Source organism: Cydia pomonella, chromosome 12 (genome assembly GCF_033807575.1).
Source record: "Cydia pomonella isolate Wapato2018A chromosome 12, ilCydPomo1, whole genome shotgun sequence".
Lineage (NCBI taxonomy): Eukaryota > Metazoa > Arthropoda > Insecta > Lepidoptera > Tortricidae > Cydia > Cydia pomonella.
The window spans coordinates 17,812,015-18,297,216 of NC_084714.1; the positions used below are offsets into that span (position 1 = coordinate 17,812,015).

General features: G+C 36.6%; 5 protein-coding genes and 1 long non-coding RNA gene across 19 annotated transcripts; 2 read left to right on the forward strand and 4 right to left on the reverse strand.

Moving 5' to 3' along the window:
* Positions 1 to 2,051: 2,051 nt before the first annotated feature.
* LOC133523773 (uncharacterized) lies at positions 2,052 to 4,065 on the reverse strand. Its single transcript, XR_009800277.1, has 2 exons — positions 3,346 to 4,065; positions 2,052 to 2,639 (listed from the first exon to the last, which is right to left on the reverse strand). It is a non-coding gene; the product is annotated as an uncharacterized LOC133523773 (long non-coding RNA).
* Positions 4,066 to 4,074: 9 nt separating this feature from the next.
* Positions 4,075 to 306,591, reverse strand: LOC133523759 (adenylate cyclase type 2-like). Of its 3 annotated transcripts, none has more exons than XM_061859471.1 (25): positions 302,420 to 306,591; positions 223,491 to 223,636; positions 199,375 to 199,581; positions 177,672 to 177,800; positions 160,363 to 160,557; positions 58,260 to 58,472; positions 43,158 to 43,285; positions 42,416 to 42,574; positions 34,090 to 34,222; positions 19,329 to 19,536; positions 18,794 to 18,964; positions 18,388 to 18,504; positions 18,002 to 18,129; positions 17,282 to 17,340; positions 16,522 to 16,683; positions 14,355 to 14,511; positions 13,935 to 14,018; positions 12,980 to 13,105; positions 12,018 to 12,193; positions 11,502 to 11,739; positions 9,762 to 9,911; positions 8,507 to 8,608; positions 7,993 to 8,110; positions 6,906 to 7,050; positions 4,075 to 5,688 (listed from the first exon to the last, which is right to left on the reverse strand). In XM_061859471.1, exons 1-25 carry the CDS (start codon positions 302,454 to 302,456, stop codon positions 5,574 to 5,576), a joined length of 3,603 nt encoding a protein of 1,200 aa, XP_061715455.1. In that variant the 5' UTR covers positions 302,457 to 306,591; the 3' UTR covers positions 4,075 to 5,573. The 3 variants fall into 3 exon arrangements, with proteins under 3 accessions (XP_061715455.1, XP_061715454.1, XP_061715457.1); XM_061859470.1 differs by lacking the exon at positions 302,420 to 306,591 and adding an exon at positions 249,135 to 249,635; XM_061859473.1 differs by lacking the exons at positions 18,388 to 18,504; positions 302,420 to 306,591 and adding an exon at positions 249,135 to 249,633.
* LOC133523760 (pre-mRNA-splicing factor ATP-dependent RNA helicase PRP16) lies at positions 30,185 to 484,277 on the forward strand. Of its 9 annotated transcripts, XM_061859474.1 has the most exons (22): positions 309,343 to 310,116; positions 310,703 to 311,026; positions 316,422 to 316,622; positions 317,227 to 317,321; positions 318,313 to 318,515; positions 318,948 to 319,046; positions 320,767 to 320,896; positions 321,691 to 321,780; positions 322,093 to 322,239; positions 322,893 to 323,045; positions 324,483 to 324,676; positions 442,811 to 442,990; positions 469,775 to 469,858; positions 470,737 to 470,887; positions 471,559 to 471,656; positions 472,086 to 472,313; positions 472,885 to 473,056; positions 475,953 to 476,094; positions 481,478 to 481,638; positions 481,892 to 482,046; positions 482,799 to 482,884; positions 483,498 to 484,277. In XM_061859474.1, the coding sequence occupies exons 1-22, from the start codon at positions 309,794 to 309,796 to the stop codon at positions 483,682 to 483,684; spliced, it is 3,603 nt and encodes a 1,200-aa protein (XP_061715458.1). In that variant the 5' UTR covers positions 309,343 to 309,793; the 3' UTR covers positions 483,685 to 484,277. The 9 variants fall into 9 exon arrangements, with proteins under 9 accessions (XP_061715466.1, XP_061715458.1, XP_061715460.1 ...); XM_061859476.1 differs by lacking the exons at positions 309,343 to 310,116; positions 310,703 to 311,026; positions 316,422 to 316,622; ... (5 more) ...; positions 322,093 to 322,239; positions 322,893 to 323,045 and adding an exon at positions 323,353 to 323,435; XM_061859475.1 differs by lacking the exons at positions 309,343 to 310,116; positions 310,703 to 311,026; positions 316,422 to 316,622; ... (5 more) ...; positions 322,093 to 322,239; positions 322,893 to 323,045 and adding an exon at positions 323,719 to 323,819.
* On the forward strand, positions 82,145 to 153,749 carry LOC133523766 (probable E3 ubiquitin-protein ligase sinah). 3 transcript variants are annotated; one of them, XM_061859495.1, is made up of 5 exons: positions 82,145 to 82,314; positions 118,736 to 118,862; positions 138,482 to 138,618; positions 144,082 to 144,251; positions 152,363 to 153,749. In XM_061859495.1, exons 1-5 carry the CDS (start codon positions 82,291 to 82,293, stop codon positions 152,925 to 152,927), a joined length of 1,023 nt encoding a protein of 340 aa, XP_061715479.1. In that variant the 5' UTR covers positions 82,145 to 82,290; the 3' UTR covers positions 152,928 to 153,749. The 3 variants fall into 3 exon arrangements, with proteins under 3 accessions (XP_061715479.1, XP_061715478.1, XP_061715480.1); XM_061859494.1 differs by lacking the exon at positions 82,145 to 82,314 and adding an exon at positions 109,375 to 109,522; XM_061859496.1 differs by lacking the exons at positions 82,145 to 82,314; positions 118,736 to 118,862 and adding an exon at positions 136,136 to 136,384.
* LOC133523771 (uncharacterized) lies at positions 289,387 to 290,636 on the reverse strand. Its single transcript, XM_061859501.1, has one exon. It carries the CDS (start codon positions 290,088 to 290,090, stop codon positions 289,407 to 289,409), a length of 684 nt encoding a protein of 227 aa, XP_061715485.1. The 5' UTR covers positions 290,091 to 290,636; the 3' UTR covers positions 289,387 to 289,406.
* On the reverse strand, positions 325,883 to 332,707 carry LOC133523770 (uncharacterized). 2 transcript variants are annotated; one of them, XR_009800275.1, is made up of 5 exons: positions 332,169 to 332,705; positions 331,737 to 331,912; positions 331,001 to 331,108; positions 330,491 to 330,586; positions 325,883 to 327,109 (listed from the first exon to the last, which is right to left on the reverse strand). XR_009800275.1 is itself a non-coding variant. In XM_061859500.1 (4 exons), the coding sequence occupies exons 1-4, from the start codon at positions 332,503 to 332,505 to the stop codon at positions 327,014 to 327,016; spliced, it is 717 nt and encodes a 238-aa protein (XP_061715484.1). In that variant the 5' UTR covers positions 332,506 to 332,707; the 3' UTR covers positions 325,883 to 327,013. The 2 variants fall into 2 exon arrangements, 1 of the variants encoding a protein (XP_061715484.1); XM_061859500.1 differs by lacking the exon at positions 330,491 to 330,586 and having other exon boundaries at positions 332,169 to 332,707.
* Positions 484,278 to 485,202: the final 925 nt, after the last annotated feature.

Genomic DNA, 485,202 nt, shown 5'->3' on the forward strand with positions numbered 1-485,202 from the left:
TTTTACCATTTGGCAGGGTTCGTGTTCTTATTTTGATTTTTCTTTGGAAAGTCTTCTTTATGTTAAAAAGTAAGAAACGTGTGTGTTGCGTGTATGTTATACTTATATCTTAATGCGTAACTTTTAGTGTGTAAATAAATTTAAATTTAAGTAATGGTTTTGCCACTTATATGTTTTTACTGCTAAAGTTGTGTGCTACACGAGACACAGGACTCATAATAAGAACTCGAAAAAAACCGGACAATTGTGAGTCGGACTTGCCCACCGAGGGTTCCGTACTTTTTAGTATTTGTTGTTATAGCGGCATCAGAAATACATCATCTGTGAAAATTTCAACTAGACAGTTGAAATTTACATAGACATCTAATCAGGGTTCATAAGATACAAACTGGTGACAGACGGACAGACGGACGGACGGAGTCTTAGTATTAGGGTTCTTAAGGATCTATGCCTTAAGTAACTTTATAATGATGATGATGATAATTATTGGAAATTTCAAAAAGTTATGCACATTTCCGCCAAATTCTGTTTTAAAAGTATAATATAACGCAATTGTAATAATTATTACCATTTTATTCATTTATTACGTAGCCATACTTACTCGTTGAAAGAATCCAATAAATCATATTTAAGCAAACATGCCCCAACATTAATATTAACCAAGCCAATAATTACGAGCACTAATTAATAATCTTGGTCTGCAATCAGAATCAATGTGAATGTTCTCACGTTAAATACCTAATGGCAATAATTAATCTATATTTTGACAGACGCCAGACTGATCTAGTTGGGTTTAAAGTACATTCTTAGAATTAACGTGCAACTTATGTTCAGAACCCCTAGTGTAAATTTATTCGATAGCGTGACGTGACGTACGCGTGTGCGTTAAGTCTCATTTTGTATAGGATTTAGAAATAGTGCGCCAAGCGGGACGTTTTAGAAACTCAAAATCCCACGTTTCGCTATCGAATAAATTTACACTAGGGGTACTGTTGTTGTTTTAGTAGATGGACAAAGTACGTGGAATTGATAGCAGCTGGAACAGAATAGGTCTCCCTTAAGGGAACCGACTTTACTGGTCACTGTGGAAGTCTTTGGGCTTCATCCAGAGATATATAGATCGTATCATTCACGAAGACGCATGCCTTGACTTGTATTTTCATGTTATTAAAGGTTACATTTGTCAAATCTGCGCGTCATTGTGGATGACACGTGCTATCACAGACGTTTTTCGCCTGATATTATGATGTCGGTGGTTTATTTTTGACAGTAAAGTTTTAAGCTTTATTCGCTTTGTCTCGTCGTAATTTTTATTAAAGCTTAAACTAATCAAGCATGACTAAAAACAAACCATCTTGAAAAAGTGTTCATACTATGAAGCGCCTGATAATATGTACGAGCAGAGATCATTAACAGTATTATACAAACAATTTTGGTATAGGCGCTCTAGTAGAACGGTCTTTCTACTTCGATAACTAATTATATTCCTCACTTTATCAATGTTATTTTCCCATAAAAATATTATCCAATTATCATAATCGGCTCCAGTGAGGTAACCATCGTAGAAAGCTCAGTGTTTTTGGATAAGAATAGAATGACATTCGAAATAAACAAAGTACAATTATTATTCTCACTCCAATTTAGTAATCAAACTATAAAGATAAAATAATAAACCGCACACAAACAATAGTCCATAAGGCGGTTCTACTGAAATAAATCACGCATGCGTAGGTGGTCGCAACCACCAATTACCAATTAGCTTCGCCGAGAACGTTCCGAATTCAAAATTCAAATTCATTCGGACGCCGCCCGCTGCCACGGATGCACGTCTAAAATGGTAACGTGAAATTGGGATGTGGGCGTAAAAATGGCGGATATATTTAAAACTCTTAACCCTTTATTGTAACATTATTTTGACATTTATTTCAGACCATATTGAACCCTATGTCATTCGATATAGATTGGTTTTTCTTTCACACGTTTTTTTAGGTAGGTTTTATATTTTTCAAGTGCTAAACCTATTAAATATAAACTAGAAATAAAACGATATGTTTACCGAACATCATTTTTATTAAATTGATAAAATTTTCAAAATGATAATCTCTCAGAACTAGAATTTCAAATGTCTTATTTATTTAGAGTGATATATTATTAAACATAATATATGATGACATTGATTGATACTGTAAGCGAAAACACATTTTTAAACAGCTTGTATTGCGTATTATTTTAATTTTTTGTTTATTAAATCTGTAGCAAGCTATAATTCTTAAATACCTAAGTATATGTTTTTAACTCAAATTGCAATAATGACGTTTTATTGAAATATTTTTTGATCGCAGCGCCATCTGCATTGACCTTAGCGTTTTTATCGATAATCGCTTTAAGCGATATTTGGCCGAGGTATGTGTATTTAAATATACTTAACTTCAAATAATGATCATGTTCACATTTGATGTATTGTCTTGGCAAAATAATACCATAATATACACTGGCAAAACCCCTTGTCAATAGAAAAAGGCGCGAAATTCCCATTTTATATGCGTGAAAATCTGTTTTTTTTTGCCGCCTTTTTCTACTGACGGGAAATGGTTTTCCAAACTATAGAAAAATATGTGACGTTATCTATGAAAAGGGACCTTATTGTCGATGGCCCTTCCGCCATAATAAAGGATGCTCCGATACAAATACAACGCTACGCGACGCAGTGCGGCGTAAGCGCCATCGACAATAAGGTCCCTTTTTTAGATAATGCCACATATTACATTCATCATACTAAACTTTTTAATGCTTAGAGCATTTAACCAAACCGGAGTCGCCTTTAAGAGTTTAAGAGCTTACCCTTCTGTCGAAAACCTCGACTAATGGTCACACTCATGTCATACTTATTGTTTGCACTGACGTTTATCTGACATGGCTATTTGACAGGGTGATTAAAAAATCCATGTTTTTAGTTTTTTTTAACTCTCGCCCCATAATTTGATCCTATCTTCTAAAATTATAATTAGTAAGTAATAATTTTAGAATTTTTGATTTACAGTTAGGGGTCACTACTACCTGCCAACTTTTACAAATTTTCTTCAATTACCTACGTTCTTGCTGTGATATGTGACATGGTTTACTTTTACTATATTCCTAGTACTTAATATTTATCTTCTATAGTAGTTTGTGTTACATATTAAAGAGCGTCATTTACGATAGAATAACCTTTGTTTAATTTCACAATTTTTTAAATTTCGGTAGCCACCCCTAAATATTAATGTAAAAAAATGTAGATCATTTTTTAAAGTTGAGAGTTTAAAAGCTATATAAAAATAATATGTGACGTTATCTATGAAAAGGAACCTTATTGTCGATGGCGCTTCCGCCATAATAAAGGATGCTCCGATACAAATACAACGCTGCGCCACGCAGTGCGGCGTAAGCGCCATCGACAATAAGGTCCCTTTTCTTAGATAATGCCACATATTGCCTTTCTTTGATTGCATAAATTCTCAAACCTTGGTAGCAACCCTTAAAATCAATTTAATTTTTTTTTAAATCTAGAGTGTTCTCTAATGCAATCAATCATTTAAAGACCTGATCAACCTACTATTTGTACCTTACGTACAAATAGCCATACCTACAACTTGACGTGCCCCAACCCCGCAGAACAGAAATATGTTTTGTATAGAAAATCACAGACAAGGCGTCTCCAGTTGGTTAAATGCTCTAAGTCTTAATGCAATTAAAATTAGGCTACTTAACATTTTAGCACCATTCTAATGAGTATTTTAAAAATAAACTTAAAACAACGAATTTAAAAAGAACACCTATATATTTATAAACCCTCCACTATTAAATGCAAAGTAATTGTAATCTCTACTTTAGCCATTTAATTTATTAACGTATGTATTTATAAATAATATTGTCATATTCAAAATAATTATTTATCACACCTTTATTTACAAAATTATACAAAAATATATGGAATAATTAAAACTTCCTAGGCTTAATGTATCAAGAGCAACAAAAATGGCCCGAAAATGGAATTGTCCATACAAAGTGACCAGATACATTGCTATTGTTTATGGCCAAGGAGGGGACAGTGGCTCGGTAGAAAATAGTCTGGCACAGTGACTCAAGCCATTTACGCGTAACGGGTTTCAGCCACTTCTCTCTCCTTGACCCTACGTTTCTTATACATGTATTGGTATAGTAATAATCATTCTCTATTCTAACTAAATAACTAATGCGACAGAAGCACGCAAATATAGAATTAGTACCGATACGTCATGTTCTCGTTTACGTGCAGTATCTGTTTTATATAGCCAATTGGCCAACCATACATAGAACTACAAAAAATCTACGTGTATAAAGTTACCACAGTGATGTGTCGAATTTTTCGAAAAATCGGCTGACTAGGCTATAGAAATCGTAATCATACCCATTAAATTAGTATGATAAATTCTTGGACGATTTAACTACCGGAGTCACCTTTAAGAGCTTACCCCTCTGTCGAAAAACTCGGTCAACGGTCATATCATACGTATTGTATCGGCTGACGTTTATCTGACATGGCTATTTGTACGTTACGCACAAATAGCCATACATTTGACGTGCCCTTCCTTCGCAAAAATCGGCAGACTGTTTTGTACAGAAGAAAACAGACAAGGCGTCTCCAGTTGTTAAATCCTCCAAGGATAAATTATAAAAAGTTATACTTATTGATTGTAACAGTTATTTTTAGTTTTAAATAATAATTTGGCAATTGTGAAAAAGAGGTCTTGGACCTTTTACTTAAAAATAGTGGGACAGTTTAAAAATGTTATCAAAATAAATTACTAAATAGGCTTACTTTTGTAACTCTTAAAGTACCTATAGTTAATATACTAATTTACTAACAATTATCCTAGTAGATAATTATTCAATATGTGTTAATAATTTTGTAAATTTTAGGATATGTATTAGAATTCTGAAAATATACTTTTGAAAAATAGATTGTAAACTGCTTTTACGTGTTGGAAAAAATGTGTATAATTATTTTCCTTGACATAATATTTTAAACTAATCATATATGTATATAAACCACAGAAACTAGACTCTAGAGTCATAATATATGATTTAGTTAATGTAAGTATACAATTCGCTAATCAACCGTAAGTCAAAAAACATTTTACATATATCCCAGTCAAAACAAAACTTCACTTTAAAGACTGAATTGTAAAACTGTTTTACAAATTATATGCTCTTTTTCCATCTCTCAATGTTCCTTACCAAAAGTTTTATTTCGAGTATTACTCTAAATCTTTATGTCGAAGAATAGACAAACATTTATATATACACTATATTTTATGCCTTTTCTAACAGTTGGTGTAAAATATCACTCGTAGTCATCTACAACTTTCAAAGTATAATATTTTAGATTATTATTGAATTTCTGATTTCAATTTCAGCGGATAAAACTTTCTTGTGAGTATGTTTTTTTATATAAATTAATTAATTCAACATTTCTTCTAACAAACCATGTAACTGTTAAAAGAAATATTGGCATGGCTGACAAGACAAAACCAAGCAATAGTTGATCCTCCCATTTACATCCCTCCAATGGTCGTGGGCGGTTTGACAAAGTATGTAGTGAGCGTTCCTTTCCCCTTCACAAACGTGGGCCCGCGGCACTCACACGTATAGCCCGCGTTCATGAGAACCCTGCAACAACATTTCAGATTAACTTTTAATAAACATTAAGCGCAATAAAGCCTACTCCAATTCTAGGGTTTAGTTACCAAGCGGACTCCACGCTCGGCAGGCTTCCATGAGCCGTGGCAAAAATGCCGGGACAACGCGATGATAAAACATTAAGCGCCTGAAAGTATTACCGGAGCAAAGTTTTTTTAAAGGAAGACATTTCACGTTGCTGCAGGCGTTTATAAGCCGGTCCAAATATCGGTAAAACGACACTCTCTACAGACAAAGATAATATACATATATACATGTAGTCTGTGCGCAAAGAGAAGAGTTGTCGTATGTGTGGGGTCCTATTCCATGACTCTTCTCTTTCCGAAAAGACTCTAAGTATAAATAAATTCCTTTGTTTGGCAAATTTTAGAATAAGACTTAGATTCGTTTGACGACGTCTAGTCAACGCTTAATTTTAAGTCTTTAAAAGAATTTAATTTTAGATGGGGTTTTATTTTATTTTCATATCTAAGTAGGTACGTCTCTTCGTAATTAATGTCAGTCATAGCTGTGACCTCATCCCTCTATATTTCTCCGTTGGTCCCTATGAATGGAGTTGCGAGAGGTCTCGTTGACGGAACACTATCATCGACTTGATGAGGCCTGCATTCATCATGATTGTTTTTTTTAAATATAATAGTCAGCAAACGAGCAGACGAGCCGCCTGATGGGAAGCGGTCACCATCACTCATGGACACATGGTATTAACGGTGCACCAAAAAACGTTGCAAATTGTGTTAAAATCATGAAAACCGGTACGAGTGATCTTAAGGCCGTTTGAATCAATTTTACCCGTGATATATTTTATAAAAAAAATTGAACGTTGTCGTGTTTGGACAAACCCCAACATGGTATGTTTCGAAAAATATTTTTAATCTAATAAAAATGACTTAAATGTATTAATGTGATATATTTTTAGAATCTGCTCAAAATTCATTCATTTGATACCACACACGATTTTTTATTATATATAATTATATTTTTTGGTTCTACAGCTTTAATTGATTCAAATGACCTAAAGATCAATCGTGCCGATTTTCATACTTTTAACACCCATTTGCAGTATTTTATTGAATTTCGGGCTGTACCGCTAGGACTAATAAACAACATCAGAGGAGCCACTTTTTCGTTGCCGACCCTCGAGAACCCGAACACCCGGTATGGTTTGTCAATAGACCGGTACTGACTTGGCGGTGTCCTCGGTGACCTGCATGCGGCCCATGACGCCCGTGGAGTCCATGCGCGACGCCACGTTGACGGTGTTGCCCCAGATGTCGTACTGCGGCTTCTGCGCGCCCACCACGCCCGCGATCACCGGCCCGTGGCTTAAACCTGCCAAACAGAAACGATGAAAATATGTCGATTTCTGATGCGATTTTGCAGTACTTAGGCCTCGATAATCCGAATTTCTAAAAAAACAACCCCCGTTTGGACTCACGGAACGATCGGATTATACATAGTATGTTAGTAATAAAACATTCTGAAAATATATATTAAAGAAGAAATTGCCGAGAAGCACCAGCTTTGGGACATCTTCGTTTATAGCAACAAAAACCGATTTATTTGTAATTTTTCTCCAAATCAGTAGGTAATTTTGACTTTTCCAACACATATTTTAAAACAGGCGAAGTTGCAAATACTCCATCTTTCAAGATACTTCTTAAGTTAGTTTATGATTTAAAAAAAAATCCCGAGTACTACATGTGTGCTGTGAAAAAAAAAGCTCAATCTATGTGTATTTTTCAAACAATCTATATAAATGTCACTAACCAATTCGTACAACATTCGAAAATTTGATGGTTAGGTCAAAATATAAATCTTAATTTATAAGGAAAATGTCACCACCGGGATTCAGTGCGATCTATTCATAATGTTTTTTTTTTTTTTGCCTAAAATCACTCGAAATTCAGATATTTCTGCAATTATCTATTTATTTAACACGTGTTATCAAAAAAATATCGAAATCATTAAGATACCAATCTAGTTTGTGTACATCCATCCATAACGGTGTCAAAACATTCGAAGATAACCGCCTCACTAGCCTAGACATAAAACGCCAGTTACGGAAAGAGAGACCTAAGCCCTCCTACGTGTACACGTTCAACGCAGCTGGCCAACTTTATTGTCACGCGTGCAATAGAGTATTTAAGAGCAAATTCGGCCTGGCCAGCCACATTAGGGCTCATGCTACACAACGTCCATAATGTGTTTATTTAGGGTCGCCGTCATCGAAAACGATGAGGAGGACTATATGTTTATTGAAATATGACTCACCTATCCTAAGTTTGAACCTCTGAAATGATTCTCGGTTGATCTGGTCTAAAATTGTCATTAGAGCGAACGCAAACTCTACTAAAATCGCCACTGTGTGCTCTTCCTTTCCTTTTGCGTCCTGAAAAAATATATTTTCTTGTTAATAGACACACTCCGCTCCGGCTGTGGAATGAGCTATACCTGCCGAGGGTTTCCCGAGGGTCTTCAAAAGCGGAGTGTACAGATTTTTAAAGGGTGCCGACCCTTGTTACATCTCTGGAGTTGCAGGCCTTCAGAGACTGCGGTGAAAGGCGGGCCGAAAACTTGGTCATGGTATAAAAAACACTATGCTAAAAGGTTATAGGCACTTGTAGCAGATGGACGCACTTATACTAATTGTATGTCATCGTGATCGTAAGAGCGATAGTTTAGAGTGTTTTAGGAATCTGCCTAGTCGAATTAAATTAGACAAGAGATACTACGTATTAATCAATCAATTTCATACATGTCTTTGTTTCTTAATAGTTTTTCTTACCGTTTGATCCTCTTTCCCTGGCCTCAATCCTGAAGCAATCATGTACGTACTTCCGATGGTCTTGATCTTTTCTATTCCACTGAACTTCGGCTTCAATAATAGCTGCAAAAAGACATGTTTAGTAGGTACCTACTTAAAAAAATATTTATTTATTTATTGTATTTTTTTTTTATTCTGAGCTTGAGGAGGGCGAGCGGAAAGAGGGTGGCCTATTCATCAGGTACAAAGATGTGCTTAAGCGGCACATGAAAAAGTGTCGTATAGAGCCCTCGCGATGGGAGCAGCAGGCAGCCATACGAATGGAGTGGGGGGCTACTATAAATGCCAAAGTAGCTGATTTCGAAGCTCGTCGGCGCTTAGAGCTGGACGCCAAGCGCGACGATATAAAAGCCAGACCACCCGCGGCTATGCACTATAATTACGCAAATGGTGTGCTCACATGCCCGCAATGTTCGCGAACTTTTGGTAGCAAGATCGGCTACATCAGTCACTTGCGAGCACACCAGAGACAGCAACGGAGTTGATAGCAGTCGCCGTGGCCGAATCGGCCGTGGAGTTATTATTACTTACTTATTACTTACTTACTTACTTAAAAAATAATAGAAACACAAATGATAGATTTAAATTAGAAATAAAATAGTTATTTGTTTAACTAGGGGTTGCAAGTTGTATGTTGTTGTTTAACCGCTCGTGGTAATATTGATACCTGAGCAAGCGATAGATTCTAAAATTTAACCAAGAGCGCAGCGAGTAGTCCTAAAGTGGAATCTTGAGCGTTGCGAGGGTTTCAAGGCACGAGTTTCAAACTTTGCCTCCGAGTGAAACACAAAATTTGTCACCACACCAACGCGAGGAAAATACTAACCATGAAATACCAAAAAAAAAAAAAAAAAATCGAACCCAAATGAGCGTAATAAAAAATGTATCATTCAAAATCATCATTAAAAAGTAAATTCTATCAGCTAGCATAAGGAAACAACTCAAAATTTGCATCTGATTACTTTGCCCCACATGTGGATAAAATGCAGCTTTCTCATTTGAACAATCAGGAGGGCCTTTACCAGTTGGCGTGGTGAAAACGTATGTACATATCAGATGCATTACTGCAAGACATTAACTAAAATTGAACACGAAAAAATGAAATAGAAGAAGTAAAACTGCGTCGAGCATTGTTCCAAATTTGTACTTTGTAGTCGAGTAGTTGTTACCAATTCTACCACTGTGTTTATGTAATCTATTCAAAAACTCGCCTAACCTTATCAAAGTCGCAAATAATCTCATTGAGTAACCGCAGGCATTCAAGTCCCTGCTTGTTGACGTCTGTTTCATCATAGAACTCCTTGTAGTTCGGGATGGACGCGAACATGACCGCGATGCTTGAGTAGCGCTCGTGGTATAGGTCCTCCTGGAATTATTATGAATTTAAAATTAAATATGGCATATGCCACAAACAAAAAGAAAATTTGGCAGACCAACCACAAGATGGGTCGATGACGTCATCAACACCATCCCGCACAAATGGCAAGATGCCGCGCAGGACCGCTCAGAATGGCGGAGCCTGAGGAGGCCTTTACTCAGGAAGAGGTCCACCAATCATCGTGATAGCAATTAAGTTATAAAATTAATAGTTAATTTTTCTTTCTTTATTTATTTAGGATTACCAACAGATAATACATCTTACATGCTCTTAAATCTATATGACAATCGGGACTGATGCTTATCTAATTATAGGTAACCACATCTTATATAAGTGTCTTCTATCAGTGAACATGCAGTAATCTTACGGTTAAATTAGGTTTGTAAGTTATACTTTATTTTTTAAACATTATTAATATTAGGTGGAATTAAAGGCTTTTTTATTTTATATGCTCGATACTCTGTAACTCCAAAGTCATCATCGTGTTCACTGATTATAAAATGCGCAAAAAGATCCAAATCTTGTCTAGTCGACGTCAAAAACATCTCTACATTTTTCGCCTTATTACAAAGCAGTAAAGTGCTAAAGTGTGAACATATCTTTTCATCTCTCCTATTCAGAAAGTTCACTTTTCATAGGCTGATAGCCGGGTGGAAAATTGCATTTCCCACCCTAGGGTGGAAAGTTTTTTTTTTTAATTTGTACTTCGAGCAACGGCTAACAATCATTATATTATGCCATATTCTGTTAAAAGCTCTCATATTAGCTTCCGCATTTTCAGACCAGTGAATTATTAAAAAAATATACTTCTTGTACCTATTTAATATTTAAATTTATGAAATAAACATAAATATTCGTTAATAAATCAATATAAATGACGATAAATGTTTAAAATATTATCATTCATTACATTAGATTCATTCATTCAGTTTCATTTGTTTTAGGCACGTATACTTTAAAGCCGTTTCAGATACATTCCAATTTAAGATCGGATTGTCTATGGTTTTAGATTTTTTTTCGATCAAAATATTAATGGCGCCAATTCCAGTCTTAACTTACATTTCTTGTATTTGACTTTTCTCATAGTCGAAATGAAAAGTAGAGTGTTTAACTCGGGTAAAAGTTCCCATCTCACCCTCGAACTTATAATATCTCGGGTGATATGGTTCACTGTTCACCCTTGGTTAACAATCTACTATTAATTTAAGTAGGCATAGCAACGGGCACTTTTGACTCTCTTTCTTCCTCCTGCCCTTATCCCACGTTATGTGGGGTCGGCACAACATGTTATTCTCTTCCATTCTCCTTTATCTTTCGTCACCTCAGCACTCACTCCTTTCTTTCTCATATCCTCTTTCACACAATACATCCATCGTTTTTTCGGTCTACCATCCGCTCTCCGTCCATCAACATTCATTCCTAACATTCTTTTTCCTATATGGCATTCATCCCTCCTCATTAAATGCCAATACCACGCTAACCTACCACTCCTTATCTTCTCCGCTACCGGTGCTACTTTCAAACTTCCCCTTATATACTTTCGACTATAATTTGCAATTTAAGACATCAATGTCTTACCTCCGAAGCCACGGACGTCAAGAAGTGCTGCGCCACGTGGGCCGGTAATATATTCTCCAGCAGAATCTTATTGATTCCCCGCATCGTCTCCACCTCCTCCTGTTCAAACTTGAGCTTGTCCTTCCACAGGAAGTCGGTTCTGGAGGTAAACTCGATCTGGCGGTCTAGGATGTGGAGTAGTGCGGCTACGAATACTAGCACCAGGCCCGCTTTGGTTGCGTATGGGAGCATGGAGAATCTGGAAATATAAGTAGATTGAGATTATATCAACAATATATTTTAACCACACATTCCTTTGGTCATAAGGAGCAAAAAATTTAATATGAGTTTTGCCCAAATTCCCCCCAATAAAAATTTTTTTTGCCGAAAAAAGATTTTTTTTGCATTTTCTTCACATGATACATTATTTATTTATACACCTTGGTAAAAAAAAAATGTATATTTTTTCTTAATGCCTGGGCTTTTGTTCTTATTATTCCGATTTCAAAATGGGTAACTTAATTATTTTTAACTTACTCATCTGTCTCCTCGCTAAGCTGCAGCAGCGGGTTGTGGTAGAAGAGCTCCGAGGACCCGAACAGCGCGATGTGCGCGGTGAGCACGCTGCACATCACCGCTAGCTTCAGGACGAAGCCCACGCGGAGGAACACGGAGATTGAGGCAAGGGTTAGCACTGAGCTGTAGAGGTAGCTCTGGAACATAGATAGATGAAAGGTTTAGTTGGATGCTGCAAAAACACTCAATTTACAATAACATTACGAACAGAACAAAACTAAAATACACAATTTAATTCACAAAAAAAAAAATTAAAACACGAAAAAAGTAGATTTAATTAATCTTAGTAGGATGATAGATGGACCTAATTATTAACGAATTTCGAAACAATTTTTTTCCATCGAAATAAGTGGCATAAGGACTCATACACAGCAGTGAGCGAAATGACAATGAAAATGACGATGGCGATAGAAATGGTGTCAATGATGGAAAAGGCCCTATCGCTATGGTTCAACATGCCAACGAACTTCAATACTATTTAATACTTCAGTGTGGAGTTCAATAGCTTTAGTCATGGTTACTTATTAATATCAATTGCAATTGGTGTAGTTTACTTTGTTGAATGCAGCTGTTGAAGGTGTGATTAATAAGGAAGTTATATACGAACACTCACAAGTTAGCTTTAGACTTGGAGTTGGATGACCCAATTTCATACTATCCGATCTGATATCGGATGTCGGATAATAATTGGAGAAAAGCAGGTGTTAGAGAGAACCTTAAGTATGGTGTCAAACTCTTCTTTTTTTATGGTATCTTTTGAACAATAAAAATTTAAACAATGAATACATACTTAGACATAAAAAGCCGATTTTTAAATGGTTTCTTTATGATTCCGATATCCAATATTCGGATTGGCCAACTTGAAAGAGCTCTAACAGTAATAACAATTATTTATAGGCTCATAATTTCCATGTTAAACTTACCGGCGCTTCTTCTAGCTCGAAATGCCGCACTCTGTCGGCCTTCACATCGCTAGTGTAGTTGGTGTCGTTCTGTAGCCTCTGCCACCTCAGTAACTCGGGCTGGTCGTCGAGGTCTGACGGCTGGAACTATAAGTAAATAAATAAACTAGTGGTTCTGTGAGGTGTAGACCTCCCAAATATTTATCAGTTTTAGTCGTAAAGTATGCTCGGGAAGTCTACAATTACGACTCAACTATTTTTAAAAATTTGCAACAACTGAAACGACAAAAAAATCTGTAAATATTGAACCTGCTCAGAAAATTACACGAATATCGGCTGATAATTGCGACCTGTAGAGGGAAACATCCGGACATGCAAAAGAATATTTGCCTAAGCTGAAATGGAGACCTTTTCTAACGCTCGGTCAAAAATTTCTGTAAAAATTGAACTCTGAACTTTAGACGCAAACAAAATTCAGAGATTAATCTTCTTACTCGTAAGACTCTAGCTTCGATTCAAACATCGGTTGTGCTGTATAGAAAAAATGCAGAGATGACAAAAAAATCGGCCAAAATCCTTATCATTATACCCCAGACAGACGGGGTCAATTTTACTTAGGGTTTGACAATAGTGCAAAGGCAAATGAAAGTTGAAAATCAAGCATATATGTCTGCAAATCAAATAAATAATAATAAGTTTAATAAGCCCGCAGGGCAGCTTGTGACGAGCTGTTGGGGAGTAACGATCCCATGGACCCGAGTGCTCCAGAGAGTCGGTCAGGGTCTCCGTCTCCGGCGTGTCTTCGTCGGTCGGAGTGGAACCACAAGGGCACCCCAAGCGGTTAATTCGTAGTTTGCACAACATATATATTTCAATTGTCTATTTGATGATCTTCGGTTAACTTCTGGGTCTATGCTGAAAGCTCCTTTACATAAGTATAAGTATTATTGCGAGAATTTTTTAGATAAATACTCACTAAGTTTATGACGGCACAAGCGCTTATCAGTAAAACTGACACCAGGAACATCGTAATTCTGATGTATCTATTGTTCATCACAACCTGAAACATATAAAAATATTGCTGTATTTCAAAACTAAAACTGAGGTGAACCAGGGTATTATTATGGCATAAAATAACAATAGAAACTGATATATCTATAACCAGGAAATTTGCAATTTTTCTGAAACTAGAATGTGCACAAAAAGGCTAACTAATCGGTTAAAGTAATATATTTTGAAGATATAACGGTCAATCAGCGCTTGAGTATTATCTTAGGGAGATAATTGAACATATGAACATACTTATAGGTACAAGTCTAGCACGTCGAACAAACACGGTGAAGATCAATAATTATATCAAAAAATGCAAACATTATGGAAGAGAATAGAACCGCACCTGTCCAGGTTTTGTACAGTTGTCAGCATACATGTCATCAGCCGCGGGAATATCGGACAGCGGCCGTCGAGGGAACGTGCCGTCGTACCACGACAAGTACACGAAAACCATGAGCGTGAAGAACGTCGGTCCGAACGATGCGTATAGGACGATGCCCCTGGAATGTCGACATTTTTCTTGCTGTAGTAATGAGTATCAAATCTCAAGTTTTGACAACCATTGGCATATTGTACTGAGTCTTTGACTCAGGCGCTGTTTGCAGCGCCGGCTATATCAGCTATCAATTTATACACACGAATTTGTCTTAGACTTTACACATCGAATACAACCAACGGATCTTTGCTATAAAAAAATAGCAAACTTATTATTTTACACTTAGATAATACGAATAGCTTACATTAACTTATCTTCGTGACAAATACTAGCTTAGTGCAAGATCATGTTCCAGTCGTACGCGATTAAGACCCGTTTTACTAATTAACAATACACCAATGGTTGTTTTAATACGACAGTTGATGATAAAATTTAAGACAACAGGTACACAAATAACGCCCTGTCACCATTGAACATAGACGATTATTTTTAATTAATATTCTGGCAAATCATTTATTTGCCAGAATATTAATTAAAAATAATCGTCTATGAATTTTCTCCATTACCTCAGACTTCTTAATCACTATAAATGAAGCATTAGCTTTAAATAAATACTAAATAAATCCCATTAAAGTTGAGTGTTCGCGGCTGCAGTTAATTTCTAACGCTGTTAATTTGCTGCTAATTAAGATTTACTGGCGGCCCGTGATTTGCTGTTCGAGTTAATAAGATTTAACTTAAGCGACGTGAAAATTGCAGGCTTAATTAGTGCAACTTAGTTTGTAGAAATCATGATTATCATTAACATAAAAGAATAAGAGATTAGAGGAAATTATGGCAGGTAAATTAAGTTTATGTGGGAGAAAATAAACATACATAGGTTGATACAGCCCGTTTGATAACAAGTGGTTGGTTACCTTAATTGTTTAAGTCGCAAAAAGGTCCAAAAACATCTATATTTATAAATAGTTTTACTATCTAACTAGTCTTATTGCCGTTTTGGCATATTGTGTCTTTTCTGAAAATACCTAGTCAAACTTGAATTACAATAGTGGTCAGGCAAAGACACGATGAGGTGTGTTTCGATGTGATGGCAAATCACGTAAAATCTTATAGTCTAATTAAAAAAACGACCTTCAAGTTTAGAATAGCAGACTAGGGTTCAAGTCAATCGAGTACACGATAAAATGAGATGAACTGAAAAGTCTGTGACTAATCAGTCAGAAAAGAACATTTGGCGTACAAGGATTTTACGATCGCTTATCCCCGGTGAATCGTTCATTTACGGGATGACGTTGACGCCTTATCACCGACTTCTACTTCCAGACTAAAACATTCAGCCTCTTATAATCCTTAGGTTTTAAGAGAAAGCAAAGATAATCTTCAAAGATAAGAATTCTTACTTAAAATTAAAATGAAGAACTTGACTTGAAGCTTTTACTATCAGCTCCATAAATTTTCTAATAAAATGAAAGATGGCTTCCAATTTGTCTTACTATAAATCTAGAAATGGAAGATCGAGTCGAATATACGGTGCGCTGGACAATAAAAGTTAATCAAGCGTAAAGATGAAGCGTAAAGCTGAATCTGCTGTTGGTATTTAATTCATGCATTTGCTCATTTGCACTCAAATTTAGATATAATTATATTGTGCACGACATAAATATTCAACAAACTTTAGCAATTAAAACTTAACTCGCTTTAACACAACATTAATTTAACATACTTTAGTGTTAAGGGTTTAGCTTTAATGACGCTTTACCTGTTTTAATCTAAAAAAATGCATAAATGTATGTTTCTGATAATGTGGTTATACGTTCTTTGACGTTCGTTCGTTGATTATGCAGCTGTACGATTATATGTATATGTATAATAAATTTAGATCGTGTGACTAAAAGAGACTTATTTATATATTAATCGGTAATCACTGGCCTGGCCGGTCATACTGCTTCGACAGCAGGTACCTTTTCTAAAAAAGCATGCAATGGAGTTAAACAAGCTCGCTCTGTTACTGGCTGTTCGCTGCCGTCGTCGAAACCCTGCATTAAGAAGAATATTATAAAATGGCACTCACCTTGGCACAGTGAGTATTTGGATCACAGCTAGCAACAGAAAGAGTAGCGCTGCGCAAGCCACGTTATATTTGAATTGCTCGTCCGGTTGGTTACGGTACTGTCGCTCCTGGCTGCCACGGGTGAACCACAGTGTGACGCGGTTCATGTCTTCCGATGTACTGCTGAAATGTGGACATAGTAGCGTTGGCTCTAAGTTTTTCTGCATGTGATGTCCGAGTGTAACAATCTAAATTATGTTTGGCTTAGTGGCTATTATTTTCTAGGAAACATAAATGGCAAATAATGGTTAAACATAATCACTGCCAGCGCGAGCTACACGCCACGAGCGTAGAGACGCGTAGACAACACTTTTTTCCGTTCGTAGCGAAAAGCACCTACGGAATGAGAGCCCGCATAGCGGGTCGCTGGCAGTGAATGTGTTAAGATAGGAGTGCTTGTACTATTGTATAGATATAGTGAATACAATCCTTTGCCATCGTATTTTCTCGGAAACGTTCGTTTATGTCATCCTACTTCAGTGAACTTTTTATATTGAGACTGTCTGAAATAGCAAAACACATCCGTGCGTTTCCGCATGAGGGTAAAGGATTATTCACTACACCTGTAGTATTATGATAGACCAAAAATATTATCTAAAATAATAAATTTGGTTATTGCATTGTCTTGTAACGGTGATAAATACCAATTCATGAGTAGTTAAATAAATGCAAAATATCACAAATTCAAATTTCTTATGGTAGCATGGTGTGTAATACTAACCTGCAATCGCAGCATGTTGTCCTTTGAGGCAATAAATTGTGTTCTATCATGGCAAGGCTCTGAAAAATATAAAGATTATATCATTAACAAAACTATAATATAACGTAATATCATAAGCAGGGGTCGGACAAAAAGTGCGGATGACGTAAAAATGACGTAATCTTGCACACAGGATGATGTTTGAGTTTGTATTTAAACTTCCGTGTGACATGTAGTAACAAAGTAGTATTAATGAAGTAACAAAATAATCGTAAATAAATCCATGGAATTAATAATACAGATATAAGGTGATGTAGTGAATAAAATAAATTTCACGAAACTTGTTACCATGAGGTATAATTATTTGAAATTAGTTCGAACAAGTCTGTGGGATTGCCACAATATTCGAGTAAAGATGACATTTTAGAGCGTTTTCTTATACATTAGTAAATATAAATTTTAGCTAAATATAATCGTGAAGATACAATAGCTAAACAATAACGAAGTCAATTTATTGTTCATCTGATTGACAATGTGTCAGTCAAAAACGTACTTACTCATTTCAAGTGGCGATATCGTTTAATAAAGAGGTTGATAAATGATAAGTGATAATTGTTTATGAAAATCAAAAATACTATTTGAAATCATCCTATAAGTGGTTTGACGTCATCCGCACTTTTTGTCCGACCCCTGATCATAAGTGAATATTCTTGCAATGAAATATTATTTTGGTTCACTTACAGAAATCCCAATGTTTTTGGCTAGAGTAGAATCGGTGATATTGGCAAAGGGTTTGTCGGCGCCCCAACATTCCACATATTTTGTCATTTTACTAGAAGGCCTAGATCTACTAGGAACACCAGGAATAGCTGGAAAATAACGAATTTAAAAAGAAACTTATAAAACATCTAAAAGGAATGAGTTAAAATCAGTATGTTATGCTTTGATACATATCAAACGATTGGTTGTCACTGAATACCAATCTTGAAATGAAAGTCTCATCGTGCTTTTAAATCCAAATGTTTCATCTAAACTATAGACAGTAATCTGAAGTTAAATTATGATAAAGACAAATGCAACAAAAACAACAGATGCAAATCATGGGATGGAAGTGTCCCAAGACTAACATTGAGATGATGATTCCGTTGAAATAGTTGTTGAAGTACTTAACATTCTAGAGAATACACATGGCGGTAGAGAGTCCAGCTCAATATCAAAAGTCAGTTCTAATCCAGTGGTATTTTCTAAAGCAAAATAAAATAGAGTTCAAATTAGTGGGATTTGTTTATCATTGTCATCAGAATCATTTTTTTTACGCCACAGTGATGCTATTAATTTTTACTTAACATTGTCCTAAATGTATAATGTGCCTTAAGTTGTAATAAAATTGGTTTCAGGTAATTGTCCTTCTTTATACAAAATCACCATCAATATATCTCTAACTTTACCCTATTGTCAATACTATAGAAATAAGCAGAGGTACATACTTAATAATATTTTTACTAAGAATATAATTGATTATTATTTATTTACCTGTTCCCATAATAGGACTTATTGCTCCGATGATAGATCCGCTCCGACTCTTAGGTTTAGTACTAGGTGGTACCACTCCATTGCCTAGTCCTTCCCCTGGACTCGTTGCTAGGCTTTCAAACGCTACTGTTTTAGCACCTTCAACTTTCACTGATGCTCGCCTGCTGAGATCTGTAATTTAATTTCAAGAGTACCAATAGTAAAAACTTTACGATTATTTCGAGTATGATGATAATCAAAATGAGCAATGCGCGCACCATCATAAAATCTATACAGAACAACTAAAATATTGTATATGGATGACACGATGCTGTCTACTGTATCTGATATTACTGATATCTTACCACCATGTACTCCCACAGTCGTCCTCATAGATCGTGTTCTGAGCACTTGAGTAACGACATCTTCAAAGCTGTTCATCGACGGCACCGGACTGATGTTGTCGCGCGGCTTGGTCGGTGAAACGACGTTGTTGACGGATGACTCGATGCTGGCTTTGCGGTCTACTGTACCTGGCACATTACTGATATCTTACCACCAGGCGCTCCCACGGTCGTCCTCATCGACTCTGTCCTGAGCACTTTAGGAACGACATCTTCAAAGCTATTCGTCGACGGCACTGGGCTGATGTTGTCGCGCGGCTTGGTCGGTGAAATGTCGTTGTAGATGGATGACACGATGCTGGCCTTGCGGTCCACGGTACAGACGGAAAGACGACCGTTCTCGGATATGCCAGATGGTTTCTGAAATATAAAATGAAGAAATTTAAATGTGCTTTCACACAGTCGGACGTTAGCAGGTTTCGTATACTACATATGTCAAATTCTTCTAGCGCATTCAACTGTTGGGTGCATTGAAACACAGTACGCATGCAACTAACTACAAATATCATTCAGTCGTTGTTAAAAACTTTGTTAAGCTGCGATTCTCCAAACGCTATCGCTTTTAAATAAAGGCCTTCACGGGCGCTGTTCATCACGATATGATGGAATGCTTCAAATTCTTCAACGAAAGTAACAGGCATACCGTGGACATAGATTTTAGTCATCACATATGAACTTTCTAAGCCCATTTTACCGCGCAATAATGTAGATATTATGTTCAACGAAATTATTTCACTGAAGCTTGAAGTAAATCCTCCAATTCCAACTTGAAGATATCATTAACACAAAGAGATAGCCCACTTAAATCGCATATTTAACGTCATGTAATTTGAAAACCATTGGCATTATGTTTCTCTTCAATTTCCAATCTTCATTACATAAACTACAGCAGAAAATAGTTTCATATTAGCAGTTTTTCCAAATGGCTACCGGCGGCGGTCTGAGCACTCCCAGAAGCACAAGATCAAAGCAATTTCCAGTAAAACTATTAAATATAACCGCAAAGTTGCGTATTTAATTACCTATGCACCTAAAACTAGACATTGTATCTATCTTTCAGCAAAGTACAATAAACTATACACGTGTAACAGGACGAGTAAATCTATCTAAATTTTCCGATCAAGTCACGCAGCCAAATGAGATACTTTGAAACTCTCTCGTAAATCCTTCCAACTAGACACAATTAAGACGGACCGCGATCGGCGCTTTGATCTCGAATTAGGGCTGGGTTATCTAAAGCAATTCAGCGCTGGGACGATAAGTAGATCACCCTGTGAGATACGGTACGGTGTCAAATAAGGTTAGTTTATTGGGGGTTTAGGGTTATACTGTTTAATAGTTTCGTGGAATTGACTTAGGTTGTGTCACAGTAATCATAATAAGAATCCTAAGGCATATTTATCATTATAGGAAAGGTACCTATTTGCTAAAAAAAAATACAAAAATAAAAACTATTGCTGTTGTAAAAAGCCGACTAACTTGGCTAACCTGGAACACCCAAGTGGTCCTAAATGGAGTAACCTTTTATTTAGATCTCTTTCAAAGAGGCTCTTTGTATAATATTTGCAACAAGGCCCATATTACAAATACCTTACAGACTAACATACATACCTATACATTTTATAAAATTACACTTAAACACTATTTAGGCGACAAAACGGATGGATGACACGAATATATTTAGCATAATATGATAGAGTAAATTAAATCCCTTCAAACGTATGATTAGGTGCTCGTAGTTTACCATTTTTCTTACAAAAAAAAAAACATATTTTAAGTACTTCTATTTGATTCACAACTATTATGTGAATTTATCCTAAAAACCCCAAACCTACTCATATCGACAGGAGACGAGCCAATATTCTTATTTCATCATTGCGTTGTATACAACGTGTACTTTTGATACGACCACATAATCATAGAATATATAGTTTATGCTTTAAGAGGCTGTCAATACCTAAAGCGCGCACACTGTCTATTTGTATCGGAGTAAATGAGATAGCACTGTCGCATGTTACTGGGCAAGGGAATAATAAGAAAAATATTTAAATAAAAAAAAGTGGATTATTAGTGTAATATTTTACTCAACAGCGGTTTAGATATAAATGTTTTGAAATTGTGACCCATAAGTCAAAACAATAAAGACATACTTAAAACCGTTTAATTGTGATTTTAAGACCAATCTTTGCAATTATTTTCTATCGAGCCGATTTCGTTCAATCATGTATCGAGTATAACCACGGTCTTTGAAATATAAATAATATGAACATATATTTTTCTTACTAGACTAAATCAAATAGTCTTTCTTAAAAAACTGTTTAAGTAACATCAATTTCAAGGACATTGGGTGTTGACAGCCTCTTAATGAACACACTTTCATAAATTGTATAAAAAAGGACGACATACTTTTCCATATAAAATAATACAGCATTGTTGTATCACTACTTTGTTTTAACACAAAACGTCGCATTTAATATTATATATACGTTACTCTATGCATTTAATGACGCAACGCCACCAACTGTCATAAGACTCACAAGTCACCATGACGTACGAAATACATTGCCGCTCGAAAAAAAAAAATTATGTTTTGGTAGTTAAGACTATATTTAAAGCGCTAGTGGCCTAATAGCGGTAAGAGCTTGCGACTTGCTATCCGAAGGTCGCGGGTTCAAACCCCGGCTCGTACCAATGAGTTTTTCGGAACTTTATGTACGAAATATCATTTGATATTTATCAGTCGCTATTCGGTGAAGGAAAACATCATGAGGAAACCGGACTAATCCCAACAAGGCCCAACAAGTTTACCCTCTGGGTTGGAAGGTCAGATGGCAGTAGCTTTCGTAAAAACTAGTACCTACGCTAAATCTTGGGATTAGTTGTCATGCGGACCCCAGGCTCCCATGAGCCGTGGCAAAATGCCAGGACAGCGCGAGGACGAAGAAGTTAAGACTGCATTTAAAAAACTTTCATAATTTTTTTATAGCACTAACACCTACGTCTTTTTTTTTTATATACTACATCGGTGGCAAACAAGCATACGGCCTGCCTGATGGTAAGCAGTTTCCGTAGCCTATTCGTTGAGCTCTGGCAACCTTACTCACCGGCAGGAACCCAACACTATGAGTAGGGTCAAGTGTTATTTGGCTGCGATTTTCTGTAAGGTGGAGGTACCTCCCCGGTTGGGCTCTGCTCTAGATCTGGAATGACATCTGCTCTGCTGTGCCCTACCACACAAGGCGAGATGACATTCACATTGCCCATACCTCTCTTTTGGACGTAGTTTAAGGACATACCCGGGTCGTCTACTTTAACTTTGCAGTTGTATCAAAAATACACACTGTATAAGACCACAAAGTACCTACCCACTTTACGTCCACCTACTCCTATAGCGTCCACATAATATCCTAAAGCAATCTCCATCTAAATCGAGCGACAGTGGACACTGGACAGGTAAATATATTCGGAGAACAATAGTGTCGGAAATTGGCAATATTCGTGACCACTGGCGTGTTGCATGGCTGGGCAGCAGACGGCAAACTTTGTTTCTATAGAATAATATATTAAGGTCGACTGGTAGATAATGGCTCGTGGCACAGAATAACTAATAGTACTTGGTTAAGTCCGCCTTTAATGCTGTAAGATTTTTTTGTGCAAAAAAAATTAAAAAATAAATACTCGTAGTTACCGATCAAAGCTCACTAAACACCTTCATAAGAGTACAGCCAAATTCGAGTAAAGAATTTTGTTCGAAAATCTACAAAAATAAGTTTTTGTGCTTGTGTGAGTTTTTTATATTTTTAAATCTGGGGGCACGGTAGTGCCCCCGCCAAGACGAGCAAAGCGAAGCGCAAGGGCACTACTTACCTTTCCTCGAAGCGCTTCGTCGTTTTTTGAACCCTCATAACTTTTGTTTGGATTATACCAGATTATAAACTTGAAAATTTTTGCCCCTAAGGGGGTGAAAATGGAGGTGGAATTTTGTATGGGAAATTAATAACCGCCGAACCTATTTGGTTAAAATTTGGTATGTAGATAGTTTTTGTTATGAGGAAGGATATAGAATAGTTTTCAACCCCAAAATCACCCGGTAAGGGTGAAAAGGGGGAGGAAAAGGGCGTTAGGGGGGAAAAAGGGGTTGAAGTTTGTATGGGAAATTAGTAAAAAAAGCATATTGTATAAAAGATGCCACCAGATACGTATTTCAGGTTTTTAATAGTAAATCACCCCAACCCTTTAAATAAATGTATGGGATGGAAGATTGTCATAAGGAACTTACAAAAAGAAGTAAAATAGCCATATATTTTGGCTAAGGTGTAGAGTGTGTGAAGTTAGGGCTTGAAGAATTAGAAGCTCTACAAAAGATCTGATAACTTTTTGACATTGCGAGCGAGAAAATAAAAAGAAAACAACAGCAATACAAAAGCCACAGATTAAATTATATGCCTACACACAAATAGAAAATTACACATTTAGGTTCAACAATCTCCAATAGAATATTTACTTGGTTATTTTGAGCAGACAATAAATACTGAAATATATATGAATTTTGATATTCAATAATACGGTGCCTTCATCCCCTAATGCAATTAATCTAATTTTAGACGTGTAAGATTAACGTGCGCATTCAATCTATTTATAAACTGAACGTCTCGAGTTCGCTCAGAGGCAGCCGCCGTAAATACAAATTACTTATACTCTGATGACACAGCGTCAAAGAATATAAGTAGTGCAACTTGTGCACTTATTAAAAGTAAGCGTTGTTGATTAAACCTAGTACTGGGGTTCAAATCCAACCTAGGCTTAAACCTTGGTCACAGGGTGGACACGACTTAGTATTACGTATAGGTATAGTCAAAAGATTTAATTTGTGACCCATTTCGTACCTTGTCACAGTGACAAACAATATCAAATATCAATAAATATATCAATATCAGTATCAATGTGTATTCAAAACGTGCATTGCATTAATTTCAGTGATTGTACACTTTTGTTTGTGTTTGTCATTCATTCACCGTTACTTCTGTTTTACTCATTTCCTCAAAGGTTAACTGGAAGAGATGCCATACAGGGATAAGTTCGCCTTTGTTGTATTAATTTACTCTGTAACTATGTTTTTCGTGTTTTTATTTCTATGTACAATAAAGTATATACATACATACATACATACATACATACAAACAACATGAAATTCGCTAGAGACCTCATAATATTGTAACTAAGACAAAGGTACGAAATGGGTTAAAAATTATATCTTTTGACTGTACGTATATTAGAGAATAGGAATATCTCAACAAAATTATAAAAACAGGATAGTACAGTAATATTTTTATTACTAAACTAACAATATTACCGAGCAAATGAGCCGTAGTTATTTATACCTTTAAATTCTAATATGATCGTTCGAATCTAACCAGTTTTATATTGTAGGAGTGCATTTAAAATACTTGGATGAATGTTGGAGAATATGCCGCATTCACATGTTTGTATCTTGTAGATAGACTACTCTTTTTTACTCTGAAACAAATTAAGTATCCACGGTTGCTGCGACATACACCGCTCCGCACAGTAAGTAGGCAGGTGTGACAGTGCCTTAATATGGTTATGCCAGCTTTATACACCGTACAATAACGCCTGATTACTTTCAACATTGCATGCCTACTAGTATAAGGTATTGACATTATCTGGACATACTGGTAATACTATTGACTCTACCATCTTATCTGTACATAATGTTAAGCAAATAAACGTATTTCATTCATTCATCCCACCTACCTGTCTGGCCTAGTTGGGTAGTGACCCTGCCTATGAAGCCGATGGACCCGGGTTCTAATCCTGGTAAGGGCATTTATTTGTGTGATAAGCATAGATTATTTGTTCCTGAGTCATGGGTGTTTTCTATGTATTTAAGTATTTATAAATATTTATATATTATATACTCGTATTTCGTTGTCTAAGTATCCACAACACAAGCCTTATTGAGCTTACTTTGGGACATAGTCCCAAGAATGTCCGATAATATTTATTTATTTATTCATTGACGATTTCATTGACGAAACTGGCTGTACCATCGTCCGGAAAGTTTCCAAAATTGCGAAATTTCCACATGGAAAAAATTTGGGAACTTCTCATGTGTGTATTTTTCAAATTTTCCATTTCCAAAACGAACGTTTCCTTTGTTTCCTGTAAAATAATCCCGAAATTTTCCAACTTTATACTACGTCGGTGGCAAACAAGCATACGGCCTGCCTGATGGTAAGCAGTCTCCGTAGCCTATGTACACCTGCAACTCCAGAGGAGTTACATGCGCGTTGCCGACCCTAACCCCACCCCCCTCGTTGACCCCAACAAACCCCAACTGTACGGAAACTTTCATTCATCACATTGTGCAACATCTGTAGTTAAAGATAACATTTTGAATAAATAAAATGAAAGCAGACAAAACCTGCAAAAACCTACTAAATCGGCTAAGCTAAGCCCTACCGTGAATAACGAAAATCGAAATTTCTTTGTTTTTCGCGGTATTCCCTCTGTTTTTAAGATAATAATCTATTCTATGTAGAAACATCCTCTCACCCCCAAATACATATACCGTATCTGCCGCGTATGTAAAAAAAAATTGCCCCACTGGTACCCCTATTGAATTAATTACTGCCCGTTTTTCATGTTTGTTTTTATCAGTACGGAAACTGCCGCTCAGATTACCCTTTTATTACTGAAGCCTCATATACCCCCTGCATATTAACCAAAATTTTCGACAGCGTGCAACGTTCATTTTTGAAGTGTATCCAATTTTTTGTTAATTTGTCTCCCATTCTATGTATAAGAGCCTGCCATATCCAAAGAGAAAAGACATTAATTTCCTTTTTGAACGAGATGGTCTTATTCATTGGCGAGAAACCCTTGAAAGCCTTATTGTGCATAAGTATCTCTTTCAATTTTCCAATTTCCAGCTCCTACCAATTTAAGTACGAAATATCATTTCAGATTTACCACTAGCTTTTCGGTGAAAGAAAACATCTTGAGGAAACCTGCATACATCTGCGAAGAAATTCAAGTATCTCTTATTTTTCAGGATATATACGGCAGATTTGGAAATTATACCTACAATCAGATTTACTTGATCTATCCTTGAGTTAGCCTTTTTAATCCATTCAGAGGTCATCAGGGGGCCAGCCAAGTGACAATTGTTGATAGAAAACGCCAATAAAAAGCAGTTGAAACAGATTGCAGCGTCCGGGCGTTCTCGGCTCCGGCTCCGTTCGGCTCAGAATTGCCACGAGCAGACGTTCCTTTGCATGCACAACGACCGATAAAATAATGATTCAAATTTTGACAACCCTAAATAGCAGAATAAGATAGTTCCATACATTAGAAAGGGACTACATGATTCATCCCTGAATCGCTGTCAAACTTCGGCTTTGTAGGAAGTTTCCTTTCTGTACGGTACTACTCGTACTAATATTTATTCTGTGTCGAAAGTGAAATAATGTAAGAAAAAGATTACGTGACTTTTCTTCGCATCTGTCATTCTGATACATTTTTTTTATGAGGATGTAGGTACAATTATCATTTTGGCTAGGCCCCTAGGACATTCAGGTAGCAGTTGCTTTGCCTCTACTAATTATTTCGCTACATGCCGGGAAACCCATATTACTGGCTACGACCGTGGCTTATCGGTAAATAAGTTTAAAGGTACCTACATCATACATACCTACTGATACCTTCTTTTATAAGTTTAAATATAAATGCTAAATATGTAACGGAATAAAACCTTAAGTATTCTAAACTTTTTTTTATATCCGAACAGGAGAATTTACCAGTATAGTATAGAATAGAAGCTAATAAAACTCATTTAAGTTTGAAGAATTAAATTCATCTCCAACTGCCAAAACAGACAGCAGATTACCGAAATCTCTCAAGCGCTACAAATTTTGATTAAAAATGCACTGTTTTGTGGCGAAATAAATGATCTAGATTTGGGATTTCTACGTCAGATAGTCTTTTGCTCATGTATAAAAGATGAACGACGGTCGACATGAAATATATCAGAGAGAATAAGAATTTTTATAAGGTTTATACTACTATTCTCATAATAATGTTAGTGTAGGTTATAACTAGCATTATTAAGAGAGAAGTACGTCTAATAGGCAATGTAATAATGAAAAACGACTGAACAAAGAAATTTGTCAGTGTGTGTGTGTGTGTGTGTGTGTGTGTGTGTGTGTGTGTGTGTGTGTGTGTGTGTGTGTGTGTGTTTGTGTGTTTGTGTGTGTGTGTGTGCGTGCGTGCGTGCGTGCGCGTGTGTGTGTGTGGTGTGTGTGTGTGTGTGTGTGTGTGTGTGTGTGTGTGTGTGTGTGTGTGTGTGTGTGCGTGTAGAGTCGCGTATGGAAGGCTACAGAGATTGTTAGCGTGTCAGCGCAACGCATATCGGTTTGACTAAGCCAGCTAAGACCTTTCAACAATTTCAACCAGTTCTGAATTGCGAATTTTGCTTCATTTTCAGCCTTATTACAAAGGAGTTAGGTGCAAAAGTGTAAACACATCTTTAAAGTCGACTGTACGTCGAGTACCGTCCGGCGCTTATTCCCTAATCCATAGGTACCTATAACATTCGTATTATTTTCCGAGTCTAGAAACGGATAGTTCGGTAAGAGCCAGCGATCTTCACTTTAAAGAACAATGATTTTACCTGAATCCGAAGGAGTGTCTCCACCTACTTCATATGAATTTTGTGAACTAAGAAAGGGCTCAACCAAAACATAGCAATATACTTAGTAATAACTTCATTTACTCAGTATAATAAAAAGGATTTAGGATAAGTCAGGAATGGAGGGGTCACAGGAAATATTTTTATGCTCTGAAAGTTGGTCATTGTGTTTCATGAAGTGTACAGAAAGTGATACGTTTCTACTCTAGGGCATTTTACTTCCCAAGTACATTTTTTTCTTTTTCGACAAGCGTTTAAAATTTGGTTTCAATGGAGTTGTTGTATAATTTACATTCTGATATTTAACTCCCCATTCATTAAAGAAGTAAGTTTTTTGTATTTGTGTACCTACACTGAACTTTGACATCGTGTTATCAATCAACTTTTTTCCTTTTTTTGTTTCCCTTTGTCCAAAGTAATCTCCGAAGTTTCTAAAGTTGCCGAATCACGAGTTAAAAACTTTGCCACGATGCCACGTGTAACCGATCATATAAAATTGACAGTTTTTTTATACCACTTCGGTGGCAAACAACTGCCCGCCTGATGGTATATAGTCCTTGATTTCGATGACGGCGACCTCAGCAATCAAGGGTTTTTCCTCTTATGAGCTCTTATGTGGCTACGCAGTCACCGTAGCCTATGGACGCCTGCAACTTCAGCAGTTTCTCTGACATTACTCAATTAAAAAACAAAAGCCACGGCCTTAAATAAACTCCTTCATATTTAATTATTTTTTTCTTTTCTTTCTTGTTGCTATCCCGGATAGGGAAATAAAAAAAATCCTTGTAAACAAATAATCAAATTCAAACCCTCAGCCCAAAAATTATGCTTCATTCCTACCTGGGTCAAAATTATTTAGTAATAGGTGGGCGTAAGATGAAATTTAGTTTATGATTTTTCTCATGTTAAATATAATAGAGCTAGAAAGAAAAAGAATAGCAATTTTTTTGATAGAAAACAAAAACGTAAGCGTGACAGAGTGGTCAGAACAAGACAACAAAAAGAATTTCAACCCACCTACAGAGTACAGTCGAGTTCATAAATAAATATGTATATTTTTTTTCATCTTATTGCAATGAATTAAGGTGAAGAAATGTATACATATTTATGAACTCGACTGTACAGACCACTGACAGAAAGAAAACGCCAATATCACGTCTTTGTATCCTTTAATATTTTTTTATTTGTTATAGCGGCAATTAGAAACACCCGGTCTCAGAAATTAGGGCGAATGTCTCCCAAGATTATTTTTCTGTACAATCGCCATCGGTGCGGCCAAGGTCCTCAAAAATATCTAAAAATGCACTGTCTTTACTGTCTTTGATTTTTATGTTTTGTTTGTAAAGGCTTAGTCCAGATATTTTTTAACACTATGGCCGCTCCGATTCTCCGGCCGCGCTTTCGCTCGAAACGATGCCGCCATACCTTTGGCCTATGCTCTATTAGATGGCGCCAGTTTTTGATATTTAAAAAAATTTACAGATACTCGTATCAGTAAAAGGATAAGGGTCAAAGTCAAATAGCGTTCTAAAAGTTTCAATCATGTGTCGAAAGACGGCAGTAAATTTACTGTGGCTAATACAAAGTTTACTTTGACAATCCACCTCTATTTCAAATTGTCTTTTGAATGACTGAACTATGCAGAACCGAACTTGCTTAAAATTGCACAGCACTCAGGACCAGATGCGAACAATGTCGCGACTGGGGTTGACGACTGTGTGAACTGAACGACTGCAATCTGGGAATGGATGCGAATTGTTCGGGCGAACGTAACTCCCTGCAAGGTAATTTCACAGTAGATCGGTTTAGTACTTTGACACATTATAGTGCATTAAGGATTGCTGTTTAAAAACGTCTAATTGTGAAGTGTTGGTTCATTGAATTAAAACATATTTATAGATGACGGTTATTGCCGAAGTTCAAGATTAAATAGGTACGTAGGGTTGTTGGTGGTCATTATGACCAAGACTTTATTTATGGCTGTGAACTTTTAACTAAAAATTATCTACTCTTGAGTTGTCTTAAAACCAGTTCCATATCTTTGGGTGGGTTACTAAAATATTCCTGAAATTTTATCTAGGGTCTTTAGGAAAACTTACCTGGAATCGGTATAAGAAGAGTGTCACGCTAGAATAGCCTTACGACTTGAATCCGGGCCGAGGCATCCGACGACACTTCGTTTTCTACAGAAAGCATCACGTGATCGCCGATCACCTGTCATAGAAAATGAAGTGTCGGTTGCCTCGGCCCGGACACGGGCCCTTCTAGTGTGTCATCTTTACACCACACTATTCGCATTAAGAGGAATTCCTAGTTGCGATTTTTCCATACAAACGCTCTCGACTGATTCCTCCCTGGATTTTTAACCTAGAGCAGTGATTTTTTCAAATAAGATCAATATCATCAATATCTGTGCCGCTATGTTTTGCTTTTTTGGATTATTTTATTTTGAAGAAAGATACAGCGCTTCGAAAATCGCAAAAACGGCTAAATTGAATTGGCTGTAAAAAAAGGCACAGTATACAAATATGACAAAAAATATCCAAAAAATCAAAACATAGCGGCATAGATTATTTCTTCCTCTTGTAATTTCCAAAATTTCATAATGATTAGTTGCGTTTTGGAGGAGGAAACAGTCGAGAGCGAAACCTCGATTTTTGAGTTTTTTGCGAGTGAATTTCGGTCCGAGCTGCAGTTGTCCTTATCGCACGAATTGGAGGCGGAGACAGTTTCTAAATATACGTACACAGAAGGAATAGTGATGGGCATAACATCCTTATTAGGGATTGCAGAACCGGTACTGTTTTAAAGAACCGGGATTTCTCGGTACTTTCGGAACTGGTCTAATTATTTCATTATTTTAAATAAAACGACAGCATTTTGCGATTTGACCACCTTTCGTATTATAATTTAATAATCACATTTTCTTTTATTACGTAGTAGGCAATTTTTTTTAGAAATATAGTATTTTACATTGCTCACACTTGTGCGTCACAAGTAAAAGATAACTACTTTGATGTTTGCCACTAGATAGCAAATTTAATGAAATTACATTGACGAGGGGATCTATATATAAGTATCGCAGTCGTATTGTATAATCCGCCGTATTACATTACGGCTAGTCGATATCAAAATAAGGGCCATTTTGAAATGCGGCGGTTCAACGATTAAGGTATGTTGGGTAAATACCGGATGCGGGTGAAGAACGTAGGACATTCATTTCCCCCTAATTTGGCTTTATTTTTTAATGTTGGCAAAATTGTGTAAGACGCCATTTCATTGCGCCTCGACTGTCAGTGTCCCCGCGTCGCTCAGGGAGTCGGGCTTGTGCTATGTGCAATCACAGAGAGCAAGGTAAATTTCGCGAATTCTTCCTTCTATCCGATCTTCGCTCTGTAATTTATTTTTCGTATTGTGATGAAACTGTGTTTGTTTTTGTAATTGTGTTAACAGACCTAGCACTGCTGTAGACCGATATCCGATCTTGACCCTTCCAGGTAAAGATCGGACCAGAAACAATCAGATCTTTACCTATTTAAAAAACAGCAGTGATTATCAAACTTTAAATTTTCTTCAATTTACCTACTGACCTTAATTATCACATTTATTGTTTTCTTGATCACACTTTCGTACCATTATTTTTATCCAGTACCACTACCAGCGCGACGGTTACTGACAATGTAATTTTTTTTTAATTTCCGCAACCCAAAGGTTGCCTTTTAGCGATAAGACCGCATGTTGTTTACCTGAGCTTATGTGTATGTTTTCTTTTGTATTGTTTTCTTTTATTGAGGTGTGCAATAAAGAGTATTTATATTGTATAGGGATGATGATACATGTTGAAATTTATAACAAAATCGAGTAAAATAGATAGCAAATGAGCAATTTTTCGCAATAAAGTATCTACACATACATAAGGATGCATAAGTAGATGTGCACGCATACATACATTGCTAGTTTCGGATACAAAATAGAGATAGGGCTTCGAAATTAGTTTCCTTAAAATGCTTCAAGAGGGCTCTCTTTTCCTATATATTTACTTTACTCTTTACATACGATCCTTAAATTTTATCAAAAAAAAAAGATGGTTTATCAACTATATATAATTGCAAAATTAAACCAACGAAATCGCAATTTTAATTATTTTCCATACTTCAAGATGGGCTCTCAGTGACCTTGACCTTTTTAAAGAACTACTTAGTCTTTTTGATTTCTAAGTTTGATTCTTATTTTTTTGGCGACCTTCATTAAAAATGACTGGGCACGATTATTTTTTATTTTGATTTTTGTCCCTCCTACTTAAGTACTTAATATCTTCCAGTACATTCCATTCAATAAACAATACATTTACACTTTCCCTAAACCTATACAGTTCACGAAATCTTAAATTGTCAAAACTACGCAACGTATCTATTATTTTAGTGGTTTTTTTTAATACTTCGGGTAAACCTTACAATAAGAGGTTTCTTAGCACATTGTTTACTTATCAAATTGCCTTATGACATAGGTATCAAAGTTTGAGAGCCACAATTTTACCAATTTTTGTATCCGGGTTAAGATCGGATACAAAAGGGTAGACACCGGACCTATTTCTTTGTGATACCTTATTCTCTTTCCATTAGAAGCAACTTTTTTTCACCATCCAATGTTCTCCCTTGATGGCAAAACACTCGTTACCCTAAAAAAAAGTATGTCTCATCTTTACACAGGTACAAAACTAAAACCGTTCTATATTGAAGATTACCAAAATTCAGGCCGAATCTACGGTTATTATTTAACGATTCGCTACGTACTTCAAGAATCTGTCACGTGTTGAGATCTCGAAAAATCATTTTTTCACGAGTTCTCTCAATTTCAATATTTCAAGGTTTCAATATACATACGTATGCAAAAGCGGCTATAGTTATTAATATTTACAATACTAGTTGATGGAGGGTAGATTTAGTTTTTTTTCCTGCCAACAAACTGTACTGCAGTTTGGCAGATTAGTAGTTTAAGGCTTTTTGTAATCTTCTTTTGATTCAAATAAATTAAATAAAAAAAATATATTAGTCCCCAAATTGTCCGGCATTATCCCAACATACTTTACCCAGATTGTCATTGCGATATATACGTTCTTCAATAAGGCGGCCCAAGTTTAGCCCCATCGTACTACAAGTTAAATAGATTGTAGTTTAACCATAGGTATATTTATACCTACTTACAAAATTTCACAACACACCGTGATCACTCCCAACTTACTGATACGGATAGGTACAGTCAAGTGTAAAAATATGGGTGTACACATCTTACTCAAAAATATGTCCCATAGCATCTTATTCCAGTGTAATAAGAGCGTAGTACCATATTTATGAGACGATTCTTTCGATACATATTTTTGCACTTGACTGTACGACGACAACCGAAGCTGAGACATCATTCTTTTTTGCAGTTTTTACCTAAGTATATGGTAATTAATATCAATCAATCAATCATTTATTATTTCGTCATCATAGGTGTAAAATACATTTAGTACAGGTGATAGGGTGTTTGGTATTAGGGTGTAATAGATACAGTATAATATAAAAATTTAAACAATATTACGTGGTAACAACAAAAACAACTTGCGTCGGGCAGCGCAGAATAAATTCCGTCTGGCTCGCGGGCGATGTCGACGGAACGGCGCGCAATGAGCGAGCGCACGAGTCTCGCGTCTGTGTGCGCGCACTCACACTTAGATAGCTCCGGCTCCCGCCCACCGCAGCGCGACAGAAACATAGCTTCAAAAATTCGAGATTTGAAAAGTTGCTCAGCTAGGAATTGCTCTTAAGGCGATCAGCCGTCACCCCAGGGCGCGTAGCTAACGTGCAAATCGCTTACGGTCCGTAGCGATCAAAACGCAAACGTCACTGTCGCACTAATATGGAAGAGTGATAGAGATACACAAAGCGTTTCGTTGTCGTAGCAAAGCGATCGTCACCTTGGCTAGGCCGGCAGTTATCTTTTGCAGTCGCATCCTCCGCGCGATCATTAAGACACTCTTTAGTAGATATTCAGCTATCATTGTTCGGTTCCACGTAACAACATAGATGCTTCAAAGTAGTCTTTATGGGGCATGGCACACTGCGTCCGATTCGAACATCTCGCTCAAATTTCGGAGCGACGTGCGAATCTGACGCAGTGTGCCATGCCCCGATGTTCTGGACTCAGCTGAAACGTCTTACCTTCGGGGGTATAATCAGGAAGGTCTCCACTTTGTGGTCGGCCAGGTAGCCTTCTCTTGATGCTCCATCACCCGGCTCTACTTCAAATCGCCCGCCCAGCTGCAGCTGCGTGGCCTTTGTTATGTGGACTCGACTGAAAAGATATTCATTTGAAATTAGTAATCGGCCCTGGGGGTCCAGCAGCACATGCCGAAGTCACCGGGAACAAAAGAGCTGACAGCCTCGCTCGCCTTCATCAGCATTTTCATGACAATGCTACAGGTCACAGGGGTCTAATTTAAGACTAGAATGAATATTTTACTTCTTCTTGATTAGATTAATTTAACTGAATGTTACTTTTACATGAATAAATATTTTTATTAAACATTACTTAAAAGTTTATAACTAATTCAAATCTTGACTCTCTTCTCTACTGTCCAAAAACTTTAAATTGATTGTAACTTGTTGTTTATTAAAGAAAGTTTTTCAATATTCTTACACGTTAATAAGGCCGTACGAGTAAGGTCGTAGGTTAACTTCGCAACTAAACTCACATATCGCTAAAATGTATCTTAACCTTTTACGATTACCTATAGTCGCGTACATTATTGTTGCGACCACATATTATAAGGGTAGTTAGTATAGGCTCTAATGAACAAATTTTCATATATTTATTTTTAAAAAATACGACTCTTATTTTTTGGTTATAAAATGGTGCAGCGCGCAATGTATCACTGCTTTGTATTTATTCAAAGCATCGAACTTACTGACACATCGTTACAACTGTCACACACAATTGATAGTTATGGACGCAATACATTTTAGACCGAAAACATTTCAAAAACCTTCGTCTAAATTTACGGTTTTATTAAAAATACACATTGTATACGATCTGTCATAAAAAAAAACATTAGAATGATGTCTATTGTAACTGTTGGAAGTCTATTTCTTCATTTAACTAAAACTAACTAAAAAAGGGTCAAACTATTTGTCATAATTTTGCCCAAAAATATAGGTAACTAGGGTGAGAGGGCCGAAGTGCCGTCTAAGTGTACCTACCTTTAATATAGTATCGAAAACTGCTTAGAGAATACTATTAATATACTAGTAGGTAGCGTGAAGTTTTATTAGTAGTAGTACTCTAGTAATATTACTAGTATCCTATAAGCAGTTTTCAATATATTAAAGGTAGGTGCACTTAGACGTCATGGCGCACTTTGCTCCCCACACCTTAACTACTCGTATTTTAAGAAAACGAAAAAACAACCAAAATCTTTATATCGTTAAAAGCCACGTTATAACAAGAATTTGTCTTGTCCCTCCGAGTTTCCTTTTCCTTGGAACAGCTTCATTATTCCCTTAGCTAAAGGGAAGAAAAGTTATTCTTATTAAATTCTTCGAGTCACTGGAATAGGATCGATTCTCATCAATTTAAATTAGTGAAGAAGTCATCGTCGTGGAACGGTTTTTTAAAGGAGTTTTAGATAACGCGATTTAAAATATTATACTTCAGAGGGAAGAATAGCTTTGCGATTCTAGCGAAATAACGGTACTTTTTCTATGAAATTCCATTACGGAAGAAAACGTTTTCCACTTACTAAATCTTAACAAATCGCTTTGATTTTGATGTCCATCGCTTCAGCATAATAGATTCTAGCTAGGTTTATTAGTTGCTTTAAAAGAATAAAATAAAAATAAAAACTTGTATTGCAAATTTTAAAAAAAGGAAAACCTATAAATCTAGTTTTTCATTGTGTCAACATACTAAAAAAATATGGAGAATGGAAAATATTTAGAAGTGGGAAAACGTTTTCTCTTTTTGTAAACGGTCACGTGGTATAATTCCTTCTTAACTAGGTATTAGAAGCTACAATTATAAACGTCAGCAAGTTTACATAATTAAATATGTATATTATACATACTTTATATTGAATTATACAGTCGGCACTTTTTCAATTACAATGATTACTAGGGCCCGTACATGTCATGCCGTTGACGGAAAAATTACGTCACGTATATGCATGATTCCAATTAGTATTTTCGTTATAATTAATCATTCCTCTTTAGTTAACTGATATAGATACTTGACAATCAGTACAGAAACGTCTAACTGACTTTAATTTAATTTATTTATTGAGAAGTACAATATACTTACAAAAAAACATGAGTACTTATAAGCATAGCCAATAACAGAATTCTCTGGAATTTACACAAAATAAGACTTTCATCTTATGCTCACTCGACTAAATAATAGATTGTTAGTTTATTAAATAATAGATATATTATTTAACCCTGTATTTAACGAAAAAAATTTTTTACGCGTCAATAGGTTAGTCCGTAGTAGTATCTAAATTTATAATGTTTAAAAAAAACTGTCTAAATGTGAAATTACGTCAGTTTTACGTCAACGGCATGAAATGTAGCAGGGCCCGTCTGCTGATTACAATGATCTTATTAAAGATGTACGTTTATGTAGCGATTGAACTAAATAAAAGCGTTATTGGTCGATGCTGAAAGTTGAAATACATTCAGATACGTGATATATTTATAATAAAATGTCAGATTCGCGAAAAATGTTGGAATGATCAGACCTTGAGCAATATATTTTTGTCTGAAATATTTATAATTGAATTTTAATTTTTGTTTTAGGAGAACGATGAGTAGAACACACCCTTAACTACAAACACTTAATGCATTTTTCAAATTGTTGCGAATAATAAATATAATTATGCATAATACTGCCAACGTCTTCAGTACTATGCCGCAGGGACCATTTTTTAGAATAATTTTAGTTTTATTCTGGATTTAATTTAGTCATATTTTAGTTTGAGCTTACTTATAATTTTTATTATTAATTCTAATAATTATTTCATGTCATAATTGTATACCATTATCACAATTTAATTATGTATAATATACATAATTATATTAATTTACACTAAAGTTCCCGTCTTTTACTATAACGTGTTTAAAAACAAAAATTAAAAAGATCTCGAATAACACATATTTTATCATAACTGCATTTTCCCATCCCAAAGCGAAAAGCAAACTTTTCTCCCTAGTGCATTAACCGTAAAAGCTTTTCCCTGGACGCATCCTGCCGGAAAAAAACTAATTACTGGACAGAGCAAGTACAAGGTGTTTCTGTTTTGTATCATATTTCAGTTAAAACATGTCCAGGAATAATATGTTCCGATATTTTAATACCAACTGAGCTTGTTTTTCGTCTTTTGTGATGGTATTTGTTTGTCTAAATAAATAACTGGCTAAAAAGGTTGTTTTTGGAAAATTATGAATAGATGTTTATGTCTGTTTAAACGTCCTTGTTTTCGCACCCTTTTTAGTATATTAAGCTTTTCACACGTGTGACCTTTGATTTTCACGTGTTCTAATTCTTAAGACGAAAGTCGCCTTTTCATACAAACGTAGTCCTCATTTTCCTCTCTGGATATTAACATTATTGTACATATTTTGACACAATTAGTTGTATATGAACCACACCTATGCCCTTACGTTAGATTTTTTTTTGAATTTTCAATTATAATATGAGTTAGGAGAATTTAAAAATTTGAATGAAATATGTTTATCGCTCCTAATTAGGGTTCCGTAGCCAAATGGCAAAAAACGGAACCCTTATAGATTCGTCATGTCCGTCTGTCTGTCCGATTATGTCACCGCCACTTTTTTTAATATCAAAAAATCAAAAAAAATCTAATGTAGGGGCATAGTTATGGTTAATAAACATCAAATTACGTTGAAATATTTTCCATAACATCAATATCCAGAGTGGGAAATGGGGACTACGTTTGTATGGCGAAACGGCTATCCTCTTTCGTCTTAACGGAAATGATTTTAGGCTCTACATACTATAATCTACCTATATATACGAGTATATTTTTTAATATTTCAAGTATTTATTATATTATACTTGTTATTTATTTTTGTTTATTTTAATTACTTATCGTAGTAGAGTAGAAGGAATAAATCTAAAATTAAACACGCAAAAAAACTATTGAAATACCCGCGCAACCCCCGGCGAAAAGGTATCACACTCGCAGCATTACCGCGTGCGTTGAATTGCGATGGACAGTCTTTGCACCAAGAATGACCCGCAGCGGGTCAAGTTTCTTGAATCTGCGAGTATAGTAATGCAATTTACTTTTTTTTACTTTTAAAGAATATAGGGACATACTTACACAAATTAACTAAGTCCCACAGTAAGCTAAATAAGGCTTGTTTGTGGGTACTCAGACAACGCTATATGTAATATATTATACAAATACTTCAATACATAGAAAACATCCATGACTTAGGAACAAATATCTGTGCTCATCACACAAATAAATGCCCTTACCGGGATTCGAACCCAGGACCATCGGCTTCATAGGCAGGTTCACTACCCACTAGGCCAGACCGGTCGTGTGATAACTATATGTTCTCTCATATTGAGGAAAATTTTAAAAATATATTATACAGATTGATTCATGAGACGTGACCAGGACTATTCCGGCATTTAAGTGAAACAACCACACTTTCCAATTAATACTTATTAAAAAAAATTGAGGACAATCATGGTCACCCTACAACCTCTAATTAGGTAAGTAAGTAAATATTCTTTATTGCACCAACAATTATACATTTTACATACATGTAAAACTACAAATTAATTTTAAAGGAAAATAGAACCAGGAAACAACAGGCAGTCTTATCGCTAAAAAGCGATCTCTTCCAGACAACCTTTAGGTAGCAGGAAACATAGAACTCATACAAAAGTCAACAGGCAGTGCAAGGAGCCAAATATGGAGACCACTAAACACAAACACACATACTACTTATATAAGTATTAAAACAATACTTAATAAACATAAAACCTCTTTAACCGTAATATTAGCATTTCGATCATGACGAAAATAAACTGTCAAACTTGAGTGAGATACGAGTTTTCAAAAGTAACCAGACTTTCAATTTTACACTTAGCACAGAGTATCGAATCGATATAGAAGTATTCTAATTGTAAGGTGACCATGCAAGTCGTAAATAAATTAAGTGACAACAGGAGTAGTTAGTAGTTCTCCATTCAAACGTACTCGACTGTTTCCTCCGTGGTTTTTAAAGCTAGATCTCAAAATTTCGTTACATTTGGTTAAGTTTTGGAGGAGGAAACAGTCGAGGATGAAACATCGTTTTTGAGTCGATTTTTACGCAGGATTTTCTGCCTAACCTGGCGTTGTCCTTGTCGCACTAGTTATTCGGAGCCGCTTCCGTTAGCGAGACGGATATATTCACCAAAAATATTTAAATTTCAGCTCCCTTATCCTCTTAATAAGTTATTTTTTCAACACGACAAAAATTTTACGTTAATCTCACAAATACTAATAAGAAACAGTTGCTTATAATTTACTAAGTGCGCAGTGGTTATCCTGCTCACGTCTCCTGAATCATCCTGTATATAAGTAGGTACAAAGCTACCGAAACCCACTTTTGCCGCACGAGGCAAACAAATGAACGTTGAATAAAAAACGTCCATAATCAATTTTTAGTACGTACGTACACGCCATTTAAGATCTTATTTCTATATACCTGAAATCGAGAATGCAGTAAAGCTTCTCGGAGATTTATACCATTCCAGCTTTGAGGAATATACACGGAATATCCAAATGGATTGTTGATTGCATTTGTTTTGTTTAATTGAATTATTATAATCCTCACCAAACCTGTGATAACTCGGGGCACATTCTAGGGATTTTATATCGATAAAAAGATGTCGACATATTATAAGTAATACTAATTGCTCATTGAACATTCTCAAAATGGTTTTAATAAAGAACTTCTTTCAGGCATATTTTACAAAATAAATAATGTTTGTCTGGAACTGGTTTATGTACCTAATGGTATTTTTATGACTTCAGGTAAATTTCACTTTTATTATAATATAAAATGATCAGAATAAAACATTTAGTGCCAATGCGGAAATACTGATCTGGTTTAAAAATAAAAGAAATTCTTCCAAAAAACACCTTTTTAGAATTTAAGTAGCAGTATATAAAGCGATTTTGTATTAATATATTTATTTTATAGAACATTTAAATGTTGATAGTAACATCGATATATCTAAATGTCGATAAAATAGTTTGCTACGTCACTTTTGTATAAGTGCCCCGAGTTATCCCAGGTTTGATCCTCACATTGATGTGTTTTTTTATTTTTATTTAACCAAAATATACTAACGTGTTTGTGTGCTAGTGAAAATAAAATAATACGCGTAAATATGATTTCCAGCATTTGAAACGTCTAATCATCGCAAAGACTTAAGCGTAACATTACATATATCCGGGTTTTTTTTTAAATCAGATCATGCAGTTACACGTATCTTCAAAAGTCGGAAAAAGGCAGTTGCTCGATCAGCGGAAATCAAAGAAGAATAAGTAGCGATGAAAATGAACATGTATCTTCTCTCTACTCCCTACACGCCATCATTTGAATATATGCGAACAAACGAACGTAAATAGATCATAGAGAAAAACGATTAATATACGTAACTATCATTCACACGGAATCTATCCTAATCACTTTCTCGCTGCCAATCGGACACAGATAAAAAAAGATATCTTAATTCAAAACGCAAAACTCTCTTGCGCACGGTTGCTTAAATAAAATAATAAATTGCTTAGTCCAATAAATATGTCTTGAGTTAAAAACAGCATAATTTTTAAAAGGAGAATAAAAATTATTTAGTTTTATCTTTACACATTTTTAAAGCGAATGGTAGTGATTTGAGTTAAGATATTAATTATTCGCCGCGAGAAAAAAAAGTCTTAGAAAGAGATATAGCACGCTCTTAAAAAACGGTTTTATCTTGAGTAACTCTACCTCAAACCAAAAATATTACCAAATTCCAAAGAAGAACCACCAAATTTTTCCTTTGAGACTTTTAAGTTTTTAGGCAAGAGCGATTAATTCTTGGTTTGATGTTTTCAATTTACAGTCAAGAGCTAAAGCTTTTTTAAAAAAGAAGCACCAAAACTTTGGTTTGAGACTTTTAAGTTTTTATACAAGAGCCATTAATTCTTGGTTTGATGTTTTCAACCTACAGGCAAGAGCCAAAGCTATTTCAAAGAAGAAGCACCAAAATTTTCCTTTGAGACTTTAAGTTTTTAGACAAGAGCGATAAATTCTTGGTTTGATGTTTTCAACCTACAGTCAAGAGCCAAAGCTATTTCAAAGAAGAAGCACCAAAATGTTGCTTTGAGACTTAAGTTTTTACGCAAGAGCGATTAATTCTTGGTTTGATGTTGTCAATATACAGTCAAGAGCCAAAGCTATTTAAAAGAAAAAGCACCAAAACTTTGGTTTGAGACTTTTACATAAAATAGTATCAATAAATTTGATGAAGGGGACAAGAGCGCTGGTGGCCTAGCGGTAAGAGCGTATGACTTGCAATCCGGAGGTCGCGGGTTCAAACCCCGGCTCGTACATTATGAGTTTTTCGGAACTTCTGTACGAACATTTGATATTCACCAGTCGCTTTTCGGTGAAGAAGAAAAACATCGTGAGGTAACCGGGCATTAGCCCGGTTACTCAGAGGCCTTATTGGGATTACCCAATAAGGCCTCTAGTTTAACTAGTGCCTACGCCAATTCTCGGGATTAGTTTCCAAGCGGACCCCAGGCTCCCATGAGCCGTGGCAAAATGCCGGGACAACGCGAGGAAGAAGAAGAAGATAAAGAGGATTATTGAAAACTACAAAGATTTCAACGAATGACGAAAACCATGCTGGTTTAAGAAAATTCATTCTTTATTCAAGACATACTAAACTTGGCGCTAAGAGATTTCAGCTCTAGATATAAATAATATCATATTTCACATTGAGTAACGCACTCTTGAACCAATACTTTTTCTTGTTTTTATGGAGAAATATAATTCTCAATTCAATTATGAGTATCTAACCCCAAGAAACAAAGTTTCTTGGCACAAGTTCTTTAAGTATTGCACTAAGACAGTTAGGTTCAATTTAAAAAATACAATACTTAAAACAAAACGTAAACGCTCTTGGTGAGAATAATGAGCTTTTTAAAAAAAACACTTTTTATAGCTCGGATAGAGAATTTAATTTTTTAGCTTAAATAAACTTTGAAATATTTTATATCTTGACGCAAGAATTTTATTGTTTCCTTATATAGGAAACACAAAATGTCTTGACACAAGAGTATTTACTTGGCTGGAGAACTATTTTTTTTCTGTGGACAGACTACTCGAGTGGTTACTGAGGGCTTAAAGATTTTGGGAAAATAATTGAATGAAATAGTACTTTCGTAATTACACTATTGCTATACGGACGTAAACTCACCCCGCGATCCCGCCGGACTCCATGTGGTTGGCAAGCGTGACGTCATCGCTCCACACGTCGAACTGCCACTTGCGCAGGCCCAGCACGCCGCACAGCACGTTGCCGGTGTGTATGCCGATGCGCATGTCCACGTTAAAGCCGGTAGCTTCACGGACGAATCTGTCGAAAAAGAAGTCTTTACTGTCATGAAAATCAAATCAAATATCATTTATACATACAATAATTATAACATAACAACCTAAAGATAATATTGACTACACAAAAGTTTTTACTGCGTCACCGGCTCTAGTAGGATTTGGCAGATTCCCACGGAACTGACGAAATACCACACACAAACTCTCTCTTCGATTCCTTTCCGCTAACTCATGCAGGTACGAGCTAATGAAGTACAGATTTTCTCGCTTGCAAATCCTGGTTTTACCACTTTCTATGTAGCATACTGCATAACTAAATTTTATTGAGATGAGTTCGGCTTAAACTCTTACTCTGGTTCTGTAATAAGAAGGAGGAGGAAAGAGTATGCCTTTCCTCCATGCGCCGTTTTCCTCATTGATGAGAGTTGTGACTCCCCTGCCGTAGTGTGTTTCCGTGCGATTATGCTCTGCCTTTTAAATCCTCCTTCACTTCTGGAAAAGTTGATTACCTGCATCTTAAGATGGCTTGACCAAATCTGTACTGACTTGAACGCCAAATTTTCCGCCGCATTTCATGCCAAAGACCCAAATAAATGACGGCATCATACCTTATAGCGTCGATCATCTGTAGACCCATGTTGACACAGTTGTATGCGTGGTTGGGACGGGACACGGGTAGACCTGACACGCAGTAGTAACAGTCCCCGAGGATCTTGATGCGCATGCACTGGTTTTCCTGTGAACAAGTAAATTCTAGAAATTAAATGTCACAAAGGCGCAAAAATTGTATCCCGAAAGGATGTTGAACATGTAACTTTCACTCAGTTCGAAGCTATGCCACTATGCTAATGGGACATATCGCTTTTTGTTTAGCTTACAGTAACCGCAAAATTTGTGGCGACTAAGTATTTATTTTATTTACATAACATAACAAAATAACTAAGTAGTTCATCAATTAAACCTTTACCCGAATGCTGCGGCTTGCGGCAGCGGCCTCTTTATTTTTGTGGTTATGACCGAAAATGCTGGGATAGAATACGGAACGATAACAACATAAATTAGATAGCAGTGTTGACCGAACGTTAAAATTAGAATTGACCATATTGAAAATTAACCATTACAATTGAACCGTAAACCTTAATGGACGGTTAGAGTTCACGGTTCAATCTGAAATGGTTAATTTTCAATATGGTAATTCTAATTAACGTTCGGCCAACACTGTTAGATAGCATGCGAGATATTTCTAGTTACAAATATTATCTCTACATCGTTATTAATATGATTACCTATATAAATAACGTACATTTGGGCACATTTAATATGTAAAGGCTAATCTGGAATATCGTGACCTCATTAAAACTAATATCTATAACCTACGTGATAAATATCCCGTTCGTAATCATAGAGAGGTAATTATTATGTAAAACTACGTTACTACGAAATAAAATTCATTAGATTTTAGTCTGAATGTACCTGAGGTATTCACCTAGGCACGGAGTTCTGCTTCGCTATAATAGATAGGTATTGAAAAAAGTCTTCTCTTCTTAGTAAAACGCTTACAAAGCTTGTAAGTGTACATGATACAAACTTTCTATTATAGCCCCCGTTTAGCCTATGCCTGCCACCCTGACAGAAAGGTAACTACGGAACCCTACACTGAGCATGGCCCGACATGCTCTTGACCGATTTTTGATATTCTGGTTTTTATAAGAACTAGGTCACTTCAAACAGCGCGAAAAACGGCCAACAAATGCGCCGTAAACAGACGCCTACCATGCAAAATCAGCAACAATAGCCGCAAAAATCAAAACGGCCAGGCACAGATATAACAAGTATGAAAGCGCGAAAGTGACAGGCATAGTGACAAGTGATAAAAATGAAACCATGCTGCCACCGCTGGTCACAGCTATATATCAAACAGCACCGTATTAAACAGATAGTGCATCGCCTGTATCCTTATGCACCATTTCACACTAGAGTCAAGTAATTGAGAGCTAAGAGGCTGCTAATTAAAACTGATGGCAGTGGACGCTGTGCTTAATGGAGTTCAAAGGGAGATGAAAGGCTTCGAACTTCGCTAATAGATGAAGTGATAAAGACAGATTCAGTTTTATTAATGGAACAGTCTCTTTTAGATAAATCTGCGGATGGTTAAACTTTTATTTAAAATATCTAGGAAGATAATTAAATTTATACATGTAATTATTACATATTTTTAAACATATATTAAGAGGCTATTTACTCGATAAACAGTTGTGATTAATTTCATAATATATAGTATTTCTCGACGGTTACACACACAGTCATAATGTGAAGGACTTCATACTTAGTTTTATAAATTTTTAACATAAAATTTAATATTTCGTTATTGACGTAACCTAGCTTATATGTACGTACGGTACGTCCCACTGCTGGACTTTACGTCACAAAAGGCTTTAGGTTTTAGTCACTAGGTTAGTCCAATGCGGCTTATGGGCTTATTATTATCCCCCGTTAACGATGGGTGTTTTTTCTTTATTAAATACCTGAAAACGTAACTTATAGTTCCTCGGCTTAATCACCAGACCTAGACACATTTTAACATCATTATGTTAACAGAAGAAACCAACTCGACTAAGCTCAAATGCAGTGTTCCAATCAGCATATAAATCGCAAACTTTCCGCCCGGTTCAAGATTGCATGTCATACATCATATTTCATATTTTATACCCCAAGAGAAATGGGATCTTGGAATACCGAGCGGGAGCGGGTACGTACGTACAGTCGAGGTATTAAATATCCACACGGACAAAGTGCCAAAAACATGTACACACTACTTTAATGCATTGGCAATAAGGTCGTGTATACATATTTTTGGAACTTTGTCCGTGTCGATGTTTAATACCTTGACTGTACCTACGGTCAAAGTTCTCATGATGTCTAAGAAGACACTGCTTATGGGAAACTCATAGATATAATAGATTCTTTTTTTATTTTTTTTAATGGCTATCGCCACGAAGGCATTTGCCAAGATAGATTCTTACGACCAACGATAATAAAATTGGTGACTGAACTTTTTCTTGGTACTCGTTGCTATGGTAACGTTTAGCTGCGCAACTCTTAAAACCCTGGTATTATGGATTAAATTTAATTAACAGCCAAAGTAGTCAGTTATATCGCTACATACCTTTGTTACTATAAAAATAAAGACTTTAATAAAATATAAATATCAGGGGCCATCTTACACAGATCAACTTAGTCCCAAAGTAAGCAAAGCTTGTAGTATGGGTACTAGGCGAAGATATACATACTTGTATAGATAAACACATACTTATATATATAGAAAACACCCATGACTCAAGAACAAATATCTGTGTTCATCACACAAATAAATGCCTTTTACCGGGATTCGAACCGAGGACCATCGGCTTCATAGGCACCCACTAGGCCAGACCGGTCGTCATTTATACCGATATATTAGGCACTTTGGCTGTTACTGTCTATTTGACTGCAGTCATAAGCCAACTAATAAACATGTTAGTAGATCGTGTTACACCATTTTTTACTTATTACCAATATTCTCCCCTGGACAACAACACAAAAAAATTGTTCCACCCCAATATACCTATTGTCTAAAAAAAGTTCATTTTCTGTTCATCGAAAACCGATTGAAATGGGCTCGTTTTTTCTCAGCTTAATTTGCAATTGCAATGAAAATGTACTGGCTAAATAAACTAAAGGGTTAACGCCAGTTCTTTTTCGAAGCACTCTGATTTACGCTTTATTATATGCGCAATAGGGTTTTAATTAAATTGAACATTAAAAGGACAACCTATAAAACAATATCGTTCTTTTGTTTTCAGTGCAAAATGGCATCCGATGCAAACGTATTTAACAATAGCTCACGTATATTGGCGCGATTCAATTCAAATTAAGTAGTCTCTAGTAACTATAGTTATTTGTTTTACAAGAGGGAAAAGTTGTTATTTAAATCCTGATATTATACAAAATATTTATACCCGAGCAAGCAAAAGATTCCAAAATTGAGTTGGAAGTGGAATCTTGAGCATTTCGAAGGTTTCAAGGTACGAGGGTTAAACAAACTTTGCTACCGAGTGAAACATAACATTTTTAACTAAACTAAGTGGTGGAAAACACAACTGCACATTAAAAATTAAATGCAAATGAATCGAATGAACTTATATAATGTATTATCATTTAAAATGAACACTATTCAATATTGATCATTCAAAATCATTACTCATAACATAAGTAGTAGTAACTCAAAATTTACATCAATTTATTTTTCCATAGTTGTGGATAAAATGCAACTTTCTCATCAGTTTTAGAAGACTAAAGGAAGCATTGACGAGCTAGTGTGGTAAAATAACTATTGTTAGAGTGCCTATACTGATCTGACAAGCCAGTAAGTTGTAAGCTTTAAAACTAAACCAGACGCAGTTTTTTTACACTTTTAACTTTAAATTCATTTGTAGTTTTACATGTATGTAAAATGTATAATTGTTGGTGCAATAAAGAATATTTACTTACTTACCTACTTATTTGTCATTGAGTTTGAAGCTTGAATTTAAAATCAAATCTCTCAGGTAGAAAATTCCTTTATTAAAAGTCCCATTAAAATATTTTCTTTTGATAGTATTTCCTTTAAAAATTATCTTCCAGAAATATTTTTTTTAATTTACTGACCTACAGTGAGCTACGAAATTGTATGGACACATGTCATTATGAATGGAATGCACTTTTGCAGCTGGATGTAGGTATATATTTTTGCGTAGTAGTCACCTATTATTAAGAAATCGTAATTCGTAGACATGTTAACCTGTTCAATAGGATCAAAGTTAACGGTTCAACAAGTATCTAATCATAAATCATATCATATCATAAATCATTTATTTCGTGGTAAAACTTAAATTACATACAGAAGTATATATATTACAAAAACAAATAAGATTAAAACATATTGAAATTGTGTAATAAGTAAGTTAAACGCCTCATTGACATCTAAATTCCTAGAATTATAGTTTCGTTTCTTATTTCTATTTTATAAGCGCAGAGCTAGCTCTAGAAAATGGTTAACGATCAAGATCAAGAGCAACGAACCCAGTTATTTATGCTGTTTGCTTCGATATCCTTATTACTAAATCCTGGCGCCTGGCAGCTGTGCATCGGTAAAAGTCTACTAGTTAATTAAAAAAAATATTACTTTGCTAATCCGCGAAATAATAACGTGCTAACCCGTTATATTTACTTGCGTATTTCTACATTGACATTAACCGTCTGACGTCCGGCAATATCCGACGTCGTGACGGCCGTTGCCGGACGTCAGACCGTCAACATCTCCAGCATCTCCTGATGTCTCGTAGAGAGGCGAACACGTGTTGAGTTTTGTACTTTTGGTGGTGGTTTGTTCTATTTATTTTCGTGATGGGACAGTGTGAATAGTAGATTGTTAACCAAGGGATGAAATACACTAATTCCTGCCGAGGTAGGTTGGCGCTCGAACGTAATGAGAGGGCTAATAAACCGCGGGTGAAAGGAAAGATCATCGCTCGAAAAGATGCCGCTTTACCTTTGGCCTATGATTCAGAAGATAGCGCCATTTTTTGATTTTTAACAAATTTAACACACATCAGTGAAATAAAAAGGATCAAAGTCAAATAGCATTCTAAAAGTTTTAAACATGTGTCGAAAGATGGCAGTAAGTTTACTGTGGCTACAAAGTTTACTTTGACTATCCACTTCTATTTAAAATCTCTTTGCTAATAGTACAGTGTGGGTCATTCGCTTAAGTGTCAATGTCTTCGTATCACAATCTGTATTTTAACATTATATCCTGCAATAACCTCGAAATACCTATAAATAATCCTCCAATCAATTTGAGTAAATTAAACCTGCCGCTGTACGAGTATAGAAGAGTATTGGGTCCATATTGCCAAATCAAGTGGAAATTGGCAATAAATAAAGTTATTTATTGGATCACACCGCGCTTTGGAGCGATAACGGTGATTTGTGGTCGTATTGTGGTAGAAAATACCCACAAAATCACCTCATGATGAAGAGTTGAATATTTGTAAATTTGGTTTATAACCTACTAAATATTATCAATCATAGACAAATATTATACCTTTATAACCTTGAATTAATCTATGCTATTTTCTTATAAACACATCAATCCTATAGTATTCCAGTACAATATTAAAAAGTTAACAAAAGATGGTTTTTAAAATAATTAAGTTATCATTACTATAGAGAAGCTATATACACGGTGTACCATGAGGAAACCGAAAGATTTTGACAGTGTATTACTGATCACATTTAGAGACTAAAATGTCATATAAACTTTTCTGGATTTCGCCTAGTTTCAGAGTTAATACCAATGTAAAAAAAAAAAACATCTTATCGTAACTTAGTGCAAAACGCCTTTTTGATCGCGATGATGCCATTATGGGGCGTAATCTAAATATCCTTATTGATAGATGTTAAAAAGTGACAAGTAACCTTTGCAAGAACTAGTTTTTACAAAAAAATCGTAAAAAAATATTTTCAGTGCCACTTTTACCATAACTTTTTATGTACACAAAAAAAAAATCTTGGCGAAATTTACTGAAACTCATATTACATTTTTTCCTTATTTTGGTCTCAGAAGTACGTGATTAAAATATTTCGGGTTCCTCGTGAGCACTGTGTATAAATCTTTGGCTATACCAAACAATGAAATTGTCGCAATCGCAATTTCATTGTTCCGCGACAGTGTAACAGACGGTTACAGTTTACGGTTCAATTTATAATGGTTAAGTTTTAATATGGTCAATCGTCAAACATTTGCTAAAGATACGATATGGATTAGATATGTCAGTGTCCAAAGTGACGTTTCTTCAATAAAAAACGCCACTTTTGACACTAACATATCCAATTCATATCAGTTTGAATCGGGTCGAATGTGTCGTTATTAAAGAGTAACATTACTTCAACATGATCGGTCCAGCCGTTTTTGAGATATTTCTTTATTGATTTACGGAACCCTACACTGAGCATGGCCCGACATGCTCTTGGCCGGTATTTTGTAAATAGGTATCTTCAATTTATACAAGTACCTACTGGTCGTAATTGTAGGTTCAACTGAAATAAGCGGTCGAGCTCCCATACTGTAACGGAGCGCCTGCTTAAGGGGCCCACTGGTTACCAGTTCGCCGGACGATATCATCAGGCTGACAGTTTTCGCAAAAGCTGACAATCGCAAATAACTGACAGGTCGATATCGTTCGACGAACTGGTAATGTGCTCCGTTTAGTTAAGTAGTTTATACCAAACGTTAACTAAAGTTATACTAAAACCAACAGATTATTGACAAAAAATCCCTGACGAGATTATCCCTTGAAGCATTAACTAGTAATTTGTTTAAAATGTCCTCGATCGACCGCACAAACTATCAACGTCAACCGTGTCAGGGTGATGGATGGATGGCCGTGGGAAGAAATAACGCGAATAACTTGAAAAGCTTCGTTTCATGTTTTTAAATCATGTAGATAGTATATGTAAATCAGTACCTACCTAGTAGTATCAAGTAATTTTAAGTAAGTACCTATCGAACATTATACATCGTGTTTTTTTGATTTCCGTTAATTTCAAGGGTGCATTCTTGAGCTTGAATTAAGCAACTTTCTCAAAGACACCGGAATTCTAATTAACTCCATTTCGAAGATAATTAATCATTTACTTTTATCTTATAACGCCCTCACGAGCATATACACTTGCCTTAGGACCTATTTACATATTGATTAGTGTTTAGTACGAGTGTGTACATTTGCTACTAAACGTAAACACTATTTCGGACGATTGTTGTTCGAAATGACATTGATATGTCAAAGTTTTCAATTGTTTGGTTGTATGCAACATTTAATTACTTTTTTTTTAATTAAAAAATATATATATTTTTTAATTAACTATGCCATTTAGTTTCCTTAAACGTACTTACCCATACCCCGGAGTTAACGGAATTCAATAAAAACACGGTGTATTATACGTAAATATTGCGCAAGGTATAAGTTTAATGTTTTACGCCAAATAATTATTTTTTATTCTATTTCTGAATTGTTAACCTCTAACCTCCCACGATCCTAATAATAGTACAAATTGCCTCCAATGAAATATATAAATCATTATTATTCATTATTAAATGTTAGTTAATTCATAAGTAAATTGTAATCCAAAATGAAATAATCCGCTTACCCACTGATTGCTTAACAAAATTTGATTAATGGTGGATCGCTTACTGCCGATCAAATAATTAATTTGCCGACCAAATCAATTTACAGTAGCTCAGTATGACATTATTTGTGAACTGGTTTAGAAATACTTGCTAACCTTAATTTGCAGACCAAGTATACATTTTGGCTGACCAAATATATATTTTTGGTTCATCAAAATAGGAATATTTTGCAGGTCGATTAAATGACACCCTTATTTATAATAACCAAAACGTAATCTTAAATACAAAAAAAAAAAAAAAAATTTGTTTGATTTAGGAGCGTCATGTCAAGAGTAACAAATTACTTTAAGAACAAAGTTTGTTAAAGGGCAAAAACAAAAGGCTTTTGTTTAAAAGTGAAAAGTCACTTAATGTCAAAGACAAGAAAGTTATTGATTAATGGACCACACTCCGTAGACATTTGATCTGAACTAAGTCTAAAACTTTAAAGTTACAAACAGTTCGTCAAGACTCGGAACCGGCTTATAAAATACTAGTAAATACCGGTTAATTTCGGTTTTCCTCCGAACTTTTATGGAACGCTAACGTTTTAAGAACTATATTGTAACCTAATAAAACTGGTTTATTCGACGAGCGATGAAGCGGCCGGCCGGCCTGGTGGTGTGCCACGTAAACATAGACACCGACATAGGAAGAAACCGGTATTTATTGCTCTAAACCAGTTAGTTTGACAAGAACTGTACTTATAAAAACCGGTTTAAAATAAAAGTTTTCCAAGCGAAACCGAAACAAAAGGTTTTGCGCCAAGTACATGAAAACGGTTTCGAAATTTAACCGGTTTTCGAGCCTTGCAGTTTGTACCATCAGCCGTAACAGTGATTGCGTCTTTATCAATGAATTGATTCATAGTTTCTCCATGCAATTTCGCTCACTGAACCTAAGACAGCATTGTTAACTATACCACAAACGGTACAGTCAGCGTCAAATACTTTATAGCAGTCAAAGTGGCCAAATAGTTCGGTACACCATACTAAATATATGGTGTACCGAACTATTTGGCTACTTTGGTTGCTACAAAGTATTTGACGCTGACTGTACATTGTTATGATTTGTACGCCATCCTACCTGTTTCGTACACAAGTAACAGGCCAATTCGAATACGCACTGACATTAAATCGATATTAGATTAAAACGAAAGTGGAGTACTCGCGCGAAATCGTCTTTTCATACAAACGTAGTCCTCATTTTCCTCTCTGGATATTAACATTATTGAAAACATTTTGACACAATTTGGTATATATCGACCACAGCTATGCCCCTACGTTTGACTTATTTAAATTTTTTAATATTTCTAAGAGTTAAGAGCATTCTCAAATTTGTATGAAAACTGTTTTTCGATCCTAATTTTGACAATAATTCAAAAAAACGAAAAAAGTCAAACGTAGGGGCATAGCTATTGTTAATATACATCCAATTATGTAAAAATATTTTTCATAATGTCAATATCCAGAGAGGAAAATGGGGACTACGATTGTATGGAGAAGCGGCCGTCCCCTTTTTCGGCTTAATGCACTTTCTCGCTTAGAACGCGTTTTAGGCGTTTGGATTCTTAAGCGAGTTTTACTGGAACAATCCGCAATCCTCGCAAATTCGAAGTCTTGAATAAGCGCACTAAGTAGTCTAACTACTTTAAGTGAAACTTTCATAATGAAAGCTTTCAACCCGCTAACGGTTTTCTTTCATCCGTTGTTTGTTACGTTCGTTAGAATCTTAACGCTTGACTCGCCAGTTGTTTCAAGTTTGCAATTTGATATTTTATCAACTGCTTTTAACTAGAGACTATTATATGATAGAGATTGCAAATCTTCACGCCAAATTCCGTATCCCATAATAATTGTAATGATTGTAACTGATTTAACCTCCAAAGGCTCAGCCATACACATGAAAATCCAAAATTTGCCACTGAAATTTGAACCTGAATGAAATTGATGAATTTGATTTTGCGTTGTTTGAAAATTTCAAGAAATAATGCAAAAGCGACTCTGTTCCAATTAAATATGATTCAAATTTCATCGAACTGAAGAACCGTTAGCCCATACAGAACTCTTAAAACTTACACAGAAAATTTAGCACATGTAGATTCACTAGAGTCAAACCAAGATTTAACTTATTGTTAGAACAACTCAGTTATTGACGGCCGGTAAGTGTTTTAAGAGATTTTATGGTGTAGTGTAAGCGAAAATTAAGCGCCAAAGTGCCTCACAAAATCCACAAAGATTTTATGAAGAGAAATGGTTGCATTTCTCTTCATAAAGTTTGACCTAAGTACAGTCTTTATTATTGTGTATTCTTTGGTTGGACGTAATACCTATTATGTTTCGAGTCTTAGACGGGGGGTTATTCAATTTGGCAGTGTTCAACGGAGCTTGGATAACAGAATTACGGGTTTATTATGCAGTGCATGGAAAGAGAAACGAAACAAAGTATTTTATTAAAAATAACAGTATCATTTTGTATATCAGAGCTATTTTGCTGAGACAAAGAGGGTTGTTTAGCATATAGTATTTACTAATATTCACATATGCATATATACTCGTATGTATGCATAATAACCGAGTTTAATATTGCTACAACCAGGTAATCTCATTACATGAAATAACTACACGCCCGCAAACATTAGTTTAATGTGTAATTTTGAAAACCACTGTAAGTTTAAGTATATATAATTAAAAAAGTATATATAAAGAGATTGTGTAAAACAACAAAACGTTTGAAATGAAGGTTTTCAATCCCCAACCACGGGGTTTTTCATTATAAAATAAATAAATAAATATTATAGGACATTACTACACAATTTGATTAAGTCCCACAATAAACTGAATAAGGCTTGTGTTGAAGGTACTCAGGCGCTAAAAATTATATATAATTTACGGATGACAAGGCTGCTATGTCACAAAATAAAAAAATTATAACCAGAATATCGCAGCAGGACATTAAAGCTCCAGCGTGAAATGTCGTTCATATTATATTATATAAATAAAGCTTAAATAAATAACCCTTACGGCGCGTTTAGTTGTCCTGTGCTGTCCTGTCCTGTGCGTTCAGCCAGCAGAGTTTTTGAAAAACGTTTTTTTACATCATAATACGGTTGCCAAAAAATATGAATAGCAATCTTAAGGCATTTCTCAAGTAACATCATCGATTCGAAGCCTTATTAAACAACTTTTACTCTATAGAAAAAAAACACGAACATAGGTAAATCTAAAATTAGCGTAATGTTATTTTTGATCGAACTAAAAAATATTAATATCAAATATCAAATATCAAACATTTATTCAGCAAATAGGCCATAGGGGCACTTTTACATGTCCATTTTTACAAACAATAAATTAAAAAAAAAAAACAATTACAAATATCGAATCTATGAAATAATAAATACATTATTAGAGATGTATACTGTCTCTAAATGTCAAATTACACAAAAAAAAACTATGATAAAAAAATAAAACCATAAAATACTAAAATTCTTTAGAGATGTATAAGTCTCTAAGTGTCAGAGATAAAATATAAAAATATATATTAAATTATCCTTAGAGATGTAGAGGGTCGCCAAGGCTTGAATTCTTATATAAATAATTAAAAGACAAAAAAATTAAAACAGACAAGAACCGAATGAAGTGTCTCACGTTAATGTCACTCAAAAGTAAAGTTACATACTTTAACATAACCTGTACCCCGTGTAAGCTTATACAGACCGGTCTCCACAAACAGTTTAATAACATGATATCCGCGATCCCAAACACGTCCGAAACAACAAACCGAAATTCGCAAATTGCAGGGATGTTTCTCTTTTACTCTCACTAAGACGTAATTATGTAGAGTGACAGAGAAAAATGTCCGCAATTGACGATTTTCGGTTTTTGCGGTTATATGTAGCCCTGAACTAATTGAATCCTAAAGTTCCGGCGTGAAATGTCACCGTCCGCGTGAGAAATCACTGGAAAGTTAGCACTAGTTCTGAAACCGTGCCTTGTTATGCATAGCTGTGGCTTCGGTCCCTCCGCTAACTTGCAAACAGGATGTTTAGTTAGAAAAGTCTGGTTTAACTTTAATAGTTGTTCTGATGGTAGTTAGTTCTGATTGAACGTTAGCGAAGGTCTCCGCTTTAACTCGGGCATTTTGCTTTCGTATGTCCAGATATTCTCCTCTACGGGTCACAATTCTTAACCGATTTTCGTGACATTTTGTGACCATTTTCTATGATGAAATATTTTTTTTCTGTCAATCCAGTTTTCGGTTTTTTTTTTCAATGCAGACATTGGCATAATGGGCTTAAGCCGCAATAGGGTCTATGGCACTTACGACTATTGTTCACAGTGATACTCGTAACAACTCAAACGAACTAATTATTTTTCACTTTTACATTTTCTAATGTTAACGTGAGGTCTACAGCAGAGCCACTATAACGATAACGACGACGACGACGACGACGGTATAACGATTGTGAGCGTAGTATTGAAATATGTTGTAAGTAATTTTAAGTTTACCACGAAATACCTATTTTATAATAATTACGACCGACCCATCTCACCAAACTGGCTACATGTCCAATTCCTTTTCTTTTCAGACAGCTCGCCTTTGGGTCTCCCTATCAAAATTAGACTGTGTCCGATCAGCGGTTGTGGCACCGTCGCATTTTTGTCACTTGTCACTATGCCGGTCACGTTTTAACAAGTAAGTATGTAAGTGCGAAAGTGACAGGCATACTTTGCTGAGTACTGAAAATTCTTAGTGTTAGGTTTGTAAGTTTCATCTGAATTCATATATTATGTACCTAAGTAGGACCTACTTAGTATGTATTGTTGGTTAATAGTACCTAATCGCATCATGTTATGCCCCGCCTACAACTTTATTCTGTCTGCTTTGCCCAAAGTTGAAGAAATTGTACAACAAAACCATTTAATTTCTTATTTTAATAAAAACGAAAAAAACGTATTTGGAAAGTAAAATACTCTAGTGTCGAAACGTATTATTTTCTGCACACTTTTTGACAAAAATTACCGACTTTCAGAGCACGAGAAACGAAAAATAAATTAGCGATAGACCTGGTACAAATGTTTTAATACCTATGTGTTCAAAAGGCGAAAGTTTAAATGCTATAAGTAATATATAATGCCTTAAGGGACTAACAATCTCCTCGTCGCTCATAAGTACAAATTTCATGTCATTTTAGAATCAATTTTAAACAATTAAAAAACAATTTTGGTTAACAAATCTAAATATGTGATGGTGATAAGACACATAAAATTTTACAAGCCTCAATGAGTTAATTTGTGTTATATAATTTTCTTACAAATACAATAGTGTACAGATGTAGTGAATAATCCTTTCCCATCGTTTTTTTACGGAAACGTACGAACGTGTTATGCTATTTCAGTCAGTCCCAGTACAAAAAGTACCGAGGTTGACTGAAGTATCATGACAAATACGAACGATCCCGTGAAAATACGATGGGAAATGATTATTCACTACATTTGTACCTACTTACCTACTTAACGTAGTGATAAAGCGTTATTTTAAATTTCGTTTTCTGCCTCTATCACTCGAATATAAAATTTCGATTTTCCGTTCTTCCTGTAAGCCTTGTAGCAGTCTTTGAATAACAGCAAAAATCTTTATACTTTAGCAATCGGTTATTTTACATGCCAAGCTCTTAATAATAAGTAATTTCTATATTATACTTGTTACAGTTATTACATATTCGTGATTATACAAATGTGTAACAAAGGCAAAATGCTCCTGGCTCTTTTGCCAGGAGCATTTTGCCTTTGTTACACAAAGCGAGAGAATTTTAATTGTATTTCCATCACAAACGCAGTAATTATTAATTATTATAATTATATTACGTATTCTCAAAACGCGGTACAGTCGGTACAAACAAACGCACATAATTTTCGCCTAACGTATACATTCGTAATATTTAGCGTTCCCTCAGCAGACGTTCTTGTTATAAGATTATGTTCAGGCGTTTGTACTTTTCTTAATCGTCAAATACTAAAAACAACTTTACTGTAAAGACCCAAAGTTCATTTTCGCGATTACTGGAAAGCTTTACACCGCTTAAATACTTCATTGGTGTTTCCCGACACATTCAAGCTTGAATTGCTTGCATTTCAAGTGTTAAACTAACATTGAATTTGCGATTGAATTTACAATTCACATTGACTTGCGGAAATTTTGAAATTCAAACTGGGAAACTACAACTATTATGCATTTGGAACGAATGTGAGATAGAATTGATAATATTATATCAAGTACTAACCTATTTACAATCCAAATTAATGTTGTGTTATAACTGCAATTGTTTATTTAAAAAGAGGACATTTTAGTTAACGCATTCCCAGCTGCATCCATAAGGAGATCAGAGTCCACTTTTTGGCAAGCTTATTCAAAGAATATGTGTATTCTTCCGATCCTCACCTACGGCGCTCAGACCTGATCTAATTCTCAAAAGCTTTCCCTTAAGGTTTGCCAGAGGGCCATGGAGCGCAGTATTTCGATTCGAAATTCGAATCAGAAATTCCATCTTACGCGCCAAAACCAAAGTAACCGACATAGCCTTGACAGCCGCTAAGCTTAAATGGGACATACATATCTGCCGTATGCCAAACGACTTGTGGGCCAAGCAAGCTACCTAGTGGACACCAAATTTAGTGCGACGTCACGGCAGACCTCGAAGGAGGTGGCGGCACGATCTTGACGTCTTTCGGAAAGATTGGCCTAATATTGCTATAGACCGAGACGCGTGGAAGAAAGAGGGAGGCCCCAGCAGTGGGACACAACAGGCTAAATAAAAACATTCCAGAATTGGCCAAGATAAAGGTTATTATGAAAACAACTGCAACTGACCTTTCAACCCAGAGATTATCACTTAAAACTTTCAGCACCTTTTTAATTTCAAACTCATTTCTTTGTGATTGTTTTTAACCTGAGTAAGAGGTTTTATCAATTAATAATTTCTTTCTTTCGCCTGTTCTTAAATAACGAAACTTGTAACATAACCTGTCTTTCACCCTCTGAACGCCACACACGGTATTGGGCTGTCGCTGCGCGCGACAGTTGACATCTTTGATGGCCAAAGGGTTAACATATACCCCATTTCAATTATCATGGCGGGATTCCACTTTGAGAAGACGGTCATTAAGCGTAAACAATACAAGTAGTGACCAAAAGATACCCGGCAAACTTTTTTTGCGGCGTCGTGTCTTACATGCAACTGTCTTGATCCTTTTGTGTTATTATTTGACCACATGCTGGCTTTGAAGAGCAGAGCTCGTAAAACTTTTAATTGTTAAATAAAAATAATAGATCAACATTATGGTTCTCTTTGTGTAGTTCCAAGTGGAATCCCGCCATGGCAAATGAAATGGGGTACTTATACCTATTTAGGAACAGACCCAAATTATTAGTTTTGTCTAATTTCATTTTCTTTTCTACTAACCTGAGCAATCTGATCGAACCGTCCAAACAGCTCATTGAGCGTCTTCACTAAGTCCGACGCGCTCAACCTCTCACTCAGCGGCGTGAAGTTGACGATGTCCGCGTACAGGATGCTCACGTTGTTGTGTCTCTGGACGTGCATCTCGTGGAAGCGCGTTTGTTTGGACGCGTCGGCGCAGGCGTCTGCCATCTTGAGCATTATTGAGCGTTTCACCTGGAACAAGAAACATTACTACTCAAATTGCGCCACCAAAAAAAATCAGGAACGCTTCGACAAATTGTGCCAAGGCGTCAGGTTGTTATGCTTATGCCTATAGCGCTATCAGCTATCTATTTAAGTACTCCTTTTAACCTCCTTGGCGTGTGTGAGACATATCTGGCTCAAAAGGTTCATATTTTCATAACAAAACTTCCGTGAGATACAGACACAGTGCTGGCGTAAGAAAAAATTGTGATTCAGCTAAAATTACGGGAGGCTATCGAAATTAGTCTTCATCGGAATTTTAACCATGATTGTGGTTGGTCAGTGCCTCCGAGCTGGAAAACTATGTTGGGTACTACGTCGTCGGACAGCGTGGACGAACCATTAGCGAATGACGTAGTGAGTTTTGTGTGCAACCCATTATTTGACAATAATGCCGTAAACGAGGGTAGTTTCTCGCCTCCCCTGCTACCACCCACGCCCGCGCCAAGTTATCGGACGCAGAGGGCTGCGGCCCGCTGTCTGCGCTGGTCCGCCAACGCAAGCTCGTGACGACACTCCTCGGTACGGAGTGAAACATGTCGAGGGTTTTTCGACTACGAAAATACGTAAGTGATCCGTTTTAAATATATTTGAATGGGTTAATATTTTTCAAATAAAGATGGTTATGTATAAATACGCAAATATTCGCTAACGAATATTCAACCCTAAATTGTATACCTAATAAAACTTCACAAAAAACTCAAATTAGAAACCAAACTTTTGATTGGAGTTTCCCACTCAACATTAATGGAAAGCCACTGTCCAGTTCAATCTCGTCCTAATTTATAAGAAAAACTTTTCAACGTTGAATACCATAATCAAATCGTTTGATCGTCTTGACTTTTCCACTGAAATAAAACCTTAATCCGCTTGGAAAGCTCGACTCAAAGATTACTCTCCATAGATCCCGCACTATGAAGCATTTACAAAGGTTTGCCGGTTATCTCATATATAAGCGGCCTTATTTTTGTGGGTTACCACACCAAGATTATAGGTTATAGGCAAATCGAGATAGGTTATGCGTTCCAAAATTGAAGCGCTTACCTTGTGACAAATTTTACAAGTTGCCCTTAGTCGCACCTAGGCAAGCGAGAAATGCGCATGTGCTAACGATAAGAATGTAAAAAGGTGAAGATGAGATATGCCACGATGCAGGTCTAAGTGTAAGCTTGGTCAGGTCGATGGTTGATTAGTTCAGCATGAAAAATCGTCAAGGTTGCATCAAAACATGATAGATACCTTTACAAATTGTTAAAACTGAATCGTCGTCCGATCCCGGCTTACACGGTGTTTTTTTTAAACTCCGTTAACTTCGGGGTATGGCTAAATTAAATATGTTAAAATGGATCACTCACGTATTTTAACATATTTAATATGTCTGTGTCTCACGGAAGTTTTGTTATTAATATGGCTAAATTATATTTCAGGAAACTGAATGGCATAGTATTTTTTTTTATTCGTAGAGAGTAATTAATAGCGTTGTTGTAACACGGACCTTTCTTTGGTATATTAAAATCCAGCAAACAATTGAAAACTATGACACGTAATTAAATGCGACGTTTAGAGTTAAACCAAAGTACTGATACATTGATTGCTGTATTATTTTGTATGGAAAAATAAAAATCGTCCATATTTTCTAAAACCTATGAAAGTGTGTTCATTAAAGGCTTAACTAACTATTTGATTATGCGGACTCCTTGAATAAAAGGCTCCTTTACACGATGGGCCATCATACTGGCCCACTAAGATAGGCCAGCGTGTAGAGAGCGTAGTGGTGTCGGATGGCTTATGGCGCGGTGGGATGGCGATGCGATGGCCACGGTACCTATCGGTTTTTGTTCCGCACATCAAAGGGCTCCTCTACACGATGGCCCAGCGTAGGCCAGTCTAAGCGACGCAGCTATGCGGTGAAATGAGATAGCAATATCACTTGCTCCCTCTAACGCATGAGTGCGTCCCTTGGACTGACCTACGCTGGACCATCGTGTAGAGAAGCCAAAAGGTGGTGGGCCGGCAATGGCGCGTACGCATCTACACGTGGGCCATTCCATAGTGCGTGCTCTCAACCATCGCATGGCCATCTGGCTGGTCCAGCGCTGGGCCATCGTGTAGAGGAGCCAAAACATACATGCTGTATGTAACGTCTAATAGGTAAGTTGTCTGTAGCCGGCTATAAAAGTTAGGCTTCGCGTGATTAGACTTTTTCAAACTTCTGTTTGCTGTTGACAGTTTGATGTCGGTAGATAATTAAAAATAAAACTCTAGATTGTTCGCGCTTAGTTTTATCTCTATAGTCGGATTTGTTTTAACTAGGAAGTAGGAAAGGAACTAGCCTTAGGTATGATAGTATGGAACGCTCATTTGTTTTTTGTATAGATGTATGGTTTTATAGTTAAAAAAGACTATAGTCTCGTCAGGGTGCGTAGCCAACATGCCAATCGTTTACGCTCCGTAGCTCCGAAACACAACTGTCACCGTTGGACTACTCGTAATATGGAAGAATGATAGAGAGAGATGACTACTTCAGGCGCAATTCTAAAACATCCTAAGTGACTAAAAACTAGATACATAATGTGATGTCAACAGGTTACACAATATGATCAATAATTATATTTATATTTCACCCGTGTAACCATTATGTGCAATAAATTATTGAGTATTGAGTTACATGTAATATGTAATTATTATTGGTATAATTACGCCTTATTCTTGCATTTTTGTTGTTACCTTCGACATACAGCTTGAAACAAAGTTTTTTTTAGTTGAATAATGTTTTAATTTTTACATGTTAATATTATCTTGTGTTAATATTATCATACTCATTTTGTTTTTAATTTTTTTTGTAACTAACAAATTATAAATATTAACATTATTAAGTAATAATTAATCGATGTAATGTAAATATAGAGTAAATGCATGTTAGTCATTAAGTATTTATAGTAAAATTTGCACGCCGTAAGTCGGCAGAATTGTGCTGGATAAAATTTTGATGTAACATCTGTGTTAACCATAATTCTAGCAAATAAAGATATACTATACTATACTACTACTATACTATACTATACTATACTATACTATACTATACTATACTACATGAATATTCGGGCTAAGAATTTAATTTAATTTTAGTTCCTGCGAGGTTTATGTAACGTAGGAGTCACTATTTTTGTCTGCGAACAGGTTGGGTAGGTTCCAGTTAAGGACTAGATTAGTAATGTGATGATTAATTAATTAAGCGTGACATTTCTCACTATGGCTCCTAAGATAACTCATATTCTTAGAAATTGTCCTGTTAGCGAGTTATGAGTGTAAATTTGTTCCCTAGGTTGAAAGATATAGATGGCAGAAATTCTTGTGGTTTCTTCATTTTGTCTCTTTCGTCTTGTATGCAACCGTATATAATTTGAGATGAGAAGAGAGAATTCATCCAGTTCGTTCGTACGTAATAGGAGATACCTATCTACGAAGTTTCTTATCCTATAAAATAAGTATTAACCTGTGTAACCTACCCAAAGCCTGTCCGAAGCGTTAGAGTAAATAAGCACTTAAAAAGCGATAAGACCGCCTTTTGTACATTTATCTATTTGTCTTTGTTTATGTTTCTGTACATGAATTGTAATTTGTGTGAGGTATCCATAAAGAGTATAGTATTGTATTGTACCTATTGTAAATATTCAATTTGTTTAAGCACGTGATTGCGATATTGACAGCTACAGTATTTGAACAAACTCTTTACAAATACCAGCATTGACAGCCTTAAATCCAATTTTCCTGACGTGAACATTCCGGTTGTGTAAACAACTAGCTAGTTCATTAAGATTAGCAGAGCTAATCTTGAGATTCTTGAGGGTGTACAATATGAGGTTTTTCAGTGTAAGACTATTATTACTCTAAAAATTCTAAAAGATCTGGAACTCATTGGTTATTGTTACCATTTACGATGATTACGATACGATTCAAATTAGTTATACTATACTAATACAAAAAAACCGGCCAAGAGCATGTCGGGCCACGCTCAGTGTAGGGTTCCGTAGTTACTCTTCCGTCACAATAAGCTAAACTGGAGCTTAAAGTATAGTAAATTGTTAACCAAGGGATGAAACGGTACCTTTCACCTGAGTTAAACAAATAGGCAAATTTGCATAATCAGTACCTAATTAAAATAAGTCTTTTTACTATGAAGGGAAAACTTTTTGCGATAACTCAAAAACAGCTAAACTGATCATATCCACTATAGTTTTCGTTTAATGTCTGTCTTAAGCTCTACTTCCACGATTTTTTTCATATTTTTTGGACCTATGGTTCAAAAGTTAGAGGGGTTATCTCCGAATATATTCACTTTATCAAAAAATGTTTCTTGTAAACCCCTATTAGTTTTGAAAGACCTTTCCAATGATACCCCACACTCTAGGGTTGAAGCGAAAAAAAAATTTCACCCCCACTTTACGTCCCCTACACGTACCCTAAAAAAAATTAATTTTTTAGATTTTATTGTACGACTTTCTCGGCTTTATTGATTTATATATCCATGCCAAATTTCAGCTTTCTAGCACTAACGACCACGGAGCAAAGCCTCGGACAGACAGACAGACAGACAGACAGACAGACAGACAGACAGACAGACAGACGGACATGGCGAAACTATAAGGGTTCCGTTTTATGCCATTTGGCTACGGAACCCTAAAAACAACAATGCAAAACAGATTTGCGTGCAAGTAATCACATTACTAGCTAAACATCTGAACGCGAGGCATTGACCGAAACTGATTATTAGTTTATCAACCTTGATTTCCTCTACTTATGAACATAATATGTATATAAAAGTACACAGGAATTTTATAAAAGTAAGATTTGTGGTCAATATGACGAATATTACTGTGGTACATACCTAAGTACCTAATATACAGGAATCAAGCACCTCAGCGAAAAATATATATAGTGGTCTCAAATTCAATCCTGTTAGGAGCCAATATTTGTTATCCAGATTGAATTTTTGTGATGCGTAGAAAGAGCCCGTCGCTCTTGAAATAAGTCTGTTCTATATATTTAAAACGATACGGTCTACTATTGTGCGTACTGCTGTTCTAAAACCTTCCGTTAGTCATACAAACTTTCAATGACGAATTTTTCATAAGTGTGTGTCGTCAGAGCGCTACCACAAGCGCCTAAAACCAGTGTTGACCTGCAGACGAACATACCTTTGCATCACTTCAGGCCATGACCTCAGTTTCTGACGCATAAATTCTAGCCGCAAAACTGCATTAGTCCGGACAAATTAATAAATATTTCCGATCATTACACACTACATGCTTAAATTGCTTAACCTAGAGCTGGCAAACTAGTTTAAGGTCATTGTGGTTTCGGGATTTGTAGCAATTAAGTTTAATCAGGTAGTCTATTCGTCAGATTTTACTACCTTAAGAAATTGAAATACTTAAAAGCCCAGTAGGGCTAAGATGGTCGGCTCTTTATCATTTATCACCATGCCTGTCACGCTCTAACAATATGTAAGCGCGAAAGTGACGGGCATAGTAACAGGTGATAAAAATGGAACGATGCTGGCGCCGCTGGAACGCTGCTTTGGAACGTCAAATGTCATGTCACTGGAATGTCCACGACGTGTCACCGATTAATCGGTTTTCGGGGTTTCAGAAATCTAAGCGATAACGCAAACGCTACAAACAAGCAAGAAATATCTCGCCAAGCTTTGACATGCCTGAACTTGTCGTCCCGTTGTTGCTACATAAAGCTATAGTCTGGTCTGGACTGATGCAAATAGAAAACGGATTGTTACAGAATAAAATATTGAACAAAGATTTTCTTGCTTTGACATAAATAGGTAAGATTAATTTAATTTTATACGACCTGATTCTTTGAAATACGAATAAAATCCTGTACTTTTCGTTGTTGTAGTGGACCTAACGTTTCGTCAGTGCAAAACGGCAGGTGAACCCAAATAAACATCTATGTTGCATCAAAATGATTCAATTTTCTTATCATTCTGGCGTCCATGGCGCCTGTTCTTTTCCGTACATCACGTACGGTACTTACCTACATGTTTTTACTAGCGCGAGCGAAACGCACGAATGATAACAAAACGCCATCTTTTTGACGTCAAAATATTCGTTTGAATTGATCTCCTGTTAGATAAACAGCCCACATTTCCCAAAAATAAACAAGTTTTTTGTTGGCAAAACTGGGTATTATAGTTCGGTGAAAGAATGCTTCCAATGATCCCGCCGACAATTTAGCATAGATTGTCAAGTGTCATACGTCACAAGGATGTCTACAATGTGTCATTCGCCCCACTTATGGTTCGTGACTCGTCACTTCACCGACTAACGGTGTCGTTTTCCACTTTCAAAAATGTGACGCTTTTGTTTTGACGAGTTTTCCATGAAACTGAGATTCCGAAACAAGGTCGGTCTCAAGTTACAAATTATTTTGTATCAACATCGGAGAACATTATTATTTTACTAACCTGAAAAATAGAACTTATGGCGTTATTTATAAACGCGTTACTGGCATTGTCTTTATCTACCATTTTGACTTATGTATTTGTAAGAAAGGGACAAAGCATATTTTTATTAAATCAGGTCCGTAAAATTTTATGAATAAGGGGGTTAATGTTTTAGAATATATGTAAACAGTTGAAAGTTTGTACTTATGTTTGTTCATATATTACAAAAGCTGTACCTATAAGTACATTTCAAATAATTTGACTGATTTTAACATGCCATTCGTCAGTGGGTAACCTACCTTTGTGGAAATGATATTAGACGCAAATATTTTAATCGTCATGTCGGCATGTTATAGCAGATATCAGTTTGCATTTAAAATGAAATCAAAGTTATTTTTTCCAGCGAGTGCTAATCTGGTGCTGCTAAACTAGAGCGTAGAGAGAAACTCAAAAAGTACGAGGTGCAAAAAAATTGGTACCATGTGGTACAGAATTGTATGTAATCCTAAATGTTAATCCTAGCACGCAGTTTTTTTGTTATAATTTTAACACAAGGAAACCTGCCATCAAGTCAATCTTTTTTCCTTATGCGGCAAACAATAACTGTTTTTAAATTTCTTTAGAAAATTAGTAATTTGTTATCATGAAACAATATATATTTATTATAATTACCAATATCTTTGATTATAGCGCCGTCATCATATTTCTGAACTTGTTTATCCTTACATAAACGAACCGATAATTATGCAAGAGAAATTATAAAATAACCGTTTGAAGATAATTATTGATTGGGAACTAGATAATAATAAGTAGATATTTTCCGCAATATTATAAATTATTAAATTATATAAACAAAAATTCATTTGAATTTTGTTACTTACAAGGAAAGGTACCCAACTGTCCCGTTCCGATTTGATTCATATTTATATATGTTATAGAGTAGTCTAAAATAACGGACACGTATTTTTTTTTAGCTGCCCAAACTCAACCTATTGGGAGAAATTGTCCTCCGAATTTCTAAAAAGTTACTAAATCTTCTAACTCCTATAGAAAGTGATGCTCGAGCAACTTGCTAGTTAATGGCTTGTTTGAGTATATGTTTGAGAACAGGAAAAAATAATGTACACGTGTTTTGTTATATCTGCTTAAACTCAAGTTTTCCTTGAAGGCTACATAATATGGCGAGTACAGTATGTATACTGCGATATCGATATTTTATCACCATCACCTGAGAGTGCTAAACTTATATCTAAATCTTTTGATAAAACTAGAACAATTGCTGGCCTAAATTAAACAAATCAGGCTGATAACACACATAAGATAAGATAATGTGACCCGGTTACTATTGTTTTTCCTGTTTTGTGTGTTACGGTGATTGATAAGTATTGTTGTATTGACTTGTAAAAGAGCCTTTGAGGCCTACTTGCAGAATAAATTTTTGAATTTTGATGTATCAAGTTTTTACACGCGAATTCTTAGAAAATAATTGTTTGAATTCCTCATCGTCCTTTGAATAATGTATTATCATCATCGTCGTATCTAAGAGTCAAAGGGTCGATTCTAATTTAACAATTAGTTACAGTGTATGAACTACATTTTTAATCGACTTCGAAATTCAAATTAGGACTAATAAATATTGAGATTAAAGTAAATTGAAAGTACTTATATTATAGAAAAATATTCTGTGATTATGTTCACAAATTTCCAAATAAAAAAAGGAAGAGATTCTCAAATCATCATAAATTTTGTTTGTCGTAAAAATATAAATGAGAGAAGCATATAACCAAACTGAACTATAATTAAGAAATAATAGAATATTTATTTACACCATGTCACGCCGGACATCTCATTAAATACATGCCCTCAAACGTCTGTTTTCGTTGAGTCTTGATACTTCTGCAAGATGGGCACCAGGTATTCTATAGAAGCATATACAAGGACATTAACCTACCTAGTTGGATAGCCCAGCTAGCTTCCGACAATACAAGAACTTATTGTATATGTATAGCTAGTATGTCCTCTGGTATGTCCTTAAACTACGTCCAAAAGAGAGGTATGGACACAGTGAATGTCATATCGCTTAGTGTGGTAGGGCACAGCACAGCGGGTGTCATTTCAGATCTAGAGCAGCCCAACTGGGGAAGTACCTCCACCTTACAGAAAACCGCAGCCAAATAACACTAGACCCTACTCATAGTGTTGTGTTCCTGCCGGTGAGTAAGGTTGCCAGAGAGCTCGACCAGGGTGCGGGTTGTTAGGATCGGCAACGTGCATGTAACTTCTCTAGAGTTGCAAGCGTCTATAGGCTACGGTAACCGCTTACCACCAGACGGGCCGTATGCTTGGCAAACAAGCCGACGTTGTTAAAGTACTTGGGAAGCGACAATCAAACACCAGTTTCAGATCAAGACTAATCCTCATTTATTATATGCTTACCCACAACATGCATGAATATACATTTACCAAAGTACCTACAATCTCCTCTTTAAAAAAAAATACAAAAAAAAGTGTATGAGGTAAAACTGACATAAACAAGAGGTACATAATACCTAGTAATGTTTACTTTACTTTTGGTTATTTGTATTCTCAAACGAGAGAAAAAAAAAACTAGGTGAAAGGTTTAAGAAATAAATGCTGACTGTTATAGGTAAATTTAAAAAGACTACAACAAAACTTGTTTGGTGTACAATTTTAAAACATGAAATTGCTATAACACATGACACAACACATCAACATGCTAAATGATTTTCTTATATCTATGCATAGTTACGTAGCAGTGTTCAAATGACAAACCATATTTTATTCCAGATAAAACATTGATTCGTGAGACAATGTACTTAATTCAGATACTAAAAGTAATAATTATGTAACGTTTATAACAATATTAATTTAATTACATTATAATGATATAATTGATTGAAATTAGTGTAAGAACTTACAACGAAACTCATTTTAATTTAGTAATAATAAACAACAACTTAGGCCTTGAAGTGCATGTACAGGCAATAGGTACATTATTATAGATATTAGATAACATTGATCATTGTAGAACTTATTATAGGTACACAACATACATCTTAAAATACATTACCATTCCAAACAGTTTACCAGCCCCAGGAACCCCACCGATCAGGAGCGATCACCTCCCTGCCGGAGCGAGTAACATAGTTATTACTATTATTATTGGTGGGAGCAGATAGTAAACTGGATGGACCGGGGCGAGCGACCGTGTCACGAGAATCGAACCCGGTGTCGATGTCGGTGGCGCGCGGCGCGCTGGCCGCGCCGCTCGGTGACGTCACCGCGTTATCACTGCAGGTACCGATATCATCGTAAGGCAGGGAGCACACAGAAGTGTTTTGCGCTGCCGGGCGCTGATCAGAATCTTTAATGAGATGTCGTCTATTCCGAATCAAAGTGCCACCACCACATATTTTTATCAAATACGAGCGTATACCGCGCAATGATATTACGGTACCACTCACCCAACGTTTGTCTATTCTTACTTTTACATTTTGGCCTGGGTGTAATTCAGACATGTCGCGAGCATTCTTATCATATTGATGTTTTTGTGTTTCTTGACGTATTTCCAACTCTTTTTTTACATTTCTCTGAATTTTAGGCAAAAGCAGTTTTGGAGGACATGGTACAATACCTCTTAGTTTACGGCTGTTGAGAAGCTCAGAAGGAGAAGCTAGCTTGTTACTAATAGGGGTATTCAAATACTCTAGTAAAGCTAGTCTAAATTCAGTTTTTTCATAGTGAGTTTTCTTTAGCAAGTTTTTGATCGTTTGAACCGTCCTTTCAACTTGACCATTAGACTGTGCAAAGTGTGGCGATGAGGTTATATGTTGGAAACTCCACTCTGCCGAGAATATCTCAAAACTATTGGATCTAAATTCAGGTCCGTTATCAGAGATCACCGTGTTAGGAATACCATGTCGACTGAAAATTATTTTTAATTCCTTAATAACGTGATCAGAGGTTAGAGAATTTAATTTTGCAACTTCAACGTATTTACTAAAATAATCTACTACTATCAAGTATTGGTTTTGCTGAAAATGGAATATATCAACACCTAGTTTGGACCACGCTCTTTCAGGCACTGGATGTGGGATTAAGGTTTCCTTTCTATTTTGATTTTTAAATGTCAAACATGCCTGACAGTTACTAATATGGTCCTCTACATGTGCATTTATATTTGGCCAGAACATACTCTCCCTAATACGCAATTTACATTTATCTATGCCTAAGTGCCCTGTGTGCACGCGCTTTAACATTTCGTTACGCATTGCAACTGGAATAACAATTCTATCGCCTCTCCATAACATGCCATATGCTAACGAAAGTTCGTCGCGATAACCCCAATAAGACCTAGCTTGAGTGTCAACCTCATGTTTGTGTGTTGGCCACCCATCCTTGACATACTTCAGTACTGTTTGTATTTCCACGTCATTTTGCGTAGCAACTTGTATTTTTACAAAATGCGTGTCCAGTAACGGGTTACTCACCGCGATGGTACAAACTTGTGCTTGCAAATCCAGCTGATCTCGCGGCACATCAACTGGACCGCACGTCGGTTCTACAGCGCGTGACAATGTATCTGCCATATACAAATATTTCCCCGGTTTATAAACTAACTTGAACGTGTACGGCTGTAAACGAAGCAACATTCGCTGTAATCTAGCTGGAGCGGTTGCTATGGGCTTGCAAATTATGCTAACCAAGGGCTTGTGATCGGTTTCTATTACTATGTCACCCCTACCGTATATATAGGTATAAAATTTCTCACACGCGTAAACCACGGCCAAAAGCTCCTTCTCAATCTGAGCGTAAGCTTGCTCAGCTTTGGTAAGCGATCGCGAAGCGTAACAAACCGGTAAGTCATTTTGCATAAGACAAGATCCTAATCCATTCTTAGACGAATCTACTGAAATCACTACGGGTTTATTGAGATCATAAAACTGTAAAACGGGAGCTTTTGTCAAACAATCTTTTAAGTCTTCGAACGCTTTTTGGTGGTGTTCTGTCCAATGCCATTCGGTATCCTTACGTAACAACTCCCTCAATACAAAATTCCTATCCGATAAGTTTGGTATGAAATTGCCTACGTAATTAATCATACCCAAAAATCTCTCTAAATCTTTTATGTTTTCTGGTCGTGGCATATTTTTTATGGCAGAGGTATGTGAGCTATCTGGATATATACCTTTCGCACTAATTCTATGACCTAAATATTTGATTTCTGTTAAACCGAATTTGCATTTATTTTTATTTAACTTTAAATTGATTTCCCGGCACCTGTTGAACACCTTTTTCAGCCGGTCGTCGTGCTCTTCTTTAGTACGGCCGTGGATAAGTAAATCATCTATAAATAGGCATACTCCGGGAATGTCATCAAAGTTTTCAAACATTCGCTTATGAAAAACCTCTGAAGCGGACGTAATTCCGAACGGTAACCTTAAAAACTTATACCTACCGAAACATGTGTTGAACGTGCAAAGATCCGTACTTTCTTTGTGCAAACGTAACTGCCAAAATCCCTGTTTTGCGTCCAACGTACTATAATATTTTGATCCCAATAAATTTACAGTAATTTCATCCAAGGTCGGCAGCTTGAAATGTTCCCTTTTAATGGCCTGATTTAAGTCACGTGGGTCTAGACAAAGACGTAAGTCACCGTTAGATTTTCGCGCTACGGTCATACTGTTGACCCAGTCGGTAGGGCCTTCCACTTTTGCAATTATGCCTTCATCTACCATGTTATCTAATTTTTCCTTGATATTATCCTTTAAGGCTACCGGCATCTTTCTCGGAGCGTGAACTACGGGTCTAACACTTCTATCAATTTCTATCTTGTACTCACCCGGCATACATCCTAATCCCTCAAAAACGTCGTTGTACTCGCGAAATATATAATCATAATCCTGTGATTCCCGTGTGACGCTAATGTTCTTTATTAACTTAACTACCTTAAGTTCACAACACGAGTCGCGGCCTAACACCGGTGCTGACGGTACATCCGCTATCACGAACTCCAGTATGTAATAATTATTTTTGTACTGTACTTTCAAATGACACGCGCCTAGTACGATGATGTCGTTATCTGAGTAACTCTTATACTTTGTACTCGTCTTAGTTAAATCTTGTTCTGCTAAACCAACCTGGCTTAAATATCTTACCGGCAAAACATTGGCATCGGCCCCGGTATCCAGTTTAAATTTAATAGTAACCTCTGCTCCAAAAGTTAAATCTATAGACCAATGACTACGCGAATTACTAAGACAATAGATTACCTGATCGATAGGCTTGCGATAGGCAGACACTCATATCGGCACGTCAGTGCATATTGAGTGATCAGCACATTTAATATAGATCTTGCGCCTCCACTCGATAAGGGATTTCCTCTTCTGTCACGTAGTATAATTATATATAATGATAGAATTGTAAGTATTAGGGGATTCGAGTGGACAAGCTGAGAGACAATACAGCTGTTAACCTGTATACTGTGTTAAGTGATTCAACCCCTCCACCCCGGCGCTCTGCCTATTACATGGCGACCGTAGACACGAATTCTGTGTGAGGATACTGCGGATATAAAATCATCATGGACGACGACAATGAAGAGGACTTTGAGGACGAGTCGGCGGCGTCAAGCTTACCCAGTGATTTATTGTTTTGTTAATTTGGGTAATCAACGTACCAACATGGGTGGTCTGAAACGGAGAATGAGATCATAATGTTAAATGAAGGACAATGTTATGGTAACCGCTGCCAGTATCAGTATTGCTTCATTGGCTTCGGCGGGTTTGGATTTGTCGGAGGTTCGGGATGTCGTCGGCTACGCGTCTGGTTACGCATTGCTGCCGGGTGCTGGAGTGTCAAGCGGTACGGCGAGCGATTCTTCGTGAAAATGTTTAGGTGATATGTTTATGATTAGTTTTTTTTTTTTTTTATATTCATGTGTTATATATGTGTTTATTTTGTTTAATGAGTAGTCTAGATAAGTTATTAGGGGAGCCAAGTGTTAAAAGTTGGAGTCCTTAGTAGAGCAATATTGTAAGGAAAAGAAGTTGCAGCTGTGGATTTTGATGTTGAGGTGAGCGGATATTCTCGGCGATTAGCAAATCGGGGATTTTTAATTTATTAAGGTCGGATACGGTACGAGTATCGAAAATTACCGGTGTTTATTTAGAGATGCCTCTTTCTTTGCATTCTAAAAATGATTGTATCGAATTTATTTCCGCACACTCAAACTATAATCGCGGTGCGATTAGTGCGAGTCAGCAAGGTCGAGGACGGGTGGTTTCGCGAGTAGGCAGAAATCATGTAGTTTCTGTACGTTAGACGGATAGTGTGATGTCAATGTTAGTCAGCACGTGATTTAGGTGGATGACATGTGTATGTAATGAATTGTGTTTTTCGTGTCTAACGAAGATTATGTAAATATTTCGTATTATAATACTAGTTATCACATAGATGTAACTTGTTTAGAAAGGGAATTATCAAGTTTTGTTTTTTTACGGATTATAAATAAATAAAGATTACTGGTTGAGGATTCTAACGGATTATACTTAAACAAATAAACTGGACACGACACTATGATACTACATACGTCTTTGGAGCTGACCCAGCCTAGAGTAGTAGATATCATGAAAGGGACGCAGGAAGATACAGAATTAATAATTTGGTCGAGTAAATAATGATAAGATGGATAGAATATTCGGAACGACCCGGTAAAAATGACACTGAAGATTTTGTTACGTAAATTCTGCAATTTGCATAAATCAAGATTCTCTATTGACGAAGGCACGCTTAGACGTATCGTTACGAGACTTGGTTATACAGTGCAGAAGTTTAAAATATGATACTGATAATGCTGTTGTGTGAACTCTACAATTTATATGAATCAAGATTCTCCATGAACGAAGGCACGCATAGACGTATCGTTACGAGACTTGATCATGGTATGGAAAGGTCCCAAAGTAGACATTAGGATTATTTATGGCTCTTTGTGGAAAAGTTTGAATATAGTAGAGTTGTTCTATATTAAAATGAGCACAAGTAAAAAGGATGTTACAATGTTGATTAATTAATGTCTTTCGCGCGGGACATGATGAATTACCTAGGTTATGTAGGAACTATTTAGTTTTTACTTATAAACGAACTTACCGATCGGGAAATGATTTAAAGGATTATTACTGTTACTAAATAGTGGATATGCTGGTAGAACTAGAATGGTTAACGGTATCCAGAAGAGGTACGAGTGTTATTGGGAAAACTGAATTATGTAAAACGATGTAAAGATTGTCAGGAGCAGAAGTTTAGCAAACGGAAGGTAATAATTATAGTTATAATTTATAACTACCTATCACAGCTACAGCATCTGTTGAGGAGTAACTTTTAGATAGGTTGGACTCGGATAAAACATGATATAAGTATGTTGTAACTTTTAAATGTGAAATATTACTTGTGAAATGCAATGGTTGTGTTAAAAATAATTTAATTTTAAAAGGAAATTGTAATTCAGGCATTGTTAATTTTAAGAAAGGTGATTTAGTATTAATTAAGAATGAATGTTACAATAAATTAAATGACCTATATTTAGGACCCTATAAAATAAAAGACATAATAGGTTCCAATTTAAAGGTAATTAAAAATAATACAGATTATTTAGTACATAAGAATAGAGTAAAGTTGTATTACCAATAGTGTTCTTTTCAGGGGAGGGAACCCCTACCTTTTCAGGGGAGGTGCGATAGGCAGACACTCATATCGGCACGTCAGTGCATATTGAGTGATCAGCACATTTAATATAGATCTTGCGCCTCCACTCGATAAGGGATTTCCTCTTCTGTCACGTAGTATAATTATATATAATGATAGAATTGTAAGTATTAGGGGATTCGAGTGGACAAGCTGAGAGACAATACAGCTGTTAACCTGTATACTGTGTTAAGTGATTCAACCCCTCCACCCCGGCGCTCTGCCTATTACAGGCTCCACTGAGGGCTCCACAGCTTCTACGTTATACACCGTGCACATGCGTGAGAAATGATCATAGTTATTGCAACTCAAACACATTTTCCCTAAAGCCGGACACTTCATGTACACACCGTGAGCTAGCCCGCACTTTAGACACTGCACTTCAGATCTAATTCCACCATAGGGTCCCATTTGTTGATGTTGGTGTCTTATTTCTCGCGATGAAGCAGTTGTTTGCGCAGGAGTGGCGCTGCGGCGCGACGGCGCGGGGCGCGGGGCCGGTTGCGACCAGCCGCGGCCTCTGCCCCTCGGCGCGCCTCGCGCTCGATACCCTCCACGTCTTGATATCCAATTCACCTGACCGTACGGGCTACCCTCATTCTCTAGCATAACCCGGGCTTGACTATTACTCGCAGTAATATTATAAGTATAAGCTTCATGTTCACAGGACTCTTTCTTGATTGCCCCCGCCTGCAACTTCGATATTTGTGCAATATTACATATTTCCAAGGACTTTTTTAGAGTTAAGTCCGGTTCTCGCAATAAACGCTCCCTCAGCGCGTTCTCCTGTATTCCACATATGAGGCGATCCCTTATCAAATCATCTATTAGCTCTTTAAACTCGCAAGCGCTTGCTAGTTTTTTCAGCTCGAATGCGTACTGCTCAATTGATTCGCTTTGTTTTTGGCACCGAGTAAAGAATTTGTGCCGTATCCTACCGACTGCGCCATGTTAAAGTACTTGGGAAGCGACAATCAAACACCAGTTTCAGATCAAGACTAATCCTCATTTATTATATGCTTACCCACAACATGCATGAATATACATTTACCAAAGTACCTACAGACGTAGTATAAGAAAAAAAAAACTGATTATTAATTACAAATCACGTAACTTTATGATTAGTAAACTATGCTAATCTACTGCAATATTCAAGGTAAATTATCAAGGAAAATACCTGCTACACGTAAGGTACGTAAACCCTTTTGTTTGAAACATTCGAGTCCGCTGCCTGCGAGCTCGGTTCTCCATACAAACATACGAGTAGTTACGCTCTCATTTTAAAACTACGTGTTGGATTGTAATTAAACTTTGCACATACAATGAGATGAGGTATATCTAACTATTGCTAGGAAACTTTGCACATACAATAGGATAAGGTATATCTAGTCCTGTAATTAGTGGCCTTTAAATAAAATAGGCTCTGGGGGAAAAACAAAATAGGTACTTGATTAGTCAAAATCTATACTAAAAACGAAACACCAAAAATTTTTTTTACTTTAAAACTACGGTGAACTATGTTATTGCGCTTTGAATGCGTGTCGCAAATAGCAATCTCGTAAAATAGGCGGTCATCGTTTTTTCTCTAAACATTTGTATGTATGTATGCTGTGCCATACAATTTAATCTGAATTTCAGAATAAATCGATATTGATAATGCATCTAGGACAAGTGTAGTCGTTTCGCTGCGCACTCTTGTCTTGTTGCGCAATCTAATCCAATGTAGATTACAAACGATAAGTGGATGAACACAGTGCCATTGTTTCTGACGACTGTACTTGAGTTAAGTAATAAAGATTAAATAATAAAAGGTACCTAATACCTCACGACTGTCAAGGCACCAGGCGGTTCCACGGTTATGCTGGTTATGCACAATATCCTTCCTATTAACTTGTTTATTTGATACGAAATCCCTAGTAATAGGTACCTATTATAAGATAACCTTTTACTAAAATAACAAATGAATGCATGTTATTGAAAGCAATAACACAGTAATGAAGTCGGCTCTTACTTATTGTCGATGGCGCCTACGCCATTATTAACGATACTCCGATACAAATACAATGCCGCGCGACGCAGCGCGGCGTAAGCGCAATCGACAATAAGGTCCCTTTTCATAGATAATGCCACATTTTATTCCATTATGCTTAATATTTAACTGCATTTGTCACAGTGCAACATAGTAATTTGATAATTTCCTTCCCGTTCAGTCGGCTTATTCAGTACTTATGTTATAATCAATTTTATTAATCTAATAATAATTTAGCCTATATACGTCCCACTGTTGGGCACAGGCCTCCTCTCATGCTTGAGAGGGCTTGGGCTACATCGGGTTGGGGTCTTCACATTTCTTCTTCAGGTCTTTGAATTTCTTCGCAGATGTATAGGTATGTAAAACTAGTGGTAAATATCAAATTTAATGATATTTCGTAAGTAGATAAATACCGAAACACTCGTTGGTACGAGCCAGGATTTGAACCCGCGACCTCCGGATTGAAAGGCGAACGACCCACTCGGCCACCACCGCTTTTCAATTTTCAATTTTATTAAATATGATATTAGTAAATTCATTTGTAGTTTTACATGTATGTAAAATGTATAATTGTTGGTGCAATAAAGAATATTTACTTACTTACTTACTTAATACTTGTAAAATAATACATTAATTACCTGTGCCTTTTAACAGTCACGTGGTAATACAGCCCTCCTCTTATTAATATTTTCTGTTAATTTTATTTAAAAACCATAACGCCTAATTTCCATTTAAATACGAGTATAATCCATTGTCCATAACATTTTCAACTTCCATTATTAAACGTTATTTACGAAACTCCTTTCAAAATCATAATTAAAAATAATTAACAGGTAATTTACTTGTAAATAATTGTAATAAGGAGTTAGTTTACTTTGGAAGTAATTTCCCAAAAGCGTTCTGTTTCAACTTTAATCACTGGATCAAGTTGTTATCTGAGTCAAAATGAGCCATTTAACTCGCAGAAAATAAAATCCACCTTGTTTCACAGACACGATCACCACTTTATTACTTAAGTAAACATAACATAAACATTAAACATACTTAGTTTATTTCAAAACACGTATTCCATGGTTATATTTATATAAAACACAGACTTAAAAATAGTGATTGTTTACATGTGCCTGAACTAGGATTCCCTGTTTCAGGCGAGAAATAATACATATCTGGGCGAATTTTTATTTTATTATCGATTACTTTTCGCCTGATTTTAATAAAATTTGGTAGATGGGTAGACTTCCCTATTTTGCACATACTTACTACTTACTAGTGCCAGAGCCCGTACTTTTCATGCCGTTGACAGAAAAATGACGTCACGCTACATTCCGCGCGCTGATTCCAATTAATATTTTCGTAATAATTAATCATTTATCAACCTCTTTACGTAAGTTATACATATACTTGACAATGAGTACAGAAACGTCTAACTGACTTTCATCTTATTGTCACTCAAATAAATAATAGATTATTAATTTATTAAATAATACATATTTTTGATTTTTAACAGCGTAACAAGCTTTTATTCTCGTAACAAGTATTTATTTTGATAACCGTCAATAAGTAAGTTATCTAAATTTGTAGTATTGTAAAACAACTCCCTGTATGTTAAATTACGTCATTTTTGCGTTAACGGCATGCAAAGTACGGGCACTGCTAGTGACCAAAAATGAGTCTTGGCCTCCAACACAAGATCACGCCATTTTACCGGGTCCTGTGCAGATTCACGCCAGCTCACGGCGATCTACCTCCATTCTGTCCGCCTATCGATACTTAGGATGACCTACAGGACGGTGTCCGGTACAGTAGTTTTTCACATAATAAGCTCAATTTCACAGTATGTCTTAAATCTTCCACTAAGGTACGAAAATGTATAGTATTATTGTAACTCAACGGAAATTACATACATTAATTTTGTTCAAAATTAGTATTTCGTATATATTCCAGTCACAGTGAGGAGCTCCTCAAACCAGCCAAATTTTAACTATTCCCTATAATTTACGAATCTCTCCTGCAGCAATATATGTTTTAAATTATAACATTATAATTGTTTAAAAGTATTTATTCCACTTTTTAATACGACATTTTAAATACTTGAAAATCACATTAGTTAGTCAATGTATGTAATCAATCAGTAACATAGACAAAGACATTCATATTTTACCATAGATAAAAACATTGCGTTTAGTTTACTCATAAATCAATATATATGTCTCTTGTTGACCCAATGGTTGACACGTAGAGGATGCCTTTTGGCTTTAAGCCCGCCATATGTATATTTTCATTTGTTTATGCAATAAAGTTTAAACAAATAAATTTAATCCAAATCTCACGATTTTTTACAGCAAATTATAAATCGGCCCATCTTTGACAAACGGTTCTGACACTTTCATCCGATTATGAATAGGAAAAAGGGAATTATCTACTAGTATTTGTTTTTTTTTTTCGTAATTAGGTACAAAATGGTAACGAAATATCATTTGATATTTACCAGTCGCTTTTCGGTGAAGGAAAACATCGTGAGGAAACCGGACTAATCCCAACAAGGCCTAGTTTATCCTCTGGGTTGGAAGGTCAGATGGCAGTCGCTTTCGTAAAAAACTAGTGCCTACGCCACATCTTGGGATTAGTTGTCAAGCGGACCCCAGGCTCCCATGAGCCGTGGCAAAATGCCGGGACAACGCGAGGAAGAAGAAGAAGAAGGTACAAAATGGTACACTAATTAAAAAAATATTCGTATCATTAAAATAAGGACTGGGAGAAACTTAGGAGGCGTGGTGAAGAACCAGGCAATGACAAGTTTTGAACAAACTGAAGAGATTTAGGGGCCTGTTTTACAATGTCCGAGTAAAGTCCAGAATAAACTACTTGCCACTTATCTAACGAATAAAGTCAACGTTTGCATTTCACAATCTTCTAATACGCTTAACTGGTAGATGAATACCTTTATTTTTATCTGGCACTTAATTATTATTCTTTATTTTGACGACCGGTTTGGCCTAGTGGGTAGTGACCCTGCCTACGAAGCTGATGGTCCCGGGTTCAAATCCTGGTAAGGGCATTTATTCGTGTGATGAGCATGGATATTTGTTCCCGAGTCATGGGTGTTTTCTATGTATTTAAGTATTTATAAATATTTATATATTATATATATCGTTGTCTAAGTACCCTCAACACAAGCCTTATTGAGCTTACTGTGGGACTTAGTCAATTTGTGTAATAATGTCCTATAATATTTATTTATTTATTTATTTATTTATTTAATTTATTTGTTAATTAGCTATCCACAATACTTTACTTGAACATTGTGAAACGGGCCCTTAAAAACATTACTTGGATAAAGACCACGACTTCTTAACCGCTCATTTCATGTGAATTAAATACAATTAATATTTATAAAGAGATGCTCTATAATATGAAGGGATTGTAGTGTAGAATTGACATAGACAAGAGTGAAAACTTGTAAATTTAAAAGTGAAAATGTCTATTACCATATTATGTTTGCGCCTTTGTATGTTGTTTTGCATCCTTTTTAGGGTATTAGGTCGCATCAATAACGGTTAAATCGTCACATGACAGACAACCCGGTCGCAAACTTGCGAACTGTCACAAATAACAGGTGCAAAGATAACTTTTACTTATGCATTATTATTGTCTGTATTTAGTCATACTTGTTGAGCGCTGTAGCGTTGAAAATTTAAACTATAAGGGTAATAATGAATTATATTTCGGTTTTAGAAAACATACTGAGAAAAAAATATACATCTTGTATGTATCTTATCATTATACAGGGCCATACAAAATTTGAGCAACCTTTGTGCTATACTATAGTGTGTATTTTTAATATAACTGTAAACTTAAACCAGGCGTAGGTTTTAGTGCTATAAAACAATTCTGAAAGATCTTTTTAAGTTAGTCTTAACTACCAGAGCATACTTATTTTTTTTTTAATTTGAGCGGCGGTAACTCGTACGTCGTGGTCAATTACCACACATTAAGCATGCAGTTGAGCGGAGTGATGCATTTGCACCACGCATAAACTTCTTTTAACAAGTTTCAGTGGTGTATCTTAGTTTTAAATTCTTTGTGTAATTTGTTGTGATATAAATATTTAAAAAAAAAAATTGGTCACTTGTGACGTCGCGTCATTAAATGCGACGTTTTGAGTTAATATAATATAATATTTCTTTGCAGATCGGATACTCCACCGAACACTGTCTATACCGTACCGTAATAAGATTCATATACTAGCCGTGTCTTATCCAACCTCGACATTGGCAGAATCATCAACACCTTGATGGAGCCATAACACGAAAAATTGATTGAGTTAATTTAATAATTATAAAGTACATTGGTTGCTGAATTATTTTATATGAAAAATAAAAGTCGTAATTTTCTTATGAAACCTATGAAAGTGTGTTTATTAAATCCTAAACTAACTATCTTTTGATTATGCGGTCGTTTCAAAAATACAGCTGTTATAAAGTTAAATAAAAGTCATTTCTATAATATGTTAAGTAGGGACGGATTTATTTGTTCAGTTAAATAAACCGACACGTTGGAAACATCGTCGCAAAAACAAACATCGTTGAAAAATAACACACCTTAAGTTAGGTTTGAAAAATTACCATAATATTCAAAACAACATTACCCTAAATTAATTACAACCCAAATAACTTTAAAAAAACTGTTTTGAGGGTTTTGCTTTACGTTCAATAAAATAATTATAATAAGTCTTCTTTTCGTTCCTATACCTATGTCTGAAGAATCATATTAAATAATAATTAAAACCACGATTGAGGTTATATGATAACGAATGATTGAAATGAGTATATAATCAAGTTACGTAATGTTATAAACAATACATTATCGTTTCGTGAATTCCAGATGTTTATATTTGCCAAATAAATGTAAATAATAGAGATGCCACGAATGGTGGTTTTGGCCGAATACTGAACGCAAAATAATCGGTAACGTTCGCTGCCTTAGTGCCGGATATGATACAAAATTTATGTACATTTTGATTTACCTTTATATGACAACTTCTTTGACCTACAAAATACTACATTAATTTTTTTTTAGCTCAACAGTGGTTTTTGTTTTTGTTTGTTTTATTTTGTGTTTTTTTTTATATATAGGTACGTTAGTAGTGAGTGGAAACTTCATTGGTTTATGTATTAATTAATATTACTATTTGTAAGAATTACTGTAGCGTTTGTGCCAACAGACTACTGCTACATAGGTAGAGGAAAGTAAATATGGCCTACTATAAAAATAAATCTGTATTTAAATAAAAAAATGTTCAAAAAACCTACCTTTCTAATAACTTCCCAATAATACATTTTCAGTATTGTAGTGGCACTGGATATTTTTTCTTTATTATTAGATGTACTTAATAAGTATTTCATAGGTAATTGTAATATGTAGGAAATTTGCAATAAGTGGCCAAAGATGCCGAATAGTTGCCGAAAATGTGTGGCATCTCTAATAAATATTCCACGTGACACAATTCGCTGGTAGAATTCCAAACGACTTTACTGTTGAAGCAAACTAGTTAATATAACATAGGTTAGCATATTAGATATATAATATGTATATAACATGGCTTCATTCTATTATATTTCCATGAAAACTTTTCTATTTTATGCTTAGTATTGCGCGTGAAATTCTATATTGGGAGAGTTTTTGTTTTGGTAATTTCTTTTAAACTTGTTTATAAAGAAAAGTTCTATATTTATTACTATTTTTGTTATTAGTGTCATGAACAAACGTACAAATATTTTAGAACATGTTTTTTTTCAATTTCAGGCTTCTGTCAATTTCGCCTCTACATACAGCCAACCAACATACCTGTAAATAAGTAGGTCACGAAGATGTTTAAATACCTACTATAAAGTTATATTAGCACATTATCGATTTCATTAAACTACAACACAATATATCTATTGAACAAAATTATCTGAAGATAAAAGAATAGTAAATACAGGAGAGATCTTGTATATTTGTGTTATTAAAATAGTACATTACGATACAAGTGCGAAAAATAGGAAATTCGAAACGAGTGGCGATAAATTAAAACACGACCGACGGGAGTGTTTTAAATCGACACGAGTTGCGAATTACCTATTCGCACATGTATCGTACAACGTTTTACAGTACATATGGCCCTTTAAATGTTCGACACAGTAACGTAATATGCTACTTCTCGCACTAGTGCTATAAAGTAGCCCCATATGTACTGTAAAATATATTATGAAAGAAAATAACAACGTGGCTTTTATCAACTAATCGACTAATTTATTTTCCATCGCATTAAATCAACCGGTATTAACCCTGCTGTTGTACTCGCCTGGAAAAACAAAACAAAAGATAGAGGGCTCCCCGCCATGATTCACTCGCATGCCCGCGCGCACTCGCGTCTCACGCGCCGACTCGCGCGCACGTTATGTAGTGATAAGTGAGTGCTAAGTGACAGTTGTGCTCGTGCAGTGTAAACACGTCTTTGTATTTGGAGTTATTGATTTTGGTGCACGATGTTTCCTAGGATACAAGGGCTGGTGAGTAGAGTTGTTTTACTAAGTTTTTGTAAAATATGTGCTGTTTAATTATTTACAGTACATATGGTGCTACTTTATAGCACTAGTGCGAGAATTAGCATATTACGTTACTGTGTCGAACATTTAAAGGGCCATATGTACTGTAAAACGTTGTACGATACATGTGCGAATAGGTAATTCGCAACTCGTGTCGATTTAAAACACTCCCTTCGGTCGTGTTTTAATTTATCGCCACTCGTTTCGAATTTCCTATTTTTCGCACTTGTATCGTAATGTACTATTAATTATAAGCAGATAAAGTGCATTATTTAACTTCATTATATGCGTGTGTTGTTTTTATACGTCAAATAGATCGCAGTTATGTCGATACTAAAACAAAAGATGCGCAGATGTACATTATTAATATAAATCATTTTAAAAGGAAATTACAACCACTCATATAGAATCGTACTCTACATGTACTTATTTGCATGCGCGTGCATTTATTTTATTCCTGTTATCTAAACGTGTGATTTTCTGCATAAGAAAAAAATGCTTGTGAAAGAAGATAATGACGTTTTTGAAATAGCTACATTATGTAATTTATAATTATCGAGTCGTTAATATAGAAACATGTATGTACCTACATTTAATTATGTCTTCTATGAAACGTGTGAGTGCGGAAGGATTAATGTTATAATAACATTTATTGCTCATAATTTACTCATCATATACCTACCTAGAAGACCTCATTTAATACGAGTAACTAAGATCATACATATCAGTAAGTTTTTATTTGTAGTCAAAAAGATTTTCAAAAATCTATAATTTAGCTTTAAATTAGCCTTGATTAACCACAATCCAGTTATTTTATTTGTAATCAAACCAATTCGAGGAACCACGTTTAAGCTGGACATACACTAGGGTATGACTGGCGCAGTTTTTTCAACTAAACAGGTAAAACGGAGCGTCTGGCATTCGACTGTGCAGTTTTCTAAACAGCTTTGCCTGTGCAGTTGCACTGTACAGGCAAAACTGCGCAGGCATACCCTAGTGTGTACGACCAGCTTTATATATCGACGACATAGTTAAATAAAAGCAATATATTCTGGGGCTTATGTCCAAGGATTAAGGTTTAAAACAGTGCCATAACTACTTATTCAAATATCACTAGATTTCACTAAACAGTCACGTATGAGATAGAGATTTGTACCTCCGGGAATGGTAGCCGACAATATTGGAATTGCGATCAGTATAACTAGGTTAAGACGTGATTGGATCATTAGGCGTGTGAAGAAAGCTTACTTGTTCAGGATAATACGTGATCTACATGTTAGATATAAGTCACGCTCGTATTCCTATAGTCAAACCAAGATAAGTTGACAGCGATTTTGATAGCCCAGATGTTTGCCTTGTTATTTTAAACGTCAGAATTCTATGAAACTATGACGTTTACTTGACACTTGCACCGTCTGGGGCTGTCAAAATCGCTGTCAAATTATCTTGGTCTGGCTCTAAAAGAGTAGGTAAAACGTATGATAAATTAGTTATAGGGCACATGGTCTCATCGGAAGATCAGCGCTGAAAGTCGCCAGCAACTTGCTGAGATAAGGTCATATCGCCGCACTTTATTTTTTCAATATTTTTCTTATACGTAAATTGTCTCTTGTGTTTACGAATACGAATATTTCTAAATATATTATGTAGCAGTCAATAGTTCATATACACGACACTGATATTTATTTAACACGCAATTAGTGGTATAACAGCATGGATGACGTGAAATGCCTTATCAATGAAAGGCGAGCAAAAATGGGGTTTTCTTAATTAATGATGAAAACCATCCTAAATTAACCATAACAATGCTTCACCTAACAAAGAAAAAATACCACGTTTAACAATATCGTCTTTCAAAATCCACAGAAAGCAAGTTTTATATCGAAACAGTGCAGGAACAATGCACGGACAGGTATTTAAATAAAACCGGAGACGAAAACCGGTCCTGCAGTGATTATTAGATAACCGGTAAATTGAATACGAGTAAAACACGTACGACTATCAGCTTAAGTGTATAATACGACTATTAGCTGTGACTTAGAAATGATGCGTAGAAAAATGTTGGCAGGACTTCTTGTAACATGCTTAACTCCTAAAGGTATATATATGCGACAACATGTTTCGGAATATATCCAAGTATTTTCGTTATCTTTAATAGGCACTATTAGTAGTAAAGATAATCTCCGTATAACATGAATAAAGTCTAAGAAAAAAACGTGCCTCGAAAAATCAAGAAAAAATTATGCTCGAATAGATGCGTACCTTTGGTCTTTACTTGAGTAGATGGCGACCCCGTTTGATATTTAAATAGCCATATGTCATTCTAAGAGTTTTAGTCCTGCGTCGAAAGATGGCAGTAAATTTAGTTAACTACATACTAAATTCACTTTGACAATACGCTTCTATACTAAATTCTATTTTATTAATAGGTACGTAAATGTGAATACATTTTTTTTTTAAATCTCAGCTGTCTCAATCACAATGTCTCAAAGAAATTTCAAGCCTCAATTAATTGCGACCAATATTTAATTGAAACGCGGAAATATATTGTAAAACAGACTTCGGCGTTAAATTAAATTTTGTTAAATTTAGGGCCTGTTTCACAATGTCCAAGTTAAGTCCTGAATAGTCTAATTGCCACTTATCTGACGAATAAAGTCATCGATGGCGTTTCACAATCTCCAAATAACCTTAACTGGTAGATAAAGTGCTAAGTTTTGCAGGAAGTTTATCTGACAATTAATTTATTTGTTAATTGGCTAACCCATACTTTACTTGCACATTGTGAAAGACCTTTATTAAAAAAGAAAAGCAATATCTCGGTTAAGTTCTGCGTTATTACTAGCAGGTTAGTGATTCAGTAAACAAGAGGACGGTGACGTGACTCCAATAATTAAGAACATGATTCACGTTAAAATCTAGAATGATGGTGTTACAGTTAACAAAGATGAGACAACAAAGAATTAATGATTCATATCTAAACTTCCCTTCAACATTTAATGAAATGCCGTTGCGAATGAGTAAGTGTTTTGCAAGAACACTAATTAAATTAAACGTTTGTATTACAAAATTGCATTATAATGAGTATAATCACAAAGAAAAACCTACTACTTGATTTATACGAGTAGGATCAACTTACTGACGCACACACACCTGTTGCGTGTGCACTTTTGCTGCATTACAAGCTCTTGGCTTAATTTGATTTTTAAATGATAATCATTAATGCATTAACTGGTTAACAACACCAGTCTCTAATTACTCGTTAATATGTTATTCATTAATCCATTGTTTGAAAAATCGTTACATTTAAGATTCCTTTTGAATGTTAAAACTACTGCATTTTTACTAATACAGTTCATATACGTAGATAAGTGAGTTTGAGTCAGAAATAAATAATGAATGATTATTGCTCTTGAAACGGTTAAGACGTACATAAAGTCATATCAAACCCATAATCTTAAACAATGTTGCATAAATGTTCATTCAAATCGGAGTGACATAACTCTACATGAATATTTATACTATTTCAGATCGTAATCTTCTAGAAATAAGCGATATAATTGTGTGTAGAATTTAGACTTTAGTCTGATGTTAGTCACGGATTTTTGCCAAGGCAAACTACGCTGATAACTATAAGAGTATCGATTTTAAATACAGGCATTAAGTGCAGCGCTCATTCACTACGCTTGCCGAAGCGTCTGCTGTAATGAAGTCTTACTTAATTACAGTAAAACCAGTACCTACTGTTCTCATGGCAACGCTCTTAAGAGAAGGCTTACGCAAATTTGTAGATTTTATAAGTATTGGATTTTTACATATTTTAATCACGAACAAATGCCATAAAAAAGTCACACAGAAACTGGACCATAGATAGAAAATACATACATATTTCATATTTCCATGTTGTTATCAATAAAAAAAATATTAATCTTAAAAGCTTAAAGTTTGCTCTAAAGAAAAATAAAACGAAAACACTTAGAGCATTTATTCAACCGGAGACGCCTTGTCTGTAATTGTCTGTACAAAAGACTGCCAATTTTTGTGGGGAGGAGCACGTCAAATGCCGCCATGTCAGATAAACGTCAGTCCATACAATAAGTATGACGTGAGTATGACCATTAGCCGAGGTTTTTGACAGAGGGATAAGCTCTTAAATGCGACGGTTCGTTAAATGCCCTAACCTAAAACACGTCTAATTATCTATTATTTTCTGTTTTATAGCGCTATTAGTACGGTCATATCTGAAAATATCGATAAGGACAAAGTGCCAAAAATATGTATACACTAATATATGGGCCATAAGGTCGTGTATACATGTTTTTGGCACTTCGATCGTGTCGATGTTTTCAGACGTGACTGTACGTATACAATAGTTAGCCATATAGCCGAGGGTTTTGATGAACAATTCAAAGTATATTTTCTGAGTAATTGTGATAAAAGGTAAAAACCCGCGAGAAGGATAAACCTTCCGTCGCAAATACCACGCGGATTTCTTATCTGACCACTGGTGCACCTTGTACCTTTGTAATAAGGCCTATCACTAGACAGTAGTTACACACCTGACATAGTATCTGAAGCTTCAATTACACTGGTCAATAGTTAAAGTCGTGAAAATGTTTTGTGAATATTAGAAAGGTTAGCAGTACGTGACTGTCAACACGTTTGCAATCTCAAAACAAGGTTTCCTACATAGGTCCTGTGAATGGCCTGACGTCAGTTTGGTTTGGAAGCGACCCAATATTTATTGTTTAGTATCATTCGTTCAATACTCTGCTGTTTGTGTTATGTCTCTAAACATAGTTGCCGCTGAGACATGTGATTTTAAACATTCGCGCTCCAAAATCTTTTGATGATTAAATTATGTACACACATACAACGTATGTAGGATTTCCTTCCGGGCTGTGGAGGTTTTCTCAAGAGATTACAGTATAAGATTCTTCAAAGAGAGAACAAGTTTTCAGGCACGAGACATCCTTATCAAGCGTCTATTAGGGAGGGAGAATTTAGCGACTCACACGTGAGAAAACTGTAAACTTTCTTGAGCAAACGTTTCTATACTATTTGACAGATGCTATTTAACTATAAGATATCTTATGTATAATATTATGTATACTAATAGCCAGTCGTTATGACCACTATTAGGGCCACCCCACATTAGCTTCTTGAGCGTCGGAGTCTAGTCAGCGCTATGGAAGGGCTCCTCTACACGATAGCTCAGCGTAGACCAGTCTAAGGGACGCAGCTATGCGTTGGAATGAGATAGCAATATCACTTACTCCCTCTAAGGCATAAATGCGTCCCTTGGACTGGCCTCCGCTGGGCCATCGTGTAGAGCCAGGAAATGACGTCGCTGCGCAGTTGCCCCAACGTTGCGTCGAGCGTGATCTTTATTCACACGGTAGAACGCTAGATTCCACCGATGAATTCAGATATTGTAAGTCATTAATAACTGCCCTGACACTGATTTGAATTACACAGAAATGGATAAAATATCACATTAACTGTTTAATCTAAATGGCATCTTTATTGCCGTATTCAAGTTATTTCAAAGCAAATTGGGATCGCCGGCATTGATCTTTAATGGTGATTACTATCTTATTTCAATATTTACCAAGCTGAGAGTCAAAAGGTGTTGAGTTTTCCTTATTTTTCTTGAATACGTATATATTTTTCTTTCTGTGCGCATTATTTAAAAAAATACTGCCTATTTTCGAGAACGTTTTATACCCGATAAGGAGAAAAATAGTAAGCAGTGTTGGCCGTAATTAGAATTGACCAATAACCATTACAAACTGTACCCCTAGTGTAAGTTTTATCGACATCATAACGTGACGAACGCGTTTGCGTTAAGTGTCATTTTGTATAGGATTTTGAGTTTCCAAAACGTCCCGCTTGGCGCGCTCTTTCTAAATCACATACAAAATGAGACTAAACGCAAACGCGTACGTCACGTTTCGCTGTCGAAAATATTTACACTAGGGGTACTGTACCCCTGCGTTTGCGTTAAGTGTCATTTTGTATTAGATTTTTGACTTTCTAAAACGTCCCGCTTAGCGCGCTGTTTAAAAACCCATACAAAATGAGACTTAACGCTAACGCGTACGTCACGTTTCGCTATCGACTAAATTTACACTAGGGGTACTGAACCGTACACTCTAACGCACGGTTACTGATAGTAAGTACTTAACGTACAAAATATTTTGATTTATAATCAATTATTCACTATCAGGAATAGAAGATGCAACCTTTATTGATAATGGCTGGAGCTTATGTTAGTCGTAATTATACACTAGTTTATAAACTGCACTTGATTATGATAGGGGCTCGGGCATTAATGAACAAGGAAGTGGTAGCACGCATCCGCGCCCGTTATCGATTACCAGTAACGCGATAACGGAGGGAAAGGAAGGGAATTTCAATACAAAGGACGTGACAATTTATACTAAATGAATGACGGTATCGTCATTAGAAACCTGGTGTAGAGGTTTTTTTTGGGTAAAAAAGGAGCCTACTGGATGGCACGTTCGATGCAATGCGATAACTTACTTTTTATAACTTTGATTATTTATCCATATTATTGACTGATTTGTGATGTATATTTAACTCAACAAACTTTACTTATTTTACATTAAAATTAAACAAAGAACATTATGCTAAGTAATCTGTTTGGAAAAAAAATGTATATTGTAATAAAAAGTTCAAATGTAAAAAAAATATACTTATTGTTGTAGTGTAACAAGAACCTTATATAAAATGATGTCCAATAATGTGTAAAATCACGTTTTGGAGATTTAATTATAGTTTATTAGGCTAATAATTAGTAAGTAGTAGTATTATTGGGTTGATTGAGCGTTAATTAGAGTATAATTATATAAAGTATCTAGCTTTATAATTAAATTTACTTAGGATTACGATCATTCCTTATCACATGTTTATTTGCGCATGTAAGTAAGAACGTAAAAATTCCATCATTTTATGGTAAAAGAAAATATACCAAGATACCGATTCTTCTATACTTTTAAACTCCTGTCTAATCAAGTAAATTTTATCGCAGTAAAGTCAACCAAGAGTTTTATCCTATAAAATGTATAATTTTTTGTTAACTTAATAGGCAAGCGATAAAGAAGCCTGCTAAACCACCAGGGCCGCATACTCGGGAACCACCTGTCAATACTCCCACAGGATGTCAGCTTCAGCAATTAACCACTCCATTGCCCCGCCACTCCGCTACTTTTTCATACGCCACACCGCTATTTCAACCTCTTTAAAAAATATTACAATCTTGTTATAGCGTGGGCGAAATAATTTATACACAGGTGCGTTTGTAATTATACAAAGTTTAAACTTCATTGTCGCCCGGATCTGCTATCTCGTTAAAATGGAAGGGAAGTACTAAATAAACGAGAAATTGTGTATTATGCTTGTCATGTGGGCTAGACTAGGTTTTGTTTATGTGAAGAATGCAATTAGTACGTTAGTAAAAAAACTACATTTATATACGTTTTGGAATTTGTACTTGGAATCTTGAGGCCTTGCCAAGGTTTACACTTAGTATTTTTTTACAACAAAAAGTAGGTACTTAGGACTCATGAGGTGAAAGATCTACATAGTTTCGAAAAAAGAAAATAAAGGACAAACACACTAATAACAAGTACTACAGCTGGTCCAAAAATACGTTGTCAAGGAATACGGATTCTAAAAATCTTCTTCCTCGCATTGTCCCAGCATTTTGATACGGCTCATGGGAGCCTGGGGTCCGCTTGGCAACTAATCCCGAGAATTGGGGTAGGCACTAGTTTTTACGAAGCGATTGCCATCTGACCTTCCAACCCAGAGAGTAAACTAGGCCTTATTGGGATTAGTCCGGTTTAATCACGATGTTTTCCTTCACCGAAAAGCGACTGGTAAATATCATAATACTAAATATATAATTCCGAAAAACTCATTGGATTTGAACCCGCGACCTCCGGATTACAAGTCACACGCTCTTAGCGCTTGCTCCGTTATATGTTTTTCAGACCATTTTTGTAAAGCATTGACATTTGACCGTGGTTTTTCTCGATATTAATAACCACATTGTGCGGATTCTCACAAAGGATACATCCGAGTTATTCACATAACATTTTATTCAAGTACATGTGACATATTTGTCCAACAAGGCCACAACACAGTTAAGCCGCACCGAAATTGAATACTAAGTAAGCTGAGATATTAATTTTAAGACAAAGAACTTAAGATTCACATTGAACGTATACAGAATACAAAATATACGAGATTTTCAACATAATCTTCTGTAGGAACTTTGTATACAAGTTGCAAATTGGCTACGTGGCATATTTCAACTTATTTTATAATATTATCTCCCTTAAGATAACTAATATGTAACTTAAACACATTTTACGATTGTTAGTTTGTTAGTAAACAAAAGTAAACAATAGTGATGTAATTAATAATAATCATAACTGAGTTATGTTTTGACCTAACTGGACTGAACCAATAACCTAATAATTGTTTGTGTTTATAGCAATATTTGTCTATGGCTTTTTTTTACAACGAATAATATAATTAATAAATAATTGATTACTGATTTAGTACTGTTCATTATGGATTATTCTGCTTCTTTTTAAGCGATGGCGCCATACCTTTGGCCTATGCTCTAGTAGATGGCGCCACTTTTGGATATTTAACAAATTTAACACATATCAGTGAAAGAATAAGGAACAAAGTCAAATGGCGTTCTAAAAGTTTTAATCATGTGTCGAAAGATGGCAGTAAATTTATTGTGGCTACAAAGTTTTTTTGACAATCCACCTCTATGTCAAATTTTCTTTTTTATTAGACAAGAATGACTACAATGTTGTCACGGGTATTGATCTATCCAGCATTACCTGAGATGCATAAGTATTTCGTTTATATACTGTGTTTGTTCACGAGAGACGACATATATATAGAGTAGCTCTAATTCCTAACATTCCTGTTCACGCATGGCATAATTAATAGGTTATAGTTGAATCATTCACATTATATTATTACTACGATTCCATTGACGATGAGTTAACTGTGTTGAAGATGAAATACATGCAGTAACACTTTAATTTGTTAACATTGTAAATTAACTTTACCGTACATATGGTCCTACTTTCCCGCATGCGTGCGGGAATGAGCACTTTCCGTGCATATTGCGAAACTTTAACGAACCATATGTACTGTAAAACGTTGTACGCTACACGTGCGAATAGGTAATTCGCAACTCGTGTCGATTTAAAACACTCCCTTCGGTCGTGATTTAATTTATCACCACTCGTTGCGAATTTCCTATTTTCTGTACTTGTATCGTAAATAACTATTACAGTAGGTACATATGGTGCTACTTTCCTGCACGCGTGCCGGAATGAGCACTTTACGTGCATATATCGAAACTTTAAAGAGCCGTATGTACTGATACACGTGCGAATAGTAATATTGAGAATTTCCTTTTTTCTGCACTTGTATTGTAATAGTACATTACGATACAAGTGCGAAAAATAGGAAATTCGAAACGAGTGGCGATTAATTAAAACACGACCGAAGGGAGTGTTTTAAATCGACACGAGTTGCGAATTACCTATTCGCACATGTATCGTACAACGTTTTACAGTACATCCCTTTAAATATTCGACACAGTAACGTAATATGCTAATTTGTAGTAACGCAATAGTGCGGTAAAGTAGCACCATATGTACTGTTAATAACTATTTCCAGAGAGTATACACGGTGACATCCAAATATAGGATTTTTTCCGCCAAATAATTTATTTCGTTAATATAATATTCTAGGTTTTAGTTAGCTTATTTTAGTATTTTATATATATTTGTGATTTCGTTGAATGATCACTTGTAATTTGTAATGTTGTATGGCTAATTTACCAACATCGCTGTAAGGTAGAAGTACTAGTGCTCGACGCTGCACTAGTACTCGACATGTCAAAGTGACAAGGATTAAGTTCGAATACAGAAAAATCATTGTTGTTCAAATTTAACCTATATTTCCATGGAATAAAGTGCCCATGTCGATGACTAGTGCAGCGTCGAGCACTAGTACTTCTACCTTATAAAATGATAAAATTGAGAAAAATCTTCGTCACTCAAAACATTTCCGTTACAAAGACAACTCGGATCCTTTCAATTCTTTATTTAAACCGTGCTCGTTCCAAATCCAATTTTCTAAGAGCCAAGACTGGCCAGTTTATTGCAGCTGTTTGCATTTTAAATTCTAAATTCGAACTCTTACTGGCAGTTGGCTGAATTACCGAGTCGATTGTTTTGTTTAGAATATGGAAATCTCCATATACCAAAAAGTGTCCGACAAGAAACCATAAATAGGTGACGCTACAATACCTAGAATACTCGAGAAAAAATCTAATCATAGACAGCGCACTTCACTCCGTCAATAACGCCTAGGTTCTTAGCTACTCTAGCGCTACTCTGGATTACTACATATTATTTATAGCTGACAGCTGGACACTTTTGCAACAATTCTGCCTAAGGAGTTTCTGTTCCTTGCCTTAACTTCCATAGTTCAGAATCTGTAGTGTATTTAGATTGACTTTACTCTTTGTACAGTCACGTCTGAAACTATCAATACGGACAAAGTGGCTAAAATATGTATAGTTGACCTTATTGCCCATATATTATGGTGTATACATATTTTTGATACTTTGTCGTCCTATATTTTCAGACGTGACCATACTATTTTTTTTGCTCAATTCTACGTATAAAGTGGCAAGACAAGGTACCGAACACGGAAGTTTTACGTCGCGTCGGGATGCCTGGTATTGAAGCACTGATCATGAAGCATCAGCTAAGGTGGTGTGGCCATGTCGTGCGTATGGAGAATGAGAGACTGCCCAAAGCAATTTTCTACTCGGAGCTCTCTTGTGGAAAACGGAAGCAGGGGGGCCAATACCTGCGACATAAAGACGTTCTCAAACGCCACCTCGTCGCTTGCGGGATACCGACTGACTGCTGGGAGGGCATTGCATTGCAAAGATCGGAATGGCGTTCTAGTGTTCAAAAGAAAGTAGCTCAATTTGAGCAGCAGCGTCTGGAAGACCTAGATGCTAAGCGTCATATCCGCAAGACGCGACCTAAGCCCTCCTACACATACACCCGCAACTCGACTGGACAACTCCATTGCGCATCGCGTGACCGGATCTTCAAAACAAAGTTTGGTTTTGCGAGCCACATAAGGGCATTTCATAATCCGGACAAGAATTGTTGATGGAGTCGCCATTGCCGGATACGGCAAGGAGTTTTTTTTTTTTTTTTTTTTATTTGAATAAAATTTCTATGAAATGAGAATTTTATAGGAAATAGTGTACTTACCTAATGCCCGAATACAGTTAAGAAAAGTTTATCGCTTGTCCGTTTTGCGACGACAATAAAGCATGACATCTTTGAGCCTTCTATATACATTGTAATATCGCTTATAGTTTATGAAATGAGCACCAAAACCAAGTTTCTATTAAAATTTTATGGTTAATTATCGTCACAAAGCTGCCAGTAATTATTTTTTCTTAACAACTCACACTATTTTCTGAAAACTCCCACATGTATGGAGAATCTGCAGAGTCGAAATAAAATCGAGTATTGAGAATAATTTTAATTATATTTTAGTAAATTTGCATAGAATAGGCAAATCTTTGGGGAAATAAATGCAACAATGTGTGATTTTATTGCATTAAGGAAAATTTCAAAGAAAGTTCATTCAAAATCCTTGACCAAGTTATAAATAATAATAATAAAAATATAAGTTATAACCTCTATCTTCACCTATATTAATGGAACCCTCTGTAAATGAAACAGAAATTTATTAATACCTGGCTGAGACCCTGGGTAAATGGAATGCCTCTTTAAGTAAGAAAAATTGGCAGGTCCCTTGAAGTCTCAGTTAACCAGGTTTCACTGTACTTACGTTAAAAACTAAAAATAAAATTTAACATACCGAATTTGCAGTACCTAACGCTAGACGTACAGTGAACCAATTTGAATCTTAGGCCACTATAGAACCTTGTCGCTTTAACTACTCACTATATGACATGCATCACTCAATAAGCACTGCCGTAGAAGTCATTATGACATGGTTCTATAGTGGCCTAGGAATCAAATTGGTTGATCGTACATACTACAACTCCTTTGTACTATATGCAACAACAAAGAAAACTTATTAGTAAGTAAGACATAGTTGTGTTTGGATTGCTTGGATAAGACACGATATGGCTAGTCCTTCGCAATATTTGTTTAAGTTAAAGTCATTGCACTATAAGATAAACTGCGGAAATACGAATGGCGACCGGCCTTGTTGGTGAGGTGAAGGTTTCGCCTTGAAACTGTAACCCAGAACGTGAAATGCGGAGAAAAAAGCTTATTTGATTACAGCCACTTAATTATATCTTAAAATGGAGCTTACTTTTGTTGACCATTTATAGGCAAATACAATACAATACAATACAAAGCCTCTTTATTGCCCAACCTCAGAATAAATGTACATGAAAACACATATAATACATTTTTTTATACTACGTCGGTGGTAAACAAGTATGCGACCCGCCTGATGGTAAGCGGTCTCCGTAGCCTATGTACGCCTGCAACTCCAGAGGAGTTACATGCGCGTTGCCGATCCTAACACTCCGCACCCCGTTGAGCTCTGGCAACCTTACTCACCGGCAGGAACACAACACTATGAGTAGGGTTATTTGGCTGCGGTTTTCTGTAAGGTGGAGGTACTTCCCGAGTTGGGCTCTGCTCTAGATCTGGAATGATATCCGCTGTGCTGTGCCCTGCCACACAAAGCGAGATGACATTCACAATGCCCATACCTCTCTTTTGGACGTAGTTTAAGGACGTACCCGGGTCCAAAATACATACTTAATACTGCAAAATACTGTTACGGTTTATGACGTGAATACAGTATTTATTTTTAATATAACCGCAAACTTAAACTAGACGTAGGTTTTAGTGCTATAAAACTATACTAAAAGAATTTTTTTTTCTTAACTATCAGAACATAATTAATTTTGATTTTTTTTCGAGTGCGAATGTATGTCGTGCATTCATGATCACTTCACTTTTGACAGTTGTGACGTGACGTCATTAAATGCGAAGTTTTGAGTTAAAATTAAGTACGGTTAAGTTATACACGGCTCGGTGAATTATTTTATATGGAAAAATAAAAGTCGTCAATTTTTTTACAAAACCTATGAAAGTGTGTTCATTAAAGCCGAAATGAACTACCCTTGGTTGGATTATGCGGTCGTATCGAAAATATCCGCTTTATTTTACCTAGTACCAGTATGGACTGCAATGAGCTAGTTTAATGGTTTATTTTTCTGTTCCTATTATATATTATAGTCGGTATAAAACCGACGATCTGAGAAACCTTGCGACGGATGTTTCTCAGGAAAGAGTAAAAATACAAGTATGACAGCAAGACGCGCCTCTTCATTTGTATACAATATAAGAAATGTAAAAAATATTCTATTCATATATTTCTTATGTGGCCTCGGTTTTTTTTTATGAAAAATATGATATGTATTTCAATTTATTTCTTACTATACCTATATTATATCTCATTTAAAGTCTAAAAATATGTTATTTAAGTAGCAATCACATATTGCAACAAAAACTCATTCAGCTATCATCATATCATATGACAAAGCGATTAATTGTCAATTATGTAATAGAATTTTAATACCTAACAACTGCACCGTACCTAACGAAAAATACATTGAGATTTTTAAACATTTTAATCCTTTATAAATATGCTGCATGCTCTAATCTACACATTTCTCTCAACGGTTTTAACTGCATTGCTGTCCAGTTTTTAAACTACGTGGGAGATAACGCATGACAATTCCATCTTCCTTTATATGTAGATGCCATTGTAACACCAACATTGAAACCCGCACCAAGTATACTTTAAAATTAAAGTGTGCTTCTTCAAATGCTGTCCAACCGCTGGTATATATTTATTGCTTATTTAGCAAAAAATTTCGAATGTAATGTGTGTTATTCGAGAGTGATTACAACAATGTGTACCTATCCTTTAATTGAAAAATCTTAGCATCTTGCAATGACATTATTAAATATGTTAAGCAACAAAATACATATGAAAAATTCATACGTAATGCAACAAGAAGCAAAAGAGTAATGTCACTGTCATGATGACATGATGACATGTCATGATGACAGTGACATCGGACAAAGTTGGGTTTTCTCGATCAGTCTGAAGAAAAGTACAGCCGAGGATAATAAATTCTAACAAAAGTACCTACAGTTTATGAGAAAATCTTGTTAAAGAATAAAAATGTATTTTGGGTTTTACACTTAGGTATACAAGTGTAGTAAAATTTAAAACGTGCAAAAATACAAAAATAGGCAGCTAACATTCTGTAATTATTCTTGGCTTACATGGTAGCGTGAGGAGCATCAGACTTTTATTGCAAGGGATCGAGGCGCCATTTATGGGAAGTATTTAATCCATAACGATGAACGTGAGATAAGAAAAAAAAAACGCACTCACTTTTTTTTGCGACTGTATGTTAAACAAATGTTCATATTAGACCACGTAAAAATATATTTGAATTGATTCCACTAGATAGGTATTCTTACAGATAAGCCTTACAACTTACATAAAGATCACATACTCCAACTACTTTTTACTTCAGTCCTTAGGCCTCTTTGTAAAAGGACATGGCCCTAGCCCAACGCGTCACCAATGAATTTTGATCCTTATCACGACGCAATAAAGTGCTAATTAACCATATTTCAACAATACAACATGGATGTTGACGACCTTAGTCGTTGAGTCAGAGTTTCGCAACATTTCTTTAAAAGGGCTTTGTTTAAACGAATATGAAAATTTTAAAACATCGTAAACTTGCAGCGACAGACTAACAAAATTGTTTTAGGACACCGCAAATTATACAACTATAGCCATTAGAAAACTGACATAATTAAAAAGTCTTAATTGTAATCTTCTTCCTCGCGTTGTCCCGGCATTTTGCCACGGCTCAAGGGAGCCTGGGGTCCGCTTGACAACTAATCCCAAGATTTGGCGTAGGCACTAGTTTTTACGAAAGCGACTGCCATCTGACCTCCCAACCCAGAGGGTAAACTAGGCCTTGTTGGGATTAGTCCGGTTTCCTCACGATGTTTTCCTTCACCGAAAAGCGACTGGTAAATATCAAATAATATTTCGTACATAAGTTCCGAAAAACTCATTGGTACGAGCCGGGTTTGAACCCGCGACCTCTAAAAAGTCTTAATTGTAATATCGATTTTATTTTAACCTCCATTTTATTTTGACTCGGTCAATTTGACAGGATTAAAATTAAGCTGCGAAATTTTGAAACATAGTCGTCAGAAGGTATAGTAATTGGAAAGAAAAGTGATACATTTCGAACTATCAAACACCGTTATACACCGCAAATTTAACATATACTGAAAGCCATTTAAAATCAGACTCTGATTTGATTTCAACACTACTTTAAGAATAAGTACCTAATATTTATTCAGAGCACACCACTTAGGAGTCGTTTGCTCGTGACAGGACATTCACATGTCAAATACCAAATTATTAGGTGCGGAAAACCTTTTCAGTTTACAAATATGAAAATATAAATTGAGCTACAATCTTACATTAATATTAAACACCAATAAAAAATGGTTTCATGAATTTTGAGAATATTTCACAAAATTATTTAAAATATACTCCTAACGAGTAAACATAATTTTTGACAAATAATAATAATTCAGCTGGGCAAATGCCTCCTGTCATGCGCGAAAGAATTGAACACCTATTGAATTTCTTCGCAGATGCAATGTATGCAGGTTTCCTCGGGATGTTTCCTTTCACCGAAAAGCTAGCGGTAAATATCAAAGGATATTCCGTACTTAAGTTCCGAAAAACTCATTGATACGAGCCAGGATGTGAACCCGCGACCTCTGAATTGAAAGTCGGAGGACATATCCACTCGGCTACCGTTTTTGATACGGATAAATATTTTTTCAAAGTCTCCTTCTTTCATTACAGTATAAAGTTTCAATTCACGACCTTGATTGTATTTTTATTTTATTTGTGTTAGAAATGAAAGTTTCCTTTGTTTCCTGAAATTATCGCGATAAGTCTGCCTGTTGTTACCTACTCATTTAAGTCCTGTCTTTGTTTGTAATATGAACTACGGAAGGTGGAGGTAAGAAAATAAATCTCCATGTACCAAAAAGTGTCATCAAAAAAACATTAAATAGGTGGCGCTACAATACCTAGAATACTTGAACAAAAAAATCAAATCATAGACAGCGCACTTCACTCCGTCAATAGCGCCTAGGTTCTTAGCTACTCTAGCGCTACTCTGGAGAGATTTGAAACTATTATTTATAGCTGACAGCTGGACACTTTTGCAACAGTTCTACCATAAGAGATGTTCCACACTCCATAATATGAACTTTTCTCTAGTAGTGCATAATAAATAATTTTATTATTTTCTTCATAAATAGAATCGTAATTTCATCCAAAAGTCAAGAACAGAAATTTGGACGATTAATTTTTTTTTAACTTGTTACGGTTTTAAACTGCGATGGCAGCATGGTTGTATTTTTATCGCTTGCCACTATGCCTGTCTCTTTCGCACTTATAAACTTGTTGTACTTATGACAGGCGATAAAATGCGACCGGTTTTGAAACGAACTGGACGATCGTCTTCAGTAAGAAACCTGAGGTCCGAAGTGTGTGAGTGACAATTTTTAGCTACAATGAGGTAACGAGGGATGAAGACCCTTACCCACAGCTTCTTGGAAATAGGGAATAGGTAACTAAGCGGATATCATTCATTTAAGTAGGTACTGCCATTGGAATACATTTGCTCCTAATTTACCTTAACAAAGGGAATTAAAAAAGTCCCAGTTACTTTATCTAGTATTTACTAATTGGCATATATTCATCTTCTTAAAAATATACATGTTTAATTCATTGTTTTAAGGTTATGGTTTCAGTCCAGTGGGAATATTTCGCACGTATCAAGGTATTAGGAGCTTTAAATACGACTAAAATTGTACGGTTAGTACAAGACAGTGTACGGTGATTTTATTAGCTCTTGTAAAGCGATAGCTGGACTATACAAGTAGCACGTGGACTACCGGCCGTTGACTCCAAAATGTTGTTTAAATGCGTTTCAATATTAATTCTCCATCCACTGCACACTACCATATTAGTTTAATGTATAATAAGTTATCGATATTACACTTTAAACAATATTAATGAGCAAAAAAAACAAAGGAATTAATCGCGAGGTGTGACTATCAAGATGGCGCTCAAATCAGAAGTCCAAATACATATGTATTACTAGACAAAAAATAAAGTGTCGTCAATGTTCTATGACTCTATGTCATTCCGTTTACGTCCTTTAGAAAACACCCATGATTCAGGAACAAATATCCGTGCTCCACACACAAATAAATACCCTTACCAAGGGTCACTATTACCCACTAGGCCAGACAGGTCGTCAGTGTCAGTAGATATACATTAATGAGAATTTGAACCAATTATTTTAAGTGTCATTGAACAAATTTAATACAGTTGTAATAGAGCCCATTCCTTCATTCTCGATAGATCCAAAATGGATCTAGTGAGAAATGTTTTTCTTGTTAGATCCAAATATCTTTTTAGTGTTGGTAGGATCTCAAGTCTTTTGAGTCTGAATATGAAGAACTTGACTCGTTCTTACGAGACTCGGCGCTTAAAAAACTTCCGAGTCTTTTAAGTCCCGAGACGAGTAATTTATTGAGTCTTTTTTAAGAGAGCTCAAAAGGACTCTAACCTCCGAATAAAGACTCCGTCAACAATTTCATAGGTTTAACCTAAATAAAAGTAAAGAAATTTTGCGTTATTGTATTATTTGTGTGCTATAAGTAACTTATTACTTAAAGACAAAGAATTTCGAAATTTTGCAAACAAAAAATTGAGAGTTCTCTGAAAAGGACTCAAGTCCCTACAAAAGACTCGAGTCTCTAACAAGTTGGAAAAAACTCGAGTTTAGATTTAATATACGAGTCTGACAAACAGAGTCGAGTTTCAAAGCAGAGGACTCAAAGGACTCTAGTCTTAACCAACACTACATCTTATTAGTCACTTATAACCTTACAAATTCTGCAGGATTCTCCGCACACAGACATACAATAACTTCCAGTCTGGTTGGATGACACATCCGGAATGAGTCAACGATGTTCCCAAAATATCCGCCTGTCTGTCTGTACGAGTATCTCCCAAACTATTTGTGGGTATGGGGAAATGCATACGCTATTTTTATTATACTAGTACAATACGTTACGCGGTAGTTTGGTTATTTGTGTATTGAGTTGACTAATTTATCTATTTGCAATAAAAGAGTTGATCCTTATTGACTGACATATCAACGCAGACACAAAAGTTATCATTATCATCCGTCACTAATAATGACATTTTTAAAATTAATGCGCTTTAGTGTATTGTTAACCAAAGAATGAAAGGCACTCATTTCCGCCGAGGTAGTTTAGCGCTCGAATGTAGTGAGAGCGCTAATAGTCCGAGGCTGAACGATGCCTTTTACCCGAGTTAAACACTCTACTTTTCATTTCTAATACGAAGAAAGTAAAATACATGTGGTTTTCTTAAAACATGACTAAGTATATCTTGTATAGCATTGCTTGAGGGTACTTTCAGAATGGGGAGTTAAATATCAGAAAATATAGAATATCAATTTAAAACAAAATTTCAATTGATAATCGTAAAAAAACTAAAAAGTCGTACTTGGAAAGTAAAATGTTTTAGGACAGTAACATATCACTTTTTGCACACTTTTTAGAACAAAAATGACCCTCCTTCAGAGCATGAGAAATGAAAACTCATGATTGTGTCTGACCTGTATACGACTACTGAAGCTTCAACGTTTAAAATTTCACAGTAAGTTACTCATATAACGTTGATTGACAAGCAATAGTACACTGTGCAACATATCGTCTACCTATATATTCACAACAGCCGCAGGCTACTCGTAGAGTGAATTAAAGACTAGAGTGACAATATTCTTACCCCCGGAGTTACACACAATGTTTTTCATCACACTAGCGAAGAAACAACGAAATAATTATTAAATACGGTGAAATTTCAAACATTCGTCCGCCATATTGGCATTCTTTGACAGGTCCAGGTTAGACATCGAAGGCAGATACCTATCCATAACTCCCCTGGGAACAATATAGGCCTTTGTTCCTCTGTACACCTGCATGAAATAAGATCTTTTTCGAGCAAGTGTGATGATAAAAAAAAATTATTGAAAAATTTTACATGTTGAAAATAATCATGACCTGTGTTTATTTGTTTGCTTAATCTATTACATTTGAAACAATATGCAATTTGGGTTATTCGGCAGTGAATAAATCCCGTGTTTTATCTCTTCTCACATTGTGTGACTGCAACTGCCGGAAAGTATATCAAATGGGAAATTCCAAAATCGGTAGGTACCTACCTATAGTTTACTAGGTAGTACAATTAGGCCCCTTGTACTTATAGGTCAACAATAGGTAATCAGTATCAGAAAAAACTAGTAGGTAGGTTTTTGATGGCCGTAGACGTTACCTACAATTACAATATATAACACATTGGTTATTTGGAATGGAGGCTTAATTTTTAGTGGTTTCCTGTTGTTTTTATATATATTGGTCAAATCTAAAAAAAAACTCATACCGTGTTAAAGTTTAACATATTTATCTGATAATATTGGAAATGAAATATGAATTTTGTTACTATTGCAAAAATAAAACAATAACAAAGACAACAACAATATTTCATAATGTAATATTTAAACAATATAAAAATCTAACACAAGTAAATTATTCAATATTATCAAAAGGAAAAAATACCCATGGCATATCACGCGATGTAATGAAATCTAGACTAACTTTCTCAGTTACCTGTCAGATAAAGAAAAGCTATCATTTACCTGCCCATCTGATTGTAGATAACACTCAATTTTATCGATAAACCGTGGGAGTTTCTAGACTTATTGTTAGCATGTCAGCATGCTCTAGTTTAAGGATGATTATATAGGTATTAACACTACTTTCAAAATAGGCATTTATATGATAACTATTGAATTAAAAATTTGTAGAAACCCCGACGCATTATGCAATAAAAATCCGTTTTATTCCAACAATACCTTACATCACTTTTTTATGATAGAGGAGGCAAACGAGCTGACGGATCACCTGATGGTAAGCGATTACCGCCGCCCATGGACACCTGCAACACCATAGAGGTTGTTAGTGCGTTGCCGGCATTTAAGATGGGAGTACGCTCTTTTCTTAAAGGTTTGAAGGTCGTATCGGTCCGGAAATACCGGAGGCGACAGTTCATTCCACAATTTAGCTGTTGAAGGCAGAAAGTTCCTGGAGAAACGCACAATTAAGGACTGCCAACCATCCGTGAGGATGGAAATGTTGTTGCAAAAGAGCTTTGAGAGCTACAATGACACACATTGGCATCAAACATTATAATATTCTTTTTTACGTCAGGGTTTAAAAATCAGTTCGATTCGTGACGGTTTTGGGTGGCAAACAAGCATATGACCCGCCTAACGGTAAGCATTTACCGTAGCCTATGGACGCCTGCAACATCAGAGATATTACATGAGCGTTGCCGACCCTTTAAAAACTTTTTATTATTATTATTTAAACGGCGAAGCCTGTTGCGGACATCATCATTGACGACCGGTTTGGCCTAGTGGGTAGTGACCCTGCCTACGAAGCTGATGGTCCCGGGTTCAAATCCTGGTAAGGGCATGTATTTGTGTGATGAGCATGGATATTTGTTCCTGAGTCATGGGTGTTTTCTATGTATTTAAGTATTTATGAATATTTATATATTATATATATCGTTGTCTAAGTACCCTCAACACAAGCCTTATTGAGCTTACTGTGGGACTTAGTCAATTTGTGTAATAATGTCCTATATTATATATACATATATATATTTTTTTATCATTGGTTTGTTTGGGACGAAGCATGTTGCTGATTTGCATTTGTAGCCACCTGCCGTTGCCTGCGTTGCGGATATCTTACAAAGGTATATTACGGTAAGATAATTGAGGTGAATGATTATACCAGGGATCGGAACCGGTTTTTGGGAAAAACTTTGAAATAAACATATATTTCGGTTTATTTTATACTCTAAATATAGGACTCGGTTGTGTTTTTAGATAACGACTTCGTATTATTAGATTGCCCAATTAGAAAGGGAATAATTAACAAAGAACGAAAAAATACCGTTTTCGTTCCCATACAAAAAATACCGGTTTCCGATCCCTGGATTATACAGTATACTCATACACACATCTCTGCTTACACTGCTGGTACACTCAGCTCTGCTTATAAAAGTGCATGGCCATTTGAACGAATAAAATTTCATAATGTATTTATGCAATATTGCAGCTCGCTGTACACAGTAGTACTCACTGTAAAAAAGGTCATGAATGAACGGATAAGTCAATGCGATATAAATGCACTGTATTTAAGCTGCAGTTGGCAACTTGCTATCTGTAGGAAAAAGAACGCTTATTCCAAATCCTGCTGCCATTACATGACATGATATTATGTGTGTGACCTCAACAACTGTTACGTCTAATTATTAGGTTATTACTGATAATTCATTGTAATGTGTGAATGACTCAACAGAACCGCAATGCATTTTGCGGATGGTATATTCACATTTAAAATACAACCGATAAGTCGTTGGTCAGTGTTGGTAAACCCAATATGAAAAGTGATTTAATAACAATAAAACATATATAGTTACGTCCTACAGACGTAAGTACAGTTATACCAGCAATAATCACAGCCCAACTGGGTAAGTACTAGGTACCTCCACCTTACAGAAAACCGCAGCTAAATAACACTAGACTCATACATAGTGTTGTGTTCCTGCCGGTAAGATTGCCACAGCTCAAAGAGGGTATGGAGTGTTAGGGTCGTCAATGCGCATATAACACCTCTGGAGTTACAGACGTAAATAGGCTATGAAGACTACTTACCATCAGGCAGGCCATGTGCTTGTTTGCCATCGACGTAGTATAAAAAATAACGGACAGACGAAAACGAAAATCAGAAAACTAAAATTTTCTATTCAATTTTACGAATGATTACAGACGGTTTGGTGCAACTAGACATTCATTTTGTCTGATATATTTCAATGTCGTATTAAAAAGATATAGATAAATGTGTCTAAGATTTAATACAAAGAATCTATCCACCAAATGGGCACAAATCATAAATATTAAAATAATACTTATGTTCGTTATCATAAAGTTGAATTTTCCTCTATTGACTTGTGCACTTAGGAATTGTTGCAGATTACTTTACAAGTGATGACTTTACGAATTCCTTACACATATTGTGTTTGTAAGTTGTAGGTAAACATTAGTGGCTGGATAAATACGATAACACTAGGATTTGCTGTTTGAATACATACTGATAAGCGATAAGGAAAATGCTCTATTTTTATTTTGCGACGTAGTTAAAAATAGCTTTATTAGATAAGGTAAATTTATAAGGTTATTGTTATTTAAACAATATAGATTATTCAAACAATATTGCTTTCAAAGTCAATATTTTACCCGAAGCCCGGGTCCGTCTTCCGGTTGCGTGATTGAAAAGAAAAAAAGGGTTTTGACGACTTGTGGTATTGCTTATTTCCTTGAATCTACACAACTTCTCATTCTTTTTTAATATTTGAGGTAAAATATCCAATCTACCAGGATTATATACATCCTTTTCCTATATTTTGATTGCCATTGAAGCGTCTAGAAGAACCTCTGTTTCACCGCACCGCACTATATTAACACGTGTAAAGTCAACAAATTAAATAAATAAAGATGCAGTCAAACATTTATAATATAAGCTTAAAATACGTTAACAAACACAATATGTAGTAGACAGTTGCACTACTCAGTAATAAAATAAAATAAACATTAACTTTCTCATTAGGTATGTTTCATACACATAAACACTTCATTGTTGTAACCTTAATTCCTATGTCGTGTAAGGAGAGCCACCTCTTAATAGTATACACCTTTTAAGGCAATACATTTCAATAAATTAATCAAAAAATCAAATGAATATACTTAAATTACCGGACAAGTGCGAGTCGGACTCGCCAGCTCGCTTTTTAGTACTTCAACTGTCTAGCTATCACGGTTCATGGGATACAGCCTGGTGACGGACAGACAGACAGAAAGACGGACGGACGGACGGACGGACGGACGGACGGACGGACGGACGGACGGACGGACGGACGGACGGACGGACAGCGGAGTCGTAGTAATAGGGTCCCGTTTTACCCTTTTGGGTACGGAGCCTTAAAAATTAACAAAATGGCAAAATGTGACCGCGGCCGGCAAAACGTCCCACTTTGTCGCTTGCCATAAGGACGCCTTGAGGGGTTATTTGTATAAAGATACAAGCAAATCTCATCGCCAACAAACTGTCTCGCAGTTTGGCGAATATTTTGTTTTGTGGTACACATATTTTAATGTTATAATAAATAAAAAATAAAATAAAAAATCTCGTGCTTATGGCAAGCAAAAAAGTGGGATATTTGCTGGCCGCGGTCACAAATATCTTCTCTAATTCTCGAGATGAAGTGGAAAGATGAAATTGTAACCGTAACTAAATATTTTGCGAGACCATTACTGATATGGACTCTAGTTTGTCATCCGATAGTGTCACGATGTGGGTCAGAATATTCCGATAAGCGAGTACGCGATAAAGTAATACGTAATACTGGCTTATCGACCTTATATTCTAATGTATAAGTGGTCTAATAGGTCGCCAGCAAGTGTTCATCATTTTTCTTGGAAGAGATGTAGTGAGTTTTGGTGATAGGGCCATTTTTACGAAAATACCATACGTACGTAACACAGTGGAAGTGCGCTTATTATGTACCTACAGAATAGGAAACTATCGATTCAGCAAACGTTTTCCAAATCTGTACCGCTAGTGTAAATTTATTCGATAGCGAAACGTGACGTACGCGTTTCCGTTAAGTCTCATTTTGTATGGGATTTTGAGTTTCCAAAACGTCCCGCTTGGCGCGCTGTTTCTAAATCCGATACAAAATGAGTTAACGCGAACGCGTACGTCACGTCACGCTATTGAATAAATGTACACTACCCCTAGTGTAAATTTATTCAGATGAAAAAAAGCGTAAAAAAAAAGGGAAATCGTTCCGATGAAGCTCTTTTTATGGTACAGTCGGAAACCGCTTCCTTTTTACGTCAATAACTGTTTGCGTGATAATTTTATACGTTTCTTCGTAATGCAGTTTTCGGAGATTAATTATTGGCTTACTCATTTATTAGTAAAAAAAATTAAAGAAATTAGTAAGCATGGTCCGCTTCAAAAGTAAAAGTTCAAATTTTTTGAAACTTTTGTAGCCACAACAAAATTATTAGTTATTGCTAAAAATGGAGCAATAATTTGTAATGTTCTGATGTAGACTGATAACAATATGTTTGTTATTTTGGAAGGTGCTTGACCCGCGAGCTACTTTGCAAAGTAGGTAGATACACAATAGATAATATGTAGAATAATTATTGTACGCATTAACAGTTTATTTAGGTGGTACAAATTATGTTAATTTGATCAGTCATTTACACATGTGACACAGTCAGTTAGTACAGTCGCCGTCAGATATAATGGAGCAACCAAAGTGCTCAAAAATGTCTGATCAAGCTCTTTAACGCCTTGACAATAGAGGCGTGTTCAGATATTTGTGAGCGTCTTGGCCGCTCCGACTATACAATAACATCGGTTTACGTAAAAATGCCACTTCATATTTAATTACTGTAAATGAAGTTTATATTTATATCGAGCAAGTGCAAAAAGAATTATATACTTACGTTAGTCATAATTTCAAAACAAATAGGATTTGAACAAAATGATAATAGATGATAGAGTCAGACCAAGAGAAGTTACAGCGCGGCTTACGTGGGCGATGACTCGCGAAAGCGGCGCGACGCGACGCGGCGCGGCGCGGTGGCCCAACGGCATTCGGAGATCGCCCACGTAGGACACTTCCATAGGTATCAAAGGATTGAATTCACCCGCGCCGCGCCGCGCCGCTTCGCGTTCGCGAGTTATTCGCTCAGGCAAGACACTGCCTTAGGCACGATTTTGATGGCTCAAACGGTGCAAGTATCAATAACGTCATAACTTCATAGAAGTTTGACGTTTAAAATAACCCGTGCACCGTCTGGGCTATCAAAACCGCTGCCAACTTATCTTGGTTTGACTCTAATAGGTAATAAACATTCATATTTCGAATTTCATGATAGCCGGCAGTCCTACCCAAAACAAAAGATAACCGTCCGACGCCTGTTTACGCATGCGCGGAAGGTATAACACTTCATTCATACGAGGAAGTCACACCGATCACGTTTCCTTCAACGTACGCACATCCTTTTGTAACGGTTCAAAGTAGGCGTATTCAGACCTTTGATAGTAACATACATACAATGTCTGCGACGTGCATGTGTATGGATGGAAGAAGAGGAAACAACAAAACATATTCCTCTAGACTATTATTATTATTATTTTAAACTTTATTGCACATAAAAAAGAGTACAACAGGCGGACTTAATGCCAATAGGCAATCTCTACCAGTCAACCATAAGGCAAAACAGAGAAACTTCAAGGTGGGTGCAGTGAGAATTAAACAAAAAAAAGCCGTAAATTTTAAGCGAAATAAAATTAACTACTACAAAGTACAAACTACAAAGACGACGAGACTATAAAGGAGAAATATACAGGACAAAATACCTAGGGACTTCGTGGACACTAAAGAAGCCAGTTAACAAACTGAAGACATTGCTGGAATCGTGGAGGAGCTGGGCAGGTTGGAGTAGCGCTATACCTCGTTTCACGCAAAACCGGCACAATGGTGGTCGATTTGCGGAAAATGCCCAGCAAAAATAACTAACTAACAATGCCTGGGGGTGTGCACTAATATTTTAGCATCAGAGTGAGGGACTACGTGATATCGTATTTTATATTCTCAACTTCTATTGCAATGTGTTTTTCTGTTACAGATTAGATAAAACCTCAATTTAAACGAAAAATAGGTACATAGACGTTACTAACGTGGAGCTGTTCTAGCGCGCAAACGCCACATACAAGTTATATTCCAGCAATTTGATCCTTTTTTCTTTAACCTCCTGGTTTTCAACTTTTCACAAGCAAATCTATAATTTTCATTTTTTTTTTCCTATTATTATTACCTTAGTTTAAGCGATTGTACTTTTGTAACAGTTTCAAGAAATTGATAGCCTCGCAACCACAAAAAACTTATAATTTAGTAGTACCGATTGTCAGAAATAGATAAGTTAGGTATTGGCACACAATTTTGTCACCAGTAGACAAAATAAGCAGTATCAGTAAAAACTCTCCATTGTTGTTCACACAAAGGCTTACGTACTCTTTCTGGCTTATTGTCGGTTGCGGAACTTTTTCTGATCAACCGTTACCGCCAGTATTCAGCATTCTTAGAGCCCAATCGGTCGTGATTCAAACAATTCAAAATTGGAACATAAACTTATATTTGAAAGTTGGAAACAGTTGACGGAAAAAATGTTTTAAAATTTAACCAGTGATTCATAAAACTATCCACCATGTGAATACCATATTTATAATAAAAAATAAAGTGAATACTGCAAACATACACAAAAATGAAGCATTAAAATGCAAAGAAAACTTTTTTAAATACTTTCTCAATTTGATAACTCATTCAAATGAAAGAAAAAAATACAAGATAGGCGTACGCAAATCAAAAATATAGCCGTTAATACACAAAACAACCAGGCAGTATTTTTTAACGCTACTCTATTAAAAATCATAACGACGGAACAGTTGCGAAAACAAAAGACGTTCGTTCCACATTCGAATTCGTGAATGTGTCTTTGTGCAAAAAGAAGTGTGTTTTTCTTTTGGAAATGAGACGTCGCGCCGTGTATTACCAGGTGCCGTCGGACGAAGACGATTGTTATTGTAGTGGCATCTACTCGTACCAGAGCGTGCGGCGGGAGACCAAAATGGTTCTGTTTCGGAGATCCGTAAGTTTAATGAGAAAAGTTATGAGCAATATTTTGAGACACAATGCAACGTTGTTAGACTAACAAAACGCACAAGATGCGAATATCGTAAAGCTAATACAAGAACTCTCTCATTGATAACTTATTATGAATTCTTCAATTCATGGAAATCCAGTGTTCCCATCCAAATTAGTTCAAATTCTGTACCCAAAATGTGAAAGTATGGTGATTTTTTTTTTCATCTTTTACTACTTACTATTTTATAGCAGTTGCTTTGAAAAAAGTTATTAACGGGGCAATGTTATAATATTTTCTCCTTTAAATCCCTTTTACTAGGCTATTTTCACTTCACAGCCTTGTATTACTGAACATACTTTACTATCAAATTTCCACATTCAAACTACTTACCTATAACACGCGTCATATTATTATAAACCTTTCAGCACATATATTCACCGATCACTATTTCACCATGCGTTGAACGCATGTCAGTTAAACCAGAAAATTCAAGTTTAAAATTATATATAGCTCGTTAAGTTTACTTATATATTGTATATGTTAACACCATATTGTGGACCTGTTAAATTTGATTATCGAATTTGAATTATTATGTTTGATTTACATTTTATGTATGGAATTATCGGTGCTATGGTAATTGACTACATCACGAATTGTAGAGTTGAGCGAATAGCTCAACTAACAGGCATCTAATAGTAAAGAGGATTTGAAATAAAGATGTATTGTCAAAGAAAAAATTGTAGCGATGTAAATTTACTGCCATCTTTCGACACATAATTAAAACTTTTAGAACGACATTTGACTTCGATCCTTATTCTTTCACCGATATGTGTTTAATTTGTTAAATATCACAAAGTGGCGCCATCAAATGCCAAAGGTATAGCAGCATCGTTTCGAGCGATGGCGCCATACCTTATAGGTAGTGCCCGGTAAGATGGGCAAGAATGAAAAAATCTTTACTTCAAGCCTCATCGGCAATCTATATTCTTGATTATGTTCAAGAAAAAAATACAAAAATAGGGTGTTGTGATGGTCTTTTTTGAGATCGTTGCGCTATAAACACACTCTCAGAAATCTCTTGGTTAAATAAAATCATGGTAATCCATATACAGATATAGGATAATAGACATATAGGTATAATAAATACCAATATAATTCCTACATGACATACCTATATCTTGAAAAATACGACTAAGGAAATTTCTTTCAACCTTCAATGCTATGCATAGATAAATAAGTTAACACTTTATTAGGTATATTGTATTATTATATTAACAATTTGTCACATGTTAGACATAGTTGTAACTATAAGCCTATGTAATATGTATCATGGCATTCAGCATGGTCAGTGTAGTTGTGTGTTACTCAGTCAACGAACTTTGTACTTCTTATCTGTAGCTTTAACACTAAAATGGTTTTTATACAATTCGTGGTTATTTTAACCATTTTAGCTGAATATTTGAATCTGTATGGTAACATTGCGTACGTTAACGTCTTATCGGGAACTACAGCTTCATATTGCGCATACCGGTAAATCTAATAGACAATAGTTCTACAGGGTGGACAAATAAGAATGATACACTTTGTTTTTAAATTTTAATTATATTAAGTGGAAATTTTATTAAATATTTTTTCATAAATATATTATTGAGGGTTGGCAATTGTATACGGGAGACAATTTCTGCCAAATGTCTACTACTAGCAGCAAGCAATTTTATCTCAAATGTTTCTGTTGTTTAAAACACGTTGTTTGCTCGATTAATTTTGAAAAAAAGTGACAGTGATTGGCACCCAAATTCCCCAAATTTTGCAGCTCTTGACTTATTTCTGTGGGGCTATCTAAAATTAAATTAAAGTATTAAGTACTTATTAAGGCTTTATAAATGTATTAAGGCTTCGTACAAACGTATACATAAAACAAATGGTCTTAGTCAGTGCGTGTTGCTTTTCAATCTTTTCATTTTCAAGATATTTGTGATTTGAGTCATTGGATCAATCTTCGCTCCATTTTTGAGGCATATGGTGTCTTCATATACGAATTCACAATAGGTATAAATACTTATTTTTACCTGGTCGCCGAAGCAGAATTACTATATATTATTTTCCCAAAAAATAATTTCACGAGTGAACGCAATTCTATTTCAATTTATATCGCAATGGTTTACCTGTATTGCATTACAAGTACACGTAGAATCGATCTCACTTCTTCCTACGTTTCTAAACTGTATATTACAATTATATCGGCGCTGGCGCAATGATTGAGTTACGTCATTGTACTTATTGAAATTTATTTTAATCGCGGTATGGAAAGAAAACTAAACTATTGGTAATCGTATAATATTTTCTCTGTGTTAAGGTTAATATAATTATTAGACAGAATCAAGCTATGAAAAAGTTAACAAACCAACTCTTTTTTTATTTTTTTTATAGAAATCGTTTACACTGGCTAGGGTTACCATCCATAATATCTTGATTTCAAAATAATATACATAGCATAAGCGCTGAGGCATATAAGTATAGGAATTAAAATACTTCATTGAACGCGAATATAATTCCATAAAATGTAGAATTTACTGTAATATCAACGGCGCTGACACACGTCAGCGTCACTGGTCAAAAGTCAAATTGAGAATGCTTTTAACCTTTTGAACGCCAAGGACCCCTAAAGGTGTCGTGTGCTGTCGACACCACCAAGGACACCTATAGTTGTTATGGCGGATGCTGTCAAAGTAGCCTTCACACTTTCGAGTAAGGTTTACATTAGCTCCCTTACGCCACAAAGCGTTCAGTTAAAACAGTTGTTTGAAGAATATGCATTATTTACAAAGAATGCATCTCATCGTAACCTGTGCCTTCATATTACTAACCTGTGAAATAATACAGCGTAATCTCTAATCAAAACTTAATCTTAGCACGTCCAACCTTCCCACATACAAAACAAAAACTCGTACGAGCGTGATCCTCTGTACAATGACCTGTTCAACTAGCATGATGATTTTTATCCACTTTTGTTATAACAAAATGGACTTGTCACTTACAGGGAAATTGTATTAGGCATCGTGCTAGGCCTACGTTAATAACTTGTCTTACTTGACTGCATGTAGACAATGGCTTTATAGCTAGGATTGATTGTGCTAGGTTAACCGAAACAAAACGTACTTAGTATAATGTTCGCTCGAAAGATAACCGAATCTAAAATATTACTAACTATCTATTGCGAGATTTAGAGAGTGAATAATTCTTGTTAAAGCGTTCGCTGACACTAAGTCGACCGGCGGGCTATTTGTAGGCTAAAGTGCGTGCTAATAGCACCGAAAGAGTTATTAGGGTATTCGACAACTGTGTAAAAGATATACAATATTCCTTGGGTTCACATACACTAACTCCACTCTGACACCGAAAATATACGCGTAAGTTGTATATGTATGTCGTAACTTTATTTTCGAAACAAAAACGCCGTCCTATATTACCGTGGCATATCCTTTCCCAGCGTTACCTGTAATGAAACACACTTAACTCAAGTCTAAAAAACAACTAGGTACCTACCTGCCTCACTAATCACAAAACATTATATCGACTGTGATTAAAGTCCAGTATAACTAAAGCCAACGATACTTAGCAGCTATTTGTATTGGGAGGCCAGTGTATGCTGGTATTTGTAGCAAAATGGTGGGTTAGGGATTTTGAATTCTGGCATCCGGGGATAACCTGTTGCTCTGTCCAGGAATTCCCATTTCTTACAGAGCGTAGGCGAATCGACTGATCAAACAACTAGTGTAGTATGATCTAGAGATCCGTAACAACTATGCATAATCAACGAGTGCACTTATAATGGTACAACGTCTATGCAACTGAATCACTGGTTAGTGGGGTTTCGTGTTTTTTTTTTTATCAGCAAACGGCTGACACAAAGATATGTATATTTAAAGGGCCAGGCACACCTAAGGGGCATTTTAAGATAGAATTTGACTAGAATAAACCGTCTCACGCCGCGTTCACTGTCTCAAAATAAATACCTCAATTTTAGAGCGACATAGTAGATTAGGTACAACAGAAGAACCGTAAAACTACACAACTATAGTCCAATACTGCAACTATGGTCCACAAGTTCGAAAGGAAATTAAGTATCTATACCAATGTTCCTTTTGGTTTACTGAGGTGTCTACAAGTACTTTAGTGAAACAACCGGATCTGATAGATGCTCGTTTATTACTGGTTTTTGTACATTACAAGTAGCCGCGCCTGTGTGCGCGCGGACGCACACATGCAAATACACCACATTTCTCCACCGTTAATTGTAAGACCTGCCAATAGAATAAACAATACATCAGTACTTAACACTACATAAGGTGTATAATAACTAACACACACATAACTAAACCACATAATAACATTAACACTTGTAACTAATATTTTTATCTCTAGGCCTTAAATTCGGTCTAGTAATTGTCGGAAGCGGCGGCGGCAACCGTGCGTCGGCGGGCGCGGGCGCCACCTCCGCGGCAGGTGCGACCGCGGCCTCCGCGGCCTCCGGAACCACCGCGGCCGGCGCGCGCGACCCCTCACGCTCCTCTACTTCCTCCTCCTCCCCGGAAAGCCCGGTATCGTACTCATCGCTCACTATGTCACGCGGCTGAACATCCGCCTGTAGGGGACTGTCAGCCCGGAGGGAGGATGGCGGAGGGTTCACGCACGCCGCCGGGGGCGCGGAACCAGCCGGAGCTGGCGGCGGCTCGAGCGGTGGCGACCACGAGTCCTCGTCAGCCCCGGCATCCTCGGTTTCATTAATAACGTCAAATTCACCACCTGTATACATAAGCATTTGATCTACGTGGCGTCTACATACAGTATTTTTAGTATGCACATAAATCAAAAACATTCGGTTACCAATTTTATTTTGAATAGTGCCTAAAACCCAGATCTCTTTTTTTTCAGTAAACCATTTAACCCATACTTGATCCCATCCTCGTCGCCAGTGAGGTGTCTACAAGTACTTTAGTGAAACAACCGGATCTGATAGATGCTCGTTTATTACTGGTTTTTGTACATTACAAGTAGCCGCGCCTGTGTGCGCGCGGACGCACACATGCAAATACACCACATTTACTCTTAGTTTTACCTTCCATTTATAAACATACTTTGCCTTAGAACTACAAAAATATAGTAGAATACACACCGTAACGAGAAAAATTGAGTTTATTTGTGGACCATAGTTGGGAGCTTTGGACTATAGTTGGGTGGTTTTACGGAATTCAATTCAGCAAAAGAATTGAAAATGCGTTCCGACGCGCCCCGACTCCGCCGCCCGTTCTATGAGAAACGTACTTTAACCATTTCAAATCTTACATTACGTACATAATTTATGATTTCCTGCTCCTTTAATGAGTATATCAACGGCATTTCTATTTGGCCTTTAATTGTTACAATTTCCTTGTTTTATTGACATTATAATGAATGACATTGACGTTAAACAGGATAAATGCTAAATAATGTACGCAGGTAGGTGTCTGTAAGTACAGATGAACGTCATGTCTGATGTGTCAATACAAGGTAAGCCAAATTATGTATAATACATGATTTTCCCATCACTGGAATTCTTCTTAAACACATACAAGAAAATAATAAACTTTAACGGCTCTACATTTTCTAGTAAAATCACCTTATCTTATGTCTATTGTCCATTTCTTATCTCTCCTTATGTTGGTATGCCTTCTAATTGTCAAAACTGTTACCTTTCCCGCTCTTTTTCTAATAAACTGTACATGTCCTGTGTTGTCTGTGATGTCCTTAACAATAGTATTTATAAAATGTTGTTATGTATTTTTCATGTCACTATATGATGTTACTATAAATGTTGTATTGACTTGTAAAAGAGCCCTTGAGGCCTACTTGCAGAATAAATTTTTGAATTTTGAATTTGAATTTGAATTTTGAATAAATGTTTTTTGTTTTAGGTACCTACCATGAGTCCTTTTACCAAATCAAAATTTATCATACACCGAACATGCTTATCGTGCGTGGTACGTCTTAAAACGTCGTCATTGGCAAAATCCCTCCTGCCAAAACACAAGAGGGGAAAGCCGGAAAAAAAAAATACATGATTTATTATGCTTGCATTGTAGCTTGGTGCCTTGACAGCTGTTATCTCATACAATTTTACTATTCATAGCGATAAATTAAACTGAGGAGTCTGTCATTGTTATACGCCATTAAACAAAGGAAATATTATGTTTATTTTTATTACAATTGCAGAAATAGTTACAATATTTTTCTAAATATTTATTGACTTGCGAGATAGTACAATAAGAAATATTTTAATTACCATAGCAATATACAGAGGATTACTATAACTAGCCTACAACTAATAGGCCAAGGATGCTGGCGGCATTTCCTCGTTGTATCGCAATACTGATACGTTGTGCGAGGAAGCCGCCAGCTCTTCGGTCACCAGTTACGTCAACCACACGCTTCGCGACTTCTGCGAAACAACTTGTGCGCTCTGGAACCTCATGGACGTAGAGTTACTGCCCTTGATCAGTATTCAATTACCTGCTGGTCTTCTATTACTTAGGGCTATGCTTAGGGACTATGTTGTGCCTGTCAAAGCACAAAATAAATACGAACCCCTTTTTCGACGTGCCTTTCTGTCTTTATCTCTGTCAGTCGTTTGTTGTCAGAGTGAATAGGGTAGATATGGACTACGAAACACGAACTTCCTAGTTTAAGCACGGGCGACCTCTAACCAATTGACACTATTTCATACAAAGAACATTTTCATCATTTTCCACTTAGATGGTTGGCAGTCCTCAACTGTGCGTTTCTCCAAAAAAATCCTGCCACGGATAGCTAAACTGTGGAATGAACTGCAGTCGCCCGTGATATTTCTGGACAGATATGACCTTCAAACCTTTAAGAAAACAGCGTATTCCCACTTAAATTCCGGCAACGCACTTGCAACCACTCTGGTGTTGCAGGTGTCCATGGGCGACTATAATTACTTACCATCAGGCAATTCATTGTAATTGCCATCATCTGCTCGTTTGCCTATATCATAAAACAAAATAAAAGTTTTGATTTGTGTGTTTTGGTCACTTTTTATTTAATGTATGATATCTATTTCAGTTTAAAATGAACGTCCATTAAAAATTAAAGAATTTATCGATGATATTATTATACGTATTTGTATATGAAATTAACACGTGACTGTTCGTTGGCATCCCGGTATTTACATTCCGACAGCGTTTGTCGTCATCTCGGCTACAACCCTTAGGATAACCACTATCTCGACCAATATCTTCTCATGTATAAGATCAATCTATGGCAAAGATACAGTAGTAGGTACATGCAGTATTACGTCAACTAATCGCAGTTGCAAAAGCCTAGATCTGCAGTGTGTTGCGCAAACGCACCTTTCATAACTGATGCAGCTGAGAGGCAAAACACCCGTTAACGTAGATGACAATGTTGCACTTCTTGCGCTACTTAGAATACATAGATGTAAATTATAATCTTAAGGCCTTCATGTTTATGAAGAGAATACTCTTTATTGAACAGTTCAAAGAATAAATAGTTTCAGAAAAAGGGGCATTCAAGAAAAGTGTCCGGTACGTGACGCTATTTTGAATACTTCTAATAAATTAATTTTTAACAAGCAGAAAGTCTGCGAACGATGGAACGATTAGTATGGGCAGCACATCGAAACGGGTGATTTTCCAATATAAAGTCGAACTCCGGCAGCCGTTTAAGATAGATGTCGCTAGGGCCCATATGGTGGAAAGATTTGCTGCCTATGGATGAAGTCTTGGTGGCTCAGTTGGTAGAGCGCTGGAGTATCGATCCAGAAGCCGTGAGTTCAGGACAAGGCAGTATTTTTTCCACTTTTAAATTTATTCTTAACTCCCAACAAAGCTAATAAGCCGATATAAGGTATGATGATGTTTGATCACTGAGCTTTAAATTCAACGGTATGTAAGCAAGCAAGGCAAGGTTGTCTAGATGAGATCGCTCTTTAGTAATAAGAGCGCCTGTTGTCTGCCTCTACATTTAATCATTTGTTTATTTTCTTGTATCTTTTTACTGAGGTGTGCATATAAAGAGTATTTTATCTATCTATGTAATACAGATTTCTACAGGTTAGTAAAGTAGCTGCCATACGCGTTACGTCCCCGACAAAGTATACTTTTTGTGGAAAGCTCCAAAGCACAAATGACTAAAAAAAAATTGATCTATTAAAATTCATTTTATGAAATCCTTCACATCACAGCGCCTCTCGCTTGAACTAATATGTTAGTTTACTAGAAAAAGCAGTCTTTAAGGGATGTCCAAATAGAATCACAAGTTGGTTACGTTTACTCGAAGTTTGTGACTGACAGATGTTCTTATACATTTAAAATTATACCTAATTGCAATAATCCTAAATTATATATTCCATAAACTATACTAATGAGCAGGGTATTAAAGTAGTAAACCAAGTATACCTTTAAAACATCTATCAATCATAATCTAGATTTAATTTAGTAGGTAATTTGTAAATAAGTTTGATACATTATTCTGTGTAGTAACTATCATAAATCATATAAAGCAGTAACGTCACAAACATAAAACAATGGAACTAAAGTTTGATTAGCTTTGTCTTATAAATATTTATATAAAATTAAACCAATTATTAGTTATTAGTTTCTCTTATTTTCACATAATATTGTTATGTATCTGAAATGTTTTGCACAATATTAGACACATATTAGAAACATAAATAGGTAACTAGGGTCATATAAATTATTGAAATATTATTCAAAGCAAAATGTTCTTATTCGTTTTTAAATGATGGTAGTAGATTCTCTTGCAGAAAATACTAGAAAACAATTCTTATTTTATAAGTAAGTACCTAAAGCGGGGATAATTGTGTTTGTGGGTCGACTTTAGTATTTAATAACTGCCATCTGCTACTGTGTGTGTTAAAGAGTAAAAAAACCCTTAGTACCTATGTAGTTTATTTATCACGTTTCAGCTCTGGTACGTCTTCATTTGAATTGGTGCGTGTGTAACAAACGTGTGTGTTTTAGTAACAAACTATAAGTGTGCACTTTTATTATCAATGTGAGCGTGGTTCGCCGGACCGGTTAAAACCAAATTCTGTTTCTCGCATTTTATTAAATTGACGAAATGAATAGCTGTAGATATGTAGCATTTGTAAATTTTATAATTTCTTGTCCACAGTTCCATTCGGTGACAGAAAAAAGACAGCACAATGACTGTGGGGAAAACAGTGTGACGATAGTCACAGAGAAGAAGATGGAAGATGATTCGTCAGACTCTTCCAGTGGAGAAAATGTCGAAATCGAAGGTAATTAAACAATTAATCAATAGTAGGTAGTTAAATAAAATGTAGGTACTGAATCGAGATTGACCCATGATTTAAATGACATGAAAAACTGACAAAAATATTCCATCTAGGTATTCCTTGGAGGACTATTAATTTCCTAACGCCGAAATATTTTTCATCGCCGTTGAATATTACAACCATAATTTTAAACTTTTTTGTCTCTTAGCGAAAATGTCAAAATAGCCGTAGAATAAAAAAAATTAAAAATAAGTAATAAATTTATTGACACTGTATTTGGATAGTCTTATGGATAAAATTAAGAAGTGGCAACTAATATTCGATCGACTTCAACACAAATCGTAAACGGACTTATCTAACAAATATTTAGTAAAGCCACTGGCTTAGACCGCTTCGTCCGCGTTCCTATTTTGTCCCCTTTTTAAATCCTTTACAATGCCATGTCGTCAGCATACAATTCCTAACTATAATAATTAATTTATTACAGGAGTTAACAAATTGTAATTGGAATAACACATCTCTTTCTTCACATATCAAACCTAAGAACTACAATACTCGTAACAATTATTATACACTAATGAAATAGCATGTTTAATAATTTGACTACATTGTTAAATAAAAACGTTAAAATTAATTATATATAAAATAATATTTAATTCCTAACTTATCTACATTACCAGTCCCAGATCGTCTAAGTACATTTCTATATTGAGTTCCAGCTCATCAACATTATTGTACAATCCATTATCATGACTTCCTTCTATACTTAAAACTAAAATACTTTTGCATTACTTTTTTCCAACTGAAAAGTTTTGTTGACCAATCATTTCGACCTCCACCAATATCAGAACTGTGGACCAAAGAGGAAAGTGGACGAGTTAGCACTGTGGATCATATAGGAATGTGGAATGACGATATAAGAATGTTGACGAATCAGAACAGTGGATCATATGACAATAATGACAAATTAAGAAGGTGAATAGAATATAATAGATAGAAGGTGTCGAAATAGTATTGTTGACGAAGCGGTCCTGACCCTGAGCCGAGCCACTAATTGACTAAGGCGTAATAAATTAATTAAGTAATTAACTGTACATTTCAATAACACAGTATATTTACAATAGCCAATAAATCCATTTAATTACAATCAGTTTCCGAATCTAGTACAACGAGAATTGGTTTGTGGTTTTAATTTGGCTTACACCGCATAGAATCGGTGAAATTTAATCTATTGCGCTATTGATTCCAATGCCATGTCCAGCTTAGTGATTCGTAAAAACTTGAATTGGCTACAATATAAAATTTACACCAAAAGCGATGATAAACGTTTTTTAGTCGGTGTTTTCGGCGATCATTGGCGAATATAAGTACCTAAATGTGTAGACAAGACAAAACCTATTATGACATGATGTGAATGTGCTAGTTCGCTAAATTTTTCCAAGTGGATATTTTGCAATTTCGAAAACTTTCCAACGGCACTCTAGAGTAAGAATATTCAAAATACAATTTTTCACACAGCATTTTTTTTTATACTACGTCGGTGGCAAAGAAGCATACGGCCCGCCTGATGGTAAGCACTAAGCAGTCTCCGTAGGCTATGTACGCCTGCAACTCCAGAGGAGTTACATGCGCGTTGCCGACCCTAAACCCGCCCCCCCCTCGTTGAGCTCTGGCAACCTTACTTATCGGCAGGAACACAACACTATGAGTAGGGTCTAGAAAGATTTTACGAAAGATTTTCCTCTGGAGTTGCAGGCGCACATAGGCTACGGATACTGTTACATGGGCCGTATACTTGTTTGCCACTAATGTAGTATAAAAAAAAAGTAAGATTCTTTATTTATTTACCATTTTTTTTAATTTTTTAAACCAACCATGACACCGAGGTAACGCAGCAGTGCCGTTGGCAGCAAAAATAACGGCTCTATTTGTTACATTTTTATTAATAAGTTAACGAATTAAGTCACATGATTGTGAACATACATATGTTTGCAGAGTGCTACAGTCAAAGGTGTAATATGCATATAAAATCTGAGATTCCTCACATGTCTGTGTTAATATGCAATGATACAAAGTTATTTACAATCGTTGCTTACGACAGCCACATACAAGTAATTTTGTCAACAGTGCAACTTTTTATGTCTCACATTGATACGTTTGACGTTGAACAATGGCTATTGTGTGGACGTAGAGGAATTCTCTCAGTCACGCGACTCACGCGTATACAAACATTGTATGCATATTTAATGAGTTTCATTCAAATTGATATATTGTTGACAAAATTGCCATAAAAATCTTTTGGCGAATAATGTTTTTTTTCTTTAAGGAAGAGCCTGTTACACAATGTCCAAGTAAAGTCCTGAATAAGCTATTTGCCCCTCATTTGACGAATAGTCATCGTTGGCGTTTCACAATATTCAAATAAGTTTAACTGGTATATAATAGTACATTTCGATGCTAGTGCGGAAAGTATGTCATTACTTCACGAGTACCTAGATATCTTGCCACGAGCCGTAGGCGAGTGACAAGACTCGGGACGAGTGAAGAATGACATTTCCGCACGTGTATCGAACGACGTTTTTAAGCTATTGCATAGCTTCTATCGCGGGCCTTGAGCGCGGGGACCGAATCCAGAAATTCCGTAACGAAAAAACCTCACGCTCCCCACTTCGTCTAACGTCGTTTCAGTTCGGCAGTCTTCGACACGGCGTTGTGTGCGTGCGATTAGACGTATTGTACTACTCAGAGACTTGTCATACGCTTCGCTTGACAGACAGATGAAGTGTGCGAAAGGGAAGCCATCACGTATATGAACAAGCCACGAGTGTGAAAGAGGCAGACTACATATGAGAAAACGTAACCATTTTTTGAATTCGAAGGCGGCCGAGGCGGCCAAAATCATATTGCCGTATTTTTTAACGTTAAAAATATACGAGAATCAAAATCAAAAATAAATATTAAGTAAGTAATTTAGTGAAGATGGTGTCATGTTGTGTGCCGGATTGTTGTGTTTCAGGGCCAAAAAACCCAGGGAAATACTCATTTCACAGGTAATTATGATAATCGTAGCGAAATTTTCGTAACGATATTATATCAAATTAACAGCATAAAAAGTGTAAAAAGCCAATTTATACAGTTCATTATAAGTTTTTCTTCAATTGTGTGTTAATATTTCATGATATTAGTCAATAATTTAGAATATTTTGTGTAAAAACCTAAACTGTTACTTTACGCTAGGGCTTGACAAAATGTTCATATGACTGTATCGATAACTTGTCGGTATATTAGTAGGTATGGAATTAGTTGTTCACAAGACATCATTAAGATATTAACCTTTATAACCGACGTAAAATAATAACGATTGTTATAATACCTTTTTTGAAGATGCACATGTTCAGCGATAAATTTAAACTTCACTTTCCAACACATTACTTACATTTTAACCACTTTTCCACGGCTTTGCCGCTAACACAAGGAAACACAAGACAGCGTATACACACCCAACCCAACTTGTCAGGCGGAAAAGGCGCGAATTTCAAATTTTCTTTGGTAAGTCAACTATTTGCGCCTACTGTTAACACTTAGCATGTGTTTGTGTTAACGACATTGCACATGTTACACCACTCACGCCCGCATACGACAGAAACCTGCTTTATCAACGCGAGTCACCTGCTTTACCGACAGCGCCGGGTTCCATAATGCTTGATCGGACTACGTTAGTAATTTAGTCAAGTAAAAACGAAAAAACGTAAAAAGAGCGTACCTGGGTCGCCTAGCAGGACGTCCTATCGGACGCCCTAGGTATCGCTGGAGCGACATGGTGGAGGCGGATCTGCGCGAGCTTCGAGTCGACAATTGGCGAGAGGTCGCACAGGACCGAGAAAAGTGGCGCTGTCTTGTGTCGGAGGCCAAGTCTCATTTTGGGTCGCTGAGCCAACGGAGTAAGTAGTAAGTAAGTAAACGTCCCAGAACACCAAACCAGGTGAGAAAAATAAAAAATCGCAATGAGTGGCGATACGATTTTAAGTCGACACGAGTTTCGAATTAACTATTCGCAAATGTATTACAATACATATGGCCCTTAAAATGTTCGATATAGTTACGTAATGTGCTAATTATCGCACTAGTGCGGTAAAGTAGCTCCATATGTACTGTAAAATAAGTAACAATATATATTTGACCATTGTGACACATGTGTACCTATATATTTGACCATTTTGATGCTGACTGAAACGACTGTAACTGTAGCCTCGGTTATCACTATCAGTATTGTTATTTACTATGCGTCCGCTGTAAAAGAAAATTAAAGGTATTAAAGGCGCTAATAAGGTCTAATAGTAGTAATAATACTCATACCTATTACATTTTTTATAAAAACAAACACATTTGAAAAAGTAGTCGATAAAGCAGTTAAACATCGATAGATTATTAATATGTTGTAACATGACATCACTATTTTTGTTCGCACATAGACAATTTACGCACACACTTGCATTTCATTTTTGGTCACACTTTTGAAGTTTGACAGTCGTTCTATACTATCCTATTTCTATGGTACTACTCTACGAAACTCGCACGAATCGAGATGAGCTGCTCCGAAATCGGACAAATACATAAGCAGCTGTTTATATCATTGTAATCATGTGTAATCTGTATGTATCATTGATGTACGTAATAGGGGTAGATGAGGTACCAGGCGGTCGATCGTGAGCCACAAAATATAGGTTCCGGGACCTATATTGAATTAGTCGTATGGGTGACGCTGAAGTGTCAACATTGTCATCAAATTCGATAAAATATTGCCAAAGAATGCCGTGTTGCGCCTTTTTCCAGTGCTTCAATAGCTCCAAGCACAAAAACAAAGCTCACGGTATCACTTTTCATTCGTAAGTACTATTATAACATTTGAAAACATATTTTTTCTAAATAAAATTAAAAATTTCCTTGTTATTGAGTGAGCGCGACAGCTAAATAATGCATTACCCATGTGAGAAACACGTTTATCCGAGTGTCAAGTAGGCATGCCCGCTTCATGCAGTGCATGCATGCCCGAGTCAGCAATTTTTTTTATAAATAATGCAACTTTTTAAATCATGTGCTCCTATTCCTTGAAACTATAGAATGTAACCGGTTTTTATTTTAATATAAGGTCACTGTGGGCAAGACCGTCTACAAGGCAAGTCCGTCAACACATTATAACTTTTGAATTAGAAAGCGTTTGCCGCTTTGGCGTCGAGTTTATAAGTCAGTTTTTCGTGCTAGTTCCCTCACTCTAAAACAGGCGAAGGCGCTTATTCCCATGACTTACAACTTGTCCAATATAAGTGAATCCGTATACGTATCGTAACTATGAATAAACAAGGTTCACACTTTTATATTGGTTATCTTGAGTCGTGCGCTCGGTGAACGATTGGAATATATAAATACCAGGAGTAACTACGAATTACCAGTGTTTACATTATCTCTTGTCAAGCGTACTTGTCTTTTCCGAAAAACCATCAGAAGTGAAACCTCGAGATCCCTATCAACTGAGATCATATCGTTATACTGGTTTACTGGTGGTTGGTTATGGTGGTATTAATATCAAAGAAAAAGAAATACTGCATAAATAAAATAAATAAATAATTATAATTGCATAAGTTGATACAAAATGCTATGCAATAGCTTTACCGCGGCAGTCCCCGAGTGCCACACGTCTTTTTTAATACAGTTGCGAAAAAATAAGAAAAACAACAAGTACTTTTTTATGCATGTTCTATAAGACAAAAACAATTGTAAATATAAAATATTATACTATTATTACTTAAGTATCGTTATTTACGATTATTTGTGTATCGTATATTTAAATTGTATAAAAACAATATCGAATGTTGCCTTTGGAAAATTAAAACATTCTTGCAGTAAGAAAAACGCCTCTGCTTTGACAGGCGTTTCGGCAGCTATTCCGTTCCGTTCCGTTCCGTTCCATTCAGACAACTTCTTAAGAACGGTGTTTCAATATTCAATATTAAAAAATAAACGTGTTGTATAATGATGAAGAGGTAAGTAATAAAATACCTTTACAACTTAAGGAAGTTTTATCTGGCAGTTCATTTATTTGTTAATTAGCTATTCAATACATTACTTGGATATAGTACAACAGGCCCTTGGAAACATATCGTTGTTTAGCAAGCAAATGCAAAAAGCAATTTAACATAGAATTGTACTAGTTGTTTCATAGTTCTGTTTTATAGTCTCAGGTAAGGATTATGTAAATCCTACTTAGGCAACTTAAAATCACAAAAGCAAACCAGAGGTACACACAACTGCAAAAATACATACCCACTTTATGAATGTAATTGCAGCTCACTGCTAACCCATACTCGTAATTTTAATTATTTAGTTGTACACAAAAACAGAGTTTGCTGGTATCATTGACGCCTCTATAAATCTTATCGGAGGATAATAAACTTTCATCCTTCGTATTTTATCTCTTGCGCAATGTGTGCTGTCCACATTAGAAGTGCATTAACATCTTGTGAAATTCAATGAAGAATACGAGGTACAATGACATGCATCTATGAGTAGATACTTTGCATCTACGCGTTACATGAAAACATAGTTTCATTCAAAAGTGTGTCATTGCTGCAAACCACGCAACTCAATCATGACTTGTCAAACTGGTAATAGAGGTATAAAAGTATCATAGCAATTTGTTCTTCTTTCCTTGCATTCATGTGCCTACACCATCATTATTGACTGAGCGTTAGCGATTCAGCTTGGGCAAAAATGCTTTCTTATATCCGGATGTCCTCTACAGGTCGCATTTCTCAACCGATTCTCGTTGTGAGCAGGTTCGATAGTTAGATAGAATGTTTAAAAAGACATTCGCATAAAGGACTTAAGTGCCAGTAGGGTCAATGACACTTAAGACCATTGTAAGTTCGCTGGGATAATGTCTCAACAAAGAAGGTTTGTATGTTTTATTTTATCATTTTTCAGCTTATGAATCTTATCGCGAGATCTACAGCTCGCATTGTCACTAGTTATATATTGGTATACATGATCTTCTAGGTACAAACAAAAGTTAGAGTAACAAAACAAACCTACCATGCATATCACTAGCTATATTTACATAGCTATATCCAGTATGTACAGTCAGCGTCAAATACTTCGTAGCAGTCAAAGTGGCCAAATAGTTCGGTACACCATACTAAATATATGGTGTACCGAACTATTTGGCTACTTTGACTGCTACGAAGTATTTGACGCTGACTGTACCTTCTGATGTCAAAATTTCTTTTAATATTTTTTATTCTTTCGTTAAGGAATTAAAAACATTTATAATACAAAACCAAAATACAAATGTACCCGTTGCATAAATATTTGATTGCTTACTTGTCAAATATTTTATAAACAGCGCAAACAACACGAGACAAAAGTATTCAAGGAAATTCTGATCTTAGTCATAAATGACCTACATCAAACAAATTACTCATTAATTTCACAAATTTGCCTATCGAGTCATCCCCGTGTCAACAATTCGTCATATCAATCTCAGGAAATTCCTCATCTGATATTATTTTATCTGTATTTACTTGTGTGACTTAATTTGGCGCTGTGATATCTCGTCGTCGTGTGACGTCACGCGTGACATCATTAGTGGGTGTTTCTCGATAAATGTGACCGTTACCGGTGTTGTGAGTAAGACGTGGATTCCGATGCAATATCCTTCGTGACTTGGTTATTCATTGAGTTTAATTGAACTCGATAGCCTTTGGAAAATAACCTTTTAATTTATAGACAAAGTATGTGAATTATTGCTGAATGCAATTTGATATACCACTATATTTTATGGTTTTATAAAAAACGGACGGACAGTCACAAATATGGTATTAGTATCCGTTTTATATTAAATAGTGTAATAAACATAGAAAGTTACGAAAGAACTTAAATTACAAAACAGTGTCCATACAAAAACATTCTCAACAATAAGTTTTATTTTCTTTTAGGTATATTTTACTCTAGCTAGAGTACTAAACCAGAACACCTGGTGCTGTATCCGCAAGATTATTAAATTATACCAAGCTTATTACTCCGCAATGTTGGTTATAACGGTTGTCCACTCGACATTAAAGATAACTTTTACACGCGAGTTATTGTTATGCGGCAAAAAATACCTGAACTAGAATCAGACCACCAACTGTGTCTTACCTTGTCATTGAAAATCTTTTTTATGAAAATATGACGTTTTTAATGACTCCCACACTTTTGTCTGTTCAAGTCGTTCAGAGTCAGCTTAGACGGACTCTCGGTCGTATTCGAACAATGGTTTAAAGATGTCCCAGCGACCCGATATCGATCTTTTTAATGTCAAAAGTGACATTTCTCCAACCAAAGACTGTGACATCTTATAAGCATTGTTCCAATACCGTGTAGCATATTTTGCGACTTTTACCCTAATTTCTCCTTAGAAATACTCCTACCCCAAGTAGAAGATGTTTTCCAGTCTAAAAAATATACTCCATACTCATCCAAGTTCCAACCTATCGGTGTACAAAATATCACCCAAATCCGCTGGATTGCGTTTGCATGATTGAGTAACAAACAGATTTTACATTATGTTATTAGGATGTGTTTGACCAACGTCTATTACATTAATTCCTTGCGACATCAAAACGACACTACCGGAGTTTACGCCCATGCAAAGTAAATATCAAATTGCTGGCTAGTCTATGTCCCAACCTAATGCAATCTCCGGACCTGAATGCAGCATAGAATGGATAGGAAGTATAAGACCTACATGTTACGTAACCACCCCATCATATAAATAGGCTGTAAAAAATGTGAGACAGCCGAAATGTATCTAGAAATTAGTCAAAAGTTGTAATTTTTATTTATTCAAAATATATGAGGGAACAAAGTGAAATGAAGTACCATGAAAATAAAAGTAACATTAATTCAATAAAATATCATATATATTGTAAGCCATATATTATATGTCGTGGCAACGCGGTTATCATATTAAATACACATCCGCAATCATTAATATTTTGTGAATTGGGTGGTGCAACATCTATATCTACTATAGGTATTTTACGGTCTCCTTCAAGGACATCGAAACGACATAAAATTTCCAATGTGTTGAATTTTTTTTATATACTACGTCGGTGGCAAACAAGCATAAGGCCCGCCTGATGGTAAGCAGTCTCCGTACGCCTGCAACTCCAGAGGAGTTAACACAACACTATGAGTAGGGTCTTGTGTTATTTGGCTGCGGTTTTCTATAAGGTGGAGGTACTTCCCCAGTTGGGATCTGCTCTAGATCTGGAATGACATCCGCTGTGCTGTACCCTACCACACAAAGCGAGATGATATTCACAATGCCCATACCTCTCTTATTTTTCTTCTTAGTTTTTATATCGTTTTCCTCTATTATTTTTTTTGCTAGTAGCATACGTAGTTGTAGCATTAGTTCATATATATTGTATGTCCCATATAACTGACCGCGCCTATTACGTTTCATCCTAATAAACCTGTAACTCTAAACCGGTTCCGTTTCTAGGTCAACGCTTTAGCTGAAACTGACAGCGCCGAAAAACGATATCACGATTTTTAACGAAACAATAAGGCTACCATCACGTTAAAATATTTTAGCGTTTTGAGTAATGGTTTAATTGTAAAAATTAAATACGCTGAGTACAAAATAGCGTTAACGTCTTTTATTGATTAGTTATATAAGAGGATACATTAGTAATTTATCCATATAAACGTTCTCGACATTTTATACTCTGGATTTTGGCCCTACATGATAAAGATAAAGATAGTTTATTATTCAAGTAGGCATATTACAATGCGTTTATGAACGTCAAATAAAGCTACACCGGCTCTAACCCTACACCTCTGACTCGATAAGATTTAAATCCCCCCTCAATTGGAGGTGGGTATCCCAATATGGACCGGCAAGAAACTCGGCGGGACACATCTCATGTTTTTTTTTAATATGAGTTCAATATTACCAGTATCTTTTGTCTGTACACGTTTTGTATTTTTTTTATATTTTTGTTTTTATAAGAACTAAACTAGGCTACTTCAAATAGCGCTAAAACGGCCAAATAAATGCGCTGGAAACAAACGCCTAGCATACAAAATCGGTAAAAAAACGCAAAAATCAAAACAGTCAGTCACAGATAATTTCTTTCTCATTCCATCTCCATAAATGGGGCTATAAGTCCTCACCAAACTGCGACTGTGGCGCGCCAGACCAGACAACCACGCACATCGTGAAGGAATAGAATAGAATAGAAACGGCACGCGATAACTGCGGATGCCAGGGAATGGCTATCAAACTTAGACCTTAAACTATGAGTTTAATGTTACTTTTGTAAACTTGATCTGTATTTTATTTTTCCAACAAAGCCATACGATAATAATAATTCAATTCCCAAAATTTTGGTACAATTGGTTAAGTTCTGGACCTTCTAAACCTCGATTGCTGAGATTTCAGACGCAGGATTTTTCACCTTACCTATAGTTGTCCTTATCGCACTAATTTTAGGAGCCGTCCCCGTCAGCGAGACAGATATATTTATTTACTTAAAATACTCAAATCTGAGAACGGGCTTAGCTGATAAATCCTCTTACGTCCTTATGTTACGTGAAATTTTCATTGATCAAGTCTGCACTATTAAAAAAAAACAAATGTTGTAACCGTCAAACGAAAACAAAACAACAATATTTTCGCCGATTCAAAACCTTGACCTTCAATTTAATCTTCCACACTGCATTATTTTACAACACCGTTCGCGATTCGTTACGTTTTCTAGCAACATCGATAATGCCAATTTTAAAACGTCAAATCAACATTTTTAAATAAATTTGTACAAATTTACATTTGCATGTCTGTGAGTCGCCACTGATGAACTAGTTGATGAATTAGTAAGCAGATATTTAGTTCCACGAGTTTACCACCGGAACTAATATGTTGGTAAATGATGGCGTAAACAGATTGGTTCAAACATGATGTAACGAAGAACCTTGACAGTTGAACGTGGACTAGAACCACTTTGTTTTAAATGCAGGGATCTTTTTTACTCGCTACACTGATACTTTTATTATGGGACCAACCCCGAAATCACGAAAGACTTTTTGGCTTTTTCATACAATTTGGCTGATCAGAAATAGAATAGCCAAAAAGTACCCATAGTAAAAGTAGCTCAATTTAGCGAGTTGAATCGAGTCCTGCATTTAATGCCCTTGGTTGTATTATGTACTAAGTCCTGAGTTTGACAGCTGAAGAATGCATTTGTGTTAACTGAATTGCCAAACGACTACTTTTGAAAACATATACGCTGCCGAAGGCGCCATCTAAGTACATCAGCATTGTTTAATACTACACAACAAACATACAGCCCGCCTGATGGTAAGCAGTCACCGTAGCCTATGGACACCTACGGTACGTATGGAGCGTATTTTTAAATGAATCTTTTGTTCAGTTAGAACGATGATATAGATCATTACTTCAATAAATCTGCCCAATCTAAAATAGCTTTACTGTATTGTAGCACAGAACACAGCATTAAAATTAATATTAATGTCATAAAAATATTATGTCATAATAATACTAATCTCAAAAAAAATACACGTGTACAGTTGACGTCCATATTAACTTAATCTTTTTGCACTTAACACTAGTTAACAAGGCAATCAAAAACGAACTCACGTGTTTTCATTACGCATAAGATCCGGTCGAACTGGATCTATTGATGGAAATATTAATCGAGTAGGTACGCGAGCCAATTCGAACGTACACAGACATCATATCAGGGTGCCTAGCCAAGGTAATAATCGTTCGCAGAGAAACGAAACGCTATCTGTTTCTATCGCACTAATATGGAAGAGTGGTAGAGAGACAGAAAGCGTTTCATTATAGTTGCGCAAGTGATTGGCATCTTGGTTAGGCCTAGGCCCTCAGCTGGATACTTACACTTGTGCGGAAATTCTGAGCGAAATGAACGCGCGAAAGTACTCGGTTTGAAGTCAGTGCGCCTTCGAATTTACCTAACAGTCAGAGAGTCAGACCAAGATAACTTGGCAGCAATTTTAGCAGCCCAGAGAGTGCAAGTGTTATTTTAAGCGCCTAAATTCTATGAAATTATGACGTTTACACTTTCACAGTTCCACAGGCTGGCCTATCAAAATAGTTGCCAACTTAGCATGACGCTAATGGCTGCCCTTATTTGCTGTCCATATTTAACCTAAAGGTTGATATTTTTGTATTAGATATATTGATAAGACTTCAATCTATGAGGTAGGCGCACACATCTGCAAAAGTATCTTATGGCCAATATGACTGAATTCCGTTTATAATGTGTTAATGCAATTTTACAGCTCGCTGTACATTAGAAGATACATTGTGGACCTATATTATACTTCGACATCATAAAGAAGCTTGTATATTATACCTAGTTTGAGAAAAAGGGAACTTTCAGTCAAAGTTGTCATGATAACACTGAAAGAAATGTTTGCATAACTGTAACAAACATTTTGGTTACTGTTTACACAAAAATTGGGACTTGCGAACTATGTGTTATATGTTACAAAACCGTGTTTGGCTATCAGTGTTCAGGTATTTATTATACACTACAAAATAAGTTTTGTTTTATGCAAAGTTTATTTTCTTATAACCGTAGTTTAGTTATTTAGTAAAGTTACAAAACCAGTTGGGCTATTTATTTTTTTCAGTGAATAATCCCCATGTCTAACCTATTTTCCATCGAAATAACTAATAATTTTGCAATTTAGAAAATTATCCTTTGCACTGCAAAACAGGTTCCGTCGAAACCGTTTACTATCCACCACAATCCCTAGCTCACGCTATAACACTAACTTCTCGAAGGCCAGAGAAATAGGTTCTAACGCCCTTAAGAAAAACGACGTTAAGCGTACGGAGCTTATGCAAAGTTATGTCCTTCTGATTTTGGGTCGCTATCTGCGTATTCGCCAACGCAAATGCGCTTTGATCTTTTGCTATGTTGAACCAATCGTACGTGATCTCCGGTGACGCGTAAGGTACTAGTTTTTTTTTAAATACGGATACAATGACGGTAGAAAACAAGTAGGGCCCGTAGTAACCTATGGACATCATAAGTGTGTTGGTTGTTGACGCTGTTGACAACTTTATCAGGGCGGAAAATGTACACTTACTAACAGGCCAATTCCAACAATATAATATGATAATGATCTAACATGGATTTGACATCATTCCAATATGAAATGGTTCCAATCTCCCTTAGAGGACCTGCTGAATTACGCATTATGTTAGTTGATTTTGCCAGTTGAGCTACTCCAGATTCGGGCGCGATTATATGCCGCTATGGAAAACCCCTTGAACCTTGGGAATTCAATTGCCTCTCTAAAAACCTCTAGGATGTTAAATTGCAAGTGTAGGCAGCTCTAGGTTCCAAAAACATGGCATTCGCATATTTCTAAACTTTTTGGAACAAGATGACATTCCACTGTGCCTATTCTTACCAAAAACATTTTCAGATATAGATTCTAAAGGTCTCACTTTATTCTTGATTGAAAGAAGAGAATATCTGTAAGCAACGTTAACATCAACCCTGAACTGCAGACCGTTAGCTTAGCCTTAAAACCTTTCTCTAAGAATTGCGTCAGGTGTGTTATAACACTTATAACGCCACGGTATCGTTGTTAATTGTGATAGTTGCGTTAGATGACGTAATATAATGTGATGCTTGTGTATCATGTGACTTTGCGCAAACTAGAAAAAAATAAGTGGTATTTAAATTGTATGTTCCTAATTCAATGTGGTCTAGTTATGCATTATATTATATTATTCTTCACCTTTATTTTCTTTCGTATTAGGTCAAGTCTTCTTCTTCCTCTTGCCCTTATCCCACGTTATGTGGGGTCGGCACAACATGTTCTTCTCTTCTGTTCTCCTCTATCTTTCGTCACCTCAGCACTCACTCCTTTCTTTCTCATATCCTCTTTCACACAATCCATCCATCGTTTTTTAGGTCTACCATCCGCTCTACGTCCATCAACATTCATTCCTAACATTCTTTTGCCTGTAGTGCATTCATCCCTCTTCATTAAATACCCATACCACGCTAACCTACCACTCCTTATCTTCTCCGCTACCGGTGCTACTTTCAAACTTCCCCTTATGTACTCATTCTTAATCCGATCCTTTCTCGTCACTTCACACATCCATCTCAAGGCCAAGTTTTTTCGTATATGTATAACTAAAAAACAGAGCCCGTACATTTCATGCCGTTGACAGAAAAATGACGTCACGCTACATAGAGTATGATTCTAATTAGTATTTTCGTAATAATTAATAATTTGTTAACCTCTTTGGTTAGCTGATACATATACTTGATAATCAGTACAGAAACCTATAACTGACTTTCATCTTATTATCACTCGACGAATTAATAAATTATTGATGTATTAAATAATACATATTTTTGTATTTTAACAGCGTATTTCACGTAAAAAGTATTTATTTTTCTACGCGTCAAAGTAATTTATGTAAATTTGTAGTGTTGTAAAAAAAACTGCCTGTATGTTAAATTACGTCATTTTTGCGTCAACGGCATGAAAAGTACGGGCCCTTTAAAAAACAATTCAATAGCTGCTTTGTTATATATGTCACAGTAAAAACCCGTTTTTAGTGAAAACGCGTTTTCCTAGTTAAAAATAATTTTCCGTATGAACTCAGTGAAAACGCGTTTTCACTAATTATAACTAGTTTTCCGTAAGGCCTCGGAGAAAACTAGTTTTAACTAGGATTTTTCAGTCTAAATTAGTTTGCACTTGGTGAAAACTAGTTTCACTGATTATTCAAAATTAATTTTAGTGAAAACATTAAATTTGTAGTAGGTATGAATTTGATTTCTTTAATAAGCGCGGTTATTCATATATGCATAGCGATAATACGCGGCGGCAATAATTGTAAGAAAATTCTGTACAAATAGCAAAAATGGATAAAAACCGATTAAGCAAACAAGCCTTAATGTACGTACCCATTTTTATGACCACACTTCAATTTTAACTATAGGTAACATATAAATACAGCGATAGCAATGAACTTGATCATTTAAAAGCAAGATAGCAATAAGACCATGAATAACGTAATGATTCCGACAGAAAAACAAGGTTGTTTACAAGAAGATTTTGTACCACATATCATATGCATACGGGAAATTAACAATAGGCATTATATCAATCGTTCTCATATAGGTAGCTCATAATTGATTCTAGGTACAAGTAGGAAAAATCTTCTTTATCTAACTGCTTCCGTCCGGCGACCTAGAAAAGGTCGTCTGACCATCTTCGTATAGGAGTCGGAAATATAAAAACATTATATTACCGGAAAAACAAAGCTTGTGCTGCACAATATAATAATCACTACCTCGTCTATAAATAACACAAATATGTATACTGCAAAGATAATAAAAGTACTTACAGATAAACAACAGGTGGGCTTATCGCTAAACAACGATCTCAATCAGACAACCTCTGGCTTGTAGAGATTTTGTAATAAGTACTCAAATATATACTACCTATATACTGTAAACGCGAATGTAATAATCTCTCTGTCTGTCTGTTACCTCTTCACGCTTAAACCGCTGAACCGATTAAGATGAAATTTGGTAGGAAGATAGTTAGACCCAACAAAGGACGTAGGATATTTTTTGTCAATCATCATCATCATGCCACACAGACGAAGTCGCGGGCAGAAGCTAGATGAAATGTGTCCGCAGCCGGCAAAACGTACCACCTTGTCGCTTGCCATAAGGGCGCGTTGACAGGTTATTCGTATAACGATATCTACAAGCAAATCTCGTCATATCTTGTAATAAAATTGTACTATTAGCTTCCACGTGATCTTCGAAACCAGTTACGACATAGGTATAGGAAAACGTGACATAACATTATTACTTTTATCTACGTCAGGGCACTTGTAAAAGCATTTCAAAGTACTGATAATGAACTAGATAGCGATATATACTCGTAACAATAATTGTGTAGATAAAATTGCAAACATTAGATCATAAAGTACGTGATACAACGAAATTACATTTAGAGTATGTATAATACAAATTTCTATTTTGATACAAGCTTTTATCGCCGACTGTACTTTTCTTTCCACAGGCAAGTAATACTCATCGAGCAAATTCTAAAAACCCCAAACACAGACACAGGAGGTGGACAGAGTTAATATGTCCACCTCTTGTCTCCATCATCAGATCAGCTCGATGGTACCATAATAATGCATTGACACCCGACTTACATACCTATGTATGCAAATTTTCAGCTCGATCGGAAACCGGCAAGTGGATCCAATTTAACTTGCAAGATTTGATTACAAACAGACAACGTTCAGGTGAAAGTAAATAAAAGCTTGTAATATAAATACGTTTTTGTCCAAAATTTCATTTTTGGTACAAGCTTTTATCGCTTACTATTCTTTCCACAAGTAACTAATACTCATCGAGACAATTCTAAAAACCCCAAACACAATTAAGTAGGTTACGTTGTTTTATCACAGAGTTCCTATGGCCACCTCCTGTCTCCATCATCAGATCATCTCGATGGTACCATAATATTGCATTGTCACCCGACTTACATATGTATGCAAATTTTCAGCTACATCGGAAACCGGGAAGTGGGTCAAATTTAACTTGCAAGATTTGATTACAAACGGACAACGGTCAGGTGAAAGTAAATAAAAGCTTGTAAAATAATTACGGCATGTGGCATTGGTAATTGTATAGTATACTTGCTTGAGATGCATAATTCAATTAAATTCAAACTGTTTATTTCAGGCAATACCTATAATGTACGGTGTATTCTCATAGATTCATCATGAATCTACGCTAAAGTGCGTTTCATAATTAACCCGTTAGTTAATTAACTGCGCAGGTAATAGATACAACGCGTAATGGGCGAACTACGTAATGACAAATCGCGAAATGGATGAACTTGGTATTGACGAATCGCGATTTAGACGAACTGCGTATTGACGAATCGCGAAATGGATGCATCATGCATATTATGGACGGAGTGCGTTGTAGGCGAATGAAGAAATGCGATTTGGACGAACTGCGTATTGGATGAACGGCTAACAACAACACACACACACACACACACACACACACACACACATTTCTGGCTTCGAAATATAACAGCATAACAAATAGAATCTATTATTACTATCACTGCTGCTATAAAAAGAACTGATATCAGTAAGTTTCAGTCATTCCTTCCTCAAGCGTTGAGATATGCGTGACATATTTGTATTCTTATCCAAATAAATAATTATTTAGATAATTTTAGTGAGTCAGTGCTAATTTTGAGTCATTGGATCTTTTTGAAGTGTTAGTTTGGCTCGAGAACTCAAAGCGGGTACACTAGTCGGCATTAGTCATACATTATTGTAAAATAAGTTATTGAAATAATCAAAATGAAGTTTGTTGAATTTGATCCGGCAGATTTTCTACCGGAGAACAAAGGTACGTAAACACGTAGAACTCATCATGTCGCATTCTAAAGTAATAAAACATTAATTATGCAAGTATGCATGCCTGATAATTTGTATCGACTGACTTTACATTTCTGCGTTAACGTCGCATATAACAAAATGTAATAAGGTAATGACGTTACTATTTAAATATTTATGAATTAAATGATTATACTTGAACGTAAATGATGGTATTTGTTAAAAAGTTTTACACACACAAACAATTTATTAATATATAGATATTGATCAAATCAGGACGTGCTTGAAAATGCACACGATATTTAGTTTTATTTACAATTCGTACACTTTACGTTTACATGAACAATATTGACATATATGTACATATTATCACAAAAAATACAATGAGTATATTGGCAAAATATTCCACTAACAATGACAAACTCCGGGAGCTCCGTTAAAAACTGAAATCCAGATCCCAAAATGAGTAAATTCTTTTATTTCCACGTTGAACTGAAACCAAAATTAAAAAAAAACTGCCAATTCGAGAGGCCTTTGTTAAACTGACCTTTGTTGATGTGAGCCGAGGAATGAAATTAAGGAAAATTAGAGTATATTAAACCTAATATACCCTATATGCTGATGAACCCATCAGCATAATTTATAAATTCCACAGGCACCAACGAAATTAGGAAGGTTTACTCGGAAACATTAATACAGGTTATAAGTATACAATTTTCACAGAATTTGGGAATTATCGACTCATTTTTTCATAAGGAAGTATTATATTATCCATTAAAATAGAAACAAATGACTGGTTATGTTTTTTTATCATTTAATACTATTGTATGCAATTTAAGTTTATCACGAATAAAATAAATGAATGAATTATTTAATCAATGTTAGAAATCGCGAAGCGTCTGTTTGATGTAACTGGTGACCGAAGAGTTGGCGGCTTCCTCGCACAACGTATCAGTATTGCGATACGAGTACAACGTGGAAATGCTAGCAGCACCCTTGGTACAATGCCTCAAGGGCCTATTTTAGATTTGAGCTACTTAGTTATAGTAATGCCTCTGTTTTTTTTATTTATAACTTGTATGTATAAAAAAGATATATTCGTATATTAATATTCGTATTTAAAACGGGCAGCTATTATATTTAATTTTGACATTTTTTATACATATCACGGCTATTTTATATGTACGAATACTCTTTATTACTCGTACATAAAATCGAATTTAGCTCTGCATTAGCACACTAGTATACCTATGTACATACCTAACCGAGTTACTTATATGTATTTAGTTTATTAAACATCTTGATAGTAAATACTTGCCAAGATTACAAAGCATTAGTTCAGTAGTTGTTTATGAACTCTTTTCGACGTGTTTTAAAATTATTTTAGACATCTGTTAGTCGAGTAATATGCTAATTCGAATGTGCATTGACATTAGAATATTTAAAATACACTCTTTGTCTCAATTAAAGAGGTAAATGTGACTATAAAATCCAAAATACTAATCTCAGTACCTCTATAGGTTGGCTCACTAACAGAGGTAATATCTCAGTTATAGAGGTTGGCTCACTAACAGAGGTAATTCAGTGGTAAAGTGTCGGGACCGCACCATGAGTCCCAGCTACGGAGGTTTCTCACTTATGCAGGTCCTACTTAACCAAGTTTCACTGTTTATCATTTAGTAATCGTGCGTCTCGCCCGTTCCAATAAAAGTACGAGCGAAAAGCACGATTTAACTAACTGTACGGTTTAAACTCACGTGCTTTTAGTCACTCACGCCACATGTTTAAACCGTATACACTACCGTAACACGTAAGTGTATACCTTAAAATTAGTTAAATGTTAGTATGTCTCACGATAGTATAAATGGGAAATGCGCGATATTTGAATGACATGATGATGATGATGAATTGGCCTGTAAAAGCCTATAGAGAGAGTAATCGGTAAAACCTGGAGTTACCATGGTTACCAGTTCAATTTTGACACTGGGTTAACGGTTTAACGGGTTAACCCCGATTTAGTGGGATCCTGCAAGTGGCCCTAAGTGAATTGGTCTTTCAATGAAAATATTAAGGATATTGAGATTTTTCTATTTTATTTTCTTACTTTCAGACAAGCCCCTCCCAATCGTGGAGCCGGCTGCCTTGGAGTCAACAGATGAGGGCCACGCGGCGCAGTGCGCATGCCCGAACTGCGACGAGGTGCTCGCGCGCTTCGCCGAGTGCAGCATATGCTTGGAACCTTTACAGGTGAGGATGATGTTTTATTCATTTATTACGCGGCCGCGCTAATTTTTGACGTAAGTATATTAAAATTAGAATCAGACATTGACCTATTATGAACCTATGGATTCAAGCCGTTAGACTCCCACCGTGAAGTCAACGAACCGTTCGCCTTCAAACACTTGCCTTACTAAAAAATACTATATGTTTAAGATGAAACATCATCAATTCATCATTCCCCTTGTAAATATTTGCGATTCTGTGTAATTTTTAAGTGTTTAAATAAAAAAAAGTATACATGCGTAAACTTCGTTGCCACCTGAAGTAGAATATACATAGAACCGTCCCTGACATATTATATAAAAGTTTCAGAGTTAAAGATTACTTTTACATTTCACACAAACAATTTTACATAAGTTTAAACACCAATATTGAGAAAAGTGAAAAACTTCGATGTTCCTGTATACAGTGTCAGGAAAAATATCATCTCCAAAAAGCCTTACTTAAAAACAAAGTTCGCAGGGTTTCTACTTGATACAAAATTATTTTTTATAAACAAAGTCTCTTCCCATCAATCTTTGTCCTTGTTTTCTTATAAGACTTTTTTTAGATCGCCTGAAAAATTATATCTACCCACGTAACGTAATTTAGTATTCCAAGATACATCCGCCTACATTCAATTAATGGTTTTTATTAGTCTTCAAACTGAAAGGATAATTACAAAAACGTCTCACACTTAGAGTCAGACCAAGATAATTTGGCAGCAATTTTGACAGCCCAGACAGAGAAAGTGTTATTTTAAACGTCAAATTTATATGAAATGATGACACTTGCACAGGCTATCAAAATTGCTGCCAACTTATCTTGATCTGACTCTATCAATGGTAGAGAAGTTTTTAAAATGAGCTGCGTGACTATCTAATATGTAAATATATATCAAATACTCAGCAACATGTAGAGGCAGTCAAAATATCAGATAACTTTTAATAAAAAAATTAAAATCCCATCATTTTGGACAAAAGCTAATACTCTTCAAACTAATATCACCAAACGAATTGGCCTCCAAACCGATTTGAACAATACAACATGTTGCTCTAAGAAGTGTGCCAAAAAATACTATCTCTTTTCATTATTCTGGTGCTAAAACCTGTGATATAACTTTTGGCGCAGGCAATGACCACAATATTGATTGCTATAATGCGGAAAGTCTACCAGACGGCGATATCGTGATCGCGTGCAAGAACAGAAAGTTTTTGCAATGTATTAACTCAGAATTTATGAAAAAAATAATGAAGACATCATCTTTTAACATGCATTGGCTAATAAACGTTATAAAAATGTATAAGGCACACATGTACACGTATACATTTACATATTGTGACACCTAATTTCCGGAGGAGCAGGCAGCAATCATGGATTTTCACTTGCAGCGATTTTGACATAGGTAGGCTGGGTACCTTCATTCCACTTGGTTTACTTTTAACCCCTGTATACTATGCTCGTCAGTTTCTGGATCGGATTAAAATTACTTAAATGGAAATCACTACAAATTTACTGAGTAAAACTCCTAAAATATCTTACACAATGTTTGTTACCACGGGTACATATCATGTTACCTCTAATAAATAGTAAACCATTTTCTATACAATAAAACGAAATAACATCTCACAATAGACATACGTAGAACATCGAAATTACTAGACATATTTCGCTTAACGATGTAGTTACGTAAAGTGGCACTTTGCGCCTGCATTGCTCTTTGTGTTGTGTCTCTAGTATTGTATTATTGTCACCACTTAAGTATCCTTAGACTTGTATATAATAAAATGTTGGATAATCTCATAATAGTGGATGGTTGTTATTTATTACGATATGAAGATTGTAATAATAAATGATGATTCAGGAGACCTGAGCATGCAGTAAGATAAGAAACTGTTTGTGATATTAACGTTAATATTTTTTTTCTGTTAATACAATTTACGTTTTGATTTATTTACGACATGCTCACTTTCTTTGTTTTATTTATCCATGACAAGTGACAAATGTAATATCACCGGAGTCTGGTAACTTTAGAAAAATCGTATCCCACTCAAATGTGACATTTTATTTTCTTCATAATCAAAGTGCTGTCATAATTCATAACGGTTAGAGAGGTTTTATCTTTGTTAATTAAGTATTATAGGGTGTCCATGATTGTAGACAGTTAAATTTGTCCTTAACAAAAAGTTGAATAACAGAAAAAAAGCATCATTGTTTTACTTAAATATGATGGTGAACGTTTCATTATACATTTAGGTTTAGGGTCTCCCCAAACCAGTCGACGCGGAGTCGGCTTTCGCCGAGTGTTTTACACCACACTATTCGCATTTAGCCGATCGACCGTCTCCGCGGTTGGACACCTGCGTTTAGCAGTCTCATCCTCCTTGCGGCCGTAGAGACGCCCGATCGCTTGCGACTTGCTATCGCAACAGTTGTAAAGCGACGGTCGGCTCTCCCGTGCTCCGTCCTGCCGTCGAGACGTCAGACAGCACACGTACAGCCGTTGAGTCCGACGAACAGATGTAGGACAGCGGGTGATCGGCAATCGTAAATCTCATTTCTGGAGACTGGTTGTTAGTAACAACCTGAGTTTGAAATTGAACAGACCTGTAAGATTATTTTCCTTGGTAATTGTTACATATTATATAATAACCTGTGATGCTGGATATTTTACGTAGACGGGCATGGAAAAAAAGGCTTACCAGCATTTTTACCGTCATCGGCTCTGTTCGGCCGTCGTCAGCTATGTTCGGCCGTCGAAGACGCTGAAAGGCTTCCGCCAGCTCTGACCGGTCCTTATCGTAGGTACTCGGCCGTGATCGGAGCCGTTCAACTCTTTCCGGCACCGTACGGCGGTATAAGGAGATTTATGAATGCGAACGTGTGCGGTAGGCTGCAAACAGCGTCGTACGAATGCGAACAGCTTTACGGCAAAACGCCGTTTTCCCGTCGAAAGACGTCGTTTCGCGTGGGCCGAGCCGATTTACGACTTATTCGCTCTTATTGCGTTGACATAAAGCTTTTTCCGTACGCGATTTGCCGAAACGGCGTCGACTAGTTTGGGGAGACCCTTAGTCCTGCTCACGTCTCATGAATTATCCTGTACAGTAGTTTTAGTGTAGGTACAGGAATAAGTAAAACAAGGTTACAAGTGTTTTATCTCTTGGGTGAAAAACGTCAAGGTTATTTTAATTAATTTTATTATTTGTAGTTGCTAAGATTATACTTCCTCTTCTTGTTGTTCCCAATTTCTAATCACTTAGCCAATGTGACATTGTTCAATGTTCAAAGTCTATTGTTTGTTATTAGGACGCAATAAAGTGCTTTGGGCTAATTTCGAAAACGGGGTAATTTTGAAAATCGCTAATACCTACATAATATATAATCAATGTCAGTCAAAATAAAATAAATACCTAGTGTAAAGTAACTAATACTTTAAGGGCCATCAAGTGGCCTTTAGGGCCACTTGCGCTCTCCAGTTCCAGGGTTAGCGACTAAGTCGGGGTTAACCGGTTAAACCCGGAGTTACCAGTACAATATAATAGTGGCTGACCCTGCAAAGGGCCCTTAGGGCCACTTGCACCATCCCTCTAACCCGAACTTAACCGGTTAAATTGTTACCCCAGGGTCAAATGGTACTGGTTTTTTTTTTTTTTTTTTAATTTATTTACCAAAAAAAATACAATATTTTAAGTACCTTAATCTAATTTTTCGCCAAACTGTGAAACAGTTTGTTGGCGGTGCGCTCTAAAATAATCTTAAACCTGTAACCATGGCAACTCCTGGTTTAACCGGTTAACCCCGGGTTAGTGATTAATGTAAGTGGCCCTTAGTGTATATAAAAGACTAAGCTTAAGTATTCGCTGCGATGCGGTTTGCTTTATAAGTACTTTTATTCATACTACCAATTTTCTTTAAAAAAAATCATACATAAACCTAATGAACTTTACTCTCTCTGATATATTGATATTGATCCTTTACAAATACCAATCATATACCAAAAAGGTACAAAAAGAACCCTTATGGTGCGACTCAGTCCGTCCGTCCGTTCGTCTGTCACATCGCTAAATATCTCGAGAACCACTTAAGCTAACGATTTGAAATTATGAACAACGCTAACTCAGACAATTCGAAAGTATTTTTTTTTTTTATTAACTATGGAAAATGCCCAATATGAAGAGGGGGCAAAATTTAAAAGTCCAGTGTAGTCACTAGTCAGTGTAGTGTTGACCTAGTGGTCAAGTGGGGTATCTTTTGAAAGAGCTCAAATTGTACATTCCAAAACAATTTTTTCTTTTTTTTCGTGGTGAAAAAAAAAATTGATTTATGGAGGAAAATGTGAAAAAAAACCACCACCCTTAAGTTTACCGAAGAAAAATTATGATTTTTTCTTTTTCACATTTACTATTTTACTATAAATTTTACAGGAAAAATATTATCAGACCTGGGTAACTATTTTTTTAATTAACAAAAAACTTTTCCAAATTCAGTTTGCAATTTAACCACCTTTACGTGTGTTTATTATACGTGAAATTTCTATAAGATTGCATTAAAGACACCTACCTATATTCAAATAAAAACAAAATTTTTCAAATCGGTTCACATGATAGAGAATTATCCTCGAAAAACGAATATATGTGCAAATTAAATTATTTCACGCAAATCAGTTAGACAATTTGCCGATAGATGGCGCTGTACACAATTATACTTAGTATAGGTACATCAGATCAAAAGTCTTTCGCCTTTATAGTTACACGAGATAATTCAAAGTTTGCACTGAACCCTCGGTGCGCGAGTAAAACGAACTCACACCGGTTTTTTTAATCAATTTCGTTCTTCTGAACTTGAAAACGTACGTACTCCTACATATTCGCAAATGTATTACGCGATACCTCATAACTTGGTGCCTTGGCCTGAATTCATCTTCGAGTGTTACCCAATTGTGAATCTTGTTTATATGACTTAAGAGTTGATTTCGCAATATAACCTTCCTCTTGAACTCGTATGGACGAATATTTATGAAGCAGTTTTACTTGAAAATGATAACCTTTGGCTAAATAGTTATATATGAGGATTTATATCGCAACGTTATTCCATCTCAGTACGAATTGATTAATAAATTATTCAATCTCACCTTATCACCTCAGAGCTTACAAATACTAAAACGAGTACAACAAAACATCATCTTCCGATTCCACTGGCTTTGGTGTCTCAACTTCACCAGCATCCTAATTAGGAAGCCGTCTTATGTCTAATTCTAAACGCCACAAAAACTGCAATATACACCTATTACAATAGGAGCAATAAATAACCCACCACCTTGTATGAAGATATTATACAAAGTTGGGTCACCTGTTTGTCACATCAGTAGCCAATCTTGACCTGCAATGCATGCCCATACTGAGTCAATGTAAAACTAAGGTTGTAACGAATCCATTGCTTCTTTTCCAGTGCTGCGGTCCCTGCGTATGTCCCTGGTGCGGTGGTGTATGGTGCGCACGCTGTTCTCGTCGGATCTCGCGCTGCGCGTGGTGTAGAGGCGCCTTGCGAGCGCCGGCGGCGCCCTGCTTGGCGCTGCAGAGGCTTGTCAATGATCTCATGCTACCGTGTAGGAATTACAGGTAAATATAATTTTTTAATAACTTTTTTATTGACAATTGAGGCATAATACCTATTCATATAGATTCAATGAATCATCACCATCCACATTTTTGTCATTTCTCCTTGTGGTTTGTGCTCATAATACATGAATGCATAAACGCATATGCATTATACAGGTTAGATGTTTTAATCGGGATAGGTAACAAATCTCGTGCTTCTGCGCAAAGAAAGGTATTAGGACATCTTCCTTCATTCCCGATTTTTGACATTTATTCAGAGAAAAATCATCAATTGTGACCAAAAAAATTGATGCTAATGGATTCCATTTCTATCCAGGATCAAAAGCTTCTTATAGTATCTGGGTTAGGGCACTAGAAAAGTCTACACTATTTTGCCAAAATATTTAGACAGTAAAAACAATGCGAATAGCTTTAATACTAAAAAGGAATTTTACATCTCGTCCCATTTAATTTCTAGTACATATTTGTGATATTTGATAGGAATTTTAAATCAAAGGTCTCCATAAAAAAGGCCCTTTGATCCTTTGTAATACTTTGGAGGCTAGATTGGTGACGTATACCTACTTAAGTATCTTTTTTTAAATACTACGTCGGTGGCAAACAAGCATATGGCCCTCCTGGTGGTAAGCAATCTCTGTAGCCTATAGACGCCTGCAACTCCAGAGGTGTTAGAACTAATTTAAACTATGAGTGTAGTGGGTCTAGTGTTATTTGGCTGCTGTTTTATGTAAGTTGGGTTCAACTACATATCTGGAATGACATTGAATTCTCTCAGCGTTCTGTGCCCTTCCACACAAAGCGAGATGACATTCACAGTACCGTTTGAACGTTGTTTAAGGACTTACCCGGATGCTTACGTACAACTTTGGTGTTTACATATTTTAATTAAGATTTTCAACAATTCACAGCTAAGATATCTAGATATAATTAACATAAATAGACAATTATAAATGTCATAAAACTCTTGTCACTCTATCAGCTAAGACGAATCTAATGTCAACTCACACATAAAAATTAATCAAACCGTTTGGGCTGCAGGGCATGGATAGACAAACATGCACTCGAAAAAATACTTTATGTTTACAGCAGGATAGAGATAAATTAGGGCACAACACAAGGACCCTTAATTCTGTAGCGAGCCAAAAAATATACCATAAATTGTGCACTTTAATCTGTTTTACGATTTATTTGATACCTATCTGGATCATTGCAACGTCAAAGTTACCTTTGAAACTTTTTTATGAAGGTACTTTAGGCGGTTGTAAAGGTTCGATCTTATTTATTTTGTTTGAGGTGTTTTATGACGATTTTATGGATGGTTAGAAGATTACTATCGATTGGCTGGACATGGACATACTTCATTCACTACTAAGTAGGTAAATTTAATTCTTCTAATACTAGTAGCACACTACGAGTTGAAACTTGACGTTTACGTTAGCAACTACGTGAACTCGATCGCAGTCCATCTCGCTCGCACTGATGTGTTGGTGCGATAGAGAGGGTATGCGATCGAGTTCACGCAGACGCTAACATAAATGTCAAATGCCAACTCGTGGTATCCGTGCTGTTTGTATTTGGGTCACGTGTCGTTTAATACTTTATTTAAATAAAAGGCACAAAACATGTCAGAAACAATAAATAAAAACAACTTAAAATGACAATTAATTTAATACAGACGATACAAAAATAAAACTACACTAAACTAAATCTAAAAAAGGCAAGTCCCGAAGATGCTGGCTGCGTTACCCCGCTGACCTGCCAGACTGATGCGTTGAGCGAGGTAACTGCCGGCTCTCCTGCCCCCAGTTGCATCCCTGAGTCTCTTTGAGAGGTCTCCACAGATACTTAGAGCGCCAGGACCCCACGTTTAATATTAAATCGACAAAAGTTGACTTTCGTTCTTGGAAACAGAAACACAAATAGGTCGACTGGTAGAGTTTTCACTGTAAAATTGCTTAAAAAATATGAGTAACGTTTGGGGCATTATTTTCACATTCTCTAAGCGGATGAAATGAGAGGTAAAAATTAGTACATATGGTGTAAGTGTAACTGAAGGAAGAAGCAGTTTAACGTCTTCTAAACACAGTAAATCTAATAGGTAAAATTCACGGCATTGTGTTCAACCATTCAATATACCTATAGAAAATGTACGGACCCGTGATAGGATTTTTAAATTTATTTGACGACCGATCCGGCCCACTAGTGACCCTGCCTATAAAGCCGATGGTCCCGGGTTCAAATCCTTGTTAGGGGATTTTTTTGTGTGATGAGCACAGATATTTGTTCCTGAGTCATGGTTGCTTTCTATGTTTTTAAGTAATTATACAGGTTGATTTCTGGGTCGTGATCCAGAACCACTTTTTCTGAATCTATAAATGATTTACATTATCATACAGTAGTATTTGATTGAAAGATAATTAGTTTAATTTTTATTATTTTTCAAGTAAAATTAATCTTATATGAAGTAATCATGGTCACCCTATGACTTTTGACATACGCTGTATGGAAAGCGACAAGACGTCACATTGAGTAGGGTGACCAAACTGTACGCAGACATGTTTTTTTCTACTTGTCATCTGAAAACTAATCATAATTATTGGTGATAATAAATAATGAGCAACATCATTAGACTCTTTGAATTCTGTGTGATGTCTTGTTCTCTTGCTCCACGACCCCGAAATCACCCTGTATATTATATATATCGTTATCTAAGTACCTACAACGCAAAACTCAATTGAGCTTACTGTAGGACTTAGTCAATTTGTGTAATAATATTTATTTTATTTACTTGTATCTTTATTCGAGAAAGAAACTAATCCTATGCCCCAATGTCAAATTTACTGCACTTGAACACAAAATGATTTGTTGACCACCGTAATAGAATACGAAGCAATCATAATAATAGCAGCATACTTGTACCCCCATTTACATAATAACCGTTAGATATGTTATTTTAGCTTCAAATGGACAAACCCATTACAGTGATTAGATTTTAGTTCGGTATTCGAGTTTTCGATTCGATTGGATTCTAGGGGTGACAAGATGTCAATCGTTCACAAAGAAACAAAACGAAACGCTATCTGTCCCTATCACACTAATATGAAAGAGTGATAGAGAGCAATAGCGTTTCGTTTCGTTTTCTGCAAACGATTGCCATCTTGGCCAGGTCCCCGGTTCAGATATTTATTATTTACGTGTATGCTTTGACGTAAGGACATATGCGATAAAAAGTAGCGAGATCCCTTTTAGGAATTCGCCTTCGTACTATAAATTATTTTTTTGTAGTTCGTGTCATCCACGATGACGCGCAGATTTCTCAAATCTAACCTTTAATAACATCAAAATACGAGGCACGCGTCTTCGTGAATGACACGATCTATATTAATGTAATTTCAACTTGCCTTATGTAAAATAAAGTGTTTACTCACACAAATAAATATTACACAATTAAATACCCAAAAAAATATTATAAAATAAATAAATAAATAAATATTATAGGACATTATTACACAAATTGACTAAGTCCCACAGTACGCTCAATAAGGCTTGTGTTGAGGGTACTTAGACAACGATATATATAATATATAAATATTTATAAATACTTAAATACATATAAAACACCCATGACTCAGGAACAAATATCCATGCTCATCACACAAATACATGCCCTTACCAGGATTTGAACCCGGGACCATCAGCTTCGTAGGCAGGGTCACTACCCACTAGGCCAAACCGGTCGTCAAACATCATACAAATACACATATATCATCACATATGTCACATATGTCATATTATATACACATAAATTAGTTGTGTTGTAAAGTATAATTTAATCTTCACATTTTCAAACGAAGGTAACGTACAGTAGGTATATACAACTGTACTGTGTTTCCCTAGCGACATGAAATGGTAAATTTATATAAAGCCGTTAATAAGCAACTCCAATCTCATTCCGTGTTAATTAAATCCTGTTAACTTAACAGCTGAAACGTGTTTATTTTGTTTCTGCTAAATTGAAACCGATACCAACGTTACTTTTCCTATATTGGCAAATAAATTAGGTTAGACATATAATACGTTGGATGTATTAAATTGTTAGACTAATTTAAAAATGTATTTAGACAGTGATTGGCCAACAATGCCGTTATAAATAATTTATTATTTTGTATAACTTGAAAAGATATATTTGTATTTACAGTTATAAATTATTGAATTCCTTTAAAGCTAGAGATGGATAATTCAGTTACTTTAGATGGTTAGGGCTTTTGGAGGAATGTTTAATTAACCGTAAAAATCGTCTGAATTCCTTTTATTAAATATCTAATTTCCCTAGTGATCAAAACTGTGTAAATTCTCCTATTAATAGTAAACAGTTTTTAATTAAGTAAAACCTTTAATTTTCGCCCCTAAACACGCGTAATGTAATGACTTAATGAGAGACCGGCCGAGCAGTGCCGTTGTGCGAAACTAATGAATGAGTGCAAAATTAAAACTGTAAAACATAAAATTAATTACTAAGTTGGTTGGCAAAGTGAAATTGAAAGAGGTGTGTTTCGGTGACAACGTTGACTTCAGTAGTTTTAACAATGTTTTTAACGAGGTTATCTATTGACAATTCTCACCAGAAATAAGTCTATGGAAACGTTTGTATAGTTTTATTTCCAGTACCCCTAGTGTAAATTTAGTCGATAGCGAAACGTAACGTACGCGTTTGCGTTAAGTCTCATTTTGTATGGGTTTTTGAACAGCGCGCCAAGCGGGACGTTTTGAAAAGTCAAAAATCTCATACAAAATGACACTTAACGCAAACGCGTACGTCACGTTTCGCTGTCGAAAATATTTACACTAAGGGTACTGAATAAGTTGAGTAACTATCGAGGTAACTGAAAAGTTCAATGTGGAAAATGATGATCAGTGAGGTGTTTTATGTTATGTCCTCATTCTAATAATAAATTCAAATAATTCGTTAGTAATAATAATATAATATAATAGGCCTTTTCATCTGTATGAGATGTTTTAAGCAGCATCCTGGTAACGACACTTGCGTTCGTGGCTGTATAGCCCTATGCGAGAGAGGATCCCACGTCCACGCACGTCCAGTCCAGTATACAGAGTATTAGTCATAAGTATAGCAATTAAGTAATTGTTTTTATTTGGACTAGACCCATTTCTCCCAACGGCGTCGTAAAATATTATTAGCAGAGATCGGCGGGGGTGAGCTGTTTCCAGTTTTTGCATAACATGGACATACCTTGTCATTTAATGGTAACTACCCCATGTGTAATTAATAATTATAAACGAATTAAATTATTTTATTTCGGCTGCCTTTCTGCTACGATCTTTACGTCGCGTCGTCATCAAAGCCTACGGAATGTGATTACTTAATCTATTTTGCACAGCTTTCTGCTTAAGTGAGAAAAAAGTTTCATCTTGTATTAAAGCAAGCTTCCTTAGATAATATAAAAATATTGTATATCCATATGATACTAAAAGGTAAGTCAAATGATATAACAAACCTATTTAGATAGGCAGCCAATCTGTTTCAGACTTCGATTTTTTTAGGGATTGTGCCGAAAAAGATTCGGAAGCAACAGACGTGGACAGCATTTTAAATGTAGAGAGATCTTTTTCTATATACAAATGGATATTAAACTCAAGGCGAAACAAATTAAAAATATAGAAAAAACATATAGTTATTTATTACAATAGCACAGAAAATCAAATTAACAATAAATAAAAAAGCTTAGCACTCGTTATGTAATTAATTTTAGTTTAATCATTTCATTCTTGTCTTCTTTTAATATTTATATATGGATACTACATATCCATATTAACATCTACAAGACACAGCTACATGACATTAATGACGTAAAAACAGCTCACCCCCGCCGATATCTGATTATTAGGTATGCGAAATTTTGCTAGCAACAACTATCTATAAAGCGCAAGGCAAATATTTAATCGTTCATTTGCCTTTTAAAACACAGGTTTATGTAAGAGTATAACCAATTGTTCATGGGAAATAAACAGTGTAATCAGCACAGGACCGAGGAGTGTAACGTACACCCAGAAGCAAAAGTGTATACCCAGTTTATGAATAAATTCCATTCATAATGTGTGCGTGCAATTTTGCAGCTCGTAGGTAGGTACACCTAATAAAGAAGAGCAGTAGGTGAACATTGTCAGTTACATTAACTTTGACATGTAAGCGTAGTTGGGTCGCTCGGCATACAACAGAGCATATTTTTTTCCGCTTTAACCCAATGGTATGGGGTATCGTTGGATAGGTCACTCAAAACAAATAAAGGTCTCCAGCAAACATTTTTGATAAAGTGAATATTTTTGGAAAAAATCACTCGAAAAGAAAAAAAATGTGTGTCCCTGCTGTCTAACTTTTGAACCATATTTGGGTCCAAAAATATAAAAAAAATCTTAAAACAAAAGCTTAAAAAGTACTTTCAATGAAAACTAAAGTGAGCATGATCGGTCTAGCCGTTTTTGAATTATTGCAAAAAGTCTTCTTTTCTTAGTAAAAAGATCTACAAAGCGCTGCGAAGGTACCCTCTTATGCTTATAAAGTACGTGGTACTTACTAATAGGCCTAAAAGCCCCTATTTAGCTTATTCTGACACAATGGTAGGGAACCCGCTCTTGGCCAATTTTTTTTCTCTAAGGTACTTAATAAAATCCTCTTTATTGCACAACGTGAAAACATTTTCTTTCATTTCTGGATTTTGTAGTGACTTAACCTAAGTTGGTATCTAAGAAGCTTAGCTTGATGGATAGAAATGATATCGATTGACATAAAAAAATTACAAAATTGACGACTTTATCTATGACCGTAAATTTTTTCCAACTTCTGTAAAAGTCAGTAATCTTTAATTAAAAAGTTAGGGTAGGTCTCTTTAAACCATTTTGCGTAAGAGCACGAAACTTGGTACCTACCCTCAGTGCCGCATTTGATAAATCCACCCTTAATATGTATGTATATTCGACCAAGATTTTCCTTAGCAGGTGAATACAGACTGAATAGATAGTCGGTTACATTAACTTTGACACGTAACATGAAGTTAATATAATATTAACCAACTTTCAAAGTGAAGCGTGCGAGAAATTTTTCTAATGTCATATTAACATTCTAGACTAACTTAATTCCAAACGATGGAAACAAAATTCCATTAAGATATTAAAGTATAACGTCTTCAGAATAACCAATGACGTGCGTTTTTGCTTCAATCGTTTTTATTAGCATAATTGAAAAATTATTGCTGATATATATTTTTATAAATAAACGGGTCATAAGGACAAGGCTCATTTAATTTGTTTTTGTAATAATTTCGTGCTTGTATTTTGTACAGTTCTTACATTCATTTTTAAAGTGAGGTTGATGTTTTTTCGGCTACTCTATTAGTTTTACGCATGAGTTCGGATGAACCTGACCTGTCTGACTTTAATTTATATTATGAATAAAATAATATGCGGATGAGTATGAGAAAAAGCGCGTATTATTGCTACTATATACCATGAAATGTAAAAGAATTAGCAGTTGGTATAATACCCATCTAAAAATAAACTTAATAACTGAGTCTGAGACACGTACTTTAAGTTATTAGCATAACTAGAGCTAAGACGTAGACGTATTAAATACGACTAGAAATTGTGGAATAATCTCAAGTTTCTCAACATGCCTAGAGCCTACGTGACTGTAGCCATCTATACACAGCGCATAATTGATGTGCTTCTTGTATTGAATTCTAATGAAGCAATAAGGTGCGTAGGCAATAATTTAGTAGGATTTCGATTTCGTTTTAAGAAAATATAAAACCAGTAAAAAAACCAACCCTGGAATCTAATTAGTAGGCACACCTTTTATTTTCTCCACAGATAAGTAATGAGAACAAAAATAATGGGCCAGGTGAAGAAAAGACATGTACTGCCTATATAAAGTCCGTATAATCATCCGGTTATTTCGTCATCCTTGTTATTACTAGGAAATAAAATCCATTCATTAATTTTATTGATATAGGCCACTACCAAGAAACATTTTCGTAATCATACTTCCCTATTTGTTTCATTATTTAAAACTAAGCGTATATTTTCTTTTTCAACAGGCGCGGCTGCACAGAGCTCCTCACAGCGGCCACCAGACCGAAGCACGAGGAAGACTGCAAATTCGATACCATGACCTGCCCCATTACGGCCAATTGCTGCTCCATACCCTTCGAAGAACTCTCTACTCATCTCCAGGGCACACACAACATCATCGCCGTCTACTCACAAAAAATAAAAATCCTCATAGAAAACTTCCAAACCAAGTTGAAGAAAACCGCTTGCTGCAGAACTAAATACAAGATCATTCTGCTTCATCAAAAGAGCGCCTTCATCATCAAAGTATGCATCTACAATTACCATGTCAGAGTAGAAGTGATGAGAAGAAAACTAGGATACATCGCAGACGCCAAGTCTGAATCTAGAAAAAGCGACTACTGTGCTTTAGTCGAATTCCAATCTAAAGCACTAAGTACAAAGTCAGCCATCCTTATCGAGAATGAGAATTATAGCAAGAAAGCCGAAATACAGTGGAATGATGTCATAATGAAATCGGAAAACGACGAGGCAATTACAATTCATGTTAATATTGGTAAATCTGATGCTGAAAGGAAAGATTATGAATAACTTAAACTGGTAATTGAATAATTTTGAGAAGTCTAACTAGAGACTTGATTGTGATATAAGGGATGAATACTATTCAAGCATAGGTGCTAGCGTTGGTCAATCAAAGGTGGACGTTTTTGACCAATGGGAGCGTCGTTTGAAGTTCTGAACACACTGGTGCCATCTGTTAGCTTGATGTGTGATTCCTTAAATAGACACTTTGCTCAACTATCTCAGTGAGTTAGCTGTCTTATTTTTAATCAAAGCCGGAAGTTTTAATGAAGGCCAATTCAGCTTTGGCGATATCGTAAATGTGGTTAATTATTTCGGCCTTAAGAGATCTGTGAGCTTAAATTGTATCATTTCCTATTAAAAAGGTCAGAGGTTTAGTAAATTCGATAAAACGAGTGACATCTTTCAGTTATCAGTCTTGTTACGTAACTATATGAACACATGTTTTAGTGTAAAAGTCAAGACGTTGATAATTATTATATCTCAGTCAAATTTCAAGGAACAGTTACATTCCAAACATATACTTTCATTTATTTATTTTATTGGTATTCAGGACAACAACAGCCGTAGATATACAATATATAAATACATTTAAAAGCATTTCTTTTGGACGTCAGATTATTATTTCACCATAGAAAGCCATTTCTTCATTATTCAACATAACTCCGTACCTACATGAATTTGTATTAAATGTATGAACGTGAAGTTCCAGGTTTCTTTTATGTAAACGACCAATTATGACTGATCTAGTTTTAAATTTAATTGTATTGTAATACTAAGATTAGTATAGTAAAATAATTAATAAATATGTACTTAGTTTTTTTTACACAATATTGTTTTTTTTATTTATATCTACTTAATCCCAGGTGGTATAAAAAGATTAGTTGCTAAGCGATACCCACATTACCCACTAGTTAGTAATACGGAGAAGCACCAGTCTCAAAGGTATCCTCAGTAAGTATCGTCAAGTATCAGTAGATAGTATGGAAAACGCAGCGAAGTGCAGAAAAAACATGATTCCATGGCAATATGACAGTGGGTAAATTAAATACAATACGAGCGATAAATTAAACCAGACATTATACAATTTATCCGTGTAATTATTATTATTATTATTATTGTTACACTTAATCAAGACTCCGTAATTAATTTTGGAAAATTTACCGAGCTGCAGTATACTGCTAACATTACGAGACACAACGTGATATGAAATTACTAGATACGAGCTTTTTAAAGTAACTGCCAACAAGCGTTGACGGTTACTTTAAAAAGCTCGTATCTCGAAACTTGTGTTTTGCGACCCGATTTATTTTGTATGGTTTGTATTTTCATTGTATTTCTAAGCAAAATCTATCTCATTATACTTCGTAGCTCCTATGCTAACCACCGTTAAAATATTCGCCCGTATTGAATTTACACACTGCACATGTAACTACGTAATTAATAGCCCACAACTGTAAAAAAAAATCCTAATAGGTAATATTTTAATCAATAAATAACAAGTCTCAAAGTTATATCTTAACCTTTAACCTAATAACCTTTGATGATCCCACTCTTTTTGGGCCCCTAATATTTTATTCAGTCTGGTACAATTCAAAAGGAAGCTTCAAGTCTCTGGACATATTTTTTTTAATACCACGTCGGTGGCAAACAAGCATACGGCCCGCCTTTGGTAAGCAGTCACCGTAGCCTATAGACGCCTGCAACTCCAGAGGTGTTACATGCGCGTTGCCGACCCTTTATATTTGGTTTTGCAAGTATCTTCCACGCGCTGGTATTTGAAATTAAATTTGGTTTTGTCATACTATAGAAGAAGCCCTGAAAATCTAATTCAGGTAAGTAGGAGGTAATTTAATTTCCTTTTCTGTGTCAAAGTTATTACGTATGTTTATGGGGCTTTTCACCCTTCATACTTTGTCACAATAACCATGATTTGAATCTTCACAATAATCTCCAGTAAATAAAAAAGTTTTGGTGGATAAAGAGTTGTCACCATCTGTAGGATGTCCCAAATACCCCTCGTATCGTAGGAAGTGTGTGCAAATGCAAGACGAAATAGATATGGCCACTGACTGACCAATATGTTATTTAGGGGAATATTAAAGAAGATTTCCTTAGTGTACTACAAACAGCCTTACTAATCCCATTGAGATCTCGCCAAGTTTATCTGGAGAGACTTGAGGACGTGACTGACAAAAATTGTCGAAGGAAAAGTTATACAGGTGAATTCAAACCACATGATATGATACCTGTACTAAAGGATATACAAGAAATACAAAAAATAACATTAGATACTGTTCTAGGATGTCTTAATTCAAAACAACGACGGTTAACATTTTTGGTTTAAATGTATATAATTAGGTATATTATTGTTTTCTTAGGGAAAACTTTTTTCTATTCTTAAACTTAAATTACGCATTGTTAAATATAAATATAGCAATAATGTTGATATACATCTTTGTTAATTACATATTTATTATATATCTAAATTGAAAAAATCAAATCAGATTTTCACTCTTATTTTCTATACGAATATTTCCTTTCTAGTTTGACCTTTGAAGCCTTTGGAGGTGACATTGCATACGGCAATTATAGTTTATTGCCACTGGATTCACGTCACGCATTGTTGCGTCTAGTGCCTAATTCGTGTAGTATGTCGAATCCAGGATATCTAGACTGCTGAATAAAACTATAGCGGACTGTAAACACTAATTTAATTACTGGTAATTACAGAGGTAGTTATAATTATTTTTGGCGCGACGCGATATGTGTGCGTTCCGCGAGCCGTAAGTTCGATTCTGACCGTCCCCCCGCGGACCGGCCCCGGTCCCCGTCGCTGGCTAACCGGTCCGGTGACGTGACGGTGGACGTCATCGCTGTTGCTGTGGAGTTAACTCGATGCGGCGGCGGGCTTGTCGCCAACACGCATGTTATTTTATTTGAAAATATTACTCATAATTACGCCGTAACGACGTAACCTCAATAATCCCTACACCATCACAAAATGTCAATGGGCTCCACAGCTATTCGTTTGTGACATTTTTTTACAGTGAAATAACTTAGAACATTTAACAACCGGAGTCGCCTTTAAGTGATTACCCTGCAGTCGAAAACCTGGGCCAATGGTCATACTTATTGTATGGCCTGAAGTTTATCTGACATGCCTATTTGTACGTTACGTACAAATAGCCGTACATTTGACGTGCCCCTCTCACCCAAAAATCGGCAGACTGTTTTGTACAGAAACTTACAGATAAGGCGCCTCCAGTTGTTAAATACATAGATAACATGCCATTAAATTAAATTAAAAATATATTTAGTTATATCAAGAAATTAGCATTCCAAGAGAGTACAATGATCCCCACACTAGGCTCAGCCTGTAACGTGGGAATCTCAGAGAAATATTAATTAAGTATATAGTGGTTTAATCCAAAGTGACTCCAAGGATCTGAAACTAAACTGCTCCTTAAATCTACACATTTATTCTCAGTCTGTTTCATAAATTGAGATGGGTAAGTATCATATTTATAAATAATTCGTCCAACCAATACATAAGATAGTACAGATAACACTACAACAACATAAGGTCATATGGTCACTAAACACGTGATCTTGGCTAAATGGGCCGATTATTTGTATCGTTTTTTATCGTCAGATTTCAATTACATTTTGCGAATAGATAGTTTCCTGTTTTGTACAATATAAGCGCAATTTCACCGAATGTCCTAAATAATCTTTCCCCAGCTTTACGAAGACGTATGGAATTTTGTAACTCAACGGAAAATTAAATAGGTACATTTTTTGTCTCAAATTAGGTTTTCGTTTTTGTTCCACCCAAAATAGCTCTTCAAACTTACCCATTTTCATCAAAATCTGACGAAAAAAAATAGACAACAAAATAATAAATTATTTACAAAAATTTCATATCAAAACCAAGCTTTTATCGCTGACTGTACTTTTCTTTCAACAGGCAACGAGTACTCGTCAATACAATTCTAACAAACACAAAAGGCGTTGTTTTATCACAGAGTTTCTATGGCCGCCTTCTGTGTCCATCATGACATCAGCTCGACGGTACCATAATATAACATAGTCACCGAATTGAAATGAATTTGAAGGTTCCGCTCAATCGAATAATGAAAAGTGGGTCTAATTTGCTTTGCAAAATTTGACCCAAACATACATACTACAAACATTGCAAGTTATACAAAAGTTTGTAAAATCGGCCCAAATGGTAGCAGATGCCCTTAAGTATTGAAACTAAGGGTTTACAACAACAAAGTGACGATAAACAGTTTGACGACTCAATATAGACAAGATATAGAGGTAACACCACAATCACGCACGCCCGTAGGGTCTTTACCCACACGAACCTATAACATGACCTTGGTCAAATGGTAGCCGACGGCCTTATTGCAACTGGGGCGGTAACGGTCATCCACTTGTCATGCCGCGCACGGAGCGGGAATGTTTCCATTGCGTACTTGAAATTGGCTAACATGAACTTTTGGCCTTTGACTGACGTAGTGTAAATGTCTACTCGTAACAGTTGAAGGATTTAATAACCGGGGACGCCTTGTCTGTAATTTTATGTACAAAACAGTATGCCGATTTTTGCGGGGTAGAACACGTCAAATATATGGCTATCTGTACGTAACGTACAAATAGTCATGTGATAAACGTCAGTCCATACAATTCATATGACCATTGGCCGAGGTTTTCGACAGAGGGATAAGCTCTTAAAGGCGACTTCGGTTGTTAAATCCTCCAAGGTCTAACGCGACGTCATTGCTTCTGTTTTATAATTCATAAAGTATCTATTTATGAATTAGAAATAAAATAAAATAAAATGAAAATCTTAATTTCAGGCAACTAGTGGCCCATAAAGAAAAACCTTAAAACTAACATACATATTATACTAGAAGCGCTGGTGGCCTAGCGGTAAAAGCGTGCGAATCGTAAGGAAACCGGAGTAATCCCAATAAGGCCTAGTTTACCCTCTGAATTTGAAGGTCAGATGGCAGTCGCTTTCGTAAAAACTAGTGCCTACGCCAATTCTTGGGATTAGTTGCCAAGCGGACCCAGGCTCCCATGAGCCGTGGCAAAATGCCGGGACTACGCGAGAAAGATGATGACCTATTTATGAATTACAAATAAGTACAGTAGGCACTCGCTAATTCGGCTCCCGATATTTTCCCCCTTTGCCAGATTTTTGGAACTGCCGGATTCAATTCAAAATTCAAATATGTATTCTGCAAGTAAGCCTCAAGGGCTCATTTACAAGTCAATGCAACATTTATAGTAATATCATATAGTGGCATGAAAAATACATAACAACATTTATAAATACAACAGACAAGGTTAGTGGACTTGTATGGGAAATAAAAGCATGAAAACAAACACGTGGCACTACCGAACAATGCAACCGCTCTGTAATCCGTCGTTCGGATGTGTGAACTGCCGGTTATAGAGTGGCCTATCTAAGACGCTAACTGCGGGATTATACAGTGGCCCATCTAAGACGCTAATAACCGTATTATAGAGAGGCACATCTATGACGCTATCTGTCGGATTATAAAGTGGCCTAGGACGGTAACTGCCAGATTATAGAGTGGCCCATCTAAGACGCTAACTGCCGGATTACCAAGCGCGTGCTGTTCCTTGCTTTGAAATCTTATAGCTATAATTAAAACATTTATTAACCTCAAATCATCATGAAGAGAGCAAAATTATTTTCAAATAATTATAAATACGTGACTGCCGCCGGGCAAACATCTCACTTGTCGCTTGCCATAAGGACGCTTTGTCAGATTATTCATATAAAGATACAAGCAAATCTCGTTCTTGTGGCAAGCGATAAAGTGGGATGATTTGTCGGCCGCGGTCACATATATATTCGTTTTTACCGTGAGACAATGGACACAGTCAAGACGTTTGTCAGTCATAAAGCAAAATGTCACCCATTATAATTCATTATTTCGGGATAATGTTGTTCTGAAAACACGGGAAGGTAATGCTCTCATTTCTTTCAGACCTTTTAAGCCGCTTTTGTTAGGTTTTAAATGTTCTTTTCACTTTTCATCCCGTGATTCTCGTGGAACGACCCAACTTCAAAAAGTGGTTCTTTACCATATTTTTAATGCTGTTTGATCTTCGTATTGTATTGCAATAAAATTAGAGATTATGAAATTAAGAAAAACTTCTATGGTAATTTTTTTATCGTGGGAAGTTATTTAAGGTTTGATTCGCAAATGAACTGCCTGCGTAGCGAATATGCCAATCGTAGCGTAAATAGTCATCTCTCTCTATCATTCTTCCAAATTAGTGCGACAGTGACAGTTGCGTTTCTTTCGCTACAAAGTGTAGACGATTTGCACGTTGGCTACGCACTCTGGTATGAGATTTATATTATTTTGTCGATGTTTTCCCTACCTTGGCTACATAATATTTATACGTGTGTGATTATGACAAAGAGCAGCAGCTTTCTCTCACTTGCACTCTAGAAACGGCGCTCGAGGCAGGTCCAGAGGGCCCACCGTGAACCACGTTCTACGTGTTGCATCTCTGTCGCACTTGTAAATTCTTACGTAAGTGTGGCAGGGAGGCAATATAGGCATGTCGAACGTGGTTCGTGGTAGGCCCTCTGGTGCCAAAGGCGACCCAGCACTCAAATATTTTTCACTTTTTTTTAGTAAAGAATTAGTCAAATTATGTTTCGTCCCTTTCTTACAAATACATAAGTCTAAATGACAGAAGAAGACAAACGATTCAGGCCTGTAATGCGTTTATGAATAACGCCAAGAGACCAATAATATCTTTGTTTAGCAGTTAGAGAATGGTAGATAATTTTGACGTGTAGTTTGATCCACTATTTTTGAACCTGATTGTACATACCTCAACATCGATGAACGAGGGACTAACAAAGAGCTCGAATTTTCAGCTGCAGGCGTATTTCAAATCCACTTGATTCCTTGTCGCTGCGTAGAGATACAGCCTCGCTCTGTATTTTCTATAGCATGTATTACGGGGAGTGTTCCGAGGAAATGCTTGGATTAATCCCTGCCGCTTCTTTCCGCCAGCGCCCTACGCGACAACATTTCCATCTTCACCACTTAGATGGTTGGACGCTCAACTGTGCGTGTCTCCCGAAACTTCCGGCCTCGCTCTCTCGTCTCTCCAGAAACTATGGAATAATCGTTCCTGGCCGACACGACGTTCAAACTTTCAAGAAAAGAGCGTATTCCCATCTCAAAGGCTGGCAATGCACTCACAACCTCTCCGGTGTTGTGGGTGTCCATGGGCGACGGTAATCGCTTACCAACAGGGGATTTGTCTGCTCGATTACCTCCTATATAAAAAAAGAGATATGCTCTGCTTCTCACACTCCTGCTCGAAGCAGGAAATGGTGCCGAAGAACTTACTGCACGATCGGAACTACACTTACCTCAGCAGCGATGTACGCAGGTATGACAGAGAGCAACAGTCTCTCTTGTTGCTCTCGCTCGCACTCCAGCTTAACACGCTGTTCCAGACAAGTTCTGGTGCCGGCGAAGGTGTTCCGATGCGCTCGCTCGGTCAACGCTCGGTAGTACAGCCCAATGCCGCTTGCTGAGATCAGGAGGGCCAGTTCACAGCATAGCTGGGACAGAAAAAAATATGAATAGAATCGGAACTTTCTTAATATTAGCTAACCTAGTAAAGGCCGTCTAGCCTAGTTGGGAGTGACCCTGTCTACGAAGCAGGAGGCCCCAGGTTCGAATCCTAGTAAGGGCATTTATTTATGTGTATCCCGAATATTTAGATGTATCTAAGTATGTATTTGTTGTTTGTAAGTATGTACTTATATCTTTGCCTACTTCTTATAAATAAATATAAATAAATAAATATTATAGGACATTATTACACAAATTGACTAAGTCCCACAGTAAGCTCAATAAGGCTTGTATTGAGTGTACTTAGACAACGATATATATAATATATAAATATTTATAAATACTTAAATACATAGAAAACACCCATGACTCAGAAACAAATATCCATGCTCATCACACGAATAAATGCCCTTACCATATTAATGATATTAGATAGACATTTTACGTAGGATACGTACCTCTAGTGTTGTCTTTATTTTGTTACGTAAAAATAGATACATTGTTTTTTCTGAGCTTTCCACATCAATAAATCAAAATGAATTACTTTTTTGGGTACCTACTGTAACGAAATTTATACACATACAAGGTAAATAGACAATGACCTTTTATTCGGACTCATAGGATGAGCAAACGAGGAAAATTTTGATTCAAGTCAACTCTGATTCAAAGTGATGTAGACACGCAAGTAGGTAGGTATGTATCTTGAGTCATGGTTGGTTAATTTTTATGGGGCGTCTGACTCGTTTGGTACTTTATTCCTTTGCTCGTGGAAAATTTGCTTAAAATCATCATAAGTATCCACTTTGGTACCAAGATCAAGTAAGTGTACTCAAATGTGGTTATGGTTGATTAAGATCTTTATGACACGTTTTGATGTAAGTATTCTAATTTTAACATTTCTCAGGGGCAAAGAGTTTCCTTAGTCTCTTCGGTATGCTGCATAAATCGCAAAGCATAACATGGTATGGCAAGACAGCATTTTCAGACTTAGAGACTTTGAATTTTTATAACTAGTACAGTCAATAGCAACAGTAACTGAAGAAACAACGCCCCAAATGTATCTGCTAAACTGGACTAATTTTTCAAATAGAAATATATCTCTACAATTTGTGTTCAAAAGTATTTGTAACAGTTTAATTTTATTGTTCGACATATCTATTTTTATTAAGGTTTACTATAAGGAAATAGTGGATGCTTTTAACAGATGGAGTAAGTGACCGACACCAATATCATCGGCGAATCGAAAGCCCGCAGACTTCTGGTTCGGTTACCTACTGTGAATGGGAGAGGATCGGACTGTCAAGCAAGCGTTCTTGGGACGACCGACTGGTGAGTCGACCCAGGTATCGCTGGGAAGACAGTGAGGCGGAGGATCTGCTTCAGCTTTACTTCAGTAACTGGCAGGAAGTTGCGCAGGATCGGGACAGGTGGCATACATGCATGGACCCGGGTATGTCCTTAAACTACGTCCAAAAGAGAGGTATGGGCAATGTGAATGTCATCTCGCCTTGTGTGGTAGGGCACAGCACAGCAGATGTCATTCCAGATCTAGAGCAGAGCCCAACTGGGGAAGTACCTCCACCTTACAGAAAATCGCAGCCAAATAACACTTGACCCTACTCATAGTGTTGTGTTCCTGCCGGTGAGTAAGGTTGCCAGAGCTCAACGAGGGGGGTGGGGTTAGGGTCGGCAACGCGCATGTAACTCCTCTGGAGTTGCAGGTGTACCTAGGCTACGGAGACTGCTTACCATCAGGCAGGCCGTATGCTTGTTTGCCACCGACGTAGTATAAAAAAAAAAAAAAATGCTCCCGTTTTAGAGACCAAGATTATTTTTGGGTCACTGAGCCAATAAAGTAAGTAAGTAAGATGCTTTTGACGCGTAATCTGATTCGCTACTTTGGATGCTGACTGTACTTCGGAAAGTGCCAACATTTTCAAAGTATATGTTTTACCTGGCAAAGTGAATTGAAGAACACGGGGAAGGCAAAAACCGACCGTTTTTACATTTTCACGTGTTATGCGTTAATTTGAACGTATACTCATGTAGCCCTACTTCATTATCGGTTATCACTGTCACTTGTCACTCACGCCCATAACGACCTTTTAATGTTTTATTTCCGTCACACGCGTTCGAAGGTCACAATGTCAAGGCTTTTCAGCGCACGAGCAAACTCTAATAAATTTTTTGACTTAAGGAAAATATGCTGTCTTTTCCCTTTTCATTTCGAGATTTACAAAGCATGTGTTGGGACTTGAAAATCTAAGTAGTTATTTACCTAATAATGGGGTCTGAAACAAACCGTTTCAAAAATTCTTCCCCGCTTTTTTGAATTGCAGTTTTCTAGTAATAATGGTCACTGAGCTAAGTCGAGTACTCACAGACGGATGGACAGTTGACTACGGAACCCTAAAAAACACTTGGCAATGAAATGTATTCAATCACCTCAATCGATAACCTACCTAACCTAACCCTCCCTTTGTTACATGACAATGTTCATACCTTGAGCAAATTTAGACAACATAATTTAACCCTCCCATAGCTGCGTAGCGATACGTCCTGAATATTGAGTTAAGCTTATGAGCCTCTAAGAAGGTATGATGAAGGTTATTAATGTGAGGATGGGCCCTTATTTGATCCCACAGGTAAATTTCGAATCCCGTTTTTTGGACAGAAAAGAACCTTCTCCTCTTTCGAAGTCGATTATGTAGCCTAAATCCCAGTCCATAAGTTTGAAAACCGGCTTATATCTATGACAATAAAAACTGAGATTTTCATGCGGTGGATACTACTTATGTACGTACTCATTGACATCAGTACCCCTAGTGTAATTTTAGTCGATAGCGAAACGTGACGTACGCGGTTGCGTTAAGTCTCATTTTGTATGGGTTTTTGAACAGCGCGCCAAGCGGGACGTTTTGGAAAGTCAAAAATCTCATACAAAATGACACTTAACGCAAACGCGTACGTCACGTTTCGCTGTCGAAAATATTTACACTAGGGGTACTGAAAATAAAATAGTAAAAACGTCTTACTTAAATTCCGGTTACGATAATTGCCAATTCAATATTTTGTAAGGCAGTTAAAAAGGACGATACCTGTGTAGTACAGCTCTTGTTTTCCACAATGTTGTGCAGATTAGTCAAATCTAATCTTTAATAACATGACAATATGAATTAAAGCAAGCATCTTCGTGAATGACACGATCTATAACTTTGTCCAAGTTTCTATTTATTAATCTTTTTCATAATATATTAGGATGGCTTAATATTTAGAGTGTATTAATCTTATAAAAAAAAATGTTAAAGCTGGCAAACTTCAACCCATAGACTGTTATACTGTTCACTTCTTCTACAATAGTCCCAGTGTTGGCTGCGACCGGTTCATGGGTGTCTATATTTGCGCATGTGAATGAGTTCCAGCAGGCGTTTTAATACATAAGTAGGGAGGATATGCCGATTCCAGCTCACTTTAGGTATTTATCTTCCCCCCCCTCCCCCCTCTCACCCCCCCCCCTCCCCCCCCCAAGTGTGATGTAAATGTTACATCTGGTAACATTTACATCACACTTTTTAGAAAAGGGAGTTTCTAAACCTAAGTATGTCGTTAACTAGCAAAGTCGAGTATATCTGTATGTGAATAATAAATAAATATCGAATATCCAGGTATTCAAGAAAAATACATTTTTATATCCGGTTGTAACCACTCTATATTATGTAATAGGTATTTTTTAGCTGACCTAATTCCGATTCCTGGTACTGGTGAACTTATTTATACCACGTCGGTGGCAAACACGAATACTGTCCGCCTGATGATAAACTGTCATCGTAGCATATGGACGCCTGCAACTTTTTTTTTATACCACGTCAGTGGCAAACACGAATACTGCCCGCCTGGTGATAAGCTGTCACCGTAGCCTATGGATGCCTGCAACTTTTTTTTTTATACCATGTCGGTGGCAAACACGAATACTGTCCGCCTGATGATAAACTGTCACCGTAGCCTATGGATGCCTGCAACTTTTTTTTTATACCACGTCGGTGGCAAACACTGCCCGCCTGGTGATAAGCTGTCAACGTAGCCTATGGATGCCTGCAACTTTTTTTTTATACCATGTCGGTGGCAAACACGAATACTGCCCGCCTGATGATAAGCTGTCACCGTAGCCTATGGATGCCTGCAACTTCTAAGTTGTTACATGCGCGTTGTCGATCACTGGTATTGGTGAACATTTTTATACCACGTTGGTGGCAAACAAGAATACGACCCATCTGATGCTAAGCAATCACTGTAGCCTATGGATCATGCGCGTTGTTGATCATTAAAGTATGCGAAATGTTGTGAAATTGCATACGGCGCGACCTGCCTGATTGTAAGTGTAGTCAGTGTAGCCTTTGGACGCCTGCAACTTCAAAGTTGTCACATGCGCGTTGCCTCGCCCCAGTTTGCGTGTTTGAGGACTACTAACGTATTCTAATCTAGAAGAACTTGTGTTATACAACTATTTCTACAAGTCATGGAATTGAATAAATATAACATCACTCAATTTCTCGATCCTGCATTTTATAATTATGTACTGAGACGTCGGTGGCAAACAACCATACAGTCCGCTCAAGTAAGCACCCTAGCCTATGGACGCTTGCAAGTACTATTGTATGTACTGGTGAATGTTTATTTTCGGTTGGTTTTGGTCAGATAAACGCCAGTCCATACAATAAGTATGACCATTGGGCGAGGTTTTCGACAGAGGGGTAAGCTCTTAAAGGCGACTCCGGTTTAAATGCTCTAAGGATTGTAGGCATTTAACGGAAAATTTGAGGAAATATTCAACCTTAAACGCTTTGAAATAAGCTTCATTAATAATTCACGAGAGCTGATATTTGCTTGTAATTTCATACAAAATATTAAGCACAGTAGACCTTAAATACGGCTTACCATATTACCATACCGTATTAAACCTTAAGCACTTTGAAATAATACAATACTTAATTCACGAAGACTGATATTTGCTTGTAACTTCATACAAAATATTAAGGACGGTAGATCTTATTAACCGTAAAACTCTATCTGTCAAAATCAAATATATTCTAGATTAACATAAAGAATAATGACAAACAACGATCAACTCTAAGTACTAGAAATAAAGTAGAATTTTACTCGAATCGGCCGGCTGTAATGCGACATGCATAATTGAGGCGATGGAATAAAAGTTTCACTTTAAGGGGCTCCCTAGTGCCAATGACCTTCGATCTGAATCCCCTTAGTTACCTTACCTTACCATAGCTAGTAGCCAGCTTACCATATTTACTTCAAGTTTATTGTCTTCGAGATATTTGGCATCAAAGTTGAACAATTTTAGGCCAAAAAACTGGTTTTCTGGACATAACTTTTGTGTTAGTTAACTAGTTAGTTTAAAATTAAAATCTCTGACGAGTTTTTAGAGACGACAGACGAACCCAAATGTGTAGATTTCGTATATGTAAAACCCTTCACAGCAATCGAGTAACGAAAAAAGTGTTTTTATAGACAATATTTAAAAAAATCATAAATAAATAAGTGTTCATGTTTCTTTTAAAATCGGCAGACCAGAATGGAGATAAAATATTGAAGACCCGATAGCCGTTCGTCATAAAATTCTATCTATAGTGCAAATGTAGGAGTAACGACTCAAAACTTGTCAAAAATCTGGACTGGGGACTGTGACAAGAACAAACAATAGCAACGCCTTCTCTGCTACTCCTACTGAAAGATAAATAGGACTATCCCGTTCGGTCATTTCCCCCACCGCTCATGCCATGGTTCAGAGAAATGTTATCATAAATGAGACCACATTACCGGCAACCTGCCACTAGCGCATACGCATTCTAAAATTAATTAAAAATCAGAAAATAACAATGGAGTACGTAATTGAGCTCGTTGTGAGGCTGTGGTTCAGTAACAAGGGGTTGGGGTATAATTATAAATGCGGAGATAGCGACGAAACAAATATTGCTTTCATCTCATCAATCGAGGCGCTAGCACCTGACGTGGACATCTACAAGTGGGAGGCAGCCCGGAGCGATCTGAAGAAGCTGATCAAAGAGATTTTGGAGGAGAGGTCCGTCCTCCAGTTACACTCGGGATACCATGCGGAGGGGCTACTGCTGGAGGTGCTAAGGAAACACAACATTAGATCATTGCTCTCCGTGCCTGTTAAACAGAAAACTTTAATCTGGAAAGACGCGGGGTTGTGGTTCGTGGAGGTGATTAACCCGAAAATCATAAAAAATATATATGTGTTTGCGGACTAAGAATAATTGTATTTGTATGCATTCCGAAAATAAAAAAGTTTAAAAGTGAATGACTAATTATTTATTTATTTACCAATCATTTAGGTATTTTTTTTTTTGAGCCCTTCTAATGTACATTCTAAAATTTCTAAAAAAGATCACGTTATAAAAGTTTTGAAATAATTAATAGTTCGGTTATACTATTGTTTTATATTTTATAATTTTACCTTGATTTTTTCATTTTTTGTTAGTTTTCACCCTTATTCTAAAACTTATTTTAAACAAAGTATCAATTTTATTAAAACTTAATGACGTGATCTTGTGAAGTGTGTATACATATTAGAAGGGCTCTACGAGGCAAAATATTTTTATGCTAAATATTTTTTTTTTTTACGATTTACAAAAGACGTTCGAGAAAAATGTTTTAACTAATAATTGCCTAACTTGTTGAAAAAGTAACCTTAAGGCGAAGGGTAGAGCAAACTCTTTCCATACAAACTTTGTGCGCGTTTTTCTTCGTTTGTGTTTGCGCTATAGTTATTATTTTTGGTAAATATGCTTATTTTTCTGTTACCTAGGGCATGTATTATTTTTTTTGTATTTTTTTTTCAAATAAAGAAAAATTTGTACATCAAGTTCTACGTATATCCAATATATACAAGCAAAAAATGAGATTAAATGCTATTAGTGCCAAAACTAACGAATAAAACTTGCACAAGGTTTGTATGGAGAATGCCTTGCCCTACCCTGCGCCTTAAGATAAATTTCTAACAGTAGTACATTCCTTGATATGTTTAATAAAATACCATATTTTTTCCAAATTACGATAATTGAATACCTTTAAAATAATATTTAATGTTACGTACTCGCTTTTTCACGCCGCGTACGCATCCCGAATATAAAATATAATATAACAATAATGAGGCGCGGAGAGCTGGCTGTGTTCAGCGGTTGAATAAAAAGTATAGGTACATAATGGAGCACAATAAAATTCTGCAAGTGAGGACTTTTGTGTTGGAAATTTCCTTCTCTTTAATAATATTAGTAAAAAAAAATTGTCTAGTACTTTTGAAATATTTTGTGTAAAAAAACACGACCAAAAAGAAGTATAAATTAAAAAAAAAAACGCCTTTTTACGTTTTATTTGCATGCCCCGGGGTCTTGGGTGCGAGAGTGTTTAACGCTAGCCAAAAATAGGAAAAAATAAATAAATATATAAACTATTTTCATATTTCTAGATGCATTTGGAGTTTATCACCTATTTTTAATCAATAGTTTGGTAACGATTTTGCAATAAACAAAGTTAGAAATACACGAAATCATTCTCACACCCAAAACCCCGGGGTATGTTATGTTTATTAGGCCTGAGATACATTTTTAAAAGTTTTAATTGCGTAAGTAGGGACACAGCTATACTACAGAATGAGAGATGAATATAATTATCTCATTCTAACTAATAGCTTTGTCCCCGTTCACGTAATTAAATGAAAGAGAATTTGAAATAGAGGTGCATTATCAAGAAGTAAATTTACTGCCATCTTTCGACACATGATTAAAACTTTTAGAACGCCAGTAAATTTACTGTGGCTACATAGTTACTATTTCAAATTCTCTTTAGTAAAACGTACAAGTGTATCTCAGGCCTTAGTGTATGTAAATTAACCTGGTCAGTCAGACCCAGGACAATAAATCAAGTTTACAGGTAAAGTTGAAACGGCCAAAGCGTGTGCGAGAGAGTTGTTCCTGGACTTGAATACAAAGTGTAACATTTCATGCAAATTGAGGAAACTGTCGGGAATGCAGCACAGAAAACGAATGTCATTTATCATTTTAAAAGTGTCATCCAGTTTTAGGTACTCACTTGTATTTGTGTATAAATGTACAAATAAATACAGTGGAACCTCGATAGCACACATCTGAAGGAAAACGCCATAAAGTTCGTGTTAACGAGTAATTGAGATAAAAGGTAGTAAATTTTTGACAAAAACTTCATTTTTAGTACAAGATAGACATAGAGCAAGATCCCAGAGCCGCCAGAAATTACTTATTTTCTCATGAATAAAATGTATGGGATAAGATAGTGTTAATAATTTGTACTTTTAATGTCTGCATACTTGCTATATTGGCCCGACGGCCATTTGTCCGGTACAAGGTGCTAAAGTTAGGTAAAAATACTTTAAAAAATTTATTAAATTCTCATGGCTTCTTTTTATGTATGTTTTAGAAAATATTGTGAAAAATTGATAATCAACATTGCCAGACCATTTCCGCCGGCGGTAACTATTACCAGACGCTTTAAAGCTGTCAACATACATACATTTTCACTCATGATTTTTTATATATGATACTCAGGTGAAGATGTATTTGTGTGAAACTTTATGTGGGTCTGGGGATGGTTGGGCCCCTGCAATTCTGGCTACTTACAAAATGGTTTGTACTCGTAATAGTTAACTGAGTATCATATACATAATTATAAACATCAAGAGTAAGAATGTAAGTAAAGTAACAATATTATTTTGACAGTTTTAAAGCGTCTGGTAATACTTACCGCCGACAGAAATGGTCTGGCAATGTTGATTATCAATTTTTAAACAATGTTTTCTAAAACATACATAAAAATCAGCCATGAAAATATTGAGAAAAGTTAGTAATATTTTTACCAATCTTTAGAACCTTGTACCGAACAAATGGCCGTCGGGCCAATATAGCAAGATGCAGACATTAAAAGTACATACTAACACTATATTATCCCATAGATTTTATTCATGAGAAAATAAGTAAGTTCCGGCGGCTCTGGGATCTTGTACTAATAGATAGAATACTCTTTATTGGCACAACTTAGTAAAAAGGGTAAAAAGCAACAACAACAAACAAGCTTTTATCGCTGACTGTAATTTTCTTTCCACAGGTAAATAATACTCAATGAATAAATTCTAACCACCCCAAACACAATTAGTTTGTGTTGCTTTATCACAGAGTTCCCACCTCCTGTTTCCATCATCAGATCAGCTCCATATCATCACAATAATACATTGTCATCCAATTTAAATACGCAAAATTTCAGCCGGAAATCGGGAAGTGGATCAAATTTAGCTTCCAAAAATTTACGCACATAAACTAACATAGGTACTAACAGGGCAAGTTAATTATAAGCTAATAAAAACCCGCGCGATTGCCATATTTTCCGTCGCAAATTACGCGCGGCGCGCCATATCTTTTGTTTCCTTCTAATTTCCTGACTTTACGCCCCCTCTTTAAACAAAGTTAAATAAAAGATTATAAAAACCCGCGCGATTGCCATATCTTCCGTCGCAAATTTCGTGCGGCGCGCCATTTCTTTCGTTTCCTTTTGATTTCCTGGCTTTACTCCCTCTTTTTAAACAAACAAAGAAAAAGAAATACCTAGATTTTTTTATTCGTAAAAACACAAGTAGTCAATAGACATAGATAACATAAACGGACCGACAGACGGACATGACGAACTATAAGGGTTCCGTTTTTTGCCATTTGGCTACGGAACTCTAAAAAGAGAACATAGTAAGAATAAACTATAAGGTGTCACGACTACTGGCGACTTCCACCGCTGATCTTCCGATAAGCATTCTAAATCTCCTATATTTACTAGATAAGCAGAAATATGAGTACATTACAGACACGGCACCGCCAGACATATCGTCTATTGCACTATAGTTCCTTGCCCGGGTAATCCCATCACGTGAATACGTGGAATAGAAATTACTTTCCGTCCGTTACAAACTTTAACAGAAGAAACTAAATCTTATATATATTTAGTCTTATATATTTAATATGAAACTGAATCTGTTTGCCCCTAAGTTTTATACTTTTGCTTACAATAAAAAGATTTCTGATTTTGGTTAGTTTAGTACATGATATCATTTAAATAGTTGTCTAGCAAAGAATATTCAAGGATTTCAGTTTTGTTGAAACTGATAACACTATAATTTTTTTAAAGATTTTTTTTGTGAGTATGGGTCTTTGTTTATGTGAGTTCCTGCGGTGGCAGCATGGTTCCATTTTTATCACTTGTCACCCGTTACTTTCGGGCTTACCTACATACTTGTTAGAACGTGACAGGCATGCTGATAAATGATAAAGAGCCGACCATCAAAACCCTACTGGTGTTCGATTTCTTAACCGAAATAAATGATGAAAGTGTTCAAAAACCATTTTTATATATAACATTTGAAACTTTCGCGTTTTGAATACAGTTTAAAACAAAATTTAAACCGGATCTATCGCGAATTTATTTGTAATTTGTATATAGCTTAAAAAACGATTAATGATTCCCTGTGGTTCAAAGTATCTCAGTTTACCTACCGGTAGTTGACAAGTAGTCAAGTATGTATATTAATGTTCACCAATTTTTTTTCGTGTTTTTGCAATCCTAGCCACGATTAATTCTAACAAAATATGGTAAAAACCTGTTCCCAAAGATTTATCTCCAAACAAACTTAAATAACTTAACTTCACAAATTCTCTTATTTTGAAGTTATTTGTAAAGAAGTCGTAAAAGCGTTAGTACTCTTAGTAACCTGAACGCAAAATTCTTAACTTTATGTCCACGATTTCAATCTTCAATTGAATTACTAAGATCGTGGAGAAAATTAGATATATTCGTTAACGATCTTAATTTTTCGGTTAGGCTATGTCTTAGTGGGTACTGTCGATTCTAGTTTCTTTATCATTCATTACACACAATTATGAAATTAATGACTACGAAATCTAATTTCAGCAGATAGAATATAATATAAGTGCATTTAAAATTTTAGAATCTGACCTATTAACACTGACGTATAATAAAGGAAGAGAAGAAAGTTATTTATTATTATTGTTTATTAAAAATGAGTGTAAAAGTTAAAAGAAGTGTTTCCACTAAAAACGGTTCATTTTAGCGTTTTCTACATCAACACTTCATATTAATAATACCTAAACTCGTCCTTCAACATCCTCGTACGATGCATATGCAGGCGCCTGCACAAAACAAATGAGCAAAGATATCCAATTACGACACGTAGCTTATCGCGCGCTGGCAGGCGCTCGCAATGAACTAGAAAGGTTCGCAGCTTCGCACGTCTAGGAGTATTTTATTTGAGATACAGTAGCTGGTTGGGTTGAATTTTAACTACAGTTTGACTATTGTTTATGCAGATATATATTGAGAGTTTATTGTTTGTGCATTTTATAATGACAGTAAAATAGTAAAAAATGTAAACATATTTAACATAACCATAGGCTCATTAAAAAATGATTTTAAAACGTAGTAAAGATTTAATTAAGCATAAAGATACATTGTTTTCATCATGCTTCATCGTGTTTAGCTATAAATTTCGATAAATATTGGAAACTGTAGGTCTAGAACTGTTTATTTCGTAATAAATAAATAAATAAATAAATAATTTGACGACCGGTTTGGCCTAGTGGGTAGTGACCCTGCCTACGAAGCTGATGGTCCCGGGTTCAAATCCTGGTAAGGGCATTTATTCGTGTGATGAGCATGGATATTTGTTCCTGAGTCATGGGTGTTTTCTATGTATTTAAGTATTTATAAATATTTATATATTATATATATCGTTGTCTAAGTACCCTCAACACAAGCCTTATTGAGCTTACTGTGGGACTTAGTCAATTTGTGTAATAATGTCCTATAATATTTATTTATTTATTTATTTATAAATAAAAATCCTTTATAGATGCTTCGGTCATACAAATAAAATTTTATAATTATGTTTTTGCGATATTTTTTATACATTACTAATGCCCGGAATGATTAACTTTTCCTGATTGTTTCATCATACCTCTCTGATAAGTAATTGACAATACTTAAATATATAAGAATATAAAAGTACATAAAGATCTTCATGCAACGTAAGGGATTTGCGTAATCTGATCACCTAACCCATTTTCCTGAGAAGCCAACAGAACAAAGCACAATTTAAAGGTCTTGCTCTTGACAATTTGAAGTGCTTTAAACCAGTTTCTCTAGAGACAATGTAGAGATTCCCAAGAGCTTTAGTCTAACTTAACCGTCTCCTGTACAACCGAGCTTCAAAACCATTGTTCTCCACGCTAGCGAACAGGGGCGTTATTCCGATGGCCTAACAAGTAGGAGCGAGTTGGTGATGTGAACCAAAATAAGGATCTCTAACTTAATTGTATGTATTAATTTTGTTGAGGCGCGCAATCATCATTATTACATGTAACACCTGTAAGATTTCCACTACTAGATATACTTCCGCGCCTTTCCCAAGGGTCTTCATATCTAACGACCAATCATGCACTGCCCTGTTCTCCACGATATAGACGAGATCGTAGGTCCTCCTTTTTGGGGAAAAGCCTAACTTAAACTGCATCTTCCATTTCTCGGACACAACTAAAAAACCTTCGTGTTCCATCGGCCATCGGTTTTACGGATCACAGTTATTTGACAACTAATGTTACTTGGCTGTCTTGCAATTGGTACACAAGCAATCGAATTAACATTAGCGTGTATAAGAAAAACGTACGTGGCTCGTGGTATGAATTAAAAAAATTGTTTCTTAGTTAACCGCTACAGGCACTGTACAATTTATTTTATAACGGTCTCGCTAACGAATAACGAATTGTTCATATTATAGTACGGGCCCCGTAAACTATTAGATTTCAAAAGTACCTACCCAACCTAGAGGTCATGTTCAGGGGACGACTCATTTCGCCCGCCGTCGCGCGACCAATATCAACACTTGAACAGGATTTGCTCTCAACTCCAGGAGATAAGGGCGAACAATCACAACAATAACTTGGTTTCCCGCCCTTCATTTGTTTTCTTTCGCTCTGCAGCTTCAAAAGGGATAAGGAGTAAACCTTACTGGGTTTCTTAGGGAAAAACCTGTAGCAAATATTATTTTCCTTCAGGATTGTTTTCCTTCTGAATAACGAAAAGCGGAAGATATTTTATCTCCAATGTACTTAAAATAATTATTTCCTGTATCTGTTTTTGTGTCTAGTCAATGCCAAACTTTATAAAATTATTGAGGTTCTACTGTAGTTGATTAAAATGTCGCTAGTTTTTAGTTACAAGAATTACGGTATACCGAAATATATTTTCAATTCATTTTATAGGCCGCGGGTCAGCAGCATATTTCGTCAATCATCGCCTCCCAGCTGATACTTTGTCAGATGATAGTTTAGATCCTGTTTTAAACTAAAAAAAAACCGTCAGACGGTTCTATCACGGTGGAATGACCGTCAGCTGTAAAAAGAACAATTAATAAATTTAAGAATCATGTAAAGCGTAAACTTATTTCTAAAGCTTATTATACCACACAAGACTACATGAATGATAAAACAACGTGGGATTAATTGTGATTCGAAATGATTAATTATTTATTATATTTGAATAATGATGATGAAATGGATATTCCAATGCATGTATTTCCTTTGTTGTTTTTATTATACATTTGTTTGACATTTAGAATTTATTCTAGAAACAATCTAGACTAGTATTTTTTATACATTTTTTTTTGTATGACTATATTTTGTGAATTTTTTAGTATTAAATTTGATCTATGAATTATATTCATTAGTATTATATATGTAATAATATTTACAACATCAATAAATTGCTCTGATAATTAGCTTAAGATAATTATATGTAATACTATCTTACTATTCATAAGTGCTTGTTGCTAGGCCTACATGAATAAAGTATATTTGAATTGAATTGAATTGAACATGTAAAAAATATGCGTCTTACCACTTCATGTGCGGCAAAGTATGCGTAATGTGTAAAATGCGTAATCCGTTGATAGCTTTTAAGGCGTTTACGCCTGATGAAATGCTACATGGAATCATGCATTCATGATTTGCTATTGCTATTATAAAAGGTATAGCGCTTATTTTTTACATGTTCATGCGACCAGCTGATGTTCTTACCACCGCGATATAACCGGCAGACGATTTTTTTAATTATCAACAGCATCTGAACTTTCATTTGACAAAGTATCAAACGGGAGGTGATGAGAATATTTTTTTTTGTTTCACGTGTTTCGGTGGTTGTCATTCCTCAACCCACCAACGAAGCAGCAGCTGACGTCCTCGAGGGTCCATCATACCTAGCCGTTACACGAGTTTTCAGCCGGGAGGCGATTGATCATGGAAATTGTTCCTGGCTCGCGGTCTATTACTGTTAGCTCGAAATGTAGGTAGGTACTGTACTAGGTACATATCAGAGCTTAGCAGAACTGTGCAAACAAAAATGTACAAACGCATGAATATTCAACAGAAGTTGCATGTTACAACCTCCCGAACGATTTAACAAAATGGTTATAGTCGACGGCAAAAGCGTGTACCTTCATCCAAATTTTCATTTTAATTACATACTAGAACTTTTCGCTGTTGACTGAAAAAATTCACTATGAAATCTGTTTAAACTAAACTAAGCATATTTTATTTTTGTATTTTATTTTATTATAAATTGTTTTACAAAAAAGTGTGACCTTATAATATACTCGTCATATATGACATGTAAAGTGTGTGTATATTGCGGACGTCGATTCTAAAATTATTTTGCTGTCGGATGAAAGAGGCGCCTGACGCCCGTTGGCTCGTTGGGTGGATGACATTCGAAAAATCGCGGGACACTTCTGGATGCGACTAGCCCAGGCCCCAAGAGAGGCCCATGCTGGAGGCTAAAATGATGATGATGATATATAATATATACAAGAATTGCTTTAAAGGTATAAGACATTTAACATAACACATAAAATAGCCTATTATTTTCCTAATGTAAAACCTTCGTGATGTATACTAAAAGAATGATTTCCCCTATACTCTGAGATTATTACATTGCATTGAACTGTAACTTAACTATATCTTTAATCTAATTATAATTTAATTTATTAATTTCTATAGGTACATAATTAACGAGTATTTTATTGGTTTGTATACCCTTAACTTGCTGCTGGACGCGCGGGGTCTCGTGTCACAATTACCTATTATACTAGGAGGTCCCAGCCCTTTCTCAATTTGTAACACAATGATTGTGACCATTAAACGATTTTTCATTTTCATTTTCAACATGACGTTAAACACAGTTAGCCTCTGTTCATCAATGACCTGAACAAACTTTGTTAAATGGGGCATCCACAACTACTTTCCTATTTGAAAAAGGTACTAAACGATATTGAGTCCTAAGTAAAAGGGACCTTGATGTTTAGGTGCTTATATCGTAAAGTGGCCTATTTATATTGGACCGGTGTCAAAAAAGGCGTAAGCCTCTAGTCCATTACGGTTCCTTTTTGTAATTATGACGCATATGAACTCCGTAGAGTTAGAACCTTTTTTAGAAACTTAGTTGCTGAATAGGTGTCCGCTTCGCTAGATATTTAAGTATTGAGAGTGTGTACTTACGTGTAGTTTTAGAGGTCGATACTTTATTTTTATGCCTTCTAGCCTAGTCAGTAGGTAGTGACTCTGCCTAGTGCCTACGAAGCAGGAGGTCCCAGGTCGAACCTTGGTAAGTGCATTTAATTGTGTGTTCATCACGATTATTCTGCTCCTAAGTTATGAATGTTATCTATGTTTCTAAGTATTTATTTATCTATACCTATAAGTATGTATATCGCCACTTAGTACCCATAGTACAAGTTTAGATTGGTTTGGTTTTATTTTATTTATTTATTCTGCAATAGCTTCTTATTCATCCAAGCTTCAATTTCTATCTATTTCTATTAATTTTTTTGGTAGTATTTTGTATGTTATTATATATATAGTCCTCCTCATCGATTTCGATGACGGCGACCTCAGCAATTACGGATTACGCCGATTATGGGCCCTAATGTGGCTGGCCATGCCGAACTTGGTCTTAAAGACTCTTTTGCAGGTGTTACAATATAGTTGACCAGACGCGTTGTATGTATATGTGTAAGAGGCCTTCGGTCTCTCTTTGCGTTGTTGGCGTTTGGTATCTAAGGCATTTAGGCGGTTTTCCTCAAACGATTTGATGTGGTTAAAAATGGTGGACCGCCAAGATGCTCTGTATGAGACGGGCTATGTTTGGGCCACCTTTTCTAGGCCGCTCCTCTGTGCAGTGGAAAGCAGAGCGATCCTAAATAGGGCTGCTTTGTCGCCAGTCGTGCTGCCGAACCCAGAGTCCCGCCTCGGTCGACTCCGTGAGCGACCACTCTCTCCTGGCCGCCTACGTGCAGGACGCCAACTAAGATCTCGGTACATCGATACCTTAATTTCACTTCTACTAAACTTCAACGCCTTTAAATCTTAATCGTTTCGTCTATGAAGCCGACAACTAAGTAAATTTTTAAGTCTTGAATTGGTTTAGGATCATTTAACTTATACCTAGTTACATTTTAACATATATGTTTTTGAATAAGTAATATAAGCATACCAAAGAGCCCAATCAAAAACACCAGGAATTGACCCAAACATTGACCGACAACTAAAGGATCGACTACACTGGAACTTGACGTAGTCAGCATACACGCAGCAGTGATACGTCGTCTTAGTTTAAGGCCTTAGTGGACGCCTGAGTTGGGCGTGCAGCGGGGCGGGGCATTCGGCGTGCCTATTAAACAAATGCAAACGTATAGGAGCGACCTTAGTGCACGCTGCTTATGAGCCCGACGCCACGCTGCACGCCCGCTGATCGCTTTGCTTCGAGCGTCCACTCAGGCCTTACACTTATGCGTTGCGTTTTTGTTTTGCTGCGTCTACGGTGCCCTAGCATCGTCTCGGCAGCGAGGTCCTTAACGCGTCAAATAAAATATTAATTTTCATATGTATGATATTGATGGGATAAAGAAAACTCATCAACAAACCTGCAAATGAAACTTGTTCTCCGCGTTATGAGGCCCGAGGCCGAGGGCGAGGCCCATGTAGGCTATCGTGAGGGCCGCAGACATGGCCAGGGCTATGGAGCGGGCTATGGGCATCATTGTGTGTACCATCTGCAACAAAAGGGGAAGTTGGCAATGTATTGTAAATATGCGATTATTGAATTATGAAGAAAAGCATGTATTCACGGAGGTATTGGTTTCTAAGCGACTTGCCATCAGATCATCCAACCTCTCTGGGTTTACCAGGACTTATTGAGATTAATTCATTTCCTCGCAATTTTTGTTTTGACTGAAGAATAAAATTATGTGTCACAAGTTTCAAGAAATTCGTTGCTACGAGCCGAAAGTTTAAAGGCTACGTCAGACGTCCCCGGAACGATCATAATGGCGATTGTTAAGCAGACGTATCTACGATATGCACGATTTGAATCAATGCATTCATTATTCTAAAGCTTCAAGACTGTCTAGTTAAACGAAAAAAGAACAATAAGAAGCAATTGGGATTGCACATACAGAAACAATCAATCGCCTTTAATCAAGCTGCAATTGACAATGGTTTCAATCTGGGTGCTCGTTTTGGAGCCGTATAAAAAATGCTACAACGGGGAATGCTAAGCCACTAAGCTACGTGCAGGCCACGTGTATAAATATAGCCTTTGTTCGTGCCTGAAATCCACAGTTGTGTCAGACACAAGGCTCTCAAACACACAAAGCTTAACCGTTAGTTTGATGCAACAGGAAATAGGTTTCTATAGTAAATTCATGTGGCAAAGCCACGAGGAAGACTGATTTTCTCTGCAATTCTTGTAGCAAAGCAACTTCGAGGAAGCCGGTTTCTAATCCAAGATTAAATCTGTATGTACGCGTACAGTATGCGGAGTTATCTGACCGCTATGTATACTATATATATACTCTCCCGGCCGGTTTCGACCACGGCGACGGTTTCAGCTCCGTTGTTGAATATGTTCGTGTGCTCGATGTGGCTCGCGTAGCCGATTTTATTTGCGAAGACCCGTGCACCTGACGGGCTGACCGCTATGTATATAAGGCGGCAAAGGTGGTTAGATTTATCTGCTGTTGACTGAACGCGAAAACCAGAGTCACATTAACACATTTAAATATCCATTTGGTAATACAACTACATACATACATTTACGTATACAAATGTCGTATATCAGCATTGGTATGTAGTAGTACCTCAAGGTTGACTGGTAGATAATGCCTTTTGGCATTAAGTCCGCCTTTTGTACGATATGTTTTCTTTTGTGCAATAAAGCTTAAATAAATATCCAGATGGACAATGCGGCGAGCCTCTGGGCACCCTACCAAGCGCTCATGATCTAGGGCAATTTTTTTATTCATAAGTATTTGATTTAAATATCACGCGGCCGCGGTAGGCCTGAGAAGCGCTGACTGGACGTCGTGATATTAGTGTGTGTACTACACCTTACCCCACTCCCGCGCGTGGACAGCTTACGGCATGTACACTTGTCATTTAAGACAGAATAAACGTATACTCAAGACCAGATAGTTCTCCTTTCATGCCTCACGTCACATAACGATCCTGCCAGAACAGCGGACATGAAAATAGCAGTCTCACACCTGAGTGACGAAAAAACACGACGAAAAAAAGGCTGGAGAAGTTTTTAATTTAACTATTTTATTATGTTTTTATGCACCTGTATTTCTACGCGTTTAATTTATGTATTTTTAAGAATCGTCCTGAAGAAGGATTCCTAATAAATCGAAAACATTACGAAAATATATGGATTAATTTGCAATTTTTTTGCGATTGACGTTTTGCACAATGTTTTAATGTAATATCCTACTTGAGTATGCACCTATTCATTTAAAAATCATATTATGATTTCCCTCTACCAGGTTTAAAAAACCTATTATCATACGCATGAGTACGCATAATTAGAACATTAGCATACTTTTAGCTTGGCCTCCTTTGTAATCTCAACCTAAAAAACTTTGGTACCAAAACTCTTTATTTGTAAAGAACCGCAAACCGCGAATATGCTTTTTTTATTTTTTCAAAAATATACAACTTTTATTCCTATTATTTTATGTAGATACCGATAATTTGCTACCAAGCTTTTAATACGAACATCAAAACATTCTATCGAACCCAAGCATGTATTACGGAACGTATAACCCCCATATTCATAAAACTTTACAAACCTCAATTCGTTAATTTATGTTTTATTATTTCTTACAAATATGTGACAGATTAATACAAACTATTAATAGCTAATTGAGGTTTGTAGTGCGTTTATGAACCACGCCATAAGAAAATGTATTCAAAAAATCATTATGAGTGACGATGCTCATTTCGACTTCAGTCGATTCGTTGATGAACGAAATTCTCGCCATTGGGGCGAAGAAAAACCTTTGTTGATCCACTAACGGCCATTGCATCCACGTCGATGCGACAAAATCTGCCAATGTATTCGGACTATTAATCGCAAACTATTATAAAAATAATAACAGACTAAATAGAAAATAAGTTATTGGCAAAAATTTCATTTTTGGTACAAACTTTTATCGCTGACTGTATTTTTCTTTCCACAGGCAACTAATACTCATTGAAACATTATAACAACCCCAAACACCATTAGGTTGCGTTGTTTTATCACAAAGTCCCTATGGCCAACTTCTGTCTCCGTCATCAGATCAGTTCGATGGTGCCATAATATTGCATTGTCACCCGACTTACATATGCATGCAAAATTTCAGCTCAATCGGAAACCGGGAAGTGTATCAAATTTAACTTGCAAGATTTGATTACAGACAGACAGACAACGGGACAGGTGAAACTACATAAAAGCTTGTAAAAATAAGCCACCAACGCAAGAGATTCAAAATAATTACATTCTTACAATGCGGTCGAATAAAAAACAGTCGAAGATTCAACCTTTCGAACGGTGTTACTCCAGAAGCTAACCAAATGCAGGCGAAGTAAATAACTCAAATATATACCAGTATAACAGAGCTTTCCAGATACATACATTAGTTATAGACCTTGAAGACACAGATATGCTGGACCGGCGAATTGTTGGAAGCAACGGGAACATGCGGTTGGCAATTTGTATCCAGCCAGTAAAAATAAAACAGTTGTTGAAAAAGAAATGCATTCCAAATTCAATTTGCATCGTTCGCTTGTTTCAGACTTGTGGCTGGGAAACTCGGAAAAACTACATATCTAGAATGACGTTTACGCTTCAAAATAATTGAAGTGTGTAAAAGGGATGCTATCACGTATATGAATATTTTACAAGTGCGAAAGAGACAGGCAATCAAAAATATAACCACTTGAGATCTAAAATGCCGGGTTAAATGTGCATTATGGACAACCAAAACGTAAGGTTAGCGATCTATAAATTACAGCGATAAATTACGAAAAGCTGCATTCAGGAGATACTTTGGGTAATTATGTCTTATAATCAATATTATCTTATCATTTTAATTATCTTAGCCAAGTCTTAGGGCATTTATTTGTTTGATGAGCACGGATACTTATTTTGTTTCTGAGTCTTGGGTGTTTTCTATGTATTTATATATTATATATCGTTGTCTGAGTACCCACAAGACAAGCCTTCTTGAGCTAACTGTGGGGCTTAGTCAATTTGTGTAATAATGTCATATAATATTTATTTATAATTTAAATTAAATTTTACATACAATGTATGCCCCTCTGCGGCGTCTGCCCCCCCCCCTTCCACAACTAGGCCTCCGGTAATATCTACTTGCCCCCCCCCCCCCCCCCCCTAGTTCACTGGCTGGCTACGCCCTTGGACCTATAGGCGAAAGACGAAATTAGACACCAAAAAGGTGTCAATAACTGACATTGAATTTGAATCAAATATTAAACAAACAAATAAATAAAGTAGTGAAGCCAACGAAAAACGTTATAAACGATACCTATAAAATAAATCGTAGCTTTACCGAAACTAGTTCAAACTAATTGCAAATTTTAAATTAAACTCCGAACATAAACCAATTAACAAAGAATAGCGTCAGCAAAGAAAATCGAGACAAGTGTCGTTTGCAACACTGCCGTCTCTTATCTGTAACAGGCGTAAGTTAGTATGACACTTCTATAGAGATACGACTTTATGGTTTTGAGTAACGATAAAGTGTAAAGTAGTCGTGGAACTTGCAGCAAACAGGGGAGTTATTCTTGTCACTCGGTGAGTCGGACGGCTCAGACTAACCGGTAGACTTTTCAATTACGAATTTATCACCAAAATACCATCATCGACTGACTTTACAAGTACTTTCATCTGACAGAAAGTGTCAACAGAGCAGAGGATTGGCAACCTGTTGTTTATTGGAGTATAATTTAGTAAAGTTCACCTTAATTAGTGGAAACTGGGCCTTATAGGTTTCTTCACGATGTTTTCCTTGAAAGAAACGTGACTGGAAAATATTAAATAATATTTCGTACAAGTTTTACAAACTCATTGCTATGAGCGTCATGCTCTTTTTTTGTAAAAATTCTGATTTGGCATTGAATACCACTTTACCTAAGAAAATAAAAGTGCCGTAAAACCCCGTGACTTCGCTTGAGTTTTGGCACATTTTTAAACATTTCTCATAGATATAAACACATTTTGACTTGTTAAGATCAAAAGACGAATAAATCTATTATTATCTTTTATAATAATTATTTCACTTTTTAAGCTATTCGACTATGGAATTCTCTGCCTATAAACTTAATGCACGCTCCACTTCCTAATTATTTCAAGAGACTCATTAATCTTCACTCTTTATCTGCTTTGTTTTGTTTTGTGTTTATTCTATGCTGGACTTCTTTTATTGCATCTAGAACACCTACTGACATGACATAAATTTATTGAATTCCTGTACGTAAAGATTGTCTGGAAGAGAATGACCGCCTGTTATTTACCTCTTCTTAATGTGCTGTATTATTACACAAATACATTTCGTCTTAGAATAAACTTTCAAGTGTGCTAAAATCAAAACACAAGTAAAAAAAAACATAAGAAACTTAATACTAGATTACAGGACGATATTATAACAATTACTAATTACACAATTAAAAAAAAATTAAATTAAGACTTTAACAACGAAACATTTTTAAGCTAACAATTGAGACTAAACTAACTGTATTATTTGTATTGTTTCTGTATTGAGGTGTGCAATAAAGAATATTTGTATTGTAGTGTATTGTAATCTATATAGGACTATCGTTAAAGATAACTTAAGGTCTAAATTTCTCTCACTCCAAAGGTAGTAGGCGAAGTATAGGCAAAATGCCATATCTTCGCCTACATACATGCTGGAGTTCGTATTTAGTAACAGATCTCAAGACCACGTGACACTGGCGCCCGATAACCCGACTCGTTTGCGTATTCTTAAAGAATGCACAGCTAGGATGGGAAATCATTTCAAGTATGAAATTGTTCCAAGAGGTCTGTTTGTGAAGTCATTTCTGAAGAAGTTGTAGTGTTTAAGGAATCTGGTGCATTTACTTTGATAATGAAGTTACATTTTACGGGACAAATAGTTTTAGTACGCTACTACATTGTGAGATTCTTAGGTATCCCTTACCTGTACTCTGCCACTTTCTTTTCTTTTTAGGATTTTACACATGTAGTATCTTTTTTCTTTACGGTTCGCAAGTTTTTGACTTAAAAGATATATTTTCAACAATAACATTTTTAAGAAGTATATGTTTTTTCACGCAGTTAACGCAATTACTTGATAAAATTAGACAAAATTTTATTTTCAAGTACGAGTCGCACTTAAGTTTATCCTTTTAATTAATCTCATAATGAATAATAATTATGAACCTAATTAAATTAAAGTTAAGAGGGTTGTTTCTGAGTTTTTGCTGACGGTAATACAGCACGAAAAATTTACTTAGGTAAATGTTTACTAACATTTTGCATTAATCGTACATTGCATGTAAAGCGAAATTGTTTCTTTAACCCCGTTGAAAAAGTATATATGTTACAATGTTACAAACTTTAGTAATTTAAAAGTTGGACTAGAATGGTAGTGGTATTTTGTTGTTTTGTGACCAATCATGACTTTGCAATCGGAGCCATATATAAAAAGGCCTTTTTTGCAGCCTTAACGGCTGTATTTTTTTATGCTAACTTAGAAGTTTGATTTTTCACAGTTTCAAGCGGTTGTAGATCTGAGTATATTATTTAAATTTCAACTCGATACCTCCACGACACTCCACGTGTTCCCGAGATAGGGTCTTAGCGGACAGACGGTCGGACGGGGGGACTAACGGACGGACAACAATGCGATCCTATAAGAGTTCCGTTTTTCCCTTTTGAGGTACAGAACCCTAAATGTAAAAATAAAAATACTTATTTCGTTGAGTCGTTATTACAGCGAACTCACAATGGTCTTTAGTAGCATAGACCTACTGGCACAAGCACAATTTTGAACACTTTCCAAGAAATTACCTAAAGGACAGAAAAATCTATCTTAACTACCGAACCTGCTCACAAAGTGATTGCGAAATGCGACCTGCAGAGAAAAACATCCGGACAAAAGAATGCATTTTTAACCAAGCCTTGAAACGGCGGAGATAAATATGAAAGTCACTCTGCCTGTTTTTATATCTGTAAGGCTACTCCTCCCGCAAAATACCTACCGTAAAACTGAATTACTCTGAACCATTTTTTTTATATTAAATATGGCGCTTTGTGAGCGGAAACATATATATAACAATCTACAGGATATGATAAATGATATGGTTTTTCTGAAAATATATTTTAATTTAAATAAGTGAAGAAAAAAATCTTGAAATCGTCCCTATTTTTTTTCAGTTGTGACCTTAGTACTACTGCAACTTTTATCCGAAAATATATGAAACTTTAAAATCTTTCTCACAAAACACTATAAAATGATTTGGTATTCTTTCTTAAACAAATACAATTCCTAAAAACATAAGCCTTAATCCCACCTAAGTTCCTACCTTTGCCCCGCTCTCGTCCGTATAGTCTGTGCGGAGCAAGTCATGTTGCTAGACGGACCTGTGCTACGTTGCGCGCTTTGCAAGCGAAATTCTATTTCGAACGCATACTTCTGCCCGTTCGATCTTTTGCAGCGGGTGGAACGGTGAGGGGTATGAGTTGCGCCCAAACGCGCGAGGCCGTTGGCGTCGGGTACAGCCTTATATGGAAATAGTTTAAGGACCGAGAAAGTACATAGGATAGTTTTAATCAAACGTCATCATCGTCCATTAACGCAGACAAACTACAAAGACGCGGTCAAAAACTAGTTATGTTTGCAATGATGCTATGTAATGAACAGCTATTTGTGTTTTCGTGCAGTAAACATTTCTTGATTAACGGGCAGCTCATTGTCGATCATCTTCAAAGATTCAGTGGAACGGACCACTTTCCGGCCTGTCGCTCGGCATTAATAATACACAGGGTGTTTATTTAGTCACCTGCAACAATTTACGAGTTCCGAAAGCACGAGAAAAAAATTGCCTATTTCATACATTTTGGCTGTCTGACCTTGACATTTTCTACGGGAGGGTAAAAAATTTTTCGCGATTCCGGGATTGGTTCCATAGTAAAAGTTGCTCAATATGACCTACTCAGCCCGTAAATTTTCAACGCCTAATAAAAAAATAAAAAGTTTTCGGACACCTTATAAACCCACCAAAGTACACAACGCAACTCTTCCTCATAGTAACGGGCATTTTCGATCATCGTCAAAAATTCAGTGAATCGGACCGTTTCCTGGCCTGTCCCTCCGGGGACATCAATAATGTACGCAAGCTTAATCAATTCGGGAAATATTATCTTAGCTATCATTTTACTTCTTACTGACGTCTTTCCTCCGCTGGCGATTTGCGAGAAGGTGTACTCGTATTGTATTGTTTGCAGGCGAATGATTTTGGTTAAAAAACTCTGTGTGTATTTGCATAGTCGGCAGCCGTACCACAAGTTGACACTTCACGTGATAGCCGTACAAGTCAGAATCGACTATTTATACTTAAATCCAACATTCGGTTCGCATATATACAAGATACACGACGTTGTATGAACACGCTAGACCGGGCCGAGGCTGGCCGGGCCGGAGATTCTATGGATTTTTCTACGGAAAGCAACACGTGATCACCGATCAGCCGTCGTAGAAAATTACGTGTGTATACGTGTGTGTGTGTGTGTGTGTATATGTACGGCACGGTTTAGTTTGAGTCATCCTTATAAGGGAAACAAAACAGAAACAGTAGGTAATCTCAATCTTGAATCCTAAATGGCAACATAGATGACGAAATAAACCGTTTGTATAATTTTTTTCTATTTATTATTTAGGGACTTAAATCAGTTAATGATTCCAGCCCCATCGTACCTTATTCTAGTATTCTTACATGTCTACTTATGGGACTTGTACCGTTTAAAAAAAATCTATAACATATAAAAATATCTTTTTAGCCTCGTCTGATGTCGGTACAGTTAAGATGCTCTGAAAAGCACCTATATCCAAACCATTTACCTTGAGGGCAGTTAGTAACGCTTGTCTATCGCTTTCATTCTGTGCATATTCCGTCAATATATGTTGCACATCTTCAATAGAACCGCCAACTCCGCAATTTGGGGATGGTTCTTTTTTCATCAAATAAGCAAACTTTTTTGACAGATTATGCCCGGAACGCAATCTTAAACCTATCTTAATTAACTGTCTACTTTTTAAATTACTTTTAGTAAACCAAGGTATATGAGGAGGTTCCGATTGCATCGTTTTGTACCACACAAACCTTTTGTATTTATTATAAGTATAACTTATCCGTAAAAAACTTGTAAATTGATTGATTTTACCCTGCGGTTGAACCGGAGAACCATAAAATGGAAGAATGAAATTAATTTCCGAGCAAAATTATTCAACAGAGTGAAAATAAATCAGTAAAGTCAGAATTAGATTGCGTCCAGAGGGTTCCGTAAAACTACGTTTAGTTAAAAAATATGTATATATTATAGGAAACTTTTACACAGATCAACTTAGTCCAACAGTAAGCTCAGTAAGGCTTATGTTGTGGGTCTGATTTTTATTTTATTTTTTGTTCTTATAATTATATTTCGTGTTCGAAAGAAAAACCATGTACCATGATGTATGTGCGAAAAACCGTTGTAAACCATATGTACGTAATATAATTTTATGCACTTAAATGCTATTTATTATTGTTACCTCTTTTGATAATTACATTTAATAATGGAATAAAAACTGTAACTTTGAAACGTTTTTCAGAGCGAAAATCAATTACCTTTAGGAACTGACTTTGAGAATTTAGTTTTTGTCGTGTCAAACCTGGATCGCAAAACGGTATTATCGAGCAAGATCCCAAAGCCGCCAGACCTTACTTATTTTCTCATGACTAAAGTGTATGGGATAATATAGTATTAGTATGTGTTTTTAATGTCTGTATACTTGCTATATTAGCCCGACGGCCATTTGTCCGGTACAAGGTGTTAAAGGTAGGTAAAAATATGACAAACTTTTCTTAAATTCTCATGGCTGATTTTTATGTATGTTTTAGAAAATATTGTTAAAAATTGATAATTAACATTGCCAGACCATTTCCACCAGCGATAACTTTTACCAGACGCTTTAAAGCTGTCAAAAAATATAGTAACTATACTTATATTTTCACTCTTGATTTGTATATATGATACTCAGGGAACTATTTTGTAAGTAGCCACACCAATTGGAGGGGCCCAGCCATCCCCCAGACCCACATAAAGTTTATATGTGTGTCTGTGTGAAAATCAAGAGTGGGAATATAAGTAAAGTTACAATACGACCGGTTTGGCGTAGTGGGTAGTGACCCTGCCTATGAAGCTGATGGTCGCGGGTTCAAATCCTGGTAAGGGCATTTATTCGTGTGATGAGCATGGATATTTTGTTCCTGAGTCATGGGTGTTTTCTATGTATTTAAGTATTTATAATTATATATTATATATATCGTTGTCTAGGTACGAGTACCTACAACACAAGCCTTATTGAGCTTACTGTGGGACTTAGTCAATTTGTGTAATAATGTCCTATAATATTTATTTATTATTTAATATCTTTTTAACAGCTTTAAAGCATCTAGTTAAAGTTACCGCTGGCGGAAATGGTCTGGGAATGTTGATTGTCAATTTTTAACAATATTTTCTAAAACATACATAAAAATCAGCCATGAAAATATTAAGAAAAGTTAGTATTATTTTTACCAACCTTTAGCACCTTGTACCGGACAAATGGCCGTCGGGCCAATATAGCAAGTATGCAGATATTAAAAGTACATACTAACACTATATTATCCCATACATTTTATTCATGAGAAAATAAGTAAGGTCTGGCAGTTCTGGGATCTTGGACTATTAGGAATTCTTCACAGAACCTGTTACATGAAGTTGAAAAGGGTAACAAATGGACCGCTCAGGCAAACCCAAGGGCGGAAAATTGAAAAATAAATCCCGCCACGAACGGTACATTAGGATTGTTAGTGAGTTATTATGGGCAACTTACTCGAGAAATTTCTGGGAACGAAAGGGTTTTGTTTTTTCAATTTTGCATAGTACTCATTTTTCTTATTTGCCCTACAATATTTTATGGAATTTCTATGGAAGTCTAGTTTTATGGAAGTGAGCAGAGGCTCACTTTAACCAAATTTTCTAATAAATAAAAACCTTTCTTATACCCGAGCTTTTCATCATTTGAATAATTTGTGTTTCTAATTTCGAAATATTTATCTTTAACGGTGTAGACTGGACCCTGGAGTTGCAGGCGTGTATAGGCTACGCTGATCACTTACCATCAGGCGGACCGTATACTTGTTTGCCCCCGACGTGGTATTAGAAAAAAAAGCGGCCAAGTGCGAGTCGGACTCGCGCATGAAGGGTTCCGTACAATTTAAGACGTATTAAAAAAAATCTTATTAGATCTTGTTCAACATTTTACCACTTTGGACACACATTTTACCACTTTGGAAGTGTCTCTCGCGGAAACTATTAAGTTTAGAAAAAAATGATATTAGGAACCTAAATATCATTTTTGAAAACCTATCCATAGATACCCCACACGTATATGTTAGATGAAAAAAATTTTTTTTAAATTTTATGACGTATTAAAAAAAAAACTACTCACTACATCTCGTTCAAACCAATTTTCGGTGGAAGTTTGCATGGTAATATATATCATATATTTTTTTTAGATTTTTCATCCTGTTATTTTAGAAGTTACAGGGGGGGGGGGGGACACACTTTTTCTCACTTTGGAAGGTTCTCTCGCGCAAACTATTCAGTTTAGAAAAAAATTATATTAGAAACCTTAATATCATTTTTGAAGACCTATCCATAGATACCCCACACGTATGGGTATGATGAAAAAATTTTTTTTTTTTTAATTTCATGACGTTTTAAAAAAAAACTACTTACTAGATCTCGTTCAAACCAATTTTTGGTGGAAGTTTACATGGCAATGTATATCATATATTTTTTTTAGATTTTTCATTCTGTTATTTTAGAAGTTACGGGGGGGGGGGACACACTTTTTACCACTTTGGAAGTGTCTCTCGCGCAAACTATTCAGTTTAGAAAAAAATGATATTAGAAACCTCAATATCATTTTTGAAGACCTATCCATAGATACCCCACACGTATGGGTTTGATGAAAAAATATTTTTTGAGTTTCAGTTCTAAGTATGGGGAACCCCCAAAATTTATTGTTTTTTTTCTATTTTTGTGTGAAAATCTTAATGCGGTTCATAGAATACATCCACTTACTAAGTTTGAACAGTACAGCTCTTATAGTTTCGGAAAAAAGTGGCTGTGACAGAATCGGACAGACAGACGGACATGACGAATCTATAAGGGTTCCGTTTTTTGCCATTTGGCTACGGAACCCTAAAAAGACTGTAAGTTGTGTATTCTGTAGGTTTGTCAGTAGTATCGGAACTGTTTTAGGTAGGTATTATATACTGTAAGTATAATACTCGTAGAAAAGAGAATTTGAAATAGAGGTGGATTGTCAAAGAAAACTTTGTAGCCACTGCCATCTTTCGACACATGATTAAAACTTTTAGAGCACCATCTAATAGATCAAAGGCCAAAGGTATGGCGGCATGGTTTCGAGCGATGGCGCTACTTTTTAATATTTAACAAATTTAACACATATCAGTGAAAAAATAAGGGTCAAAGTCAAATGGCGTTCTAAAAGTTTTAATCATGTGTCGAAAGATGGCAGTAAATTTACTGCGGCTATAAAATTTTATTTGACAATCCACCTCTATTTCAAATTATCTTTAATATTAGGTATGCTTATATTGATTATTTCCAGGCACATTATGCTAAATAGTGCTCAACATATCTATAAGTGCTCTTATATGCAAGTTATGTCGTCGTTAATGATCCTGCGGGTGTTTTACCACACTAACAGTGACGGGTGACGTCATCATCAAACTATGTAATTTTAACATTAGCACTATATGTACAGAGTCCAAATTATGATATGGGTATTTATTCATGAGAATAAATATGCAAGTTTCAAATGAAAATATCTACAAAATGAGTATACTTTAAAAAAAATATACGTATCATACGTTTAATGGGTAATAATATAATATTAGAATTAATAATAAAAACTTTAAGTAAACTAAAACTAAAATATTACTAAACTCGATCTAAAATAAAACAAAAAAATAAAACACAAATAATTTTAAAAATGGCCCCTGCGGTATAGTACCGGAGACGCTGGCAGCATTTCCTCGCTGGATCGTTAGACTGATGCGTTGAGCAAGGAAGCTACCAGCACTTCGATCTCCTGTGGCGTCTCTGAGTCTCTTCGACAGGTCTTTGAAGAGACTGGGGGCGCCAGGGCCCCACGGACCAAGGGTCTCGATGCCGAATGGAAACAAATTATACTCGGCGCCGAGACCCTTGTATATTCTTACCTTGGCTTTCTTCACCGCCTCTGCCGCTGTGGCTTCCCTCACGGAGATGTGACGGGGCTAGTGTGTTTACACACGTTGCATCCCAAACTAGCCCCCGACATATACTACACGGAAACAGGGACATCCCATCCGGATACATACGTTTAATTGAGACCGTGTTTCATGGAAATGGAAACCGTTTATAAAATGTTATTTCTATTTGGTAAATGCACGTGGATACGAAATTGATGTTATTCGAAATAAATGTTTTTTTTTATATATTTCAATAAACAAAATGAGACCGAGTAGGGTGCATTGGCGTAACTTCGAAAGCGGAATAATTTTATACCGCTCTTACCGATAGGCCACCGGCACTTCTTCCAGGTATGTAGGTACCGATCATAAATGAAGAAAAACAAATAACAATAAAGCACGTAAACCAGCAAGCCAAGGAAAGCAATATTAAATTAGTTGCGTTCGCGTTATTTCATTAACCCCCTTGGGACCATTCGCTGATGAAAATAAGAATTGTTTTATCCCGCGGGGTACCATCGCTCACTGGCTACACTATCCGCAGACCTAACTAACGACCGAGGTCATATACTATCTCTCTCACTCTTGCCATGACGACGTAAGCGTGAGTGAGAAGTTTTACGACCGCGGTCGTCAGTTTGATTTGCGGATATTATAGTGCTGTAGGTCATGGCCAAACCCCGTTATGTATTTTGCAGTTCATTGATCATCAGGGTAGACAATAGTACATTGTGTAACGAGGAAGGTAAGAGAAATTTTGCAAGTGAGGGGATTAACTCAAGACAGCCGCAGGCAACAATGTTTTTTATCATACATGCGAAGAAAAAACTAAAATTTAAGCGAATTAATTCGTTAATACGGTGGCACTTCACACATTCGTCCGCTATTTTGTCATTTTTTGACAGATTAGGCATCGAAGGCACAGACCCATGCAGCGTTCAGCTACGGTTGAAAATTGTGTAAAAATAAATCAAATTAAACATTTTTAAAAGTAAACTCATATGACCTTGACATTTAACAAGTATTTTACTCAAAACTGTTAAATTGTTGACTTAATAATAAAAAGCTATAACTCCCTAGTAGTAGAGTGTCACATTCCATAACTCCCCCGGGAACAATGTAGGCCTTCACCTGCACGAAATAAGACCTTTTTCGAGCAAGTGTGATGAAAAAGTATTTAACGACGGGAACATTGCCGTTGGCGCCAAATTTCGTCAAATAGAACAATTGAAAAAAATAATTTTACTAATAAACAAATATCCATTGAATTAACAATAAAATAAGCTGCGTAGTATATAAAATATTAGAAAAAAAATCTTAAGTAATCTATCTGCGCCACCCATCTCCAATTTCACATTATCAATGTTTTATAAACCTCAACATAATTCAAACGCTTAAAAACAGTAACTTGAAATAGTAGATTGTTGAACCAAGGTTGAAAAGTGAACCTGAATTTCGAAAATTAAGGCCACTTGCCCCATGCCACTAACCTGGGGTTAACCGGTTAAACCGTTAACCCAAATCAGATTGTACTGGTAACCAAGGTAACTCCAGGTTTAACCGGTTAAGCCTGGGTTAGTGAGTGGTACAAGCGGCCCTAAGATTGTTACTTTTACTCGAGTTAAACACTCTACTTTTCATTTCGACTATGCGGAAAGTCAAACACAAGATATGTAGGTGTAAATAAATAAATAAAATCATAGGTATATTTTTTGGAACATTAAATTATTAACAATTTATTTAGTCCCAATACCCATTCTCGCCTTTCTTAATTAGTTTTTGTTATGTAGCTATAGCCCAACTGTTTATTATTGTGTATAAAAATTATGTTACTTATATTAATAATATTTAAATGTAACAAAATATAAATATTTGTTAAAAGTTAATATACATGACGATTAATGTTTTAAATATTATAATTACATTCATTCATTCAGTGTCACTTTTTTTAAGGCACGTATACATTAGGGCCGTTTCAGACACATCCTAATTTAAGATCGGATTGTCTATGGTTTTAGCGCCAATTCCAGTCCCTAATTCTCTTAAGCGACAAAATATTTTGTTTTGATAATGCAATGCAACTGACAATTAATTCGATAATACATTGTCTGAAAATGCAGTAGTTTATGTATATGGCATATGTATTTTAAGCGTTCCTCGAAGTACAAATTTTAATGCAATTTTTTATCAACCTATGAAAGTTGAACTCTCCGAAATAGGAGACATGAAAAAATTGTTTTGTTTCCAATATTTTTTTCGTAAAATTATGAGTGGATAAGAAGTAATCTCGTTCCGAATTAAAATAAGAGGCAGTGGCTGATTGCTGCAAGCAGCAACCTTATATTTAATGTTTTTTTTTTTAAATCAATTAAACAATTTAATTAAATTTTTGTTTTAATAATGGTCGCTTCAACTTAACAGTACAGTACAAAAACTAGTTCAGATTCTGTAGCGGTCTTCACATTGGACGCGAATCCACTAGCCTCTCAATTAAAGTATGTGACCGTACATTTATAAATTAAACTAACATATAAACAATGTAGCCAAATTATCTCGCAATTATGTTAATAAGTACTTAGTTAGTTAATTACCTAGGTATGCGTACTTTATTTAAACCTCCGTATTTTCATCAAAAGGGCTCCAGCGAGTCCTCCCTGTAATTATCCACTACGCTATAGAGATCGGAATATTTTAATTAAAAGGCCTAATTTCTGCACAACTCACAACACAATCTTCCACGGTGAAGACAGACAAGCGTAAATTGACCTTTGGGTAAGGGTAGTCGTTTTAAGAGGGAAGAATATAAGAACTCTCGATCGCTTCAGCATAATATATTCTAGGTTTATAGTTTCCGCTTAAAAAAAGTATAGTAAATTTTGAAAATAAGGAAATCTAGAAACCAAGTTTTTCATTGTTTCAATAACATACTAAAAAATCATGGAGAATGGAAAATATTTAGAAGCGAAAAAATATTTTCTTATTTTGTATGAACGAGTACTTACATAGTATGATCCCACTAACTCGGGGTTAATCAGTTAAACCCGGAGTTACTATGGTTACCAGTATAATTTGACACTGGGTTAAGAGTTTAACCGGTTAACCGGTTAGTGGGACGGTGCAAGTGGCCCTTAATGTTGGAGTTCAAGTTATGCTAGTAAGGAGTGGCAAAATATTGCTGTGTGTTTTTGTGTGGTAACATAATTCGGTGAAGTTACTCAGTAGTTAAACAGTCAGAGGGAATAACGCATTAGCAAACATTCATATTTTTGTTGTCTCTGAACTATAGTAATAGTCAAAATTCGCGCTGTTTTCGTACTGAACAATCGGTTATAGTTTAAGGTGCAGTGAGTTTGTGCTTTTCTCTCACTCTGACTGGGAGTTAGCGTGAGGAAGTACGTGCCTGGGAGCGCGAATATCATTTTTTAGTATTTAAATTTTTTGTAGTTTGTAATATATCAAAAAGTAATCGATACGTTCCCTCAAACTTAATATTGTCGATTTATAGAAGCAAATTTCATATTTTAGCCTTTGTGCATAGTTAGTCACAAATTTTTTAATGAAGTTTAGACCTATGTTCGTGTTTTTTTTTCTATTAAGCGAAAGTCAAAGTCTCAGGATTTGAATCGATACAAGCCTCAAGCCAAATTTTTGGCAGCCGCATTGTGATCCAAAAAAGCTCTACAACTTTTTTTAAATCCGTTTTCTGTACCTAATGCACTTTAAGAGGATAGTGTATGGCCGCTTCTTCATAATAAAAAATCTAAATAAATCAAACGAAGGGGCATATATATATTGTAAGTGTCTCGGTTTGGCCCTATGGTTGACTGGTAGAGAATGCCATCTGGCATTAGGTCCGCTATTTGTACATTGTTGTATATATTTTGTGCAATAAAGTTTAAATAAATAAATGTACACCACATTTCAATTTTATTTTACATATAATCACGTCTATTTCCTTGAGGGGTAGGCAGAGAGTTTCTACTTACTACGATCCGGACAAATCTCTTTCGCTTCCTTCACTTTCATAACATTCATCATACACGCTCGCGGGTTTAAGATGCTTTTGACCTGGCCTTTCTTCAGGATTTCCCCGATTTGATCAGAGAAAGTCCGCCAAGGCCTACCTGCTACATATAACGTTGTTGTAACATAAGCGGTCGTACTCCTTCCTCATAAAGACTTTCCCATACTGATTTATTTCCCAACCTACGTTTGTCTATAATGAAAGTGCTCACGATATGTCAAATCGTTAAAAGCAACACTCGTTTAGTTAAGTAATATTACCTGAGCTAAGTAATCCACTAGGAGTGAACTAACATTTTCATTCGCTATCTCTACCCCTAGTGTAACTTTGATCGACATCATAACGTGACGAACGCGTTTGCGTTAAGTCTCATTTTGTATAGGATTTTGAGGTTCCAAAACGTCCCGCTTGGCGCGCTCTTTCGAAATCCAATACAAAATGAGACTAAACGCAAACGCGTACGTCACGTTTGGAAATCGAATTTATTTACACTAGAGGTACTGAACTTATCTTTACGTAGGAAACGTTTTTCTGCATTCTACTTTCTCTACTTAGAGCTAAGTCATAACACACACAAACATTGTAGCCTAAGTACAAGCCAGGACTCGGAAAGCGTAGGTATTATTTTTCAAACTGGTTTCGTTGAACGAAAATTATTTAGATTCCGTTTGCGGTTACCGATTAAAGATGTTCAGATGCATACGAGTTTATGCCAAATTAGTTCGTCGTTTGTTTTTGTAGAACGAATTTAACCAGTTACATTGAATATGTCAAATCAAGATAGAACAAGCAAGTATTGCTTTCGGTTTCAAACATCGTGAATTCAACCGGTATTATATACTTTCTTCGTGAACGAACGAAAGAAGAGAGATATTTTTTTTAGTTCACGTTCCATCAATTTACCGGTTATGAACGAACGAAATAATGTAACGGTTTTGAAGCGATAGTAGGCTTCAATTTTCTTGAGTTAAATTATCTTGAGTTCTAAAATAGTTGAGTTGAGTTATAAAAAGTTCAATTATCTTGAGTTACAATAAATTATTGATACATATCTTCCAGGAACGTCAAACAGAGTTGGTGGTGCCGCCAACGCGGCTGAATACCTCAAGCGGCACAAATATTCTGGCTGTATGCTTGAGCCGTTAAGGGTTGGAAACCCTCGAACCGCGGGGACCTGGTACCCACAGCATTTTTAATGAATTGGCAAAGCGCCTCATGGAGGCTACTGGTGACAGGAGGGCTGGCTCTTACCTCGCGCAACGTATTGGAATTGCTGTCCAGCGCGGTTCATTAATTATCCGGTGGGTTCATTAAGGGTCATAAATATGTATACATATTTCCCCTTAATCTATTGAAAATAATGTGAATAATTGTATACTTTGATTGTTCAAACTCAACAAGAGAAGTATGGGCATTATGAATGTTATCTCGCTTTGTATGGTAGGGCATAGCAGAGCGGATGTCATACCATCTAGAGCAGAGCCCAATTGGGGAAGTACCTCTACCTTACAGAAAACCGCAGCCAAATAACACTAGACCCTACTTTTAGTGTTGTGTTGCTGCCGGTGAGTAAGGTTGCCAGAGCTCAACGAGGGTGCGGAGTGTTAGGGTCGGCAACGCGCATGTAGCTCCTCTGGTGTTGCAGGCGTAAATAGGCTATGGAGACTGCTTACCATCAGGCAGGCCGTATGCTTGTTTGCCATCGACGTAATATATAAAAAAAACTGAAAATTGTGCGAGAGAGTTCAGAGAGTTCGGATTGTTTTATGAATTAATTATGACCAATTATTGTAGCGTGAAGGTGTATGTGAAGTCTTCAATATGCACAGAACCGACGTGGTGGCTACAGACCCCAAAACTCTTGTGAGATAAGGTCAAGAGTGAAACATATGTATATGTAAGTATGTATTGTAGGCTAGTAATGGTCATCACTTTATTTAAATTAACAAAAGTATTAAGTATTTAATTCGACAGCGAGGTATGAGAGACATGTTGCGCCGACCTCAAATGACTGGGTTAGGTGTCTCTGTATATATCCATTATGTATATTGTTATTGTAAATAAATAAAGACAATTTACTGCCAAAAAGCAAGTGAATGATGACAATGTCATCCTCCACTAGTAACATGGAGCAGTATTCTAACTTTAAACATCTGATCCGGATTGGATATTACTCTCAATACAGCTCACATACATTTATGTCTGCAGGGCTATAACCGCGAAAATCGAAGTTCGTCAAATGCGAGCATTTTTCTCTGTCACTCTAATTTCATCTTAGTGAGAGTAAAAGAGAAGGATCCCCACAATTTGCGAATTTCGGTTTTCGCGGTAGGCCTCCTGGACATCATCACAAGCGCGGACTTCTGGCCGAAGGGTGTGGTGTTTCGGCGGTTCCGTGGCAACCTGCCGCATCCTACGCCGAGTCAGACGACGCTACGGAGCCACGCTGTTACGTCGTCGGCCAAATTCAGTGTTTAAATTCTATTTTGTTATTAATTGTGTTTTCTCTATGTTTTGTATTTCGCAGTGCCTTGATAGTAATAGTGTAATGCTGTGTAACTGATTTGAATAATAAAATAAATAAAAAATATATAAGTGCGCGCGAGGTGTACTGAGAATATCTATTCAAAGTCAGATTATTAAAATTAAAATGCCCCTTGATACTAAGAAAATTCTCTTAATAAAACTTGCTAGTAAAACTCGTAAATAGCTCCAAAGAAACACAAAAAAATTACACATTCATCAATCACCTTTGATAATAAACATCAAAACCTCAATCAGTAAAAATTGGGAAACAAATCGCTCATTCCTGACACTTTGGATACATTAGCCGTCAAAGTGCCCGTCGGGCCGGCCAGAAAACGCTTGCTTCCTGTCCCGCTATTACTGTGTAAGTTGGGTAAATATTCCATCCATTCTGAGCAGGAACGTGGGTTTCTGCTTAGTGTATTGGCATTGAATAATAAAATATTTAATAATATATTCGTTGTTTTTCTGACATGAATTATTATTTATGAAATCAAATAAACTGGGAAGGTCGTTTATGCCCAGTAGTAACCAAGTCTGGGTAAGATGGGATATGACATTAGCACTGTTTGCAGTTGATATTTTCTTTATTCAGCTGAGTTTATATGTATAATTAAAATAGCATGGCATGGAAATATGACTGATTTGACATTGATGTTTAAATACTCTTAGTTTATCTCGCTCGCGCTAATTTATTAAGCTTACTTAATAAATTACTTATAATTACACAAAAATAACTGTACAGTCAGCGTCAAATACTTCGTAGCAGTCAAAGTGGCCAAATAGTTCGGTACACTATACTAAATATATGGTGTACCGAACTATTTGGCTACTTTGACTGCTACGAAGTATTTGACGCTGACTGTACAACACAACGCAAGAGCTTTCTGTGCAGCTTAGTCAATTTGTGTAAAGATGTTCTATAATTTTATTTATTTATTATTAATAAACGTAACATATATTAAGAATCAGAGTACGATTCCTAATCTCTAACCACAACAACACGTCCATAAACACACAAGCACATAACTCAGAATCCCGGAATCTTAGCACCATACCTCACACATCCAATATGTTCTTATTCCGGCCTAATCCGGATAATAACCGGATGAATGTCGCCGTCTCTCGAGCTATCCGGAATTTCCGGATAACAGGCGTCCCCTCTCAGGCTCTCAAGGGATTTGGAGAAAGTAGTTGCGATTTATTTATTAGCTGCTTGGGAGGTTTACCTGAAAAGTTGAGCCCTGGAGGTTTACGCAATTATAGTTTGTGGTTTTTGAGACATGTGGGAATGTAAACTAGTTTTTTGGTTACTCGTAAGGGAATACAAAATGTATGGTACAAATTGGCCAGTACCTTTTCCGTTTTGAAATTGCGGTAAAGTATATCCAAATGTTCTGCGTCAGAAAATCATATTCAATGAATAAATCGTATCAGAGTTTTTATTCAACTGCCTTTATTTTCTTTATCTGCCTTCGTAGTCCTTTATTGCGCTTCTACGTATAAAGGTTACAAATGTTACATTAAATTATAAAATGTCATAACAAACCAGCATACATACCATTCCGTTGTGCCCCGACCGGTTTCCCACAACGAAGGAACATTTTTCATAAAAATACTAAGCTTGAAAATATTGTAAAAATATGCTTATTGACTTCATAATACATCAACATTTGCTTTAAAAAACCTTAATACTATTCTAAATATATTCAAAACAAGAAGGAACTCGTTATTTCCAACGAACGGTGAACCGCAACTTAAAATTCTAGTAGCTCAATATTGTGCGTAACTCACGCACAGCACAGCAGCACATGTCTCAGCTTGCACAGAGGTTCATCTTGCCCCGGTCTCCCCTATAAACTCGCAATACCTAAACACTAATCAGACTGTTCGTCGCAATTATAAAAGCACTACACTTCCCCGTATTGACCTTACCTACTGAATATTGTGGCAACATTCGAACAAAAGTAACTAAATATGGCTCATTAATTACCATTTTAAAATAGAACATCATTATTATATAATTCTTATCCTTACAGGAAACTGGCTCATAACACACAACATTTTGTAACTTATTTTTGATTCGTTTGACGTTTAGAGCCGCAGAATCAATTGAAATAAACATCGCCTCCCACTCCGGTGCATCTGGCAACAGCGCCATCGCCAGCACGATGAATACTCACCAATATTAGGGCGAAGAGCGGCAACGGCGCATGGTGCGTGGCCATCAGCGTGCCTGCGCCCAGGCACGCCGTCACCAGCACAGAGCCGGAGAGCGCCAGCGCCTCCCACTCTGGCGCGGCTGGCAACAGCGCCATGGCCAGCACGATGGACAGTATGAACAGGATGACGGACAGGGTTGCCAATGAACGGACTTGTTGAGGAAGTTCCTGGAACAAATATAGTTTTTTATTAAGATTTCAGGGGCTACTCACACTTGGCCAAAACATTTTTTTTTTTCACGATGATAAAGATTTTACAGTTTCGGTTTCCCCTGTTCATTTACAAAAAAATCATCCTGCCGGGCATAAATATTATTTACGTCTTACAGCTAATCTGGTTGCTGGTAACCATTTTTCGTAAAGATATACATTGTACATTGCTAAAAAAGGGACAGACGGACGGAAGGGAAACTTTAAGCGTCGTCGTGAATGACACTTTCTATATCACACAGATGCAGGTATTAACCTGAACCTGACGCGGATGCGGTGACGGTGTGATAGATACCCGGCATGTATTTCAAACAATCATTATCCAATGAGAATAACGGATGAAACCAAGAATGCCGATTACAGGCCCCATCGAAGAGGAGCTCGGTACATTTACTAAACTAAATTTGCGAAGCGAAAATTTGCTTACTTGCTGTCGCATTATGGACTAGTGGGCTGTTTATTTAGCCCAATAATCAAATGAACTACATCTAATAAACCACAAACCGAAGGTCGTCATCATCTTCCTCCGCGCGTTGTCCCGGCTTTTGCCACGGCTCGTGGGAGCCTGGGATCCACTTGGCAACTAAGACCAAGAATTGGCGTAAGCGCTCTATTTCCGAAAGCGACTATCTTCTGACCTTCCAATTCAGAAGGGAAGCTACGCCTTATTGGAATTAGTCCGGTTTCCTCACGATGTTTTCCTTCACTGAAAAGCGACAGGTAAATATCAAATGATATATCTTATATCTGCGAGGAAATTCAAAGGTGTATGTGAAGTCCCCAATCCGCATTGGGCTAGCGTGGGGACTATAGCCCGAGCCCTGTCGCGCATGAGAGGAGGCCTGTGCCCAGCAGTGGGACGTATATAGGCTCAATTATTATTATTTATTATTATTATATCTTATATAAGTTCCGAAATACTCACTGGTACGAGCCGGGGTTTGATCCCGCAACCTTCGGAGCGCAAGTAGCATCACTAGGCTACTAGCGCCCTCAACTACAAATCAAAATTATATTTTCAATATTAAACAACGCCTTCGGATGTAAAAATCCAAGTTAGGTAGGTTTGAATTGAAAATTTCCACGAGCTAAAAAATAATTATAACATGTTTTTTTTTATACGTATACAAACTTCTCTTGGGAAATATACAAACACACGCGTGAATACGCTTGCAAAAAAAGGAATTTTATTTTTTATTTGAATTGTAATATGCGAGGATTGTTTTCAGTTTTTTATTTATTTAAGTAGGTACCTAAGTAAACAAATTCGTTATAATGCCTATAATGTCATATATTGAACGATGCTAATCTAAATGTTAATAAATTATATAAGAGTGAGTAATGTAAGCAGAAAGTAATTAGTAAATAGTTAGCAATGGTACCTTTCAGTATGATCATCACCCAACTTTCCTACGGATTCCACTTCCCTAACTTCATTAAGATTTTCCTCGTTAGAAAGAGCACAAGAACCCTAGAGTGAGACAAAACACAAGAAATAGACCGCTGGGAACAATCGAAGTAATTAGATAAGAATAAACACACGCCACATTCTTAGATGAAAAAGGGCGTAAGAAACAGGGATTCTTAAAAAAGATAAGTTTTTCTTATGCTGTGGGTGAAATCTTACTAAAGGTCAAAGTTTGAGGTCAGAATAGATCCTAATCTCTTGAAGGCTTAGACAATTAATTGCTATTGAGAAGAAAGTAGTGCGGAAAGGTTGTGGTAACAAATATTTTAATTAGTGAAATCCTAAAATGTATATCATACACATGGGTATATTTTAAAAGCGGCTTATACAAATTATTTTTAGTCCTGATTTAATGACAGGAATATCAAACTTATAAGTAACTTATTGAAATGAAAAAAACTGATGCGATTGAGAACAAACTAAGGATTTTAGAATAACTACAATAAAAAGCTACTTTAAATTTAGATAATTGTCAGTTTTTATTTATTTATTATTTGTTCTGTAGGAGGAGGAGCTTCTTCCTAGCGTACTCAGTGGCCACTTTTTACGGACCCGTTTTTCATATTTACCTGCACCAGCCCGTCACCTGCTGGAATGTTAATGTTTTTTGGCTGTTTCATTCGTCTCTTTTAATACACTTTTGATTTGAGCCCAATAATAGTTGAGAGAACGGCGCTGCAGGACGTTTGGAGCTCTTACTCTATTCTATGACAACTGCCAAATGCGATTTTTGTACAAAGGAAATTGTATGATTTTCGACTTGGCCTCGAATTAAGTAACACATTGACTTTTATCGTAGTTCGTTGCACTTTAGCCGCATATCTACATTATCTACCCCAGTTTTTACGATAGTTATGACAGGCATGCTCCGTTTTCGCAAATTCTATTAGCAATCTTTGTGATGGACCCAAGGTCACTTGTTCCTGGAGATCTACCGCTTCGAGGCCTCTGTTCAAGAGACAACATACTAAATTAGTTATTTATTATGAAATACACGAATATTCGAGGTAATTTTAAGTGTTTCGAAATCAGGCATGTAGGATGTTGCACATTTTCTTGCTATTTGGAAAATACCAGTTTTCAGTGATCTCTTCTATTTGCCGGTGTAAAGTCGAACAGCTTACAACCAGAATTATTTATATTGGAATATATAATACAATAATAAGACTTGATTGCGGTAAGAAAGCCGTAGTCATCTTGCTTAGAAACAAAATTACAGCGGCTTGAAATTCACTGTTTTTTTCAGTACAGGCCTTAAAATTAAATATAAAATACAGTACGATATTAGATATTGTGGCAGTTATTTATGATTAGGCAAAAGTATAATTTATTTTAATATTTATTATGAATTTTATTGTTATCCTTGTATTTTAATTAATTTCGATTATTTTGAGGTAATTGTAATAATTGTGTATAGTCCAAGGTCCCAGAGCCGCTAGACCTTACTTGTTTTCTCATGAATAAAATGTATGGGATAATATAGTGTTAGTATCTATGTACTTTTAATGTTTTAAGAACCTTTGGCACCTTGTTCCGGACAAATGGCCGTGGGGCCAATATAGCAAGTATGCAGACATTAAAAGTACTAATACTATACTTATTATCCCATACATTTTAGTCATGAGAAAAAAAAGTAAGGTCTGGAGGCTCTAGTATCTTGCTCTAGTATGTGTAGGTATAATTATGTTGTAATATAAATGATGTAAATCATTGTATAACGCTTCAACTGTTGTTTACTCTGAGAGTACGTCTGAATGTCTGTGAAGTTAGAGCAGTTTATGATATTTAGATTTAAAAAAATTGCCGGCAAGATGATGCTGAACGTATAGAAAATGTACCATCTAATTTGTTATACTAAATTTCACGCAAATAAATATATTAATATTTCTAATTACTTACCCATGTAAGTTTTAAAAATATTATACATTTATAAATAGCCATAGAGGACTAATTTGTGGAGTTTCCAGTGTTTGTTTTTTTTTTATAATTTCAGTGATGAAACTGTCCATTACTTAAATTAGAAAAATAAAATATTTATTTGGTAAGGAATGCTAGGAAAGGAGGAAGGAAGGAAACATGCTTTCCATTAAATTAGGGTTGAATTTTTGACTTTCATTTTATTTATATACTTGTCTTATTTTGATTAAACAAACTTCTGGTAAAGAAGACATAAATGAATCCTTTTAAACGATAATATAATGGGATATTATCTACGGTCACTCGAGCGTGTCCCTGTGTCTTGGCGTCAAGTCTGCGTTAAATGGGGAAACTTTGGCAATAACAAGAATAATATTAATAAAAGAGGCCTTTTTACTGGAAATATGAGAAACCGTTTGCTTCGAAATGTTTTAGGTTCCATAAAATCTTCAACTTGACTTCAAAGTCAAAGAAAACAAAAGTTTTTGTGAACAATTGAAGGATGAAATATATTTAAATAATTTTTTTTTTCTTTTAGCTGCCTAAAAGAACACGAAAGAAAAGCCATTAAGTATTTAAAAATTATACGGATTAACTTACAGCCCGATTCAAACTTTAAGATACGTCTAATATTATTTTATTAATTATGTTAAAATTATGGCTACTAATTATGTTCAACGACCGGTTTCGCCTAGTGGGTAGTGACCCTGCCTACGAAGCTGATGGTCCCGGGTTTAAATCCTGGTAAGGGCATGTATTTGTGTGATGAGCATGGATATTTGTTCCTGAGTCATGGGTGTTTCTATGTATTTAAGTATTTATAAATATTTATATATTATATATATATCGTTGTCTAAGTACCCTTAACACAAGCCTTATTGAGCTTACTATGGGACTCAGTCAATTTGTGTAAGAATGTCTTATAATTTATTTATTTATTTATGGCTTCAGTCCAGTATTTTTAGCGTATTTTCCATGTCATGTATTTCCATAACGATGTAGCCCACCTATAAGTATACTAAACTAACAGAATTATTCTGATTTTAATAACAGGTTATTACAGGTAATTATTCATTCATTCATTCTTTTGAAATTATGGCTTCAGTCCAGTGAGACTATTTCGCCAGTATCAAGGTCTTAGGAGCTTTACATACGACTAAAATTGTACGGTTAGTACAAGACAGTGTACGGTGATTTTATCAGCTCTTGTAAAGCGATAGCTGGACTTTACAAGTAGCACGTGGACTACAGGCCGTTGACTCCAAAATGGGGGTTAACGCGTTTCTAGATTAATTCTCCATTCACTGCACACTACCACATAAGTTTACTGTATAATAAGCTATCAATATTACACTTTAAATAATATTAATGAGCAAAAAACCATGGAATCACGAAGCTAACCCGAGGAAATCCGTCAAATATTAGGTCTAGATTCGATATGGATGTCAGCGTCAAAAGTGACGTCTTTGTTTGAAGAAACGTCCCTTTTTACACTGACATATTTGATCCATATCGTATCTAGAACTAATATTTGACGTATCTTAAAGTTCGAATCGGACCGTTAGTAATACTTATTAGCCGTTAGCAAATTATCGATATCAAAATTTATTGTTTACAATTTGGCGTCTTCATTATGAGAAATATTTTTTTTAGAAAACTTCTTAATTCTAATAATTAATAATTATTGTCAAGGCGCTAGAGTGGGTGTTCAGATATTATTGAGCATCTCGGCTGCTCCGATGTATCTGATGGCGATTGTACATATATTATCTATAATATTATACTTATAACGATAGTGCCATAATGAGGTTCGGTTAGCTATCATAGGCGATACGAATAATTTAGAATGATTGTGATAAAAGAGATAGTGCATGTTCGCAAAAAACACTTATCTTTACTTTGTTCAGAGCCTGAACTACTTGTAATTGCCTTGGTACGACTAATAATTATAAAACAAAGGAAAACTTAAAAGTACTCAAGATCAATATTATATAAAATAAAAGAAAATACTAGAGTTATAAACGTAGGTATTATAGTAATTAGTGCAATCTCTATAATAGCCCTGATGAATTCAGACCTTCAAAATAATAAAAAATTAAATAATAAGAATAAAAAGGCATTAACTGTCGCAAAAAAAATGTCGAAACAGCACTTGTTACACTAAATATAATCAACTCTCAGATGTCGAAATTTATTTTACAGTACATATGGTGCTACTTTACCACACTAGTGCGATAATTAGCACATTACGTAACTATGTCCAAATTTTAAAGGGCCATATGTACTATAAAATGTGGCACAATACATGTGCGAATAGGTAAATCGCAACTCTTGTCGATTTAAAACACTCCCTTCGGTCGTGTTTTAATTTATCGCCACTCATTGCAAATTTCCTATTTTTCGCAAGTGCATCGTAATGTATTATTATGTACTCAAGATCAATAGTATGTATAATAAAAGAAAATACTAGAGTTATAAACATAGTTATGTTTAGTTTAATTGTGATCTCCATAATAGCGCTGATGAATGCAGACCTTCAGAATAATGTCAAAACAACACTTTTTACACAAAATATAATCAACTGACAAGTGTCGAAATTGATTTCCAACCAATGAAAATGATCTATTATACATATAATAGTATTTTGTGTCGAAAATAAGTTGAGTTTTATAAAGACAGTTTCGAGAATTTTAAGACCTAATTATGTACCTTTGCACACAATAAATATTTTGCCTAGATATCAGAATTAAAAAAAAACAGTTCTATAATATTCCTAAAAACACTGCTTTTAGGCCCCTATAGGCAGAGGCCCGGGCCCCGCTGGGGCCTCACACGCCGCGCTTCTTATGGCATTGATTTCGATTTCACTAGCAGCCATTTAACCGACAAATACGAATACTGGAAGAAAAGAGTCCATTACTCAACACTTTGTTTATGCGCATACTCGAAATGGCCCTTGTTAATTTTAAGCATATCACAAATGTACGTGCGACCGTAAAATCAAATAAGAATCATACTTGTGTCAACAGTTAAGCCTCTGTAATAAATATTTCTGTTACATAGTTACCTAGACTAAAAAATAGAGCCATATTTCTAGATAGCAGCCATGTTGGTTATTAGTTCTAGACACCCAACAGTCAGAACAAATAACGTACCTAGATGTTAATGTCAGTTGACAGATGTTCAATATTAAGTGTCAATATTTTTGTTATTTTGGTCAAAGATCCATTAAGAGTGGGCTTCTAAATAAATAATACGCTATTTTTTTGTTTATTGGAAAAACAACAGAAGTATGCGACAGGATAATAGGTTACATTGTTATACATATATTATTGAGATGAACACTTACTTCCTCAAACGCTCTCAGTATAACATATTTAACTAAAAGGTATGTTTACATACAAGTTTACCGAGTCTTGTAGACCATGCATAAGCAGTAATAAATCATTTTTTTTTTTATGTAAGCTTTTATCCTGAACTGTCGTTAAACGTGAAAGACTATAATGGCGAGCTCAAACTGAATGAGATTGCATTGCTTTATCACAGAGGACAGTAGATGTTCTTACCGTTTTTGGCCAGTTGAAATTAGAATCAATACTATATAATATAAAAAATGTATTTTTTAACTTCTTAAGCTTTATGTTAGCCTCTCTGGCTCTTAGTTTCACAAATGGGAGGAATCTAAAGTTTCTAGAGACTTCTTAAAAATGTAAACTAAAAACATATTTATCTACATTGTTTAAACTTAATTAAAACCCAATTGAAGTTCAAATAATGCAATTGCATTGTTCCGATCTAAAGAAACACGCTGAGAACAGCTAGGTGTTTACGTCGCGTCGTAGCATGAGTAATATTCGTAGCAGGCGCCGAGGATATCGTAGCAAAGCTTTAAACTGAGGTGATTTTAACGGCCCGATTTGAAGAATGATTAAGACACGTTTAAGATCTTGGAAAGATCTTTAAAAGATCGATAACTAAAGGACATGTCAAAATTGACGTTTATTTCGTTTCCGCTGTGATCCCAATCCGATCTATCTACGATATTTCTAACGTCAATGTGACATTGGTTGCCCGAATCGAGGTGCTTCTGTCAGTTATACGACATACAAACGATATCTAAATGAGAACTTACCTTTTTTACTTATCGTTATCGTATCACATTCTTCGAATCAGGCCTTAAGTTTAAGTTTTTATGATACAGGTCAAATATTAAGTCTAAATACGATATGATCGGATGTGTCAATGTCAAACGCAAAGTTTCTTAAAACAAAAACGTCAGTTTTGTATTTAGACCTAATATTTGACGTATCTTAAAGTTCGAATCGGACCGTAAGTCAGCATACATCAATGATTCGAAAAAGCAATTGCCTTTTCGACGGCGATATTTAACAACACGAGTAAAGAATTTTACAGTACAAATGGTGCTACTTTTCCGTACTAGTGCGTAAATTAGCACATTATGTAACTACGTCGAAAATTTTAAGGGTCATATGTACTGTAAGACGTTGTACGATACATGTGCGAATAGGTAATTCGCACTTGTATCGTAAATAACTATTTCACCACACCCTCGAAAAGGCTCTCTTTATTCATCAGAAATTGATGAGAGGTTTGCATTTTATCCTCAAGAGTCGAACGGCCTCCTAGCGTAGTCGATAGTAACCCTGCCTGCGAAGCAGGAGGTCCCGGGTACAAATCCTGGTACGGGCATTTATTTACTGGTGCGTTTATCACAGATATTTGTTCCTTAGTTATGGATGTTTTCTATGTATTTATATTTATTATATCGTCTAGTACCCACAACACAAGCCTTATTGAGCTTACCATGGGACAAGGTCGATTTGTGTAAAAATGTCCCATAAATCTAGGTGTTCGCGCCCTTTTTCATTCATTATCATTCATATTCATCCATCTCGCTCGCTTTTCTTTCATACTATCTACTCTATTCAACCTCATTTTTATTCTCATATCACCCGCCTTTTTGCCGACCTACTTAAACGCAAAACAAAGAAGCTAAAAATTTAAATACATGTCAATTGTTGGACAACGTCAATGAAGTGAAAAATCAATATACTTTTTTTCCTGATAATATGAATAAAATAATACGATGAAATAATTATAATAAACGAGAGTGATAAACGTGAGTGTGAAGGAGTAAGGAGAGAGAAGAACGAACCAAAAATTAAATACGGCGGCCGCCGTTAACAAATCGGAATCTATACCCAGGTACGGTCGGCCTCATAATTAACATCTTTTTAATTTTATTCTCATTTTTAGTTTTCTCATAGCCATAGTCCCTCTGTATTTCTTGGACTGCGCTTTTCCTCTGGTCCTTCGGCATTCCTCGCGTTAACATTTCTGGTCTTCGAACCGGATTCTCTTTTCTTTTCCCTCTTCTCTCCTCATACATTCATTGCTAATCGTTCTCCTCCCGCACCGCACCGCCCTTATAAATATTACCTAAATTATTCTATATTAATCGCTCCCGCAGTTTAGGTATTTATTTATATGAGTATTACTATTCGCCGCGCCGCCCTTATAAATTAATTACCTAAATATAATTTCTTAATCGCACCCGCAATTTAGGTATACGTTTATAAGAGTTAATCCTTATTCATAGGAACATAAATTGTTTTACCGCATAAATAAAATTAAACTACTTAACCCGTCTCCTGCATTATGGCGAAAGATACAAGAAATATCGAAAGCGTCGACAGCGCGTATTATGAAGACGAGCTGTCGATGCTTGAAGCAAAACGCAATATCTTCTTTGAACTCGTCCAGGGTATTTACAAAAAATCGCTAGTTGTCGATACCGATTTAGCCAGTCGCGAGAGTTTCCTTGATGCTGCTGACACTATCGACGAACTCCGATCAGAGTTCAAAGAGGTGGTTAATGAGTATAATCGTACGTTGCTAAGAGCTAGGGCGGCTGCTGTCCCTAATTATCAGCCGATTATAGCCTTCGAAGATTTGTACTGCCGCATCAGGAGAGTGGTTAAGCGGCTGCAACCAGCCGCACCGCCGGCCTCTTCGCTGCCTTCTATAGTGGAGAGAGCCAGACCTTCTTTGCCAACGATGGAACTGGTAGCGTTCGATGGAGATATACGTAACTGGCCGCTTTTCTACGCTAGTTTTAAATCCAGAGTGCACGAAAATCTGTCGCTTACTGATGAAGAGAAGCTCTTCTATCTTATTGGGAAATTGTCACCAAAAGCTCAAGCCGTCATCGCGGGTATAACTCCGAGCGCTGAAAACTATCAGCTTATCATCGATAGTCTAATTGACAGATTTCAAGACAAGCGCACTCTTGCCTCGACCTACATGGATCAAATGCTCAATTTAAAGATTAATGGTCCCGCTTCCTCGTCTAATTTTCAAACATTCATCGATAAGTTTGTCACAGCTGCGAATGCGCTTAAGTCGCTTAAGCTCGATGATTTATGCGATTTCATGCTCCTTCATATGGCATTAAAGAAGCTAGACCAGGAAACTCTTCGAGCATTCGAAATGTTACACCGAGATACGAAATTGCCTACCTTCCGCAATTTGACAGATTTTATGAAGAGTCAGTTTAGGATTTATCAAAATGTGCAACCAAGCACCGTCGTCGTCTCCGCCGCAGCAAATCCATCGCGCGAAAAAGGTGTTAAGTCGTCTCAGCCGCGTAGTGCCGCACCAAAACTACAAAGTTATGTTGCTTGCGCGAGCACTACTAAATGTATTTGTGACAATATTGTTCATGAACATTTATTTAAATGTCCGTCCCTCAACAGTTTAACGCCTTCCGAACGCTTCAAACGCGCTAAAGAGCTTAAGGCATGTGTTAACTGCCTAAGTATCAAACACCGCACCCGCGAGTGCAATTCCGAGGTGAAATGTCGAGTTTGTCATCAAAAGCATCATACTCTGTTGCATTTTGACAAAGACAAGGATGAAAGAGCTACGACGTCTGATGTGTCAAGTGTATCTGCGAGCGCCGTAGCTAAGTCGTCTTCACCGCCGCCGGAAAGCACATCTTGTAACACGTCTATCGTGACTCAAGCACTAGCGGCCTCTAACAATAAGATGTCAAAACAAAACTCAACATCTTCGTGTGATACGGTATTGCTGTCCACCGCAAAGGTTATCGTCCGCGATAATAAGGGTGGCACGCAAGTCGTCAAATGTTTACTTGACACCGCGTCACAAAGTAACTTCATTACTGAGGAGTGTTGTAAGCGCTTAGGTTTGAATTTTGATAAAAAGCCAAGCGCTGTATTTGGCATTGGAAAAACTAAAAAAATTGTTAAGGGTAACGCAGATATTAAAATATTTTCGCGATTCGACGAAAACGTCAACTTTGACGTTTCGAGTTTTGTGGTCGATCGCATCACCGACGATTTGCCATCAGTGCCGGTGGACATGTCAACCCTCACACATGTTCATGGCCTCCCTTTGGCTGACGACACGTTGGATACGCCCGTCGCAATTGATGTACTGGTGGGTGCAACTATATTTCCACATTTGTTACTGCCGCACATTGTTAAAAGCGATGTGGACTATCTGCCACCGGCTATTCAGACAGTATTGGGGTATATTTTAATGGGTTCGGTCCCTGCTTTACAGTCACCGCGTAAATATACTTCGGCATGTTGTACTTCTGTTCAAGACTCCACAGACAACCTTCTCAAAAGGTTTTGGGAACTTGAGGAAATATCCGCTCCGCCCGCTCAAAGTCAAGATGACCTTGAATGCGAGGATTATTTTCGCGCCACCACTACGCGCGACGCTAGTGGTAGATATACTGTCGCATTGCCTTTCCGAGATGACGTGTTCAAGCTCGGAGAGTCGCATTCTGCTGCTAAGAGGCGCTTTCTTTGCCTTGAAAGAAAGCTAGAGTCATCGAGTGTGTTACGTGCCGCCTATGACGATATCATTCGTGAATACGTCAGTAAGGGTTACATATCGGAGGTAACTATCTCCATGAAGGCCTCTCCAGCTGTCGCATACATAATTCCTCACCATGCTGTCATACGCGAGGACAAATCAACGACCAAAGTGCGCATGGTCCTGGATTCGAGTAGCAAGACAAGCACAGGTCTGTCGCTGAATGACGTTTTGCACTCAGGGTCCAATCTTCAAGGGGATTTGTTTTCAATCCTTCTGAACTTTCGCTTATTCAAAATAGCGCTTTCGGCCGATTGTCGCCAAATGTTTTTACAAATTGGTGTTCGCGAAGCGGAACGCAAGTTTCAACGAATCTTATATAGATTCCGCCCGGCAGATCCCATTACCACATACGAATTTAATCGCGTGTGTTTTGGTATGAAGTCGAGTCCCTATCACGCGCTCCGCGTCGTCCGTCAGCTAATTGCAGACGACGGGCATAAGTACCCAACGGCAGCGGCGATCGCGTCCTCTTGTACATACATGGATGACGTATGCTTTAGCATTATGTCAGATGACTCGCAGCAGCAGGATGAGTCTGTTGCTATCGCCGCGGCTAAGGAGCTGATTGATTTATTCAAATGCGGTCAATTTGATCTTGTGAAATGGACCTGCAATTCAGACGCCGTGCTACGCGAAATACCTGCTTCGCATCGGGCTTCCGTAGACATTGAAATCGACCCAGGGGTCTCCCAAAAGGTCCTTGGCTTATGTTGGAATAAATCTGGTGATTACTTTCATTTCAAGGTGACAGAGCCAGACTCAACGTGCACTAAAAGGACGATCTTGTCCGCAGTGGCACGTCTATGGGATAACGTGGGCTTAGTAGCTCCAGTTGTCTTATACGCAAAACTCCTCATCCAGGAGCTTTGGTTGATCAAATGCGACTGGGATGAGACTCCCCCACCCCATATTGTGGATTTATGGGAACGATTCTGTTCGGAGTTGCCAAAGCTCAATGGAATCCAAATACCGCGCCATCTTGGAGTAGCACAGGGTTGTACTATAAACCTTTTAGGCTTCGGTGATGCATCCGAGCGTGCATATGGAGGCGTCGTATACCTTCAGGTTCTAAAGGGAGACGAAGTGGCAGTTCGGCTGGTGTGTTCCAAGTCGAAGGTCTGTCCCCTTAAAACAGTCTCCGTCGCGAGATTGGAACTGTGTGCTGCGGTCCTCCTGGCAAAGCTCATGCGGAAGGTGCAAGATAACTTCGAACCTCGTTATAACATTAACGAGGTCTACGCGTTTACAGACTCGAAAGTTGCTCTCTGCTGGATTCAGTCATCCCCCCACCGCTGGCAAACGTTTGTTGCCAACCGGGTAGTTAAGATTATCGAAGCTATTCCGGCCAACTGCTTCCATCATGTGGCGGGCTTAGAAAATCCCGCGGATTGCTTGTCCCGTGGCCTGACGCCTTCTAAGCTCGTGGACCATCCTTTGTGGTTCACGGGACCGGCTTGGGCTTCCAAGCATCCATCGGAATGGCCTTTAAGGGAGCTCGATCGAGAGTCCATCGGTGAAGTGCCGGAGCTTAAGCCTCTTGCACACGCTGCAACTACGGATGTGTCAGAGTCACCACTTTATTCACTCGCTCAGCGAATATCGTCGTGGTCTCGATTATTGCGCATCGTGGTATACGTGTACCGCATTCTTAAACCGAAACCGCGCTTCTCAGCACTTTCCCGAAATGACCTAGAGTTCGCTGAGGGTAAAATTATTTCATCGTTGCAAAGTGAACACTTTAGCGACGACATTGATAAAATAAAGAGCAAAAGGTATTGCTCACCTGCCTTGCAAAAGCTTAAACCATTCTTAGATAAAGACGGGCTGATTCGTGTTGGAGGCAGGCTGTCAAATGCTGACATGAAATATTCGCAGAAACACCCAATTGTGCTTCCACGACGTGATCATGTAGTCAATATGATCGTCGACTATTTCCACAGAAAACATTTGCACGCTGGTCCTGAGTCATTAATGACTATACTTAGGCTTCAGTATTGGATACTGTCGGCTCGTCGTGTCATTCGCGACCGCGTTGCCAAATGCAACACGTGTTTCAGAGCGAATCCACAATCGTCTCTCCCGCTCATGGCAGACCTACCGAGCTGTCGCGTGAATCAAGTGAATAAACCGTTTACACATACGGGGTGTGATTATGCAGGTCCCTTGCAGTACACTCCTACTCGAGGCAGAGGAGTCAAGAGTCGCAAGGCTTGGTTATGCATTTTCACTTGCCTCACGACGCGCTGCCTTCATATCGAGATAGCGACGGAATTGAGTACCGCCAATTTTTTGGCTGCTTTAAAGCGCTTCTTGGCGCGGCGTGGCCCCGTACAATGCATATATTCGGACAATGGGACTAATTTTACCGGTGCCAACTCTTACATGCGTGACCTCTACAAGTTTTTAGACGGTCATCGTCCACATTTGGAGATGGAGCTCGCGGAGAACCGCATTGATTGGAAGTTCATTCCTCCCGCTTCTCCACACTTCGGAGGCGCATGGGAAAGCATGGTGAAAATAGTAAAAAATCACCTTTTCAAGGTAATCGGTACGCAAATACTGTCATATGAGGAGCTTCTGACTACGCTTGCGCAGATAGAGGCTCTTGTAAATTCGCGACCACTGACAGCTCTGAGTAGTGATCCCGCTGAGCCTTCAGCTCTCACCCCGGCTCATTTCCTCAACACTGCTCCGCTGTTGTCCTTACCTGCTCCATTGGTCGAGTCAGGTAATTTGCGTGACCGACATGCACTTCTGGATAAGATAGTGCAGTCCTTCTGGCAACGTTGGCGTGCAGAATATCTGCATCAGTTGCAGTCTCGAGCTAAATGGACCACGCCATCAGTTCCTATCGTAACTGGTACAGTGGTTGTCATAAAAGTAGATAATGCGCCGCCATTTTCATGGCCTTTAGGCGTCGTAGAGGCAGTACATCCTTCGAAGGACGGCTCAACCCGCGTTGTCACTGTCAGGACAAATAAAGGAAGTTTCGTCCGTCCTGTCGTGCGATTATGCCCTCTGCCTAACCAATAATTAATAGGAGTATACTTCGTTAGAATAATACTTTTTCTTTAGTTCATTATTTCGCTATATTATTGTGAATGTTCGTTTAATTTGATGATAAGGGTTATTATTTATTATATTTAGTTTTTCTTTCCTTTAAAGGAACCCTTTAAGGTCGGGGGGAAATGTTCGCGCCCTTTTTCATTCATTATCATTCATATTCATCCATCTCGCTCGCTTTTCTTTCATACTATCTACTCTATTCAACCTCATTTTTATTCTCATATCACCCGCCTTTTTGCCGACCTACTTAAACGCAAAACAAAGAAGCTAAAAATTTAAATACATGTCAATTGTTGGACAACGTCAATGAAGTGAAAAATCAATATACTTTTTTTCCTGATAATATGAATAAAATAATACGATGAAATAATTATAATAAACGAGAGTGATAAACGTGAGTGTGAAGGAGTAAGGAGAGAGAAGAACGAACCAAAAATTAAATACGGCGGCCGCCGTTAACAAATCGGAATCTATACCCAGGTACGGTCGGCCTCATAATTAACATCTTTTTAATTTTATTCTCATTTTTAGTTTTCTCATAGCCATAGTCCCTCTGTATTTCTTGGACTGCGCTTTTCCTCTGGTCCTTCGGCATTCCTCGCGTTAACACTAGGGCTGCCATCTCGAATTTCGCCAAACCCGGACAAAGATTAAAAAAACCCGGACATTTGGAGTAAATCGCATTTTTTCCCCGGACGAGTCCGAAAATAATATTTTTAAAAAACAAGACCTTTAATTTTATAATATATATAATGCCAAGACGGATGGCAGCCCTACATAAATCCCATAATGTTTAAAGGTTTAATAAGAATCTTTATTTCTCATAAGATATAAAATTATTTATTATTATTTTCCTAATTCATTTCGGGTCTTACCTTTAGTTTTTTACAATATGAATATGAAAGTAAATTAAAAAAAAAAACACTTAAAACAATATAAACATATTATAAAAAACAGAGCCCAAGCTGCCGGTGGTCAGGGCCGCGGGGAGGGGAACCGGCGTACTATACGCACCGTGTCCAAAATGGCCTTATACAAGCAAAATAAGATTTAATTACATTTGTACTTTTCTACCTTCAGACACAAAGCAATGCTAAAACTAATTAGTAGATACTAATTAACAGAAAGCTATGGAATAGCATAACACGAGTTGAATCTACTAATTAATTAGTGCATTCCGATATTTCTGACGTTTGTCTGTCAGCATCGCTGCTGCGTTTAATAGGTACTGAATTCGATGCTAGAAATTGCAATATTATTGGGTCAAAATGATTCATTGTCTTGTTTTTGACTACACTGTCACGCTTATATTTAGTCTTCTATTAAATAAATTAAAAAAATCGAGTGCTATTGCATGTCTTTCTAGCTGTAAAATATATTTTACACGAAAAAAAACTATATTTCGTCTCATATTAAAACATCCACTCCATCACATTTTTGGGGACAAAATACAAGACAACGACAATAATTTGGACCCTATTAACCGACTTAATTTTTTTTTTTTCAATAATTACAAGTTTTAGTCATTATTGTGTTCGTGCGCCACGAATTTATTTCTCAAATGTTACTTCTTTAAAAAAAAATCAGAAATTGTTGCTAGTGTCATAAAAGCGCTGGTGGCCTAGCGGTAAGAGCGTGCGACTTGCAATCCGGAGGTCGCGGGTTGAAACCCCGGCTCGTACCAATGATTTTTCGGAACTTATGTACGAAATGTTATTTGATATTTACCAGTCGCTTTTCGGTGAAGGAAAACATCGTGAGGAAACCGGACTAATCCCAACAAGGCCTAGTTTTACCCTCTGGGTTGTAAGGTCAGATGGCAGTCGCTTTCGTAAAAACTAGTGCCTACGCCAAGTCTTGGGATTAGTTGTCAAAGCGGACCCCAGGCTCCCTTGAGCCGTGGCAATATGCCGGGACAACGCTAGGAAGAAAGAAAGATACTAGTGTCATAAAAATCTATCCAATCCAATCCATCCCATCCAATGGCAATCCATTTGTTTACTCTATTCGCAGGTGGGCTGATGATCTAGGTTTTTATTTAACTACGGGTAAAATAAAAATCTAGGTCATCAACTATCAATTACGTATACGTTTATTAAAACAAAAGACGTAATATTTCAAAAGTCATAAAAAACAATTTTCAATTAGAAAGAGCAATAACATCAGATTGCGACAGCTTTATAATTAAAGAAGCAATGAAAACATGGACGCGACAGGAATTCCAATATCTCCCTACGACCATCCTACGGCTCTGGGCGGTGGAGCTACCAGACTAAATGATTTTGAGCACAACGCAGATACGCCATAGTACTGAGCTTTGGCAGCACAGGTGTCACTTTTTATTTGGAAGGGGATACCCTTTCGTATGTAGCGGTAGCACTGAAAGGGTAACCCCTTTCTAGAGCTACGTAAAATGAACGGTTAATCAATTCAAAGGGAAAGCAAATTGTTGGGGCTATTCGATAAACGGCTAAGCCAGCCATGGATTTTTTCTAGGAAGGACTGGACGGGTCCCTGCAGTATAAAATTATTATTAAATGGAAATAAAAAAAGCCACGGTAATCATAAGATAATGCCTCAAAAATGCCTTACATAATTTTGAAAAAGGGCTGATAATCTTTTTTTTTATATATATCAATAGGCATTGACAGTAACTATAAAAAGCTCGTATCTCGTAACTTACATTGCGGGCCAAATTATTTTGTACGGTCAATATTTTAATTGTTGCTAAGCAAAAGTTATTTCAGTATACTTCTCAGATCTTATGCTAACGACCATTCAAAGCTGTTTGCCCGATATTATTAAATTAAATGTACACACTATATGTTATTAAACATATTTATATAAAGATGAAGTGTGCTGTATAATTAATTCTAAACGCCTAGTCTCCTTATCTCAAAAAATCTTTTTAATTTAAGATTAGTAGTTAAGCTAGAAAAATGCATGTTTTTTTGGTATGAAATAAACAGATTAAATTTTAATTTTTTTTTTTTTTTTATGTTACGTAAATACTAGAAGAGATCCCTCTTAGGGATGAGTTCGCCTTTGTACTTCGCAATTATTTTCTATCTGATGTAATCAATATTTATTTGCCTCGTACGATATAGTGTTTACTTACTTACTTAAATAATCATGACCAGTTTAATTTCATTTAAGCATATCGTTTTAAAATAAAAGCGTAACTTAATTTGTATGGGAGCTGCTTGTATGTAACTATGTATGACCTTCGAATTACGAACGGAGCGGCCATCACTGGTTCTTGTCTACTTAACCCTTTTGCTGACAGAATAGAGTTAAGCGTCGTTAAGCCCAACAGTACACCGCCTGCCGACGTACTGTCAGCGAACACGAATGAACGTCAGCGAACTGTCCAACTCGGGTGCCGTTATGGCCCTTTCAGTTGCCCACTCGAGCCGTTCATTAACCGCATTAGGGTCAAATGCCATGGCTCCTGGCAACTTTATCCGATTACTGCAGCCCCCATAGCCTGCGAGCAGGTAGGTCAGACTATTCAGTTTCACTCGCAGTCGCTTTTTTTATTAATTGTTGCGTGTTTCAGTCGTCGTACGGTTCCTAGAAATTTTAGGTTATCCTTACTGGGAATCACTGTTGATTTCACTAGTTTTTTTTTTCAGAATTATGAAACACATTTTTGGCTACTTGTATTGGAAGTTACTAACGTAATGAATAATCGAAAATAGTAGGAATAACCAAAAATACTGCGAATACTAAGAACACATAATTTTTCATCAAAACGCTATACTTTGTTACATGGGACTTAGACCTATTTAAAAAAATCATCAGTTTTTTTAGATTGCCTTAATTATTTTAGGTTACTTGTTTGTTGATGATTTTATTTTAATATTGCTTAATTAGAACTTCTTAGTTTTCAGATGCCTCTCCAACTATTAAAATCAGCATCGCATATTTCGGTTTGTCCTTGCAACCCGATTACGGTTCCTTTCATAAAAAACGTAAAATGTAGGTTACAAATAATGTCCATGTCCCTCGTGTCATAAAACAAATCAATTAACATTTCAGTTGGTTTTGACGTTTCCGTGGAACACACGACAAAAACATACTCGCATAAATATGTTAATAGACTGCTAGTGCTATCATTATACGTAGTTCCCAGGAAAAAGTATACAGCTGCACAGTAGTAATCCTAATCCATTCTTAGATATTAGCCACGAGTTTCTTTAAGTCTATACCTAATCTTTCCTTACCCAAATATTTCCATAATTGCAAGGGCTCATATCTGTCATGACAGACAATTTAATCTAATGCCCTCTCGCCCAGTACACAGTAACAGGATTAGGTCTAAGGTCAGGCTGCAGATCGTGTTAAGTCTCCGTCCCACACAATTATGGTTGATGAGATTACTCCCGAAGTATCATGCTTTTGGCAGATAGTGCAGAATAGTTACTAGGTAATATTACACGCGGTTCTAGTGCATTGACTTGAAGACTGCAAATAGGACTAAGACTTGAGAGTTAGAGAGTTGTATAAAAATGCATCCGTGCCTATTCAAATAAGGAGAAGTGCGATTACTAACTTCGCATTAAAAAAAGCGGCCAAGTGCGAGTCGGACTCGCCCATGAAGGGTTCCGTACCATTTATGACGTATTAAAAAAACTACTTACTAGATCTCGTTCAAACCACTTTTCGGTGGAAGTTTGCATGGTAATGTATATCATATATTTTTGTTAGATTTTTCATTCTGTTATTTTAGAAGTTACAGGGGGGGGGGGACACACATTTTTCCACTTTGGAAGTGTCTCTCGCGCAAACTATTCAGTTTAGAAAAAAATGATATTAGAAACCTACATATCATTTTTGAAGACCTATCCATAGATACCCCACACGTATGGGTTTGAGCATTTTTTTTTATGACGTATTAAAAAAAAAACTACTTACTAGATCTCGTTCAAACCAATTTTCGGTGGAAGTTAGTAAGCAGTCTCCGTAGCCTATGTACGCTTGCAACTCCAGACGGGTTACATGCGCGTTACCAACCCTAACACTCTACACCGCCTCGTTGAGCTCTGGCAAGACCAGTCTGGCTCGGGTTCGCAAGTATTATTTTAGAAATAGGTAGTGATAAATTGACTTCTTGCTACTTCTGTAGCTTGTCTTCGATCAGGTGTTGTCATTCTCTTTGGTTGTTGTTTAGTTCATCATCATCATTTTATTATATACAATATTTATAATCTCAACGTCTGTTGGCGACTGGCCGGCGGCCTCTTTTATACTCCTATTTCAAATATTTATACTTCTAGTTTGTTATTCCATGTCATATGTTTCAGTCTGCCATTGTCACTGATAGAAACTGTAATTATATTTGTCGTGTCGATATTTATTAAAACAATTAACTTTCTAATACGTGTATTCATCATTAAACATCATACAGTCGACCGTTAGCTATCAACGTCTATATTAAGCCCAGGTCATTGTTTTAAATTATTTTAAGATGGATTTGTTTTAAGACAGTTGAATAATGAAAAACCGACCGGTTTTGCTGATCTGAAATGGTATGTTCTCTCTGACCACACTGGTTTAGTGGCGTTTATTTAGTTAACATGAGGCTTAGGTCCGGAAAGCTCTTAATGAAGTTTAATACCTAAGCAGCCTAAAGCTCCCCGCTGAAACGTGCGTCTAAATTCTCGGATTATAAATTCTGTAACTAATTACAGCATCTAGCTAACTACGTCAATTATTACGTTCTAACCCATGGAGTGGCCTTTTCACTTTGAAAATCTTGTTCTAATTTGTTATTGATTCGTATCAATACTCGTGTATTGTATGTATGTATGTATGTATGTCACTTTATTGCACATAAACAGGTTAACATAAAACAAACAAAAAAAAAATAAAAAAAATGTTATGTACAAAGGCAAACTTATCCCTAAAAGGGATCTCTTCCAGCTAACCTTTGATAGAATGCGAAAGGATGAAATACTAACAGGTGTAAGACAAACCAATATTAACAGTAGCAATATGAGAATTTTCGATACATATAAAAGTAGGACGAGAGCGATCAATAATAATAAAATAAAATAAAAAGTAGACAACCCGTAGTAAGAATACGCAAACTATAACATATACATAAGTATTCATTATTGTTGAAATTAAATTCGTTACGAAGTGCCTATCTATTATTATAAAAATTAAATCAATCTTATCTATTTAAAAAAATAAATGGAGCCTTTGAATTGATAACTTGTCCACTTAGTTACATCGCCTTGAAAGCGAATTTATTGGCTAATCAGATAGTTTAGTTATTTAATAACTTAGTTAAGATTTAGCTTGAATTTTTTTGGTGGAGCACTGAAAATCAACGGTCTTGCTGAGTCTCGTCCATTTTAATACACAAATATTCTGTCTGATTTTTGTATAGAGTCTGTTCGGAAAGAGAAGAGTCGTGGAATGTATTGGGCCCCATACATTCCACGACTCATCTCTTTTCGCACAGACTCTAGTACTTGCACTTCCTTTTGACCACAAAAGGAAGTGGAAGAGCAAACATACCAATGTTGGTAAATAAATATCTTTTTATTTATTCATTTATTTATTGCTTGAAACGCAATCACACTCGCCCCAAAACATATAATATGTATAAAGCAGGTATGAGTGAGATGCGCGGACAAGTTACAGAGTCTATGCGGAAAGAGAAGAGTCGTGGAATGTTTGGGACTCAATACATTCCACAACTCTTCTATTTCCGAATTACGGGTTAGCCATATTTGATTTACACGAAGCTTGATTTTGTTTGATCTTTTACGTGTAAAATATATATTTAAAAGAATAAAATAAATTCAGTGTTAACTTAAAACATAACTCATGTTTTATGTTAACTTAAAACATAACTCATGTTTTATGTTAACTAAACATTACATGGCGCAGCCGGTAGGATGTGTGTAGTTAGATAATTCGTGTAAATCGTCTTGTCACTAATTTGCAATGCATATAATCTGTAATCTTCAACATTTATTTGACCAGAAAGGTCACCGTTACTTCTTGGTCTCGAAAAATTGTAATGAAGATAACTGCTAGTACAGCCCGCGTAGCCAATATGCCAATCGTTAACGCTCCGTAGCGTACGAAACACAACTGTCACTGTCGCACTAATATGGAAGAGTGATAAAGAGAGATGACTACGATATGCTACGGAGCGTTAACAATTCACACGTTGGCTACGCGGCCTGATAACGCTGCTACGAATTGCTACGGTAAAGCGCGTATCAAAATTGCAAGTTTTATGCAATTTACATGGCCGGTAGGCAACTGGATAAAAAAACTGCTTTTGAAATTAGATAATGCTGCTTATTTATAAAGTTAAAATTCTACTTTAGATCGGGTCAAATCGCTGCCACCGCAGCGGATGCGCGAAAACCCGGCGTTAATCATCTGAGTCAGAAAGCAACCAATTTCTAAAGTGACGCCGTGGCGACCAAGCAGACGTACGTTAAGTACTTTATTGATAAGCCAGCTTGAGGTACGATTGATGCAATTTTAATCGGTGCACTAACGTTTTTAGTTCAAAACTGCCTAATCGAAGTAATCGAATCGAGTAATCGATAATAAGGAAACGATAAATCGGTAGTGCCAAAAAGTCTATCTATCGCGTTTGTCAATCGCTTTAATCAGGGCAATAAATTATGATCAATCGCGACTGTCAATCTTGCGTTCTTGACAAGAGCTATTCATCATCACAAATAGATAATGTATATACGGTTGAGTTTCACATAAATCTTTACACGCCAACCTTCCAAAAATATATTAAACTAGAGCGCGTAACGATCTCGCAGGCAAATTTTCTGCGTAGATACCTACTGAGATACTGGGAGTTTTGATAAATTTAGCTGCGCGTTCAACTCGCTTTCATCTTTCCCACAAAGCACCAGTGTGATAAGGTCACGCTGCTGTAAGGCATTATCTATGATGCGATTCAAAGCCTTAATTTTTTTTAATGAATATTTGTATGGTCAAGGGCTAGCTTAGCTCAAAAGCAAAATTTACACTCTTTTATCTCCCTTACCTTTTTGTTATGTGCTTCCTTAGTCCTTTAACCCCTTGACCGCCAAAGACGTCAGCTACGGCCCAGCCTAATATCAACCTTCATGCGTTCCAACAAGGTTCATAATAACGCGCCGTTGAAAGGGTTAAACGCTTATTAATTTACCTAATTACGAAACTCTGCATGCTAAAGCTCATGCAAACTTCCCCTAAGTGATGTTTATTAACTGTAAACTAGTGTAGATTAAATTCGTTAGAGACGCGGCTTGCGGCTTTTGAAATTAGCTTGAAACAATATGGTGATGCCGTGGTGGGTGTATGATGGTAAAATATATATTCACATAATTATAATGTAACATACCTAATTAATACGTTCACGGTGAAAAGGGAACGAATTTGTAGTTTAATAAACCTATTTTGTTAGTAGCAGTACCTACCTATAATAAACAAAACTATACTCATCCGGTTATAATAGGTACTATCATAAGAAAAAACTAGTAAGTATGCTTCGCACTAACTATGTTCCACTGACAAGCCGACTGCTACTGTTCGAGTCAACCCAAAGTATATTTTCGAGTGTACAGTCAAGTTCACAATCATCTTTACAAGTCAACGTTACAAAAATATATTACACGCCACTAAGACACTGACTATAATAGGGTCCACTGATTAACAGCCCGCCGGACGGTATCGATCTGTCAGTTAGAACAAAAAGTTGACAGTTCCAAACAAATGACAGGCCGATTAGGTCGTGACGGCGAAATCTTTGCGCGCCCTCGGTAATTCGCTGCGCGCTCGCCTCGCTTTCAACTTTTTCGTAAATCGCCAGCAGGTATAATAATACTCTCAGTCATGAGGAAACGAAGAAGTATTTGCTTGCGAAATATTCTACTTACTAACTACGGATTCTATAATACGAAATACTTTTTAATTAAATAAAGAGCTTCCCAGAAATAAACTCCATGTTAATAACTATGGTTACACTGGATTTTTCGTTTGAATGTATCACTTAACGCGGGGACAAAAATATCGCACTATACATAGGTTTTATCTTCGACAGGCCAGATAACATTATATATGTTTAACGTCATAAAAATCAAAGTATCTTTACTAACATAGGAATGAAGATGAGCGTCATATAAAGCGTGGACGCAAATAACTCATTTCTGGATTTACAACTTTTATAAGTTATTAGTTTATGTGACTGCCACATAATGATTATAATGAAAGACATTAAAATACGTGTGGGAATATAAAACGAATGAAGTAAGTATCATTAAAAGATCACATGAGTGTGTCAATACAGTTACATACGCTATTTTATCTACACGCATATTATAAGCCTATGATATGTTTAGGAATGCATGTTACGACCGGCATTGCTGCATCGTTCCTCTACCGGGCATATCAGGTGGCGTCTCCAATTATATGATGAATATACCACAAAAATAACTGCAACTTTACTTACATCGGCATGTAGTATGCATACAGCACACAGCAACATAAGCGTAAATAAGAGCGTCACGCAGAGCGCGGACACGAAGAGCGCATGTTTCAACCGCACGCAGTACCGGCGGTATAGCGCCTCGAGTTCAAGCTCTGTGCCCTCCTCTTCTGTGGACAATGAAAAACAACTTTAATAAGTTTTTGGCCAAAAACATTTTTTTTTCCTTTATCTCTGACTGCACTTTTCTTTCCACAGGCAACTTATACTCATCGAGACAATTCTAAAAACCCCAAACAAATAAAACAACGCAACCTGTTGTTTTATCATAGAGTACCTATGGTCATCTCCTGTCCCCATCATCATATCAGCTCAATGGTACCATGATATTGCATATATGTAAGTCGAGTGTTACATATGTATGCAAATTTTCAGCTACATCGGAAACCGGGAAGTGGGTCAAACTTAACTTGCAAGATTTGACCCGTACAAACATTGCAAGTTCAATAAAAGCTTGTAAAAACAAACTACTTTTAAAACATTTATCAGGAACCCGATTCAATTTTAACAACTTGCTATGGAACTTTTGATCTTATTTTGATATGACCTTGAAAATCGCTCACCCTGATGGGTGCATACAAAATGAAGTTATAAAGTCGGGCGTGAGATGAGTGTCATTTTTTCCCTACAGATGGCGTCAAATTAAATCACACAAAACTTTAAATTATTGTTTTGCTGCTATCCTATCTTCAAATTCTCCAATTAACTAAGTGTTCAGACACCTCGTTAATATTTAGAGACACTTCCCAAAGTTAATATTAATTTGAGTAAGTACGTATACGTATCAGTCGAGGTCGAGGGTAAAACAATTAAGATCGAATTTGATTGAAAGCAGTTTATCATAGTAAATATCAAGGCGTTGTAGTTATAGAGCAAGATCCCAGAGCCGCCAGACATTACATATTTTCTCATGAATAAAATGTGTGGGATATAATATAGTGTTAGTATGTACTTTTAATGTCTGCATACTTGCTATATCGGCCCGACGGCTATTTGTCCGGTACAAGGTGCTAAAGTTAGGTCAAAATATTACTAACTTTTCTTAAATTCTCATAGCTGTTTTTTATGTATGTTTTAGAAAATATTGTTAAAATTTTATAATTAACATTGCCAGACCATTTCCGTCGGCGATAACTAGTACCAGATGCTTTAAAACTGTCAAAAAAATATCGTTACTTTACTTATATTCTCACTCTTGATTTCTATATATGATACTCAGGGAACTATTACAAACCATTTTGTAAGTAGCCAGACCAATTGCAGGGGCCCAACCATCCCCCAGACCCACATAAAGTTTACAAATATAAACGTTATGTGGGTCTGGGGGATGGTTGGGCCCCTGCAATTGGTCTGGCTACTTACAAAATGGTTTGTAATAGTTCCCTGAGTATCATACCGACGTATATAAAAAAAGAGTTAATTTAATAGCATGACTAAATAATAATAAAAAAACAGAAAATACATCCCTAAAATGGGAGTAATATCAGCTGTTACTGCTTATGCCCTTAAGCGCCACTTGCACCATCCCACTAACCCGAGGTTAACCGGTTAAACCGTTAACGCACTGTCAAATTGTACTGGTAACCATAGTAACTCCAGGTTTAACCGGTTAACCCGGGTTAGTGATTGGTATACATTTATTAGCAAGTGTGACGAAACAGATAAAAAACAACTAAAATATCAGTATGCCCTTCTGATAATTCTGCGCTACAAGGTTTTTCTCAAAAGTCATTGTACAGCTTCTTAAAGTACTCAAATTTTATATGTGTGTTGTTGTAAAATTGCATGGACACATTATGAATGGAATCCATTAATAAAGTAGCCATGCACCTTTTTTTAAATATTTATTTAAAAAAAAGGCCTTCATCATGCACTTTTGCAGCTGGGTGTACAGTCACCTGTAATAATATTTTCACAACAAAGCACGCAAAAATATATAAAAGGGCCCACTGATTAACAGTCAGCCGGAAGGTATCAGCCTGTCAGTTGTTCAGAACTGTCAACTTTTTGTTCTAACTGACAGGCAGAATCGTAACAGCCATTTTTGCGTGCTCCATTGTGAAAAATGTGCAATACATTTAATTTTATGCAGATGACTACGATATAATATGTACTGTACCTTATACAGTTTATATGAACCCTCATGACAATGTGTATTCTAACCACACAGCGACTAATTATAATGTACAACGCTACTAACATTTGTTTCGAACAAACAACACCTGGCATCCACGAACACAATACCAAAACGTTATAACCACCACAATACTTATACTGAGTTACGACTTTTGTAAACTATATGAACGTATCCAGAAGACGAACGAGATATGCGCCATTGAAATGCGATGGTGATATGTCGTTTGACGTAGAGAAATATAGAAGGAAACACCAAACTTTGCAAGTTTCATAAATTCAAAGCAATTCACGTATCTATTTTCTCGAGTCAGAGGTGTTATGTAGTATTAGAACCGGTGTAGCTTTATTTGACGTTCATAAGCGCATTGTAATACGAGTATGCCTACTTGAATAATAATATATCTTTATCTTTATCTCATCGATTGTACTTAAAAACAATGAAAATGGGCCACAAGGCTTGACTTGTTGTGGCATCTGATACTTTTTCTAAATTACAAGTTCAGTTTTACCTAATGGAAAGTCATGACGGGGCTTAAGATGAAGCGCCTATATTAGTAGCCTTACCACGACTGTCTTACCAGTGTCAAACCAACATATTCGCTAACGTATGTGTAACTCACTATCTATACATCTCGCTCGCACTTATATGCCAGTACGAGTGAGATACATAGAAAGTAAGTTATACGCTAGCGAGTCGTGGTTACCTTTATTAGAAAACTAAAAGAGCTACTGATTTCTAAAAATTATTACTCCTTATAATTTTTTAAATTATAAGTTTTAAAAATATAGTTAATGTATATAAAATAATATTCGATTACATAGTGCCTTTCTCCATATTTGCTGCGCCCAACAGGGTACATAATGTGAGAACATAGAATTAAGATTACCACCTGTATTTAACCATTATGTGCAATAAATGTATTGAGTATTGAGTATTGGGTAAAAATCGTTTCGTAATGCACATTTAAGTAATGATTTTGTTGTCTGTATATGTTTTGTGATCGTCCCGTTAGGTAATTAATGAATTTCGTGGTCTCGTGCAAAACGTTGCGAGTTTTCTTTTCTTCAAATTGTCAAATATCACGTGACTGTGTGGAAAGGCATATTACTTCGATGACAACTTTATGTACCTATGTATGTAGGTATTGTTCTGGCTCGAAATCGCTCTGGTGTAAATGACACATGTTCCTTTATTCCTAGTTGCAAAGTGTATTATTAGACTGTCAAAACCACAGAACGATCTAATAAATCATCAAGTGGCTTTTGGCGTTATTCATAAACGTCTGTCAAATATAACAAACCGTTGATCAGTGTTGGCCGAACGTTAATTGCAATTGACCATTATCCATTACAAATTGAACCATAAACCGTAACGGACGGTTACAGTTTACGGTTCAATTTTGAATGGTGTTCGGTCAATGGCATTTACATTTCGGCCAACACTGCCGTTGATTATCGTTTGTCTAGGGAGTGCTCGCGGTTTTTTTTTAGGTACAAACTAACAAACAGTACCGGAACCGAGAATTCCCGGTTCTGGCCATACAAACTTAGTACTAGGAGCATTCACTACGTTTGCCCCTATGCGTCATTTTGTTAAAACGAGACAAGATTTAATTAATGGGTAGCAAAGTTTTATGAAAATTATGAATAAGGCCCGGTAGTGGTAGCAGTTGGCGTGCGTTTAGCTTGCGGTTACATGCATTGTTCGCCAGTGGGGTAATAAATAATACTTACAAGGAAAGGTACCTAACTGTCCGGTTCCGATTTGATTTATATTTATATATGTTATAGAGTAGTCTAAAATAACAGGCACGTATTTTTTTTTAGCTGCCCAAACTCGACCTATTGGGAGAAATTGTCCTCCAAAGTACTAAAAATTACTAAATCTTCTAACTCCTATAGAAAGTGGTGCTCAAGCAACTTGCTAGTTAATGGCTGGTTTGAGTATATGTTTGAAAGCAGCAAAAAATAATGAGCACGTGTTTTGTTATATCGGCTAAAACCCATTTTTTTCTAAAAAAATCGACATTCGAAGTTTTATAATATCTTATCGCTAATAAAGTTACACATAAAGATGGGTGTTTTTTTAGGAAAACTTGAGTTTAAGCAGATATAACAAAACACGTGTACATTATTTTTTCCTGTTCTCAAACATATACTCAAACAAGCCATTAACTAGCAAGTTGCTTGAGCATCACTTTCTATAGGAGTTAGAAGATTTAGTGACTTTTTAGTACTTTGGAGGACAATTTCTCCCAATAGGTTGAGTTTGGGCAGCTAAAAAAAAATACGTGTCCGTTATTTTAGACTACTCTATAACATATATAAATATAAATCAAATCGGAACCGGACAGTTGGGTACCTTTCCTTGTTAGTAGATATCAAAGTAAAAAAAAAAAATATAAATATACAGTTAAAAGTATAAAATAAGAGCTCTAAATCAGCAGATATTTCGACCCTCAGCGCCCTACAAGGGCCCTCAGCCTAAGGACCTACACAATGCCGAGGGCCTACATTGTCTCTTATAATGGATTCCTTGATAGGCCCTGGGCTTGACCTGTCACTAATTGAGAGAATGTAAACCTTGTAGATTACGTTGTTAGGAAGATTGAGGATTTGTCTGAACCAACTATTACTTGCTTCCAAAAATAGCCTTCCAAAACATTTACAAGATTTATACCTAACCAATACTAAATATAGAAAAAATACTTGTATATGAATTTATTTTACAAAGAATAACATGTAACATGTGTACAATATTATAACATACCTAAATAATGTATTAGTCCGAACTCTGGCTGTAAACAAGCCATTTTTGGCTTAGCAGTTAAGAAACATGAAACTCTGCGATTAATTTAATGTTTAGAACTTTAATAAATAATAAAAAATAGCAAGTATACAGTCCTAAAAAAATCAAAATTTCTAACTTGACTTTGCAGGTTTATATTATTTATTTAAACTTTATTGCACAAACAGAGAAAAATGTACAAATGGCGGTCTTAATGCCAAAAGACATTCTCTACCAGTCAACCATTATTTTACAGATTTTTTTTTAAATCGACTACAGAATTGATTGACAACTAATTTTAATGCTAAGTGGAACATGGCGTATTCTGATATTATTCTGATTTCTCAGCCTTAAATGTCACTTTTGACACTGACGGATCAGAGTCATAACTAATCCAGATCTAATTCATAACCTGTTATTAAAATCAGTATAACAGCAACCTGTAAGGTTGGCTACATCGCTATGGAAATAAAGGACATGGTAAACATACAGTGTTTCTTAACCTAGACGTAGGTTTTAGGGCTATAAAACTATTCTGAAATATTTTTTTATTTAGTCTTAACTATTTTTTATAATTTTGCGAGCGGCACTGTATTCTGTACATCATAGTCACTTGGGACAGTTGTGACGTCACGTCATTGAATGTGACGTTTTGAGTTAAAATAAAGTAGTGATACATTGCTTGCTGAATTACTTTATATGGAAAAATAAAAGTTGTCTGTTTTTTATAAAACCTATGAAAATGTGTTCATTAAAGCCTTAACTAACTACACTTTGTATATAAATATAGGTACCTAATGTATCAAGCCTAATAATAATTCAATTCGTTTCCAGGGCAGCTTGTGGTGAGCTGTTGGGGAGTAACGACCCCACGGACCCGAGTATTCCCGAGAGTCGGTCAGGGTCTCCGTCTCCGGCGTGTCTTCGTCGGTCGGAGTGGACCCAAGGGGACCCGCAGGACTCTTACCTCTGGCTTGCCTTCATTAGCCGTCCAGAGAGGAGTCGTTAGAGCTAAATGCTCCAGGGGTGGAAGTGAAAACTTGCATAAGACGCGAGTTGGCACAGTGGCTGTTATCAGCCTCTGGGTAGAAAGCGGCGTACACCTCTCGACACCCGTGAGCCGCTCACACCGGTGTTGCTCCTGGTCGTCTTCACGACGGCATTTTCAGGGGCCCATCTAGTGGGCGGCGAGTCACCGCCTGCCTCGATAACTAGTGAAAACATTGTTACGGCAGGTGTCCGGACGTCTTTGCAATAACCCAGTCTCATTGTCCTCCCAAACTTCAATCCATAGACCGTAATACTGTTCACTTTACTACAATAGTCCCAATGCCTGTTGCGACCGGTTCTTGGGTGTCTATTGTTGCGCACGTGAACGGGTTCCAGCAGGCGTTCTACATGACATTAAAGCTCTCCAAGAGGCCTCTACGTGTTGGATCTATATCCCCACGCAAGCCTATCAAAAGACCGGGATTTATAGGCCCGTGAAATCCAAGAAGATTCAATTAGTTTCTATTGTTAATTTGATGATTGTGGAGAAGCTTTAAACAATTAAGAAGATCGCTATAATTTCTCTTAGTTCGTTATCCGTGGTCTAATCCATAATAATACTATTAAAATTAGCCTTTCTTTAGACGAAATAAGGTCTATTTTCAATTGTCATGTTCAATTTGTATAAATCTTGCAATCACCTAGTAGAAAGGCTTTCTAAAGCGAGAAGGCTTAAAAAGTTTTCGGCTTAGTTGGCTACTTATTAGACTGACAAGTCGTATTTTCAGTGAGACAAAGTCCCATCTCACTATGAGCAACGCCTTTCTTACAACCTTGTTACATTAAAAGTGCAAAGTAATTTAAATTCTGGTTGAATCTGTTTGTCTTTGATAGCATTGAACAAACTCACGGTTATCTGTATCTGTTTGCATTAGTTACATTTTGATGAGAGTTTGATTAAAGCCTAGGCAATTATCTAAAGTGGATTAGTGAAACTTCACCACCTAACCTTTGAACCTACATACAACCTGGCTAAGTAAGGTCTACCTAGCTCTCTCTAGAGCGCAATAGAGATATGTCCATCTCCAGGCGGGTGTTGTGTCTGACCGAATCCAATGAAAGTTGGTTTAAAGTTGTATTTATGCAATAAATATTAGAAATTTTGATTTCGCCATGACATCGGAAGCCCCTCAAAAATCGTTTTTCTTTGATTTTTGAGATAGGTAATTATACTTACGTACCTATAATAAACAATAGTTTGGTGTCTTTAAACAATTGTATAATGACATAATATGTTTTTTTTAATATATTGTGTTTAAAGTCGAATATCGGAGCAATTTCAATTTTGAACACGATATTTTAATTTCTTTGGTTGTTTATAAACACGTATGGCGTTATTCATACCTATCAACTGCACAAACCTATCAATTCTTTTGCCAATATCGGCCACATTAGGGTCATTCTAATCTCATTCCCCTGGCTATACCTATTCGCAAATTCCCAATTCCCAGGATATTCCGCTTAGCTGTTTTGGTTGTAGATGGAACTTATCACGAGTTACACAGTCACCAAAAATGAGATGCTTATAAAGAGGAATTTCCGAGGAATTTGCGAATAGGTATGGCCAGGAAAATGATATTTTTGTAGAATGACCCTTTGAGATTATGATTGTTATTAACAGACAATAATTTGGTAAGATTTCATTTAGACGCATTGTAAGTTCTAGAAATCACGAGATCTACTCTACAGTAACCTCAAGTTGAGACAATATTCGATAATTACTCAAAATTCAACATTGGGCAAGGGCTCATTCATAAGTCAATACAACGTTTACAATGACCTCGTATAGTGACATGAAAAATACATAGCAACATTATAAATACAACAGCCAAATCCTGGTTTAACATAACATGAAATTAAAAGGTCCCCAATATCAGAGTAGAGTACTAATAGAGTATAATAAGATTTGGAGGACAAGGACTCCATGAATATACTAGGAGCTGGTTCAAAGAAGGTAGACATTGATGAGGGTCTTAGTTAAGTGATAAATTGATAATGGTTTTAAGCCAACATAAAAACGTAGAAAATTTGTTGGGTCGTTTCTACCCAAGCGAAATAAGACATAGCTAACATCAAGTAACTTTTGAGTTTGACAAGAGGTTGGCTGTTTAAAATTAAGTAATTCAGTAAGTATATATTTATTTTTAAGGATGACTCACGCTAGACTCTAACGCTCACGCTAGTCATCCTTAAAGATGACTCACGCTAGATACTAACGCAAACGCTAGTCATCCTTAAGGATGACTCACGCTAGACTCTAACGTTTACGCTAGTCATCCTTAATGATGACTTACGCTAGACTCCAACGCTCACGGTAGTCATCCTTAAGGATGACTCACGCTAGAATCTAACGCTCACGCTAGTCATCCTTAAGGATGACTCACGCTAGAACGCTCCGGGTCCGGATTGAGGCTTCCGACACTTCGTTTTCTGCGACGGGTAATTGGTGATCACGTGATGCTTTCTTTAGAAGACTAAAGTGTTGGACACCTCAGCCTCCCTTTACCTTCTTTTCTATTTTACATTCCAATAAATGTACCTATTTTAAATGATAATATTTGCCGCCATCAAAATTCTCACAGCGTATTCGGAGTGAGGCCCGAGGGCTAAAAAGGGTCTCGCAGATTTGCCATCCCGGAGGATTTGAAAGTTTCCGAAATCTACTATTGGAGAGATAAATCTTAACTTTTCCACAATGGAAATGTGATTCAATAGCTTTTTTTTTTTCAATTACAGACACAATATTCAATTGCACTTGCAATACACAATATGCTTTTTTAAGAGTTTGTGTTGTTATTACTACCCTTACAAAAACAATAGTCTACTGATTTTTTAAATGTGCTACGTCACTACATTAAGTTATATAAAAATAATACTTTTTATGAAATAAATAAATGTTTTGATTGTATCAAATATCCTATTGTACAAAGTTACGGTATTGCGATACAAAATCTGATAGGTATTGAAGATTTTGCAAAATTAAAATTTCGGAAACATTTACAAATTTTGTAAATGTACCGGTGTAATTTTGCAATTTACCGGTGTAACTTTCCGAAGTATTTTATCTACCACCATTGTTAAGAATATAAGTACAGTCAGGAGCAAATATGTTTAAGCGAACGAGGTCAACTATTTACCTTAAGTACGGTTCTCTGCCTAATAGTTTATGCGGAGTTATGTTCTACTCGCTAGTCGAAAGTCGAAATTTAATAATCTGTTGTAAAATGTACATAATATGTTATTTCCAGGAATGTCGCGAAAGCGAATCCGAATGTTAGGGAATATGTAGTTGTTATTATCATTCCTAATTAGAAAAAATCCGTTAGTATAGTCGTTCGTTTTGTAGCGAACGACTATTCCTTTGTCTATTGTAAGTAAAACCGCACGTGCTACATATCTGCATAAGAAAAATATTCATAAAACATAGACTTTACCTTAGAATGAGATTTTATAAAGTGTTGAAAAATGCTGTCTACTGGTCAAAATTACATTACGTTACTTCAAAACAGTTTGCGCGCACTGCCCATACGCGAGCCGATGAGACAGGATACGAGTCATGACCTCCGCACATTCACATTCGCAAAACATTCGCTTCATTTGATGCGAATGCGAATGTCGATGCGAATATTCGTAACATCTTTAGTTATTATTACCCATATCACATCTAGCTCGCTTCAATAGGTATACTTATAAGTACGTGTAATTTTAACAAAATAAGAACAAATTGAAATCAATTTGTTAGTTTGAGTCGATATCCTGGTCTCCTGGAACCTGTGATTTCTAACCCCCTTATTCATAAACGTGTACTAAAGTTACGAAGCCGCTAATCATCGTTTGTCCCTTTCCATCATACCAATACGTCGGAAAGGGACAAACGATGATTAGCGGCATCATAACTTTAGTACACGTTTATGAATAAGGGGATAAATGACTACGAGTATTTTTTGAATTTCTTGCGTGATTTTTTCGGAAGAACATTAATAGTACTTTGTTAAGCTGTTTTCGATGTACAGTCAGCATCAATATAATATATGCTAAAGTACTAAAGCTGACGGCTAAAGTTACCGAATATATCGGCAACATTCCTTATTTATATGATAACAATATATCGTAACACAGTGTGTGTTACGATATATTTGGCCACTTTGGCTGTCACTATCTATGAATATGAGTATTTGATGCATACTGTACCTTCGTTAAGTAACACGTATGTTCGAGTTACAAAACTTTTCCCTAAATCTTCCTGAGTTAAGCAACATGTAGACATCTAACTTATTTTAAGAGGGACGAATTTGCGATCCTAATAAAACAACGGTACTTTTTCTATGAAATTTCCATTTCGAGAGAAAACGGTTTCCACTAACTAAATCTTAACAAAACACTTTGATTTTGATGTCGATAGCTTCAGCATAATATATTCTAGGTGTATTGGTTTCGCTTTAAAATTATTTTTGTATTGCAAATTTTGAAAAAGAGGAAAACCTATAAAGCTAGTTTTTATTGTGTCAATAATATACCAAAAAATCATGGAAAATTAACATATTCAGAAGTGGAAAAACATTTTCTCTTTTTTTATGGACAAGTACGGAGTATCCTTCCCTCTTAAGTAGCTTTGAGATTTTTTCAGAAGCGTCTTGATTAAAGAGGCACCTCTGTGAATAATATAAGGGCTCGAATAAGTTTCAGGAAGTTACGCTTTTATTGCCGAATGTACTTGTACGGTCGAACTCACAAGCATCTTTACAAGCCAACATGACCTTATTGTCAGTATCAGTGTTGGCCGAACGTTAATTAGAATTGACCATATTGAAAATTAACCATTACAAATTGAACCGTAAACCGTAAAGGTCGGTTACAGTTTACGGTTCAATTTGTAATGGTAAATATTCAATATGGTCAATTCTAATTAACGTTCGGCCAACACTGGTCTTAGAGGTTTATAAATATATTTTTGGAACTTTGGTTGGCTTGTAAAAATGATTGTGAACTTTGCTGTACTTGTTTGGGCACAATAACAGCTAATAATGTATTATTTTCGAGTTGTTATAAAGAACTTTCCAATACTTCCGGAAATTATGTCATATTTTAACAACGGCACGTGGCAGGATTAACTTTGAAGGTGAAGACGGATACCCATGTTGTTTGACATCTTTGACATCCCGTTTATGCCTGACGCTTATATCTCACACATCACTGCAAGTTTTTTTTTAATTCGGTAGCAAACAAGCATATGGCCCGCATGATGGTAAGCAGTCTCCGTAGCCTATGGACGCCTGCAACTCCAGAGGAGTTACATGCGCGTTGCCGATCCTAACACTCCGCACCCTCGTTGAACTCTGAAACTAGAGAAGGGATTTCTCTATAAATATACACCGCAGTTTTTAACATTACCCATTACACCATTTATCGCTAATAAAAATAAAGTTGGGATTTATTAATAAAATTTTTGATTCATGGCTAAAATAAAATTCTATCATTACAGTAGGACCTCTTTAATCCGGGCTCTATAATCCGGACGGTTTTGTCACAAACGACGGCAGGGTATGCGGGGTTGGGAGGGGCGGGCACCATTGCTAACCCGCTATCTATCGTTTTAAGAGGTTGTGTTGTTAATTTTAATTATAGAAACGTTCACGTATACAATAAATCATTCATTTATTTAATAATGAAACGCTATAAACAATGGCATCTATAATCCGGAAATTTTTTCGGTTGGTTTTTTGCCCATCCAGCCGGATGAAAGATCCTACTATATGTCAAATCTTGTATTACACCATTTGACGTTGTCAACATGCGCAGTTAAGTGGTACGCGGCAAAAAGACTAAACTGTTAGAGTTATTCTAGTTCATGATCTAAGGCATTATATAGCAGTGTTGGCCGAAAAATTTATGAAATTGATTGACCATATACCATTACAAATTGAATCGTAAACTGTAACCGTCCCTTATGGTTTACGGTAAACTTGTAATGGTTAATTGCAATTAACCTTCGGCCAACACTGTTATAGAGTTTATATTTTTCTTCTTGCGTGTCGAGGGTCCTTAAACATAGATGGATGCCCAGAAAATAGTGTTTCAGTTCTGTCAATCACGTACAAAATCTCGAAAATATCGAATAGGATAGCAAGTAGCAGCCAAATAAATACACAATCGAATAACGTATAGAAACAAGATAAACCTAACAATAACGAATCAACAAGTAACATCGAATGTTCAACTAATCAGGTTTATGAACTCGACCGAAACGGAATTTGTATCTGCAGAAAATATAATAACAAAAAAATATAACCCAGAAAAGCGAGACAATAGTTTCGATCCAAAAGGTATTATCTCGTATGAGCTATAGCGGATATATGACTTGTTGGTAACACTCAGGTTTTGGACATGAACTTTATCAATAAACCTAATCACGCGAATTCCGGCTGGACATGCGACATTTGGGATGACAGTTAAGGGTACGTCGCTTTTGAATGTTCCTACAACTAGTCCAAGGAAGTACCATAAGTACATGGTTTTTCCTTTTTTTTTACTTCCAAAGAGTAAAGTAGGTAAGTATACTCTACTCTTTGGAAATAGGTATACACGGTGTAACACGAGGAACTCGAAAGATTTTAACTACGCACTTCTGACGACAAATGGGGGATTTTTATAAATATGAATTTGAGTAAATTTCGCCAAAAGATTTCGCCAAAAGAAGTTTGATTGTATTCGTACATAATAAGTTAATGATATGGTAAAACTGGCAGTGAAAATGAATTTTTACGATTTTTTTTTGTTAAATTTTAGTTTTTGCAAAGGTTACTTGTCACTTTTTGACATCTATCAATAAGCCCCATAATGGCATCATCGCCAAAAGGCGTTTTCCACTTAGTTACAATAAGAAGATGTTTTTTTTTAATTAGTATTAACTCTGAAACTAGGCGAAATCCAGGAAAGTTTATATGACATATTAGTTTCTAAATGTGATCAGGAATGCACTGTTAAAATCTTTCGGTTTCCTCATGTTACACCGTGTATAGTCTGTCCGCTTTTCTAAGATCAAGTACGCCATAGTAAATGTATGTATGGCAAACTTGATCTTAGACATCGGACGGGCTATACCTATCTTGGAATGCTTTTCCCCGTATGCGCCGTCAATTTAAGTGACAAACAAAATCATGTTGCTGTTACATTCTACAACGCTCTATTCGGTAGTTTCCTACCAATTGCTAGTGGTTCTGTGAGCTGTAAGTAGGCCCGCGAACCCCGATGACTCCGCCAGTTCGAAAATATTATACAGGGCCCACTAAGTACCAGTTCGCCGGACGATATCGGCCTGCCATTCGCGATTGTCAGCTTTTGCGCAATTGTTGGTAATCAGTGGGCACCTTAAAAACTGAATCAACAAAATAACAAGGTTTGAAGTTAGGAATATAATTATTGAACCTGCTTTACCTGCTTACCTTGGACAAGAAGTAGTTGAAAAACGTGACGGAGGAGAACATATGAAAGCAGTTTCGCACTAGTTGAAATTGAGACTTTCGCTACGCTCTCCTTAAAAGCTTTTTTCAATAGCAAATTTGTTGCAGTATGCTAAAAGTTAAATGAACGTAACCTAATAATGCAGGCAAGAGAGCGCAACCCTTAACCAGGAGTAAAAAACATAAAAGATTTAATCAAGAGTTTGGATGTGCGCCGGGGTTCAACAAAATGGAGACGTCGAGGCCGATTCCGATTTATATACAATATAATAAATAAATTATTCATTTCAGGCCAGTTTTTCTATAGATTGTTAGTTAGTACATCTTAACCTAGATCTCACAGTTTTTTAATTGATTTATTTCTGATATAACTATTTCAAACGGCTTTGATACGTTTGACCGTGAAGATGTTTAGTGTAAGCTAAATGCACTAGAAGTTGTGTCATTAGACAACTCTCGCGCTTAATGGCGCGCCTGAGATTGCACTATGAGTCGTGTCAATATCGGATCAAAACCATAACAAAATGGGAAATCAAATTCGGCTTCTTTCAGATTCAGATTCGGCTTCTCTCAGATTTTTACTACTTGTACTTAAGATTATCGTAGCTTGGAACAAATTGGAAGTTGTAAACAAAGATATAGGATAAAAAAAGTACGTCAATGGTTGTAAAATTCTGTGACTAGGGTATCGTAAAATGCAAACAGGTGCTAGTTACAAACCATCATTTTTTTGGAACAAAACTCGTAACTTATAATTTAATGATTTTAAGTAAAATTACCCTAAAATGCTTTTACCATCCCTTTTCTGCTTATAATTGCAAATATTTTCTAGGAACAGGTAGATAAACAGAAAAATAAAACATATTTAAATAAAACAACAGCTCGAAAGTTTCTTAAAACATATCTCTACACGCTGCCTTGCATTGGCGTGAATCGTGTAAAATATAGATGGCTCAGTTACGTAGTCTGGATGACTGACTATCGAGCAGTCTGGACGGAATACTCTAGAATACCAAATGGCCGAAGACCTTCTAGACGTCCTAGGTACTGCTGGAGAGGCGAAGTTCAAAAAGACCTTACCGAACTTGGCGCTCGATTGAACAGAAACGGCTTTGGACAGAGAAGCATAGCGGTCTTTTGTGTCGGAGGCCAAGATCCACTTCGGGTCATCGCGCCACAGCAGTAAGTGAGATACTATCAATTACATTTAATTACGGTTGTTATGGTCAGACTGTTAATTAATGTCCATTGTAACATCTGTAACTAGTAATGTCCTTTAGCTGATTCATCTAGTAATAACTGAAATGAATACGAGAAACCTCTAAAAGATGATATAAAGAGTTGTTGTAATATATGTTTAGGTAGCTTTTATTACACAAAACTAAGGTAAATACGGGTAAAGTGTGTCTGGCCTTCACATTGGGGCCATTTACTTTAGTACTGGGGCAAGTAAGTTTGGACTAAATTTGAACTGGGGAGCCGACTTTTTCCTCCTCCCCTCTTTTTGAGGGATAGCCACGGCGAGATCTCGTGGCTACCGAGCTAAGAGCTATGTTTGACCTGAGTCAAAAGTACATACCCACTGCACGTACTTACCTCAGTGGTTATTGCAAGTTCACACATTTGCTACTTGCGTTTAGAGGCAACTTAACTCGTAATAAACACCAAATTAATCAAATTATTTATGTCTAGTCGGTGGTCTAGTGGTCAGGACGTTAGCAGCTTCAGCTGAAAACGCCGGTTCGATTTCGGGGCGACCACCGAAGGGGCTTATTTCTATTTTCTGTAGTAATTACGAGTACTTACTGATTTATATTTATAAACAGAATTAGATGTATGTGAAGGCCCCAGCTCCACTTATCCGTATTGACCTTAAGTATTACATTGCGATATAATTTAGTTTAATCTTAACGAGGCTCATATCATTTAGCTACACTGACCTGAACCTATTACATTAAAATCGATACTACCCAACCTTTTGGCAAAGGTTTTTTGAAGTAACCGCTACTTAGTGACAAACATTGTTTTATCTCCTTTCTAAGAATTATTTTATTGTATGCATTATATTTTGTACAGTTTACATTTGCCATTTTATATTTAGGTAGGTACTTCATTACATTATACAGTGTGTAAATTCACGATACTGGCGATAAGTTACGCCAAATATAGAATTTATAATTTAGAAGTTTTTTTTTTTAAGTTACACTAGTTGTTACGAGACATACTTACCTACACGTTGACAGTTACTTTAAAAAGCTCGTATCCCGTAACGTGTGTTACTTTAGATTGCAGGCCGAATTAATAGTCATTTTAACTGTTTCTAAGCAAACTTTAACTCAATATATTTACTGTCCTGTGCTAACCACCGTTTAAATATTCGCCCGTATTGAAATGCACACTGTACATATGTGTTTATTTTTGTCCCCGATCTATCATTAGTTATCTCGTCAATGTATGCGGTCTCATACTAATAAGGATAACACACATCGTGCATACGTCACAATAGGGCCAGGCGACACTGGTGCGTTGCGTTGTGTTTGCGTCGCGTCGTTGCGTCGCAACGCAACGCACCAGTGAGGCCTCACACATAGGATAATATATATTTATTTGTATATACGTATGTATATTTTGCTATTATTTTTATATGTGTAAGTGTATAAATAGAATATTGTTATATTGTTTAGAATAACTTGATTTGTGTTTCATATTTCCTCTCGTTGTGTACAATCCTGCACTAACTGCAACTTTCTATTTGGCCCAATGGTTGACTGGTAGAGAATGCCTTAAGGCATTAAGTCCGCCATTTGTACAATTTTATATCGTGCAATAAAGTTTAAATAATTAAATAAATAAATAGGTACTGAGAACAATTAAAATGAAAAGCAAGTCTATTACTTAGTATTAAAAATCATAATGTGTAGAAAACTCTATTACAGTGCAAAGCTGTTTGCATACGATTTAGGGCGGTTACAGGGTAGCGTTTAATACGAGTGTACGCGTACGCGTGTGCAAGCTCCTATAGACTAAGTTTAGGGAAAAGAAACGCGCGTGCAATCTCGTACCGCCGAACCGACCGTATACGGTCAGAAAAATACGCTAATCTGAAACCGCCTTTAGAGTGCATTGTTATTTTGATATTAAGAACTTTGCAACTGATTTAAGTAGAGTGGAAAGATCTCGATTCTTTATGAGTCTAAATTAGAATAATTAGTGTAATACTCAGTGTTGCTTTCAGTACAGATCAAACGGAGGCTAATGTTAAAGGACGTTTGTTCAGCGTAATGGTTTCGGAGAAATCAGCGACTTTGTGTTGTCGCTAAACCCAACTTTTGTTACTCGATTATTTTCTACTAGCGTTTTAACCCTTACCTAACGTTATCGACACCGTGTCAACACACAAAAGACGTCATGCTCTCCAGCAACCCCACATTGCATTTTGTATTTTTTATGATATTAGGATTTAGTACACAATAGGTACTCAATTTGTACTTACATAAAAAAAATTGTACCTCAACAGATTAGGAGTACAAGCCAAAAGTATTTGGGGTTGCTGTAGAGCATCCTCCCAGCAAACCCTCTCGAGTTTTCAAATAAATACTATATTTTCTACTAAACGAGAGGCGAGAAAATTTAGTACTCACGATTTTACCCTCAAATATAAACTGACTATGTCTAATTTAATTACCATGACGTCACAAATGCTGTCACTCGGACGCCAGAGGCCAAAGTGTCAAAACTGAAATTGGACTTTATGCTTTTTTGTTCTTCAAAAAAGGAGTGTACTGATTTTTAAAGGATCGGCGACGCGCATGTAACACCCAGGGGTTGCAGGCGTCTATAGGCTACGGAGACTGCTATCCATCAGGCGGGCCGTATGGTACCACCATCGTGGTATACAAAAAAAATGCAACGTTCAAAAAAAGAGTTACAAAAAAAGGTCAAAGGTTATGTACATTATTTTGGACGTTATCGAATATCAGGTTAAAAGTGACCCAAGCGACGCTAACTATGGCAGCGCTTGACAATAAAAAGTTGATTCACCTCTATACACACACTATATGCAGTAGATATTATATCACATTGTTTTTAGAACATCAAAGCCCAGGGCCAGTCATAATCATAACCCGTAATGCCGTTGATTATTAGCAGTTTAGAACTAAACAGTTACCGAATATCAGGTTAAAAGTGACCCAAGCGACCTTAACTATGGCAGCGCTTGACAATAAAAAGTTGATTCACCTCTATACACACACTATATGCAGTAGATATTATACCACAATGTTTTTAGAACATCAGAGCCAGTCATAATCATAACCCTTCCCTGAGTACAGTTAATTGCTGCGAGGAGTGGTCCTCGGGGCAAATAAACTGATGTCACACGCGACGGTATCATGATATGAAGTAATGGATCCACTCGTACACTCGAATGCAATAAAGACGGGTCAATATGTGGGAAACACCCCTATAATGGACGTGGTACCAAGAATGAGACATATATCACAAATCCTGACGTTATTACATTAAATGGGTTATTAAAGTTATTTGGTATTTATTATTCATGTAAATAAGTGAAAATTTAAGATAAAATTTTTACTCATTCTACTTTTATTTAATATTTAATTTCGCTATAATAAATTCCTTGACTGTATGAGTAATGCCATTGACTATTGGTAGATGTAGAACGAAAGAGTAAAAAAAAAAGTAAGTAAGAGGCAATCCCGCTAATTTTATATTCATATTTGTTTATTGCACTCATGTACAATGTATTATGTCTAGGACTTATTATTATGCTTTACTTTTGCATACTTTAATGAACGAAATCATTTTAAAATTACTGCATTTTGCTAAAATATGAGTTTTTTCATCTATATAGCAATATAAATGTTTTTCGCTATGGTATATTTATCTTTAGACATGCAAAGTCTCAGATTGCAAGTAAATCCTAAGGAAAAAACATAGCCATACGTCTATTACTTTAATTAGGTACTGATTATGCAAATTTGCCTATTTGTTTAACTCGGGTGAAAGGTACTATTACATCCCTTGGTTAAAAATCTACTACACTAATAGCTCTAGTTTAGCTTATTGTGACGGAAGGGTATCTACGGAACCCTACACTGAGCATGGTCCGACATGCTTTTGGTCTATTTTTTTTTATTTTAACTTTTTGTACGTTTATATAAATAAATAAATTATTTATACGTTCCCTCAAACATGACATTGCTGATTTTTTAGAAGCAATTTTCATAGAATTTTCATATTTTTATCTTTTGTGCATACTTAATTTGTTTTAAACTCAGGATTCGAATCGATACAGTCCCTCGAGAAAACCTCGAGATTGCTAAATAAACCCCTTACCGCATGTAATAAAAATATTTATTAAAATATTCACTTTTTTAGTTGTCAATACAGTTGAATAGCATATCAGCCATATATGGCTTCGTGTGCACCAAGGGTTGAATTGTATGAGAGCCGTATTGTGATCCAAAATAGCGCTACGACTTTCTAAAAACTGCATTTTCTGAACCTACTGCACCTGAAATACGAATCGCAATATATATAAGTCAGTACCAAAGGTGGGTACATATATATATGTATATATATATTGGGTCGGTTTAGGTAGGTTTCTTCTATTGAGGTATGCCATAGACTAGCCATAAAGAGTATTTGTATTTTGTAATTGTACCATAAATAGAGTGCAATCAAGTTTAAATGAAACAGATAAACCTAACAATATAAGGTATCTTTGTTGACAAGTCACGTACGTTATTGTAAACTAACATCATAAACTCAAATTGAGATGCGACATTTAACACGAAAACTAGTGCAAATTGTCCCCGCCCGGACACGATCAAACCAAACCGTTTTCAGTCGTGTCATCCAAATACGAACCGTAATCCGTCGTATTAAGATTAGTTTACGGTTTAGAATTCGCAAAAATATATTGGGAAGCTGCCAAATCTGTTCCAAGGCCAATGACCGGTCACAGTGAAAGATAAGAAACAGTGTTTTAACTGAGCAACAAGTTTGATCAAAAGGGAAGGAAAAGTTGCGAGGATTACTGGCGCATGAAACATACTATGTTGTTTATAAAAAGTGTTTGGTTGACGAATAATAATTTTAGACATGTTGACATGAATAATAAAATATGACAATTATAGCAATGATCGAAAGTACACAAATTTACTGAAATTATATTTTTTTGCGATCGAGATATTTTAAGAGTAAAACATAAATATTGAAGAATAAACAAATGACAAAATATGTCGGCCAAAGTATCAGTTATATATTTTTTTGTGTTCGAACGCAACAGCAGCCTTTTAAAATAGCATACCATAAACTTGGACAACGTTCCTATGCCTACCATGCCAGTCACAGCCTGGCTTGAAAAAGAGTGTTTCTCTACCAAAAGTCGTCTATATCTTATCCCTACTAATTTCTACTATACTTTACTAACTCCTACTATTATTAGAAATACGAAAGTAACTCTGTCTACTGCCTCTTGATGCTTAAACCGCTGAACCGATTCAGAAGTTTTGTATGGAGCCAGTTTGAATCCCGGGATAGAATATACGATCCTCCTAGCCCAGTCGGTAGTGACCCAGCCTACGAAGCAAGAGCTCCCGGGTTTGAATCCCGGTAAGACCATTTATGGGTTCATCACAAATATTTGTTCTTGAGTTATGTATACAGAGTGAAATTGTTATGTTTGACCATTACGCTGAGAGGTGAATATGTAGGTCATACTGAACAACTTTTACTGTGGAGCCAATCCCAAAATCGCGAAAAAAAATCAACTGTTCCATAGAAAACATTGACATGTGACACACTAAAATGTATGACCGGCATTTTTTGCGAATTCGGGGTATACCCTATAATAAAAGTTGTTCAGAATGACTTACATATCTACTCCTCAGCGTATGGTCAAACATAACAATTTCACCCTGTATTATCTATGTATCTAAGTATGTATATCGTTGTTTTAGTACCCATAGTACAAGCTTTATACTTCGATCTGTATAAGAATGTCCCCAAATTTTTATTTATTAATTTTTATCACGAAAATCTTTAGTTTACTCAGAAGTCTCTAGTTCCTAATAAAAAACAATCTTCAGGAAGTTTACAGTAGTTCGTCTGTCACCCGTACTGTCCAGGAAGTGTCCACTGCGCCCGCTGTACGGAGATCAAGTATGTTCACCTTGACTAACAATCGTTGTCACTCGCCAGCAAAAAGGCGAGACTGATTAGCAGATCCCTCATACCCAATTCCTATAACTTGATCTCATCATTCGTGTTAAATATGAATCAACGGAGGTCATTTTATATTGGCTGTTTTTGAAATCGCTTGAACTCGTGAAATTCAAGAAGATACTAGGCATTTATGAAGGTCAGTTGTTGTATTCTTAAATTTTATCTACCAATAACAATGATCGCATGACATTGTCAACGATATGAATCGCTGGTGGCCTAGCGGTAAGAGCGTGCGACTTGCAATCCGGAGGTCGCAGTTTCAAACCCCGGCTCGTACCAATGAGTTTTTCGGAACTTATGTACGAAATATCATTTATCAGTCGCTTTTCGGTGAAGGAAAAACATCGTAAGGAAACAGGATTAATCCCAACAAGGCCTAGTTTACCCTCTGGGTCGGAAGGTCAGATGGCAGTCGCTTTCGTAAAAAAAACTAGTGCCTACGCCAAATCATGGGGTTAGTTGTCAAGCGAACCTCAGGCTCCCATGAGCCGTGGCAAAATGCCGGGACAACGCGAGGAAGAAGATGATTAGCTGAATCATTAATCACATTAATTTCACTACGTCGTTATATCAGGTTTATGTATCTGCTTCGGCGGTCAACTACGCTGGAAATCGCTTCCTAACTGAGACAGGAAAATAATCACTTGATTGCCCTGGTCAGAGGCAGAATGTACAGCTAGCTTCAAAATTACATGGACACATTACACATGGTATACATTTACAAAGTGGTGGGTGACTTTTACAGCTCAGTATAGGTACAGTCAACCAATTTGAATCCTAGGCCACTATAGAACCTTGTCGCTTTAACTACTCTATACATGACATGCATCACTCAATAAGCACTGTCGTAGAAGTCATTATGACATGGTTCTATAGTAGCCTAGGAATCAAATTGGTTGACCGTACATAAGCCCCGATAGATGGTTTGAACTCACCATCGCGAAATCCGCATGCCGTACCGATTACCGATTCGCACAAATGCATCACTCATCAATATGATGTAAATAAATTAAATTATCTAATACAGATTACGGATGCGGTTTGGGGAAAAACCGTTCGCTCGTGTAAGTAAAAATAAAACTAGTATCTTCTTTGAATACTTATTTGACTGTAGGTTAATCCCCGTATAGTCTGCAATCAATGAAGTTATAAATTAAAGGAAAAATGGAAAAAAAAACATCGATTCGGGTAAGATTCGAACTTGAGACCTTTGGAAACACCGCTTTAACCTAACCAATCAACAAAAGCTTGCCAGACCCGTGTGAATTTTTTCATTCCTTCCTTTTATAATAAAAATAATATTATTATATTGTATGTATGTATGTCACTTTATTGCACATAAAGAGGTTAAGATAAAAAAGACAAAACAAAACAAAAAAAAATGTTATGTACAAAGGCAAACTTATCCCTAAAAGGGATCTCTTCCAGCTAACCTTTGAGAAAATGCGAAAGGATCAAACACTAACAGGTGAAAGACAAATCAATATTAACAGTAGCAATATGAGAATTATTTGTTTATTTGTATATTATTCCTTTTGTTTGTACGGCTTAGGGAGGCGCATAGTGACATCTACCGTAAGAATATTATATCTTAATTATTCTAATGTCGTCCGATCATCTAACTCGTGGTTTTCCGTCACTTCGGCTTCCGAGTCGAGGTCTTCAGAACAGTACTCCCTAATCACGTACGAGCCCGTAATCTCAGATTATAATGCTTCCCAACCGGCCCAACCTGTCATCGGCATAATGTTCAGAAACTCTGCAACCCGTAGCCTAGTTTTGCTCCGGTCGCACCAGTGCACATTCAAGTGATTTCTTTGCATCATCTCTTGCCTAGGATAAATGCAGTCATCTCATCTGTTACATCAACTCTACAGCAAAATGCTGTTATTCTACCGCCCAACGTTGTCAACAATCAATTTTTTTATTTTTATATATTTAGAACACAAACAGTCACCTATACAAATGGATTTGAAGTACAATGTAGAGTACTTAACAATCCTTAATCCTTAATTTATCCTTCTTCCTTTCTGGTGTCCCTATCCTTGGGCCCTATGAATATGGCTCTCGAGTTTATTCAATTGAATATCAGGAGCATCAGTCGCAGGAGATATGTCACTCAGACATACAATACAACCCTAGAGCTGGACCAAGCTATAGTTCGTGTCATCCACGATGACGCGCAGATTTATCAAATCTAACCTTTAATAACATCAAAATACGAGTCAAGGCACGCGTCGTCGTAAATGACACGATCTATAATTCTGCATGGCCTTTGCAATGACAAAATGTATTCCAACATTTTGTTTTCATTAGTGTCAAATTTCTATGAAAATACGACTTCTATAAGGACACTGTTTAATTTTGTTCTATTCGTCGCTTTAAAGTTAGCTTTGACGGACTCTGTCTAGTTATTTCTGAAAAGTGGTTGAAAACAAACCACTTCAACTTCAACTGTCCTAATTTCATTTGTTTGAGACGAGACAATCCAAACGGTCGCTTGGCTGTGTCTTTCTTCTTTAGGAAGGATATTAACTATTCCATAATAAGCACCATATGAATGTGAAGGAAGAGAAATAGGTACCGTAAAACGCTGCAACTTTGCCTGGATTTTGACGTTTTTTTCTTATATCTGTGAACCTATTTTTCATTATGAGTTTCATGAGTATTAGTCGGAAAACATACCCTATACCTTACCAGATAAGACTCAAATATCATTACCTAATCATACTGTATTTCCGATTTACAAGCAATCAAAGTGGCAGGCAAAGTTGTAGGCCTAAGACGTAACTTTGCCTAGACGGATATCTCCATAAATAATGTGTTGCTATTTGCAATAATTATTTACTCTTGTGCATGAGACATTATGCTTGCCCCTGACAGTCAAATTATTGCCATAAGCTTAATACTTTTTTTTTCACATGCAATAGGTAAAGTTGTAGCAGGTTCCACAAACTTTCTATACAAAAATATCGTTAACTGTAGGGTTGTGCCAAAAAATTATTATTATTAAAAAAAAAAACTATTTATATTGTTAGTTACAAAATAATCAACAAACAAATGTAATATAATGTTGTTTGATTTCTTTTTCTTTTAGTATTTAATAATTTGAACTTATTTGAATTTTTTTATTACAAGTACATTGCAGATACACTATTTTGCTAATTTTCAATGCATTATTGTGTAAAGTTCTATTTCATTGTAAAGTTCTAATCACCCATCACCTTTGAACTCCAATTGTAATCGACCTGACACCTGACAACCCAGATTTCGATAAAAAGATAACTGCAAGACAAATCAAATGAGCCTAAACACAGTGGATTTATTATGTGTTGTTTAGAAGTTGCTATTTTCGGTCTCCATCATCAGACCATCTCGATGGTACCATAAACATTGCATTGTCACCCAAGTTACATAAGTATGTCAAACACCTCAATTGGTCGCTAATAAGTGGTTGAAAATTAGCAAATTTTGAACAAAAAGACAATTACAAGTAAACATACAACATAATTATAATACAATAAATCTACAATTGCAAGTAACTACAATAAAAATATAATAACAGATTGCAATAAGTTGTTTTTTATAATTTTCATTTTAATACCCATAAGTTTTTTTTTGTTAACGTTAGTCTATTATTGCATTGTCAACAGATCTACATAGGTACCCACACTGAAAGTCGGTGAAAATCGACTTGCAAGATTTGACTTAAACAAACAAACATTGCAAGTTAATAAAAAGCTTGTAATAAATAAACTCATTTAAGCAGTTCAGGCAAGCTTACTTTTACTCTTTTCTGTACATTTATAAAATCCAGCTAGTGACAGCCCTAGATCCAGATCCAAAATTGTGTCATTCAAGTTTCCAAAACACTGCCCAATATTGCCTAGTACGTTATTATGCTGAAATCATGTCCTTTTCTTGAAAATATTAAACTTACGGGAAATAGACAGTCTTTACTTACCCTGGGACGTTACCACTTCTCAAAAAAAACCTTTTTCGTAGATAAAAATTCAAAAGTTGCGAGACCCTAAAAAAATGCTGCCGCTCACGCTGACTTATGATACGTAACTGGCGGAGCAACAATGGAGTTACCATTGTAAAAAAATGAAATATGTGTTGCCAGAATAATGAAGATTACTACCAAATGGTAAAAAACAAGAAAAAACTAAGCAAATTCGAGAGGTCGTAATTGAAATGAAATAGGCAAAATTGAGCTTAAATGGCAAAGTTGCAGCATTTTACATGTCAGGATCGTAGCAAGTGGAAATCCGTGGTCTCTGCCTACCCCTTCGGGAAATAGGCGTGATATGAATGTATATACGTACGTATAATAAGCATTCCATTTTACCCTTCTTAAATGATTAATCTGAAATCTCTAAAAAACTGCAATTAAATTGGTTCAATACTACGGTTCCATAGGCAGAAGATAGTTATTTTATCACCCCAACGCAAAAAGAAGGGTCTTCCTTAGAAGATACTTCCTTATAACATGCTTCTAAGTAAGACCCTTTTTTGCGTGGGGGTTAAAAATACAGGATATTAAAAACAAATCACACCAATAAAAAACTAATCACTATATTACAGAGAATATTAATTAGGCGAGCAGTATATTTTTTTTATTCATCATGTCCCATAAATAAACAAAATTTTCAGATTCATACTTAAAATTTTTAGAAACTCTACAATGAAGCTTAGGTAATCTCCTTTGGTTACATTAAATTAATTTTCGTATTGTTGTTTTTAATTATTTATTTCAATTAATAGTGGTGCATAGTTACTCCAATTTCTTAAACTACATAAGTATTAAAATGCTTAAATTATGTTAAAGATGGCCCTTGAAATGAATTTCAGATTTTTGAGTAGATCATGAGTATCCAATGTGTAACATAACGTAATCGTTAATACCCATCCAAAACATACCTTCAACATCCTCCTCTTTGTCCAAATCAGCCATTTCCATAAAAAAATTAACAAAAACGCACCAAACTCATTATTTAAACCCACACAAAACAAACATAAAACTGAAACAATGCAATCACAAAACTAAAACAACCGGGATATTTCGCGACGCAACTTATGAAGAATCGGGAGCGACGGAGCACAACCTCCCTCCTGCACAGCCAGAGCGGTACTAAAAGGAAAACAAGAAAACCGTTGCCATTTTAGCGGGAAAATCTAGTCAACCAGCTTAGTATTCCAAACGCGAACGCCAAATTACTTTTTTATTTCTCATACACTGATGAAAGAAGTTTAACCAAGGCAGTTGTAATAAAAAGTTACACGTATTCAATATAAAAAGGAAGTAATAAAATTGCGGACTCATTTTGGTTGGTTTAGCCGACTCTCTTATTTATTGGATCATTGTGGCAGATTGAGTTCATTGAGCTTTGAGTGCCTAAGTCACTTGTTGAGCTGTCGAATCTAGCCAGTAGAAGTGGGTACCTATTGTAAACACCCCTATAATGGAACAGGCACCATTAATGGGATAGTATGGACAAATCCTGTAAAACAAATATTTACCATTAGTTTTTAATCGCTGGCAACATTTTAACACAAAGAAGAGCCAAAGAGCTGCTTAAGTTTAATTTTTCATTGACATTTGTTAGTTTGAAAATGAATGGTGCCATATATCCCATGACTGGAGCAAAAAACCACAGGTTTAATTGGTTAATAATATTGATTGCACTATTGGACATTCAACTTTTAAAGCGTAAAGCAGTAGAAATCTTACAGGTGTCGGTGAAATATAAAAAACACTCCAAATTTTCTCTTAAATGTCCCATGATTGGTGCCGTTAACATATTTTCCCGTAACTGATTCCGGACTAGAACACAATCATTTACGAAATGATTAGGGAAGTAGTAGATAAGCTAGAAGAGCGACTCTAATGGTAAGTATACTATATTTGAATACCGGATCATTCGCATATATTAGCAGTCTTGTCTCTTTTCACACCATATTAAAAGATATCCATTGCTGAAGCCCTGCCCAATGATCTCCACATAACAGGTCATGCACTGACTTCAACCAACAGCGTCCTGTGATCTAGGCGATCGTCCTATTATATAATTCAACCCACAAAATCGTTAGTCCCGCTCCGGCAACTTTCCAGATGCGAAACCATTCATTTGCGACTTTCACACATTTCCATAATTAAAGGGCACTTAAAACGGTCCAGTTTCCACGATGTTTACCGTTTGAATATATTTGAAATGAAACCTTGAGTTGGTAATGCACCTGGATGTCCATCAGATAAACTACTTACCTAATCTTTTTCTTCTGATTTTTTTGTTCTACGTCCCGAATTTGTCCCTCAACATGCGTGATTTTCGTCTATTTATTATTTAAAAGATAGGTAAATATTTTTGTGCGGTTTACTATGAATATAATCTGGTATGGTATGGTCGGGATAAGTGGTGTACTAGAAGACAGGCCTATGCTCAGCAGTGGGCGATAAAAGGCTGATATGATGATGTGATGAGATGATGGTCTGAGCACACTGAATTAGTATACTGTTTCACTGAAACACACAATCGTTCCGTGGAATATGCCTTTAGAAAATAACATTTACAGTACATTCAAGTGCAAAAATATGTATCGAAAGAATCGTCTCATAAATATGGTACTACGCTCTTATTACACTGGAATAAGATGCTATGGGACATATTTTTGAGTAAGATGTGTACACCCATATTTTTACACTTGACTGTACATATGGTGCTATTTTCCCGCACGCGTGCGGGAATGAACACTTTCCGTGCATATGTTGAAACTTGAAAGAGCCATATGTACTGTAAAACGTTGTATGTACGAAACTTTGTCACTTTATCACCACTCGTTGCGAATTTCCTATTTTTTGCACTTGTATCGTAATAGTACATTACATGGAGTGTTTTAAATCGACACGAGTTGCGAATTACCTATTCGCACATGTATCGTACAACGTTTTACAGTACATATGGCCCTTTAAATGTTCGACACAGTAACGTAATAATATGCTAATTTTCGCACTAGTGCTATAAAGTAGCACCATAGGTATGTACTGTAAATAACTATAACAATCGAGGAGCTTAAAGTAGTACCAAAATATAGAAATATCTGCGACTTTCATAACCAATTTAACGCCGGAAACGTATTAAAAAGAAATGATTCCCTGTTTTCCTCTAGAAAATTATCGTTTGATCTTTCTCTAAACGTGACCTTGGAATCTCCTTAGCCCTCATGTTTGTACTTCGCAAATACATGATACAAGAATGTACATGCTTAGAGAATATGAAGAGCTTTCCTGTGACCTTGAACTTTGAAATGTGTCGATTGTATTGGTGTATTCTAAATTAAAATGTTGAATTGATTTGCCTGGCTTGCAGTGCTTACCTCACTCACTAATTAAATTACGAGCGGAAAGTACTGTGACTACTGTGAGTATTATCAAACCAATAGCAGAAAAGCCAGACGAGTGTGAGTCCGACTCATCCACCGAGGGTATCGTATAACTATAACTTTATTTTATTTTAGAAATATGTAGTTTTCAGATTTTTCCCTGTATTTATCGTGTAAGAGGTAATATCCTCCTTATCAAATTTCATAGTTATATAGTTAATTTTGACTCCTTTGAAAATGTCGAAATATACGTTTGGTGTGTCATAAACAGCCGTATCTTTTTTGCGTTAACTTAGAAGCCTTGATTTTTTCACAGCATCAAGGGACTCTATACTTGAATACATGGTTTTAATTTCAATTCGATATCTCAACGCATTCCTGAGAAAAAGAGTCTTGACAGACAGACAGGCGGACGGACGGACAACAAAGTGATCCTCGGACGGACGGAACGGAACTCTAAAAAGAACAGATTTTTCAAAGATATACTGATATGCTTGGGTATTTTTCTAACTGATGTTCCCACTGATGTCATGACCCTCGTAGATCACCTGACTAAGTATAAATATACAAGTAATCCCTTGACCTAACCCTCGACAGCAGTTGTCCGTAGACAGGAAGATGAGATAGCTGAACGTCGTCAAGGCCAACAAGAGCGAAAACAGGTTCGCAGGGGAGGTCACCAAGAATCATGTAAAGTGACCGCTAAAATGTGATGGTGATGTACTGATGTGGTATGAGTATCTTAATGTGTTATTTTGACATGAATGCAATAGTATTTTGTGCAACAGGTATATTATAAGATTTTTTTAAATTCAAGGACCTCGACTCGACTTCGTCTCGTTTTGCTACTTCGGCCCATGAATTTTAAGATCTTATTGCACACAAAAGGCTCTAAGGCAGCAGCAAACACCTAAAATGATGAATAAAACCAAAGTAAATATTGGTTTTTAGATATAACCTAGAAGTTAGCTTTAAAAAAACACAACAGTTTTATATTGTGTGAATATTTATAATAACACTGGTGTTAGGGTCCTATAGACAAGGGTGTTATGGTCCTATAGTCCATTCGAACGCACACTATCATCAGAATGATATCTTAATTATGTCATTTCATTCCCGTACTTGTCCGTACATGACTGTATTGGCGCGAGCGAGACGTATACCTAAATAACATGAATCAAATATCATTTTGATAGCAGTGTAAGTACGTTCGATTTGGCCTGTCATTTTAAAGATAAAGATAGTTTATTATTCAAGTAGGCATATTACAATGCGCTTATGAACGTCAAATAAAGCTACACCGGCTCTAACCCTACACCTCTGACCCAAGAAGATTTAAATCCCCCCTCAATTGGAGGAGGGTTTTTGTACATTGATACACAGTTATTCTGGTCCAGTGGGTTCACACGGCACGGGCCCACCTTGTATAAATATGTGGCTATTCTCCGATAAACAGATATGACGAACAAACTTGAATGTACCTTCGTCTTATTTTCGTCCCAATTTCAGTCAGAGCCGAGCCGGTCAAACTCAATCACCACAACATTCACTATTGACGATTCATGGCAAAATGTTGCTCAATCCGCCTTATTCATGCTCTTTCATCCACATGCATCTTACTATAACGAAATAAGAGCTATTTTCAAACGGCTATTTAGAACCCGATGATGGACAGTATCATTCACAGGAAAATTAGATATAAATTATGGCCAGTACATGGTTAAATGTACGAGTTTATAGATAAAGGCGTAGTACGTTTGAGGAAATAAGGTGGAAATTTTACCTGTTTATACATTTTAAGGGCCTACTAAAGCCGCGAATACCGGTTCGTAAGCCACGCCCGCTAGCTTCCTCACTCCCCGCTAGCACGCACACATGGAAGCTCTCCGCGGAGTCCGCGGCGCACGTGAAGGTGAAAGCTCCATCTAGCGTTACAAAAGTTAACTACGATTATACGCGGTCGGCCAGAAACTTAATTCTTAGAAAATATAAAAGATGGCGTTATTACTTGATACTAGAAAATAAAAAAATATATTGTTGTAAATTGTAATAAATCTGAGACTACAATATAGCCAATTTTTATAGTTGATTTTTGGAAGATGTTAATAGTATAGTTAATTGTAAGTATAATTTGTTAGTTAGTTACATTGTTAGTTATCATATTTTATTTAGTAATATATTGTTGAGGCAGGAAATACAGGGTGCCGTTTTCCGACGACCAATTTTTCGGATGATAGTGAATCACAGTTGTCAGTGGTAACTACCTACATATAAAAAAGAAAAAAGTAAGTAATATGGTAACAACGAAAACTACCAAAAAAAAGTGAAGTAAGTATTTTTATTACGCTGAAATATGTAATATTCAACTAATAACTTTTAAACAATTACTCAAACAATCAGGGTGATTCTTAAATTGTGTCTAGAAAAATGTTTTTTCATAAAAGCTTTTTATTTTTCACATATTGTTACGTATAAAAAGCATTTTTTGATGCATATGGTCAAGCTTAATACCCTCAGAAAAGGTAAATAAAATGAGTACATAATCACGGCTGTCACAAAGTGTCCCTCAGTCGTGACGTTTCGGCATTTTGGCGGCCAACTCCACTATTTTGAATTATACAATATTTTTAATATAGCCTAAGTTACTCCCATGACTAAGACACATCGAATGACAGCTCATACGTTGAAATTCGTCAAACTAGCGCTGTAGAGCGTGACAAAGAATCGGTTACACATCATACATCCACATACACGCGGAAACCATTTTTCTGCTTTGGCAGTTGGGCAATAATAACAAATGAACGTAGCTAAAAAAATCCATTTCTAAAGAGTGAATATGCCTCTAAATTAATCGAACGAATTGAGAATGTCACGACCACGTGTCTATATGTCACGAACGTGGATTCAAAAGTCCGTGGCAGGGACAGAATTGAGGCCACTGTCGTGACAATTTGAAACATGTTCGGTATTACCTAAAAATTACCTTTAGACTTTGCAAATATTAAATAATTAGCTCAATCAATAATAATGTCCTATAATATTTAATTTAATAATAATATTTAATCTCGAATGTATTAGGTATATCTTATGTTACAAACAATAACGTGAAATGAGTACAGACTTTTAAAACTCTAACACGGCGGTGACGCGTTAAGGTTGACCTTTTTTTTTGATTAACACAAATAAATAATTTTCGACAACACTTCTCCCTTCAGCCATTTGCAAATATGACACCAACACAGTATTGCTGTTCTAAAAAAATAGCGTTAAAAAGGCTGCCAGACGTAAAGGTAACTTTCTACCGAGTACTGCATGTTTATGTTACCACGCGCGGCGGTGACACGAAAACTGATCACAAGATGTATGTTATTTAAATTGTTATAAAGTTGTTATATATCCATACAATTTATAATCCGTATTGTGGAATAGGTGTAAGTGTTAACATTTGATTTAAAATTCTTCCAAAATCACTTTCAAAGAAAAATAAAATATCATAAAATCCGAGGAAGTCACACTACACGTTCCGTGACATTTCGAACTTCTTAATATGTTTCTAATAAATGCTCTTAGGATATTAGGTTGACATAAAACTAGAGGTAAATTACTAAGTATATTGATATTCAGTTTACTTATTTTCTTAAAAATATATGCTATTCTTACAGGTAACACAAAATTGACGTATGTATTTATGATTCTTATTTTGACTGTTTTTAATTTAAGTTAATTTGTATTGTATTTTCGTTTGTTTGTGATGTAATTATGGGTCTTTCACCTGAAATAAACGATTTCATAATATCGTTGCCCTGGCTTTGGTTCACTGTGATTTTCATTCCCGTGTGTTTTGATATAAAATGTATTCTTCATGGGCATGTACAATGTTAAATCATATGTCAAGTAAATGATTATTTACTTTCATGGATTAAGTAAAAATGATCGTAATCATAACAGTTGATCAAAGACATACTTATTTCTTTTCCCCTGGTTCTCATTCCATGCCTTTGGACTGGGGTTTCAACTAAAATCAATTGGCACTTCGTTCTATAGATCTTAAAAATAACATTAACTTGCTAAGAGCGTTCTATGATTCAGTGTATTATTTTGGAACTAATTGTTCCGAAATTCATTGTCATTATGTCATTCCTTGTCATTCCCTTATCGGTTTTTTCATTCCCTCGTCGCTTTTACTTTCTTTTTATCCATTTTATTATTCCCCTGATATATTGAAATTATATTTAATAATCTGATTTCAAAGAACGACCCTTCAATGCCCGCCATAAGCTAATTGGTTGGCTAATGGTTTCAAGAGCATGGACAAATAAAGTATAGCCTAACATTATCAACACAGACTCGCGTTCCTCTGAAATGAAAAGTTTGATCGGGATATCCATAATTGCACAACGCCGTCTATTAGGAACTACTTTAATTATCAGACAGTTAGACAAGAGGTTGAAGCACCGAACCAAGTGTAATGAACTGAGTGCCTACCGCGAACCACGTTCGACGTGTTGCCTCCCTGTCACACTTACGTACGAATTTACAAGTGCGACAGAGAGGCAACCCGTCGAACGTGGTTCGCGGTAGGCCCATCAGAGGCCTGATGCTGCTGTTAAATGGTGGTATCTGCTATAGCAATTGCCTAAACTTACAGGAAAGCGATTTTGTAAAGACATTGTTAGTAAGCGAAAACTAAGTAAGTATAAAACTTTAATAGTCTTTGTCAAGACTAAGATATATTAAATTATTAAGGTATAAAAGTAGAGCGGTATAATTTTAAAATCTGAAAAAAAAAAGAAATTAAAAACAGTTTAAGTTCTAAGATGTACATTATCGAAAACCATCCTGTATATGTTAACATTTATAGTATTTTTCAAACTCGATGGGGAGGGTGACAGGTGTTATCTCTATATAATTTTAAACCTAAAAACGCCAAATCTCGCAAAATGTATTGAAACGACAGCTGTCAGCGTACCCATATAAAAATAGAAAGAAAACTACTCTTTGCTGAAAAGTCATATTAGTCATTGACGTTTTGGCAGTTTATGTGAATTGTTCTTAAGGCATGCGGATTACAAATCAGAGGTTGCTGGTTCAAACCCCGGCCCGTGCAAAGGAGTTTTTTTTTTCTAATAAACGTGTTGATTTTTTTCGTTTTTTTTTTTTATATAATAAGTAAGTATATTTGTTTTACATAAAGATTACCTAGGCTATACAAAAATTGGTATGAATAAAATAAAATTATTCGTGTCATTAAAATATGTTTTTAATTCACATATTTAAAAGAATAACTTTATTTCTGTATAAGACAGACAAGATTTACTTTTACAATAAAATAGAAAATAAGGAATAAAGATATTATATAGGAACAAAATAAGAAAACAAAAAGTTACGATTAGATTCGATGGGTCTATAGATGTCTCGCATTTTTTCTTTGGTGTCTACACGACCACACAGCTACCGATACATTACAGAAGCTGTCGAAATTTCCTTACCCGTTGTAATTGTTCAAAGAGTATTAGACTTTGACGTAGCTAGGCAAACACGCACACATGCGTAACGTATAGGCCTGTAAAGATAGCTCCATTCGTAGTAGACCTCGGATTTCGTTACTAGTTAATAGAGCTACGACTCAACGTTTATTGGATATGTCGATTTTACGTAATTTGGAGCGCTGCGCGATTTGACATAGGTCTTACCTCTTTGAGGCACCACTGCCATCTAACATTACTGGCATAAAGGACGCATTTATGACTTTGACGCATGACAGAAAGAGAAGCCGAACTGCGTAAAATGGGCGTTTTCTGTTGAATTCATAAAATCAAAAACGAGAATAAATCCGTTTGTATAAGATAATAAGTTAATATTTAGTTGAATGATGTTTAAGACGAGATGAAAACCTTTACTTTAATGTGGATTATGCTGGATGAAGATGTGTTTTCTAGTTGCACTGAGGTAAACACTAAAAATGTAGATGTAACTTTGGATTTATATTCTATCGAGGAAATTTTAAGCCTTTTTGTTTCGACTAGTATCATATCTCTTATCATATAGTCAAGATACATATATCCGAAAAACACGTCTGTTTGTTTCCGGGGCTAGCCACTGCCACGCTTCAAAGATCCCGTTATTTTTCGATGCAGGGCCTTAATGTTCAGCGGGCCTATTATAGTCAAGCTAATAATCGCGCGACAAGATAAGACATCCATATACTACCGAATGGTGGTTGAGAGTGAGTAATGTTTATCCTTATGTATGCGCTAGAACCCCGACCATCACAGATTATTCATTCGCCAAATACGATGTCCACGATTATACAAGACTCTGCGGCCCATTTTAAAGGCCTGTGTATATTTTTTAAACGTCCCTCATCTCGGCGTTTATCTAGTTTTAACTTCAGCTAACTAAAGGCCCGATTCGAAGAATGAGATACGATAACGATAAGTTCTCATTGAGATATCGTTTGTATGTCGTATAATTGACAGAAGCAGCTCGATTCGGACAACCAATGTCTCTTCGACGTTAGAAATATCTTAGATAGATCTTATTGGCATCACAGTGGAATCGAAATAAACGTCAATTTTGACACGTCGTTTAGTTATCGATCATTTAAAGGTCTTTCCAAGATCTTAAACCTGTCTTAATCATTCTTCGAATCGGGCCGCTAGTACCCCTAGTACAAGCTTTGCTTACTTTGGGACTAGTTCAATCTGTGTAAGATTGGTCCCGAAATATATATTTATAATTTATGGACTATTAATTAAAATAATAAACTTATTATTTGAATCACTTTCCATAATTGTCATCGCGGCGGTCAAAACGTCCCACTTCGCTTGCCATAAGGACGAGATTTGCTTGAATCTTTAAACGAATAACCTGACTAGGCATCCTTATGGCAAGTGACAAAATGGGCTGCGGCCACAATTTAGTCATAAACGTAAGCACCTGTATATCGGGTATTAACATTGACGTGTTATGTTACTTTAGTGATAAATTCAATTACATATAGTTAAATTATCAGGAATTCACAAACCACAAATATAACTAGCAATATTGTTTAGCATTTAAATAATATCATAATAAATATAGGTATTTGGTGATAAATCCTTTGTCTACACGATGATACATTTACACGGCAAGTACCGTTTAAGGTTTAAAGGTATAAATATGAAGCGGATAGGTATTTAATATTATTTACATTGAAAATTATGAGACATAGCAAAATGTCTTTTCATCTCTCCTATTCGGAAAGTTCGCCTTGCATAGGCTGATAGCGGGGCGGAAAATTGCATTTCCTACCCTAGGGTAAAAAGTTTTTTTTTATTTGTACTTCGAGCATATTATTTAGTTAAAAGCTCTCATATTAGCTTCCGCATTTTCAGACCAAGTATTATTGAAATTAAAAGTCAATTGCAATGCATTATTAAAAAAATATACTTACTACTTGTATTTAATATTTAAATGTAAGAAATAAGTATTAAATATTTTTTAATAAATTAATATAAATGACGATGAATGTTTAAAATATTATCATTACATTGCATTTATTCATTCACTTTCACTTTTTTTAAGGCGCGTATACATTAAAGCCGTTTCAGACACAATTTAAAATCGGATTGTCTATGGTTTTAGAATTTTTGGCCGATCAAAATATAAATGGCGCTAATTCCATCCATAACCTACATTTCTTCACTTGTGTTTGACTTTCCTCATAGTCGAAATGAAATATCTCGGGTGATATGGTTCACTGGTGAACCCTTGGTTAACAAATTACTATTTTATATTTTATACGCAAAATACCACTGAAAACCTAATTTCCTCTTTCCTCATGCAGCTGTTCACACAATATAGGAAATATCTTACATGAATTCCTTGATACAGTATGTACATTCCCGTATAAAGGGTGCACAACATAAGCAAAGTTCCGTTTTCAAACTCGATCTCACGGTATCGGATATTGATTAAATTTCCAACACTTCAAACTTCGACTATGCAGTAAATTAAATACGTTCAAAGCAATTCCGACCGTACATTCATTCCAATTGGGTTTAAAATTCAACGGTGATAGCTAAGGTAAAGGTGGTGATGTTGGTCTTTTCGATATTTCCGAGGATGGTTTCTCGATAAGGGAATTTGTATTATAACTTATACATAGCTATATGTACGAGTAAAAGGTACAATATTCTGGCATATTTGTGGCAACTGAATTATCTTAATCCCAACTATGCTAAAAGTTTAGTGAATTTCTCGCCTCTGTTATAGACGTTATAGTGGAAGAAGTAGATTTTTCCTTCTGCAATTTATTAAACAAGTATGCCATATTATCTTTATTATTTAATCAGGGAACATGGCATCTGTTTGGAGTCGCAGGACTCAAGGGCAAGCAAAGTTTTTTGAAGCGTGCAGTTTACAGTGCTCTGGATTTGGTTTGTATTATACACGAATAGTAATAGTTATATTCTCTTTACATTGCAAACGTTATAGAATAGTGCAGCTTTAAGGGCAGCGGCTAGGTGAGTAAAAGGTATCTTTGGCAGTGCGGCTTAGACTCATTTATTCCGTATAAGGCCTGTAACGATAAAAAACTGTGAATTTCAAACGGCTGCATTTTTTTTCTAACCAAGATGACTACGACTTTCTTACCACGATAATATGTTTAATTCTTATATTATATATTCCAATATAAATAATTCTGGTTATACGCTAAGCAACGTTATACCGGTAAATAGAAAAGATCACTGAAAATTGGTCTTTTCCAAATAGCAAGAAAATGTGTAACAACCTATATGCTTGGTTTCGAAACACTTAAAATTAACTCGAAGTTTCATGCATTTCATAATAAATAACTAATTTAGTATGATGTCTCTTGAACGGAGGCCTTGAAGCTGCAGACCTCTAGGAACAAGTGACCATAGGCCCGTTAGAAAGATTACTAATGGAATTTGCGAAAACGAAGCATGCCTGTCATATTTATCGTAAAAACTAGGCTAGGTACCTAATTTTTACGGCTAAAGAGGAACGAACTACGACGAAAGTCAGTTCAGTTCTTCGTACTCCTATGGACCTAGATTTATTTAGTAATTTATATATGCATTTATTTATTTGCTTTGGTGAACAGACTTGCACCAGCGTTTAACTTTCTAGTAATTGCAAGACTACGAGTAAGGGTCTGTTTCACAAAGTCTGAGTAAAGTATTGGATAGCAAATTAACAGATAAATGTATTATTTGTTATATATTTAAATAAATTATATGGTAATATAAATTAACTGGTAGAAAAAACTTCCTGCAAAACTAAGCACTTTATCTACCAGTTAAGCTTATTTGAAGATTGTGATACGTCAACGATGTCTTTATTAGTCAGATAAGTGATAAGTAGCTTATTCAAGTATTTACTTGGACATTGTGAAACAGACCCTGAGTGAAATTTGTTACCGATCTAAAATTATGGTCGTACGATATATACTTACTTTACTCTTTGCGTACGATCATCACCCCGTCTGGTCCCTTTTGAATTCCCTTTTCTAACTTTTGGGTGAATGCTAATCCAACTTTTCGGACAATCGCGTGATTCGCGTGTATCTTTTTTATACGCTTTGCAGTTTAGGCTTGGCAGATTTTAACGTTGTGGGTGAATCGACTATTTCTTGTTGCTATTCTATCTCGTCAGCCAGGCGACGATAACAGCACTGTTTATTAGAAGAACTCTTGTACCACTCTATATTAACGTGTTTGATAGATGGCCCGCCCATTGTGGAAAGGGCTTATAAGCTTATAATTACCACAATAATTGCCGTAAAAGCTTATAATTGCCATAAAATCCTGGACGTAAAGAGTGACCCAGGAGACCGTAACTACATGGCAATGAGCGACAAGAAAAAGTTGAATCGCCCTTATTGTACATTGGAATGTAAAATGTAAAGATGCCTTCTTTTGATGACCGGTCTGGCCTGTGAGACCTATGAAGCCGATAGCCCTGGGTTCGAATCCCGGTAAGGGAATTTATTGTGTGATGAACATAGATAGGTACTGGTTCTTGAGTCATGGGTGTTTTCTTTGTATTTATATACTATATATACCGTTGTCTGAGTACCCACAACACAAGCCTTCTTGGGCTTATTGTGGGGCATAGTCAATTTGTATAAGAATATCCAATACTTATTTATTTTATTATATTTATTTCTTTAGATCTCAAGTCAGATCACGGTCTTTAACTATAGCGCCGTTTATAACTTAATTCAATTTGACTGTTCAATACTTACCCTACGAAATATCCTAGCCAGTGACCGACAACGTTGGAGGCAAATCGTGCAGACGCAGGTGCGTCAGTTTGAAGCCAGGCGGCACACAGAACTCCAAAGATCAAACCACCTATGCCATAATTTACAATTATATTGGAAGGGTGCTAATCTGTAGCGAGTGTAACCGCACATACGCTGCAAAAATTGACTATGTCAGTAACCTTAGAGCGCACGAAATCGCCGTGGCCGGAAACGGCTAGGACGAATTGATGATGATTTAGACACAACACAGTGACAGTATGACAGTTAAAACTAAAGCACTGTGAAAACTAAAGGAATGATGATATATCCAGTGTAAATAAAACCGTAAATGGCTTAGCAATTAAAGTCCGTGAAAAGTCCAATCAAAGAATCTACATTCTAATGGGTTCCCGTTGCATTTAATTACTTATGTATTTCCATTTCTATCCAATAAAATAAGTATCTTATCAAATTACATGTCGCTAATTTAGGATCAAATAACGCTTTAACGGGCCAGGCGTTTTGATTATAGATTTTATTTTGTAGGTTTTACGGCTGAAATTTCAATGAACTTATGATACACTTTTTCCCTTATGATATGACATCTTAGTGTTATAAATGTTGGCAGGAAGCCAAGACCTCGAATATGTATTTTGTCATATCAGAATTACGCCGTTTCGCGCGCTCTTTCACTCTATAGAGCAACTACACGTTCGCGAAGGTGACACAGATATTTTTATCGAATTATGTAGTGGCAATCTCAATGGCAAGGTTTCATTATATATTGTTTCCTGAGATGAAAATCGGTTTACATCACACATGCAGCTTAGACCACTAAACAGAATAGAATACATTTTTATAGGATTAAATTTGACGTGCGATGTTAGTTAATCATCTTATCTTCGCTTGGAGCAATCGGTTGCCCATTTCTCGAACGGTATTATTCTAATATTATCAGTGGGTGTTGCCATGGTAACCCATACGATTTTACAGTTTGTGGACTAATAATATTAGTCTAATACCGTTCGAGAAATGGGCCCCGGTTCTTATAATAGTACATTACGATACAAGTGCGAAACATAGGAAATTCGAAACGAGTGGCGAAATTAAAACACGACCGAAGGGAGTGTTTAAAACACATCGACACGAGTTGCGAATTACCTATTCGCACATGTATCGTACAACGTTTTACAGTACATATGGCCCTTTCAATTTTTAACATAGTCACGTAATGTGCTAATTTACGCACTAGTGCGGAAAAGTAGCACCATATGTACTGTAAAATGATTTACCTTCATCGTAGGGTTCAAAATGGTGAAGTCGCTTCGAGAAAATTTGAATTCAATTTGAACATTTTAAAACAAAAGAAATTCAACCATATCTTCTTCATTATTAATTTCAAATTCAACTGGCAATTTCTTTGTACGGTCGGCCCAGACAAATGGCCAAGTGTCGGTGTCCGGGTTGCATTATTATATACTTATCGTTTATTTTACTAATCTCAAATATAAGTGGAGATTTGCCAAATTGCATGACATGGCAGCCATGTCAAACGTAATATTTGCGATGTCACTAGCTGTCACAGAACTATGTGGTTTTATAATTAATTCGTTTTTTAATTATTTTGGAGACTATCTTATACAGATATTTGAATTAAAGGCAAAACGAAAAAATCACCACGTTGGACAAGATTCGCTTCTTTTTGGACAAAAAACCCTGCTGTTTTTACCTTTCATTTAGAAATTTGTAGTATCGCTTGCAGACGTACCGCTTGATAAAATCATAAATATTAAATTTACTTATATAGAGATCTCAACATGGAGACAGGTATAGTATGAAGCGTTGTAACCGGCTCAGCTTCATAAAAGAAACAATATCTTTTGTTTAACCAATTACCCAAAAATCCTCTCAGAATATTCATACTATAGTATGAATTTCTTCGCAAACAGCTTTTGCAAAAAATAAGTCATAATATTTTACACCAAACCACACGTCAAAGTTTGAAATTAATTAACGCATTAAATCGTATTTATGAGGATTTTCTTATGAACAGTGTTAAATATAACTTGGTGTCTGTATCAGCCCACAGTATCCGCGAATTCGCCATAAACTTTTATGACGTCGTCACGCAGCTGACGACCAATTATCAGGGTTTTATCGGGCGTTAGAATTTGACGATAAAGATATCTAATCGTTTATAAACTAAAATCATGAGAGAATAGTTATTTTGGTCTCACGTATTTTAATTGCGAGAAAGGTTGCAAAAAAAGGTAACTTCTTGTCGATACTCAATAAGGACTTACCTATTGCCACAATTTAATAAGAATGCAATGATGATTAGATAACAGTTGCTCCTTATTCGACGATTAACGATTAACTTATTATTTAATTATAACTTATGACACTTAGAGTCATGTACACTTATCTACGAGTATAAAGGGTTTTAGGTTCTTTAGTATTTGTTTCTTAGATTTTTCGATACATTGTTTTTTGTTTCATTCGATATTTAGAGATTTTATACATCTCTAGTAATTATAATGCTTTATTGGATTAATATTTGCAATTTATTTTGTAATTGTTGATGACTTATATTTATTTTGTAGTTTTTGATGACTTCTATTTAGAATAAGTGTACTTAACCTTATTTTAATTATAAGTTCCACTGTATCAATAAACTATTTTGTTATATTTATGTTTGTTTTGTTGTTTGTATTGCTCGTTTAAATAAATGTTTGCATTTTGAGTTTGAGCTCTCTACGTAGGGCTCTAAATATAGGTTCCAACTGAGATGTTATTATCTATATTCTGTTATCAGTACCCCTAGTGTAAATATTTTCGACAGCGAAACGTGACGTACGCGTTTGCGTTAAGTGTCATTTTGTATGAGATTTTTGACTTTCCAAAACGTCCCGCTTGGCGCGCTGTTCAAAAACCCATACCAAATGAGACTTAACGCAAACGTCACGTTTCGCTATCGACTAAATTTACACTAGGGGTACAGATCGGTCAGTCAGTTGGTATCTCGTTGAAACCTAAGAAATTGCACCATCATCTGCACATTGAGCTTTCCGCGTTGTCCTCATTAGAAATCGCCCTTATCGGACAATGTTTGAACTAAAAACGTCACATTTTATCTGTTCATATCTGGCATCACTATGATGCTAATATTACCATGATACCTATTATTTAGCACGTAATGCGGTAATATATCGCGGATATTTATCGCGTGATCCAGAGCCAACCAGCTCAACGATATTTTAAAGCTATTTTGGACCTTGCCTGTTTATTCTGTACAGTAGCGGATAGGTATTTTTAAATATTATTTGTTCATGAAGATACTTGCAAATTTCGGTACGGAATTCTTTTATCACATGATTTTCTTACTCAATATCATGCTTCATAATAAAATTATTGTAAATTGTGATTGCCTATTTTTATATAATAAAACACAATGGAAAACACTACTATAAAGATTTATATAGAAAAAATTGGGAATTATTAAGGCCGATATAAAGAAGTCGTCTCTTTGCTATAATTATAAGTTATAACACACTAACTGCTGCTACAATACAAATTTTAAGACTAAAATAAGCATAAATACATAAACAAAGAAACCGTAACGTTTTGCTGGCTCATTGAACTGAAAAATAAGCGACGTAGGCACCGGAGACACTTAACTAACCTGACCTTTTGTACTGTTTCCATCAACAGGTAACATAATGTTGTCAATAAGGCGATAATGGCATAGAAATGGTATTAAAACCACCCTTATTGATTACATTGAAAGTATCCAAATTCCCTCAGAACCGACTTTCCAACATGTGCCCGAATTTTGAAAACTGAAACTAAACCTTGAAAACTATATATTAGATTTTCTTTCCTGAAAAAGACAATGGGCATTTTTGTATGGGGAGTGTCCCATGGATGTATACTGTTGAGACATATGTCGTTTTAAAGCTCTTAATCGTAGTATTATTTTATTGTATGACACCAATCTTAGACAACTTGCAGGGACCGAGCTATACAAAAAAAGAAATTGCGCATATAAGCAGTTATATTTACTTACACGCGAGATATAATAAGTTGTAGCGTATTTTATTAGAAAGAATATAAAAAATGCTTTATGTTTTTTGTACCAACACCAATGATAAAGTATTTAAAGGGACAAAATGTACAGTTTAAAAAAATCGTCATTCTTAAAATTACTTGATACACAGCGAAATAAGAGTGTATACAAACGCCATGTATATCATGACAGATCACATTATGTAGCGGAATTTAAGTATAAGGGCAACGACTTAGTTGTCCTCCTACGAGACTTTAATGTCAAGGTATTAAGTATCGACACGGACAAAGTGCCGAAAATATGTATCCACTACCTTATTGCCTACACATTAAAGAAGTGAACCGGCTGAACTCCTTTCATATGCGCTGTCTGCGGAGTATACTTTGCATCACATGGAAGGATCGCGTGACAAATGAGTCTGTTCTAAGCGAGGCACAGCTCCATAGTATCACAGCCATACTAAAGAAGAGACGACTGAGGTGGCTTGGGCATGTGTATCGAATGGAACGGACTCGTTTACCACGTCAAATCGTGCTAGGGGAGGTTGCAGACGCAAAAAGATTGGTCGGGCGGCCAATACTGCGCTTCAAAGATTGCGTCAAGCGTGATATGGTTGCTTTTCATATCTCATGTAACCAATGGCAAAAACTGGCCGAAGACCGACCCGTATGGCGTCGTGCTATTCATGATGGTCAATCCAAACACGAACATGCCTGGTTTACCTCTTTATAAGAGAAACGCATGAGGCGCCACGAGCAGGCCTCCAACCCTCGCCCACCTGGGCAAGCATACACCTGCCGCGTGTGTGGACGTGGGATTCTCTCTCGCATAGGGCTATACAGCCACGACGCAAGTGTCGTTACCAGGATGCTGCTTAAAACATCTCACACAGATGAAAAGGCATCTTATTTACATATTTTTGGCACTTTGTCTGTGTCGATATTAAATACCTTGACTGTACCTACAGTGAAGGTCAAAAATATGTGTGAACGAACCGGACAAAAGAATCTATTCTCCCTTTACGCACCTACTCGTACCTTCAAAGTCCGCGCGTGTATGTTTAACCCTTTGTCAGGAGATTTTGTTTGTTTTTGATATTTATTTTGATGTCATGTTCTGCCTAGTTGTACAGTTAACATGTACTTACAGCATCACATTGAACTCGCAATTAATAATACTCATGCCTTCGCAATAAGGTTTACGAGGGCCGTTTAATTTAAAGTTGTACAAAGTTGAAAACCGTGTCTCCAAATTTCCATGGTAGGTAATATATATGTTTTGCTTCATCCATTCCATCAACGTCATACAAATCTGACAGACCGTCGTCGAAATTGTTAGAGCCTTTTCCGAGATCCCCGAAATATAAATATATATATGTGTACAAGATTTGGTCATTTAAAGGTTATAAGATTATTTTTTTTTTTTTATAGTTGTACACTTTTCAGATTTGGGAATCGAGTTGTCTTGCTTTGTTCCGGGAAAGAGATTACTCACGGCACACCGAGCGGGCCCGACACAAGTCCAGTAGGTACCTCGTTAATTAACTCTACAGTAAATAAAACTGACCAAGAGCATCTCAGGCCATGCTTAGTGTAAGGTTCCGTAGTTACCTGTTCGTCACAATAACCGAGGTATCCGAGACTACGTTCTCTATAGAACGTATCCCGTGATAACCGATCACCCATCGTAGAAAACGAAGTGTAGGACGCCTCGACCCGAACGAACACGGACCGTTCTAGCCGTTCTCTTCAAAGACTTGACTCAAAATGTTTTTAGATTATTATTTTTTTTATTTATTACTAAGGTTTTAGTTTAAAAGCAATAAAGAGGCAGCCCTAGATATCAGTGGAACAGTGCTCAGCTTTCCAAGACGGCTAACTGACTCTGACTGAAACACAAAGGAAAGTTACATCTAGAGAGACATTTTTAAGTACTTTATAACAGGGTAACTTAGTAGGCTATATACAAGAGGCTTAAGTGTGGTTTATTTTTTACAAAGAATAACAAACTAAAATGTTTCTAAATAGCTCATGTCCACAAATAGAGAAAAAGCTTTATTCATTAAACTCAAAATATCAAGTATATTTTGTACATATTCAAGATATTTATTTTAAGTACTTTGTTTTATATGTGTAATTAAATCATTTTAATTCTAAATTCTAGACTAGGTACAAATATTTAGATGCACAATATGCCATCTTACTTTAAACACCCCGCGCCGCGCGCGCCGCGCGCGCCGCGTGAGAATCGATGAGATAGGTAATTTGGGGCAAATGCCATATTAGACTGTAGTAGTAGGCCAATATTCTAGCATTCTACAGTAGTAGTAGAGTAGTAGTAGTCTACTACTCTAGAATCCTAGAAAATCTATGGCCTAAGGGAAAAGAACTATTGAAGGCCCGATTGATGTGAAAACATCCTTCTGTATTAGTACCGTAAAAAGTTTACATGTGCCATATGGTTAAAGGCTAAGGACATCTTAACAATAATTCAATATTTTTAAGAATAATCATTGCATAAATAATTTGCTCTTCTCATTAGCTTACTTACTTGGCTGGCAAAATGAGTCTTTGGCTCCAACACAAAAGCACGCCACTTTGCTTGGTCCAGAGCGGATTCGCGCCAGCTTTCGCTGACGCCTAGCTCACGGAGATTTACCCTACCTCCACTCTATCCGGCCAACGATATTTAAGATGACCAACAGGACGGCGTCCAGTTGGTCGACCCAAGTAAGCCCTTTTGACTTCCCGATTGTCACCCATCTGTTCGAGGTGGCCAAACCAGCGGAGACGATGTGATTTGGTCTCACCTATTCAGCTCGGCTATTAGTTGTTCAATTTCGGCATTCTTACGAATCCTCCAACTACCATCGTCTCTTTTGACAGGTCCTAGAATTTTCCTTAACACCTTACGTTCTATGACTAGAATTAACTAACGAAGTTGTATTTAACTCACGATTCAAAGTGCTGTGACTCATCAAACCTAGTGAAGCGGAACTTTCATGTGGGATTAGTTTGGTTTAGCGAACTTAACCGAGACCTTCGTCTATTTTGGACAGTCGCAGAAAAGCAATAAACCCATCGGCCAAATAAAACCGAGTCGGATGCGGGGCGTCAGCAAAACAGTCCGCGAGATTACCGAAAAACTTTATCCGAGTGATTACAAAAATATTATTATTTAAAAATATACAGTAATATTTTAAGTGTGGTTAGAAATACCTACCGCTTAACTGTTAACATGATGTAAACTCACCGCTCTAGGACACCGACCTACCACTCTACCATCGGCTACCGAAGATTACCCAATATATGAAATGGTTTATTTATTTCAAAATATATCATTTTATGCTATTCTCGCGCAATAGCAGCGAATATTTTCAACATATGCTTGTTTACGTGCAAATATTTTGCGGTAATAGATCAAAATGTAATGTTGCACCTAATGTAATAACCATGGAAGCAATAAAAGAATGAATAATAATAATTATTTTTATTTAATTTATAAAGTCACTTGCTTAGTTATCATTATGACGGACTTTGTTTGATTTTTTTGTGGTTTATTGTCTGAATCAATGGTTCAATAATAAAGTCAGCCTATGTTGCCGATTATAGGTATAAACTAGAGCTCAAATAAATATGAGACTCGCAACTTCTTGCTAAATATGTACTGTCTCGGTATTTAAAGGATTCTCACTTTGGAACCATAATGCCATAAATCGAAAGTGTAGCTTAGACTAGCTTTGTGACTGCGAGCTGTTAAATATTATGACGAGAATTAGTAAAAATACTAGAAATATTAAAATTAGAAATTATGTTATATGTATTAGAGATGTTATAAGGGAAAAGTGTGGACTGAACGAAGATGTAAAGACAAAAACTGAGAAAGGTATGTTGAGATGGTTTGGACACGTGAAAATAATGAGTGAAAAGGGCTACTAAGGAGAGAGAGGAGAGTCGACGGACTTTCTCTGATTAAATCGGAGAAATTCTGAATAAAGACCAAGTTAAGAGTACCCTAAACCGGCGAGCGTGTATGAGGAATGTTATGAAAGTGAAGGAAGCGAAAGAGGTATGTTAGGATCGTAGCAAGTGGAAATCCGTGGTCTCTGCCTACCCCTCCGGGAAATAGGCGTGATTATATTTTATTATATTTCTTAATTCATTTTTCTTCATTGCAACGAATGGTACAGTACAGATGTCAAATATAAAATACAATGTCTTGGCTCTGTAAGGACACAGAATATAATAACTTATGTTCTTAAAGGTAATTTCCCCCGTTTTGTGGATTATCACATGCTATTTAATCATAATTTTATGATATACTAGATTCTACATGCGACTTCTCCGTAGAAAACAAAACTATCCTATCTTTCTCTGGGAGTCAAACTATCTCCCTACATTCTACTTTCATATAAATTGGTTCAGCGTTTCAAGATGGACAAATAAATAATAAACAGATACTTACTTTCACATTTAGAATATTAGTAGGAATGTTAGATTTCTTTATATTAAAGTTGCCGTTGCTGTCAGTACAGCAGGAATAAACATAACGCCACCTGTTGCTAGATATTGACGTGCGTGTATCCGACTGCCATGAAGCTGTTCCTTTATACGAGTAATGAAACTAGAGTACGGCTCATTAGCCGTACTGATAGTTTGATCATTTCCTAAGTTTCCAGTTTTGCTAAGTTGTACTAATAGCAGATAAAATAGCAGAGTAACACAAAATGTATGAGTTTTTTAATCGTTCCTGGGAAAATTCCTTTACTATTTTGAGAACGAGTACAGAATGAGAAAAATTGAACTATAATAGTTTTTTAGCTTACATCGAGCACAAGAACTTGACATGAAATCAGACACGCATCGACGACTGACACATATAACAGTTATAGCAGCTACGAGTTTCCACCCCTGTGACTCCAGCGACAGACGTGACGTCTTTGTACAACTGGATTACGTGCAGAATGTCCACTTCGTAAGAACTTGACATGAAATCATACCACGCATCGACGACTGATATGTATAACAGCAGTCATAACGACTATGAGTTTCCACTCCTGTAACTCCAACGACAGACGTGACGTCTTTATACAACTGGATTACGTGCAGAATGTCCACTTCATAAGAACATGACATGAAATCATCGCGCATCGACGACTGACAGATGATTGGGATGGAGATAGTTTGCGTTGTATTCCTCAACATTTAGGGTCGTGACCTCCCTTTTGTACCACTTTCTTTTTTACGATCTTTGTCCATCTGTTTCTGTCTCTGGCGGTGTGGAGAGCCATGTGAACGGTGGAGTCAAAAGCGGTGCGGATCAGGTCAGACCAAGGTATTGGACTTCGTCCGCGTCCAGGCCTTTTCCCATCCACTTTGCCGGTCACAATGAGCTTTTCGAGACTGCTACCGTCTTTCGTGCAATATGATCGAAATATTCAAGGACTCTGCATAGATATTCGGGTGATAGCCGCGACGAGATATTAAGTTACGAGTTTTTATCAATCATCATCATCATTCCACACAGATGAAGTCGCAGACAGAAGCTAGTTCAAAAATAAAGCTTTAATAAAAATAAAAAAATAAAAAAAAAATAATAAAATAAAAATGTTTATTTATCAGCTCACAAAGGATTTGTAACAATTTCACAGTATGATAACAACATATAAATTCGAGATGAGGTTGTGATCCTTTGTGAGAGACTGGAGTCTGAACTAGGTATAAACCTGTATTACAGTTCACCAGGCTCTCACCCCCGAGAAAACATTAAGTATACCTATATTAATATATAGGTTTTGGTACTAAATCTACAAGTGTACAACAGAACTGATAATAAAATAAAACTAAAAATATCGGAATAATACAAAATATGTATAAACAAAGAGTTAACACTATTTACGTATCACAATGTCTATTAGTGTTACACAGGAGTTGAAAGTGTGATTAATTTGTAAATATGCTCGTGTGTGTGTGTGTGTGTGTGTGTGTGTGTGTGTGTGTGTGTGTGTGTGTGTGTGTGTGTGTGTGTGTGTGTGTGTGTGTGTGTGTGTGTGTGTGTGTGTGTGTGTGTGTGTGTGTGTGTGTGTGTGTGTGTGTGTGTGTGTGTGTGTGTGTGTGTGTGTGTGTGAGTTGCTCGAATTATATTTTAATAATGAGAGGCTAGGCAATCCTCAATCTCGTTATAAGTTAGCGTTTGTAGCCAATCAGTGACTTTCTGCTTACATTCTCTTAGTGTGAGAGCATATATATCGGTAAGGTCGTTAACCTTATTGTACAATTTAGAACTAAGGTAATCAACATGACGTCCTGAAACTGCCAAGCGAAATTTCTGTATACCACAGACACGAACTCGACGTTTATTTTTCGTGAGATTTTTATCAAAGGTTATGGTCTTATGTTTTTTTAAAATGACTTGGCGGAAAAATAGACTTCGTACCGACAGCACTTTACTCTCTCTATAAAGATCAATGGTAGGATACCTGAAGGGTTTCTTGAAAATTACCTTTAAGACTGCACGTTGCGCTCTTTCTAAGCGCAAGAGTAAGGTTTTCGCAGCACCACCCCATACACTAATGCAATAGGTTAGCAGTGATTGTGCCAAGGCAAAGTACACCATTTTTAATGTCATTTGGTCGACTACTGAGCGAAGGTTTTTAAAAATATAGATTAATTTCCTAATTTTCTTACTAAGTGTATCAATATGTATTTCCCACCGGAGGTTGCTATCAACTATTACACCCAGGTATTTAATGCTGTAAGTACGCAATAGTGAGGAACAAGTACACTCAGCTAATTGCCTTGGACATCTGTGAGCAATAATTTCCGAGAACTCCGCGCTCGGTTGCGAAACAGATGTTGGCGAAAAGGTTATAAACTTAGATTTATCTACATTTAGTGTAAGAAGATTAGATGACAGCCACTGCGACACATGATGTAGTGCATTCTCCGATGCCTCTTTAGCGCTAGACCAATCCTCCCCATGCACAATCAGAGCCGTGTCGTCGGCATACGTAATAATCTCGCAATTTTTTAGTTGGAGAGAGCACAGGTCGTTAATATATATCAGAAAAAGTGTTGGCCCCAAAACACTGCCCTGAGGTACCCCATAGTTTAGTTGAACTTCGTTACTTGTTGTTCTATTAATAATTACACTCTGAGATCGGTCAGTCAAATAACTTTTAAAGATATCTAAAGAGATTCCTCTAATACCAATGGTTTCCATTTTTTTTAGGAGAGTCGGTATAGACACTGTGTCAAACGCCTTAGAGAGGTCTAAAAATATACCAATCGTTTTATGTTTATCTTCCAGGTTCTTAATAATTAGAGACGTAAGTTTGACAACAGCATCTTCTGTAGATCGCCCCCTTCGAAAACCGTATTGATTGTCTGCCAAAATATTATGTTTATTAAGATAGTCAACTAGGCGTTTGTTGAGAATCTTTTCGAAAACCTTTGAGATACAGGTGAGGACCGAGATGGGACGATAGTTACTAACATTATTTTTGATGCCGCTTTTATGTATTGGGTGTATAAGAGCCCTTTTAAAAACTTTCGGAAAGTTACCCGTCGAAATGCTCAAGTTGAATATAAAGGTAAGAATTGGTATAAGTTTCGTGCGATTAGACTTTAGAATACTTGTAGAGATGCCATCATAGCCAACTGAACAATCATTTTTTAAACTGAGAATAGTTTCCTCGACTTCTGAATCATCGACATATAGAATCACCATGGAGTTCGGGTCAGGGGGACGAGTCAATGTAGGGATATAACTTGCAGGCTGCTGATTATGTGTGTCACGAATTATATTTTGTGCTAGAGCACTGCCGACATTCGCAAAATAATTATTTACAGAATCAACAGAAGATGTAGGATCCGAGGACAAGGTCAATAGCTCATTTGGTGTAGCTGTAGCTTGTTGAATGTTAGCTATTTGCTTAATTACTTTCCAAGTTTCCTTAGGCCTACCCTTGGCCTTCTCCATTTGTTGCTTATCGTAAGTGGTTTTGACATTTTTTAGGAGGTTGTTACAAAAGTTTCTATACCTAGTGTAGGTCGTTTTTAAGATAGCATTATCCGGATATTTTTTGGACTTTAAATGAAGTCTGTCACGTTGTTTGATGCAGCGGAGAAGACCAGGGGTAATCCAAGGTTTAAAAATACGACTTCTTCTTGGTTTGAGTACATTAGTTGAATTTGATGTTATAATTGAAGAAAGTATGTTAATTAAAGTTTCAGCGGCTGCATCCGAATCTTTAAGTGATAGTATGTTTGAAAAATCCGTATTTGATATATCCTTAGATATTGTGCATTTGTCTACCCTAACTGATGAGTGATAGGTGCAAGGTTTAGATTTGAATTCCAGACAGAAAACCACCGGGGCGTGGTCAGTAATAAAAGATTTTAAGACAAAAACCGTGGCCTTATTATTAGTCTTTAACATTACGTGGTCTAAACAGTTTTCATTTCGAGTGGGATATGTATGCGCCGGAAGTAAAGCATGTGATGCTGTCAGGAGAAGATAGTCATCTGAACGAGGATCAACAGAGTTTGGAGATATATTGATATTTATGTCACCAATGACAGCGAGAGACCGAAAAGATGATAATGCAGATAAAGTTGTATCTAAGCTTTCTACAAAAGGATTAGTACAGTATGTCGATGGGGATCGATAGATTGCAACAATGGCCATATCATTTCTAATTTTTAAAATAAGACAGTTTGCGTCTTGTAAGGCGGGCTCTTCGACCGTTACACTATATATGTTTCTGACATATATTACAACACCATCGTTTTGATTTTGATGCTTAGATTTGAAAATGACATAACCCGGTAAAGTGGGGATTAAGTCAGCAGAACTTAGCCAGCATTCAGAGAGAATTACTACATCTAGTTGAAAACCAACTCGGTACAGCAATACCTGTAATCCATTAAAGTTACATTTTATGCTCCTGATATTAAGATGGAGAACTTTTAGATACTCAGTGTGCGGTTCCAAGTAACTCTTGCAGTCTTCAGGGTCACATAGCAATGAGCTTGCAGGTGAGATTTTGTCAATTTCATTTATCACTAGAGTGAAATCATCCATTACAATTTAGTGAGGTAAAATACAAGTCGCAAGAAACGTGGCAAATAGTTGTTATTGTTAAAGTAAGCAGTGAATCTATTTGAAATAAACAAAGCATAATGAGGTGATCATGTGTATATTTGTTTACGATTGAAGTTTGTTTAGTGTGTAGGTATTGTGTGTGGTACGAGATTTTGGTGTGAGAATTATGTTGGCAACTCGTGATATCATTTTTACAATTAACAGCAGCTAAAAAAGTAGATACACCTAAAATAATGATTTTTACACTTATTTTGAGTATATAATCTTGATAAAGAGAAATAATGAACATGCAAAAAGTAAAGTACATTAGGTCTAGTCATACTACGCGGGACTTAAGAATATCCAGCTTGAGGTCGGCTTCGGATGCTATATGAAGAGGTTTACCGCCCTCTGTCAGACGGACATACACCTTACCGCGGTAGGTCCAGTATGCGCAGTCGTTGGTATCGGCAAACATGCGTGCAAGGTAAAGTAGTCTCCTAGTTTTAGGCAGTAAGTTTTCAGAGATGTACACAGGGGCCGGAGGGCAGTTTAGGCCAATGGTACTGGTATTAAATTTATTTCCCCTGTTTTGCTTATTGTAGCTTTTGATTGCGGTCAGTATTTTTTCTTTTTTAATGACTGTCGTAAGCTCCACAACAATTGGTTTGTTCGCATTTTTTGTACTGACACGGAACACGTCTCGGACATCAGCTGGCTGCACGTCAAGTTGTAATGCCTTTGCGGTTTCAACTACTACCTTCGTTAGATCCTCCTTTGTTTCAAATTGTTTAGTCACAGGGATATTTTTGATTTCAAAGCTTGCCGATCGGCTTACTCTTTCCAGGTCCTCGATCTTGCTTTCTAGAGTTTGTATATACTCACGGTCAGCACGGCGTTCGTTTTCCAAACTTGACAGTTTATTTTTCATGTCATCGTATTGAGCGGATATAAAATCAATAGACTGACTGATTTTATTATTCTGCTGTTTTAATTCGTCAAAAGACATTTGCAGTGAGTCTAACTTTCCATTTTGTTGAACTTGGAATTGATCAAACATCTTTTTCATTTGGTCCATAACGTCTGACATAGTAGGCTCGTCATCTCTCTTGCGCTTTGACCTGTGAGTGACGTTACGGCGGCGCTCGTCGCGATCTGAGGCCGACATGCCAGTCAGGCTCGATTCAGAGTCGTTCCCGCTCCCCGGTCCTTGTATTGCGGGTGTTTGTAAGGCCGACATCGATGCCGGCACCGTCCTCTGTGGCTGCGACTGCGGGTCCAGCTTTTGCGACATACCTTCTGTGGCCGGGGATACCGGTGGAGTGCGTTTTAGTGGCATTCTGGGCGCTAGATATACTAGGTAATCAGCAATAATAAGAGATGATAGAATCTTGAGTTTAGTAGATGGTCGAGGAGGCGATTGCGATTCTTGGTGTAGCGTAGTAACCAGGAGAGCAACAATTATAAGGAGATAGCAGTCGATTGACCAATAACAGTACTTTTCATACACACACAGCAAAACAAAACAGTTCAGCAACTCAGCAATATTTCACAAATCACGGGGCGATGCAGGCGAGAGGTACCAGGCGAGCAGCAAAGCAAAGTGGTGTAGCATGCGCTCGCGCCGGTTAAGGCGCGTCGCACGCGAGCGGCGAAGTAAGATAACTATAGCTGTCTCTTTCTTGCTAACGTGATTGGTAGTGTCACGGTAGTGTTCTTGTTGCACAGATACTACTCACAGTTGGCGCAGCTGTTATGCGATCCTGGTAGTTTACGGCGAATTTTCACTATTTAAATTTAATTTATTTTATGGTATTAAATACATTTTATTTACTTTTTTAATGAGCGTACATATGGTTTACACGTCTACTCCTCACGGAGGTCCGGGGGAAGAGGGATGGCACCAAAACAAAGAATCCGCTAAGAAATGGATTATCTGCGTGCCTATCCTGCGTGAAAGCAATTTCACAGATGCGTTCAGAAGGAAACGTAGATAACGCGACGTAGGGTTAGCATTTTGATTGCTTGCTTTGGTTTAACGAAGACGAATATTCAGTTTCCAAGCTGGACATACATATGTAAGTCGGGTGACAATGCAATATTATGGTACCATCGAGCTGATCTGATGATGGAGACACGAGGTAGCCACGGGAACTCTGTGATAAAACAACGCAACCTAATTGTGTTTGGGGTTTTTAGAATTGTCTCGATAAGTATTAGTTGCCTGTGGAAAAAAAGATACAGTCAGCGATAAAAGCTTGAACCAACATTTTTGCCAAAATCTTTTTAAATTTATTGATAAACTAGGTTCCTATAAACGGAGAATGGGAAATATTTAGAAGTGAAAAAACGTTTTCTCTTTTTGGATGGACGATCATGTGGTCTACTTCCGTCTTAAGGCGGCGTGCTTAGAGTTAGTCTAATACGCCTAATACCTAGTCTTTCTAAGATTGCATATACTTGAGAAATTGGATCGGGTACTGATGAGTAATGGAGTGATGGAGTAGCCTAGAGGTTCAGGACGTTAGCCGCATAAGCTTAAAGACGCCGGTTTGAATCCGACCTCCACCACCTTCGAGCAACACCGAGAAGGGAGACGGCATTCATACTATTTCCCCTCTGCCGGAGCATAGGTACAACTGTACCTATGGCGGTGCGTGTTGTGACTCGTCCGTAAACAAAAAGAGATCGAGGTGTGCAAGATATGTCTTTGATGTGTGTCATTTTCTATGTATTCATGTCGTCATTACAGATTGGATTTTGTATGTAGAAAAGCCATAAGATACTTTGTATCTCGAAATTCATCCCCTAAGGGGTACAATGATAGTTGCAATTTACGAGGGGATATTTTAACGACTGCTACGAGGACAAAGTCGCCGGCAGTGAATACCTGAATAGCATAACTATAATATATTATAGTTTCGCCAAGTCGTCTATCTGTCTGTCCGAAGCTTTGCTCCTTCATCGTTCGAAAGCTGCAATTTGGCATATGTATTGTAGATACATTAAATCAATCAAGGCAACAAAATGGTAAAATAATAAAAATGAAAAAAAAATTTTAAGAGCTTACGGATATTTTTGTTCGCTTTTACCTCTTACCGATGTGGGGTGTCGTTGGTTAGGTCTTTCAAAATGAATATGGTCTTCGGAAACCATTTTTTGATAAAAAGAATATTTTCGGAAATATTCGCTCGAAAGAAAAAAAAATGGTCAAACTAACAATATAATTTCTCTACTACCTAAAGGTTGTTGACCGCTTGTTGTTTACCTGTCTTTTTGTATTATGACGTGTATTCCTTTGTAAATCTATTTTGAGGTTGTGCAGTAAAGAGGATTTGCATTGTATAGTTTAATATTGTATCTTCACACGACGGTCCATATATGCGTCTCAGTTAAGGGTAGACTTGCAAGGGCAAGATACTTCTATATAGGTATGTATAGGTAACTTGCCCTTTACGCCACGTCTCATTGCTCGTCCGCCATATATTAAAACCATATTTAATCAAGGGTAGCCAAGGGTGTTATTTTAGGGCCGTCAAAACATCTTCTCACCTAGTTAGTTAAAGGTAACCTTTGCGTTTGACGAGTCGAGATATTATAGAACACATATTGGAATATGTTTGCAAAATAAACTACCTTAACAAATGAGGTGTGAGTTCGTCAATTTTGTGTTAATAAGTATACCGGGCTATATAAGTACTTTGCTGCAAAGAGCTGGTGCTACCTACGCAATAGCTACTAAGTATATATGTTGTATAAGGAAGAATATCTGGGAGACCGAGCTTTGGTCGGAAAACATATAAAAAAGCGAGTTTTCCCAGAAATAAGACCTAATAACTGGAACGATTTTTCGACCCCAAACCACGTATAGCAAATGCAGCGTGTATTTTTGATATTAACACATAATCAAAGGGCAGTTAGTTTAGGCTGTAATAAACACACTTTCATAGGTTTTATAAAAAATGGACGACTTTTATTTTTTCATACAAAATAATTCAGCAAGCAATGTATCACTACTTTGTTTTAACTCAAAACGTCTCATTAATGACGCGGCGGCGTCACAACTGTCAAAAGTGATCATGATGTACGACACACATTGCCGCTCGAAAAAATTTCAAAAATTAATTGTGCTCTGGTAGTGAAGAATAAACTAAAAAAATCTTTTAGAATTGTTTTATAGCATTAAAACCTACGTCTAGTTTAAGTTTGAGGTTAATCAAAAATACACACTGTATATCTTATACCTTTAAACGAGCAATTCTTGTATATATATTTATATATAAATATATTTCTGTGATCTCGGAAACGGCTCTAACGATTTCGCTGAAATTTGGTATATGGGGGTTTTTGGGGGGTATACAATCGATCTAGATTAGTCTTATGTTTGGGAAAACGCGTGTTTTCGAGTTTTCATGCGTTTTTCTTTCGACGCAGAATATGGTCGCTAATTTCGTGTTGCCGGCCACTGTCCGTCTGGTCCAGCGGGTTAAGACGCGGACTGCTAAACGAGTGTTACGGGTTCGACTCTCACCCGATGACTAACTTTTGTTTTTTTTTATATGTTCAAGTTTATATATAATTTTTAAATTTTTATTGTTTTAGACAAGTTTAATTTAGTAAAAAATGTAGTTAAGATTATCACCTATACACCACCATATTACAATAAATAGTTATAACCGAGCAAAGCTCGGTCGCCCAGGTATATAAACTTATATAAGAATAGCTCAACAAAAAATAAAGTTGTACACTAAATTTTTTTTTCAGATCTGAGAATGTTTATGTCATTTGTACTCAGAATCACAAGGTATTTCGATCCCAATAGAAGAAAATAAGTATCCCAAAATGTCCATGCTTTTTTTCATTCCTTCAATTTCGTTACTGTCATACAAAGTCTAAAAATGGTAATGGAGATAAAAATGTTGGTACACTTTCTTATCATATTAGGAAAATGTCCACATTAAACAAAACGTGTACATTATAAATACTCGTAAAATGGCTCCTAATCACATTTTAATGTTAAAACTTCTCTTAATTCTAAAACACTAAACGTTATTACTGTAATTGGACAGTATGGAATGTCAAAACAAGTTGGCAGATTGCCTTCCGGGCTCGTAAAACTAGCTACTTATTATATCGTGTCTTGACGTGTTTTGTGATTCCTATGTTTCTAAAATTTATTTCTCTTTGAACCTCTTATTTGAAGAATAAGTGTATGTCCCAAAGGGTCTAGCAGGCTAAGGAAGCAGAAGAGGCCCCTGTGACGAATATCGGATTTTTATAATGTCGTTTGTGGGTTATCTTATACTATAGAAACACCTTAACTTTCAGCCGTTAATGTCGTTTGTGGATCTTATACTATAGAAACACCTTAACTTTCAGCCGTATCTTGAACCGTCACCGAGATAATGTCAAAAACGTCATTTTATAGACACATTTTTCAGAGTCGTTTTTCTCCTGAACTTTATAAGGTAGAGTAATCAAACCAAATCATAGCTACAAAGAATGAGTAGGAATATAACTCAGATTATTTTAAATATATAATTCCCTGAAAAAATAATGATTAAAATGTCAGAGATTTTTTTGACAGCTCTTTTCAATAAAGTATTTGTAAAGCTATACCTATGGAAAAATCACATAAATTGCTAATAGTTAGTGTAGCTAACAACTACCATACGAAAAATCAATTCAATATAATTGGTGCAATATACATAAAAAAAATCAATGTCAACGATAGCGTTGAACTATGACTACAAATGAGTCTTGCAATCTTGACAGCCATGCGTCAAGTTCAAAATAAACACTCTCTGTTGCTAGGCAACGAAATTAAACCTCATTTAAACAGAAAATCTCCTTCAAAATGAAAGACGCCTTTGATAGCTAAACGCTTTCATTAATATTTTTCCTTCCTTAGCCTACTAGACCCTTTTATTCTGCCTCGGCTTGTGGGTCGTCTTTCAATGTATCTAACAGTATCTATCAGTGTCTGTAACAGTGTTGGCCAAATGTTAATTAGAATTGAAAATATTGAATCAACCAATACAAATTAAACCGTAAACTGTAACCGGCCGTTACTGTTTACGGTTCAATTTGTAATGGTTATTTCTCAATATTTTCAATTCTATTTAGCGTTCGGCCAACACTGGTCTGTAATATTATAACGGGCCTATACCAAATCATAGAACACTACAAGACAATTTTGGGTTAATTTAATATTGTTAACAATATATAACAACAAACATTAAAATGTGTGCTCGTACAGCAGTCACTTCATTATTGATTTTTTTAACCAAATGTAAATACCTAATACATGCATTCGGCGTTTGGCAATATGTAACCTGTTAACAAAAAGCGAAACCATTATGCTGTTTGCCGTTATTTAGCAAAGTCATTTTCGAAGCCATGCCTTAATTAAATTACCTAAGTAGCGAGGTGGATTCGAGGAAGGATTAAAGTCATGTGACGAGAAAGATATTACGAATGAATGTGGAGAGAGGTAACAGGAGGAAGACTGAAGAAAAGGTGGATGGACTGTGTGAGAGATGATACGAAACTAACCCAAGCGAATGATGAGGGGACGGGCGATAGAGAGGTATGGAAGAAACATGCTGCGCCGACCCCAAGTGAATGGGATAAGGGCAAGCGAATGATGAACGAGATGGATTCTATTAAAGCCTATGCGTTTAGATGTTCAATTTTTACATTTTATTTTGTCAAGCCTACAGCAAAATGCCTCTGGGGAAAAGTTCGTAATTGAAATACACGTACTTTTCAGGCCAGATGGAAAAATATTTGGTATAGGTATTCTAGCTCCGCGGGCTGGGCCCATTTCTCGAACGATATTAGACTAATAGTCCACGGACTGTCAAGTCGTATGGGTTACCATGGCAACACACTAATAATATTAGACTAATACCGTTCGAGAAATAGGCCTCAGCTACAATTTATTCTTGCCTTGAGGAATTATTAACTAAGATTTCTTTATGCTAGGTAAATACGATATTAAACTGTAAACTTACTTAATATTTTTTATAGGCTATTTCAGATTTTTTTAAATGTATGCCATCAACTCGATAATGATTTCTTAAATTCATTCATTCAGACTTACCATACTTTGTTGCTAGACTCTCAGCTCTATCGTTCTAACGTAATATATATACAACGTGTCCCAAAACTCAACGATAAGCCGGCACCAGAGGATGGAGCTGCTTATGATTAGTCGAGAAAAAATAAGGAAAAAAATATATCTCAATTATTTTAGAAATTACAGAAAAAAAATGAAATTCATCGAAAATCGACATCCCTAATGGTATTTTTAACGACCATGTCACAAATATTCAAATATTACTGTTTTTTTTTTTGTTTTTGGAAACTTAAGTAGCCCTGCTATCTAACACAGTTCTTAAAAATACCATAATACATGTAGTTTTTACACAAAAAATAATCAAAATTCATTTTGTCCCTACAATTTTGAAAGATTTTTTCTTACAGTCCACTTTCAATCATCATGGTGTAAAAAAATAGTATCGACACCACTATGGCAATTATTTTCAAAAGTTGACGCAACTAACCAAGATTCCAAAATGGTATAATACTTTAGGAAACCTAGTCACAAAAAAAAACAACGAATTTTTAAACAAGAATCGACATTATTTAATGTTGGCGGTAATCACTTTTACTGTACCCAAAAAAGGATTTTTGTTGTTGAAAAATGTTGAATAAATGCAAAGAAATGGTACATTTTTTTTTCCTTTTTTTTAAATTCATTTACTACATTATTAATAAACGCTAAACAATCCAGAATACGGAAAAAGTCCAATACACAAAACACAATCACAGTCCAAAATAATGCCAGGTCAGTACAGTTTGCAGATCACCAGTCCAAAAAGCAAAGCCAAGAGTTGTTAGTATGAGAGCCACATCAATTAATACGGAACGGTGCACAGCGAACAAAGGATCAGAGTGTACTGACTTGAAAATTGTATTAACTACCCACATTTTCCATTGAAATTTTAAAACTTGCAACAACAACCCTTTTCAAAAGTGATTAATATCAACATTTAAAAATGTCGGTTCTTGTTTAAAAATTCGTTGTTTTTTGTTGTGACTAGGTTTCCAAAAGTATTATACCATTTTGGAATCTTGGTTAGTTGCGTCAACTTTTGAAAATAATTGCCATAGTGGTGTCGATACTATTTTTTTACACCATGATGATTGAAAGTGGACTGTAAGAAACAATCTTTCAAAATTGTAGGGACAAAATGAATTTTGATTATTTTTTGTGTAAAAACTACATGTATTTTGGTATTTTTAAGAACTGTGTTAGATAGCAGGGCTACTGAAGTTTCCAAAAACAAAATAAAAAACAGTAATATTTGAATATTTGTAGACATGGTCGTTAAAAATACCATTAGGGATGTCGATTTTCAATGAATTTCATTTTTTTTCTGTAATTTCTAAAATAATTGAGATATATTTTTTTCCTTATTTTTTCTCGACTAATCATAAGCAGCTCCATCCTCTGGTGCCGGCTTATCGTTGAGTTTTGGGACACGTTGTATAAATATAATAAAAATAAATAAAAAATAACCAACATTAAAATTGAGAAGAAATTATACTTTAATCAGACAGAGCCGCAGGAACAATTACTTATTCAAATACAATTGGCTACTTGACAATTTTTTGGAAATAATGTCAATCGATATTGATTTTCCTGGGGATTAAATGTCTATATAGCACTCATGGCATTAAGGCAACACAGAGGTCAGAAATGAGAGTTAAAGTCTGACGCTCGCACTCGACGATTGAAACGCCTCTAACAAAATGATAATGTAAGTTTTTTTTCGGACTTTGGAGCCTTGTATTTTTTTAAAATCTCAATATGTCTTTTTAAATTCCACTTTTTAGGGTTCCGTAGCCAAATGGCAAAAAACGGAACCCTTATAGATTCGTCATGTCCGTCTGTCTGTCCAATTCTGTCACAGCCACTTTTTTCCGAAACTATAAAAGCTATACTGTTCAAACTTGGTAAGTAGATGTATTCTATGAACCGCATTATGATGTTTATACAAAAATAGAAAACAAACAATAAATTTTGGGGGTTCCCCATACTTAGAACTGAAACTCAAAAAATCTTTTTTCATCAAACCCATACGTGTGGGGTATCTATGGATAGGTCTTTAAAAATGATATTTAGGTTTCTAATATCATTTTTTTCTAAACTGAATAGTTTGCGCGAGAGACACTTCCAAAGTGAAAAAATGTGTGCCCCCCCCCCCCGTAACTTCTAAAATAACAGAATGAAAAATCTAAAAAAATATATATGATATACATTCCCATGCAAACTTCCACCGAAAATTGGTTTGAACGAGATCTAGTAAGTAGTTTTTTTTTAATACGTCATAAAAATTTAAAAAAAATTTTTTTTCATCAAACCCATACGTGTGGGGTATCTAGGGATAGGTCTTCAAAACTGATATTTAGGTTTCTAATATCATTTTTTTCTAAACTGAATAGTTTGCGCGAGAGACACTTCCAAAGTGAAAAAATGTGTGTCCCCCCCCCCTGTAACTTCTAAAAAAACAGAATGAAAAATCTAAAAAATATATATGATATACATTACTATGCAAACTTCCACCGAAAATTGGTTTGAACCAGATCTAGTAAGTAGTTTTTTTTAATACGTTATAAATGGTACGGAACCCTTCATGGGCGAGTCCGTCTCGCACTTGGCCTGTTTTTTATAATAGATGGCTCATTTTATATCCGTTTATCTAAATTTTGTTAAAATATTCAACATGTGTCAAGTACCTACCCAATTGTGTCGACAGATCTCAATATCTACGAAGCAATAAGATTAGTATCTTATTGCTTCGTAGATATTGAGATCTGTCGACACAATTGGGTAGGTATACTAATCTTATTGCTTCGTAGACATTGAGATCTGTCTGACTAAAGTATCATATCGTTGATTCTCATAGCACCGGCAGTGAACTTGAATCAACTAGGGCCGAATAACCTGGAAGCGGGCCAGCAATCTATTCCTAGCTGATGTCACCGAACCGATCGTGTACGGGTGACATTTGGGATCTGTCGATGGTTAATTAGTTTACCGATTGCACCTTTTCTGAATTCGCGTTCCGTTGGATAAAAAACTCTACATACTTTGCAATAACGAGGTGTGGAAATGTCACCATACACATCAAGATACTTTGAAAATATGACTTGTCATGTCAGAGTCTTTGCAAATTAGCTTAGAATGGACTCGATTCAAAGATTTTATGAGAAATCTCTAACGCAAAGGAACCAACCCAACACGTGTTTGGGATTTAGATCTTGAATTTAAATAATAGACTACTAAACTCTATTTTATTTTATTTTTATTAATTATTCCATTTTGTGTGTGCTTAACTCTATTTTGTTGTCTTAATTTTCTTTTTTGGCATTTTTATGTTGTTACTGTCATAATTTGTGTTTTTGTTATGATTATTTAAACTTTATATTGTGTTATAATTTAATTTAATTACTTTATTTGACGAGTGTCTAACTTGACGAATCAAGGATTTGACGAGTGCCTTACTTGACGAATCAAGGATTTGACGAGTGTCTTACTTGACGAATCAAGGATTTGACGAGTGTATTACTTGACGAATCAAGGATTTGACGAGTGGCTGCGAAATCTTTTTGCAGCTGCCAAATAAATGATTTATCTATCTATCTAAACAAGGAATGCTAATGCAAGGAATTAAATAACAGTATCTCAACTATAAATAAACTTAAAAATAACAATATAAGTGAGAAAGATAGACTATAGACTAAAACACCTACTGTCAGAAAAGTCTTATTTCAAGCGCCCCCCCTGGATTTATTTTATTTATATAAGGATCACCAACAGATAATACATCTACACGATTACATAGGAATAAGCAAATATAGAACATTAACAGACGCTTAGATGCAGACACTTATAGATGACAGCTCACAACTGATATTGTTTTTAATTGATATGACAACGTAAATGTTACAGTAACTAGCTTAATAAAAAAAAAACACGAAATGTGACTCCACCGTACCATTCCAAAACAAACAAAAACAGATCGATTACATGAGAAATTCATTAAAATGTAAAATCACAAAAGTTTTAGTGAATCTTAAAACGTCGCTGACAGCTGTCAACTAAAAGAAAAACGTTGATCTCTGTTAAAATTTAACGTGGCATAAAAGCTTACATTCAATGCACTCAGACACCTTGTGTGACTCGTAATATGAATCAATTTTGCCCGCAACTTTAACGTGGTAATCAGTTTATCACATGCCCATACAAACCTCCTCAGGGGTGGAATTTAAAAAATCTACAACCTTTGAAGAATAAGTATGTTGTTCCAATTTCAAACTCCTAATTTCAACGGTTTAGGCTATGCGTCGTCTGTTGATACGAGTATATCATATTCTGTTTTTTTTTACTATGAAGTACATATAGCCCATAGGAAATAGTATAGAATGCTCATTTGTTCCTAGAAAATAAATGACTTCGTACTTTATAAAAATTTGTTTCATACTTTTCGATTCTATGTAATGGTATAAATTTTCAGAATTGACAAACTTTCAAATCCCGTGACTGTACATAGAGCTTTGACAATCTCAAGGTTTCACTTAGCCACTAAGGGTTGTATTAAGTATGCCCCTTTTGATTACGATATATAAGAACAATCCAACAGGTGTTAACTGCTTTTAATTCTATGGGACGGATTTTCGATTTAACGGTTTTACATTTTAAGCCAATCATCGAGGTTATAATCATTAACTTGATATATCCAAAGAATGTAAATGGATAAATCAGATATTTCACGTTGTTGGGCAGTCCCGTCAGCCAGGCGACAATAATATCACAGTTTCTTAGAACTCTTGTAAGCACCACTTTATATTATCGTTCTTGGTAGATGGACCATTGTGAAAAGAGCTTATATTCTCTACAAAATCGTGTGATTAATTAATTTTAATACCATAAAACTAGGATATACCTTAAGAGCTTAGAGCCATGTCTGTTATTTTCTGTACAAAACATTCTGTCGATTTTTCGTCAAATGTATGACTGTTTACTTTGTACGTAACGTAAAAATAGCCATGTCAGAATAACGTCAGTCTATACAAAAGTATACACAATTCTGCAAGGTTTTCGGCAGAGCGGTAAGTTCTTAAAGGCGACTCCTGTCTAAGGGCCTGTTTCACAATAGCCAAATAAAGTCCTGAATAAGCTACTTGCGACTTATCTGTCGAAAAAACTCATCGTTAGCGTTTCATAATCTTCAGTTAATTTATTTGTTAATTAGCTATCCCATACTTGGACATTGTGAAACAGGCCCTGAATGCTCTAAACTAAAGAGTGACCCAGACGACCGTAGCCATGGCAACGGCTCGCAAGAAACAGTTGATTCACCCAAACGATTTCAAGGTGAAAAAAATTAAAGAGTTCGTGGGAGGCCACTCTTCATTACAAACCAATTAGCCGTGTAAATAAACAATAATCATTAATGTCAGTCTTGAACAAGTACGATGTGTCATGCTCAATCTCACATTTGGCAAATAAATAATACTTATTATAGGTACTATTCATTCTTTTAAAATTATGGCTTCAGCCCAGTAGGACAATTTCACCAGTATTAAGGTATAAGTAGCTTTAAATACGACTGAAATTGTACGGTAAGTACAGTGAGTGTACGGTGATTTTATAAGCTCTTGTTAAGCGATAGCTGGCCTTTACAAGTAGCACGTGAACTACCGGCCTGACTCCAAAATGGTGGTTAAACGCGTTTCAAGATTAATTATCCATTCACTGCAAACTACCACATTATTTACTGTATAATTATAAGCTATCGATATTACATTTTAAACAATATGAATGAGCAAAAAACAAAGGAATTAATCACGAGACGAGACTATCAAGATGGCGCTCAAACCGGAAGTCCTAGGTACTATTAATGGGAAAACAACTGACAAAATATCAACTTTACTGACATTCCCGGCGATGGTTCGTAGAACAAGCTGTTTCACAGAAAGTGAATTTATTTTTGGCATTTAAAATAATTGAATACATGATTGAATGAATGGTTTATTATATACGGTTTCGTTTTCAATGCGGTTCAATTCTCAATTAATCAAGCTTTCACTTTCAGTTTGACTTCGTTTGACTTCGTTTGATCCGTACTGAACGTGATATCCTGTAGTTATATTAAGAAGGAAATATACCACGCACTCGTCTGAATAAAAGAGAAAATGTTTTTCCACTTCTAAGTTTTTTTCCATTCTCCATGATTTTTTTAGTATTTTATCGACACAATGGAAGACTAGGTTTATAGGTTTTACTCTTTATTTAATTTGCTTTAAAAATTTTTTAAAGCGAAACCTATAATATACTATGCTGAAGCGATCGACATCAAAATCAAAGTGATATTTAGTTATTAGAAAAATTTTTTCCCGAAATGGAAATTTCATAGAAAAAGTACCGTTACTTCGTTAGGATCGGAAAGCTATTCTTCCCTCTTGAAATATTAAACTTATGAAGTAGCTACCATTGCGTTATTATTATTATAGAGAAGCCATACCAAACAAAGAAATTATTGCAATCGCAACCTGTATCACGGTGGCCCACGCGACCAAAACGTAAAGCGCCGTAAAATTCATGGCAATTACGCGTTTTGGGTCGCAAGATTCACGTTCCGCTTCTATGCTTTGTTGTCCAAACAACAACTCATGGCACAGTTTACTGAATGATGAAAATAATTTATTTGAAACATCACACAACAATCTTAAAATTAACACTTGACTTTAGTAATTTGTTGTACCAAAGAGGATACCACTCAGCACGTGTCGGAGCACATAGTGCAACCTTCAGTGGAACCTTAAACTTTAAACCTAAATCTTAAAATAGTAATAAAATACTTTAGAACGTAAGAATAATAAAAACAATGCGGAGCAGGTTCTCTGTGCTGTACCAGTTCTATGCGTGGTAGTAGTAATAATAGTTAAATTTTGGGTACCGTACCCCGTATAGTCAGCATCAAAAGCAGCAGATGAAACAACGTCAAAAATATCTGCAATTCTCTATGTATGTATGTATGTCACCTTATTGCACATAAACAGGTTAACATAAAACAGACAAAACAAAACGAAAAAAAATGTTATGTACAAAGGCGAACTTATCCCTAAAAGGGACTCTTCCAGCTAACCTTTGAGAAGATGCGAAAGGATCAAACACTAACACGTGAAAGATAAATCAATATTAACAGTAGCAATAAGTATGAGAATTATGGATACACATAAAAGTAGGACGAGAGCAATCAATAATAATAAAATAAAAAGTAGAAAACCCGTAGTACTTTGAATACGCAAACTATACTACTACTACTACTACTTAATGGCGCAGCGACCCAAAATGAGTCTTGGCCTCCGACACGAGTACACGCCAGTTGTCTCGATCCTGCGCCATCTCCCGCCAGTTATCGGCCTGGAGATCGCGCAAGTCCGCTTCAACAGCATCGCCCCAGCGATATCTGGGACGTCCGATAGGCCTCCGCCCTACCGGGCGTCCCAGGTATGCCCTTTTAGCGCCGCGATCCTCCTCCATTCTCAAAACGTGGCCAAGCCAGCGGAGACGGTGAGCTTTTGTTTCGCCGACAATATTGGGTGTAGCCATAAGATCTTCAATCTCGACGTTTTTGCGGAGTCTAAGGCTGCCATCCTCTCTTCTCACAGGGCCCAGGATCTTTCGAAGTATTCTCCTTTCTGTCACCAGGAGTTTATTTTCTTCTTTAAGTGTCAGTGTCCAAGTCTCGCATCCGTACATGAGTATGGGCCGTATGACCGTCTTATATATACGTATTTTTATGTTCTTGCTCAGGAGTTTGGACACTAACACTTTATGAAGGGCGGCACTACATCGCAAGGCGTTCTGAACCCGGATGTCAATTTCCTCCTCACGAGTATTTGTGTCGGTGACGGTGCAGCCTAAGTATCTAAATTTGGCCACCCCTTTATATATGGTACCTCCAACATGAAGACCTTCTCTTTTGACGCGCGTGTTTTTATAGCGTTTCATGTGAAGATACTCTGACTTTTCATGGCTGATACTTAGGCCCACCTTTTTGGCCTCGGTTTCCAGGACTGCAGCGGACTCGGCAACATCTTGTTTCGTTTCTCCAAGCAAAGCTAGATCATCTGCATACCCTATCACCACATGCTTCCCATTCAGATCTAGCCCGATATCTAGTACAACAATACTATAACATATACATATTATAAATAAAATACTCTCTAATACCAAACTCTAAGTAACTCTAATACCAAAACGAGATACTTCTCTACAGTTCGCGTTCATAGTACATTTTTAATCAAGGGATGGAAGTCACTAATCTCCCCCGAGGTAGTTTCACTCACTGCGTCCGAGCGCCAATAGTTTGTTATTGTTTTATTCGTTCAGCTTTATAATAAATCTTATCATATATTAAACTTCTATTAACATATAAATACTTAAAATAAATTTTAATTAAGACTTATTCCCCATGCTGTTCTATATTACTATGAATATGTTTGACGACGTACTCAACGATCATATTGTTTTCTTCTCTTTTACTCTACTTGCTTTACACGCAAAAAAGTGATAGAGCAATTATCGGCCTGTAGCCAACGGCCTGGCCAGTTTTCAAACTTTGACAGCCATCTACATCTACCATTGCTGACTGATGAAAGCCCTTTTCATAATGGGTAACTTAGCGTTTTAGTCCAAGATAACATTTTTTAAACATGACTAAGTAAGTACAATTTTTATAGCATTTCATTTATAGCATGGTACTTTGTATTAATTTAGGTAAAAGTATGGTTATTTATGGAACGGGGAGTTAAATATCAGAATAAAGATTGTATAAGTAACCAATCTATTCAAAACCAAATTTCAATTGCTTAGTTATCGTAAAAGAATGAAAGTAATCGTACTTGGAAAGTAAATTCTCTAATGCAGAAACGTATCACTTTCTGCACACTTTTTAGAACAACAATGACCCTCTTTTAGAGCATAAGAAATGAATATACATTTGCTATAGTCTGTAATTGGTCGACATTATAGAGGGATGGCAATAGAGCGTCTCTTTTATTAAGCTATTAATAAGCTATGAAAAGCCATTAATAGTTGTTGTTTAACCGCCCATGCTAATATTGATACCCGAACAAGCGAAAGATTCCAAAATTGAACCACGAGCGTAGCGAGTGGTTCGAGAAGTATAATCTTGAGCGTTGCTAGGGTTTCAAGGCTCGAGGGTTAAACAAAATTTACCTCCGAGTGAAACACAACATTTTTCACCACACCAACGCGAGGAAAGCACTAACTACGAAATACCAAAAAAATCGAATTAAATTAAATCCAAAGTAACGTGATAAATAAAATGGCCTTCAAAATCATCATTTCTAAAGTCAATTCTACTAGCTAACATAAGGAAACAACATCTGATTACATTGCCCCACATGTGGATAAAATGCAACTTTCTCATTAGTTTTTGAACAATCAAGAGGGCCTTTACCAGTTGGTGTGGTGAAAATAATATTGCAGCACAGTGTTGTTCATCAAACAACTTGATAGCCCCTCAGCTTAGTGGTTAGCAGTTTAATTGGTCGTTAGCTTTTATAGGTTTGCTGTAAAACCAAACTAGATGCTAATACTGAACTTAAACTATATAGTTGAAAGTATTTATAACTTGTAATTGGGTGAATCAACTTTTTTTGTTTTGTTATCCTGTCCCGTTGCCCAAGGGACAACAGTGGCACAGTTTGTTTGAAGAGACGTTGTATGCCGTTCTATTAACATGCTTAGTAGGGGCCCATTATGGACATTGGTTATAACGACCACAAAAACGCAAGTTTGATACATTTAAGTACCATAAAATCAGTATTTCAATGAACTTTTGTCCCCTGGACAACTAATCGTAACCATGGCAACGAGTGACGCTAAAAAGTTGATTCTCCCAATTATCGTAAAACATGACAACCCCATTTTGTATTATTTGTGTTATATTGTATTATTAATGGAAAGCAGAAAGTAAGTTTTCAGCAAAGTGCGTTTCTTATAAATATAGCAAGTCTTTAATCCGCAAAAATTAACATTTGTCTACAATATTTATAGCCATTATAAATAACAACTAGAAACGACGGCAAATTAATACATCAAAACATAATGAGTATGTACAGTCAACCAATTTGAATCCTAGACCACTATAGAACCTTGTCGCTTTAACTACTCTATACATGACATGCATCACTCAATAAGCACTGTCGTAGAAGTCATTATGACATGGTTCTATAGTGGCCTAGGAATCAAATTGGTTGACCGTACCTACATTATGTTTTGATGTATTGCTTAATTTGCGAACGCGAATTCATATTAATAAATTGAATTCGCATCGCGTTCGCAAATACAGACATATATTAACTAAGGATCAAAGACATTTCATACGTGACCTAGACCCAAATCGAATACAGGCTTTTCAAATATTCTCTCTATCTCGTTTTATTAAAAGCCTAAACAAACTAATTAAAACGAACGGCAAGCCAATGACAAAAAGCGTGTGTAAGATTCCAATGTTGGCGCCGCGCCCGAATGTCAACTGTTTATATGTTTTCGTCACATTTCCTATAAGTTCTTCATATTTTTGTGGTTCAGTCAGCAGCAAAAGGTGCTCCGCACTGCCGTCCTCAAGCTAAAAGGCCTGCTGGAACATTCTAGCCTGAATAAAATAAGAAGAAGGTCGAAGTGCATAGACTCAGTCAGATATCAACGAATGAAAGACTTTAGGATGCTGCCATGTTTCCGAAGGCGACATGTCTACCTTAGCAGTAGGGCTAAGATGGTCGACTCTTTATCATTTGTCACCATGCCTGTCACGTTCTAACAAGTATGTAAGCGCGAAAGTGACGGGCATAGTGATAAGTGATAAAAATGGAACCAGCATGGTTCCACTGCTGTAAGTGATTAGCACGAGAAAAGTAGGTACATAATATATCTTAGCAACAGATGCGTATCATAATTCAGCCCTCCTAATGTTAAGTGCAATAACTAATTTTGTAATCTCATTCAATTGAGTGACACATCGTATGAGAACAAAGTACACAATTAAATATTATTTTAATATGAGTTATTGCACTTTAAGTTAGGAGGGCAGAATTCTGAAGGTGAGAGAGAGACTTGCAAGAATGAGCACAATCTGTATAAATTTAACTAAACAGGACTTCTGTGTTCCCGACTATTGTGTTTTCTGCCATTAATTGACGAAACAGTAACCACCCCAGTACTCCCAGCTAACTATTTTGAAACAAAGAAAGAGATAATGAAGATGTATTTATAACCAGCGCAGCGAATACAGAAAACACAATGTTAAAAAAAATACATGTTGCTTGCATGTTGCCAGTGGACGTCATTCCAGATCTAGAGCAGAGCCCAACTGGGGAAGTACCTCCACCTTACAGAAAACAGCAGCCAAATAACACTAGACCCTACTCATAGTGTTGTGTTCCTGTCGGTAAGTAAGGTTGCCAGAGCTCAACGAGGGGGGGGGGCGCACATAGGCTACGGAGACTGCTTACCATCAGTCGGGCCGTGTGCTTGTTTGCCACCGACGTAGTATAAAAAAAAATGTTTAATAACTAAACATTTGGTGTGACAAATGGGCATAAGCATAATGGTAAGCAGTCTCCGTAGCCTTTGTCAGAAGTTTATCAACTCAACATGAGTGACACTGCAGCGCTGTTTTTAAGACTTAAATATTGAACTACTTTAATTTTTAACGTAGTAATGCTTCCGTAGGATACGATAGATCAGAATTTTACAAATCACATTCGTGAAGCGAACATTCATCTCTCACATCAGAAATGTTGTGAATAGTAACCTTTCTGGTCTGTTTTATACATTTTGTTCTGCTTCTGTTTATATTTCAGGTCTTGAGTTGGTATCTTAATAGAACAAAAGAACAGTACTAAGGTCAAGTTTGGAACAGCAGTCACCCTTCCAGAAAGGCCAAGGAGAATCTAAATCCAAAACATAATAATTCACGTTATAATTAAACTACAGCGGGGGTTCGCAGTGCAATCAGCATGATACAAACCGTGAAATTGGCAGTGTTATGTTTTGTATTATGACTTTGATGTTCCCTACTGTGAAATTTGCAGGTCTACGTACTTCCACTAATACAAATATTTTCAAAGGTCGCTTTGAAATACCATCGTTGGCTATATAAACTGACCTTTCTTATACATTAATTTAACGACATAAAACTTAATAAAGGGTCAGTCAAGAGTAATAATCAAACAAAATATTTTTTTTACTGAATTTAAAAACTACACCAAGGCCAATTCTGATTTATCAATTTGTTAATGATTTGATCTTGTTTTGATAAAAGACGAACGTTCAAGCTGGTTGGTGTGCGCGAAATGCACTGTGAGTTATGTCAAGGGCGTATCTAAAAAAAAACATTACCAAATTGTTTATAAGAATAAAAACTTCTCGAGACGGATTTTTTCAAAAAAATCCTGCCAAGAACGTATTTTTACGAGTAATTCAGATATGTACGTGACCAAATCCTAACCGCCCAATTTAAATTGATGAAAAGATTTTAGGAGAAAACCACTCGTGCACGAGAGGAAGCCTTTGTCTAGCAATGGATACTGTTTTATTGTTATTACATTATACTTTAGGTAAGGTACCTGCGTCAAAAAAGGAAAAAAAATCTTCTTATCTGTATTAAACTTCCAGTTTTGTCTATGGTACAAGCGAACATGGACGAAAAATATGAACCCATTCACACTTATTAAATGTATGAATTTTTTAAAGTAGGCAAACTCAAGAACTGGGCTTTATTTTTTGGGCTAAGAAACAAGTATAATTATTGTACCGGCTAATAATACATAACCTCCATGTTTTTACGGTATAACTATTTTCTTATATTTGCGAGTGACTTGAGACAGTGAGTTTTATGTTTTAATACATGTAAAAAAAAATTGAGATTTTTTAGTAATATCGTGAGTCTATTCTAATTCACAGTAGGTATATCATTGCAGCATTCATCATATATTTGTAAAAACTGACTAGTAAAATATGCTATCTAAAACTAACCTATATTGTTTATTCTATACACGTTCATACAAAACACACAAAGGTGATATATTATTGGCCGGTAATGTCAGGTACATTTACAATAACAGCATGTGTTAGGGGTAGTATCGTAAAGTTCTAAATGCCAATCCAAAATTATAATGTGACATCAAAATGATATCCAATAGTCAGCCGCGCGTGCAATACCCTCGTAGGTACACGAGGCGCGAGCAAAACGCACGGTGACTGATATCATTTAGATATTATTTTAGTGTCACAATGTAAGTTTTAATTGATCTCCAAGTATCGTACCACACCTGTGATACAGGAAATAACTAAAAAATGGGGCTGGGCATCGCCGTTGATGGCTATAAAGTCCTATAGCAGCGCGAAATGTCGCATTTTTCCCTTAGGTATAATGTAACGTACTTATACACTCTTTAATCGACAGAACTAATACCCAGAGATTTTTGTATTAAATACGGAATACATTATTAAGTTAGTTTAGAATGTTTCTAGAATGTTTGGCAGGATTCATCAGTGGATATTCCTGCTTTTCCCGTAATAAGCTTACTATCTCAATGTTTGGATACAGCCAGTGTCATGAGCCTTTGAAGTGCCATTAATAGCCGTCAACCGGTGGACAGTGACGTTTACGAGATCCAGTCTTGGACCGGTGAGAATAAACAGGACACTGTTATTTTGTGTTGAAGCATTTATCAATGGGTAAATGTACATTTTAATAGACAGCAAATTACAAATCGTAATCCGAAAAAACATGAACATGAGCTACATACATGAGCTCTAAACCCTACTCTTCGTATGGCTCTGCTTATTGCTTTATCCCATCACATATAGACAATTTCGTGGTCTCTGCAATTTCAGCATCTCATTCTCATTCGTTTTTCGTTTATTTCTTATTTCGTATGATTCTGTATTAGTCAGTCGTTCTTTTCGTTTTTGGTCGCGTTTTGAGTTCGTCATATTCGTTTTTCGTCTCAGTCACTATTTGTTATTATTGTTTTATATCAAACCTTACTGGATCGTTAACTTTAGGTAAATATCGTTTTCAGTACCCCCATATTTTATTAGCTACATAATGTACCTGGATAAATCCAAATAAATACAATGATGACTTTCAGGAAAAAGTGCACGAGTAGCAAACTATTGGCCAAAAAAAATAAGATGAATTGCAAATGAAAGCAAAAAAGGGAGCGGAGAGAAACGAATGTAACTAAAGATAACCTGCGAACGATACGAAAAACTAGGAAGGCAAATAATGAATGAGACCAAGGAAGACCGTGACGAAAAAAGAATAAATCATATTAAAAGAACTGACACGTACAGTACAGTTATCTTAATATATCTTAATCTTGACTCTCAAGTTACAGACTTTGACCACAGGAGATAATGACAAAAAAGAACAAGACAAATAAAGCAAAAAAATACAGAATAATACAAAATACCTATTGGTAACAATTGTGATAATGATAGGTAACAATTTTGTTGTGAGTACATTTATTCCAAACCTTGTAAAAGATAAACGTCATTTCAGGTTTTTCAGATCACTTTTTCACGTAGCGTGGGAACTGGCAGCTGCCCTCTTTGGTCTTTTTTTTAATCAATCAATAATTGTGCAAAATTCTACCATCTTGTGGCATTAATCAAAAATATTAACATGACTATGACTATGAATATGACATTGAATAGGTGAAGGCTCCACAATTGACGCAGTCTGCCTTGCGTATTGGAGAAACTACAATTTTATGGCCGAAATCGGGAACATAAACTTGAGATTGACGTCAATGAGAACTACCCCCTTCAGTTCTCGCACGCTCTCTCTCTATATATGTAACTTATAAGAGGGGGCGTAAAGCTAGGAAATTAGAACGGAATAAAATATATGGTGCGCCGCGCTAAACTTGCGATAGAAGATAAGGCCATCTATCAGTTTTAAAAGTTTTTGAATAGAATAATTTGTAGATAAATAAGTGAATGCAAGCGTCCGTAAAAATCGAAACAGATTATTTTACTTTTAATTTATTACCAATAAGTTTTGTTAGTGATATACTCTAACCACCTTTTACTTTATTTCACTTCTTGCGCTGAATAAAATATCATCCAGTGAAAATAAGTAAGGTAATGCAAACACAATCCCAGCCACAAGGGAACCCAGTAACAACATCAAATATTTTTGTACAATGATCGCACCCTCATTTCAAATAGTGTTGGTTAAGTCACTTAAGACTCGAGTCCTTTTGTTTACTTTAATTTGAGACTTGACTGTGTTTTTTGACTCAAATCCATAATAAATAAATAATTAAGACTCTAACAGAACTTTTAGTTCTTTTCAAAGGTTATTTTATAAAATAAAATAAAATGTCTGTCTTCATGTAATTTTCATGGATTAGGTACACCATACAATAACGCTAATTTTCTTTACAGGGTATCTAGCCAACGTGCCAATCGTATACGCTCCGTAGCGTCTCTCTCTATCACTCTTCCATATTAGTGCGACAGAGACAGTTACTTTCGTTCGCTAAGGGGCGTAAACTTCAAACTTCAAAATTTTATTTGCTAAAAATGCACGTACATGCAAGATGTTATTGTCACACATACTCGATACTGGTATCAGCGCATTTAGCCAGAAGGCATGCAAATCAGAAAATATGAAAACATATTTACATAATCTTAACATATTTACATCATGTTTACAGATATACAAATAACTTAAAATTGAAATTATAACATGTCAAAACCAAAACTAAAACGAAAATACGGTTAATAATAATCTTTATGTTCATCTCTGGATAAGTTGCCTGTGGTAAATTTAAATAGCTAGCAAGAAAAACATAAACGGAATACATTAAATGTCAAAAGGAAATAATTTATTTTAAAGATGAAGTTGTTAAATATGTCAAGTAATTGAAATTTTTATACAAGTACTTGCTTAATATTAAAGAATTCAGTCATTGAGTAAAAACAATGCTCATTCAAAAACTTCACCAACAGATTCTTAAAAACTACCTCGTCACCTACCAACCTCAGTGATTTTGGCAACCCGTTATAGATTTTCGGCGTCATGTCAAAAATACTCTTCTGGAAAAGAGCCGATTTGCCAGGAACTGGGTAAAGTTTATCGCAATGTCGTACACTTGCAACATTTAAAAAAAAATGTGGATTGGAAGAATGTACAAATCGGGCACGGTTAGTAAGTGAAGGTGCTTAAAATATGGTCTGCAGCTGTCATTGTAAGTACCTCAACTTACACATCGATCTTACGCGCCGTTTTTGTGCTTTGAAAACATCATTGGCTTGGATAGAGTTCCCCCAGAAAATAATTCCGTATCTTAAAGCAGAAGATACGTAGCCGTGATAAGCAGACATAATTGTTATAGTTTGTAATGGTTTTCTCCAATAAAAATGGTCAAATAATGCACTATACTTTTATTTGGAAATATAGAACAAAACACAGTACATAACTAGGAATTTTAGAGAAAAGAAAAATAAATGAGCAAAATAACGTCCGTTCAGTACGACTCGCATTCGGATCTCTGGTTGGTGGGGTCATCCCTGCCCCGCGCGCCCTCACCCCGAGCGGCGTTCGGTAGTTGTCGGCAACAATAATATATACAAGGTATACGAATATTTCATAAGTTTTTTACAGAGATTGTCAGTGTGAGATCCAATCCAAACGATTGACACGTTGGCTACGCACCCTGATATTAGTATTTATTTATAGGTATTTAAACTTTATTGCACAATATAATATCACAATATAATACATAAAGTACAAATGGAGAACTTAATGCCTAAAGGCATTATCTACCAGTCAACCATTCAGCTAAATAGAAACAGTAGTAGGTGAGGCAGTAAACAGAAAAAAAAATAGAATAAGTAACATAAAACAAGCGATAAATAATATATGTATACTTACGGTAATAAATGTACATACGTATACTATAATTAAATATACTTACATACGAAATCTACATAATTGTTGGAAAAGGCTTGAATCCTTTTGAGTTGCGCTTGAAAAGACTCGAGAAAAAACTTGACTAAGCACTTAAAAGACTAAAGTTTTTCAAAAACGAATCGAGTTTTTCAAATTTACACTCAAAAGACTCGAGTTCCTATCAACACTAATTCCAAAAGCGAAACGGTTTTATTTTCAATCCGAGCCAGAGGCACAAGCTTACTCTATGAATTATTAAATGGCGGGAATTGTGACCCGTTTTTATAATTCATGCGTTTAGCCGTTTATATTCGGCCAGTGATACTGTGGGTGTGCTGGCAACTAAAAGCGCCACGTTATTAAAAAGTTTTAAAAATAAGAGTGATCTATGGCCTGACATAGATACGGAATGGTTCAATGACAATAAAAATGGTTTTCGGTTGGGAAATTTGAATTGATGGGTTTCGGTATAGTTTTACTTTTATTATTAATAACCCAACAGAGGGCTATTAATTATTTATTTATTTGAACTTAATTGCACAAAATAAAAAAATGTACAAATGACGGAATTAGTGCCTAATGGCATTCTCTACCAGTCAACCATCGGGCTAAACAGAGATATGTAAAAGTGGTGCAAAGAGAAAGCAAGATGATATTTTTTAGAACTATCGTAAACAACTGAAATCTTGATATAATACATATAAAATGCACAAATAAAATTACAAAAAAAAAATTGTATATATATATATATATTATAATTAATATACTCCTACACATTTTATACATATTCAATAATATATAATGAATAATGTTGACTATATAAACTCGTAGATACTTATGTAGCAACCGATTGAAACTAACTTGCTCAGGGTTTGTCTTATATTGAGAGAGCGAATTCCAGAGACGATTCGCCTGGACAGCAAAGGAGTTAGACATAGAACCATTGCGGTCAGCAGGAATTGAGAGTTTGAGAACACGAGATTGTACGCAGCTCACAACCGCAGGGTTTCAAACAGGCACTAATTTTTTAGTAATGCAGGCGCAGAAAGCTCAAAATAGGGTACAAAGTATTCGAAGAGATCTACAGCGGCGGATGGAGAGCCAGATGAGCTGGTGGCGGTAAAAGGAAACACGATCGTATTTACGCAAACCAAAGATAAATGGTATGCCGTTGTTGAGGAGACGTCCAAGTTTATTAAGGGACTTTATCACTAATCATAATCACTAAACTTTCAGGCCAATTTCAACAATATAATGATGATGATAACATGGATCTGACATCATTCCAATATGAGATGGTTTCAATCTTCTTTAGAGGACCTGCTGAATTACGCAATGTCATCCTTCAACCAAAAACGTCACTTTTGAGACTGACAGATCAGTATCAGATCAGATCAGTATCATGTCAGAATCATATTGGAATGCGATTTAATCTTAGAGATCTTAAACTCGACATAGCCTATTTTTCATTGCGATAGAGGATTTTTAACATTACGCGCTACGTCGGCGTAGCGCTACGAGGTGGCCTTAAGGCTTCTACAGATATTGCATCAAAAACATCCGATTTAAGACAATTCGTGGCGAACAAGGTGGGAGCAACGAATTAAATCTAACACCCAAATGCCACAGTGTATTATCCTTTCTCGGTAAAGATTTAAAAAATATACGATTCAAGACATATTGTCTCCTTAAAGTCCTAAAACTTCTGTATAAGAAATACAAAAAATAATTTTATAAGCTGGCCAATTTTACCATATAATATCTAACTCTTAATAGGGTTAATAAAAAAAAAGTATCTTAGTGCCTCAAAATACTGTAGACGCAAACATTTCAGTTAAAGTTTCTATGTAGTATAGGTATGACGTTGTATGGTGCTTATGTTTGCAGTAACTGCATTGTCAAAATTAACGGATTCAACATTATTCAAAATAATGAAACTTAGTTTACTTCTACCAGGTGCGCTCTTAGCGATGTATATCATAATTCTCAAAACACTAAAATTTTAAACACATGTTCTACTTTTATTGAATATTTAATCTAATCCCTAAAACTTTGCCAAGCCGTGGCAAAGTTAATTTATACTATAATCCTAAGATTCACTCAAATTATTCATAAGCAGCCTGGTGATTATTAAATTTACAATTATAATTAGCCCCTCCGCCTTTCTAGGGTTTTAATTGGCGGTATTTTGTAGATTTTAGGCGGAATTACTTTCTATTTCTCTAATTTCTCCAAGGTTTACGTCGGGTGTTTGGAATTATTCAAAATTATTAATATAATTATACAGCGTATAACGCATTTCAGTGGTTAAGTTTTCCATGGAAAAATTTCACGCTTGACTAGTAAAAGCGCCAAAAAAACTTGGTAATTTCCCTTACTCGATTTTTAAACTCATTTCCGAACCTTGGGCCTCGTTCCCAACTATTGAGTCGAGAAATTTCTGAAATTTCTAGTTGAAGAAATGTCACTGTTGATATGATCTGACCTTGATCTGACGGGTCATATCCATAACAAATACAGACCAAATTCACAGCCCGTAATTAAAATCAGAAAAAGCATAAATAGTAGAAGTAGAACTTACAAACATGAAAAGTTGATGGTAAATGTCGATTGGTGTTCCTATCGATGGAGACAACAAATTGGTGTTACCGGGATTCTGATGGTTATTACCTAGCCTTCATAAAACATATTTATTTCGTCTTAAAACAAACACGTTTTATAGTCTGTCAAACAACTTTGTCAGTAGAAAAAGTAGCGAAATTAAAATTGAGTGAAGATAACCGTTCGCGCCATTTTTTTTTAATTTGCCGCTTTTTTGTACTAGCGGAAATGGCTTGACAGACCATAGTTTCATACACATAGCAAAAACATATTTTTTTTAAATCGGTACCTAATTTTTTTGTCTGTCTGTGGATTTTTGATCAATTGTTTTCTTGAAACGTTACTAGATGTGCAACAAAGAGTCTTTACTCTCTATTCCATATTAATCTTTTTTTCTCCTGTAACCATAGACGAATCAGTCGACATTTAAATAAGTCCTTTTTTTCAGCCAGCGTTATTGTCACGGAACAGTGTTTGCCGTGTTATAAAGAACGGTGTAATCAAGAGTTATTTTTATTTTACAGCCCGCTACGAACATAGTACTTACGAATATAATATGTTATCATTTCGTACGGCTTTCGTCTAATGGCAATTTCTTGGAAAATTAAGATTTATTGGTTGGCGGTGTGCGTGATATTTAGTTGTGGCTTTGCCTCGGATAAAATACCAAACTAACGAGCAATTAAAAGCGACCTTCGGAATATCGGTACATAATGTTTCGACGACATATTCTGTTTACCTTCATTTTTCTCCACCGGATTTTCTGTGTCGGCCATGATAATAACTGAAACACTGTCACACACAAATCACTGGATTTTATTAGGTCACTCACTTAAAATTGTCACTAAATCGACCTCGTCACGCATCTCTTCACACGAAAACACTGAATAAATATTTAAAAGTTCTCATTTTTTATGTTTTAATCCTATGTTTGATCACGAGTTAAGTATTTTAAGTATTTTCATCTAAAAAGAACCTTTTCGAAAAAGTTACAACTCGTTCGCGGCAATATTTTCGCACCAACGCGCGTTTGATTTTTCTAAAGCCCAACACACACGTCCCGATGCGACAGACGTTGGTCAAACACTGTTCTATTTTAGTTGTAGGTACAAAATGAAAAGATTCGCACGTGCAATTAAGCGGGAATATTATTGTTTGTATACACCGCTCGCAATTGCACGGAACGAATTTGATTTATTTTAGTCTACTTTGTTTGTCGGATCTCTTTTAATTGCCAAGCGAAATCGTAATTGCTGTAACTGTCGGAATGTAACACATTATTTTCGTTATTTTTAGAGTTTCTATGCCAAAGTTAAATATGTGATACTTCTATAAGCTTGGTTTTGTAGCGAGGTGTAGCGATAGCCGGATCATTTGTGATTTTACTGTATCCATGAATCATAAAATTACTTCAAACGAAATGATGTTAAAAATGCTTACCACAGAACAATGTTTATTTAGTTTGAATAATGGAAAACGCCGGCTTAATTTTTTTGCCGAACATCAGTACCCCTAGTGTAAATATTTTCGACAGCGAAACGTGACGTACGCGTTTGCGTTAAGTGTCATTTTGTATGAGATTTTTGACTTTCCAAAATGTCCCGCTTGGCGCACTGTTCAAAAACCCATACAAAATGAGACTTAACGCAAACGCGTACGTCACGTTTCGCTATCGACTAAATTTACACTAGGTGTACTGTATTATGACTGCAGAATTATTTTTGAAGCATGACTTTTCAAGCAGTCAGTGATTTCTAGAATTAAGGGTCACAGAGGAAGCTAGCCGCCGACTTGCATCAAAGTTACGGTCTCATTCATTTTAAAACGACATTTCTTTAATAACGTGAAATTTAACATGAACGTCCAAGTAACATATTTATTTCTGGTACTAATAGTTTCGTTACAGAAATTGTAATACAAAGAAATTAAAGTAATTTTTAGCTCTGAAAATTTGTACCAGACATAGATATACTACCGGCCCGATTCGAATTTTAAGATACGTCATACACTTGCTAAAGATACGATATGCATTGGATATGTCTGTGTCAAAAGTGTTTCCTAAAATAAATACGTCACTTTTAACACTAACATATCCGATCCATATAGTCCCCGCCGGGAACAGATGGGAGTAGACACTATTTACAAATCATTCCCACCTGTGCCCGCCTCTTGTAAGGCGGTGGTCACGTCGCGGGGCGGGCACAGATGGGAATACACCCGTATCTTTAAGTTCGAATCATGTCGTTTTAATGCTTATCAGTAAGCAATAAATAAGTATCAAAGTACGTATTTCTAAAGGCTAAGAACGCACTGCGATACATTTCTTGCGTTTATTAAAGTGTAACATGCAGGTAATCACATTTCTCAACACCATTCCCCATGCAATTTTCCAAATAATAAAGAAACCATCCCTCAAAGCGTTACATTTTTACGGTAAAATTAATGCCCTCCATTACCCCCATAGAAAAGAAGGTTTTTACTATCCCCTGGTTGACTATAAAAAAAAACCCAATGATCTTACAGGACACGTATGCTCATAAAAAAATACTATGGGAATAACCGTTAAGCCTTAACATGTTTTTGGGCAAATCTTGGTGAGTGTATGGGACGCATTTATTTATTTATGTTATCTTATTTTAAAATTTGATTCAAGCAACAAGGCCCATATAACATATTCCTATAAGCTAAAGCTATGATACAATGCTATCGAAAACATTTGCATATAAAATGCCAAGACGAAACCATAAGGCTCGCACTGTCAAAAAGTTATTTTATTTATTTATTTATTTAAACTTTATTGCACACATAAAGAAAAATGTACAAATGGCGAACTTAATGCCAAAAGGCATTCTCTACCAGTCAACCATTGGGTCAAACAGAGACATTTGTGTATGTTGGTGCAGGAAAAAATAATAACAAATAATAAGGAAAAAATTTAACGTGAAGTCAAATAATATCAAAAATATATAAATAGTTAAATACTACTACTTATATAATGTATAAAAGATAGACTAATACATATAATTATGTACATATACATGATGGTGAACCTTATTTAAGTTCTTCTGACAGAAGATGCTTGCGAAGTAGTCGTTTGAAAACGGGTTTGCTTGGGGCTTGTCGAATAAAGAGAGGGAGGGAATTCCAGAGACGGATTGCCTCAACGGCGAAAGAGTTAGACATAAAACCAGTACGGTGTGAAGGAATCAAGAGTTTGAGAGAACGGGAGGAACGGAGTTCACATCCTGGACGGGGGGTGATGAAAGTGAATTTACGTTTAAGATAACCAGGGGAGGAAGGCTCGAACAAAATGGAGAATAAAATACTCAGGATTCTAAGGGACCTACGACGACGGATGGAGAGCCAATTTAGCTGACGGCGATAAAAAGAAACATGGTCGTATTTGCGAAGTCCGAAAATGAAACGTATGCCATTATTCATAAGACGGTCTAGCTTATTGAGGTACTCCTGAGAGATATTAGTCGTGCACGCGTCCGCATAGTCAATAACTGGCAATATTAGAGTCTGCACAAGTAATTTCTTAGTACCTACTGGGAGAAAATTCTTAAATTTATAGAGATAACGCAATGTTCCTGAAACTTTCCGACTTATTTCAGAGACTTGGTCATTCCAGGTAAGGCTAGAATCTAATACAAGGCCGAGATCTTTCACTTGTTTAGTAACTGGAATAACAGTGCCATCAAACAAAATCGGCGCGACAGAAACCGCACCAAGCTTTACTTGTTGATGATGGCTACCCAGAATAATAGCCTGACATTTTGCCGGATTGACACTGATGCCAAAGCTATTGGAACATTCAGCTATGTAAACTAGATCGTCATTGATGAGGGAAACAGCAGAATTTACGTTTTCCACAGAAGTTATCAGTTTTATTGTAGAGCTTCAAATTATACAAACCCTAACTTCACAAACTCTACACTTAGGGTGTCCCTTATTTAACGATTTTCAGAAATTAATAACGCATACCCCCTAATTCAGTTTATTTTATCCCAAAACACTCTGAATATAAATTTCAGGGCATTACAGTAATAGGAACCTGTGCCTTCTTGCAACTAAAATTCCCATACAAATTACTATTTTGGTCAGACAGTAATTTGATATTTTTTTATTGGTTTTCTGTTCGCGGGGTCGAGGTTTTTTGTGAAATAATGATTATACGGCAGTAGTTTACGCGATTGATACGAAAAAAGTTATGAAAAAGAAAAAGAAATTTTGGTCATTTTCATATATTGTACGGGAAAATAGCATGAAAGTCGGCACGGGTTGCAGTTACAGGAATGACCTGAAATTTATTTTCAGAGTGATTTGGGATTAAATAAACCGATTTAGGGGGTATGCGTTATTGATTTCTGAAAATCGTTAAATACGGGACACCCTAACTCTACACCTTAGTCAAAATATATGGCTTGGCCATTTCGCTACCGTCAAATGGGTGTAAGATGAAAAATTTATTCACAATTCATTATTTTTTATTATACCTACAAGACTTCTTGTAGTAACGAAACGGCTGCGCTTCGCTTTGCTCATCTTGGTGGGAATTTTCATAAACATAAAAATTAAACACTATTTTTATTGAATTGTGTGCTCTTGTTTCGAATTCGGGAGTTTGCCCCGGAACCTCCGAAACACAACATTCGACAGTCCCCTAAAGCGGTTGCGGGAGTTATGGGAGCAAGCGTTATTGTGCTCTCGTTCTACGTTGCCTTAAGGGTTAGCCTGTACCATCGGAAATTGCGAAATTTTCACATCGTATAAGTTTGGAAACTTCTCGTAATTTTGGAAATCGATATCTTCCATTTATTTATAAACTTTCCTTTGTTTCTTGTAAAATTTTCGTGATTTCCGAGAACTTTTCGTACTTTTTGGAAACGTATCGCAACTTGCAATTTGTAGGATGACTCATCTCTAACCAAGCACGCGCGATTATTCAATACAGGGCATTCTTCAACCACGAAACGTTTTTTTACAGTCTCAATGTTCCAAGAGTAAAAAAAACCGCCTCTCTGGTGCTCTTGTGGAACCATTAAGAATACTCAGTGACTAAATCATGTCCTTTGCAAAGGTCATTGGTCCACAAGTAGAATCTTACATCAGGATGTCCTGACAAGAAGACTTATTCCCTGACCTGACCAACCAATGTAAGATTGATCTCCTCTTACACGTTTTGTTAACCGATTTGGAGGTCCCACTTATTCTGGATATACAGATTGGTTACTTGACGAAGGAAATAAATGGATAACAGCCCAAGACGCAGGATGCTTCAAGCAATAGTTTAATGACGGTGTTTTGTATGCAGAATCGCTTTGTCGTTTGTTAATAAATAAATTGGGATGCTAGGTCGAGAAACAATACATAGGCTTTGTTTGGTATTATTTGGAAAAAAGACCAACAAGAATGGCATCAATTATACAAGCTTTTATTTAGTTTCACTTCTCGTATTTTATGTAATCAAAACTTGAAAGCTAAACCTACTTCTTATTGAGCTGAAACTTTCATACTTTTGTAAGTTAGGGAAGTACGTACGTAGATATTACCGCTTGACTACGAAGTCTTTTTACCATTTTCAAATAGGTAAATAGACTTGCCTACATCTAACTCAACATCAGAAAAAAATCTAAAAATAATTGGAATTCTCGCTTTGTAACTACTTATTAAGGTTATATGCAAATTATTTCAAGCTTGCATGTGCTGCGGTTACAAAAATGAAAAGCTTTTTTAACCCACCGCTCGCATACGTACACGGCTCATGTGTCACAGACTAAATAATCAGGCGAGGTGGAATGAAGCAGTAAATCCCTTCATTCTGGCGAGGCCGCTCAAATATTTTACGACTTCACGTGTTGCTGAAAATCCGCGCTCACTGGAAAGTCGGCAGCCATAGAAAAGAAGTTAATTACAAAAAAGGGAAAAGTACCCGCGATGGATGGATGTGTTCGCCTTTCACATTCGTCTATTTTGAAAACCTAGTACTCATGCTTCTGCTGGCGATTGAGTCAGGTTAATCAGGTTGTTATCTGCTAGAGATAAAAGTAATATATTTATGCTCTGGAAAGCCCACTTTGTCGAAATTTTCTAGAATGTAGATGCAAAAGTTTTTTAAACTATGACTACTTAATGACTTGAACACTAACGTCACACGTTTGTCACACAACACTCGCATGGTCTGCTTCTTTGACTGCTCATAATTGTCTGTAATAAAAAAAATCTACGCGTTTAAAGAGGACAATGTTACGAAAATCTCGGACAAGCCAGCCCAAGTCGAATATTGTTCTGTGACAGGAAAACTCTCGGGCCAATCGCCGATCAGTTTATAATAAAAAAAAAACTGACCACATGTCCTCATGCAGACGTTAAATTACAGATTGCACGTTGTGGAAAATTTCCGAAAAGTTGGAAACGTTGTTATCGGAACTTTCTAGAAAAAATCACAGAAAATAAAGAAACTTTCATTTTTGAAACGGAAAATTTTCATCCCTGTACAAAAATATGAGAAAGTTCCGAATTTTTTCGTTGTATTCCCATTTATGCCCGCCCATCGGTCAGGGGGTGGGCACAAATGGAAAGGATTCATTCCCATCCGTCCCCGCCGGACACAGATGGGAAGATTCATTCCCAACCGTTTCGGTCGAGGACAGATGGAAATGAATCCTTCCCATCTGTGACCGCCTTGGTTTATGCCTATCTTTTTTATTATACAAATGTCGATTTTGATTTTTGCCATGAACAGTTAAAATTCCAATTCGTGAAATAACCCACCGGTCAGGGGGCGGGCACAGATGGGAATACACTATTTTTCCATATGGAAATTTAGTTATGGAAACTTTCCGACGGCACATCAGGACGTTATATTATTGCAATAAGGTTTATGATTTTTATTAGTTATCAGTTGAATTGTGTGGACGATGGTTTATAGCATAACGCACGCTTTCCCTCAACTTTAGTGGTAACTGTAAAACACATGCTCATAATCTAGGCCCTTAAATAAGGCATTTAATTCAAAATTGTAGGTACCTACACTACAGCAGCTTTGTAGCACTTACCTGTAACTTTATAGCACTTATGCGCTGAATTGATTCTATAATGCTGTATCATAAAATTTTATTATGTATAAATTACCCACTGCAAAGTTATTAAAACAATTCGGGGTTAATAGTACTTTTAAACAATAATAATATCGCTCAAGAATTTACCGTTTTATTTTATTTTTTATTGCTGTTACATTGTTTACAAATGCCTCCATTATTTTACTCATAGAATAAAGACAAGCAATTTTACTTAACATTTAAGTCATCATTCAATGTCAGAATGATGTCAAGTAAAAATATATCATAAATTATGGGGTTAGAATTTTTTCAAGTAAATTAGTTTAAACTACGGCACAATGTAACTGCATAATTGAAGTTTATGGATTATCATACACTTATTTGTAGCATTATGAGGTCGGTTTAAAGTTACTTGCAGTGCATCTAATGTTGGTTTAGATGATTACGCACCGTGTAAATAACTTGAGTAAGTAAAGTTGCAGGCCACCTGTACAAGAAGCATGTGCACACGACACGTTGCCTTTACATGCGGTCATGTAGATTCAGATTGTTCTGACAGTTTCATGCTCATGTGTCAAGGCACAGGTCCTGTATACTATTTTTAGCTGTAGTTTTTGTATAGAGTTAGACCAAGATAAGTCTGCAACGATTTTAACAGCTCAGACTGCAAAAGTGCTATTACTTATCTCAAACTTCTATGAAATTATTCACAGAAAATATACACAGTGTGTGCTCTTAAAATCGTTGCAGAGTAATCTTGGTATAACTCTATCTTTTTTGCTCAACGTTAACATAATATGCTCAGTTTCGAAATTCTAACATAAACTGAATGCACCCGTTTTATTTTTTAATTATGGCAATCACAAGCAGGTGTCAACTTTGACAGCTGCCAAATGACTCAAACGTCAAACCAAGTTTGCGTTTCTTTCTTCCGCGCTTATTTATTTGTATTTTTGTAGCGTAACCTGATAATAAAATATCAACTGAGCGATGTTTTTCTTATTAGCCGGATTTTCATAAATTATTGAATCTTATAAAAACTTCTCAATATGTCCGACAGCGAAGAAAACCTTCACCGTTTAGAGGGCACGTCTGGTGATGCTGTTGGCGGCTTAATCATCAAAAAGAAGGACAAGCCAGCAGATTTCCAGTTCGCAAGGCCTTCGTTACTAGGTCTAGATAAGCTAGCAGCAGCTAAACGGAAGCAAAACAGGCTTATATCCTTCCAACAAGATGAAAATGAAGAGGATAACAAGCCTGCTACTTCTGATGTAAAAGAACGTAAATATAGGAAACATAATGAAGAAACTCCGACATACACTGGTGGTATCTCGGAGGCAGCCGTCTTAAGGCAATTAGAACGAACACAAAGGTAAATAATGTATTTATTTTTTTGCTTTGAGGTTATATTGTTTGTTATTGTGATGCAATTCAATAGATTTTTGCGAAATTTCAGTTTTTTTAACAGTTAAATCCAAACTAGTTTTCTTTATTGTGCTCTATGGTTAAATAAAATATAGTGATAACAATTTAGCCTATGTATATAATGTACATACATATGTCCCTCTGCTGGGCACGGACATCCTCCCAAGTGAGAGAGGGCTTAGTACAGTCCATGATTAAATAGCTTACAGTAAATCAAATAACATTAAAATTTGGTTTAGTTTGCTTATACAATATAATTTATTAATATCTCTTTTTCTTTCTAACTATTGTTGATTTCAAGATTTTGGAGTTTAACACATTCACTACCAACGTTTCCGTAGCGCTATGCTCTTAGCTGATCCCACCATTTTCCTGCTTTGTAGTCTACTAGAGGAAAGTAACTATGAACAGAGAACCCGCAGAGCGGATTCCCGGTACTCAATGTGTTAAATATGGATTTCAAATTCATTCCATAATAGGTACTCAACCATTTCAAATTACTTTTGTAAACTGATATTTATTACTTGTTACAGAAAAGAAAAAGAGGCAAAAGAAAAAGGAGTCCACAACTCTACTCAGGAGGAGAAAAAGTCTCGCTCAAAAGATGAAGATGATTCTTACTACCGTCACCGATATGATCGCCATGACCGTGACAAAGGTGCCAGAAAAGACAGAGATAGAGATAGAAGGAGAGATGATAGGCGAGACGGGGATAGAGATGAGAGGAGAAACTATGATAGAAGTGACAGAAGTGATCGAAGTGACAGGAGGGATAGAGACAGTGAAAGGAGTAATAGAGATAGCTCTAGGAGGAGCTATTATGAGCCGCGATTCAAAGATGAACCAAGGACTCCAAAGTAAGTATTATATTTATTATTTATATTTATAGCCTTATATCAGAAATCCATTTTTGTACTATATCTATAGTTTTCCTTAATCTACAATAACTGACTCTGTGTGCCTTTGGGCAAAAGCCCAATTTAGACCCAAGCCACAGAGCCCAGGTGGTTGAGCAGTTGAGGCATCTGTCGCTTAAACAGAAGAAGCTGGTTCGATTCCAGCCCTGGGCACTGGATGCCTTAGTATTTTTTTTCCTTTGTAATAGACATTTATTTTGTTTATAGTTTAACATAGTTTTACCAGTGAAATCCTGCATACAGTCACATCTGAAAACATCGACACGATCGAAGTGCCAAAAATATATATACACGACCTTATGGCCTATATATTAGGGTAGTGTATACATATTTTTGGCACTTTGTCCGTATCTATATATTCAGACGTGTCTGTACAATATTTTGTACATATTCCACACTTTAATTGGTCTTTTGAATATCATTGAATAACCGTTCTAAACAAGAATAATACAACTGCATCTGGGTCTCAGGAGATTAAAATAAGATAAAAAAAATTATAGTTTTCACTTCTCATGCTCGTAAAAGTGATATTTAAGTCGCATGTAAGTGACATAAAATTGCTTATTATGCTCTAGAGCACAAAGTAAATGCATCTATTACAAACCTTATTAACTTAGCAATAAAGTTCTGCATCTGCCAGCCCTGCCAGCGCGCCGCCCCGATCGGCCCAAGTACGGTTTTCTTTAGTCTTGAACAAACATGGTAAAATAACGTAAAAATATTTGGATTTTTTTTGTAAATTTTCCTCACATACCCTCCCCTAAATCGAAGTAAAAAGCAGGGTGTATTACTCTGGCATAAATGTCCATTATTTTCCTTAACTATATTGGTCCTCGGCTGTGCTGGACCAATGTATTACCTCAGATGAACGTGGATCACTTTATGCCCTTGTTGTACAATCTACTATTTTGTATAAATGGAATACAAAGATTGGAATAAAAAACCTGTAGCCACACAAGGGACTAAAAAACATTCCATTCTTTTGAGTTTTACATCTTTTATTCAAACAAATACAAATTGAATTTATCTTGTTAGGTTTTTGCCTACCTTCATAAAATAAGATTTCTAAATAAGATTACTAAAATAAAATTTCTTGTTGAAAGTGTTGAAACAGATTTATGAGAATAGAACATATTTATTTTAGGTGGCATCATAGCACACAATCCATACATACGAGCGTTGGATAAGAAAATAATAGAATAGAACACACAAATTGAAGTAAATGCATTAAGATTTGTAGTTTTCTTGTTAGGTTAGGTTAGGAGAGGTTTAAGTCTCAGTCTTCGGAGAGACGTTGGCTCTCTTTTCCTGTTCTACCGTCTCTACAATGGGGAATGATCTGAAGAACTTTTTGAATTGGTGCCACCGTTGCGTTTTTATCACCGCACATCCCGCCGAAGAAACAAAGTTCATCCTCACTTTCTCGACACGTGGCAAAACAAAAACAAGCGGGCATGTCGCTTGTTTTTGCCCAGAACGTGCCAGTTGTGGAATGAGCTACCTTCTGAGGTGTTTCCCTTGCGCTATGACATGGGGTTCTTCAAGAAGCAGGTATTTAGGGTTCTCAAAGGTTGCCAACGCATAAGTGGCTCCTCCGATGTTGCTTATGTCCATGGGCGGCGATGACTGCTTCCCATCTGGCGGCTCGTCACAACTAGCTAAACTGGAGCTTAAAGTATAGTAGATTATTAACTAAGGGATGAACTGTGGATGAACTGTACGTCTTTTTACTATGAAGGGGAAACTTTTTGCGATAACTCAAAAACAGCTTAACTGATCATGTCCGCTATACAGCGGCGTAGCGTATGTGTTTGCCGCCCGGGGCCGATCAGAAATTTGCCGCCCCAATTAATGATCAATATCACTTAGTCAGGTCATAAGTTCTGTCACAAAGATTTTTACTGATAAAAAAAATATAGATACAGTTTTGCATTAAGTATTCATTTTTTTATACTACGTCGGTGGCAAACAAGCATATGGCCCGCCTGATGGTAAGCAGTCTCCGTAGCCTATGTACGCCTGCAACTCTAGAGTTACATGCGCGTTGACGACCCTAACACTCCGCACCCTCACTGAGGTCTGCCAACCTTACTCACCGGCAGGAACACAACACTAATCATAATAATAAATGAGTAGGGTCTAGTCTTATTTGGTTGCGGTTTTCTGTAAGGTGGAGGTACTTCCCCAGTTGGGCTCTGCTCTAGATCTGGAATGTCATCCGCTATTCTGTGCCCTACCACACAGAGCGAGATGACTTTCACAATGCCCATACCTCTCTTTTGGACGTAGTTTAAGGACGGATCCGGGTTCAAACATATGTAATATTCGAAAAAGAAGTTATATTTTATTTTATTTCGCGTGTATTCGCATCTAACGACAATCCCAAAGTAAACAAGTAGTAAATAAAGACGAGCTTTACATAAAAAAAAAATATTGTAAAAATCAGTATAAAATAAGCTTTCAAATCATGTCCAACTTTTTTTATTAAAAGCTTTGTATAACATTTTATTTGTAAAACTTGTGACCTCACTAAGTAGTTAATAGACAAGACAAAGTTAGTTGGAAAAGGTAAAATACAAAAAATATCTTCAAAAACTAAAACAGTGTATACAATTACACTGTATGAACGAGAAACCCGTCAGATTTTAACCATGTATTCCTGTCTTAAGGAGCAAAAAAAATTATTTGTATTTTGATCAAATTCGGCAAAAAAAAAGTGTGTGTATGTGTTTTCTGCACACGACACGTTATTTATTTTTACATGTTGGCAAAAAAAAAACTTTACACCGAATAAATAGTAGTTTTTTTTTATTTGCACAAAAATTTTGCGAGTTTCCTTTAAAACTTTAATGTGTCTTAGTAAGGCCACATATTGCTGGCGTTGTCGCAGCCATAAAGGCGTTTTTTTACTGATTTATTACAAAAACGAATTTTCACAAGAATTGTCATTATCTTTAACAAGACCGATTTTAGAATTGACAATGACATTTTAGTTTCTAAACATGCGGTCAAGAATACACTTTTAACATCGGTCGGATTCCCATTGTGTATATTCAATATTCACAAAAATATTCAAAAGATAGCCGTGGTCGTTTGCTACGGTCATAAGCTTTAAGCGGGAAGTATAAAGCACATGATCGTCCATACAAAAAGATAAAACGTTTTTCCACTTCTAAATATTTTCCATTCTCCAGGATTTTGTAGTATGTTATTGAGACAATGAAAAAACTAAGTTTATAGGTTTTCCTTTTTTTCAAAATTTGATAACAATAAATAAATAATTCTTTAAAAAAAACGAAACCTATAAACCTATAATAAATTATGCTGAAGCGATGGACATCAAAATCAAAGTGATTTGTTAAGATTTAGTTACTGGAAAACGTTTTCTCCCGAAATGTAATTTCATAGAAAAAATACCGTTATTTCGCAAGGATCGCAAAGCTATTCTTCCCTCTTCAGGTAAAGGTAAATGATTATTTCAGGTGAGAATGTTTTCTTATTACATACGTTTTAGAGCGCGATTTTCAGTAGTCTGCCTTACATTGAATTATTAATTATGGGGTTATAATTTCGTATTTAATTATTTTCTGCCCTCCGGGCGGAAAGCGTCAACTTTTCTCTCGCTGCGCTAAACGAAGTTGCCGCGTCTCGCCTCCAGCAAAAAATAGACAAATTTATTTGTGTCCCAAGGGAGCATCTTCCCGTGGTGCGCATACTATTTTTCTGCTCGACGGAGGCGGAAAGCGGCAACTTTGTTTAGCGCAGCGGGAGCAAAGTTGACGGTTTCCGCCCGGAGGGCAGAAAATAACTATTAAAGTCATTTTACATTATTTTTGTGGCAGGGCGCCTTCTGTACAGCAGCAAAGCGCCCAATGCATCAGGTTACGCCCGATGCTTTTGCATGAGGGTGCCGAAAGCGCCCGCAGCGCGACACGTACGTCGAACTACGCCCGACACTTTCAATATGAGGGCACCGAAGGCGCCCGCCATTGAATCGCGTGTATCGCGCCACGTTTATCGGGCTACGCCCAACTATTTTTGAACGAATGATGGCACCGAGGGCGCCCGGCTGTAGATCGTTCGCAGAGGGCGCTGTGTTAAATTTGATGTGACGTCATATAGGGTTATAGGCGTGTTATAGGTTATACCTATAACCAGCGGACAAGCGTGTAAGCTCGTCGGTGATTTGGAACGTACTCCGGTAGCGATTGGCCGCCCCCGCACACCCGCCCCGCGCTGTTCGCTTCCGCGGTGCGTTAGTTCGCTTCGTGGCTTGATTTGAAAATATTGATTTCTTAATTTTATATTTTTTTAAATACCGTTTTTGCCGCCCCCTCTTATGTGCCGCCCGGGGCCATGGCCCCCCTAGCCCCCCCCCCTCGCTACGCCTCTGCCGCTATAGTTTTCATTTAATGTCTTTCTTTATTTTTTGACGTATGGTTCAAAAGTTAGAGGGGAGGACACATTTTTAGGGTTCCGTAGCCAAATGGCAAAAAACGGAACCCTTATAGATTCGTCATGTCCGTCTGTCTGTCCGATTATGTCACAGCCACTTTTTTCCGAAACTATAATAGCTATACTGTTCAAACTTGGTAAGTAGATGTATTCTATGAACCGCATTAAGATGTTTACACAAAAATAGAAAAAAATCAAAAATTTTTGAGGGTTCTCCATACTTAGAACTGAAACTCAAAAAATCTTTTTTCATCAAACCCATACGTGTGGGGTATCTATGGATAGGTCTTCAAAAATGATATTTAGGTTTCTAATATCATTTTTTTCTAAACTGAATAGTTTGCGCGAGAGACACTTCCAAAGTGAAAAAAAGTGTGTGTCCCCCCCCCCCTGTAACTTCTAAAATAACAGAATGAAAAATCTAAAAAAAATATATGATATACATTACCATGCAAACTTCCACCAAAAATTGGTTTGAACCAGATCTAGTAAGTAGTTTTTATAATACGTCATAAATGATACGGAACCCTTCATGGGCGAGTCCGACTCGCACTTGGCCGCTTTTTTTTTCTTTCGGAGTGATTATCTCCGAATATATTCACTTTATCAAAAAATGTTTGTTGAAAACCCCTATTAGTTTTGATAGACCTTTCAGACGATATCCCACACTGAAGGGTTGAAGCAAAATCAGTTCTGGTTAGTCAAATTTTCCATTGCCTAAATAAGTTTTCAATATTTATAAATCCAACAAATCGTTATAGCATTTATATGTATGTAGAATCCCTTATCAGTTTTAACAGATATCGTTAAGTATTTGGAACTATTCAAATCCCTTTTCCTATAATATGCCACTCCTTAAATTTTACTCATTTTATTTCAGCTTAAAAGTCCTGAAGCCTCCAGAAAGCACAGCCTGGGATGATGACGATGACGACAGGGCACCCCCACGCAAGTCCACTTGGGACTTCCCAACACCGAAGCCAAGAGAACTGGGTCCGAGTTCTGAGAGGTCCCAGCGGAGGCCTACAAGGGATTACAAAGGGCGGCCTTATGATAATACTCCTAGAGCTACACCTCACAAGTAAGTTCTTCTTTCTTGTTGGCTCGTAGAGGTTTTTATTTATTTATTCTGGATCATTAAAATCAGAGAAAGAAAGCAATGTTGCAGAGGTGGTTTCTCAGAATTTTTAATGCCTAAATAAAATCATGTTATCCCCTCCTAACACATGCCATTTTTTTATACTTCTTTGGTGGCAAACAAGCATACGGCCCGTCTGATGGTAAGCAGTCTCCGTAGCCTATGTTCGCCTGCAACTCCACAACTCCAGAGGAGTAACATGCGCGTTGCTGACCCTAAACTCCCCCCTCCCCCTCGTTGAGCTCTGGCAACCTTACTCACCGACACTTCTGTTTGTCACAAATAATCCCTTTGTCTTAAATAATTGTTGCTTGGAATAGGTAATGAGCGGAACATGTAATACCTATAGCACTACATAGTAAAGTAGTGTACTAGTTCTTTAACGGAAGAAAATCAAAAGTGCATGTGTTTAAAGTCCCTAATTAAGCTAGTTATGGGACTAGCCTTTAAAAACCTAGTGACTTGTGAGATGAGACTATGCCCACTAGTGGGATGAATGCATGTAAGCTGGTGAGGGACTGATTTATTTTGATTCTCTTGTTAATAGATGGGTGAGCTCCCGCCGTGGCATGGATGTAGATGATCCTGACTGGCAAGAGGCGGAGAAGAAACTCGACCGAGAATGGTACAACATGGGAGAAGGTATGTTAAATTTCACTTAATTTTGTGAGTTCTCATTGGTGAAGTGACAGGGGTACTTTGCTACAGTTGGTTGGTTATTTGGTGTATCAAGATTTTTTTGCTGGTTAAGCCCGTCAGAGACGGAGCGATAATACATATTAATATACCGTAAGATATTTTATAGTGTAGCTAAGCACCATACACGCCAACGATACCAAAATATATATCGCTGTCTGTCTAACACGTACATTGTGAGAGAGACGAAATATACAAATATATATCGTAATATACCGAGCTATATACGCGCTGCCTGTCCTAGTGGGTAGTGGCCATGCCTATGATGGCTCCTCTACACGATGGGCCATCATACTGGCCCACTATAATAGGCCAGCGTGTAGAAAGGGGAGTGGTGTCCGATGGCTTGTGGCGCGGCGGAATAGTGATGGGATGGCCACGGTGTCAATTTTTTGTCCGCACATCAAAGATCACAGGCCAGCGATGAATACGTGGCCCATTCCAAAGTGCGTGCTCTCAACCATCGCCATTCGAGGTCACCGTGTCGAGGAGCCATGAAGACAATGGTCCCAGGTTCAAATCCTGGTGCCCTTATCGGGATTTTAACCCGGGATTGGTGTTTTCTGTGTATTTAAGTATTTATAAATAGTTATATTATTACTGCTCTTAGTTTTAATGACGATAATTATGTGATATCTACTAAATATTTAGTTTGACATGTATTCCATTATTTCTTTAAGATATCTTTTGGTACGAGTATTTTATCGCTCCGTCTGTGACGGGCTTTATTCTGTTCCATCACCTAGGAGAGAATGGTAGTTTAAGGGGATATAAAGAGGAGGTAGTTGCAGTTTATCTAAATAAATTATATAACATATTCTAATGCGCTTAGTAGATTTTAGCAAATGTTTTATACTTACCAAAAGATTCCATGTAAGTTGTTTCACCCAATTTTGCTTTTCAATAAACAACAGCAATTTCCAATTTTCCTCGGCAGGCGAAACAGACGAATCCGACCCATTCGCTGGCACAAGCTCCGAATACATAGCCAAGAAAGAAGAGCAGATTGAAAAGAGACGGAATCGCAAAGTGTCCGCCCAACGGCAGCAGAGCGACAGAGACAACGAGCTGTGGGAGAGGAACAGAATGTTAACTAGCGGCGTAGTACATGCTGTTAACGTTAACAGTGACATGGACGAGGTATGATAATTTACTGGGTTGATTTGACCCAGTATGTTATCTAATTATTCCACTTGTCGGGGTTAATTTGACCCAGTGCAGTCGTAACAATAGCAAAATTATCCCTCATTTATTGGATCAATATGATCCAATACAGTACAGTTGTGCATGCTGTTAATGTTAACAAAGACATTGACGAGTTATACATTAATGAACTATCTTGAAATGTCACCGCATTTAAGAATGATAACGCTTTAAATATATTTTTTTTGCAAGTGTGATGTAAAACATTATGTAACTCCGGGGGTAAGAAAATTGCAAACTCGAGTCTTTAATGCACTCCAGCCTGCGGCTGTCATGCATCTAAAGACCTCGTTTGAAATTTCACTTGTCCCCCTCCTTGCACAATGTATTATTGTAAATAGTTCATTAATCTGGTTTTTTTGCTAACAGGAAAGCGTAGATCGTGTGCATTTGCTTGTTCACAATATTGTGCCGCCTTTCCTCGATGGCCGGATCGTCTTCACCAAGCAGCCTGAACCTGTCATACCGGTGAGTATTATCAAAGAGAATATATTGTAATACAGAGTTAAAGTTTAGGAAAAATACATGCCCTTAAGTTTGACACCCAAAACAGATGGCGCTGTACCGCTACCAGGGGCCACCAGAGCATCTGCTGTATCTCACAGCTGCTTGGATCAGCATCCTGAACGTTGACGTTTAAATTACTAACGAATAATTTTAATGTAAATAATTGCCTATTTTTATATTTATGCCATACGATTAAATAAAAAATAAAACCGCAAAATGTATAGAGCTATACAGCGCCATCTCGTTTACCTGTCGAAGCGATTTGAAGCATGAAATTGACTTAGTTTTTACACTTCTTAATCAATGGTTCTTTGGTATTTATCATACTTTGTCCAAAAATAACCAGTTCAAAAATATCCGTGTATAAATATCGGTGTAGTTGATATTAACACAAGTTACTAGAAGGAGGAGTATGAAAGTAATCAATCTGACAGGTCTAAAGCACTCAAAGCTCTTTTTGCAAGGAGTTGACTCCGGCTGGAGCAAAATGCTATGGAAACTTAGCAAAAGACAACTCCAAATTCTAAGCCGGTCCTAGCAAAGCCTAGGTCTCCGGTCAAAGCAGTTTTGGCCAAGATGGGACACTCTGACAACACCGATGGTCGACTGTGTGGCGAAGAGGAAGAGACAGTAAAACACCTGATGTGTGAATGTCACGCCCTCGTCAGACAAAGAATGAAGGACTTTGGAGTAGGCAAAGGAATTCAAAATGCTATCCATGAGCTTCATCATCCGGCATATGGAGATGGTCGGAAAAGTATAGATGCTCAGTCGAATCCCACCTCCACATTTAAGAAGGAAACAGGCGCTGCTAAGAGAGAGTAACAAAATCAGAGCATGTCTTCTCTCCCAATGTATCAGGAGTTTACCATCCCGCCTATGGCGAGACTTAAGTACTGTAGCTTGGCACACGCAGCTCTGGAAACAAGAATAGATGAGGCAAGCTGACGGTACCTCGGCCGGGAATATCGACCCGACTATCATGAACAAGGGGACCGACCTTCCTAATAAACTAAGGTGTCGCTTAAGCCGCTTAAGAACCGGGCACGGACAATGCAACTTCTTCCGGCATAAGTGGGGCTGGAGAGACTCCGCGCTATGCGACTGCGGCATCGAGGACCAAACCGTGGAACACATCATCCAGCGGTGCCCACTCCACGCATACTCGGATAGCCCGGATGATCTACTAGACTTGACGCCCGATGCTGTGCAGTGGTTGCAAAACTTAGATAATAATAATAATAATAATAATAATTCAGCCTATATACGTCCCACTGCTGGGCACAGGCCTCCTCTCATGCGCGAGAGGGCTCGGGCTATAGTCCTCACGCTAGCCCAATGCGGATTGGGGACTTCACATACACCTTTGAATTTCTTCGCAGATGTATGCAGGTTTCCTCACGATGTTTTCCTTCACCGAAAAGCTGGTGGTAAATATCAAATGATATTTCGTACATAAGTTCCGAAAAACTCATTGGTACGAGCCAGGATTTGAACCCGCGACCTCCGGATTGAAAGTCGAACGTCATATCCACTCGGCCACCACCGCTTATAAATAATACTGTATATAATTTTGCCTTTTTGACTCTATTTTAGTTATATCTTCCAAATTATCGCCATACGATTAAAAAACAATAAATAAAGTATCGGACTATAAATAAATATTGTAACCCATTTTCAGGTGAAAGATCCGACGTCGGACATGGCGCTGAACGCGCGTAAAGGCTCGGCGCTGGTGAAGGCGTTCAGGCTGGAGAAAGAAAGGCGAAAGGCTCAGAAGAAACACTGGAAACTTGAGGGCACTAAACTCGGTAAGTTTTATATTTCACATTTAAACACATTTTTATTATAAGCTTTTATTTATTTTATTTGCTTGGATGTAACTAACTACATGTCAACTCCATGTTTCTCCGGGTCAAATCTTGCAAGTTAAATTTGACCTACTTCCAATGAAACTGAAAATTTGGATATATATGTAAGTCGGGTGACAATGCAATATTATAGTATCATCGAGCTGATCTGATGATGGAGACAGGAGGTAGCTACAGGAACTCTGTGATAAAACAACGTAATCTAATTGTGTTTGGGGTTTTTAGAATTGGCTCGATGAGTAATTAGTTGCATGTGGAAATAAAAGTACAGTCAGCGATAAAAGCTTGTACCAAAACTTTACAAGGTGCTTTGAAAGTGAATATCAAACGGGAGGCGATGACATCTTTTGTTTTGTTTTACTGTTTCGGTGGCTGCTATTCACCCACCAACGGAGCGGCAGCTGACGTCTACGAAGGTTAATCATACCTAGCCGTTAACCACTACACGAGTTTCCAGCCGGGAGGCGATTGGTCATGGAAATTGTTCCTGGCTCGCGGTCTATTACGTATTGTGCTAATTATCGCACTATTGTGGTAAAGTAGCACCGTATGTATTGTAATAGTTATATACAGTACATATGGTGCTACTTTTCCGCACTAGTGCGTAAATTAGATAGTTACATAATGTGCTAATTTACGCACTAGTGCGGAAAAGTAGCACCATATATACTGAAAATAATTTTTACAATAATTTGAGTTGTCCTGAAAGTAATAGGTAATTTATTTGTTTACAGGAAACATCATGGGAATACAAAAGAAAGAAGACGAGCCCGAAGACGGGCCCACGAAGGAGGCCTATAAGTACGCTGAACATGTGGACAGTGGTGAGTTTTATGTGCCATAAATAGAGTATTTTACTCCTTTCTTCATTTCAATATGGCTTAATATTATCCAAAAAAATATTAGTTTATTATGATATCCTAGCTACCGTGTCAGTTAAAAAACCCGATTATAATCATATAGGTATAGGTTTTTGACAGTCTAAATATACGTATCGTAACTCATATGTCACTCCCACAACTGAAGCGAATTGTTGCCTGGGTGTGTTAGTGAAAAACATATCCGCCGGCGTATACATACTTGCGTCCATTCACATCCTTTAAAGAATATTTGATCAATATTGTATATCATTTCAGAAACTAAAGACGCTAAAGAGCCTGAATCCAAGTCTGCATTCGTTAAGAACAAGACCATACAGGAGCAAAGAAGGTTCCTACCAGTATTTGCCGTGAGAGAGGAGTTGATGCAAGTCATACGGGAGAACAACGTTGTCATCATAGTCGGTAAGATTCAATCAATACATATTATTTATATCTATGGTCGCTAGAGTAAACTTATTTAGATCTGATTTTTCAAATCTCAGATAAAGTCTGTCAGATATATATAGCACGCTCCCTTTCTTTCACATGCAAGAAGAAAAAGAGAGTGTCATATTTATCTGACAGATACCTTTATCTGATATTTGAAAAAGCAGACCTCAATCGTGTAGTCTTTGTTCGGTAAGATTCAATCATCTTCTTCGCGTTGTCCTGGCATTTTTGCCACGGCTCATGGGAGCCTGGGGTCAGCTTAGCAACTAATCCCAAGAATTGGCGTAGGCACTAGTTTTTATGAAAGCGACTGCCATCTGACCTTCCAACCCAGAGGCTAAACTAGGCCTTATTGAGATTAGTCCGGATTCCTCACGATGTTTTCCTACACCGGAAAGCGACTGGTAAATATCAAATGATATATCATACAGAAGTTCCGAAAAACTCATTGGTCTCGTACCAACCAGTTGAAAGTCGCACGCTCTTACCGCTAAACCACCAGCGCTTTTTCAGTCAGTAAGATTCTATCAATAAATCAATCATATATCATATCATGGTACTTAGATTTTAAGATCATCCAATTTAGGCTTGTCCTCTAAAGCCTAGTCATTTTTAAATGTCTCCAGGTGAAACCGGCAGCGGTAAAACGACCCAACTAACTCAGTACCTCCACGAAGAGGGGTACAGTCGGCTCGGCATGATCGGGTGCACGCAACCACGCCGAGTGGCCGCCATGTCCGTCGCTAAACGAGTCTCTGACGAGATGAACACAAAGCTGGGTAAGTTATACCCGTTAACCCAGTACCTACCTGTACAGTCATCTTTGCGTGATCGGGAGCACGCAACCGCGTCGAGTCGCGGCCATGTCCGTCGCTAAACGAGTCTCTGACGAGATGAACACAAAGCTGGGTAAGTTATACCCCTTAACCCAGTACCTACCTGTACAGTCATCTTTGCGTGATCGGGAGCACGCAACCGCGTCGAGTCGCGGCCATGTCCGTCGCTAAACGAGTCTCTGACGAGATGAACACAAAGCTGGGTAAGTTATACCCCTTAACCCAGTACCTACCTGTACAGTCATCTTTGCGTGATCGGGAGCACGCAACCGCGTCGAGTCGCGGCCATGTCCGTCGCTAAACGAGTCTCTGACGAGATGAACACAAAGCTGGGTAAGTTATACCCCTTAACCCAGTACCTACCTGTACAGTCATCTTTGCGTGATCGGGAGCACGCAACCGCGTCGAGTCGCGGCCATGTCCGTCGCTAAACGAGTCTCTGACGAGATGAACACCAAGCTGGGTAAGTTAGACCCTGTAACCCAGTGCCTAGTACAGTCGTCTCGACATAATCAGGTGCATTCAACCGCGTCGAGTCGCGGCCATGTCCGTCGCTAAACGAGTTTCTGATGAGATGAACACCAAGCTGGGTAAGTTAGACCCTGTAACCCAGTGCCTAGTACAGTCGTCTTGACATAATCGGGTGCACGCAACCGCGTGGAGTCGCGGCCATGTCCGTCGCTAAACGAGTCTCTGACGAGATGAACACCAAGCTGGGTAAGTTAGACCCTGTAACCCAGTACGTATCCGTGCAGTCGGCATGATCGGGTGCATGCAACCTGCGCCGAGTCGCGTTCATGTTTTTAGATAAACGAGTCTCTGACCAGATGAACACTAGGCTGGGTAAGTTGCAATCAAAGGGATTTTGAAATAGAGGTGTATTGTCAAATAAAACTTTGTAGCGACGTAAATTAACTGCCATCTTTCGACACATGATTAAAACTTTTAGAACGCCATTTGACTTTGATCCTTATTCTTTCACTGATATGTGTTTAATTTGTTAAATATCAAAAAGTGGCGCCATCTAATATATCAAAGTCTAAATGTATAGCAGCATCGTTTCGAGTGATGGCGTCATAACATAACCTTTAGGTAGTACCCGGTAAGATGGTGCCACTTTTTGATATTTAACAAATTGAACGTTACACATATCAGTAAAAAAATAAGGATCAAAGTCAAATGGCGTTCTAAAAGTTTTAATCATGTTTCGAAAGATAACAGTAAACTGGGGCTACAAAGTTGACTTTGATAATCCAGTTCTATTTCAAAATCTCTTTGTTGAATCTCAGTGCCACACTTGTTGTAATGTAGTCATATGATTCCAGCTCTCTTCTAAGTTATTTATGATCATTAATTAATATACAAACTTTTCTACCCCAGGAGACGAAGTCGGCTACGCAATCCGTTTCGAAGACTGCACCTCCCCAAACACCGTCATCAAATACATGACCGACGGTATATTACTACGAGAAGGCCTACGGGAACCAGACTTGGATAACTACTGTGCTGTCATCATGGACGAAGCCCACGAGAGGTCGCTGTCTACGGATATGCTCTTCGGCCTGTTGAGAGAGGTAAGTGATAATTACAGAGCCATCTGTTGAGTTAAATGCAAATAACATTTTGTGAGAATGTCGCCATAAAATAACCGACGTTATTTTACTTCGAGATGGTCTACGCGAACCGGATTTAGGCAAATACTGTGCCATCATTATTGACGAGGTCCGCGAGAGGTCGCTGTCTACGTATATGCTCTTCGGCCTGTTGAGAGGTGTAAGTGATAATTACAGCGCCATCTGTTAGTAATATTCGGCATTATGTGAGCAAACGGAAAATGTATACTAAACCAACACGCTTTCGCTTTCGATCCTCATTAAAGTGTGTTGTTTCACAGTTAATACTTTAGACTGCTACCTACTGCACTGACAGATGAAATTCATACTCGCACGAACGGCCTGAAGTATCAGCAATCTGAATCTTAGCGATTAATAAATTTGCTTATTAGCGCCATCTAATGAGAACATGCTGCACTTTTTATTTACTTAGAAAAATCGGAGTGCTGACCACTAGTGCTCACCTTAGCTATGTTTTAGAACGCCATCTATTATCCTATTATCAAAACGCAAACCCACTTCATGGAAGTTTGCGCTGTTGTAGTAACTTATTCGTTGAGAACTAGATGTCGCTAGCTTCATGTTGTTAAAAATAATTGCTGAAAATAGTGTAAAACGATTCGATAAGTCTAATTATTTTCAATTTTCTTTGCTAGAACATAGACTAATTACAATTTTTTAATTGATTAATAATTTGATTTAATGCGATTATAATACAAAATGAAACTCATGACCTTTGATGTGACCTTTACGCCTGAATAGATGTAGTCGTCGGCGTAGAGGTTAGGATAGGTTAATGAAGGTGAATTTCATATTTTACCAATTAGGGTTAGGTTATATGAGTTCGTCCTACTCCTGGGCATACGTTTCTTCTTATGAAAGAAGAGGGAAGGGAGATATTGAAGGATTGATATTCTTGAGTAAGCTTAGGACTACGTGTCCTGTGTTAGTCACAATATGTATTGTACTTAGGGTACATATAATGGGTTGAAGTATTACTCAGAATAAGTTTTAGAACTACATATTTAAAGAAAGCCATTTTACTTAATGGTTTTACTTAAACCAAACAGTTTGGATGGCAATAATACAATATTTATTATCAAGTTGAGTGCTTGGTATCGCACGTAGAAAATTCGTGATGGGTATGATATAAATAATACAAAATAGTATCTTGTACTTATTTATTTATAAAAATGCTTCATTATAAATAGGACATTTAAATTACAATACTCTTAAAAACATTAGGCCTAGTATGCAGGTATAAATAAATATAAATACTCTCATACTTCGCCAAAATACTCTCGTTACTTTACCCGACTATGAATAGAATATATATGTTTAACAATTATGAACGGTCTACACAAGTCTATAAAGGAATAGTTAGATTTCAAAAAACAGCAGTCAAATATTTCAAGTTCATAGTCGGTTTTATAATTTTCTTACAAAAAACAGAACAGTCTTTTTCGATCAGAAATGAACGTTTACATATACTCAAGACATAAGACTAGGGTATCATCCCAGACCAACAAGATATCTCTATAAATTATAGTCTATTTTACTATAGACATAATTAAACAGTTATATTATAGGTTAGAAAATATGTCAACAGTTAATCACGGGTCTGTCTTAGTTCAGGAATGTCTGAAACGTTTTTTTCACAAAATTCTAATAAAATTAAAGCTTCCCATCCGTGGAGCGACATACTGGCAGTCATTAAAAAAACGTTTAAATTCAAAAAAGGAACTGAAGAGCTCCGAAGACGCGTTCTAAAAGCGTCAAGTAGCCAAATACTGGAAGTTGGTAAAAATAAACAATTGAAGCCCGAAAAGGAAACACGCTCGAAATACTTGTTCTAAATTTAAACTCCGTCAATGTTACCAGATACTGGCTGTTAAAAAGTTTGATATTCAAATAAAGAAACTAAATTGAGAGCTCGAAACTTTTTCAAGCACCTCCAATGTTTCCAAATTCTAGCAGTTGTTAAAAATACCTTTTTTTATAAAAAGGGAACTGCAATAGAGCTTGAAAACTGAAGATTTAAAGTTCAAAAAGGAACTATACGAATCGAGAGTTCTATTGCTGCGTTCCGAATTTAAACACCGACGATGTATACTGCCATTAAAAGAACATCAACAAAAGGAACCAAACTGAGAGCTCCAATGCTTCGTTCCAATTTTAAACATAAAATCCAAAAAAGGAACCGAATTGAGCTGCGTTCCTAATTTAAACATGGTCAATGTTTCTCGGTGGCCAGAAGCAGAAGCAGGTGTTGCCAGCGGTGTCGCTGGCGGCCGGCACTCAGACCGACTTCGCCTTGGCCCGGGCGTTGTTTTGGCTGACGAGCATAACGCCCATGTTCATTCCGATGTTACCCCATTTGAGCGACTCGCTTATCTGAAACAAGGAAATAATCATTATAGTCTTGTTTTTTTTGCGCTGTGAAACGCAACTACGCTATCTATATCGTGCCTCAGTGCGGTTGACAGTCTTTATTGTAAAACTTAACATTTTAAAATCATAAATTGTACGGATGCCACACGAATAACACCTGTCAATGCATTTAGTTGCGAATATTTTGGACATTTTTATTAGATATAGTGCCGAAGACTACTTATTACATCTGATTACTTACCAATTTTTTAATGAATAAAAATTTTTTTGTGACTCGTAAATCGGTAAACCGTAAGGTTTCTTTTTAATTTCTCTTTTTATTAGATTTATATCTTAATATGTATTAATCAAGACAGCCGATAAGAGCTAGTAAAGGAATCTATACACCAATATCTAAACTATTATATAACAATAGTACTAGTAGGTACATTATGGTTGATAATAGGTGTACTCCATACTATGAATATTAAGACTAAATAGATCCATTAAATACCTATAACAATAGTGATTAAGACATTAACTAGTAAACCGGTTTTATTCTATTTTGATGTGAGTTATATGCTCATTGATCTGGCTATTGTCTGAAGTCAATTAAAGCGGAATACTTAGAAACTATTATTACATAACATAACTATCTTGCAGCCATTCTAACCTTAATAAATTTCAGAATTAAAACTTTGAAATTTGAAGTATACTTATATAATCATCTGTACCCCTAGTGTAAATTTGATCGACATCATAACGTGACGAACGCGTTTGCGTTAAGTCTCATTTTGTATAGGATTTTGAGTTTCCAAAACGTCCCGCTTGGCGCGCTCTTTCTAAATCCAATACAAAATGAGACTAAACGCAAACGCGTACGTCACGTTTCGAAATCGAATTTATTTACACTAGGGGTACTGATAATAATATAGGTAAAGACTATTCTAGATTGTACTATTAGGTATTTATCTAGTTTTGATTGACTACAGTTTTATAAATATCGATACTGTCTCCTCTATTTTTGGCGCAAAAAAACTTATTTTAGTCGTTTTTTAAATAGGAATAATCAATAGACAACGTAAGCGTAAAAATGCTTATGTTAGAGTAATTTTAAAGTATAATGTAGACAAACTAATAAAACAACAGTAACGTTAATGACATTTAAAAATAGACTATGATATCTAATGCTTGTACGCTTAATTTTAAAGTATAATAAACAACGCAAAACCGCTATGTAGCTATTCAGCCGTATCTATGATAATGATAAAACTACTTACGTCAAAACTACCGTTATTCAACACCGATATAAACATGCAAAAACTAATCCAAATAAACAAAAGTATCTAGTTACGTACTGGAGTATTATGTCCGTGTACGCAGTATATGACCGATAACTTTGATAACCTTCATATTATATAAATAGCGGCAAAGTCAAGGTTATTTGTATGGAAGCGAAAACGGGAAATCAAATCTAAGAGGTGGACCCGAGCGAAATCATCTTCTCGTACAAATGTAGTTATCTCTCTGGGTATAAACATTATTGAACATATTTTGACACTGTTTGTTGTATATCAACCACAGATATGCCCCTACGTTCATTTTTTTTTTAATTTTGAATAGTTATAAAAGTTGGAACATATATCCAGAGAGGAAAATGAGGACTACGTGTAAGGAGAAGCGGCCGTCCCCTTTCCTCTTAAATAATCTGGAAAACCAATTTGTCAGTATAAAAAGGCGCGAAATTCAAAATTTGTGTAGGACTTCAACCGTTTGGGCCAAAATTTTTCAAAATTTGGCTTTTTTGTATTGGTATATATTATAGTATTGTACTTAGGTTACAGAGTATACCAAGGTATAAATATTATAAATACGCATCCACTGACATTCAACAATTAAGATATTTTGATATCATTTTGCTTCCATGAAAATAAACGCAACTGTACTGTAAAGCAGCTGCAAAGTCTACGCTACTAACGCTCTCAAAATATCTTGATATTTACTCTATAGTCATTGATAGTTTTCAAGATTTTTTGAGAATGTTAGCAATGTAGATGATGTAGCTGAACAGTGCATAAAGATATACACATTTCAAGTTCATAGTTCATACTACCTCTTTCATCCTAAAATCGATCACGGCAATTCAAAAATGTACCTAGGAGGTGAACTCAGTGTTAACTTTTGTAATCTATGAATAAATTGATAAACCTGAATTATTTAAATACAATTATTGTTAGATTTTTAACGGCAAACACACTCCCCTGTCACCATACATCATAAATAGAATAATTAAGATATTATATTACACACTATACTAAAAAAGACTTAACTCAAAAACATACAATAAATCCAACCATAAATAAATACATAATAATATAATATACGACTGAAAATAAACCAAAAATATATCGAAAAATCGTACATAATACAATTAATATATTGTTATAATTATAACCGCATCTTGATACTAATCAGAGCATCAATTAATTGGTCAATAAAAAAAACCCTAAGGAAAAAGAGTAATTTTTTCCTTAACGAAGTCAGTCTTGGCTTCTTCATGACGCAAATGCAAAGTTGTAGAATTTATATTGCCCTATTTATGTTGTTTTTGCTTTACTTTATGCACACAATATACAATGTTATTTTATTTATAATGACAATGAGTTTAAAACATCTTAAAGCTTACAACTCGGCTTGAAAAATAAAAATAAAGCAATAATAAAATATAAAATAATGAATCTAAAGCACTTCGGTGAGTAAATTCAATCTTGAGTACTTTTATTTAGATTAAAAAGAGCATCATTATTTATTTTAATATTTTAAAAGTTTAATTAAATTGTGATTATTTTTGGCATGAGTTATATATTAAACTTTAGAAAAGATGGGCGCATAAAGGAATAAAGTTTTAGTATATTACAGAATTACATGAATTTAACATACTTACTAAAGGATAAAACTGGGGAATGACGTACATAGGTACACCAAGCTGATCAAACATCGTTATTGTTAAGTCCAAGGCGAATACTTGGCGCTTTTATCATTCTTTTGTACTTTATTATTTATTATAAATGATTGTCATTTAGGTATGTGCTCGTATGACAAATCGGCTTTTTAAGTTATTAATTATATACCGTATAAATATGAATTAATTTCTCCCCTATGATTATTTGCAAGTTGATTAAGGCAAATAACATTGATTAATTATGCGGATTCTTTTGTAATCGGTGTAATTATCAGTTAAGAAACTATGCAAAGTCCGATTATCGTGTTTAAACACGTTTCTCTCGATACACGGGGCACGGCAACAAATATTAGTAGATACTTCTAAACTAAGTTAGATAAAACACATACACATATAAGGCGCACATCCTGAATTTACCAATCGGTATAAAAATAAAACCTCACCGGTGTCTTAAGGTTGCCAGCTGAGAGTCCAAAGCGCCTCAACGATTACCATCAAAAGATGATAATCATGGGTGTTTTCGACGTCGTTAAGCTGATCTGTAACAGAATGGCTACGTTGTGCGATCTCGTTTTTTTTTTATTCAGATCCCAGTTTCATGCCTGATGATGCCCCATGCTTTTTGTGCTCGATGATCGCCGCTTCTTCCAATGATTACCCGATTGAACATTGACGTAAACTTAAGCATAGACAATCACAATAAGCCTCGATAAAAAAAGAAAATAGAAAAAAGATTACATGCATACGGGCAAGGGACTGTTGAATTATCCCGTTTATGCGTGCAATCGCAAATAACAATTCTAGAATCGAAAATAAACGAAGCATCGATAAATTACGTTTACACATCGGGGTAAATCGATTTACGCACGCCGATAAAGACCGTTATATTGTTGGTTCTAGAATCTTGATCGAAATTTAAAATTTACTTTCATGCTTAGTAGGTTTTTGGTTACCTGTCTCATGCGAGCTTCTTGAGGTGTCTCCCCGTATCGGCACCAGTGGACGAAGTGCAGGGTATTATGCCAGTTCCTCTCGAACCTGGATTTAGTGGCCATGTCCAGCTGCAATCAGGAGAAGGCTCCTTAGTAGCTCCCATCAAACTGTTCCCACGGTTTCCAAAGAGCAAAAGCGCGAGGCTTTCGCAATCTGAAAAGAGAGTTTTCCAATTCTGACGTCGCACGCCTAACTTCGAAATACGTTTGAAGAAACCATTCAAGGTTTAGAAGTTTAGTTAGTTCATGCAGTAATGTATTAGAGCTTAATGTGCCATGTTGAAACAGATGTCCTATTTAAGGCAAACGAAGCATGACAATTACATCGGCTAGACGCGTCTGCAGTAATAAGGTCATTGCGTATTTGCATTTGAAACGAGGTTTCAATTGAAACGGAATCTCATGATTCGAGGCGCGTGTTTTCAAAACGAGTGCAAACCGAGGGATTGTTTGGAAAACAGAGCGCATAATTACTCTGTCGTAAATGTCAACGATTTACAGAGTTGAAAGTAGTATCGACACTATCGACTGAAGGCCGTTTGGTTATTAAAATTCAATAAAATTCTCTTGAGAAACTTAGGCGCGTGTGTGGTATGCCGTTAGATGACTAATCAAGGACGTACGAACGATGACTCCGTTAAGCAAGAGATAATGTGAGAAGTCTTAGTGAATTGGAAACTCGTCGCGACTAGTTTACCTTTGCTCGAATATCCTTTTCGCTGTTCGGCGATTCCTGTTTGTCGTCCACATTGTTGATGCGGATCACTGAGTCCTTCTTCCAGAATGCACCCAGAGTTGTCTTCACAACACGTTTTCTTACACCTTTCTGTTGGACCGTGTACACCTCTATCTGTTCCGGGTTTTTTGTTTTTTCTGTAGATAAAACAAAATAATTTTAAACGGTTTTCTTGACCTTAAGCATACCTGCTGGCCCGGACAACGTTCGCCATTCATCTGTTGATTTCGTTATGTTACGACATGATTTATTTACAATGGCGGTGCGTACGTGCTAAACTAAATCCAGTGCCGCACGCGACGTGAACGTTATCGCATGTCCCAATTACATTGATAAACTGCTATTTCAAGTACGTTTTTATGAAATAGTATACAATTTAATTACGATACATACCTTTACCCTTCTTCCACATGGCAATGGCGTACATATGGTAGTCTGGAGAAAGACAGGAGTCTGGTGGTAGCGGGTCCTCCGCTCGGACTTCGAGAATGAATCCGGTCTCCAGAACTGCACACAAGATGTTTTGCTCTTCATGTTTAAACCACTTGGTTTCACGGAGCTTGTGGATCGCTACCGAAGATCCGAAGCGGGGTTTCTTCGGCGCGAAGAGAGCTTGTGCCTGGCTTCCGAAACGAGACAGCAGCCCCTTCACCGTCGGCGGCGGCGCTAGGCTCTTCTCAGGCGGCTTGATCTGCTGGAAGCTCCGGCAGGTCACGAACCTCGCTTCCATTGAACCCTCTACCAAGTTCACAATTTCAATTCACACTCCTACCAACACTATTTGTTTAAAATGCCTTAGGCGCGGTACTCTCGCTGTCGAGAAATCGCGTTTTATATGCAACACTTTCACAATTTTGTTCGCGTGAGATCGCGTTTACAAGAGTTGTGACTACACGGTGGCGATGCGGCAAATAGACGCGGCGCGCGTGGCCGGGCCGGGTTTTATACGGCGGAGGGGGCGCCGTGCAGGAGGGAGGAGGTACCCTCCCACTGCCTGACCTCTCTAGTGATGGGCAATATATCGTGGCGTCAGCTCAATTAACTTACAATATTTTATGATACACTTCGACTTTTATCTCTGATCTAGATTCCGTAAGGCTGTAACATCAATTGCTTGGAAGTTTATATTCATTGTTGTCTGATGAGCGTTGAATCTTTTATTTGCTGTTGCTTAAGTTATGTTATGTTATTCTTATTTGGCGGAGTATGACCTAATTTTACTGTTTATTAATTTGTTATCAGCCGATGCTCTAGTTTTCATTATATTTCCTAAAAATAGTAACAATTAATTAATTTTTAATGATTGAGTACCAATTTTAATAGGTTAATGGATTAAAAATCGTTTATGTTTTCACAAAATGCGCATTTAAAAATACTGCATTGAAAAGTGTTGTTAAAGTTGTGCTAAAAAGGTTTTTTTAGTAAAGAATAGATATGTATCGTAATTTTAATTAAATAATGCTTTATCTTGTCATCTCACCATCTTCCTCGCGTTGTCCCGGCTTTTTGCCACGGCTCATGGGAACCCGGAATCCGTTTGGCAACTAATCCCAGAAATTGGAGTAGGCACTAGTTTTTACGAAAGCTACTGCCAACGGTCAAGCGACCTTCGAACCCAGAGAGGAAACTAGATCTTAATGGGATTATTTATTGTGGTTAATGCTTTAGTAGTAGTAAAACACTTTATTGTACAAAAAGAAACATAAAACAGGAAAGAACACACATCATTTGAGTGGCGAACTTATCCCTATCTATGAATTCTTTAATTATTGCATTTGAGTCATTTTATAGTATATGTGAGACTCCAGCCATGGTTCTTATGTTAGTTACGTTTTAATTTACTATATGACGCTGTTACAGTTATATGCATCATTGTCGAAGATTTTCAATGTTCATGTAGAGTTATTCCAAATGAAATAAAACATAGACAGATACCTAATTTATCGACAACTTATCGTCAACATCATATCGATACTTGTCGATACTATCGACATTCGCCTTCCCTCATCCCTGCGATCCGTTGCACCGAGGCTGACCTCACAAGCCCCCCTCCCGCCGACTCGCCGGCGCCAGTTTTTTTTTAATTCACTATTCGTACCGCAGTGATTATGATTAATTATGTAAATAGTAAAAAAGCAGTTCCGGTGTTTGGTAATGGGCGCGAAATTGAGAGTATGTTATGTGTATGACAGCATTTGTAAATAAACGAGGATGGGCTGAAGTGTTTGTAAATAATGTATGGCGGTCTATGTCGTCTTTGTAAATGTAGATTAGATAAAAATATGAATATTTTAACATGAAAATGCAATGGCGATCTTATTGCATCCATGATTCTTAGTGAAATGTTATTTAAGTATCATCTAAATTATACAGTAGTTAGTTTTTATTAAGAGACAGTATGTGATATATTATAAGGCGTACTTTGTATTTATGTTGATTTCGGAGTCCCCGTTAGGCGTGAGTAGGGTCCAACCTGAAATCTGCGGTAGACTCCTGCAGCCAACCTGGCTCCACACGTATTGGCTTGCCTGTCCTGTGGTTCCGGTCAGTGAGGTCGAGAGGGTGGCGCAGGTGCTGGGCATCCCTGCGTTTTCCTTAACTCCGTCCCAGGCGGTGCAATGTCTCTGGACATTGCACCATAGATCGTCTGAAATAGACGTTAAGGCCAGTAGTAGTATTTATGTTATGTAGCGTCGATCTTTTTCAACCGACTTCAAAGTTTTCAAGGACGCGGTCCTAAATTTCTTAGGTTTTGTTGCGTTTGTTCCCTGATTTTTCTACTACGCAGCAGATTTGATAAATTTGATTAAAAAAAAAGCCAGGAGAAATCGCGGGAACTTTTCAAATATGACGAAAGTGGAGGACCCGCGCGAAATAATCTTTTCATACAAACGTAGTCCTCATTTTCCTCTCTGAATATTAACATTATGGAAAATATTTTGACACACTTTGTTGAATATCAACCACAGCTATGCCCCTAAGTTTGTTTTTTTTATTATTATTATTGGAGTTGGACCATTTAAAATTTTGTATGAAATCTGTTTTTCGCTCCTTATTTTTATAATAATACAAAAATCGAAAAAAGTCAAACGTAGGGGCATAGCTATGGTTAATATACATACATGAAGTAATGTAAAAATCTTTTCCAAAATGTCAATATCCAGAGAGGAAAATGGGGACTACGTTTGTATGGAGAATCGGCCGTCCTCTTTTCTCTTAATTGATTTATAGTATTTTGCAAACTCGGTAGACTGGCACATGTCAAAAATCAATTATAGGGTTGTGACAATGCAACTTAGAAACGATTTTTTAAAGATTATTGATTAGATCTGCAAAGGCCATATAATCGATTCTATTTATTGGTGATGATTTATATTTTTAAGTAAACATACCTTCACAATTGGACGCGACTGAGACGATTTGACACGAGCGGAATTGATTCGTTCGATACCTAAGTAGAGTCAAACTCTATTACAATATTTATAATTGAATTCCGTTGTTACATAATGAAACTCAACGATATTAATATTATATTTTTATTTTTCTAATGAGATATTCTAAGCTACGAAGATATGTACTTTGTGTCCTATTGGGATTCAAGTTATTAGTCTGAAACGTCAACGGTATGGAATGAAAAAAAATGTCAACCTGGCCTTCGCGTTTAAAATGACTATAGGTACCTATTTATTTATTTAATTAAATATTACTCCTTTCTAAAATTTCTAAAATTCAACGAAGTGTAACTGCTGATGAAAAACATAAGGCATACTGTTTTGTGAGGTTAGTTCTTTTTTTATCTCTTTTATTTTATTTTTACTTTTGTTATTATTTACTCAGTGATAAGGCGTTAAAGCCGATATTTTTATGTATACCTACTAACTTTACTAAATGCGTAGGACTGTTCTGGCGATAGGTGAAATTGCCTGTTTTTATTGGGTCATCATTCTCCTGACCTTGACATCTGACTCGTGCTAGTAGAAATCGCTACTCGAGTGCTCCTGACAAATGTTGTACCAACTTACTAGTACAAACAATGTAACCGCAAAATAAAACGAGACGAAGGTTTTAGAGCCAGAAAAATAGTTATTAGAAAAATAAGTATTTAGAAAGATTTTTAAAATTAAACTAGAGCATGATCAATTTTTGTTAAATTTTCGAGACACAAATTAAATACATAACCATCATTTACAATACATATTTACGGTGCTACTTAATCGCACTAATGCGGTAATTACTAATGAGCACTTTACGTGCCTATGTTGAAAATGAAAAGGGCCATAATATGTATGTATGTATGTATATACTTTATTGTACATAGAAATAAAAACACGGAAAACACAGTTACAGAGTAAATTAAATACAACAAAGGCGAACTTATCCCTGTATGGGATCTCTTCCAGTTAACCTTTCAGGAAATGAGTAAAACAGAAGTAACGGTGAATGAATGACAAACACAAACAAAAGTGTACAATCACTGAAATTAATGAAATAAATAAAATAATGTGCTGTAAAACGAACTATACACGTGCGAATAGGTATTTCGCACTCGTATCGCATGTACTGTACTACATGTTATGTAATTATGACAGTTGTGACATCGCGTCAGTTATTGGGACGCTATGAATAAAACAAAGTCATACGTGCTGAATTAAATAATAATAATAAATAAATAATAAATATTATAGAACATTATTACACAAATTGACTAAGTCCCACAGTAAGCTCAATAAGGCTTGTGTTGAGGGTACTTAGGCAACGATATATATAATATATAAATATTTATAAATACTTAAATACATAGAAAACACCCATGACTCAGGAACAAATATCCATGCTCATCACACGAATGAATGCCCTTACCAGGATTTGAACTCGGAACCATCGGCTTCGTAGGCAGGGTCACTATCCACTAGGCCAAACTGGTCGTCATTATATCCTAAAGAAAAATAAAAGAGGTATTTTTTTGTAAAACATTGTACTTAATGAAAGATCGTTCATTAGGCCCAATACTAACTACACTTTGAATATTCGGTTGTATCAAAAATACACACTGTACAAAGCAGTTTCATTGCTTAAATATTTACAGGCAAGGCATTGCCTAAACTAATGAAGGTAAAGACCTTGACATTTAAAGTAAGTACTTATATAGGGTTCTAATTCAGCTTCGCTGTTAATGGTTTTTTGTTCATATTCTACCCCTAAGAGGGTGAAGTAGAATGTAAAAGCTTTAACGATTTCAATACTCATGCATATGCATATGCTTGAGTACGGTGACATCTAAATACAATTTTGCATTTTAAACATATATATTGTATGTATTATGTAGATGACTGCTGCTAACACATATTACAGTCGGGTAAAAAACAAACGACCTATCAAATTCTGCTTTCTTGATAAATTATATACAAGGCTGATGCTTGGTATCGATAACACTTGTATCGATATTGAATTAATCACTAACATCACTGGCACTTTTTTGCCCCGAAAGACAAAACCTTCATTTAAATCTGGCTCCTTCATGTCACTTTCTCCCTACCTTTAATTGTTCGAGGTGTTAAGACTGCGGATCATTAATATAATGAATGAACATATTAACGCGCTTGACGCATGCCTATAAAAAGCTTATATCGAGCATATAACCAACTCTAGAAAAGGCAACGCAGACAATCCGTCAGACGACCGAGGTCACACTTCCGATATGGACACAGACTCGGAAGAAATGCACCGTGCCAACTACATATGCGTATTACGCATATGTAGCGTATGACAGAACTTTGGTATAAAAGCTAAAACAGTAGTTCCCGCTCAAGATCAAGTTTAACTATTTCCCGCGTGATACGCCATTTTGCACTGGTCCCTGCAACTTGTTTTTAAAGCGATTTATCATGATTAATTCGCTTTCAGTCATTGTCTGTAGGTGTTAGTTTTACCGACTGTATCGATTGAACCTTATGCCCTAGAACGCCATTTAATAATAGCAGTTTATGTGACTGCTACATAATAAAACGCATTAAAATACACGAGTGTGGGTTTAAGAAACCAACGAAATGAGTTTCTTAATAGGATCACACTAGTGTTTTAATGCCAAATTATGTACAGTTATATACACTATTTTATCTACACACATATTATAAACTTTCTATGATATATTCACTAACCCAAATTACAGGGCATCGTTGCTCTCTTGGCAACTCGCGGATATGTGGTGGCGTCACCGAAATATTTATATCGCTCATTTTACACGAAAGTTTTGCTATAGTTACTTTAAAAACAACAAAACATACTGAAGATAAAAGATAAACTGGACGTCAAATGGCGGCAAATGAAAACTTTTTTCACGCATGTCACGCATTCGTATTTTTTTTTAAATTCAGAGACAAACTAGAGTTGGGGGCCTATTTCCGTATCATCCGGTACAAACTAACATGCGAGATATGTCAAAATTGTCAAAAAGGCATCTCGACTGATGTCATAATAGAGGTCAAATGGAATTGCTTTTTTTTTCAGAGATGTTCGAAATTTGAACTCATAACCAAAATGATTTTGATGTAGTTATGAAACAATAACAACATCATCACAGATAAGAAATTTGTTGTAACAAAATGGTTTAACGTAATGTTGGCCATTATTTACGGATTTTGAAGACATCATAGAGGGTTTATGATATGTGTGTAGATAAATTGTATACGCCAACCTTGAGCTCCGACTGCATTATTGCTCTTAAATTAAATTACCATTTATTTCAGATATATTCATTATTTTAATGTAAAGCTTTTGATTTACCTGAGTATTTATACACAATACAGAACCCCTAGTATAAAATCATTCGATAGCGTGACATGACGTACGCGTTTGCGTTAAGTCCCATTTTGTATAGGATTTAGAAACGGCGCGCCAAGCGCGACGTTTTGAAACTCAAAATCCCATACAAAATGAAAGTTAACGCAAAAGAGTACGTTACGTTTCACTATCGAATAAATGTACACTAGGGGTACAGAACGCATATTCTTTGACAAAACTTTTTCAATTACATACAATATGCAATTGCCAGTTTTCAATTGCAAAAAGTTACGGCTGTGTTCAAGGAGACCTAAATGTCAAAATAAAAAATATAATTTATATTCATAAGATATTGGTTTTCGTTTTCTCCAAAATAAACATACCAGTACTAAAGTACATTTATTTATTTAAATTTTGATTAAATATTACTAATTAAATAATATTGTAAACTAAAAATAACATTTTCGAAAATGTTGCCTAAAAAATGGGCCTTTAAAAATACAACAAAGGTACTACATACTCGTATATTCATAAGATAACTTTATCACTTGCCTTATGATTATGAGATTATGACTCAAATAAAATTTGGTTTAGATATAACTTTCGGTCATTTAATTGGCAAGTGAAAATGCTGCGGCGGTATTATGGTTCCATTTTTATCACTTGTCACTATGTCCGTCACTTTCGCGCTTACATATTTGTTAGAACGTGACAGCCATGGTGACAAATGATAAAAAGCCGACCATCTTAGCCCTACTGGAGTAGATAAAATATTATTTTATCGAAAAACGAACGAAATGAAATTTCTTTTAGATTTATTGAACTTTAATCACATTCCAATACTTAAAGACTATAAAGCACTTAAAGCTTATAAAAGACGCATCTATCGTTCTATCCAAAATAAATGACTCAAAAACTCCTGTGATTTATGACTTTCGTAGTTCGACGACTTGCATTGAACTTGGGGCCGTATTACCAGTTCTTATCAAATACAGATGAGTCGAGAAACTCCAGAAATTTGAAGAACATATTTCTTTCTTTATCTTTTTGGGTTAGAGGGGGATAAAGATTATCTGCTTCTTTATCGCTCTTGCATACCCGAACCAAATAGGTTTCGATTTTCGATGCTTCGACTAATATTCATTTATATATGCGAGTCAACTATTTCTTGTCGTTTGTGTCCAGTTATTCTGGAGACGAAATACACCACAAAATCAGGGTTTAAAAATAGACCCAGGAGATCATTACTTGGGCAATAAGTTACAAGAAAAAAATCGGTAGTATTGTTTGACCGATCCACTCGGAGAGACAGCACATTTTGTACTGGTTTGTCTGAACATCCGACTCTCCTAATACACAATCCTGAGGTCATCGGTTCCGGTCACCCCCAGACAAAATGCGTATTTGCACAGTCCACGACATCATGACGCGTAAATCTTGTCAAATAACACGTCAGCTGTATATGTATACAACGAGATAGCTCAGCATGATTACGATTAGGTATCAGCCGGGACTGTTTTAAAGTGATTTTAGTGGCAGCTCCTAATAATACATAAAAAAATTATAAAAAGCAAACAATGTAATTCGCGATAGACACTTTACACATTGTTTACTCTGTGCTCAAAAAGCGAAAATTTTAAAAGCTTATGATAACGCCGTTTGTGCGGTCGGACACGGAGGATGTTTGTTTTCACTCGTTATGCTAGAAAATACTCATGTTTTTAAGAACTGGCTAAGCCTCCTTTTAACACGGTTTCGGTTCTAAGGATAGTAAATTAAAAGACATCTTTCGCTCAATAAAAGCTTCGTCAAGGATCCCCAAATGCTCAGACGATAATGGGGGGTTTTACGCTGAGTATTATTTTAGTAACTGCTGATTTGTCTGTTTAGGGACTCGGTCTCGTTTGTTTTACTTGTTTTTTACCGAAATTCGTTTTGTCCCTTAAGCAATAAACGATTTAGAGTCGATTAACACATGTAGTGGGCTTTTGAAAGTAAGCGTGACAGAGTGGACAAAAACTGTGTCACGTCCGATTTCTCAGTATAGAGCATCTAAAGTCCGAATCTCTTCCATTACATCAACCTAAAAATTAGTACTACCTAGACATAACAATGCCACATGCGTGAAATATTACAACTACGAGACTTAGTCAATTAGAATGTCACTGTAAAGTAAATGGCAGCGTAGTGTTAATTGCACTAGAGTCGCTTTGCAATTCCAATTATATGAAACCCATTATCGTACACTCTACTATGGTTCTAAACGTCTTTACTCTAAAACTCATCCATATTTGTATCACAGTAAGGTTCAAAATAACGCTATTTTTAGTCTTTTCTATATCGTCTTTTGTTTTGTCACGCGCCAGATTCCATAATTTGTGACGTACTTTTCATGTGCCCGCTAAAAATGCCCTCACGTGTTCATTATGTATACATAGTTTACTAATTTATTCTGCAATCTTTGTTTTACGTCATGTTACGTTTCATTGACTTTGACGAACAATTTATTATATACCTACACTTGCAAACATTGCTTAGAGGTACATACTGGTGGCTGGCAACCCGAGCCAAGTAAACATTGCATACATGAGCTCCGTCAATTTATTTTATCAAAATTACATATAAAACTCGAGAAACAAGAAGAATTTGTGTGGAAGGAGTACTCTGAAGTACCTACCATGGAATTAAAGTGTCAAACATTCCAACAGGCGCGCACTGGACACTGAACAGAACGGTAAGAAGATCCATTTGACCGTTAATTCACTGTTTTTGAACCACAACCATTCTTTCACAACACAAATCACCATATAAATAACGGTACTGCTAACAGCTGATTGGAGTTAAGACTGACAGTGACAGCGTGCTGATCTGACAGGCACTGCGAGTATTGCCATATCAAAATAGAGCGAAGCTGCTTTCAAGTTATTGTGCGTTTACGAAGATAGCTATATATAGCGAAGATAGTCCGTAGTACCGCACCGTACATGAATAATATAAGAAAATCCCAAAATGATCTGTTCTGAATGTAAGAGGAAAATCGAACGGGGGGAATTATTGAGTTGCTCCCTCTGTCAAACATCTTATCACTTCGCATGCTTTAACTTTACCATAGCGTTTGTTAGAGAACATGGCAATGAACTGAAAAACTACTGGAAATGTCCCCCGTGCGCGGCCACCGCCCGCGGACCCCGTGATGACAACACACCTGCGTCTCCAGCATGGTTGAGACAACAGTCGATAAAAGACGCAAATATGTCGTTAGATGACAGTAATGTCTCCTGCCTGGGCGAAACCAGTTTAGAGAACTTGTCAGCAATAGCAACCAATCATAATAAAAGTAATCAAATAAGCAACCGAAATAACATAGCACTAAATATAACTAATCAACACGGTGAATCTGTAACCGGACCACAAACAAGTATCCTTTCTGAAACCATCCTCATCGAACTGAGAAGCTTCCGCTCTGACATCACCTCAAAACTAGAACAGCATGATCAAAAGTTTACTACCCTCTTTGATAATATGAAAACTAACGTTAATGATTTATACCAAAAATATAACGGTTTAAAAACTGATATTGATGCCATTAGAGAAGATACTGGTTACACCAAAGCCCAAGCAGATAACATACTGCATACAACTACTAGCCATACACATAGTATTGAAGACACACGTGGAAAGATCGCACACTTGGATAATGAGATAGCAATGCTCAAAAACCGCATGAGCAAGCTGGAAACTGAGCACTCATGTTCCTACTCAAATATTAAGGATAATATTGAGAACATCGTTTCACCAGATGTTCCCGACAACCTTACTCCAGTAATCCGGGAGTACTCTTTAATACCTCATGTAAACCATGGGCAAGAGCCTCAAAACCGCGTTAAACCCATCGGCCAGTCCGATAATCAAGTAAAGAAATCTATCGAAACGAAGAAACATGATAACAGTTACCACCGTCGTTCTGTTATCCGAGCTACGGGAGACGTGGACTCCGACCTGAAAATCATGGAACCCCTAAAACACATACATGCCTGGAACTTCCATCCTGATACAACCGAGCAGAATGTTTTGGCGTATCTAAATAAAAAGCGCCCGTGCAACTCCTACGGCGTGAAGAAGCCTGACCAGTTGCATACTCGACATACCTGCTTCATTGTATCTGTGCCACATGCTGATTTTGATTTCTTCATGACACCGGATAATTGGCCAAAAGATACTATAATACAAGAATGGTATGCGTATAAGCCGAAAAAAAAGAATCGCAGGAGAACGTTTTTTCGTTCCGAAAATACCAAAACCACGGAGAGTTAATTTGTTTTATCAAAATGTAAGAGGCTTAAAAGGCAAACTAACTGTTGTCAAAAACACGCTTATCACATTTCACAGTGATATAATTGCAGTAACAGAATCAAGGCTGGATGATACAGTCCATGACTCTGAATTGCTTCCTCCCGATTATACCGTGCTGCGAGCCGATCGTCCCGGACGCGGTGGCGGCGGCGTGTTGTTAGCTGCACGCTCACCTTTTAAACTCCAGCCGCTGGATTGTGGTGCGGAACCGGAAGATGAACTCGTCTGTGCTCAAGTTATAAAAAATCACCTTCGTTTTATTATCTGTGTAGTCTATCTTGCACCCAACGTTCAACCATCACGGTACTACTCTGTTTTTAACTGTATAGAACGCATTACCTGTGAACATTCTTTGCCGGTTATTATTCTAGGTGATTTTAATTTGTACTCTACTACACCTGTAATACGTAAGGATTTTGAGCTACTATTAACATATTGTAATATAAGCCAAAAGAATAGTGTTTTAAATAGCCTAGATCGCCTATTAGATCTAGTCCTGATTAATCGAGCTGTAAAAGAAGTGACGATTACAGAAGCTGTCGCTGGACTTGTATCCTCAGAGAAACACCACTTACCTCTTGATATAACCATATTGTGCAGCACTTTATTTGCCAATGCGACGGTCAGCTCAAACAATGATGATTCTGACGCGCCAAGTTTGCCGCGCAACTATAGAAAAGCAAACTTTCCCCTGCTCTATAATAGGCTTTATAACGCTGATTGGTCCCCTTTAGTTACTTGTAATACCGTTGATGAATGTGTAAAAAATTTCTACTTAATATTGGATTCAATAATCTCAGAATGTGTCCCACTCAAAAAGGTCGCAAAAAATAGAAAAACCTACCCCGATTGGTTTACCAGTGAACTAATCCAACTAAATAAATCAAAAAACAAACACCATAAAATTTATAAACAAACAGGAAGCCAGCTCGATTATGCATTCTTTTCATACTACAGGAAATTAGTACTGTCCAAATCCGAAGAATGCCAGAAATCGTTCCTTGAGGCTCTCCAATCAAATATAGCAAAGAACCCATCCTCATTCTGGACATTCGTCAAACGAAACAGGATGTCTAACCAACCAGCAACTTTTGCAAACTTGTCCCCAAAAGAAGTTGCCGATTCGTTTGCCGATTTATTCAAAAATATTTATTTACAAACCCCTCCAAACCTAGATGCATCTATCGCACAAGCGTACGCAACTGCACGTGGTGTCCAAGAAACCCATCGCCATGTAACTATTGATAACATTAGTGAGGATGATGTTCGCAAAGCAATAGCACGCTTGCTCTCTAAGCACACTCAAGGTCCTGATGGGATACCTCAGTTTATAGTAAAGGACTGTCGAGAAGTATTTGTTCGGCCTTTACATGTAATACTTAACCTCGCTCTAGATTCAAAAACATTTCCCACAGCCTGGAAAATAACAAAAGTGCTGCCGATACACAAGACAGGTTCAAAAACAGACATTCAAAACTACAGGCCTATTGCGGTGTTATCTATATTTGGGAAAATTTTCGAAAGTATCCTCTACTCACACATAAATCAGCAGCTCAAAGGCTGGTTTTGTGATGAGCAGCATGGGTTTGTATCAAAGCGCTCGACCTCATCAAATCTTATAAACTCAACAACCATAATTGCCAATAGCCTAGATGATGGAAAACAGGTCGATGTTGTTTATTTAGATTATCGAAAAGCCTTTGACACAGTTAATATCGACATACTACTTGGAAAAATGGCTTTAGCTGGATTTTCCTATCAACTCTTATCATTCTTAGCCTCTTACTTATCAAAGAGGCAGCAGTACGTCCAATATGGCCAATGTAGGTCTAATCTGTACCCAGTACTATCAGGAATAGGTCAAGGTAGTAACTTGGGTCCTCTCCTTTTTCTGGTCTTAGTTAATGATCTGCCAGCAAATATAAGGAGCTCCACTTGCTTAATGTTTGCTGACGACCTAAAATTAGTCAAACAGGTTGGTGACCAGGAGGATTGTGTAAAGTTGCAAGAAGACATTGACAGCGTCTGTGCTTGGAGTGTCGAAAACAAATTGTCTCTAAACGTAAAAAAATGTTCGGTTATGTCATACACCCGTGCTCGCCATCCTCATCAATTTAATTACGTTATTGAAAATAATAATCTGCAGCAAGTTACATCTGTTCGTGATCTTGGCACAATATTCGATCAACAGCTCACATTCAATGACCACATTGTCAGCGCATGTAAGGCTGCAAGAAAATGCTTAGGGTTTGTAATCCGCCAGTCAAAATCTTTCAATGCTCAGAGTCAGAGTGCACTCAGAATGCTGTACAACGCGTATGTACGAAGCCGACTTGAGACGAATGCGATGATTTGGAGTCCCCATGAACAACAGTACACACTTATGTTGGAGAGGGTCCAAAAATCATTCATCCGTCATCTATACAATAAACTTTATGGTTACTATCCTCACATGTACCCTAGTCTGTATATTCTCGGAATGGTTAACTACACCACTCTTGAGACCAGAAGAAATGTGGCACTAGTAAAATATTTTTATCTCCTGATTCGTGGCCAAATACATAACCCTCAGTTGCTAGCATTGGTTCCGCTTCGAGTACCTGTCCACAGCAGTATTCAACTGCGCCCTCGTCGCCGCGCACTGTTCGCAGTCCCGGCGGCGCGGACCCGGGCATTATCTCACTCACCGCTGCACCGCGCATTGTCTCTCTTGAATGATATATTGGACAGCGACAGCAAACTAGATATATTCCAATGCACTGAAGCTAGTTTTTTGGCAGTTAGTAGCCGATACCTAGAGTCAATAACGACGTCCAGCTCAATCAATGTATAGTTAGCAGTAAGTAAATTGTTAGTATCAATGCGTATATAATGTCACTCCTTTTAACATGTGTAGCTTGACTGTAAGTGTTAATTTAAGGAATAAATAAATATATATATATAATAAATAAATATATATACTTAAATCGACATTTTGACACCATCAGTTACAGTTTAAACTTGAATACGTATCAAATACTGCACCTAAATCTAAATCCACAAGTTTGCTCTGCATAAGATCTAGGTATGTCGTCATTATAAAAATTTCTAGTATCAATGGGCCCCAAAATCTCAAAAATGGTGTTGTTCTCTTCCTAAAACGCGGATTGAAAACGCCTGGAGGAGTTATAGGTCCATGAAACACCTGATTAATTTTCCGATGTCGCTCAAACGAAAGCTCATGGACATGTGCATACTCCGTTCTAACCTACGGTGCACGAACAACCTTCAATTCTCATAGATCAAAGAATATAAGTGCACACATTTGTCTGCTTTCTTTTTGTATCTCACGCCCCTCTATCATTATACATTAGACACCCCGTTTTTGCGCAGTAACTGAATGTGCGTCTCGAGATATCGAGACCCTCTATCCGTCATCTTGACAGGCTGATCGTGATGGAGGTCCTATGAACTATTTTACTATTAAAAAGGTTTTCGGGAATCGCTACTAGGCTAGGCTATGTTGAGACACTATTTTCTCTCAATATATGTCAGAACATGTTCTTTATTAGCATAGAAATTGAAAAAGGCGAAACATCGTCTTCTTCAAATTCGAAGCAGGGCAACTAAAGGACAAATCTATCTTCTAAAATGTACTATTAGCGACCAATACCGAAGGTTTCCACTATCCTCCTGGCTCCATTATCTAGTTCGTTGCAGTTTCTCACCACTCTTCAACCTGGTGCTCGCGCAGATCCGTGTCCACCACACCCATCCATCGATACCTAAAATAATTAAAATCAATAAAAAATAATTGAATATTTACTTATTATATTACATCAAAAAAGCGGCCAAGTGCGAGTGCGAGTCGGACTCGCCCATGAAGGGTTCCGTACCATTTATGACGTATTAAAAAAAAGTACTTACTAGATCTCGTTCAAACCAATTTTCGGTGGAAGTTTGCATGGTAATGAATATCATATTTTTTTAGAATTTTCATTCTGTTATTTTAGAAGTTACAGAGGGGGGGGACTCATTTTTTCACTTTGGAAGTGTCTCTCGCGCAAACTATTCAGTTTAGAAAAAAATTATATTAGGAACCTAAATATCATTTTTGAAGACCTATCCATAGATACCCCACACGTATGGGTTCGATGAGAAAAGATTTTTTGAGTTTCAGTTCTAAGTATGGGGAACCCCCAAAATTTATTGTTTTTTTTTTTCTATTTTTAGTGAAAATCTTAATGCAGTTCATAGAATACATCTACTTACCAAGTTTGAACAGTATATAGCTCTTATAGTTTCGGGAAAAAGTGGCTGTGACATAATCGGACAGACAGACGGACATGACGAATCTATAAGGGTTCCGTTTTTTGCCATTTGGCTACGGAACCCTAAAAAGCATACTAGTTAACAGTAATCAATTATTTATTGAAGTATTTGATAAGAACTGGTGGGAGACGAGTAAAGACCGGGATACGTGGAAAGGGAGGAAGTCTTTGCCCAGCAGTGGGACGAAGCTCATATAAATAAAAATATATATTTTACAAGCTTTTATTTAACTGGCCCTGTTAGTATGTAAGTTTGTTAATGTGGGTCAAATCTTGGAAGCGAAATTTTACCCACTTCCTGATTTCTGATTGAGCTGAAAATTTGAATACATATGTAGGTCGTGTGACAACGCAATATCATGGTACCATCGTGCTGATCTGATGATGGACACAGGAGGTGGCCATGAGTACCTAATTGGTGATAAAACAACGCAACCGTATTAGTTGCCAGTGGTAAGAAAAGTACAGTCAGCTATAAAAGCTTGTACTAAAAATTAAATTTTTGCCAAAAAGTTATTTATGTGATAGTCAGCTAACGAGCAAACAAGCAATTGCTTGATATGTTTACGTTTAAGTACTTACAAATGTAGTCTTTATGACTTCATGAGATCATGATGATACTCTACGGTTTCGTGTTAGATTTAAAGAGATACAAAGTTTTACTTATATTTTTTACCTCTGTTTAACATGCACATTTACAACATAACATGTTAATGTATTTGTCGTGCGCACGATTTGCTAAGTGATGTTATACTTTGTAGTATCGCAATGCTGCTCTGACGACTATTTGTATTATGAAATGTGAGTACCCGTGATTCTTCCAAGAATGTTTGTTCAGCGATTAAACTCTTACTTAGAGGAGTAGGTAAGTTGCGCTGCTGTAGGTTTTGTTTTTATAGCTCCTTAATTGAGTTCAGTGATGACGATGCCTTAAAATTTTGTCGTTTCGTTTCTTAACAAGTAAATTTATAAGTTATAAATCCTAACTAACAATACCTTTAATGTAAGTTATATAAAACGGTTAAACGGTTGACGGATATTTTTTTTTGTATGACATACCTCTCATTTTAAACTTCTTCGTTAATCATCACCATCATATCAGCCTTTTATCACCTATTGTTAAGCCTATGCTTAACTCTTCGAGTACGCGACTTATCCCGGTCCTGAGCCAAGCTCATCCAGAAGTGATCTCACCTGCAATATTCCGAATGTCGTCCACCCAACGAGCCAACGGACGCCAGGCACTCCTTTCGTCTGAAAGTGGCCACCGTTCCGTTAACATTTTGGCCGACCTGCCAACACTCTGCCTTGCAATATGTCCCGCCCAGCTCCATTTTAATTTGGTTAAGATATCCTATAAATTGTCAGTCCTAAACTTGTAGTGAATCTAATGCTCTTATGTAAATGAAAGTTTAAGGGATTTCTTACATAGGTATGTCAGAAATCCTTTCTTCTTCTTCTTCCTCTCTGTATATGTCCCATATCATATGGGGTCAGCCCTCCTTGTACGTTTACGCCACAATGTAACGGTTTTGTGTTGTCTCCGTATCTACCTCAACCAAAACTTCTGTCAGAAATCCCTTAAACTTTCATTGTTATTAGCACATACATAAACTGGAAAACATTCTTACACATGGTAAAAACCGGCAAATTAACGAAAGGACATGAGTTCATGTTTTATTCATTAAACACTTTACAATTAAGGTCTGGCTCGCGACCATTTCCTCCTCCAAAATTCGACAAAAGGCCTTTTGCGTCCCTCTTAAGCTTCATTAGTGTATTGCATATATACAGCTGTATATTATATTATACAGGTTTATAATACTGCGTAAATGCGGCATACTGCGTATAAAGGTGGCTCTGATGACCTCCAGATTAGGGCCCAATTTGAACAGCGATTATATTGATTTAACATATACTTTAGTTTTAGATGGTATTTTAATTCTTGCAATAATATCGTGGCTAATGTTCTGCGTGGTTCTTTCTGCCTGAATACGCATAACAGCCGTATGTTAAATACATTGCCGATTCGCTAAAATACGGTAAACAATAGAACGAATTTTATTTGGATTTTTAGCGTTTATTACTTTTTTAGTGTACAGTACAGGTAAGTGAACAAGCTCGGGTCGTGCTCGTCGACGCCCACCGATCACCCATGATGAGGTATACCTAGACTTGGCTTTGTATTGTTTTTGTATTTTACTTTTATATTCATGTTATAAACAACCTAAGAAAACAAATAAATAAAGAGAATAATAGAATTGCTATCTAAATAATAAATTATTTTTATAACAAGTAATTCTTCCTTTTCAAGTTCTCCATCACTAATGGCGTCTCAAGTTCGAGAAATCGAGGATCGTTATTATTTGTGAAAAAGACTTTGTTCATTAGTGCACTAATTAATTAGTTATTTCCATCTTTGCCTCGTGGGATGCTCCGGGGTGCTATTAACTTCGTTAAAATCATTAAACTGTAATAAATATTAATTAACAGCAGAAAAAGATATTTTGACTTGAAAGTAATATAAATAAAAGTAATAGCAATTTAGATTTTATTGAGACGTGACAATTTATCACGGTTTTTCTGTAAACTTTGCTATACACGTGATGTTTTCTCGTGTAATAGCCAACTGAAATAGTCTGTGAAAATTTTCAGATATCTGTATTCTACGAGCTCCTGACATACAGACGGCTGACAGATAGACGGACGGACAGCGAAGGCTTGGTAATAGAGCCTTGCTGGGACCAAAGCCGATAACTTAAAAATATAGTCTCATACAATCATGTTTCACCCTTAACATAATTAAAATTAAACTAACTTAATACTTTTCATCAACTTCATATTAGGAACTTTCGGTCACTATTAAGCCAAAGTTAAGGAAAGTAAGCTATAACCGTTTAAGTAGATTTACTCAAAAGGTAGAACATAAGTTCCTTAAAATATTGGTCCGAAATGTCATGACAGTGTCTGGGATCCCTTGATTTAGGTTACACACATTTAGGTAGGTAAACTTACTTCTTTTAAGTAAATGTAAACAAATACCTACAGAGGTAACACCATAACTTAAAATAAATAGAACTTTACCTCTTAAACAAACTAACTATAACTTTCATTTGCTCGTCGGTGTCCCAATAGGATACAGTTCTTAACAATACCTTACTACCCAATACTTAAGATACAATGTAAAACGACACAGGGATATATGATTTTTGGGGTTACCCCATAAATTTTGATTGTTTATATGGCATGAACTACTAAATACCACATGATTATATGGATATGAATCTACAAATTATAATCAACTATATGTCACGGTCATCAAGGGCAATTGAACAATAAGATTACTAAGTATATTCATAGTCATCTAAACAAATTGCAGACTGAACACAAATAAACAACTATACGCCTTGAAATCACAACCTTATATCTATCAACTTTGAGTTGAATTTTTAACTTTATTAACATACGTATATGACAAGGATTAACTTCAAATTTCGTACTAGGAAGGTCGTCCGGAACTATGTCTGACGAGACGTGGGAGCCCCAATAGTGAATAAGCTCAAGGTGAACCAGTAGGCGCCACTACGTAGTCAGTTCAAGGCTTGGCGCATATTAAAGACTGCTAAACATATTTGTAACCAGAGGGCCTACCGCGAACCACGTTCGACGTGTTGCCTCCCTGTCACGCTTACGTACCTACGAATTTATAAGTGGGACAGAGAGGCAACACGTCGAACGTGGTTCGCGGTAGGCCCTCTGGTTCGCACAATTTTGAGCTCAAGCTATCTGAGAAAATAAAAAAAAGCACAGCTTCTGTTAAATCTACAGTAAATTGAAAGTTGAAGATATGACTCCAATTAGATTTGAAAACATTTAAGCCTCTTCTTTCATACTTACTCTCAAGAAGATCAAACTAGAAATGGCACGGGGGAGCCCCAACAGCTCAAGGTAAACCAGTAGGCGTCTACTAAGTAAGAGTCTACGAGTTATGCGATAAATAATCCATGAACTGACGGATTATTTATCGAATAACTCGTATATTGTACATATCAGTGGCGGATCGTTCAAAGAACTCGATTCCCACCGGCTTGTCTAATTTCAGCCTGTTGAGTACTTTCATGATCGGTTCATGGAGAAAAGGAAATCAAAATTAGTCCGGGTTCCCTACGAATATTTGTGACGCGCCGCCACTGGTACATATACATATGTAAACTGATTTCTACAGTTTCAAGACTTTCAAGTTCAAAAAATCTGGCACAATGAGAAAAAAGCATATCCCAACCCACACCGTGGAACCTAAATGGTGAGGGTCGAGATAGAGAATGTAAATTTCGTTATAATGAAGGATGCAATATGTGTTCGCGTACGGAAGAGGAAGTAATGAATAAGAAGTGTAGTCTCAATAGACCCAATAGGTTCAAGGTTTGCAGCTTATTATGACAGGCAGATCTAATTCCATTTGTAAAGTAAATAATTACAAAAGGATCCCTTCAAAATAGTGTGGCTTTATTTTATTTTATGGTCTTCGTCAAACTCATCAGTAATTCCTCTTCGCCAAATTTCGCTTTTCGAGAGAAAATACACGAGAACATACACAAAAAAAATTGTGAATTTGATCCTGGCCTGCTTTCAAACAAACAAATCAGTCCAGAACGTTAATTATAAAGCGAAACCACAAAGATGCCGACGTACTGAGAACTCACATTGATTACTCTTCAGCTTTTTACGTCTTTGTTTAACCGTATAGTTGACTGGTAGAGAATGCCATAAGGCATTAATTCCGCCATTTGTACATTTATTTTGTATTTTGTGCAAAAAGTTTAGTATCTTTCGCATACCATACGCTATTATCAGATTAAGGGGATCAAACCATTGATAAAAACTAGATTTTTCATCAAAACATTACTTATATCTATTGTAATGATTAGATATATAAAAGCGAGACGCATCAACTCGACATTCTTGCTATCCTAGAGTTAAACCAGGGGTCGGCAAACCACGGCTCGCGAACCGCAGACGGCTCTTCAAGTCACTCAAAAAGCAAATACTTTTTTTACATTCCAAATTTGAGCGATTTTTTAACATTCTCCAGTTTTAGGTCGAAAGGCGGGTTAAAAAATAAAGATAAAGATAGTTTATTATTCAAGTAGGCATATTACAATGCGCTTATGAACGTCAAATAAAGCTACACCGGCTCTAACCCTACACCTCTGACCCGAGAAGATTTAAATCCCCCCTCAATTGGAGGAGGGTATCCCAATATGGACCGGCAAGAAACTCGGCGGGACACATCTTGTCAAAACTTTACATCTTATAATTAACATGCATTAAATAAGAAAAAAAAATACAATTTAGATTACTATAGAAATCATGCAATTACATACATAATTTTTTTAAACAATGAACTAAATAGTCAAATAACTTGAAAAGCAATGAGTTTTGACCTCTAGTTGACTGGACTTAAGTCATTGCAAATGACCCATAGAATAACCCCTTTCAAGGATTTCCAATCAACCTGTAGAGATAGCGTTCCCAGACTAAGGACAACGTTAGCAACACTTTCAGGTTCCTAAAACTAGTTCTATTGCGATTGGCTCTTCATAAAAGTTTGCCGACCCCTGTCCTAGACTATCTGACATATCTAACGACAATAATCCCAGAGAAATGTCAGCAGCCGATAACTATTAAAAAGATATATTACACAATCTCTTATCATTATCTGAACTTCGAATATCTACCAAAAGAAATTGGTATTTTAACATTGAACTCTATTGACAATATTAAATTATTGTGTATCTTGAGCTTGCAGATATTTCTAGGAATGCTTCATTTTGAGGGTGAATGTATATTACTCCTTGTGGAAAAGTTTGTTTTTTATATTATTTTCTCTGTCTTTTATCTTAGCGTTTATCTCAACAGCAGCTTAGCTACTGATATAAAGCAAATTGGCTCGCTTGCTAAAATTTTATCTCCGGATTCACGCAGCATCTTACGCAAGCGACCAACTCGCTAACGCGAAGCGATGCGGCGTGGCGCGGCGGCCCAAGACATTCGCGTTCGCATCGAGATCGCCCACTCAGGACACTTCCATAGTTATCAAAGGATTGATTCAACCGCGCCGCGTCGCTTCACGTTCGCGAGATGTTCGCTTATGTAAGCCGCTACGTCACACGTTCTTCATCAGTATTTCAGTGTTCGGATGTGTATCGGAATGATATCTGAATGATGTAATTTAGTTACCGTGCGTATCGCTCGCGCCAATACATGTAACTATTTAGATGTCATTCTGATGTCAATGTACCTACGTTCGAATTGGCCTGTCAGTTATAACACATTGGCGCGCATGTCACCCTGGCGATGTTGAGCCGATTTCTTACGCCTTTCTTTCTTGTTGAGTTCGGGAGGTACCTAGTTAATCCAAAAAGGTGCAAAAGTCTAAACATTTTTGACGTTGACAACGTACGTCGTCAACGTGTGACGTCAATATTCACAGGTACTCGTACCTATTGAAATGTTCGCATCTTATTGCATATATTAAGCAACGTACAACTGAAACTAGTCTAGCATATACACTTTTTTAGAGGCAAGTCTATATTAAATTTCATTCGTAAACCAATACCATTTCGTCATTAGTCGAATCACATGTCGTTTTGCATAATGATACGTAAAGCTGCATCACTGAAATGATTTAGTGACATAACACTCAGATTAACACACGCTATGATAAAATGTGAACATCAAACAACGTCAGACAACACGGAAGACAGATTGATACACGTAAGCAACACAGTTTGTAATACAGTTTACGAGTGCTCAAATTACTGTGTCAACGATACATGTTAGCTTTTTATTGGAAAATCTTTAATACCATGTTACGAAAGTGTTTTTATTGAGTGCCGATACAGACGGAAAGTCACTCGACTACAATTTGCAGTCGGGTTGCAGGTTATCTGTACCGGTCGGTGAAATTTAGGAGAAACTGTGAGACTTAGGGCTCATTTGCACGGTGCGAGAACTCGCATGCGAGTTTCATTACATTGCGGTCAAAAAATTGCCGAAAAAACCTCGCGTGATTTTTGCACAAGCCATATGTAGTAAAGGCCTATAAAAATATTCTTTTACGCAGCACAGCACTTACCCTCAGAAAGTTAAACATTTAAAAATACCATGACCACGAAACTATATTACTTAAACTGTTTAATAATTTGAAACCTAGAAAGTTCCATCGAGTATGAGAGCTAATTATATAAATCAATCATCTATATATAAGATAGATTTAACCGTCTGAATCCGCAAATCCTGTTCTCGCATTGATTACAGCTCCAGTTGATGGTCACATGACAGACAAGATTGTGATTAGATTTGTATTTGGGGCAAGATACAGATATGTTTTCAATGTTATCATTTTATATGCAGAGGTGTTTACTGATCGGCATTGGAAGTTTCCGAAATAGAGAAATTTTCCACATGTATTTAAAATTTTCTACGTCTGAAATGGGAACTTGTTTTATTTCTTTTGTAAATTTCTGGAAATATCTGTGACCTTTCAAACTTTTCAGAATGTTGCTGCAGTTAGACATATTTGAGAGTATGATTAGGAAATTCCAATTTGTGTCTCCGCACCTCAAACAACTTATGCGTAATTCAATTATTTATTAAAGGAAAACCCTTCTTTCCTTACGAGATTAACCGTACGAGTACATTTGATTTCATGTAGATAAACATTCCGAGTATTTAAGATAATATTTCTCCTTTAATCAATAAATCGTTTTGTTCCAAATATCCTATGTATACAGTCATTTATTTTGATAAATACGGTTTATCTTATCTTAGTACAAATAATTGTACATGACACGTTTCTTGTGAATCACTTCAGTGATTCATCCACAACAATCGAGGTAAATATAAACTACATATATTGCAATTGCATCGGCTAATGAATCAATTTGTATGTATACCAGGCTAGGGAATACCTGTCACTTAGGTTTTATTTTATGATAGCCTTGGTGCTTAGGAAACGTGCCAATTTTTAACGCTTCGTAGCGTAGTCATCTTTCTCTATCGCTCTTCGACATTAGTACGACAGTGACAGATGCGTTTCGTTCGCTACGGAGCGAAAACGATTGGCATGTTGGCTACGCATAGAGCGATAGAGACACAATGCGTTTCGTTATCGTAGCGCAAATGATTGTCACCTAGGCTAGGCACCGTAGCTAGGGAATACCTGTCACTTAGGTTTTATTTTATGATGAGACCAGCGGTGGCATCACGGTTCCATTTTTATCACCTGTCACTACGCCCGTCACTTTCGCGCTTACATACTTGTTAGAACGTGACAGGCATGGTGACAAATGATATAGAGCCGACCTTCTTAGCCCTACTGAGCAGCTAATATAACTAAACATCGAGTCGCTTCCTAATCACGCAATTACGGAGTACTTATTACAAATATGTCGTCGATCAGTACAGTATGTCGTGGGTACAGTCAAGTTCATTAATATGTATACATTTTTTCACTTTATCGCAAAGGATTAAGGTGAATAAGTGTATACATATTTATGAACTCGACTGTACAATTCGACTCTCGTGAGGAGATACTACCTAATATACATAGTGCATATTCAGCAAAAACAAAAATGCTAGAACAATACCAAGAAAGAAGTTCATTATCCTTTTTATAGGGCGGTCTTTGCTACTCCATATAGGTACATATCCGACATCCTTGTTAATAAAAATACCGGTGCGTAGAGACGACGAAGTGAGCATACTGGTTCCAGGCAATGCAGACGCGAATCATTAAAATAAAACTGTTATTACTTAATATAATACCTAAGTATTCTAATTGATACTGACATTACTCTTGATAATTATTATAACAATCGTCAATAGTTTAGCTATTTATTTTATTATAAACTTTATTGAACAATAAAAAATTCTCTTGAAAGAGGTATCTTGTATAGGTACTTAAAGAGAGGGGTTGGCACCTGCATATTGTTACCTACTGTAGCTATTAAGTTACCTACTGAATATATATATTTTTAAATTATTAAGTGCAAATGTCGGACTTAATGCCTTGGCAAGTTTGCCGTACCTTAGTTGCGTAGTTATTATTGCGTTTCAATTTACCATTATGGGGCGAAGCGAACTTATGTATAAAAAATTCACTTGACAGAATACATCTATTATTCTGGCCCGTCTCGTCATAATACTCACACACACACTGACGCGCACAATAGTCCCCCAGATGGCACTGTGAAGTTTATTCAGCCCACAATGTACTTTTAAGAATCTGGTAGCTCGTTAAGAAAGTACAAATACCTACTACGACGCATACCTAATATTGGTTATATATATAAATGCTATTATACAAATATACAGCCACCTCCAAATTTCTATAGAACCATATCGCGCCAACGACAATAAAGATCTATTAAGCGTAGTAATCAAAAACCATTAGAACGAAACGCCTCTACACAAAAGTCGTTCAAATTACGCATTTTGGCGGATCGTGAGCAGTTGCACGCATTTCGGTCCGTGAGTTTAGTCACGTAAGCTGCCAACCATCCCTAAACCAAAGCCCCGTTCTAAAATAAACTATAAGGTTAAGGATGAAGGTTGAATTTGCAATGAAAACGCTGGTTAGTTTGTTTTTGTCCTTTAATCTTGTTAAGAGGGGGATAGATTTTCTATTTGAAGTTACGCAGCATGAATGATGAATGACCTACGAAAGTGGTATTCTATTGTTTTGCATGTTTTGTTATGGCTATGGACTATCTTTTTGCACTTAGTTGGTTTGGCGATTACTAGACTATATTTTTTACGATGAATGGGTTTATGCTGAAACTTGTTAATATTTGTTAGAAAGAAAGAAAACACATACTACTTATTCATATTATTCACTCGTCCTAAATCCTGATATTGTAAAGGAAAGGATCATCTTCTTTGCCTCGAATATTAGCTCATTATGAAGAAATTATGATATTTGCTGACGTTGAATGTTTGTATTGGTATACGTCTTCCTGGCGTTGTCCTCGGCTCATGGGAGCCTAGGGTCCGCTTGGCAACTAACCCCAATAATTGGCGTAGGTACTAGTCTTTTACGAAAGCGACTGCCATCTGACCTTCCAACCCAGAGGGTAAACTAGGCCTTATTGGGATTAATCCGGTTTCTTCAAGATGTTTTCCTTCATCGAAAGCAACTGATAGATATCAAATGATATTTCGTGCATAAGTTCCGAAAAACTCAGAGGTACGAGCCAGTGTTTGAACCCGCCCAGCGCTATATTGGTACCTATACATTGTTTATTATGACAAATGTGGTTTAAATTTGTTTTTGTGGCTCGGATGACAAAGGCTACCTTTTTGACTGTATATTCATATTCCTTTATTGATAAAATTATAAATTTTACATGTCAAAAGGTAATACAACATATAATTAGGTCAATGTGAATTAAAAAGTATAAAAACCCTTAGTTCACTACACAAACACAAAAGTTTACAGTTCAATTTTTAATTTCTTACTTGTTAAGCAGGAGAGTTGAGGTAGACACTACTAGCAATTATTGCCTTCTTTTAACTACAACACTGTCGGTAACTATAATAGCCTATGATTACAGAAGGGACATTTATAGGTAAGTAAATCATCTCAACTAAACATAATTATATCGCTGTCTTGAAATATACATCTAGCTCATAAAGTTGTACGCCAAATAAAGCCAAGTTTTACCCTACATACACTAATAGCAAGTGGGTCAGTAACATGTCAAACGCTAAGTGCCCCATTATAACTTCTGAACTTAAAATTGCAGGTTTGCTCGCAAAATGAACACTTCTTTGTACATTTCATTCATTTATTCATACATTTATTCATTCACTCATTCATCCACTCATTCATTCATTTATTCATTCTTGTTACGGGTTTGACCTTGTTTTGTACGACCTTGAAGATCGCTCACGCTGATCGTTGCATGTGAAATTAAGTGAAAGTCGTGCGTGAGATGTGCGCCAATGACCATGACGGTCGTCAAGGACGTATCAAAACCATAACAAGTTGTTAAATTTGAATTGACCTAAAGGAAAAAGGTTCAGAAGCGCGCAGAAAGGTACCGTTGTAAAGTGATAATGGAAAACAACGGGCAGATGCTCGTATAGAAGAGTCTAGTTACCGAAAACCTGGGTTTATATTAATAGGAGGGGTAATAGTGTATTCAACTACAACTATGTTTCAATTTTTCGACTTAATTTTGACTAACCAATTATTAGATTGATTGAATTTTAAATCACTCACTTATACTCTTCTTATACTATCGAAAAACGCACGTAAACGTTTTTTTTTTTTTTAATTCCGCTACCTAAAGGTTGTCTGGAAGAGATCGCTTTTTAGCGATAAGACCGCCTGTTGTTTACCTCTTCTTTATGTGTTGTAATATTTGTACTGTTTCTGTATTGAGGTGTGCAATAAAGTATATTTGTATTGTATTGTAAATTTATAGTGTTGTAATATGGTAACCTTGGTATGCAAGGTTACCCTAGTTTACGGTAGCTAAAACTTACCTCCTGTTTCTAGATATTTTATGACTACACACTGCCGACGTGATTTTTTTTCTATGATCTGCAAAAAATATCGCTCATCAGCGATTTGTATTAGCTGTCACGTTCTAACAAGTATGTCAGTGCGAAAGTGACACATGACGCTACGGTTGATAAAACGCAGACCATGCTACAGCTGCAGTACTCACTTCGAATCAGCATTGGAACTGATAAATAGATAAAGACAGATAAAATGTTTTTTTATTGAACATAAAAAGGAGAACAGAAATCGCTTAAGAGCAGATTGTAATCGTAATGCGCATATCAGTTCAAACATGGAAATTTTAGGGGCCCTGTACTAGGCCAGGCAGGCTTGTATCGCGAGAGACCGTGTCGTGCCTTAATCTAATTACATTGAAAAATTTATAAAACAAATAGAGGTATAAAGAGAAAAAACATATAAATAATTTGGAGCTGTAGTTTGATGTTAAACCGAATAGAAGTAGCATATTCCTTAAACTAGTTATATCAGCAGAGCTCAGCTGCTACAAATTTTAACCATACTTACCTTTTATATCACCTCGGGTGGCATTCGTCATTTCTATGTTGATGTTGTTGGAACGACAACCTTACATTCATCAATTAAATGTCAAATTAGATTGACTTATACCTGGTACCAGGCGTCTGCCGGAATATAGAACACTACCTTGGAATTCCGTGCGTGTCGTCTGACCTGTCTTGTTTAATCACTGTATGGACTGAAAGCTATAATTAGAGTGGTGGAACTGGGTCAACTCAGGTCAAACATTGATGGAATGAACGATGAGACAATCATAATCGTTATTTGTTGATATTTTACTGGTTTGTCACCCGTTTCAGCCGCATGTACATCCCTAAACAGCACAGATTTACTAGCTTTGTAGTAAATGCATTCTTTACTTTTACTACCCTCATTTTTATCTTCTTTTGCTTAGATTGTGTATTCCTAATAAGTATGTCTGTATGATTGCTTATTTGCTTTCTTTTTTTTCCTTTGCTATGTCTTTGTCTGTCTTAGGGTTTAATTTGCAGAAATTTTTGTTCGTTTATAATATAGTACTTGGGCGACCGAGCGTTGCTCGGTTATAACTATTTATTGTAATATGGTGGTGTATAGTTGATAATCTTAACTACATTTTTTTACTAAATTAAACTTGTCTAAAACAATAAAAATTATAAATATATATATATATTATAAACTTGAACATATATAAAAAAAAACAAAAGTTAGTCACCGGGCGAGATTCGAACCCGTAACACTCGTTTCTAGCAGTCCGCGTCTTAACCCGCTGGGCCAGACAGACATTGGCCGGCAACACGAAATTAGCGACCATATTCTGCGTCGAAAGAAAAACGCATGAAAACTCGAAAACACGCGTTTTCCCAAACATAAGACTAATCTAGATCGACTGTATACCCCAAAAACCCCCATATACCAAATTTCAGCGAAATCGTTAGAGCCGTTTTCGAGATATATATATATATATATATACAAGAATTGCTCGTTTAAAGGTATAAGATAAGTGAACAATATGTATTTTTATCAGTCTATAGTTCAAAATCCGCCTTCCATGTGAGCTATCACAACACAAGCCCACAAATGTTTCTGTTGTAGAAATTAGGAAATTAGGTATTTTGTAAAAATAGAGTTAAAAGAGATGTTTATGACATGAGTGTTTTATTCGAAGTAAAGGTAACTAAGCAAATCAAAAAATATATCAAAAAATAGAACTAGAAAACTAAATATTTGTCAGCACAAAAGAGGTTACAAACTACAACAGCCGCCCTTAATCGAAGTTGTGCCTGACAAACACAAAAAAAAACAAAGAAAAAACTTAAGTTTCTAATCCTAAGTTAAGTATACACCGTTTATGTACTATAGGTCCTAGTGGCTTCGTAAGTACATCGGCAGGCATATCACTACTTTTGATATACTCTAATTTAACAACGTTATTTGACACCTTTTCCCTAATAAAGTGAAACCTGATATCTATATGCTTCGTCCTGTTGTGGTGTACAAGATTTCGAACGAGGTTGATGGCACTCTGACTGTCAGAAGCTAAGTTAACTATATGCAATTTACCTGTTATCTCATAGATAAACCGACGTAAGTAGCATGCTTCCTTCGTGGCAGACGCTAGTGCCATGTATTCCGATTCGGCTGATGATAAGGCCACTGTAGGCTGCTTCTTGGACTCCCAGGATACTGGACCTCCACTTAACTTGAAGGTGTATCCGGTGTACGACCTTCTGTCAATCGGACAATTTGCCCAGTCCGCATCACAAAAACCTTTTAAAGGTTCTCCACTCTTCCTGTAAACCAAGGAATAGTCTAAAGTACCCTTCAGGTACTGCAGAACCCTTTTGGCAGCATTCCAGTGTTCCTTAGTAAAACACGTATTAAACTGACTTAAATAGCTTGTAGAGTAAGCGATGTCGGGTCGTGAGTTTACCGTCAGATACATGAGACACCCTAATAAGTTCTGATACGGATAAGACTCACCTACTTGACCATCAGTTCTTCTTTCCATATTCTTTTTAATTAAAGGAGTATCCACAGTCTTACAATCCTTCATGTTAAACTTTTCCAATATTGAGAGAATATAATTTCGCTGGTTTACTTTAATACACTCGGAATTACATTCGATTTGCAATCCTAAATAACATTTTAATATTCCGAGATCTTTTAGTGAAAAATATTTCAACAAATCGTTTTTGACAGTGCCAAACGTTGAATCTGATTTAAAGAATACTATAATGTCATCGACAAAGATACCCAATATCACGAGTTCCTTACCAAAAAGTTTCGTATATACGCAAGGCTCGGAAGGAGTTCCTATAAAACCTATTTTAAAAGCGTTTCGTTTAACTTTTTTGTTCCATGCTCGCGGTGCCTGTTTAAGGCCGTAAAGGGATTTCTTCAGCAAACAAACCTTGTTTTCTTTGCCTTTTTCGATGAAACCCAGAGGTTGCTCCATAAAAACTTCTTCTTCTAAATCTCCGTTTAGGAACGCGGTATCAACGTCTAAGTGCTTCATTCTTAATCCCACCTCTGCAGCTATGGCAAATAAAGTGCGGAGGGAAGAATGGCGAATCACTGGTGCAAACGTCTCATCGTAGTCTACTCCCTCGACTTGATGAAAACCTTTTACGACGAGTCTCGCTTTATACTTCGTTATATTACCGTACGCGTCCTTTTTAATCTTGTAAACCCATTTACATGGTATGACCTTTTTATTAGGCTTATCGACTAGGTCCCATGTGTGGAGTTTTTTCAGTGAATTATTCTCATCAGCCATAGCATGTTTCCACTTATCTGCATCATCGGCATGAGTAGCTTCATAATATGTCGTAGGTTCGCTAGAATCAACCGTCGACACATTGTAAGTTAGGAAATCTGGTGGTTTCCTATCTCTTGAGGGGTATCTCGGCTCAGGGAGAGATTCCTCTTCCACAGTTGCTGTCTCTTCATCCGCACTAGGTAGCCTTGGTTCACTGAAGGGCTCTCGCTCTTCTGTAGATACTAAATCTTCGGCACTTTCTAGATTTATCGGCGAAGGTGATGGCGCCGCGTCGTTACTTTCATCACAGTCATAAAATTTACAATCTTGACAGTTTTCAGACTCGGTCTCTCTTTTATCTTCAAAAGATAAAATAGAGTCTGACTGTACCTCAGGTTCTGGTGACCTCTGTTTTAGCTCTGTAAAACAATTCTCAAAAAAGGTTGCATCTCTGGACATAAACATTTTTCGTGGGTTAGCAGGATGCCTAAATACGTAAGTACCTGAATTTTTTGAATAGCCGACGAAAATCACTTCCTGTGCCTTGACATCTAATTTCCTTCTGTGAGATGAGGGTATATGGACAAGTGCTCTACATCCGAACACCTTCAGGTGACTAAGATCACTTCTACGACCATACCACCTGTCATAAGGAATTTGTCCACCTAAGGCTCGATGAGGAGACCTATTCTTCAGGTACACTGCAACTTGGAATGCGTCTTCCCAGAATGCTTTCGACAGTGAGGTTTCAGCAAGCAACGTCCGCGCCTTCTCTGTAACTGAACGATGTGTGCGTTCCGCGACTCCAACCTGTTGAGGACTGTAAGGCGTTGTCGTTTGATGGTCAATACCTTTTGAAGCAAGGTAATCAACAAACTCCTTATTAACGAACTCCTTACCTCCGTCAGTCCTAACCGATTTTATTTTCCTATCTAGTTGATTTTCAACAAAAGTTTGAAATAAACCAAATTTATTTTTGACCTCTGTTTTGGAAGAAATAAAATAAGCAAACACCTTTCGCGTATAATCGTCTACTATCGTAAGATTTGCCTTGCCTATTGCCTTGAAAAGAGGTCGTAGACACTGGTCCCATGAGATCCATATGGATCAGCTCTAAGGGGGAAGTAGCCCTATTAAATGCTACCTTCTTGAAAGGTTTCCTCGCTTGTTTACCTTCCACACAAGCGATGCAACTATTTTTATCTACTACTGAATATTTTACGCCTACCTCGTGATTCTTCAGTTGGTTCATGCCTATGCGACACAAATGTCCTAGCCTCTTATGCCAAAGTTGATAATTATCCTGACAGTCAGAGTGCACATCCTTTGTCATATAATTATCTGCCACATTCTCGGGAACATTGACAGTACCGTCTAAAACGTACAGTCCACCACAGGGCGAGGCATGAGCAACAGATTCACCTGTAAAACGAAAATTATCAGATTTATAAAAGTTACATCCATTAATATCAAAAACACATACAAAACCCTTCTCAACCGTTTTATGTACAGACAACAAATTAGCTTTTAAATCTGGTACAAAATCAACATCATTAATCTTGTTGACCACGTTCTCGGGTGTGTTTATTGAAATATTTCCAATTCCGCAGCACTTCATTTGTTCGCCATTTGCGATAGTAACGGTACCTTGATTCTGTATCGTAAGATTCTGAAACCAATCTCGTCTAGAAGTCATGTGTCTAGTACAGCCCGAGTCTACATAAAAAATGTCCTTGCTTGAGCTACCAGAAGTATTAAGTGCTGTAAGTGTCATATTATTAATAGTTACTGCATTGGTCTTTTCCTTCTTGCTTCTCATTGGACAGTCTGGTCGTTTATGTCCAGGCATCTTGCACTCGTAACAAATAATATCCTTCTTCTTTAACTTCGGCTTCTTTTTCGCATGAAAAACGGATTCTGATGGCATAGCCGCATCTTTAGACATTTCATTTAGCAGTTTTGTCTTAACTAAGTCTGTAGTCACGTCGACATTGCAGTTTTCTAAAGCCATAATGAGAGGTTCGTATTTTGGAGTGAGACCTCCCAAAAGTATTGCAGCAATAGACTTATCCTCTAAGACTACATCTATATCCGCCAGATCCTGTGCGGTTGACATAACTGCGTTAATGTACAGTTCCATATTCGAAGTCCGACAGACTCAACCTGTACATTTTTCGCTCTAAAGCTAGCCTTCGTCCCATTCCCTTATCCTCAAAAGCTTTCTGCAAAGATGTCCATGCTTCGGCTGCGGTTTTTGCACATCTAACATGAGTAATTGCCGCACCATCTACTGTCAAACATATCTTTGCTAGTGCTTTCGAATCTTTTCGTACCTTTGTAGGGGCAGGGGTCGTGTCTCCTTCTGGGTAGCCACCGATTGTTTCCCACAGATCCTCGTGCAATAGGTAATTGCGCATCTTGAATTTCCATGCAGGATATCCATCTTTGCTCCTTAAGCAAAAAGATGGAATAGATGCGCTCGAAGGGGAATTTCTAACACTCGCAGTATCTCCCGTTTCATGTGACATTTTTACTATTTGTATTTTATCTTTAAATCACACTAACACTACAACTCAATATTTTACGTAATACACTTTAAACTCAACTTTCCATTATTAATTATAGCATTCGTGCTGATAACGTGTTGTAGAAATTAGGAAATTAGGTATTTTGTAAAAATAGAGTTAAAAGAGATGTTTATGACATGAGTGTTTTATTCGAAGTAGAGGTAACTAAGCAAATCAAAAAATATATCAAAAAATAGAACTAGAAAACTAAATATTTGTCAGCACAAAAGAGGTTACAAACTACAACAGTTTCACTTTCATCAGTGACCTGAATGTAGGTGACAATGATATTGAACATTATTTGCACATCTAATACCTACCCAGTAGTACTGCAAACTTGTTTTTTTCAACGGGGATTATATAAAAACTGGAATACACGACCTTGTTATATGATACCTAAATTCACATTCCATTGGTCGTTTTTTACCGAAATGTCCTAAAAAACTGTTTTTAAAGTCTCGTGTATCGAATTGCCATGCCTTTTAGACCGCAGGCGTCGGATCATAAAAAGTTGTTTTTAATGTAAATTTGACATGCATGCATAAATATTTCTCTATTTTTATTCTCGATGTCCTCATCATACATATTCTCATATAATTTTATTATTATACGCGATGTATATATTTGAGTAAATGGTTTTCTATTTTAGTGAAGCGCTACTAGTTTTAAAAGACGAATTCTATATCACAAATATCAATCGAAAAATTATGTCCCAGCTTTCGCCGAACAGATTTATGTCAATGAAGTATTTTTTGTTAGAGCAAGTAGAATGCTTTAATTTGTAGCATAGTAATGTAGGTAAATATCTCCTCATTACAATAAACCAAGAAATATGACATTACAATATTTAAAATTCCAAGTTAGCAGTAAATAAAGTTTAGGATACGTAATGTGTATAATGCATGCAAACAATTCAAGGACAGAAACGTGATCACAAACACGTGTAAATAATGTCTACTTATGTATTTAATGAAGGTGACATAATAATGCAATGAACGGTTGTCTGAAAACGCACGTATCATTTCAAATATTTTTTTTTATCTTAACAAGTCTGAGGATCTCATGCCGAATGTTAGAAATTTTACTTCACTAGCGTTTATTCTGGTGGTTCTAGTGTATTTAATTAAATTTAACTTATCTTTGGTTTTTGATATGCACAAAGATCTATAATACAAGCTCATACCACCAAAAGTCCTTCTAAATATCCCAAATCTATCAGAACAGGTAACACATTGTTTGATGGACGAGTTTGCGTCACACCTAATCAAACAAACACTAATCACAAATGTCCCTCGAGTATGACGTCACGTACGACATTTCACGCTAGGTATGCTATTCTGTCCCTAACCTGTCTCTATTTCTGTTTGACCTTCCTCAATCGTAAATGTCGAGACTTAGTGTAAACAAATGTTGCGAGATGAGAGTACGCTGCGATTTACGATATATATGGAACATTTTGGCGAAAGGACAAAATCTAAACATAAGATTATCTTGATTTTTTCTCGTAGGTCCCAGAGAAAAACGAGTTATAGATCTTTTTTATGGCCTACTGTCTATACCTGCCTTTATTACCCAGGACATAGATAGAATATTATTTATTGGTACACCTCAGTCAAAAGATACACAAGAGGATTAAAAAACAATTGATTAAATGTGAAAGCAGACAACAGGCGGTTTTATCGCTAAAGAGTGATCTCTTCCAGACAACCATACCCCAATATGAGAACATAGAGAATCAACTTAATTCAAAGTCAGATTCTCATAATGCTTGGCTTCTTCTTTGTCCTTTCACTCTCGACAGAGTGATCGGGAAAATCATCGGATGGTGACGAGCTTCACAACACGCCGCCATATCTTCCTGGCACATTCGTGAGTCAACCTATCCACTGCAGCTGTGACCTAATACTATCTCATTGGTGGTTTTTTTCGTTGCCTGGTACCATCCACTTTTCCATACCACATTATTCCCTGAATGCGTGCACTAGCTATCCTTAATTATTTATTAGACACAATTCCAATAGGTAATTGCTTTGACTACGAGCCAGTTTTAATAATTCCGAAAATCAACTTTCACTGGACAGACCAAATTATACTGAGGATTTGATATCGATATCAACGTTCGGTACGGACATTGAGTGCAAAATACTCAATTATAATTTGGGTAAACATGACCCGCGGTGATAACAGTATTATTTTAACATTTAACAGCACTTGACTTTCGATTTGTGATATACCGGGTCAAAGTTTGAATATAAAGCGAAGTAAGTGGTATTTTCCGTCAGCCTAATTATAATTGGGAAGAGCCAATAGCACTCAGATAACGTTATTTTTGTAAAGAAGATATTTTTGGTTCTGACAGAACCAAAAAGTGACGTTTCTAGTTGAAAAATGACAGTTCACGGACGCTGTAACAATTCCGTCACAAATGGGGCTGGCTGGACTCTGCTCTCTGCGACTGCGGCGAAGAGACTCAAACCATAGAGATTATACAGCGCTGCCCTCTGCACGTTTACCCAGGCCCCCCGGAAGACGCAATTTCGCGACTTGAGACCGACGAGAGCCTGAATATAGATTTATTTGTTTATAACTATATTACCTATTTTTGTTATCTGTTCCTGAGTTTTGGATGTTATTTATACCTAACTAACTGCTTTGGCTCAGCGATCTTGGCCTCCTAAACGAGAGTACGCCACCTGTACTGATCCAGCGCGGTTTCCTGCCATGAACTGGCATTCAACCAACGCAACCCCCGTCTTCACGACATCACTCCAGCGGTGCCTGGGGCGCCCGATCGGTCGACGGCCGGTTGGTCGCCCCAAGTACGCTTCCTTGACTGCCCGATCCTCCCCCATTCTGAGTAGGTGACTGAGCCAGCGAAGACTGTGGGATTTAGTTACGCCGATGATATTGGGCTCAGCCACCAACTCCTCGATCTCGTCATTTTTCCGGATCCTCCAGGAGCCATCGTCACTTCGGACAGGTCCCAGGATCTTCCTGAGCACTTTTCTTTCCGCTACCAGGAGCTGACTTTCCTCTTTTTGAATTAGTGTCCAGGCCTCACAGCCGTACATAAGAATAGGCCGAATGACGGTTTTATAGATGTTATTTATACATTTAAGTATTCATTATCTATCTATTCAATATATCGTCGTCTAGTATAGTCACGGACTTAATTTGTTAGACCATTTAGGGTTCAAACTGATTTTGTTGGTAATACTTGGTTGGTAATAAATGGCTCAACAATTAAAGTCCGCGACTGTACCCACAACACAAGCCTTATTGAGCTTAGCTTAAGTTGATTTGCGTAAGATTGTCCCACAATTTATTTAATTTAGCTATTTATTGCTTGAAATGTTGGGCAAATACGCCATACGATTGAATAAATAAATACTCAGATTACACCTTCCTGTCGTCGTTTTTAAAATTTAACTTTAGATTTTCTAATATGAACTGGCAAAAGCGACTACTATGACCTTAAGCCCACGCTTAGGTAGAACAAATTTTTGACTCAGATCTAGAGGTTAAGCTACTATGTGTACTTAACCTCTATCTACTATGTGTACTTAACCTCTATCTACACTTATCTTAAAGCGAGGCGTAGACTAAGCAAGACCTTACATGCAACGTTACATTGCCCGCTACTAAAGTAAACTGCATTACAAAGTTATTAGATACCGCAATGTAATGAAAATTGCATTCATGTTCCTGCTAGTCTACACCTCGCTTAATGTTTACTCAATCAATATACTTAGACCTTTTGGTTTTTTCCGTTAAAAATATCTTGGTGATAAAAAAATATATAGCTAATAATTGCGTCATGCAATGTGTTTGTTGCACTTCGTTGTTTGATTTCGGCAAAATGCACTATTTGCGTAGACGCCTGATATTTGTTCTAAACAATCTTATTTTGCGAGGTGACTGTTATTTGCGTAATTGCGTATTCACATTTTACCACTTGCATTCGTATAGGGTTAATGTCCAGTGCTATGCACTTATTTACGTACTTAGTGTTGCAACATATCACAGTCGAACTGATTGTTCGTTGAGTATTTATCCATTTAACAAGTTTTAACCCAAACTGGCCAAAAACGTGGAATGTCGTTAGTTCAAGCTTCCTCGGAACTCAGTAGTGCTAATGATTCTGTTTCAGAAAAAAATGCAAAAAGACGGTTAAGCAGGCCAATTCGAACGTACACTGACAACAGAATGATATATCATGTTATTAAGTTAACGAGCGTCTCGCCCTCACATGTACGGATAAGTACGAGAATTGCATTCTGATATCAGTGTACGTTCGAATTGGCCTGAAAGTTCCATTGCGAATAATAATTTAAGGCACGTTATTTTGATTAAGAAAAAATAGAAGAAAAAAATTTTTCGAATCGATTTTTTTTGGTTTTTGTATGGAGGGTTGGCCGACGTTTCTTGTACTTTTTTCTAAACAGAACACGATACCTAATATGCCCTTAAACGGATCTTCACTATTCTTGTTACACCCATAGACCTTGTAGAGATATATGGTGGAGGTTCTGGGATTCAAGTGTCTGGGGATGAAAATTCCGGAAAAAAACAATTGTTTTTTTTTTTCGTGAATTTTACCAAATTTCGTTCCTTTCGACTTTTTCCGATTTTATTCAGAAAAAATAAATACGTCATACACAATGTCACTGATGAGATGAGTGATCACAGTGTCAAACATATAAAATGCCAGAAACTAACACATTAGACGTGCAACCTTAACCTTCCTGTTAAATTCCTAATTAAATTCATATGGAAAAATACAGAAGCTTAAAAAAAACTTGTTTTTTTCCGCGTTATTCGTTTTTTTCCGAAGTATTGTAACTGAAATTTGCATTTAATTTTTTCGAACGAAACTTGAAAAAACCAGTCGTTTGGAATTTTTCCCTCATTTTTCCTGGTTTTTTCAACGCTACTTTTAGCTTAATCGTTTATGAATCTCTTCCTAAACTTGCTTCCGAAAACCACCTTGTATTGTGTTTCGAAATACAAAGTATGCAAACTCAAAGCAATCCGTTCCTTTAACGATTTTTTATTAATGCACTATCAACTTTTCAAGTAATTAAGAAGTATCATCTTTTCTAAATATCTTATTTTGGAAACACATATCAAATAAGATCAAAGAGCTAAATAAGTTTTAAACTTAAATATGAGGTTTATATCTGACAATGCGTGGAATCTGATTAGATATCATAATTGCTTTATTTATCTTCGACCTTAAGAGTTGCATATCGAATAATATTACTTATTTACATGTTATTATTATATGTTAGCAGTATATACCCCAGTTTAAATTCTATATGCCTTTATCCCTTTATCAACAAGGTTGTCTGGCAAATAATCCCATTAGCAGTATTCAAGGTCTTCGAGCATTATCGATTTTAGTTTCAAGAGTACTAATAATTTTCTAAACTTAGATATTTTGTGATTTAAGTCTGAGGAAGGCTGGAGTGGGTAAATGTTGTCTGTGACGGACGTAGGTATCTACGCCTTAATAGTTTTTTTGCAATAATAAATTACATCGTGTGATATTTGCCTTTTGCTTTTTGGTGAAGGAAACTATTGTGGGGAAATCGGTCTAGTCTCAATAAGGCCTGGTTTCCTCTGTGTTGGAAGATCAGATGACAAGATTCCTTTGTCAATTATTGGGATTTGGTTGATGAGCGGACCCGTGGCAAAATGAGTAATATACAACGCTGATGAAGTATAATGTCTATACTCTATATCTTTAGGTATAATAAAATTGACTTTTATAAACATAATCTACCCTCAAATGCCTCGTTAAGCCAGTAGATGAAAACATGATATGATCAAATAATGTTAGTCAAAGTCAGATCGTGCAGTCACAGATCCAGGCGGATTTGTATTTGGTTTGTTAATCAATAAATGTTATGACTACCCGAAAATGTACAAATTATTTATTTACTTTTATTTATGTACCTAAAGTACAGAGTTATAGGATAAATATAGCATTCGACTTATTCTGATAAATATAGAGAGAAAGTGACCGGTAGGTTATCTGATTATTATTACATTAAAATAGATTAAAGTCCAAGTCCCCGAGATGTCTGACCTAATCGCCCGCATACTCCTTATCGGCACTTTCCTGAGCCTGGGACCTAATCTAAAGAAGCTTTGTCACTAGTTGCCGATGGTCCAGTTTCATTATGAATATTTCTTCAGTATCTATGTGAGACCGTAATATCTGTATACGCATCAATGTGTGTTCTCTCCTCCTCCTTAGGGCTTAGGGCAGTTAGTTGAAAATATTTGTACCACCTTAAAGGTTTGCAATAATCGAATTTAACTGTAGTGAGACATACTAACATATAGTGCTTGAGAAAGGAGACAGGCTCTCCGAAACATGTCCGCGAGTGACTAAAAACTCGTGAGTTTAAAGCGTAAAATTAATTTATTATTTGTACCACGTTACCAGGTTAGGTACGTCCGTGAGGGAAAAAAGGGAAATAAATAAAACTTCTTCCTAATTTCGTACCTTACAGCCAAGGTCGAAGTTAAAAGTTTTGCGGACCGCATGGCCTGCGTGTAATAACATTTTTCACTAGCAATTGAGATAAAATAGTACATTACGATACAAGTGCGTAAAATAGGAAATTCGAAACGAGTGGCGATAAATTAAAACACGACCGAAGGGAGTGTTTTAAATCGACACGAGTTGCGAATTACCTATTGGCACATGTATCGTACAACGTTTTACAGTACATATGGCCCTTTAAATGTTCGACACAGTAACGTAATATGCTACTTCTCGCACTAGTGCTATAAAGTAGCCCCATATGTACTGTAAATACTATTACTTATTCTGTGCCTGTGACCTTTCACCGTGAACCATTCGATGTATGTAACACTGGCATAAAAAACGTACTAATCAGGCGTCGTCATAAGATTAGAAGATACGTGATAAGATGGCGATTATTAAATCCCCACGTTTAACTTTATTAAGATAACAGTCGATAAGAAATCTGCACCTTGAGATACTACATCTTATCAAGATTAACGTGGCCAGGTTATACATTTACTTAGGCCTAAGAAGAAATAATGTAATATTTTAAAACTTTTCAATTATAAAATGCCGTGAAATGTCAGACTTTTGATGATAGTTCTTATAAACTTTTATATCAACCCATGAAAAAAAATTATTTAGGAGATGTAGTTTAAAAAAATACTCAGTAAATTTAGAAATTCGAATACAATGATCCAATTTTGGAACTGACCTGGCGTGTGATGTGGTTTTTAGCTGAACATTCGAAGCTTTTGGTTTTTGGTTTTAAAGGCTCGGTCGCGCGAGAATATAGCAACACTTGAGTTTCCTTGTTGGGCGCTCTGAGAAACCGTTCCGTTTTAGAATATGATATTCGATTAAGTATTAACCGATTTAAAAATAAAGAAAATACGTAGTATTACTAAAGTACCGGACAGTAGAGTTACATATTTACTAAAAATTCCGTTTTTACTATTTTTTTTCTTGAGTTCCTATTGTAAACTCTACGATGGCAGTCTTTCAATCTTCGTAAGGATTTTATTTTGGATTTGCATACAAAACAACATAGAAATTACTATGCAAAGCACTATTAAGTAGCTCTGAGATAATATCATTATCTGGTATAATAATATTATAAAATCAGTTCACGTCTGTAACCTTGAAATGGGACTCCCTATGGTCGCATAACAACTTTTGTCATATTTATAAATTTTATAATTGTCATAACAATTTATGCATAAAATTGTAAGTCATAAAAATCTTTAGTCAGAATTATTCCTGAGCATAACTGGGTTTTTGTCATAAATGAGTTATGTCACGACGATATGTTGACGACCAGTTTGGCCTAGTGGGTAGTGACCCTGCCTACGAAGCCGATGGTCCCGGGTTCAAATCCTGGTAAGGGCATTTATTCGTGTGATGAGCATGGATATTTGTTCACTGAGTAATGGGTGTTTTCTATGTATTTAAGTATTTATAAATATTTATATATTATATATATCGTTGTCTAAGTACCCTCAACACAAGCCTTATTGAGCTTACTGTGGGACTTAGTCAATTTGTGTACTAATGTCCTATAATAATAATATTTATTATGTCATAATTTTTATTGTCATAAATTTAATTCGCATAAAATTTTAGGTTAGGTTCGTTAGGTTAGGTTGTCACAAAAAATATATGACAACTGCTATGTATGTCATCAAATATTATGGCTAAAAATGTATGACAATATAATATGACTTTTCATTTGTATGTGCAATGATGATCATTACACAAGTTGTTATGCGTATCAAAGATATGACTTAAACTTTTATGCAACCCAATATGGACCCCCTTGAAATCTAGTTCTAGATTTCTCTCCCTCAATGCCTTTGGGGACTAGGGGAAAATAACAAGTCTCATTGCGTTCCGGTAAGTCTATTTCCGGAGTTGTAGTTTGGGCCTATATTTATTGTACTAACACTGCCATATGGGAAACTGGTATTGACGTCATATCTTCCTGACGCACTTTTTTTGCTGTTCTATGAACTTATAGTACCGACATATTTGCCAGCCAACCACGAAAATTTACAAGCTGTTCCTTTAAGTATAACTTTTATAAAATATTTAACCCCGCGCGCGATTTTCTTCGCGTGGATGTTATTAAAAACTTTAAACCTATTTTTCACTCCCCTTGGGGTTGAACTTAAAAAAAATCTGCCCTTAAAGAAGCTCTAAAATATTTGAAGAATATGTATTTGACAAGAACCTTCAGCAGTTTAGGTTGTGCGTTGTCTGTGTAATGATTAATGAAACTTTTTTATGTTATACTATGAAATTTTACCTAAAATTATAACAAATTCTTGAGCTGACGTGTCGATCTGAAGTCCGACTTTCAATTTGGAGGTCGCGGATTCAAATCCTGGGTCGTACAGTCAGCGTCAAATACTCTGTAGCAGTCAAAGTGGCCAAATAGTTCGGTACACCATACTAAATATATGGTGTACCGAACTAATTGGCTACTTTGGTTGCTACAAAGTATTTGACGCTGACTGTACCAATGAGTTTTTCGGAACTTATGTGTGAAATATTTGATGTTTACGATTAGCTTTTCGGTGAAGGACAACATTGTAAAGAAACTTGCATACATCCGCGAAGAAATTCAAAGGTATGTGTAGTCCCAAACCCGTATTGTGCCAACAGAGGAGACCTGTGCCCAGCAGTGGAACGCATATTCATAGGCTGAACTATATTAGATATAACAAATTACGGTTACGGTTTTAGAAAACAGTTTGATTTGAAATACAGATAAGTTTAAAGTAATTATGATTGCAGCGAACCGGTCTCTCGGACATTTTTAGCGAAATGACATTTTGTAACCAAACTCGGATTTCCGCCGTTCGCAACCTCCATAGCTTCCTGGGATATATTCGATTCTGGAGAAGATAACCTTTAAAGGAAACCATTTAATTATCATAAACAGAATGCTTTCGTTATACGAAATAAGCCACCAAAAATCAATTTTAATGCAACTTTTTCATTGACATTATTTCGTTCTACGCTTGGTGGAAAATTCGAAATCCATCCAGTCTGGCCTATGCCAAAGCAACAGAAATTGACTGTCAATATTTAAGTGCTAATCAATTTTAACCCTTCGCATCCTAGCTGAGTTGACGACATTCAGACGATCGCGGCTGGTCACTATACTAGATAAACTCAATACTATCTGCAAACTTAATGACGACCGAAGTCGTAATACTTCTCATTTACACTTACATAACAGGAGTGAAAGAGATTGTCATATGATCTCGGTCGTTATTTTGATTCTTACAATTAGGAAGTATTGTATAATCAAAAAGGCCTTAGCAACGTTAACAAGCTAAAGACGATGTTTGTCAGTTACACTATATAAAAGATTAAATAATGAAACTTGATACTTAGACAGCAATAAATATTGTCATCATGATGATATATAATATCGTTCGGCTTATCCAGAGTGCTAACTTATAATACCTACTTGTAATTTCTGACTTTTCAGTTCTAGAATATTGCGATAAGATTAATTCCTAGAACATGAAAAACAACAAATCTAAAGAATGTATACTTAATCCCTGATAAATACCTACTTGGTGTAGTTTACCTGATAATACTGACACACGGTAAAGATGCCTGGAGGTATTTGCTTTATTTCATCCGCATTTAGTAGATATTTGAATAATTGATGAATCCAACTTCGTATAATTAAGGAAGGAAATATAGAAGGAGAGATAAGGGTCCACCGTGTATCAGAAGACAGTAGACACTTGACGAGGTACAATACATGCTTGCTACAATATGGAGAATCTCCAATGTAACGTTTAAATTACCTAACAAGGTATGACCAACAAGTCTTATAAATTCTAGGTCCCATCATATCTGTTGATTTCCATGAACTTGCTTTCCAATTCCCTTATAATGGCTTCAGTTCCTCAATAAATGTTTTGCATCCCAAAAGAATCCTTAAAGCGTTGGCAAAGAGCCTATTATTGCAGCTCACACGCCTTTTTCGTGTTTTCTATAAACGTTTTATTTCCACAAAACCTGCATGATTTTGCCCTTGTGCATGCTTGGGGATTTTGTTATCCGACAACATTTGCATTTTCCTTGAATAGAAAATAAGGTTATAGGAAAATATGCGAATAGGTATCGATTTGATATCACTTATCTAAGCATACGGTTTTTCCTTAACGTTTATCGTCTACCTGAAGATTAAGATTTAAGAACATTTGAGATGTAATCTCTGTTACCTTTGTAAACAGTTTGTTGTAGGTAATTCAATTCAATTCATTTATTTTATTAAACATAGGTTACGAGAGAGATGATAGATACATAAATATAAGTTTCATCTCTATGTTTTACCCTCTATGCAGGTGTACAAAATTGTCTCGTGCGGTTAAAAAATAAACGCTTATGTCTAACCTAACTGAAAACTTAGTCATTAATATTAATATAATATTATAAACTACAAATTTCACTTATTAGGGTTACACATAAAATGTTAATACGCAAATAGAAATAGATTAATATAATAATAGTCCTACAATTCTCATACAAAATTTAAATACACAGTCAATAGAAGAAAAAAAAATTAGTCGGCAATAATCATACAATTCTAATACAAGTCCGAGCCATTATCATCATTTATGAATTCACCAATAGCATAGTAGAATTGGTCAATAAGATACGAAGTAAACTGTTTTTTGAATTTATATATGTCAAGTACTTCAATACGGCCTGGAATTTTATTAAATATTATCGGTGCCATACCCAAGATACAATTTTTATCAGCGCCGTATTTAAACACTTCAGAGCTTTCAGATTCTGACTAATTGTTGGCGCGTTGGAAATCTCCGGCCTTGCGAAACGCTGCTGAATAAGTTTAGCTTGGTTTTATATAATATAGCTACTTCAAGTATGTATAACGATGCCAGTATTATATATATAATATTTCAAGTGACTTAAAAAGGTACACAGCTCTCTCTGAATTTTAGTCCGCACATTGATCGTATACAATGCTTTTGCCCTTTGAAGGCCAAAAAGAACTCTTTGAAAAGGCTCTTTAAGAAGGCTTTGTTGCCTTTATGAACTGAGTTGCCCCAAAAGATGATGCCATATGTTAACACTGCGCCTACAATAATGTAATAATGTATAATTGTTGGTGCAATAAAGAATATTTACTTTACTTACTTACTTACTTATATCCGCCGGCAATGGCGAACCATACTAATCGGATAATTCTGGTTATAGATGTGACGTTAGTGATGTCCTCGCCTGGATCATAACGCCAGTTATCAGTATCTGCTTGTATTATCTTCACAGATCTGTTCTGCGTACGAAGGTCAATCTCTTCCGTCATACATAGGTGCGCCTCATGCGCTGCCATAAACATTAAACTTCTTGAACTAACCCGTAGATACGAATACACATTTCTTAGGTACTTCTATCTTTATAACTGTACAGGGTCAATCTCGGTCGTCACACTAACACTTACACGCGTGTATTGTTGTGTAAGAGTTTGTTTATGTTGTCAGTGTTGTCACGTCCCCGGCCGATAAGCGTTTCCGTTCCAATGTGACTCTTCAATGTCGTACTGCATTTATCCAATTGACGTATAATATTTGGTGCTGCTTTTTCCACTAACTCTAACCTCCTCAGTCCAGGTGTCCTTGTAAAGGGACAAATTCAAATCGAGTTTCGAACTATAATGGAATAAAATATTCCCAGTTCAAAACTGCAAAAATGACGGTGGGACTTAAAAACTTAAGTACATAATGTTGTTAACTCGACACAAACGGCTGACCGTACTAAACATATTTACTGTACGATTCCGTGAGAACTTATACTTGGTGCGAAAACGCCCGATCTGCCAATTTTCTTTCCAACCTTTCCAATCAGGAAGAACAGAAAAACATTCCATTAGCTTAAACCCAGTGATAAAGGAAAAAAAAAAACTGCTAGTACAGCGGCTTATTTTCTCTTCAGATATCGGGAAATACCAGTAGGTATATTGCCAAACATTTTCTCAACTCGCACGTGTTTGTACTGTACTATCGTCTAGTATGTTATCTATTTTATAATTGATAGTGTGGATAATCCTTATTAATGCACTGGAATCGTGATCGATTAGTAATTAGGTAATCTTTATATATTGTAATCCGTTATAGGTAAATGAATACGGACCATATAATCCACTTATGAAAGAGCCAAGTGTTTTAGAATTGGATTTAAATATTTTCAATGTTGTCGCCAAAGCAATATAAAAAAATATTTGGCATGAAAACATCATATATTAGCTCATTATAATTTTGCAATAGTTTTTAATATTTTGCAAATAAAATTATAGGTACACTTAATTGTACTTGAGCTTTTGACTGTTTACATACTTGACAACAATCATAAGCAAGATGTCTGTAAAATTTTCCGTTAGTTTGATATGAACATGATGTGTAATTATTACCTACAGGAATTATCACCGTACCGAACAAGCGATATTCATTATCATTCACGACATGGTACTTCGAACCGGATCTGAAATGGAATTCCGGACAATTCGTGGAATACGGTCACACCTCTGTGGCATTTTTACGAGCCAGGGTTGTTAGTACTACGCGTAGTTACGGCTTTCTGGAACCTAGGGTGTGTTGAAAATTTGGAGCAACGCCCGTTCCGCACTTCCCCTTGTTCAATAGGATTGACTTGTATGTTCAACAAAAAAAGCCGCTGTAAATTTTGCTATTGTTAGTGAAAATTCGAGCCTTACGAGTCCAATTTAAAATTTATACAGTTTTACGAGTATATTGAAACACGACTTATTAGTGTTGGCGAGATGCGTCTTGAAAATGATTGTATAAACCCATCTCTAAAAAGAAATCAAGATAGTACTAAAGACTCAATTCTCTTAACCTAACAAGGTAAAAAAAACTCAAGCTTTGACTCGAGACACGTTGTTTTCAAATCATTTATTAAGTAAAATTCTTCAGCTGTCAAATTAGGTCAACGTACAGCTGGGCCCAAAGTATGCGATGTTCGGTCATGTGTTAACTATGTAGTTATAATACAATGAAGATAGACGGATGGAAATTCAACACTGGTATTCAGCATTCCATAAAAATACATATAATTTATTTATGCATAATATTTTTAGCTGTCAGCATTAGGAACGATGTTACAAGTACACTACGCAATACCGTATCTTAAATCCAGTCCTACTTTAGTGCATCTCATTTCCACAACATAGTTAAGTATAGTGTTTAGTGTAAATATATAAATAAACATCTTCCACAGAAAGCCAACACTTGGGAATTAAACGATTTCTACGTAGAATAAATATGTACGAAGTACTTAGTTGGGGGAACTATGAGTATAAGCGCTATGGTGGTCAATAGCCGCCTAGGCACCACAATTGTTCAATCAGTTAAAACTTACTTGAAGAGTGGATGTTAAGTTTTTTGTTAATGATGTTTTTACAAATATGAAGTAGCTAAACTAAGTTAAAACAAATGCTTATTACAAAAACCTATTATTCTGTGAATGAATATTTAAACGACCAACTATAAAATTTATATTCTTGTATAATAAGCTTGTTACAGTTGTTACCTAGTGTAAAAAAACTTTAGTTTAAGTTAGCTTAAGTTACTTATAAGAATTGCCATGCCCTTACGGGGCTCATGTTTGAAACTTTTATTTCATAAGAACTTATGTACCACATGAAAGCAAATAAACTACTTGAATACTTAAACATACAAAGTAGATTCATAGTAGGTAGTGTACTGTGTGCAGTCACCTGTTATAAATATGTTACTCTTCGAAGGCCGCAAAAATATGTGCCACGCTCTTATGGCTCTACAAATAAGTTCGTGTCAGATAATTTTTTGGCCTTCGTTGTATAACATACCTAATGTAAATTTTCTTCATACTCTCGTCACAAACGCCCTTCATGCACATGCGTTATCTTATGACGAGTTAAACATCTATAATTAACGCGTCTATCGCTATCTATTGCGCATTTCGCATCATTGCATTTTTGACCTTCGTCTTGTCTGATAGCGTTTGAGCTAACATTTGTCATTAGTGCAGTGAAATATTAATAAAAATAATAACAGGGTTTCCCAGCCTTAAGTGCAACGAATATCTTGAGGTGATTTAATAATAGTAATTACATTTAATTTTAATTAAGACTTAGTTATTTTCCTAAATTCGGGATCTATTCAACCGTTTGAGAACTACTGACGCTCGTTTTAGTTTTTAATCAATTCAAACCTTAATCAATCATATTATCTTGAAAACTTTCAATAATAAGGTCGCCGTACATGTAATGCTTCGAGCAATACTGGTAAGGGAGTCGGCATTCGCACTATTTCCCGTCTGCCGAAGCACATGCCCAACTGGGCATAGCGCGGTGCGTATTGTGACGCGTCCGTACACAAAAAGAGATCGAGGTGTACAAGATGTCTTTGACGTGGGTCATTTTATATGTATTTTTGTCATCATTACAAATCGGAATTTGTATGTAGTTAGTGAAGGATTCGTGCGGGAAGATATCGCTTGGGCTCCTCCCCTCCGACGTGTCGGAAGCCGGTGTTGCTCGAAGACGTAATGTGATCTTACTTTGCTAGTAGGAATACCTTTTCAAAACCCACCTGACTTTCCAAAAAAAGTAATATTTTCAACAGTTTTCTTGCTCGTGAGAGCCCCCTCCGGCGTGCCATCTCTATCGATTTATTACCCCATCAAACCGAATATTTTGACTCAAGCTTTAGTACATCGTCTTACACAAGCGCCAAACTGGACCAAACATTTGCCACAAATGCACTTTGTACTTTGGCGGTGCCATTGACCATGTCCAATATTGGTGTGGCACAGGTGTGTTTCGTATACGGACTTCCGCGACTCATTTAGCCGTCCTAATTAAGTCTTAATATGTTTTTGTCTTCCCTATTGTTTGCTTTATCTGCGTCAGGTGTTGATTTCGTCAACAAGTTTGTTTGTGTTTTCTGATTGTAGTTTTAAATATGTAGGATAAAGTATCATAAGGACGTTTGCACCCCCTCAATGCAATACCTCGAAGCGGCAGCTAGCAGTAGTCGGCATTACCAGAATAGGTGTCAAAGTAGGTAGTTTTCTGTGCCAATCATTGGGTAGTTTACCCTACCTATTTATTTGCTTTGGTGCATCACGAGTAACATGTTTTTCTTTATTTAATTAATGTTTTGTTTCAACTGTGGCTTCGTAAATATAATTAATTTCTTTATTTGTATGATAAGAAAGGTGGCAAATGCTGTTATGCGAACATTCTTGCTAATGTAGCCCTGGGAATATTATTTTGAATTTTATTTAAATTTTAATGTTAAAAAACCTTACATCAACTACTTCTGATTGTAATTTTAAATAAACTATTTATATACTTAAATTACATTGGGTGATTGAAATATCAAACTTGCTTAAATTCAAGCCTATTATTATTCATCATTTTAAGTAAGTGCTTTCTTAGCAATCCCGTTAAGAATTGAAAATATTTTATGTGATTAACAGTGCAGTGTAATAGGACCTTTTTAAATGAAATTTAAAAAATTAATTTAGCTTTAGTACCTTTAAGACTATATTCATGGATTTATGTCGTATTTATTTTATAAAATTTCATCAGTATCGATAACAATGAATGACATTTATAAGTACTAGTCATAGATGTCGATATCTGAAATCGCTAGTATCGGATGATCTCAGTCTAGATCTGAATCATGTCCTGAAACAGATATCCAGTCACAATGACTAATTAGACCAATAGTGGGACCGGATTTTTGCCCTATAAGTTTCGATAATTCTAAAGAGTGAAAAGTGATGTTTATCTGGTATGGGACATATTTTTAAGCATATTTGTAATATATGAAGAAAATTTAGAACGAGCGTTAGATATAAATAAGGTATTTATGTATTTTTATTGATGAATTTTGAATATTGAATTAAAGTACAAAATTTAAGCATCGTCTTTTATAATATGTATGAGGCTTTATGCTATCAAATTTTTAGAAAAAAAATCAACGTGCTACTTTGTCAAACTCAAATTAGCTTATTATTTTGTCAATATTGAATTAAAGTTTGAAAAATCCACAATATCATATCTAAATTCTTAAGTTAATAGGCAAGGCAAAAAATTAGAAGAATAGGATATGTGCTTTACAATTAATATGCGTTTTTTGTCCTGTAAGATCTAATATTGAATTAAAGTCCGTAGAGATAAGTCTATTACTGTAAAATAATATATGCAGCCATTTTATGGAAAGGTAGAAATATCTGTGTGTAGCTTGCATTGTAATAGTAAAATCAACTTAAAAAGGCGCGAAATTTATAACCACGCCGCGCTGGTCCGTCAACATGTCGGCTCGGCGCGCGGGAGCCTATCGTAGCCGACCTAGTGAGCGATAGATACCTCGCCCCGCCCGCGCCCCCCGCTCAGTTTCGCAAGCGCTGTTTGTCTTTTCTTTCAAATCATTCATTTGTTTGTTTATCGTGCACATAAATTAAATGCGGACATTACATGAATTTAATCATAGAATAAAAGTTATTATGACTTCAAAATGAGTGAAAAATGTTTGATATGTGTACTGTACTGACTTAGTAACAGAGAAAAAACGAGAAATTGAGCAGTTAATAACTGCGAGCAAATAATCTTTCTTGGTGATGGGAAAGTTAAATATTTCTACGGGAAGGAGGAACTACGTTTCCATAAAAAGTGTAGATTATACATTGAGTCGAAGGCTATACCGGCGTACAAAAGACTAATGGAGGTGGCATCAGAGGGCTTACCGCGAACCACGTTCGACGTGTTGCCTCCCTGTCATACTTACGTACGAATTTACAAGTGCGACAGAGAGGTAACACGTCGAACGTGGTTCGCGATAGGCCCTCAAATGTACAGCCAAGTGACGATGATGAAAATTACATTTTCAAAACTTTTGTCTTTTGTTACCATTGTGTTAGCCGCCTGTACTTACTTTCAACATATATTAGTAGTTTATGTTACTGCTACATAATAAAAGGCATTAAAATACACGAGTGTGGGCTTAGGAAACGAACGAAGTGAGTTTCTTAAAAAGATCACACGAGTGTTTTAATGCCTAATTATCTTATACCTTTAAACGAGCAATTCTTGTATATATATATTTCCGGGATCTCGGAAACGGCTCTAACGATTTTGCTGAAATTTGGTATATGGGGGTTTTTGGGGGTAAACAATCGATCTAGATTAGTCTTATGTTTAGCCAAATAACACTAGACCCTACTCATAGTGTTGTGTTCTTGCCGGTGAGTAAGGTTGCCAGAGCTCAACGAGGGGTGGGAGGGTGTTAGGGTCGGCAACGCGCATGTAACTCCTCTGGAGTTGCAGGCGTACATAGGCTACGGATACTGCTTACCATCAGGCAGGCCGTATGCTTGTTTGCCACCGACGTAGTATAAAAAATAAAAAATAAACACACAATTAAAATATTTCATACGACATGTGCTAATTATTTGTCTCAGTGTAAACAAAAATATATCATAATTATGATATCAATTTTCAAATTCAAAATGGCGGACATGTTTTATAACTTATTTTAAGAAATTATGAGTAGTTTAAGACTTTAAAAAGCAAGAAATTGTTTCTTGCTTCTGTTTGTATATGTATCATGTAGTATTTGATGTTTTCATTATTTTTGGAAGTCCTCGGGGATCCGATTACGAAAATGACGTTCATTTTGAAATCCAAGATGGCGGAAATTATTTTTTCTTAAGTCGATATGGGTGTCATATCCGAGGTTCCTCGGGATTCCGATTACGAAAATGACGTCTATTTTGAAATCCAAGATGGCGGACATTAATTTTTCTTAAAAATCGATATGGGTGTCATCTCCGAGGTTCCTCGGGGTTCCGATTACGAAAATGACGTTCATTTTGAAATCCAAGATGGCGGACATTAATTTTTCTTAAAAATCGATATGGGTGTCATCTCCGAGGTTCCTCGGGGATCCCATTACGAAAATGACGTTCATTTTGAAATCCAAGATGGCGGAAATTATTTTTTCTTAAAAGTCGATATGGGTGTCATATCCGAGGTTCCTCGGGATTCCGATTACGAAAATGACGTCTATTTTGAAATCCAAGATGGCGGACATTAATTTTTCTTAAAAATCGATATGGGTGTCATCTCCGAGGTTCTTCGGGGTTCCAATTACAAAAATGACGCCAATTTTGGCGGTTCTTGTTGGTGCAGATTTCAAAAATAGAGACCATTTTAGAATTAAAGGTGGTTGATATCACGGCTACACACATCGACACCCATTTCAAAAAGTAGCGTCCGCCATATTTATTTTCAAAATAGATGCCATTTTTGAAATCCACACCCCTAAAAACCCAGAAAACAACACCCATGACGACTTTTTCAAAAAAGTGACGTCCGCCATCTTTATTTCCAAAATGGACATCATTTGTAAAATTAGTACACATACATCATACAACATGAAAACTAAAAACATTTCCATCCTCTTTTGGGCAGTTGTGTAAGTCTGTGATAACCCTAGGTAGGTACGGAGACCTTGAGCGGTGTCGGCATTTACGCAAACATCAAAGGCGTCGGCCCACTGTTACTTTTTACACTGTGCTTTTAGTGTGTAAACGAAAACGTCACATGATATATCAAAAGAAAAGTTATTTTATTTTATACCTTTAAACGAGCAATTCTTGTATATATATATAATTATATTTCTGTGATCTCGGAAACGGCTCTAACGATTTCGCTGAAATTTGGTATATAGGGGTTTTTGGGGGTATACAATCTATCTAGATTAGTCTTATGTTTGGGAAAACGCCTGTTTTTGAGTTTTCATGCGTTTTTCTTTCGACGCAGAATATGGTCACTAATTTCGTGTTGCTGGCCACTGTCCGTCTGGTCCAGCGGGTTAAGACGCGGACTGCTAAACGAGTGTTACGGGTTCGAATCTCGCCCGGTGACTAACTTTTGTTTTTTTTATATGTTCAAGTTTATATATAATTTTTTAATTTTTATTGTTTTACACAAGTTTAATTTAGTAAAAAAAAAATGACCTATGTAATAAGAGAAATCGACAATAGATGGCGTTACTCTGAGACAAGTGCTGTAAGGTTAAAATCGATTGTAAATAATAATAATTGTCAGTTCACATTTTACTTTTTAAGTTTATGTAGATTATCACCACCATATTACAATAAATAGTTATAACCGAGCAAAGCTCGGTCGCCCCGGTACTATATTACTAACTGTACTAGGTTACCTTTTTAACAAGTTGGTCCAGTCCATGGTTGCCTACATTTTATATAAAAATCGGTTAATCTAGGCGACCATTAACTGGACCAACTTTTTTAATACGGCAACTTTCAAATAAGCTTTCATTTGATATATCATACGATGAAATAACAAACAAAAAAACTATCAGTACGCAATCTTACAAGGCAACCTACTTGAAATGTATCACTGTGAATGTTGTCTTACATTTATTTCTTATCAGAAATAAGAAATAAATAACATGAGGGTGCATATACCTTATAACGTATCTCTATATAACTATCGGTTATCAATATTAGCATTAGCGGTTAACAACAACATTCCCCTTAAAACAAATAACTATCGCGAGGAAAATACCAAGTCCAAACATCTGAAAAAAATCGGGAAAGAAAAGCTGCAACTGGCTTTTAAAATGGTACAAGGAAGGGTGGTCATCTGTATGAAAATGTGTTTTTTTTGTCTCTATTTGACCTAATGGTTGACTGGTAGAGAATGCCTTTTGGCATTAAGTCCGCCATTTGTGTTTTTTTTGTTTGTGCAATAAAGTTTAAATAAATAAATAATATTCATGTAACGCGATAACGAATTCTACGTGAACGAAACCGCGGGCAATACCTATTATAGTAACAACAAAATAACAATTTTCTATTGCTATTAATTTAAAACACGCTTTAGGAATTTTTTTGATGGACCGTAGACGCAGTCAAGGGCACCCCGCTCCCCACTACCGTTGTTCGCTGCCTCCTGCCACAGCGCGCGGCGCGCGCAAACTTGCCGCGCGTTTGAAACGTAACGTATTTATATAAGCAAGGAATGCATACATATCAGTAATGAGTGTCGCCGTGATTTTATATTTCTAAATTTTTGTTTAGTAACTGAGATCATTGTTGATGATCGATTATTATTAACTCTACAAACTTTAATTCAATATTAGCTATACTGCTTAACCTGAAATCAATATCTAGACAAGCACATTGTCTACATGTCTAACTTTTTACTAGAATACTAAGTTGATCGATAATATCGTAATTTTGCAATATCAGCAACTCTAATTCTATATTTACAAAATAACTCGTGTTTTTACGTTTACCAGAAAGCAGCTGTTCCAGATTTCTAAAAACTGAAAATTGTACATAAATTGAAGTGTTATTCGATATGCGAAAGTTTTCTGTAACTTTAATTCTATATTTACTTAGTTATTAGCAAAAATTAAAATATTTAAATATAACCGAAAGCTCAACCTTAAAATTTCTAACTTTTTGCCAAAGTATTATTTAACATACTCCCAATGACATATCAAAAAAGAAAAAACTTTAATATTATCGAAACCCATTTTTGTTCAACCGCTGGTCTATAATATAATACTTAGTAATACACCACTGACTGAAAGTCGTTCTTGTGGCCTGAACTAACTTTAATATTTTAATATTTCGGTACAATCTTACACAGATATATATAACTAAGTAAAGCTTGTACCAAGCGACAATGTACATATATACTTAAATTGATAAATACATAGAAGACATCTTAAACTCAGGAACAGATGTTTGTGATACGCACAAATACATAAATTACCGCCATTCGAACCCAGGATCTTCAGCTTTCTAGGCAGGGTCGCTACTGTCTAGACTAAGTGACAGAAGTGGCGTTTATTTTACAAAAAGCGTCATTTTTTACACACATATTTGATGTATCTTAAAGTTCGAATCGCGCCGTACGAGGCCGTTGTAACTTTATCTGAAATCTATCTCTAAATCTAAGATTTGGTATGATAATTCGTATTTATCATGATACACGAGACTGTGTTGTCTTCGAGCGATAAGCCGGTAGCGAATATAGGAGTGTAATATGTATACATTTTGACTGCAACTGCAACATAATTATACACCAATCAAACCCTTTTACTTAAGTTATACTTATAGATATACAAACATTGACTTTGTTAACGCAAACGCAAGTTAGTCTAAATGTTTATTCATTAACTAACACTAACGTAACATATTCGAAATGGAACCAAGTCCATTATCGCATTTGTTTAAAACCAATAAGGTATTATTTTTCTAATTACTTTGTTGAATCGTTTTATCTGTCAGTGATATCTTAGTTATAAATTAATAAAAAGCTCACATTTCAGAATTTTATTCACTAAAATTGACATAGGTGCTTATTTTCAATTGTGTTAAAGAAGATTACTTGTAGGTGTGTATCTATACTTATATGTTAATTTGCGTGAAACATGCCAGCCGCTAGTAGTAAATAGATAGTTAAATAATGCGTTTTTAAATATGTAATTAATGTACCATACAGCCAATTAATAACGAAGTCAAAGATCGTTTGCGCAACATGTGTTTGATGGTTAATTTATTTCTATGTATCATTATCAGTTGCGAACAAATTATATTATTTTATCATAGGGTAACAATGGTAAACATAAACACCATTATAATTAACGCTATTTTGCTTTGTTGATTATTTTTGACAATGTTTTTTATACAATTGACATTTCAAAGAAATTGCGTAAATACACAATTACTAGTCAATTTGTATAGTGGAGTTCGGAGTTTATTCATTCGGGACAAGCAATATCCAAATAGACTAGTAATTGTGTATTCTTCGATGGAAATGTTCCTTATACACATGAAGCATAAGGACCCTTCTCTATGGACAGCCACATATGTTAAAAGATGTCAATTTATTGGGGCTTGGGAGCGTGCCAACTGAAAACTACACTCCCTTCAGTAGCAGTCGGGTAAATACTACACGCATTACATTTATTTACCTATCACTAGCTTATTTTGGGTCAAGGCTGAGAAACATATGTCGCCAATCCATTATGCTCTGTTTATCAACTGACAACTGTAAGGTGCGCCATGCACCGCTCCGTTCCTAACACATCGGAACTACCAATTAATATATACTTATAATCTTATAGCTTACGAATGAGTAACAATCTTATTCACAAAGCATAGCATCTTAACTACGAGCATCATCAGAATCATTATATTTGGTAAATAGGCTGTCAACCATTGCATACAGATCTGAGAATTCACAGTTATGCGGTGCCTTCCCCCGATGTTAACGAAAATTGTGGTAACGATCCTGAAATCAAAAATAAAATTAGGACTAAGGATTGCATTTCTAAAATATTACCAGTATTAATAGATTAATAGCCAGTGTGCACATTGGTCATAGAACAGTTGTCCCCCGGTAGGGGTCAAAAGTTTCTTGCATGGTGACATATGTTTCCGAGGTAGCAGCATAGGAAGGCAGGTCCTATACAAGATGAACCATATTCCGCGCATGTCAACCAGCGCTGAGGTATGGAGAGGTGTGAGGATCCGTTCCCATTGGTGCGTACGTTTCTTTTGACGTTTTCCTTACGATGGATTATCACGTGGTCAACATCCACCATTTGAGACTCTTTGAAAGTTGCAATTTTTATTTTGCCTACTTTATGATTCGCGTTTTTTTTTAAAATGCTAATGCTGACACGTAGCGCAGGTAATCTAAAGGTGATACGGGTATTATAATGGTTCACATAAGACGATATGCTCGCAAAGCATTATGAATATGCCCAGTTGGCCATTTGGCACTGAAGCGTCGTGAAATATAGCAGATATTTAGGGAACAATGTTTACATACTGTTTTAATGAGACTCCATCAAATGTCACGGGACTTGGACAATTGATGAGAAATTAAGACATACGTTGGAAGCGTCCCAAGTAGTTCAATGTGGATGGATCCATGTTGCATGGACAAATACGTGTACGAGTGTTACGAGGGATGAAAATGTTCTGTACCTCTAGTGTAACTTCCATTCGATAGCGTAACGTTACTTTCGCGTTTAGGTTAAGTCTCATTTTGTATGGGATTTTGAACAGCGCGCCAAGCGGGACGTATTGGAAACTCAAAGAGCGAGTGTAAATTATAAGTACGTTTACTCAAATTGTCGCTCACGTTTACGTTTCGTATCGTATTTATAAGGGATCGCAAACCGTTTTATTTTTTAAACCGTTTTTGTACAATTACTCGGGAACGAAAAGGTTTTCGTTTCCGCTTGCGGTTACCGGTTACAGAACTATTCTAATGAGGTACTTCTTTTGTGTTTGTGGAAAGAAATTAACCGGTTAAATTGAATATATCTACAAGATACAACGGCAAATATTGCTATCTTTTCAACATACATGCAAACGAGTTTAACCGAGAGTCTCCGAAAATCGAGAGTAACAAATATTAGGTATATCGTTCCGGCGAACCATAAAAGCTCGTTTCCTCTTATTTTTGGAAAAAAAAACAGGCAGATGTTATAAAAAAGAGGATACTTATTGGTTTTTAAAATTATAAGTGCAACCTACATCCTGAGACAATTCCCACTATGAACATATTTAAGTGGCATTGTCCTCGGATTGAGGTATAAAATTTTAGGTAAAATAGGTACTAAACTAATATTAGTACGAGTACACTGACGATAATCTCTTCTTAACGATTCAATTCAATAAGCCTTTACTTAACAATCTTATTAACTCGTTTACAAAATATAATAAACATCTTATTTCCTAGTTTCACTTATCCTTAGTTTAAAAACTATTATTATAATATCAATGCTCAGTTTCAGACATCGGAGTCGAGATTGTCTTGCTTTCCAGCATAGGCCTCCCCCAAGTTTCTCCAAAGTTCCCGATCATGGGCTTTCCTCCGCCAAGTGGCACCAGCAAGAGCTTTGAAGTCGTCTTCCCATCTTCGTAGAGGTCTATGATTTTTTCTGCCACCTTCTTAACGATAAGGAGAGAGAACTAAGTTTTTTAGTTCATGTTCAATCAATAAACCGGTCACGAATGATAAATGATTATGATTATGTCATGTTTAAATATACCTACTTATAAATTTCTGAAAAGATTGGACATAAATAATAAAATATTTTTATTTAACGTTAATTTTATTATGGTCTATTTAAAAAAACTAATAAACGTGTTTTGCACATTATACCGAAGCGAAATGATGAAAAAAATGTAGGCATGTAAATTTGTTAAATATGGTATTGAGTGAGCTCAAACTTTTAGTACCTTATTGTTGATTTCATCTGTGCTAGATATATGACTTGTACGGTCCAGACAATATCGAGCATAAGTAAACTTATACATTCAAGAAATTCATTAAATTAAATTTATAAGTGACATTTATTTATTCTAATTTTATAAGTGCCGTTCAAGTATTTAACTAATCAATCTGCATAATAGAATGACTGTTTCATTTTCTATTTTATAATGATATCATTGATTTTTCCTATCTACTACTCGTTGTGGAGCCATTATCAGCAGTAAGCAGTAGTATCATAAACATGTTAAAATGTTTACAAGCCCTCGCATTAAAAATTGTAGAAATATAACACAAATTAATATTAACCTAACTGATAAAGTATTAAGGATGATATTTAAATGAACATCGAATCAAAACATCACCAAAGACGATGAAGATAAAACCTCTTTAAGCACGTTGATTATGAAGAAAAAAATGTCACAATTGGGTGAGATACGATTATTCCAAAGTAACCAGACTCGGATGACATTCAGTTTGACACTTGTCATGTAAAAAGTTAATCGAGCAAACTACTGACGTTATGTTTTACATTAACATGCGAGTGTATTGCGCAACGTGACACTTGACAATTCTGAAAGTTAGCTCACTACTTTTATAGTTAAATTCTTTTCGCATGTTGGCAGACCTGGGTGGTAATCATCAAATTACGAAGTACAGTCCATGTGGGATCTTCCGGCGTATAAAGACCGCTACTTTATTTGTTCAAGCTATAGGTACGAGGCCAATTAGTAAAAGAGAAGCTTTATAGTGTCGAACAAGCAATAAACTTTACATTAACGTGGATGCCATGCCAGTATGTACAGCAAAACCCTTAATAATGGTCATATAGCTGAGTACCTACTAATATTACCCGATGCCTACCTGAAGTCCGATATTTTTTCAACAGTTTCAGCACGCAATCAAAAACTGAACTGGGAGCCTACCCAAGATGACAATCGTTTGTGCTGACGTAGCTATGTATCTCTATCTAACTAAGAAGAGAAAGAGAACGGAAAGAGTTTCGTTATCGTAGCAAACTATTGTCATCTCGGCTAAGATGTAATCCCATCATCTTAGATCGCTCCTTGCATATCTACTTACCACTTTACGTGGCCAGTGCAAAGCAAGCATGAAGAGCGTAACATATCATAATGAGCTTCAAGAAGCGGCGGCACAGAGGCAAGTAAAGTATTCTACAGGATACATCTTGCTGAGTTGTTTTTGAGTGCACATAATTTTTGTACACATAGATAAACTATATTTATATTACAAAACAAAATACCAACTGTATTGTTTATATTGGATACCTACTTACCAAGACCTGAAAAAATATTGCAATGTAGCGAACGATCAATTAAAAAACCGGCCAAGAGCATGTCGGGCCACGCTCAGTGTAGGGTTCCGTAGTTACTCTTCCGTCACAATAAGCTAAACTGGAGCTTAAAGTATAGTAAATTGTTAACCAAGGGATGAAACGGTACCTTTCACCCGAGTTAAACAAATAGGCAAATTTGCATAATCAGTACCTAATTAAAGTAAGTCTTTTTACTATGAAGGGAAAACTTTTTGCGATAACTCAAAAACAGCTAAACTGATCATGTCCGCTATAGTTTTCATTTAATGCCTTTCTTAAGTTCTACTTCCACGATTTTTTTCATATTTTTTGGACCTATGGTTCAAAAGTTAGAGGGGGGGGGACACATTTTTTTTTTCTTTCGGAGCGATTAACTCCGAATATATTCACTTTATCAAAAAATGTTTCTTGAAAACCCGTATTAGTTTTGAAAGACCTTTCCAACGCTACCCCACACTCTAGAGTTGAAGCGAAAAAAAAAATTTACCCCCACTTTACGTGTAGGGGAGGTACCCTAAAAAAAATTAAATTTTTAGATTTTATTGTACGAATTTGTCGGCTTTATTGATTTATATATCCATGCCAAATTTCAGCTTTCTAGCACTAACGACCACGGAGCAAAGCCTCGGACAGACAGACAGACAGACAGACAGACAGACGGACATGGCGAAACTATAAGGGTTCCGTTTTATGCCATTTGGCTACGGAACCCTAAAAAGGCGTATATTTTATTTCAACTTTTTAATAATTAACATAATAATAATTATGTAAATCTACAAACAATGTCTTATTAGGTACCTACCTAGGGATAAAAATTGACCGAATAAGTCAAGCCTATCCACCGTTCTTCGGTCCGTAGCCTCCTTCTCTCCGCTGAATGCTGGGAAGTAAATCTTCGTCCTCCTGCTCGACTTGTACTTAAGCGTTTTGGGTAGATCAAGACAGGTAGGTAAACAATTACTTTGATGAAAAGTTCCATGCTGGAGGCATTTTGCAACACGGTAATCCACGGTGTTTCACATAGGTACACATCACATACATTATGTATAATTTTCATTTTCATCACACTTGCTCGAAAAAGATCTTATTTCATGCAGGCGTACTGAAGGACAAAGGCCTATATTGTTCCCGCGGGAGTTATGGATTGTGAAAAAAAAAATAGCAACCGAATAGATCCACCGATTACCTTTATTAGGTATACCTCTATTTCTATTGTATTTTCATCGATGGTAAAGGTAAACAATATATACCTAAGCAAAGTTTTAGATCGATAAGGCTATATAAAATGTAGGTAATACGGAATGGAGAAATCTAATTATATTGTTACTTTGTTACATGTAAAGTGAATTTAGGTGTGTTAATAATAACATTATTTTATTGAGAACTACGAAAATTCCCATATCAGTAATTTAACGGTCACAGTTTTGAATGGTTCACGGTTAGTTTCATTAGACTTAAATTGACCGGGATATAAACCATGATTACCTTTTATATTGTTTTAATAATATCGGGAGCTCCATAAAAATAATATAAAACCGGTCAATTAAAGTCTAATTCAACTGTCTCCTAGCCTAGACGGTATTGACCCTGCTTACAAAGCAAGAGGTCCCAGGTTGAATTCCCGATATGGGCAATTATTTGTGTGTTCATCACGAATATTTGTTCCCGAGTTATGGATGTTATCTATGCACCTAAGTATGAATTTATCTATACAAGTCTTTGTATCGTCGCCTAATACCCCAAGCACAAGTTTTTCTGAATTTGGGACTAGGTCGACCTGTGTGAGATTTTTATGGACTCACGAGCTCTCACCACGTACCAGCCTCATTCCTATCGAACACGTCTGTCAAATAGGACTATAAGAAAAGTAAAGTTCGTAAGCATGATCCTGCACCACCCATCCACGAGGACTTAAAACGGGTTTGCTGAAGGAATGTGTCATCATGTTACATAATAATTTCTAGAAAGTAATAAATTCAATGAAATAGGTACAATTCACATGTGTCAGAAGGTCAGAGGATGGCAGTTTTTTAAAAGACAAGGAATTTTGAATATAAAGGATACTATACCTATTTTTTTCAAATGATTTTTGTCAAACAGGTCTAATAAGAAAAAAAAAATATGTTTTACGGTAAGTTACATTATTAGCTTTCATTTGATACCATTTTCTTCAGAGTGGCATGAAAATTGGAGAAGTTATTGAGTGAAGAACCAAATATGTGAAGTATTTAAGAAGATAAAGTGCTTGCTATTTCAAAGCTAAACAAGAGATACTTGAATGTGTGTAGAATGCTTCTGAGATTTTCGGGCAGTAATCTACACAGAAAACTATTTTTGCCTGTACAAAGTTTAATATCTAAAAATAACAAAAAGTAAGCTCTGCTTAAACTGAATATTATCGCCCTTAGTACAATGGCATAAACAGATGTTATATTTTAGACGAAATACCTACAAATTACGTTTTCTTGCTCTCCTCAAAAATTGGTTAAAACCGAGATACAGCAGCACTCCTCTCTGACAGCAGCAAATGCGACATGCCGTGGCCTCGTACGTCTGAACTTTTTCTTACTGCACGTTAAATGGGGTTGACCGGTCGAAGTATTTTACAGATGGCGCCAGCATAGGTTTTGTCAGTCCTAATGAATAGTGTCAGATTCTTGATTTTATTGTACTTTAAAACACTTTAAGCCAAATTTCAGAACAAAACTAGAGACAATTTAATAGTAAATATTTCATAAGTGTTAGAAAATGTAAAAAATGGAATTGCCACCTGAGGGCGAAACTCCAAACGCAACATTTCACTCGACAACTCTCGAGTGACTAATTTAACTATTGAGTTTAGGTTTCGAAACGTTTACGAATGTCATATTTGAATTTACACTCGCCCGCAGTCAGCGCGTTTGAAAACGGATACATAATATTCTTGTTCAGGGGTCGGCAACAGGCGGCCAGCGAACCTTCCTGGTTTTTTTTATATAAAATTTATATCAGGTCTACGTCTCTCAAGTCGGCGCGTCGGAACGCAAATGATCATGACATAACATGAAATGACAGGGACAACATGATTCGTGGCCTCGCGCTTACAAACATCGATTTTGTTCGTAGTACTACATTTGGTAAACACCCCTATAATATAATGAAACGGGCACCAGTAACGGAATGGTATAGACAAATCCTGTAAATGAAGTATTTACCATCAGTTTTTAATCGCTGGCAACATTTTACCATAAACAAGAGCCAAAGAGCTGCTTAAGTTTAATTTTTCATTGATACTTGTTATTTTGAAAATTAATGGCGCCACAAAAAACCACAGTTTTTATTGGTTAATAATATTGAAACCAATTGCAGCAGCTTTCATTAAATACATAGAAAACATAAAGGCCGAATTGGACATTCAACTTTTAAAGTGTAAAGCGGTAGAAATTTTACAGGTGTCGGTGAAATTACAAAAACACTCCAAATTTTCTCTTAAATGTTCCATGATTGGTGCCGTTAACATATTATAATTGTACCTTCTGTACCTAATCTATGGTCTATTCAGATTTACTATATAAGTATCGCGAACCACGAAGAAAGGGTGCATATTTTTAAACAGCTTGATTGTAGATTTTCATTATCGAAAAGTATTACTATCAAGTAAGTAAGGCAAGTGCAAGCCAAGAACTTTTTTTGTATCCTTTAAAATAGGTATTTGTTGACAATTGTTGTCGTTGTCAGTCGTCGTTGACATTGTCGAGTGCTCTTTGCATAATAATAAATTATCAGATATAATGATAAAGTTGCAAATTATAAACAAAGTGCATTGGCTGCTTAAAGGTTGCCGACCACTGCATTTATTCAATCGAAATATAACGCGAACCAATTAAGTGGTGATCTTAATACGCTCGAAGATCCCACATGGGCTGTACTTCGTAATTTGGCCACCTATACCACCCAATTCTACCAACATACGAAAAAGGTAAATTACTGTCAAAATGAGCTAGCTTTCGTAACGGACGAGTTTGAGGTTGCATGTCACACTCGCATGTTAACTAAAAAGTACAGGTTTTTAGTTTCCGAGTAGTTTTCTCACCTAACGTCATCGAATAGTTAACGAATATTTTGCTGTCATGATACATCACTAGACCTTCTGATGTGAGACAGTTTGGCACTTGTTTATTGCTCTAAGCTCTGAAATGAATAAAGATAACTGGATTGTCCTACTGAAAGTGAATGTTGATTATACTCGTACGTGCCTACCACTGATTTAGATCCTAATTTCAAATGTATAGAATTGTTTCTGTTTTCGTACGCCCTGAAGTCCAAAAAGCAAGGCGGAGTATATCGTCTCAAAGTGACAAACGTATTTCTCGGACTGTATTATGTGCTGACAGAGACAGATTGAATAATATTAGGCTAGGTTATTTTATATTGATTGCCACTTTGGTAAGAGCGGGATCCACAAGTATAATTTACTTACTAGAAGATTCCAACCATTATTAGTTGTCCAATGTACAGAATATTGTAACCAAGAAACGTTTTATTTTCATTTTCACATTTATTGCTAAGAGAGATAATTAAATAAACACGCACAGTATAAAAAACTAAGTTCATACTGAGAATTTTAGGTATATGTTAATAGACACACCATAAGAGTATAACAGGACATATTCCCTTTCCATTACTTGTATTTCTGTCTCAATTTTGTATGATTCTCACAAATTGATACAATTTGAAAACGATTTCAAACGTCATGCTAAAATCTTATTTTTCATTTCAGGTAAGCTCCATTCAATACAAGTACACGTGAAGCAGTTGGCAACGTTACCGTGAGTAATACAAATCCAATCGAATTTGCCAAGTTTGCTTGGTATTCGAATCATTTCTGCGAATCTAAATCCAATTCCATACTTTGCTATTTTTGCAATCATTTACGGTTATGGCTCCATTTACTGGGGAAACTTCTATTTATTTATGGGGATTCTGTATTCAGTAGAATACAAGTCTATGACTTTGTATAGAAATTTTATTGACTTACTAACAGAACAACTACAATTGTAATACAGTGTTGACTGCCGCAACACACCAGTTTCAGTATTGGTTTAAAAAATAAACATGAATATCAACATACCGAGAGGGAAAGAGGAAGATTCAATACAAACAAGGCAGAGATAGACATAACGGCCGATTTTGATTAAACATTTTTTAAAGAGTTTTGATCTTGTTTGGACCTTGACCAAATAGCTCACGCTAATTGGTCCCCGCTCTCGTGTCAAATCTCTAACAACTCGTTGAATTTGAATCGGCCCCCAAGGAAGCTAACCGTCGAATATTGGGGTGCTTAGCCAACGTGCCAATCGTTAACGCTCAGTAGCGTAGCGTAGTCATCTCTCTCGTATAACTTTTCCATATTAGTGCAACAGTGACAGATGTGTTTCGTTCGTTACGGAGCGGAGCTTGCCGGGGGGCTAATAAACGACGACTTACCCTCAACTGTTAAGGAATTTTCCGTAAATCCGAATCCGTTTGGCCCAGTTTTATGGGCGTAGGCAGGTTCAAAATACATGATAGTTACATCGTTCTATTACAGATATTATTATGCAGTCGATTGTTTAAGCTAGACCTAGCTTACTCTACATAATTTTAAAATGTAGTTTAAAGTTCTAAATATCTTGGCGCTTAACCCTTTTCGAAATTCAACGCAGTTACATCGTTGTAGCTGTTATCAGACATTCAATAAATTCTATTTATATTGAACGGGTCAAACGCTCGCGATAACATTTGACATCATAACAATTTACGAGTATACAAGCTACAAGTAACAATGTGTTTGTGGTTAGTTTTGTTTTTTGTTATACGATCGTAGACCTCCCTTTATAGAGCAGCGGTCTTAAATATAACAGCATGTAACATCATCTTTTTGTATTTTGTTCTTGTACAATCTTTCAAACGTTTTGGGTTTTTTTGTTGCTGTGTTTTTTTTGGACAACAGAACAACAAACCATTCGATTCCTTATATTTTATTGAAAAAGAAATTGTACAATACAATCCAAATACTCTTTATTGCACACCTCAATACAGAAATAATACAACCCATAAAGAAGAGGTAAACAACTGTAAAAATGGCAATTAATTTTCTTAATCTATACATTTAGGACAGAATAATGTAATGTGAATATCATTTTGTTAGAGGCGTTTCAATCGTCGAGTGCAAGCGTCAGACTTTAATTCTCATTTCTGACCTTTGTGTTGCTTAAATGCACGATTTTTTCTTACACTTTATTTATCTTATACAGATATTTTATATCTTATATCTTTGGTATAATAATATCTGTATTACTAATCTGTTTTATTTATTACGTACTAGCTTCTGCCCGCCAGTTCGTCTGTGTGGAATGATGATAATGATTGATAAAAACTATCCTATGACCTTCCCCGGGTCTCAAACTATCTCCTTAAACTATTTTATCTATATCGGTTCAGCTGTTTAAGTGTGAAGAGGTAACGGACAGACAGATAGAGCTACTTTTTGCAAGCTTTTTTTAACTGGCCTGTTAGTGTACCTATATAATCATATATGTTATGTATGTATGTTAGTGCGGGTCAAATCTTGGAAGCTAAATTTAACCCTCTTCCTAATTTCCTATTGGGCTAAAAAAATCTGATGATTGAGACAGGAGGCGGCCAAGGGAACTCTATGATAAAACAACTCGAACTAATTGTGTTTAGGGTTGTTAGAATTGTCTCGGTGAGTATTAGTTGCCTGTGGAAAGAAAAATCAGCGATAAAAGCTTGTACCACCAAATGATTTTTTTGACAAAAAGTTATTTATAATTAGTAGGGATTAACATCTATAATTATATCATGTGTATGTATTGTATTGAGTGGTGTTGAGAGAAAATACATACAACTAATAAAGAACGTGTACAGTAACAGCTCCGCCCAAGTCAAACTAGAGTCGCTAGGAAAAGAGTTCCCTGTCAAACGAGGAGTCCAACAAGGCGATCCACTCTCACCGAAAATTTTTATTTGCGTGCTGGAAGAAGTATTTAAAAAACTTAAGTGGACTGATCCAGGCATAAATGTAAACGGCAAGAAACTAAGCCACTTAAGATTTGCGGACGATATTGTGCTCATGACTAACTACCCAGAGTCCCTAAGACACATGCTGCAAGACCTAACAAGCAAGAGCAGAGAGGTTGGCCTAACAATAAATAAAAGTAAAACTAAAATTATGACCCAACAGAATGGAAGTACCCATCACAGTGGACGGGGAAGACGTTGAATGGGTAAAATCATACATTTACTTGGGCCAACTCATCTCTATGTCTGATCAAATGCAACAAGAAATGAACAGAAGAGTCACAAATGCATGGAACAGGTTCTGGTCTCTAAAAACTATTATGAAAAATAAAGATTACCGCATCTCAATAAAAAGAAAATAAATAAATAAATAATAATAAATAATAAATATTATGACACAAAAAAATGACACAGAAACTAATAACGTGCCAGAGGGGTATGGAGAGAAGCATTTTAGGGTACACAAAAAGAGACAGAAAACGTGCGACGGAAATAAGAGAGGTCACAAAATTAGAAGATGTCACTCTAAAATCAAAAACTCTAAAATGGAAGTGGGCGGGCCACATGCTCAGGGAAAAGCAGAAGTGGTCAAACATACTGACTGAGTGGACCCCATGCTTCAACACAAAAAGAAAAAGAGGCAGACAATACAAAAGATGGTCAGATGACTTAAAGAAAACTGCTGGTCCACTATGGATACGACTAGCCAGAGACAGAGAGGCATGGAAGGCATTGGAGGAGGCCTTTGTGTCAAAAGGACACGTCGAACCGACTGTTGTTGGAAACACATAAATAAATAAATAAGTATTGTATTAAATATTATTAACTGTATGTTCGATAATAAATTTAAAGAAATTGAAATTGGATAACAACAGTTGAGATCTAGAAACATTGACATTAGATCATGAAGTTACATGAGATAGAAATCTTAATTCGCATTCTACAAGTGAAAGCTACACTCATACAAGCCATTCATGCAATCTACACGACCCATGAATATTGTTAAATGATTCATCATGAATGTGGGAAGATATTGTAGGAATGACGGCGACAAATCGCTAAGTATTTCTGTAACATTCACGTGAACGCATGAACGAAACTTTATATAACTATTGGCCGTTGGCTTGCTGGTTTTTCAATAGTCAGTTTCATTCGCGTTTTCTATCAACATAGTAACACGTTGTCTGCAACAGTGTGACAATCTCGATTTTATTGCTTGCCGTAAAATTTTCAAATTATAGTTTGAAAGGCCATTTTCAACGTGACTGTTATTATGTTAGGGCGTGGAACGTCCGCTCAATGTTCTAACTACACGTGATAAGGACAAGCTCTCCCGAAGCCCATTTTCAAAAATCGTTTAATTATATTTGTTGGCCTACTTGTATCTCTACAGTAGTTCTCACATGGTCTGGATATGGAATTAGTAACCGTTTCTAAAAGTCTATAATACTCAGAAACTTTAATCTATACGTGTGACCTATCTAGGATATCTACTATGTTCTGCTTTAAATTGGGGAATGGAAAACTTAAATGTTTTGATCTCTTCGTCTTTTACTCAGCTCTATACTTTCTGTAGGTATCATTAATCGAGCGCGGAATTCTGACCAAAGGGTGTGGTATTTTGGTGGTTCCTTGGAAATCTGCGGAATCAGAAACAGAAAACTGTGTCGCCAAAATGATTTTAGTCTTGTAAGATTTTTATTATTGTATGTATTTTAGTCTACGTATGAATCTATGGACGTTAGTTGCCTGAAAACAAATGGTGTTTGATTTGATTTAATCATTTTTTTGCGTGCATTAACGACCTATCTTACTAGACAATTAATTCTGTTCCTATACCTACGTCAATAATTACTTTTTAAAACCGTTTTATACCAATTAATCACATGCACTTCGTAGTCGCATATCTCAAATTGCTAGTGAAACTATTTAATTAGACTTATATGCCCTATACACATGCAATCTTAATTAATAAACTACATTGACCCGATCACCCGATATCATTTCATCAGTCAGCAATATCTTCTCAATATGCCAGAAAATCTAGTTGGTGAGCAACATTTGACCATTAAGTTACCCCTATTTGGGAAATCGTTTTTACCCCGGTTTAAAATTCATCAAAATAAGCAATATTTAGTACAACTATGTTATTCCAAAAGAATTACCCCTTTAGTAATAACCAGTAGGTCTAAAACAATGGACTAAATAACTACAAAACCTTTGGAAAAAGTATAAAACAAATTAACAACGTAAGATAAAACGGACAGCATCTACCGTGTATTGGGAACTTCGACAACCTCCAACCAGTCAGCCCGCGCTTGTAATAGGTACTCACTTTCTAATTTATTTATACACCGGCAAGAATGCCGATACCTTATTGACAAGGGTGATATCAATTACTGGTTATATGAGTATGTTCGTAACATTGATCGAGTCATGTCGTGAGCGTGAGTCCAAATGGAGACTTAATAGGTTCTCCGAAAGATGTAGCGAGTGACTAACAATGGGTGAGGTATTATGTAAAATTGAAGTACATTCGTTGTACATTACTGTAGTGTACTCTTCTCTTTAAAGCTTTCACAATAAGTACTCGTACGACTGAATTTTGATAGGGTATACACCGTGTTTTTAGTGAATTCCGTTACCTTCGGGGCATGAGTAAGTACGTTTGAGGAAAGTTTTTTATTTAGTCGTATGGCATATTTCAATTCTTGGTCGCTTTACAAATTTACAAATTAATATCTAAGGTCTTCACCCAATGGGCTGCGTTTTCGCTTAGCTTAAGTAACTCCAGAGGATCTCCCTTGTACTTTCTTTTTGGACACTCATGGACAATGTGGTAAATGGACTGGACTCCACAGTCGCACTTCGGTGTATCTCGCCACCCACACTTAAACATAAATTCTCCGGATCGCCGGATCTCCGGATCTCCGGATCCGGATGAGGAAAGTAAATGGCATAGGTAATATTGTTTTTTGTGAAGTGATATAAACTATACCTCTATAAACTATTGGATAAGATTCCATACTTGTTTTTCTGTGAAAGACCACTTTCTCCACAAACATTGAAGTTGGATTTGCTATTCAGATCGAAGGCAGGTTGAACCAACAAACAGCTCGCGTCCCACTTCTGTCTTATTAATTCAGTTACTGCAAGTCCATGCAGTATCGGATATTGATAGCGTCACATCAATATATCACAGTACTGAGAGCCAGGCTCAAGACAGTATAGATGTTTCGCAGTTCTAAAATCCTTGGGTTTAGAAATTAACACGCGTTAGAACAATGTGGACTTGGGTCACTGACTCGTAAATGGGATTGTTAACCCACTAACTACATTGCAATATTTGTAAATATGTAAAGTCACTTTAAGAATCATTGACATATATCGATGGACGGTCCTTCAAGCCAATCGTGCCAATTACTTTATTATTCTAACAACGATAAAAACAATGAAAACTAATAGAAATTGTGTAATTTTTTAAAAGTTTTACAGCCCTAAAGCATCGCATCATACATTGACTCAGCTTCTACTGTAACAGTATTTCTCTTATAAGCAAACCCATAATGAGAGTACTAACTACTCGTATTCTCAGCGTAATCGTTCCATCTAACACTCAAGTGTAGGTAATTCACTTAACTCCATTTATGGCGGTCACTTGCCGCCGCGGCAGAATGTGGTCTGTATCCTTGTTTGGTATAAACAAAGTTACTTAAGTAGTTTTAGACTTTATCTCCCTGCAATAAGGTTTAGTGATAATATAAATAAGCAACTCTTAAAATAGCTTTGAAGGGAGCCTTTATTTAGCGTGATACAAGTGCTGTTTTATGCGTTTAAAAATAGATATTACATTATATTCACAGGATGGAGTGTTTAAAGATAGTCGGGGAATGTCAAAGTGCTCTTGTCTATTGTTGGCTTTTTTTAACTTATTTCCCAACACACAAACTGTGACGAAAAAGCAATAGTTATCTGTGATGTAATCCTACCAAAAATGCGTCCCTAACCAATCATCTGTCATGTAATCCTACCAAAAATGCGTCCCTAACCAATCTATTTATTGACAGATTTCTTAGGACGAGGTTTTCTTTTTCACTGTGTTTCTTTTTTTCATTAATGTTTGAATTTAATTCACAGGCGCATTTGTGAAAAAGCCTTCGGATGTCAATAACCAAATCTATTTGTGTATGAATATCATTAAAGAAGCTGTAAAATTTAAATATCAGTTATAATTTTCAAATAAATATTCCAATCCGCATACGCTCTCCGAAGAAAATTTAGGCAAGCTTTCTTTTAAAATTAGAATAAAATCCATGTTTTATCTAGATTCACATTTCATTACAATTAATTACACTTAATTTAAAATATACGTATTGATGAACACATTTAGGCATCGATTATGTATATTGTATTAATTTGCTGAACGATGCGATGAAAGTGAATGAACTTCGTGAAAACACGATCACATGGAAGCGGTGTCGATTGTCATATTAAATGAGTAATTTACCAGTCTGGACATTTTTTTTTTTCACCCGTTTGCTCTGCAACAAGACCTTTCAGTGTGAAGCGATTCTTTACAACTTCTTTTTTTGTGTTTTCCATTGTCTGAATGTGAGATTTGGTACAACTAATTGTATTTCCATTGCTACTTTGCCACTTGTTAAATTCTTCAACTAATATTGTATTAAGTACTTCATCGTATCATACCTATGCTGTCTTTTTCCTGAGCTTTCTCTTTGATACTTACACTTTATAATTGCTTACGATTAACCGCGCTTCTTATTTTGTCACAAACACTTATATTATCCTCATATATATTTAAATCAATTTCAAACCCGGGAGGTCAGTAGTGTCTACTGATAATATCGTCGTTAAAGTAGTAATTACCGAGGACATTGCAGTTGGGGTCAATAACCTCCTATTAGGTGCGAATGATCTTTTATCAGTTACGGTTACGGTGCAGACATTTCCTTCGGCCATGAAATGCCTACCTAATTGACCGCACCATTACTCAACCAGTTTCATAATACGTGTTAATACAATAAAACGTATTTTTTTATGCTACTCAAGAAGAAAGTTCGTATGTAGTCGATCTTATTTAGTATCTTCATATTTCTTCTTCTTTTAGAATCCTCTCCCAGATAAAAGACTTCTTCAATCGTAGCCATGTATCCCGGTCTTGGGCTGAACAGTTTTCCCAGCATTCTCTAACTTTTTCCCTCTTCCTAGACACCTGCATTATGTCACCTTCTTTTGCCCCTCACCTCGAGTTTACCTAGAAAAGAAAAGTTTTTACTTTAAGCGTCCACATACTTTTGCTGACATTAAGATCAAGCTTATGTTTCATAAAATCTAAATTGTACGGGGGAAGTATCTATGTCTGCACCATTTTAAACTTTTATAAGATTGTGGCAACTTACATTGTGATACAGACGAATTTCTGAATAGTTACTTTTGCAAACATGCATTGTGTCGCGTCACCCACGCTTTAATACCCCAGTTTGCAGTCTCATAAAGATGTAAATCTTAATTGCAACTGAACTTAAACACTTAAGACAGACGAGTATACAGTTCACGTGTGGTTCACGTTTTTTTTTGTATCTCCGATGCAGTGACTAAGTGAAAGACATCCGGTACATTAATTGACCCCCTTTTAATGTTGTATTTAACCTCTTGGAATGGAATGTTATGTTTTACTTTAAATTACTTTTGGGGTCGGAATTGTGGCACTATATGACCTTTTATTTTCCTTTTATTTTCTTGGATTACTTTGGTTGCGATAAATGCATCTTTGCCTTTTTACAAGCTTTTATTTAACTTGCCCTGTGAGTATGTATGGGACAAATCTTGCAAGTTAAATTTGACCCACTTCCCGGTTTCCGATGAAGCTGAAAATTTGCATATATATATATGTAAGTCGGGTGACAATGCAATATTATGGTACCATCAAGCTGATCTGATGATTGAGACAGGAGGTAGCCATAGGAACTCTGTGTTAAAACAACGCAACCTAATTGTGTTTGGGGTTTTTAGAATTGTCTCGATGAGTATTAGTTGCCTGTGGAAAAAAAGTACAGTCAGTGATAAAGGCTTGTACCAAAAATGAAATTCTTGCCAAAAACTTATTGTTATGAAAATAATTTAACATTTTCATAGCATTTATTTACTTCCACTCAACTTTTTCGCTGTCAAAAGTATCAACATGTTTTTATAAAATATTGACGTTGCTTAATCATTCGTCGCAACTTAATTGCTCAAAAACGCTCCACATTCCGAATCAACATTACCCATGTCAACAATTGCCACATTAGTGCCATTGCAATAAAAATATTGCGACGTGCGAGTATAGTCTATTTATAGTAACAATTGCATTCCCGCTAGCATTACAGTACTACGCACATTCCATTGGCTCATTACCACAGAGTCCTATCTTAGTTTCATCACCATGTTGTATAGGACTTTGTGGAAGTAAGTTAGTGACTTGGCAGACACCACAATCACTACGGTATCGGCTAGACTAGACGGGCTCGTACTCATCTTGGACATCTTTATTTTTGCGAGCGAGCGCCCGGCGTTGGTGGCATCATGCCAGGAATAAAACGTCAGAAAAATTTTGTTTTTCAAGCCTCACATGATTACGGCCTAGTCTGCATGTAGCCAAATAACTTATATCTCATTTTGTTCACAGTAATTTATATGTAACATTGGTGTACCCCAAGGCTCTTTATTAGGTGTGTAATTATTCAAGCTAGTAATTTTATTTATTGCAACAGTTTGTACCAAATTACAATGGTTATATTTATTATAGGTAGCTTTAGTTAAAATACTTTTTTCCGCATCATGATGCTTAGTTAGTCTTGTTCTTTCATTTAGCATAAATTGTTGACGAATTTCGATGTCATTTGTTGAGAAAATATGAATGTCAGGTCAATGTCGAGCCAGAATTGTTCTAGCGCTTTCGTAACTACAGTCAATTATAGTTTCTTCGAATATTTTGTAAAGAAAGTTAAGGCAAGGAGTGTTGATAGATTTGTGCCAAGATCCTAATGGATCGGACATAAATTACCTACACCTAATAATGTTTGTGAATGATTCATAAAATGTTCTTATAATAAAATGCATGTCGTTTGTATTTTAATTAGTAGTCTAAGTAGTATTACTACTTATAATACTTTCAAAATTGTGTGTCTCGCTTACTGAAAAATTATACAGTTTATTTTCGTCCATTTTTCGTTATTTTCTCTTTGAAGACGAACTTACTTTTGAAGCAAACAAGAAACTCCCGTTCTGTTAACCTTTTAAACCTAATCAAATTGGCGATCTACAAAAACTTCACGACTTTTTATATGCACCTAGTTTAAGAGGCAAGGCCATTTTCGTTGACAATGGACGTTATTTGCACTTAAAAATACATTGAACCTGAAAAAATGTGCAAAAACAAGAGTATTACTTTAAAATCACGAGAGCGTGTCTCCTTCCTCTTAAAATCAAAAAACCTTAAACACCATTACTGGTCATTTGAAATCAAACTTTAAACCTAATTGATAAGGTTAATTTTGCATTGTTATGTTTGCAGTATAGTAAAGCGTGGGCACATGGAAGATAGCCAGATAACTTCACGTACACATTTCGGAGCACGTACCGCCGACAACACAGATACTGACCATTCGTACACCTTTTTACAAAGATATTAAGATCTATATATTGTTGGTTGTGTTACCGTCTGTACCGCTTTAGTCACATGCTTTGGGATTAATTGTGAATTTGGTTACGTTGCGTACTTGACATAATTAGGGGCTTTACATATTGAGTGGGTTTTCTTTTTATTGCCACAATCTATTGTCATCTTTTCATGTGCTCTCAGTATATGCATTATGTTTATAGCTATAACAGTAGTTATTACTCAGTTGGACGCAATTATTGTCTATTCGTATAAAAATTTTGTATTCGTATTTCAGTCAGAACGGAATTTTAGGCACAAAATTCAAGGGACTTCCAAAAGCCATTACATTTTTACATAAGAGAGAAGTCAAATAATAAGAAATGCCTTAAGAAATCACTCTCTCATCTTCGATACTATCAGCTTAACAAGTTCCGACTTTATCATTATGTTAGAGATTGTTGTGGAAATTATTGTATTAGATTTTATTGCAAACGCCTGTAAAAAGTCTGCCACTTCATTCAACCAATTGATATTAATCTTTTATGCATATATCTGAGAGAGCACATGAAAAAATATATATCTGGGCCGATCTACCTGTCCACAAAGAGTTCACTAACCCACCACCGCAGCGACTCAAATCGCGCCGACCTACGAGCGAGGCAGGGAGAAAACTGAGGAGTGGCGGTTTTCAGGTGGAGCAGGCGTGGAAGGATGAATGGGCGAGGGCGGCGACTGATCACCACAAAAGTACCCAAAACCCTACTCGGAAGCCGAAGGGCTTCTCGCTGCAGAGGAAATACTGGTGCCGCCTCAACAGAATCCGCACAGGTCCATGGCAGGTGCAATTATATGCGTCACAAATGGGGATGGAACGAGAGTCCGTTGTGTGACTGTGGCCTTGAAGAACAAACTACCCAGCACATTGTTGAACGATGCCCAAAGAGACGCTTCCAAGGCAGCCCGGAGGACCTCTATACCAATTTGACGCCGGACGCGATCAGTTGGCTGCGTGGCCAGGATGTCGACTTATAATAAATAGATAGTATTAATATTGCCGACAATGTTACGCCATACGCTTAAATAAATAAATGCATATATCTCAAATGACGTACCCATGTGACACGAAAATAGCAGCAAGTTGTTTGTGCCACGGCCTTTAGTTATTACAGTGAATAGCAAAATAACGGCTAACTATCGTTTTCCCTATTAAAGTGTTTGTGTCATATCGGGGTACTGCGCAAACGCTGACTTCGACTATTGGTCTCATTTTTTTAGGGTTCCGTAGTTTTATTTAAACTTTCCACAATCATTCCATTATGTACGTTATAGACGGGTTATCCTTTTAGGTGTCTTCGATAAACTACATTGTTGGATCTGTCGTCGGTCAGTAGGTACCATCACTGGTCACCTTGCATTGAAATATTATGTAATAGTTATAATAACCTGGATGCCTTAAGCTCTAAATTCAGAAACAAAATTTGGCATCTTGTTAGAATAAAGGTACCAATGATACCTAAAATTTAAAGTTAAATGCCTTGCAGAGTTAGCTTCCGACTCTTGCTTTCTGTTTGTTAGGATTTTTCTTTTTTATGATTAACTTTTAGAATTTACTCTTGAAAAATAAGAATTTCCACGAGAACTTTCATGTAACATCAACATGTCCGGTACATTTTCCATTTATATCAAATATCGTAAATGTCCTCGTAATGCCGTCTAACAGCGGGTCTGAGGACTTTAATATTTACGTGAAGGCTACAAATGTAGTCCAAGGAAAAGCGTTTTAACGTTAGCTCGGTCACGTACCAACTAAGAAATTTTGTGACCACCTTATTTCAATGAGATAAGGTTTGAAATGCCCTTGATTGTATAAAACAAATATACATATCTTCAATGTGGATAACTAAGTCGCTTGAGAGTTTGGCTTGCATACTACCTTACACTACCCCTAACCCTGTCCTTAGTAAGTCACCTCAGTTACTTTTCTACAGCCGTTTACGTATTAAGTATATTAAAGTGTTGATGTTTGACCTACATGACAAAGTCCTAGTACAAAAGCTTTTTCGCGCCAGGATATCCGGACTAGATGGCTCGCGCCGGAAACTACGCGTCCTCAAACAGGAGCGGTAACCGGGCCTTAAAAATATAAACTTGATTTCATATTACTCTGTGTGAATCTCTTTTGCGACAGTATAAAAGTGCGAGAGAGAAGTACTAAAAATAAGAACTAACTCATCATTTTTATTGACTTTAGCGTCACTTAATCGCGTATACTAAACTAAAACTACCTTCGACTTTTCGAGGACAGCATTGTCCCTGTGGTGTCGGAGAAAGCCTGGCTAAAGTTATCATTTAACTTTAGCAGTACTGAGAGCCCTAAGAGTGCAAAATATTTAACTTGATAAACAAGATCAATTGTGGGTAGTACGAAAACAAACAAACAGAAAGACACGATGTCACGATCCTCGGCATTGAGGGACTAACTGAAGAAGAAGTACGAAAAACTCGCAGCTAGAAAATGTTACCTAATGTCAACTTTAGCCAGTCTTTCTCCGAGACCACAGGGACAATACCGTCCTCGAAACGTCGGGGGTATTTTTTATAGTTTAATTATACTTGATTAAGTCCCGTCAAAGTAAATAGTAACGTGTGAAAAACGTAAAACATAATATATGTAATCCATAACAGATGTTCGCAATTCGAATGCCACTCTTGTTGTCCTTAACATAAAGACAATATGACTGCTCCGATTACTCGCTATTTTCCTTAATATTAACTAAATAACCCATTTGTTTATTTACTGATGTCCAAATAAATCTGGTTTAACATTTACGTCGTATTACGAAAGGTTCTTCAATTAAATGTTCAGTTGCCTTTGCTTTAAGGTCTGATATCGATTGTGAGTTTTGGTATTTAGGGCGATAAATTGCGTGGTAAAATGACAATCGATAAATTAATCTCTGTCTCTGGTGCCAATTACTAAATAACATAGGCGTTGCTAAATTATACGGTTTAGTTAGCAAATTAAACATTGCCGTTGCAGATGGATTTTTTCCGTGAACGCTCCGGCTGTAGAATGAACTGCCCGCCGAGGTTTTAAAATTATAAGAGTAGATTACTTGCTTCTATGCTATACCAGTAACCATAACCACCAGGCGGACCGTATTATGCTTGTATTTTATAGTATAAATAAACATTTTTCAAATCTACATTTAGTAATAATTAAAAAATAATAATAATAAAATAAAAATCGTTTATTAAAAGAAAGAAGATAAAATTACATAACTAGCTCAGTGGTCCCACACTAGGCTAGGCCTGTATCGTGGTATTCCTGGTGACCGCTCTACAGAATTACTACATAAATTTTTGGGGTATCCTCTAAACTAAAGTACATTCCTATCTTGGATAATTGATGAAAAAAATGCGCTGAATTAAATACATGCAAAGCGAATACTAACTAATACTACCTATATTATATTTACAATTTTGAGTAAAAAAGAATTTAATAGAAGAGTCGTCATAGCGTTCTGCTAGATAAGCTAAATAGCTTGCCCGATCGTAACATTATACAATACAAATCCTCTTTAAATGTACATGGAAACACATATAATACATACAATTAAAACTAAAATTTCTTTGGCACTTGCAGCTTAAACAGGTTAAAGCGTTTAAGTCGGTTGTTTAATTTATCAAGGGCTTATGGAAACAGTACGAGTCAGTCTTTCCTTTGTCAAACTTGCTTTTGTTATGTACTTCAGTAGTATGTAGTTACACAATAATGAAATGATTGACGTGACGGGATGAAGGCGCAACGCTATCTGTCTTCCGCATGCTCTTGCTACACCCACTTTTGCTTTGTTTTTATGTACCATAGTCAAAATGTCAGCAACTGATCTGGAACACCTGTCAGAATGCATATTTTATCACTAATCTTCAATACTTTATTCCACGTAGACATGTGTAGTTCACGAGTGAGTGATTCAAATGAACTATATCTTTTGATTGGACTTATTCACTCTTCAATACACTGTAGATTTAACTCGCTCCGTAACTCATCTATCTCAGTGCTACTTGCTCGCTCTGTCTCACTCATTATTCGATTGAACCGGCCGAACCGAACGAAACGATCAGTTTCGGAGCGGTTCCGAAGAATTCGGCGGGTGGCGGAAAACATGGCGGGATCGTATCGCGAGATTCGCCATCTTGGTCGGATTTATGGCGTTATTCAATCTGATTGATTGACACCTTCCTCTACTCACTCGTGAACAATATAGTATATAGATTCACTGAGCGAAATGAGTGATTAATATCTCCGCGAGTGAAAGATATGAATCAATCTTTTCAAGTCAGTAAATGGTTTTGCGCATATCTAATCCCATATGTTTAGGCTTCATAATTTCACCGTCTACAAATATTTGCTCCCACACCGCAGTTAACAGTTCTGGAGCAACTGTGGAGCAACACTGTGCAACATTAAATTACCTAATGTTATCGTGTTGCACAGTGTTGTTACAAAAGTTAATTGCGGTGTGGATGCACCTTTAATACAAATAGTAAATAAATTAATATTTACTACAACTCCTGCTAGCCTCGAACATATATGTAAAGACACGGCAGAGCATATGTTTTAATGTGGGTAACAATCAGCTAATAAACATACGAGCCGACTGATGGCAAACGGTCACCGTCGGCCTTGAAGATGAGAAACATCAATAGAGCCACTTATGCGTATTTACGAGTAAGAACCCAGAATACTGGCTTCTTGAAGAACTCCAAGTCATAACGCAAAAGAAGCTTATTCTAGGTTAGCTCGGGAGAAATGCCTGCTTACGTATATTTAGTGTGCCTCAGTACAAAAAATATGTTGAGGGTTAATCAAATATAATAGACGTGATACCTGTTTAAAAATTATCAATGTTTGATAACTAGTGCTTAGATGATCGTGTCGTGTAAGTTACGTGAGAAAAAATGCCTTGAACTTAGTCGGAACTTTAATATTTTGACTACTCTAGATGTTTAGCAAAACCATTCTGAAAAGTTTGCAATTTGTAAGTGGCATAAAGGAAAACCGGAATTCCCTTTATTGAAAACAAATAATTAAAATGCACTTGGCGTATGCACATTGCACATACACAAACAGAAATCTATTTTTAAACCTCTGTCGTGGTCGACTGATGCATTGCTTGCATTAATGAATGTAAAAAGATATACGTATATAACAATATATAATTAACATTCTTTAATACAACAAAAATGATCCTTTAGCCTTACATAATAAGGGACAATATTTATATGCAACTGTATGGTATATTGTATTGTTTGCTCGCCCTAGGTTGTTAGTAACTGAGAAGCTATTTCTCGATGTTTAAAAATCATTCACTTACACATACTCCCAATGTTATTTAAGTATAAAAGCCGGGTCTGGGCTAAGATTACTTAATTTATGACTAAGCGGTGTAGACCATTAACATTTTTTACATATTTAAGTATGTGCGGTTTTGAATGTGTCTGTTTTGATTGCTCACTTGCGGGTATTTCAAAATTTCCTTTTGAGAAAATTATTGTAGGTACTTAAAACATTTACTAATACAACTTCGTACACTACTGATGATATATAAACTTTTTTAAAAATCCATATACCTAACTTTTGGTATGTCTACAGGACAGATGTAAACTTAATCGCAGTCTATGACCCACCCACGCCACATTACTTTGTAGCACTACAGGATGCTAAGCTAAAGCGCGGGCAGACAGATCGATGGAGGGACAGACAGACGGATGGGCATGGCACAATTAGAAGTGTTTCTCGTTGACTACGCAACCATAAAAATTATCTGGGGGCCTAGCCAAGATGAAGCCAAGATAATTCTATCAGCTATAGTCTTGGCTACGCCCCGGATGGCTTTATAACGGTACATGTAAAAGCGAAACCGGTGTACATATTCGAAAGTGATATAAATTTCAAAGGGCTCAAGCTCACCCGAACGCAGGTGTGTATGGTAATCGCCTAATCAAATATACGACTCACAAATACCGTATAATTTACTCAGTGATTCATATTGTCATGTGTGATTTATATTGAGCATTAGTCTGCAAACACGTTTTGAATAAATTTAATACAAAACACGGGAAAAAGTCGTGATTTTGTAGCTATTAATTTATGCCGTGATGAATTATGGGCTTGTATAGTTTCTAATCTGTTTACACATTTAAATAAATATCTTGTTGGTAATAAATTATCTTGTAGTGCAATATGGATTTATGCATGTTTTTGCTTCTCACTCAATAATGTTCACGGAACAAAGACATCAGTGTCTTGGCCAAGAGAAGGAAGTAAAACTAACAAACGCTCCTCTTGTAGTTTGTGGTCATCAACTCATCACAAAACATTACCACAAAAAGCGCTAGTAGAGGGTGGATTGGGATATCCGCCAAGGTATCGATGCACTGGTCTCAGGTGTAGCCAGGTTAGGTAGGGCTTCAAGAAGCGTGGCGCTACTATAAGAAGACAACATTACCTACTATACAACCAAGAAGTTTCCTACGTTAGCCAGAGTACCCCTTCCGTCGTCCAGACGGCGCCCACGCTGTAAGCCACGTGCGTGACCGGCATTCGATACTTGAGCACATGGCGTATCGATTGTCCAAACGATTTGTAGTAACAGTAAGTAGTGGGTTAATTCAGAACAGCTGGTAGGAATTGATTCAATTGATTGGAGTAAGTGGAGGGACTTTGTAAATTGACTTGCAGGACAAATTTGAAATGTGCGTGTTTATTAAGGAATTGAATGAAATATTAGGCTCGAGCGTCTCAAATGTTTGGGAGATAGGATCAGACTTCAGATATGCAGCTATTTTGAAATTTGGAAGAAGTATTTCTTAAAAGGTTGTGAAGCTGAAATACAATCCCTGAAGAGTTTAGAAATGGGCTTCAAAGTTTACAAGGATGTGCGACTTTGTTGTATGTAGACGAAGTCGTGGAAAAAAGCCAATTTTAAGTTATTACTTGAAGACATGAATGTTAACGCGCCATTAACATTTAATGCGTAATAGCGTAGCATAAGGTGGGGCAACAGCTTGGAAAATCTAATGAGTTACAATACATGTGACATAGTTAGGCTACCGGTGACCGCCCTCGGGCCGTGTGTCTACGTTCTCAGAGTCACGTACCTACTGCGTATTGTAAAAAGAGGCGACTTAACGGGGAGGGAGTAGGTACTTTCAAATATTTTTTTTACTATTTATCAGCTTCAATACAGACATCCAATGGCTGCCTCTAGGCATAGGAATGCCGGCCCGCGCATCCTTTCCATCTGACAGTGACTGCCATTCCCAAATTTAAATAAATCTACTGCCAGTCACCACCCATTGACAAAGAAGGCTGTAAAGGTGGCAAACCTTTACAGTATATGCTAAACTCATTCTTTTAATCGATTCAATAAATCTCTACCTTAAATATAGTTAAGTCTTTGGGAAATATTTATTTAAATTCATGTAAGTGGTCGTTAGATCATTTAATTTATTGTCAAATCATTATGAAAAATTAAACACAATTTATTATAACTTGCCTCTTGCAAACGCAAATGAACAAGTGACAGACAAGGATAATACAGGTGATTCATGCTACATGAGCTGGACCAACCCTACACACTCAGTAAATGTTATTGAATCGTTCACTCATAGTTAAGTAAAACAACCAACCTTTTTCCTGTTTTTAATTTTTAGTTAAGTAAAGGTTTACTTCTCTACAATTATAGTCACCCTATAACACCCAATAAAGATATCGTTAAGATAGCACTTTTCCTCCTTCCTCCTGCCCTTATCCCACGTTATGTGGGGTCGGCACAACATGTTCTTCTCTTCCATTCTCCACTATCTTTCGTCACCTCAGCACTCACTCCTTTCTTTCTCATATCCTCTTTCACACAATCCATCCATCGTTTTTTGGGTCTACCATCCGCTCTCCGTCCATCAACATTCATTCCTAACATTCTTTTTCCTTTATGGCATTCATCCCTCCTCATTAAATGCCCATACCACGCTAACCTACCACTCCTTAAGATAGCACTTTTATGAGGAAGAAAATAAATTGTCACACTTAAGTGAGATACGATTTTTTAAAACTAACCAGACTCCAATGACATTCGATTAGACACTATCCGTAAAATATTAGGTCTAAATACGATATGGATCGAATATGTCAGTGTCTAGAGTGACGTCTTTGTTTGAAGAAACGTATCCTAAAGTTCGTATTGAGCCGACAGTCTCCGCGTTTGTCACGAATAACTAAAGCAAAGAATATCGGTATTCGACGGAAATGTTCTAATTGTTGGGGACCAATCCGTGCATGTCGTAAATAATTTAGACCTTTTTGACTAATAATGGTACGAAACTGTACTTAAATTTTACTAAATGCGTAGGGTTGACTCTGTTCACGTCTCTTAATCACGCTGCAAGGTGATGAGTGTATGAAAGCGCGTTAGCACAAAACAGATCCGATGCCCTTTTTTTCATGCGATTTTTTTGGGATAATTACACAAATAAACCTCAAATAAGTATATATATTTTTCTTGTATATTTTTACTGAGGTGTGCCAATAAAGAGTATTCTATCTATCTATCTATCTATATCTGAGTAATTGTGACATATACTTATTGTCGACGATTACTAGAAAATCACCATTCAGACTGACGTGGTAGGCAGATAAATTTATCGACTAGGTACACATTTACCGCTATAGTTTATCGACTCAAGTCAATGGTTTGACGGAAAGCTAAGATAATGACAGTTGGCAATCCGCAAATGTCAAGAAAGTAAACGGGGTTGATGGAATGATTGCTCTAGTCCAGTTCTGCAATAGCTATCGTTACTGTCAAGTATGTTATTCGTTTTATGACTTCCATATTGACAGCTCCAGATTTATTTAATTGAAGCTATTTCCATGATTAAGGTGGCACATATGACTCGTCAAAGTAACAATTTGTTACCCGACTACCGTTAAATATACTTATGTCGAGTTTTCTCGTATTATTCTAATAATAACAATGTAATAGTCCTGCCAGCCACGACATTTTAACTAGTAAAATAGTGACCGATGGTTGCCAAAGCACTACATTTTTCTAAAAGCTTCATTTGACGTTTTATTATCAATTTAATGGTTATGTAAGTAGACCAGCGATACCCTGTGAATTCAATACACTATGATAGACAGATAACAGCAAATACAATGTTTTGGATTCACAGGGTAACGCAGCGGGCAAAGGTGTCCATCATATTCGCACAGAAACGGTTCTAAAAAAAGTAAATTCGTAAAAACTATATGGTTATACTATGTATGATGATTCAAAAATGGCAACTATATTCAGGTCTCGGACAGTACCAATACTCACTTAATTTTAAATGATCGAGTATGAAATCATATACACTTTAGCACGTTTTAAACGTTTCAATCAAATATAAATAGCAATGTCTGAGCTTTAATTTGTTCTTGTTTCATGCGTCTACACGTGACTGAATCGCCATAATTTAATTTAAATGATTCGCGACTCTGACTCACTTCTCACTTGTACCAAATGGTACATCTCATTTATCTCTTAGACAAGACACAATTTTAGTACGTAGGTATATAGATAACAGTATTGTGGTATATTAAAATTGAATTCGATCATTTCTCAGACAAAGAATTAAGGTGTTTTATAATGGATTGCATCGGTCAGATCTTATATTGCTATCAAAACTTACTTACTGATGCAGCTTCATTTTGTTTGCTTCTGACTTTATTTAACTATCTAAAAAAATACACCGACCTACCTATACCTACCTATGTATTTGACGGCCGGTCTAGCCTAGCATAGTGACCTATGCCTATGAAGCCGATGGTCCTGGGTTCGAATCCTGGTAAGGGCATTTATTTGTATGATGATCACAGATATTTGTTCCTGAGTCATGGATGTTTTCTATGTATTTGTATATTGTATACATCGTTGTCTGAGTACCCACAACACAAGCCTTCTTGAGCTTACCGTGGAACTTAGTCATTTTCTGTAAGAATGTCCGTATAATATTTATTTATTTATACCTACTTATAGGAGGTGTGAGTGTGACTAATAAAGAAAAAAATGAGTTTCCATGACGTTTTAACCACCAGTGAAATCCGTCACGTCAACCTTATCTCATTACTCAAACAATTAGTAGCTTATGAGCTACCTCAACGTTTACTGTAGGTGTCAACGAAACGGGTGTTGCGTCACGTTATGATAGTGCTATCAAATCCGAAACATATGACGATACGGGCCTTTTTATTGAAAGTTGTAGGTACTCTACACTTTATTTAATAAATAAAAAATAACGAGCTCTTTTGACATTTGATCGTAATAGGTGGTCATGCATTAATTACGTCACACGAATTTTCAGGTTTTCTTCCCCCTCCTTGTCACACTTGATCACATTTGGCGAACCCCTCGGACCCTCCCCGCTGGCGTGGCGTGACATCACATTTTTGCTAATTTTGTTTTCAACGAAATCGGCAAATCGATTTAGTTATTATTAATATTTTATCAAAATATTTTTGATTAAACAAATATTAGTAATTATATAACCGATTAGGAAAGAAAATTTAAAAGAATAAAGCGATTATCGTTCGAAAAACTTGTTATTTAACTGTACAGCGAATAAAATATATTAAATAAATTCTCGGTTACTGATGAAGCTAAAGTGACTTCACAAAGTTTATAACTCCCCCCCTCCCCCTTGTCACAACATGTCACATTTTCTTTTTCTTCATTTTCTTGAGCCCCTCCATCCCCCTAAACGTGTGATATAATAAATAATAAAAATAATAAAAAATAAAATAAAATCGAAAAATTTATGGGAATTCTATGATTTTTTTTTTCTTGTTTGGATCGAAATAGCTCGAATAAATACTTCAATGAAAGAGGAAAAGACTTTTACTTTATATAAGACGAACTTTTTAAGATAAGTACAATACTCTTTATGTAACATGCGCATGCAACACCTCTGGAGTTGCAGGCGTCCATAGGCTACGGTGACTGCTTACCGTCAGGCGGGCCGTATGCTTGTTTGTAACCGACTTAGTATGATAAAAAAAGTAATAGGAAATACAGCAAGTCGAGAAGACTTAAACAACAAATATATATGTACTTTTATCCGCTCCATTTAAGTTTTGCAGATTAAAATTTAAATACAAAATAAATGTCGTTTAAATAAAAAAAAATGATTTAAACGACATTGGGTGTCGTTGCATGCTCCAAAGTATCAAAATTATGAATCAGTTATATTTGGGATTATGATAAACTAACGTAGATAACTAACAAATATGGACTGTATTTTGTCTGAAATAAATATATCGACGACGGTGGAACGGCATCCACTAAAGTTTTATGATCAAACTGACGTGAAACAGACATATTTTACACGTCGTCTTATTTAGGTCGACCGAGCCTAACTTTTACTTGTTTATTATTGAAGCGTCTACAAGCCAAAGTATTAGTTTTAACAAGCCAATCCATATTTTTGTAAATAGCGCGACGTCATTTTACCGTCAACGGCATCACATGTACGGGACCTGTTCATAACGAGTATGCACAACGTACTAAACCTTTAACAACCTTCGTAAGTTTATAGATCAGTTTCAGAGAAAGTTATCGTTTTACATAGCTCAAAATCGCTGCCAACTTAGCTTTGTCTGACTCTAATAATCTAACCCATAAACATATACCGCAGAAGCGACGAGTATTAGCGTTCGATCACTGAATTTTCGTTAAAATAGCATTTATTAGTCATACAATATTGTTTTTTTAGAGTCATAACCACTAATGCTCAGCGTATAGACGGCGCGCGAATTCTTATGCGAGTTTAGTTACATTGCGGGCTATTGAGGCTACATCCATTTCAGCCGACCGATCAAATACCGCAATGTAATGACTCTCGCGTGCGACTTCTCGCACCGTCTAAATGAGCCCTTCTTCTTCTTCCTCGCGTTGTCCCGGCATTTTTGCCACGGCTCATGGGAGCCTGGGGTCCGCTTGACAACTAATCCCCAGAATTGGCGTAGCCGCTAGTTTTTACGAAAGCGACTGCCATCTGACCTTCCAACCCAGAGGGTAAACTAGCCCTTATTGGGATTAGTCCGGTTTCCTCACGATGTTTTCCTTCACCGAAAAGCGACTGGTAAATATCAAATGATATTTCGTACATTAGTTCCTAAAAACTCATCGCGACCTCCAGATTGAAAGTCTTACCGTTAGGCCACCAGTGCTTCTGTCTAAATGAGCCCTAGTTGATTTAAAATATGATTCCTACTGTTATCATATTTAAATATCCAAACAGTCCAAATCTGATCAAATATAATCTTATTGTTAAAGAACGTCTCAAATAGTTAATCAAAAACACATTATCTGAGCAGTGTGTTCTTTGTACGGATTGTCGTGGTGTCATTTATTTTATATTATAAACCTTCTTCAATTAGCCCAATATCATTATTAATTGATATACCTGGCGCGTCGAATGATCCTTATGACAGTATATTTTTATACGGAGCAGTTGAATGTTTGTAGACAATTTTTCACGTAGAATGTTTGTAGACAATTTTGGGAAGTATATAGCACATTCATTTATTTAGAAATGCAACTTTTAACGTTGCCAAGGGGGCTTATCGCGAACTCCAAAGGCCGCAAATTACGGGCTATCTTTTCTGTTACTCTAATTAATTACGCCTTAATTAGAGTAAAAGAGAAAGATGCCCGCAATATGCGAACATCGATGTCCCCCTCCCCCCTCAGGTATACTTAGTTAATGGAGCAATCCCGAACCATATTGCATCGACATAAGTTCGACTAATATTCAGTCAAATGGTTTGCTAGTACCGATTCCACGCGAAACTGTAGCCACTTCATTAGGTTGATTAAATTGACATTTGAAATGGGTCAACAGTTTTATTAAATTACCCTGTCGTGTGTAAAAATAGGAACGTTTGGTTAATTGATTAGGGCGGCAGCTACTACATTTGTTTCGCGTTCTTAACGTACCTATATAGTTAACTTTCTTTTGGGCATTTTCCGCAAATGGACAACCATGTGCCTATTTTGCGTGAATCCGAGGTAGATAGTCCTACCACCCCAGCTCGAGCTGGAGCTCCTCCACCAAGCCTAGCAAAGCCTTCAGGTTGCTAACTGCCTCCTTTAGTGTGCACGGAGTCCCTAGGTATTTGCTTCTGTATACTTCTACCTGTTTGCAGTCTAGGAGAATGTGTTTTGTTGTTTCTTCTTCTTCCATGCACGCTCTGCACATGGGGCTGTCTGTTTTACCCATATTAATACTATCGATTATTGTTGGAATTTACTTACAAAGTATAACAATTACTGATAATGATAAGTTAAATAATTTTGTAAAAACAAGTGAGAAATTTAGTATTTTCGACAAGCGTCGTAAATGCGTCAATATCACTTACGGGGGTAATTACGTGATAACGAACTATAAAATGTTTTAATCCGAATGATCAAATAAAGAACTACTTATCACATAATTTGATGCGTAGTGTTTCCGAATTTCCAATCTGTAGATTAATAGACATTAGATCACGATAAGATAAGATAAAGGAACTTGATAAAGATAAGTACTTACCTAAACAAAGAATGATAGACCGTATTATTGATTTATATGACGGGCTAATTCGAACGTACACTGACATTAGAGCATATTTGAATTATATTATTTAATTTTCATGCGTCTTGCCTGCGCTAATACATCTTCTTTTCATCTTGTACTGACAAGTACGTGCCAAATGTATGACACATATTTGAATGACATAAGTTATATGTCAGTCTGATATCAGATATCAATATACATTCGAATTGCCGTGTCAGATTCGTGGAAAGGTCACGACGAAAGTAGTCCAGTGTCGTTATTCGAGACGGCTCGTTTTAGTCAAGGCTGTGTCCCATTTCTCGAATGTCTAAGCAGATGATACATAGAGTAGTTAAAAAACACTTTGTCCAAGTCTTTAGGTGGTATGCGGCGGTATTATGGTTCCATTTTTATCACTTGTCACTATGTCCGTCACTTTCGCGCTTACATATTTGTTAGAACGTGACAGGCATGGTGACAAATGATAAAGAGCCGACCATCTTAGCCCAGCTGGAAGAGGTCACTTACCTTACAGCGATAAAACCTTTATTTACATATATTATTACTTAATGTAAATCTGTTTTGAATTTATTTTATAAGTATGTGCAATAATAGTTATTTGTTTTACAAGGGGGCACACCTCTCGTGCTAATATCGATACCCGAGCAAGAGAAAGATGCCAAAATTGAACCACGAGCGTTCGAGAAGTGGAACCTTGAGCGTTTCGAGGGTTTCAAGACACCAGGGCTAAACATACTTTGCCTCCGAGTGAAACACAAATTTTTCACCACACCAACGAGATACTAACATATAACAAAAAAAAAAAAAACAAAACAAATCAAATCCAAATGAATGTAAAAAAAAAAATATTATTCAAAATCATCATTTAAAATCAATTCTACCAGTTTAACATAAGGAAACAACTCAAAATTTGCATCTGATTACTTTGCCCCACATGTGGATAAAATTCAACTTTCTCATTCGTTTTTGAACAATCAAGAGGGCCTTTACCAGTTGGTGTGGTGAAATAGTCCATGACTATAGAGGCCGGGAAACGAAGGGTTGCAGGCCAAGTAGATATAGACGGCCGAGCGAGCGAGGTCGGATAGGGATACGCGGCGGGCAACCCCTTTTCTCGACGAGATTTGTATAGTGCTTTTCTCAAACTTACAAAGTGACGAGTCTGTGTATTGACTGCTAAAATTATTTTTAGTAGAAACTGCTGATGCAATAGATCGAGATTTACTAAAGTGACATACAAGACCTCTATTTTTTTATTTAGTAATAAATTGATTACACTACCTAATTTCTTTTTCGATTTGTTAAGAAAAGTTTGAGGTCCATTCCACCACCTAACCTTTTATAAAGCGCACATAAGAGTATTTACACAGTAAGCTCTGTTTGCTCGGCATCAAACTTCAAGACCGAGTGAGGAATGTCGAGATCCGACGTCGCACCAAGGTGCAAGACGCCGGACACGTCATTACCAAATTAAAATGGAGCTGGGCGGGACATGTTGCCAGGCAGAGTGATGGCAGGTGGGCCAAAGTGCTAACGGAGTGGTGGCCGCTTTCAGACGAAAGGAGTGCCTGGCGTCCGTTGGGTGGACGACATTCGGAAGACTGCGGGTCACTTCTGGATAAGATTGGCTCGGGACCGGGATAAGTGGCGTACTAAAAGAGAGGCCTATGCTCAGCAGTAGGCGAAAAAAGGCTGATATGATGATGATGAAGCTCTGTCAGGCCTCTATATTTAATACCTTAGATTTGAATGAAAACTTGGTCATATCATACGAGTTTTGTCTTCTGATTCAACAAAGACAACAGTCAAACACAAACTAACATGTATGACGTATCAACTGCATCTCTTACGGCACTTACATACCTAAAGTCTCCTATGTATCTTTAAGCATTGTAATTCTTATTGTTCTCTAGTTACGATCGCCCACCCACTTCCGTTGACGCACAGTGGCGTCCGTGGCATGTGAATGTGACGTCACGAACCTACTTGCCAAACCTGTTGAAAATTCATAACATTCCAAGGAGGTGATTGGTTCCGATTCCTAATCGAGTGTCATTCATCTTTGAATTTGGAACGATAGAGGAAAGTTAATATTAATATACGATTTATAACTTTATTTCCATAAATTTGGTCTACATTGCTCAACTTGAGAGAACAGCGAATGTTTACCAAATATTTGTCTATGTCTATATGTAACTAGATATACTTAGACGTTTTTGATAATATTTATTGACCTTTCTCGTATTCTTATGGGTAGGAATTAGGTGTAAACAGCTGTTTATTTATTAGAGAATTATATTTTCAAGCTAGAAAATGTTTGGCATTTTACCCTAGACAATGATGTCAGGGATGTCAGGTCATTAATATGTATGAGATATCGTTACAAAAAGGAGTAGAAATATTGTCGTCCTTAATTATATTATATAAACGGGACTTAATCGCGTATTGAGTTTTAAATTTACTCCCGGCATTTCGAGGGCTGCGTTGTCGCCGTGGTCTCGGAGAAGACTGGCTAAAGTTGACATCAACATCGCACTTGGTCTTGTTGTTTTTGTGTAAAAATCGTGAAAGTTTAAATCAGTGGATTGTCAGTCCTTCTTGTTTACGACACCTAGCCTAGGTTCCAACCTACTGCAGGTTCTAACATCGTTGACCATTATTAATAAACATCTATTCGGTTGCGTCTATTTCCTATGTCGTCTTTATTACCTTACAGTACTTATTCTAAGAACGGGAACTTACATCTATGAATGATTTACTATAACACTCGCAAACAACAAAAAAACTTAAGTTTTATGATCCGCTCCTCCTATAAGCTCGGTTACTAGCCAATTAGCGTGATGTATGACTTTTTTTAATTTTATAACATTAAACAAAAATACCTTATATAATATTTAAAATATTTAAAATTTTGTGCGGTTGAAATTTTTGGCGCGAATTGGACAGACCGTGATGACGTCACTCGTTGGACGCCAGTGAAGTTTGCTACTAATGTTGTTCGAGTATTTCAGCCATTTCACATTTATTGTTCGTTTATAGTACATTACTACAGAGGCCGGGACGAAATGGGTTGCCGGCCGAAGACATATAGAGTTTTATTTTTAAAGAAGTTATAAGTAAACAAGACAAAACCAAAAACTAAGGTGTGTATATTACTATTTCGCTATATTTTAACTCCGTTTTAATAGAAAACAGATACTTCATAAATTTATATTTATTATCATCTTACTTGAAAAAAGTACGAAAGCACGTTTCTGAACTAGCCTTTCGAATTGACACTTGTCATTGTTGTCAATTTTTTTTAATACGTGTAGTGGCAGAATGTCATGATGCCTGTGCCTGTTTATGTGGAATGGAAATTAAAAAAGAGGACTTTGCCGGCCTAGGCCGGCAAGATTTGTATGAAATTCCATAACGACCTCTTGTCCTAGCCACACCTGAAACGTCATACTTCGCAGCCGATTATAAGGAACATAACATCAATATTTCATTGCATGTTTGAGAAAATATGTTTTATAGCACGATGAACTTTAAAACCACAGAATTACAAATAGTAGCAATAGAACTATTGATTATCCTACGGGATATAAAATCAATGATGAGGTTGAACAATTTCAGTCTTTTACACTACAGTGACCTTATAGTTAAATTTAAAATTGTCTGCACAATAAAGGAGCTTGCTTCCTCCGCACAGTTTCCGCAATACGAAGCCAAATTCCGACATTGTTGTACGCTTCAACAATATGAAACGTCGCGAGGCGACGGCCGGAGTAATACAGACGTCTGATTCCCTAAGGTCGATGCCATATTTTCGATTAGTACTTCTCCGGTACTACTTCTAGTATGTATAAATAATAAACTAATAACCTGCAAACGTGCAAATGTATACCTTATAAATAAAAGCTTTATGAGACCTTATTGACTACTGATTATGTATTTGCTTTGCTTAATAGTACATTACGATACAAGTGCGAAAAATAGGAAATTCGAAACGAGTGGCGATAAATTAAAACACGACCGAAGGGAGTGTTTTAAATCGACACGAGTTGCGAATTACCTATTCGCACATGTATCGTACAACGTTTTACAGTACATATGGCCCTTTAAATGTTCGACACAGTAACGTAATATGCTACTTCTCGCACTAGTGCTATAAAGTAGCCCCATATGTACTGTAAAATATGTTTTATTTGTGAGATTGTTGTTGTATTACTCCAGAAATGCTGTACACAGTACCTCCTAGTATTAGTTGAATATGTGCCTAATAATCTAAAATGTACTGACTTGTAAAACATTGACTTTTATCAATAAATTTCTTGTATCTTGTAATAAAAAAAAAACAGACCGCTTTTAATAGTTTTTTTAAGACAGCAGCAAACACCTAAAATTATAAATATGTAAAATCATAGTAAATATTAGTTTGTAGATAAAAATACAACAGTTGCATAATATTGTATGAATATCCCTAAGAACACTTTAAGGATCCTATAGACTGGGGCCCGGGCCCCGCCGGGGCCTCGCGGGCCGCGCTTCTTATGAAGTTAATTTTGATTTCACTTGCAGTCATTTAATCAACAAATGAGAGTATTGGAGTAGAAATAAAAATTTGACCTCAAGTTTCATACATTTATTACATAAGTTTAAGTTTTGTTTGCCGTTTTCGGGATTAAACAACCGGAGTCGACTTTAAGAGTTATCCCTGTATCGAAAACCTTCGCCAATGGTCATATGTACTGTTTTGTACAAAAAATTATAGACGAGGCGTCCCCAGTTGTTAAATCCTCCAAGCTACCAGGCTTTCAGTAATGACGAATATTATTTAAAGTTCGTCCTAATAAAATAAAAGAGCTCTAGGTAATAGAGTAGGAGGACGACTAGGCAGACCAGACAGGTTGAGTCTGTTTGGTCTGATTCTCTATCCTTCCGTGGGCACTCAACCAACAGGGTAACCAAGTCTGCATGTTCGAAGGCTATATATCAGTCCGGGTTGCTTGTTAAGCGCTACAAAGAGAAATCAACTGGTATATTTACTTGCGTATAATGAAGAAGGTGATACACGAGGTGTCGATGTCGGTTGCAGATTGGATCACTTTACTGCTACTGCACGTGTTGAGCGATAGCAACAACCAACTTTTATCATCGCTATTAGAGAGCATTAAGGTTATATTGAAATTATTAATAATCCTCGAATTCATGTATGTATTTCGAGCATATGAGCGCGTGGTGAGCAGCTTTTATCATAGCTGACAGAGTTGCTCTAGCTAGAACTAGAAGAGATCCTTGAGACCTTCAAATGTTGTGGAGGTACTTGTGACTGTCATATTTATGTTGCTTATGGTGCTGTTTTACTAGAATGTACTAGCTTTCGTTGTAATGCACTGGATTACAACGAACGCTATTGGTTCATTCCTCTCATCTCCATTCGCCTCCGTCACAGTGGAAATGCAGCCTAAACGATCGTTTTGGAACATCACGATATGTCTTTCTTGCCACTTTAATGATACTCGTACTAATAATTACCAATTAACCAGTCATCCAACCGCTTATAACTTGTAACACATCTCAGCGTAGGCTGATACTGAATAACAATCATGGGAGCCGTATGATAATCTGTTTGTGTCCGAGTGTCGAACCAGTATTCCGCCATGCTCCAAGTGCACAAAACTGGATTTTGTTCCCGTGGGAGTGGGACACTGCGCAAATCCTGTGGGAATAAAGTTGGCTTGAGGCGGGCGCGTTCCCTGTAAATAAATAAATTAATATATATTTGGGGACAATCTTACACAGAGAGACGCGGTAGACGATATACATACATGATGTACAATATGGATAAATACATTCGGCACAAACATTCGTCAAACCCGGGACCTCCTGCTTCGTAGGCAGGACACTAGCACTACCGACTGGGTTAGGAGGTCACAAACAAAGCTGACATATTCTGCTGTGTTCTATTAAAACTGAACGTATTTTTTATCTTATTTATCATCATCATCTTCCTAACGTGGTTCTAAATTTTCGCCACGGCTTATGAGAGCCTGGTAGCCGCTCAGCAACTAGGTTTAGACTCTCGTTTTCGATTTTCTATCGAGTTTTACTTTATGTTTTTTTTTTTATGGTAGAGGAGGCAAACGAGCAGACGGATCACCTGATGGTAAGCGATTACCGTAATCGTGTAATCATTTAACAATATCGTTATCACTAGTTGAAGTTCAGAAATATCGAACTTAACTTCGAGGAACTCTTGGTATGTGCCTGGATTCGAAACCTCGACCTCCATCGCTCTAACACATCTATCTTCTGCTTACGGTCCAGATATTATTTTGGGAAAATCACATGTTACAGAGCTTTCAAAACTTCCGGCCCAGGTGACCTTGCAGTTTTCCAACCGTACCAAGCCATCGCACGTCGGTTTGCCGCTCATTTTAATTACTCCCTGCCCACGTCCAGGGAGACCTTCAGAATTTTAGCCTACTGTCGCCCACCGGATCTTCCGAATGTTATCCACCCAACGAGCTAACGGACGCCAGGTGTTGCTTTCATCCGAAAGCGGACTACAAATCCGTTAAAATTATGGCCCACCTGCCATCACTCTGCCTAGCAACATCTCCCGCAAGAACTAGGTGACCTAGAATCGTCGGAAGCTTGCTATGGAAGCGACTATTTTTATGGATATCTTCCTACCTTCCGGTCTAGATATAGTAGACTATGTAAAACCTACGTACACTTAAATACTATCCGTCCGCAATGCTATGACTCATGAATAAGGTAGGCGTCTACGTAAACGCATAAATAAAGGTGCTATATTTATGTGGCATACGTATGTATATCCGTCTTGGCAATTGCTATTTATAACTTAGTACAACATAATGTACGTGCTAGCTATTGCTTTATTCTGTGGCGTAGGTAGGTTACGCGAGAAAATGTTGGGGTGTCATTATATTTAAAACTCGGCCGAATTCAGAAAATGATTTGCAAAATTGCTGTCACTAAATATGACCATATCAAATACACTGTTCAATGTCTTTCAGTTTGTGTCGGAAACGTTGTTGTTTCAAGTAACGTACACTAACAATAAGCCAGAGAGACCCAAACGCATTAAACTTAATGGGATTTCAATGATAATTCTTTTCTCAAAGATAATGCTCATATTTATTATATTTGCCTCGCACTGTACCGACACTAACCATTCCATTTTGATATTTGAACTGCCGTAAAGCTTTTCTAATTTGAAATTCGATAGCTTTTATTGTAAAATCTAAATTTCAGTCTTGTCCGATAGTACCAGCTTAGGCGCACAAACCACGTAGCGGCGTGGCACGGCGGCGGCGCGGCGAGAACCTTGTATGACGGTGTACGACGGTAAACCGCCTAGTCTGCACCTACAACCGCGCTGTGGGCCCGCTCGAGGCGGTTTACCTACACGGCGATACAAAATATGGCGCCGCGCCACCATCCTGCCGCATGGCGGAGCGGTGCCACGCCGCTACGTAGGTTCTGCGCCTTGGCTTAAGAAATGTTTACAATACCGTAATACAAGTAGTCTCCCAGCACTAAACGCATAAAAACAACGGTCAAGTAAACAGAAAACACACTTCCTAAACCCATCAGTCACCCATTACCTCGACAAAGACCAAGCCTGACCAGTATTAACCAGAGCAATCCGACATGTACCGAAATGGTAATTCCGTACGCTGCACCTTATTAAAACTAGCGACGATGTCGCCATTGATTGTCAGCTCTTAAAGGCTATATTCCGATTGTGGTTGCGTGACTGCTGCAGCATTGCTGCATAATGTCAGTGGTCCAGGTATCAACATTGATTTTGATATTAACAGCAATGCAGTCCGCTGCAATTCTGCAGGAGAAAATTATATACACCTTGCGTGCAAAAGTATTGCATCAGTTTGCATTTTTTCGTCCGCCCCCAATATCTTTGTAATTCTATACCCGAGTCTGAAAATGTTGGTATCAACTGAAAGCTTATAATGTAACGCATTAGAAAATTTGTAAATTCAATGATACTTTGAATCTGAAGACAAAAAAAAATCAAAAACTGCCAAAAAAATTGCCCTCTTGACACAAATCAAGCGGTTTTACATAGACCAAATTAATTTTCTAATGTGATCTTGAGGAATAGCGTCCCACTCCTCCAGCAAGGCTGCCTTCAGCTCCTCAACATTGGCCGGGGCAGGATTCCGCTTCCGAACCCTCCTTTTCAGGTAGTCCCACACGTGTTTAATGGGGTTAAGGTCCAGGCTCATCGCTGGCCAGTCCATAATGTCGAAGCCAACTTTGAGAAGGCAGGCTGCGGTGGCCCTAGCGGTATTACACGGGGCATTATCCTGCATTAGGAGGAACCCCTCATCAAAAATACCAGCATAAGGAACAACATGTTCCTCCAGGATCTCAGTGTTGTTCTTGGCAGCGTTCAAAGCACCACCACGGCCACCGCTAGGCACAAAAACCAGCTCTGTCCGCCCGTCAAAGAAAATGCCGCCCCAAAACATTACGGATCCACCGCCATAGGCGACCCTTTCGGAGAAGCAACATTGAGCGAACGGTTGTTCTGGCCTTCTGTAGACTCTTCCTCTTCGGTCACATCCATTCAAGCACATTCTGCACTCCTCCGAGAAGAGAACTGGGGTCCATTGCTTAATGGTCCGGTCCTTATGATTTTCAGTAAACTCTTCGGGCTCTACGGTGTCGCGCCAGCAATCTGGGCCCCGTTGCGGGCCTCGTGGGTGTCAAGTTCGCTTTATTTAGTCTCCTCCTTATTGTCTACTCACTGGCAGCCACTCCTCATACCTCACGCAGACGCTGCTGGATGGCAACGCTTGTCTGTTGTTGACTTCGGAGAGATGTTTCGACAATGAAGCGGTCGTCCGCGGAACTGTCAACTTTTTATTCTAACTGACAGACCAATACCATCAGACGGACTGTTAATCAGTGGGCTCCTTATTACACGGCTCTTCTATTTCCGCACAAACTCTAGTAGCGGTAACGCTGGAGCAGTCTGAGGTTGCATTCCAATTGAGGCTACAATAATGCTATTACTATTATGAGTAACGGAGTTGAACATTCTAATCGTGACCGCAATGCAACGACAGCTACGCAATTTATCAAGAAGTTTTACAATAACACTTGCAGTTGCAATCAGAATGAAACTTTAATGCATAAACCCATCCTACAAGCAAACACATATCAATCAACACATCCTGCTTCCTAGACAATGCATTCCGCCGGTAACCGGTGTTAACCAGTGCAATCCGCTATACAATACTCACTAACCATCGATGTACTTTATGTCATTGCAATAAAGCTTACAAATGATCAGGTTACGATGGTACACCGAGATGGTAATTATACTAAATGCCACTTAACTGACTATAAGGCCAATTCGAGTTTTAGTTATTCCATATGTTTCCGATATGATACTGATCTGTAAGTATCAAAAGTGACGTTTTTAGTTGAAGAAATGTAATTTATGACTCTGACAGATCAGTATCATATCGGAAACTGATCTAATAACTAAAACTCGAACTGGCCTGTTTAGACCGTATCACGAAGCTATAAGGTTGCATATCGCGTAATGTTGACGTGCATGCTCGAGTTACGTGCGCATACAATGTCCCATCGGTAACCGATCGCAACCTGATTGAGAAATGTATGACATACTCGCTAGTTAATCTCTTGTATGGGGGCTTGGGGTATTTGACTAACAATACCATTAACTTCCTCGCGTTGTCTCGGCATTTTTTGCCACGGATCATGGGAGCCTAGGGGCCACTTGGCAAATAATTAACGTAGCCACTAGTTTTTACGAAAGCGACTGCCATCTGACCTTCCAACCCAGAGGGTAAACTAGGTCTTATTGGGATTAGTCCGGTTTCCTCACAATGTTTTCCTTCACCGAAAAGTGACTGGTAAATATCAAATGATATTTCTTACGTAACTTCCGAAAAACTCACTGGTACGAGCCGGGGTTTGAACCCGCGACCTCCGGATTGCAAGTCGCACGCTCTTACCGCTAGGTCACCAGCGCTTTTTTTATTTGACTTAAATTTATTTTTAAGTATTTTGATTTTCTTGCATATCATTGAATGAATATTACTACTTATTTCAAAATCTGACATTATGTTATGATTCCAGTTGATACCTACTCGATATCTACGAATTTGTATTCAATACAGGTAATAAATACCCTATTAAATGCGTTGAGTGCCGCTTGTGCATTCTGAGATTAGAAATTCTGTGCTTTTGCGGAGAATTACCATGTTAATGCAGCAATAACATTTATAGTCGTCTGCAATATATACCGTCAACCGGGGTGAAAAAGGACAGCTGGGGTGAATAGGTACAGAACATAAAATGTGATTTACCGGACAATTTCTTAGAAAATACGCACACAAATTGCATTACACAAAATTTACTATTATTTTCAATCGAATTATATAATTTGTGTATGTTTAAGAAATTGTCAGGTAAATCACCCTATTCACCCCGGTAGACGGTATATAATGTCTGTGTGTCAACACCCTCTTTAAGATGATATGTTCCTTGCACTGACTTTATGAGTCTCTTGAATATTCTAGTAGAGAATGCCATATCTTTTTATGGTTCCATGTAATGAGAAAAAAAATGAATAAATCACCGGTATTTATTTATTTATTTAAGTTGTTACCAGTAGTAAGTTGGTAACAATTGAAAAAATAGTTCTCAATAGTTACCCAAGTATTTTGTGATGTTCGTCGTTGATTCATAATTCTCTTAATACTTGAAATATGTATGTATAATAAGATTTTATAATTATGATATGTTATTATTATACTAGGTAGTAAAAGTACTTATACATACTCGTAACGTACCACGCACAAATCGAACCAGTCTGGAAAGCTGGCTAGATATTAATACGGGTTTGATCTCATAACGCCCAACCTTATAAAGCGTGTAGGCAATCTTGCAAAATGTGTCTTCACCTTATTTACCACTAAGAAACTAAATTAACTGTAAAAGTCTGACTAGAGGTCCAAAATGACGTTACGGGAATTGTGTGCTGTGTGGGAATTCTTTCCGGTCCCAAATTGGGATACCCTCCTGCAACTTAGGAGGGATATAAATCTTCTCGGGTCAGGGGTGTAGGGTTAGAGCCGGCGTAGCTTTCTTTGACGTTCATTCATAAGCGCATTGTAATATGCCTACTTGATGAATAATAGTAGTTTATGTGACTGCTAGGTACATAATACAAGGCATTAATACACACGAGTGAGGGTTTAAGAAACGAACGAAGTGAGTTTGTTAAAAGGATCACACGAGTGTTTTAATGCCTAATTATGTTCAGTTTCATACACTATTTTATCTACACACATATTATAAACTTTTTATGATATATTCACTAACCTAACCCAAATTACAGCCAACGTTGGGACATCATTATCATTGCTCTCTTGGCGGAATTCGCGGATATGTAGTGGTGTCACCGAAATATTTTTATTGCTCATTTTATTTTTATTTACACGAAACTTTTGCTATAGTTACTTTAAAAACAACAAACGATATTCATTTTATACTTAAAACTAATTAAAAGATAAACTGTACATAAAATGGCGGTATTTATTTATTTAATTTGTTATAGTGTATTATGTTGTTTGTTGTACGATCCCAGATGGTCGAAATAAATGATAATTTAATTTAAATAGCTTTCCCCTGTCGTCAGTTTTGTTTATGAGATTTGGCTTAAAGGGCCATTAGGGCTAGGATGGTCAGCTCTTTATCATTTGTTACCATGACTGTCACGTTCTAACAAGTATGTAAGTGCGAAAGTGACGGACACAGTGACAAGTGATAAAAATGGAACCATGCTGCCTGCTGGTCATAATATAAAAAAAGAATTTGTCAATTCTAGGTACTGACAGGAAACACCATGCTGGCGCCATTTGTAATATACTTCGACCGGACAACCCCATTGGCGCCGAGTAGCCACGAAATGGCGCCCTTCATAGCCCAAATGGAAACCGCATAAACTCTAAACCGCAAGTCGGCTCAACGTATTATATATACCTATGATATATACCTACTAACTAAAATATGCTATTTATTGCAATCCTGTAAATATGCTATGTTCCCTAATTATTCGAATACCTTTGCTTACTAAATGCTTTCAAATGCCCTTTTCCTTAAGTGTAAATTAACTCAATAAGTCAATATCCCAGCGGCGGGTATCGATCGAACTTTTTTTTTTCATTTCATTTATTGAGACACCAACTGAGATCATTATTGTTAGTAAAAATGTTAAATGTAATAACGGGAATGGCAATAAATTAATGATGAATAAGAATAAATAAATTAATTGAAATTGGAAAGAAGTGAAATTAAATACAATAAAAACAAAATTCAATCAAATAAAAATAGATGCAAATAAAATTAATTTAAAAATGTTTCAATATAGGTATTAATTAATACAGATGTCAAATTTGGTAAAATGTCACTTCATACAATTTCGCTATTCTATACAGTGTAGTGCAGTACAGCTAAACTATGGCGTAGGTAATAGGCCAAAACGGAGCTAATTTCACTTGCTGTTCCTGTGAAATCGGTAGAATTTAACGTACTATTTCTTGCAAACCTCAAGAAAGAAACAGTACATGTACAGTATATCAACCAAGGTTTTTAGCTACCACACCTAAATTTTAGTTACCACAGCTAAGTTTTTTTTCCATGGAGAACAAAACATCTCATTTAAGATATTTATAATTTATTTATTAACCATATTATTTATTTATTTATTACTTGCCTTTATTTATGATTGTATAATATATAATGTATGTATGTATATATGTATTTATTTTATTAGTATGTAGGTATGTATTATATTGTTTGCGTCTTCATTTTGTTGAATTATATGTATATCGGCACTACCCGTTCAATGTTGTAAGTTCATTGTTTCCTGCTACCCAAAGGTTGTCTGGAAGAGATCGCTTCTTAGCGATAAGACCGCCTGTTGTTACCTAACTTTTACGTGTTTTTTCATTTCCTGTCTATTTTTAAATGTATGGTGCACAATAAAGAATATTTACTTACTTACTTACTTATATTGACATACAACATTAACAGTTATGGCCGTAAATATCGAGTCTAGGTAGCGGGCTGCTGTGGCTGGGAATTTCGGTTCTCTTATAAGAACATGTCAAGAGTGGGATTATGTAGAATAATGTTATTTATATGGTAAATGCAACATATAGAGGACTAGTGACTAAGTGATAGATAGACGCAGACAACGTAAGTCTTATGGCTAAAAATACACCCTTCCAGAAGTTCAAGACAACTTGAGAAATCGAGTACAGATACTCCGCCACAGCAGAATGCTTACCTAAATTTAATGACGGGGAGATTGTGATTGCAGTGATGAAGTTGATCTGCATAGTTTATCTTTAAAATTAGTGTTTTTCTGTATAATACTGTGTTTAAAGCATACTTGTCGGGTATTATGATGCAAGGCAAACACCAATTTATGCCTTCCTCGATCTCTCTAACGCCTTTGAATTCCTTTATAACAACTGGTAACATAATCGGGTCATACACATATTTTATAAATGTAATGCTTAACTCGTTCACATCTTTCCTGTAGACATCGCAAAATTAAAGAAAATCTAAAGGTAATTCTATCGCTGCACCCTTACGGGCAGGGTACATTTTTAGGGTTCCGTAGCCAAATGGCAAACCCTTACAAAAACCCTGTTTGGCAAAAACGGAACCCTTATAGATTCGTCATGTCCGTCTGTCTGTCCGATTATGTCACCGCCACTTTTTTCTTTACTTGAGACTCAAATAAGAATAAGAAGAATATGTACCGGAGTAGGTAATTTTTATTGTATTTTCCACAAAAGTAATGTTGTCCTAAAATGTGTTTGACACAACCCCATACGTAACATAGCCCGACATGCTATTGGCGGGTATTTATTTATGAATGGCGTTTGGTTACGAATGTTACAACATGCCACACGTGACCGCAGCACTTGACTCCTAACTCCCACGGTCAGAGAATCAATATAGTCGCATAGTGTATGTTGCGAATGCAACTTATTTCTATATAAAAATATTCCCAATGCAGTATATAAACGCAGCCGTCGCATCGATCTCGGCTAGTATAGGGAGCCTATACATATAACATATTCTGTATCACAGCCAATTAGAAGCACCTAAACTTAAACCAGCTTTTGTACTAATCAATTATTGCAAGATCACTCTCTCATCATCTTCCATACTATCAACAACCAACCGCTTCCTACATTTAACCGTTTTGGCAATTAAACCCTTGTAACCAGTACATTGGAAAATCATAACACTTCACTAAGAATCGAAGTTTTATTCGAGTCGTCGTCATCCTGACCTGCAAGACGTATTAGGAACAACAATGGGATAACTCGAATTTTGTCTATTGATATATGAATAACTTTCGGTTACGACACGCTATACACGTGACCGCTGCACTTGACGCCTATCCTAGCACCCACGGTCAGAGAAATTAGAGCAATAAATATAGTTAGATGCGGCAATGTTACGTAATTTGAAGGACTCCATTCTAATTGGGATTTGCAGAAATCATATCCTCACCTCAGACTGTGTGTAGATTTTTTATGTTTTTTTTTATGACGATAATGAAGATCTGTCTGACCTAGTAGATAGTGACCCTGCCTATGAAGCCGATGGTTCTGGGTTCAAATCCTGGTAAGGGCATTTATTTGTGTGAAGAGCACGATTATTTGTTCCTGATTCATGGGTGTTTTATATGTATTTAAGTATTTATATATGATGTATATCGTTGTCTAAGTACCCACGACACACCTTTATTGAACTTACTGTGGGACTTAGTCAATTTGTGTAATCGTCCTATTTTTTTTTACGCTTGTTAGTATGAAGATGCGTACACATCGGAAAGCTGAAAACATGCGTATGCAATATGCATCTTCAAACTAGCGAGCGATTTCTCATTTAAAATGCGGTTCGGTGCTGATATATGCGATAAATAATTGGCCTTACTTACTTTCTTTAATTATTCACTTTCATTAACTTATTTAAAAAAAACAAAAGGTTTTTGTAGGTACATAATTTTGTAATCCCTCGTATGTATCAAGTTTGGTAATTTATTCCAGTGCGTCTTAACTTTGAACAAAGACATCGTAATTACACTCCCTTAAGTATTATGTTTGCTTTGTCTTTACCAAGTTCATTGTGCTTTTGTACGCATTTCTGTTATTAATTATCGTGGATTATGACATAAACGAGACGGTTTGTATGTGTGCTACTATCACACATACAAATAAAGTAATATGTCAGTCAAGTTGATAATTCAATTAATTAAGCCTAATACTAAAAATGGTAGTTTTTTCTCTGAGTTAAATGATCAGGCGGCAGGAGCTTTCCTATATTAATGCCATCGCCAATTCGTAGCTTAATTTGCTTTTACAAAAAAAATGGAAGACGACACGAAAATACTTGGAAACCACTAGCTTATGTAATCATAAAAGGCCCGATATCAACCTTAAATGTTATATTTTTCCAAATCCGCAAATCAACAGTAAATTTTTGCATACAGAATATTCTACATCTACTCCCTTAACTAATCTAATCGTTATTAATAGTAACTAGCATATTTCTGGTTCACTTGGTGTTATTTTATCCCCACACGATACATCAAAGTCACGAACGATTGACGTCATAATTGACGTCACATTCTTTTCAGTCGTTCTTCATTTAAATTTAGGCACAACTGTTGCTGTGTGCACAGTTACAATAAATGTTGGTAGGTATTCGTTAACGACAGTTGTTGTTAAGAACAATTAAAAGATCTGAGTTAAATTACGCGATTTTATTTGCATTCCAATGTATCGATTGACAAGAGTTATTTTTTGCTAGAATTCCAGATAGGTATATAATTTGTGTTTTGTAATTCATTTTTACACAAATTGATTAAGGCTTCTGTTGTGGATACAATGATATACTTATATCATTGTATTTAAGTATTTCTATATTATATACTTATATAATATAGAAATACTTAAATAAATAGAAAACATCCAGGACTCAGGAACAAATATCTGTGCTTATCACACAAATAAATGCCCTTACCGGGATTCGAAGCCAGAAATAATTGCAATTCCCATAAATACTTGTCTTAAGCTCGAGTTTCCTAGGAGCTATCCTACCGCTAGGTGCCTGCATATAGCGGCGACCTCCATACAAAATACTAATCAATCCATATACGAGTATTTTGTATAGAGACGGACGCTATAAATGACGGCACCGCCATCCTAGGAAACCAGAGCTTTACACTCGTTACGTACCTAAAGGGCAAAATATTGATCTGATACATACATTTTTCAAGAGCCATTAAAGTAGGTCACTTTTTATGGTTATTTTATTTCCATACAAATGGTCTCTATTTCATTGCTTTCTGTACCCCTAGTGTAACTTTATTCGATAGCGTGACGTGACGTACGCCTTTGCGTTAAGTCTCATTTTGTATGGGATTTTGAGTTTCCAAAACATCCCGCTAGGCGCGCTGTTTCTAAATCCCATAGAAAATGAGACTTAACGCAAACGCGTACGTTACGTTACGCTATCGAATAAATTTACACTAGGGGTTCAGATGTATTTTATTTCATTTATCATAATATGTAGCAATCATAAACAATGTACAAAATTGAAAAAAAAAAAACAATTACAGGACCAGAAAAGTGTCCTTTATATTCATCCAATGGGCTTAAAAACTCATAATTGTATATACGTCTAATCTCTCTTATACTACTCTATGAAACTTATTTTGGTATCAAATTGAATTAGGTAATTAACGTGAATAGATAATTAATTGTAGTTGTTTACACTATCATTATCAATAAATTAATGGCTCGGCTGTAAATAAAGGTCATCTCGATGCTAAAACCATTATCGATATACGAACAGGTCGTTAAGAAAAGTAAGCTATATTTCTTTCAATTAATATCATGTTAATTTCGCTATAGATTTAGTTCTCACTTCGTAATCGTAAAAACATGTCAAAGTGCACCCAGCACGATATTAGGCAAAATGCCGAGCAATAATCGAATCCGTTCTAAATTTAAACGCGCCAATGGGACGCCGCCGTTTGTTTTTCGAACGTTTATGTTACGTGTCTGGGGGCTCGTCGGTTCGGAATGTTCTTATTTTAAATTTGATTACTCGATAGACGGTGTCCAACGTAAACTGATAGTCCAATGTTTGTTCAAACATTTGATGTTTTCAGTGCGCGTGACATTATTTGTTCGAATGTGTGACTTGAGATTATTATGACTCTAATGGACTTCATAGTTTTGTGAGCCAAAAGCAATCATGCGTAGCAGCTTTCAATTACTCCTGACAGCATATTTATGAGTACAATATGTATATTTGATATAGGTACTTCTAGTCCATTCCGTGACTTGTTTTCGATCTGGATGTATAACATGATTGCAATACTAGGTTATGAATTAAATAAATAAATAATAAATAAATCAATATTATAGGACTTTATGGCACAAATTGACTAAGTCCCACAGTAAGCTCAATAAGGCTTGTGTTGTAGCTACTTAGACTACGATATACATAGAAAACGCCTATTACTCAGGAGCAAATAGGTATCCGTGCTCTGCACATGAATAAATGCCTTACGAGGATTTGAACCCGGGACCATCGGCTTCATAGATGATCTGGATTTGAAATTGCATAGAATTATGGATATGATTTTTGACAAATCATGAATTTTTATTCTAAAAGTACCACTCTGACTTACAAAAGTCACGGGTTTGACTAGATAGACGCTTCTATATGGAGTCTGATCATCGTATGTTACATACAAATAATAGCTGAGAGTTACCTTCAAACATAACCCTTTTGTTTATTATTGTATATTTGAACCGATGACAAACAGCGCTACATCCCTTTCATAGCCTAAAAGGGCTTACAAACCTAAATCTGCTTAATATATAATATTTCTACGCAATAAGATTCAAATTGGCATAAGATTGTTCAAACTGAGACTAACTTTTAGGGCTCGGTACTAATATGTGAGATGACATGACAATGCATTCAACTTGTTGACAGCTGTATAGGAATGTATCACTTTCTACGATGTCACTTGACTGGGAAATATAGACCCCTTCGGCCGCGTACGCAACCAGAGCTTCGTAACCAGATGCGATCGAAAACTATTTCTGCCTTGTACGAAACCGGTTGCGATCAAAAACTAATTCCGTCTTACTAGTTATCAGTTACGATCGAACACTTTTCTTTGTTGTACGAAACCTTTCGACCGTTGATAAAGTCAGCTAAGATTATATTAATACACCTTGTTATACAGTATAAGTACTGTACACGTTATATATCTAGTCAAAAATCAGAACACAAAAATTGTACCAGTTGATAATATTCAAATACTTTGTTGGCAAATACAATGTAACCTTGTTCCTTAAAAGACACTGGCTTAAGAGACATGGAGCACTGACATTCAGGATAAGAAATTATCATGAGTATCATGACAAAATATTTGAAAAAAATAACCTATAGCTAGATGGCCCAGACATTGGTTTCATATAAGAATGAGAAGTGTTCGATCGTAACTGGTTACGGGTAAGACGAAATTAGTTTTTGATCGCAACCGGTTTCGTACAAGGCAGAAATAGTTTTCGATCGTATCTGGTTACGAAGCTCTGGTTGCGTACGCGGCCGAAGGGATATAGACGCCATGTTTCACTGTTTCGTAATGGGTAAAACACAAGATGAATTGTTTTCGCTGACATGAAGGTGTCATTATGTGGTGACAGATTAGAAATACGTTGAAAGACTGGTGGACGCAATCAACTGCTGTACAAAAATTTTCTGTCAACATTAGTTAAGTGTTTTATTGTGAGCCTGCGAGCCTTCAAAATTAGTCTGCCGACAAAAAATGCCTTAAAAAATTTCGCAAAATCATTTTTATGGCTCTTGCATTAACGATACGTAATTCTAAATAAAAAAATACCTTTAAAATGTTTGTAAACTCGCTAAACAAAAATTACGAGGCAACGTGTATACTTTATCGTCATTTGAGTTCATCTTAACTGAAAAATATTTTAGATGCTCCCTTACTAATTTGGTAAGGAAACCTTCTTATCGGGCCATATCCTATCGGATGTCGGCGATAATCATGCGAAAGTTTTCTCTACTCTTTGCCGTTCTAGAAAGAGTGGTGGCTTTCTTGGTACCGATCCCTTATTTCAGTGGCGGCCTCGTTCATTACCTGTACTTATGTAAATTGAAAATATTTATTAAAAAGTAGTTCTAAGGGGTAAATATGGACTGTTGTATAATAAAATAGTCACACAGCAGTGCTGTAGCGAAGCATTATACCTACGTACAAGTAAAATTGCACCCTATGTGTGGTGATCTTGCACTCTGCGTAAATGTCGTAAACACTTTATATGCGTTGTATTTGTAGTTTGTGGCAGGGTATTTAACTATTTAAATCCCCGCTGTGTAGTGTTTTCGGAACCGGTATTCTTTTTGAGAACCGGGAATTTCGGTACTTTTGTATTACGGAACCGGGATTTCCCGGTTTTTTCGGTATTTTCGGTTCTTGCTAGTTTTTGTCATAGAAAACAAGGGTTATGCTTCAAAAGTAAACTAAAATTCTGTATTCAAGTAACTTTAATTCGAATTTTTTTTTTCTATTTTCTGTTCTCATACCTAGTAGTAGGTAATTATATATAAATCAGACTATAATTAATCATAGTGTTATGTTATTGTTAGGTACTAAAGTAAGTATTTACTGTCAATTAAAGGGTAAAAATAAGGCAGTCATCTTAGATTCCTTAACATTTAGAATTACCTTAAACATTTTTAAAGAAAACAAAATTAAATTATTTTCTATTCTCATACCTAGTAGTAAGTAATTATATATAAATCAGACTATTGTCAATCACAGTGTTATTCTTAGGATCTTAAGTATTTACTGTCAATAAAATGGTCAAAATTAGGTAGTCATTTTAAATTCCTTAAACATTTAGAATTATCTTAAACATTTTTCAAAAGCAACAAAATTAAACTATTTTCTATTCTCATACCTAGTAGTAAGTTATTATATATAAATCAGACTATAATCAATCACAGTGTTTTTGTTAGGTTCTTAAGTAAGTGTTAACTGTCAATAAAATGGTAAAAATTAGCCAGTCACCTGAGATTCCTTAAATATTTATAAATATCTTAAACATTTTTCAAAGAAAACAAAATTAAACTTTTTTACCAAAAAATATTTAAAAATAATATCTCTTTCCGAGTACCTACCTATTCATAAAATATGGCGTAACCAAAGTTTAGCTTTTTAAGAGCTTTTAGCTCTCTCTTCTCTAGCAGGCGCGGGGAAGCTTGACTTATTATATACTTACTTTCCTTCCTAGCAACAGCGAGCGAGTGTAGGTAGTTATTGGTAATATCGAGCGCACCATTAATTTCGCGCGTACCATTAATTTCGCGCGTTATTTATTTTAACGCTGAATTATTCACGTTAGTTTTAATGTTTGAATAGTAGAAAGTGTGGAAAATTAAAGTAAGAGTAAATAAGTAAATAGTAGTGTGAATCGCTTAATAAAAATAAAATTCCCGAAAGTACCGAAAGAACCGGGAATCAAATTTGGTTTCCCGGTTCCATTTTACTGACAAAAGAACCGGGAATTCCCGGTACTTTCGAGACCGGGATTTCCCGGTTCTGAACCCTACCGCTGTGTCATCATCATCGCAAACATCTGTCCCCATTCCGCAGTCACCGGCCTGCATCTTTTGCAACTTGCGACAATTTACTGTTCATCTCTGATCAACACGCACTTTTATCATTATGACAACCTTAGCGCTTTGCGAAATGAGTTGTGCGGTATAAATGCTTTAGAGATGACTCACAGCTGTGCAACAAGCTCTTTAAATAGTAGGTACGGGAGTTATCCGAACTTCAGAAGGCCTACCGCGAACTTACGCACGAATTCACAAGTGCGACAGAGAGGCAACACGTCGAATGTGGTTCGCGGTAGGCCCTCAGTACCCATTCTTTATATTTTTAAGAAGATATAAATGGAACTAATGATAGAGGAGTGAAATCACGAACGTCCTCGTAAAAACCCTCGCATTCACTATTTTCTCTAAAGGGGTATAAAGAATTTGCGTTTGAAAAGATTCTTACGCAAATCTCGCCTTTTGCTGCGTTCTTTGAATGACAGTCCTTTTTCATGCACAGTCGTTTTATGGAATATCCTTTTTGCTTTTAGCAAACAAACAGTCACAAACAAATGTGTTTAACTGAATAGATATGCAATTGGATTATATATAGTTCCATAAGATATTCAGAACAATTCGAAGCAGGGCTTGTTTGGCACTGCTCATAAATAGGAAAATACACAAAAGTGACTATTAGAAACACAACTAAGAAAGTACCTAAGTATCAATCACGTTCAAAAACATTACGTGGCACAGGACTATACAACAATGATAGTATTCACTGCTATGGGAAAATGAGGCTCCGTAGACCACTAACGGCTCTAAAGAAAGCATTTGTGGCGAAATTAGAATTACGAAAACTGATATGGAATGTTCGGGGGTGGCAAGATGGAATACGACGAGGCAATTTAAAAACAGTTTTTTCAATTCTTCCCTTATTTTTCTGTAGAATATCTCAGGTAGAATACTGTTATATTATATCAGCAACACTTTTTAAATTGACGTTTTGTTAGTTATACTCTGGCACACCCACTTTGTCAGTAGAAAAAGGCGGCAAATTAAAAAATGTAGGCTCGAAGAGTTACCTTCTCATAAAAAAAAATGGATTTCGCGCCTTTTTCTACCGACAGAGTGGGTATGTCTGGGTACAATACGATACGATAATTCCACATGATGTGTAACTTAGACCCTATCAAATTGGACAAAAATGTTGCTGCTGAGCGGCCAATAAATACTCAGCAATCTCAAATTAAATCCTAATACCTACGTCTTGAAATGTTGCTACAAAACCATTAAATCCGCCTGGCATGCCATGATAAAACGAACCCAATCATCTATTTCATTAGGTTCAAATTGCCGTGAGATCCCCGCCTGAGCCCGGGATATTGAATCAGGTGTAATGAAACGAACAAATGAAGCCTACGGTCTGCGGAATACTGATAAGCCTAATCTATTCGCAAAATATATTGGACCATCCTCGAAATAGTAAATTGACTATTCGTAGCCTTTATTGCAACGGCAAAAGAACTTCCAATGGTCAGTTCTCCTGGATCAAGAAAGAATGAGAAGGGACTTGGCACTCAAGGTTTCCCGTCGTAGCTCCCCTTACCTATGCTAACTAAGTGAAATGCTATTTTCAGCGTGAAATAATATACAGTAATTTTGACTCGCTAGCGCTCTGTAAACACTTGGAATACTCGGCCATGTTACGCAAATAGAATGCGAACTGACGGAGCGTGAAATTGTACTTTAATTGTAATTGCTATTATTAACGCCTTTTCAAGTTTCTACACTTAACGCATCTCTTATGTGCTAAGCATTTACGGTTGGTGGACCCTATTCCATTTCAATAAAGTTGATATACGATCAATTAAACGTGTTGAAAATACTCGAGAGCTAGTGTCAGAAGTATAAGATGTTACGTATGTGTTTGGGAGAGTTGCAATGGTGGAGAATGTACTGCAAAAAAGTGAAGCAAGTTACCATTAATTTGATTTGAAAGTTCCAATTTTCTTATATGATAAATGAAAGGTGCTTTCAAACTGTTTTACCCGAAGGCCACACCAGGCTTATAGCTCTCCCTCTTTCCTTGCACGGGCGGGATTGTACCTTTGGGTTTCCTACTTCGTTTCCGCAGGCTTAAAATAAGAGATTCCTGATGTAAGCAGTAAGGACATTGAAATAACTTCGAAAACGGGATAATTATGTAAATTACTGTAACGCTTACAACATTAACAATAGCAACAAGATGTCTTGTTGCCATTACTACGTTTTGTCCATATTTTTCACGAACTTTAACAAAAAATATCCCTTTGTTTAACACATTACGAATAAGAGTAACGCCACGAGGTATTTGCACTTTAAATGGCCAAAGTTAAATAAAGGGCCAACTCGCAAATTGGCAAGAACGCAGACCGTGACTCACAGCACGACACTTTGTTAATTAACTTAATACAATTACTTTAAGGAATGTTGTATTTCTGGTCCTCTTGACTTGACAATTTACATGTTGATTTTTGTTTAAATAAATGTTTTCATTGCGATTTAACTTATTTTTCATTAGGATCTGTTGTCTGTACTAAAGTAGGATCAAGAGCATCAAACCAACTACAAAACCAGGAATAGAAACTTAATGACCTACATTTTTCGCTAGATACGGGACTACATCTTCATACTTATGCTGTACTACCGATGGGTACATGTACAATTATGTATCACATAGCTGCAAAGGCAACGCTAGTGTCATACACACTTAATAGTTAACATTTATCCGCAGGTGGTAGCCCGGCGCAGCGACCTCAAGCTAATCGTGACCTCCGCCACCATGGACTCCTCCAAGTTCTCCACATTCTTCGGGAACGTACCTACCTTCACCATCCCCGGGCGGACCTTCCCCGTCGAGACCTTCTTCGCGAAGAACGTCTGCGAAGACTATGTTGACGGCGCTGTTAAACAGGTATGTCATAGTATTAGGGAACAACTTACATTATTTTTATGGAAATATACTGTTCTACCTTGTAGTGGGCCAGAGGGCGCCGTAACCCGTTAAAAGATTGCTTTTACTTGAGAAAATTCAACCCATGCCGCCGTGGCTTGGATGGCTGAGTAGATATCTACCGCCGGTCTAGATACCTCTAGCAGTGACCTCAAGCTGATCCTGACGTCCGCCACCATGGACCTCTCCAAGTTCTCCAAGTTAATCGGGAACGTGCCTGCCTAACTTCACCATCCCCGGGCGGACCTTCCCCGTGGACACCTTCTTCGCTAAGAATCTTTGCGAAGACGATGTTAATGCTGCTGTAAAACAGGTGTTTCATTGTCATATATTCAAGTTTAAACAGCGCCATGGACCTCTCAAAGTTCTTCATATTCTTCGAAAATGTACCATCCTCGGACTACTTGTGACCTGACTAGATTTATTAAGAAAGTACATTCAGGCCGTCTATTTCAGGATGTATATATATTTAAGCCTGATAGATTAACTTTGATTAGTAGGAACGAAATGTCGTCCGAGATTTCTTTGCATACATTTGTCCTCGTGTCATAATATTCTCATTTGGAATGCTCCGCACGTGCGTCACTCTACCCTCTAGACGTGATTGTTACTGCAAACTCCGTTCATCAGCGTCTCATCAAATGGCGTGGCTAAGGTGAATAAAAACCGGCCAAGTGCGAGTCAGACTCGCGCACTCGTGCCATTATTTATAAAAACTGCAAAAAATATGTTTGTTGTATGGGAGCCCCCTTAAATATTATTTTATTCTGTTTTTAGTATTTGTTGATATAGCGGCAACAGAAATACATAATCTGTAGAAATAACTGGCTAACTATCACGGTTCATGAGATACAGCCTGGTGACAGACGGATGGACGGACGGACAGACAGCGAAGTCTCAGTAATTGACCCTTTGGGACGGAACCCTAAAAACGATAAGGTGATAAAGTAAATCGAAAAGTTCTTAAATTTAGTATGGTATGTTGACATACCTTTTTGCATCTTGGGGCCGAATTTTGAATTTCGAGCGCTCAATTTCGTCACTCGAAAATCTATAAACTGCGAACTGAGCCCCTAGTGTAAAATTCGATTTCGAAACGTGACGTCGTTTCCGTTAAGTCTCATTTAGTATGGGATTTAGACACAGCGCGCCAAGCGGAACGTTTTGGAAACTCAAAATCCCATACAAAATGAGACTTAACGCAAACGCGTACGTCACGTTACGCCATCGAATAAATGTACACTAGGGGTACTGATATTTTTGAATTACGAGCAATATAAATTGGGAATTTAGTAGTATCTCCAGTAGTTTCTACACTTTCTACTGCCTAATAATGAACGATTGTCACCGATGGTCTTATGCTCGTATATAAAGTTCAGTGCTTTTTTTAGCAGTACCTACCAAGAAACATTACATTAATTTCTACTTCCCTACTTTATTGCATGGCAACCTTTAATATTCCTGCAGAAACAAACAATACTTGCATTAAAATGATTGGGTCGTTCGTAGGATAAATGTACTGAGGGCGACACAACGCTCATTAGAAACATATACCTTCCATTTTATACAACTTTAAAATTACCATATTAAGAGGGGGCTAAAAATCAAGAAAACATGATCGTATTAGTTACACAACTAGTTGTGTATCGTTCGTGTTAGTTGTGTATCGTTCGTATTAGTTGTGTATCGTTCGTATTAGTTGTGTATCGTTCGTGTTAGTTGTGTATCGTTCGTATTAGTTGTGTATCGTTCGTGTTAGTTGTGTATCGTTCGTATTAGTTGTGTATCGTTCGTGTTAGTTGTGTATCGTTCGTATTAGTTGTGTATCGTTCGTGTTAGTTGTGTATCGTTCGTATTAGTTGTGTATCGTTCGTGTTAGTTGTGTATCGTTCGTGTTAGTTGTGTATCGTTCGTGTTAGTTGTGTATCGTTCGTGTTAGTTGTGTATCGTTCGTGTTAGTTGTGTATCGTTCGTTTTAGTTGTGTATCGTTCGTGTTAGTTGTGTATCGTTCGTGTTAGTTGTGTATCGTTCGTGTTAGTTGTGTATCGTTCGTGTTAGTTGTGTATCGTTCGTGTTAGTTGTGTATCGTTCGTGTTAGTTGTGTATCGTTCGTGTTAGTTGTGTATCGTTCGTGTTAGTTGTGTATCGTTCGTGTTAGTTGTGTATCGTTCGTGTTAGTTGTGTATCGTTCGTGTTAGTTGTGTATCGTTCGTGTTAGTTGTGCATCGTTCGTGTTAGTTGTGCATCGTTCGTGTTAGTTGTGTATCGTTCGTATTAGTTGTGTATCGTTCGTGTTAGTTGTGCATCGTTCGTATTAGTTGTGTATCGTTCGTATTAGTTGTGTATCGTTCGTGTTAGTTGTGTATCGTTCGTATTAGTTGTGTATCGTTCGTGTTAGTTGTGTATCGTTCGTATTAGTTGTGTATCGTTCGTGTTAGTTGTGTATCGTTCGTATTAGTTGTGTATCGTTCGTGTTAGTTGTGTATCGTTCGTATTAGTTGTGTATCGTTCGTGTTAGTTGTGTATCGTTCGTATTAGTTGTGTATCGTTCGTGTTAGTTGTGTATCGTTCGTGTTATTTGTGTATCGTTCGTGTTAGTTGTGTATCGTTCGTGTTAGTTGTGTATCGTTCGTATTAGTTGTGTATCGTTCGTGTTAGTTGTGTATCGTTCGTGTTAGTTGTGTATCGTTCGTGTTAGTTGTGTATCGTTCGTGTTAGTTGTGTATCGTTCGTTTTAGTTGTGTATCGTTCGTATTAGTTGTGTATCGTTCGTGTTAGTTGTGTATCGTTCGTGTTAGTTGTGTATCGTTCGTGTTAGTTGTGTATCGTTCGTATTAGTTGTGTATCGTTCGTGTTAGTTGTGTATCGTTCAGGTGCGGATACAAGGGGGGGGGCATAGGGGCAATGCCCCCCCCCCCCCCCCTAAAACCCTGGCTCTCACATTACTAAGTTGAGTAACATTTTTTTTTTACCTTATTTTCTGTGCAAAAATATATGATTTTCTCAAAATGCCCCCCCCCCCTAAGCCAAATCTTGTATCCGCGCCTGGTATCGTTCGTGTTAGTTGTGTATCGTTCGTGTTAGTTGTGTATCGTTCGTGTTAGTTGTGTATCGTTCGTGTTAGTTGTGTATCGTTCGTGTTAGTTGTGTATCGTTCGTGTTAGTTGTGTATCGTTCGTGTTAGTTGTGCATCGTTCGTGTTAGTTGTGTATCGTTCGTATTAGTTGTGTATCGTTCGTATTAGTTGTGTATCGTTCGTGTTAGTTGTGTATCGTTCGTGTTAGTTGTGTATCGTTCGTGTTAGTTGTGTATCGTTCGTGTTAGTTGTGTATCGTTCGTATTAGTTGTGTATCGTTCGTGTTAGTTTTGTGTGGTTCTCTTAATGTGGTTAGTTTTTAGGGTAACGACTTTATATACCATATAAGTGTAATGGGTACTAATATAGCCGGGGGATCTGACGAACAAAATTTTAAGGAAAAGTATAAGTAGTTTCAGAGTTATTGAGATAATAGGTAAAAATCTGCCCGAGGTGCGTTTTCGGAGAGCGTGCCATATCTTTTGTTTCCTTATAATTTTCTGGCTGTACGCTCCCTCCTCAACTAATTTGGGGAAGTATATCGGCTTTGCAAAAGATCACTGTATATCATCAGGTGATCCATGTTAATCCGCATGAAAAATGTTGTAAAAGCATTTCATCCAATAATATGGCGTAGTGATTTAAATTTAACTGACGAAATTGGTCCACGACTAATATTATTTCATAGCGAGCTTAACAAAAAATTTAATAATGTCAAATACCTAACTGGATTGCAGTAAAATGCTACATAACGTAGCCTCCGAACTTTGAAACTTGACACAAACTTGAATCGGTGTTTTATCAAATTTTATTTTTAACCCATTGAACGCCACGCGTATCGTGTGCGGCGCATCATCGTGAACCTTGTCGGGATGCACGAAGATTGATATTAGGTTGTAGCCGCCCGCGTCAATCTACGTCTTTGGCGGTCATGGGGTTAATAAATACCTATCAGTTAAATCACACCCAAACGCCTTCTATTCTAGATGGCCGATCGGAGAGCCGCCGAGGTAAACGCCAGGCCCAAACTCAGATGGTTGGAAGGCGTATACCAAGATATCAGGACCTTAGGTAGGAGTGGGAAGTTGGAAAAGGAAAGCCACGAATAGATCGGACTGGAGAGATTTGCTTGACCAGGCTAAGGGCCACCTGCGGGTGTTATGCCTCAGATGATGATGATATCAGTTATTCAGCCTGTAATGTAACCGATAATATAAAGCGTTCTCACATCGTTGTGTTCCAAAAGTTATCGCTAGGTACAGTTGAGTTCACAATCATCTTTACAAGCTAATGTTCCAAAAATATTTTTAAATAAACGCCCCTGAGACACTGATAATAAGGTCGTGTACATTTATTTTTGGAACGTTGGAAAGATGTTTGTGAACAATGTGAACTCGACCTAACGTAAAAACAGTTAGTTTAAATTTATTCCATTCAATTATCGACTACTGGGTACAAGCGTTAAATCAGGCACTTTCATTGATTTTATTGTAAGTAATCTCTAGATTACTAAACGACAGCAATAAGGAAGAGCGATCACGCTCCACCGGGCCCGATAACCCACGGTTATTATATTAACCAACGGTTAAAATCGATGACAGTACGTAACGTTACCCGGCTGTCGCGTTATGTAAACATAACGGAAGGAGAAACCAAATTGTACATAAATCTTTAGAGGTCGATAAAGTTAACAAGGTCTTTTTATGGTATTGGGCAACACAGAACGTAGATTTTCATCAAGTAAGCCAACGAGTACGGTTTAAATACCAGTACATTATTTGAAGAACCCCGCAATTCCTCGAAAGAAGCTCACCAGGATATTTATTCCAGAGCCGGAGCGTTCACGGGAGGAAAAACGTGAAGGACTCCTGAGTGCCTACCGCCAACTCCGATCGACGTGTTGCCATCCTGTCACACTTACGTACAAATTTACAAGTGCGACAGAAAGGCAACACGTCGAACGTGGTTTTCGGTAGGCCCTCTGAGGCTCCTGAGCATATAATCTCGCCTATAGTCTCGTAAATTTCCTATTTTTAATTTGAACCTTATTGTATAGTAAATTGTGATAAAATTCGCTTGTTTGAGGAAGCAATGAAATTAGAAATGGTAACATTACAAATTGTGAGCAGAGATTCCACATGAACCAGTAGCCAAAGTAAGTTAAAAAAAAACCGGCCAAGAGCATGTCGGGCCATGCTCAGAGTAGGGTTCCGTAGCTACTCTTCCGTCACAATAAGCTAAACTGGAGCTTAAAGTATGGTAGATTGTTAACCAAGGGATGAACTGTGGGTGTACGTCTTTTTACTATGAAGGGGAAACTTTTTGCGATAACTCAAAAACAGCTAAACTGATCATATCCGCTATAGTTTTCATTTAATGTCTTTCTTAAGCTCTACTTCTAAGATTTTTTTCATATTTTTTGGACCTATGGTTCAAAAGTTAGAGAGGGGGGGGACACATTTTTTTTTTTCTTTCGAATCAATTATCTCCGAATATATTCACTTTATCAAGAAATGTTTATTGAAGACCCCTATTAGTTTTGAAAGACCTTTCCAACGATATCCCACACTATAGGGTTGAAGCAAAAAAAAATGTTCACCCCCACTTTACGTGTAGGGGAGGTACCCTAAAAAAAATATTTTTTTAGATTTTATTGTACGACTTTGTCGGCTTTATTGATTTATATATCCATGCCAAATTTCAGCTTTCTAGCACTAACGACCACGGAGCAAAGCCTCGGACAGACAGACAGACAGACAGACGGACATGGCGAAACTATAAGGGTTCCTAGTTGACTACGGAACCCTAAAAACTATAAGGGTTCCTAGTTGACTACGGAACCCTAAAAAGCGAGCCCGATCCAGGTGTTAATCACTGCACCAAAATTGGTGTTGCATAGTCGCGAAAGTCTAAAACAAGTACCTAATCACAGTATCGCAGCTAGTTGCAGAAACAATGACAATAATGCTGACAACGCATAAGTATCCTACCCCAGAACAATTGAAATCGCAACAGAAAACTGCATGACGAAAATGAGTTTTTAGCAAGTATTTAAGATTTTTATTTTTGTCTATACCTATGTTACCTATAGTTTGTAATAACCTCTAATAACCTTAGTTGCCTGGAGATAAATGATTTGATTGATTGATTATGTCCAATCACAATCAGCAATGTGTTAGGCACGTTCAGTATATCTAAACAGGGGTTCTGTACAATGAACCTTCTTATCTGTACGTAGTACTATTATTTATTCTGTAGTCGAACGCCGATCTTCCCATAGGCCTAAAAATCCGAAGTGCCCTAATGAAGCGAGCTTTTATGCGTGGTCAAAGCCGGGCTTCAGAATAAATAGCTTAGAACGAACGCGAACCATTGTGTTAAAAACGTTATTTGGTTTATGAAGGATTGTTATTAGATTGAATTGAAACGGAGTGCAATTTGTAAAGCACATTAGGCCTGACGAGGCTTTAACGAGGCAGCTGCTAGAAACTGTGAAAAACAAACCAATCGGTTTATTTTATTAAGCAAATTCTGTTACGTATCAGAACTCCACAGTATGTTAGCGAAAGCTTAATATAAAAATAAAGTGATAGTAAATATTGTTACTTCGTGCGATCACAACTGACCGACATAACTGACTTTGCACTGCATTATCAATTTATCAGTATTATAAAGTTCGAAGGCCGATCTTCATAGTAACAGTAATAACGGTACAATCTGCTAGACGAACGAAAAACAACCATTTTGCTGAAGTAAACAGATTTATATTTCACTGCTCTTTTTGTGAGTTCTTATATTTAACCCTTATCGCGTAAACATAATATTATCTTTATGTCCAAAGGCTAAAGACCGTCCTCAGGTTAATTGCTGTTCATAAGATGCCAGTAGCACGCTTTTAGCAGTCTCTTCAGTCAGTTTAAAAATAACGTGCATTTCGCAGTGACTTGTCAAAGGTGTTCCTATCGTAAGCAGTGGACTAATTTTTTCAGCCTTATTTAAAATAGGCAATAGGCATTCACAGCGTAATTCTTGCCACGCATATTATGAAATTTCCCGCTATGCCTCGCCCCTGAAAAACAACAACACAATGTCAGGAGTTACCTACCGAAAATCGTGTTACACACGATTGTGTGAACTGTTTACATATATTCTCATTGTACATAGATGTGATACTACTCAAAACACGTAAATTCTATGCATTATTATCAACTTCCGTTGCAGTAGGTAATCCGGTTGACTTAATCTTTAAACTGCACGAGATCGTGATCAACCCGTATTCATTGTATACATTGCTGTTATCAATCAAGCTACACATGGTGTAGATAATGTCGTGACTTTTCATTTCAATGTATAATGTGTGGATGTTGAGTTCTTAATGTATGTAGGAAATGTTATGTTCATGATTGACGTGTGATCTTCTATTATTTGTGATAGTTTTTTTGTTGATGAATGAATGGGATAGTAGCGTCTTGAAAACGATTCTGATTCACTTTTCGGATAATAAAGAAAAATCCTTTTAAAAAAGTCTTACAGTTCTCTAAAAAAAAACGTTAAGTATTATTATTATGCATGTCTCAAACATAATCGCCGGAGTCCCGGACATTTGAAAGGCGTACGTGGGGCCAAAGCCAACACGGGTCACCTTAAGACAATTTACTTTATCTTAGTCGTATTATAAATTTGCAAATTAATATCAAGGTTCTTCAAATGTGATATTAGAACAAGCCCATACTTTCCCACTGCTGGGCAAAGACCTCCCTCCAATTCTTCCTCGTTGCCCTATCCCCTGAAGTCTCCCATCAGAATCTGTCAAAGGCGTCAAGGTCGTCCGTCTCCGACGAGGTCTACAGTGACGCCTTACAATTTATGACATCCATCCAACGTGTGACTGTTTTGGTCCACAAGTCATCAGGCATATGGCAGACGTGTACTGCCCCGTCCCATTTAAGCTTAGTCGCAATATAAATCGTTATCATTGGGAAAAACAAGATAATATATCTTTCTTCAACTAAATCAATCTCACAGCATTTGCTGGCTGTATATTTCTAATTGTATAACCCAAAATCTTCTATGCTTATTATTTGAAAAATCTTTCCACATTAACCTTACTTCATCACGGCTCTGACCACAACTCTATCTTATTCGCTCCAGTTTCTAATCATTTTGCTACAGTATCCTAACATTTCGAAAGAGCTGTAAGACCTTGTCCTAACTTAAGCATCAAGCTTAACCAAATAATGTATCCAGTAATATGTCTTAGATTTAGATGGGAATATTTTTGCTCGGGAAAGTGTAAGATTTTGTAGGAACTTCTTTATTTTTCCCTAAATTAAGAACACTTTGGCTCAGTTCAGTACCTATCGGAATTCCTGGACAAGAAACACGTAGAGTATAGCGTTTTTTTATGGATAACATTAGGTATGTGCAATAAGGCTAGGGCACATTACTCTAGGGTCTTTGAGTGTAACCAAAACGTTTCTTGACGACTGGTTTAACGGACTTATTTTTGTAGAAATGTGATTTTTCGGCGTAAAGCTACCGAAATTAGGCCTTATTGGGATTAGTCCGGTTTCCTTACGATGTTTTCTTTCACCTAAAAGCGACTGGTAAAGATCAAATGATATACCTATTAATTAAAGTCTCACGCACTTACCATACTAGGCTACCTCTTACTCTTGCTGCGCTCTTGTCAAATTTTTCTATTTTACTTTATTTCGTCTTTATCCTAGTGACGCCATCTGTCGGTTGCACTCTCTAATCGCTAACTGTTATCGCGTTATGCACAGATTGCACTTCAGCTATTGAAACCAGACCACAACAGCATGGCCGGTTGTCATAATAAACTCTGATCGGTCCTCCATGACGGAAGATCGTGACCATCATTGGATAGTCTATTACAACTGTATGAAATATGTCCTTCGAGTCTCTTACAACTCTTACAGTTGCAGAGGAACGTAACTCATTTTTTTAAATAAATTGACAGATACACCCGCGGCAACAACGACGAAGCAACATGCAGCTACAATTGACATTCAAACGTCATCTTTATGAAGATCAGCGGGCGTTGCTTAACTCTAGAATGCATGAACCACAAAAGACTAGTCTGATTTCATGTTCGAGGGATAGTAGTCTTTTTTTATGGTATAGGAGGCAAACGAGCAGATAGATCGCCTGATGGCACGGACACCCGCAACACCAGAAGGGTCACAAGTCTTGACAATGATTACTACCTACATTATTATAATTAAATAGAAGGTTAAATCTATAATGATCAAAGTATCAACTTTAATCAACAGTATTTCTTTGGCTTCCTAGAGCATTGTTAATTAATCTCCAATTCAAGTTGCCTGGTTTATTTCGTTGAAAATTCCAATATGGATATTTTACTTTCTAGGCTAGATTCATGCTAGAGGCCACAGACATTGGCAATAGCAGTGGAGCTAGAGAACGTTCAGGATATCACCGCAAGAGTGCTCAAAAGGGGGTGCCAGAGGCCAGAAAAGGTAGGCATGGGACTAAGGTTTACAAGTATACAAGTACCGCCAGTACCAGGTAGTGTTAGCAGGAACTCGAGTCTTTTGAATCTAAATTTTAAGGACTCAACTTATTTATACGAGACTCAGCGCTATAAAATCTTCCGAGTCTTTTAAGTCCCGCAACTCATAATGACTCGAGCGAATACAGGCTCCTTATAAAAATTTTATAGGTTTTATTTTTATCTTAATAACAGTAAAACAAATAGGCGTTATCAATTTTATTGTATGATTTTTTTACCTAATCCATGAATTGTATATAAAAACAATGTATTTCGATTAGTTCTCTGAAAAGGACTAAATTGAAAATAACTCGAATTTCTACTTAATTATAATATGAAAGTCTTAAAATCTGAGTCGAGTCTCAAAGCAGATAACTCAACTATTAACATTAACCAACACGACTGCCAGAAGAGCAGATCCTCCGCCTCTGATGCTGCTTGGGCCACATCAAATACCAACACGACTGCCAGAAGAGCAGATCCTCCGCCTCTGATGCTGCTTGGGCCACATCAAATATTGGTATCGCCTCCACTGGGGATTGCTAGTAACTAAGCTAGGTCACTACACCTTATAAAACAAAGTCCCCCGCCACGTTTGTCTATCTGTAAGTTCGCGATAAACTCAAAACCTACTGAACAGATTTCTATGCGGGTTTCACCTATCAATAGATTGATTCTTGAGGAACGTTTAGGTGTATAATTTTTTAAGGCTTTTTGTGTCCCGTGAGATACCGGGGCGGGACGCTAGTGAGCAAATAAATCTGGGCGTTATGCTCAAATCCACTAACTGTTCTACTCTACGCAGCCGATGTCAACGAACCGCAAGGCCTCCGTCTTTGTTCTGCTTACAATATCACGTAAACAATGTTCTATTATGCAACTGCTACATAACTTCCAATTTTATTTATATTGGCTAGACACGAACTTTGGTATTCTCAAACTGTTACTATGAAGCCGTATTACTTAGACATATAAATATTATTTACTTACTAAAACGGCTTGCTTACAAATAAGCATGTAGGTATGCTATCTATCCAACGTTTTGAAAGGGACATTGCTTCCGTGGTCCAGGAGAAAGGCTGCTTCTTTACTGAGGTGAAGATGAGCGAGGATGAGAGGAGAAGTGCAAGAATCAACCATGATTAGGGTGCTGCGTTGCGGGCCTTTGAGTGCCACTTTCGACCAAGCAGTGATCTATTGTGACGGCCCTTTAAAGTTCATTACTAATGCCCGTTGAATCCAGGAAGTTCCAGATTCTTTGGACCGTAATGTGTACCTCATAGGGTTGCAATACATGCCGCCCGAAATAGATACTCCTTTTTGACATTAGTGGTCCACCAGGAACAGAGAATGTGCATTGCAGTCTCCTCTGACTCCTGGCCGAACCTGCATTTTACATTTGTTTTTTTCCGGTTTGAAACATGTGTTTGTTCAACTTACAGTGTCCTGTCAATATTCTAGATACCGCGCAGGTTTTGTGTCTTTTTAGCTCCTTAGAACCCTTAGATTAAATATTTCGAGTGTTCTTGTCCTTTGACGAACTTCCACCAATCCATTGCTCTCGATTAACATTGGCTGTAATCCACATGTCTTCTTCGCTCCGCTAAATTACAACCAATACTATTAGGTTCATGCTCACACGTCTCTCATGTCCGCCTTAGGGGTAAAGCAGCCAACTGACTAAAGATGACATCAACATCATCTAAATGCGCAAGTTTCACCCCTCAGTGTGACAAAAAGATAACATGTCCACTGAGTATTACTTACTGCTGGTGTTCATTTCAGAAACAAATGGCTTCACAAAATATCCTCCAGGGTCAAAAACGGTAACTTGAATTATAATAAACATAAAACCTAAACTTAAATAACCGTGGCTGCAATCATATAAAATAATGACTTAAAAAATAGTAATGGTTTACAGGTGCCTGAACTAGAATTCCCTGTGTTTCAGGCTAGGAATATGGCAAACATTCATCATGAAAATTATTTTTCACTTACTTAATATACAATATAATTCAGCAACTTAATAACCCTTTTCCAGGCCGCACCAATCTATAAGGTTTTCCCAAAAAAGCCAAATATATTCCAATTAATCCAGCTTTGATGATTCATTTGAAGACTAGTAAAATTTCCTAAAAGTGTAATCTAATTTGAACCTTAAATCGGAATGCTAAAATTGAAATTCTAATGGCGCGTATGTGGTCGATAAATCGTACTATGCCTGGAAAAGGGTTAATATATAAATCGAATAATTATCCTATTGTAAATTCAGCCCGGGACAGGACCCGGGTATGTCCTTAAACTACGTCCACAAGAGAGGTATGGGCATTGTGAATGTCATCTCGCTCTGTGTGGTAGGGCACAGCACAGCGGATGTCATTCCTGATCTAGAGCAGAGCCCAACTGGGGAAGTACCTCCACCCTACAGAAAATCGCAGCCAAATAACACTAGACCCTACTCATAGTGTTGTGTTCCTGCCGGTGAGTAAGGTTGCCAGAGCTCAACGAGGGTGGGAGGGGGTTAGGGTCGGCAACGCGCATGTAACTCCTTTGGAGTTGCAGGCGTACATAGGCTACGGATACTGCTTACCATCAGGCAGGCCGTATGCTTGTTTGCCACCGACGTAGTATAAAAAAAAAAGCCATATTGTAATCATTTTAAAACTATTAGTAGTTATTCTGTGTCTTCGTACGTCATATTTTGAAGGGCTTTTCGGGGCCATTGTGTTGTGATGTTTCTAAATCTCAGTGGATTCAGTGAAAGAAAAATACAGATTCACAATCATGACTTGCTTTTATAAGAAATGAGACTATTGCATGCGAATACCAATTGCAGTGCTATGAATAAAATTATGCAAATTGCATATTCGCTGGAAATACTTTAGAATGAACTTAATAAAATACTTTCTTGATTTTCTTTCCCCAACGTTTTATAAATATGATAAATGAGACATCGGTTTGTGGTGTACAGTCAAAACTAACCTTTAATAACTTAGCAATAGAAGTCAAGGCACGCGGCTTCGTGAATGACATCTATATCGGAGCCAAGGTGTTCACAAATATCTGAACAAAACTTCAAGACGGTAAAGTGCATGTTCAAATATATTTGAACACCTTGCCCGCTCCGATATATCTGATGGCGACTATACGTACAGTGTCACATCATTAGAAACCGTGACCTCTTGGCCTCGTCAATACATTTTAGTGTCTGGTTACTAATTTAATTTTCTGCAAAGCTGTTTAACCTGTCAATATCCATCAGCCGTAATGACTTGTGAAGGTAATGTCTCTGTTACACAGACTACCACCCGCAGACTCCGATTTATGAAACTTTAAAGAGTCACACGCACCCGCCAAAAAGCAGCTCCTGTACAATCGAAATTACGCTCTCATTTTAAAACAGCGTGCTTGAGTATGCTCTTATTTTAGATCATAACTTCAATAGGGGATAATACTCAAAACTCTGCTTAGGGGCGCCACTGGCACATACTGAGGGCCTACCGCGAAACACGAAAATCGAAATTTCGTTATCTACCTCTCTATCACTCTTGTATATTCGGGCGATAAAGAGGCAGATACCAAAATTCCGATTTTCGCGTTTCGTGGTAAGCTTCTGTAAACAAATCGCCTTGATGCATCAATGTCATAGTGAAAACTTCTCCAAAAACCGTTTAAGGCAAAGTATGCACAGTATAAAGGCATAGTGGTAGTAGTAACTCTAATATGGTTTACAATATGTGCTAGAGCTGCACTCTGGCGGCAGATCATTGCAGTAATACCCCCTATTGTTATAGCGGTTGCTAGGTCCGTGTGGCTCTTAATGAATTCCGCAAGGTATCAACGCACAGGGGCGTCCTAAATGTGATGCAAACGTTGCAACGAAACCGGACAGCGTAAAGACACAGCGGGGAACGTTCTTGAAATTCGCTCTATCGCTCGCTATCAAATATGCAAGAGCGATAATGAGGCAGATAAAATTATGATTGTCGTTTTTATAGGCCCTCTGTTCTTAGTCTACTTTTAAAGTATAATTGCACTTTACTTCACATCTTTTAGTCAAACGAGACGTGTTTCGGGGAGTCTAGGGCTCCATTTTCAAGTATATACTACCTAACCTCATCCTAACTAATAGGTATAGTATGGTATGGAGCGCCAATAAGTGGTGACAGCGGCTTGTATTTGTGGTTTAGGTAGTACTTATTTTAAGAGGGAGAGGGCGTCAGAAAGGGACTAAAGATATGGCGAACTGCGCGAATCTTGCGATTTAGCGATCGCGCGGGTTTTTATCTTTTATCTCAATTAAGAAATCACTGAAAATATTATTTTATTTACAATTTTGCTCGCCAGATCTCTCGGCAATATTACTAGCTATTTTATACTAAAAGTATATTGCTATGGTATGCAGGGTTACGATGTGCAATTGAAAATAAATGAAAATTATACATGTTTTTCTATCGAGCCAACTCTAACCGTTCCAAGTTTTGGTTGGAGAGGACCTAGTCTTTATTAATAGTATTTAATATAGTCCAGTTTCCCAGTGAATTTTATCATGTCAGTCGCCCTTGATTAAAACGTATAATAACTACAATTTTAGTTAGATCCCTCTTAAGCAAATGATCTGTGGCCTATGTACATTGCAGGCTTGGCAGGTCAACGCTCAGCCAAGGTACATACAGTACAAATTTAATTACTAACACAATCGATAGTTTAGTTAGTTAGTTTACATTTCAATACCTCTCTCTAGTTAGGTTTTGAAGAGAGGAGTAGTGGAGAAATCTCTAGGTTGATGTTTTATACCACTAGTGAAACGTAAAATGATAATAACGGCCATTCAAGATGTGTAGGATGAGACAGAAGGAAAAACGGTTCTTTTTAGTGCAATGATATGAAATGCCTTTCCCGAGATTCAAACCCAGGCAGACAGGGTCACCACTACCGACTGGGCCACAGCGGTCAGTCATTATGATTATGCATGCATGGACAGGCAGCATAAAGTGGATGCTAATTAAAGATCATCGTCAGTTCCTTGCTCTCTATATTCTTTGAAAGCACCTGGCAAAAGCGCTTGTTATCGATATGAGTGCAAAGTAATTTGATGCTAATTTTAAGTAGTTTCCTCGCTGGAACTGGTATGTTGGTTTGTATGAATAAGTCCGTTACTGGCTTGGTTTGTATGAATAAGTCCGTTAACAGCTAATTTGAACTGCTCCGTATATTTTTGGTTTTTATTAATAATTTAGTGTATATTTAGTGACATATTCCAATTATTTAAATTTATTAGTGTCATATTAAGACTAAGTGAAATAAAAAGTGGAAATGGCCAAATCAAAACAGAAGGAAAACTGTTGTGATGAAAAATTGTTGGCCGTTATTTTGGATTTGAAAAATACTGTGTTTGAAATGAAACTAAAATTGGATGACACATATAATATAATAAAATGTCAACAAAAAGAGCTAAAAGAACAGAAGGAACAACAAGCTACAATACTCTCAATGTTAAACACTGAACAAACTGACCTTGGTCTTGCAGAGCCCACAACAACGTTACTAAACGACTCTGGTCCGGAAGCACTCACTTTCATTAACAACACTGGTCATGAAATTACGCAACCCCGAAGAGAAGAGTCCACCACCTCCTCAACCAGGGACGAAGTAACTCCTACACGTCCATTGAAGCAATTGCCCGTCGAAATGCAGCGGCTCCGGTCCCGTCCCCGTCGTAAGATGCAGTCGGAAACCTTAGCAGCGCAATCGTCTGTGTCACCAGGCCAAGTCTCAGCTGTGCCAACTGCCAGAGCATCATCACAGCTGTCTGCGCTCCCCGTGCTTATCAAGCCTATCGCTGAAAGTTTGGTCACCGCTGCAGAAGGCGCGTCGAGTCAGCCCAGTCCGCGAGCGGAGTCCCCAGCACAAGCTATCTGCGGCCCACCGATTGCACCGGCGGTCGTGGCCCCAGCGGAGCGGCCAGAGGGTTTACGAGCGGCTGCCCCACGATTAGTTAGCCTGCACATTTTTAATTTAAATGCAGAGACCTCCCCCCATGAAGTGGTAAATCACATAAAATCTGTTATGCATGTCCAAGTCGTCGGATGTGAGCAGCTGAAGGTCACGAGGGGTCACTATTCATCCTTCAAGGTCGACGTGCCGGCAGACAAAGTAGGTGTTGTAAGAAATCACAAGCACTGGCCGGCTGGAGTCTCTGTTAGGCACTTTAATTCTGTCGAGACAAAAAACTTCCTTGTGACCAGCAGCGGCCGACCGCCACGCTAACCAATTCACCAAAATCACTAAGTTTTAAGATTCTTCATCAAAATGTCCGATCTATTTGTGGTAAAACTGGGTTACTAGAGATGAAACCCCTGAAAACCCTGATGTATTGGCCTGCAGTGAAACTTGGTGCAAAAAACTTGAAATCGAGAGAGTGAGGTTAGGTAGCTATCAACTGGCGGGGAGCTACTGTCGCTCGAACATCGAGCACGGCGGCGTGGCGCTGTACACACGTGATGATATTAGTTATCGTCAACGTAATGACCTGCAAAACCTTGCTGTCGAATTTCATTTTGAATTTACTGCCATAGAAATTTGTCAACTAAGATTAATTGTTATTGTTTTATATCGGACCGGAAACGGTGATTTTGACTTATATTTAAATAACTTGGAACTATTATTAGACAGACTTACTATAGAGAATAAAAGGTTCATTCTGGTCGGCGACCATAACGTCGATTTTATGTCTGATAACGTAATGAGGCGGCGGGTAGACGAGATCCTACAAAGCTATATGTGTAGAAATTGTGTTGAGTTTCCAACCCGTGTGTCCGCGCACAGTGCCAGTAGCATTGACTGCGGACTAGTGCCGCGCGACTGCGGGGACATTCTGGCTACGCCACTTGATACGCCCATTAGTGACCATAATGCACAAGTGTTTAACTTGCCCGCTACGGAAACTAGACAAAAAACCAGACCAAATAATTTTATCGAAAAAAGACTGTTTATTGATCAATCGTTTATTACATTTTATGTTGACATTGAAAATTATAATTCGAATTTTGTATTTGATGACATGATCTCTATTAACGAAAAATTTAGTAAATTATTTAATGTATTACGATATTATATTGACATTCATTTTCCGATAAAAAAAGTATTGATAAAAAAACATAAACAAGTGCCATGGCTTACAGATTCCCTTTCGAAACTTATGCTAAACTATAATGATCTGACAGAAATAAAACGTCAATATCCGGAACTAACGAATATCTCTGAATGCATCAATAACCAAGCAGATCGCATCAAAGCTGAAACTCTTAGTGCTCGGCGAGAATACTATGCAAACCGAATAGTCAATAGTAAGAATCCGCCGAAGGAAATGTGGCGCGTAGTAAACGACGAAACGTCCACAAAACCTTCGGGGACTACCATCTTACTTAAAGATGAAAGTGGACACACTGTACCGCCTTGCAATGTACCAGAACACTTGAACCAACACTTTCTTACAATAGCTTCAAAATACAAAATTAACAATATAAGAAAATCGGACTCTGTACAGTACCTGCGAAATTACCTTGAAAATGCAGATATACCTAATTTTGTCCTCCCTACTATTACACTCACAGACTTAACTCAAACCCTGAGGTCTATGTTGAGAGCTCGGACCACCCTAGATGTATATGACATATCTCTGAACCTACTCGAGTGCATATGGCCGATTATTGCGGGGATACTATTAAAATTAATAAACACTATGTTCTCTTGCGGTGTGTACCCTGATGTACTGAAAAGCACCCGAGTATGTCCAGTTTATAAGGGAAAGGGCGAAAAAAGTTCTGTGGATAATTATAGACCAATAACTATTGTACCTAATATTTCAAAACTAATTGAATCAATATTATCAAAATGTTTAATGAACCATCTGGAGACAAATGACTTACTGACAGACAAACAATATGCATATAGGAAAAATAGGTCTACTACAACAGCTGCATTAAAAATACATGATTGCATAACAACAGCATTAGACATAAAGGACAAGGTGGCAGGGGTATTCTGTGACCTATCTAAAGCGTTTGATGTGATTAGTCATGACTTATTGCTAGAGAAGTTAAAGCACTACGGAATAAAAAATAATGTTCATAGGCTATTCACATCTTTCTTAGATAGCAGAAAACAGACAGTTGAGGTCAAAATTGAGGGTAAAAACCTTAAATCAATGGCAGGTAAACTAGAACTAGGAATACCTCAAGGTTCGTCACTCGGGAACACCTTGTTTTTGACGTTCATCAATGATCTTTCTGCTTCCGTTGCTGATGGTACAATGGTGCTGTTTGCCGATGACACCACTGTGATAGTAAATGCGCCCACATACCCACTGCTTGAACAAAAACTGTCACTGATATGCAGCCAACTACATGAGTGGTTCTCGTCAAACGGTCTCATCCTCAATGTTACGAAATCCAACGTGATGCTGTTTTCAACCGGAAATATCACAAATATCCCACAAATGCAGAGTCCGATGCCACGCTGCGACTCAACTAGATTCCTCGGATTCATAATGGACGCCAAACTAAACTGGAAAGCACACATAGACCAGTTGTGTGAAAGACTGTGCAGTGCTTTATTTGCACTGCGCAAACTGAAACCAATTGTTTCTAGTGATGCATTACTTCAGATTTATTATGCATATTTTTACTCAATCATGTCGTACGGTATAGTTCTGCAGGGCTAAGATGGTTGTCTCTTTATCATTTGTCACCATGCCTGTCACGTTCTAACAAGTATGTAAGCGCGAAAGTGACGGGCATAGTGACAAGTGATAAAAATGGAACCATGATGCTACCGCTGTATGGAAACTCGACATACTCAGACAGAGTATTTAAACTACAAAAAAGAGCCGTACGTATCTTGGCAGGTGTGAATCCGAGGTACTCATGTCGCGAGTTGTTCAAAAAGTACCACCTAATGACGCATTACTCGCTATACATATATGAGGTAATTATGTTCACGCGTCTAAATATTCACTCGTTTAAACGTGCAAATATGCCCGGCAGAATAACCCGCCAGACGGGGAGATTGCTACCAGTGCGGCGGCGGCTCGCATTGTTAGATAAGTCTCCGCGAGTGATCGGCCCATCCTTATATGAGCGACTACCCGCCAGCCTCAGAAATGAAACCTCGAATGACAAGTTTGCACACGAACTGAAAGAACTTTTAATAGAAATGTCGCTATATTCCGTTAAAGAATATAGCGAAAAATAATTTATTATGTATTTCTTTTAGATTTATTTATGAACCTATTTTAAAACTGTGACATTTAATTTAATTTAATATGAATTGACATTGTATTAATATTTTTAGCAATTAAGATCGTTGACATATAATATATTTTCATTATATTTTTCATTTAAATTATTTTACAGATAAAGTTATTTATAACTTAGTGTTTTTGTAAATATGTTTGTTTTTTTGTTCTTTTTGACATTTTCGACAATACCTAGGTTGTCCCTAGCTATGTATACATTGACATTTTCTTTTTTGTGGTGACATTTCTTTATTTATTAATTTTATATTTTTTTTTTTGTTTTAATGTTAAGTTGACGATCTTTTAGTGAAAGCCTTTGTTTTATCCTTTTGTGTAAAATACTGTGTCTTTTTCTTTAAGAAATAAATAAATCTAATCTAATCTAATCTAATATGTTGGAGTTTTAAGCGATGATTTTTAATAAATATTTTTATAGTACAGTCAGCATTAATAGTATCGATTGAAACATAGCGCCAAAAATATCTGCCATAATCTCACTGTTCTACATATAGAGCCATACCTGTTTTTAGAGAATGTAGATAGTCCGACACGCTAATTTTGATGATTTGATATACCTATTCACTTGCATTCTATTTGTAAGATTTTATTTTATTACACTCTGCACTCTCTGCAGTGTTGTTTCTCAACTTTGTTTCTCGTGCCTTGAAACCAATGCAACACTCAAAATCCACTTAGATATTGGAATCTTTCTCTAGCTCAAGACTTAATATAAACAACAACTTAAACAACTTTGCTCTCTTGAATTATACATACCTAAATTTTGTTTCCGTATCTTTCTTGCTACGAAGACCAATAAATGCAAACAGTTTTCAACTTCAGAGTTCTTTGATCCAGTTTTAGCTTTCCAGAACATTCCTTTACATTCATTCTCTGCTGAGACATTACTAGATTGATTTAGTTTTCAGCAAACTTTGCAGTTCTCTCGCTTCCATCTATTCAGAACTTTTATATTCATTGTTCCATTTTGCAACAAACACAGTGCTACAATAGCTACCGTTTGTAATCAGGTAATGGACAACAAAGCACTCACTAGCACCGGCGAGACGAGGCGAGGCAAATTTCACTAGCATTTTGTTATTTTCCAGTTGCAGGAAAGGTTAATTTAATGTAACGTGGTTTTTCTGGTGGAAACAGGCCGTCTAGGAGTACTTGTAGGCGCATCCCAATATTCCCATTAGGTGAATTTCCCAATATGGGAGTTTCATGTAAAAATATTTTTTTCCTGAGTTAGCATTATAAAGCATATTACCCGATTTAAAGTGACGTTTCTTCTAACAAAAACGTCACTTTTGACACTGACATTTCCGATCAATATCCTAGATACGATATTATAAATTCATTCCAGTCGTTTTGGTTTCTCCAGGCCTTCCTCAGACGTTTCTAGGTCTTCCTTGGTTTGAATTGTATATATTCTGTGAAAGTATATGTATACATTGTATTTTAAACTGTAGTGGCAGGTGTTCTGCCTCGGTCTTTCACCTTGCTACTTATTAGGAGTTTCACCATATTGTAAGGATTTCAAGGAGTGGCATCACCTAAAATTTCATAATCTACTGGTACATTTTTATTTTACTAAGAAATAAATAAATATTATAGGACATTATTACACAAATCAAATCAGCTACAGGTATAGTTGTGCCGTTCTAGAGAACGTTCTCCGTTTTGGGTGATATCCGGAACAGGCTTTGTCAATCTTAACACTAAATTAAATTAGGGCAAGTTCCCATCCGCCCCGGACCGCAGCCGGCCCAAAAGTTCCCATGACACTGGCAGCGTTACCCCGTTGAATTGCCAAGGAGATCTGTTGGATCAGATACGATCCGGAGCGAGGATCGCAACTACTTACACAAATTGACTAATTCCCATATTAAGCTCAATAAGGCTTGAGTTGTGGGTACTTAGACAACGATATATATAGTATATAAATACATAGAATTTTTTTTTGTACTGTCGCAAAAGGGAAGGTTATTGTCTAGTATGTGTACATGGATTTTAAAAGCCATTTCTAATCAGCAAATGGACACCAACACCTCAATAACGGCTGTAAACTTGGAGGCTAATCAAATTACATTAAGAGGGTGGCTTTTTGAATCTAACGAAATAACGGTAATTTTTCTATGAAAATCCATTTCGGGAGAAAACGTTTTCCACTAACTTAATCTTAACAAATCATTTTGATTTTGATGTCGATCGCTTCAGCATAATATATTCTAGGTTATTAGTTTTCGCTTTTTTTATTTTTTTTTTTGTTTTGCAAATTTTGAAAAAAAAGACAACTTATAAACTTAGTTTTTCATTGTGTTAATAACATACTAAAAATCATGGAGAATGTAAAATATTTAGAAGTGGGAAAACGTTTCCTCTTTTTGTATGGACGATCATGTTTTTAAGAGGGAAGTATGGCAATACTTCTCTCTTAAAAACATGCTATTTCCGTAAGGTTTATATTCGACTTGAAGTAGAATATTCTGGTTTAAAAGTTGTTTCTTGTGTTGCGTTTCCTTGTACAAGTGTCTAGCCAGAAGAGGTAAAATGCGTTTCAGGTGGGGCCTCTAAGTTTTGGTAATTCCGATAACTATATATCCATTATTTCGTGATTTATATTATATGTTATGTTACGTGTTGTTTTCTTCTTTTTTTTGCCACGAATAAAATCTCTCTATTTTCTATTCTATTCAATGATGAAATTTGTTTAAAACAAATGTAACAAATAAAACTTATTGGTCTATGTACTTTAAGCATACACATTTTAAGTACTTCTTTCTTAGCCTATTTGAGTGTCCCACTGTTGTGCAAACGCCTCTCCCATGGTATTCCGTAACTCCTGATTATATCCTTCCGACCAGTTGAAGAGGAACCTTCCTTCCTCACCTCTCCTCTTCCTTTGACACCTGTCAAAGTCATCTCGCCATCCGTTTGAACCCACCCCGCCCACGCTTCTCTGTCTACATTCACTATGTTAGGCCATCTAATAAAGTGCATATACGGCCAAACATTGTTAATGCCATGTGTCAAGTAAAGTAGAATCTTTTTTTTTATTGTTGTTTAGCCAATAATTTAAAAAAAAATTAATACCTAATGTAAGTAACTTAATCGTCACTTGCCCTCCAGAGTACATTTAAATTTATCCTCCACTTTTAAAAATAGCTCTAGAAAACATGCTACACTTTTACTTAGGCACCTCTGGGGAAATTTGTGAAAGGTTGCGTCTGCCTGGGACTTGAAGTTTTAAGCCTTTTAAGTAAAGCCTGTCTGTGACGGGCCTTAAAGTTCAAAGCCTTGACCTTGAGCAAATAAACGTACAAAAAGGTACCTTAACTATCTACGCAGACAAACGCAGCGTGGGAAGGCCCCAGACTAGATGGACCGACGATCTGGCTAAAGTCGCGGGAAACCGTTGGTTGAGGGCAGCGAATTACCGTTCGTGCCTTTGTCCGGCAGTGGACGTCATTTGGCTGAAATGATAATGATAAACCTACCAACGCTATTTATACCCGAAATTTTGTGGTCGTGATAATAAATTAAATTTAATTTGTTTATTTATTAGACATTTATAAGCTAACAGGTACACCAAATCGCTTACAAACTAGATTACAGTAGGATATACAATACAAATTACATTATGTACATTAAAACACAGTTCATTATTTGCAGAAATATTAAATATAGGATTATTAAATAAATTAAATTAGTCAAATAGTTAAATTATTAAAAATAAAAGTCAGTTTTTTGTGGCCAAAACCTAATTTAACTCTTTGTTTACTAGGCAGGTACCTACTAAAATTAAATTATTTAGGTAAATGTTTGATTTTAGATAGCATACATTCTTAATACTAAAGATTTTCCTGTTACTGGAAAATAACATTTGCCATTTGGTGGCGGTAATTATAAGACTGTTTTCACCGTTATTGGAAGAGGTAATTGCAGTATTCCCAATTTTCCGAAAACATTCTAACTTTGCTCTTGACACCGTAATTAGTTTTGAAATGCATTTATAAACTCCGAGCTCACCGCTAAACTAAATCCCAACATTTAATTACAAAACTCCAAAGAAAGTCAATAAAAGTACTGCTGCAGGTCAGGGTTACCTCAAGGCCGTGTCCTACGTGCCCTTTTATACCTGTGAAAAGACAAGAACTTTCTTAGGTAACCTATGAAGGTTACGTATTATTTAGTCTGTTGTATTGGCGACGGACATCTTTATTTCGTAAAAAAATCGTAATCGTAAATGTTTCTGTTTTTTAAATTGATTAGGTCTAGAAAGCGGTCAAGAAATTCCAACTATACGTTTTAAAGATATAATTAGCAGTATCTGACTGTTTTCATACGCACAAACCTGAAATGAAAATCATAAAAGCCGCGAACGTGGTGTTGTATGGAAGTTGTAGGTCTTTTATATTTACTAGACTATGGACATTAAATTTATTTTTAGGATTCCGTGGCCAAATGGCAAAAAACGGAACCCTTATGGATTCGTCATGTCTGTCTGTCCGTCCGTATGTCACAGCCAATTCCTTCCGAAACTATAAGAACTATACTGTTGAAACTTGGTAAGTAGATGTATTCTGTGAACCGCATTAAGATTTTCACAAAGAACAATACATTTTGGGGTTCCCCGTACTTAGAACTGAATTTTTTTTCATCAAACCCATACGTGTGGGTTATCTAAAGAAATAAGAATACTAAATATATGGTGTACCGAACTATTTGGCTACTTTGACTGCTACGAAGTATTTGACGCTGACTGTACATAAAGTGCTCACTCCATACATCAGTTTTGGTAACTGATGTATGGAGTTTAGGTACCAAAACTGATGTATGGAGTGAGCACTCTATGTACCTACTTCTTATTTCTCTATGTCTATGGATAGGTCTTCAAAAATGATATTTTTTTTTCTAAACTGAATAGTTTGCGCGAGAGACGCTCCAAAAGTGGTAAAATGTGTGTCCACCCCCCCCCCCTGTAACTTCTAAAATTAAAGAATGATAAAACTAAAAAAAGTGTATGTTGTACATTACCATGCAAACTTCTACCGAATTTTGGTTAGAACGAGATCTAGTATTTTTTTTTTTATACTATCATAAGTTTTGAAATGCATCTATATAACTGAATTCAACTTAACAAATACATAGATCTGAGCCCCTAGTGTAAATTTATTCGATTTCGTAACGTGACGTACGCGTTTGCGTTAAGTCTCATTTAGTGTGGGATTTAGAAACAGCGCGCCAAGCGGAACGTTTTGGAAACTCAAAATCCTATACAAAATGAGACTTAACTCAAACGCGTACGTCACGTTACGCCGTCGAATAAATTTATACTAGGGGTACAGAGCTCACCGCTAAACTAAAACTAACATAAATACAAAACTCCAAGAAGAGTCAATAAACGTGCTGCAGCAGGTGAGGGTTACCTCAAGGGCGTGTCCTACGCGTCCTTTTATACCTGTCACTTAGGCTACATATTGGCTGAGGGCTATTTTAAAACGTAATATAGGTTTTTAAATTGATTTGTTAAGAACCATAAGATAAGGTAAATGAAGTGATTCTGCTAGTTCTTACCAACATCTCTGGTGGAAACGCGGCGTTAGCCCCCCCCCCCCCCCCCCCCGTCTCGAACACATTATTTTTTCTTTGAGGATACATAAAGGATGTAAGTAACTACTACAAAGTTACATGTATAATAGACAAACATTCCAGATGCATTAAAATTATTTTTATTTTATACGTAGGTAAATAAATGTACTCCGTGAGCTTTAAGAATGATATTTGGATTTGGGAATCAGACGTAATCTTATTATCAATTAGAACAACTACCAAATGTAAATAAAAGTGTGAGTTTCTCTATTCAAATTATCGGAGGGGGAATTTAATAGTTATGATAAAATTTCAAATTGCTAATTATAATTGTATACAATTATCTATGCAATATTAAACATAATGGCTGGTATTTATTTTACATTGTAGGTTATTATTTACTTATCATTTTACGGTAAGTTAAAAAGTTTTCTGAGTAAGAAAGCAGAATAGCAGTTCATTACATTCATTGTCGTCGCCGATACCCGAATTAATTGCTACAACAATGTCATTCTAAGAGGTTACGAAATGCACATGACTGTTTTGCTTTTAATCATGTATGTTAACCAAAAGGCTCATCTGTATCAACGCAGCGACCGCATGCCTTGTATCTCCGATATCACGATCTGTCTCTAATCCGGTAATACCTATTTGCCTGCTCTGACCTCACGGCAATTCAACTGTAATACCTATTTGCCTGCTCTGACCTCACGGCAATCCAACTGTAATCCTATTGGAGCTGGAATTATTCACAAATTTCAAGACCGCTTTGCTATAGAATAGATAGACAATTTCATTGTGTAGTTTATGGATAAATATTGGTCGTTATGAATCGTTTTACATGCGTTTCCATTTTATAGTTTTGGTTAAATAACTCTTGTAACAAATTGTTGTAAATAAATATATTTTCACTTAACTGTGTGCCTTTGATGCCGGTTAGCCACGTCACATTACTGACGGTCAAAGTCAATCCCCATAATGTTTGTCAGGAAAGTAACAGTTAGACCTTAGACCTGACTTAAACACAACTCAAGTTTAAAGTAAAACCACGTACAAGTTGAAAATATAACGACAACAATCAAATTTCTTTCTGGAGTGTCGTCGGGAATCAAAGTATTCGAGTTTGCAACGATGTAGGTATGTTTCATGAATAGTTTCGTCTCAGTGGATTATAGTTTAAGCTAGGGAAGAGGTTATTAGATTATGTGCAAACAGAGATTTTGTCATGTACACATTACTGTGATTCTCATTACGCACATCGGGCTCAGTTCTAATAAAGAAAATGAGAACTTTGTCTACATTTTTATCAAACAAGGTACTTCCTTATAGATATAAACTTAACGCTGCTGTAATGTTTGTCGGGTTTTCAATTTGATATTTCTTTGTATAAGTTACAAATAATCATATCAGTGATTTTTGTTTTACTCGAATATCTCATATATAAAGCGAATGCTATTCATATTTCTAACGATCCACGCTCCCTTCAAATATTATACAGGGTGACCTTAGCCATTGGATAAACCCTGAAATCCCACGTAGGGTTACTTCTCAGGAATGCTCTGACGTTAATATTTTTTTAATTAGAACAAAAGATAAAAAATATTTTTTTCGAACAATAGTTATTTGCAATAATCGACAACAAAAAGAATCATACTGTGTTAATCTTTGGCAGTGTTTTTGACAATTTGTTCGAAATATTTGATGATAATGACATTTTTCAAAAGTCAGAAGCTTATTAGTGTCATAAATAAAAAAGATAATCAAAAAGGTTGAAGAAGGTTCCATACTATTCTTTGAGGATATTACCCTAGGAGCTACTAACTCATACAGGCTGCTCCAAAGTAAAAATTGGTAATTTGTTAATTTCTTCGAAACCGCTACACCGACTGTTATGATACTTTGTACACTGGTTCTAAATACCCTAATGCATATGTACATTTCGGCTTTGTCCAATGGCTAGGGACACGTATTTTTCTCAGAGGCCACAATGACATATTCCTAAAATGGGTTATTTGGGACACCCTATAGTCCCTTTGTCTATTTTTATATATTAGAAATGTATAACCCCAAAAGTAGTGGTAACTGCACTGAATATAGTGTCGTTTACATATATCATAGAAATCCTAGGGTTTCGGAAGAAAAAGTTAATGACCACTACTTATGTAGTTAGAAAAATTATATTTAATATAAAAAAACGGGGTATAGTGAGCAGTACAATAATGTGTGTATATTTGTTACAGGCCCTGCAAATCCACCTGCAGCCGGATGAAGGTGACATCCTCATATTCATGCCCGGTCAAGAGGACATCGAAGTGACTTGCGAGGTGATTCATATTTTGCCAACGCTTAACTATTGTTTTTATACAAACTCAATTTAGTTTAAAGGTTCGACGAAAAGTAATTTGATACATACTTTTATCAGAAACCTCAGATTTTAAATACAATTCTTTAACAACACACAATTTCACAGTAGTCTTAAGAAGGGTCATAATTGTGGTTCTTACTTATATGAAATGTTACACGTTTTTTCGAAGGCAAATAAAAAATAATAACACGGAAACTTGATTACATTGACAAGGGCATATTCGAAGCAGAACCTTACCAGAAAAAAATCACAAACACATGTCTAATTTCATTTAATTTCAATTGTAATAGTTACCCTGCATACATCAGCAACTAAACCGTAAACAATAGGTAGTTATATAGCTGTGGGATTTGTCCATTCAAATTTTAAACAGTATACAGAGTAATTGAGATAAAAAGTTAAAACCCGCGCGATCGCCATATCTCCCGCGCGCCATATTACCTATTTGTATCTTCGTATTGTATTGTTGTTGCAAAACGCCGTTTTGATAGCGATGATGCCATTATGGGGCGTAGTATTTAACCTTATTGATATAACAGTTTGCAAAAACTAGGTTTACCGAAAAAAAATAATTAAGAAATCATTTTAAGTGACTGGTTTAATTACTAATAACACACAAGTTTTAGGTACAAATACATTAAAAAATCAGATTATTTTTTTGTGGCGAAATTTTACATAAACTCATTTTTTCCTTCTCTTAGGCGTCAGAAATGCGAGGTTAAAATCTTTAGGATTCCTCGTGTTACACTACACCGTGTATAGTACCGATTCAGCACCACCAAGTCAGAGAAGAGCTAAATTACTGAATATTAAAATACCCATGTTTTCTTTGTACAGGTGTTGACGGAGCGCTTAGCTGACCTGGACAGCGCCCCTCCTCTGACAGTGTTGCCAATCTACTCTCAATTACCAGCAGACCTGCAGGCCAAGATCTTCCAGCGCGCGCCTCAAGGGTTAAGGAAATGTATCGTCGCTACCAATATCGCCGGTGAGTACTGTGCTCTAGACATTGTTCAGGACACTGCGGGTTCAACGGGCTTTTGAAGAATCGTAGCGCCACTTTACTCGTAGATCTTAACCTCCTAAGACCCTGAGTACAATTTTTTGTAGGTACTTATTCCAAAATCTATTTTGAACTTTTATTGTGTAACTAAGGATTCCAAATTCAAAAACAAAACAATTGCTTCTGGGTCTCAGGAGGTACCGCTGTCAAAAAATATTAATAGCAATCTAGAGGCCTTTTTGTAGTAACGTCATCGATTGGTTTAACAACCTTCGCTCGATAGAATAAAATCACGAACATAGGTCTAAACGAACCATTTTTTTTAACAATTTTGCACAAAAGCTATTAACATGAAAATTGCTTCTAAAAATGGGTTTTGATCAAATTCACCGATCATTTTTTTTTGTTCAAAATAGCTAAAAATTACAATTCAATAAAATTGATATGCACTATCCTGGGTACACACGGCCTACACATCGAGCTGCGTTAGGGCCCCTTTAAATACGACTAAGTAGCTTTCTGAATGAAACAGGCTGAAAAAAAAAAGTGTGTAAAAGCATGACTGACTACTTACGATTAAGTAACATTTAAAAAATACCTACATATTTCATTTCACCTCATGTCACATGTTTACAATATGTTTATTACAATTTCAGAAACCTCACTGACTGTAGACGGAATAATGTACGTCATCGATTGTGGTTACTGCAAGCTGAAAGTGTACAATCCAAGAATTGGTATGGACGCACTACAGGTACGTCTCGGTCTGAATTGTTGTCTAAATAAATAGTGTTTAGTTTTAAGTGTATAAAATTAATATATAGCCTCTAAGGTATTTGTAATATGGTTCTTATTGCGTGATTTAAATTTTAAATAAATAAATAAATAGCATCTTAAAAGTGATTTTCGACGCAACATGGATAAGTGTAGCATATGATGATGAATGATTTCTTCCATCTGTGTATACATATTCCGATGGCGGACAATATTTCGTTCTGTGTAATCCTCGTTATTTAATTTTTTCCCAGGTACACTAAACTCACAGTGTTATTGCCCTAAATTGTGTCATTTTATCATTAGTAAAAAAAAATTGAAAAAGTAAAAAGTAATGAATGAGTGAAAATTGTAAAGTAATGGAAATGGAAAACTGTTAATGTAAGGAATATACTCGTAATGTTATCAGATCTACCCAGTGAGCCAAGCCAACGCCCGGCAGCGCGCCGGGCGCGCGGGCCGCACGGGCCCCGGCCGCGCCTACTGCCTCTACACGCAGCGCCAGTACACGCACGAGCTGCTCGCCTCCACCGTGCCCGAGATACAGCGCACCAACCTGGCTAATACTGTGTTGCTGCTCAAATCGCTTGGAGTTGAGGATCTGCTTGCGTTCCACTTTATGGATCCGCCGCCACAGGTCAGTTACTCTATACACAACGCCAGCACACGCACGAGCTACTCGCCTCTTCCGTTCCTGAGATTTACTGCTAAAATCGCTGGGTGTGGGAGATCCATTGCCGTTACACTTCATAGATCCGCTGCTACAGGTAAAGCTATCGTCACTAAACACAAATAACTCATTTTAACAACACGCTTTCTAATCGTTCCTAGAATTAAGAAACTTGCCGCTGTTACTTTACTTATACAGGTTAGGTACAAAGCTTAATGCATTACACACAACGGCAGTAGGTTGTATACTACTTACTACCCTCATGAGCTCCTGAAATACCTACCAACTTGGTTCCCCTACAATACAATACAAATATTCATTTTTGCTCACCAATAACAAAAGAAACATTACTTACTAATTAAGCATTTGAAGTAAACTTTGGTACACAACAGGCAGTCTTATTGCTAAAGTAGTCGTATTTTGCTTAGTCCTACATACACTTTTTGGAGCCAACGCCACATGTAATATTTTTTTAAGTATTTTCTTAGCCTCAGCATAACTCGATCTCACAGGTAGTAAGTTACAATAATGTCCCCAGGACACAATCCTAAACTCGATGTACCAGCTGTGGATCCTGGGCGCGCTGGACGGCACGGGCGCGCTGACGCCGCTCGGGCGCCAGATGGCGGAGTTCCCGCTCGACCCGCCGCAGTGCAAGATGCTCATCGTGTCCGCGGACATGGGGTGCAGCGCGGAGGTGCTTATCGTAGGTAAGTGAATCAAGCTAATTTCTGAATAACAAACTTGATTCTTACAAAGCCAGACACGATATTTAATGTGGCTATCGCTATTGTATAAAACTTATGAATTATGAATTCAATAGACGGCATTTATATGTTTTTTTTTTAAGATTGGCAAATTATATGACAATCCAAGTGTTTTACCTCTTATCCATTTTGATTGTCACCGTACAGTGAAATAATGGAAAAGACAACAGCTTTATTTCTCTTGCTACGTTGGAATCCAAATGATTTGTATTTACTAGCAATGTAGTTGGATAAGAAAATGGCTAAAGCCTTATTGAGATAGTATATGGCTCAGAGGCCATCATTCAAATTTAGACAGGTGTAGATGTATATTAGAGATACTCAGTAAAAATCAGTAGCTTTTTTAACTTCTGATAAAAAAAGTTATTGATTGGAAATAGAGGCAAAGTCTAAGAAAAAAACCGTAAACCTAGTTTGATACCCGAAACAGATGACTCTGTACAACGCCTCATATTTTGTGGTCACTGAGTTGTCAAACATCAACTTGTGACAATACAGAGTTACCTACCGCATAATGTAGGTACGTAGACGTACGCCACCATGACGTTTAGCCTTCGAGCAACACCGACTTCCGACACGTCGTAAGGGACGACGAGGGGGTATTTTCATTTATTTCGACCAACTTAGGATCATATTACATTTAACTTATTATATTACATTTAACTTATCATATTTTAACCTATTCTGGAGAGGCTTGGACACCAGTACGTGAATCATATGACAGTGATTCAGGCACTGGCAGTCAAATCTCTCCGCAAACGCTCTCAAGATGCCGTTGGAACTAGCCCGCACCCTGCGCACCAGGGATGTGCAGCGTTTCCTCATTGTAGTGTAGAAACAGTCTACTCTGGCCTCCGCGAACATCCCCGACGCACTACAAAACCGAGGTAGTCCCATCAGCACCCTGAAAGCGTTGTTATACTGTATACGAAGAGCGTTGTACTGTTTTTGCGTATAGCACGCCCACAGACTAGAAGTGTAAAAGGTTGTACAGAATGCTCTAAAAAGAGTCTTTTTCACCTCAATTGAGAAACTAACAAATCTGCGGGCCACCATATTCGCTCTAACACACAACGCTCTCCGTTCCCTTTCAATGTCAGCATCGTCTTTCAAGTCAGAGGTTACTACATGCCCAAGGTATTTGAATTGGTTCACCCTATTCAGTGGAGTTCCGTTTAGCTTAATAGGTGGTACTGGTGGCAGTTCTTTACCTCTAACTTGAAAGACCATGCATTCACTCTTCTTGACATTATACGTCAAACCATGACTGAGTGCATATTTCTCCGGATCCCTTTGTTTGACATAATTATTGAAAGTCATAATGTAATGATAGTCATATTATCATTAGTCATAACTCTGAAACCGTTAACTTTTCAGGAATTTCCTTAGATTATCCTATAGATAGGTTAGGTTAGGTTAGGTTTGTTTTATGGCAATCCTGAAAAGTTACGCGTTTCTGAGAAAAACCAAATTATGACTAACGAAAATGCGGACAAACAATACATTATGACTTAAAACTTTATGGGAAACAATAGAGACCCCATATTTCTCACATGTATTTATTAGCTTCGCCAGACCACAAGGAGAGGCACTCAGCAGCACCATATCGTCTGCATAGCTAATATTATTCAGACAAGTATCGCCAATGTGGCATCCAATAGTAGTGCTGCTGAGCTCCTCTAAAAGTTCATTGATATACAGGTTGAAGAGCTTGGGCGAGGTCACTCCTCCCTGTCTCACCCCACACTCCAACCTGTATGGCTCCGAATAAGCGTTCGACCATCGTACTACATTCCTCTGGTTAAGGTACCAGTATTTAAATATTCTACGCAGCTCAACCGGCATTTTCGTGTTCTTTAACTTCCGCCAGAGGACATCGTAGTTGACGAGGTCAAACGCCTTCGATAAGTCGAGAAAGCATGCATAAATACACGTGCCTCTCTCTGTGTAGTGCTTGACAGTTTCCTTAAGACACAATATGGCAGTTTCCGTAGAGAGTCCAGGCCTGAAGCCGAATTGATTTTGGTGTATATCAAGGTAATTGTCCAATTGTGTACTAAGCAAACTGTCCAGCACTTTAGCTACCACTGTCGCTAGCGAGATCGGTCTGTAATTGGTTTTATCACTTACATCACCACCCTTATCCTTGACAATTGGTACTACCACAGTCCTCATCATTGCCTCCGGTAAGTACGCGTGACTAATGCAGAGGTTGTACAACAGAGCGAGCACCCTCGGCAAGTGAGGGCCTGCATACCTCAGGTGTTCAATACTGAGGCCATCGTGACCAGGAGATTTTCCACGTGCCATAGATTTTAAACCGCGATAACATCTTTCGCTGTAAATCTAATTTTGATCTCCTGTTCACTCAACTCCTCCTCCAGTAATGAACACTTCAGCCTTAAGGGTGACGCCACAGTAAATTGGTTTTGAAATAAACTGGCTATACACCTATGATCACTTATATAAATATAGAGCCTACAGAAATTTTTCTGCCATTTTTTGCGGGGGGAAACGTGCACACAGTCGCACTTCTCACTACATACAAAATCCAATCTGTAATGACGACACAAATACATAGAAAATGACACGCGTCAAAGAAAAATCTTGCACACCTCGATCTCTTTTTGTGTACGAACGAGTCACAACATGCACCGCCATAGGCACAGTTGTACCTATGCTTTGGCAGAGGGGAAATAGTATGAATGCCGTCTCCCTTCCCTGCGAAGCGTTTAGCTGTCGAATTCGAATAACAAAACTGTCCTTGACTTCACACATCTTACTCAATCAATGTACGCTTGTGAATTCACAAGTAATAACCTGTGGTCTTGTTTCCCAGTGTCAATGTTATCGGTACCATCCGTGTTCTACCGACCACAAGGCCGAGAGGAGGAAGCCGACGCCGTCAAAGAGAAGTTCCAAGTGCCCGAATCCGATCATCTGACGCTGCTTCATTTATACAACCAATGGAAATCTAACAAGTAAGCTATTACATACAATATCGATTTTTGTTCCGATGTTTTTAAACTTTACAGAGCCAGCGACTCGAATTGTCAGCCTATTTCAGATCGGCTTGACTCCTTGACGCTGCGTAGAGATGTAGCCTCGCCTCTGCATTTTCTATCGCATGTATAACGGGGAGTGCTCCGAGGAATTGTTCGGATTATCCCTGCCACTTCCTTCCGCCATCGCTCTACGCGACCACATTTCCATCCTCACCACTTAGATGGTGGGTAGCCCTCAACTGTGCGTTTCTCCAGAAACTTTCTGCCTCGTACAGCAAAACCTTCAAACCTTCAAGAATAGAGCCTACTCCCTTCTTAAATACCGGCAAAGCACTTGCAACCTCTCTGGTGTTGCAGGTGTCCATACTTGCAACCTCTCTGGTGTTGCAGGTGTCCATGGACGACGGTAATTACTTCAGCATCAGGCGATTCGGCTTCTGGTTTCTTTCCTATATCACAAAAAACAATGCTCAAATACTAGCATTTCTAATCAAAAAAGCTCAGAAAAGTTCCTAGTAAAGCACCAGTTGGAATCGGCATCAGTCGCGGTGTGCGGGCGGTACGAACAACACCTTAACGTAAACCTAACCTTAAAACGCGTGCGAAATGCCGCAAATCAACTGTGAGACATTCAAAAACATAATTAATATTGCACTTAAACCAATAGAACAAAAAATTTGTGATATTTTTCAAAAAATCGACGTTATTAACAGTGAATTAAGTGACTTAAAATCCAGTATTCTTACGAGGCAGACCGAGGGATCAGCCAAAGTGTGTAACAAAAGCGAAATTATCACTGCATCCGTCCCAACAACACCAAACAATGTGTCAACACCGAATAGCCGTCCCGCTCCCGCATCCACACATGCACCACCGCGACCGCGCCGACCAACAGCTGCGCAAGCGAGAGAGAGAATAGCCGAGCAGGCTAAAAAGCCGATAAGAGCGAAGCGCAATGATCTACTAGTGAAACAAGACCCGCAACTAACTATGGCCGCCAAGATAATTACGACTACCGTAAATAATGACACGGTTAAATTAAAAGCTGATAAGCTGCCGAAACAAACCATCGATCTGAAAGATACTTCGACAGTAATTACGAACGCAGTGCCGTGTTCCGATGAATCAGCTAATGATGATTTCAAGCTTGTCATAAACCGCAATAACCGCCGAAAAATTCGAAAATCCAACATCTTGATAAAGGGATCAGCAACGGATTTGTCAATAAAAGGTGTTGTGGTTTACAAATATCTACATGGATGTTATTTTAAAAAAAGATACAACACCTGAGAGTCTAAAAAAGCATTTAGACAGCATTCACCATGGTGCCCCCTATACTGTAGAAAGAATACAATCTAAGCGAGAGACTTATAATTCATTTAAAATAGGTATTCCCATAGCTATATACAATAGTTTCCTCATGGCGTCGGCCTGGCCAGTAAACAGCAGCATCTCCGAGTGGCGGCCCTTTCTCCACCCCAGGGAGACCCAGTCTCCCGCCGATGACGCCACCCCCGATCAAAACAAAAAATAGAAAACGATTGGTAAATGTATTCCATTTAAACATTAATCGGTTAGCCAATAAAACTTGCAAATTAGAGAGCGAACTCCAACTTTTAGAGGAAATAGATGTTTTGTGTCTAACGGAACACTGGCTCGAGCCAAATCAAATACGCTCAGTAAATATACTTAACTACCAACTTCGAGCTCACTACTGCCGACCCTCGCGGATGGGTGGAGGTGTCTGCATATTCGCTGGCGCTGACATTCTGACCGTGGAACGCAAGGAAGTCACCGACCTCTCCGTCGAGATGCAGTTCGAAGCGTGTGCAGCTGAGTGCATCGGCCTTGACCTAATTATTGTATGTATATATAGACCGCCCGGTGGCGATATCACATTATTTTTAAATAAGTTGAATCAATTATTGGATTTTATTGCTATTCAAAATAACAATGTAATTATAGTAGGTGACATTAATATTGACATATTGACAACATGTAATAGTACTAATCAGTTGCTAGACAAAATTAAATCTTATGGATTTAGAAACCTTGTAAACAAACCGACCAGGATAACGAATACCTCTAGAAGATGTATTGACCATGCATACTCGAACATACGTAAGTCCGATATAAATAAAATTAACTGTATCGAATTGAATCTATCCGATCATTTATCATTAATCATTGGTATTCATATAAATCACCGATTACAATCTAAATGCCATGTTTTAAAACGAAAGTTTTCACTTTCTTATAAACAGGACTTCACTCGTAGTCAAAATTTCCAAAATTGGGATGAAATCTTGAGTAAAAGCAATTGCCCAAATGAGAAAACAAAATCTGTTATTAATGTGTTAAAGCATTACTTTGATGTACATTTTCCTGTTAGGTATCATCCTATCAAAAACTCCGACGATGTCTGGGTCAATGACACCGTGAAAAAACAAAGAAACATTATTAAAAAACTTAAAGTAAAACTAAGTCAAAACCCAAATGACACTGTGGCGCGTTCGAAGCTTCATACGTTAGAACTTTCCTACTGGTCCCTTCTAAAAAAAGTACGAAAGAATCACATAAACAGCCAAATATCAAACAGCGGTCATGATATGTCGCGTAGTATATGGCGAATTGTATCAAATGAAACATGCAGAGGTAAAAATAACAAGAACCGAGCGATCGACATTCTTGTTAGCAGGGCCGCGGGCGACTGTCAGGACGCCCGAGCCGCCGCCTCCGCCGCCTTGTTAAATAAGTGATTTGTTAGACCTGTACCCCAAAAGCATAAAATTGTTGTAGTAATTCACCGAATCGCATTTCACCTCGATCTCATATTTAATTTTCGCATTGTGTCTCAATAGTTTTTTTTTTCTAGTGGCTATAAGTTTTAGTCGCATTTCACCTCGACCGTGCATTTAAACATCGCGTTGTGACTCAATCGTTTATTACTTTAGTCGCATTTCACCTCGATCGTGTATTGTATTGGCGACGTGATTCAACGCAACGTCAACGTCACATAGATAAAATTTTAATGAGTTTGATAGCACTTGAGGCTTAATCCTACAAGTACAAAACGTGTTTAAAAAAACACTTAATTTTAGTGCAAGCATCAAATTAACGTATCAAGTTAAATAGAGTCCCAAACAAACGTCGATCGCGGCGAAATGCCTCTTCGGTAACATACTACACGAAAAATTAAATACTACAAATTAATTATACTAATGTCAAAGGCTACAGGAAAAAGTGCGTCAAGTAGAAAAATCCAGTGATATCTTTTTCATTCAAGGTGAAATGCGATTCGGTGAATTACTACAAGAATTTTATGCTTTTGGGGTACAGGTCTAACAAATCAAATAAGTACTATGTCGACGCAAATGTAAACAATGCGAGACCTAAAAATATCTACAGAGTTACTTAGACAATACTCCCCTACCTCTTATCTTTACCCCATTTACCCTAAGTGAATTGATAAAAGTATGCCAACAAATAAAACGTAAGACATCTAAAGACATAAACGACATGTCTACGCATATCTTGGATTGTTTGCCTCCTTGTGTTATATCCCTTCTCCTATCACTATTCAACGAATGCGTTAGTGTCGGTATATATCCCGAAATTCTAAAATTAATAAAGGTTATGCCAATTTATAAGGGAAAGGGTTAACTGCATTTACCCAAGTCTTACAGACCCATCTCACTTGTACCTGTTATCTCAAAGGTTTTTGAAAGACTACTCAGTAATAGACTTATGGAACATTTTACTCACAATAAATTACTAAACAGTAAGCAGTATGCCTATCAGCCGGGCCGGTCGACTACTGATGCCGCTCGTGATGTCGTGGGGCGAGTGCGGGCACACCTTGAGGGCTCGCGGCATATCGCTGCTATATTCTGTGACTTGTCGCGCGCCTTCGAGATGATAGATCACTCGCTCCTCCTCAGTAAGCTCTCTTACTACGGGGTCACCGGTACCTTCCTCGATATAATAACATCATTTTTAGATGAGCGTAAACAATGTACGTACGTACTTAACTCGAAGTCTGAAATGGAGTCAATAGGTAGCTGCGCCAGGCCTCAGGGGTCTGTGTGTGGAAATAGCCTATTCTTGGTCCTAGTAAATGATATCACGACAGCTTGCCAAGGTCAAGAGTATGTTATGTTCGCCGACGACACCTGTGTTATTGTCCATGCAGATGATTATGATGGCTTAAAATCAAAGATCTGTCACGTCATTAATCAACTTGTGAAATGGTTTTCTTCCAACGGCATGCTTTTAAATCTAGAAAAAACTAATATTGTCCATTTCCAGTCAAAAAAGTCAAATAAGCCCAATCTGGATATTATATTAAATAACACCCCAATTCCACAAGTCGAAACGGCTAAGTACCTAGGCTTCCATATTGACGCCGGCCTAAAGTGGGCCCCACACATACAGGCAACTTGTGACAAATTAGCCGCAGCGTGTTTCGCACTGTCCAGGATAGCACCCAGTTTATCTATAGAGAACATAAAAACTGCTTACTATGGTTATTTCCACTCGATTCTTACGCAGGGTGTAGATCTCTGGTGCACAGCGGCAGATCGCGACACAGTGTTTAAAATGCAGAAACGAGCCCTGCGTATAATCGATGGAAAACCTTTTGACCATCCTGCTCAGTCGTTGTTTAAAAAACATAAAATCTTAACGTTACCGTCTATATACATATTGACTGTGTGCATGCATGTAAGGTCAAATATACATAATTATAAATCTAGCGCAAAACTTTGCAACACCGCGGCGCGAAGGCGACCACGGTTGCAAATCCCAAAGCAACGACTCGCTAAGTCTCGACGATCGCTTGATGTCATGGGACCAATTGCCTACAATTCCGTACCTAATGCCATCAAAGACTCTGCCAGCGATGCGATATTCAAAAAGAAGCTTAAATCCCTTCTAATAGATCAGGCATACTATCGTATTGCCGACTTTATGAGTGCGCCGGTGCGAAATTGACCCAGCAGCGTTTGGAAAACAGGTTTTTAGTACCTAACCTACCTACAAATGTTACTGTTTCCTTGTTTTGTTACTTATATATAATGATAAGGACATAGATAAGTACTCAATACAATAGTTTTTAGATTTATGACGTGTAAAATGTACTATGTTTATATTTACCAATAAAGTCTGTATTCTGTATTCTGCATGAATTATTGATTCGTACCTACATTGTGTTAACCCTTGGAGTGGTAGGCCGTCGACTCCTAACCGATTATGTCATTTAAATTTTAAATTTAATTAATTGAAATAAAATCTAAATTCCAATAACTCATAAACGACATATGCCACTTGAAGAGTTAATGAAATTAACCTTGTGTTGCAGTTACTCAAGTTCCTGGTGCACGGAACACTTCGTTCACGCCAAGGCGATGCGTAAAGTGCGCGAAGTTCGACAACAGCTCAAAGACATCATGCAAGCACAGAGGCTCCCTCTTGAGTCGTGCGGCACAGACTGGGATACTGTGCGGAAATGTATCTGTTCTGGTGAGTTATTAGAGTTATTATAATAGTGTGCGAAGTTCAACAGCTCCAAGACATCATGCAAGCGCAGAGGCTCCCTCTAGAATTGTGCGACACAGACTGGGACACTGTCGCAAATGTCTCTGTTCTGGTGAGTTATTGGTGTTATTACAATAGCGTGCGGAGTTTGACGTTTTTTACCACTTTGGTATTCTATGCTAAATTCCAATGCCTAAATTCTGAACAAATATTTGTAACCCTTTCCTATTTTCCACAGCGTACTTCCAGCAAGCGGCGCGCCTGAAGGGCATCGGCGAGTACGTGAACAGCCGCACCGGCATGCCGTGCCACCTGCACCCCACGTCCGCGCTGTTCGGGCTGGGCGACTCGCCCGACTACGTCGTCTACCACGAGCTCATGATGACCAGCAAGGTTGGTACTTACACACCTACACTACATATATGTCCCATAGGAGCGATACTTTACCTAGCACTTATTATGAAAGTTTAGCGTGGTCTGACTCTGACGACTCTTTATTACTACACGCAACCTGCTCCTCACATCGACGCTTTTCGGGTTCAGTGACTCGCTTGATTAGGTATGTCGTCAACCACGAGTAAAATTGCTTACATTAGATCATCGTCAACCTTTTGTATTTGTGTGGGTTATTAGAATACGCTGCACTTTTTTGCAATAAACACTCCTTCGGTTTTACCTAAGTTGCCCCATAGCAACAAGCGATGCCTTGAAACTGAAGCTACATAACCGTGATAAGAACTATATTTGTATCCACTAGTATGTAATTTACGTTGGTTAGAAATGTCTGGATGAGTAAGTAGATGACTCTTGAACTGTAACTGTTAATCAAAATTGTTTGTGACAAAAAAATTATGAAGGTTGTTTTTTAATTACCGGTAATATTTAGCGACATGAGTACCTATATACTTAGAACACATACTGAGCAACTTTTACCATAGTACCGACCCCCAATTCACGAAAAATGGGAGGTGTTTTCTATGTGAGAGCCATTTTTTTCGCAATCTCTAGGTTGCTCCCATTGTAAAAGATGCTCAGCATGACATATATATTCGCATAGCAAAATATTTCCGATAATTAAAAAATGTCTTGTATTTGATGTTATGATCGTGTACCTACTATACTAATATGACTTGTAATGTTGGCAGGAGTACATGCACTGCGTGACGGCGGTGGACGGGCGCTGGCTGGCGGAGCTGGGCCCGATGTTCTTCTCCGTCAAGGAGACCGGCAAGTGAGTACCGCTCACTACAGTAGTAATGTTGGCAGGAGTACATGCACTGCAAGGAGACCGGCAAGTGAGTACCGCTCACTACAGTAGTAATGTTGGCAGGAGTACATGCACTGCAAGGAGACCGGCAAGTGAGTACCGCTCACTACAGTAGTAATGTTGGCAGGAGTACATGCACTGCAAGGAGACCGGCAAGTGAGTACCGCTCACTACAGTAGTAATGTTGGCAGGAGTACATGCACTGCAAGGAGACCGGCAAGTGAGTACCGCTCACTACAGTAGTAATGTTGGCAGGAGTACATGCACTGCAAGGAGACCGGCAAGTGAGTACCACTCACTACAGTAGTAATGTTGGCAGGAGTACAGGCACTGCAAGGAGACCGGCAAGTGAGTACCGCTTACTACAGTAGTAATGTTGGCAGGAGTACATGCACTGCAAGGAGACCGGCAAGTGAGCACCGCTCACTACAGTAGTAATGTTGGCAGGAGTACATGCACTGCGTGACGGCGGTGGACGGGCGCTTCTTTTAAATTATACTTAATTTGATGCAGCAAATCTTTTAAACTTTTACAGTTTTAGTTATTTGACTCTTATTTTATTTTATCTTTATTTCAGATCAAACCGCGACAAACGCAAAGAAGCCGCAGTACACCTCCAACGCATGGAGGAGGAGATGAAAGCCGCCGAGCTCAAGATGGCCGAGGACAGGAAGCTGAAGGACCAAGACGTCCCCATCAAGCAGGAGATCGCCACGCCGGGATTAAGCACGCCGAGGCGCACGCCCGCGAGATTCGGTATCTAGGTTAGACAATACAAGGAAAAGTTTCTGGCGAACATTTTATTTTAAAAAACGCGTTTATACCCGACTGTACATTAAATCCTTGACTCGACTAATCTGTTTCTTTTATGCATAGAGAATAAAAGCTTTTGTTTCTTTTATGCAGATCCGCCAAAGTAACAATTACATTAAATCCTTGACTCGACTAATCTGTTTATTTTATGCAGAGAGAATAAAAGCTTTTGTTTCTTTTATGCAGATCCGCCAAAGTAACAATGTCATTTAAAAAGCAACTATCGTGATAGTATTAAGGTTCAAATTTATGTAACAGCTCATACGGAGAACAATTAGCAACGCGCATGCAGATATTTTTTTTGGGGATAACAAAGCGTGTTATCTCCGAATGTGCCGTTTCATGAATTTGAACCATATAAATAGAATGGTAAAATTGCTTCTTAAACGGGCTTGTTCCCGTTCACTTATGACGAGGTTATTAGCAAAGGAAACAATACTTTCTGTCTAACAGATTAGGGGTTTGAGCTCAAAAAATCATCTCAGAAAATTCCAACTATAACCGACGTGTCTTATTTGTTCCATCTTGTGGTTGAAGATAATTTTTATTAAATCCAAGTCCAAGAGGACTTCAAGGAGCAGACGTCAAGACTTATAATTGTTAACATCTTCGCTGTACCAATTAGTGTAACTCGTTATTAAGCATACTTTGCATGGAGTCTTTCGACCCCATACCGCAGTGAAGCTGTTAACAAAGCTTGTATTTCTTTGGTTATTGTATTTACTCCCCATATTATGAACTCTTCTTTAAATCGTCTAACAATGTTTGCTCAGATCATACCTACTTTTGACAAATCTTATCTTTTGACTTTATCTATGTTACATTAAGTTAGATAGATAGATAGATAGATACATTCTTTATTCATACCCACAACATACATGGCATTAGCATCAAAACAAACAAAAAAGAAAAGTGTAAAATAAGAACATGCAAACTTAATTTAATAAAAACATTTTTTAGTTAATTAATACGCCATGTGTCGTGGCACAGAAAAGGCGCTGACTCAGCATAATGATGCAGCAAGCCACATCGCTGGTATTCTGCCAGTACCTTACACAAAAATGGGCAACGCTTTTTAAACACCTAAGTTGGTACAAGAAATAAAGAAAAACTACTGTGCAATTTGTGTGTGTGCCGTGTACTTTGTAAGTATTATGTGAGCGAGTGTATACATATATATGCGTGTGTGCGTGTTTTTTCTATCTTATGGACTTTTGGTAAATTGTAATGAAGATAAAAAGATAAAAACGCGGTTGGCAAAGTATTTAGTTATAGGAGGATGAAGCGAAAAGGAGTTTAAGGCTTACATTGTTGTTTCTGTTGATTAAGAAGTTGAAGTCGATATTTTACTTTAAAAATCGCTTTGCTGTTTGATTGACGAATTGGAGGTGGTATATTATTCCAACATTTTGTTGCGCGGTACCGAAAACTCCCTCTAAAAGCGGCAGACCGGTGCTGGGGGACCTGTA

Bases quoted from the DNA above. Each gene is read 5' to 3' on its own strand.
- LOC133523766 (XM_061859494.1), top strand. From the start codon at position 109,403: ATGAGACGTCGCGCCGTGTATTACCAGGTGCCGTCGGACGAAGACGAT. The intron at 138,619-144,081 runs GTGAGGATGATG...CTTCTTTTCCAG, and splicing joins TATGCTTGGAACCTTTACAG to TGCTGCGGTCCCTGCGTATG. The intron at 144,252-152,362 runs GTAAATATAATT...CTTTTTCAACAG, and splicing joins CTACCGTGTAGGAATTACAG to GCGCGGCTGCACAGAGCTCC.
- LOC133523759 (XM_061859470.1), bottom strand. From the start codon at position 249,174: ATGGAAATGGCTGATTTGGACAAAGAGGAGGATGTTGAAG. The intron at 42,575-43,157 runs GTATGATGCCGT...CTTTTTCGACAG, and splicing joins CAGATGATCGACGCTATAAG to ATTCGTCCGTGAAGCTACCG. The intron at 8,609-9,761 runs GTTAGGCGAGTT...GTCTTTTTGCAG, and splicing joins TTATTTGCGACTTTGATAAG to CTATTATTGAAGCCGAAGTT.
- LOC133523771 (XM_061859501.1), bottom strand. From the start codon at position 290,090: ATGAAACGCTATAAAAACACGCGCGTCAAAAGAGAAGGTCTTCATGTT.
- LOC133523760 (XM_061859474.1), top strand. From the start codon at position 309,794: ATGTCCGACAGCGAAGAAAACCTTCACCGTTTAGAGGGCACGTCTGGT. The intron at 317,322-318,312 runs GTATGTTAAATT...TTTCCTCGGCAG, and splicing joins ATGGTACAACATGGGAGAAG to GCGAAACAGACGAATCCGAC. The intron at 318,516-318,947 runs GTATGATAATTT...TTTTGCTAACAG, and splicing joins TTAACAGTGACATGGACGAG to GAAAGCGTAGATCGTGTGCA.
- LOC133523770 (XM_061859500.1), bottom strand. From the start codon at position 332,505: ATGGAAGCGAGGTTCGTGACCTGCCGGAGCTTCCAGCAGATCAAGCCG. The intron at 331,913-332,168 runs GTATGTATCGTA...TTTTATCTACAG, and splicing joins CATGTGGAAGAAGGGTAAAG to AAAAAACAAAAAACCCGGAA. The intron at 331,109-331,736 runs GTAAACTAGTCG...TCCTGATTGCAG, and splicing joins AAAAGGATATTCGAGCAAAG to CTGGACATGGCCACTAAATC.